This window comes from Eumetopias jubatus, unplaced genomic scaffold (genome assembly GCF_037043125.1).
Source record: "Eumetopias jubatus isolate StellerSeaLion01/CBP00866 unplaced genomic scaffold, mEumJub1_p1.0 scaffold_3, whole genome shotgun sequence".
In the NCBI taxonomy this organism is placed as follows: domain Eukaryota; kingdom Metazoa; phylum Chordata; class Mammalia; order Carnivora; family Otariidae; genus Eumetopias; species Eumetopias jubatus.
The window spans coordinates 182,807,681-183,326,871 of record NW_028274809.1 but is presented as its reverse complement, the minus strand read 5'-3'; the positions used below and the strand labels follow the sequence as shown (position 1 = coordinate 183,326,871).

Below are 519,191 nucleotides of genomic sequence, written 5' to 3'. Positions count from 1 at the left end.
ACTCTCCCAGAGAATCTGTTGTTAAACATTTACCAGCACACCACTGCCTAGAAGGTCCCCATCCTCAATATTGCCCTTTGCATTCTTACTCACTCACAAGCATATGTCCAACTGACTATGGTTTGCTTATGATATGGCTAACACACCATTAAACTGTTGAATTTAATTCACTTTCCTTTGGGGACCACCCAGCTTCACTTGGTACCAGTTCCTAGGTATCAGTTGATTCCCTAGGTAACTGGACTCAACCACTAAGCAACTTTTTAGACGGCAAACACCTCAGAGGCCAGACAACCAGAAATCTGAAATTCCTTATCACATTGTACTGAAAAGGAGATTCCTATCTCTACTTGTAAATCTTTCATGAGTACTAGTCTTTGTAAGGAAATTTTCACAGTCACAGAGATTTACAAAGTCGGAAGAGATGGTGTATACTCAGAGGTCATCTTGCCTTCGCACACCTTACAAGATGGCACACCACAAAGGCTCAACCTGGAGCTTTCTCCCTTTAGATCTAGCTCATGATTTCTCCACTTTTAAATTCAGCCACTGGACTAGTCTTGATGAGCAACAACATCACTCCAAGTGCCAGAGGACATCTCTTCCTACCAATATTGTGGGCTGGGCTGAAAAGTAGCTGCCAGTTCCTTTCGAACCTTGTGTGGCTCCTAAGCAGGATATTTCTTATTAGAGATGGAAAGACACAGAACATTTCTCAGCCTTGTCTGGGAAGGGTAGGCACCTCTGCTTGTTAGTACAAGCCTGGACACCTCAGCACAGGCCTGTGTGTTTCTTTTGTCCCACTAGAAGCCAAAACTTCCCACACATGTGAGGTGATCCAAACTGCTCCTTTTTGGCATAAGCTGTCCTCACTCTGAGCACTTATATTCATTTTCTTTCTTTCTTTTTCTTCCTTTCTTTCCTTTCTTTCTTTCTCTTTCTTTCTTTCTTTCTTTCTTTCTTTCTTTCTTTCTTTCTTTCTTTCTTTCTTTCTTTCGATTTTATTTATTTATCTGAGAGAGAGCATAAGCAGGGGGAGTTGCACGCAGAGGGAGAGGGAGAAGCAGCTCCCGCTGAGCAGGGAGCCCCATGTGGGACTCGGATCCCAGGACTCTGGGATCATGACCTAAGCCAAAGCCAAACACTTAACTGACTGAACCACCCAGGCGCCCCTGAGCATTTATATTCTTTCTCAAGGCATTTGTTTTAAAAAGAAGAGTTCATCTCAGGCTACGCTGCTTTCCAGGGTGAGGAAATTCATGTCTGGAACCGTGATGGTGTAAACTCTTGTGAAATGCTAGGCTTAATTCCACTAATTATTTGTGCAATTATTTAATTTTTTAAAATTTTTTAAATATTTTTTTTTTATTTATTTGACAGAGGGAGAGATAACAAGAGAGAGAACACAAGCAGGGGGAGTGCGAGAGGGACAAGCAGGCTTCCCGCCGAGCAGGCAGAAGGCAGACGCTTAACGACTGAGCCATCCAGGCGCCCCTGTGCAATTATTTATTTAAGGTATATGTTTCCTGTAAATTCTGTCATAGTAGAGTCTCTACCTTTATGATTCACTGTAGTATCTCCCACGCTTGGCTCATATAGTAGGCACTATATATAATGAGTTTATATTGATAATTCCAACTCAAAGTTAGCATTATAGTGTTTTTTCTTTTCTTTTCCAGATATTATTTTTAAATAATAATCTCCACACCCAACATGGGGCTTGAACTCACAATCCCAAGATCAGGAGTCACATGCTCTCCCCACTGAGCTTTATCTTCTTAACTTGGAAATCTTGGTTCCTAATAACAGTATTTCCTTATTTGTTTTATTTTATAATATACAAGAGCACAAGAACAACAATATTACTAACAATAAACTTACCAAATGCAGTTCAAAATATCTTTGTACTTTTATTTGTCCTTAGACTTTATATGGGGAAAATGTTACAGTGTTCTATGTTCCAAAGTAGCTTTAAGTAATTATTTTCTCAGGGTGCCTGTCTGGTTCAGTCAGTAGAGATGTGGCTCTTGATCTTGGGGTTGTAAGTTTGAGCCCCACAATGGGTGCAGAGATTACTTAAAAATACAATCTTAAAAAAAATAGTATTTTCTCAGTGTGATTGGGTTTTATATTCAGTTCCATTCATTTGTTTCTGTTTGTGTTCAATTTTATGGTTTTTTTCTTATTTCATTTAATTTTTTGAATATTTGAATCATTTACATCGTTCAAAAGTCAAAGCTACATAAAAAGGATACCCAGAGAATTAAATTCTTGCTCCCATCTTTATTCCTTATACCCATTCCACCCATCCTCATAAGGAATTATTTACATTTTCAAAAATATCTTGTTTATTCTTCCTTTTTTCATAAAATAAGTATATATACATATGTACAAGTATATACAAATATAAGTTTATGTGTGGATATGCCCTAGTTTATTCAGTCTTCTATTGATGGATACTTGGATTTGTTTTCAAGCTTTTTTGTTTTTAAGATTTTATTTATTTATTTGACAGAGAGAGACACAGCGAGAGAGGGAACACAAGCAGGGGGAGTGGGGGAGGGAGAAGCAGGCTTCCGGCGGAGCAGGGAGCCCGATGTGGGGCTCAATCCCAGGACCCTGGGATCGTGACCTGAGCCGAAGACAGATGCTTAACAACTGAGCCACCCAGGCGCCCCTCAAGCTTTTCTTATTACAAGTAAGCTCACAATGCAGAGAATGTGCATATCATATTTTGCATTTGTGAAGGTATATCTTCAGCTAGGTTCCTAGAAAGATCACTGAATCAAAGGGTAAAGACAGGCTCATGACCTGCTCAGTGGGGAGCCTGTTTCTCCCTCTCCCTCTTTGCTCCCTCCTGCTTGTGCTCTCTCTCTGTCAAATAAATAAAATAAAAATATTTAAATAAATAAATAAACAAACAAATGGTATCACACAGTATGTGATCTTTTGTGACTGGCTTCTCTTGTTTGACATGTTTTTGAGGTTCATCCATGTTGTAGCATCTACCAATACTCTTCTTTATTCTTTGTTATGTATTGATAGGATTTAACTATCTTGTGTAATATAAGCTGAAAATATTTTCTGTCAGTTTTTCATTTGTCTTTTGACTTTGCTTATGATGATTTTGCCCAGTAAAAGTTTATATTTGTCTGTCTGTATGTAGATATAGATAGATACATTACATATTAGATAGATAGAGATGTACTTAAATGTACCACAGCTTCTGGAATTTGAATTATAGTAGAACGGCTTTCCTCATGTCCAGGTAATGAAGAAATGGACATGTTTTATTTTTGAATGTATCGTTTCATTTTTTTTTTTACATTGAAATGACTGATCTATTTGGAGTTTATTTTAATGTAAAGTAAGGGACATAAATCTAAATATATATATTTTTTCAAATGACTCTCCAGTTGTGCTGGTTCCATTTTTTAAAAGTTAATCTTGGGGCACCTGGGTGGCTCAGTCAGTTAAGCGGCTGCCTTCGGCTGGGGCCCTGAGCCCAGGGTCCTGGGATGGAGCCCCACATCAGGCTCCCTGCCCAGCAGGGAGCCTGCTTCTCCCCTGCCTGCCGTTCCCCCTGCTTGTGCTTGCTCTCTGTCTCTCTCGTTCTGTGTCAAATAAATTAATAAAAAATATTTTTAAAAAGTTAATCTTTCCCCTCAATGATTTAAGATGCTTCCTTTGTCATATACTAAATTTCCATATACGCTTGAAATTGTTTCCATTGGTTTGTCTGTTAGCCAGGCATCGACACCACATTGTTTTAATTATAGGGTCTCTACAGTAATTTTTAATATGTGGTAAGGCCAACCCCTCTAATTGCTCTTCCTTTTGAAGATATTCATGAGTATTCTTGCTTATTTATTTTTCTATATGAAGTTTAGGATTCAGTGCCAGGAAAAAAATTTGCTGGCATCTTTTTGGGGAATTACCTTAAGTTAATATATTAACTTGGAGAGACTTGAAATATTTATGATATTAATTGGTCCTATCCAAGAACAAGGAATATGTTTCTATTTTTGTTTATCATACTATTGTGATTTTTCAGGACTCTTTCAAAATCTTCCTCATATAGGTTTGATCCATAATCTCTTAAAACAGTGCTTCCCATCATCTATGTAACTAGGTCAATGGAGTATGGCCAATCACAGTAGCAGCTCTTCTCTTTGAGGAGAGATGAAGTAGGCTGACAGAGAGGGAAACAAAAGAGCAAATATCTTCTATGTTCTGCTTTCCCTGAGTTTAGTTCTGTTAGCCCCACTGAGGGTTTTACCCACGTCTATGTTGCTATATAGTACTCACTCAAACACTATCTTTAGTAAGCTTTACTGGACAATATGGCTGAACATAATGTGGGATGGGAAACAGACTAGAGACTGAATAGAGAAATCTAGTGTATAATGGGGCTTTGGAGTTAAGTTATTCTATTTTTTACTCACATCGGAGACTTGTAATGGGACACCTCATCTGCCCAATGAGTTGATTCCAGAAGGAGTCAGAGCAGAAATAACAAGGATCAGAAAAGTGGTTTCACAAAGGTGAAAGCAGGACTTCCCTGGTACTCTGTTGGATGTCTCTGCTGTGCGAGGCAGCTGTACTCCAGGTTAACTCCAGGCTTGCTTTAAAACCTAATGGAGTTCCCTGATGCCGAGCGATGTTGAGCACTTTTTCATGGGTCTGTTGGCCATTTGGATGTCTTCTTGGCAGAAATGTCTGTTCATGTCTTCTGCTCATTTCTTGATTGAATTATTTGTTCTTTGGGTGTTGAGTTTGATAAGTTCTTTATAGATTTTGGATACTAGCCCTTTATCTGATATGTCATTTGCAAATATCTTCTCCCGGGCGCCTGGGTGGCTCAGTTGGTTAAGCGACTGCCTTCGGCTCAGGTCATGACCCTGGAGTCCCGGAATCGAGTCCCACATCGGGCTCCCTGCTCAGTGGGGAGCCTGCTTCTCCCTCTGACCCACTTCCCTCTCGTGCTCTCTATCTCTCATTCTCTCTCTCTCAAATAAATAAATAAAGTCTTAAAAAAAAAAAAAAACAAATATCTTCTCCCATTCTGTCAGTTGTCTTTTGGTTTTGTTGACTGTTTCCTTTGCTGTGCAAAAGCTTTTTATCTTGATGAAATCCTGATAGTTCATTTTTGCCCTTCCTTCCCTTGCCTTTGGTGATGTTTCTAGGAAGAAGTTGCCACAGCTGAGGTCGAAGAGGTTGCTGCCTGTGTTCTCCTCTAGGATTTTGATGGACTCCTGTCTCACATTTAGGTCTTTCAACCATTTTGAGTCTATTTTTGTGTGTTGTGTAAGGAAATGGTCCAGTTTCATTCTTCTTCATGTGGTTGTCCAATTTTCCCAACACCATTTGTTGAAGAGACTGTCTTTCTTCCATTGGACATTCTTTCCTGCTTTGTCGAAGATAAGTTGACCATAGAGTTGAGGGTCCATTTCTGGGCTCTCTATTCTGTTCCATTGATCTATGTGTCTGTTTTTGTGCCAGTGCCATACTGTCTTGATGATGACAGCTTTGTAATAGAGCTTGAAGTCCAGAATTGTGATGCCACCAGCTTTGCTTTTCTTTTTCAACATTCCTCTGGCTATTTGGGGCCTTTTCTGGTTCCATACAAATTTTAGGATTATTTGTTCCATTTCTTTGAAAAAAGTTGATGGTATTTTGATAGGAATTGCATTAAATGTGTAGATTGCTCAGGGTAGCATTGACATCTTCACAATATTTGTTCTTCCAATGCATGAGCATGGAACAAAGAACATTTCTTTGTGTCTTCCTCAATTTCTTTCCTGAGTATTTTATAGTTTTCTGAGTACAGATTCTTTGCCTCTTTGATTAGCTTTATTCCTAGGTATCTTATGGCTTTGGGTGCAATTGTAAATAGGATCGACTCCTTAATTTCTCTTTCTTCTGTCTTGTTGTTATATATAAATGCAACTGATTCCAAATCAAAACCTCAATGAGATACCATCTCACACCAGTCAGAATGGCTAAAATTAACAAGTCAGGAAATGACAGATGTTGGCGAGGATGCAGAGAAAGGGGAACCCTCCTACGCTGTTGGTGGGAATGCAAGCTGGGGCAGCCACTCCGGAAAACAGTATGGAGGTTCCTCAAAAAGTTGAAAATAGAGCTACCCTATGACCCCACAATTGCACTACTGGGTATTTACCCCCAAAATACAAATGCAGTGATCTGAAGGGGTACGTGCACCCTAATGTTTATAGCAGCAATGTCCACAATAGTCAAACTATGGAAAGAGCCAAGATGTCCATCAACAGATGAACAGATAAAGAAGATGTGGTGTATATATATATATACACAATGGAATATTATGCAGCCATCCAAAAAAAAAAAAAAAAACACGAAATCTTGCCATTTGCAACGACGTGGATGGAACTAGAGGGTATTATGCAGAGTGAAATAAGCCAATCAGAGAAAGACATGTATCATATGGTCTCATTGATATGAGGAATTTTTTTTTTTAAAGATTTTATTTATTTATTTGACAAAGAGAGACACAACGAGAGAGGGAACACAAGCAGGGGGAGCGGGAGAGGGAGAAGCAGGCTTCCGGCCAAGCAGGGAGCCCGATGCGGGGCTCGATCCCAGGACTCTGGGATCATGACCTGAGCCGAAGGCAGACACTCAACGACTGATCCACCCAGGCGCCCCTGATATGAGGAATTCTTTTTTTTTTTTAAAGATTTTATTTATTTATTTGAGAGAGAGAGAATGAGAGACAGAGAGCATGAAAGGGAGGAGAGTCAGAGGGAGAAGCAGACTCCCTGCTGAGCAGGGAGCCCGATGTGGGACTCGATCCCGGGACTCCAGGATCATGACCTGAGCCGAAGGCAGTCGCTTAACCAACTGAGCCACCCAGGTGCCCGATATGAGGAATTCTTAATCTCAGGAAACAAACTGAGGGTTGCTGGAGTGGTGGGGGGTGAGAGGAATGGGGTGGCTGGGTGGTAGACATTGGGGACGGTATGTGCTATGGTGAGCGCTGTGAACTGTGTAAGACTGTTGAATCACAGACCTGTACCTCTGAAACAAATAATACAATATATGTTAAAAAAAAAAAAAGAAGAAGAAGATAGCAGGAGGGGAAGAATGAAGGGGAGGAAATCAGAGAGGGAGATAAACCATGAGAGACTATGGACTCTGAGAAACTGAGGGTTCTAGAGGGTAGGGGGGTTGGGGGGATGGGTTAGCCTGGTGATGGGTATTAAAGAGGGCATGTATTGAATGGAGCACTCGGTGTTATACACAAACAATGAATCACAGAACACTACATCTAATAAATAAATAAATAGGGGGAAAACAACAACCTCCCCCACAAAAAATACCTAATGGAGTAACAGAGAGTATATAAACAAAGGAGGTATAGGAGGAGAGGGTAAAGCTTATTTCTTTTTTTAAACCCTTCCAGCTCCTCTTCAGCTCAGAGAACAAAGAGATTATGTCAGACCAGCAGCAATCTTGTGTTAATAATGCTCAGCCATCTCTCTGTTGACACTATCATCTAAGCTTCTTCTGGGACCCTTGAGTTACCCAGATTAGCAAAATAAAAGGCCTCCTGTTCCCAAAGATTTCCCAGGCTTTGAATCTTTCCTAGTCCCCTTATTCTTAAAGTGTACCAGAACATCCAATATAATAGGGTACTATGCACCTGTAATAAGGAATAAAGAAAATCTCTATATACAACAGTGGAGTGATTGCTAGGATATATTGTTGAGAGAAAGAAATCAAGACAGGGGTGCCTGGCTGGCTCAGTTGGTAGAGCCTGCAACTCTTGATCCTGAGGTTGTGAGTTCAAGCCCCATATTAGGTGTGGAGCCTTCTGAAAGAAAGAAAGAAAGAAAGAAAGAAAGAAAGAAAGAAAGAAAGAAAGAAAGAAAGAAAGAAAGAAAGAAAGAAAGAAAGAAAGAAAGAAAAGAGAGAAAAGAAAGGTAGGTCAAGGTAGAGAAAAGTATGTAGAGCATGCTACCATTTATCTAAGAAAGGAGGATAACAGATATATATAGATAATGCTTATATTAAAAACAAAAACAGATAATCCATAGCCCTTGATTCCATTCCTGCCGCCCGTCTGACCTGCTCACACCCAGAAAGCTGGTAGCTCCGTTGTGGCATTTATGCCCTTTTTGGCAGTGACGACTGTCTCTCTGATCAGTGTCTGAGTGCTATGAAGATCACACACAGAGGTCCAGATTCACTTCATCTTCAGGATGGCAACAGATACATGAACTGCTGCTTTGGATTTCACTGGTTGGCAGTGGTTGACCAGCTGTTTGGAATGCAGCCAATTTGAGCAAAGAAACATCCTTACTTGTGGCTCTGTTACAATGGTGAAATCTACAACCACGAGGAGATGAAACACATCTCCTTTTGAATTTAATTATCCTTTAATTCTCCTTTTGAATTTATTTATTTATTTTTTAAGTTTTGTGGGGGGTTTTATGATTTTATTTATTTGACAGAGAGAGACAAAGTGAGAGAGGGAACACAAGCAGGGGGAGTGGGAGAGGGAGAAGCAGGCTTCCCACTGAGCAGGGAGCCTGATGTGGGGCTTGATCCCAGGATCCTGGGATCATGACCTGAGCTGAAGGTAGACACCCAATGACTGAGCCACCCAGGCGCCCCTGAATTTATTTTGAACTTAATCACTAGACCAAAATTAATGGTGAGATCATCCTCCATTGTTATGACAAAGGAGGAACTGAGCAAATAATTTGTATGTTGGATGGGGAGCTTGCATTTATTTTATGGGATACCACCAATAAGAAAGTGTTCCTGAGCACAGACACCTATGGAGTCAGACCTTTGTTTAAAGCCATGCTAGAAGATGGATTTTGGGCTGTGTGTTTAGAAGCTAAAGGTCTTGTTAACCTGAAGCACATCACAACTCCTTTATCAAAATGGAGCCTTAAAAAAAAAAGTGGACCCTTTTCTTCTGGGACACTATCAAATTTTGGATTTAAAGTCAAGTGACAAAGTTGCGTTCGTGGAAATGGTTAAATATCATCACTGTAGAGACAAACGCCTGCATGCTGTCTCTAACAGTGTGGAAAAACTACTCCCAGGTACTGATGTGGAAACTGTGGAGAGAAGGTGAGGAGAACTGGAGCCAGCAAGTATAGACAACTCTTTCAAGGACTTTTGCTATAAAGAAGAGGGAGAGATGGAAGATGAGAGAGTATGGTGTGTGTGGATGTGCAAATGCTATCAATGATCCAATAGGGGGGACAAACTGATAATGCAAGAGACAGTTTCCTTAAAACGGAAACTCAAGGCAAACCTGTTGTGCTTCCATGGTGGTAAAGGAATGTTTGCCTGGGGAAGCAGATTTATTCATGTTCTTTTTTCCTCTTCATATACATGCCTACTTTTGGATCCTTTTTTTTTTTTTTCCAGATCCTTTTTGACAATGCTATTAAGAAACATTACGTGACAGACAGAAGGACTGGATGCCTTTTATCAGGGGGCTTGGATTCCAGCTTGGCTGCTTTCACCCTGTTGAAGCAGCTAAAAGAGGCTCTGGTACAGGATGCTCTCCAGACATTTGCAATTGGCATGGAAGACAGTCCCCATTTCCTGGCTGCTGGAAAGGTAGCAAATGAACATTGTGAAGTCCTTTTTGACTCTGAGGAAGGCATTCAGATACTGAATAAAGTCACATTTTCCTTGGAAACTTAGGACCTTACAATAGTTCACACTTCAGGAGATAGGTATTTAATTTCCAAGTACATCTGGAAGAACACAGATAGCATGGTGATCTTCTCTGGAGAAGGTTGAGATGTACTTCTACAGAGTTACTTATCTTTCCACGAAAACAACTTCTTCTAAAATGGCCAATGAGAGTGAGAAACTTCTGAAGGAACTCTGTTTGTTTGGTGTTGTTCTCCACACAGATCAAACTACTGCTACCCATGGACTTGAACTGAGAGTCCCATTCCTGGATCTTTGATTTTCTTCCTATTACTTGTCTCTGCTACCAACAATGAAAATTCCAAAGAATGGGATAGAAAAACATATCCCAGGAGAGAATATTCAAAGACTCTAATCTGATCCTTAAAGAGATTCTCTGGTGACCAACAGAAGCCTTCAGGGATGGGATAACCTTAGTTAATAATTGCTGGTTTAAGATTTTACAGGAAAAGGGGCACCTGGCTGGCTCAGTCGGCCGAGCGTGTAACTTTTAATCTTGGGGTTGTGAGTTCAAGCCCCATGTTGGGTTTATTTTACGTAAAAATAAAATATTTTGGGGAGCGCCTGGGTGGCTCAGATGGTTAGGCGTCTGCCTTCGGCTCAGGTCATGATCCCAGGGTCCTGGGATCGAGTCCCGCGTCGGGCTCCCTGCTCAGCGGGGAGTCTGCTTCTCCCTCTCCCTCTGCCTCTCTGCCTGCTTGTGCTCTCTCTGTCTCTCTCACAAATGAATAAAGAAAATCTTTAAAAAAATAAAATAAAATATTTTTTAAAAAAGATTTTATAGGAACATATGGACAGCAGGTTGATGATGCTATTATGGTGACTGCAAGACAAAAATTTCCCTCGGTACTCCTCAAACTTACAAAGGCGATTACTACCATTAGTCTTTGAATGCCGCGACCCAGGCCAGACTGACAGCTGACCAGTTACTGGATACCCAAGCAGATCAGTGCCCCCAACCCTCCTGCCTGCACTCTGACCCGTTACAAGCTACCAAAGCTGAGACATTCCCTAACGTATAGACGGAAAGTAAATGTTCCTTCTCGTGAAGGCCAGTGGGACTAGAGGCAGGTGGGGCCATCCACCCATGTGTACTTGGGTATGAAAAAACAAAGTTTCAAATCTAAAAAACAAAGGGAAAATAAATCATAAAATTAAAAAGAAATTGTTACCAGTGGGGTGGGATAGAGGGAGATAGAAGCCAGACATGTTTTGTATACTTGACTTTGAAACCATGTAAATATTTTACATAGATCTAAAACAAGATTAAATTTTAGCAACCTCCAAGTATCTAAAGGAAAATGAAGCAAATGAAATCACTAAGAATCCTTAGTGACCTCCTAACTACTAAATCCGATGCCTTGCTTGAGGGTACGTTCAACTTATCCTGTCTGTATAATTTTACATTGTTGATCATTGACTCATTATTAAAATTCTCTTCCTCCTTGGCTTTCCTGAGACCACCCTTTCCTGGTTTACCTCATAAATCTCTGATTTCACTTCTTAGTGTCCTTTGCTAGGTCCTCTTCTACCTGTGCTTTCAATATAAATAGTTCCCATTCTTTTTTTTTCTTTTTTAAGATTTTATTTTCAAGTAATCTCTATACCCAACATGGGGCTCAAACTCACAACCCTGAGATCAAGAGTTGCATACTCCATCAACTGAACCTGCCAGGTGCCCCCCACCCTTTAAGTAGGCTCCATGCCCAACGTGGGGCTTGAACTCACAATCCTGAGATCAAGAGGCACATGCGCTTGGGGCACTTGGGTGGCTCAATCAGTTGGGCACCTGACTCTTGGTTTCAGCTGAGGTCATATTCTTGAGGTCGTGAGATCCAACCCCGCGTTGAGCCCCCAATCAAGCTCCACACTGGTCCCTCTCCCTCTGCACCCCCCTCCCACTTGCGCTCTCTCTCAAACATATAAATGAAATCTTAAAAAAAAAAAAAAAGCCACATGCTCTAGGTAGTTCTCATTTTCTTTTGTTTTATTTTTTTTAAGTACTCTCTATACCCAACATGGGGCTCAAACTCACAACCCTGAGATCAAGAGTTGCATACTCCATCAACTGAGCCAGCCAGGCGCCCCTAGGCAGTTCCATTCTTAATTTACTTTTTTTAATCTGATCACTCCCAGCAGTAAAACCATATACTCCCCTGATTTCCATTAGACATATTTACATTAATATATGATTATAAGAAAATTAAGATCAATACGAGTTGCTGTACTATAGGGAAATATTGCCATGGGAGAGGAAAAATGAGCCAATTTCAAGGGAACTGCTCTAAAAGAGTTTTTTGAATACGTTATTTTGCATATCTACTAAATTACTGTCTGTTGTTCAAAACCTACCTCAGCTGTTATCTACTCTATAAAACCTTATCAGATTTCTCTGGCCACAATTAATTATTACTTCCTCTTCACTCTGATAAGATCTCCCTTATGACATGTATTACCTAGTGACATATATTACCAAAATGCCAAGACAGAAATGGGTAGAAAAAAATTAAACATGAGAGGCCACAAGATCTACATAATATCGGCATTTGTGAATAAGGAAGCAGATAGAAGCAAGATGAACATGAGGAAATGAAAATGGCAAAAATCATTAATAGCACAGAATAAAGGCTCACACTGACATAAAAACGTAGGGAATAGAAGCCATTTGACCAGTACAGGGACATGGGGACAAAGGCAAAAGACCCAGACAAAAAGTGAAGCCAATCTTTCAGGGATCTGCACCTTCAGGGCTGCTTTCTCTCCCACCCTGTTGGTGCTGGGAGTGGGAGCTGGGCACCCGTCAGAGACCCAGGTGGGGCTTGAGCACCTCCACAGGCCTCCTGCCTCAGGTCTTCCGCTGGGCTCTCACTCTTTCTCTCTTTTTTTTTAAATATATTTTTATTTATTTATTTGAGAGAGAGCACAAGATCAGGGTGAGGAGCAGAGGGAGAAGCAGACGCCCCGCTGAGCAGGGAGCCCGATGCGGGACTCGATCCCCGGACTCCAGGATCACGACCCGATGGGCTCTCACTCTCTCTCTTAATCTTCACCAAAGCTGCCTCTGCCATTAAGGGTTGTTCTGTGGTCCACTCTGGAATTGCAAAGCCTCTCACCTATTTGGCTTCTCTGTGAGCCTGTACACCCAGAATCACATTCCTCCCGAGGCCACATGTCTGGTGCCACCTTTCCTGTAGCTGCCTTCTGCCTTGCTTCCTTTTGAGGCTTAGAGCACACCCACTCCTTTTCTTTTGGGGACCCACCACCAACTTGCTGTTTTCTGCCCCAGACATATTTCCATCTCTCAGCTCTGCCTCAGAGTCCCTTAAACACAGACTCTGGTGTGTGCTCTTTTCTTTTCTTTCTTTCTTTCTTTTTTTTTTTTTTTAGGATTTTATTTATTTACTTGACAGAGAGAGACACAGCAAGAGAGGGTTCACACAAGCAGGGGGAGTGGGAGAGGGAGAAGCAGGCTTCCCGCCGAGCAGGCAGAAGGCAGACGCTTAACCGACTGAGCCACCCAGGCACCCTGGGTGTGTGATTTTCAAAATGCTTTTAAAAAGCCATTCTTTTATGAAGGGGGGCAAATCGGAGGGGGAGACGAACCATGAGAGACGATGGACTCTGAGAAACAAACTGAGGGTTCTAGAGGGGAGGGGGGTGGGGGGATGGGTTAGCCTGGTGATGGGTATTAAAGAGGGCACGTACTGCATGGAGCACCGGGTGTTAGACGCAAACAATGAATCATGGAACACTACATCCAAAACTAATGATGTAACATATGGTGATTAACATAACAATAATTTTTTTTTAAAAAAGCCATTCTTTTATCGGAGGGGAGGGGGTGGGGGTGGGTGGGTGAAACAGGTGACGGGAATTAAGGTGTGCACTTATCGAGAGGAGCACAGGGTGATGTATGGAAGTGTTGAATCACTATATTGTACACCTGAAATATAACACTGTATGTTAATTAACTGGAATTTAATTAAAAACTAAAACAAAAAAAAAGCCATACTTAGGTGGAAGTCACACCCTCCATCTGCCCTCTTGTTTTCCCCACCCCTTCCCCATCCCTCTGCCAGTTCTCCCCTCCTACCTCCTACCTCCTACCTCCTACCCAGGGTAGGGACTTAAAGAGGCCACACTGTGGCCTGGAAACAGCACCCCCTTTTCCCCCTACTCCCCATGCTACACCACACGCTGGTTGTGGGGAGGGGCTGAGCAAGGGGCTACAGCGCTGCTCTGGAAGACCTTGAGGACCCCATTCCCAAGGCTCTGCCCCTAAAGGGGATCCCCTCAGGCCTGTGGGCTCCACGTGTGCTGGCGGGAGAACTGGTTCCTGCCCACCGGTGCCAGTCTGAGGCAGGGCTGCTCACCCCCTGGCCAGCCCTTGCCTGCTCCTTTCAAGCTGCCTTTGCTTTCTGCCTTAGGCCCTCCTCCCTCTTCTGGTTTTGGGGGAAGTTTATGGGGTGCCACCCCCTGGCTCTTCTTTCCTGCTCCCCCAAAGACCAGCCTAGTGGGCCCTTCCCTGTTAACCTTGGAACGCAGAGTTCACAAAGCAGTAAGGAATTCAGGTCTTATTCACAGGGTCTTGTCTGATTTACCTTCTTCTATTAAGGATTCCAAAGATAAGTAGGGGCTTGGGAAGGTCATGGTGCCTGTCCTAAGTAGTTCAGGAGCACTGTCAGCTCCTGTCATCCCAGGGGGCTTGCTTGGGGGCCCTCTCCCCTTTTTGCCTTCCAACTTCCAGCTGAACGTGAAAGCCCTCTTTCCAACAGGGCAGTGTTGAAAGTGCCTTTAGAGTGAGCATTACAGGGCGACTGGGTGGCTCAGTTGGTTAAGTGTCTGCTCTCTGCTCGGGTTATGATCCCAGGGTCCTGGGATCGGGCTGCATCAGGCTCCCTGCTCGTTGGGGAGTCTGCTTCTCCCTCTGCTCCTTCCCCCTGCTTGTACTCTCTCTCTCTCTCTCTCAAATAAATAAATAGATCTTAAGGGGGAAAAAAAAAGTGGGCATCACAGGAATGGCCAGGGACATCCAGTTGGGATAAGCAGCCTAGGTCCTAGGCCTCCGCAGCACCCGGCCCCTGAGGGCAGAGGCTCCCTGACCCAGACTGGATCAGGCCCATCTTCATCTCTGCTTCTCCTCCCTTGCCAGCCGCCCCCCCCCTTCCTCTGTGCCCCTTGGTCCCAATGCACATTAAAGCCACTTAAAGCAGGCAGCACAGTGCCTGGTATAGTGCAAGTCCTCGATAAACATTTGCTGGGGGCGCCTGGGTGGCTCAGTCATTAAGCGTCTGCCTTCAGCTCCAGTCGTCATCCCGGAGTCCTGGGATCGAGCCCCGCATCGAGCCCCGCATCGGGCCCCCTGCTCCGCGGGAAGCCTGCTTCTCCCTCTCCCACTCCCCCTGCTTGTGTTCCCTCTCTGGCTGTATCTCTCTGTGTCAAATAAATAAATAAAAGCTTTAAAAAAAAAATTTGCTGAACAAATGAAAGGATGGAAAAAAAAGTGGAGCCAAGAGATCTCAGAAAGTTCAAGGCAATATTTCTTTTTTTTTTTTAAGATTTTATTTATTTGAGAGAGAGAGAATGAGAGACAGAGAGCACAAAACGGAAGAGGGTCAGAGGGAGAAGCAGACTCCCCACTGAGCAGGGAGTCCGATGTGGGACTCGATCCCGGGACTCCAGGATCATGACCTGAGCCGAAGGCAGTCGCTTAACCAACTGAGTCACCCAGGTGCCCTCAAGGCAATATCTCTGAACACTTCATAAAACAATAGAAAAGAGAGCTTTGACCAAGCAGCTAGAAAAATTACCCTTATTTTTCTCATCTAAAAGTTCAGGCAAATTGGGGCAACCTGGCTGGCTCAGTCAGCGGAACATACAACTCTTGATCTCGGGATTGTGAGTTCAAGACCCACATTGGGTGAAGAGCTTAATTTAAAAACAAAAAAGGTAAAATAAAGTTCAAGCAAACTAATTTCCCATAAATATGAGCAACAAAAAGGAAGGCAGTCAAATCTCCAAGTTATTATGAGGAAAAAGATCTTAGGATAACATCAATAACATCACTAAATCACACAATGAAAACAAAGTTTAAAACATGCCCACAAAACAGCTGAAAATCACAGCTTAATAATTCAAAATGAGCTAAAGCAAATCAATGAAATGATAGAAGTTTTGAGAAAACATAAGTAAAAACTATAAAAGTGAAAAATGAGATAGAATTTAGACTTAACCAACTGAGCCACCCAGGTGCCCCCGAAGACGTTATTTGAAGTAGCACAAAAGCAAATACCCCCAAAAAAGCCTTATAAGAAAAAAGGATTCTCTCCCTCTGCCCCTCCCCCACTCACAATCTCTGGCGCTCTGTCTCTCTGAAAAAGATGAATACATCCTTAAAAAAAAAGAAATAAAATCTATTAACATGACCTTCCTTTATCCATTATCTTGCCCAAGTCACACAACCAATGATGGGTAAAATTAGAACTCATAACCATTAAAACGGTAGGTCTCAGTGATAAACCTCAGTGATGCTGAGACACTTCCCTCCTCATACATCAGGCCCATTCCTCTATCGCAAACATTAGTCCGCTAGCATTTCAGCTAGTGCTCCCCTTTGAATAAGCAAAGTGTGGATATTGTCCTTTATAACTCAGGCTCCCTTAAGAGATTAAAAGAAGTTCCCTATCCACAATAAGTTTTGATATTATGAGAATGCAAAATCAAAGAGAAGATTGTACCTCCCTTATCTGCTTGCTGATGCCTGTGAAATACTTTTCTTTTTTCTTTTTTTTTTAAAGATTTTATTTATTTATTTGAGAGAGAGAGAATGAGAGAGAGAGAGCACATCAGAGGGGATAGGGTCAGAGGGAGAAGCAGACTCCCTGCCGAGCAGGGAGCCCGATGCGGGACTCGATCCCGGGACTCCAGGATCATGACCTGAGCCGAAGGCAGTCACTTAACCAACTGAGCCACCCAGGCGCCCTGTGAAATACTTTTCATTCTATTATTAGAAATAAAGAGAAATGGGGGCCTTCTGGCTCTGGCCATGATCAGATAGCTTGTATTGGACTAACCCTCCCACAAAATAATAATAAATTACACAAAATATTTAGAACAACTATGTGGCAAAACTGTTGGTGACCCATCCAGATTCCCTTGGATCCCTTTCCCAGTCCTGTATACTCAAATGTCAGCAACTAAACACTTTGTGGTTAACAATTCATACCTGCAATCCTTAGAGTATGCATTCTCAGTGGGGGCAATAATTGGTTCTTGGGGAGAAAAAAAATCGTACTCTTTTTATATATAAAGTACAGGTAAAAATATCGTACATAAACAGATATACAGTATAGTTACACTAATAAAACTTCATAGAAAGTGATTAGGGAAAAAATGTCTAAGAAGTCTAACTAAGGGTGTGATAATGAGCAAAAAGTTGAGAAACTGTGTTTTGGGGGATTGTGCATGGGCACTGGAGTTACTTTGCCATAAGGAGAGCCAAAAATGCTTGGAAGTGCGACATTCCCTAGGACAGACCATAGCCAATAACAGAGTACTGTGGGGATACAAAAGCTCAATTCCTTTGCCTTTGGGTGAGACAAGCTCTAAGGTGCTAATTGATGTTCCAGAGTGTTCTGGAGAGGAGCCTGATCCTGGGCTTCACCTAAATGGTACCCTCCCTTGGATTCTTCCATATCTTGCTTCTTCCATTCCCTTAATGGTTTACCTAGGAAGCACTTTCTTAATCATTTTATCAAAATCCTTGGTTCAGGGTCTACCTCTGGAAGAATCCAACCTAAGACAAACTGTACGAAGGCACTGCAAAGCAATAAACACAAGCAGAACTTCAAGATTATGAACAGTCAGAGAAGAGAAGCACATGAGGATCAAGCTGGTATGCTGCTGCTCTGTCAGGTAGCATGAGTACAACTCATCATCCGTGTCCCAGTCCAATCAAAGCATAGTAAAAGAAAGGATCAAATTATCAAAAAAGAAGAAATGAAAAAAAAAAAAACAAGGAAAGAAACCCAGACAATAGGTGACTTTGATTTTGGAATGTAATCAAACAAGGACTAAAACATCTATGATTTATATCCAAGAGAAGAAGGGCTAAAGAATTTCACCAAAGAGCAAGAATCTATATGTTTTTATTAAGTTTTGTATTTTAAGTCCAATATAGTTAACATAGTGTTATATTAGTTTGAGGTGTATAATATAGTGATTCAACAATTCCATGCATTACTCAGTGCTCATCATGATAAGTGTTCTCTTGATTTGTTAAAAAAAAAAAAGTCTGTTTTTTGGTTTGTCTTTTTTTTTTCCCTTTGTTTGCCCGTTTTGTTTCTTTTTTTTTTTTAAGATTTTATTTATTTATTCATGAGAGACAGAGGAGGAGAGAGAGAGAGAGAGAAGCAGAGGGAGAAGCAGGCTCCCAAGGAGCAGGGAGCCCGATGTGGGACTCGATCCCAGGACCCTGGGATCATGACCTGAGCCGAAGGCAGACGCTTAACCAGCTGAGCCACCCAGGCGCCCCTGCCCGTTTTGTTTCTTAAATTCCACGTATGAAATCATATGCTAGCTGTCTTTCTCTGACTAACTTATTTCACTTAGCATTATACTCTCTAGCTTCATCCGTGTTGTTGCAAATGGCAAGATTTCATTCTTTGTTATGGCTGAGTAATATTCCATCGTGTATGTGTGTATGTATATGTATATACATATATACCATATCTTCTTTGTCCATCTGTCAGTGGACACTTGGGCTGCTTCCATAATTTGGCTATTGTAAATAATGCTGCAATAAACACAGGGGTGCATATATCCTTTTGAATTTGTTTCCATGTGTTCTTTGGGTAAATATCCAGTAGTGTGATTACTGGATCAAAGGGTAATTTTATTTTTAATTTTTTGAGGAAACTCCATTCTGTTTTCCACAGTGGCTGCACACAGTTTGCATTACCAACAGTACACAAAAGTTCCTTTTTCTCCACAACCTCTCTAACACCTATTGTTTAAAAATCTATATATTTTGGGACACCTGGGTGGCTCAGTCGTTAAGTGTCTGCCTTCAGCTCAGGTCACGATCCCAGGGTCCTGGGATCGAGCCCCGCATCGGGCTCCCTGCTCAGTGGGAAGCCTGCTTCTCCCTCTCCCACTCCCCCTGCTTGTGTTCCCTCTCTTGCTATGTCTCTCTCTGTCAAATAAATAAAATCTTTTTAAAAAATAAAAATAAAAATCTATATATTTTTTAAAAGTCAACTGGAAGTTCTAAAACAGAAAGTGATTATATCTGAATTTAAAAATCCAGTTGAGGGCGCCTGGGTGGCTCAGTTGGTTAAGCGACTTGCCTTCGGCTCAGGTCATGATCCTGGAGTCCCGGGATCGAGTCCCACATCGGACTCCCTGCTCAGCGGGGAGTCTGCTTCTCCCTCTGACCGTCTTCCCTCTCGTGCTCTCTATCTCTCATTCTCTCGCTCTCAAATAAACAAATAAAATCTTTTAAAAAAAATAAATAAAATAAAAATCCAGTTGATAATGGGATGCCTGAGTGGCTCAGTCAGTTAAGCATCTGCCTTTGGCTCAGGTCATGATCCCAGGGTTCTGGGATCAAGTTCTGCATTGGGCTCCTTGCCCCGTGGGGAGCCTGCTTCTCCCTCTGCCTGCCGCTCCCCCTGCTTGTGCTCTCTCTGTCTCTCTCTGACAAACAAATAAATAAAATCTTTAAAAAGAAATCCAATTGATGGGTTTGATATCAAATCAATACAACAGAACAGATAATTAGTAAACTGGAGAACAGGTCAGTGTATTAAATTGAAGCACAGAGAGTAAACAAGACAGAAAACACAAAAAAGAGTATAAGAGACTTATAGAACATGATAGAAAGGTCTAACACCCACATAATTAGAGTTGAACAAGCAGAGGAAAGAAAGAATGAAAAGAAGTAATATGTGAAGAAATAGTAGACAAAAATTTCCCCAAACTGATGAAAGTTGTTAAAACATGCATTCAATATGCTCTATAGTCTCAAATGAGATACAGAGAAAACTACATCTAGGCATGTGATAGTCAAACTGAAGAAAAACAAATATAAAAGGGAAAATCTTGGGGCACCTGGGTAGCTCAGTCTGTTAAGATCCAACTCTTGGTTTCAGCTTGGGTTGTGATCTCAGGGTCGTGGGATTGAGCCCCACCTTGGGCTCCACGCTCTGTGCAGAGTTGGCTTGAGAAACTCTCTCTCTCTCTCCCCCATTATCCCTCCCCTCTCACTCTCTCTCTCTCAAATAAATAAATACATAAATAATATCACTTTTTAAAAAGGGGGAAATCTGGGTGCCTGGGTGGCTCAGTCGTTGGGCGTCTGCCTTCGGCTCGGGTCGTGATCCCGGGGTCCTGGGATCGAGTCCCGCATCAGGCTCCCTGCTCAGCGGGAAGCCTGCTTCTCCCTCTCCCACTCCCCCTGCTTGTGTTCCTGCTCTCGCTGTCTCTCTCTGTCCAATGAATAGGTAAAATCTTTTAAAAAAAAATAAAAGAAAAAATAAAACGGGGAAAATCTTAAAAACAGAAGGATTAAAAAGGGAGGGCACCAGTAAGTTTGAAAGTTAACTTTTCAAAAGAAATTATGGAAGTCAGAAGACAATGAAATAACATTTTTATTTTTTTAACTTTTTTAAAAGATTTTATTTATTTATTCAACAGATAGAGAGAGAGCACAAGTAGGCAGAGTGGCAGACAGAGGGAGAGGGAGAAGCAGTCTCTCTGGGAGCCAGACGTGGGGCTCGATCCCAGGACCCCAGGATCATGACCTGAGCCGAAGGCAGCCACTTAACTGACTGAGCCACCCAGGCACCCCTGAAATAACATTTTTAAAGTGCTGAAAGAAAAAACAGAATTCTGTATCAGCAAAAATGAAGACAAGATAAAGATATTTTCAATTCAAATGGACTAAAGACCTAAATGCAAGATCCAAAACATAAAGCTCCTAAGGAAAAAATATGGAAAATGATTCATAACACTGGATTTGGCAATGATTTCTTAGGTATGACACAAAGGACACAACAGCAAAATGTGTCTGTCGCTGTGTCTCTCTCTGTCAAATAAATAAATAAAACCTTTAAAAAAAAAAGAAATTGGAACCCTTGTACACTGTTGGTAGGAATGTAAAATGGTGCAGTCATTATGGCAAACAGTATGACATTTCCTCAAAAAATTAAAAATAGAATCACCATATGACCCAGCAATCCTACTTCTTGATATATACCCAAAAGAACTGAAAGCAAAATCTCAGATATTTGTACACACATGTTCATAGCAGCATTTTTCACAGTAGCTAATGGGTGGAAGTTACCCAAATGTCCATAAATGGATGAATGTATAAACAAAATTGGTAAATACACACAGACTATTATTCAGTCTTAAAATGGAAATCCTGTCTCAAGCTACAACATGGGTATATTATGCTAAATGAAATAAGCCAATCACAAAAAGGACAAATACTGTATGAAGGATGGGGATAAAGGGAAATGGGGAGTTGTTGTTTAATGGGTACAGAGTTTCAGTTCTGGAGATCTATTACACAGCAATGTGAATATACATAACACTACTGAACTGTATACTTGAACATGGTAGAGTTGGTAAAAAATTTTTTTTAAAGATTTTATTTATTTGCCTGAGAGAGACAGCGAGAGAGGGAACACAAGCAGGGGGAGTGGGAGAGGGAGAAGCAGGCTTCCCGTGGAGCAGGGAGCCCGATGCGGGGCTCGATCCCAGGACCCTGGGATCACGACCTGAGCCGAAGGCAGACGCTCAACGACTGAGCCACCCAGGCACCCCTAGAGTTGGTAAATTCCATGTTGCGTGTTCTTTATCACAACATAAAAAAATTTTTTTAATTTTATTTGTTTATTTGAGAGAGAAGGCACACACACACAAGCAGGGAGTAAGCAGAGGGGAGAGGGAGAAGCAGATGCCCTGCTGAGCAGGGAGCCCAATGTGGGACTCAATCCCAGGACCCTGAGATCATGACTTGAGCCAAAGGCAAACACTTAACCAACTGAGCCACCCAGGTGCCCCTTAAAAAAATTTTTTTTTAGTTAATTTATTTGAGAGAGAGAGAGAGAGGGAGCACACAAGTGGGAGGGGCAGAGGGAGAAGGAAGAGAATCTCAAGCCGACTCCATGCTGAGTGCAGAGACTGACGTGGGGCTTGGTTTCACAACCCTGAGATCACCACCTGAGCCAAAACCAAGAGTCTAACGCTCAACCAACTGAAACACTCAGGTGCCCTATAGATTTGATTTTTAAGAAATACTAAAGAGAGTTCTTCAGGCTGATCTCAGATGAAAGAATACAACTGCTAAAAGATAAAGAGGTAAAATATATTGCTAAATTTAAGTACGTTAAGGTTCATGATATAAGTAAGTATAAATAGGGTGCTTGGGTGGCTCAGTCGGTTAAGTGTCTGCCTTCAGCTCAGGTCATGATCCCAGGGTCCTGGGATCGAGCCCCACATCAGGCTCCCTGCTCAGCGGGGAGTATGCTTCTCCCTCTGCCCCTCCCCCTGCTCATGCACTCACTCTCTCTCTCTCTCAAACAAATAAAATCTTTTAAAAAAATACGTAAGTATAAATAAATGTTGATTGCTTAAAACAACAATAACATCTTGTGGAACTTAAAATACATGAAGAAGTAAAATAAATGACAATAGTACAAAAAGTAGGAAGAGGTAAGCTGGTGCAACCCCTCTGGAAAACAGTATGGAGGTTCCTCAAAAAGTTGAAAATAGAGCTACCATACAACCCAGCAATTGCACTACTGGGTATTTACCCCAAAGATACAAATGTAGGGATCTGAAGGGGTATGTGCACCCCAATGTTTATAGCAGCAATGTCCACAATAGCCAAACTGTGGAAAGAGCCAAGATGTCCATCGACAGATGAATGGATAAAGAAGATGTGGTATATACACACACACACACACACACACACACACACACACACACACACACACACACAATGGAATATTATGCAGCCATCAAAAGGAATGAGATCTTGCCATTTGCAAGGACATGGATGGAACTGGAGGTTGTTATGCTGAGCGAAATAAGTCAATCAGAGAAAGACATGTATCATATGACCTCACTGATATGAGGAATTCTTAATCTCAGGAAACAAACTGAGGGTTGCCGGAGTGGTGGGGGGTGGGAGGGATGGGGTGGCTGGGTGATAGACATTGGGGAGGGTACGTGCTATGGTGAGCGCTGTGAATTGTGCAAGACTGTTGAATCACAGATCTGTACCTCTGAGAGAAATAATACATTATATGTTAAAAAAAAAAGAAGAAGAAGAAGATAGCAGGAGGGGAAGAATGAAGGGGGGGAAATCGGAGGGGAAGACGAACCATGAGAGACGATGGACTCTGAAAAAACAAACTAAGGGTTCTAGAGGGGAGGGGGGTGGGGGGGTGGGTTAGCCCGGTGGTGGGTATTAGAGAGGGCACATTCTTCATGGAGCACTGGGTGTTATACGCAAATAATGAATCATGGAACACTACATCAAAAACTAATGATGTATGGTGATTAACATAACATAATAATAAAAAAATAATATTCTTATATTCTTTAAAGTACTAACTTAAGTAGACTTATAAATATATACACAATATATATTTGGGGCGCCTGGGTGGCTCAGTCTTTAAGCGTCTGCCTTCGGCACAGGTCATGGTCCCAGGGTCCTGGGATCGAGCCCTGCACCGGGCTCCCTGCTCGGCGGGAAGCCTGCTTCTCCCTCTCCCACTCCCCCTGCTTGTGTTCCTGCTCTCGCTCTCTCTCTCTCTGTCAAATAAATAAATAAAATCTTAAATATATATATATAATATATACTGTAATTTCTAGAGGGACCACTAAAAGAATAACAAAAAGTTATAAACGAAAAGAGAATAGAACAGAAAAACAGACGAATAAAATATTTCATTTATATTAAGGAAGGCAAGAAAGCAGGAATAAAGGGACAAAAAAAAAAACCAGAGAAAACCAAAGAAAACCAAAAGCAAGACAACAGACTTAAACCCAACTATAACAATAACTATGTTAAATATAAAAAACCAATTTAGAGACAGATTTCAGATTGGATAAAAATACACCATATACAATGTACAAGTTGCCAAATTTAAATATAAGAACAAAGAGGGGAGCCTGCGTGCCTCAGTTGGTTAAACATCTGACTCTTGATTTCAGCTCAGGTCATGATCTCAGAGTTGTGAGTTCAAGCCCCATGTTGGGCTCAGTGCAGAGTCCGCTTGAGATTCTCTCTCTCCGTCTCCCTCTAACCCTCCCCCTGCTCCAGTGCTCTCTCTCTCTCTCTCTCCCTCCCTCAAATAAATAAATAAATAAATAAAGTCTTAAAAAAATAAAAAGAACATAGAAAGGTTGACAGAAAAAGCATGAAAACCAGTAAGCGCGCAAACACCAGCTAAAATAAAGCTGGTATAGTCATGTTAATATCTGATAAGTAGACTTTTTTTTAAATCATAAAAGTGACTTTATTTAACTGATCTCAAATCAAATAGAAGTATATAAAAGGGGGCACCTGGTTCAGTTGGTGGAGCATGCAACTCTTGATCTCAGGGTTGTGGTTTCAAGCCCCACACTGGGTATAGTGATTATTTAAAAACAAAGTCTTAAAAATAAATATATAAAAGACACAGGTTAAAAATCAGAGTTATACGGACACCTGGGTGGCTCAGTTGGTTAAATGTCTGCCTTTGGCTCAGGTCATAGTCTCAGGGTCCTGGGATCAGGTCCCACATAGGGTTCCTTGCTCATCAGGGAGCCTGCTTCTCCCTCTGCCTGCTGCTCCCCCTGCTTGTGCTCTGACACAAATTAATTAATTAATTAATTAACAGTTAATAAATAAACAAACATAAAAATAAAAACTAGAGTTATAAAATAGTCAGTGAAAGTTTTCTAAAAAGTTAAGCCCCTCTTAAAAAATAAAAAAAGTTAAACCAATCTCTCTTTGAGGATCTCTAAACAAATATAATTGAATATACCTAACTAAGATGTTATATTGGGCAACATAAAATAAACTTTATCTATAGAACTAGATATGCCCTGTTTTCTTCACTCTTACAACCTATCTTTCTATAATCACAAAATTGATTTCTGATCATGTTATGGATCAGATGAGAAAAAAAGTATCTATTTTTTCCTCTTTTTTATTTTGAGACATAACAAGTAAACTTTAAGCCAAAAAGTATTAATGTAGATAAAGAAGAATGCTAGTGATGATAAAAGTGTCAATATGAATAAATATATAACAAACCTGGGGCACCTGAGTGACTCAGTCAGTTGGGTGTAAGACTCTTGATTTCAGTTCAGGTCTTGATTTCAGGGTGTGAGTTCCACACTGAACGTGGAGCCTACTTAAAAAAAAAAAAAAGAACAGCTTTAATGAATTTTAATTCACACACCATTCAATTTACCTATAAAAGTGCACAATTTAGGGGCACCTGGGTGGCTCAGTTGGTTAAGTGTCTGCCTTTGGCTCAGGTCACAATCCTGGGGTCCTGGGATCAAGTCCTGCATCAGGCTCCCTGCTCAGTGGGAGTCTGCTTCTTCTCTCTCTCAAATAAGTAAATAGAATCTTAAAAAAAATAAAATAAAAGTGCACAATTTAATGTTTCTTAGTATATTCACAGACTTGTGCTATCACCACCAAATTTTAGAGCATTTTCATCAGCCCCCCAAAACCCTGCACCCATTAGCAGTCACATTTCCCCCACCCCAATCCCTAGTCCTAGGCAACCCCTAATCCATATTCTGTGTATAGGCTTGCCTCTTATAGACATCTCATATAAATGGAATCACAATATGTGGTGCTTTGCGATCTGGCTAACTTTCTTTCTTTTTTTTTTTTTAAAGATTTTATTTATTTATTTGAGAGAAAGAGAATGAGAGATAGAGAGCACGAGAGGGAAGAGGGTCAGAGGGAGAAGCAGACTCCCTGCTGAGCAGGGAGCCCGATGTGGGACTCGATCCCGGGACTCCAGGATCATGACCTGAGCCGAAGGCAGTCGCTCAACCAACTGAGCCACCCAGGCGCCCCGCGATCTGGCTAACTTTCATCCAGTTGCAGCATAAGGCTCAAAGTCCACGATTTTGAGATCTGTATCACAACCAGGGCAGCTCCTTTGGTGTGGCTGCTCTCATGACTGAAATCATCTGCCTCACACATAACCAACATGCAGTGATGAGATGGGGGAAGCGTAAGCACAATAAAGAATACCATCGTAAAAGGCAAGAATGGGGTACATGTGACAGTTACTTGTTCACAGAAACTTTGGAATTCTGCCAGGCAAATGTTGCCAGGATCTCCTACTGTGGTGGCAGAGAATGTTCCTTGAATAGGACCCGGTTTCTGTCTTTGGAAGTGGACCCTCGTCCATTGCTCTCTATCGCCTATGCAATCTCAGATCCTGGTCTGCTCCCCCCACCATGGAAACAGCTATAGGTGTGTGTCCCCTGTGCTTCTTCTCCATCCCCCTTTGACCTCCCATCTTTTCAGTGCCCCCATCCACATTTAAGATCCTTTTTTTTTTTAAGATTTTATTTATTTATTTATTTGACAGAGAGAGAGAGCACAAGTAGGCAGAGCGGCAGAGGGAGAGGGAGAAGCAGGCTTCCCGCTGAACAGAGAGCCTGATGTGGGGCTCGATCCCAGGACCCTGGGATCATGACCTGAGCCGAAGGCAGACACCTAACCAACAGAGCCACCCAGGCGCCTCCCGCCCCCCATCTAAGATTCTCACTAAGCAAGCTCTCTTGGAATAGTCACCAAAAATGTATGCCAACTAACTTACTATCCTTTACAATTGTTATTATTTAAAATAGGGTACACACACACACACACACACACACACTCATTCAAAATAGCTGAAAATATGATAATAACTACAATCTAGACTATACGGTAAGCCATTTAACTCAGAAGCCTTAGAACACCCAAGTAAGAGGCTAGTTGAAGAGTCCTGAATATCCTGTGTAGTTGGAGCCCAATTAAAACCTATTGTTATTTATTTCCTAGAATAATCACAAGGGCCTTCCTTCAAAGCAACTAAAAGAAAAGGACGGGGGAACTGACAAACACCATTCAATTCAAGACCTGCAGCACCCTCACATACATTCAACAACATTCATTCTGTTAAAAAAAAAAAAAATAGAAAGTTCCTCCTACTCCACTTCTTCAATTGACCCTCCTTTCTCATCTTCTGCTTTGTCTCTACTGTGAAGCAGCAACAAATTTAAGCTCCCAGGGATAGCTTCCTCCATGAAAACTATAACCACTAGATTTGAACATGAAAGATTCAAGGGATTCAGTTAGAAAGTAATTTTAGGGGCTCCTGGGTGGCTCCGTTGGTTAAGCGACTGCCTTCGGCTCAGGTCATGATCCTGGAGTCCCTGGATCGAGTCCCACATCGGGCTCCCTGCTCAGCAGGGAGTCTGCTTCTCCCTCTGACCCTCTTCCCTCTCGTGCTCTCTCTCTCTCATTCTCTCTCTCTCAAATAAATAAATAAAATCTTAAAAAAAAAAAAGAAAGTCATTTTAGGGGCTCCAGGGTGGCTCAGATGGTTAAGCGTCTGCCTTCAGCTCAGGTCGTGATCCCAGGGTCCTGGGATCGAGCCCCTGTAACGGGTTCCCCGCTCAGCGGGGAGCCTGCTTCTCCCTCTCCCACTCCCCCTGCTTGTGTTCCCTCTCTCGCTGTGTCTCTCTCTGTCAAATAAATAAATAAAATCTTTTTTTTTAAAAAATAAATAAAATTACATTGAGATACTATTTCTCACTTATCAAATTGGAAATATTCCAAAAATTTTAAAACACATTTTTTTTAAGCTTTGGGAAAATAGTTACTCTCCGACATTGCTGGTAGGATAACGGGTATAACTTCTATGGAGGATCCTTCAGCAAAATTTACCAAAACTGCAAATGCATTCATCTTTGACCCAGCCATTCCACTTTTAGAATGAGTCCCACAGATATACCTGTGTATATAACCTGTACAAGTACAAAGTTATACACACACACAATTTTTCATTGAGTCACTGTTTGTAATAGTGAAGACTGGATAAAACCCAAGTATCTAGCAATAGAGAAAAGGTAGAATAAACCATGGTATGTCCCTACTATAGAATATTATGTAGCTATTAAAGAGAATGAAGAAAATCTCCATGTAGTGATATATAGACAGATCTCCAGAATATATTGTTGAGTTAAAAAAAAAATGGGCTCCTGGGTGGCTTAGGCAGTTAAGCGTCTGTCTGCCTTCGGCTCAGGTCATGATCCCGGGGTCCTGAGCAGGGAGCCTGTTTCTTCTCTCCCCCTGCCCCTCCCCCTGCTTGTGTTCTCTCTCTCTCTCTCAAATAAATAAATAAACCTTTAAAAAATTAAAAAAAAAAAAAACACAAGGAGACTTCATGGAAGATACCAGGAAATCATCTCTCTACCTAAACAACTACTTAAACAGCAGGAACTTGTCTAAAGCAATTTCTTTGAAATATTGGAGTTTAGTCAAATACTTGCAACATCCAGGCCAGAGCTTGACAAAATGTTGGTAAATTTTAGTGAATTTTAACCTTTTGCATAGTGGCTACCATCCCTCAGCCCTATAGCAGTTCATATTTCAGGAAAAATCTTCATGACATTAAATTTGACAATGATTTCTAGGATATAATACCAAAAGCATAGGCAACAACAACAAAACATAGATAGGACTTAATCAAAATTAAACTTTTGTACATCTAAGTACAATGTCAACAAAGTGAAAAAACAATAGAATGGGAGAAAATATTTGCAAATCATATATCTGATAAGGGATTCATATCTAGAATATATGAAGAACTCAGGGGCGCCTTGGTGGCTCAGTCAGTTAAGTGTCTGACTCTTGGTTTTGGCTCAGGTCATGATCTCAGGGTCATGAGATTGAGCCCCACATCAGGCACTGTGCTCAGCTGGGAGTCTGCTTAAGATTCTCTCTCTCTCTCTCTCTCTCTCTCCCTTCCCCCTGCTTGCTCTCTCTCTCTCCCCTTCTCACAAAATAAATAAAAACTTAAAAAAAAAAAGAATATATAAAGAACTCCTGCAACTCAACAAAAAACCAACCTAACTAATACAGGCAAATAACTTGAAACAAACATTTCTCCAGAGAAGACATACAAATGGCCAAAAGGGGGGCGCCTGGGTGGCTCTGTCAGTTGGGCATCTGCCTTGGGCTCAGGTCGTGATGCCAGGGTTCTGGGATCGAGCCCCATATCAGGCTCCCTGCTCAGCAGGGAACCTGCTTCTGCCTCTCTTCTGCTGTTCCCCCTGCTTGTGCTCTTGCTCTCTCTCTCTCAAATAAATAAATAAAATCTAAAAACAAACAAACAAACAAAAAAAACAAATGGCCAATAGCACATGAAAAGGGACATCATCAGTAATTAGGGAAATGCAAATCAAGAGTATAATGAGACACCACTTCACTCACATTAGGTTGGCTATTATCAAAAACAGGGGCACCTGGGTGGTTCAGTCAGTTAAGCCTTTGACTCTTGATCTCAGCTCAGGTTTTGATCTCAGGGTTGTGAGTTCAGGCCCCACGTTGGGTTCCACACTGGGCGTGGAGCCTACTTAAAAATAAAAAAATAAATGTGGGATGTGAAGAAAATGGAACTCTTCTAGATTGCCGGTGGGAGCATAAAATGGTGCGGCCACTGTGAAAAACAGCTTGGACGTTCCTCAAAAAGGTAAATATGAAATTACCATTTGATCCAGCATCCCCATTCCTAATTATACACCCCAAAGAAATGAAAACAGGGACTAGAACAGATATTTGTACATCATGTTCATAGCAACATTATTCACAATATTCAAAAGGTAGAAAAGACTCAAATGTCAATCGACAGATGAATGAACAAATAAAATGCAGTATAGATATGTAATTTTACTCAGCCTTAAAAACGAAGGAAACTCTAACACATACCACAAGATGAGGACATTAAGCTAAGCAAAACAAGCCAGTTACAAAAGGACAAATATTGTATGATTCCACTTATCTGTGGTACCTAGTGCAGTCAAATGTACTGAGACAGAAAGTAGAATGATGGTTGCCAGGGGCTGGGGGAAGAAAAAGGGATGAAGGGTTATTGTTGAATGGGTACAGAGTTGCAGTTTGAGATGATGAAAAAATTCTTGGGATAGATGGCGGTGATGGTTGCACACCAGTGTGAATGTAGTTAGTGCCACCGAAGTGTATACTTAAAAATGGTCAAAATGGTAAAATGTCATGTATATTTCACCACAATAAAAAAAGAAATATACAAATGGCCAATATGAACATGAAAAGATGTTTGCTATCTGTAGCCATTAGAGAAATGAGAATCAAAACCACAATGAGATACCACTTCACACCACCAGGAAGGCTTATTACCAAAAACAAACAAACAGAAAATAACAAGTGTTGGATGTGGAGAAACTGGAATCCTCCCAGTGAGAATGTAAAATAGTACAGCCATTCTAAAAGAACAGCTTGGTAGTTCCTCAAAAGGTAAACAAAGTTATCATATGATCTAGCAACTCCCCTTGTTGTTTAAAAGGGTAAATTTTGGGGTTCCTGGGCAGCTCAGTCGGTTAGGCATCCAATTCTTGGTTTCAGCTCAGGTCATGATCTCAGGGTTGTGGGATCAAGCCCTGCATCGGGCTCTGCACTCAGAGCAGAGTCGGCTAAAGATTATCTCCCTCTCCCCCTCTGCTCCTTCCCCTGCTCTGGAGCTCTCTCTTTAAAATAAATAAAGAAAATATTATTTTTAAAAAAGGAGGTAAATTTTATGTAATGCATATTTTACCGCAATTAAAAAAAAAAAACTTTTGAAAGGTATGTTACCTTTTGTGTAAGAGATAGGGGCATAACATTCATGTCTGCTTACATTTGCATAAAGAAATACTTAACAATAAACATATAAAAGTGTTTACCTGTAAGAGAATTGTTATGAGTGGATGGGGACAGATGTGAGGAGATTACCTCATGTACACTCTTCATATCATTTTTATTTAAATCATGTAATGTACTACCTATTAAAAAATGAATAGATTTGGGGTGCCTGGGTGACTCAATCGGTTAAGCGTCTGCCTTCAGCTTAGGTCGTGATTCCAGAGTCCCAGGATCAAGCCCCACATCAGGCTCCTTGCTCTGAGGGGAGTCTGCTTCTCCCTCGGACTCTCCCCCATCTCGTGCTCTCTCTCTCTCTCACCCTCTCTCTCTCAAATAAATAAATAAAATCTTTTTAAAAAAAGATTTTCAAACAACTAAATAACATTTATTCAGATATGGTTTTTCCCTGACTAAAGCAGTTCACATGCTTTTCTAAATCATTCGTGATACACCTGGGTGGCTCCAGTCAGTTAAGCATCTGCCTTCAGCGGGGGTCATGAAACTGGGGCCTGGGATGGAGCCCTACATCGGGCTCCTTGCTCAGCCGGGAGCCTGCTTCTCCCTATGCTGCTCCCTCTGCTTGTGCTCTCTCTCTCTCTGACAAATAAATAAATAAAATCTTATAAAAAAATCATTCTGGGGCGCCTGGGTGGCTCAGTTGGTTAAGCGACTGCCTTCGGTTCAGGTCATGATCCTGGAGTCCCGGGATCGAGTCCCACATCGGGCTCCCCCCTCAGCGGGAAGCCTGCTTCTCCCTCTGCCTCTACCTGCCACTCCCCCTGCTTGTGTACGCGTGTGCTCTCGCTTTCTCTCAAATAAATACCTAAAAGCTTTTAAAAAAAATCATTCTTACATAATTAAAGGTTGTATAGTTACTTTAAATCATAAACACAGTCTCAATTACATTTTAAATAAAAATGTTTGATCCCATAAAATAACAAAAGCTTCACGGAAAATTTAATGCTAGCTCTTGTCCCGTCCTGCAGATGGGCTCTGCAGTGGGTTAACTCCTGTCAATGGCAGAGGGGGGCATGGCCCTCTTTCCCCTCTCCGAACTTCTACCATTCCTTACTGGGATTTGATTGCCCTTTCTCTCTGACCCACCGCCCTCCACCAAGAGGCAGAAAGAAATGTTCTTACTTTACTGGTACGACCATAAGATGGTTGTATGCCTTCTTTGCCTGCGGATATTTAAAGCTGACTTTTCTCTTTTGGGGCTCTTCATGGGTTCTTAAGAGATGCACCCTACAAATCATTGTTGGATTCTCAGCTGCCAGTCCCTTGACCTGAAAGGATGCGCTCTATTCCAAGTACCTTATTCATTCCAAAACACTAGGAATTCAATGGGGCTCCTCCTGCTTCTCCTCATTTATGTGGCCTTTGAGTCAGATTATGCAATGACCCCAGACAGGCCCTCTTTCACATATGGTTCATGGGAAACACTCAGGCATCGATGGCCTAACAAACTCTGGAAGAACGCTGATTACAATTTACTAGAGAGTCTCCCCTGCTCCCCTTCTAAGCAGCTCTTCTCTTGATCTCTAGATTTCCCGAAAAGGAGTCAGACATCAGTGAACTGTGACCTGATAAATTCAGAGGACATACATTAGGCTTTCCAAGTGGAAGCCTCTCACTTTTGACTTGAGGTAAGGAGGAAATCACATACCTACTTCTCCACTGGGAAGGGAGCAAGATTCAAAGCCTACCAACAGCTCTCCCCAAAGAAATTCTTTTTACTTTTTTTTTTTTAAGATTTTATTCATTTACTTGACAGAGAGAGAGAGACAGCGAGAGAGGGAACACAAGCAGAGGGAGCAGGAGAGGGAGAAGCAGACTCCTTGCTGAGCAGGGAGCCCGGACACGGGGCTTGATCCCAGGACTCTGGGATCATGACCCAAAATGAAGGCAGACACTTAACGACTGAGCCACCCAGGTGCCCCTCCAAAGAAATTCTTTTAAAAATTCCTCTCCCTTATAGTGAAGAAATTGCAACCTTGGCCAAATTATCAAAATTAGTGTAATCAGGGGCGCCTGGGTGGCTGTCAGTGGAGTGTCTGACTCTTGATCTCAGCTCAGGTCTCGAGCTCATGCTCGTGAGCTCAAGCCCCGAGCTGGGCTCCATGCTGGGTGTGGAGCTTACTTAAAAAAAAAAAAAAAACAATTAGTGTAGCCAATGAGAGACAGACAGATATGAGGCACCTCAAGGTGTGATACTCTGAGAAACATACATCATTTATATAGCATTTTGAGGTCATAAGCTGAATCTTATCATGAGAAAACAGCAAACAAACTAAAAACAAGAACTGTTCCTTTAAAAACATTTTTTTCAGTATTCTTCAAAACTACTATTGTTATAAAAGACAAAGAAAGGCCCCAGAACTGCTGCACATGAAAGACTCAAGAAAACAGCTGAATGCTGTCTGCACACTGCATACAAACGTATGTACACTGCAACCTCTAGTGGAGGGAAGCAAATGCTGTGAAGGATGCCATCCGCTGTTAGCACTTCCTGAAGTCAACAACAGCGCTGTGCTCATGGAACACGATGATCTTTCTCTTAGGAAGTACACAATAAAGTCTCTAGAGACGAAGAGGCGTAATGTATGCAGCTTATTCCTAAATAATTTAGAAAAAACAGAGGAAGAGGGATGAGAAATCTCTAACAAAAAAGCAATTTACAACAAAACGTTAACAATAAGTGAATCTGAAGAAAAGCCAAAAAGGTACTTTTTGTACCACTCTTGCAACTTTTCTGTGACTTTGAAATTATTTCCAAATAAAAAGCTTTTTATTTTAAAAATCTGCCCCCTAAGGGGCACCTGGCTGGCTAGGTTGGTGGAGCATGTGACTCTTGATCTCAAGGTTGTAAGTTTGAGCCCATGTTGGGTGCAAAGATTACTTAAAAATAAATAAATAAATAGATAAATAAATAAATATCTCTTTTTAAATCTCCAAGAACATGACTCATTTATACCCTTGCTAAAGGTAAAGGGACTGAGAGTAATATATCTGATTTTTTAACAAATTACTCTTCTTTTTAATTATTTTAGTATGAAAATAGCACACAAATGGACAAGTGTATATTATGAACACAGTTTGAAAAACAATAACATGAATACCCGTGTACCTAGGATGTAGCTTCTAAAACAGAACACTATCAGTATCTTAGAAGCCCCTATTCCACATGATGCCTTTTCTCAACCACTCCCCCCATTATTCCACCTTAGATAATCACCATCATGACTTTTATAATCCTTCGATCCTTTTCTGCATGTTGTTATCACATATGTATGTAGAACTTAACAATGTAGAATTTAAATGTGCCTCTTTTACATTTTAAACAAATAGAATGTGTTATGGTCTGAATGTTTGTGTCCCCTCAAATTCGTACATTGAAACCTAACCACCAAACTGATGGTATTAGGAGGTGGGCATAGGAGCCACCCTCATGAATGGGATTGGTGCTCATATAAAAGAGGCCCCACAGGAGCGCCTGGGTGGCTCAGATGGGTAAGCGTCTGCCTTCGGCTCAGGTCATGATCCCAGGGTCCTGGGATCGAGTCCCGCATCGGGCCCCCTGCTAGGCGGGGAGCCTGCTTCTCCCTCTTCCTCTGCCTCTCTCTCTCTGACTCTCATGAATAAATAAATAAAACATTAAAATAAAATAAAATAAAATAAAAAATAAAAGAGGCTCCACAGAGCTCCCTGACCTCTTCTGCCATGTGAGGATACACGAAGTATGCAACCTGAAACAGGGCTTTTACCCAACCATAACAGCACCCTGATCTTGGACTTCCAACCTCCAGAATTGTGAGCAATACACTTCTGCTGTTTTTGAGCCACCCAGTCTATGACATTCTGTTACAGTAGCCTGAATGCCCTGAGAATGATATAATGTTTACTTTTCTCTGACTTGCTTTTTTTTTGGTCAATACCACATTTTTTTAAAGATTGTATTTATTTATTTGAGAGAGAGAGAGAGCACGAGCTGGAGGAAGAGTGAGAGAGAATCTGAAGCTGACTCTGCGCTGAGCACAGAGCCCGACTCGAGGCTGGATCCCACGACCCCGAGACCATGACCTCAGCTGAAACCAAGAGTCAGCCGCTCAACCAACTGAGCCACCCAGGTGCCCCTCAATACTACATTTTTGAGATTAATTCATACTAATGAATACAGCTAATGTTCATTAATTTTCATCGCTATAAAATAGGTCAGTGTACAACTATAGTATACTAATCTATTAATCCAGCTACTATCTGATGAACATTCGTGTTGCTCCTATGTTTTTAGGTGCTCCTATTTTCATTACTAAATAATGTTGCTCTCGGCATTTGTGCACTTGTATCTCCTTCTTTTTAAGATTTTATTTATTTATTTCGGAGAGAGAGAGAAAGTATGAGCAAGGCCCAGGTGGGGGGGGGGCGCGGTGGCAAAGGGAGAGGGACAAGCAGACTCCCTGCTGAGCTCAGAGCCTGCCCAGGGGCTCAATGCTGGGTGAGCAGAAGACAGACACTTAACCAACTGAACCACCCAGGTGCCCCTGTGTACTTATATCTTGAAAAACATATTCATAAGCTTTCTCTAGGATACATTCCTAGGAATGGAATTGCTGGTATGCACCAGTGTTCAGCTTTACAGGTGACTAGAACTGTCAGCTACCACTAGATAATGCTAAAATGTTTTCCAAAGTGATTGTAGCAATTTACATTTCCATCAGCTACGGATGAGAGAAATATTTGTTTCATAACCCTTGTCAGCATTTGGTATTATCCAACTTTAAAATTTTTCCATTCTGGTAAATATGAATGGAATCTTACTATGGTTTAATTTGCATTTCTTTTTTTTTTTTTAAAGATTTTATTTATTTATTTGAGAGAGAAAGAGAGAATGAGAGATAGAGAGCACGAGTGGGAAGAGGGTCAGAGGGAGAAGCAGACTCCCTGCCGAGCAGGGAGCCTGATGTGGGACTCGATCCCGGGACTCCAGGATCATGACCTGAGCCGAAGGCAGTTGCTTAACCAACTGAGCCACCCAGGCGCCCCTAATTTGCATTTCCCTCACTACCAATGAGCTTGATCTCTTTGCATATACTTATGGGATGTTTGTCTTTCTCTTCAATGAAATGCCTGCTCATATATTTTGCTTTTTTCTATTGTGTTTTCTTTTTCATATTGATCTGTAAAACTTTTTTATACATTCTGAATAATAATCATTTTTCAATTATATATGTTAGAATTATATTCTCCCAGTTTGTAGTTCATATTCTCACTCTTTTTGATGTCTTTTTTATTTTAATTTTAATTTTAATTTTTTTAAAGATTTTATTTATTTTTCAACAGAGAGAGAGAGAGAGACAGACAGCGAGAGAGGGAACACAAGCAGGGTGAGTGGGAGAGGGAGAAGCAGGCTTCCTGCTGAGCAGGGAGCCCGATGTGGGACTCAATCCCAGGACCCTGGGATCACGACCTGAGCTGAAGGGGGATGCTTAATGACTGAGCCATCCAGGCGCCCTGATGTCTTTTTTTAAGCAGAACTTTTTCTGATCTCATGGTTGCAAGTTCAAGCCCCACACTGAGTGTAGAGATTACTTAAAAATAAAATCTTTAAAAAACAAAACAAAACAAGGAGCACCTGGGTGGCTCAGTCAGTTAAGTGCCAGCTCTTGATTTCAGCTCAGGTCATGTTCTCAGGGTCGTGAGATTAAGCCCCACATCTGGCTCAGTGCTCTGTGGAGAGTCTGCTTGGGATTTTCTCTCTCTCTCTTTCTCTCCCTCTCCCTCAGCCCCTCCCACTCCCTGTGCTTGTTCTCTCTCGAGTGCTCTCTCTCTCTTAAACAAATAAATAAATCTAAAAAAAAAAAAAACAGAACTTTTTCATTTTGATGTAATCCAATTGATTAATCTTTCATTTTTGGTTTGAATTGTTTGTGGTTGAGTCAGTTAAGTGTCTGCCTTCGGCTCCAGTCATGATATCAGGGTCTTGGGATCAAGCCCTGCATCGGGCTCCCTGCTCAGCTTCTCCCTCTCCCTCTGCTGTTCTTCCTGCTCAAGCTCTCTCTCTCTTTATCTCAAATAAATAAATAAAATCTTTTTTAAAAAAGTTTTATAGCTTTGCCTTCATATTTAAATCTTTAATTTACTCAGAATTAGTTTTTGTTTATGGTTTGAGGTAGGGACCAGACTTTTTCTTTTTTTTTTTTTTTTTAGGTTTTATTTATTTATTTGAGAGAGAGAGAGAATGAGGAGGGGGAAGGACAGAGGGAGAAGCAGACTCCCCACTGAGCAGGGAGTCTGACACAGGGCTCAGTGCCAGGACCCTGAGATCATGACCTGAGCTGAAGGCAGCCGATTAACCGACTGAGCCACCCAGGTGCCCCTGACTTTGTTTTTCTTCTAATTGAACCGAACTTGGGCCATTTTTTCAATAACCATCTTTTCTTTCCTTTTTTTTTTTTTAAGATTTTATTTATTCATTTGACAGAGAGAGAGTACAAGCAAGGGGAGTAGCAGAGGGAGAGAGAGAAGCAAGCTCCCCACTGAGCTGGGAGCCCAACATGGGGCTCGATCCCAGGACCCTGGGATCATGGCCTGAGCTAAAGGCAGATGCTTAACTGACTGAGCCACCCAGGCACCCCAGTAACCATCTTTTCTACCCTCTGATTTCCGGTGTCCTTACTGTCCGAATATGGTCATACATGTGGGGGATCTGATTCTCTATTCTGTTATACTGGTCTGTTTCTCTATTCCTTTGTCAGTTCAATATGCTCAATTACTATACGTGTGAATTTTAAGATCTTGTAACAACCTTACTGTTTTTCATTAGAAGAGTCTTGATATTGTTAGAATTTTCTCCTTCATGTCAATTACAGATTCAGCATCTTAAATTCAAAGGAAAACTCTGTTGGGGACATTAGAATTCTAATGACTCTTTAGGCAGAATTAGCATTCTTACAATATTGAATCTTGCCTATTCACATAAAATAGCTTTACATTTATTTAGATCTCTTGAATAAACTCTTTTTGTTACATTTTTCTAAAGCCGGGCGCCTGGGTGGCTCAGTCGTTAAGCGTCTGCCTTCAGCTCAGGTCATGATCCCGGGGTCCTGGGATCGAGTCCCGCATCGGGCTCCCTGCTCCGTGGGAAGTCTGCTTCTCCCTCTCCCACTCCCCCTGCTTGTGTTCCCTCTCTCGCTGTCTCTCTCTCTGTTGAAAAATAAATAAAATCTTTAAAAAAAAAAACAAAACATTTTTCTAAAGCCACTGCAAAAGTTTTTGTAGTGTAATAAATGAAATTTTTAAAGTTTTTTTAAAGTAATCTCTGTACCCAACATGGGGCTCAGACTTACAACCCTGAGATCAAGAGTCACATGTTCCACTGACCGAGCCAGCCAGATAACCCTAATAAATGGAAATTTTAAAATTATATTTCTAACAGATTTTTCACGGTGTTTAAATGTAATTGAGTTTTTAATAGTGCTTGTGTATCCAAAGACCTTGCTAAATATTCTTATTTATCTTAATGGTTCATCTGTTGATTTAAACTTTTCTACATCAACAATCATATCAGCTGTAAAAATGTCAATTTTTTCTTTGCAAAAATTATACTTTCAATTTGAATAGAAATGATGGTTTGGGGCATCTCTGTATTGTTCCTGATGTAAATAAATGTTATTAACATTTCACAATTAAGTACAGTTGACCCTTGAACAACAAGGGTTTGAACTGTGTGGGTCCATTTATATGTGGACTTTTTTGATATAGTACCAGCACTTTATAGTTTATATTTTCTCTTCCTTATGATTTTCTTAATAACATTTTACTTTCTCTAGCTTATTCACTGTAAAGATACGGTATGTAATACATAAAACCTACAAAATATGTGTCAGTCAACTGATTATGTATCGGTAAGGCTTCAGGTCAATAGTAAGCTATCAGTAGTTAAGTTTTTGAGGAGTCAAAAGTTTTATGTAGATTTTCAACTGGGGGGTCAGCAGCCCTAATCCCCATATTGTTCAAGGGTCAATGGTATATTTGCCATGAATTTTTTGGAGGTGGACTTTATCAGGTTATGGGAGTTCATTTATGTTTCTAGCTTGGTTAGAGTGTTCTCATTTTATTTTTCCGCATTTACTAAGATGATCATATGGTTCTTAACCTTTAGTCTCATCTAGTAAATTATATATATATTAACTGCAATAAAAATCAATTTTCAAATGTTAAACTAACTTGCATTTCTGGGGTGAATCCAATTTGGTCATGATGTATTTCATCACTTTTACTCATCAATGGATTTAGTTTGCTTAGATTTACTTAGGATTTATGAAGGAGATAGGCCTATAATTTCTTGCACTATCCTTGTTAGCTTTGGTGTTGCTCTAAATTAATCTCTTTCATAAAGAATAATGAGAATTTCAAAGATAAAGAAAAGGTACTGACAATGACAACAGATAAGACCCCAGGTATTAGAATAATTACTATGACCATCTTCCTATTCCCCCTTTCTTTCTTTAAGATTTTTTTTTAAGATTTTACTTTTTAGGGATGCCTGGGTGGCTTAATCGGTTAAGTGTCTGCCTTCGGCTCAGGTCATGATCCCAGCATCCTGGGATTGAGTCCTGCACTGGGCTCGCTGCTCAGCAGGGAGTCTGCTTCTCCCTCTGCCTGACAATCCCCCTGCTTGTCCTCACTCTTGCTTTCTCTCTCTCTTTCTCTGACAAATAAATAAATAGAATCTTAAAAAAAAAGATTTTACTTTTTAGGTTTTTTTAATAAAGATTTTATTTTTTCTTTAAGTAATCTCTACACCCAACATGGGGCTCAAACCCACAACCCGAAGACCAAGAGTTGCAAGCTCCATAGACTGAGCCAGCCAGGCATCCCTTTAAGATTTTATTTTTAAGTAATCTCTACACCCAATGTGGAGCTTGAACTCACAACCCTGAGATCAGGAGTCACATGCTCTACCAACTGAGCTGACCAGACACCCCAAGATTTTTTTTTAAGTAATCTCTATACCCAATGTGGGGCTCAAACTCACAACCCCAAGATCAAGAGTCACATGCTCTCCCGACTGAGCCAACCAGGCATCCCCTATCCCCCCTCTCTTATTCCCTCTTCCCACTTAATAGAGAATGATATAAAAGAATAATGACATATACTATGTCATCATTTCTTCAATTTTGCATATTTTACAGAAATTGAGCAAATACAGGAAAAAATGTAAAGAATAATCAATGGATTTAGATTCTTATGTTTTAATTCCTATTTTCTAATCAAACTGCTCAACTAAAACACTTGCCTACTCATAAGAAGTAAAAATTAGGGGTGCCTGGGTGGCTTAATCGGTTAAGCGTCTGCCTGCAGCTCAGGTCATGATCTCAGGGTCCTGGGATCGAGCCCCATGGCGGGCTCTCTGCTCAGCGGGGAGCCTGCTTCTCCCTCTCCCTCTGCCTCTGCCGGCCATTCTGCCTGCTTGTGCTCTCTCTCTCTCTCTCTCTTTCTCTCTCTGGTAAATAAATAAATAAATAAATAAACAAACAAACAAAATCCTTAAAAGAAAAGACTCATTAAAAAAAAGAAGTAAAAATTATACTTAGGAAGTAAATCATGTTCTATAATTTTCCACTGAATTCCTTGGGATTATTTCTTAATACCATGTCAGGCTGACAGTTGCTATGTTATTCTAGTTGGAAAGTATGTTGTGAAATAGCATGAAAAATCATTTTAAGAAATACTGATAGGGAAAAAATTAAAATAAAACCACAGACCTAGAGATCTTGCTGCTTCCTCCAAAAATGTAACTATAGCTGCTGGATGCATTCACATGCTCACTCCATGGCGCGGGAGAGAAAAGTCAGACTTGGGTGACTCCCTATTTGTTAAGTGCAAACAAAACTGTTGACTCAGCCCTCAACAGGGAAAGGCAATGTCCTTGTCCCCGGACAAGTTCAAAACCTAAGACAAGCAAATGCCTTACAAGCTCGCCAACAACAACCTGAATGAAAATAAGGCACTTATGTTCTAACCTTTTAAGTACAGGAACCCAAAACAGATGTATAAAAACTTTTCCTCTTACCACCTTATCTTGAAACTGTGGGACATTATATTCTGAGATTGCTATTTTACAAGTTATGGAAGTAACGCTAAATCTCTCAAAGTTAAAAATATACAGTGTAACTGTTTAGGCATTGGTTCTCATACTCGGGATCCTTCCACATGTCACATGGCTACATGATATTCCCAAGTCATGGATTTTGCCATTTGATCTCAGATGCAGCTTGAAGATATTTCAGGGCTCCAGAGCTAGGCAGTTCTCTGAATACACTAAGTATACATATGAAGCAGCTCAAATATACAAGTGCTTCCATCAACAATCACTTCAAAGGTCATTAATAACTTACAGGTGTGAGAGTGGAAATGCCCTCTGCACTCTCCTGCCCCTTCTTGAACTCTGGTTACTCTCTCTGGACCATTTTTGTAACAGTGAATTCTTAACTTGATATTTCTCTTTCTTCATTTTCTCTTCCCTGGTTCTGGGGCTTCTAAGATGACATTATAAAGTCTTCTAGGAAACACAAAAGCAGACAAAAATGCTTCAATGCATTAATTCTGGTGTTTTGTTTTTTTTTCTTCTTCTTCTTTTCTTCCTTATGTTAGTTTAGTAAGAGTAGAGAAAAGCGGGGCACCTGGCTGGCTCAGTTGGTGGAGCATGTGACTCTTGGTCTTGGGGTTGTGGGTTCCGGCCCCATGTTGGGTGTAGAGACTACTTAAAAATAAAATCCTTAAAAAAAGTAGAGAAAAGCAATTTAAATCCTTCTTGAGAAGATACCTATAAAGGAAAAGGAAAGACAGAACAGGTGGGCAGTAAAAATCTGCCTGGTTTGAAACATGGTAAAATTGTGATGGATTCTAACATCTACTTGGTTTCTACCACTGCTGAAGATAGGCTCTAAAACTTTACTAGTGTCTCTGAAATGAACTGTGTGTGAGAAAGAAGCTTAATTCTACATCTAGAATTTCTCAACAGAACTACTGACATTCTGGTCTGAATAATTCTTTGCTAGGGGGGCTTTCCTGTGCATTGCAGGACACACAAAGCATCTTTGGCCTCTACCCACTAGATGCCAGTAGTATGCACCCCCTCTCAGTTGTGACAACCAAAAATGTCTTCAGACATTGCCAAATGTTCCCCGAGGGGCAAAATCACCCCCAGTTGAGAACCACTGTTCTAAATGGAAGTGTCTTTTGATCTTGAGCCTATGAATATGAATCAACCCTACATGATAGCAGGCCAAGTAAGACAGTTAAATATGTGTTTATTCATTGAGTGAAGGGATATTTCCACTCCATAGTGAAGTATCACTCCATAGATTACTTTTAACTACAAAGGAGAAAATGTACTTTTACCATAGGGAGAACTGACAATCACCACCTTAACCTAGTGACCGAATGTAGCAATGATAATAATGGAACAAAATGACATCATGAATTTCACCTGAGTCTAAGCAAACCTCTAGACTTGGGGTACCTGGGTGGCTATGTCAATTAAGTGTCTGACTTCAGCTGGGGCCCTGATCTCAGGGTCCTGGGATCAAGCCCCACATGGAGCAGGGAGTCTGCTTGTTCTTCTCCCTCTGCCCCTCCCCTTGCTTCTGCTCCCTCTCCCCCCACCTCAAATACATAAAATCTTAAAAAAAAAAAAAAGTCTAGGTTTATAGAAAAGAGAAGGGATAGAACAGGTTAAATGACACCATGAGGAAACAATCAAACACAGAATGTGAGACATACTATAAGAAAAAGTAGACTGGGGGTGCCTGGGTGGCTCAGCCGGTTAAGCGTCTGCCTTCGTGGCTCAGGTCTTGATCCCGAGGTCCTGGGATTGAGCCCCGCATCAGGCTCCCTGCTCAGTGGGGAGTCTGCTTCTCCCTCTCCCTATCCCCTCTGCTCATTGTTCTATCTCTGTCTCGCTCTCTCTCTCTCTGTCAAAGAAAAAAATAAAATCTTAAAAAAACAAAAAACAAAAAAAGGAAAAAAAACATTTACTACTAATGTTATAAAAAGAAAACAAAAAGTGAGGGACTTTTTTAGACCAAAAAAGATTAAAGAGATAACAATTTAGAAACTTTGTGTCATTTTTAACCTATAAAACACATTTGTTGAAACAACTGGAGAAATTGGAATATGAACTGGATATTAGATGGTATCTAAGTTGTGATATGGTAGTATATGGGAGAATGTTCTTAATCTTAGCATGCTGGGGTGAAGTTTCATGAGGTCAAATCGCTCATGCAAATATGTTTGATAAGTTTCAAAATGGGGCCTGGATGGCTCACTTGATAGACATGGGACTCTTGATCTCGAGGTCATGAGCTCGAGCCCCATGTTTGGTGTAGAGATTACTTTATCTATCTATCTATTTATTTATTTATTATTATTTTTTAATATTTTATTATTTTTTTAAGGTTTTATTTATTTAGGGGCACCTGGGTGGCTCAGTTGGTTAAGCGACTGCCTTCGGCTCGGGTCATGATCCTGGAGTCCCGGAATCGAGTCCCGCATCGGGCTCCCTGCTCAGCAGGGAGTCTGCTTCTCCCTCTGACCCTCTTCCCTCTCGTGCTCTCTATCTCTCATTCTGTCTCAAATAAATAAATAAAATCTTTAAAAAAAAGATTTTACTTATTTATTTGATGGAGAGAGATAGCGAGAGTAGGAACACAAGCAGGGGGAGTGGGAGAGGGAGAAGCAGGCTTCCCGCGGAGCAGGGAGCCCGATGTGGGGCTTGATCCCAGGGCCCTGGAACCGTGACCTGAGCGGAAGGCAGACGCTCGACGACCGAGCCACCCAGGCGCCCTAAAGATTTTATTTATTTATTTGACAGAGAGAGACACAGCGAGAGAGGGAACACAAGCAGGGGAAGCAGGAGAGGGAGAAGCAGGCTTCCCGCGGAGCAGGGAGCCTGATGCGGGGCTCCATCCCAGGACCTGGGATCATGACCCGAGCCGAAGGCAGACGCTCAACGACTGAGCCACCCAGGCGCCCCTAGAGATTACTTTATTATTTTTTTTAAAGATTTTATTTATTTGACAGAGAGAGAGAGAGAGAACAAGTAGGCAGAGAGGCAGACAGAGGGAGAGGGAGAAGCAGGCTCCCTGCTGAGCAGGGAGCCCGATGCGGGACTCGATCCCAGGACCCTGGGATCATGACCTGAGCCGAAGGCAACCGCTTAACCGGCTGAGCCACCCAGGCGCCCTAGAGATTACTTTAAAAAAAGTTTCAAAATAAAAAATTAGGGAAAAACAAAAGATAAAGGTGTTTAATTGAAAGGATCACTACTATTTATATTGTCACCGATAATAAGTATTTACTGAGTTTATACTCAATGCACTATGATGGATTCAAAGCTATATAATCTTTGGCCATGAAGGGATAAACATTAATATTCTCTTGGAGTCTCCAGAAGGAATGCAACCCTCTAGACCCATCCAGAACTATAATAAATTTGTGTTGGGCAAGCCACTAAGTTTGTGGTAATGTGTTACAGCAGCAATAGGAAACATGAGTAAATCAAATGTAAGCTTTCTATATATTGCCAAATTTCCCTCCACAAAGTTTGTACCTTTTTGTACTTGGCCAGCAATGTGCCTATTTTCCCACCATCTCTCCAACAAAGTGTGTTATCAAACTTCTGAATTTTTGCCCATATTATAGGTGAGAAATTCTTTATCTCAGTATGGTTTTAATTCATGTGTGAGACTGAACATCTTCTCACAAAGATTTCTTTTTCTGAACTATCTGTTAAAATATTTTCTACATTTTTCTACTGGGTTGTTGCTCTGGTCTTGATTTATTTCTAAATGCTCTTTATATTTTAGGGATCTTATCCCTTTGTAATATGAATTGCTAATATTTTTCCCACTTAGTCATTGGTCTTTCACATTGTTTGTGGTATTTATTGCTATACATAAGTTTTTATTATTTGTATTTATTTTTAATTGATGTTTAAAGTTGTCTTTGTATATGTTTTGGGTTTTTTTTTAAAGACTTTATTTATTTATTTGAGAGAGAGAGAGAGAGAGCATGAGCAGAGGGAGGAGCAGAGGGAGATAATCTCTAGCAGACTCTGCACTGAGCATGGAGCATGACATGCAGCTCAATCCCATGACCCTGAGATTATGACCTGAGCAGAAACCAAGAGTTGACACTTAACTGGCTGCACCATCCAGGTGCCCCTATATGTTTTTCATAGTCAAAAGATTTTATCATGTCCTGTTTTAGTATATTAATTCAGTAAAATTTCTCCCTAATCTCAAGGCCCAAGAGTAGTTGACTTGCTTTCCTTTCTTATTTCTGCACTGATATGCAAATGTAGGAAAATTCAAATGTGAGAAATACACAGAAGATGGCAAAAGAAAAAAAACTTCAAATAATCTAACAACTTTTAGCAATGCAATTACTGCTTTATTTAAACTCATTAAAATAAAAAGAACTAAAAATCCGTAAATTTGGGACGCTGGGTGGCTCAGTTGGTTAAGCATCTGCCTTTGGCTCAGGTCATGATCCCAGGGTCCTAGGACTGAGTCCTACATCAGGCTCCTTGTTCAGCAAGGAGCCTGCTTCGCCCCCTGCCTGCCACTCCCTCAGTGAGCACTCTCTCCCTCCCCCGACAAATAAATAAGTAAAATCTTAAAAAAAATAAAAATCCATAAATTTCCTAAGAGAATTATAAAGTTTTACTACGAGAGTACGTGGATCTTTTTTTTAAAGATTTATTTATTTGAGAGAGAGCACACAGGTGTGTACACACACACACACACACACACACACACACACACACACACACACACACACACGAAGGGAGGGGGAGGGGCAGGAGAGGGGTAGAGAGAATCCCAAGCATGAGCGTGGAGGCCTGCGCAAGGCTCAATTCCATGACCCATGAGATGACCTGAGCAGAAACCACCAGTCAGACGCCAATAGATTAAGCCACGCAGGCACTCCTATAAGAGAATGTTTTTTACCTAAATGCATTCTTTTTTTTTTTTTTTAAAGATTTATTTATTTGAGAGAGCGAGAATGGGAGAGAGAGTACATGAGAGGGGAGAGGGTCAGAGGGAGAAGCAGGCTCCTCGCCGAGCAGGGAGCCCGATGCGGGACTCGACCCCGGGACTCCAGGATCATGACCTGAGCCGAAGGCAGTCACCCAACCAACTGAGCCACCCAGGCGCCCCCAAATGCATTCTTTTGAATTCTATTTTTTTTTAAAGATTTTATTTATTTATTCATGAGAGACAGAGGGAGAGAGAGAGAGGGGGAGAGAGAGAGAGAGAGAAGCAGAGGGAGAAGCAGGCTCCCAAGGAGCAGGGAGCCCGATGTGGGACTCAATCCCAGGACCCTGGGATCATGACCTGAGCCGAAGGCAGACGCTTAACCATCTGAGCCACCCAGGCGCCCTTGAATTCTATTTTTGAGAAACCCATTTGTGTATCTATAGGAAGACATTCTCCTAGCAGCATTATTTACAATAATGAATGATGGGGCGCCTGGGTGGCTCCGTTGATTAAGCGACTGCCTTCGGCTCAGGTCATGATCCTGGAGTCCCAGGATCGAGTCCCGCATCGGCCTCCCTGCTCGGCAGAGAGTCTGCTTCTCCCTCTGACCTTCCCCCTTCTCATGCTCTCTCTCTCTCTCTCATTCTCTCTCTCAAATAAATAAATAAAATCTTAAAAAAAAAAGATTTAACAATAGTGAATGATGGAAGTGGCCCAGGTGTCCATCGATAGATGAATGGATAAAGAAGATGTGGTATACATATACAATGGAATATTATTCAGCCACAAAATAGAATGAAATCTTGCCATCTGCAATGACATGGTTGGAGCTAAAGAGTATAATGCTAAGTAAAATAAATCAGTCTGAGAGAGACAAATGCCGTATGATTTCACTCATATGCGAAATTTAAAAAACAAAACAAATGAGCACAGGAAAAAAGAGAGAGAGAGACAAGTCAAGAAACAGACTCTTAACTACTGAGAACACACTGATGGTTACCAGAGGGGAGGTGGGTGGGGGAATGGATGAAATAGGTGACGGGGATTAAGGAGTGCACTTGTCCTGATGAGCACTGGACAATGTATGGAATTGGTGAATCACTATACTGTACACCTGAAACTAATATAACACTGTATGTTAACTATACTAGAATTAAAAGAAAAAAAGACATTCTTTCTCTTAATTAAAATGAACTAAGACGGGGCGCCTGGGTGGCTCAGTCAGTTAAGCGTCTGCCTTCGGCTCAGGTCATGATCCCAGGGTTCTCAGCAGGGAACCTGTTTCTCCCTCTCCCTCTGCCAACTCCCCCTCCTTATGTGTGCTCTCTCTCTCAAATAAATAAATAAATAAATAAAAGCTTAAAAAAATGAACCAAGACCACTTCGGGATCACAATAAGGAAACATTTAACAGGGGCACATGGCTGGCTCAGTCGGGAGAGCATGTGACTCTTGATCTTGGGGGGTGTAAGTTCCAGCCCCAAGCAATGGGTGTAGAGATTACTCAAAAATAAAATCTTTAAGGAAAAAAAACATTTAACTTAGTTACTACTAATTAGGATAGAAATTTAAGCAACTCAAAAAATGGAAGTTGTATAACCTAGAAAACTTTCCTAAAATGGGTTATCACAAAAACTATTTTAAGTTAGTTTATAATTTAAACACTGATGGTAGTGGGAAAATATTGTGCTTATGGAATTTTTAAAAAATATTTTATTTATTTATTTGACAGAGAGAGAACAAGCGGGGCCAGAGGCAGACTTCGGCTAAGTCGGGAGCCTGACTCGGAGCTCAATCCCAGGACCCCGAGATCATTACATGAGGTGAAGTCAGACACTTAACTGACTGAACCACCCAGGTGCCCCTGTGTTTACTTTTTATAATATGTTGCTTTTGAGTTTAACTTTTCCAAAAAATATTTATATATAAGTGTTGGGATTTTTAAAGTTTTTTAAAAAATGCTATTTGGTCATAAAGTGATATACCTATGTATGGGTATACCAACAAAAAGTCTCTTTTTGTTGTTCTTGGGGGTAAGCCTACATTAGACTTTGCATTGGGGCCTATTTTTACTACTTCGAGTCTACTGAGTATTGGCCACTGGGCACTGAGACCAGAAACGGAGGCCACGATCCAGATCACAATAAGCTGCAGTGAGCATCTCATCCACTCCAGTGACACCAACAGCCATCTTCCCCTTCTTCCACAATAACAGCTAGAGCCAGACATATGTCTGCTGAGCTAAGCTACATTTCCCAGCCTCCCTTGCAACTTGGTGACTCAGTTGCCAATAATGGAATGTGCCTGGAAATAATGTGTGCTGCTTCTGGTTATAAGCCTACAGATATTAGGCACACACTGTTCAGTCACTGTCTCTTCACCTTCCTTCACGTTGTCATGCTAAATGTTAAAAACTACAGCACCTTGCAAGCTACATGTTGAGGATAACAAAGCTGTGTAACTAGTCTGGATCTCCAGGATGGCTTCACCAAGCAAAGTCCATCTACCTACCCTGAACTATTATGTGAAAGAGAGTTAAATCACTAATTGGCTGCTGTATTTGAGCATCTGTTTTTTTTTTTTTTTTTTACAGAAACTTAACCAAATATGCCAAATATGTTTAAGAATAATTTATTAGGGGCGCCTGGGTGGCTCAGTCGTTAAGCATCTGCCTCTGGCTCAGGTCATGATCCCAAGGTCCTGGGATCAAGCCCCGCATCGGGCTCCCTGCTTGGCGGGGAGTCTGCTTCTCCTCCCTCTCTGTGCTCTCTATCCCTATCTCTGTCTCTCCCTCAAGTAAATAAATAAAATCTCTAAAAAATTATTTTAAAAAAGAATAATTTATTAGATGGGGCACTTGGGTGGTGCAGATGGTTAAGCGTCTGACTCTTGGTTTCAGCTCCTGCCATGATCTCACAGTCGTGAGATCAAGCCCCAAATCGGGCTCTGCCCTCAGCGCAGAGTTGGCTTGAGATTCTCTCTTCCTTTCCCTCTGCCCCTCCCACTCATGCTCTCACTCTCTCTCTGAAATAAATAAAAATCTTAAAAAAAAAAAGAATTTCTGGGGCACCTGGGTGGCTCAGTTGGTTGGGCGACTGCCTTCGGCTCAGGTCATGATCCTGGAGTCCTGGGATCGAGTCCCGCATCGGGCTCCCTGCTCAGTAGGGAGTCTGCTTCTCCCTCTGACCCTCCCCCCGCTCATGTGCTCTCTCTCTCTCTCTCTCTCTCTCATTCTCGCTCTCTCAAATAAATAAATAAAATCTTTTAAAAAAATAAATAAATAAATAAATAAATAAAATCTTAAAAAAAAAAGAATTTCTTAGATAACACACAAATAGTTATTTTAGGATGACTGCTCTATGTGCCTAGTATAAGAAATCCCTCTTGAGATCATAAAGATATTCTGTATTTTCTTTCTAAAAATGTTTAAGTTTTGCTTTTGAAATTAAGGTTTTAATACTGGAATGTGGTTTGTATATAGTTGGGGTAAAGATTTATTTTTTTTTAAGATTTTATTTATTTGAGAGAGACAGACAGAGACAGTGAGAGAGAGCCCAAGCTAGGAGGAGAGGGAGAAGCAGGCTCCCCACTGAGCAGGGAACCTGATGCGGGGCTCCATCCCAGGACCCTGGGACCATGACCTGAGCCGAAGGCAGACACTTAACCAACTGAGCCACCCAGGTGCCCCTGGGGTAAGGATTTATAGTTTTTATATGGAGTTAGCTGATTGTTTCAGCACTCTTTATTGAATATACCATCCCACTGATTCATAATATCACCTGTGTCACATACCAAATTACTATAAGTACATGACTGTCCTCTGTTCCATTGTTTATTAGCTTGTGCCAATGTCACAACAGTATAATTACTAAAATTTCACATCAGATCTTTATATTTGGCAGAACAAATCACTCATTTTTCAAAATCATCTTGGAAATTCTTGACATTTTCCTCTTCCATTTAAATTTTAACATCCACCTATCAAATTACACACACATACACAAGTATTGGGACTTATGGTGCAACTGCAAGGAATGCATGAGTTACCACAGGGACAAATTACATCTTTATAAAATCAAGTCTTCCCACTCATGAGCATGTTATGTTTATACATTATGTATTTAAATAAATTCTTATAATTTTCTCCATAAAGATCCTCAACATCTTTTGTTAGATATATTCCAAGGTCCCTTATAGCTTTTTCACTATTTCATGTGGTATTTCTTTTTTTTTTTTTATTTTTTAAAGTAATCTCTAGGGGCGCCATGGTGGAACAGTAGCTTAAATGTCTGACTCGTGGTTTTGGTTCAGGTCGTGATCTCAGGGTTGTGAGTTCAAGTCCCATGTCAAGCTCTGTGCTGAGCAGAGTCACCTTCAGATTCTCTCTTCCTCTCCTTCTGCCCCTCCTGCTCTCTCTCTCTCTCTCTCTCATGAATGAATGAATCTTTTAAAAATAAAGAAACAAATCTCTATACCCAATGTGGGGCTCAAATTTACAATCTCAAGATCAAGAGTTGCATGCTTTACCAACTGAACCAGCCAGGTGCCCTGTCATATAGTATTTTTTAAACTGGATTTTCAACTTGTTTGTTGTTGGCACATAGGAATATTGTTGGTCTTCTGCATACTGATCCTGTAGCCTATAATTTTGCTGAATTCTCTTATTAATTTTAATGGTTTGGTTTTCTTAGATTTTCTACATAGGCAATAAGGATGACAAATAACAACTTAGGGGTGTCTGAGTGGCTCAGTCAGTTAAGCATGTGTCTTAAACTCAGGTCATAATCCCAGGGCCCTAGGAGCAAGCCCGGCATTGGGCTCCCTGCTCAGCTAGAGCCCGCTTCTCCCTCTCCCTCTGCTGCCCCCCTGCTTGTGCTCGCAAGTGCACTCTCTGTCAAATTAATTAATTTTAAAATAATAATAAAAATAAATAAAAGCATTATGGGAAATAAACAAATAAATAAATAGATAGAAGCATCATGGGCCTGGTATGTTTTACTATGGAAAATTTAATTTTCTTATAAAGATTTTATTTATTTTCTTGATAGAGAGAGAGAGGGGGAGAGAAAGCAGGAGCAGGAGCGGGGGCAGAGGGAGAAGCAGGCTCCCTGCTTAGCGGGGAGCCCAATGAGGGGCGGGATCCCAGGACCCTGGCATCCCAGACCCTGGCAACCTGAGCCAAAGGCAGCCACTTAACCGACTGTGGAAAATTTTAAAACAAATAATTCCATTTGTTTAATGGATGTATGTTCACCCAGGTTGTCAATTTCCTCTTAAAGCAATGCATCAAGTAAAGAATACGTTAGGCTGGAAATAACAGAAAAACTGACTCCGTTTAAAAAAAAAAAAAGAGCTTACTTTTTTCCCTCACATAACAAGGCTAGATTAAGACTGTCCAGAGAAGACATAGCTCCTTAATGATGCTGTCAGGAAAGTAGGCTCTAACTTTCCATTCCACTACCTTTAGCTTACAGGTCTTCATCTCATGCTTGGTACACTTTGGACTCAGAATAGCTGCTTATATTTCCAGTTCTCAGTTTTTTTAGGTAAGAAAGAAACTGAAGCAGAAAGAGGTAACACCCATATCAGGAAATCAAAAGCTTTCATTCTCATTGTCCAAAACTGTGTCACATGGCTTATCTAGCCACAAAGGAATTTAGGGAAGTATTTGTATTTGGGCACATTACTCCAAACAAAATCAGAGCTAGGTTAATAAAGGAGAAAGAGGGCTGGGTTTTGAATTGTCATTTGGCAGTATTTGCTGTCCTCACTTTGGATAAGTTATATTATCCTAAGAAATTGTCCGTACTACCTAAGTTCCTAAATTCTCTTATCATTTTCAAAAAAATCTCTGCTATATCTATAGTTTGTCTCCTTTAAAAATTCCTAGCATCGTACATTTGTGCCTTTTAAAATTAATTTTTTAATTAATTTTTTAATTAATTTATTTTAGAAAGAGAGCACGAGAGAAGGGGCAGAGAGGGAGAGAGAATCCCAACAAGACCCCAGGCCAAGCGTGGAGCCCAACACAGAGCTTGATCCCAGGACCCCAAGATCACAGCCTGAGCTGAAACCAAGAGTTGGATGTACAACTGACTGTCCACCCAGGTGCCCCAATGTTTTTAAATTAATTAAAATGTTGGGCACCTGGGTGGCTCAGTTGGTTGGGCGGCTGCCTTCAGCTCGGGTCATGATCCTGGAGTCCCGGGATCGAGTCCCACATCGGGCTCCCTGCTCGGCGGGGGGTCTGCTTCTCCCTCTGACCCTCTTCCCTCTCATGCTCTCTGTTTCTCATTCTCTCTCTCAAATAAATAAATAAAATCTTTTTAAAAAATTAATTAATTAATTTAAATGCTGTATATTTCACCGGGGCGCCTGGGCAGCGCAGTTGGCTCAGTGTCTGACTTCAGCTCAGGTAATGATCTCAGGGTCCTGGGATCAAGCCCTGCATCGGGCCCCTGCTGGGGGTGGGGGCCAGGTTTGTCTCTCTCCCTCTGCCCCTCACCCTGGCTCGAGCTCTCTCTCTCTCTCTCACAAATAAATACAATTTTAACAAAAAAAGTTTGTGTACTTCATTAATCTTTTCAGAGAACGAACTTTCATTTTCTTGAGCCTCCCAGTTGCTTCTTTGATTTCTAGTGCATTCATTTCTGTATTCATTATTATTACTTACTTCCCTCTTCATATCTGTGTTAGATTTTTTCTCTACCTTTTTTATGTTATTACAAATGGTGTTTTTAAAATTTCCTTTCCCATTTGCGTCTTTCTAGCATACAAGTGATTTTTTGTATTTTGACCTCGTATCTAGTTAATCTTGCTAAATGCACTTATTGCTTTTGATAGTTTGTAGATTCATTTAGATCTTCTATCAGCACAGCTGTGTCCTCTGCAAATAAATTTTATTCCTTCTTTACCAATCCTTATGCCTTTTCTTTCTTTTTTCTTGACTTATTGCAAGTGGCTACAAGGCTAGGCCCTCCAGTACAATGTTGAATAGAAATGGTGAGAGCTAACATCCTTATCTTATTCCCAATCTGAGGGGAAAAAGTATTCAGTTTTTTCCTTTGAGTATTATGTGAGCTGAGAGTTTTGTAGATGCTCTATCTGGCTTGAGGAAGAAGCCTTCTGTTTTTAGTTTGCTAAGAGTTTCTATCATGAACTGCTATATTGGATTCTCTCAGTTTGGGTAAGTTGTGTTGACCGTCATGTTGTAAACACCCTGAACTAGTGATCATCATATTATTTTATATATGCAATAACTGTTCGATTTCCCACATGTCAATGAACAGCTTCTTTGTGCATCATTTCCTCTTGTAGCCCACTCTGTCCTTCTGGAATCAACAAACTCTTTCCTCCTGTACCTCCTAAAACTTCCTACAGTCATTATCAAAGGCAAGTGGTAATTTCCCACTTTTTCGGTCTGAAGACATATTTATTTAGCCCTCACTTTTAAATAACAGCTAGCTGGGTATGGCATTCTGGGTTACAGTTATTTTCTCTCTGCTCCTTTCGAAATAGTAGTCCTTTGTCTTCAGACGTTTCTTGTTGATGTTGGGAAGTATACGGCAAGCCTAAATGTTGTTCCTTTTACAGTTTCTGATGTTATTTTATCCATCTTTGAACATTTTGAAGAATGTATGAACATTTCTTTTAAGGTACTCATTATGCTTTATATTATTTAGTCATTCCCCATACTCTAATATTATTTACTTTGTATTATTTAATCATTTTACATAACTGCCTTAACTCCACCATTAGAGAACAAGCTACCTGATACCGTAGTAAATAATGTACATCTTCTCCTATAAAGAGGCACAGTGTTCTCTTACGGAATGGGGAGTAGCACACAAAGAAAAAGATCAAAATGTCCTATCTGAGTTTAGCAACAGAGGCTTGGCTCAAAGAGTGCCTGGATATCAATTTGTTGACAATTGGCTAATGTTTAAGAACAAATAACAAATGAGTAAATTATCTATGCATTGACTATTCTGTTCACTATTTATTGTTTGGCTTTCAACAGATGGTTGGCATTCTTATTAGGGACTGTTTAAACATCAAAAAGGTATTTGTTAACCTCAGCAGTCTTCATCTGCCAACCTGGGAATTTACCAGCATATATACAGATCTGATTCTGAGTGAATTTATTGGGAAGGGGAGTAGCCCCAACTCTTCCCCAAGTATACAGTCTAAGCTGTTTCCATCTCTGAGGTTCACACATGTCCGAGCAATTCTGAAAGAATAGTAAGACAACCACCTGAAATCTATTTACACGAGAGACTGAGAAACCTCCGGGGAGTAAACTTATTATCTTAAGCAAAGAGAAGATTAGGTAGCTTGATCTTGAAACAAAGTCTTGGTGCTTAGAGGAGATGAGTAATTTTGAATGTTCCTGAGACTAGGCATTATTCCTTGCTCAGACCACCTTAGATTCAAAGTTAGGTTCTAAGGAGAGAGAGGACTGTAAATAACAAAAATGGCTCTTTATATTAAAACCATTGACAGAGTATTTTGGAACCCCCTGACAACAAATATCATGGACAATCAACAATGAACACTGCAGAGCTCTGGCATCTGCATTACCATTACATCCATCACCAGCTATATCCAGAAGCAGCAGCAACAATGTACGCAGAAGAGATGCCTGACATGCGTTTAGACATTTTAAAACGGCTAGAAATAGAATGCCCACAGAAATCTTCCCCAGAATGATGATCAACATGAAAAATGTCATCCAAGGAACTGAAGTATGGCGGTAACCCTAAAGTTCAATCCAATTTTAAAACAACATATGTCATTTTACCGCAAAGTAACACTCTGTACTTAGTCTTCCCAGAGGATCTCAAATTGTGTTAGGGCCACATCTTTTTTCAGCTTTTCTAGGGAAGAGAAAGAAGACAAAAACTTAAAACGATTTGCTAACCCAGATCTCAAATTAAAGCCCAGACCTCATTTCTCCTACTGTCTTCCCCCCCCCCCCAGAAGCAGCACTAACCTCCATTCTAACAAGGGGGTGCCGGGTGTGATAGCAATGTCACAGTAGCGGACACTTGGAGGGAGAGGGAGCTGAGAGGAAAAGACAGGAAGGTGACTCCCAAATACTGGTTAGGTATTACCTCTCTATTTTACAGACTCTGCAGAGCACCTGAACGTCTTTCATGGACTGGACAAAGGCACTGCTAGATAGGGAAGCCTACAGACTCAAAGCGAGCGAGCTAAGAAAAGGGATGGGCTCCATGAGGTGCCACATAATCCCCCAGTAGTTTCCTTACTACAATTCCACAGCCAAAAATAACCCCATAGTGAAAGGTAGCCATGCCAAGTACTTCAGGTATCACTTAAATTTCCTCCTCTTCTTTATGAATTTGTATTATTTATGAGACACTTGACACATGTTTAAACACTTACATAGCTCCTCAGTTTCAGGAAACATGGCTTGTTCAGCTGAGGAGAAAAAAGCATGTAATGAGGGAGTTAACAAGGGCTGATATTTTTTTACAACATTCTTTAAAAACTGAAAAACCTCTTTAAACACCGGGAACAGCTTAAATAATTCACTCTAGGCCTGCGGGGCCCATGTGGACGTTTCCCTCTCGGTTCCCTTTCTGGCCACGGCCACGTTCTTCCGGGTTTCATCCGGGAAGGTGGGCCTGACGGGCTGCCACCTGCGGCCTCGAGGCCACACTGCCACCCGTCCTTCGCCTTGGGGGAAGAGGACGCGTGGCCCGAGGCGCGCGCGAGGCCCCAACGCCGGAAGCGGCCCGGGGCCCTTTGACTCCCGGGCGCGCAGGACGCCGGGAGCGGGCGGAAGTACTGCACCCAGGCCTGTCGCGGCCTGTCGCGGCCTATACCGGCCGGCCGGAAAGAAACAGCTTTAAGGCCGCTGCCTGGATCAGGGTAGCGGCCGTGAAAAGCAAACGATGCCCGAGGCGCTCTGTCGCCGGCCTTATTCCAGGGACTTGTATGACCGCTGGACGGGATCCAGTAGGCCACTGCCCTTGGCCCACCCCGCCCCCTCCGTTAGCGGCGGACAAGGGCGTCCTACGGGGAAGAACCCGCGTTGAGGCCCTGGGGGCGGCCTGTAGGCCAGCTTTGCGGACTCCGGGCCCTCGTGCCGGTTGTTTTGCGGGAGGGAGGTCGACGGAAGCTGCGTTCTCAAATCCCTCGCACTCGGGGGGTCCGGGGATGGTGGAGACCAACCTCCGGGCCGGACTGGGAGGAAGGAGTGCGAAATGCGGCAGCCGAGCGCGGCCGGAACGGCGCCGGCTGCCGAGCTGCCGAGCTGCCGGGCGAAGGGAAGCACCTGCCTCCGCCCACCTTGACCCCAGGGCCGTCGCCCCGAGCTCCGGGCGCCCCTCCCGGGCGGTCGTCGCGGAGGTCGCAGGAGGGCGAAACCCGGAACCTCGCGGCCTTCGAGTGCTCTCCTGCCGGGGCGGGGGAGGGGGGGCACTCGGATACCCTTGACCAAGGCCCGCTCCCCAGGGCACTGAGAGTTCGACGCTCCCAAGGAGGGAGTCTCCATGGAGGAATTCCTCCTGCTTCGCTTTCAAACTTGAAAGCTCGGAGGCCGTCGGTGCTGCAAAGAGGAGCGGTCGGGCTCGGGCAAGCAAGCAGCTGATGAAAATAATTGTCCTAGCACACACAGCCCTGCGCCCAGGGGCGCGCGTGCACACACGCGCACACACACACACACGCGCGCGCGCGCTCGCACGCCCCCCCCCCCACACACACACATACACATACAACTTGCCTCATCTAGCTGCCCAACCTTAGTATTCCGGGCATGCGATTTTCAACAACTTGCTTGACACAATAACAAAGACATTTAAATGCCAGGACGCAGACTTCACTTTTTAACCTGCTGAGAGGAGCTACTTTCAAAGCTTCCCCACTGCGAATAAACTGACAAAAAATATGGGGTGCACTTATAAATTGAACACCTTACCCTCAAAGCGACGTGCGTTAATCAGGTTTCTAAGGCAATAGCCATCTCTGTCTTTTCCTATTCACCCAAATAATGCCACAAGAAGGAACCCCTTTACACAAGAGAGAGCCAGAAAAAAATGAATTATACCCATTGCTAGTAAAAATCATCTTAAATCAATAGAGCACCACTTGAACTTGAGTTTCCATTGTTTCACTGAATCATCAATGTTTTTAATTAAACAGAGCTACCCTTTCTGTTAAAACATTACATAAAAGGGTTAGGTTTCTACTTTTGTTGAGGCAGCTGGCGTTTGTTGGCTGTTGTGTTTGAGCAACAGACTGTTCAATAGAAGCGAGAAATAGCTCAACGCGCTCTTAATAGACCTGTTTCAACAATGTACCTTGAAAAGGAATACATTGTGTTATTGTGTTAGTTTGCTACAAACCTATTAAAAGAAAAATAGCATCCATCAGGTCTAACAAAACGCATTTGTATTATACGTACTTATCTGCTTCAAATACACTTCTTGGCACAATGTCTAGAATTCAACTAGATCATCAAGAGCTGGACAGAATAACACATACCAGTTAGGTAATGATACACGGGCTAAAAATAATAATAAAGGAAGATCTAAGCCGACAGTAATCGTTACTTTTTGTTTGTTTATCATGAGAAATACAGGCAACCCTTCTTCAGTTGAAAATATATTGCAAAAATGTGGACTCTTAAGGCAAAAACAAATTTTAAAATTATTCTTCAAATTTAAAAATATTCCAGTATAGGAATATTGATTCAAATCCTGTATTTTGAACGAATCTGATACACTTTCGATAGCAATTTGTTTCAGACAAAAATCCAAGGCACAAGCGATGCATTTTTAAAGCAGAATTAAATAGCGCAGAGAGCCCGGTTCTTTAGGGAAATGCGTGAAACAAACAAATCGAAAGCAAGGGTTCCAGCCAAGAGGTTGGGGAGCAGCGCTGTCTGGCAGTAGGAGAGGAAGTGCTTCTTGAAAGTGCTCCCTTAAAAATTATTTTTAAACTGACTTTATTGTATTTTAAACACACAACAAAATTTGAAGCAAAGATAGGCGACTTTGCCACTGTGAGACGGAACCTACGGTATGTTTCAGAGAGGGCTGCCACTTGGACCATAAACCTTAGAAAAATAGTAGCAAGTGATGAAGCTAATTTAATTCTGAGAACCGCTTAGAAGAAAAGACACCTAAAGTAGCATCTGTCAGAGGGAAACAACTTTTGCTTCCAGGAAAACCAATTGGTGGGGTTTCCAACCTCAGAGTGCCCAGCGTTCAACTTTCAACAGCAAAAATGTTGGGGGGCACAAGAGAATAGTAGACTACAAGTGAACTCTTGTCAAAAATAAGAGAACTTACATAAATTACAAGAGCAGTCTATGGGAGATATTTACGTTAACAGATGATGCAATACTTTGCCCGATAAAATCAATTATTTTTTACATTTCTGAACTAGTAAGTTAGTAAAGATTTAGAAAAATGTCACCCTGAAACTTTAGATGACAGTTTTGCTATATTGTAAAATACTCATGACAGACTTTTCTAGAAGGCATTTGAAGTCAGATGACTGATATGACTACTCTCTTCAGTTCAAACATTTTCTTTTCTCAGGAAGGGTGTGTGTATGTATGTACTGGGAGGTAGTTGAGGTATGTCTGGTTTATAAGTTAGGACTTTTCATTGATAATGTCTCCTCCCTAGTCCAAATCAGTTTTTGAATTAATTCTCTCGGATTTAAAAAAAGGAAATGAAATAAAAATTTCCAATTGCATATCATGAAAATAACTTCTCATAACATTGACAGAAAAGTTGATATTTTCAAGGTGAGATTTTCTTTTGATGTATCAGGTAATTTACCAAAGATGAAAGGAAGTTTACAGTAAATTGGTTTGGCCATGACAAGAAATGCTGTTACGAAGACTTTATAAAAAATCTTTGATTTTCATTTAGAACTTTTAGAAATGTTTTGTATGTCAGAAGTTAAACTATCCAGGGGGAAATAATTCATTTCATTTTAATTTGAACAGATAGTTCAGATGAACAATCACCAAAGAGATCATTTGAAAACCCATCAGAGGAAGACATATATTTTAGGGGAAGATTGCAATCTGATTCTTTGTTTTGTTCTTCATCTTGAAAATCCTTGATTCTCCACTCTTGCAAAGAATTCTCAATAATATGTGAGGGCTAGATATTTTTATTTATTTCTCTAAGGTTAAAAAAAATCCAAATAGTATGCACTATAATTTATCTCCTTAAAGAACAGGAAGAAGAGGATCACATACAGATTATTTTCTATATGTCCTCCAAATTCTTTCCCAGAAAGAGATATCTAGCCTAATTCATTATCACTAATATCTAGAAAAGTTTTAACCAATCAAATCATCAAATATTTTTTACTGCCATTGATCTTAAGCAGCATCTAACTTGAAAGAGTCTGTAGAGTCCATTCTCAAAGCATCAAGTCTCTCTGCAGTTTCTTGTCTGCCTTGTGCAGGTATATGAATATCATTTCAGATTTCCTTTTGGCTTCTTTTGCCTGCCAGTTCAGAAGTATGGGAAGTAAGAGGGGTTAATACTAGTTTCTAAACATTTCTGCCACACGCAATTATTTCAATACCCCTCTCTGGTGTTGTGTCTGAAAAAGGGGTGGCCGAGCCTGCAGCCCGCAGCGCCAGACAGTCAGCCGGATCCACCCCTGGGCACAGTCGTCAGAGGGAAAAGATTCTGCTTCCAAACTTGATTAAAAACAGCCTACCAGTTTCTGCTCCGTTAAGGCACTGTGTGGCTTGAGAAGCTGAGTAAGCTGCCTGGGATGGGAGAGGAGTGGCTGAGGTCTATATCCCTGTCAGTTGGGAATCCAGAGAAGCTTGAAAAAAGCAGCGGATAGTGGGCTGTAGGACAACTTGTCCATCAAAATCTGCAGTTAAAATCCACTTCACACGGTTTAGGTGCTGAAAAAGTGATTTTACTTTGTAATTTTTCACCTTAATTTGAAGGGAAAAAGGGAACACATGCACACGCCAAAAACCTACCCAGATGCTTGGGAAATGTTGTTTCTGAGTTACTTTTTTTTTCCTTCCTGTTGGCAAATACTTAAAAATATCCTTCTCTCCCTTAAGTTATATTCTGGATGATACAATTAAAAGAAAAATACTAAGATAGAAAAATATCCTAGAAATAATGAGTATGTAGGTCAGTGAATAAAATAGATGCCTGTCAGCATCTTCTTAAAGATACGCTGCTGTTGTTGCTTGTGATATTTTTATGGGAAAAACTAAAGACATCCAAACAGGATTCAAATATGAAGAGAAGTGGGAAGTTTCCTGATGTGTTTCAATAATAAAATGAAAATCGAGTCTGTATGTGCCTGTGTGTTCCCCTTCGATTTGAAATTTTATTCCAGAAAGTGCTACAACTTGTTACTTTTTTGTGGGCACAGGAGGAGGAAAAATATGATACATTGGGGGATTTTTCGGTAGAGCTGTGTTTAGTTTTAATTTTCCTGTATTTTAAAATAAACACTTTGACCAAAGCATGTTTGATCTTTGCAAGAAGGAAATATACATTGTGGAGGAATGTGCAGCGGTTGGGTATGAAAATGGGGTTGTGACTCACAGCTGCAGGCTGAAAAAAAAGGCGTCGTGGTGTCAGCCAGAGGTGTTCAGTCTAATAATTCAAGCTGTAAACTGTATCCCCTAAAATTACCTACATAATAAATCATTGTGTGAAGAAAAAAAGTTTGGACTGGAAAGTGTAAGTGAAACAGAATCCTCAGGAGACTTCAATGCTGGGACCTATTGACAATGATGTGAAATAGGGGTTTATTTTGTCCCAAACTTTGAAGATCAAAATAATACTGGAAATAATTCTAATACAACTCTTTTTTTGTTTTGGTTTGTTTTGGTTTTGCCTTGAGTTGCATAGTCTGTTGCAGAAACGGGGTTGCATTTCCCCCCCCTCCTGATCACACAGCTGAAACTGCTTTATGGGATTTACAGTCAATTTATATATTTTCAAGAGAAAATTCAATTAAAAATGGGTCTATTTTAAGAAAAAGAGCATAACTGAGTTATCAAATGCATATTAAGAATGGAGGCAGAAATGGTTCTGGAAATTCCCTTAGGTTCCTGTCTCAGATTTCACTGTTGCTTACAGGTAGCAAAGAAAACACTGCAATTAAGTAAACTGATGAATTAGCTTGCCTAAGAATTCACTGCTAGATTGAAACATTTAGACACTGCGGTTGGCAAAGCCAGTGTCAAATCCTGGAGACTTGAGAAACGGGAACGTTTGGGGATGGAATACGCCCGTCTGGAGTAGAAAGGAGCTCAGTGCCCGGAGAAAAGATGCAATTGTCAAGAGGAAGTTTAAAGGCCAAGGACACACGAAGTCTTTGAAACAATAAGGGTGACGAAGTCAAGAAGCAGACTCGCCAGAGCCACATTGAAACAATTTATTTTATAGGATCCCCTACATTTCCAGAATTAGTGAGCAGAAGAAGCGCCCTGCTGGGAACTCGGGCTGTGGGCTCTCCCGCTCACACGGGCACTGGGAAAGGGATAAAGTCAAGTTGACGCGGGTCTCTTTCGCCTGGGCATTTCAATGAAAATGTAAGAAGGAGGGCGGGGAGAGAGGGAGACAAAACGAAGCTCGAAAAGACCGACTCCGAAGTCTGCAATAAAGATTAACTGGAAAAAGGAAGTCCATAGCAATTAAAACTCGTACCCTGGCTCATTAGTATTCATGACCGAATGTCCAGCTTTTCTGTTTATCTTTCTCCCAAGATCAATATCGGAGCAGCGTGGGCCTGGGAGGAGCCCAAGCCCGGCCCTGCGTGCGCCTGACCTCTCGCGCCCTCCCTACAGGTCAGAGCATCTTCAGAACCGCCGGGCCAAAGCCGCGCCCAGGATCATTAAAGCCACCATTCATCTGCCGGCAGGGAGAAGGAGGGGGAGGCCTGGGTTGGAGGGATGGGGGTGGGGGCAACCGGCAAACAGACCCAAACGACTCCAAAGAGTTTCGAGAAACCACACTCCGCCACACCAACCACTGTGGGCCCAGTGGGCCAGGAGAAAGAAGAAAAAGAACGAAACGCGCGCGTTTACAGCAAGAGGCCCAGCGCGGCTCCTGGCCAGGCGGTTGCAGGCTCGGCCTGGTTCCAGACCCAAGATTTGAAGGGGGCTGGGGAGTATAGGGCAGGCAACATAAGAACCTCTCCACACCCTCCCCTATAGAGGACCCCACACCCATTCCCAGCCCCGCGCGGTCTGTAGCCGCCCCAGGCCTCCACCAGCCTCTGAGGAGCAACCCAGTTGGGGAGCGTTAACTAGGATGATTATCTTTGACATTATTAACATTATTATTATTTCTACCCCCAACCTCTCTGGCGGCGTGGCGCCCTGTTCCGCTCCCCTGGGCCACCAGATTTGGCCTCGGGGACAGGAAAATACTGGCGTGGAGAGGTTAGGAAAAGAGGCTAAGGGCAGGGGTTGGAGGAAGGGGGCAGGGTTAGAAAACTTTACCTTCCTCCTGGCTTAACGGAGAGGTAAAGGAGCGACCGCCCAACGCACACCCGGGAGTAAGTGGGTGCGAGGGGAGGCCGGACAGTCTGGCCTATCACATTCCTAGGAAAGTGGGCCTGAGGGATCCGGACGGTGTGCGGGGATCCCCGCCCCCAACTTGTCTCACACGGGTGGCTCAAAGTGCGGGTTTCGGAAATAAGGCTCAGGCAGTAGACTCTCAAAAGCCAAGTTGGATGGAGAGTCCAGGGCAGGCCAGGGCCCTTTCGGAGAGAGGCCGTAGCGGGTGGGGGAGCTGGAAAAGAGTGGAAGGGTGAGGGGGGCATCTCTTGCTGGGTCTTCCCTCTACGCGCTCCCAATCTCTGCAGCTCGGGTCCATCCCACCCACGCGAATGGGTGCCTGGGGCATGCCAAAGGAGGCGAGCATATGTGAGTGCATGTGTGTGTGTGTATGTTGAGGCGTGGAGAGAGATTGTGAGAGAGCATGTGTGTGTATGCGGGGTATCTGTGTGAGTGAACGCAAGTGAATGCCGCATCCCCCCCTCCCCCCCAAGCTCTGGCCTGGTGGCTGCGGGATGCGGGACAAGGGCAGGATGCAGGGCTGGAGACGAAGCGAGGGGTCACCTCTTCAAAAGCTCGTCGAGCCCTGGGAACAAAAGGGAAACGTACAAGGGCGACGAGGTGGCCCCAGCAGGGACAGTTCGCGGACTGGGCCCTGAGGGGCGGGGCGGGAGTGGGAGGACCCTGGCTTCGCGTGCCCTGCCCGAGGTCTGCGCGGCGGAGAAGCAGGGGCGGAGCGGGGCGTGGACCCTGCGGCCGCAGTCACTCCACAGCCTTGACCGTGAACTCGAACCCTCGGGCTGCCCTGGTTATGGTTTACAGAAGTTCTCATTAGTAACACCCAGTTCAAATTGCCAAGGCTGCCTTTTCCCTTCACAGGAGCCCAGCGGGACGACCGACCACTCGATCCAGTCTGGAAGGATCTAGATTCTTCCCGAAAATAAAACCCCTGCAACAATCTGTTGGAGGCATGGGGAGGGGTTTAGCGAGGAGGGCCACACGTCTCCAGCCCTGTTCTAAGCTGCCAGTTAAAAATAGAAACCGTTCATTGCGGTCTGCTGGGGGTAGCAGTGGGCCGAGGAGCTCCCAAGTTTCTGTGGAACCAAAGCAGTATCAGACTATATAATCAATCAATCCTCAAGTATTCACTGAACGCATATTTTGGATCCCGTGGGTCGCTTTCCGGGGCACGTGTCCGTTTAAGTAAAACGGCATCCAAGGGTTCAACCAAGTCTTGGTGAGGTATTATTTTGAGGCCTTTATTGCTTAGCTCTTGCACACAGGCCTAGCGCGCCCTTTGGGTTACTTTGGTGGCGTGACAGAGAGGAGAGTCCCAAGTGAATACTTGGGGGGCTCCCGCGTGTCCAGGTGTGCTACTGGTGCGCTCACCAGGGACCCACCAGAGCACACCTCCCCCAGTCAGTCCTGCCCACTCAGCCGGGCAACCGATGACTTGGAAAACCCAGGCCTTCCTAGCCACCCCTGGAATGAGGGAGAGCAGCGCGGTGCACAGGGAAACCCGAAACTCCGGTCCAGCCTGTAATCTGCCCTAGATATCACAGTTCTGTGCGGAAAATACACCATTTGGTACTGAAAACATCCGTCTGAAAAAGACAAAAGGGGCGGGGGGTGGGGAGGAGGAGGAAGAGAGAAGGTGCCAGCAGAAAGGAAAGGGTCTGGGACAGCGGGGACGGGGTGTGCAGGGCCTGGGACCCGTTTCCTCTACTCGCGCCCCGCGGGGCCTCGACCTTAGCAGCCTCCCCCTTGCTCGCGCCCAGATCAGAATCAACCCGGCCTCTGCTGCAAGTGTGACCTCCTCCCTGCCTGGGACTTGGGGGACTGCATTGAACCGGGAGAAGCTGATACCGATGCCAGTTATCATTGTGGTCATTAATAATGCAGTGAGGATCACGATAATTAATAATAATAATGATGGTCCTCCCGAGGGGCCTCCAGCTGCCTCCGGATAAAGCGGCTCTCGCGTGAGGGGAGTTATTTGGTGGTGGATGGAGCGGAGCGCAGAAGGAGCGAGCTTGGGCGCTCTGAAGTTCAAGTTGTAGGTTGTGACCGGCAGAAACCGTCCTCAGGCGGAGGCAATCGAGCCTCCCAGCGGGCAGCGAACCAGAGGCACAGCTCTGGTTCCCTGAAGGAAGCGAAGATGGGATTCAGTTTTCTAGTTCTGGAGTCCAGAAGAGGGCAGGTTAGAATTCAAGTCCATTTAGGCGGGGGGGGGAGGGGGGGTAGACGCACTCATCCCCCCCCCAGGCCCAGGCGCCTCTTTGCCACGCAGAATCTTGGGCCGCCAGCCCCCCTCCTCGTGCTTTCCAAGTCGAGCAATTCTGACTCCTTTGACCCCTTTTGCCACCTCCCCCTCCCCCCATCCAGTCTCCGGGATTCGAAGGGCCCGAGAGAAAGGCTTGGAGTGAGCCACACCATCGGTCGGTGACTAGTGTGGACAAAGCGGTGGGACGCAAGGAGCCATTTTGCGGGAAGGCTGCTCCCATTCGCTCCTCACATCCTAGGGTGGACTAGGAAACCGCTCCCAGGCTGCGATCTTCCTCCGCACGCCAGGCGCCTTCCCATCTTTATTTCCTGCTGAAAACTAGGATCGGCGCCCCCGGACCGAAAGGGCCCTCCGGTAGCTCTCCGACATTCAGCGCTAGAAAGCCAGCCAGCCACCTCAAGACTGAGGGCGTCTGCCTCTTCTTGCTGTTTTCCTTCTTCTTCTGCCAAATGAGAAGAAAAGCCCCAAGCCTTGAGTTGATACTAAAGTTGCCTATCTACTTCTGTTCCACTCTTCTCTTTAGACTAGGGAGGTGCCTCAAAACCAACAATTTTCACACAAAAATGAAAAGTTTAAAACATTTAGGATAGACGATCTCATTCTTGCCCAAGTTATGATAAAGATTTAATCTGATTTCTTCACCCCCTCCTCCGGAGGTGGCCCAAGGTGGGGGGTGGGGATGGGGTTGAAAAACTAAATGCTTTTTCCCACAGCTTATAATGTATTCAATGAAATCTCCCAAGGATCAGTAACATATGCCAATTATTTTAATAATTTTCCTTAATATTATTAGGGGTTATAAATTTGACTTTAATAGGGGGTTGATTGCTTCAGGAGCTGGTGCTTGGGCAGTAAGTTGGGCCACGGGAGAGGGCTAGCCGGGCCTCTGTCACCCTCTGGGACACACACACACAAACACACACACACACACACACACACACACACACACACACACACCCCAGGCTGGAGTCTTTCCCTCCCCCATTGAATAGGTGGCCTCCAGGAGGTCAGGGTTACCCTTCTCTCCAAACAGCCCTCTGGCCTAGCCTGGCCCGGCCCTGCAGCTTAGTCGACTACCGCAGGGGAAAGAGAGAGAAGCAGTGGTCTCCGCTGCAGCCACCCGTGCCCTGGGTCTCCCCCCCACAAAGTCCCGAGAGCCCACTGGGCGACCCTAGGGAGGTGTCGCCACCGACGCCCGCCGAATCTACTCAGTACTGGGGGTGGGGGTGTGACTCAGGGACTGTCAGGGACTCTCCGAGGATACTCAGGAAGAGATGGAGATGTTTTGATGTCTCAGGGATTTAAAAATAATTTCCCCCATTCCTACCCTTTGATTATTAAAACTATTTTTACCTTCTTCTCTAGAGCATCTTGTTTGAAATCCGATAAATTCTTGCAGGGGAAAGGAGTAAAGCTGCAAAACTTCTAGACAAACTGGTGGTTGGTACTCTGCCTCACTTCCACCTGACCATTTTAATCTTTTTCTTATTCTATTTTACTGAATTCTTGAAGGGATTCTCTTTTGTCTTGGGCCAACGGTTTGTTGCTTTCTTAAATTCAAATGTACTCTATCACCTTCTTCTCTTGAACATCCTAGTTATTGGTGCACAGCAGTTGTGCAGATAAGCAAAATTTCTTGAGCAAGCTCTCTAAAATTTCAAGAAAAAAGTTTTGGTAGAAAAGGGTCCTTAAACTATAATCACTGGGCCAAGTTCAAAAACAAAGTACTCAGCTCAGTTTTAAACGTGCAATTAAAAATAACTATACCTCAGCTTTTCAGAGGGAGGGAAAGGAAAGGGGGCAGGGAAGAGGGAAAACAAAGAATAAGGAAATGTTTAGTGCTCTTAAATCCAGTCCAAATAGCTTAAAGAAAGGCATTCCCTCAGATAATGGAGCCATTAGAAACTCTGAAGGTTCCTGCCGCCATTCCTCACAGGGCCTTTCCAAAAATTTAATTCACTCCCAGCTACAAACAAAGGACAGAGAAAATAATTTTGAGACTTTCTGCCAAAGGGGCAGTTTGGCCTGGTTTCTATGCATACATACACCTTCCTCCCCAGAATGCAAGGTGGTACCTCCCATTCATTTAGGCAGCTGAGGCATACCCACATCAACCCTCAGCTGCCCCCTTCCCATTTTCTTTAATAACTTTGCTAGAAAAAAAATAGTATGTTCATGCAGTTTCAACACATTTTATTATATTTCTGTATGCATTACTCTCAAAACATATCACAAGAAATGATCAAACCACTTAAAACCTTCAAATAAAAAATCTGAAACAGTTTATGCCCACAATTGTACATATTTATAGTTAAGAAACATTCTTTATAAATATTGTTTCCTCTGTAGCAAGTTAATACCATAATTTAATTACAAATGGATAAATATGGTAACGGGTATTTACAGAAGGAAGGGTGTTATTACGGAAAAGCTAACGGCACGACGTTTATTTTCCCCCACAATCTCTCATACAGGAACTAACAAATTGAACTTGCAAAAGCACTAAAACATCACATGTAAACCCAGCTAACAGAAAAATACATTCACAAGCGTTGGTGGTGGTGGTGTGTGTGTGTGTGCTGTGGATCAATGTGTTGAAGAAACAGAAGGGAGACTTTGGCACGGCTCGGTTTTTTTCCAGTCTATAGTTGCATGAAGTTTACAATCAAGTTGCCTCATAAAAAGGAACACAATATTCAATACCACAATACAAAATAAACCATTTTCTTCCACATTACTTAAAAAAGAAACCGGGTAAACTAAAAAGAGAAAAAGAAAAAGCCCATCACTTGGGAAAGGGAAGGGAAGAAAGGCAGGAAGGAACGCAATCCGGAGAGTTACAAATGGACAAACTTCTATACACCAAGAAGCCATTAAAACCACCTTGGAGAAGGAAGGAGTTCGCTATGTACAGTTTGTCAGAAGACTGGGAACTGGGAGAGAAGGAAAGAGGGCATGGGGGGGTGATTAAGGATGGGGGTTTGGTTCAATATTTTTACGGGTTTTGTATTTTTTTAATTTTTTATTTCTTATTTTATGTTTTCAGCGTCTGAGACTCCGGGAGGGATATTTTTGCTTTTCATGCCTAGATTATTTAAAAAAAAAAAAAAAAAAACTTTTAAAAATCCTTCTGGTAAAATCATTTTCATCATCATAAAAATCAGATTCATAATTTTAACAACACATCACAGGGTGCCCTCGGCGCTGGCCACCCGGGGGGCTGCGCCAGGATGGGGACTGGGAGAGGGAGAGAGGCCCCGGCCTCTCACACGTACCATTCATTGAAGTTGGAGGAGAGGCCGCTGTGGCCCCCGGCTGTCCCGCTGCCCCCGCCAGAGCTGCCGCCGCCCCCGCCGCCCGCCCCGCCGCCGCCCCCGCCGCTGCCTCCGCCGGAGCCGCCGCCCGCGCCGCCGCCGCCCGAGCCTCCGCTCCGGTGCACCGCGGACACGGCCGCCGCCGCCGCCGCCGCCGCCGCCGCCGCCGCGGCCGCTGCCGGGGAGAGGTTAGAGCTGCTCTGGGGCTCGGCGCTGGGGGACACCAGCCCCGGGGGCGTGGACGACTCGTAGCCCGAGCTGGCGGCCGGGGAGGACTCAGAGCCCTGCGGGGAGGACTCATGGACCTGCAAGAGAAAAGCCGGGAGGGGAGACCAAAGGGGACTGGGTGTGAGTGCAGCTGCTGTGGGGCCGCGCTCCCGGGGGGAGCACCCCCAGAAATGCCCTTCCCCTCGCTACTTCCGCGCCATCCGGGCCCCGGGGAACCCTGGCCTTCCCAGACTGGCAAGGGTGGTCCAGGCCGGACCCGCGCCGCGGGCCAGCCGCCTCGCACTCCTCCCGGCCTCCCCGGTGGTACCTTCATGTGTTTCCGCAGTGAGCTGGGGTGCGTGTAGGACTTGTCGCACATCTTGCACAGATAGGGCTTATCGGAGGTGTGGACGTGCATGTGCTTCTTCCTGTCGCTGCTGTTGGCGAAGCGCCGGTCGCAGCCCTCGAACTCACACTGGAAGGGCTTCTCCCCTGTGGATAGAAACATAGGCGCTTGCTGCCCACACCCAGAGCTTCCCGGAGCCCCCACCCACTCTGGAAGGAGCAAGGCCGCTGCAAGAAGGAAAGAGGAACCAGAAGGGCCTGGGTCCCTTACCAGGTTGGATCGCCTCTGCGGCAGAACTAAGATGAAATTAACTGCCTTCCCACCTGACAGTCCTGCTCATTTATTTCATATTTTAATTTTCTTCCAGACTGACACCCATTTCCTCAGATTTATAATGAATTTGGGGTAGTACCCGGGCCTGCCCACCTTTCTATAGGACTCCTTGGATTCGCAGCTTCTAACAAACTGGTCTCGCCATGGAGAAGCTGTTATTATGACAAAATATTTAGGGCATTATCAAAATCAGGCAGGCTGCTGGGCTGCTGTCGGTTTGTCTCTGGGGCCAACAGGCAATTACATTTGGAGTTGCTATGTTTGGGGACAGGGCTGTGGATCATAACTGAGCCAGTATTTTTCATCCAAAATTCTGCAAATTAAATTAACCGTTATTCTAGTCTCACTTCCAGTCATTTAAAAATAAGTCGGGGAAAAAGGTAAATATTAGAGATAAGACAGCATCTAGCGATGGCAGAGGCACAAGCTGGGCAGTGGGGGTGGCGGACGTCAGCAAAGGCTTTCAAAATCTCCCTGTTTAATTTTCTGGCGGTCCCTGCATCCTGTTGCCAGAATTCCAAATGCTTGGAGTCATTTAGAGGTGTGAGAACTCAAACATCGTTCCTCTTGGAAAGGGGACCATTTAACGTTAAATTCCATTAGCACCTAAATTGTTTTTTAAAGACATCCGCTCAGACACAGGACTCGAAAGCATTTCATGCAAATAAATTTCTCAAATTTTAAACCTTGTTAAAAGCTTGTCTCGCACCTCGGCTCCCTCCCTTCCCGGAAGAGAACAATAGGCCGCTGGCGCATCCCCACTTTGGGGTAAATATTGACGGGGGAAGTTGCTAAAACATTTGGCTTTCTTTTAGGAAATCGTCTGGCACGATTTTGGCTGGGACCTGGTCAGAGATGAATAATCTATGAGTCGAGAGGCGCGTTCTTTTGCAGCTCCCTCCTCTCACGCGATTGCCCCGCGGGGCCGTCCGGCCCCGGGGTTTTCTCTGACCCGGCTGTTGGTCCAAGTTTGGAATCGCAAACCCTCTGGTTTTTCACAAACTACTGCAACCCACCGTAAAGCCCCGCGACCTACCCCGAAATGGGCTTTAAAAACACTTCTTTTTTCTTTTTTTAAACGAGAAACACTCTACAGCTTCGGCTCACAACAGACTCATTTAATGGGAAAACAGTTCCGGGAAGGACTTTTGGACCGCGAGTAAAATAAGTGGGAAAACACACAAGCCACCCAAACACAGACACACAGCCGGAGCAGAAAAGCACATCCAGACAAGCTGGCAAAATCCTCTCTAGGCTCGATTCCCGGGCACCGAGTTGCAGAGCAGTTTTATTTTGTGCGTTCTATTTAGAACGGAAATTATTAACAGGGGCTGAGCAAACGAAGCAATTACATCACCCAAAACATACATTTGATGTTATACCGATCATTTAAAACCCAATTTCCATACATGGAAAAATCCAGCCCGATAATATTCTTTCTTTCTCCAACAAAAACAAGCCGCTGGCTGTCTCGCACACACAAAAACACCTCCCATCCCGGAGCAGGAACTGGCGGTCTGCGCGTTTCCCCCAGCCAACCAACCACAGCCTCTCTCTCTCTCCCCCGCGCCCCATCCCGTCCCGGCCCTCAGTTACCTGTGTGGGTCCTTTTGTGGATCTTGAGGTTCTCGGAGCGCGCGAAGACCTTGCCGCAGCCCGGGAAGGGGCAGGGGAAGGGTTTCTCGCCTGTGTGCACGCGGATGTGGTTGACCAGTTTGTATTTGGCCTTGAAGGGTTTGCCCTCGCGCGGACACTCCTCCCAGAAGCAGACGTGGTTGCTCTGCTCGGGGCCGCCGACGTGCTCCACGGAAACGTGGGTCACCAGCTCGTGCATGGTGCTGAAAGTTTTGTTGCAGCTCTTCTTGGGGTTGCTCAGCTGCTCAGGGTCGATCCACTTGCAGATGAGCTCCTGCTTGATGCACTGCTGCCGCATGTAGCGGAAAAAGGCACCAGGGTGGTGGTGGTGGTGGTGGTGGTGGGCCGCGGCCGCTGCCATGTTCATACCCATGTTCATATTCATGGGACCGTACTGGTTGTGGAGCTGCGCCGCCGAGTAGGGGTCGGTCCGCGGGCTGGCCACCTGGCGGTACTGCTCCGAGCGCCCGAACACCTCGCCGGGCAGCCCCAGGCGCATCTGCCCGTTGAGCACATTCTGCGAGCCGTGCGGCCCGTGCTGCTCCGGGAGGCCGGGGAAGAGGAGGTGGCCCTGCGCGTCCGAGTGCGCATGGTGCAGGCCGCCCGCTCCTGGCCCAAACAGCCCGTGCTGCCCGCTGCCCGGCGCCGAGTCCCCGAAGCCCCGGCTGCGGAACAGGAAGTCCCGGGTGGAGTTGAAAGGCGGCCCGGAGTAGGAGCCGACGTGCGCCGCATGGGGCCCAAGCGCGGCGGCTGCAGCGGCAGCCGCGGCAGAGCCAGGGTAGGCGCCGGGGCCCTGCGACGTGAACGCCGAGCTCTGGCCCGGGGACAGCTCGTGCGCGCCTGGGTTGAGCTTGAAGGCGCCCATGTGCGCGGCCGCCGAGTCCACGAAGCCGTTCTGCGCCGCGGCCAGGCTCAGTTCGCGGTCCTGCATCTCGGCAGCCGCCGCCGCCGCCGCCGCGGCCGAGTGGTGATGGTGGCGCGCGAAGCTGCCCACCCCGATGGCCGGGAACTGCGGCCCCGCGTCCAGTAGCATGGCCAGCGCGCCCACCCGCCCTGCCGGCCCCGGCGAGCCCCGCGCCTCCTCCGCTCCCACTCCCGCCCCGCGCGCGGTGCGTCCAGCGGCCGCCCGGCTCAGAGCGCAGGCGGCGGTGGTGGTGGCGGCTTCAGCCCCGGGAGCCGCGCTCCTGCGCCCACCGCCTCCGCCGCCGCCTGGATCTGCCTCGGGCGGCCGGGCGCGGAGCGAAGGCGCGGAGAGGAAGAGGAGGAGGAGGCGGCGGCGGAGGAGGCGCGGGAGGAGGAGGAGGAGGAGGTGGAGGAGGAGAAGAGTCCAAAGCCAGGCGGAGAACCAAAGTGTATTAAAGGAGCTGCGGCGGGGGCGGGCGGGCAGGGCAGGGGAGGGCGGGCGGGAGGAGGGAGCGGGAGGGAGGTGTGGAGAGCGGAGTGGAGAGGGGGGCCAACGGGGGGCGAGCGCAGCGCCGCGGCCCCCACCCCTGCGCGCACCCGCGCGCGCACGCACACACTCACTCGCTCGCACGCTTCGCGGACCCCGGACCCGGCAGCGCCAAGCGGCGCCCGCAGAATGAAATCACAGCAGCGGCGGGGCCACCGTGCCGGAGCGCGGCGGCCGTGCACGGGCCAGGCAGGCGAGCGAGGAGGGGACGGAGGCGAGCTCCGCGCTTGGCGCCCTGACCCGGCGCGCCCACGGTCCACCTGACCGCGGCGGGGGCACTGGGGCGGCAGGCGGAGGCCGAGCGCCCTCTCCCCCGCGCGCTGGGTCGGCCGCTCGGTTCCCCGCGGCCCTACTCGAGCCGCTCCGCGCGCGGCGGGTTATTGTTTAGCGCAGCAGCCGCGGTGTTTAGCCCTCCTCGTCCTCCGCGCTTGGCATTGGCTGCGCCTAGCGCAGTAAACTTGCAGCAGCCACGAATTCCCCCAGATGAAGGAAGCTGCCGCGCCGCGCCTCTCCCTCTTTCTTTAAGTTGTGCGGGAGAAGGAGGCGGGGGAGGAAGAGAGACGGGGGCTGTGGGAGGGGAGAAGGCTTCCAGAGGGAGGGGAGGAGGGGAGGCTAGGCTGAAAAACAATAACAACAATAAAAAAGTGATCTCTAGCTCGCCCGCTTCCTCTGGCCGGTCAGACGCTGGACGCGGAGCGGGCAGCTGCGCTCCCGAGGACCGACCGGAGTCCGAGATCCGAGCAAGTGCGAAGAAGCCAAAGCAGGTCCCCCCCCTTTCGGGTGCGGTGGGCTCCGCTCGCCACCTCCGCCTCTGTTTATTTCGGTGGGCTCTGCAGCCGATGCCGCAGCCTTTTATTTTTATTTTATTTATTTATTTATTATTTTTTTTTTTTGTCTCCTCCTTTCCTCTCCCCTCCCCCGCGTGCCCCCGCGTCTCCCGCCCGAGCCTCCCTCCCTCCGGCTCTCCCTCCCTCTCTCCCTCCGGCTCCAGGCCGGGACTCACGGTCACACCGCCCCTTTAACGGCGGCTCCCGCCCCGCCCGCCCTTCCGTCGCCACCATTGGCCGCCGAGGCCCCGTCAATCCAGCGCCCCCGCCCCGCGGCTGGTCCGCCCCTCCTCCCCCGCTCTCCCGAAGCTCCCCTCTGCCCCCGCAGCGGCGGACCCCGCGGATCGTCACAGGCAGCCCGGCCTGCCAGCCTACAGCTCCTCGCCCGCGCGGCCGGTGCTGCGGCTCCTGTTCGCGGCCGGCCGCGGCTCTCCCCGGAGCCGGGAGGCCCGCGTAATGCTGGCCCGGGCCGCGGGGTCACTGTGCCCTTGGCTGGGTCCGGAGGAGACAGCACCCTGCACTCGCGCCCTTCTGCAGAGGCCGCCGACTCCCCGGGGACCCGAGCCATTCCCGGCGGGCAACCGTGGTCACTCGAGAACTTGGCTAGCAACCGGGTTCGCCGGCGGGAGATTCCACGAGCCGGGACTCTACAAGGCCCCGGGCCCAGTCGGGAGCGCGCGGCGGGGACGGCCCGGGGACCCGTCCCGGGATCGGTTGGCACGCTCTCTATCTACCCCCCGCCCTTTTTAAACTTACTCTGTGGTATTGAAAACACAGGTGCTGGGTGGTGGGCCTAGGTAAAGCCAGACATGCCCCTTCCTCCTACTCTCTGGACACTCATCCAGACACCGCCCCCCTCCCTGGCGGTGGCCCCCACCCGCAGTTCAGCGAGCTCGGCTCCCCCAGCCGCTCGCGTCCTGCTCCGATTACAGCAGTAAACACTGGGCAGCGGCCCCCTTGAGGGAGGGGGTTGATTGGAAGTCGTTTAAAGGCAGTGTATATCCTCGGGATGGATGCCCAGATGCCCCGGCCGCTGCCACAGTGGGGTGGGAAGTATGGGGACGCCGGAGGCGCGCGGCGAAGCAAGGCTCAGGCTGGAGTTTGGCCGAGGGTCAGGCTCAGGGCCTCTAGAGAAGAAACCTCCAGACTGGTAGGGCTTAAACCTTCTAGAAGATATTTATCACTCCTTCTGCAGGACCTGGGAACGCCCCCCGCCCCCCCCCCACCTTCGGGCGGTGGTGGGGCCGGGCGGCTCCTAGTGCCGCGCTAGGCCTGCCTCGGGGCTCTGGGGCTGCAGCGGTCCACCGGGCTCCCGGTTGGCCGTTGGGGACATTTCCTGTCCCGCTGCCGAAAGCTTGCGCTCCCAGAGGTAACCGGAGAGGGTACGCCGGGCCCGGAGGCTGCAGAGGTGTGAATGAAAGGCCTGAAGCCAGCGCCTTTCTTCGCCTAGCTGGCTAGAGAACTCCTTTTATTTACAAATCGCTGAGAGCTGAGATAAAATTCAAGTCAGAGAAAATAATCAACATGCATTTAAAATTTTCATGTTGAAATGAAATCAACAAAAACGCGGGAAGACAACTCTAGCTCGCTATTGCTGGGAGAACCCGGCCTCTCTCCGCCGGCACTGGCAGCCACTCCCGGCTTAAGCGGGTCTCTGAAGGTCGGACCTGGCGGAAGCCCCTTGCATAAGGTGCCCTGTGTCCTCCCGCTGCCCCCACCCCATTGCCGTTGGAGGGGGGCAAGAAGGAGGGAGGCTGGGTCATCTTGTCTGAAAGCACGAGATTTTTGTCTGGAAGCTGGAGATTCTCGCCTTACCTCAAAGGAGGAAATGTTCCTCATTTCCACACACCTTGCTGTTGGGGGGGGGCAAATGCCAAACTGCCCCCCTAAGTAGAGAGGGCATTGAGAGAGAGACAGAGACAGAGAAAAGAGAAAATCTCCAAGGAGAAAGGCTGCCTTGCTGTATCGAATCAATAAAAAAATTGCCCAGTGCACAGCCTTTCACATTTGTTTACTTTATTCATCAGTTTATATGGGGGTGGGGAGGATTGAAAAGCTTACTCCAAAAGTATTTACTAAATAAAATATTTTCTTAGAGACTGGTCGTCCTTCACATCTAGAAACCTCACTTCCCTCCTTTTCTTAAGCCACCAGACTTCAAGTTTTCCTCCTTTCCCACTTTCTCGCCTCCTCCCCAGTCCTCTGTCCCTCTCCGCTTTGCCCCATTCTCTCTGTTCGCTTTCATTCGCCTTTTGCAGCGTCCGCGGTTCGGGCTGACGCGGCTGGGCGCTCGCTGGCGCTAGACTCCGGGGACCGCGCGCGGCCGGGCGGTGGGGCCGACTCCTTAATTCCCGCGGGAGAGTCCGCGGGCTGGGCCCTCCTGGCTATTCTTTCCCGGCTCCAGTTCTCCTCTCTCTGCGGGACACAGAGGAGCTGAGCCAAGTTCAAAGTCATGTCGCCTTCCCCGCTTAGAAGTGCTTTATTTCTCTACTAACCGCAAAACCCCTTTCCCCCATGACACAGTAATTCTTTTCTTTTCTTTTTTTAAAGGAAGAAAAAGGGAAGAGAGAGAACGAGAGCAAGAAAGCAAGGGGGGGGGGGGGACCTGCAAAGGCTTTCAGAGTCATTGCCTCAAAAGTAGATTTGGGCCTCTTGGCCGAAAGGAAAAAAAGCGGTAAGAGGCGTTCTGCACCTTGTGAGTGATCAGTTTTTCAACAGGTTTCTGGAAAGGCCCGCCTTGACGGTGTCAGACCCACGGGACACACAACTGTCTCCACCGGGCAAATATGTCCCCTCTTTGTAAGTTTTCCAAAATTGTTCTTTGATAGTCTCACGGAGCCTCCCCCGGGCCGGTGCCTGGGGCTGGCGCGAGTCGGGGCTTTGCTGCATGTGGATAGCCCTGCAGGGCAGGCCCCAGGGCGCGTGGGCTGGCATCCATTTCCCCCCCGCAATGCGATAGAGAATTCGGGTTGTCTTAAAAAAAAAACGGCAAATCCTTTCAAACACCCGGGCACTCATTCACTGAGCACCTCATTGCGGTTTGTGGGCCTCTGTGAACAGTTGAGTGACTTCTTTTGTAGCATGACCAGTATTTTGTGTGTACATACACATAAAAACAGTGTATACGTACACACAACATACTCTCACACACACATAGGTATATCTTGCTGGTCAGGAGAGGCCAAAAACAAACAAGCAAACAAAACTGACCTTTACATTGGAAAGCAGAAACACGCTGTGGTCATACCATTTAAATTTTTAATTTCCTCTTAAGGAAAAGGTGGGAATGGGGTAAAGATGGGAGAAACAAATATGGAATCAGCTGTCTATACACACAAGACCAAAAAAAAAAAAAAAAAGGATTTTAGCACCATCTTCTGTATCACAGACTCATAAATTCAACAAGATCATCAACAGGATATTAAGTTGCAGGGCACCTTTGATTCAGCCCTCTCAGCCACTCCTGGGCTGGGCGACCCCTGACCCATGAAGGACCACATGTGTGGTGGGAGAGCCTCCTCTGTAAAACCCACCAAGAACAAAAGTTCTTTGTCAGAGCTTCACAGAAGCATAATGTAAAAAAAAGAGGAAAATTTGTAATGTAAAAGAAGGGAAATCATGAAAATCTCAGCCAGTGTTGTAACTTTTAAATACCATTTTTAAGAAGGGGGAGATTGAATGGAGGCGGGGAGGTATCATAGGATAAGGCCCTCTCCAGTCTGTTCACAGAACTTCTCTTCTTCTACAGTTAAAATTTACTGTTCTGTAACTGGGCTTATAAAAAGTCTCTCTATAAAATATATGCTCACCAGCCGTTTAGTGATGGGGATGCAAATGTTTGTCTATTTGTCATTAGGGACTCGGGATAAAAAAATAGTCGACATTTCTATGTGACAGTGGTTGTGGTTTTGCAAAAGGAAGACAACTAACTAATTGTCCTGACTTTGTCCTCTTTCCTGATGGGAGTGTTTCTACTGCTGCAAAACAAAGCAAAACAAAAACAAACCAGAAAACAGGAGGCATTAGCTTACATGAATGTGTTTAATTATTTTGAGGACCGTTATCCTTTGGGCTCCCAAATGAACTACATCCAGGGAGGTTGAATCCTGGTGGCAGGAGAGCAGCTTTCCAATAAACTGCAGTATTATTGCAATAGACTTTGTAATACAATTTATGCTGTCATTCATAAATAACAATGCCATATGTCAACCATATTGCTTCCACAAGTAAATCCGTCAACGTGTCACTATTTGATTTGCCTCAACAGCTTCTTCAAATATTGAAGTATAGATATTGGAAGGGGTGTGGAACGGGGGAAAGTGCCCACAAAATCTGCAATAAAAAAAAAAAAAAAACCCAAACAGCAACACTCCACACAACCTCGACTCCTCCTTCATCTCCCATCTAAAAATACCCTAAAAGATAAAGAATGAAAGGGAGGAAAAGCACATCTTGGGTCCAATATAAATAAATATTGGGTGGTTATATGAACCGTGAACACATGAGGGACTTTTGTGGTTCCTGCTTTGACCTTCTAAGTGTATTTTCAAGCACAACAATTAGGCATTTCCCAAGAAATTACCAATCCTAATGGTCAAATGTGGGTCAAAGGCCATTCTCCTACAACCCCCATCTCTGAGGGTAAAAATGATTGATAACCAAGTGAGACTATTTGACGACAGGCCAATTTTACTCAACTTATTTTTTAGTAATGGGAAAGTAAAGAGAGCCATAATTTTTCAAGGGCTTTTAAGCACTGAGGTCAGGGAGACACAGGATGGGTCCCCATTCTTGACTATCCAAAATAAACAAACCCCAAATCCAACGTTTCAGTCACAGCTACCTAATCTCAGACTTGCGCCTAAAAGAAAAAAAAAAATCCTCATTAAGTCCAGGTACATGGGACAGGGATCATAAACTTTAGCAAGAAGCACATTTTTAGGTTACTCTCAGCCCCGCAGGTATCCGTGAAGCCTGAGGAATCAGGGCGAGCTCAGAAGGGCGGGAAGGCGAGGCAACCCTGGGAGAGACGCTCAGAGGGCTGAGAATTGCCCGGCTCTTAGGAACACGAAGGCCCCCGGGCAGGCTCGAAGCTCCCAGGAGGTTAGACCGCGAGTGGTGAAGGCGGGAGGACGGGGGTATTTGCCGAGAACAAACCGAGCAAGGGGCCGAGAGAAGTGGTCCAGTACCTCACTGCCTAGACGCCTAGCAAGCGGGGTTTGAGAAAAACCTTGAACCCGAAGTCCTCATCACTTCCGGCATGGCAAAGCTCAATGAAAAGGAACCTCTGTGGGCCCCTTAGCCCACCTTGCCTGGGCTTTAGAGAGGTCTGCGTGTACTCCTCCCCCACCTTCTCCAGTGTCTGCTAGTAACCCTCAAAGCACCCAATGGCGCCCTTGGTCTGGGCTCTTTTGATCCCTGGAATAATTCAGGGCACCCTGTTCGCCCTTAAACGTGCCTCTGGCTTGGCCCAAATGGCACTGGGCGCTCCAAACCCGCCGGGCACCCAGCCCTTCTGCAAGGTGGCCGCCCTCGCGGAAACCACGCGGGACTGGCGAACGGTAAAGCAATTGCAAGGGCAATAAAAAGCAGCTCAGTGGGTCCCCCAGATCCTTTCTTGTCCACCTCACTGTCCCCGGCTTACCCCCTCCCTCCGCCTGCAGAAACAATCAAACAAAGGCTCAAAAGCCAGGAAATGTCCAATTCACTTCCCTTAGAGTTTATTAATCGCCCACACCCATCACAAGGACACTTGGCTGTGCTCAGTGAGGAACGGAGGGCTCCGGGGAGCCTCAGTCACCACCATCCCTGTGCAGCGGGAAGCCACAAGCACCAGCCTGGGCATCCCCAAGACCCGGTCCTACAGCCTCAAGGCGGCTGAGCGCGGCGGGGCCTCCGGGTTCGGGCCAGCTCGGAGTTTACAGTCCCTCCCCAGCCTTCTCCTGCCTTTGTTTGGCTCTGGAAGAAGGTTGGGATTCCGGGTGTAACAGGGAAGTCTGAAAATCGATGCTCCCCAAGAGCACCTGTTGACCCCAGAAAGGGCATTTCCATAGATTGCCACGTTGCTGCCCCCACACAAGCACCTCCGCGGCAAAAGCGCAGATAAGGGCATGAGTTTTAGGGTCGGCCCTGACAACCAGCAGCACCGCAGAATCATGGAACATGGGGCTGAATCCACAGATGGGAACTGGCATAACGACTTCTATACACTCCTGCTTGCCTTCTTCTTTTTTTTTTTTTTTGGAAACCATTATTATTTTCTTCAACGCCCTGGAAATTGCTGGTGTTTATTTAGGAAGTGTGACACAGTTATTGGGTTCTTAGAAACTCGGGATGTTAAGGGGGTTTGATTTGGCTCCCAAATGGCTTGAAAAAGAAACAGCGCACCTGGGGTCAGGCGGGTCATCACAATAACAAAAAGCGCGTCTACAAAATAAAAAGCTCTTTTATAAAGAAAGGCAATCCCGGAAATCCACTGCGAGCCTTCCTGGTGACCATCTAGCTAGGCCTATTCTCAGGTTTAATTGGCAGGCGGTTTATTGGCGCCTTATTGGTGTTGATTGAAATTTTGCTCCCAGTTCTTCCTTTTAAGAATTAGCATCTCAAGTCGATTTACCTGAGTCAATTATCTTTTTAGAGTCTGGGTTTGGCCATAAATTTGCAAATATTCATTAAACGCACTTTGTAAATATCCCTTTTTCCAATCGCCACCCAAATCTCTATTATTTCCTAAGAAAGTCTTTTCTTTTTTAAGGCTTCCATAAAAAGAAATTGATCAGGGAGCTATATTTGAATTAAGACATATTAAATCGATGACAGATACATATCATGCTGTGTTTAACAAGAGTTGTACAAGGAGGCGGGTTCCAGATTCCGCACGGCTCTGCTGCACCATTATTCACATTTTTACAGCCTTTCCTTCATGCCTTCACCCATTAAACCATTAAATTTCAGCAATTCAATAAAACAAAGCAGTTATAATTTTGAGGAAAAGCTATTTTGGAAGGGGTGGAGGTACCCATTTTATTGCACAATAAAAATGCTCAGTAGTCCATATTAAAAGGTAGGTTGTGTTTATTTTCCTCTTTATTCGTTCATTTTTTTTGTTTGTTTTTACTTATAACTTGCAGGATTGAATGCAAAGCTGCTATTATGGGAGTAGTGATGATCATTGCCAAGAAATTCAAATAAGGGAAACTCCTTTGAAATGTTCTGAGAGAGGATGGAGACAGTGGTGACAATTCCAAATATGCTTTCCCAGAAACCATCCATAGAGATGGCAGTCCTCGCTACACTTTTGCCTGGTTGGCTTGAGACATTTTAAGTCTTTGAAAGGAAAATTGTGAAAGGACTCATCCTCTCCAAATACAGATGTGGATTTTGTCACTGTTGTTTATTAATTTTTTTCATTGTGTTTGCATTCATGCCTTTCTTACTTCCCCGTATTTGAACTTCATTGAGGCTTAAAGAAAAAACCTATTTGAAATTTGATTGTAGTATTTTCTTTGTTTGCTTGTCAGGTTTATAAGAGGAATGACATTCCCAAGGCTCACAGGGAAGTTCCCTGTTAAACATTGCTCACACCGATGTAAATGGGGCTATCGAATTAGTTCTTTGGAAAATATTTCTTACCACTTCCCAGGACCATCTCCTAGGACCATAAAGATGATGGCTTTATGCAGTCTATTTTTCCTTGGACTGCAAACGAATTAAACTGGTAACTTGTTTTTTTGCATCCCCAAAGGGGGGGGGGATCACATTTTAGTCATTATGACTTTTTTACGAATAATCTTATGCAGGGCAACAAAATAAAAATTAAAACCCCTGACTTAATTTTTTAGCATCTTGGAACATCACAAAATTTTAAAGTGTTTTCTTTTTAAGAGCTTAAGTGATACTTTTGGGCAGCAACAACCCTAAAGTTTGGGGATGCCACATTTCTCCCCCCCCCAAAGTGATGCAGGAACCTATTTCTCTTTTTAAAGAGGTGTGATAACAAACAAATCCTTTGAAAAGGATGGGGCTTGTTTTTTTTTTTTTAAAGCCAGTTTATATAGTTTTCAAATAAGACAACTCGCCTTCTCTATTAGTTTACTAGAAAAACGATGACAAGGTAAAGGGTTATTCTATTAGTAAGTAAATATCGAAAAATTGCTTGATTTCAAAATATTCATTTTATTGGATCAGTTTTAATTTGTGGTCCTTTCAATGAAACTGAGGCACACATATGGAGTGCTTTCTGAGCTGGAAAGAAATTCTGCGTAAAGGATATTGTTTACTTAGCCGCTTCCCTCTGGAGAGATGCTGTTTGGCCTGCCCTGCCACTGTATCTCAGGGACGCAAAAGTTAGAATCGCTGCCCGATGTTCTCCCACCCCTACCCGTAGATCTAATTGGAAGTGGCAGATCTAGAACTGAGGAGCAGTGAGATTACACTTCGAGCCAACTCCTGTGAACCACGTTGAAAAGGACTGCAGGAGCTAAAAAGTCGAGGTAAAAGGGTTCCTTTTCGGGAAAGATTTATTTTGACTCCACCCGGTGTCTTGCAGAGCCAAATCACTTAAATTGTTTTTGCAACCAATAGGACTTTAATATCCTTCCTCATTCCGTCGCCTGTCGCTGAGCCCTACGTGAGCGCTCGGCAGATTGGGTGTCCTTCCCCAGTAAGAAGTTTCTAGCATCACCTCTACAAGTACGACGACGGCTATACTCTGTTCACCGTCCTTCTCCAGAGAGCAGCCCAAGACTCTTCCAACGGAGGAGGTAGAAAGTGTTTGCATGCTGGAGGAGACGCTGCGTGCGGTGAGGCGGACGTTTTTGAAGTTGGGGGCTATATCCCCCTCCCTCCTTTTGTCCCGGGGCTGGGGGGGGGTCACCAGCCCTTACCCACCCCGCGCCCTTCGGCCGCGTGCCGGCGCACGCTCTCCGAAAGGCGCGCCATGGGAACGCGGGGCGCTGCGCGCGCAGGCCCAACGCAAACTTTCTGCAAGTGCAACTTGGGCATTCCCTGGAAGGCGGGGACGCAGGACTCCAGGGGAGGAGGGGGCGCGAAGCGAAAGCGAAGGAGGCTGCGAGCACGGGGGCGGATCCCTGCTGGGCCGAAGGCCTGAATGGGAGCCAATCCGGCAGCCGTGGCTGCTGCCAATCACGCTGTTCCCTCCAATCCCACCCGTGCCATTTCCAAAAATCTCGGTCCCACTGTGCAGCTCAAATGTGGTGTTCGCTCTGCCAATCGCTGGAGGACAGAGTGGGAACAGGAATATGCAGAGTTAGGAGGCCAGGACAAAGAAGTTAAAGAGAGCCTAATATATACATGTTTTTGAAGGTGAGCAGAGGAAAAAAAGTCCCCCCAGTGAGGGTCTATGGGTCTGATTGTATAGTTCTGATGGAGCCCCCCTTGAGCAAGAGGAACCCGCCAGCGCTGAGATTAGCGGATTTGGCAACGGCTCAGGCCAGGCCGCTTCAGAATATGACAGGCTTCCCGGCGCTGGGCAGCCCGCCCGCCCACTCCCAACTCCGCGCCACAGCCACGCACCTCCGCCCTCGGGACCTGAGCGCTGACCCCGGCGTGGCCATCACTCCGCTCGGACCGGAGCACATGGCTCAAGCGAGCGCGGTCGGCCTCAGCCCTCCCTCCCAGGCGCTCCCGGCACAGCCTGAGGCGCCGGCGGCCGCCGCCCGCGCTGCAGCCTCGGTCGCGCACCCCGGCGCCTGCACCTACCCCGGTGGCGGGGGCAGCAGCCGCGCGCAGCCCTCCGCGCCCCCGCCCCCAGCCCCTCCTCTTCCTCCCTCCCCTCCACCCCCTCCTCCTCCCCCTCCCCCTCCTCCTGCCCTCTCGGGCTACACCACCACCGACAGTGGCGGCGGCGGCAGCAGCGGCAAAGGCCACAGCAGGGACTTCGTCCTCCGGAGGGACCTTTCCGCCACGGCCCCCGCGGCGGCCATGCACGGGGTCCCGCTTGGAGGGGAGCAGCGGTCTGGCACGGGCTCCCCCCAGCACTCGGCCCCGCCTCCCCACTCGGCCGGCATGTTCATCTCGGCCAGCGGCACCTACGCGGGCCCGGACGGCGGCGGCGGCGGGGGCCCGGCGCTCTTCCCTGCGCTGCACGACGCTCCGGGAGCCCCCGGCGGCCACCCGCACCCGCTCAACGGCCAGATGCGCCTGGGGCTGGCGGCGGCGGCTGCAGCCGCCGCGGCTGAGCTGTACAGCCGCACCGAGCCGCCCTTCGCGCCGCGCTCCGGGGATGCGCACTACGGGGCGGTGGCGGCTGCTGCAGCCGCCGCCCTGCACGGCTACGGAGCCGTGAACTTAAACCTGAACCTGGCGGCCGCGGCTGCGGCCGCGGCGGCCGGGCCGGGGCCCCACCTGCAGCACCACGCGCCGCCCCCGGCGCCGCCGCCGCCGCCGCCGCCGCCGGCGCCCGCGCAGCACCCGCACCAGCACCACCCCCACCTCCCAGGGGCGGCCGGGGCCTTCCTGCGCTACATGCGGCAGCCAATCAAGCAGGAGCTCATCTGCAAGTGGATCGACCCCGACGAGCTGGCCGGGCCGCCGCCGCCGCCGCCACCGCCCCCGGCCGGCGGCGCCAAGCCCTGCTCCAAAACTTTCGGCACCATGCACGAGCTGGTGAACCACGTCACGGTGGAGCACGTGGGCGGCCCCGAGCAGAGCAACCACGTCTGCTTCTGGGAGGACTGTCCGCGCGAGGGCAAGCCCTTCAAGGCCAAATACAAGCTCATCAACCACATCCGCGTGCACACGGGCGAGAAGCCCTTTCCCTGCCCGTTCCCGGGCTGCGGCAAGGTCTTCGCGCGCTCCGAGAACCTCAAGATCCACAAGCGCACTCATACAGGTGGGTGTCTGTCCCCGGCCGCGTCGCCGCCGCCGCCTCCCGCGCCGCCGCCGCTTCCGCCGCTGCTTCTCTTTCTCCTCCTCCTCCTGCTCGCCTTAATTTTTCCCTTCTTCTGCTGCTTCTCTTCGCATACGTATAACCCGGACATGTGACTTCTTTTTTTTCTCTCCCCCCCTTTTTTTCTATGAATAAGTAATTCGATAGCACACACAGGCCCCGCGCTGGGTTCCCACACGGTGGAGTCTCCAGCGCGTCCACAGCCCCTCGGCCGTGACCGGCAACGCGCTCCAGCCGCCGCCGCCGCCGCCCCGGAACGGAAGCAGCAGCAGTCGGAGCAGGAAGGCGCCCAGGACGGTCGGCAGCCCCCATTCGCCCGGCCCCGGGAACCTGGGGAGGGCGATGGGGAAGGGAGGCCGGAGCCGGAACCACCCCGGTGGCTCTTCCCTCCTCCCCACCCGGTGGCAGACTCCTTGCGGTCGCCGTGCTCCGAAGAGCGGGCGTGCGAGGGGGCACGTGGGATTTGCTCCAGTATTGAGGTCACTAGGCCCAGCTCGTTGCGGCCCCAACAGGAGGGGAGGGGTCCCGTCCCTCCGGGGCGTGGTGCAAAATGCCAAAGGAATGCGCCCATGGGCCCCCGAAGACCTCCCCCCCACACACTCACGCACCCCACAGGTACATCTTCACGTGCACACAACCCACAAACCACTTTACACAGCCATATCTGATACTACCCATCTCTGCCTCATTGCTGGAACGCCCATATGTTCTGACACACTCCTCTTTCCACATACACCCTCACGCACACTTCATTTACACACCTTCACACCACACCGATGCTCATACATGTAGCATCACACAGCTCTATCACACACATTCCCACATGCCCGAGAAGGTGCTGGAGAAATTTGCTCTGTCCTTTCAAAAAAGGTTCTAGTTGGAGGAGGACAGGGTGAGCCAAAGTCTCCTGCGCTCGTTGGTACCTGCCCCGCGGAGGAACTTGTGGGGAAATCCCCGGCGCTGTGGCTTCCCCTCCCATCCCAGTCCCCCATCCTACCCCCCCCCCGTGAAGGCGGCTGCGGCGTGGGCCGGTGGGGTGTTTCCTGTGGGTCGTGTGCCCCCATCTAACGGGCGAGCGCTTTGGGCGGAAGCGCTGATGAGCGCGAGCAGTCGGGATTTATAGGGACAGGCAATATTACCCCTCGGAGGACACTTAAGTAACTGGAGTTTACAGTCAGTAATTACTGAGCTGATTTATCGGCGCTGGGCGGCGAGGAGGCAGCCGCCGCGCGTGGGCCCATCGCCTGGCTAGCGGCCGGGGCCGAGGGCACCAGGGACATCTGCGGGCGAAGCCGGGTCGGGGTGACCCAGGCCCGGCGCGGCGCCTTGCCAGCTGTCGGCCAACACCTGAGAGGCCTCATGTGGACCGATGATGGGCCGGGAAGAAGTCTTCCCGGGAACTCCCTGGGCCATCCCCGTTTTTCGAATCGGGATCGGTCCGCCCTAGGGAGTTTTCCGAAAGGAAAAACTTCCCTTGAGGCTTTTGGAAAAACTCCGTGGCCCGCTTAGCCAGTTGTTTGCCCCATGCCCAGCACTTGCCGCCGGGACAGGGGCCTGGGACCGTAAAGGAGGCACGCGGGGCGCAGGAGGTGAAGCAGCCCCCAGCCCCGTCCCCAGTGGGCACCCTGAAAGCAGAGCCTGCGTCTTTGGGCCCTTCCCGCCTTTGCAGGCCTCAGAGAGAGAGAGAGGACCTTTCTTTTCGCGGCGGCCGGAGCTAAGGGCAGTTTCCGCCCGGGTGGAGCAAGGAACTGAAATTGCGGACGCGGAAGCTGCCCGGGGTCCCCGCTCCCTCGGACCGCTGCCCCGGGGAGAGGGTCGTGCGCGCGCGCGCACGCCGGGGCGGAGATCCGGGACGCTGGGGGGCCCCCGGGCCGCGGTGCTTTCTGGTTGCACGGCGTGCGCAGGGTTGCCTGTCCCGCCAGGCTGCCGGGGACGGCGTGCTTCTCGCCGGGGCCCTCGGGGAGGGAACGACTCACGTTCGTGCTCAAACCCGCGCCTGGGGATTTTGGCGGTCCTTGGGCCGCCTAGCCCTGGCGCATTGTGTGCGGCGAGGGACCATCCGGGACCCCCCCCCCCCCACCACCACCACGGCGCTCTCCCTTTTGGGGTTATCCGGGATCCCGGAACAGATTGATCAAAGGAAATAATCCCCCGGCCACTCCTGAAGGCCCATTTCCTGACCCACGTGCCCCTAATTCGGTTTATAACCTTCCTTTGGGCTGGACTCGAGTTCTTTCCGGGAGTAGCTCACGTAGCGTCCCTTACTCTCAAATTCTGCAAGTAGTTAAATTCTGATTGACCCCTCTGTCAGAATCTGAAATGTAAACACTGGGGTCTCTCACCCTTTCCAGTTAGCTAGAATTTGCTCACTGCCCCCCTTAGGCCCCCTGAGTAAAACAGGCAATCCTTTCACCTTTACTTCCCCCCACCCTTCTACTTTCTTCCTCTACCTCTCCTTCATCCCTACTTTTCTACTCCCCCCCCCCCCCTCCATTCCACATCTCCCTTCACTGGGCCTAATTGCTTGTCTTTATCATGGGCAGTGGCGGGCCATCAAGCTGTGTGCATTCTTCACAATCCCGGATATGTAAACAGGAGAACTCCACAGACAGCACTGCATATTTCCAAAAGATGAATAAAGCCACTTAGGCCTACATATTGAAGAAAGGCTGATTGAAATTTTTTAAATAACGCTACATTAAATTAGTATCTCCAATTTAAAGTAGAACACAGAAGTCAGGACAGATAACTGATGTTTTGATAAAAAGTGATTAACATTTTTTGTTGGTGTTGCAGCTCATCTGCAGAGAAGGTTGTGATGATTGTGTTATGTTGTGTTTTTCCCTGTCTAGATCAACGCAGGATATATATTTGAATAATACCTGATTTCATGTTTAGACAGTAATTCCAGGTGGGATAAGTTCTATTCCAGGCATCTGAATACTTTCAGACCTGTTACTATGCTCTGGCGCCGAAGCAGTTAGCATTGGTGAAATTAAAACAACAACAACAAACACTGCACTGAAATATTTGTATAAGAAAATTCACCACAAAAACTTATAAACACTAAGCTGTTTTAATAGTTACTTATTTTTTTAAAAAAACATATTATCCCAAACCAAGGAAAAAGCCATACCTCATGAGCCACCAGAGTAGCTGCTGGAATGTAGAGATTTTTATTTTAAAAATCATGTAAATATGAGGGAAGTATTATTGAACAAAAATATGTCTGAGATGACTTGTTCAATCATGATTAAATACATCAAGTTCATAGATACTTGGGTGAGAGAGAAAATTCATACTGTTACCTGCTGTCTTCCTTTTTTGCTTTTTAATGCCAAAGGTATATGGCTGAATTTTTATTAAGCATTGTCGTATTTAAGCATTTCCACTTCCTGCAGTAGGGGTCTTGTGTTTAAAGGCATTGTGTTCCTGAGGTGGTTAGAGCAGCATCAAGGGGCGATGGGCCAAAGACTGGTAAAAATAGTCAGTCCCTTTTCTGCCTCGTAAGGTAGGAAGCTGTCAGCCTCGGTTTCCATAGAGCATCAGGTACCTGCTCGCTTCTGGTGGAGGCTTGTGGGCCTTGCTAACGTTTGCTAAGGTTCTGTTCCGTAGGCTCTTAATTGCTCTGCAAGTTGGGAGGGAAGGTGGTAGAATGAAGAGGAGGTCGGCCTAATCTCTGCCCAGCCAGGCTTGTAAAGAATCTAGTGATGGGATTGTGTGTTTCACAGGTGCCTTTGTTTCTGAAGAGAACAGGATTTGGCTTTATTTCCTTTCCTTTCCCATCAGTGGAGTCCTGGGGCCGCTCTGAAACAAAATGCCGTTATTATAATTTTATGGCACCACCCCCACTTCACTTTTAATATAGTGGACTTGCTTACTTCTCTTCTTAAATCCTTCCCCCAAGCTGTGGCTTTGGAAGAATCATTTTATCAGCATTTATCTTGACAGGGGATCTGCTTATATATTTGCAGGTACACACCCTGAGGGCAGTGAGGACCTGGGCATTTGGGTCCTCAGTGGGTTTAGGTGTTGCCTCCTGGACCATGCCCTAGCCATCCCCCTCGCCCCCCCAAAACTGTGGTACTGCAGGGACCGACATCTAGCCTCATACAAGCCCAGGTCCAGGGAGAGCCTCCAGGCTCATCCCTGAAGTATCCCTTCCCTGTGGCCTTCTGGAACATAGGGATTGGGACTAGAAACCAGGCCGGGGATTGGTCTTCAAGAGAATGGGGAAATGCTTCCAGATTTCTGCTCCAGGATTTCTCTCTCAAGTGAGGGGTCTCTGGAAAGCAAGTGTTGACCTTTGCTATGTTTTGTTGCAGGGGAAAAGCCTTTCAAATGTGAATTTGATGGCTGTGACAGGAAATTTGCCAATAGCAGCGATCGGAAGAAACATTCCCACGTCCACACCAGCGACAAGCCCTACTACTGCAAGATCCGAGGCTGTGACAAGTCCTACACTCACCCCAGCTCTCTGAGAAAGCACATGAAGATTCACTGCAAGTCTCCACCACCTTCTCCAGGAGCCCTTGGTTACTCATCAGTGGGGACTCCAGTGGGTGCCCCCTTGTCCCCTGGGCTGGACCCAACCAGGAGTCGCTCTAGCACTCTGTCCCCTCAGGTGACCAACCTCAATGAGTGGTATGTTTGCCAGGCCAGTGGAGCACCGAGCCACCTTCACACACCTTCCAGCAACGGAAGTACTTCGGAGTCTGAAGAGGAGGAGATGTATGGGAACTCGGAAGTTGCGCGGACGATACATTAGAATTTTCTTGTAATAATAATAATGTCATAAGTGGGAGTCCTTGGACCATATCCTAACCTGAGACAATGCCGAGCCTGAGACAAACCCTTGACTCAGCCTTGCCACCGGGTCTAATTAGCCCTATTTATTCAGTATGAAACCCTATGGTGTTTGTACATTTAATTAATTTAATTAAGATATTTGGGCTTTTTTTTCCTTCCTTCTTCTTAGAAAACAAACAAACAAAAAAACAACCAAGCTGGACTTGTACGTCGCAGGGGGACAGGGCTAGGAGCAAGATGTACCAAGGGTTAAATCGGGATACACACTGCCAATGCAATATATGTGTACTTTGAAAGGAGCGAGAAAAAGCATGAAGTCAGAACTCCACAGAGCAACAAGGCCCTCTGCATTTCCTGCCGTGCCTCGAGAATGCCTTTAACACCATAATGTGGGCTTCTTTGGAGCCTCTTCACCTCCTCCTTGGGCCCCAATCCTAAAAAGGCCTCTTGATTGTAAACCACATACTTGCTGCGTGGCCAACAGATCTTAGACTGTACCTGTGTCCAAAAATCTTTGTAAAAACCCTTTAAGTCCTGATAGTTGTAATTTTAAATTTCCACTCTTTTATTACTGATCTCATCGTAACACGCTATTTTTATACAGGATTGTTTCCTCAGTACCCCGCTTGTATGATTTAAAGAAAAAAAGATGCAGCAAACTTAATACGTCTCCATTTATTGTGCTACTGTGATTGTTCCAGCAAAAAAGTGGAGAGAGGAGAAAGCTGCTGCAGTAGGGCAACTGTGAAACTGTGATATTTTGTGAAATAGAAGAAATTCAAGTGCTTTCTTTTCTCTCTCACTCTCTCTCTTTTTTTTTAATCTGAAATCTCAGATGCCGCCTCTTGACTGGGTCCAAACTTCTCGTGTGATAAAAAGATCAGTCTTAGATAAGTTTTTTTGGGATGCCAAAATTAACAGGCAAGTCTAAGGAGGTGTGATGTTGGCAACATGCCTATTTTTGGGGAAAACTGTTGTTTTTAAAACAGGCCAAGCCCTCTTTTATACTGTTGTATCAGCCTTTAAAAAAGTCTTTATTTTTCAATGCCCAAAACTGCATTTTCATGCATTTTTTTTTCCCACCTGAGCACCGAGCACACGGAACTGGATCCCATTGGGAAATGACAAGTGTGTGAAGTGTATGATTTACATTAAAAGAGGGGAGGGAGTTGCTATATATATTAAAATTTTTAAAAGGTTTATAGTTACCACCAAACACTGATGAATGTGTGACCTTTGCCAGAGCTGTCAGGCAAGAATAAAAAAGGTCAAGGACCTAGGACAATAACTCTTAGTCAGTTTATTTTCAGTTCATGCAACACATCTCGTGCAAAATACAGTCCATCATAAACATCATACAAATATCCTAAAGAGCACTAATTTATCCTCAGAGACCCTGAAGCCACCCCCTCCCCAGGGTTTGTAGAAATTTGTTTTGTGTGCTGTGAGTGGTTGATGCAGTCTTGTCATTGTTAATAACTTGTATGTGAACACTATTATTTTGTACAGTTGAATTAATTTATTTTCAGACATCATCCTTTGTTTTTCCTGGAAGAGTTCAGAGCACACCAAAGAATTATATTATACATTTTGGTGAAAGATTGTTGTTTATGACCCACGGTTTATTTAAGGAAAAAAAGAAAGAAAAAATGGGGGAATATATTTTTAAGCTTACTTGAATGAACAACGTAATGTGAAAACCAGGACTCTTCCTGCATGTCTTTTTTGCATTGTGTTGACAAGATTATATATAGTTTATAGATATATTATATTACTAGTACAGTGCATGGTGCTGTCACTTGAAAGCCTTTCAATGTTGTCTTCAGATTGTTACAGTGGATATGAAACATGCAGACCCTCCTTTATAAAGAAAAAGACCATAAAACTTGAATATAATTCTACATTTTTTAAAGTTTATTTGATTTTCATATTATTCACTTTCAAAGCTCTTTCAAATAGACAAAGTATCTGTGAACTTTGGGGGGATAATTTATCGTAAACTTATTAGAACAAAATATTCCTGATTTATAATGAGTTGTTTTATTTATACAACTTTTTCAATGGTAGTTTGCACTATTCTTTATTATGCTACAGGTTTATTTATTATGAAACAAAGGAATATGTATTTTATGTATTTTGCCATGCATAGGTTTACTCTGCCACAGATTTATTGGTTCCTGATACACCTAAAATGAAAACTTTAAATGTGTACCTCCAATAGAAAGAAAGCAAGAATGATTATGAAGTAAAAAATTTAATAAAGGTATTCTTCCTATGTATTGTTTATGTTTTACCTAATGGTATATTGCTGCCATTCTCTTACAAACAGAACAGGTTGCTGACCAGTGAACATTGGGTTCTCTTGAGCTCTTTATTCTTAGCCTCTCCCCAAGCAATAAAATATTTTTACAGCTTGGTTTAATTTACAATCTAATCTAGGAAATACCATGTATATATGAAGACTAAGCCCTGTAAGTTGCGTGTAACACTAGCATAAATCTTAGGGGTTACTGCAGTCATTTGTTAATAATATCCTCAGTGATCCTAATCACTGAAAATCTGAGAAGTGAATTTGAGCATTTCTTCGGTGCCTAGCCTCTGAGGTAAAAGGGTAAAAATGAAGAAAAGATGCAGGGACAGTGAGAGGCTTCCAGACGCAAAGAAGGTAAAATCAGGAGCTGGGATGGGTACGGAGTTAAAAAGCTTGCTGAATGAAGAGTGGGCATCAAATACCTCTCACCATCAGGTAATGGGGGGGGCCTGCTTCCAGTTTGATTGTGGTTTATTTGCAAGTTGAGCTGATCTAGGAATCCTAACTCAGCATTTTTAGGCATGTGGTAGCTAGAAATTAGACTCATGGCAACAAAATATCCAAGTGGCTCAAACTAATGTAATTGGCTATCCACATGAACAGGGCTGATCTTGTTTTTCAGTTAGCTGATAAAAAACTGATAAAAGGCAAATAGTTAAAAAAAAAAAAAAAAGAAAATTGGTAGTAACGGCAATAAGCAGTTCTCCGAAAGTTTATGGTGGTTTTTAAAAGTCAGGTTTGTTAATGTAGTGAAGGTGAAACCCATGGCAAAGAGTTGTTTTAAGCCAGATGACAATAACCAGCACACGAAGTAAAAAACACCCATAGCTAAGGGCCCCAATCAATGGGAAAACTTATAGCTCTCTAATGAAGTTTCTCGTGAAAGGGGTGACACAAAGCCACCAAGACATGAATCATTCATGGGAAATATAAAAGATAAAAGATATCTGACAATGAGCAGAACCTTGTATAGAGTGTATAAAACAAGTTTCCCCTTCTTATTTTCTGCTTTAAAACGCACAATCTCCCACTCCCAGAGTTCTCTGTCCAGTCTATAGAGTTAAAATTGACCACTGCTCGTCCTCCGCCACTTCAAAGTAATTTAGTCCAGAACGGAAGGCTTGGCGCTTGGACAATCTTCATGGTGTGTTAAGATTTCTATGGCAATTGGCAAGCAAGACGTCCCCATCTGAATATGTCTCAAAGAAAGCCACTTATTGACACTAAGTTGGCTATCATCAAAGACTTCATCTCTCCTAGGCAAAACGTCGCCCCTGTGGCCCTCACAAACATTTTAAACCATCTACCTTTGTTTTCCGGGCTAGGAGAATCTTCCAACACATGGTTATTTGTAGTGGGTGTCTATCTTTTCCCCATTCAGGACTTTGTTTGGTAAAACTTATGCTCCAAAAATCTAAAGCACTGAGAAATAGCTTGAGGGTAGGAATTCTATTCTTTTAAGGGGTTGGAGATGGCCACACAAGAGGGATAGCACGGGGGACAGGAACAGAGGAGGCCCAAAGTCCTTGAAAGTGAGGCCCAACTATCTATGGATGTGTTTGTACCCCAGTCTTGCAATTTACTAAATTTTGCATTTTGTGGAAGTTGTTTGAGACCATAGTGGTTCATTCTATCTACCTACCCACCGAGCATCTAATCTATTATCTATCTATCTATCATCTATCTATCTATCTATCTATCTATCTATCTATCTATCTATCATCTCTTTCTCTATGAAATGGGATGAGAGATGTTCCCCCTGAAGGAATTTTTAGCCTAGTTTGATTAGGAAATAGGACTGGGGGGAGGGGGGGATAATCTGGTTTTTCCAGTGATCATCTAAATCAGAGGAAAGGAAAGCTGAATAGGAGAGAAACAATCCAGACACTTATTAATACTTTCAGCCCGTCACATCACACTACCCATCATCTACCAAAATAGACACATGTCCCTGAAAACCCACCCTCCGGAGCTGGAGGGATGGCTAAGGAGACCCACAGCGACACTGCCCTGGGGTTGCCAGACCAGCACTTTCCCTACGTGAACAAAAACTCACAGACCATCCCCCCTCCCACGCCCACGGCCAAACACTGCCGGGCACACACATTCACACAGGGCACAAGTGCCTAATCAGGCAGGGAGAAGTTCAAAGGCATGTTCTTTGAAATTCAAACTACTGCTTTTATGGCACACCCACGCCGAGCGTGAGGATTGCTATGGCAATGGGCTGGGCCAGGGCAGTCGCGGGCAGAGGCTCCGCAGCGATTGGAGACACTCTATTAAGATACAGTTGCAGTGACCTGCACTTTCATGCCACCTTAGCGCCCTCGATTTTCACCTCGTCGGAAATACACGTATTACATAAAATGTTGCCCATATACTATGACACGCACGACCTATATAATAACATACGTCTTTCCACCCACTTGTTGTTACGATCTCGCATTGAACCTGCTAGCTCGCGAGAAAGGGGAGAGGGAGACAGGGGAGAGGAAGAGAGAAAGCCGGGTGGGGGTGGGGTGGGCGCACTTAGAGGAGGAGACCGAGCGGGGGGCAACCGGGTTCCAGTTCCTCTTCCTTCTCTCCCCACCTAAGTACTTTTATTTGCAGAGCGATTGTTCTTTGTTTATTTAATACAAGTACTGTGTGAATGGTGAAAAATAAACACGATGAAAAATAACCAAACAGATGATTCCTCCGAGTGAAAAAGCCCGGACTTAATAAAAGTGCGAAGCAGTCACCGCTGAATGAGAAACCCTTTGAAGTGGAACTTATTATAGGAGGAATACTTTGGGGTTGCCTTAACGACGCCGCTGAATCGAAAGCGCTCGCCTTTGTCAGCGATTTGTTCTCCTTTGCTGGGGTGCCCGGAGAAATTACTTACATGGGCTGCCTTAACATGCAGCCTGCAAATCAGTAACTTTGCAGCTCAGACTTGCAGACGCCACTCGGCAACGGACAAAAAGAAGTCAGGGGGAAATGCACCGAGCTTTCACGCCGAGCCTCTGGGGATGGGGGCGCACGGGCGTGTTGGGGGCGGTAGATAAGAAGTTGTATTACAACTGGCCCCCCTCACCCGGTGTCCCCCACCTCCCCCGCCCCCCGGAGCCGGATCCGGGCCCGGCCGGCCGCCGGGGCCTCGCCGGTTGCAGGGGAGGCCCGGCCTCTCCGGGGCCCTCCAGCGAGGGGCGCTCTTCCACGTGCTGGCCCGGGCGCGGGACTTTCCCAGCGGTCCCGGCTATATTTAATAAGGGTCGTTTATCACCCAGGCGCTTTGAAGGGTCGCCTCCAGCCCTGTGCCCATTAGAAAGGCGGAGGTGACATTTAAACTCCGTTTTCAAGGATCGCGGGGGGATTTCAATGAAAAGGCAACTCGTTTGTCTTATAAGCCTGGAAACAACCCCCTTCTCGCTCCTTTTGACCACATGGCATAACTCAAAAACAATAGTTCAAAAGTGAAATGGCATCGTGGTGTTCACTCGGAGACAGGCCCCCATCTAGCACCAGAGAAAAGGGGTAGTCCGCAAGACAATGTGCTTTTTGTGTCCGACTCTGTCACAAGGATTGTGTTGTTTGCTTTGGAGGCTGCGCCTGTTATACTTTGCTGAAAGTGCTTGTGTTAAACAAGAGTTATAAGTCATCCAAAACAACAAACATTTTGATTTTCTTTGCCTAAAGGGCTTTCCCTGGCTATGGGCACCGTGAAAAAATAATGTCCTTGCTGAGAAAGGACCACCAGTAGTAGCATTAGAAGCGGGCGCATTAAATATTGAATGACACGGGGAAAAAGAGCTTGTCGAGGGGCACTCAGCCTTAAAGTCTTTCTTCAACTTTGTCTTCGGTGGCTGCTGGACTATTTAAGATGGTATTAATTAAGGCCGCTTCGGATGCCGCTGAGCCCGCCAGCCCCTCGGCCGCGCTCGGTCAATGGGCCTGTGTCCCCGCGCTGTGCTCACGCGTTGGCTGAGCCGAGTGCAAATGTCACTTCTCATTTGGAGGCTGAAGAGAAGGGCCCATCCTACATTAAGGGCAGCAGGGAGGCAGTCCTCAGCAGGCGTTAAAGGAATACGAGGGCCTGGGGTGAGGGCAGGGGAGGCGGGAACAAAATGGGAACATCTGCCCTGAGCCCGGGGAGGTGCACCACTTTGGGCACATTTGGGAGAGCGTAGTTTAGCCAACAAGGGCCACGCGGGGACTCGCTGGGTTGGAACGCTCACTTTCATCTGCTCCTACATGGAGAAAATTAACTCCCCCCCCTCCCCAGCCCTGCAAAAATCCATTAGGCAGTCTGGCGGGGCGTTATTGTACAAAGGGGCCAGCTTGCACAAAGAAAGACAAAAGCTTGGTGCAAGCAGGCGTCTTCACTGACTTCCCCATCGCCCTTAAGGTCCCTTTCCCAGATCACAAAGCCCAAAGGAGCTTCGCCAAGGACCTCTGCTCCAATTTACAGATGGTGAAACTGAGACCTCAAGCAAGCCTCCCTCAAGGGAAGATTTTTGTAAATATTCCCTCCAGTCGGTGGGAAGACCAAAGACCCAGACCCAGTGCAGTGCTCTTTGAAGGGAGCACAGAACGGGGCCAAAACATCCCCTCTTCCCCAAGGCCAAGCGTTTGACTCAAAATCAAATGGAAGTTGATTTCAGCAGCTGGAAATTACTAATATTAAAAAAAAAAAGTGAAGATGCTTACTAACCGTGACATAAATGAAATGAGTACTTTAAGAAACTTTGTGAACTCTCCGTTCTTGACAAGGAGAGACAAGACTTGGCTGGGTAGAGGGGTGCAGGGGACCCTGGACGATTGACTTCTGCAGCCAGAAGCCCCACAGCGGCCCTGTCCCCTGGTGTGGAGTCCTAGATGGACATGGGCTTTCTCTTTCATTACAAGGTACCCGGAAGGGGAGGGGAGGTGCAGCCAAACGCTCTGTCGTGCCCTTGCTGCGGAGTGCAGGGGGTTAGCATCCTTAATTTTAGATGCGTTTTTGCAATGTCTGCTTCTCCATCTAGGGGCTGTGTCCCCTCAGGAGTCCCCCCAGGCTAAGGGATAAGGGGAAGTTACATTTCTCACCAGAGCCAACCCGCAAAAGAAGCAGTTCCCACCTTCCTGCAGGGGCTGGGCTCCTTGTACGAGGGGGAGGGAGATAGCCTCGGGCCTGGGGCCTACACAGTCAGCCCCAGTGGGAGCTGGGGGCGTCGCTCTAGGGTGGAACCGCCAGGCCAGGTTAGGGCGCTGGCAGAAGTGGGAGGTAGGGATGAGGAGAGAGGGCAGCGCCAGACCAGCCCCCTCCTCCCGCAGCTGGTCTGCAAACCCCAAGACTAGGGCTCCCATGTCCAACTGCCCCCTTGGGGTGATCTTTTTTGCACCTTTTTCTTCGGCCCCCTTCTCCCTGCCTCTACTACTTTTTTGCACGTACAGGCCGCAGGCCAGAGTAAGGGACGTAAAAACATGGCCTTTTGGCCCGAAAGGGCGCGCGCACACACACACACACACACACGCACTCTCTCTCTCTCTTTCTCTCTCTCTCTCACACACACACACACACACACACTCATGTACAACTCAACCCCCTCCGCCCCCGCCCTAGCCAGTGCACTGGGCACACGCTCGGGGTCCAGGCACCTTGCCAAGAGCGCGCGAGCACCCTGCGTGGCACACTGGCTGCAGTTCCTGCACGAAGTGGCGGGGGTGGGGTGAGGAGGGAGGGGTGGGCGGCGGTGGACGCCGCCGACTGCTGGCGGTGCGCACAAGTTCAGCGCTCAACTTCCCGCTCTTAACGAGACCCGGGATCCCTTTGGAGAGGCCCTCGGGAGCTGGCGGCGGGGCTGGGAGTGGCGTGGGTAAGCTGGCCGGCGCGGGGCGCGGGCGGCGGGGCACGAGGGCGCGACAGGAGGAGGGCGCGAGGGTGCCCGCGGCCGGCCGGGCGCTCCGAGAAGTCAGCGCGAGCAGCTGTGACTTCACCTATTAGCCCCGATGTCTTTCCGAGGAGCCTGGTGGAGTTAAACAGCCCACAATGGGCGCTCTGGGGCGCCTCCAGCCTGACCTCCACCCGGGTTTAATAGTTTCATAGGAACTTCATTAAATCAATTACTTAGTGAGCACATCATCATTTATTTGTAATTAGCAGCGAGGAGCGCGTTCTCTCCCCCAGCCCGCGGCCCGGGTCCCAGCGGGGTTGGCGGAGTTGTGCAAGCACTTTTGTTTGCTCGAGTGTTGACTCCCGGCATTATTCGGCGCGGGTAATCTTTACGTCTTAATCTAGCATTCAGTGGGCGAAGGGAAAACAAACAGGGCGCAGGCCCGAGGCCAGCCCTGCGGCCCCAGCTGCCCGCCGACCCCGGCCGACGCTGGGCGCGCGGGGCGACTCCACTGCCGCCCTTCGCCGAGCGCGCGAGGGGCCCCGCGGGGGCGGAGGGGCTGCGGGGTCGGTGTCAGGCCCGGGGGACTCGCAGGGGCGCAGCAGAGGAAAGGAAGGAGCGAAAAGCGGAAGCCAGGGGCAGGGAATCGCGTCTTGCAAAGAGAGCACAAAAGGAAAGCGTCCAGGCTCGTGCGTGTGTGCGGGCGGCGCTGAGGGCGACTGCGTGTGTGCGCACGTGTGTGTGTGTGCGCAGGATGTGCGTGAAATCACATCCATCTCAGCTGCCGGGGCGGGGAGGCGAGCGCCGGCAGGAGGTGCCGGCCTGGCGCGCGGAGGCAGCTCGCTGGGTGTCCAGCCTGCAAAAGCGCTTTAATTTGGGGACTGTAGCCCCGGGCGCGGCTCGGCGGCTGCCCATAGATTACGAGCCGCGTGGTTAGAGAGGAGGGGGAGTTGCCTAAAGCCGGGCCGGAACCCGAGCGTGCGCAGCGACGCGAGCAACGGCTCCACGAGGAGTCCAGATTCCTTTCGAGTGTAACCACCTTCCCCGACAGGCCCCGGCGCCCGCCAAATACCGTGCGGACCTGACGGGTGTCGCCTCCCGGGCCAGAAACTGGGGGCGACGCGCCCCTGCGCCCCTGCCCCAGACCCAGTTTCCGCTCCAAGTGGGAGAAGTCCCTCCAGCACAGGAAGCGCTCGAATTCTGCGGGAGATCCCAGCTCAGGAAATGGCGAGGCCAGGGAGGGCCGGGGGAGAGGAGGGGTCACTGATGAGGATCCGATTCTCCTGGGAGCGGGCGAGTGGGGACAACTGCGAGGTTAGGAGAAGGCCCACGGGAATATACCCCACGACTGAGCTTCCAGAAGCCCTTGGTCCATGGGGGTCCTTGAGGTTACCCTCCCTAGGTGGGCCCCCGTGTATCTGTGTTTTTGAGAAGAAGGTCTTAAATTTCTCCACTGGTTTCTGTGGCCAGGCGTGTTTGATTCAGTGAAATATTTGGAGGTAGTGACTGTGTGGAGGTGGTTGTTGCCTTGTTGGTGATCTTCCGACCTGTGGTTTCCTACAGACTCAATCAGTTGTTTGGAGTGTTTGTGCTCTATGGGCCCAGAGAGTGCATCAGTGGGTGGCTGCTTGGTGACAGGGTTTGTCCTGTGGGGACTGGATTCAGCTGGCTGTGGTTGTGCTCCTGGGGCTGGCAGCTTAGCTTGTCAGGGACCCAGACATGGGCTCTCCTGAGGCCTCCAGTCTGTTGAGCCAAAACCCATGACAACTCCTTGTTTGGGCTCCTGGGAGAGTGTCTTAAGCCTCCAGCTTCCTCAGTCTCGCCTTTTTCTCCTTCTTCCCTAGGGTCTCACCATCCTAAACTCATTCTGTTCCTTTTTCCAGCCTCCTTTTTGTAAAGTTGACTCACTGGTCACTTGGCCCTCAACCCCCTGGGTCTTAGGCAGCCTAGTGCCTGCTGGACACAAGGATGAGAAAGAGGCAGGCGGTAGGGTAGCTCAGATCCTGTCTCGGAGTAGGCCCCCTTGAATTGCAGAGGTCCTGCTGAGACCCCCAGCTGCTGCTGACCCACCCCGGATAGAATGAGACCTTGGGTCAGCCTGAAAAACAGGAAATGGATCCAGAGGAAAACTATCAACCCACAGGTCAGCAATCCTGGAGAAGCCCCTTTTAAATATGAAAGCACTTTGCAGCTTTGCATACTCTCCCTGCCCCTCAAGTGAGTCCATGCTGAAGTAGTTAAAACAGTCAAGCTTCCAGAAGAATTACAAGCAAAAGCAAATGTGTATGCACAAAGCAAAATACGATTTTTTAAAATTTATCTCCAAATACTGTAAACACAAATACTTTTTGGAGTTGACATGTTTCTGCTCTGGTATAATGAATACCTGTGCAGATTAAGTGTATATTTGATCAAATAAGTCTACACACACACACACACACACACACACACACACACACACATTATTATAGCACATTTAAATCCAACCTGGCAAATGATCAGGGCCGCCTACACATCTACCCATCCTGGACCCAACCAAATTTAGGGACAGCCTTGAAGGAAACAAAACTGAGAAAGACTGCATTTAAAATAAAATTAAAATGTAATTCACCCCTGAGTTCTTTCTCTACTTCTCCCCTTCCTACCCCCCACCTCCAACACTGTTTAATAAAATCATTTGGAGAAAGGAAGGCAAGTCAGGCAAGGATTTTATGAGCTGGCAGGGAATTTGGTGAAGTGGTTGATTTAGAAAATCTGGATGCTGGCTGCAAAATTTTCTCAGTGGTACTCAGATTATGCATCTCTCTCCCTGCTCCAAGTCCTAACGGCTTTTAACCCAGTAACTGGCTCACATCTCAGGCTCTGTACTGGCTGCAATTGGGCTGCACCCTGGGGCCATCCCACCCAAGGCGATCCCTCCATATTGGGAGCCCTGTGCTGTGTGCTCTTTTCCCCACCTCCTTCCAGTGGGGCTCCCCCTATAGGCTGTGTAGGACCCTTCTGGCAGGCTCCCCTATTTTGTATGTTTGGGGGTCCTTGCCGTTGGGCCCATCAGCCTGAAAATTTATAGGCACCATGCTCTGTTCTGCCCTCATCTCTATGGAGTACTCTTAACACGCTTCTCATACCAGCTGTGGGTTTCATCTTTCTGACCTGCAGGGAGAACCGGCACTGACGTGTTATAGATGCAAACTGGGCCAAAGTCTGTGTGAGGGGACCCAGGAGCTCTTGGCCGCCTGGTTCGGGTAATGGAGTATAAGGGAAATTCAAAGGAGGACCCAGGGAGACTTTTAATGAGAAGGATTATGCCAATGTTTTTCTCCTTTCAGGGGGAGAGGGTGAGGGTTTGACTGCTCTGGCCATTTTTTTTCTAAAGATTTTTTTTTTTTTTTTAAGATTTTACTTATTTATTTGAGAGAGAGAGAGTGAGAGAGAGCACAAATGGTGGGGAGGGGCAGAGGGAGAGGGAGAAGCAGACTCCCCACCAAGGGAGAAGCCTGATGCGGGGCTCGATCCCAGGACCCTGAGATCATGACCTGAGCTGAAGGCAGATGCTTAACCGACTGAGCCACCTAAGGCGCCCCCTAAAGATTTTATTTTTAAGTAATCTCTACGCCCAACACGAGGCTCGGACTCACAGCCGCAAGATCAAGAGTCACGTGCTCTACTGACCGAGCCAGACTGGCACCCCATGCTCTGGTCATTTCTTAAATAAATTGACCCCAAAGAACAAGTTAGCAAAACCTGTGGTCTGTGTCCAGTGTCTGTAGTGTTACTGAGAGAAACTTCTGGATAGGCGCCGGCCTCAGATTGGGCCACCCCTCTCTGCCTTCCACAGAAATGTACCTCGAAAAATCTCCAGCGTCTGCGGCCACAGGCAGGGAGACTGGAGCGTTGATTTTCTGAGATTTCTCCCACCTGAATGATGCCAGTTAGAGAGGAGCAGAGAAATTGCATCATGAAAAATGTCCTTCTTGTTTCCTTAAGTTCCTTTTTGAAAAAGGTTGGAATGGGGTTTTCATGGGAAGACTTCCCTGAGCTGCTTGGGTATCTGGGGAAGTGCAGATACAAAACCTCCCCTTTTCTCTCTCTCTTTTTAAAGATTTTATTTTTAAGGGGCGCCTGGGTGGCTCAGTTAAGTGTCTGCCTTCAGCTCAGGTCATGATCCTGGGGTCCTGGGATCGAGCCCCACATCAGGCCCCCTGCTCAGCGGGGAGTTTGCTTCTCCCTCTCCCTCTGCCTGCCGCTTCCCTCCCCCCGCCCCCGCTTGTGCTCAAATGCCCTCTCTCCCTCTCTCTCTCTCTCTGTCAAGTAAATAAATAATCTTTACACCCAACATGGGGCTCAAACTCACAACCTCGAGATGGGGAGTCGAATGTTGCATCCACTGAGCCAGCCAGGTGCCCCAACACTTGTCATTTTCTTAAGGATAAAGGAACCCTAGCATGGCTGGTTCAGCCTTGGGTGTCGCTGGCAGCTCCAGGGCCTGGGGACAGAGTTGCAGGCCCTGTGCAGAGTGATACAAGGCGGGGGGCGGGGGGGACGGGGGACGTGGAAGGCTGGAGAGAAGCCTCAAGTCCATCATTCACATGCTTTTCTCCTCCCATTTGAAAAATTCCGGTAAAATAAATATAACATGAAATTTACCATGTGAACTGTTTTTAAGTATATAGTTCTGTGACACTGAGTGCATTCCCTGTGTTGGGTACCCATCAGCAGCTCCCATCTCCAGAACTGTGTCATCTTCCCAAACAGACTGTGTACCCCCTTCCTCTAGGCACTGATAACCTCTGTTCTACTTTGTGTCTCCGTGAAATCTCACCGCTCTAGGCACCTCATGTAAGTGAAGCCATACAGTATGCGTCCTTCTGTGACTGGCTTTTCCCACTGAGCATAATGTCCTCAAGGTTCATCCATGTTGTAGCAGGTGTCAGATCTCCATTCCTTTTTATGGCTGAGTGATATTCCAGCACACAGATCTATGACATTTTGTTTATCTGTTCATCCGTCAATGGACATTTGGGTTGTTTCCACCTTTTTGGCTGTTACAAGTAATGCTGCTGGGAACAGAGGTGTGCTTGCATGCTTTTATATGTTCATATATACCTATATAATACAGCTTTTTATGAACCGATGTAAAACACTTTAAACGAAAGGGGAACTTAGCCAATAATTTAAATATCACATTTCTCACTGGGATCTGGCTTTCCAAGGTCAACCAAGTGCAGCTGGAATTCAAGGGTGAGCCAGAGCATTGTGTATTCCCGTGTGCATGCGTGTGTGCGTGTGTGTCCAGCCCTACCCAGTACTGCTGCTTCAGAGGAACTATTAACACATTAATATTATCAATAGCAGGCAGTGCCTGAGCCATTAGGGATTTATGAAAACATCTGAAGCAAGTCGTTTCAAAGCGCTGATTTGTTTTATAGTCAGTATTACATTTTATGACAGGCTCTTTTACCAGCAAAATGAGCGTATAAGCGTCATACACAGCTCAGTCAGCGGAAACTGGTACCCTGTCCTGCCCTGCCAGTTTGTGTTCCAGATCCTTTGGGAAGCTTGGGCAGTTTGCAGCCGGCTACTGACCCTTGGCCGAAGGGTCGGCCTCCCCTTACTTTCCTAGCTGTGTGCAAACGGTAGCCCCATCCCTTGTATGTGGTCTTCCTCAGACTTGGGGCAGAGTAAGAAAGGCAGCGTCCGGTAGACCAAGGCCAAACAGAGACGTTTTTCTGGCCACTTCTGCTTTCCTGTTTTTTTGTTTTTTTTCTTTCCTGATTTTCCCGAGCCTCACAGGGCAGATCCGTCTGGATCTGCATAGATAGTGTACGCATTGCACAGAAGGTGGTGCCTAAGGAAAGGGACAAACCGGTCACCCGGTGGAGGTGGGTGTGTGTCTCTCAGCTCCCCTCACACTCCCTCTGCATTCAGACCTCGGCTGAAGCCCACTCTGCAGTGAGGGCGGCCAGGTGGGGTGGAGTGAAAGGGCGCACCTCCCCTCCTTCCACCTTTACCCCGAAGCTGGGACCTGTGGGTCCACTCCCACGGGACTCCTCTCTGGGAGGGAGATGGCTCTAGAAAGTTCCTTCCCAACATTCCTAGGAAGCAGGGTTTGTAATATTTTACAGCAGCTGTTTAACATTTCCCTACCTAGTTATTAAACACGAAAGGGAGTAAATTAAAATGGCAAAGTAAAATGAAATAAAAGGCGTCTTTTCTTTCTGTAAAGAGACAACACCTAATTAAGGAATATTTGAATCCCACAAAAATGCAGACTCTCATGGGTGACATAAAACTTCTTTTAAACCAGGAACAAAACCCAGAAAATTGGGGACAGGCCCAAGAGGTAGTCCTTTACAACACAAAGCTCCTTCCTCCTGGGACTTTTGACTTGTTTCTCCCTTCCTTTTTTTCCCCCTTCCACAGTCCTGGGGGAGGATTAAACTCAAAAGAGTCCTTTGAGCTAAGGTTTCTGGGCTGCGGCCAGCCACCCCCTCCTCGCTCCAGCAGAGCTGCCCTTACCCTCCCCTGGGCTTCTCAGCCCCCCACTCACCGGCCCTCCCCGCTTCTCTCTTTGTCCCTTCCCTGCTCTGGGTTTTTTGATTTTCGTTTTTTTTTTTTTTTTTTTTTTTTTTTTTTTTGGTTTTTGCCACGCTTTCTCTAACTCCCCCATCTTTTCCAGGGGCTTTCTGAAAGGACGCCCCCCTCCAATCTCCCGTTTCCCTCAACATCCCCCAGCTGGGAGAAGGGGATCTTCTTCCTTCCTCTTATCTTGTTCTTGATTAGAAACCAGGAGCCTTGACCTCTGTGTGTCATTCCACCCTCGGGCCCCAATGCAGTCCTTCCCCGCCTGAGCCCCACCTTCTTCCACGGGCCGTGGTCTCATCATGACACCGGAAGCCCAGCTTTGGCCTCTGCTCTTGGCCACTGTTGAGTTGCCCTTAACTTAGGACCTCTGTCCGGTGCACCTGCCAGGAACGGAAGTCGGGGAGTGCGCGGGGTGCTCAACCCCACCCAGGTGGGCGAAGCCGGCTACCCTCAGGCTGGGAAGCTGCCTCCTGTCTCCATTTTGCTCAGGCGGCCTTTCCAGGAGGAGCACTCTGGGGCTAGGACGGGGTTCTTCCTCTGGTTGCTGGTCTCCTTCGCTCTCCGAGGAGCTATTCTTTTAAGAAAGTATCATTCTTGCTGTTCAGTCCCCGTCCATGGGGCGAAAGAAAAGTAAGGACAGGGAGGCTAGAAATCGACGGACTGACATGTCTTGAAATGTCTGCAACTTAAAGAAATTCTCGGTCATACCGCCTCTCAAGTTTGACTTGGAGGGCTTGCAAGTCCTGCAGGATTTTCCCCAACCTCACAATGCATAGGACGGAGCCAGAGGTTCCCAGATTCTTGCTCATTAGACTAAACAGTCAAAGGAAATCAGTTTTTCCTTTCAAGAAATAAGGAGAGGCTATTTTGTTGGTATTTCCTTTTGGGGATGGATCCTGTGTCTGGCTCCGCCTTTGAAAAGAGTGGATGCAGATGCTCCGGACGGACGAGGGCCCGGACATGGCGTGTGACAGAAGCAGGGTGCACTTGTCCCTGACGCTGGTGTGGCCGTCTCTGCCTCCAGCTCTGGAGCCGGCCCCTGAGCTGCAGGCCTGCCTTCTCTCTTCCTCTCTGAACCATGCAGCTAGACAAAGTTCAAGTTCTTTAATTCTTCTACATTAAAATGCTTCGCATATATTTCTTTTTTAAAAAAGATTTTATTTATTTATTTTAGAGGGAGAGAGAGGGGTGAGTGAGCAGGACTGGCAGAAGGAGAAGGAGAACAGTCTCCCCGCTGAGCAGGGAGCCCGGCATGGGACTCGATCCCAGGACCCTGGGATCATGACCTGAGACGAAGGCAGACGCTTAACCCACCGAAGCCACCCAGGCGCCCCTGCATATGATATTTCTGACCAAAACCCTGGGTGGGGTTTTTAGGAAAAGACCACAGCGATAAAGCTGTCTGACATCTCTGTGGTATCTCCCTAACCCTCCCTAACCTTGCACAGGTCCTAACTCAGGTACCGCTCCTTGACAGGACGGAGGGCAGGCTCTGTCATTCTCATTTCAGGGGTGAGGGAATGGACTCACATGGCAGTAAGGGTAGAACCCAATGAGTTCAAGTCCCCCCCCCCTTTTTTTAACCAAAGCATAATAGGAAAAAAAAAAACTAGGAAGAAAGTGATATTGTGATTTAGTGACCAGCTCTCTCATGTTTTCTGATGTAATAGGATCAGCGGATGACCATGGTCCTATCAGCGGCTCTCCTTCAAAAAAAAAAAAAAAAAAAACAACAACAAAAAACCATCCTTCTTTACACAGATGGTGGTGAACGGGGTAAAATGGACGTTTGCCCGACCCTATTCCTAGGCGACGCTCGGGCTGTGGGGCGTCTTCTCTGACGTACAACATAACCTTTCCACGGAGAAGGCCCTCACCGTCCTTCTCGTTGAACTTCACCTTCTCGCAAAAGTCAGCCCTTCCACCATCCTGTGTAGTCCTGCGTGACCTCGCCTTCCTTGGAATACAGAAGTCCAGGCGGATAGTGTCCTCCGGAGCCATGCCCTTTACCTCATGTAACTCGCTTGAATCCACAGCAAGGCCCGGACACAGGTGCTTTCATTATGTCCGTGTTGTAGATGAGGAAACTGAAGCACAGAGAGAGAAAAAGTCCAGTTCAAGGACACACAGCTCGAAGTGGCTGAGCTAGGATTCGAGCCTCGCTAGTCTGGGCTCCAGAGTCCGTGCTCCTGACTCTTACACGAGGCTGCCTTTTGGCTCTTACCCGGCTAGGCATCTCTCTCTCTCTCTCTCTCTCTCTCTCTCTTTTTTCAAAAGATCTATTTATTTATTTTCAGAGCGCCTGAGTGGGGGGAGGGGCAGAGGGAGAGGAAGAGAGAATCTCAAGCAGACTCCAAGCTGGGCGCAGAGCCTGACGTGGGGCTCGATCTCATGACACTAAGATCATGACCTGAGCCAAAACCAAGAATCAGTCGCTCAGCTCACTGAGCCACCCAGGCGCCCCTCCTGCTAGGCATCTCGCATGGATTATCTCACAACTCAGTGAGTGCCCCTCCCCACATGAAGCCACACCATCTCCGTATAGCACGTGTACTGTTCTGCCTAAGGTGTGTAAAAACACGTTTTTATCCTTGTTAAGCAATTGTAAGCTGCTTGAGAGTGGTGACTATGGTAATAGGCTTTAAATGTCCTGAGCTCCCTATTGCTTATACAATACCTATTGCTTATACAATAGATACTCACACATATTTTTGCAATCAAGCCAAATCAACTGGAAAAATCATTTGTTCCCCAGGGGTTCATTGAGTACCAACTATGCAACAAGCACTTATTAGACCCTGGTAAGCAAGTCAGATAAAGATTTCTGCTATTAAGAAACTTAATTTTAGGGGCTCCTGGGTGGCTCAGTCGGTTAAGCGTCTGCCTTCGGCTCAGGTCATGGGATCGAGTCCCGCATTGGGCTCCCTGCTCTTTGGGGAGTCTGCTTCTCCTTCTGCCTCTCCCCCTCCCCCTGCTTGTGTTCCCTCTCTTGCTGTCTCTCTCTCTGTCAAATAAATAAATAAAATCTTAAAAAAATTAAAAATTAAAAAAAAGAAACTTAATCTTAGTGAGAGAAACATGTTAAACAGATAAAACAAGAAAACTACCAGGTAGCACATTTGGAAAATTAAAATAGGATACGATAGAGAATGACAGGGGCAGGTACTACTTGAGGATGGGGGATCAGAAAGGACTTCTCTGGGAAAACAAGATCTAAGGCAGGCTCTGAATGACTAGAAGGAGTGAGACATGCGGAGAGTAGAGAAAGTTCTAGGCCAAGGGATTAGTTCATGCAAAGGCTCGGGGGCAGGAAGGAGATTGCTGTCCAATTTCTTTAACAATTTGTAGGATTTCCCAACTTCAGTACTTAGCTTGAGCTACCATGACAAATGACTATGGACTAGGTGGCTTAAACAACAGACATTTATTTATTTTTTTAAAGATTTTATTTATTTATTTGAGAGAGAGAGAGAGCAAAAGCACAAGCAGGGTGAATGGCAGAGGGAGAAGCAGGCTCCCCGCTGAGCAGGGAGCTAGACACGGGACTCAATCCCTGGACTCTGGGATCATGACCAGAGCTGAAGGTAGACGCTAAACCAACTGAGCCACCCAAGTACCCCTGACATTTTTTTTTAAAGATTTATTTATGTATGTATGTATTTATTTATTTATTTTAGAGAGAAAGAGAGCAGCGGTGGGGGGGGCGCAGAGGGAGAGGGAGAGGATCCTCAAGCAGACTCCTCACTGAGCACAGAGCCCGATGCGGGGGTCGGTCCTGGGATCGTGACCTGAGCCGAAGGCAGCTGCTTAACCGACTGAGCCATCCGGGCGTCCCAAATTGAAGTATTTGTATTTATCTACAAAGAGCACTAAGGTACGTGGCCTGGGTATCCGCAGTTAAGGCAGGTATCCTGGATGACCTATTCAAGGAAGTTCACCTAGTCCCATTACTGCAGCCTGTATCCTTTGCACACTGCTGGAGACCCCCCCCCCCCCAGAGTTCCCATATTGAGGCCGTATTCCCAGATCACACATCGTTCGGTTTGAGCGGAGGCAGCAAGAACGAGAACCCTGGCCACTTTTCCTCAGATGGCCCCCGAAGAGCTGCCGGTGAGCCACCTTGCTCTCTCAGAGGCAGCGAGCCAAAAAGTGAGAGAGTTTTTGATAAAAGCAGCACATCTCATCCCTCATTAACAGGAGGGAAGGCGCAGAATCTGGCTGGAGGTAGGGGGAGGCTGGTGGTGGTGTCAATGGGAAGATAAGGGAGTCTCTTGATTGCTCACAGTTGCTCACTGGGGCTGGAGAGAGAGCCGAGTGGTAAGAGTGCAGGAGGAGATGGGAGAGAGGGTGCAGAGTCATCTGAAGAGTGGGAAAGTGCAAAGCTAGGGAGTACGTTGGGGTTGATGGCCGGTGCCAAATGTCCACTTGCCGTTTGTCCCCTTGAATTAAAGTGACACCAGCCAGCAACAGTGAGTAGTTTTTTTAAACTGTATTGTGGTAAAATACACATGGCATGAAATTTACCAGGTTAACCATTTTCAAGCGCATAGTTCGGTGGCGTTAAGTACTTTCACACGGGTGTGCAACTGGCACCACCATCCTTCTCCAGATCCTTTCCACTGTCCCAAGCGGAGACTGTGCATCTATTAAACAGTAACGCCCCACCCTCGAAGCTCCTGGGACCTGCATGCTGGGGTGCAGACATGGTTGGGTGCACAGCTGAGTTACATCGGCTTGCTGAGGAGGAAGGAGGGTGCAGTTACAGGTGTCTGCGAGGTGCGGGTTACAGGGTCGGGCCACGTAACTCAGGCTGGGAGGGCGTGAGGAGGTGACCAATGGTGTCTTTGGAGTCCAAAAGATGGTGCTGTCGCCTTTCCTTGCTCGTGATGCCGTAGATGGCAGGAGTCAAAACTCATTTCAAATTTATTTATTAACATGGTTCCCTGTTGCTCTTGACATCCCTGAAGAATGCTCTACACAAAAGTCCAAAGTAGCCACTTGAGGCCACCCCGCGTCACCTCCTCCCCATGCATGCCACAGGTGCCGAGGAAACATGCAGCCAATTAGGTAAGAGAAGACGCATATGGTGTTTATTTGGGGGAAGAGGTACATTTTCTATGAATAGCATAGCTATGTGAACAGACAGGCTGACAGATGATTCCACTTTATCTGATCACACAATATGGGCATCCACACTGTGTGAAAACCCCCAAAGCTTCAGGAACTTGCAAACGTCCTTCTTCCTTTCTGCATCTCAGTCCTGGCTTTTCCCTTCAAGACTGAAGTGGAGGTAGAAAGGCCCTTTCTCCAACGCTGTGGGCTTTCTGCTCTGACATTTCCTCAGACCTCACTTCTTTGGTGCTTTTTCATATCCCGGGCTGTTTTCTGCATTATTGATGAAATCATCTCTTCTTTGCAATACACCGATTAATCCTTTCTGGTGATGGAGTTTTCTGATTTTGCCTATGTATTTATACTTTTGGCCTACAAATTTGGTTCCTGGGAGATGCAGTTGTGCTGTGTATACGGCTACACCTTAGAAGGGAACGTTGGTCTGGGCCATCCCCGCAGCACAGAGGCCCTTGATGAGGCAGAAAGACACAGGGGGTGGGTTTTTCCACAATGGGGGAAGCTGAAGGAGGTCACACTTTATATCACGGCATTGGATTAAGCGATTGATAGATAAACCTAATCTCACACGAATGACGTTTCCAGTGATACTTTAGAAGATATAGGCGGGCATCAGAATGGCACTGGAGTGACCGACCCCACAGCGCTACCTCGAATTTTGGATCAGCGATGTAGAACTTTCTGCAATAACGGCGATGTTCAATTGTCCAGTAGGGTCCTGTGCCTATTGAGCTCTTGAAACGTGGCTAGTGCAATCGAGGCGCTGACATTTTAATTTTATTTAATTTGAATTTAAATGGCCACGTGGGACTAGTAGGTACCATATTGGACAGTGGAGCTTGTAGTAAGTACCAACTTACTAATCAGTTACAAGCTTTTCAAATAATGTAACATCATTTTAATTAGATTTACTCGGTATCTAAGTGATCATGACTGTCTTTGGCTGTAGTAGGGCCACACAGGTGAGGGTTTATATTTCCCCCACAGGAGGAAGGACAGTGATGGGCAGTGAAGGACTGGACTGGTGGGTTGGACAGGCCTTGGGGAACTCTTTTCCTTCTGGCTTTGCTATCTTTGGGGTGTGACTTTCATCCTCAGGGTTGTGAGAAGGCTCTCTAGAACCAGCTCTGGGTCCTAGGCAGGAAGAAAGAAGATGGAAAAAGAGCAGAGGGCAAACAAAAAGCTTTGCAAATCAAAATGGTACCACTCCTGTGGCCCAGAAGTTGGCAAGCTAGAGCACAATTACTCATGCTAGTGCCCTTCAGCCAGCAGTCCCGCTTCTAGAAATCTGTCCCGAGTGGTATCAGGCATAATACAAAATGACCCATGCAGAAGATTACTTACTGTGGCATAATTGGTGATTAAAAAAAAAAAAACAAAACAGGGCGCCTGGGTGGCTCAGTTGGTTAAGCGACTGCCTTCGGCTCAGGTCATGATCCTGGAGTCCCGGGATCGAGTCCCACATCGGGCTCCCTGCTCAGCGGGGAGTCTGCTTCTCCCTCTGACCCTCTTCCCTCTCGTGCTCTCTATCTCTCATTCTCTCTCTCTCAAATAAATAAATAAAATCTTTAAAAAAAAAACACAACCCTGGAAATAACGCAGGTGTCCATCAATAAGGGACTGTTTGGATAACTCATAGTATAGCCACACAATCAAATACTGTGCAGTAAAAAAGAAAGAGGAAGCACTACCCATACAGCTATGGGGTGATCTCCAAGATTCAAGAATATGAAATAAAGAACAAGAACGGCATAGGCATCCATGTAGGTAGTGTTGACATACATCCTTTGATGCGCACGCACCTGCTCATACTTTCAAGGGAGACACAGGGAAGAGAAACACTAATGACTAGAGAGGGACAAGGGAACAGGGCGGGGAGGCAAAGATGGAGGTGAGACAGCTCTGAATTTCATACTTTGTGACTTTCAAATCATGTAAATGCTTGCATTTCCAAAGCCTAACATAAAGAAGTGGTTGAAAGAAGAAGCGTCACCCAGACGTGTTCTCTTTCCGTTCCTTGGCTAGACTTGGGTCAAGCAGCCACAGCCAGCTGCCAGGGCGTGTGGGAGGTGAGTATTTTCCTGGGCAGGTGGTTCCTCCAAGCCTAATCTGGATTCGGTGAAAGAGAAGGAGGGGAGGGGACGAGACCTTGGGCAGCAGCATGCCAGGTCTGCCGTAGCTGCCCCAGGCCCAGGGCCTCTCGCCTGGGCCGCGACTGTCTGTGGCCGTGACTGCTTCGGGCCACCATTGCAGCTGTGCGGGCAGTCCACCCAACTCTGTGGCCAGGTAGCGGGCCCGTTTTCATCATCCTCTTTCTATACAGCGGGAAACCGAGTGTAAGGCGACTGAGCCACTCACACAAGGCAGCGAGTAGCAGAGCACAGAAGGGAGCCCCTTGGTCGGCTTCTGTGGCCCGAAGTCGAGCCCCTCCCGGCAGGCAGTGCCTCTGGTCACCACCAGCCGAATAATCCACCGTGACCTCACATGTTCTCTTGGAAAAAGTGATCTGAAAAGTAGCACGTTTAAAAGTATCTAACAAGGGGCGCCTGGGTGGCTCAGTCGGTGGCTAAGCGTCTGCCTTCAGCTCAGGTCATGATCCCGGGGTCTCGGATCGAGCCCCGGGTCAGGCTCTGCACTCAGTGGGAAGTCTGCTTCTCCCCTCTGCCCCTTCCTCCACTCGTGCTCTCGCTCTTTCTCTCAAATAAATAGATAAAATCTTTAAAAAATAAAATAAAATAAAGCTCTGGTCCTGTAGCTACCGAGTTTGGTGGGGTGGACAGGTAAGGAGAGGGCATTTTGACAGGGAGAAGGCCGTTTTCTTTGATCACCACGCATGGAGATTACATGTACCATGTGTGATAGAGTTTGTGCAGATACCGTTAGTCCGTCAGCATTAGGTATGAATTATGTGACTTGCGGAACATCTGGGTCTGTACTGTTTTCTCTTTAACAGAGGAGACCTCCTCTAAGTATTTAAAATAGCACAGAAGCACCTTTTGGTACATTCTCCTTTGTTTTATGAAGCATCCCAGAGATTCAGAAACGAAGACAGATTGCGGGGGGGGCGGTGGCAGGCTCCTAAGCAGGACTTGGAAAGTGCATTTTTTTTGTCCTCGGAGAGTTTTAAATACAGTATATTGAAGAACTGTCAGGGAGATAACAGAAACGAGAGACTTTTGATATTTAGTTTGAAACAAAGCATAGAGACATGAGATTCCAATATAATGAAGGGAGGGATTGCAAAAGAGCAAGTGGGCCACATTTCCCGGTTTTTACTGTCACATATCAAACAAAGCCCAACTTACAAAACTGCCGCCAGTCTTGCTGTCTCGCTCCGCCAGGGGACCTCGCCCGCGAGCGCCAGGAGGCCTTCGCAGGCCCCTTTACCTTTTGGTGTCTTCGGCCCCTCACTCAGGGGAACCTAGCCTCACTCAGACATGGTCAAGGGTAATTCCTGTATCCTGAAGCTGGTTTGTGTGCCTGGTATGCCAAACTGTCTTTGACAATATTGAGTCCTACTCACACTCGTCTTCTACGTGAGCGAGGCGATGGAGACGCTGGCACGCGAGCAGGGCGAAGAGTTCAAGTCCATGCGAAGAGTAAGATTCTGTCAGATCACAGGGAACTAACTCATGGTTCAGCGAGGGAGGGCTGTATGCAGATGAACGGTGTGAGCCACACGGAAACAAGCTCATTTTTCTTTTTTTTTTTAATTTTTAAAAACTCATTTATTTGACAGAGAGAGAGAGAGAGAGAGAGTCAGCAAGAGCGGGAACACAGGCAGGGGGAGTGGGAGAGGGAGAAGCAGGCTTCCCGCGGAGCAGGGAGCCCGATGCGGGGCTTGATCCCAGGACCCTGAGATCGTGACCTGACGCTTAATGACTGAGCCACCCAGGCGCCCCACAAGCTGATCTTTCTAACACAGTATTTGCAAAGTGCTCTGGGAACACTGAAGGTGGGACAATTCTCTGACATCACGAAAGCTTGAGGAGGTGACTCTCGGCTGGGTCTTAAAGGATGAATAGGAACGGAAGCAGGCAAGAGTAAGGCGAATGTCTCAGGCAGCAGGAACATTCATGAAAACCCACAGGGTTGTAAGTGGACTGTTGGGTTTGATGTTCAAGGGGGAGGAGGGTTGGGAGCTAGTAGGGGTAATGAGGCTGGGAAATAAATTAGAGTTTGACGATGAAGGACACTTACAGGTTAAAATGTAAAACTAAGGTCAGGGATGTGTAGTTGCACAACTCTGGGGGGCGCTATTGGTAGCCTAGCCTGTGTGAATGGTGCCGTAGTGTTAGGGCATGCATAGACTGTGTGACTGTACCCATTGGCTCAGTTAATGTCTCATTGAGAGATTACTTCCGGAAGGTACACTGACAACTCTTTTTTTTTTTTTTTTTTTTAAGTAGGCGCCACGCTCAGCGTGGAGCCCAGTGTGGGGCTGGAGCTCACGACTGTGAGATCAAGACCTGAGCTTAGATCAGGAGTCTGACTTAGCTGACTGGGCCACCCAGGTGCCCCTTATCTAACTTAATTCTTTAACTACCCCGCGAGGTAAATTTATTTCCATTGCCACTGAGAGATGAGGACACTGAAGCACACACAGAGGTTAGCTTGGGTTAGGACAAAGTGGTGGAAGTGGGATTTCATCCAGGCCACTTGCTTCGGAGTGCAAGGCAGGGTGCCTCCCAACTTTGTCCCAGATGGCACTCATCGGCAGTGACCTTTTATGACACAATAGGGTAAATGCCACAGCTGCTCGGAACCTGAAGGGCCTTGGTCCAGGGACTCCTGTGTCCCAGGCTGTGCCCTGGCCACCCTGATGGCTGAGGGGGTGCTCAGGGTCTTGGCACACCTGTGACTCGTTTCCACAGCACACCTGGGGGCCAGGTGGACGTCAGCCCTAGGGGATACACTTGAGGTCACTTTTCAGCTAAATTCTGGTTACATTACAATTAAGCTCTCAAATGGGGTGCAGGAAGAAAAATCCTTACTTTAGGGCTCTGGATATTTGATTCTCTGTTTTGTAGTTTTTTTGTAGGTCAAGGGACAGAAGGATTGTGAAAAAAACTCACGGGCTCTGGGGGCACACGCGGCGGGGCTTGTCACGTGACCGCGGCCGGCGTAGTTGCGGCCCTGCGGCTCCGTTTCTTTATAGTTAAAAAGGCTAGAATGAAAAGACACTTCATAGACTTGTTGTATTAAATGCGGTAGCTTACGAGGCGCCTGGGTGGTGCAGTCAGGCGTCTTACTCTTGGTTTCAGCTAGGGTCGTGATCTCAGGGTGGTGGGATTGAGCCCCGAGACAGGCTCTGCGCGCAGCACGGGGTCGGCTTGAGATTCCCTCTCCCTCTCCCTCTAGCCCTTCCCCACCCCACTCTCTCTCTAAAATAAATAAATAAATCTTTTTTTTCCTCCCTCCATCATTTATTTATATGGTGCTACTAAGAGTCAAAGCTCTAAATTACACAGCAGGGGCGCCTGGGTGGCTCAGTCGTTAGGCGTCTGCCTTCAGCTCAGGTCACGGTCCCGGGGTGCTGGGATCGAGCCCCGCATCGGGCTCCCTGCTCCGCGGGAAGCCTGCCTCTCCCTCTCCCGCTCCCCCTGCTTGTGTTCCCTCTCTCGCCGTGCCTCTCTCTGTCAAGTAAATAAATAAAATCTTTAAAAATAAATAAATTACACAGCAATTGCTGAGTCCAGTGCACATGGATAAAGTTATTGCAGATTGGCCCTGCTATAGTTGTTGAAATCACATAAATTTTTTTTAATTTAATTTTATTATGTTATGTTAATCACCATACATTACATCATGAGTTTTTGATGCAGCGTTCCCTGATTCATTGTCTGCGTATAACACCCGGTGCTCCATGCAGTACGTGCCCTCCTTAATACCCATCACCAGGCTAACCCATCCCCCCACCCCCCTCCCCTCTAGAACCCTCAGTTTGTTTCTCAGAGTCCATAGTCTCTCATGGTTCGTCGCCCCCTCCAATTTCCCCCCCTTCATCTTTCCCTTCCTACTATTATCTTTTTTTTTTTTTTAACATATAATGTCTTATTTGTTTCAGAGGTACAGGTCTGTGATTCATCAGTCTTCCACAATTCACAGCGCTCACCATAGCACATACCTTCCCCAGTGTCTATCACCCAACCACCCCATCCCTTATAAATCTTTAAAAATAAATAAATGAGTAAATGCATAAATGCAGTAGTTGATATAAAGCAGCTGGGATGGTCCCCCAGTAAGTGCCACCCTCTGTGTCTCCTTGCTCCCCTTCTCCCGTGGATACTCCTGCCAGGGCATCCCAGTGATGCAATGCTGGAAGGCCCTGGTTTGGGGACAGCCAGACAATAGCCATCTGTCAGGAAAGCCACTTATCTTTATTTATGGGGACACTGCCAGTGACACGACCCTTTATTTTTTTTTAAAGATTTTATTTATTTATTTGAGAGAAAGAGTGAGAGAGAGAGAAAGAGAGAGAGAGAGCACAAGCAGGGGTTGTGGGAGCAGGAGAGGGAGAAGCAGGCTTTCCGCGGAGCAGGGAGCCTGATGCGGGGCTCAATCCCAGGACCCTGGGATCATGACCTGAGCCGAAGGCAGACGCTTAACCAACTGAGCCACCCAGGCGCCCCTCAGCTTCACCATTTTTAAGGGTACATTTCACTAGTGTTAAGTACATTCACATTGTTGTGAAACAGATCTCCCGATCTTTCTACCTTGTAATCTGAAACTCCCCCCCTCCCCCCGCCCCATTGAACAGCAACCCCCTGGCCTCTGGGCCCTGAGCCCCTGGCTACCACCTTAATCATTTAATGTTTCAGAGGGCAGTTCAGTTTCCTAACAAGATGAACATTCTGTCCTGCTAGTCTAGCCGGTTGCTTTTGAAATTAGGACTACGTTAAACACTCCCATGTTACAGGCTGGTCAGAGTTACTGTGTCTTTTAACAAAGATTAGCATTCAGAAGAGATGAAGATCAGCGATACCACTCGAAGACACATATACCTCACATACCATCCAGATCTTTTTTTTTTTTTAAGTAGGCTCTATGCCCAACATGGAGCTCAAACTCATGACCCTGACATCAAGAGTCATATGCTCTCCCGACTGAGCCAGGCAGGTGCCCATACCACCCAGATCTTTTTTATCCTAATAGTTGATTTATGCCACATTCACCCAGTGATCTGAAAGGACCCTCGGTTTTGCAGGGTCCCTAAAAGGTGTGTTACTGACGTCGGCACGCTGATTAGGTCAAGTCTGAATGGACGACTCGCTGCTGGAAGGGTAAGTCAGTGAATAGCACCAACATCTTCCTTAATGTTGGAAGACAGTCATACCCCCCGCCCACCACACCATGGGGGACCAGACCTGTGAAATTCTCGGGGAATGAAAATAACATGGTATCTCTGCTAGAGTCAGTCCCTTGCCCTAAGAAGGGGCTCATGCATGCTAATCAATAAAAAATAAAACAACTTGGGGGGAGCAGGAAGGAGAATCCTAAGGAGTGACAGCCAAGGGGTGTTTTTCAGACTCTGCAAAATCAGGTTTGTATTGTTCACTATGGTCTGTATGGTTCTGGCCCATTCATAACATATCAACAATAAAAGGCCCCTTTTCCCAACTAAATTGCTCTGGGAAATAGAAGTCAGCCCACAACAACTGAGTCACTGGGAAGAGGCCTCTCAGGTCTGGTTGCGTGTCACCGTCTCTGCCTTGTTTGGGCGTTATCAGGGAGTGAGGTGCCATGTTATTTTTCCACGGTGTGTGTGCTTGTGTGAATGTGTGTGCATGGTGAGGTGTGTGTTTGCTTTTCTTCTACAGGTGGGAGCTTCCGACATGCTTTGCTGGCAGTAACAACATTGCGGCTGCCCCAGTGTCCCTTTCTTGTTAATGTGTTTTCTGAGCTGGTGTGTTGCCGGGCCCTTGTCCAGAAGATAAAGAATCTGCTTTCCTTGGCCGTCCCTGCCTCTTTCGGGAGCCAGAAGCAGCATTTGTCTTTCTGCTGGTGCGCTCTTACTCATGTTGTCCGGTGAGCGTTTTCTGGACCCCCACACCCTGATGGTAGACTTTGGCTTCGCTTCCAAGAAAGCCTCCCTCTTCCCCGTTCAGTGAGCTTCCCTGTTTTGTTGCCACTCCTCGTCAAGCTCCTGCCTCCTTTCCCTCTCTACTTCCCATCCGATCTCTGTGACTTTCGTTTCTTCCTTTTGGCTCCCCTGTTCGTGGTATAAATTCGCGACCTGGGCAGACACCTAGATGTTTTTCAGTGACCCCAAGTCCGTGCATCCCTGCCTCTGCTTGGTCCTTTCTGTGCCCACCTAAGGACAATTAATAATAAATCAGTGAAATGTGTTTCAATGAATCTCTTGCTTTAAATTCTTGGAGACAGCTCTGAGGGAGGTGGAGGAAGGGGCAGCCCTTCAAACAGCTTTGTGTTGATTGGTGTCTATAAATAGTCAGCGAGGTTGGAACTAAGGCAAGGGGGAAGGCTTTAAGGAAATATGGAGACATGAGGCTCAGCATATTCTTAGTTACCCTGGGTCAGTACAGGACTTGAATGTTCCCTGGGTATACAGCTGCCAGAGCAAATAAGGGATGTCAGTGGAGGAGACTGAGAAAGAGGAGACAAGACCCAGTCCCAGACAGCAAGTGTTGAGTGTTTGCTGGGAGACTGTGGGGTAGACAGGACCGGGAGGCACGTCAGTTTTCCTAGTTTTTGTCAATCAGAAAAAAATATGGGCTGCAACTAAAACATGGCATGGGGAGGGAGAAGCCTCTTTAGTGATGAACTTCTCAGGAAGACCCAAAGCAACACTTAGGCTCCAACCACAGGCCCAAGGGAGGGCCAGGAGAGGATGAGAAGAGTGAGCTGGCGTTGGCCCGGGGGAGGGGGACGGACGGATGGACGGACCTGCGGACAGCTTGGCACAGCCCTGCCCTGGTGTGGTCAGCGGGAGATCACAACAGAAAGTCCTTCATGAAGCCCGTTGAATTCTTCCAAAGTTTCCCACTTCCACCCTTCTGCAAAATCCGATTCATATCTCTCCGTGTCACATTCTCTCCAGCTTATCACTAGTTATTAGTCTGGTAATTCATGCTTTCATTTGACCAGCGTTGCTATAAAGGGCCACATCCATGACCTCCGGCTGACTTTGTGGGATAGAAACAGGTGTGAACAAGCCATTCATTCTTCTCATTCTACTGGCTTGGGGAGGAGGCTCTGGTGGGTTCTGACAGATGGACTTAAGATGTGGGGGTGCCCGGCTGGCTCAGTTGGTGGAGTGTGCGACTCGATCTCGGAATTGTGGGTTTGAGCCCCACAATGGGTGTAGAGATTACTTAAAAATAAAATCTTAAAAAAAAAAAAAAAGATGTCCACGAGGAATGGAATGTCATGCGTAGGTGCATTTCGGAAGTGAAGATTATGGTAATCACTGTTCCAGGGGAATGGAATTGTGTGCACTTGATGTAGCATATAATACTTTATTTGTATAATACTTGTTAATCATATCCAGTCCAGTAGCTTCTGCGGGATGAAACATCCCAAACACTATGGCTGATGATCCCTGCATACTGCTGCCCTGTAATTTATGGAATACGTGGGAACATGTTCTTAATGGTGTTCCACGTGAGGTGGGAGTGTTTTCGGAGGTCTGACTGGGGACTCAAAGTCTGGTGGTGCCCTCACACCTTCAAGCCTCGGACGGTTCTCTATTTCTCCTCCTGGCGGAGGTTCTGATGCAGCTGGGGGTGGGGATCTTGGTGAGAAAGTGTGTTCTGAAGCAGCAAGTGTTGAGCTTCCTTTTGATTCCACACTCTTTTAGGAGCTGGGTTAGTTTAGTTAGCCAAGGTGAATTCGCGGTTACCCGTCTGCACGTGTGGACAAACACCAAGTTCATTATTTTCTGTTGAAAATATACTATTATGATTAATACCTACGTTAGTTAGGTGCTTATTATATACCAGGCTTTATACACACATATGCTAAGTGCTTTATACAGTAGTCTCATTCATTCCTGAAAACAGACCCACTAGGGAGGAATCCTATTATTATTCCCATTTTACAAAGGAGGAAACAGAGGCTTAAGGTTACATGGCTTGGTTGTAGAAGAAGTGGCAGAGGCAGTTCTGTCTGATTCCAAAGCTCACACTCCAACCTGCAAACGAGACTGCCCCTCACTTCAAGCCTTGGGGTCTGAGCGATTTATTTTCACGTCTAGTAGGGTCTCAGGACCACGATCTCCTTATCCGTCTTACGTCTGCTCCCCAGACACCGGCCCTGCTCCTCTTTTGCTCGGAATTAATGATGCTGGGTGACTGCAAGGACATCCGGCAGCCTCCCCCTGGTCAGCTCCCCAGTCCAAACCAAACGGTGAGATCAAGCCCGTTGGGGTGTCTTTTCCTCACCCCTCCACGAGTAACTCAGTTGTTGCTGCTTGTCAGACGCTTCTGTTTCCTCGCTAAGCCCGTGTTAGTCATCGGGATATGTCAGGATGTGAATGCATTTACCGTGTTCCAACAGCTGCCGGGCTGCAAACACTAGGCCCACACATGGCAGAAACGAGCGGGGCGGGCGGTGGGGGGAGCCGACAGCCAGGATCCCTGAGATTCTGTCCCTGAGACCAGAGAGCAGATGCTGCGGGAGAAACCAGTGCTCTGATACTCAGGAGCCATCTGCCCCCATTCGGCTCCCACCCTGGCCAAGGGATGAGACATTCTGTGTGCGGCGAGGCGACGGCCCTGTAAAAACTGTCCTCTGCGAGGTGTGGTTCTTCCCCACTTGGAACGGAGCCCATCTGTCCAGCAGTGACTGAAATAACACTGGGCAGCCAGCAAAGGAGTGTCCATTGTCACATGCACATTTGGACCGCAGGTAGTCTGCATGGGCCCCTGTGATTCAAGTCGAAACAGCCTCTTCGGTGACGGGGAGGTAGGGAGCGAAAGTGGCGGTTGTGATTCCAACAACCAGAAGCATTGTTTTTCTAAGAATTTCCGCCAGGGGCCATTGAGGACTCTGTGTGTGGCACCTACGGGAGATGTCGAAATTTAGGCAGCTATCAGATTCCAAATTAAACAGCCAGGTGCTGCAGGCGTGCTGGAGAGGCAGCCTGGTCATACGGATCTGTATTTGGGAAAGACCAGAATTTGATTGTATTTGATGCTCTTTAATGGAAACCCTCCTCACAGGCTTTCCCAAGATCATGAATTAGACGCTGGGGTTTAAAGCTCACAGGCCACTGGAGCTCAGAAAAGAGTCTGCTTTGAACCTCTGGTCTCAGAATTTCCTAGATTGGGCTATTACGATGTGGTCACATGGGGATTTTTTTTTTTTTTTTTTTTTTTACTGTTTTTACACACAGTGGGACCTTTAGCTTACATCTGGCTTGCTGCGAGCACCCGTCAGACTGTAGCAAACATTTTCTCCTTTCCCTAAATAATGACTTTAATATCACCGAGGGAGAGAATCAAGATGGCGTTATCCAGGACTGAGACTTATAAAAGACTTCTCAGAGGGCTGCCTGGGTGGCTTAGTTGGTTAATCGTCTGACTCTTGATTTGGCTCAGGTCATGATCAAATGGGTCCTGGGATTAAGCCCCATGTTGGGTTCTGTGCTCAGCAGGGAGTCTGCTTGAGATTCTCTGAGGGAGGGGCAGATGGAGAGGGAGAAGGTTTACTTCTGGGGCTTGGGACGCTGGCCTTTGAGCACAAGCCCGGGCCACAGACAGCCAAAGGCCAAGCCATTGCGAGGTCACCGAGTCAAAGCTGAGGGTGGACAGTGGGGAGATGAGCACCATCCAGGGCTCGGGCACCAGGGATGCAGAGCTGAGGCCTGTGCTTTGCTGTCAGGGTCCGGGTGAAGCAAGCCAGAGCAAGTTAAGGTCCCGGATGAGTAAGAGTGCTCTATAGTGTGCATGGATACAGCAGGTGGGGTTCTAGGGATGGCAGGAAGGAGGTTGATTTTTTTAATTTTGTTTTGGTAAAATATACGTGACATACAATTTTCTACATGAAAGATTTTAAAGAATATGGTTCAGTGACATTAAGAACATTTACATTGAAAAAAAAAAAAAAAGAACATTCACATTGTTGTGTGGTCATCACCGCCATCCGTCTCCAGAACTTTTTCATCTTCCCCGCTCAACTGAAACTCTATATACATAAAACAGTAGTACCTCATTTCCCCCAGCCCCTGGCAACCACCATTCCACGTTCTGTCTCTATGAACTTGACTCCTCTAGGTGTACCGCACAGAAGAGGGATCATAGAGTTTGTGTCCTTTTGTGACTGGCTTATTTCACGGAACATAATGTCCTTAAGGTTCATCCCTGCTGTAGCACGCGTCAGAATGTCCTTCCTCTTTAGGGCTGAGTAATATCCCATGTGTGCAAACACCGCATTTGATTTATCTATTCATCTGTCAGTGGACATTTGGGTTGTTTCCACCTTTCAGTGATTGTGAATAATGCCATGAGGGACATGGGTGTACCATCATCTATTAGAGTCTCTGCTTTCAATTTGTTCAGTTATATCCCCAGAAGTGGAAGTGCTGGGTCATATGGTAATTTTTTTTTTAAAGATTTTATTTGTTTTTTGACAGAGCCAGCGAGAGAGGGAGAGCACAAGCAGGGGGAGTAGGGGAGGGAGAAGCAGGCTTCCCACTGAGCAGGGAGCCCGATGCGGGGCTCGATCCCAGGACCCTGGGATCACGACCTGAGCCGAAGGCAGACGCTCAACAACTGAGCCACCCAGGTGCCCCTCATATGGTAATTCTTTCTTTCTTTCTTTCTTTCTTTCTTTCTTTCTTTCTTTCTTTCTTTCTTTCTTTCTTTCTTTCTTTCTTTTTCTTTCTTTCTTTTTCTTTCTTTCTTTTTCTTTCTCTCTTTTCTTTCTTTCTTCCTTCCTTCCTTTCTTTCTTTCCTCTCTCTTTCTTTCTTCTTCTTTTTTTTTTTTTTAGAGAGGGAGGTAGGGGCAGAGGGAAAGGGAGAGAGAGAATCTTTAGCAGGCTCCACGCCCAGTGCGGAGCCTGACTCGGGGCTTGATCTCACGACTGGAGCTGAAACCAAGGGTTGGAGGCTTAACCGACTGAGCCACCCAGGCACCCAGAGGAGGCACCGATTTTAAAGGCATCTTTAGATTCAGTCTCTAAACAAAAGGCATGATTAGCACAATGCATGGCACATGCTGAATGTTCAATAGCCTATGATAATAGCAATGTCCCTCCTTTAAGGAACTAGCAATTTAAGTGTGTAGGACCAGGTGGTTTGAGTTTCCTAGGTTCTGTGCTCCCTCTAGGGCCGTATTTGGAGACAGGTGGTAACTGTGACATGGATTTCATGGGCCCCAACATGTCCACCTGGCCCCAGAGGTGGTCTGTACCAGGTTGGCATGGTGCCTAACAACCCCAGTGGGAAACCTACCTGTTAACATGATGCGCACAGCGGCTGGCTGTCGCCTCGCACAGAGTCCTGGGAAGGGGGCCGGGGTACGCGTGTTTGGGAAAGGCTGGGAGAAGAGCTGAAGCTGGAGACAGGCAGCCTGGGATGGAAGGAAGCCCAGGGGAGGCACATTGTTAGGGGCCAGCACTTCTGTTCTTGGGTCAGTGGCTGCAATACGGAGAAATGTCGCCACTCGTGTCAGAATTCTTGTGTGGGTTTATACTGTTTTGCACAATTCCCATTCACTCCGTGATCCCTCAGAGGCTCTGTCTCCCATTCACCTTCTTTCTGTCCCATCCTGAATGCACCCAGGCACACGTCTCTACTTCCTAGCTTCCTCCCACTTCTTTAGGAATTAGTACCTGTAATTTTACCACCAGGAGCTTTACTAGAAAATTGAAAAGGCTTGATTCATCCTTGTTCTAGATGGCAAGTAGCTCCAGGCTAAATGTGCTAAGGGGGATTTGAGAATAAAACCAGGATTCTAGAAAGCCCACGTATTCATTCTCTCCACTTTTTTTTTTAAAGATTTTATTTATTTATTTGACAGAGAGAGACACAGCGAGAGAGGGAACACAAGCAGCGGGAGTGGGAGAGGGAGAAGCAGGCTTCCTGCCGAGCAGGGAGCCCGATGCGGGGCTCGATCCCAGGACTCTGGGATCATGACCGGAGCCGAAGGCAGATGCTTAACGACTGAGCCACCCAGGCGCCCCCCACTTATTTTTCTTATTGTGCATTTGTGTTTTAAGAGAGAAAAGAAATATGAGAAAATGAAAGGCCCCCAGCCAGGGTTCTAGGCAGACCCTTCATGATTGCTGATTTCATGCTCTAGCCATTGCGTTGCACGTTTCCCTATCACTTCTTCCCTATGAGACTGTTGGGGATTTGCAGACTGATCCTCCTGAGGCTTTGAAAGTCCTGTGTCGAGAAACGTATTAGGTTAGTATCAAGTAGAAAGCACATATTTACTTAGAGATGGTCAAACCACAGAAGTATAGATGAGGGACACCTGGCTGGCTCAATTGGTGGAGCACGTGACTCTTGATCTCCAGGTTGTGAGTTCGAGCCCCATGCTGGGTGTAGAGATTACCTAAAAAATAAAATCCGTAGTGGTGCCTGGGTGGCTCAGTTGGTTAAGTGTCTGGCTCTTGATTTCTGCTCAGGTCGTGATCTCAGGGTTGTGAGACTGAGCCCTGCTTTAGGCTCCGTGCTGGGTGTGGAGCCTGCTGAAGATTCTCTCTCTCCCTCTGCCTCCGCCCCTCCCCTCCGCGTTCTCTCTCTCTCTCTAAAAATAAATAAATCCTTCTAATAAAAAATAATTAAAATCTTTTTAAAAAGAAGTAAAATGAAAGCAGCTTTAGCTATTAGATTGAGAGACTGAGCAAAAGGAAAATGAAAAGATGTTAAAACATACTTTGAACTCTTGAGTAAGTGAAAAAATACAAAAGGAAAAGGAAAGTTTCATTACCATTATATCTTTAGCAACCAAAAGTAAGAGAAAATTGGGGCACCTGGGTGGCTCAGTCAGTTAAGTTTTGGCTCAGGTGGTGATCTCATGGGTAAGATCGTGGGATCAGCCCAGCATGGGGCTCTGTGCTCAGCGGGGAGTCTGCTTTATGATTCTCTCTGCTCCTCCCCCCATTCGCTACCATGTGCATGTTCTCTCCAAAATAAATAAATAAATCTTAAAAAAAAAAAAGTAAGCAGGGCACCTGGGTGGCTCAGTCAGTTAACCATCTGCCTTCAGCTCAGGTCATGATCCCAGGATCCTGGGATCGAGCCCCGTGTCGGGCTCCCTGCTCGGCGGGAGCCTGCTTCTCCCTCTCCTTCCTGCTCGTGCTCTCTCTCGCTATCTCTGTCGCTCTTTCTCAAATAAATAAATAAAATCTTAGAAAAATAAAATAAAATAAAGTAAGAAAATGGAAACAGACATCACCATGAATGAAGTTCAAGTGGCTCCTGTTGACAAAATAAGAAATATTGTTAATCATCAGTATCACACAAATTTGAGGTCCTTGGGATATCTGGATATCTCAATCAAGTTAAATTGGCATGATCTACATTGTAGATGATTTGAGTAAGAGTCAGATTTTGGGGTGTGCTTAATGTTTCATTTATTTATAATCACCCTGCAGATGTCTACAGTATGCCCCCACTCCCAACTGTGTTCATCTCTCCCTTCAAAAGCTGGAGCGCACTTAAGGTTGGTGAATAATAACCAGTAAATCCTCTGTTGTAATGGATGCAGACGGGAGTGCAGCATTTTTTTTTCTGTCAACTCAGCAAACATTTTTTAAAAACAATATTTAATTTTTTTTGCAACTTGCAAATCTACATTATTTTATTCTAAAAAAGGAAGTGTAATATTGTCTATATTTATTTTATTTTGGGGACCCCATCACATAGTTTTTTCTAACTCCAGATATTGGCTAAAAAAGTCCCTTTTAAAATGACGGCTAGTGATTTTTCAGGCATTTTTTCAAACACATCTCATTTCTAAAATACATAGAAAAGTGATAGGATGGCTTTCTTAAAGGATTTGCCACAGATTATATCCTTCAAGTAAAGTGATCCTGAATTCAGTCTGGTTGTCAGTTTCATTAAGAAGGAAGTGGCTCATCTCGTATGAATATTCTTCAGCAACATTCTGTAATGCTGACAGTAATGCTTTCTAGGAGCACCCAGATGGGGGACCTTTCTAACTGCAGCTGGAAAGAGTATAAGAAGAATTAATTTGTTATTTCAGAGTGTGGTGGTAGGTTTCAAGAAAAGACTTCTTTGTGGGTCTGTGGTTTTTCTTGGACAGCAAAAGTGAAATCTGCGGACCTAGGGGCTTGGTGACAGTGACAGGTTTAGCAGACTCTCCCAGTGCCACCCCGAAAGGAGAGCAACACCCATATTCTTGACCTTCCATTCCTTATTTTATGCCACATAACCTCCTGGTTAGTAACACTGTAGTTATATATTTAAGAAACATGTGCTTAGGGTGCCCTGGTGGCTCAGTTAAGCGTCTGCCTTCGGCTCAGGTCATGATCCCAGGGTCCTGGGATCGAGCCCCGCTTCGGGCTCCCTGCTCAGCAGGGGGTCTGCTTCTCCCTTTCCCTTTGCCTCTCCCCTTGCTTGTGCTCTCTCTCTTAAATGAATAAATAAAATCTTAAAAAAAAATAAGGCCCTGGAGATGAGGAAAGAGATGCAGAAAGCAAAGATGGTAGATGGGATAAAAGTGAAGAAAGAGTTTAGGGGCACCTGGTCGGCTCAGTCAGTGGAGCATGTGATTTTTGATCTCAGGGTCATAAGTTCAAGCTTCATGTTGGGCGTGGAGCTTACTTAAAAAAAAAAAGGCAAAAAAAGCGAAGAGTTTATGCAGTGCTTCCCAACTTGTTATACACTGTGGCATACAGAGAAAATAATATTTTTATAGCAACTGGGCAGCTCTTGGCAGGCGATGATCAGCTTAGAAGTTGCAGCCATTCCTGGCCCTGTCCAGCTATAGAGACCCAGGTATACACCTTGTAATCTGTTCTTGCATGTTGGTTGGGGAATCCCTGGTCTAGTGAACATCATGAATGTACAGCGACAAGATGGAGGTCTTGGAGCCCTTTGAGAATCTGGTTAAAGTAATGTGTCCACCCCCTAGAAACACCGTAAATGTGCATACACATAGAATTTTTTTGCCCACAATTTCCAGGGATTCATAGAATTGCTCAAGTCCACTTCTGGACCTCAGGATGAGAACTCTTGTTTTAGATCATTAACCGAAGAAAGAGTGTTGATGAAGAAATGAAGGCAAAGGATAAATTCAGCCACTTGGATCAAAAATCCACCTAAAGAATGACAGAATCACAGACTCTTAGGGTTTTCAAAGACCCTTTTTATAAAGCTCTGGCTTTGGAAATGGTTCAAAGGCTGGAGACACCAAGCAGAAAATATCCAGGCCAAGTAATTAGATTCACACAATTGAGCACGTTGCGATGGTTGAGCAGATCACTTAGCTCCACGTTGTCTACCTTTTTAAAGGTATTGATGTTAACCTGGTCAGGATGATGACTTGGTAAATGGTCAGTTCAGTGGCAAATTTAGTTTCTGAATCCCTTCCTTCCCAACATTTTTCAAGGGGAACCTTCCCTAATTTCCTCAACATGCGTGGCGGGATGGGGAGGGTGTGGTGGAGTAGGGTTTTGCATGGACTTCCAAGTGGGACAGAGGCTGCTGGGGGCACTTACTGCTCCCAGGGCTCTGCTGCGTGCTTCCTAATCAGTCATTCCGACTGACTCAGCCCAACTTGCCCAAATAAGCCATATGCACCCTTAAAGCCCCTGGAGGGGAAGATGACGGGTACTCAAAACAAGACACTGAGGGCTAAATTCCTTCCTAATTATTTCTGAAACAAAAAAGCCAGCTCTTAACCAACTGAGCCACCCAGGCACCCCAAAAAAGCCAGCTCTTAAAGGACTAAACGGTGAGTAAGGGATGGAGTGGCAGTGTTACCTTGACTACTGTGCGACTTCTATTAGTTTACGCTCAGGTCTCACATCACTTGAAAGTTGTCTCTTTGCAAAACACAGCCTGGAGGGAAATCTTGCCAGGGTCGTGCTCTGGTGAGTTAATATGCATTTAAACAGTTTTATAACAGATTATTTACCAACGGGAACAGAATGCCTTGGCACGGGATGCCTTTGAGAGAGCCGTCCTAGTGCGCTCGCTAATTCCATATTTCAAAATAATTTCCACGTTACCTTCTACTTCTTGAAGGTTCTCTCAAACTCTTCCCTCTACCAGTGAAATGAAAGAAGTGACAAGTCGGTGAGATAACGTTGCCCTCTGGTGTCAGCCAACACAAAAGAAAGAGCTAGAACTCAGGAAGGGGATAAGAAGTAGAAGGAAGATAGAAAGAAGACACTCATACCAGGAGAAAGGTGGAGACAGAGAGAGGGAAGGGAATGAAGAGGGAAAAAGGGAGATGGGTATGGTGTGCCGTACCCACTGCATCCTCTTGTCACTGGTGAATGAGGGTATTTCAACTCCCCCTTGGCTGAGAAGGAGTGATACTGCCCTGGCTATTTGTCTACTAAATCTGGTGCCTCTGTGACCTGTGATGGGGTAGAGTAGGTTCATGGAGGGATGGCGCTTGGCCTTTCTCTTTGGGGGACTAATGGGGAAGAGAATTGGGTGATGGTCAACCATCAGAATTGCAGCTACATATCTGAAAACCCACCTCTTCCTTAAGATGGAGACCAGCCGGAGATTTCCGTTCCTTTTAGGGATTCTACCAGTAATCCCCAAGGTGGGCAGGGCCTCACTGTCTGGCCTTTTAGTATACGCCTGGGCTTGAGGGCCTTGTGGGGGGAGGGGAAGTGACAGCACCACCGGCCCCTGGAGTTCCTCCTCACCCCAGCTCTTCTCCTCGTGCCACATTACCAAACTTTGCCTACCCTTTGGCTGTGCTTGCCAGAGCACTTGAGCAAGGAATGGTTGGCTTGTCCAGCCTATTAAATCTTGACTCATTCTTTAATGTGTCTATCCTGTCATTGACTTTTGGTGCCCTATAGAGGGACAAGCATTATGTCTTCTTGCTGCAAGCTGTGGAAAGGCAGTGGAATATTGTTAATGACCTTTTTACAGAAACAATTGATGACTTTAAAGAATCAATGGAAGCCGAAGGCAAAAATGTGGGTAAAGTTGGGGCAGAGGCATGGGGAGATCAAGTATTCCGTCTCTGGTCAAGACTAGAGGAGATAACAGAGCCATGGAAAGGAGTCCTTTGGGCAGGAGAGCTCTGTGGGGAACAAGGAGAGGGCTGGGGATGTTTGGTTTAACTGGAGAAAGGCAGGAGTTAAGGCAAAGAAGAGACGTGAAGTTGGGAGAAGGAGGTGCCATCCGGTGCAAGTCCCCATTGTAGATTCTCTTGGTTTCTTCAACTCTTAGTTCAAAAGATAGTAAACCTGGGACTTCTTATGGATTCCTCAATCTGGCAGAACTCTTGAGTGAAAGAGGATTAGTAGTCTAGCTCCTAGCACCTGGTGAATTCAGGACATGTTATCGTACGGATGAATGTAATATCGCAACTGATTTTATTATCGGCTTTTAAATAGAAGGCATGTGTATGGATGGTAAATAATAAGAGAAAAAGGGAAAACAGAGGGCTACCCCCCCACCATGTCCCCACTATGTCCACGCAAGACACTCAGGTTAGGGCTAGTCAGAGTTGTGGAAAACATGAAAGACTGTAACTACAAGAGAAGTCTAGAGGGAGAAAAGAAAACCAGTGGAATAATTTTCAAAAAGAGCTAATTCATGATTTGTAAATTATTTTATTTAGTTATTATGCACTTGAAACAAAAGCGGCATAATAGTAGTTTACCCACATTCTGTTCTATAGGCAAGGCAATGCACAGGGGTTGGGTCAGGTACCCCGCTGGCACTTCCTCTTTCTACCCCCACCAATTTCTCCCACAGGTGAGACAGCTTAGTTGATGCATATGAATACCCAGGATTGGCTTTTAGGTCAAAGAAAGTGCAGAAGGACATTCTGAGCCCTATGTGATGTGATGTGATGTGATGTGACGTGATGTGTGTGTGATCCTACCCATTTTAAGCAGGTGCCTTCCAGGAAGTCAATGCTTTTGAACTTCAGGTTTCGAGTACCCCTCCACCTGGAGCCACTTACCTTGCATTTGCTCCCTCAGAGCACGTGGCTTAGTTTATTCGACTCTAGCACTGGCTTTGCCTGTAACCTTAGTGCTCTTTTCTAGAAAAAGATTTGGTGAGACTTATTAAACTCAGACTAGGTTGTTTCTTAAGAAGTTGGTTCGTTTTCGCTCATTTTATTTGTCAGAGTGTGAGATCTACTGCTATGGATCAATGATTTTGTGAAACCTTTCTCCACCCCACCCCCACCCTGCCCCATCTTTCTTTGTAAGCCAAAGCGATTTTGTATCACCCAAGCAACAAAGTGATTTACGAAATGAAAGAGAGGGACAATCTATTCCAATGGTTAAGAGGCAATAAAAAATATTTATGCGTGCCTGGCTGATGTTGACTTTTGGAGAGCATTCACTTGTAAACTCAAAGCTGAGGAAAATGAAAGATGAAAAAGCCAGCCCTTGGGGTTCTAATGCTGAACACAGATCTTCTTAGGGGAAAAAAAAAATCGTCCTTGTTTTGGTTTCAGATTCTGCATTTGTCAAGCGAAGTTATTAGCTTGGCCTCCTCTATCAGCACTGCTGATTTTCATAAGGCTGATTCTCAGACCCGGGGCTCAGAGGTTGGCAGTCTGGGGAGAGGCGGTGGGGTCATGCTGGGGGTTTCCTGGGGCACGCACAGGTGGGGGTGGGGTGGGTTGTTGAATTTGAATTCTTCCTAGGCCTCATCTTTTCTTTTTATCTTCCTCGTCTCTCGAATAATAATGCCCTCGTGAAGAAAACATTTTTTAAATTAAACAGCAGATGGTTATATAGGCTCGGTTCCTTCTCCCGCTGACATCTTGCACCTTGCTGAACGCTACCTGAAGCCCAGTGTTGGGTGTGCGGAGATTTAGGGCCGATGGGTCGGATTGTAATCTGCATGCACCCCAGCTGATGAATCGGTGGTAAGGCTTTGCTCTGTAATATTTGTACGGAAAATGCAATGTTTGCACAATAAAGCTCTCCAGATTTTTTAAGCCGTAGGAGCGAGGCCAGTTTACAATCAATGATAACAGGTTTCATGCGCTGCCATTACCACAAATAGTATCTTATTTCAGCAAAATGGTGGCAGTCAGCAGGAGGTCCAACAATGCAGATTTTAATCAGAAAATTTAATTTTATATACAATTCACAGTTTGTGCACGGTGAGAAATGTTTCTCACTGCATGAACTTTCAGGACTCGGCTCCGAGCAAAAGGAGTTTCAATTTATGTAACGCCTTTCTCAGCAAACAATACCCCAAAGCACTTCCTGGTAATATATGCTCCTGCTGCTCGGGAAGCTACTGCAGCAGTCCTTCTTAAAATTACCCAGGATATTTATTTGGAGCAATTAAAAGAAGCACCGTGTTCCACACAAATCCGTTTTTAATGCAGACGTTATGTGGGCCGCCGTTTCAACGCCGGCTCCCTCTGACAGCACCACCACCCTGTGCTCCCTCGGCCCAGATTCGCTCCCTTGTGCGGCAGCTTTCCGCCTGGGCTCATCTCATTCTCCCGGTAACTTGTAAACACTCAGAAAAGTCCATAATGGAAGTGTTGACAGGGCCTTTCCAGGAAGGGCCCCAGGTTTGGAGGCACTGAGTCGCAGGCTGGGCCCAGGAAGTGGTGGGTGCCGGGAGGGCCCGGAGGGCCCCTCGGCTGTCCCGCAGATGACCCAGAGATGCCAGCCCTTGACTGATTTGCTGCTCTTGAGCAGGGGCTGGGGCTGCAGGGTGCCAGGCTGCTTTTTCTGAAAGGGCAGCAGGACCCACTCCTCTCTGTGAGGTGCGGGGATATCACACACATATTTGGTAAGAGCAGGTAAAGGCTGTCAGAGGGAGGAGGCAGAGTCAGAGGGAGGAGGCAGGGTCAGAGGGAGGAGGCAGAGGCAGAGGGAGGAGGCAGAGGGAGGAGGCATGGTCAGAGGGAGGAGGCGGAGGCAGAGGGAGGAGGCAGTGGCAGAGGGAGGAGGCAGGGTCAGAGGGAGGAGGCAGAGGCAGAGGCAGAGGGAGGAGTCAGAGGCAGAGGGAGGAGGCAGAGGGAGGAGGCAGTGGCAGAGGGAGGAGGCAGGGTCAGAGGGAGGAGGCAGAGTCAGAGGGAGGAGGCATGGTCAGAGGGAGGAAGCATGGTCAGAGGGAGGAGGCAGAGGCAGAGGGAAGAGGCAGTGGCAGAGGGAGGAGGCAGGGTCAGAGGGAGGAGGCGATGGCTAAGCTCAGGGCACCACCTTCCCATCTGTGGAAGGGACAGGAACTCATAATTAGTTGTCCATCCCCCCGGGATGGAGGTGATGAGCGTGAGCTCCAGAAATGGAAAGTCTTAGGTAAGTCAGCCCCACCTTCAGAGGAGCTGGCAAAGGCAGCCAGGTGGGACGCCATCGGCCTGGTCTTGCCCCTGGTCCCTGCCAGGAGACACCCTCTCTGCTTATGAGAGCAAAGCGCCCCCTCCGTTGTTCCCTAGTAGGGCCTGTGATGGAGTCTCACTCCCCATCCCTCAAGCCGGCCTACACCTCTTCCCTGTTGGTGGAGCCTACATGACCTTGAGTTCATGGACAGTTAATCCTGTGTTGGGGGCAAGGGGGTAACAGTGGCTTAACCAGGAGCACCCCAGCCCTGTTTTGTGTTATTCTGGGACCCTGGGGGTGAAGCCATGAAGGCACCGTGCCTGGCTGGTATGCTGCCTCTCTGCAGGGTACATATTTCTGTTTTGCTTTCCATGTGGTCTTGTGCTTTCTACGCTTCATGCTTGTCTTCTGGACCAGACTGTGAACGTTTGAAGGAAGGGATAATGTTTTACTGTGTATAAGCACCTGAAACAGGAGGAGCTTCAGGAAGAACTAAAACAGGAATCCTGACGACCAGCGGTATGGTTTTAGGAATCAGTCACATTGTATTTGACTCATTCTCTATCTGTGGGTCTGGTTCCACCACCAGAGTGAGCTGCTAAGGGCGGGACCCTGAGTTACACATTTTTATATCCCTAGCAACTCACACAAGAGAGAGGAGAACATCTTCCATTTGGTTTGGGAATTCATTAACTGATTCACTGATTCCTTCAACAAAAATTTATTAAGGGCCAGCACCATGCTGGATGCCAGGAACCAACAAGTAGCTATGCCTTCTGTCTCTGTAGTTTTAATTCCTATCTCACTAGAGTATGTGTGGAAAAATGATGTTGCCATTTTTTAAATGGGACACATTTGTCTATTTTACAAAAAAACAAAAAACAAAAAACAACCAAAAACCAACCACACGCGGTTCCTTGTCACCGAAACTTATCAATTCCTTCCTTATCCTCCCGTGAGATGAAATAAAGTTGCAAACCGTTATTTTACTCCAATCTTACTTACCAAAGGCATTGGTTGCCCATATTAGTCAGATCTAATACTTACAGTTAAGAGAAAGCCCTTCTGGTGTGGAGCTGATGGAAGAATGATCAGGCTCCCACAATGCAAGGTGGGGTCGTTTCTTCCCCTTTTGTTATATGAAAAGCTTCAAGCATTACTAAGTGATGACAGATAGTACACTTGGCTTCTGGTATTTCTTTGAAGGCCTGCCTGTAGCGTGCTGTTTGGAAGCAGGGATGATTCCACAAATGGCCAGGGAGCCACCTCTAAACCGCCCTTCACACCAGGTCCAGGTGTGTAAACAGAGCAGATAGGCCCTCCGCCCTGGAAGAAGGAGAGCTGGAGTGGAGCATTACAGTTTTCAGAATCCATTCTTCTCCCTCCGAGGCAGTATCTCAAAAATTCCCTCAAACTGTTTTTCTCCTCTGAAGCTGCTAATTGCATCAGAGATCCTTCCTTATAGAGAAGGAAAAGGGTCTTCCCAAGCCCCCACAGCAAGTGGGTGCCAGAGTGGGCACTGGGACTCAGGTACTTTCTTGCAAATCTTGGGTGGCCGTCCACCACCCAGCACACCTGAGCCCGTCCTCCCTGTGATGAGAAGTGGCCGTGGTGGCCAAGTCAGAAGGAGTCCCTTGGAAGCCCATGCCCAGAGTCCTGGCAGCAGGATGTTTCGGGTCATGTGAAGACTACCTGCTGGGGCCTCTCTTTTCAGGGTCTTCTCGGTGTGTCCATATATAATGTTTATATATTATCATATATCTATAATCAAATATATATAATTATCAAATATATATATAATCAAAGTGTTTCAGTAGATCTGTATTTGTAATTAGCTCCAACTTAGTTTTTATTTATTTTTTATTTTTTTAAAGATTTTATTTATTTATTTCACAGAGAGACACAGCGAGAGAGGGAACACAAGCAGGGGGAGTGGCAGAGGGAGAAGCAGGCTTCCCGCGGAGCAGGGAGCCCGACGTGGGGCTCGATCCCAGGACCCTGGGACCATGACCTGAGCCGAAGGCAGACGCTTAACGACTGAGCCACCCAGGTGCCCCCCAACTTAGTTTTTAAAAATTTGACATATATATATATGTTTAAGATTTTATTTATTTGACAGAGCAAGAGAGCACAAGTAGGGGGAACAGTAGAGGGAGAGGGAGAAGCAGGCTTCCTGTGGAGCAGGCCCGATGAGGGGCTCGATCCCAGGACCCTGGGATCATGACCTGAGCCGAAGGCAGATGCTTAACCATTGGAGCCACCCAGGCGCCCCTGACATGTATATTTTCTTAAGATTGTATTTTTAAGTAACTTCTTCACCCCATGTGGGGCTCGAACTCATGACCCAGGAATCAAGAGTTGCACACTCCACCGACTAAGCCAGTCAGGTGCCCCCCAAATTTGCTATGTATTTAATGAAAAATTTGGAAATACAAAAATGTAAAAAGAAGAATCTCATCGCCCAAACACAGTAATTGCTAACATTTTGGTGTATTTTCTTCTGATGTGGTTTCTTTTTAACATGGTTGTAATCGCATTGTAGTAATAATAGCAGCTAACATTTGTTGAGGGCCTACTGTATGTCAGGTCCTGTTCTTTATATGTCTTATCTCATTTAAGTTTCCTATCAACCTATGAGGTAGTTACTATTATTACCCCCATTTCACAGATAATAAAACTGAGGCACAGTGAGGTAAGTACCAGCAGTAGATAGTGAGTGGGAGAGCCAAGCAGTCCATCTCCAGACTTGGCATCTGGAGCTTGGTATCTGTTTTTGAACCTGACTTTATATTAAAAGCACTTTCTTATTTTCTTTGGAAACACCAGCTTTCATGGCTGCCTAATAGTCCATCAAACAAATGTCCCATGGTTTACTTAACCACGCCTCAATAATTTATTTATTTATTTTTAAATTTTTATTTATTTATTTGACACAGAGAGAGAGAGAGAGAGAGCACAAACAGGGGGAGCGGCAGGCAGAGGGAGAAGCAGGCTCCCTGCTGAGCAAGGAGCCCGATACAGGGCTCGATCCCAGGACCCCGGGATCATGAGCTGAGCTGAAGGCAGACACTCAACTGACTGAGCCACCCAGGCATCCCCACACCTCAGTAATTTAAATGATACAACTGTGAATCAAGTAGTCTTTGTGAAAGAGGCTTTTTCTACATTTGGGATCACAGGATTTTCTTAGGATAAATCCCCAGATCTAGATTTAAGAGGTACAAGAAAATGATGACAAGTCCACTGATACATACTGCCCAATATTTTCCAGGCGGGCTGCACCTGGTCTCACTGCCCCCAGCCATGTGAGTGTTGGCCCCAGAGCTTACCACTTATAAAATGATTGATTCATTTGATAGGCAAAAACATTGCTTTTAGCAGTTCTTGCCATGAAAAAAATTTGATCTTTTTATAAACATTCGTTTTTATGGCTGCGTGCAGCATTTACCTGTAAGATACCTGTACATTTCCGTCTTTTTATTCCCTCTTTCGATTTCAGACCTGGAGCTAGGGTCTTGGTTCATCTGCATGTTTGTTATAAGGGGTAATCAAGAGTAGTTAGAACAGAATGGGGGTGGGGGGCACCAGAATAAGGAAGGTCTCAACTCCCCACCCTGCTTTCGCTCCTGACAGAAACTTCCGGACCATAGAGGACTTAGGGCCATCTCTAGGACTGCCCTCCTAGCCATCACCAACACAGGGACATCACGTAACCACAGGCACGTCAGAGAAGCACAATAAATACCTTTGGAGGGGTGAATCGGTGGACTGTTCTATCACCGTCTGCCAAACCTTAACCTACCCTCCCCTAGCGACTCTATAGCTTGAATCACTGCAGCTCAGTGTTCCCTTTGGTTAAAAAAAAAAAAAAAAAAAAGGTTTGCCTCTGTGATCCCAGGTCCTGGCCTTATTAGGATCCTAGAGGAGTGGCCAACCAGAGGTCTTTTAGCCCAAGGCAAATAACTGAGATCAAAGCCTCCTGGATCTCTCCGGGGAGGTCCTTGCCTGAGAGGACCAGGACCTCAAGTCAAAAAAGACTGGGCTCACCCCTTCCCTTTGTGACCCGGGAGCTTGCCATCCTTGATGGGAAAAGGGGAGAAGGAGGCAGATTAGGGGGAGCGGGAAAGGTGAGGGAGGTGATGTTCTTGGGGGAGGCCGGTGAGGGCAAGTGTTTAGAAAGATGGCTCAGGGGCGCCTGGGTGGCTCAGTCAGTTAAGTGACTGCCTTCAGCTCAGGTCATGATCCTGGAGTCCCGGGATCGAGTCCCGCATCGGGCTCCCTGCTCAGCGAGGAGCCTGCTTCTCCCTCTGCCCCTCCACCCTCTCATGTGCTCTCTCTCTCTCTCTCATTCTCGTTCTCTCAAATAAATAAATAAATCTTTAAAAAAAATAGAAAGATGGCTCAGAGGCTTGCTGAGCCCCGGCTTCTTCCTGTAAGGAGCCCTCGCTGGGCACGACCTCTCTTGCTCTCTTGGGGCCTTCAGAGATGCTGGCTAAGCTCTCTCCTGCCTTCGGGGACTGTGGGACTCACTCAGATGAGTTGTTACTTGACATCTCTGACTCCATTTCTATATACACTGTACAATGTAAAATTCAAGTGTTTTGAGAACTTCAGATGTCAACTGGGACAAATACTGCTTTTTGCCTGTACGTTTTAAATGTATGTTAAAAATTTGCCAAATATTAGTCATGGCGTATGATGCTGGCATTGAAGTGGTCGAACTTTTAAGTGAAATGTACAGGAGGGTAGCCATCCACATAGGAGTACCTTAGTTTAAAAATTAAGTGTAAGACATTTTAAGACTATGATTATACCAACCTCTTCTGTGAATCAGTCAGGGATGTGAATGTGTATAACATTAGAAAGTATGTCACATGGGAGAAATCAGTCAACTATTTTAGAATTAATGTGGCCCTAAACAGAATTATGGAAACTTACTTGTTACTTACTTATAAGTAAGTTTGCTTCTAAAGTTTAGCCTGGCTAGGAGTTCCCAAACTATGTTACAGCATAATTAGACTTAGACCCCTAATGTAAAAGCCACATTTAATCTTCCAGAGTTTTGCTTGGTGGTTTTTCTTTTTAATCTGCAAAATGATAGGTCAGACCAGAGTCTGATTTAATGAGTCTCGGTGGGGCCCAGACACTGGTATTTATTAAATGCCCACCACGTAATTCTAATGTGCAGCCAGGGTCAAGAACCATTGGCCTAGATGATCCCTAAAGTCCTTCTCTGGCACCTAAATGCTGTGATTTTTGTAATTTTAAAATTTAAAAGTCAGTAAGAAAATCAGGTTCACTTCACAGAGCATTCTGCTTAAAAATGTCTTCCCAAATTCAGAGGTCTCAGAAATCCTAAAATGAAACTTACTTCATAACTGACCCAACCCCAACCCCATGAGGTATTTTGGGCAGATGTTATGAATTTTGAAAATTTATGTTTGCCCGACATTTCAACATTCCTAAATGAGTTTTAAGGCAATTACAAAAAAAAATTTTTTTTTTCACCTTTGAGAGTCAAGATGTGGTCAAAGTTTTTGATTTGGAAATCAGAAGGATCCAATGAAATGTTTATGGATAAAGATAGAGGGGAAATGAAGATATTGACTCTTAGCTGGTAGCTTGGGATGACAACTCCCTATGTGTGAGTGTGTGTTCGCACATGAGCCTCTGCTGGGATCAGTGAGGAGCAGTTGATGTTGGGGGAGGGGGGAGTAGCTCATAGACACTAAAAGGACAGATGGTGGCAGACCGTAGCCATGGGGCCAGGATGCTACTAATTTCAAGGCAGTGTCCACCTAGGAACCGTTCTTATTGAAGACTACGTTCCCAGAACCATCAAGTTTTTAAAATGTCGTTCAGCTGGAGATGGTTTTTATTTTGTTGTTATAAAGCCCAGGCATCCACACTAAAGGCTCAAATAACCACATCTTTACTTGTGGCTCACAAGTGTATCTGCGGCAAAGAGGCTGAAACCTCTCCACGAGTAAGTCAGCAAACAGATAGATGCAAGTTTGGTATTTATATTAGAAATACAAGTGAAAGAAGGAACATTACCATCAGAAGTGTGCATTTCTAAAGATTCATTTGAAAGTTTTGAAAAAAAGTAAAGCTCATGCCCTGGGGCTTCGGGGAGTATGTACAAAATACAATAATTAAATTAAGTCCAGCAGTTAAAATTCCTCATAAAAAGAAAAAGCTGGAGCGCTTCCCAATGGGGAATGCTTGACTTAAAAGAAAGGTTTTACTCTGTGGCCTGAAGGTCAACAAACTGGGACTCTGTGGGAATGTATAAAATTTCTTAAAGGGTTCTTCCGTCTTTGTTTGGTTGAAAGAAAATAAAAGAGTAAAAAGGGGCAAGTTTTGAAAATTCAAAAAATGAAGGTGCAGACCTAAAATCATCATGATTTTTATAAATGCAGCACCAGAGGCTATGAAAACACGCTCTTTTCTGAGTACTAATCTAACACATATGCTCTTTGAGGAGGAAGGAAAAAGACCAATGGTTCCATTCGAACAAACCATTTTAAAATGTGCTTGTTTTCAGAAGCAGTGCATGCAAATTCATGTCCCATTCATTTGCTACTTATTTTGGAGATATTTACCTTAAATATTCTCATAAATATATTTCACAATTTAAAATTCCTTAGATGACACAAAGGCTAATTGATTTTTAAAAGATTTTTACAAAGCAAAGGTGTAAAAAATGATTTGGAGGGTCACATCCTTATTTACCTAAAATGGAATATTTATCATAATTTGAAAATAACTGTTTTTATAAATAATCACTATTGCTACCTCTCTGGTAATGTTCCCCTCCCCACCCCCAAAAGGAATACAGTTAAGAACACAATAGAAATCAGGGGCGCCTGGGTGGCTCAGTTGTTAAGCGTCTGCCTTCAGCTCAGGTCATGATCCCGGGGTCCTGGGATCGAGCCCCGCATCGGGCTCCCTGCTCTGCGGGAAGCCTGCTTCTCCCTCTCCGGCTCCCCCTGCTTGTGTTCCCTCTCTCGCTTTGTCTCTCTCTGTCAAATAAATAAAAAAATCTAAAAAAAAGAAGACAATAGAAATCAAATTTTATATCCTTGAACTTTGTTACTTATAAGTATCATGAATTTCAGGTTGCATACTCAAATAATTTCCACTAAAACATAAGGAGCCAGTAATACGGGATCCTCATCTTTATTGCTTAAATAGAATCTGAATGTTGCCTTTGCATTAGGACAGCAAGATCAAATGCAGGACATTAGGAATAGCAGTTTTGGCAGCAATATTTAATTTACTGAATAATGAGCAGCCTCATTGGCATTTCTACTTTGATTCCCAAAGTACAATATTAGCTGCCCCCTGCACTCGGGCTCTCTGCAGTAAAATGGGCCAATAAACTTCCTGTGCCAAGTTCACAGTAAATGAAAGACTATGGAGCATCCTGCAAGCAGCTCCCGATTTAGGATGCTAGATTTACTTCCAAAACATGGACACAGAATTAGAAAAAAAAAATGTTACCCCGTTTTGTTTTCTTTGCTACATTTGTTGATTTTGCATTTGGAACGGCAAGGGGAGGTAGGAAAGAAAGACTATAAGGAAAAGCGAAATAGAAGCAGACCAAGAGCAGACACAGAGACCAGAGAGGAGCGATGAGACAGAGAATAAAGGCGACGGAGGAGGGGCCGAAGCAGTGAGGCTGGAGCCAAGAGGAGGCCCAGAGAGCTAACAGAGCTTGGTGAGTGCACCCTCTGTCCTCGAGGGCTACATCCGGCTCCCCCCTCCCTCCACTGGATTCCTATCTTTAGAACACCCAAGACATTCTCCAGCCACTTAGACCAGTCCTCAGTGGGCAGTCACGCAAAATGTTACATCTAGGGGGTGATCCAGGGCCTACAGGAGCCAGGGGGCCACGGAGGCCCACTTCAAGGTGGCATTTGCCTGGTGGTGGAGTTTCCTGACTGCGTCTGATGACTAGTTGTTTCAGTTGTGATGAGCTCAAATACCTTTGCTGGGTCCGGGACTGTGTCTGAGGGAGGCAGTTATTGAAAACGAGGTTTCAGGGCCCCCTGGCTGGCTCCGTCCGTGGAGCGTGTGACTCTTGATCTCGGGGTTGTAAGTTCAAGCCCCACGTTGGGCGTGGAGCCTACTTAAAAAAAAAAAAAAGAAAAAGAGGTTTCAGCTTCTTTCTCATTGTTTCAAAAAACTTATTTGGAGCTTCCTTAGTGGGGAACTTAATGTGAAACCAGAAATCTGAGGAGTTCTTGGGTGTGGAGCTGTGTGGTTCAGTGGTTTAATTTCAAGACATTCAGACATTCGTTGTAGGCTTGGTTTTGCCAGCTGTGTGACCTTGAGCAAGTCCACTGAAAGGGCCAGTATTTGCACAGCTCCAGGAGGCCACTCATAGTCTATGTTTTCTGTGTGGATGGAGCCCCCTCCCTCCAGGAATCGGTACTGCATAATCTTCCCGGGCTTCAGTAACCTCTACAAGATCAGGGTGGTTGGACAGGATGCTGACGTGAATTTGTAGTCAGAACAGCTAAATAGTGAGAGAAATTTCCATGGTCCAGGAATGGGACTAGGAGGTTCTGAACAACAACAACAACAACAAAAGAGCCGCAAAGCTCCCCTGGAACGTGCACGGCTGTTGGGAGTGTGCCGCCACACCCAGCGTGTCCAGGGATTGGTCCCACCAGTATGTTCTTCTGTGAGGCCAGAGCCTTCACCGGCCAGTAAAAGTGAACGAGAAAATGGGGTTCACCTGATAGAAGTTCACTTTCCAGCCAGCTCTGCTGTGGGTGGCGGGGGGGGGGGGGGGGGAGGGGGATGGGAGTTCCCGCCCTGGACTGCAGCGCAGGCTGGGCACCGAGATGGAAATTATCTGACCTTTCCTGAATGCCTGAAAGCATGATGCTAGTACTTTCTAAAAAATACCATATTTATTTATTTGTTTGTTTTTATTTGACATTCATTCCTTTCTAAAGATGATTTTTTTTTTTTTTTTTAAATCATGGTAAAATCTACACATCACCGGATGCAAGCTGCCCCGAGGAGGCTGAGAGTCTGGGCAGCTGTGTGCAGCTGAGGCAGATGCTGACGGGGTAGCTGACAGCTGGGGGTTGTCTGCTGACCTCCCCGACCCCTGCCCGGCCGGCCGAGCGAGCGAGCGAGTGGGGACGGGGCGAGGGGCACCCGGGTGGGGCATTCCGTGCCCACTGCCTCCTCCTGGCAACTCTTTGAGTTAGGTATTATTGTTCTCGTTGAAGAAACTGATACTCAGAGAGAATAAACGACTTGTTTGAATGTGACACAACCTGGTCATCGGAAAGCCAGGATTAGAACTTAAGTGTCTGACGGAGGAAAGACTCTGTTCCTGATTCGAATGATCGCACTTGGAGCGAACTCCTGCTGGGGGTGAGAGGTGAGCGGGAGAGGGATGCGGAGATGCATGGCAATGTCCAGGATTCAGGGCATCCACACTCTTTGGGGGACACACACACGTAACAGCCACCATCTGATCCAGGGCAATGGAGGGACTGGGGGAGGGTCAGTGAGTCGTCTGTGGGCAGCTGGGGAGACCTCACAGACGTGACCTTCAAGGTATGCCTTGAAAAGTGGTTAGGAGTTTGTTGGGTGAGAGGAAGGGGTTGCAGCTTATGCACAGGCTTTGCAGAAGAGGGTCAGGAACTACCGCCAGCCAGCCCGGCTGCTCGTGGCCAGAGCCCCTTGACAGAGGTGACGCGGCACTGGTGTGGAAATGCTGCTGGTGGTGGGAGCTCCCTCAGGCCAGACTGGGAGATGCGTCGCAGAGTCTCCCCCCCCACGCCGCCGCCGGAAGTTGCTGCACGAATTCCAGCCCCTGGAAACCCACTGGGAGGAAACGGGTGTGGTCCTTTCCTCATTTGGGAGTTCGGGTTATTAACACAGTTTCCCCGGAGAATCTAAGCCAGCATTTCATGTTAGCTTTTATGTTCTTCCTTCCCTGGAACTCAAAAGAGCCCATTAAAAAAAAAAAAAATTAAGGGGCGCCTGGGTGGCTCAGTCGTTAAGCGTCTGCCTTCTGCTCAGGTCATAATCCCAGGGTCCTGGGATCGAGCCCCGCACCGGGCTCCCTGCTCCGCGGGAAGCCTGCTTCTCCCTCTCCCACTCCCCCTGCTTGTGTTCCCTCTCTCGCTGTGTCTCTCTCTGCGTCAAATAAAGAAATAAAATCTTAAAAAAAAAATTAAGCCACATGCCTAGAGTGTGAAGTCTTCTGAAGAAACTCTCCACCACAAGGCTATCTGAAATGGAATGTTCCTTTTTCTCTTGATTCTGTGTCTGAATAACTAAGGCAATTTCTTCATTGTTTCAAAACAAAACAGAACCCAGCCAAACCAGCTATGTGGCATTATGTAGACCAAAAAATCCAGTTTGTTTTCACTGAATTTCTCCCCTTTAGCTAGATATTTTAACATCTGTTGGTGTTTGGTCTTCCTTGTTTTTCACAAGATGGAGTTTTCAGTATATCAACTCTCTCACAACATGTAATGAAAGAAATCTTGAAAATTCCTTCCAGGGCTTAGACTAATCTCTGGGACCAGTTTTCTATATGTTTACATGTTGCACACACAGTGTGAGAAATTGATTTTGACCAATGGAGAAGCCTAACATAGTTACAGGATTCCCTCTAGGTCAATAGGCACAGGTGATCCAAGGGTGAGTTTTCTATCCTTTCTGATAAATAGAAAGCTCTGTCTTTGACTTAGGGTTCAGCATTTAAACCAAGGGAACTTCCTTGGTTCCTGAACAAGAGCTCATACTGGAGAAAGGCACCCCCCGGTTGGCCAGATTCTGTCCTAAGATGGAGCACAGCTTTCCAATTCCCCGTGTACGGCCAACGGGAGAATGGGACAAGACTGAAGTGTTTGTTCCCTTAGTAAGTCTGACAGGCTGTTTACAAACTGACTTTCCTTTTCAGACTTCAGGCAGGACTCCCGGCTTCAGGATTGCAGCCTGGCCGAGCTCCTAGAGACCAAAAGAGGAGGGGAGAAGGAGGTAAAATGGGTGCAAGAAGTGGCTGGTTTTCCAAGCATATGGTGTGTAGTTTTTCAAATGTTTTAAATTCTTAATCCGCACCTCTCTCGTTACTATCACTACTGTCGTCAATGGCACTTTTTGTTGTGGCATTTGACATTATTTTACGCCTTTGCTCTTCCTTTGACTTCACACAAGAGCGTTTTAATTTTGAAAGAAAAGTGCATCCGGAACCAGTCCTACGACTTTCATGCTAGCTGGCTGCTTGGCACTGGGTCGGGCTCAACAGATGTTTGTTGAATGAATAAACGAATGAATGAATGGATCCTCCGAAAAAAGTTCAGAGAAATCTTTACTTTCAGGAAAGGTTTCTTATTTTTGTTTTGTTTTGTTTTTAAACTCGGGATTATCACTTATAGCATCCTCTATGGATTTGACAGGGAAATTGGAAAAGTTGGTTTTTGAATCTTTTGAAGATTCAAAAAGCAAAAGCAAAAAAAGCCGTCTAAAATGGAATGCTCATTTTTCTCTAGATTCTAATACCGTGTTTGAATATGGTGGGGAATTCAACTCAACGACTGAAAGCAGGGGGACCCGAATCCTCCGCAGGTCCCTCTGGCCACGAGTCCGGATTTGAGCCCGACAGACTAAGGGCGCGCGGGGGTCTGGTCAAAGAGATCTGGGCCCAAGAGATGCGCCAGTCTCCTGCAGGGTCCCTAGGGCTCGTCCTTGCTCCCGGCCCTGGCGCTGACTTCGGGGCTGGAGTCGGTCGGTCCCCAGGGCAGGCGCGAGGGCCCCGCGCAGGTGTCGGGCCTGTGCGCGGGGTGCGCCAGGGGTGCTGGGGGCCTGGGAGACCCGAGAGAGACGTTATTGTTACACTGTAACGAGTCTGATTAACATGCTCCTGACACTTTCCCTTAGTTTCTCGGGCTCCTAGCAACAGCTCACAAAGGCGCGGGATTGTCCCGGGCTCCGCGGGGACACGGGGCAGCCTTTGATCTGCCACCATTACAGCGGGGCTGCGCGACAGGCTCGCGGGCTCCGGGCGGCCCGCGGCGGGCGGGCGGGCGGGCGGACGAGCGGGGCCCGCAGTCCCGGCCCACTGGGCTCCCCCGGCCCAGGCCGCGCCCCGCCGGGAAGGGACGGCGCGCCTCCGGAGGGCGCGCGCGGTGCCTCCGGGGCCTCCACTCTCCGCGTCCAGGTGCCCTCGCGCGCCGCCGGCCGCCCTGGGTCGTCGGGAAGTGCCGGCGGCGGGGGACGCGGGACTCCGCGTGTCCGGGCCCCGCGGGCGCACGTCCTCCCGACGGGGCGCGCTGCCCGGGCTCGCCGAGCCCTTCCCGTCGGAAGGAGCAAACACCGAGCCGTTCACTTACAAACAAAAATTTCAAAAAGGAAGGGCGCGAGCGACAAATCCCTTGTCTTTTACAAGACTTGTAAACAGTTTTTTTGTTTTTTGTTTTTTTAAATAAAAATTCTGCAGGCTTCAGTCCGCTTAGCTGGAACGGGGTCGGATCGACAGCAAACGACCACAAAAGGCGCTAACGACGATTTCAGTTTCTTCCCACACATCACTTTCTTTATGTCGTTGGCAGTTCTTACCGATTCGGAAGGAAATATGCTGCCAAATAATTGCTGGAATGTAAACAAACTACCATCACCAAACATCCACAATCACCCATCATCACAGGACAGCAAAAAGCTGCCCGGTACCACGGCGCAAGCTTTCAGGTACTAAGTTAGGTATTTTAATTGCCATTTTGTTCGCTCTGTTCGCCCCCCACCCCCGTGCCGAGTTAAAATAAAGCGCGGAAAGGAAGATTAAAGTTTTAACATTTAAATGTTGAGCTCTGCTAATTACTTTCCTCCACTTTCCCCTGAAACTGCGATGTGAAAACCTCGCGGGGGAGGGTCTCTGGGCTGGGAGGACAGTGTCCCCGAGCCTGGGGCATAAACTCCGCGGTGACAGACCGGCTCGGTGCCCCTCGCCGGCATTAATATGCACAAGATCCTGCTGGTAATCTTATAACCTGTTTTGCACGATCAATTGCCTTCCAAGTACTAGAGGTAAAACTGAAAACTAAAAACGGACGACACTTAGCTTTCCAAGATGAACGGAAACCATAAAACCAGAATGTCCTTCGAATTAAAAAGCATGTGTTCTTTTTTATCCTCTTAAGACATAGTTAGAAAATATAACGTCTCCAGTGAAGGTCAGTTTCCCGAATGAGGAGGGAGGGCAGAACTATTAGGGGTTAATGTGTTAAAGATGATAACAGGTATATTTTAGAAAAGGAAACAAACCCTACATGGTCTGTTCCATTTACCCAGCAAAATATGGCAAGCAACGGGCTACTTTCAAATTCAAATAGGAGGCGGTGAAGTCTTCTTGAGGAAGCTTTTCCCAGCCTGTCCCTGGAGGAGAGGACCTGAGGGCAGCGGGCGGTTCAGTACTTCAGAATCTGAAGGGACCTGCACCCAGATGCCGGGGAAATTCCCAACTTGTGCTCACAGACAGTGCCTGACTCCACTGGAGCCTCCCCTCACCATTTCAATAAAACATGATTGTATTGACATAATCCTCTATACATTAAAATGAGGTTGTCACAGATTGTCATTAAGACCTCAGTAAAACAATGAAGACATTATTGGGCACCCCCCCTCAGGCAAGGTATTAGGGGAATAAAACAATCCACACCACACGGGTCCTATTGAGATTAATGAAAAAATTATGCAAAAAAAAATCTCAATTTCATTTTCCCGTGACAGGGCTTTGCATACACAGTCCTGCCCTGCACCTGATGATTTATTAAACTAATCTACAGTGATCACCGCTGATGTTCTCAACTCAATCTTGTCCTGGCTCATTTTCTAAGTAATTGTTTCTCATTAGTTCTGATAATGTTTTAATAGTGTTACCCATAATTTAGCCCCCAAGAATTAATAACAAGGGGGTGATATGGTGAAGCGGCTTGTGATGAGCTACACAAAATATAAACAGGTATGGTTTTTAATTAATCAGATGGCTGCGAGGTCCTCTTGTAGTCCACTGCCAACTGGAGGAGTGCCCCAGGACCTCTGACCCTAACTACACCCTCTTCTGGGGGCCCTCGCTCAGGGTTTCTGCTCAGAGTGGGACCAGAGCAGACTGGTCCAGATTTTTGGCTCTAGTGGGTCCTAATCTCATGATATTACCATAATTGGGAACACAGGGTTACGAGGACGATGATAAATGTGACATTTGGGGGTCAGGTAAAGGTGTGGTGACCAGTCGGTCCCACACTGTAGGGGATCTAGGAACCCACGGGCCTGTTGGTGATGGGGGTGGGGAGTCCTAGCCACCTCCCGGCTCTCAGCACCACCCGGAGAGAGACCTTACTGGGGGGCGCTGCTTGTCCTATGACCGCTGCCCGCCGCCCGCCGCCCCGACCGCCTAAAGCCCAGTGCGACTGGAGGCCAGGCTTCCTCCCACACTGGCTGAGATACCGCCCTCCTCCTTCCGGCTGCTCCGTGTGAGGATGCGGCTAGCTCCCACCTTCCTTTCTGCTAACTCGGGGGGCAGCACAGGATGGCCAAGGTGAAGAGGGACAGTGCTCTCAGGAGGGGCTGGAGAGAGGGGTGCACAGAGGAGAGGAGACACCCCCCCCCCCGCCCAAGGCAGGCCGGGACCCCAGCTTAACACATCCCATCCCCGTTCAAGGGCTGTGGCCTCAGATCCCAGGTTTGGGATTATTAGCTGGTGTTTCCAGAATGTGTTTCCCCAGAACTGTCCTGCGTGGATCTGGTTCCTTCCGCCCTCCGGGCAGAACTGAATCATCCCCTTCCTTCGGTGCACTGGGTGGGTGGGGGGTTGTGGGACGGTGTGCGGGCCTCTCCCACTCGGCTTGGGTTCCATGGCGCCCCTCCTTGTATATAACCTTCAACTCTACTTCCCTCTGGCTTCCTGTAGGAACTGCAAGAAGCAGGGGCAGAGCAGACCCCTGGTTGGGCCATACAGTCGGGGCCACGGAGGAAATAAACAACAAGGGTGTAGGAGGAGGTGAAAAATGAAAATAAAAAAAACAACTGTTTTCTATTTACAAATTTAAAGAAACAGAACAGCCTTCCCCGCCGTGTCTGTCTAAGAGTAGCAGCTTTGCGGCTGTGTAGGTCATGAAAAGGTTGGTGTAGAGTTTAAAACTTCCCATTCTGTTAATTTCTTAAAGAACAGTCGTCCAGAGTCTCAACACAAAAGCTCATGATTTAATGAGGAGCAGAAACAAAATCTCTGATTGTTGGTGTTTCAAATTTCATTGGCGTCCTCTGGCAAACACAAGTTGATCCTTCCCAGCTTCAATACCCTTTAGCCTTCAGTATAAGAGCACATGCTGAATAGGGAAGAATGGCTGGTTGTTATGTTTATTTACCCTTACTACAAGCTGGGTTAACCTCTTCAAAACAGCTTTACTAAGCCCGTTAACCACACCGCCCATATGACCTGCAGCAGCATCTCTAATGTGATGCAAATCTCGCAGGGGACCATATGCACCAGCTCTGCCGCATTGTGTCTTCTTAGAGGCTACAAGTTTATTGCTGAGGGGGCCCTGTCCCGGCCATACGGCCATACATTTACGGGGGGAAGCGGCCTCAATGGCAAACAGTTAAATGGGGAAATTAAGGGAGAGAATGGATGTTCTTGTGTTTCTGCACATTTTTTTTTTTTTTTAAATTGCTGGTCACTGTTGACCCAAAGCATTCACCCAGGATGAAGGCTTTCATAGTTCTCATCTACCGGTTCAAATGTATGGATGTTTCATTTTGGGAGGTGGAGGTTAAGAGTGATCAGCTTTGAAGATTTATTTTTAGAAGCTATCTGATACTTAAGTTTTCTATGCCATCTCTCGTTTTATCAGATTTCTAGTGAAATAAACATAACCCCTTCATTTAACTACTATTTTTTTTAAAGATTTTATTTATTTTTTTGACAGAGAGAGACACAGCGAGAGAAGGAACACAAGCAGGGGCAGAGGGAGAGGGAGAAGCAGGCTCTCCGCTGAGCAGAGAGCCTGATGGGGGGCTCGATCCCAGGGCCCTGGGATCATGACCGGAGCCCAGGGCAGACGCTTAACGACTGAGGCACAAGACTGGCCTTAAAATTATTTACAGTGTCGGCTAATGAACAATGTGGGAAACACCTAACATGAGAAACGTGAACGGAGCGGACATATTCGAGAAAGATCTGTTTCATTAAAGACCTAACATCCCCCCAGCCCATCTCTCTCCACTATTTTATCGCCCTGTGAAATCATAAGTGCATATTTCTAACACATTAATGAGCAATAAAGTCCTAAGCTTGGAATCAAAAAGGAGAAAGTTCATTTTTAGAGGAATAACTGGCCAGTGAGATAATACACCCACAAAAATTGTGATTAACATGAACTGTAAATGGGAGAAAGGTTCCAATCTGGCATACTAACAAGTTGCCTTGAGTATTATGGTTTGTCTTTAAGAAACCCACTGTATATGTTCAGCCCACCTGATGAGAGCTTCATTTAACAGATCATTTTTCCTTGATGGATGTGGCAAGCGTAACAATGTTCTGGGCTTGCTTCAGTAATGGCATGTCGATCATACTCCCTTGGAAAGTAAAGGCTCCCTGGAAAACAGAATACAAACTTCCTGAAAGAATGTTCAGAAATTATAGGCTTCCTTTCTGTGCACACTTGTACAACAAGAACATTTTAGATTCTACCTGAATTATATTGACTTTCCTACCCAACTTTTGAGAAAGCCAAAGTAAATTACAGGGGAAAGATTTCTTTTTTCCTCCTAAAGAGGGGGGGAAAAAACCCTTCAGCATTTTAATGGAGGGGAAAAGCGTCACACAGAAGGTATTTGAAACTGTTCATTTAACTCTTGAAATCAAGCAGAAAACAAGTATGGAAGGAAATGCAAATACTTCCTTATATAGTTTTTAAAATATTGCATAGAACTTTAAAAATAGTAACATGCTCTGGTCACCAGTTGTTGTTTGAAAAAATAACTGTATGATCAGTTTAATGGCAAAATGCTTCCTTCTTGTAACATAACTGAGGGGTAACACTACCATGTGATGAGAAAATGTAAGGTAGAACTGTACTTAATAAAAAGAGATTCCCCTGGGGGAGACGAACCATGAGAGACTGTGGACTCTGAGAAACAAACTGAAGGTTCTAGAGGGGAGGGGGGTGGGGGGATGGGTTAGCCTGGTGATGGGTATTAAAGAGGGCACGTTCTGCATGGAGCACTGGGTGTTATACGCAAACAATGAATCATGGAACACTGCATCAAAAACTAACGATGTAATGTATGGTGATTAACATAACATAATAATAATAAAAAAAGAGATTCCTCTGTTGGTGTAGACATGCAGAAGAGGACTAGAATGACAAGGGACATGAGCCTGTAACTAAGAAGTCACAGGTCTGTTGAATGTTGAGTCTGGAAAGAATTTCTGAGCTCTCCAAGTTTATCCCTGTTTTACGGATACATTTTCTTTTAAGCTTCTGCAAATACTTATTGAACGTGCATGTGATCTACGTCCTGTTCTAGATGAGGAAACTGAGGCCCAGGGTAGTTAAGTGATTTTCCAAGGTATGTGACTAGGAGAAGTTAGAGCTGGAGTTAATACTTGGGTATTGGAACCTCAAGCCTTTATTAGAAACCCCCATATTAAGGTAACGAGGTAGTGTCTTTACTGCATCAGAAAAAGAAAAATTAACTGGACGGAAGGCAGTATACCCCGAATCTGAAGTTCATGTCTGGTTATTTACATTCTTTTAATCACTTCTTCTTGCTGTTTACAATCACAGCTCTTCTTTTCCTTCCTTCCACCTGTTGGCAAGGATGCTGGTGGATGGGAGCAATCATAGTTCTTGCTGATGGTCCATCTGCATATACTGCCGCCCATTTCTGATTTCACAAGTACCACCTCTCGACAATGTTGTCGTTACTCAGAAGTTCTGGGATGGGGCTTCTGGTCTCTCTGAAAACCCTTATCTTCCACAATTATAAGAATTACACATAGGGTGGAGATTTTAAAAAGTGGCAGGGAATCCTTAGTAATGACTTTGGAATTTATTTTTTAAATTATTTTTTAAATGTTTTATTTATTTATTCATGAGAGTCAGAGAGAGAGAGAGAGAGAGAGAGGCAGAGGCAGAGGGCAAAGCAGGCTCCCCGCCGAGCAGGGAGCCCAATGTGGGACTCAATCCCAGGACCCTAGGATCATGACCTGAGCCGAAGGCAGATGCCCAACCACCTGAGCCACCCAGGCGCCCCTAGAATTTATTTTTCGATCAAGAGAGATTTAAAAGCCACTGGGATTAGAGTTTTCACCAGTGGGTAACTAACCTTCTCGGCCTTAGGATGATAAATCTGATTCATATGAGCACCTGTGCTGGCCTAAAATTCTGTACCTGAAGTCATTTTCCAACCCTCTGATTTTTACCAATTATATTTCTAGATTGACTTTTGCCTAATTTCATTCAGCCTAGAGTGAATTTTGGTCATCTCTGTGACCATGATGAATTTTATTAATTCAGTTGGAAGTTCCAAGGATGTTCCGTGGGTTAGCATAGCATGTGAAATCAGGGCGGGGGACTCACGCTGTTTTACGAGGCGATAGTCTAGTTTTCTTATTGGAGTAAATGATGAAGACCAAAGGCCTCCTGGTTATCCGCGTACCAAGTGGATTATGGCCCTGTAAAACAGCACATCTGTCCTGCTAAGGTTTAAATAATAGGCTGGAGAGACGAAATTAGAATAGATGCACATGAAATCAAAACGGTGCACAGAGAATCAAAATGACGGCCTTGGGTTTATGCCATGTTTCCCAAATCTGCTTTGGGTTCCACGTGCACATCAAAGATGCAAAATATTTCATGGAGATCATTTCTTTCTTTTACAGTGGCAGATTTTACTTGACTTCCTTCATTAAGCCTAAGCTGAAAAACAAAGTTCAACATTTTTGTTGTCTCCTTCATCTCTGCAAATTGAGGATCTTAGTGTTATGAATTAGACCGCCTAATATGAATATCCTCCTGCTTTCACATATAGACCTATAATGTGGCTGGGGTTTTAACATAAGGATCTACATGTGAAATGTGAATGGTCTGTTGGTCAGGATCTGGTAAAAATGCAGTCTGTTAAATGTTACTTGGATTTGTGGGGAGGGTTTGAAACAGTCCTTAATGAATGATTAGAGATAAGTTTCCATTTTACAGCCCAGTGCTTTCCTGAGAAATTGGCACACCATTTCAAAAAATAAAGAGAACCTCCATCAGCTTGAAGATTCAGACTATAATTTGGTTTAAAATGCCTTTAAATAGTAACTTATTCATAGTTAACTACCTTAACAACCAGGACTACCACAATAATAATAGCTATAATTTTTTGAGCAGTTGCTAGATCGGTGACTGAGCCAGAGACTTGACAAGCTTTATTTCATGTAACGCTCATAAGAACACTGCGAGGGAGATACTATTATGCAACCCTATTAAAAATTTCTTTTAAAAAATTCTTTTTCTTTTAATTGTGGCAAAAACACGTAACATAAAATTTATCACCTTAACCACTTTGAAATGTACACTTTACTAATGCTAAGTATATTTGCATTGTTATGCAACAGATACCCAGAAATTTTTCATCCTGCAGAACTGAAACTCTGGACTATTAAACAACTTGCTCCCCATTCCCCTCTCAGGAAGCCCCTGGCAGCCACCATTCTATTTTGTTTCTGTTAAGTTTTGTATCTACCCCCATTTTATAACTGAGGGAACTGGGGCACAAGGAACTAAGAAACAGACACATGCCTTCCCTGGAGCTACTAAGGTGTAGAACTGGGACAAAAGCTAGGTCTAGCTGACCCGAAGGGTGTGCTCCAGGCTTATACCCTAGGCTTATAGATTGAAAAGTGTTTTTTTCTTCTTCTTTTAAAGATTTTATTTATTTATTTGAGAGAGAGAGAGAGAGGGAGAGAGCATGAGCTGGGGGAGAGGGAGAGGGAGAAGCAGACTCCCTGCTGAGCAGGGAGCCCGATGGGGGGGCTCCATCCCAAGAACCTGGGATCATGACCTGATCCAAAGGCAGATGCTTGACCGAGCCACCCAGGCGCTCCTAGATTGAAAAGTGTTTTCTGAGTGGGTTTCCTGACCAACTGGATCAGAATCCATCTGAGGGGGATGGTAGGGGATGTGGCTTGTTAAAATGCATATAGGGCCCCATCCTATATGGTGTGACACAGAAGGCTGGGGGTGGAGGCTTGGCCAGGAATCATCTCAGGATTCTAAAGCACATTCAAGTTGCAGAAGTGCTGTGTTTTAGCTCCCCTGCTTAGAAATAATTAGGCTGACTTTGATATGGATCCGACCTGATCCCTGCCCTCAAGGAGCCTGTGCTGGAGGAGACAGGAACATAAAATGCAGCAAGAATCAGGAAAACGGCCAGCATGATGGGCACAGAGAGATCTGAGGGTCTGAAATGAGTGCCCTTCTTGTGCACTCAGGTTCACTCTTGCCAATTCACACACTTCACGTGGAGGTGATACTGTGTCCCTAGCACATATCATGCATTCCCGGCTAGACTTGCCATGGAGTTCTGTATGCAATGGGCTCTTATTCAACAGTTGCCTATCGAGTTACCTGTAGTAAATCCCTGGTCAATCACTTTGGCACATTTTACTATACACATGGTTGGGGTTTCAGACTCCTGGAAGTGAAGGGCAACACCACCTTAGCATATGTGTTATCTGTACAGCAAAGGAAACAAGTACTCTCAGGCTAGGGTTTTTCTAACAACTCGCTCATTGCCCGTTGCTAAGACAAGCATCGAGATAAAAATGAATTCTGCCAGACCCGGAAGTTCTTCATAGGGGTGAGTCTAACTTACAGTTTAATAGCAAAAGGAGTGATGATGGGGGTGGCCGTGATGATAACAGTAATCATCCACAGGAAACATTTCGAGGAATGTTATGTATCATATATATCACATGTATATTGCATCTCTGGCACTTAATACTTGAGAACTTTTTCTCTAGAGTACTAAAAGGGTAATTTACTAGAAACACGAATGGATCTAATTCTTTCCCTACTCACTTTCATTTTCAAATCACGTCTCTGAGCACTCAGGGGGGTTCTCTCGGGCATTCCAGTGACGGCGGTGCGCTGTCGGCCCAAATGATAATGCTTGAGTACAGCTGTCATAGTCCTGCCCAGTGAAACATTTGCCTCACAGCAGTTCCCAGTGAATTCCTAAAACTTTTGTCAGCATTGGCCGTTATGAAATTTCTCTTCAGGATCTTCTTGGCTGTGCCCTTTATTTGCTCAAATCTTGCAGGCCCAGCATGGCCTGTGATGAGCTCTTCCTACTCACAAAATCAGCTGCTCCTCCCTACTCCTCAAAAAGGGGGAGAGGGGGATGATCCTTCACTGAGGTATTCTGATGGACACTTTCGTTCTTCTGTCTTTTCCATTTCTCACCCTATCACCCTGGAGAGTCCTTGGACAGGCCCTAGGATAGCCCTTGGTCACCCCATGATTTGGTTATGACATTCCTTTTAAGGATGTTAGTTTGGGTGCCAGGTACCCACAGCTCAGTGGGAAGGTCTCACTGAGAAATTGCTGGGACGCTGACTGGGGAGTTGCACCTTCCTAATTGGGATCTTGTTGTGATCTTTCTAAAACACTGGATAGGATCATCCATTTGCTTAAACCTGGCTTTGGCTCCCTCTGGACTTACAAAATCAAGTGCAATCTCCTAAGCAGGGATCCCAGGACTCCCCATGAGAAGACCGACCCTACCTCTAGTCTCAGCTTTGTCCCCTGCCAGTTCACCCACATCCACACCCACTCACACTCTTCTGTACCTCTCCCTGATGCTCTGTTCTCTGCTTTCAAGGACCTTTCCCTGTCTGTCCTGTAAAATCCTCATCCTTCAAAATGTCAGATGTCAGGTCTATGAAGTGTTTCTAGAATTCCCTGGTAGGGCTGAATTCTCCTTCCTTTTTTCCTTTTTTTTTTTTAAAGTAAACTCCATGCCTAATATGGGGCTTGAACTCACGACCCTGAGATCAAGAGTCACATGCTCCGGGCGCCTGGCTGGCTCAGTTGGTAGAGTGTGCAACTCTTAATCTCGGGGTCGTGAGCTCAAACCCCATATTGGGCATAGAGCTTAAAAAAAAAAAAAAAGAGTCACATGCTCTGCTGAGCCAGCCAGGCGCCCCTCTTCTTCCTTTCCCTGAACAGCCTCCCATTACAGCCCTTGTCACCCTCCATTGTAATGATTTGTTTACACTGCTCTCTTTCTCCCTAAGCTGTGAGACTCTTGAGGAAGGGTCTCATAGATCTTTGCCCAGAACCCAGTACTCAAAACACGGTTTGGAGTGGAGCCTGGCTCTGTTGTGGGGCTCGAGTTGGGTGCCTGAGGGGAGAGTGGTTTGGGAAGATGCTGTCTTACCTAGCTCCTCCCCATTCTGCAAGCATCCTGCTGTGCCACTTGATCTTTCCCTGGTCTGGTAATACTCACTGGTCAGTTGGCTAACACTTGCTGAGCCTCCAGTAGGACACGGTGACTGTCCCTAACAAATGTGATGCTGGGTTGGGGTCAGGTTAACTCCTGCAAGTGATGTAACAGTTAAAGTGCAAGCAAGTCTGTCATATTTGTGGTGCTTAAGGACTGAGGAGCTACAGAGAAACAGGGCCATCAAAATGGAGGTGGTTTGGCTAGGGAAGGGCTTTGAGGAACAGTTACATTTAAAGTCAGGTTTAGAAGGTCAGGGATGCCAAAGGAACAGGAGAGTGGTGGGGGATATGGGAACAGCACATAGAGACACACCAGTGAGGGTGACCTTCTCTGTTCTGCAGGAGCCCTCCATGCCTCTGGTCACCAGTGATTCAATAGATCAAGCAAACGAAAGGATCACAGTATGAGATACTGCATCGGTCTATGGCTGAATGGGATTCTCTAGGATCTAAGGAAAGGGAGCCTGATCCAGCCTATATTACGATGGATGATTGCTGGTTGTGTTACTCATTAGCTGCTTGACTTTCCTTATGCAGGAAGGACTTAGCTTCTGCTTGATGAAGCTGGACTGGAACCCACCGGAGTCCCTCTGTTCTTGTTGCATGCCCCGGTGGACCCACTACTTGCTCCTTCCTGGACCTTGAGGGGAAGAGGTTGAACCACCCGTTTCCTTTCCTTTATTCTGGGCATTCTCCCTCTGTCTAAGGGTGCTCTGGGGATCCAACAATGGAGAAGCTAAGAGCTGGCCCCGTCCAGCTTTGCTTCTGAGTGGGACCATCAAAGATGGGTTGACCTGGGCACCAGGGGGAGGGATGGATGTTCATTCTCCCTTGAGGAGGAAATATGGATTCTCTCAGCAACTATAGCCTAGGCTCTAGTTAGCTATAGACCTTGGTAAGGCCTGGAATATTTATTTCCAAACTGAAAATTGGAGAGGTGCAATCTTATTAGTAAGACCCATTGCCAAAAAAAGAGATTCAGCTGATACTACTTTATGATTTTACAAAACATTTCAAAGACATCTTCTTACTTGCAGGAGGCAGGGCATGGTAATTTCTGTTTTACGGATGCAAAAACTGCAGTTCAGATTTAGTTAACCTTTTTAAAGGAACTTACGGGAAGGATAGGACTAGAATCTAAGGTTCATCACCCCAAATCCCAAACTCTTTCCCCTGTTTGGTGTACTCCAAAGTATGACTGGTAGCAGTGCTGAGATGATTACAGAAAAATATTTAAATATAACACTATTTTTATTTTTGAAAGATTTTATTGACTTATTTGACAGAGAAAGACAGCGAGAGAGGGAACACAAGCAGGGGGAGTGGGGGAGGGAGAGGCAGGCTTCCCGCGGAGCAGGGAGCCCGACGTGGGGCTCGATCCCAGGACCCCGGGACCATGACCTGAGCCGAAGGCAGACGCTTAACGACGGAGCCACCCAGGCGCCCCTAAATATAACACTTTTAAAAAATATATATTTATTTTACATGATATTGTATACTTAAAAATTTTATTTTGATGTGATTTACAAAAAATAACTACCATACTAAACTGTTACTTCAGAGGTATTATTACTTAGGATGAGGCTGAAAAAAATGATATGTAGGTAAGGTGCAGATAAGCAAATATGTGAAAATGTAATTTTATTTCACTTTATTGTTTAAGATTTTATTTATTTGAGAGAGAGAGAGTGAGTGAGCACAGGGGGCAGGGAAGGAGCAGAGGGAGAGGGAGAAGCAGACTGTGCTGAGCGTGGAGCCCAACGCAGGGCTCCATCTCATAACCCTGAGGTCACCACCTGAGCTGAAATCAAGAGTTGGACACTCAACCAACTGAGCCACCCAGGTGCCCTGAAAATGTAATTTTAATAAATGAATTCGGGAACAACTGAAATATAACATGCTTCCATCCTGAGTTTCCACTTGACAACTTTTACTATAATTATGATATCAGAAATACTGAAGGATATTTTCAGTGAGAAGAAAATCAATAATAAATATGTGAATGACATTTTAAGTCCTCAAAATGCCCAAAGCATATGTAAGGACCGGGGGCGGTGACATTTGATCCTTGTATATGCTTCTGAGTATCAGGAACCCTCTGCTTTATAGATCAACATTTTTTAAAATTGCCATTAAGAGAGTAAATGAGTATTTCTGAAGACTTGGGAAATAGGGAACACATTTTTCTTATTTTAACACTTAAGTTGTAGTGATCAGTTGATAGGTATTTTAATAATACTTTGAATTAAAATTCAATAGCCAATTACTGCTATGGCCAGAGAATTTCAAGTGCTAATGTAGCTCTATATGAATTTCTACAAGTTCGACTGAAGCCATTCCGCACGGTCAACAATTCACATTGGGCTGATGTATTGTTACTACTAGCACTGAAATTCTGACAGATGATGTTACATGGCCTTTGATGGGGAAGCCCTTTAAATGATTCCTGAGAATGTAATACTTGGAATATCCGAATGGGGGTTACTTTTGCACCAAACTGGGGAATGCAGTGACCACTCAGGCCTGTTGAACTGTTTGGGAAGGCCCCTCAGACATGGCCTCAGAAGGGGTGTGGGGTGTGGGGAATCCTGCATCCTGGACAGCCTATCAGATTTATTTTCCAATTTCTGAAGGGTGAAAAAACCTGAAGAAGCTCCCTTCTTATCCTTCCCATCTTTTCCCCTGTAGTTCTCTGACTATAAGAACTCAGAGCACAGAACCATCAACGGGGTATGAAAGGCAGGGCCCTGGTGCGGGCAGTTCTCCTGGCGAAGTCAGTGTGGCCCAAGAGGACAGCAAAGATCACCTGTCCGGGCAGCCCCTCTGTGACTTTCCACCCAACAGAAACGGACAACTCTCTAGGGTGCGCATTCTGAGTGGTATTCTGTAGCTTGCAGCTGAAACAAAAAGTGCACACAGATACATACAGAGAAAGGCTCTTGCTTCTCTGGGTTCTCCCATTTAAGGCACCTTGATGCAGAGGTTAGGAATATGGCCTTTGAGGTCGGCTATACCTTGAATCCAAGCTCTGCTTTTTCTTAGCTGTGTGTGATCCATAGCAAACAACGCTATACTTTCCTGAACCTCGGTTTCTTCACCTGTAAAATGGGGATGAAAATCCCTCCCTTTCAGAATTGCTGTGAGCATTAAATTAGTGTATGCAACGGCCTGTCACTGAACAGGCTGTCAGTCCATGGGACCTGCAACTGGTATCCCCACTACCCTTGCTGTCGCCACCGCCGTGACTGTGTCCCCTGACACGGACTGCTGTCACCACCAGCACCATCACTGTTGTTACCACCAGTGCTGGTGTCAGCCAGACAGAATTTAATTCCATTTATCACAGAAAGGTGCAGTGAGAAGCACAGTATTTGAATTGTAACAGGATTTTATGATTTCAGAGTAGCTTGAAGGGTTCTGAGGGACATCAACATTCTTTTTTTTTTTTTTTTTTTAAGATTTTACTTATTTATTTGCCAGAGAGAGAGAGATTGAGAGAGGGAACACAAGCAGGGGGAGTGGGAGAGGGACAAGCAGGCTTCCTGCCGAGCAGGGAGCCCGATGTGGGACTCGATCCCAGGCTCCTGGGATCATGACCTGAGCCGGAGGCGGATGCTTAACGACTGAGCTACCCAGGCGCCCCGGGACATCAACATTCTTGAAGATGCAATGAGTAGAGGCCAACTCATGCCTAAAGCTTCCTGCCCCCTCTAAACTATAAATCATAGATTGAACTGTCCCCTTAAGAAACTAGAATCAGATGCTATATATAATTTGACACAGCATCAGTATTTGAAGACAAATACATTTAAAAGAATTTAAAAACTTAAAATATCAGCTGAGGAGATACCAGTCAAAGGCAGGTGATCTGAAATTGGGAACATTGCTTACACTGGAGGAGGTGGTAAAACAGAAAGACAGTGTTTCCAGCAAGAGAGAGCAGGAGAATGAAGAGTACTAGCGAAGACACATGGCCTGATGCATTTATAAAAAGGAGGAAATTCCTTGGGATATGGAAATAAGAGTGAATGTAAAATGACATTCATTAACATTTTGCTTTTTAAAAAGGAAGCATGAAATCATTTAGCTTTAGTTCTGCACAGAAAATAGAAACACTTGTGTTATCTACTGGTAAGATTATTTGGGGACTTTATGAACAGTTTTAGGAAGTGGAAAGAGAAAAGAAGGAACAGTGGAAGGCTTGAAGGATGAATTTGGCAGGGAAGACGGAGGTGGCTGGACAGTAGGGAGGAGAGCAGAGGTGAATGTTTGGGTCAATTATGTTAACATGTGACCAGTCCTGAGTTGTCTACTTGCCCAGATGGAGGGTCTCAGTGGATCAGAGCCATCCTTACTTTACAAACGGACAGGGGAAACCAAAGGTGCCTTTGTTTTGAAAGTTCTTCTCAGAGCCCATGAAATGTAGGCTGCAAGATTTATCTTTAAAAATATTCAGGCAGAACGATCAGGTAGGGACAGACAAGTCTTTATTTTAAATATCTTTTGGTAAGGGGATTTGGAAAACGTATGCCATGTGGAAAGCTACCTGCTGAGGTGAAACAATTGGATTTATAAGCATATTGCAATTTAAAGGAGTTTCCACATTTGCTAGCACATTAGATGTTGTACTTAATTTTCTGGGTTTTTTTTTTTTATAGCTTTACTGAGGTATAATTTGCATACCATAAAATTTGCCCATTGTTAAGTGTATAATTGGTTGATTGTTTAGAGTTCTGCAGCTATCACCTTCCACTCAGATTTTTTTAAACCAGAAATCTTATTTGAAAATATTTTTGGGGTGCCTGGGTGGCTCAGTTGTTAAGTGTCTGCCTTTGGCTCACATCATGATCCCAGGGTCCTGGGATCGAGCCCCGCATCGGGCTCCCTGCTCCTCGGGAAGCCTGCTTCTCCCTCTCCCACTCCCCCTGCTTGTGTTCTCTCTTCTCACTGTGTCTCTCTCTGTCAAATAAATTAATTAAAAAAAAAAGAAAATATTTTTAACATCGAGTTAAATGTGTAAACATTTTTATTTAATTTAGAATATTTCATGTCTAATTTAAGCCGGTATTGCCTATGAGAAAAGCAGAGAATGTAAGTCATTTTAAAGCAGCTTGCAGCTAAGAGCAATAATGTTAAACGTCTTCTATTTTATACACCATAGGCTTATTCTTTCTTTGGAAAACACATCTAAATGAACTAACATTAGCTCAAAGTCACTTTAAATTGTAAACATTTATTAAAATGTAACTGACGAACAATGATAAAATAATTGGTGAAAATATTTTTTCAATTATTCTAGAAGGAAACAAAAGTGTTTTAACTGTTAAACGTAGAGCGAGTAATTTCTTTCTGACACTGTCAGAAATTTAGAAACCAGTTAGCCAAATGGTATTTACTAAATGCATATTGTATACCTATTTCTGTCCAAGATGCTGTGGGGACGTATGTGATTCAGTAGACCGAATTCCTTACTCTCTAGGGGAGTGGTGAGAAATTTCCCTACTTTCTTTTCATTCAGGCCCACTAACCTAAAATGGAAAAAGAAAAGAATTATAGAAACTCTTGATTTATATTTTTTAATAAAATAAGAATCCCATTTGCCTCCTTTTAATATAAAAAGAATTACAAAATTCTTTGATAAGTACAACAAAAAATTCAAAGAATGCTCTGAACTTCCTATAATCGGCTAAAGGAGAGAAGGCAACGGCTGGGGTGGGGTGTAGAGATGACATGAGAGGAAAGGAAGATACAGAGGAAACAAGTAAGGACTCATGGAAAGGAAAACGAGGAAGGAACAGTAAAAGCCATACAGAGAAACACACATCCAGACCCACACACACAAAAAGGGAGAAATACTCTTATGAGGAAAAAAGAGAGAAGATGTCCAAAGAGTAAAACCATCCTTTCATGGCCCGTGTTTCGATCTTGCTGTGAAAGACCCTGAAAGCCATGGTGTGTTTGTGCAACCACAGGTGTTAAGTGAGACACAGGACATTAGGAAACCTGTCCTTCAAGGGAGATGAAACGGAGCTCGGGGCTAGATACGGCGTTTTTGCCAAAGGCTCCCAGTCTAGTTCGGAGAGTTTCCAATCTACGCGGGGAGATAGAACGGATGATGACTCATAAAACAGAGCAGGGTGTGCAGTAATCAGAGCCAAGGAGTCTTTCTGGGGCAGGACAGAATTGAGAAGGAGGGTGCGACGTGCGGAGTAATAGCTGGGAGGGTTGGGAAGGTACACAGATACTCTGCTCTTTCCCTCATCAGTTTCTGCTCATGCAAGGAAAAAAAGTGTATGACTAAGGGAAAGATACTAATCTGAACTAACCAAATTCACATTTTGTTTGTGACTGAACAGTTTTAAGGCTCTATCTGGTGTTGGTCATTAGTGTGGGGTTTACTGTGACCCAAGTGAAACCACATTTATGCTAACTGTTCATACCTTTATTTACAAAGTTAGCCCTGAATGCTGGTAAGCATATCACCACCTTGGCTGTGAGTGACCGCAGGTAACTTCTAAACCCTTCTTGAGTCTCAGTGTCTTAAGCTGTAAACTGAAAGGATTTAACTGGAAGATTTCTGAGATTTTATCCAACTAAAAGAATTATATTTTTAATTGGAATTGAGCAAACTAATATCCTGAGAATATAAATCAGAATAGAAATACTTTGATTAAAATATCCCTAAGAGCGTGTTATAAATTAAGGACGAAGCAAACAACTTTAGAAAACATCAGATTTAACCTACGTATACAATTTCTTATCTTCTAATACTGAACCATTTGCCACTAAAACTATGTGAAATAGGATGTATCAGCACTAGAATTGTATTGCCTTAGTTTAAATGTTTAGAAATCTGAGATTTGTTGCTAATCAGATCAACCTTGAAGTCCTCATTGGCAGACTCTCAGCTTTTTAACGAATTTGACTTTTTAAAGTCAAAATTATGGCCTATTGTTCTAAAAATATTGTGAACAAGGAAATAAAGGGGGAAATGTAATAACTGAGCATCTCAAAAGTAGAGTTGTGTCCCTTCAGTTTTCATTTTCACTAGAAATCGCTCGGTTCTGATTTTAGTATTCCTACTTACAAATAAAGGGGGGAAAGGCTGTGGGTGGTGGGATGCTTGGGTGTGGGAGGGTACATTGTTGTCTATTAGTGGAATCAACCCTTTCAGCAGACAAAGACAACAACCAAATCTTTAGATGGTTTATTTGATCTGCGTGAAAGAGTGGCAGTGGGATTGCTGGCACTTGAATAAGCGGAAACAATATTTTTGGCTAGAGAGACTTCTGAGTTCTCTCAGGGAGCCTTCTAGAAGGCCATCTGGCCCAAACAGTATTTCTTTTGTAAAGCCCTGCATTTGGAAACACAAATGAAAGGTGTATGAGCAGCAATCAGATACCTATGAAAATAATTTGCTTTCAATACTTGGGGGGATGGTTATTATTCTTTGTAATTCCCTAGATGAAAAGACTTACATGAGGGAAAAAAGCTCCTCTTTCTTTATTAAGATATAAATTCCCAGTTTATATTCCAGTAGAGGATTTGCTTATTAATGTCAACTTATTAATTTGCTCTATGGTTTTCTCACGAGTGAAATTAGAATGTTTCAGGGATATTTACAGTTGTTATGTCAAGGTGTGACCTTGTTTTTGACCTTTATAATTGTTAATTGAACCTAGATTTTAAAGATGAACATTTCCCGTTCCTTGGTTTTTAGCTAGCTTGTGAAGCTCTAACAAATGAAAAATATTGAAAAAGTTAAACGAAATCATTCCAAAACCAAATTAGAATGATATGACTAAAACTGAAAATGAAGCAAAGCTGTATTTATAGTCAGATACTGCAGAAAACAGGAATATACTTTGCTATTCTTTCACATTTTTCGTTAGAGTCTCCACACAGAAAGAAATGCTAAATTCTTATATTAAGATATCTTAGGATTACCGATCAATCATTTCCTTTAGCTGTCATTTTTGCCCAAGAAGAAATGAATACAAAAAGAGCAAAAATGAGCACTGAGTTTGTAATAGAGACTTGAAAAAATATACTGTATCATAATACATGAATGTATATATATTGCATAAATATTTATATGTACTTATATGTAAGTTATAGTTTCCATTGATATATACATAGTAATATTAACTAAATATTTGCTTGAGATGTTTTTATTTCAGTTACCCAATTTTCGTACTCTACACAATTTTAAGTTGATAAAAAGAACTGTAAAAAATCCCATTTTTAAGAAGCAATAATAAATTCAGTTCTGAATGGAGAATTTTCAAATAGTGGCATTACCACTGTTATGGAAAAGATGATAAATAAAATTAACCTTGAAGAAAATCTTCTATAGGTTTAAAATAAATCACATGGGAAGTGATTTATCCTGGCTAAAGTTTCTACCAAATAATTTGAAGCTACAATTACTAATGACATACAGGTTGTATCTCAAAATATATTTTTCTGGAAGGACTGGAGAAAAACTCAAGTTTGATGAATATTGCGGGTATATATCTCACAACGGATGTCGGCTAAGTTTGACATATTTTAGCTTATGGGAATTAAAATAGGAGCATAGAGTATGGGAAATGTTTAAGCTTTTTCCAACAGATTTTAATAAGAGAAGATGACTTTGAGTCCCTAGTGTCAATCTATAGCCTAATTCTTACTAGAGGGGACTATTGTGCCAGGAAAAATGCTTTTGCCTGTAAATATCTATAGTTTCCTGAAACAAAGCAGTCACAAGCATCACTATCCGCCAAACAGTGACAGATTATATGAGCAGATTATTATTTCTTAACGTAAAGTATTTCTCACCTGACATTAGACTAAGGGGCATCAGACTTTATTTCCTAAGAATCTCTAATTAAAATGAAACAACAAAAAATTCTGTGACACCAAAGACAGTTCTCCAATAATTTATCTACTTTGTAATCTAAGTATTCCCACAAATTTAATTATTTGGAAGGAACAGAAAAAAGGGTACAACTTTTATTTTTGATAATTATTTTTATTACAATATTGTTATTATTATTACTATACAACAGTACTAATTATTATCACTATAGAAAACACAAAGCACCCAGCATTACCTGCGAACTTCAGCTATACCTCTGGTCTTAGGGCAGAATATAATTTAGGATGGGAGCAGAAGTAGGGAAAAGCAAAATATATAATTTTGCCTTCTTGGGTCATTTCTACTTAAAAACATTACTTGAATGAAATTTTCATCAGAGGGGAAAAAAGGTCTTTTGGAAATCTGTAACTGTCTCACTAGGACACAGACTATCAGTTTACCATCCTTGACAGAGTCACCTGTGCTTTGGACAAAGTATCCGAGGGTGTATGTTTTCATCAGCGATTCACATTCGAAATAAAACAGATTAGATGTTTGTTGGAAGCAATACTTTATACAATTGAGCAACCTATTTATACTAAATCTTTACAAACAGAACACACATTATTTAAACCCCAAGACCCTTCAAGACCCAGAGTCACCTACCTGCAGACCCAATTTTTGTGACCAGCCAATTTATAGGGAGAGTGAAAGAAACATGCGAACTGGATAAAATAACCATATGTCCCCACTGGAAGCCCCATTACTTGAATCATTTAAACCTTGCTGGACAAAGCACCAGGAGAATTTGCTGTAGGAAACAAACCTACGCCAATGGGGCAGGGAGGAAATGACCTAATGGTGAGTCTCCCTTCTGCTCTAATTTCTGTGGTTCTGTGTTAAGAAAAGCTGTCCTACCACACTGTTGTGAAAGCTTACGCCCCACCAAAACAGCATTTCTTATTAAAAAAAAAAAAAAAAAAAGCCAGTTCAGAATTTAACATTTAAGTTGCCATCATCAAAAGGCAAGGACACTTTGGGACAGTTTTGTTCGGGAACACTTTTAAGATACAATGGAAAAGTATTTTTTCCTTTGTTCAAGAACTGAAAATGCCAGCAAAAGAGTGTGTTTCTAGTTTGAGTTTTGTTTGCTGGCTCCCCGAAATTTAGTATGGAGCTGGCTTCCATGCACCTGGCCGCTTACAGTGCTAAGTGGCATCCTTTGATGTTATTCAGTGTGAAACCCAGTGTAGGCGGTTAACAGAGGCAGTGTTGGCCCAGACTGGAACTCTGCTTGGGCTGCCATTTTGATGGCCCATATTCTGCCTCAGTTTATTATTTCAGTAGGAAGTATTTATCAGTGGACGTAGGGCACACACAGAGAGGTAGAGAACATTTAGTGTGTGTAGGGGCACAGGGGCGACAGGGGCCTGGATGGAGTTCTTTGCACGTATGAATGAAAAAGTACATGGCCCTCTGTCTCTGTAAATATTTATGTGCATTCATGGAGGCGCTGGGTTTTGGAGTCAAGATATAGAAATGGACATTAAAACTGTGATTTTCAAAACATATTTCTATAAACTGCAGTGTTTTTCTGATAGCCACTCCTGATTTGAAATGAAAGAATGCTATTTATCCTGAAATTGGTGTAAGTCCAAATGGGAGGTTTCCAACGTCACATATTTTGCCTTTTGAAGTGCCAGTTTGTGTAAAGATGAGCCTGTGAGTGTGTGAGGGTGAGCAAGAATACAAGGTCGGAGCTGAAGGCAGGTGTCCGTAATGACAGGGAGGGAGTGACCCACTTAATACTGCTACCCACATTCCCAAGTCCTGGGATTTTCAGGTGTTTTTACTGCCGGTGAAAAGTGCAAGTGATACTTCTCACATTGATGTCACCAGTTCACCACTGACGCCAGTTTTGTCTCCCCCACCCCACCCCCCCACCCCCACCCCCGCCGTAAGGGGCTGTTTTTAGAACCTTGGTAATGTTTCAGCATTCTTTCTTCCCCAAGTACTTTTGCATCGCAGGTACTAAAACTTCACTCCTTATGTAGGTAACAAGGCTGAGTTTAGATAGTACCTCTAGGATGGATTTATAAATGCAACTTTCCCCCCATTCTCTTACAAAGAGGCAAACGGTATTACTGCAAATAACCTTTAAGATAATTAACTGACAATGCTGCAACTAGCATAAAATCTTCCTTCAGGCGACACCTAATTTAAGTGTTACTGGCACAAAGTGGAGACAGATTGCGCATCACCACTGCAATATTTACATAGCAGAAACCCACAGAGCAGGAAACGCGAGGCTCAATGATGCACTAAATTAGGAACAACCGTACTCCACTGTTAATTTGCTCTCCATTCTATCTAGATCTCAGGTCCAGAAATTGGTACAAACACATACAAAACCTCCCACTCTTAAATGACTAAACCGGAGGAGCTTTTTGTACATTTTTGCCCCAAAATTAAAATAACTTGAAAATTTATTTCCTCTCTCCACAAGAACCATTTGATCAAACTGTGTTTATTTCATCACAACTTGCTCTCACTTTGATCTAAAATTATTTTCATATGAATGCTGCATCGGAGTCTATAGAGAAAAACTAAACAGATTTCTATTTTCTCAAAGGCTTGCCAATATAGTTTATGAAAAGAATAACCTCTAGAGAGACTTGAGGGCCAGGTAGTGAAATATTCAGAAACATGGAAAGGCAAATTTACCTTAAGCGAATTTCTCCCTGATGAATGCTGTCCCCTCCCACCTCCCCCCTTACAACGCAATGAGTTTTTGAAATGACTCAAATGATATCTAATTTATATTTTTACCCCACAGTATTTTAAACACCAGTTTCACCCAAGGCATTAACAAAACATTTACCTTTCCTAATTGTTGATGTTCTTTAAAGGCAGCGATTAGTTCTTCAGCCCACTTAATTTTTTCAGGGGAAGGAGAAAACTCTTCCTGCACCACGGCAATTTGGTTAGGGTGTATCACCTGCTTACCTACAAGAAGATTAATAACACCGGAAACACGAAACAACAAACAGATGTTCAAACAAAATGTCTCAACCACGAAAGGCTCCTAATGCTTCACAGTCTGTATGTAAAATAACTAATTATTTTAGAACTTTTTAAAAAGAAAGTAACTGCAATCTGGCAGGCTTTTCCAGAATACCACGTAAGAAACACAGAAGAATGGGAGTAATTGTGTTTCTGATCCTATAGAAATGCCACCTTAGTGCAGATAATCTCTCATTTTTAGTTACAGGTGGGTTGACTAGGTTCCTTTGGCTGGAACTTTAAAGGATAATATCTGCAAATTAGAGTGATTATTTTGAGTTAAAGTACAAAAAAATTATATGTTAACTCTTTCAAATTTTTTAAGTTGTCTTTTGCTTATTTTGTACCATTATCCCACCTGCCATGATTTCTTTTAGAAGTGGTCTGTTGTTTTTCATAAAGCTTACAGATGCAGACGTTATAACCATATTAATATCAAATAGTGGCTTACAATAATATAATACATTTAATTTTCTTTCTTTTAGACAAATATAGCGTGTCATTTCTAACCACTATCAGAAAACTGGATTTCGATGAAAAAATTTTATTCAGTACAGTGGAATAGAAGGCAGATTTGAACACAGTGGTCTCTAGGTTACTCCATTTCAAAATGTTTAAATAAAAAAGTTACTGAAAGTTTCTCTATCTATAAACATAACCAGGCTTTCCCTTTTTTCTTGTAGAATGAAGACTGAATATTTCCCTCTTATGTAGACATTTAGATACCCAGAAGAAAGTTAATCTCTTTAGTAATAGCTTTAAAAAAGCTTTCTGCTTCTTTTCAGAGTTTAAGGATCCTAAGGAAAAACATTACACAAACATAACACTCACAGGCTTCTACGAAATCATGCAGTCATTAAAAGGAACAATTTAACAATCGGGGAAGTGCAAAATTGAATCAGGTCATTAATAAAATGCAACATAATTTAATGTTATAATAATGAGATTGTATTTTATTACATGATAAAATTATGGACATATTTGGTTCTTTAAAAATGAATGTGCACTTAATGATAATTTGCTCTCCTAAATATATTCATCCATCTTTTGAAATAGTTGTTTTAACATTTAGCCAATACAATTTATACCCTTGATGTTTTAAAAAAGATAATTCCTGTTACTGTCATTATTGAATAGAAAAAAAAAACCCCAATATTTGTAAAAAATTTTTTTTAGTATTCCATGGAAAAGAGTTCAAGTGAATAAATATAGCAATATCTTTTCTTCTAGTAGCATAATTAGAACACCTTTACCTTGCTATTATTTCATTCTAATCTGTCAGCATACTAATAAAACATTAAAACCCTGTACAACTAAAGATGCTTTAAATTATTTGAGGAATCGTGCTCACTTCGGCAGCACATACACTAAAATTGAGGAATAATTTCAGCGAATAAATAATACCCGTGATGACAAATGAGAGCTTTTTTCAGCAGTAGGTATTGCAATTATATTTAAGTCATCTAATAGTTGTTACAATATTATTAATAAAGGGTGTCAGTTCTGGTAGTCATTTTGTACTAATTGTTAGACCTGAATTTTATAATTTATGTACATAATTTACACAGATGTGTAAAAAGCCAGATTTCACGGCAACTTCTTGGTACAGACACTATGACTTGAGGAGCAAAACATAAACTATCTAGAAATACTGGGAAACCACTGATGGCCTGCAAGTACCAGTATTTTGGTAGTGAGGCTAATTTTAGGATATGTGTTAAGTTTTAGAAATTTATGAACATCCACACATGAAGTTATCTGTGGCTGATTCTTGTATACCCCAACAATGGAACATGAGACTTCAATGCCATGTGGGAGTGAAGCAAATATTTTATACAGAAGAGCTGTTATTGGCAAGTTACTGAGGGTGCAAAATTGGAAGACATTAAAATTTATGACCATGAAATCCTTTTTACAGTACCACTTGATATATCGTGCTTTAAATCAATACCTGTCAAGTCTTTTAGGTGACTGTATGATGGTGTCATTTTTGTCTTCTACAAAAGACTGCAAAAAAGAAGAAAACCTACGGTGCTTCATATTTATCATCTTTCTTCTCAGCATGCAGGACTGCAGTAACTGTGATGACCAAGTCAGCTGTTGAAGCTTTATTCCAAGATTTAATTTTGGTTTCTTTTTATAAGAATAATTCCTAATGTTAATAGCCACTGATATGGCCAATGCATTGATTTAAAATCAATCCACATGGACTGTGGCCCCATGAAATAATGACTGCAGAAGAGATGTATGGCTAACTTTTAAAAAACTACAACTCATTAAAAAAATGTATAATTTTTAAAAGTAGAGAAAATCCTTATAGCATAGACTGAGTGTTGCTCCTCAGTGTTAGGGGTAACACGATACCTTCATTAGGTATTTAAAACTTTTCAACCACCTGCTTCAGAAAGGGTGTGTATTTCTTCTTCCTTCCTTGCTTTCCTCCCTGCTTGTGCAAAGCCCAAGTTATGGCAATTAAATGACAAATAATTAGGACAAACAGATGACAACTGGGTCTAAAATAATCAAAGCCCTTATTGTTTCAAAATACTACAAATAATCTCGTATCTTATTATCAGACTAATTACCTTTTACTGGTATGTAGCAATATAATTGGGACTACAAAGACCTTCTTTCTAAAAATTGTAAAATGGTTATGAAGTGTAGCTCCCTACTTTACTGACTTGTTCACTTGAATATATAATGGGCACTGTACCCTCTGTGCCTCCCCATTCTCCCCCTGCTTCCATTTTTTTGTGTGTGTGATTTAATACTCCCTGTTGTTGAGAAACAATAGTGCCAAGCCCATAAGCTCCTCATGCTGAGTTGGGCACAGTCTAGAAATTTAAATCTGATTTGAAGTAACTTGTCTTCTGCGATTGAATTAGGGACCAATTTAATTCAGCCCTATTTCTTGGAGAAATTCTCAAACTCCTTTATAAGTTCTGGAGCAAACATTTACCCCAGAGGTAGCTGAGGACACCCAGGTTATACTGAGTGATGGTGACACAGGCCCGCATCAATTCAGTGTTTTCAATTTTTTTTTTATTGAATTAATGCCCATTTCACAGCAACATCTGGCTGCTTGGCAGCCAATGCCACACATTTTAGACCAACAACATCGAGGTCTATTAGATAGATTTCATGGAGTGTCTCTCCAACTTTTCCATTTGGGCTATGTCCTAACTGGTCATTGGAAAGAGGCAGGTGTAACAGGCCACAGGAACAAGGGCAACCTCAGGGCCAGGAGAGAGGGACTCTTTCGTTCTTAGTCACTACTAAATGTAGGGAGGATTCATTTATTAATAGTTCAGGTGATTGGAAAATATTTCTCTATAAGAGATCACATTTATTTATTAAACAAATTTGGGGAAGCACATTTTGTTTTAACTCTTCATGTTAAAAACACAAAAACAAATGTTAGAACTTTATTTAAGTCTAATATAACACTAAAATTGTTTCTTAACTTGTTTAATTTTATTTGGGGTTAAACCACCGTCCATTAAGATATGTTTTACATTTAAGGTTCACTTTATGAAATATTTCTTTCAGTAATCCCTAACTGGACACATTTCAAAAATGTTTACAAAAGGGATAGCAAGGATGTTTGTCCCTTTTCCTTATTATTTGAGTTCATTTATGATCATGATATTCTTAGAACTTGCAGCAGAAGAATAAATAAGAATAAAAGAGCTTATGGTGTTTCTTATCCATGGTTGTGTACATGAGTGTATGAGTACACACAACTGCTGACGTGTGTTTGTGTGTAGAATCCTATTGTGGTTTTGAAAAAAATGGATTTCTGTTGCAAAAACACAATTTTTGGTTGCTACCTGGACTCCTGGGGATCTGAGTGATCAGACACACCAATCAACAGATATCTGCCTGCGCTCCAGGACTGGATTGCGGGGGGACCTGCAGCTCTTAGTGCCAGCCAAAGCCCGTAGGTGTCGCCAGGTGCATAGACACTTACTGGGAGGTGGGAGAGAAATAAGGAGCTTGAAGTGGGAGAAGAATAAAAAACTAGTTATGAGTAAAAAAAAAAAAAAAAAAAAAAGAAGATATCACCGAAGTTCTTTTCAGAAATGAATGAATATTTTGAATGTATGAGGACATTTTTCTTCTCCCCATCAACCCAAATTCTTATGGCAATTCACTCAAAAACACTTCTATAATAGCCTCATCCCTCCTCTAGGGTTAGCAAAAACAAAATACTTAGGAGGACAGGAAAAAAAAATGGCAACTAATGTAAAGAGGAAATAAAATGAGGGCTTCATTGTTTAAGTTGCCCAGCCAAAGGAAAACACAACAGTTTGTTCCGTAGGTTCTTGCCCTCGATGGCTTTTTCACATTTCAAATAGTGGAATAAGTATAGCAGATATGTGGCTACATTAGAAACACTAATTTCTGGTTATAGTTCTACTTTTCTGGAATGTTTGCTAATTTAGCTACTGCTTTCTAAGATACCATCAAGAATCATACCGGTAAATCCCATTGCAGCTCCTTCCCTTGACTGCTTGAGGAGCCCCTCTCTATCTCGAAAGTCGATGTACACCAGATCTATGGCCTGCAGACCAAAGGCCTTCGCTGTAACGATAATCTTCTGTCGGGCATACAGAATATCTTGGGTTTCTTTACTACTTGTTGCACCTGCAATGGGATGTGGATAGAAAAGGGAGACATGAACTCTGGAAACCAAACCCAGCCACCTATTGTAAAAACTTGGTTTGTAAAGACCTGGGAATTGCTCCCCAGCAAAATGATGATTCTAATATAAACGAAGAGAGGGATATGTGGAGGCAGAGTAAATCTCATATGTGTCTCTTTATCTTGGAAGGCATCTTGCAGTGTCATTGCTTGTGTGTGGATTAAGAAAAGACCCCTCCTGCATCTCAGGAGATACAACCACAAACGATTTGCTAGGTCACAAATTAACTTCTGGTATATTTTTTCCTTCTTGCCATTGCTTGGAAAGTATCAGTTCAAAGCACCACCAAAGGTGGCCGAGCAGCTGTGCAAGGAAATGGTTAACTTCTCTCACTGAGCACAGACATTCGCGTGCTGTGGATGCAATGCCCTTCCATAACTAAGGTTCTGAGCCAAACAGTGCAGCTTCAGGGTTTGGATGAAGAACTTGGGGAAACGGAAGGGCACTCATTTTGAAAGAGGCAGAAAGTGTCCACTGAACTGTCGGAAACACAAAAGTCTCTTGGAAAGACTGGTATTAAAATAAGTTCCTTTTCTTTCCCCGTAGAGGCGGGTGTGTGGGGGGTATTGCTGTTTGTATTTGGACCGTGACACTGCTCAGGGAGAGCTCCAGGCTTCAGGCCTCTGGGACTGTGGTTCTGCAAATGTTCTGTGGCCTTGGCCTCTTTTCTAGGTGTGCCCAGAGTTACGAGTTAAGACCGGAGGCAGAGTGCCCAAGGGATGGGGAAAATCAGTGGAAACAAGCATACTATCTCAATAAATATTTAATAAGAAGAGTTCTAAAATGTATTTTAGGGGGAATTTAAGATCTGTTTAAAATAATATTTGGATACAACATTTAATGTAGAAAATGGTTCATTAAAACAAATGTGAAATTGCCTTAAATTTGTGTTAGAAGCCTAGATAGCCCTCAGACTGATGTGAAAACATAAGCAACGGAGAGGTTGTTCACATATTATAGTCACTACGAACAAAGTAGGTATCATATATTCCCAAACACATCTGAGGTTGCAACAGGCTTTTTATTATTTTATAAATGAAGAGAAGTAATAATATAGTGTTCTGGAAGCAGGACAGCTCTGAGGTGCCCTAAATTATCAGAAAGTATTGTCCATTCAGCTGAAAAACCATTGTCATGGTTGGCAAATATATATTGTCATGTAAATGTCCATTCAGGAAGGGGCAAAGATAAAATACACACACACACACACACACACACACACACACATACAGATAGATACATGCACACACAGAGATTGAAAAAGAGAGAAATTTGTTTGATACCTATGCTGGCTCGAAAGTCTTCTCCTCCAAAAATGACTGCATCTAGAAAAAGACCCACTTGAGGTCCGGTCTTTAGTGCTTCTTCACACACGGCCTGTAAAAGAGCAGAACAGAACCAGATCTCATAGAAACGCACAATTTAGAGAGGAGCAGCATGGTGGATTTCAGTAACAGAAAGATCCAACTCTTAACAGTTTGCTGAAAGCAAACTGGCAGTCCTAAAAATGCAGCCTAAATTTACCCCTTTTGAAAGGCTTTTAATATTGTCCAAGATAAATATGTTGTATAGATTTGCTTTGCTTAATGGATTACATTAATATAGTTACAAATATATATTAATATAGTTATAATGTTCGAATCATAGTTCATCTAATTTCTAGAGAAACTTTGAATTAACTCATTTTGATCGTACTGTAAATTACTTCTCTTTTTCCAAAATTTGTTTTTGTTTTAAGAGACTCTCAAACAATAAACATAAAACCACAGGAGAGAAGGAAAGAATTTTTAAATCAAATTAATTGGATTATTTGCATTAGGATCAGGATTTCTTAGTAAATGGTCTCAGGATTAAAGACATACAATACAAAAATCTACAACTCCAGAGGGGCAAATAAAAATGCAACAAGTCATCCAAGATGTATTCATTAGCAACTTCCATATTTCTATGTGAAAATAAAGATTAATAACATTTGTCCTAGATGTAACTGAATCTACCAAGGTGGAGATTCAGCATGCTAATGTATGTGGATGGGGAAGACCTGAGAATCGGGAGAGGACATTGATTAATTTCAGGGGTTGTAAATGCTTCTACTTACAATATGGAATAAAATGGTGCAGTGGAGTTTAGAATTCAATCATCGTATGAATCTAGTCACATCTAAGGGATATGCTTTGATTGTATCTCAGAATTGTGGGGCAGGCTGGAAGAATTTGTGGTTAGTGGGGTAAACGCGCTGATCATGAGGCTTGAAGCAGCTCCCCAAACATATGCACTCTGCCCCTCCTGCATGGTCCAGTAGGTCTCAAAGTTTCCTCTCGGAGCGCTTACTCACGTATTATCTCTCTGGGCAGTTTCCAACTATCTCTTTTCTTTGTTTTTAGGGATTTCTTCCCTCCTGCCTTCTGAGACAGGGTGCTACAATGATGTTCATGAGTCAGGTGAAATGTGAGGCATATTTTGGAAAACAGTTTAAATGATCAGTGATAAAGGGGAAAAAACAAGCTAGCCATGAAATCGTTAAGGCAAATTGTTGCATGTAACCATACAATGCTGGCAAACACTTGGTTCAGCTAATCTTCCTGAATGCATATCAGGAAATACTTTATGTTCTAATGTGGCAAATTGAAATAATATACTACAAATTATTGATGTATCCTAACCTACAAGTAGCAGTCTTACATACTAGACATGATGGATAATGTTGCTAAAAAGAGGCCAGCAAATTTTTCAATAAAAGGCAATTGTTACAAAAGAATAATTGAAAGTTAATTCATAAGGGCAACAAAATAAATTTTCATGTAGATTTCATCTACAAATATAATAATTCAAAACATGTTTACATGTGATTACTTAATTGAAATAGGAATATATAAATATTTCGCTTAAATATTTAGGATTGGGAAGTTCTTTGCTATTTAGCCAATTTCTTTTGTTTTCTAAGATGCTCACAGCCTGGTTTTGGATTATTATAGAGAACAAATGGTGCTCAAGGTTTACTTTGCCTATAAATCTTTCTAGAAAAATATTTTTAAGTAGATGTCAAAATTGAGAACAAAAGTTCCCTTAGGTAATAAATAAAATACTAACTTATTAGTCACATTATGTTCTCTTACCTTAAAATTGAGCAAACCCATTGCAGTTTCCACAAAAGGGATTAAATTCATAGGTTGTTCAAGTTTTCGGCCTTTTAAGTAGAAGGAAAATTTGTCTGAAAACTAAAATCAAAAGTGTCATAGGTGATTAGTAGGGGAAAAAATGTACAATCACCGAAATGTAGACGTAGAAGTAGTATTTAAGTCTTTGGCCTGAGGAAGTAATATCCCAGCCTATTTCGTACACAAAAAAGAATGAAAACAAAACAAAAATAGGAGGAAAGACCAAAGAAAATAGGTAACAAAGTTCCCACCAAACTACATAGTAAAACCCCAAGCATTATAATTTTTTTTTTTCCCCTAAAGGAGCAATTTGAGGCCTAGGAGTTAGAAGTGGAAAGAGAGATTCTGGAGTTTAAATGCTTTCCTTGAAAACATATTTACGTAAGACCTCTAGCCTTCACTTCGTTAAATGCAAATGGTAGGCCCCCAAAACAGTGAAGTCTTGCTCTACCTGCCATTCTGTTTTTGTTTTGGACCAGGCACTGACATCAGTGGCACTGTTCAGCAGCCTTCTACGTGGAACCCATATTATTCATTATAGCACCATTATCCTTTGTTCAGAAGGTTTTTCTTCATAATTTTTTAGCTTACCTAGGAAGACCTTAAAAAGGAAGTTTAATTCTTTGAAGACCAAAGCTCGCCAATTTTTTCCATGAGACCAGTTCACAGCTAGCTCTGCACTGCCAGTGGGGTAGCCCAAATTCCAAAATCTATCATCTGGAAACATACAAAAGCTCTTGCACAGATCTCCACCACCCCCCCTTTCAAAAGGAAAAAAAAAAAACCCACCACACTCTAAATTGTAAATCTATTATGTCTATCTAGATCTAATAAGATGTGGGGAGATAAAAAAAAAACCACAGGTATGATAAAGCTATTTTTGTAAATAAAGATGAAAACATATATATCCATTTTAAATTTAAGGAATATTCAGCCATTAATGGATATCAAAGGAAAAGGGAATTTTAATCATCTCTCCATTCAGTCTCAGTTGGGTAAATCATATCTAAGAGATTTGCATAAATATAAACCATCAAAGACTTTTCATCTTCAAAGGGGGTTTCAAGACCCTATAAGCTTTGTACTGTAATCATGGCAGGTCACCACCCTGCAGGAATAGGGCTGCTATGGCAACATAAAAAAACTAATGCTTAAGGCTTAGCATAATATTCTGACTAATAGAAAGGAAACTCATTTTAAAAGCTGGCAGCCTATTTACCAGAAGCAGGATTAGAGGTGTTATTTCCCCTTTTAGCTGCCCCCTCCTTGCTTGTGCAGCACCCCCCCCCCTAAAAAATCTAATCACTGGGATCTTTAAAAAGCTTTTGAGCAATTTGCAGTAACTTTACAATTAGGCTAAAATAAATCACAGCTTTCAGTAATGAAGAATTATTCCCAGTTGCTCCCATTGCCCCTCCCTTCCTCAGACACCATCATCATCACCTCCTTAGTAACTTTTCAAGGGAAGGAATAACTCAACCAAAATAGCAAGAAAGAAGAGAAGGCTACAATGTAAGGAGACAAAATGTATAATATTACGGGAAAGTGAAAGTAAAACCTAATTTATGTCCCATTTAAGCTAGAAAATGGGTAGTGAAAGATTAGCGGTTTTGGTGTTGTATCTGCACTGGAGGAACTTTTTTTTCCTCACTAAAAAAAAAAAAAACCAACACCAAAAAAAAGTGCAACATTACTTGCTCCATTCTTTGCGATAACAGTTGTAACTACAAGAATCATAAAGTTTAAAACTAGTTAAGTACTTTATAATATATTTCCTGTTCTTAGAAAAATCTCTAATGCCTTCTGTTTTTAAGCCAACAGGGACATTTAAAAATTAAATATTCTGGCCCATTCTCCTTCTCCTCCTCCCCTTCTTTCTTAAAAAATTGCATTAAGTACTGCCACAAAAGGTAACTAGTGGAGAAGTTTCAATTAATTTTTTCAAAAGGAGACGATTAAATGTTTCCGGCCTGGTAAAGTGTTCATTTCAGTGAGGTGGAGGGGATGGGGAGGGGGTGGAGGAAAAGAAGGGGAAAAAATCACAAAGAGATTGGGGAGGAGATGAAGTAGCAGGGCTCAGCAATTCTTTCAATTCCAGTGCACACCCAATAGTGTGTTGGAAGAATGCACACTGTTCGGGATTTGTGGGAGAATTGTCCCACGACAAAGAAGGCAGAGTCGCGCTTGTTATAGTCCAATAAGCCGTGCCAGTCAAACAAGAACCCACACTAGCGACAAAAGGCCGGCAAGAGATTCTCACACAAAAGGAAACAAGGAAGCCCATCTTTCAGTTGTGCATCAGGCTCTGGGTTTTATGCTTCACATAAATACAAACGGAGAGGAAAAAAATAAACAGCCCAAAAGACTTCTGTTAACTAGAAATCCTATTTCTATCCAAGGATTTAAAAGAGCGAACAGAAGCTGTAGCTCAAGGCTGGGGTGGGTCCTCCCCTCTTAAATGAAGGGTAGTAACGGTGATAAACAGGCATTAACATGAAACCAAAAGGGAACAGTGGCTTCAGATTCCATTTCAATCAATTTAAGACACATTCGAATGGGGTAGGAGGCCTCGGGGATTGTAGCCTACTGTAACCAGTATCTCCTAGCTTCTGAGGGGTGACCTTGGAGAGAAGAACTCCAGTTTAGAAAGTAAATATGGGTCCTTGAACATGGGGTCTTCAAGAAGACTCCAACACGGAGCTGTCCAGCAGAAAAAATAATGGCAGCCACAGATGTAATTCTGAATTTTCTAGGAGCTACATTAAAAAAGGAAAATGAAATAGGTCAGTTTCATTTGAATAATGCTTGTTCAACCCAATAGACCTGAAATATTAATCATTTCAACATGTGATCAATATAAAAACTGAGATAATTTACATTCTTTTTGGGGGAGTGGGCTGCTAAGTCTTCAAAACCCCATGTGTATTTTACACTTACAGCACATCTCAATTTGGACTTGCCACATTTCAAGCGCTCAGTAGCCACATGGGGCGGGCGGCCAGAGCACTGGAAAGTACAGATTCGACGCATCTACATGCCTGCAAAAGGTGAGCAGTTTCCTCTGGTAGTACAACTATTCGGTGTATTGCTGCATTTGCAGCCACAGCCTTAGAGATAATCCCAGATGTGGCATCAAAAACCTGCGCCCACAGCCGTGTCCCAGGCCCTCTGCCCCTGAGCGGCACAATGGGCAGGTATTTTATTCGGCAGAGATCTGCAAAATCATAGCAACCCCTAAATAAAATCTAGCCTCCCCCTCCTTGAACAATGAAAACAATCATAGTATAATTAGGCCCATTTCAAAGTTTTCTTAAGTAATTTGACATGCCAGGTTTTTATTGGCTGAAAAGTCTGTCATGAAACACACACACACCTGTCACCAATTTAAAAAAGGACGGACTAGAGAGCTGTTCAGGAAATAATATCTGTGCTAATTAAAACCACTAGTTAAAAGCTTCCTGTTTCTTCCTCTAGTTGCCCTCAGGAGTGACCTTGCCCTCTCCTCCTCTAGGTTCGTTTTTTCATTCATGGCTAATGCGCCTTCCCTGTCTATGAAGACTGCAAATGAACCTGGGTGGGAGCCATTTACTTCACTGCTCTTCCGGTGGCGGTTAGGGCCTGGCGGGCCGTGAGGAGTGATCCAATTCCCGGGCAAGCCAGTTACCAAGGATTGCTCTGTGAGGCTTCCGAGGAGGCTGTTCTGGCCAAACCGCAAGTCTGAGTGGGGAGCGGACTCATCATCCCGAGGGCAGAGTTGTCCCTCTGAACACTCTGGGTAAAGCCAGGGCTCTCCTTGTGTGAAGGGAACAGTTTCTTGGGCTCCCTCCTTTCCTTTACCTCCCTTTCTCTCTGCTCCATGCATGTGTTTTCAAAATATGCAGCACCCGAATCCTTCCCTTCTGCTACTCCTTCAGAACTGCTCCTGAGCCTTCAATTAAAGCAGAGCATTAGCTACTCACCCACTGGATTTCTTCAGGACTTTCCACCTTGGGCAGCATCAGGCTAGAGGGAAGGACCCGGGACTGCAGGAGGGTCTCCAGGTCCTCTTCGGCCAGACCGCTGGACACCGAGTTGACTCTCACACACTTTTCGGTTGGGCCCAGATCAAAGTCTTCAAGCGTTTTTACTATTGTCAGTCGAGCTTCATTCTATCAGTGTCAATAAAATGTATCTCCTAAGTTTATTTGTCATCGAGAGCAAAGAATCCAACTGACCGTGGACCTGCTATGTGGATTCAGAGTCTGAGCACCATGACTGTATCTACACATTTCCCGTCCAGCAAATAAATGGTATTTGAAATAAGTTGTCCAATCTGACAGACAAGAGATTGATTTCCAAACTTCACTCAAGATGACTGTAACAGAGATGACAACCACCGTCATGCGTACTGCTGCACTTCTTAAATAGTACTGTGCTCTCGCTCATTAGCATTGCTTTCCAACTACGAGGGTAAAATAACTAATAGGTAACGTTTATTGAGCATTTACTAAGCTCTAGGCAAGGTTCTAGGTCTTCTACCTGCATTTTCTCATTTAATAAATATAAGGAACTACATAACACATGGATAATGGTTGTCTCGTCTGTCAGCATATTCACATTAGGGAAAAAATAAGGATTTGTTTTTCTCTTTCCACATGCGTCATGTTTTTTTAGTCACTTAAAATTTTTTTTGCAAGTGAGTTGAATTTTGACATTCAATTAAGAAGGTGCTTACAGGAAAATGACACTCCACAGTACAAAAAAAGCTCCAACTTATTCAGATGGAAGGCAATAATGCCACGAAGAAATCCCTTCATGAAGTGGAAAACAAATACTTTTTTTCCCCTTTGATTTGACAGTCTGTGCTCCACAGTTAAGAAAAGCTGAAAGGTTGAAAGCCTGCTTCAGTATGTGAATTGTCCTTAGAAAAACTGTATGAAACCAAACATGTTATTTACTGGCTCTGAGTTGGGGTGTTGAAGGTGGGGAAGGGGGTGGGGAGAGAAAGGAGCGTATTGAGGGGGTGGGGGTTGGCGTCAAGAGAAAGAAAGCACTTGGGGTCATTACTTCCTGCCAATTTCAGTTTCAAAAACAAATTCCTTCAACTTGCCAACAGCCCTCAACAAATTCTCATTGTCAGAATGAACACTTATCAAAAGTAGTTTCATTTGGGAAGGGTTTTTATGATACTAATAAAACTTTAAAGCTTCTCACTGCTGACGAATGTGGTTTAAAAAAAAAAGTCTTAACAATATACAGCCATTTGAACAGCAGTACTTACCTGGGAAAATAGCAAACCAAAGCGGAGACAAAAAGAGAATTATGAGAGCCGATATTGGGTCTAAGTCTAATCAACAAGACAAGCCAGGACAGTAGATTTAAAGCAGACGGATGTAGGTCTACGACCGAGTGGGAGCAGGGAAGCCTTCCAAATGTGGTCTGAGTTAAATAGTGTGAGGAAACAGTGGCTTAGAGTTGTCAGGTCAGATGGAAACAGAATACGTAGACCAGTTTAAGACAGCCCTGTGGAGCCCTGATTTACAGAGCTCTGACTGCAGATAATTAGGCCAAGCTTAGACAAAAGCAAGAGAGTGCGCACGCTAGCTAAAGTGAAGGACGATGCGGCCAACAGTGGCTTGGTTCCACATCATGCCGTTGGCTATTCCACAGCTATAAAACTCATCCGCTTGCTCTGCCATGCCTTCTTGTTACATTCACTAACTAGGAAAACCCTGAAGGTGAAGAGCGGAAGTGAGCTCAGTGTCATGGTTCCAAGGACATCTAGAGCTGTCGAGAGAAATGCCTTCAGCTCTTTGGCAGTGTGGGCATTTAGATCCATGGCCTCCGAGAACCTAAAATGTGTTATGCTCCATGTAGCCTGCACAGCTACAAACTCAGGATTGCTCTCCAGCTTGTAAATATTTCAACTTCCAGGATTTCTTTCAATAGCAGGTTGGGCTTGTCAAGGGTCTACTGGGACAGAGTGAATGGAAAATGGAAAGGAACGAACCAGATCATTTAGCCTGAAAGGCACTTTAAAACTTGGATTACTTGAATCATCATCTACACTCTATTTTAATCTGTGTGTGTGCCCAAGGTGCAGAATCCCTGGCAACGTCAACTTCCTAAATTGTTCATGTTGGTGTCGAACAAAATCTGACCTCTAAGCTGTTTTGTTGTTTCCATTTAGAAAGGGACTGTTTGTTCAAAGCTCGTGTTCTAAACCCATTTGGGATTTTAACTAAAGTCAGATTACCATGGTTTCAGCACATTCCGGTTTACTTAGTAAAATTCAACCCTTGTGAAATTGGCTGCAAATGAAGTACCTAATTCCAATTTTAGGCATAATCTGATTAGTACTTTTCATGTTATAATAATGAACAGTGACTCCTCAGCATTTTGTTAGACTTTTTTTTTTTTTGGCTCAGAATGAAAACAAGCTCTTTCCATTTCCTCATTCTGTACCTTTCCAAAAAAAAGATGATGGCTTTGGAGGTATATTGCCACACAATATCCTTATTAACAGGCTGTTGCTTGCTGCAATTTACGTAAACTAAGCATGCATCCCTCTGCTATGTAGCCCAAAATATCCGACATCTTCACTGAAATTTACACCAACCAACAAGTATGTTGATTTTTTCTTTTTTTTCTTTTTGGTGCTTTAATGGTGAAATATGTTACTGTGCTAGCAAACACACCCATACCATCTGTTGGGTGAGAGGAAGACAGTTTCTAAGAAACAATTAAGTTTAGTTCTGGGTGCTCAGCTAGAGAGAGCCACCATCCGCCCAGTTGTGAAAAGAAAGAAATTCTGTTCATTCTGTTCTCTCCCTCCCTCTCTCCTTGATACCAATCTCTCTTTCTCACAGCTCTCTCCTTTGCATCACCTTGCTCCCTTCACATTTTCACTCTCTCTTTTTCCTTGGCTTCTGTTTGGCCCTAACTATCCTTCCAATTTCTTTTTTTTTTTTTAAAGATTTTATTTATTTATTTGACAGAGAGAGAGACACACAGCGAGAGAGGGAACACAAGCAGGGGGAGTGGGAGAGGGAGAAGCAGGCTTCCCGCCGAGCAGGGAGCCCGATACGGGGCTCGATCCCAGGACCCTGGGATCATGACCTGAGCCGAAGGCAGACGCTTAATGACTGAGCAACCCAGGCGCCCCGTATCCTTCCAGTTTCTGTCTCATTCAGAGGATCAGTAAGACACGGCCTGGCAGACACCCCCTTCTCCGAAGGGCTATATAAGTGATCTGCTGAGATTATTGGGAGGTAATGTTCCCTGGCAAAAGAGGGAAGAGGAAATCAAAGCAAAAAGAGGTCCCTCAAAAAAGACCTTTTTTTGGCGGGGGGGAAGGGGTGTCTTACAGAACGGCCTTGGTAAGCATTTCTTAATGTAGGGTGAACTTGTCCCACTAAAATCCGACAACCTGGAAAAAACAGAATAATGGAATTCAGGCCTTTCTCAACAGTTACATTAGATCTTTGCAGAGACTAATTATCACAGTGTGTTCTACAGCATGTCTGATTCCAGAGGTGAACTCTGCAGAGGTCACAACGAAAGTTGGCACCGATCAGAATCATCACTGGTCCCTGTTCTAAATAAAAAGTGGTGTCACCAAACTTCCTGCAGCCAATCGATATTTCGTGCCGCAGGCTGCTCAGTGCAGTGGACCAGTGGCTAATAAACTTGTCCTTATACATAAGCCACCGTATTATGTGCCTCTGTCTGGGCCAGGAACCAAGGCGTGCTCTGATTTCAGAGACCCGGTTCTTATCACCTGGGGAAGAGACACGCTCGGGTGACGTAAGAAAGCGGCTAAATCAACCATCGCCAAGACCTGCAGACTCCAAAATTAAAGGAGAAAATATGCGTGCAGTTGGTTCAATTGGCACCCATTAAAGCTAATAACTAATCATCCTCGCAAGTTTCTAGCTCCGAATGATCAAATCTGCAAAGAAAACAACATCCGTCCACTTTTACACTCCAGTGGAAGAGGTGGTCCCTCGCGGCAGGGCGGCACAGTCTCGCCATCTGGAGAATAAATCGAGTGTGAAGTACAGTATAGTTTGGGACCAAGCTCCGTGGCGGCAGCTCAGCAGTGAGTTCATTAGTTCCCAACTTCCAGGGATTAGAGCGGCATCAATTCTACTGTCGGATAGGAAGAGACAGACAGGATACGAGATTCAAGGAGGATTGTGACAACCAGGAGGAGCCCCTTGGGTTTATTTATAAAACTACAAAGTATAAACATACCCAAATAAGTGCCTTAAATAATAGCATTATCACAGTTTCATAACATCTGAATTAACACCTTTCCCTTCTTCCACACCCCCCCCCCAACCTCGTATGTTAATGTATAGTCCTTTTCAGAGGAAACCGCAAGGGCACCCTTGATGCAACAGGAACAGGGAGAAAGCCGAGCGGCAGAACCCAGATTTGGTAATTAAGAAATATGAAAGACCTTCTAGACTCCAGGGAGATGCATAACCTTGGTGATTTTTAAAAATGTGCAATTAATATTTCATCGTTCAAAAGGCAAACTGCGAGGCCACAGCCTCAAAAACACTAGTGAATTCTGTCTTCTCTGAATGTGTCCATCTTATTTCCACGTTATCTGATTTGTAAAACGATGTCGTGGGCCCGGAGTGCAACGAACTTTGGGCAGACGGCCTTGCTATCAGTATTTATGCGAAAAATTTTTTAAAATGTTGAGGTCATTTGGTTTGGACTGAACTTTTCCATGGAAGGATCTCCTTTATCACACAACTTCTTTTATACATTTATATTAAAAAAAAAAAGAAGTGCTTGTGACATAAAACAGGTCATCGCTTGTAAACTATATTATTGTATTTTTCTCATAAATGTATAAAAATTTATTATAGGATCCCAGAGACTGTGGTAGTGACTGCATTGGACAAAAGGCAAATAAATTCTCATTAATTATTACAACGTGGTAGTGTTTCTTTAGGAAGGTGAGAGTGTTGAGTTTTCTATCCCATTGTTTTTTTCCACACGATAAAGAAATCTTGATTTGTTTTTGAAAGAAGAAAACTGACAACAATACTGCATATACCGTGAGTCAACTCGTTTAAAATTTCATTCACGGTTAACACCAAAGGCACAGGTAACAAAAGAAAAAAACTGGACTTCATGAAAATTAAGAAGTATTTGTACATCAAGAGACACTATGAACAGAGGAAAAAAGGCAACCCACAGATTGGGAGAAAATATTTGCAAATCATATAACTGATAAAGGATTCATATCTAGAATATATACAGATCTCCTAACACTCAACAACGAAAAAACAACACAATTCAAAAAAACCCCAAAAAACCAACACAATTCAATGGGCAAAGGACTTGAATAGATATTTCTCCAAAGAAGATACACGGATGGCCAATAAGCACATGAAAAGATGCTCAACATCATTGATCATTAGGGAAACGCAAATCACAACTACACTGAGATACCAGTTCACAACCATTAGGATGGCTACTATGAAAAAAAAAGAAACCAGAAAAAAACAAGTGTTGGTGAGGATGTGGATAAATTGGAACCCTAGTGAGCTGTTGGTGGGAATGTAAATTATAGCCGCTATAGAAAATAGTATGGCAGTTCCTCAAAAAATTAAAAATAGAATTACCGTATGATCAGCAATTCCACTGCTGGGTATACATCCCAAAGCACTGAAGGCAGGGTCTTAAAGAGATTATTGGTGACACCTGTGTTTATAGCAGCATTATTCATCGTTGCTGAAATGTGGAAGGAACCTAAGTGTCCACTGACAGAAGTATGGCTAAGCAAAATGTGTTATACATGTACAATGAAATTTTATTCAACTTTAAAAAGAGAGGAAATTCTGACAGATGCTACAACATGGATGAACCCTGAGGACATTAGGGTAAGTGAAATAAGCCAGTCACAGAAAGACAAATACTGTTGTGATTCCACATCAGTGAGGTACTTAGAGTAGTCAGAACGTAGAATAGTGGTTGCCAGGTGCTGGGGGGAGGAGGGAATGGGGAGTTAGTGTTTAATGAGTACAACATTTCAGTTTTACAAGATGAAGAGTTACAGGGATGGATGGTGGCATGGCTGCACAACAGTGTGAATGTACCAGTAACAACTGAATAGTACACTTAAACATGGGTAAGATGGGAAATTTTGTTATATATGCAATACCACAATAAAAAAAGTGAAAAATTTTTCACTCACTGATTTATCCCACAAATTATTACATTCTAGGCACTCTGTGTATTCTGAAAGTGTAGACTTGGGTAGAGCAAAGTTTGTGATGTCTTAATTATAAAAGGTACATTAAAACACACGTTTATAGTGAAATGCCAAATCAACTTTCATTCAAAGGACTAAGAAGGCTCAGGGTGTATGGATAGATAGTTCATAATATGCAACTGGCATTTCTGCCCCTCAGAGATTTAATGGAAAAAGAGAAAACTCCACAAGAAACAACACTAGAATACAATAAATCTATGAAAAGAATTTATTTGGAAGGTCTCTGAGCAATTAAAAACATTTTTTAAATGGCTTTAAGTCATACAGGCCTATACTTTCATCAAAATTCACAGAAAGTATGCTTAAAATTTGTGTTTCATTTTATATAATTTTTACCACAAAAGAGCAAAGAGAATAGTAACCAGTTTTGAAGGCTGGTCAATGGTATACACACATAAGTATTTGAGGGTAAGTCTACTGCGGCTGTCTGCAACTTACTTTGAAATTAATTAAAAAGTAAATGAACTGATGGATGGACAGAAGGATAGCCAGGTGGACAAGTTTTTACTCTGTAAAATATTAATGGGAGAATATAGGAGGTGGGTATAAGGGTATTCATTGTACAGTCTTTCAACTTTTGTGATGTTTAAAGTTTTTGTAATACAACTTGGGGAAAAAAATTTCTTAAAGTGCCTCTAAAATGTTGGGGCGCCTGGGTGGCTCAGTCGTTAAGCGTCTGCCTTCGGCTCAGGTCATGATCCCAGGGTCCTGGAATCGAGCCCCGCATCGGGCTCCCTGCTTGGCGGGAAGCCTGCTTCTCCCTCTCCCACTCCCCCTGCTTGTGTTCCCTCTCTCGCTGTGTCTCTCTCTGTCAAATAAATAAATAAAATCTTTAAAAAAATTTATAAAAAAAAAAATAAAATGTTGATAATTTTTGGAGCTGATTTGTGAATACATGGGGACTCTTGACACAATTCTCTTTACATTTGCATATACAGATCTTCCTCAACTTATCATGGGGTTATGTCCCAATAAACTCATTGTAAGTTGAAAATACCATAAGTCAATAAATATTGTCAGTGGAAAATGTGTTTAATTCACCTAACCTACTGAACGTCATATGTGAGCCTAGCCTACTTTAAACGTGCTCAGAACACTTATGCTAGTCTACAATTGGGCAAAATCATCTAACACAAAGGCTGTTTAATAATAAAGTGTTGAATATCTCAAGTAATTTATTGAATACTGTACTGAAAATGAAAAAACAGAGTGGCTGTATGGTACAGATGCATTGGTTGTTTACCTTGGTGCTCATGGGGCTGACTGGGAGCTGAGGCTCCCTGCTGCTGCCCAGCATCATCACAGAGGATCTTACTGCCTATTGCTAGCCCAAAAAAGATCCAAATTCAACATTTAAAGTGCAGTTGCAACTGAATGTATATCACTTTTGCACCACTGTAAAGTTGAAAAATCCTAAAGTGAACCATCATAAGTTGGGGACCATCTGTATTAGAATATTTCCACAGTAAAATGTTAAAAACTAGTTAATGATGTATATCATATGATTTCACTAATACGCGGAATTTTAAAAAATATTTATTTATTTATTTATTTGAGAGAGAGAGTGGGGGTAGGAGCAGAGGGAGAGGGACAAGCAGACTCCGTGCTCAGCATGGAGCCCGATGTGGGCCTTGATCCCGTAACCCTGAGATCTTGACCTGAGCTGCAATCAAGAGTTGGACGCTTAACCAACTCAGCCACCGAGGCACCCCTCATATGCGGAATTTCAGAAACAAAACAAATTAACAAAAAAAGAGACAAAAACAGACTCTTAAATACAGAGAACAAATTGGTCCTTGCCGGAAGGGAGGTAAGCGGGAGGACGGGTGAAATACATAAGGGGGATCAAGAGTACCCTTTGATGAGCACTGAATAATGCACAGAACTGTTCAATCATTGTATTGCACACCTGAAATTAATATGACACTGTATGTTAATTATGCTTCATTTAAAAAAAAACAAGTTAATGGCAAGTTAACTTCATTTTACTTGTTATTTGTGGGAAATAATTTGCGGGAGATTATTTTTAGGCTTGTGATTTTTTTTTTTTTTGGTTAACTAATCAGTGGCTGTTAGTGTATTCGTAGTTGTGCAACCACTGCCATAATCAGTTTTAGAATATTTCATCATCCCCAAAAGAAACGCCATATTCTTTAGCAGTTACTTCCATATCCCCGCAACCCTCCCAGGTCTAGGCAACCACTAATCCATCTTGTTTCTCTGTAGATCTGCTTATTCTGAACATTTCATATAAATGGAATCACGCAGTATGTGATCTTTTGACTGGTTAGTACAATGTTTCAAGGTCTGTCACGCTGTAGCATGTATCCGAACTTCTTTATTGCCAAATAATATTCCATTGTATGAATATACCACTTCTAGTTCATCTATTATCAGTTAATGAACATTTGCTTTGTTTTGGCCTTTGGCTACTAGGAAAAATGCTGCTATGAACATTCACGTACATGTTTTTGTATGGTTATCTGTTTCTTTTTTTAAAGATTTTATTTATTTATTTATTTATCTATCAATCAGAGAGAGAGAGAGATGGAGCACAAGCAGCGGGAATGGCAGGCAGAGGGAGAAGCAGGCTCCCCACTGAGCAGGGAGCCTGATGCGGGACTCGATCCCAGGGCCCCGGGATCATGACCTGAGCCGAAGGCAGACGCTTAACTGAATGAGCCACTCAGGCATTCCTGGTTATCTGTTTTCATTTCTCTTGGGTACGTACCTAGGAGAAAGTAGAATTGCTGGGTCATAAGGTAACTCTATGTTTAATCTTCTGAGGCACTATTAACTGTTTCCAAAGTGGCTGTGTCAATTTATATTCTGACCAGCAGTGTATGAAGGTTCCAATTGCTCTCTACATCCTCACCAACACTTGTTAGGATCTTTTTGATTAGAGCCATCCTAGTGGGTGTGAAGTGGTCTCTCACCATGCTCATTGTGGTTTTGATTTGCATTTCCCTGATGACTAACGATGTCGAGTATCTTTTCATGTGCTCATTAGCCAATTTTATATCTTCTTTGGAGAAAGGTCTATTTCAAATCCTTTGCTCATTTAAAAAAACTATGGCAAAATACATACAATATAAAATTTTCCATTTTAACCATTTTTAGGTGGGGAGGGTCAGAGGGATAGGGAGAGAGAGAATCCCAAGCAGATCCTGTGCTAAGCGCGGAGGCCTGTGCAGGGCTCGATCTCACAACCCTGAGGTCATGACCTGAACTGAAATCAAGAGTCGGATGCTTAACTGACTGAGCCACCCAGGTACCCCTATTTTAACCATTTTTAAATATTTTATTTATTCATTTGAGACACTGAGATACAGAGAGAGAGACAGAGAGAGCATGACCAGGGGGAGAGGCAGAGGGAGAGGGAGAAGCAGGCTCCTCGCTGAGCCGGGAGCCCGATGTAGGGCTCGAGCCCAGGACCCTGGAACCACGACCTGAGCCGAAGGCAGACGCTTCACTATCTGAGCCACCCAGGCGCCCCTTAACCATTTTTAAGTGTACCATTCGATGGTCTTAATACTGTCACAATGTTGTGCAACCATCATGATTACCTATATCCAACACTTTAATCACTCCAAACAGAAACTCTGTAAGCATTAAGCAATACTTCCTAATTCCCACCTACCCCCCAGCCAGTAACCTCTAACCTACTTTCTGTACCCATTCATTTGGGTATCTATCTAGGAATAGAACTGCTGGGTCCTATCCATCGCCTTTACCCCCTCTACTCTTTTACTTTGCCTTCTCCCCACCTGCTTCTGATGGATCCTCCTCAACTGTATGTGACAGGTCTTATGGGGTTTTTCGAGGACCTTGCCAGGCATCCCCATGCCTCTGAGGTGCCTAAAACCCAAACTCATAGGGAAATGTGGAGCCAGTGTCGAGAAGATGGCTCTCATGGGCACAACTGCCTATGCTTTTTCCATTTCTTATTAACTTTGATTTAATAGTGTGGCTTTGAGGTATACTTTGCACACAATCTTTTCTTTTTTTAAAGATTTTATTTATTTGAAAGAGAGAGAATAAGAGAGAGACAGCGTACGCACAAGAGTGGGGAAAGTCAGGGAGAAGCAGACTCCCCGCTGAGCAGAGAGCCCAACGTGGGACTCGATCTTGGGACTCCAGGATCACGACCTGAGCCGAAGCAGACGCTTAACTGACTGAGCCACCCAGGTGCCCTGCACACCACCTTTTCAAAAGACAAAGTATTTACCTACTAAAGGCATGTATTGCCTTTCTCCATGCGAATAACAACCGCCATGCCCAGGTCTGTCTGTGGAGCTCTGGAGCCTTCCTACTCTTACTATTTTCTTTGTTCTCACTCATCACTTGTTCTCACAGCCTCACAGGGGCAATGGTATAAGTTCTGGTCTCTAGCAGGGCGGCAGAGGCATAAGGGGCCATGAGACCTGTTCTAGGCGGAACACTCTGTGAGTGGAGGAACGGGGTGCTTTGGCATGCTTTCCCCTGAGGGGGCCACTAGCCACGTCTACATGATGTGAAGGATTCAGAGGAAAGAAAACTAGACAACATCATCACTCGTTAGGTGTTTTATTGCTCAAGGCCAAACATCCAGATACTTGAAAACATTTAGATAACTGATAGGATTTGTCCTTTCCTTTAAGATTGTTTGTGATTCTGACAAGAAAATTTCCTGAATACTATCCCTAGATTCTGTCTGATGTCTCTGGTCTGGTACATTTAAAAATTTTTAACCAGTAGGAGAGGGATCAGTCAAATGCTATCCACTGTGCTGGTTGCTGGGAACAGGTGTGGAGGGATAGGGAAAGATGTATAAATAAGTTTATATTGATATATAAATCAACAGAGGAATGTGTCATCTAGTTGTGGCAATGAAAGACCCGTAGAATGAGAAGTGAAATAGTTCAAGTCGGTGCAACAGACAATAGGACCACGGGACTTAGAAACAGGAGGGGGCACTTTAGGCTCACGTAGGAGGCAGGGGAGTTGGGAATCTCGGTAGGTGCAGAGGAAGGGCTAGCCCCCAGCAGAGAGCCAGAAAATGGCAGAGAGCAGAGGCAGGAGCAGTAAGTGAGTCAAGAGGCAGGTGGTCAGTATGTACAAGGTTAGGTAGGGAAGGTGCCAGCACTGGGAGATGGACAGAAAGACAAGAGATTCCCAGATGGGCAGGGGTGAGCCCCCATTTAGGGATATAAGGGCTGAAGCCTTATATTTCCTCCCCCACTGAGGGAGGAAAGGGCGCTAGGAATGGTGGCACAAGAAGCGCAGTTCAGTTGCGAAAGTCCTCTCCACAGTGGAGGCTGCTGGTGCCCAGGCCTGGACTAGGAGAAGGTCCGTCACCCACCGTCCCTTGAGTGCTAAGTGAAGAAGCTCCCTGCCTGAGCCTGCTCTGCCCACGGGCAACTTCTCCATCTTGGCAGCGTGAAGCACTTTTATCGCCAGAGAGCCTCTAGTCCTGAAGCTACTCGATTTTGTCTTTGGAATGGGTGTTTTTACATGGGTCCCTGATCTGGGATTCAGAGTACAGTACAGGGATAGTACAGTGCATCTTCTTTTCTGAAAAAGAAATGTAAAGTATATACGGAGTGGGAACGAGGCCCACCTCCCTCCCTTTTGCCTTCTAATTGGTCTTGCTCTGCCCGGAGGACAGCGAAGAGGCTCCCTTCCCACGTGGTGCAAAGCACAGCCCCAAACAAAGCTGCCCTCTCCCCCTCAACTTGCTAGATTTAGGTTTCTCCAGACTCTGCATTAGAGAAGTAATTAACTATTTGGGTTTAAAGGCCTCCTGCTGGGTTGCAGTCTGCGTGGGAGAATAAAAGTAAACAAGCGAAAGGGAACGGTGTCACCAAAGGACAGTGCACCTGCCTTTCTTCGTTGTAAGTATGAAAAGGTTGCCATTTGCCACAGGTGCCATGGACTACCCACCCGCACAGGGCAGGGTCTGCGGGCCTTTCATTCTCTTTGAATGGTAAGTCAAGAGTGACTGGATCATCATGTAATGACGCAGCCCTGCCATGGTTTCAGATGCGCATCAGCTAACAGCCATGTCACCTGGCCTGAGCAGTTCCAGTACGATACTTATAACTGTTTTGGCTGATGACATCCTTTAGTTTACAAGCCACTTGAGATACATTGCTAGTAACTAATCCGAACTGTCCCCTAATCTAAGTATTAAGAACCAATTTTCTTAAAAAGCCAAAGCTTCCCTTCTATGTGGGGAAACATCTGTTTTCCTGCCCATCCCAATTTTGGAAGCGAATCGGGCACACTTGTCCCCACGGCCAAGCTAAGGTGGGTCACACAGGAGCTCCGCTGCGTCCACGGTGCAGCCGGGAAATTCCTGTCTCTGAGCCAACTGCTTCCACAACACTTCTCTAAGGTGCTGACACAAAGAATCTTGTCTCCATAAGTAGGAGGTTATAAAAGCTCACAGATAGAAGTATACATGTCTAATGATAAGGCACAAACAGCCCTGCAATTCAACAAACCAAAATAATGGGCATTTCAGCTAGCTGTAGGCACAAAGTCTTTACTTCACATTTTGGGGAAGAAGCTTTACTCTGTGGAAGAACAGCATCCTAAACAGGATTCTTTTTTTGTTGTTGTTGTTAAATATTTTATTTATTTATTTGAGAGAGAGAATGAGAGAGAGAGAAAGCACATGAGAGGGGGGGAGGGTCAGAGGGAGAAGCAGACTCCCCCGCTGAGCAGGGAGCCCGATGCGGGACTCGATCCAGGGACTCCAGGATCATGACCTGAGCCGAAGGCAGTCGCTTAACCAACTGAGCCACCCAGGAGCCCCCTAAACAGGATTCTTAATTAGTTTTCCTGGCAGCCACGAAAGAAGAAATTAGGTAACTGAATAAGCTCTGTGATGGCAGCGATCGAACACGAAGAAGTATTTCTTGCAATACACCAAACTGGATCCTTATTCCCACAAACTACTTTTAATGTAGTTGAGGCTTTAAAATGAAAAGGAATTTTAAAATCCCCTGCATGATTTTACCAGTTGGTTCTATCTTTGTAGATTTTGATTTCTGTTGCTCAAATATATACCCACACTCCATTTTATAGTAGCTAATCATTCATGGTTTGTTGTTGTTGCTGTTTGTCTCGCTTCCTAATTATTTCCCAAAGAAAGTGGCCATTAAAAAGGCTTTGTTTCTTTTAGGTAGCAAGCTCATAGGTATTTTATTTTATTATTATTATTACTGTTGTTTTTTAAAGATTCACTTATTTGAGAGAGAGAGAGTGGGGGGAGAGGCAGAGGAGAGAATCTTCAGGCAGACTCCCCACTGAGCACGAAGCCCAATATGGGGCTTGATCCCACAACCCATGAAATCATGACCTGGGCCGAAACCAAGAGTCTGACACTCAACCGACTGAGCCACCCAGGCACCTCTATTTTTTTTTAAGATTTTAGTTTTAACTAATCTCTGCACCCAACATGAAGCTTGAACTCACAACCCTGAGATCAAGAGTCACATGCTCCACCAATTGAGCCAGCCAGTTGCCCCCAAATTTATAGATATTTTAAAGTGTAGAACTTCATCTTACTCTTTGACACTTTGTTTTATTTTAAAATCAACAAGGAAAAGAGAAGAAAAATATAATGTGGAAAACTGAAGAATGGAGGATGATGATGGACATTAGAACATTTTATTTTTTCAAAAGGCAGATTGTGCCCTTTGAGAACTGTGGTTTGGTTATAGCAAAGGGCCCTTTGCAAGGACCACGCCACACGGGAGGAGGTTTCTCTTTGCAGTCTATTGGAGCATGCTATATTCCTCTGCAAATGGGTAGCATGGAGAAAGTGGCAGAGCCCAGTGTCATCTTACCTAGCTCAGGAACGCCAGCTCTTCTGTAATTCCACGTCTTCCTTAAGAAAAATGCTAATAAAACAATACAGTGGCCTGCACCACACTTGATTTTCATTGTGTTGTACACCTTGTCTTCTAGCCAGCTCTTCATGTTCACTTTCTCAGCAGTTTCATTCCTTCACTGGTGCCAGGCAGGCTCAGTGCGGAACCACTTGGGTTTTCTTCCCTCTTTTATCGCCCAGTAAATTTTCATAAAGCATTTAACGTGAGAACAAGCAGGTTAATTTACCATGCCGGTGAGCCAGGCTCTCGGAAGGCTCCCTGCAACACTGCCATGTTTTGGCGTCAGAGTCAGAGGCCTCGGTCCCAGTGGCGAGGAAGCTTGCCAGAGCCTTCTCTGTGCAGACACCAGGTGTGATTTAGCATAACAGATTGTGTGGATGCTCAGCAGCTTCTATAATCCATGCGTCAGGACCAAATCGTATCCTTCGTGCAAGATGAAGATGAAAGTCTCAGGGGCTAAAAAGCTCTGCCAGGAAAGGCTTCTGGACATACAGGGAGTAGGAACATCGTCCCACCTTGCAACACATGCCTGGTTTCAGGAACATCAGAGTCCTTTTTAACAATGTTAGTACCTTGTTGAAATGCCCTGTTAAATCACAATCCTGTTCTCCCCTAACTATAGGTGGACAACGAGAACCACACATTAAAAAAATATCCAAAAAATAGGGGTGCCTAGGTGGCTCAGTCGGTTAAGCATCTAACTTTGGCTTAAGTCATGATCTCGGGGTCCTGGGATCGAGCCCTGTGTTGGGCTCCCTGCTCAGCAGGGAGTCCGCTTCTCCCTTTCCCTCTGCCCCTCCCCCTGCTCATGTTCTCTCTCTCTAATAAATAAAATATTTAAAAAATATATCCAAAAAATAGGATTATAAAGAAATTTAAAAACGTATTAAATCCAGCCTTTAGAATATACCTGGTCAGTTGCCCAAATCACACATGAAGTCTTAGTTGACAGTGACTTTGAATACTGATGCTCCAGAGGTCAGCCGTTGGGATGTTGCTTAGGGAAGACTTTCAGGGAGAAACCAAGCTTTTATGTTAGACACTGCAGATCTCAGAGGTGAGAATAGCATGTCCTCTGCAAATGGCAAGTTTAGTGAGCCTTTAGAAAAGGACAGGCCTGAAGCAGAGGTAACCCCACAGGGAGAGTGACTGAAGGCACGTGGAAGGTGATTTTAGGACAAGCTTAGCAAACACAAGCCAAAATTACTAGCCTTTTTGTTTAGACCACTGCCATGTGTAATTTAATGCTTAGTGATGTGCAGTTAGTAAATGCAGAAGACCAATGGCATCCCAGTGGCAATGCTGAGTAATACGGCTTTAGAAGAAAGTATATATATATGTTCACACATTCAGAATCACTGGATAACAAGGATGTAAATGTGCTTTTTTTCTTTAGATTTTTTGGGCATAGTTTACACACTATGTTACGTTAGTTTCGGGTGTACAACATAGTGATTCTGCTTCTCTATATGTTATGCTCTGCTCACTACAAGTGTGGCTGCCATCAGTCACCATACAACGCTATTACGGTGTCACTGACTGTATTCCCTACTGTGCCTTTTAATCCCGTGACGTCTTCATTTCATAATTGGAAGCCTGTATCTCCCACTCCCCTTCACCCATTTTGCCCATGCCCAATCTCCCTTCCTGCTGGTAACCATCAGTTTATTCTCTGTATTTACAGGTCTGATTCTGTTTTTTTGTTTGTTTGTTTATTCATTTGTTTTGTTTGTTCAGATTCCACATATGAGTGAAATCATATGGGATTTACCTTTCTTAGCATGACTTATTTGACTTAGCAAAATACTTTCCAGATCCATCCTTGTTGTCACAAATGGCAAGATTTTATCTTTTTTATGGCTGTGTAATATTCCTGTGTGTGTGTGTGTGTTTTTGTGTGTGTGTGTGTGTAATAGATCTTCCTTATCCATTCATCTACCAATGGACACTTAGGTTGCTTCCATATTTTGGCTATTGTAAAAAATGCTCTAAAAAACATAGGGGTGCATATTATCTCTTCAAATTAGTGTTTTTTGGGGCGCCTGGGTGGCTCGGTCGGTTAAGCCTCTGCCTTCGGCTCAGGTCATGATCCCAGGGTCCTGGGATCAAGCCCCATATCGGGCTCCCTGCTCAGCAGGGAGCCTGCTTCTCCTTCTCCCACTGTCTACTGCTCTGCCTACTTGTGCGCGTGCGCTCTCTCTCTCTGTTAAATAAATGAACAAAATCTTTTTTTAAAAATTAGTGTTTTTGTTTTCTTTGGATAAATACCCAGTAGTGGAATAATTGGATCCTACGGTATTTCTATTTTTAATTTTTTGAGGAACCTCCATGCTGTTTTCCACGGTGGCTGTTACATTCATTCCCACCAACAGTGCAGGAGAGTTTCTTTCTCCACATCCTCGCCAACGCTTGTTATTTCTTGTCTTTTTGAACAGTGATGTAAATGTTACACAGTACTTTTTTAACTTGATTTTATACCCTTTTGTTTTTTCATTCATTCATTTATTTTTTAAAGTAACCTCCACACCCAACGTGGCGCTCAGACTCATAGCCCCGAAAGCAAGAGTTGCATGCTCTACCTACTGAGCCAGCCAGGTGCCTGACGGAGCACGTTTCTTAACTTCTCAAAGGGCTTGCATCTCATTTGCCCTAACAGCAGTCCTGAGGTATAGACAGGGCAGGTTTTATCACCTGTGTTTGCCTGAAGAACACGAAGGTTACAAGAGTTAACTTTTTCAGAGATTGCACAGCTAATCAGCAGTTGAGGTGACGTAGAACTCAAATGTTGTGCTCCCAATCTTGTGCCCTGTCTGTGGAGTCCCTCCTTGTATCTTATAGGATCTGTGAGCTACCCAGTAGCCTATAATAAACTATTTTGTTTTCTGCTTTAACTTGGTAAAGCAGATTCTGGGGCTTGCTACCAGGAGCCCTGACCAACACAGGGATCATCTTAAACATTCATCACCTGCTTTTTTCACCCAACAACAGGCAGAATATATCTTTATGAAGAAGAAAATCTCCACCATCATTTGTAATGACTGCACAGTATTCTATTGCATAGATATGCCACAATTTAGTGAATCGATCCTCTAATGACTAAGATTTTAAATTTCCCCAATTTTTTGCTATTCATTCATTCATTCATTTTACTCAACAGATGTTTACTGAATACTCTTTAATGTGGCAGGTTCTATTTTAGGTAATGGAGATAACAGACCACAGGTCCCTGCCTACATGGAACCTACATTCCAGTTAGGAAAGCAACTAATAAACAGGTGAACCAATAAATAACTGAAGCCTATGAAAAGATCTATTAAGAGGACAGACTTTAGTAATGGGATAGCAAGCTGGGGGGCAGTTGTACTTGACTAGGGCAGCGAAACAGCTTCTTTATGGATGTGACATTTGTCCTGATCCCTAAAAGATTATACATAAAGCTATAATGAATATCCCAGAACATTCATTTCAGAGCACTTATCTGAATATTCCCTTAGGATAAATCCTAGAAGTACAAATGGTAGGTCAAATTACACGCTCATTTAGGCTCCGAAGGACTGGCCATGAAATTCCAACTCTAAGAGCCTCCCTCTAAAATTCAGCAAGTCTTACTTCCAATTGTGCACAGGCCTGGCTCGGTAAGAGACTGGGCAGTTTCTTAACCTCACTGTGACTCAGTTTCCTCATCTGAAAAGTGGGAACATTAATAGTGCCCAACTCAGGGATTGGTGAGGATTAAAAATAGTGTAATATAAGCGGTTAATAAATGTTAGATTTAAAACAAAATACATGCTCGTTTTAATCTGCATATGAAAACTGCTTTTTAAAAAAGGACCGTCAAAATTTAAAATCCGCTTTCTTGGCGCCCACTCACTTGGCGCTCTGAGCTCATACTAGCTTGCCCTGTTTTTGATAACCCACTGTCCTCAGACCAGGACTATAACCACTTGGTGACAGGGAGTGTATCTCATGGCTCTTGTGTCCCCAATGCCTAACTGAAAGGAAAACACATGGGGTTGGTCTCCTGGCACTAAGGAGAGTCCCAAAAGGGGCCAAATTTACTCACAGATAATGGAAGCTAGCCTATCCACTAAAACATAGAACTTTCATTTTGAATAAAATCAGATGGTAAGTATCTAGAGTCTACCTTCCTATGGGTGCCGTGGTCTTTAGGTTACTGGGTTCTTCAGGAGGACAGGTAGGTCTATCGTGCTCACACATTGCTTGATTTAAAAAATAAATACATAAATGGCAACCTGCTAAATGTTTTTGTTCCGACTTAGCAACCCCAAACTTGGAATCTTGAATCAGTGCCTCAGCAGGAATTAAAGACCACAGGTTGCAGATGGCAAATGACTTACTGCAATCTGAAAAGGTCTATATTGCTGGTATAAAATGTGACTACGTTCCATTTCTTCCTTTGTCCATCTGCTGCTGTTTTGGTCTAGGAACAAGGATGATTTTAAAGATTTAAATTTGGACTCTGTGTAAGCTGATTTCTCAAGCCATATTTAATATATTTTGGCAACAAACACTACTTTGGTCATGTTTGACTAAGAAGGCAGGAGGGAGTGAGAGGTTTTTGATCTTTTTTCAAGTTGTATGCCTTTTTGAATGGAGGTGATTGTGATTAAGGTGGTGATATATAGATAGTGAGTTAAAAAAAGTTTTTTATTTATTAAAGAGTGGAGAGCAAGAGATAGGGAGGAAAATGAAGGAATGAAGACTGCAAGGAACAAGAGCCCCAGAATGTCTCCTGGTTTTTCTTTCATCTTAGGCATATTAGTCTTGCCTCCACAACCAGGTAGAGGAGATGAACTCATTGAGGCGTGACCATGATTTGAAGGCCTCAGAGTTCCCAGGGTAGGGCAGGACAAAGAATAGGTGCCCTATCTGGAAAGATTACCTAGAGAGTCAGATGTGGAATCTGCTTGCTCTTGTGTGTGCTTTCTCTTGCTCGCATGTTTTCTCTCTCTTTCTCATACACACACATTGTTTTTTCCATGTCTGTTAGGTTCTTGCAGTAAGAAGCAGGTACCCCATTCTTAGGTATGATGGATTCTTTCTTACGTTTTGTAAACATGATCAGTAACTGAGGTCCTGGAGTAAGAATCACAGAGAATCAGGGTCTTAGAGTGGGGAGGGGTCTTCAAAATTACCCCCCAAGAAGCTCTGGCCAGGGCAGGACGCCCATCTATCCTCTCGGCAAGTGATTTTTCTGCTTCAGTGTAAGCATGGCCATGGACAGTCCTACAAAGTCCTCGGGATGGTTACTCTATTTCCTAAGTTTTCAGTCTTCCAACACTCCTCGTTCTTATAGCTGTTTCTCTGAAAGCCTATGACACAATTCAACCTCCTCGCACCACTGAGTTGCCCTCCTCTGGACATATCCAGATTCGGTCATATTCTTTCTAAACTCAGAACCGGTAATCCCATTGCTCTTCATCTGGATGTTAGGTGAGGGCATGACATCCTGCTGGCTGGCCAGTTAACTCCTAAGAAGGCTGGTAAAACTGTTGTTTGACTGGGATGTTAGACTTTTTACCCACTCAATGTGCTTAACAACATGGCTTTCATTACAGTGTTCTTAAATTCAGCCATTGCAAATAACAATTTTTCAGTTTTTCAAAAAGGGTTTTAAGAATGTTATACGTGTAAAAACTTATAATAAATATGGGGAAATTACCGTAACTTGTCAAAGTCAGTCTTTCTCCTAAAGATAAACAACAATATGTATATTCAGAATTATTCTTTAGGCAACTCATTTTTATCTGCCATGGAAAATATGCCACAGATGGAGGCATTCCCAAGACAAAAATTTGAGGTGTTTGGGGCCTCAGTTTCTAAACTGACAAGATGAGTTCTGAGTTGCTTTCTGGCTTTAACATTCAACATTCTCTGTATAACCCTACTCTGGTCAATTGTTTCAAGAAAACCCTTTCTTTCAAATCATAGAAATACACACCTTTATTACCTCCTTTTGGGTAGAAGTAATAACATACTGCTGGATTAACATTTCAACTTGGTATGTAATTTATAGTAGAAAAATGCAAAATAGCCAATATTTTGAGTATTCTGTAGTTTTAAATATAAAAACTTTCAATCTTTGTCATTTTGGATAGAATAGTTTTTAAAAAATTAGCTGAAATTTGTTATTAGCCTTTATACATACATGTAAGAACAGATAATGCCTACCCATCTTTAAACTGGATTAAAGAAGCATTAATGGATATTAAAGCTACTGGGATTTTGAGGACTTAAAACCTAGTTCTGCAAGATGAAAACATTCTGGAAATTGGTTGTACAACAATGTGAATAAACTTAATACTACTGAGCTGTACACTTAGAAATGGCTATATTGGTATATTCCACGTGATTTTTTTTTAAACCACAACTAAAAATATTTAAAAATGCATCCTTCTTCGGGTGCCTGGCTGGCTCAGTTGGAAGAGCATGTGACTCTTGATCTCATGGTTGCAAGTTCAAACCCCACGTTGGGTGTAGAGATTACTTAAATAAATTTTAAAAATGCACCCTTCCTGCAGTAAACAGGAATGAAAAATTGCAACACAAGGTGATGTACATGCAACAGGCGACATCACACAGTGGTTGTACAGGGTGTAGCAGAGACGGCTCATGGCCCCAGCACCCATTCTTGCTTCTTTGAGTTTTACCAGGGTATGTATAAATGGTTTACTTCTCAAAACCTGCATGGCCCAGCCCCACATGTGGCTAGGATATAAATGTAACAGAAACGGTGTGTGCAATGTTTAATCCCTTAAGGAAGCCACTTGCCCTCCACTCTCTTCTCCCATCTAACAGGCTGGAACTCAAACACAGTACGGAGCCAGTTGCAGCCACATAGATTAAGGTGTCATAGCAACAAGGTAGAAGTAACTTGGTCTTTCAATGACCTCAAGGAAGAGTGCTGCCTACCCACCTGGACCATCCTCCTGCCTCTGCACTGTTAGATGAAAGAGAAATAAACCTCATTTGGTTTGAGCCACTGCAGCATTGGGTCTTTTTATTACAGCAGTCAAGCCTGTACATTAACACAAAAGAAGAAAATAATCAGCTGTGCATGAAGGGTGGGGGTGAAGGTGAGAGCAGAGTATGCCGCTGGGGGAAGAAGACTGTCTGGGAGAACATAACAACATGAAGACAGGCTCCGCTACAAAGTCCAGCTTCCCAGCCTCTGAGTCCTGGGCACTGACTGGCGATCCTTGTACTGGTCCTAGATAATTCCCTTTCTCATTGCTGTGTGTGTGTGTTGGGAGCTGGGAGGCATGTTCCAAAAATGGAGGAAGGAGACACAGCAGAACAGAACTTTGGAGTCTGTATGTGTGAGGACTGATTTGATTTTTAGATGTGTTTGTGTAGGATTTCAATAAAAAATGCCTCTTGACCATCAAAATTCTGAACCAACTGAACAATTAGACAAAAGAGTCAGTATGAGGAGAATTAAAACACCTCCTTTATTTTTGATAAATGCTGACTCGAGGACACAGTTTAGTGAAAGATCATACTGATTTTCTAATACTGAACTGTAGAGTTGGACTGACCATTATTACATCGCTAGGGCAGCGGCTCAAAGATTCTAATGCAGTATAACAATGGGGGCTTATTTAATCCTTTCCCTTGAGGGGCACCTGTGTGGCTCAGTCGGTTAAGCTCTGCCTTTGGCTCAGGTCATGATCCCGGGGTCCTCGGATCGAGCCCCTCGTCAGGCTCCCTGCTCAGTGGGGAGTCTGCTTCTCCCTCTGCCCCTCCCCTTGTTTGTGCTCCCTTGTGCTCTCTCACAAATAAATAAATAAATAAATAAATAAATAATCTTTAAAAAAATCTTTCTTTCCCTTTAAACTACAAGAGCTGGTGGAGTAAAGAAATATAAACTATTTAATGAAAAATAATGCATTCTTTCATTTTCTCTTTAACAGATTTGGTGACATATCTCACATTTAGTTGACCTCCACTGATGGTCAAATAGAACTATTTTTGATGTTCTGCTCTCTTTCTAGAACTATACTCCTGATTCTGATTGTGATAGGAGTAAACAGCCAACTTGCCCTGTCCACATAAGGGATTAGTTCTTCAGTTCCCTCAGAAGGTAACTTCAGGACTAGAGAAGCCTGTCTGACAATGAACTTCCTTTCCAGAGTATGTCTCAGTTTTTATATAAATCTGAACACACTGGCTCACACCCAGCTAAGGCAGTCCATACTACCGTCTACTGAAATGACTCATCTACACGTTCATTTCTTCTGCTGGATAGCATGTTGTAGATATTTAATAAATGTCTGTTGAATTGAATTGAATAAGAAAAAGAAGTACAAGTAGGGTAACAGTGGAGTCTAAAGTGGGTTCTTTCAAGAGATCATCTTAAGATGTGAAAAGAGAAACAAGTGGTACAACCCAGTCCAAGGTAAATGCCTTCATAGTTTCTCTGATAGAAGCGAATCATCAAAGCAGAGTTACTCAGATACTGAATTGGATTTGGAAAAACAAGCAAGTATACAATGTGCTGTTATTAAAAAAATCACTCATTTGGAAACAAATAAATCCAATACTGTCACAAACATAAAGCTGTTCACCCTCAACTGTGAACTAGTAAACTGATTAACATCATATTTTAAATTTGAAATGAAGACTATGTTGGGAAACAGTTGCTAAAAGATGTATTGAGACAGAGCTATTGAGAAAAGACAGGCCAACAAATTCTGGTCTAAAGACCAGATAGTTGACTGTTTGATAAATATATAATAAAACAGCAGAATTTTATTGGTACTACTCTATGAAGCTGAAATAATAAAACAGCAGAATTTTATTGGTATTACTCTATGAAGCTGAAATGCCCTACAATGGAGAGGTTATTGGAAAATATGGATCTGATACAGAAATGAAGTTGCCAAACAAAGCCGAGGATGAAGGAATATCACAATGAAGCCCTTTTCTCTGATAATGGGGTTATTTCTACAAAAAAATCTTAAGGAAACAGTGTTTCATTTAGAAGGTGGAATTTATGGACAGCTTTTTTTTTTTTTTAAGACTTTATTTATTTATTTGACAGAGAAAGAGAGCACAAGGAGGGGGAGCGGCAGGCAGAGGGAAAGGGAGAAGCAGACTCCCCACCGAGTGAGGAGCCTGATGCGGGCCTCGATCCCAGACGCTGGGATCACGACCTGAGCCTAAGGCAGACTCCCAACCGTCTGAGCCACCCAGGCGCCCCTTATGGATAGCTCTTATGTGAGCAAAAATATTTATCTCAAAAGAGATCTGATATTCTTATTTAATAATATTATTAATATGTTCTAAGTCAGCGTTCTTTGATTTTTATTATCAGTAAGACCAACTATGAGGTTAATAGGAAAAGAGATATTAGAGTTCTTGATTAATGATGTCCATCCTTTGAGATGTACTCATTTGAAGTGTATTAGTTTCCTAAGGTTGCCATAACCAATTACCACAAACTCTGGCCGCTTTAAACAACAGGAATCTATTCTCTCACAACTCTGAAGAGCAGAAATTTGAAACGGAGGTGTCGACAGGGCTGTCTCCCTCCCTAGAGAATCCTTCCTGGCCACTCCCAGCTTGTGCGAGCTGCACTGCTTGTGGCTGTGTCACTCTCATCTCTGCCTTTCTCGCCACGTGGCCTTCTCCTCTGTGTCACTTAAAAGGACACCTGACAGGGACACCTGGGTGGCCCAGTCGGTTAAGCGTCTGCCTTCAGCTCAGGTCATGATCCCAGGGTTCTGGGATCGAGCCCCGCATCAGGCTCCTTGCTTAGGAGGGAACCTGCTTCTCCCTCTGCCTGCCACTTCCCCTGCTTGTGTGTTCTCTCTCTCTCTCTGGTAAATAAATAAAAATCTTCAAAAATAAATAAATAAAAGGACACCTGACATTGGATGATCAAGGATGATCTTATCTCAACGGCCTAACTGCATCTGTAGAGACCCTTCTCTACAAGGTTGCATTTACAGGTTCTGGGGATTAGGATATGGATGTAGCTTTTGAGAGCCACAGTTAGTATATATATATATATATATATATATTTACATATATATATGTAAATATATATTTTATTTATTTAGTCATTTGTTTGTTTGTTTACTTACTTATTTGTTTATTTGAGAGAGAGAGAGAGTGCACACATGAGCGGGATGAGGGGCAGAGGTGGAGGGAGAGGAAGAGGCAAAGAATCCCAAGCAGACTCCTTCCTGAGCACAGAGCCCAACTCCGGGCTCGATCACGAATCTGAGATCATGACCTGAGCTAAAATCAAGAGTTGGATGCTCAACCAACTGAGCCACCCAGGCGCCCCAGTAATTGAGGTATATTATTTTAATCATTCCATGCCTTCATATACTTGCAAGAATATCTTCAGATGGGTAAATAACAAAAGGTTGCCAATTCTTTTTTTTTTCAAGTTTGTTTGTCTATTTATTTTAAGTAATCTCCACACCCAATGTGGAGCTTGAAACCACAACCCCGAGATCAAGAGTTGCGTGCTCTACTGACCGAGCAAGCCAGGTGCCCCAAAGTTTCCAGTTCTTAGAGTCAGAAATCAACAAGCATTGGGCTGTGGTAGCCAAGAATCATAGGTTAGCTAAAAGATGACGATAAAATTATTTTATTAAATCATGGTTAATAACAAATGAAACTGGACTTGTCTAACAGACTTGCCATCAACAAATATTATGTGCAAAACTATTGCCTGTGTTGTTTTTCACACCACAGAACTAGAACTGCTGAGAGAACTGAATATATGATTTTAAACCTAGGTTGATTTTTTTTCTCACTCTTGAAAGCAGTACTTTGTGAAAGCAGCTCTTACAGCCTTGTTTTCAATCAGCTAGAGATGTTTTATATATGACTCCAGTCTAGTGTCCTAATGGTACTGTTTTCTGATTTGTATTTATGTCTTGAGACAGTAACTTTTTATTTTTTATTATTTTTTATTTTTTTCAAGATTTTATTTATTTGACAGAGAGAGACACAGCGAGAGAGGGAACACAAGCAGGGGGAGTGGGAGAGGAAGAAGCAGGCTTCCCGCTGAGCAGGGAGCCCGATGCGGGGCTCCATCCCAGGACCCTGGGATCATGACCTGAGCCGAAGGCAGACGCTTAACGACTGAGCCACCCAGGCGCCCTGAGACAGTAACTTTTTAAATAAAAATAAACCTACCCCCCCAAAATGAACATGAACAGTGGAATGAATGGTTCCTTAAAAGAGCTACTAGAAAATATGTTAATAAAGGTGACTTCTCCCTTTTCCATCCTCTCTCTCCTCCCCACCTCTGTTTAGGTGAACAGAGCCTGGACTACCTTAGGTCTTTGGCAAGGTCTCTAGGGGTGTCACTGTATGACAGGAAACAGGGCTCAGTGCTGTCGGAGTCACAGGGTAGTTGAGTTGGACAGATCTTAGAGGTGACCTGGGACAACCCTAACCTCACACAAGACTCCCCTCTGCAATATTTCTGGCCCGAGGGGCACCCACAACCACATGAATGCCTCTAAGTCCATCTCTTTGTTCTTGGCTAGCTCTAACTACTATACTGTAGACCACAGTGCTGTCTGGAGCCATATTCAGCCTCCCCATTTATTCTGTCCATCAGTGCCTGTTCTCTCCCCTCTTGCTGCTTACCTCCACTGAAAGAGCACTGGTTAAGGGGAAGAGGAAAATAGTACTTCTGATCCACAGTCTTTAGGCTGTTTGCTTGGAGAAATTCTTTCTACCAAGAATGCTGGTTTTTCCACGTAAGCCTCATAGATATCTTTTATCATCCAAAGAATGTATTTTTAGATAGTTGGCTAAGGTCTGAATCATAAAATCATACAATTTTTTTTAAAGATTTTATTTATTTATTTAACTGACAGAAAGAGACAGCGAGAGAGGGAACACAAGCAGGGGGGAGTGGGAGAGGGAGAAGCAGGCTCCCCGCTGAGCAGGGAGCCCGATGCGAGGCTCGATCCCAGGACCCTGGGATCATGACCTGAGCCGAAGGCAGTCGCTTAACCAATTGAGCCACCCAGGCGCCCCTAAAATCACATAATTTTAGGGCTGAAGAAAGCTCAGCAATTATCTGGTCGCTTTAGAAACAAGGAGATTAAAGTCCCAGAGAGATCAACAAATTACTGAAGGCCACTCAACATGCGCCTGGGGGCAGAGCCAGGACTAGAACTCAAGTCTGCTGATGCCTATATAAGCGCTTTTCCACTGCATCACACATGATACAGAATGTGATGCAAAGCTTGCTCGTACATGAATTAGTCTTGAGATGTTGGCCTCATTGGTGCCATCTAATGAGATAATCAACCTTCTATGGTCTGAATGTTTGTGTCTCCCCAAAATCTGTATGTTGAAGCCCTAACATCCAATGTGATGGTATCTGGAGGTAAAGACTTTGGGAGGTAATTAGGTCATGAGGGCAAATACCTTGAGTGGGATTAGGCGCCCTTAAAAGAAGAGACACAGGAGAGATGACCTTTCTCTATGCATTGTGAGGAAAAGTCAAGAAAACAGTCATCTGGGGTACCTGGGTGGCTCAGTCGTTAAGCGTCTGCCTTTGGCTCAGGTCATGATTCCAGGGTCCTGGGATCGAGCCCCGCATCGGGCTCCCTGCCCAGCGGGAAGCCTGCCTCTCCCTCTCCCACTCCCTCGTGCTTGTGTTCCTGCTCTCACTATCTCTCTGTCAAATAAATAAATAAAATCTTAAAAAAAAAAAAGAAAACAGTCATCTATGAATTAGGAAGTAGACTCTTGGCAGGAACCAAATTGTCCTACACCTTGATCTTGGACTTCCCAGTCCCGACAACTATGAGAAATAAATGTTTGTTGTTTAAGCTACTCAGTCTATGGTATTTGTTATAACAGCTGGAACTGACAAAGACATAACCCAATGAATATATTCAGTGATATTTACTGAGTGTGTGCTATGAGCAAACAAGGTCTTTGCTCTCACAGAGCTTGCACTCAGGTGAGTGAATGACTGACAGAACCCAAAAGACTGTAAGGCTCTGATCCAGCTTTCACATTAGAACACTGATAGCGACTAGGGTCACCTAGTTCAGCTCTTAATTCTTCACTATACCCGTAGAGGAAAGGTAAAGTACCTGGAGTTAATGTCCCCACTTATAACAGTTCTGTAACTTATCAAATGTCATCATTTGAGTCCAAAGCACTTGTTGGCTTAGAAAATAAGTCTCCTCTCTTCCTCTGCAGTACTCAACTCTAAGATTCAGCAGGAACCCAAGGTCAACTACAAGAACAATAAAAAAGCTGTTTTTTATTAAAACTCATTACTGTCCATAAAATAAAGTCTATCTCTTGGGAACAGTAAAACCATCAACTAGCTACTCGTAAATGAGAGAGGCATTTTCTGGTCGACACAGTGAGTGAGAAAGACCCAGATGGTGGATCCTTTTGGCATAGACTTATCTGCTCCGGCTGTCTAATACATTTCTCTGCTGCGTTAACTCTTCCTCCATCAGAACCATCACAGCAGTTTGCTTATTTCCAAGGAAGACAAACACAAAGGTTTTTGTCTGTAGAATTCCTACCTTCCTCCTTCAACACTGGGGAGGGCTATTCACTGCTAGAGGCGACTGAAATGACCTGGATCCTTTGGTGACAAATCTCAAAGCTCTGGCCCACGCAAGATTCAGTACAGTCTCTTCCTCATGAAACAGGAAAGGGGACTAGACTCTTGGAGGCTACGTTACTTGGGCTGGACCTGATTCCTGATGGAAGATTCAGAATTTATTTTAAAAAGGGTTTTGGCTTATTGGATGGAGCATGTTGCATGACTGCTGGCTAGAGAATGAGTCCCTTGGGTTTGCGGCCCTGTCTTCTTTCATGAGGAATCCCTGCCAATCCAGGATCTGTGAACTGCTTCTGCCAGCCAGTCTCTAATTTAGCATATGTACAAAGCCAATTTTTGGACACCATGATGGAGCCTGGCATCTCTGCAGCCCTCCATGTTTATAATGCTCACAGTGAAATAACAAGTAGCTAGCAAGACAGAAAAAAATACGACAAGAAAAGGCTTTCTAAATTCACAGATAAATCGTCTATGTACTATACATGTATATGAGTCCCCCTTCTGCTTTTCCAATATAAACTTCCCCCATGTAAATCCCCGTAGTTATTTCATTTAGATTTTCAATCTGGGATGCGCTTAGCAATAGCCAACAGTGACAAAGATAAAACCCTGCTCCCCACTGAGAACATCTGATTTTTTAAATGTAGAAATGCTGCTCTTTACAAAATAGGACATTTCCCTTTTAATTAGTTTCAAAATATACCCAAATAATTTGCAACTAGGAAATGATACCATTTTAGAGTACTTAAAAATAATTCCCATGCATGCAAAGCCAATTTGATGAAAGGTACAAACCAGTGAATACTTCAGTTTTTAAAGAAACAGAACTGTTTCTGTGGGGACAGCGATCACTACCAAGGGAAAATTCACCTAAGAGCCCTCAGGCTTTGATCATTGTCTTCTCTCAGAAAACCCCAGTCTAAGGTATTTTCTGAATATCTGGGAACAACCGCTAATTGAGGCTCAAGTGTACCCATCCATCTTTGTTGAAAATATGTATCTTCCAGCCTCCTTGTCTTCTATAGATTTTCTTGCCAACCATCTAGTTTTCTAACAGTCCTTCAAAAAAGAATGGGTAGCCACAAAAGCTCTCTGGTGTCATGCCATGCTATCTCTGAAAAGAAATACATATATTGTGTTCACCCACCCTTCATTGTGCTGGCAACGAGTTCCGGGAAGTGTAGCTATCAGGAGAGGCATTTTGACTTTTGCCTGTGCATGAATAAAATCAAACCTCTGAATAAAGGGGAGGGGAAAACTATATGATTTTCTGATGTATATTTCTTCCAATGTATGGATTATGACAATGGCCAACTTTTTAGCTCTTTTGGTAAGGGAGATCCCTGCTCTCCTGGCCAGGTGAGCCACTGCTGATAGGTTTGCTACCATGGGATGAACAAACCATACTCAGTCCTTACCTGCTATGGTAGAAAGAAAGTCTGAGCCCTGCATGGATAAACATAAATATTTTAGGAGCTTGCCTGATGGTGAGCTTTGCACGGCCATGCAGAAGCCAAGCTTGATTGCCCTGGCCTGGTGTGGGGCTCCCCAGGTGGCAGGGGCTGAGAGCGGGTAGTGCAGTTGGTGGGGGGTAGAAGTGAGTGCCTCCAGTCATTCTGAGTAGCCCCTGGGCTGATTAGTGACGAGGACTGACAGGCTCTTAAGGGGAGGTCCTGTCCAGTTTCTTTCTGCAGCAGGGATGATGGGCCATGCATGGGGTTCTGAGGCAGAGACTGGGGATTTTTTTGTGTGACCATGACTACATTCCTCATCAACAGGCCACACTCATGGTTTCTTTGGAGGCCAGTGACTCGCTGGAGGATTACCATTAAGGGTCGTCTGCTCAGTGGCGCCAGGTTCTGTCCCCACCCCTCAGGGGCCAGCATGGTGCCTCCATGCTGCTTGTCCCAAGCCAGACAGAAGGGCAGGACACCAGGTCTGGGAATTAGAGACGGCGATCAATATGTGTATACGGAACACAGTCACGGACAATTGAAAAGGCTCACACGTAACCCCACTGGGAACTGCTTAAAACTGAAGTCTCTGATAAATGACTCACGGAACCCAGACCCTGACTTAGCCTGCCCGGGAATGGCCAGAGGTGAGGTTCATCACGTTTGTGATTCACGGAGTTCAAGTGACTAGAATCTATGTAAAGGATTCCAGGACTGGCCCTGCAAATAAAAATAACTACTTAAACGAGGAAGAATTTTTCACTCCTGACTGATCTTAAAACCTTGAATTATGAGATCACTACTACCTTTTCAAGTTTGGTGTCAAAGGAAAGACTTACTTCTTTGAAACATAAAGCTTACAACTTGAGTTCTACTGCCTCGGTACCCTGTGACAACTGTCACCTGGCCAGTACATTGAGATTCTTTACTGATGAGCATGTGTGTAGTGGGGAGACCATTTGGGGAATAATTAGAGACTATATAGTTATGAGAACTAAGGCAGATATGGAATTAGAACACAGATGTTTTGAACTTTTGGCTTTTGATGAGGAAAAATCAGTAAGGATTAAAAAAGTATGTACTTCAGTTATATCAAAGTTTAGTACATTCTAAGATCAGAGTTGGTTTATAATTTGGGATTAATTTACATAGTTTGTTGTTCCAGTAATGCAGTGATTTTCCTAGTGAAAAGAAAACATTTTGTATCCTGGATTGCTGAGAGTTGGGTTATAACAGAGTTAAAGAAAAAGTAATCTCTGGATAGAGAAAAGCTGTATCAGTCAGGGCTCTCCAGAGAACCAACAGGAGATAGATAGATAGATAGATAGATAGATAGATAGATAGATAGACGGATTTATTTTAAGGAATTGGCTTACAGCGTTGTGGACTGACAAGTTCAAAATCCACAAGGTAATCTGGCATGCTGGAAACTTGGGCAAGAATTGATGTTATAATCCTGAGGCAGAATTTCTTCTCCCGAGACCTTCAACTGATTGGATGAGACCGACCTACATTATCTAGGGTAATCTACTTTACATAAAGTATACTGATTATATATGTTAACCATATCCACAAAATATCTTCTTAGCAACATCAGATTTGTGTTTGATTAAATAACTGGGTACTATAGCTTTACCAAGTTGACACATAAAACATATCATCACAATAGATTTCTTTCAAACTGTGAAAAAATAATAAATAGTCTTTGGTCCATAAAGATTTAGCCTTCTTCCTTTTGGAAGGGTACTGAAAGCCACATCTCATCAAATGAGGCATGATACACTAACGAACTGCAGCCCTACAGGTTTCCTCACCAGATACCCGTTGGAAGAGGATGCGGATTCTGAGTCTTGTATCAATGTTGTACAGAGAAGGGACTGGCAAACCAGCTGAAATGGAGAGGAGGAAGATTATCTATTCTATAGTTTCTATTATGGTTCTACGAGTGTCTCCAAAGTAGCTACTCCAACTACAGCCAACATAACAATGGTTGTCTGTGTTGCCCACCTGACCAGTTCCTGGCACATATTTTCCCTGAACATTGTTCTCAAATATTCACTAAGTGTGTCCTTTGAGCATGATGCACTCTTAACTCATGGGTAAACCTCAGGAAAGGAGATTATGAATATACTGTATTGGGCCAACAAGTCATGGGTGTTCTCATCCCAAAGAAACATAAGCTTCCTTTCCTGCTAATTATACTCTAAATCTTTCCTTTCATAATTTTTATATTTATAAAATAGTTTAAACAACAAAGCATCCTTCATCTAAAGAGGACTAAAGCAGATCATAAGTAACATTCGCATGACACTTTATCATTTATAAAGTGCTTTCACACACACTTATGTTTTATCCTTGAGCATAAAAGTTTGATGGTATCACTCCCATTTTATAGATGATGCCACAAAAAGCTCAAAAAGATTATCAGCCTCTCCTGATATCACACAGTCATCAGACTGCTGAGCAGGGATTGAAGCTGCAGCCTTCTGCTCCCAGCTACACCTTGGGCTGCCCAGCCCATTCCAGGCCTTGCTCCTGGTGAGCAGCTCAACTCTCCAACCTTAGTTTATGGAGTTACATAAAGGTGGCCAGAATGTAACCGTCCACCAAATCAAGAAGCAACTCTCTGCTTCTGGAAGATCTTCATTGAAGGTACTGCTCCTACATACGGCCAGGCACCCTTTTCCCTTCCATGTGTCTTTCCTGGGTGCAAAGAGCTCTCTCTATTGGAAATCAGTGGGAGGTCTCTGCACAATAAAGAGCAGGGAATGAGAAGCAGGATGTGAATCTATTCCATAAAGTGAAAACTTAACGTCCTAACAAGTAATTAAGAAAAAATTTGAGGTTGTTTCCTCAGCTGATCATCACTGGCAGAGCCAACTTTGGATTAAACACTTCTGCTCAGTGGTTTTGACATTCTCAGTCAGGCATATCTTGATGAAATTAGAGATGCAGAAAATATTTTTTGATGGAGCACAGGGACAAAACAGCTAGAAGGGAAGCCAATTTTGTGTGCAAACTTGTACAGACTGAGATAAAGAGGAAAACAGAAAGCAAGAGAATAAGGAGTGTGTGAGTATGTATAAATGAAAGAAGATGAAAGCAAGTGATAGAAGGGGAAAGGCTGATGCTCATTAATTAGACTTTAAGATCCTGGCAGCAAGAGGTGTGTTTATAAACAATCTTCACTAAAACATACCTTTCCAACTACTGACTGTTTTATTTGCCAAAAAAATCTCTAATTATTCTCTACTTGTTTCAATCCAAAAGTAGAGAGAGAAATATTAGTAAGTGAACATAACCATTCTTATGACATAACATATTATTTCTGCATTGAGGTTAATACTTCTAATGTTCATCCATTTTTTTAAATAAGTAAAACCAAGGCAACTACTAATTTCAAGAAGAACAAGAAAGCAAATATAACCACAGTAAACCACATGTCTCAGTTGTGAAATAAGTATAACAGGTAAACATTGAATATTGCTCTAATCCTAAAATATATTTATATTGGGAGGATGGGGATAAGGAAGAGAGGTGAGAGAGCTCAATCCTCATCTTACATAAAAAGAAGTCAATAGGGGCGCCTGGGTGGCTCAGTCGTTAAGCGTCTGCCTTTGGCTCAGGTCATGATCCTGGGCTCCCTGCTCAGCAGGAAGCCTGCTTCTCCCTCTCCCACTCCCCCTGCTTGTGTTCCTGCTCTCGCTGTCTCTCTCTCTGTCAAATAAATAAATAAAATCTTTAAAAAAAGAAGCCAATAAATATATAAAATTGAAAAATAAGTAACAGTATAAAATGCTATTTAGAAACAACAAGAAAACTTAGAAAATTTAAAAATGGTTTCTAGAAAGCACCACGGGGGAAGGGCAGGAAATGGTGAATTTTTTTTTGAGCTTTATTATAATAGAAAGGAAACCCCTATATCAGCTATGTTTCCCTGACTCCTCAATACTTTAGGTCACAGTTGTAGTACGTAGGGCATAATATTAATAAGGACAGAACTATGATCTTGCTCTTTGAGCACATGATTCCTTATCTCATTGCAGTCATGTGCCATTTGTCTGAATGGAAACTGGGCTACAGCAAATGGAGTCGATCAGCACAAATCCACAATTATCACTTACTAAGGTCCACGGGGCTAATCTGTGGGTGTGTTGCACTTGATCTTGTTGATCATGACTCTTTTTTTTTTTAAAAGACTTTACTTATTCATTTGAGAGAGAGAGAGTGAGAGAGAGAGCACGAGCGGGGGGGGCGGGGGCAGAGGGAGAAGCAGACTCCCGGATGAGCTGGGAGCCCGGCATGGGGCTTGATCCCAGGACCTAGAGATCATGACCTGAGATGAAGGCAGATGCTTAACCATCTGAGCCACCCAGGCGCCCCCAGCAGGACTCTTTTAAGTCACCATGCCTGCTCCTGACAATGCACCAACACAGACTAGAGAGACCTTCAAGTTTTCATGAGTCTCAGCCTTACTCGTGAACCACTTCCTTGACAACCCTGATCCTGTCCAGTTTTAAGCCTCCCAGACACTAGTTCTGCTGTTTTGCTCTCCCGTTTACATTTTTACATACTCATTTGGACTCAACAGTGTGGACCCTATATTTGTGAAACAGATTACCCCAAAACTTAGTGGCTTAAAACCACAACCATTTTATTTGCTCATGATTCTGTGGGTCAGAATTTGCACTGGCTCATCTGGGTGGTTCTATTGGTCCCACTGGGGGTTGCTTATGTGCATCCTAGTTATCTGGTGGCTTGATTGGGGCTAAATGATCTAAAATGGCCCACCCTACCTGATTTTTGGTGCAGGCTATCATTAGGGCCATCTGTCTCCAGCAGGAGAGCCAGGGATCCTTTATGAGATGGCATAGTTTGAGAAGGGCAAGCCCCAATGTATTCCTTGGCCAAGACAAGTCACATGGCCTAAACCAGAATCAATGCAGGAGGGGAGTCCACAAGGGTGTGGATATAGGAGGTGTGAATCATTGGAGTCTACCACAGATACCTTCCCTGGTTATGGTCTGGGGCCCTGCTTGATTTCTAGGCACCAACCCTCAATGGAGACAGAGCTCTCCCCAGGAAATGGAGGTACCATTTTTTTCTCTCCAAGAAGAATGTAAACTCACTGAGGATTTACTTTTCTCTCTTTTATTACCCATCCATAAATGAAAACAAAGGCAGTTGTGCTTTCTATGAAGGAAACTAGGTTCTCCTGAGTCTGATCTCAACACCACTGAGCTAGGCCACACCTAAGAGAGCTGAGGAAGAGGCAGCAGCCCTTTTGACTCCATCATGCAGTGCCTTAGTGCTGCCCTGCAACACACACCAGAATTCCTTGGCTATGCCCTTCATGCAGAGGAATAAGCCCAATTTTCCACAGAAAATGAAAATTAGAGATATACTTATCCAACAACAGGAGCAATTTCAGATAAATTATGCTTATCTGTTCATTCATTTATTTACAGAATAATGTGAATTAAACCAACTAAGTGTCAGGCACTGTGTTAGATGCTTGGCATACAAAGATGAGTATGCTATAGCTCCTGCCTTTAAGTTGCTCAGAACCTATTAAGGGATACAGATAAATACAGACATCCTTCAATACCCAAATCTAGTCCATTCATGAAAATGGCTGGATGAAAACAGACTGAAAAAGTTTTTGGATAGTGAGCCTATATTCCTTCACTGTAAATGGAACCAATAGTATTGTGTTCCCAGCCAACCCCAAAACTCCAATCAATTCTTTCAAGAATTTTTCTTAAAGTTTAATTGCCTACATAACAACTCACTGAGTATTTTCTGCATTATGTAAAGGATTTAAAACACTAATTACCTAATTTAGCAATGAATGAGCACTCATGGGTATGTTTTTACAGTAAATGATACTGTACAGTAACAGATACAACTTATGTTCTCCTTCTATGCCATATTAACATGAGCACAAACAAGGTACATAAACACAAACAACGAAATGACATGCTAAGGAACCTTTCTTAGAAGACTTAATAACATGAGAAATCTAAATGTTTTTGCCAGCATACACATGCAGCCCTGTGTTGGTATTCTGATCCAGATGGTAAATTCTGGGCTAAAAGTTTCTTCAAGTTATTATAGTAATTATTCCAATGGTGAGAGTTTAAACAGTGCAGAGTTTTTTACTAATATTGAGACAATGAAGCAACGTGGCAATGATCCCTGTAGAGAGTTATATGACCAAAGGAGGAAACAAAGGTGTAATAAAATATAACCAGGTATACATTCTATGTGCATATGGTCAAGGTGAACAAAGAATATTGAAGCAGCATGTCTACCGTTACTATGGTAAGTGTCTCAGTGACTTTTTCCACTTTTATTATTCTATTATTATTATTCTATTGTTCTGCAGTTAAGACAAGATATTTAAAACATGAGCATATGCAAAAACAATGGATGCAAATATAAGTGTGAGTGTATGTGAATGCAAACCGCCCCCCCCTTTCCGTTGTCCCCTGCATGATCTTCAGTGCCTGGTTAGATCATCGCAAGTGGAAAAGGGTGGACACTGGAAAGATCACCTGGATCAGATCTGCTTTAGGAAAGTGGGATTGTCTGCAACCAGCAGCCATTCAACCCACATGTCAAAATTTACATATATAAAATATAAGTGCCTTGCATTGTATAGTAGGTAGCTGAGGGTGTATTACATTTTTGTAATTTAAATTATACCAAAGAAACACAAGAAGGGCTTGGTATTTGAATGTTCCTGGGGGGCACCTGGGGGACTCAGTCGGTTGAGCGTCTAACTCTTGGTTTCGGCTCAGGTTGTGATCTCAGGGTCCTGGGATCGATCCCCGCACTGGGCTCTGTGCACAGTGCAGAATCTGCTTGAGAATTCTCTCTCCCTCTCTCTCTGCACCCCAACCCCCGCTCTCTTTCAAATAAATAAATAAATCTTCAAGAAAATAAAAAAATAAAAGTCCCTGGTAGAGAATTCTTTTGATAAGCAAAAATTACTTTAACTATACCAGTCACCCTCCTGATTTAAGTGTTTTGATAAGTTGCATTGTCTCAAAGCAGGGTATAACAGCAGCATCTCATACTTGTTTTAGACAATTGTGCATCAGCTCGACAGAATATTAAGCAGACATTAACATTTATAATTATGAAGACTGTGGTGATGTGGAAAAACTCTTGTGGTGTGTTAAGTAAAAAATAGCTAACTACAAAATTATATTCAAACTATTACTGCAACGAAGTAAAAATGCATGGGGAAGGGCTGGAAAAGAACACAGGGTAAGGAAAGCATTTTTACACACATCACATTTGAAGTGGATTAAGTGGAGCTTTGCACAAAGCAAATCCTACCTTACAGCTATAGAAACTGAAGGGGGTAAACGACTTCACATTTTAGCTACAATGATATGAACTGCTATAACAGAAAACCTGCAATCATAGAGGCTTAACACAGTAGCAGCTCCTGTCTTGTTCGTGTTGAATCTAAACTGTGGAGGGATGGAGGGCCGAGTGGTTGTGCCTTCTACTCCACCCAGTCTTCCGGGATCCAGGCTGCCAGGATCATCTTTAACCACAAATTCCAAGGTCTCTCTCTGGCTATTAACAATTGACAAGGAGAAAGAACATGGAAGATAGTGAAGTTTTTATGGGTGAGGGCCGGAAGTGATAAACATCAATCCAACCCACATTCTGTGGGTCAAAACTTAATCACATGGCAATATACAACTGCAAAGGAGGCTGGGAAAGATCATCTGGGTGCCTGGAAGAAATGGAAGTGGGTTTTGGTCAACAGCTGGCTGATCTCTGCCACAGGAATACTCCCCCTCTCTAACCAGACAGGGCAAGAACTGGAAGGCAGCCTTCCTTTCTTGGCTTTGTGCTTACATTTTCACTTCTCATTCATTCATTTATTCTCTCTCTCTTACACACAAACACATTAAAGATGAAGACTTTATATGTTGAAATCTAAACAAAAGACTGTTGTTCTGGGGCACCTGGCTGGCTCAGTCGGAAGAGCATGCGACTCTTGATCTGAGGGTTGTGAGTTCAAGCCCCACATTACTTAGAAATAAAATCTTAAAAAAAAAAAAAGACTGTTGTTCCATATCTAAGGACTCCCAACATACAATCTGATTCTTTTTTAGGAAACCCATTACATTCTCAAGGAAATACTTACCAGGGATAAATCCAGGTTCTGGAACAAGAGTATTCAGCTAAGAACTGAGAAAGAATAAGCAAATGCCTACCGAATCCCATGGCCTTTACATTCTGGGTACCACCCATATCTTTGCTTGGGCACTATCCCATTATCAATGGGCAGGACAAAAATCAAATCCTCCTCGTAGCATCCGCGAAGACCCCCTACCACTTCCCCTGAAATCCCAGCCAGAAGGCACTACAAAAGAGTTGGCATGTTTATCTTCTCTGGTGCCTGCGTTACCAGGCCCTTGCCCAACTTTTCAGGTCCAAACCCACTGTGGTCATGACCAACAAAAGTAAGGATGTGGTCATTAAGAGCCATTTTCAAGAAAAAAAAACATTAAAAGCACATTAAAAGATTATTTGGGGGTTGCATCCTGGAAAACAGCCATCTGTCCCAAATTTGGCATTTTTGATGTCAAATGTTCTTATTTGGTGAACAAATCAGTTCAAGTCAGAACAAATAACTAGATCTTATTGGTCCTTGGTGGGGCTTGGTAAATACTGCTTATGCCAAATATAAAAGTTAAAGCCAGAGCTTAGATTGGACAATGAGAAAAATAAATTGCTATTTTATATTTCTCTGTCCCCTGCCAAGACGAACCAGTGCAATGCTTTGAACATTTAGGTACTTGGTAAATACTGAGCTAATCATTGTTATTTTGTTTGACTATAATTCAGAAACTACTGAAGTAAGTATGGAAAAACATACCTGTAGTAAATGCTGCCGGGCTGCTTTGCTTACAGGTGTGTTCTGAACTTTTATAGGTCCGCCTATTTCCTCCTACACACAACATACACACACACCCCTATACACCCCTCCACACACATTTATCATACGTGCACATACACCATCTACACACACCTATACACACCAATCCACACATACACACACTATCCAAACCACACACACACACATTTACACACATGAGTTATATCTTTATTCTTGGGAATGCTGCTCCTCACAGGTGTTCCATGGGGTGATCCTAAGCGTCCCGGTGAGCAATCAGGTCAGAAGTCCTCCCCAAGAGGCAGAGTGGACCAATCCAGGTAGGGTGTGCTGCCCCTGAGGCCACTAGAGAAACCTATGCTTCAGGAGGCCCGCACTGGCTCACTCTCTCCCTACCTTTTAACACTTGAAAGGGGGAAACCTTGCTTTTGGGATAAAGAAACATCTAGAAGGCTCGATTCCTATTCTCTGAGTTCAGTCTCTCTTTCTGACTATATGACCTGGGTAAGTTCCTTACTTTTGCCATGTGTTTGGAAGACCGTGAACCAGGGACTGCAGTAAAACCATAATATCTATGCGATGAAGACGGAGGAGATGGCAACTTGAAGGCAGGCGTCAGAATTATCAGGAAGAAAACTATCTTTTTAAAAAGTATTATTTTAAAAATCAACTTCAATATAGTTAGCATAGAAAGGCTAAGGGTAGAAAGAACTACTTCTGTTCGGTTAAAAAGAAATAAACTATTTGTGCTAGGTGCTAGTAGAAAGATAGCCCTGAGGGTGAGGCTGGGATGGATTAGGAGTGAGACAAAGAAAACCAAATTTCTCTGCAAAATAAAGTAAGAAGAATGATGAGGTTCTAGTAGTTTGAGAAGGAAGGGGAGAGGGAGATAGAAAGGTGGTGAGACTTTGGTCCATGACAGTGGCCTATGTTCTGTTTCAAGTAGTTTATTGTGCTATGGTGTGCTTTGCAGAAGCTGGAAGACTTGGGGACAGCAGAATGGCTGTCATCTAATTTATAGGTAAGATATATTGAGCACTCATATGCCAGGCACTAAGTTATGCAGTTAATATGCACATTCTGATTTAATCCTCATACCCACTGTGTGACAAGCCTGTGACTATCCTGATTTTATAGATGAGGGCTCAGAGGCTTGTCAAGGGTCAGACACCCAGTAAGTGAGAGCCCAAATCTGAGTATGACTGATTCCAAAGTCCATCCTATTTATTAGTCACTAGAGCACATTATCCTCATGAACATTGAAAGACCGTAGTTCTAAGCTATGGAGCAGAAATTATTGTGGTTTACTAATTAAGGGCAATAAAAGCATCCCAGAAATGCAGAGTACTAAATAAGTACTAGTATTACTGTTCTTGCACTTGACCACTGACATCTGAAGGAAGCACTGTCATCTAAAATGGAAACGTGACAAGCCAGCAAGGGCTTATTTATGTCACATGAAAATGATATAGTTAAATACTCATGTTTGCATTCCACTGGTTATTTATATTCTGAAGACCATGTTCTCAGGCACTGAACTCCCATTAAGGTCAGAATCATTTGCAAATCTAGAGAAAATACAGCTATATCACTTCTTTTTTTTTTTTTTTTTCCCTGAGACAAAAAGAAGAAAAGTGGTTCAGCATTTTGACTCAGAATTGTACAGCAGAAATCATGGTGCCTTTACCACTTCTGCTTCAAAAAGAAGAAATTATAGCCTTTCATTCTCTTAGCAGCATGTAACTAAGGTTTAGATGAGTGAACAGATGCATGCAAAAATCAGCCACGCGCATAGAAAACATTCATTTTCACAATCTGGTAAATCTGCTAGGTACGCATGAAACGGAGCCAAATTGATTTCAGCAGAATGCAATGTCACAGCCTCAGCACAACAGGGATCCTTCTCGGCCTCACTCAGTGCCAGGCCTGTTACCATCCAGGGTCCTGGGTGTATTGATCACCCAGTCACCGAGGGTATGTGAATAGTCCCATAAATGGTGGCATGAACCCCAGTTGACTGGCTTGTGTTATTTTCATTCCTATTAACACACTGGAACATGCAACTACGTTCTTGCTTTTCCCACTTGGAGGCCTATTTTGAGCTTCTTGCTACCCAGTACCTTATTCCTTCTACAGGTAGTTCACTGAACTATGGAATCTGAAAACAGAAAGTATCCTTAGGGATCATGTTGTCCAATTCCTTTATTTATTGATGAGATACAGGGAGGAGAAAATTCTTGCCCAGGCCACATGGGTCATTAACAATGACTCAGGCACCTTCTGACTTCCAAATCCTTGCTTTTTTTCACTTCATGATGTCTCCATTGAAATTTGGACTCTGCCTACATAGGAGGGAATGTCTGTAATTCCATCAACCTACACATCTATATGTCTATGAAATATTTATAATGCGAAGGGCTCTATTTAGCCTGCTCTTGGATTTCCTATTTAGCTACTGGACCACAGGTCCTCAAACCTATAACGATACAAGCTTATAATCCTTTATTAGAAAATCTCAGAGACAGAGGCACCTGGGTGGCTCAGTCGTTAAGCGTCTGCCTTTGGCTCAGGTCATGGTCCCAAGGTCCTGGGATCGAGCCCCGCATTGGGCTCCCTGCTCCGCGGGAAGCCTGCTTCTCCCTCCCCCTGCTTGTGTTCCCTCTCTCGCTGTGTTTCTGTCAAATAAATAAATAAAATCTTTAAAAAGAAAAAAATAATAAAATAAAGAAAATCTCGAAGACAAAGATATTTTGGAATGAAGCATTTTTTGAACCGTAGAAATGTAAAACAGTACCTAGATAGTCTGTTTAATTTTGCTTCTCCTCAAAACCTGGATCAAAGTGTACAACTAGTCAGGCTAAGGCAATGGAGTCTACAAACTGTCTTATGTCAGTATAGGTCAGGTTTTGCTGCTAAGTCAGTTGCAAACTTATGATAAAACTTGGTTTTATCTCTTTGGATTTGGAATTGTGGAGAAAGGACTGTGGATTCATACTACTCTCTTCACACAGGTGGTCTTGAACAAATATCATGGACCAGTTGGATAGTATCAATCACTTTTATTGGTAAAAGGTGGTTTTTCACTAGCTTCTTCTTGTCAGGACTTTGGTTTCTCTGTAGACTTCGGTTATTCCCACTGCCTCTCAGTTATATCCCAGACAACAAAATGGAATGATCTCAGGCTGGACACACCTTAGGGAGCTTGGGTTTAGATGCTGGCTGCCCTGTTTGTTTCTTGGGTTTTTTATGAAACAGATCCTGCTGGGATCACCGGAGGGGCAGGTGCTTTATGAGGCAGCTGGGGAGGTCATGGTGGGGACTGGAAGCAGCACCTGTCCTCTTGGGCTTCAGTAAAAGCCGAGCAGGGAGGCCTTGCCACCAGGTCCCCAATGGGCAACTGATTGTGCCTGGGTCTCTGGGCTTTCTCCGGCTCCAACTGCTTCTCAGCTTCCTCCTTCTCATCAGATGGGCAGGTTTCCAGGGCTGTCAGATTTTCTTCTGCCCAAGTTAACAGGGACATTGATTTTGGAGGAAGGGAGGCCCTTCCCCCAGCCCATCCTTCCCTCACTCCTGGCTTAGCCACGCCAGCTCTGTGGCATTGTCCGGTTTTATTAGTACTGCCTGGCTGAGGCCTCCTTTCCCAGGCGGCCCCTGTGATTTCCAGCCCCTCTCCACTTGGCATGTTGACGTGCACTTCTGGTCTCCCAGGGAGAGCCTGCTTACCTGGATAATGGGCACTTGACCCCCTGGTTTCCAAAGTGGGCTTCTGTACCACAGCAGGGCTTGCATCTGTTTTTATTGTTTTCTGGACTGTCGCCGGGAGGGAGTCCTATAAACGTGACCTTGCTTGGCTGGCTTTGGGATTGATGGAAATCAGATCACTTTGGGGGTTCTAATGGGCCTGGACCGAGGAGTTTTGGAGTGATACAGGGAGGTATATGGTGATTGTGAGGAGGCCCTTTGCTCCTTCAGAGCTGGAACATGGCTTTCCTAAAATTTTTCACCTGGCAAAGATTGTAGGTACCTGTTTCTTTGAGGAATTTCACCACAGGGACAGGAGAATGGAATTTTACTTAGACAACCATAAAGGTCTTCTAAGAAAAAGAACCCATGTATGTCTTTTGGAGCAATCGGGTGGGTAGGTTTGGAGAGGAAGGAAGGAAGGAAGCAAGCAAGCAAGCAAGAGAACATCGTCTCCCACATCTTCTGTGTTCATCACCCTTATTTATTCTCACTAACTATGGTGACAGAATGATGGCCACCCCATCCACTCTTGCCCAGCTCCAATCCACTGCACTACACCCAGAATGATATTTTGTAAGACACCCACCTCTGTATTTAAAACTCCTAGAGGCCTTCTGTTACTCTTAGAATGCATGTAGAGTCTTTACCGTGGCCTTTGGTCCTGCATCAACTGGCCCCTGCCCCGCCTCTAGCCTCATCCTGCACAATCCCCATGCTCACTGGCCTTCTCAGAGCTTTCCTGCCGCTCCTGGGTCTTTACACACATCTCCCTTCCTGCCCAAAAGGCTCTTTCTCTGTTCCATTCCCCCCCTGGATTCCCCCCTTAATCCAGTTATCTCCCGTTCATCCCTTCAGATCCCAGTTCAAATGCCATTTCTCTCCAGCCTGGAATCCTGTTTTCTACTCTTGCAGCACGCTGGACTTTGCCTTCTCATCACCTATCACAATTGACAATTTGTTATTTCAGCAACTGTTGAGCTGACGTCTGTTTCTCTCACCAGCCCATCACCTCTGTGAGGGGAGGGGCTGGATTTTTGTTTGCTCACCATTTTCACCTCCAGGGCTAGCCTTGCATTCCCAGATCGCAGTTCCTCAATAATTATTTGATGAGTTACCCAGTGAATGATTTATCTAGCTAGTGTGACAAACTCACCAACAATGCTACTCTGATATAAGAAAAAAAAAACCTCCTATTGTGTTCCTCCAATGTAGAATGGAAATTCCACTTGCTGGGAAAACTCGGGCATGGGTTATTCCTGAGAGTCTGGATGAGTGAGCCACTGTCTCCACTCCCTGGAGTCAGCTGTGGAGGCTTACATCCAGCTTGACATTTCTCTCCTGAAGCTCCAAAGGCCCTCTCTGATGGCAGACTGGCATGTCTTCCCTGAGTCTTCGTGTTGGCCAAGAGGAGCATGTCACATTGGTAATAATGTCAGTAAACTCTGAAGCTGCCAAGGAGAGCAGCAAGCGAAGGCCAAGAGGAAGCCGGCAGAGCCTTAAACATGCAAGCCCTGGAAATGATCTCATTACCAGAGGTGCCAGCCGTCACACCCTGGATGGAAGGGCATAATTGCTGAAAACAGCTAATCACTAACAGCATGACAGCCAAGGGCCTACAGCCGTCCTTTTCTTCACTTCAGGATCTGTCCCACGAGGGGAAAGGCGCCAAAAGAGGAAGCCATGCATGAAGACATAGCTCCTGTCTCAGAGAAAGGGCATTTCTTCCCCAACTTGTACAAGATGCTTTGGGAACCCTCTCTTTATTTGTTACCAAGCTTGAAATCTTGATGCTTTTATCCAAATGTAGTGCCTCTGGACTTCAGAGATGTGATCTTAATTAAGCCCAGGATGGCAGAGGATGGTCTTCTGTGTGACACTGGCCATGTGCACAAGGTTGTCTCACAAAAAGTAACATTTTGCTTTTAGGAAAGTAAGTGGGCAAATGTGGACTAGACACCCATTGTGTAGACACTACTGCATAAGGTTCCTAGGGGAAAAATAAAATAACTCCAGTCCTCTTTAATTTCTTTGTTTAATTATATTACTATGGTAATCTATGAAAATAAGTGGATGGCTTCATCTAGCAAATATGTACAGAGATATCAAAACAGAAGTTGTTGCGGGTATCTGGGAGGTGTGTGTGTACAAAATTAACAAGCATAGCACCTGGATAAATTCAAGCATCTCTCTTCTCCCTAACTTACCTCCCGCAACCATTAGTAGAATACCGTCTGTGTGTCTGGAGCTATACTAGATGGTTAGGACAGAAATGTGGTTGTGGCCTCAAGGAGCTTACGTACTAATGGAAGAGAGCCACAGATAATTCAGCAACTATGCTGTGGAGTAGAAAGTACAGGACTGGAGGTGTCAACAGGAGTTTCTTTGAAGGTCTGAGGGCAGCTTTTTTTTTTTTGACAGAGAGACAGCAAGAGAGGGAATATAAGCAGGGGGAGTGGGAGAGGGAGAAGCAGGCTTCCCGCTGAGCAGGGAGCCCGATGCGGGGCTCGATCCCAGGATCCTGGGATCGTGACCCAAGCTGAAGGCAGACGCCTAACGACTGAGCCACCCAGGCGCCCCTGAGGGCAGCTTTTGTACACAGAAAAGACAAAGCAGGTTCCTTGGTTTTAAAGATTATCAATTGAGAAACCTATTTTCCTTAGGTCTTTGAGTTCAGCCTATAATCTTATTATTGTATTTATAAATAAAATGTATTAGTTCAAATTGAATAGATTTAAATAAGTTCAAATCACAATGGTGTCATTTACAACTTTATTAAATTCCCTTAAACTTTTAAAACTGTATTTATGATTTAATACCTTCTTTTTCTTAAGTGCTTCAAATACTTGACTGAACAAGCAAAACCTCCCCAAACACTTCAACAGTGCTTGTAAATCTGTAAGTTACTGATACTCTGGGAACTGAGGTTGCTTATAGGCCAAAGATCTTCTGTAAGCACACAGGCCTAGGTGATTCTTCCTATGCCAAGAGGATCCTGAGCCCTCTTATGGTTACCATGACAACAGGGAACTTCAAGTTCATACCCTTCAGACAGAATTGGTTTTCTTGAATCTAAATTACAATTGAACCTAATTCTTTCCTCAGCTTTGAGTTGCAACCTCCTCACCCATGTTGCTGCTAACTTTTTTTCAACTAATCTCTTTTCATGTTCTTCATATTCTTGATTGGGTCCCAATTTTTAAAAAATATTTTATTTTGGTAAAATATACCTGACATAAAATTTACCACTTAACTATTTTTAGGTATACATTTTATTTTTTAAAGATTTTATTTATTTATTTGAGAGAGAGCAAGAGCATGACTGGGGATTGCGGAAAGGGAGAAGCAGGCTCCCTGCTGAACAGGGAGCCTGACGCGGGGCTGGACCCCAGGACCCTGGGATCATGACCTGAGCTGAAGGCAGATGCTTAATGGGCTGAGCCACCCAGGCGCCCCCAGGTATACATTTTAGTGGTACATTAAGTACGTTCACATGGTTGTGCAACCATCACCACCACCCATCGCCAGAAGTTTTTTCATCTTCTCAAACTGAAACTCTATACCCATTAACAATAACTCCCCTTTTGTGTTCCCTGCAGGTTGTGGTGACCACCATTCTACTTTCCACACCATTCTATACTCTCTCCAGGTGCCTCATATAAGTGGTACCATACAGTATTTGTCCTTTTGTGACTGGGTCATTTTCACTGAGCATAATGTCTTTTAAGATTCACACATGTTGTAACATGTGATAGAATTTCCTTTCTTTTTAAGGCTGAATACTATTTCATTGTATGGATACACCACATTTTAAAAAAATGTATTTATTTTAGAGAGAGAGAGCAGGGGGAGAGGCAGAGGAAGAGGGAGAGAGAGAATCCCAAGCAGACTCCCCGCTGAGGGTGGAACCTGACGTGGGGATCGATCTCACAACCCTGAGATCATGATCTGAGACGAAACCAAGGATTGGATGCTTAACTGACTGAGTCACCTAGGCACACCTACACCACATTTTTTTTTAAAGATTTTATTTATTTATTTGAGAGAGAGAGAATGAGAGAGAGAGAGCACATCAGAGGGGATAGGGTCAGAGGGAGAAGAAGACTCCCTGCTGAGCAGGGAGCCTGATGCGGGACTCGATCCTGGGACTCCAGGATCATGACCTGAGCCGAAGGCAGTCGCTTAACCAACTGAGCCACCCAGGCACCCTACACCACATTTTTTGATCCATTTATTCCCTCATGGATATTTGGGTTACTCCTACTTTTTGGCTCTTGTGAATAATACTGCTCTGAACGTGGGTGTGTTGAGTTCTAATTCTTACAGACACTTTAATGCTACCCAAGTGTAAGTTTACATGGATTAAACAGTAAAACAAAGTTAAAATAAATACTTAATGTAGACACACTGGTATATTCCAAAACTGCTACTGAAAATGTATTATCGGGGCGCCTGGGTGGCTCAGTCATTAAGTGTCTGCCTTCGGCTCAGGTCATGGTCCCAGGGTCCTGGGATCAAGCCCCGCATCAGGCTCCCTGCTCAGCGGAGAGCCTGCTTCTCTCTCTCCCTCTGCCTGCCGCTCCCCCTGCTTGTGCTCTTTCTCTCCCTCTGTCAAATAAATAAATAAAAAATCTTAAAAAAAAGAAAAAAGAAAATGTATTATCAATCTTTCAAAAAATATTCTTTTATATATCCCTTCTGTAAAACATTTTGACAATACATAACAAAAGCCATAAAAATGTTTCTACCCATTGAACTGGTAATCCCCGTCCTGAAATGTATTCTATTTTTTAAAAAAGATTTTATTTATTTATTTGAGAGAGAGAGAGAGAGCACGTGTGTGCATGAGTGGGGGAAGGGAGAGGGAGAGGGAGAGGGAATTTGGAGCCTGACGTGGGGCTCGATCTCACCACCCTGAGGACATGACCTGAACTGAAATCAAGAGTCGGAGGCTTAACTGACTGAGCCACCCAGGTGTCCCATGGTCCTGAAATGTATTCTAAAGAAATATAGTCTAGGGGTGCCTGGCTGGCTCAGTCGGTAAAGCATGCGACTCTTGATCTCAAGGTTGTAAGTTCAAGCCCCACGTTGTGTGTAGAGGTTACTTAAAAAAATAAAATCTTAAAAAAAAGAATTATAGCCTAAGGAGGAAAAAGTTATATACATGAAGATCTTTACTGTTAGAGTTATAAAATTTTAAGTTATATACTAATTATATAATAAAATTATATAATAGCTACATCATAAAATTGTAGTGAAAAATTGGAGACAATCTAAATATTCAGCAAGAGGGAAATGGTTACCCGAATTGAAATGAAATCACAGATGCATATTATACATCTATTAAAGTAATAAATACATAAATTTTGTAGCAATAAAAAAGAATATAAAATTATAACTATGCAATCATGTAAAAATTATGGCTGCAAATGGACAAAGCCTGGAAAAGAACAGGGAAGTACTAAAGTGAATTTTGTATGAGATTGGTGGATTCAAAATGATTTATTCCCTTTTAAAAATATTCTTTGTTGTTGGTAAAAGCAATAAAAATTAAAATTTGAAGTAGCTGACAAAACTTGTCCATTAAAAACAAGGGTACCTGCTGGGTTGCTTTGATGATTAAATAAGTTAATGGATGCAAAATTAGCTAGATCCAGTCTGCAGGCACTCAACAGGGTCTCACCCCAGCCCTCTCTGCCTCACCCCTCCTTCCTTTCAGCTTTAGTAGCCAATGGCTACAGGATCAACACTGTTCACACAGTACCACCATACCTCTCTCTTTCTCAGGAAGAGGGCTTCTTTCACTTTTTATTCTTTTTATCTATAACTTCCAGAGTTCAATAGAATCGGGACACTTAATTTTCGGATTCTCTCATCAAAATGAACTTGTTCTTTTCTCCTTACTTAATATATGGTTTTTTAAAAGCATATAATATTAACAGTCTGGCCAATTCCTCCCACTCCCCAAATTAAACATAGTTACTACCATAGACCCAGCAATTCCACCTCTGAATATATATCCAAAAGAAGCAAAAATAGGGATTTGAACAGGTATTTGTACATCCATGTGCCTAGCAGCATTATTCACAACAGCAAAAAGGTGGAAACAACCCAAGTGTCCATCAACAATAAACAAAATGTGGTCTTTCCATAAAATGGGATATTATTCAGTTTTTATTTTATTTTTTATTAAAGATTTTATTTATTTGACAGACAGAGAGAGAGAGAGAAAGAGAGAGAGGGCCAGAGAGACAAGCGGGGGGAACAGCAGAGGAAGGAGGAGAAGCAGGCTCCCCGCCGAGCAGGGAGCCCGATGCGGGGCTCAATCCCAAGACCCTGGGATCATGACGTGAGCCGAAGGCAGATGCTTAAATGAATGAGTCACCCAGGCGCCCCTATTATTCAGTTTTTAAAAGAAAGGAAATTCTGATCTACCACAACATGGATGAGCCTTGAGAACATTATGCTAAGCGAAATAAGAAAGTCGTAAAAGGACAAATACTGTATGAATCCACTTTAATGTGGTACCTAGAATAGACAAATTCACTGAGCTGGAAAATAGAATAGTGGACAGCAAGGGCTGGGGGGGACGGGAGAATAGGGGAGTTACTGTTTAATGGGGACAGGGTTTCAGTTTGGGATGATGGCTGATGACAAAGTTCTGGAGATGGATGGTGGTGAAGGTTGCGCAACCCTATGAGTGTACTTAATGCCACTGAAGGTACACTAAAAATGGCTAAACTAGTAAATTTTATGTTAGGCATATTTTACAATTTAAAACGGCATATTAGTATCCCTCCTGGGTCATGCCTTAATAATTTACCAAGCACTTTCTAGAGGCAATGCCTTAGGTGAAGATGAGGAGAATAGGAAACTTACAGGTATTGTGGCAGGCAACACAGAAAGCCTGTAAGGCCGATAAGGCCTTTAAATCCCCTAAAAACTGCACTGCAGCTACACAAATCCCATTACTCTGCTTGCATATACAGGATCACTCTGGTCATCAAGGGAGAGTGGAAAAAACAAAGGTGAGAGGTCAGTTTGGACAACAAGTGGGGGCTGTGGTCATGGTGACAGCAGAGGAGGGAATCTGGAGGGAAATCAGCAGAACAGTATCAATAGGAAAACCAACAGAAAAGCTCTCTCCACCTGCCAGAGTCCAAATAAGAGTTTAACTAACAGTTCAATGTCAAATCCAGATCTTTGCAAGAGCACTTGGGGACCAGGTGGTCCAAGCTCCTGCCAGGGGCATTTTGTGATGAGGGCTCAGGAAGGCCTCTGCTTTGTTGATGGGTACTTGCTCTCTCACATTTATGCACTGCTAACTCTTCCTCAGTTCTTTCTCCTGTTGAGTGAAAATCTATATCCAAGTCATTTGCTGACGGAGTCGGCCCTCATTCTGCCCTCTGAAATAGCACTCAACAATTCCACTTGCTCCTCTCTTTGAAGTCTTTTTTGGTTTTGAATCTTCTTTCTTCAGAATTAACAACATCCTCAGCGTCTTCAGCTGCTCCTTGTACTCTAGTCTATGGCTCGAAGACCTGAATTCCAGCCATCAGATGTGGTCTGACCAGCACTCTCACCTTCCTTTAGCAGGACATGTTTTCCAATTAGGACTGCTATTGAATCCCACTGTAATTATGACTATGAATGTCTGACTGCTGTGCTAGATTATAAACTACTTGATGTTTCATGGGCAAAGGACCTGGGAGTTATTCATTTCATTATTCATTAATTCAACCTATTGGACGCCCAAGATCAACATGTGAAACACCTCCCAAACGGAAGAAATAACATTTGTTGAGTATGGCGACAGATGGTAACTACACTTATCATGGGAAGCATTGCATAATCTATAAATTGTCAAATCACTATTATGTATACCTAAAACTAATGTAACACTGTATGTCAACTACACTTCAATTAAAAAAAAAAAAACATTTGTCAAGTACGTCATCTGTTTTAGGCACTCTGGTAGGTGTTTTACATAGATAATTTCATTTAAGCCACACACCCACCCCATCAGGGCTGGGGCACCTGGGTGGCTCGGCTGAGCGTCCAAAGCGCCCAACTCTTGATCTTGGCTCAGGTCTTGATCTCACGGTTGTGAGTTCAAGCCCTGTGTTGGGCTCCACGCTACTTTAAAAAAGCCTACTTTAAAAAAGGGGGGGGCGCCTGGGTGGCTCAGTCGTTAAGCGTCTGCCTTTGGCTCAGGTCATGATCCCAGGGTCCTGGGATCGAGCGCTGCATCTGGCTCCCTGCTCGGCGGGAAGCCTGCTTCTCCCTCTCCCACTCCCCCTGCTTGTGTTCCCTCTCTCGCTGTCTCTCTCTCTCTGTCAAATAAACTCTATAAATAAAAAAATAAAAAAATAAAAAGATAAATAAATAAATAAAAAGAAAGGAAAGAAAGAAAGAACATCATGGCTAAATTCACACCTATAAGAAGAATTAAAGCCAATGCATCTGGCACCAAAGCATGTATGCTTTTCATACAGTTTCATTTCAGGTAGGATACATTAGACTGCAGAGAGTGGAAAACTGAATTCACACTGGCTCAACTCAACACCTGTGTGACAATGTCCACCGGTAGAGGAGCTTCTCAGCTGGCAAAGCCATCAGCTCAGCAATGTCAAGGATGCCTGTTTCTTCTGTACCCCTTTGTAACCACAGTGTTGTCTTTGTAGTGACTGTAAAACACACCCCTTTGTCACTGTTAGCAGGAAAGAAAGACTGATTTGCCATGGTTTTAAGAGCAAGGAAAACTTTCCTAGAAACTTTTACAAGCCATTCTACGTCTCACTGTCTACGAAAAGTGATTGCTGGCAACGAAGATGGAATTGCCCTGTTTGGGCCTAGGTGACAGTCCTTGAGTCAGAATAGGTTCCCAGAACTCATTATCTGAAGTTCAATGTCAGAAAAGGGTGTGTCCACCATAGTTTTGCCACCTCTACTTCCACTGAGAGTGGCATGTGCAGGCCTAGTGCTGGGTGCTGGGGATCCAGACGCAATCCCTGTCTGTAGGGGATTTCCAAACTAGGAAGAAAGACAAGAAGTACTGTATATGTGCTGCCGAAGTGAGCACAAGGAGTACTGTATAAGAGGTGTGATGTGTGTTACAGAAGGGGAAGGACATGGAGCACATGTAGAACACAGTCTGGAAAATCACTGAGTCTCAGTGATTCTAGAAGGCCTCCTGAGGAGTGATGGTCCTGGAGAGACTCAGACACTGCTGAGCAGAGGGAAGTGTACATGGGAATTATGGAGTGGAGAATGAGTTGAACAACTTTCACACTGAACCTTACATCCTTGGGACACCTGTCAGCCAGAGACCAACCATTTGTTTAGTCAGTCATTCATGATGCATTCGTTGCCACAAATATCTACCTGTAGCAGGTGAGAAGCTGTGCATGTCATTGGTGAAAGAGACATAAGAGATGATTAGGTCTGTGAATAAGCCATGCCTCACACTTCACCTCTCTCACTAGCCATCCTTTTGTTTATTTGAACTTCCACTGTAGTCTGGACCATCCCAAAAAGGTGAATTTCAAACCACAGGTGGTATCTTTAATGTCTGAGTTAAGTTTGATTAAAAAAAGAATTTGGGGGTGCCTGGGTGGCTCAGTCGTTAAGCATCTGCCTTCAGCTCAGGTAATGATCCCAGGGTCCTGGGATGGAGCCCTGCATCGGGCTCCCTGCTCCGCGGGAAGCCTGCTTCTCCCCCTCCCACTCCCCCTGCTTGTGTTCCCTCTCTCGCTGTGTCTCTGTCAAATAAATAAATAAAATCTTTAAAAAATAAAAAAGTAAAAAAAGAATTTGGGAAAATGTTTGTTCATGTCTTCTGCCCATTTCTTTTTTTAAGATTTTATTTATTTGAGAGGGAGAGAGAATGAGAGATAGAGAGCACGAGAGGGGGGAGGGTCAGAGGGAGAAGCAGACTTCCCGCTGAGCGGGGAGCCCGATGTGGGACTCGATCCTGGGACTCCAGGATCATGACCTGAGCCGAAGGCAGTTGCTTAACCAACTGAGCCACCCAGGCGCCCTCTGCCCATTTCTTGATTGGATCATTTGTTCTTTGGGTGTTGAGTTTGATAAGTTCTTTATAGATTTTGGATACTAGCCCTTTATCTGATATGTCATTTGCAAGTATCTTCTCCCATTCTGTCAGTTGTCTTTTGGTTTTGTTGACTGTTTCTTTTGCTGTGCAAAAGCTTTTTATCTTGATGAAGTCCCAATGGTTCATTTTTGCCCTTGCAACGACGTGGATGGAACTGGAGGGTATTATGCTGAGCGAAATAAGTCAATCAGAGAAAGACATGTATCATATGACCTCACTGATATGAGGAATTCTTAATCTCAGGAAATAAACTGAGGCTTGCTGGAGTGGTGGTGGGGGGAAGGGATGGGGTGGCTGGGTGATAGACATTGGGGAGGTTATGTGCTATGGTGAGCGCTGTGAATTGTGGAAGACTGATGAATCACAGACCTGTACCTCTGAAACAAATAATACGTTATATGTTAAAAAAAAAGAAGATAGTAGGAAGGGAAAAATGAAGTGGGGGAATCGGACGGGGAGACGAACCATGAGAGACTATGGACTCTGAGAAACTGAGGGTTCTAGAGGGGAGGTGGGTGGGGGGGTGGGTTAGCCTGCTGATGGGTATTAAAGAGGGCGTGTTCTGCATGGAGCACTGGGTGTTATACGCAAACAATGAATCACGGAACACTACATCAAAAACTAATGATGTATGGTAATTAACATAATAAAATAAAAAGAAAGAAAGAATTTGGAATTCTTAAGATGAGGTTTTAAGATTATATTTCAGTTGTGTTCTCTTATTGGGTGTGTCTATGGATCGGCCCAGTCACTTCCGATTTCAAATCTCAGCATATGCACAAAGTGATAATATCAGTAAGAATACATGGGGCACCTGGGTGGCTCAGTCAGTTAAGCATCTGACTCTTGGTTTCAGCTCATGATAGTGGGGTCGTGAGATCTAGCCCAGGGTAGGGCTCAGTGCTCATTGTGGAGTCTGCTCGAGTCTTTCCCCTCCCCCTCCCTTCCCCTCTGTTCCTCCCTTGCTCACACCTGCTTGCTCTCTCCCTAAAATAAATAAATAAAAATCTTTTTAAAAAAGTACAAACTGAGGAGAAAAGAGACAAACTGCTTGACACACAGAATTTGGTAAACAAAGCATATAAATTCCACCTAGCTCTTCTAAGAAATGTTCTATTCTGGATAGCAGTAGATTGTACTTTAAAGACAATTATTTCTATTACTCCTTTCCCAAAACTTTTGGCTTTTTCCAAATCAATCAATAATCAACCGATGTAGCATTTAGTCTGGAAAAAAGAAAAATCCAACTGTCTATTGCAACGTTAATAAAAGAATACCTTAGAACAGTATGCGTCTTGCCATGAGGGGATATGTATATATATATTTTTTTCATTTATTTTGGTAGTAGAAACCACTTAGACAAATGATGTGTAACTTGCACATTGGGAATATTCGAGAAACATCAAAGTAAGAATAGGCAAGGGGAAAAAGTGAAAACAGGCTGCATTTAAAGGTTTTTAACAAACGCTCTTCACTGCTAGAGCTCAGACGCGCAGGGACCGGCGGACTGGGGCACTCCCAACACGGCCAAGCGCAGCCCCCGGCGCAGGCAGAGGGCCACAGCGTTGGTCTTTAACCAAACCCGTCCCCTGCCCTCACCTCTTCCCTCACAGCTGCTCCGCTCCAGTGAAACCTTGTTCTCTGGAACAAAATCACCTTGTCCTATCAGTTAGGACTCTCTGAAGAAAGGGGAAGAAAACCACCTCCCACAGGTTTAGGCCCAAAGGGACTTTAATGGTTTAAAAGAGTGTTTTCAGGCTAGGGATCTCACTTCAGGGCTTGCTGGAATCAGGTGCGGACAACGCCCTCAGGGCTGGGCTCTCCACCTCCCAGTCCTAATTTCTCTACAGAGTCTTCATTTCTGGCTCCACGTCGTGGATCCTGGACAGGCTGGGCTACCCAGGTCTGATGGTGGCCGCAGTGCCAGGTCCGCCTCCTCTCACACAAGACCCAGCGAGAAAGAACTCCTGCCCCTTCCTCCCACAGAAGTTCCCAGACTGACTCTAATCGGCTAATGTCACGTGTCCAAGCCTGGGCCAATCACCGCGGCAAGAAGAATGCAACTCAGTGATTGGTTATCCCTGAATATCTCTGACTGGAGGGGGGGGAGGGGGGAGGGGGGAGGGGGGAGGGGGGAGGGGGGGAGGGGGGAGGGGGGGAGGGGGGAGGGGGGAGGGGGGAGGGGGGAGGGGGGGAGGCGGGGCGGGGCTGGGAATGGAAATCGGGAGCCGTCCTCTGAAAAAGGAAAAATGGATGCTCATTAGCAAATCACAAATGTCTTCTACACCCATTCACATTCTTCCCAGTATTTCCACTCTTGCAGGAGACAAAGCCTTAAAATAAAAGAGTCTCCACTGGCTCTGTAATCATGGAGTTGCTAGCACTTGGCTGTGGATGGCATTGCCTCCTCCAATCCACCAAGCCACCCGGTGGCCACCAGACCGGGTGTGTGCACAGGGAAATCAGGCCTCTTTTCCAACATAAGCAAACACATGACATGGCTGCTTCATATGTAATCCTCTAGGAGAAAACCAGGGTGTCGATGTAATTGATATGCATGTAATTATCACCATTAGTACATGTGGTAGATCTGTACAGGATTATCTACCTCAATACCTAATGTGATTGATACCCATGCGATTAGATGCCATGAAGACACACCCTTTCCTGCTTCTAATGAAATTACCTTCCACTATATAGATGGAATTGATGCCCACGTGATGACTTGTTCCAGATCCGTATGTGATTATGCCTGTGCAATTATCTAACACAATGATATGCCAGTGATTGAAACCCATGTGATTATCTGCTAAGATGACACCCATGCAAATGAAAATTGGCAAGTCCTGCAAGATCTAATAATAACCCTCACCACAAGCCAAAACCAATGGCTAAGACTTAAAGAAAGGTTCTTTAAAAATAAAAAGACACTTAACTGTGTATATGTGTATGTATGTGGTGTGTATGAGTGTCTACAAGGGAGAGAGATTGAGATTCATCTTTTTGTAGTGTTTAAAACTTAGAATAGGACTATAAAAATGAAAGAAAATAAGTGTCTAGGTCATTTTCAGCTCTAGAATTCTTAGATTCTAGGGTCTAATAATAACTGAGGAACTGTTACTGATTTCACAGGAAGTAGCAAAGTATTTACTCCACCACCATTTTGTGTTTTCATTCACAGACTTTGGTTCCCAGTGACTTTTTTGCCTTCGGGTGACCACATAAGGAAACCTGGAGTAGAAAATTACTGATGTAAATAACCACATACAACTGAAGGTACAGCACTGACATATAAATCAGCAAGGCCCCATTTCCAACTCCAGAGCACGTGCCATTATTACAGACAAGGCTGTACTGAGTTGTTCTTCCCAGGCTCTACTGCTCTTCTTAAAAAGAAACAGTCTAAGTAATAGCATGTTTGGTCATTTATCTTGCTCTTTTTTCCCAATTCGCTCTTCAGACTTTGAGAAAAGCATGTAATATCCCCATAGAATTTGATGATTTTCTTTGTTATTGTCAAAAAATGCTAATCCATGAAGAGAACCATTCTGGGTAATGTTAATTCAGCTGCCTGTTTTATAATAGGATTATGCTTTCCAGGATTTAAAAATCCCACTTGTTAGCTACCAAACAGATTTCTACAACAGCTATAAAATCGAATTTAATCCCTATTGGCATTAACAAAATAGCTGAGGTACAATTTATGCCTAACTACACTTAACATCCTACAACCTCCAATAAATATATAACATTTCTTTTGAAGTTATAAAAGGAAACTGTTCAATGGATAACCAGTCTCGTGGGTCCAATCATGCAATATCTCTAAGGCAGAACAAATGTTGTTTACATACAGTAAGGACTATGGGAAAAATTTACTTAAACGGATTAATCCATGTTTACATGTATTAATGCTCCCTTTTCCTTCAGGCAAATTCAAGTTAAAATGGTCTTCATTTCTCTCATTTAAAAATAGTTATGGGGAAGTCAACTATTTGGTGTGTTAACATTTAAAGAATCTAATTAGGTTCAAGTAAATTTCAGAATAGAACACTATAACAAACGAGGTAGAGGCTAATATTATATTTCACTTTACAGAGGGGAAGACATTTTTTGGAGGGTGGGCGAAGGTAAGGGAAGGCAAAGGGCCCCCAAAATAATCCTGTGGGACAGTGAGAGTGGTAAGCAGATTCCCTTTTGTCTTTGGCTCTTCATTCCTATATCATCCTGTCTTCAAAAATGGAGTTGAGTTGGCATGAAAGGGCCTTCTGGGAATGCAAAATTCAAGTATGGTGAGACAGAGACATATTTCTCCTCCCACCCTCCCTCCCCTCCTCCTTCAGACAGGTGACTCTGGAAGCTTACGGTAGGTCAGATGGGAACAAAGATATGCTGGCAAATATTGTTTCAAGATGAAGGAGAAGAAAACAAGGAAGCTGACATGTAACATATCAAAGAATATTCAGGCACACGGAAGTTGAACGTGAATCTCAGGGCAGTCCAACCTCTTTAAAGATGTAAATTGCAGTCAAACACAGAAAACAGTAGGGTTCTGTTTATCCTTTCACAAAGGGTGCAAACTGCTAATCAGCCTCCATTGCTGGGCTGGCCACTTTGTTTATCAATAAACAGGAAGACAGTTAGACTATAATTTTCCTGCCTAGTACCGGTAGCCAAAAGGAAATGATGGCAGCTTGGTAGTACTGAGTTCCAGTTGCATCAAAACCCAATTATTATTGTAATAATGTATGGGTGTTTGCAAGATGCACAGGCGCGCTACACATGTCCACAGAATCATGTGAAACATATTGGCAGAGAACGAGCTTGGTGATACACGGACTAAGGGGAGCTGTCAAAATAGGCTGGTCCTCCAAGAGCTCAGCTGTGGAGTGTTATTTAAAAACACACACACGCTGGAAGGGAGTTAACACGGCAGATATGGAAATCTCCTACATGTTCATACGACACAATAAAAATATGATTTGATGAAAATCAAACAACAAATAGGCTTCAAAATGGGAAATTTGGTTGGAATGTGCTGTAATTGCCACTACAAACTGCTACCACAGAGTACTCATAGACCTTCTAAAAAAGGCATTCAGAGTTATTTTCATGTCAATAGGAACTACCTTCCTGAGATACTATAAAACCCCAAATCTCAAATATAGCACAAGCTCCCAAATCGAATATATAACAAAGTTCAATAGTACATGTGTTTAGGCATTCAAATTGTCCAAATCATGACCTTAGGGCTTTGTTTGATTTGTCTGTATAGATGCATCTATAAGAGATTAAGATGCATTCCAAACTTCATATAACTCCCAAGATGGGACATGACAAATATAAAATACAAAGAGACTATATTTTCCACAACATCGTGTTTCTATTTTTTTTCAGACTTTAACAAATTTACAGTGCTTCTATTAATGTTGAAATAGTACGTGTTAATAACAGTTTTTATATTGATCACATGTAACCCATTTATTCATCAAACGTTTGCTGAGTACCTACTATGTACCAAGCACTATGGTAAGCTGTGTGGGGGATTCACTGGCACCCTCTTCACCTAGCTGAGTCTACCAGGAAAGCAGATGTGGAACAAGTCATTACGTTAAGGTGTAATGACTATTATGATGAAGTAAGTCAGCCACTCTTTTGCTGTGCACCCAACCAGTCTTTACTGCTGTGTCTGGCTCTCCAAAATGCCAAACCACAGCACCTTCCTGGCAACTTGAGATAGGGAACCATAGCTCACTTCTGCTTGGACAAAACTTGAACAAGTGAAAATTCAGTAAGTTCTGTAGGCTCTGAAAGTAACTCTCATTAGCAAGTGTAGTGACCACAAGTGAAGCTCTAGGGTGTAGAGCTTCACCCATTATTGGTTGTGTGACCTTGGGCAAGTTTGTTAACCTCTCTGTATTCCACTCTCCTTATCTGTCAATGGGAATAACAGCACCTCTTTCATAGAGTTGCTGTGCATATGAAATGAGTGAGTCTGTGCAAAGCACTTAGAAGTAGTGCTGGCACACAGGAATATTCTAAATGTTCTCTAGTATTGTTCCCACACCACCTTCAGCACCATGGTCAGCTCCAAAGGCTCACTCCAATTAGGGCAGAAGCCAGAAAAAATTATTGCAGGTAACTGCCTTTGGCCCATCCAAATTCAAACTCCAGGGAGAATCCAGGAAGGAGTTGTGATAATGCCCATACCTGCTCTGACCCTCAGAACTGAAAGCTGATATATGCAGTATGTCTCCAGGGGAAATGTGGAAAACCCAGTCACACAGCTCCCAGCCCAGGGAGCGGGAGCTCCTGACCAATGGGAGGTCTTGATCTAGTTCTCCCTAACCTTTTCATGTCTTGACTCCAAACTTGGGTGCTTCGTACCCACTTCAGGCTCCTTTGCTTTGACAGCCTATTTGGCAGTTCTTCTTGTTTATTGGCTCTACTTTTCTACTTTCCTTCCCCTATGCATCTAGCTATCCATAGCTCCAAGAAAGAGAGGCTCTTGACACTTGTGCCGTGCACCAATTGGGCCAGACCATCAGCCTTCTTCTGCTACTATGGAAAGGTGATTAGATAATGTTTATGAAAGACTTAGTAGAATAGCCTATTAGGGCTCAATCTGGCTTCATTCTTCTACCCTGAGAGGCTCCAAGAATTCATGCTTTACTGGAAAAACTTGAGGCATCTTTGGGAAGCCTATTTCCATCTCAGGCCAGCTCCCTGGCTCATCTTTCTCTCTAGGCTTTTCCTCTTCTGACACATGTCAAGGAAGGTTTTTTTGGTCTAGTTATCTGGAGTTAATCAATACTTTTACCAAAAATACGTGCTTCTTAGACTAGATTTGGGTGGAAATTTAGGGCACAACTGCTAACTTTTGCAGGTTAATTTATGACCACTGAATGACTCACACAACTGCATCAAATGGGAAAAAGTTGCAAAAACATATCTGGAACAAATGGAATATCTTTATTAGAAAGGCAGGCTATGCCTTGGGTTAGTTCTTGACTTGATATTTGCCTCTGACAAGCCACACTTTTCTTTTCCCATTAAAACACTACCTTCCCGGGGCGCCTGGGTGGCTCAGTCCTTAAGTGTCTGCCTTTGGCTCAGGTCATGATCCCAGGGTCCTGGGATCGAGCCCCGCATCGGGCTCCCTGCTTGGCGGGAAGCCTGCTTCTCCCTCTCCCACTCCCCCTGCTTGTGTTCCCTCTCTTGCTGTGTCTCTCTGTCAAATAAATAAATAAATAAATAAAAATCTTAAAACAAAAAAAACCCACCATCTTCCCCAACCTACACAGCGGGTATAGAATAAGAATTAAACTATTATCATTCTGAGAAGCTCTGATGTATTTAAAAATACATGGCAAAAGTGTATTATTTCTTAATCACCTCTCTAGATCAATATGTTAGATTATGCCTTAAAATATACCCACTAATTTATTATTGAAAACATGGGGGGTATTTAATACTTATACATTGTGGCCACTAAAATAGGAAAACTTGAAAAATATACTATGCTTTCATACCAAGTATGTTGCGCTGCAAAATTTCATGCTGTATCCCCTTCACTTTGGTGGTGGCTATGTGTACTTGGTTCTTTAGTGACAGAGATTTAGCAAACTAAAGCCTCCTGGGCTTATTTTGTAAAAATCACCTGAAGTCCCTTGATAAAAAAGAAGAGATTTTAATTGGTAGCTAAATTTGGAATAGGGCAGTTTAATGATTTTCACTAGAGATTCCAAGTTATTTCTTACTTCATTTTGGAGGAAATGACTATGGTTTCTACTTTTATAAAGTTTCAGCTCATTTAAGCTGGGGTCCTTTCTTTCAATTTGAATTTTGAGCTGGAGCTCAAAGATCTGTTCTAGGCTTGGGCTTTCCATAGTCAGGTATACCATATTATAGACCATACTGTCTTACTTAATTGGATTCCTGGAAATTGCAGGAAAAGAAATAACTGGTGATTTAAAGCCTGCATTTCTTTGTAAAAGAGATTTTGTTGAGCTCATTAAATGGAAATTGCTGACTATTATGACCCTAATAGAGATATTTGAATCCTTGCATTAAAAAGAACCCTGTTTTGAAGAATAAAACAATGAAGGGAGAAAAGGTCAGGGTTTTTGGGGGGGGAGGTTAAAGCGATTACTCCACAAAAGGGGAAAGGTTATTTAAGGGTATGAATGGATTGATAAAAGACTGAAAACACTTTACTACTTTTATGAAAACCTGGATAGGTTTTTATATCAGAACCTTTAAGGATCAAAAAGACCTTGCAGAGTTCCTAAGCACAGTTCAGCTTTCCATACTGTTCCAAAAAGACTCACAGATACCCCAATTCCTATTGAAGAAATCTCCCAAGCTCTCAAGTCTTTTAATAAAGGCAAGGCCCCTGGGAGAGGAGCCTTCCATCCCAATTTCACACCCCTATTGAAGAGGAGTTAGCTCCCCACGCCCCTGTATACATTTAATCATTCATTGCATGTCAGTTAGCTTTTTCCCTGTAGGGAGAATACACCTCACTACTCTACTAATTTATTTCAACCAAAGTAACAGCACAGAGGTATTTAAAATTTAGCTAAATGGATTTGTGTACGCATATGGTAAGTAGAAATAGGGGCTTAGTGTCTATATATTGTGTGTGTGTGTGTGTGTGTATGCACACACCTGTATGTGCAAAAAAAGAAGCCAAATGAGAGAGCACAAATTAGAATACATGTATTCAGGGTAGAAAAGGATCTTCTATCTGTATGACAATTAAAGGCACTACAGAGGAACTCAAGAGTTAACTGCTTAAAATGATGAGTGTCAGGAAATCATATTCATATTTATCAATTGATAATAAGCCAATGGCCTTGATTGACATTTGGTGTTTCTTTTTTCTTTTCTTTTCTTTTTTAAGAGCGAGAAGAGAGTGCGTGTGCACGACTGGGGAGGAGGGGCAGAGGGAGAGAGAGAATCCCAAGCAGGCTCCATGTCCAGCGCCAAGCCCAAATTGGGGCTCAATCCCACGACCCTGAGATCATGATATTTGGTGTTTCTTAATGAGCAACTGACACTCACAAATGCAATGACTCCAGGATTCTGCAGTCTGACAGGTAACAAGGAGTGCTTTCTAAATTATTGTTTGTGAAGAGTACTTAGAAAGTGGCTTGCTGTCGGGGATGCAACTGCACTTCCCTTGCCTTTGCAGTGCTGCCTCCGATTGTTTTCTCCTTCACAACCCCTAACCTTCCTTTAGGCCTCACATACGTACTATATCCAAAGTGGATAGAGGGAGCAGAAGCAGTCAAAGAACATGGCTTCATGGAATGATCCTATGGGGGCTTCTGAAGCACTGGCGGTTGCTTAGAAGGCAAATGGCTCCCTCTTGCTTTTTGTGATGGTGGGCAGCTTTGACAAGATGGTCCTCCTGGCAGCCCTAGATCCTCTGCCAAGCAGAGCAAGTGGTGGGGAAGAGCTGCTGTTCCAATCCCCACCAACCAGGGGCTTCCCTCAACACTCTGCTGAGGGAAGCTCTGTGACAGTCCTCTTCCTTCTGTGTCTCAGAATGAAGAATGTCACTGTAAATGGGTCTTTCTCAGGACCCAGACCACAGCCTAACTCTCCCTTGCTCTAACCATTCTTATGGGGCCCAGGTCCTCACAGGCAGATTTGTCTACCTTCCTCTACGATTTTCCTACTCCCTTTTTGCCAAGAAAGTAAATGCAAAGTAAAAATTTATTGCTTAGCTCCTCAAGAAAGATAATCTCTTCTCTGGGTTCCTAAGAAAAAAATAAGTAAGATATTCCTAAGATAGTTGTCTCAAGCCTCCCACTGTTAAGAAATCTGTGAGGGAAGTAGAGAGAGAAAGTGTTTTTTGTTTGTTTGTTCGTTTGTCTCTAGAGTCTTTCCTTTATTTGTCTACCATTGTAAGAGAAAGGTTAAAAAAATAGCAAAATTGGCAAACTCCATCACATTTAGAACTAAAACCTACCTATGCCAATATATTACCCTATGAGAGTCAAGAATCTAAGGTATGAATCAACACCAGTGAACCTTGGCATTGCAAGGAGACTTGAATTAATGCATCAGACCTTTGGCCAGGAGTATAGTTAAGACAACTGCTCTTTAAGTATTTATCAAACACTCATACAGAGCTTACAGAAGGGGATACTGAGGCACAGAGAAGGAGAGTAATTTGCCCAAGGGCACACTATTAGGACAAGGTGTTATCAGAGTCCACACACAGGCAGCTTGGCTCCAATATCTGCGTTCTTGACCATCAAATTACTTTCCTCTATGTGAAAGAGACATCTTAAAGAACATACTATCTATTCTCCTAAATTTTCTTTTTTTTTTTTTTAAAGATGTATTTCTTTATTTGACAGAGAGAGAGACAGCAAGAGAGGGAACACAAGCAGAGGGAGTGTGAGAGGGAGAAGCAGGCGTCCCGCTGAGCAGGAAGCCCGATTCGGGGCTCAATCCCAGGGCTCTGGGATTGTGAGCCCAGCTGAAGGCAGACACTTAACGACTGAGCCACTCAGGTGCCCCTCTCCTAAATTTTCTAAGCTTTAGTCCTTGAAGAATGATACCACTACTTAAAAAAAATATTTCTATAGCACTTGAGAGTTTACAAAGTACTTTCCTGTTTGAGCCTCACAGCTTGTCCTGTGGTGGGCAGTGCGGGTTTCATTATCACCTATCTCATGGGACACAGAAGGAAACAGAGGCTCTTGAGATTATAGACTCAAATTTCCTGGCTAGATAGTATTAAAATTGGGAAATTTAAATAGGCTTTCTGTTGTCAAGTCCTCTACCTCGTCCACTGAACTGGGCTCCTGGTATCAAATCAAGGTGCCCACAAGTGACACCCCAGGTTTTATTATCTTAGGTTCCCACTGAAAAGCCTTCCTTGAATTATAATTCAGAGTTCTTCCTTTGGCTTCCCAAAGGGTAAGTGTAAGACCCTTCATGACTATAAACTCCTAACACATCCCCACTACTTATAAATCAAATTGGAAAAAAAAATGATATTATGTTCATGTAAGTTGCTTTTGTCCTTCAGAAGGAAAATTTCTCTCAGGAACTATTACAGGGGATCAGAAGACACAAGGAGACATTTCTCCAAGATGAAACATAAAATACTGGATGCTTCTGAACATATTTAGAAGAGATTTAGATAATCAGTGAAGAGGTGAGTTTTGACCTAGTGATAACTGAATATAAAACAAAGTCAGGAAAAAAAATAATTATGAACTCCAGGGGAAACAACAGGTTGGCAGGAAAAAAAAAGTAATCAGCTTATTACTACATAGTTAAACTCTAAATAGTTTTTCCACTGAATACTAATTTTATCAAAGTTATATAAAATCTTATTGGATGATTGAGGGATAAGGAAATTCACAAATAGTAGTGAGGGTGGTGGTGGGGTAAATCCCATAGCAAGGAATCAATATCATACCTGAAACTGAAAAAATAATTCAAGAAGTATACCACTTAGAGATAGGGAAGTTATTTTCACAAGAGTAAGCTAGAAGAGATAAAAGAGACTGTGTCTGGAGGGGAGAAATGGAATGATGCTTAGGGGCTGTTTTATCTCATAAATATTTGACTCTATGTATAAAAATGAATTTTAGACTATTCTTTTTAAGTTTATGATTAAAAAAATTTTTTTTAAAGGATAGGTACTTTACTTTGGCAATATGGCAAACCACATTCTCTAAAGGGCCATCCAACCATAAAATGGATACATTTCAACACAAGTACTTTTTATTGCATTGCTGGGCTCATAAGAACGTAAGGGAATTTTCCAGAGGCCAACATAAAACAACAACAAGATAAAATGGGAGTTAGCTTCTGATTTATGAAGGGTCAGAAAAATAAGAAAGCTTGGAACTAAATACCTGTATCAGACTTGGAATCTGGATCCTAAGTCTGAGATTACTACAAAGTTGGGGGAGAACAACTGAGACTCCAAATTAGTAATAGCCCTGACTCCCAGCAGAAGCAAACACAAATTCTTAGAGGAAAATCTTCCCATTCTAGGCCCTTGGGAATCCCAAGAATTAATTCCAATCAATATGGGTTCATACCATGAGTATGAGTCAGTGAACAACAAAAAGTGATTTAAAAGCAAAGATAATTGAAATTGGCCATGCCTGGCTGGCTCAGTTGGTAGAGTATCTGACTCTTGATTTCAGGATCATGAGTTCAAGCCCCACATTGGGCATGGAGCCTACCTAAAAAAAAAAAAAAAAGGAAGAAAAAAGAAAAAGAAATAATTGAAATTGTCAGATTCAGAACTGACCAAGTAGATATGAAAAAAGTCAAACAGAACTTCTAGATATGGAAAATATAACACTTTAAAATAAAAATCTCAGAGGATGTGTAAAACAGATTAAACACAACTGAAGAGGATGAAAAAAGTGTTGACCAGATATGAAAAACTAACCAGCAGTGTAGCACAGACAGACAAGAAGACAGAAAATATGAAAAGATACTAAGAGGGGTGCCTGGGTGGCTCGGTTGTTTAAGCGACTGCCTTCGGCTTGGGTCATGATCCTGGGGTCCTGGGATCGAGCCCTGCATTGGGCTCCTTGCTCAGCAGGGAACCTGTTTCTCCCTCTCCCTGCTACTCCACCTGCTTGTGCTCTCTCTCCCTGTCAAATAAATAAATAAAAAATCCTAAAAAAAAAAAAGTACTAAGAGACAGGAAGGATAGAATGAAAAGCTCCTAAATAGGTCTACTTGGCATCTCTGAAGGAAAGAATAGAAAGAATGGAATAGAAGCAATACATGAATTGCTAATGGTAGAAATTTTATAGAACGGATAAAAGACATGAATCCACAAATATAGGAAAAGCACCTTGTACTAAGTGAAGGAAGGAAAAGAAGAGAGAAGGGGAGGGGGAATAAGCCAACATCAAGTCAATGTTTTCTTAAGATTTTATGTATTTATTTATCTATTTGAGAGACAGCTTGTGTGAGTGGGGTGGGGTGGGGAGAGGCAGAGGGAGAGGGAGAAAGAGAATCACAAGCAGACTCCCCTCTGAGCGTGGAGCCTGACACAGGGCTCAATCTCATGACCTGAGCCAAAACCAAGAGTCAGATGCTTAACCAACTGAGCCACCAAGGTGCCCCAACACTCAGTCGATATTTTAGTGAAAGTTCAGTACACCACAGACAGGAAGATCTTAAAAGCAGCCAAAGAAGAAAAGGCAAGTAACCTTGTTTGTAGACTGACAACAGAGTTCCCAATAGCAGTAACAGAAACCAGAAGACAATGAAATAATATCTTCAAAATTCTGAGAGGAAAAAACTGTCAGTCCAGATTTCTCTACAAGCCAAACAACAAAGACATTTTCAAACAAATAAAAACTGTGAGTTTACCATCAACAAAACTTTGCTATAGGGGAAACTCTGAAGGAGGCACATCAGGAGAAAGAAAGATGACCCCAGAGAGAAGGTTTGAGATGTAAAAGAGGAAATAATGAGCAAGTTAAAGAAGTGATAAAATACGTAGCTTAATCTAAATAAATATTGTATATATAAAATAATGATAGCGATAATACAAAATTTGTGAGATTAAAAAGAGATAATTGAAATACTAGGCAAAAATAACATCAATTACAAAGGAGAGGATTGGATTTAAAGTTTTCTAAAATTCTTGTGTTGTCCAGGAAGAAGGTGCAGGTTAATTTTGGGCTTTGTTAAATATACTGGTAAAATTTCCAGAGTTACCAATAGAAGTTAGAAATACGGTCATAACTTCTAAACTAAGAGGGGAAAACATGGAATAAGAAAACAAAACAAAGAAGTCAAATAATCTTTAAAAGGCAGGAAAGATGAAGAAAAAAAAAACCCATAGAGAGATGAGAAAAATAGGGCAAAAGATAATAATACATTTAAATCTAAATTTATCAGTAATTACATTAAAAGTAAGTGGAGGGGTGCCTGGCTGTCTCAGTTGGTGGAGCGTGCGACTCTTGATTCTGGGGTAATGACTTCAAGCCCCACACTGGGTGTAGAGATTACTTAAACATAAAAATAAAAATAAAAAGCAAGTGGATTAATGTTCCAGTTAGAAGACAGAGATTGTCTACATAGGTATAAAAATTTTAAAAACAATAGGATACATATTTGAAACATAAAGATATGGAAAAGTTGAAAGCAAAGGCTAAAAACAATATACTGGGCAGGTGCTAACAAAAAGGAAGCTGGTGTATTCATATCAGACCACAGAAACTTTAAAGCAAGAACATTTTAGTGCCTAATAATAAATGATTCAATATACAAGGAGGATATGATAATTCTGAATTTGTAGATACCCAATAACATAGGCTCAAACCACCAGCAGCAAAAATTGATAGAACTATAGGGGGAAATTGGCAAATTATCCACTGGAGGCTAAATTTCAACTAGCCTCTCAATTACTGATATATCAAGCATATAAAAATCAGTGAAGATTTGGGTATTTGAATAATATAATTAACAAGTTTGGTCTAATGGAAAAATATACAGAACTCTGGTCTAGTAAACAGAAACTACACATTCTTCTTAAGCACACATGAAACATTTACAAAGATGGCTCAGGTAAAGCAGAACTCAACACATTTCTAAAAATCAGCATTATTCAGATCACATTCTCTAACCATCATTCCAAGCAAGCTAGAGGTCAGCAATAAAAGAATAAAAAAGAAATCTCTCATATGCTTGAAAATTTAAAAATTCTAAGTCCCTACTACTCAAACTGTGGTCTGTGGACCATTCTTGGTCCACAAACTCTGACCATGACAATGACAATAGGAGGTACATAGGAAAGGGGGGTATAAATTTAGAAACTTCTATAGTACTTGACATTGTTTTGACACCCAAGCAGCATTTAATTTTTCTAGCAATTCTTTTTTTTTTGTATTTTATAAAAAACAAAAGAAAGTAACAACAAATAAAAATAACCAAATTGGTTCTTTACCACAGAGAGTTTGGGACACACTCTTTAGTAGCTCCTGGATCAAGCAAGAGATCAAAATGGGAATTAAAAAATACTCAGAAGCAGGGCACCTGGGTGGCTCAGTCAGTTAAGCAAACGACTTGTGATTCTGACTCAGGTCATGATCTCATGGGTTGTGAGATGGAGCCGCCCCCTACCCTCCTCATCAGGCTCCTTACTCAGCAGAGAGTCTGGCTGGGATTCTCCCTTTCCCTCTCCCCATGCCCTTCCCCCAATTCATGCATGCACGCACTTGCTCCCTCTCTCAAATAAATAAATTGATCTTTAAAAAAAAAATACTTAGAACCAAATGAGAATAAAAAATACATGTTCTTATAGACCTATCTGTTTAGATTATAATTTTTTACTTTTTCCCTGTCTCATCACCAGCCTTTGAGTCCTCCACAGTGGGGACCATGCAAGCATCTGTTTTTCCCTCCTTCTTGCCACAGTGCCTGGTTGAGTAGCTACTCAATATTTATTTGGATATTGAGTGCCTAAATTTACATATTTAAGCTTAAATATTAAATACATTTAAATATTTACTTAAATTTTACTCAACTAAAATAGCAGCCCTGGAATCCATTCCTACCGTCTTGGCCTCACCCAAGTATCATGGAGATTCACCAGAAATCTGTGCATTACTTGGCTTATTTTCACTGTATCCCAGCAAGCAGTGGCTTATGCAGTCCTGTATCTCCTCATGCATTTAACAACGAAAAGAAAAAGATAAGAGGGGAGTGGAGACAGTCTTTTCATCATCCATACTTGGGAAGGTGAGCTGGTAGTGCCGTCCTTGACATGAAGGAGCTACTTAAACACAAATTAGATTAGCAGGACAGCATTGGAGCCTGCTGGAAGGTATTATACACTTACAAGCTGCTCTGTGGAAACTACTATTGTCTTCATTACAAGCCCATACTCCACAGTGTCAAGCAAATGAAATACTGAATTAGTCTACTAACAAAAAAGAAATAAAATGAGATACAAAATGAAGCAACTTTAGTTTTAGGACCAAGGAAGTGGTAGTAGTACCAATTTAGTACCAATAGTACCAAGGAAGTTGATTAGACAATAATAGTTCAGTTTAGCAAAACTATAATTAGAACATCTGAAATGAGTTTTAATATGGATTTCTTCTTAAGAAATAAACTCCTTAAAAATGGTCTCTACTCCATTTTGTTTATCAAGGAGGCTAATAATCCAATAAGAAATATGATGAAAAGGTGACTTCAACAAAGAAAAAGAGAATATATGTGCAACATGTGAGAAGTTTCAGATGTATCTGGACATTTCAAATGAATTGAAGTCCCTAGGTCTAAATAGATTACAATCCCAGGACACTAAAAGAATCTGCAGAGGTGAACACAGAGCTCCCATCAGTTATCTTTGAGAAACCATGAGTACACAAAGGTGACAAAAGATAAAGAGAAGCCAAGGTACAAACTTGCCAAGAAAGGGGGAAATGTTTAATTATGGGATTATGCAGACAGGTGAACTTGACTGAGGCTGATTCCTGGCAAAAATTCTAGGAGATTCAAATCTTGGTTCTATATTTAATGCCACTGTGACCTTGGACACATCTCAAAACTGCTGTATTAAATGAGATAATATATAAAAAGCATTTAATACAGCACCTCCTACATAGAAAACTCTTGGTAAATGGTAGCTGTTACTATTTTTCTTTCTTTTTAAATTTATTTTTTAAAAGATTTTATTTATTTACTTGACAGAGAGAGGCACAGAGAGAGACGGAACACAAGCAGGGGGAGTGGGAGAGGGAGAAGCAGGCTTCCCGCCGAGCAGGGAGCCCGATGCGGGGCTTGATCCCAGAACCCTGGGATCATGACCTGAGCCAAAGGCAGACGCTTAACGACTGAGCCACCCAGGCGCCCCCTGTTACTATTTTTCTGTCTCCAGCACTTCAAAATGAAGATGTGAATAACTAGGTACTGATATGGGTTCTTCAAGATCAAGTCTCATCTGCTTAACCTCGTTTTTCTAGCAAGGTGTAAGTGCAGGGGAGAAGGTATTTCTAGGCAGGTAAATTGGGATGGTATCTTTATTTTGAAATGGCATTAGATAAAAATCTGTTGTAATATCCTTATGAAAACATTGGATTTTAGGAGTGTTCGGTGACTGAATAACCATACTCACAGTATTGATTCACGAAATTGACCTCTCCACGCCTCAGCTTCTATCTGTAGAAACAGTGTAATAGTAGTACCTCACTGGGTTGTTATGCAAATTAAAGCCCGTAGAACAGTGCCTGGCATTTAGTCACCACTATACAAATATAACATGAACAGAAGCTTCTAGTTGCATGCTTGTGCATTACTTGGCTCCAACCTCTTCCAACATTTCCATCAGAAACTTGTTAAATTTTCATATGATATGCTGGCCAAATTCTCAAATGCTATAAATGATGAATGATGAAATCAAAATCCAAAAAGACCTTGATAGGTAAGGGCTATGAAATAAAATATATGAGATAAAATTAAGTACTGGATAGAGATTTTAAGAAAAAATTTTTTACAGGCCCAGCAATTAATGGAAAGTTTAACTGCATTAAGAGAACTGGAGTGTCCTGATGAAGACACTGTCTGGATATAAATGCAAAGGTGGTGGGCACAGCTGGCCCATCATGAATTCTTCCTTCCCCTTCCCTTCCTTAGCTTCCTCGTAAGTAGAGGCTCTGGGTAGAAGGATGAGCTTAAGAACACAGATGAGCAGTAAGGAAATGTGAGGTGAGAATGGACCGTATTTCCAACTTATCTGGGTGGCAGGAAACATCGTCTGGTGGATATGGGAAGGTAGCCTCAAGATTTGTGAAGAAATATAATTAGAAGTTTATCAGAAGTTTACCTAATGGCTCACTGTGCTACATGCTAAAATAAATTCCCCTCTAATCATGATTACTACAGGATTTATCTAATCTATTTCCTATAGGAAATCAAGCTACTCCTAGGCATTTTACCAAACTTTTTCCTCATAATAATCCCTGTCCCTGACAAAAGAAGATTTTGTCATCCCACAGTACAGATAAGAAATTGAGGCAAAGAAGTAAAGTGAATTGCCCTGGGTCACAAAGAACTGAAATTACAATTTAGAATCTAATCTTAGAGTACACTACATGAGTTTTGGAAGGGAGCATACTGGAAGCACATTATATCCTTCAAGAAAAGGTCTATTTACCTTAATCTCTGGGAAAAAGAAGATTAATTGTATTTTCCTTGGGGCATGCCAAAGATGTCGAGGAGACGCTTTAGATTCCACATGCTTATTCTAATCCTTTTCCAAATACTTGGAAAGTCTTGATTTGACCATTAGGAAGACGCTGGAAGTTAACTTTTTCTTTTTTAATTAAGGCAAATATTTGTTTGCTAGACTCTCCAAGGAAAGCAATTAATCAAGAAAGCTGTACAGTACAGCCATGCTATTTCAGATCACTTAAGAGAAGGAAGTGTCCAGATAGGCATAAATCCACATGGTCAGCTCCCTCTGTCCCCCAGCCCTACAATCTATTCCCAGACAACCTCACTGTCTAGGTAGTAGATAGAGAAAGGTCAAGTAAAAACATGTTTCTAACTTACAAAGTTCCATGCAAACATAAATTATTGTTATAATGATTTACACCTAATTACTGAACAAATACATCTTCATTATAAAAACCTGGAAAATGAAGTTAACCAAACCAAATGAAACAAAAAGCAACCATTATGCCACCACCCAGTAAGAACCTCTTGTACCTGTTTGCAATGAGATATTTTTTAAGGCTCAGTTCTCTGGTCAGGCCATGAGGAAATCAGCCAAAAGCTGCAACCCTAAGGTTCTGCAGGTAGTTTCCCTTAAACTAAGTAGGAACAATGGTGACTTATTTGTAGAAATCTATCTTTTATTTTCTTGGCACTTGTTCCAGAAGAGATAAGACCATTTCTCTATATTAAAAAGAAATAAATTCCTGGGGCGCCTGGGTAGCTCAGTCAGTTGAGCGTCTGACTCTTGGTTTCAGCTCAGGTCTTGATCTCAGGGTCATGAGTTGAAGTCCTGCATTGGGCTCCAGCATGGAGCCTACTTAAAAAAAGAAATAAATTCCTAGTTGCATCTTACTGGTCTAAAAAATTTACACCACAATTCTCGGATTAACTCATTTAACCAAACTGGTAAATTGCATAGCCAAAATGGATTGAGTGTCTATCTCTTTATTAATATATACACATAGTCACATATACTGAAGGTCATGATTTTAAGTATATTTTTGTTGGGTTTTTCCTTTCTCTTGGAGAAAAGAGACACATACATTCGGAACCCATAGGAAGGCTGGGTCAAGAATATATTAGTAATCAGTAAAAGGTGACTATGGTGGAGTCTTTTCAACTAGTGAACAATGTTACCAAGACAGCACCAAATATCAATCCATTTCTTTTTCCCATCCTAAGGAAAAATCATGCTATTACCTTTTTGTTCATAGCCACACCATCCTCACAGTCGAGCACTGCACAATCTACATTCAGGGAGGGAATCTTCTTTATTTTCTTTTCATCATTTCCAGGTACATAGAGCACTGCCCTCCGGGGAATGTACCTGTGATTGGATGACGAACTATATCCAAGCCTGGGCACATCAGCTGCCAGAAATGGTTTCCTGCAGGAGACATAATTGGGGTTAGTCTAGAATAGAATCTATTTATAAATTTTTGAAAAACCTTATTTTAATGCAAAATTAAAATAGAAAACATGATAATCTATTTTAATTTCAGCAGATCACAATCACATATAACAACTAGAAAAACGACAATAACAGAAATAACCAAGAAACAAAACGTCATTTTGGCTGAAGTTTAAAAAAATATATAGCACTGTTTATTGAGACGACCTTCAGACAAAAGAAGGAGTGTGTACCTATTTCATCTTGGAAAAACACTTCCAGTATTAATATATTATCCAGATAGTATCTATGGACAAAAAGAAATTTATATCCAGAAGGTCCTAAATAACTATCTACAATTATATGACAATAGAAGCAGAAAATAAACAACTTATATAAGCATTAGTCTATGGCCCTCTCCCTGCCAATGAGTCTCAAGTAGGCAAATAAGTGATTCGAATTCAATTTTATCAACAGACAAGGATGGTTGGCTACTTTGTAAGTGAGCAGAAAGAATACGAATGGGAAAAGATCACTACTAGCTCTGGAATCGTGAACAACCTCATTACCGAAAACTTCAGATCCCTCATCGATAAAAATAATACTAATTTTGCAGGTTGTTGAGAGGGTTCAGTAAAAGAAAAGAAGGCACATGAAGTGCTCAGTGAGAGCCTGGCAGATGTGGTGGTTGGTGTACCAGGAGTACAGACTGCTGTTATTCTTCGTGGAGAAACTAGCTTTTAATAGCCCCTGCCTTTTTCTGACCCCTGCTCTCTCTTTCCATTCCCTCCTGGACTCAGTTTAGCCTCCTGTGGAAGTAAGAGGAGTTGGTCAGAAGCTTGTTTGGCTCATTACAGCCCTCGCTCCTAACCTGGTCCATAATTTGGTGCTGGGAAAACTATGGTTTAGCCCATAATATATGGTAAAGGAGGGTGAGATCAGGACCAGCTACATAATTTGTGGGCCCAGAGTAAGATATATAGATCCTTGTTCAAAATTTATTAGGAATTTAAAAATGGTGACTGAAGAACATCAAACCAAGCACCAGACCCTTCTAGGCACAGAGCCATGTGTGACAGTCCAGGTCACGTATCTGTGAAGCCAGCCCTCGCATAACAGACAAACTATATGTCATGAAGAGACCAGTTAAGGAAAGGTTAAAGCCATGGCAAGTCAGAAACACCCTAATGTTTTACTCTGCCCTGAGTAAACAACATCATCCTTTACAAAAATATATCAGCTGCACTTTTCATGAAAGCCCTTTTTGGAAGTTATCCCACATTAATGCCATCAAATATTTTGCACGGTTGTAACATTTTGCCATGAACAGTATGCCTTGTGACAATGAATCTCAAGGAAAATGATTCACTCTTTGGTGGCCTACCAGTGTTGTGTGTGGCCCCTCATTCCTTCCTGTAGCCAACGTTAATACACTATAAACCTTGAGTCTGAGTCTTATTTTTCCACACTATAAGCACTGTGCTATATGAGGTATGGTGAGCTACAGATAGATTTTAAGAGTGGGGCACCTGGGTGGCTCAGCTGGTTGGGCATCTAACTCTTGGTTTTGGCTCAGGCCATGATCTCAGGGTTGTGAGACTGAGCTCCAAGTTGCGCTCCATGCTCAGTGGGAAGTCGGCTTGGGATTCTCTCTCTCCCAATCCCTCTGCCCCTCCTGCATGCCCTCTCTCTCTCTCTCTCTCCCTGAAATAAGTAAAATCTTAAAAAAAGTATACATGTTATATAAGACATTTTAATATAAAATATATTATGAAAAAATATATATTATGACCAGCTAATTGAAGAATAACTGAAATATCTGTCATTGTTTTGCATTGACTGAAAATATCTGGTTTATCTTTAAAAAGGAAGAAAATACAATGATTAACAGCAACAATCACTTTTTACTTACACTGGAAACCAAAATTTGTAACATATTCATTTCCTTAAAATTGGTAAAAATGCAATTAAAAGAGATGAAATCTTATTTACCAGGAAATGCTTGGGGTAATTACTTTTCATCAGAATTTGTTGTAACTGCACGTGTAAAACCCAAAGAGAGGATTGAGAACAGCTCTAGTGGAAAGACCTTACTATACCTCTCACTTCACCTGAGAGAGTAAATATCTGGACATCTCTGTTCACTGGCATCTGACCTTCACTTCATGAAAACTGAGATTTCCTCCATGTGAAATAGCTTCTGACCACCATTTTGGATCCAGCCACTGTGGTCTCCAAGCTACACTATTTGAATCTCAAGCTTGAGCTCCCAGACATAGTTCATGTTGTAAATTATACCACCATCATATGCTAAGCACTAGAGCAAATCATTCCTAGCACATTTATATGAAGTATAACTTTAAGACAGATGATCACTTTAAAAAAATCTGCCACTGTTAATAATGTTTCTGGTTTCCCAGTCTTCTACAATCATTAAAACATTATTTTGCTCATATCTTCCCCTGCTCAAAATCTGTCAACGGCTCACTACCTATAGGATTAAGTTCACTCTCAGCTGATATTCCTTTTCTCAATTTATATCCCATTATTCCCATTCAGTAAGTATCTACCTTAGGAAACTTAGATTTTGACCATCTCTACTACATGCCATAGTCATTGTTTCCAGAGCACCTTTGCTTCTGCTGTGCTTCTGATGGAAAAGTCTTCCCTCTCAGTTTACTTGAACATTATGGATCCTTCAAGTTCAGTTCAAGTTCCACCTGAATCTCGAGACTTTCTTGACTATTCTTCAAATTTACTCTTTAAACTCTTATAGCATTTATTACTCACAACCAAATCAGAACCAGCCAAGAACTGCTATCGAGGATAAAGTTCTGCTATCAAGGCTAGAGTTAATCAAGGTGGCAGAAGCGCTCTGGAAAGGCAACTGATGATACAAATCAAAAGACTTAAAAAGTTTCCTACTTTTTGACCCAGTAATTTCAAGTTATTTGACAAAATTCTTTTTGAAAATTATTATAGACTGAATGTTTGTGTCTTCCTAAAATTTATATGTTGAAACATAGTCCCCAGTGTATTTGGAGGTGGGGCCTTTGCGAGGTGATTAAGTCTTGAGGAGTTTGCCCTTAGAAAAAAGGCCTCAGAGAGCTCCCTGCCCCCTTATGCCATGTGAGGACATGGTGAAAAGACTGACATCTACAACCAGAAAGTGAGTCCTCATCAGACACCAAATCTGTTGGAGCCTTGATCTTGGACTTCCCAGCCTCCAGAACTGTGAGAAATAAATTTCTGTTGTTTACAGGTCACCCAGTCTATGGTATTCTGCTATAGCAGCTGAAACAAACTAATAGACAGGAATCTATCTTAAGAAAATAATTGGAAATAAGAATAGGTATGTATAATATTAAGAAACTGAAAACAACTTTCAGGGGTCCAACGGTAGGATGAATTATAGTATATTCAAGGAATATGATGATATTGTTAAGAATTATGTTTATAAAAATATTTAATGTTAAGATAATTACTGTTATTTTGAAACAGAGGATATAACATTATATATGCAATACACCTCAACTTTGTAAAAAATGCAAGGGAAAATATATGAAAGGAAATACACCAAAATGTTACTAAGGATGCCCCTGAACTGTAGAATTTGGGATTAACATTTTTCTGCTTCTGCACACTTTTTCCTATTTTGCATATTTACTAGAAAAAGCATCACTCTTTAAAAAAAAAATCCTTTTTTTTTATATTTAAGTAATCTTTACACCCAATGTGGGGCTCAAACTCACAACCCCGAGATCAAGAGTCACATGCTCTTCTGGCTGAGCCAGCCAGGAGCTCCTTAAAAAGAATTTCTTTTATAACTGGCTTAAAACAAGTCAATAAAACCATTCAAAAGGTCTCAAATGGCAGCATAACAGAGTAGAAAGTATTAAGATGGACTATATGCAATTTGGGATATCTGACCATTTTTGACCTACGAAAATGGTAATTTTATATGGTTCAACCCAATACCATGATTGGCATTCAGAAGATGAGATGAGAAGCAAGCTGCCATGTCATTCTAAGTGTTGATTTCCTCTTTGGTGAGAAGCAACCTATAGCCACCTCATACAGGAAGTTACCAAAAGCAGTAAAGCACATGCACTTAGTTACTATGATTATCTGAAACTTGTCCCCCATCTGTGATGCTAGTCAGCACAGCCTTGCATCAGGAATCTTGTCTCCAGCCCCTCAACTAGATCTTGAGCCCTCTGAGGAAGGGGAAGGCCTATGTCTCCACACTGTTCAGCACAGGGCCTCCCACATAAGAGGTACAGAATTCCTGCTACCTTATCACCTAAAAAAGCCAGCGATGGAGAGGTGGGTAAAAAGGACGGATCTGCAACCACACTGTCCCTATTCTTCTTGTGGAGAGTCAAGTTTAGTGGTGATTATAGGCAGGAGGTCATTTTTATTCCCTCTCTCCTTTGCCATCCTGGCAACTTTAATCTGACCCACAGTCTGTTGTTTCTTCTTCATGTTTATCCCCTCCTTTCCGTAAACATAGTGATTACATCCTAGTTTATTTAGGGCCTCATTAACCTAGACCTAGATGACTATGGAAGTTTCTTATTGATCCTGCCTTCCACTATGTTTTTTCATTGGTTCGTTTGTTCATTCGTTCACTCATTCAGCAACACTAAGTAAGCACCTACTAAGAGACCTACATCGGGTCTCCACTAGCACATGTCAGGTCCTTTTGTGCAAACAAGAAAAAAGGGCCCCCTCACACCTTCCAGCAGGTAGGAGGGCAAAAAGACACACCCTACTCCTGAGGCAGCATGCTTTGGTGAGTGGAGATGAGCTAAAGTTCAGCCCCGACACGTGCCTCTCTGCAGGCGCCCCTGATCAGGGCATACCCCATGCAACTGTATGCAGTGGCCCTGACCCACATTGTGCTGAGCGCTGTGGGGAGGTGGCACAAAAGAAACAGGACATGCCCAGAAGGTCCAGGGAAGCACACTCAAAGGATGGCCTGCAAGCAGCTCAGGAAGGCTAAAGGGCGAACATAATGAAGCTCCAGGGAAAAAGTTCAAAGGCAGCAAAACTGTTTGGAATAATGAGAAGAAAGGTGTAGAGGGGGTTTGGGCTTCAGGTTCTATTGCGGACTCTGAGGTCCAGGAGGGGGCTGTCTCTGGGCGGGCGGCAGAAGCCCATCTCGGCGGCCCCAAGCTTCCCCCCTCCCTGTACTGCTGCTGTATCCTCTCCTTCCTCCATCTCCGGCTGTTTCAAAACCTGTGCCATACTTGAGTTGTGCTCAGCACTGACTACTGCGTATGAATACAATTGCAGTAGGTGACAAGAACTAACTTACTGTATCTGACATATTTGGAGTTGGGGCCTCTTGGTAGTCAACATGTAAATGTATTCAAACAATATGCAAAACAGGGGCTTAAGATGAGTTGAAAAGCATCGGGCAGCCTTATGGTGAGTTCTTGCTACAGGGGGATCTTCTTTTGGATATAAGATATCCCCCAGCGGGTCCAGGGGTTCCTCTGGCTGGAAGGGGGCCCTCCTGGCCTTGTTTTGGTTTTCTCCTTTTCCTCCCCAACCTGATAAATTTTTATTAACCACTTATATAACTAAAGGTACCCCTAATGCTACAGGGGTTTTCCACCTGGGATTCAATATAACCATCACTCGGGGACCTTTTAAAAATGGTCTGGAGCACTGGGGTGGCTCAGTCAGTTGAGCATCTGACTCTTGATTTTGGCTCAGGTCATGGTCTCAGGATCCAGTCCTGCATTAGGCTCCATGCTCAGTGGGGAGTCTGCTCCAATTCTCTCTCTTCCTCTCCCTTTGCCCCTCCCCCCACTCACACTCTCTCTCTAAATTAAATAAATAAAATCTTTAAAAGAAAAAGTCAAAATCAAAACCACAATGAGCTATCACCTCACACCAGTCAGAACGGCTAAAATTAACAAGTCGGGAAACAACAAATGTTGGCAAGGATACGGAGAAAGGGGAACCCTCTCACACTGCTGGCAGGAATGCAAGCTGGTGCAGCCTCTCTGGAAAACAGTATGGAGGTTCCTCAAAAAGTTAAGAACAGAGCTACCCTATGACCCAGCAATTGCATGACTAAGTATTTACCCCAAAGATACAAATGTAGTGATCCGCAAGAGCACCTGCACCCCAATGTTTATAGCAGCAATGTCCACAACAGCGAAACTATGGAAAGAGCCCAGATGTCCATTGACAGATGAATGCATAAAGATGTGGTGTGTGTACACACACACACACACACACACACACACACACACACACACACACACTGGAATATTACTCAGCCATCAAAAAAGATGAAATCTTGCCATTTGCAACAGCGTGGATGGAACTAGAGGGTATTATGCTAAGCAAAATAAGTCAATCAGAGAAAAACAATTATCACATGATTTCACTCATATGTGGAATTTAAGAAACAAAACGGAGGATCATAGGGGAAGGGAGGGAAAAATAAGTAAGATGAAATCAGAGAGGGAGACAAACCATAAGAGACTCTTAACTATAGGAAACAAACTGAGGGTTGCTGGAGGGAAAGGGGGTGGGGGGATGGGGTAATTGGGTGATGGCATTAAGGAGGGCACGTGATGTAATGAGCACTGGGTGTTATTTACAACTGATGAATCACTGAACTCTACCTCTGAAACTAATAATACACTATATGTTAGTTAACTGAATTTAAATTAAACAACGACAACAAAACAAAAGGTCAAATTCTGGAACCCATCCAGTGTAATCAAATTCAATTCATTGGTAATAGGGCTGCGCTCTCTCAAATACATATATTTGTGCTAAGTGCTTACCACTCACGTGTTGCTGCAGACCAGCACTACTGGTCTCTTATCTGCTCTCATGTGAGAATTTTCCATCTCTCATGATAGCATCTACCATCACCACATGGGAGCTTGTTAGAAATGCAGAATCTGGGGCCCCACCGCAGTCCGCCTGAATCAGAAGCTGCATATTAACAAATCTCCAGGGGATGCTTATCACATGAAAGTTTGAGAACCACTGCGCTAGGTTGACTCAAACCTGGGGGCATACTGAAATCATCTGGGGAACTTTCAAATATGCTAACATTAAAGCTCCAGCCCAGAAAATTTAGTGTCATTGGTCTGGGGGAAGGACTAGGCTCTGGGACTTCTAAAAGCTCCCTACATGATTCTGATGTGTAGCCAAGTTGGAGGACCACTGTCACTAGATGATTCCAATGTGTAACCACTGCCCTAATACAGGAAATTTTGCTCCAACAAAATTTCTCAAGTCATGTTCTACCGCTATCTACAAGTAGATGCTATGAAAAGAGTAAGATTGTAACTGAAAATGTAGCAAACTTGAAAAAAATCCACATTTAAAGGAAAGTAGTTCTAATAAAACAGTAACATGCAAACTGCTAACAATATTTGAAATAACAGTAATAATCAACTAAGCGAATGTCCATTTTAAGATCTGCAATTTGGTAAGAGACTTCTAAACCCAACCTAGTGGTTTCTTTATTTAGCTGATATCTAGTACAGAGCTCTCTACTTTGGCTGCCCATTATGATCACCTGGGCAACAGAAAAAGAAAAAACCCAGGCCACACTCTGCAACCCAATGAAATCAGAGCCTTGCCGTGAATCCCAGGCATGAGTGTTTCTTTAAAGCTTTGGGAGAGTCCAAAATGCAGCCAAGGAAGAGAACCTCTGCACGAGCATTTGCAAGTACAACCAAAGTGTCTTACTGGTCCTAGAAAGGACTAAAGGTTGTTGGACTTCAACAGTTGCCAGAACTGAATCCTACCATATTCAGGTAGGGGAGCTGGGTACCAACTATCTAACTTCCCACTAATCAAGTGACTGGGGAATGGTAATTTTGAGAGGAGTGATTGTTTTCTTAGCTTGGAAATCAGGATGTTCTACATCCCCTACTCACTGAATCAGTAGCCATCACCTGCTGCGGCTTGAAGATGGTGGGGGGTGAACAGCAAGAAGTCCTGCTATACTTGGAGCTTCAAACTAGAGTCTTAGATCAAGTCCACAGTGAAATAATAAGCTTGCCTTTGTTAACAGAGAGGAAGTCTCATTTCCAATAGCTTGAGGGGCTGAAACTGCAGCTCCTAGGAAGAAGTGTGAGAAAGGATGGGGGATTTAAAGTAAACAAAATCCCTGCCACCAAGAGGACCCCAAACTCCTCTGGATGCCGAGGGCAGCTGGTGGGGGTGGAGGGAAGGCTGGGATGGGGGAGTACAAGTGATGAAACTGGGAAGATTCTGCCTGGCCCCCAACTCTTTAGGAACTTCTATTTGTCCTCAGTGCAATGCAGCGAGGGACAACGCCCCAAGATGAGCAACACTGTACTCTTACTTAGTAGTTTCTCATGACCCATGACCCCTGAGGTAACAAAATCAGTTGAGTTTTGTTGCAGCTAATACTATTCTGGATTCAGGCATAGGGCTGAATCTTATCTGCTCGCATTTTCCAAGGAGTCACATTTACCCCTACTTGTATCCAATTTAACTCAAATTTATACTTTTCACAAAAATCACATGCCACCTGAACAGATTCAGAAAAAAAAGCAATTGACAATTTTTTTTTATAATAAAAACACTCAACAAACTAGATCTGAAGGGAAACTCCCAAATCCTGAAAATGAAAGACTAAAGACTAAATTGAAGGCAGTAGAGACAGAATCCAAAGTTTAACAAATATCAGTCACCCAGGCTCTAGCTTCCTGAGACCCACCAGTGCTCCAGCAAAGTGTCCAAACTCATGTTGTTTTGCTTTTGAAGATATAATGAACTCATATTCCAAGAAGAGCCCTGTTTATCAGACACTTTTACAAATGCTGGGCTAACTCACTGCTGGCCTATTTAACAAATGTATTTTTATTTAGGTGAAATGTGTTCATATAGCAATTGGAGTTCTTAAAATAGCAATTAGATTTTATTATATCATATTTAATTTTTGTTAGAAAATTTGACAGGCTTTTCAAAGTTGGTTACCTGGGGAAGGGAGGATTTTTTAAAAAGATTTATTTATTTGAGAGAGAGAGAGAGAGAGTGGGAGGAGGGGCAGAGGGACAGGGAGAAGAGAGAATCTCAAACAGATTCCCCACTGAGTGCAGAGCCTGACATGCGGCTTGATCCCACGACCCCATCATGACCTGAACTGAATCAAGAGCTGGACACTCAACTGATTGAGCCACTCAGGGGCCCCTGGAAAGGAGGATTTTAGGTCAGTACACACAGGTCATGGACTGGGGCCTGTTGGCTGGATGCTGCTTTCAACCCCAGATCTGATTCTAGTTATCTCTAGATAACTAGTGATCACTAGGGGGTTAGAACCCTGGAAAAAGCACAAAGATAAAGAGAGTTTCTGGGATTCTCAGGAACTGACCACGCAGACTGTGTCAGGAGGCTAAGGCACTGAGCGGTCAGAGTCCCTGAGGAGCTGGGGAGAAGAGGACCACATGGAATAGGGAGCATGGAGCGCTTGGGAGTGTGGAGAAGCCAGTGCAGACCCTTGGATGCCCTCTGTGTCCTGGGAAACAACCCATGGAAGCAAGCCACCTCCCTAGGAAGCAAGAGCCACCGGAACTTGGCATTAGAAGAACCTTCTGCTATATTCTGTGAGTAGGAGGCTGAGGCGGGCTCTCCTCCAGGAACCCCTCTTCCCCTATCTTAAGTCAGAGGCACCTTTCCCTGGGCCCTCACAACACCAGGCACTGAGGACCAAGGCCTCAGTACCGACTCTGATGAGACAGCCAGAAGTAGGTCAACAGAAGCTGGAGTTAGAACTGCTCTCCTCTGCCCGGGGTCAGGTTTGCAGGAGTGAAGGCTGGGAACCTGCAGGACCAGTGAGAGGCAGCTCCAGCTCCCTCCCAGGACCCCATGGCTTCTGCCTTGGGAGCATACCTGGGCTTACTCATCAGGACCCTGTTGCTTGGCCCAGTTCTCATGGGAGTCAGTAGAGTACCAGCTGCTACAGCACTTTCCACTGCTTAGAAACTTCTGCTTCTCAGCCTTACCCCCCAACCAGTTGTTCCATGGCACAGATGCCAGCTAACATACAAGTCCAAGTTCACCACACTCTGGGTGATTTGGAGGGGGCCGTGCCCTGTGGGAGGCAGATGATCAGCTCGGCTGGTTCCCCCTGCCCTCAAACTGCTTGCCCAGATTCTACTTCTCTCCTCTGGCCTGGGCAGCTAAGGTGGTGGAATGCCCTGATGCTGGGTCCCACCCAAGTTATAACCAATGCAGATAGAGAAGAAGCTTGCCTGAGCTCAGGCAAGGGTCCAAATCCAGAGTGTGCGGTGGGCAGAGCAGGACTGAGGGATTAGGCTTGGGCTGGTCTCTTCACAAGCAGCAGAAGCTCTCTGAAAGCCAATGCAGGGCAAAACATGGTGATCAAGGTCCAGGGACCCTCCCCCAGCACTCCATGTCTTCTCCTTGACCCTGATACCTGGCTCTAAGATGCCCTTGCCTCACCTACGGATGACCTTCATCAAGCACCACCAACTGGCGGGCTCAAGGACTTCCAAGTGTTCCCCTTGCCAAATCCCTACTATCATTTCATAAACACAAATGTTTTGATCCCATAAGTTTGGAATCTAATACTTTCTTTGAATCATCTAAAGATTTTTATATATTTATTTGAGAGAGAGAGAGCACGAGCAGAGGCAGAGGGACTCCCCACTGAGCAGGGAGCCTGATGCGGGGCTCGACCCCAGGACCGTGCAACATGACCCAAGCCAAAGGCAGACGCTTAACCAACTGAGCCACCTAGGCACCCCTCTTTGAATCATCTAAATGGCAGGCAGTCCAGAGGTGCCTGGGTGGCTCAGTTGGTTAAGCATCTGACTCTTGATTTTAGCTCATGAGCTCAGAGTTGTGCGATTGAGCCCCACACTGGGCTCTGTGCTGGGCATGGAGCCTGCAGAGCCTGTTTGAGATTCTCTCTCCCCCTTTCTCTCTGCCTGTCCCCTCTTCCTCTCTAAAAAAATTAAAAATAAATAAATAAATAAATAAATAAATAAATAAATAAATAAATAAATAAGGGCCCCTGGGTAGCTCAGTTGGTTAAGCATCCAACTCTTGATTTAGCTCAGGTCACGATCTCGGGGTCATGAGATTAAGCCCCACATCAGGCTCCACACTTAGCGTGGAATCTGCTTGTTCCTCTCTCTCGACTCCCCAATGCAACCCTCCCCCCCCCCCCCCCCCCGCTCACACATACTCTCTCGTAAGTAAGTAAATAACTAACTAACTAACTAACTAACTAACTAACTAACTAAATAAAGAAGTGGCAGTCCAGACTTAACCAAGTGCAGATAAGAACTTGATTCAGGGCTTTTTTGTTTTGTTTTGTAAATGGCTCCACACCAAGCATAGAGCCCAATGTGGAGCCTGAACTCACGACTCTGAGATCAAGACCTAAGCCGAGATCAAGAGTTGGTCGATTGACTGAGCCACCTAGGCATCCCAATTCAGGTCTTTTTTTTTTTTTTTAAGATTTTTAAATTTTTATTTATTTGACAGAGAGAGAGACAGTGCAAGAGGGAATACAAGCAGGGGGAGTGGGAGAGGGAGAAGCAGGCCTCCTGCCAAGCAGGGGGCCCCATGTGGGGCTTGATCCCAGGACTCTGGGATCATGACTTTAGCTGAAGGCAGATGCTTAATGACTGAGCCACCCAGGCACCCCTCTCAGTTCAGGTCTTTTAAAAGTCATTACATCACTTCTTAAATTCAAAATGGAGTTAAAAAGCAATTATCATGAAGATAATAATGACTTAGGTCACATAATTCATTCCAAATCATTTTATTAAATTCAAGTAAATCAAAAGAAAAATTTTAGGGGCACCTGGGTGGCTCCATAGTTAAGCATCTGCCTTCGGCTCAGGTCATGATTCCAGGGGCCTGGGATCGAGCCCCGCATCAGGCTCCCAGCTCGGCAGGAGGCCTGCTTCTCCCTCTCCCTCTGCCATTCCCTCTGCTTGTGCTCTCTGGCTCTATCTCTCTGTCAAATAAATAAATAAAATCTTTAAAAAAAATTTTAGTGTACTAATCAAACTCAGTATTAATCATATATTCAATGTATTCAAGTTGTTTACTAGTGCGTTTATAATAGGACTTCAATAATACTAAGATGGTTAATTTTATGTGTCAACTGAACTGGCCCATGGGGTGCCCATATAGTTGGTCTAACTTATTCTGGGTGTGTCTGTGAAGATGTTTCTGCACAAGATTAACATCTGAATTGGTAGACTGAGCAAAACAGATTGCCTTCCTTAATGAGCCCCATTCAATCAGCTGAAGGTCTGAATAGAACAAAAAGGCTGAAGGGTGCCTGGGTGGCTCAGTCGGTTAAGCATCTGACTCTTGACTTCAGCTCAGGTCATGATCTCAGGGTTGTGAGCTCGAGCCCCATGTCAGGCTCTGTGCTGGGTGTGGAGCCTGCTTAAGATTCTCTCTCTCCCTCTGCCCCTCTCTGCACTGTCCCCCTCTCTCTCTGAAAAAAAAAATTTTTTTTAAGTGTTAAAACACACCACAGAATAAAAAAGCTGACACTCCCTCAAATAGAAGGGAATTCCTCCTGCCTGACTGTCTTCCAGCTGGGACATTGGTTTCTTTTCTTGCCTTTGGACTCAGACCGAGACATCAGTTCCTCCTGGGTCTCAAGCCTGTTGGCTTCAGACGGGAACTAGAACATTGGCTCACCTGGGTCTCCCACATGCTGACTGCAGATCTTGGGACTTATCAGCCTCCACAATTGCGTGGGCCAATTCCTTATAATATGTATAAAATATATTATAAATATATAAAAATATATTGTTAGTTATATAGTAATATATATTTTATATTAATATAATAAAATATAAATATAAATTATATATAAAATATAAAGATATATAAATTATATATATGCACACACATATACATAGTTTATATGCACACATATATACATAGATATATCCCACTGGTTCTGTTTCCCTGGAGAACCTGAAAATAGCTCCTATACATTACCAACTAGATAGTTAACATACATGAGGTCTCAACCAGGAGTCAACCAGTTGTGCCTTCCACCCACCTTCACACTGCATCTCCTCCTCCTGACTGAAGATGCCATCACTATCACACGTCCTCTCTGCTCCTGTCCAGTCTCCTCCCCACACCACAGCCAGGACGGGCCTTTACAAATGTCAATGAGATCATGATACTCCTCTGCTCCAAACACCAGTGGCTTTCAGGTGTTCTCACATTAAAACCCAAATACCTTACCCTGGCCAACAAGGCCTTGGCTGCCGTGGCCCATCCATCCCCCTCTGCTACTACCCTCAGGCACAGGGATCTTCCCCCGGTTCCCTGAATGAGCCACATTTTTCCTGCCTGCCTCAGAATGTTCCTGCATGCTATCCCCTCTCTCGAAGTTTCTTCTCCTGGATCCTAGCATGTCTAGTTCCCTTTCATCCTTCAAGTCTAAATGTCACCGCCTCAGCAAAGGCTTCCCCAACCCCTTTATACTAAATCAAACTTCTCCTGTGACTCTCTACTCCAGATTCCTGTCTGTTCCTTTCATAGCCTTTCCCCTTTTGAAATGAATTAATTATTAGCCTGTTGACTTGTTTATTGTCTTTCTTCCACAAAACTGACAGAATTTTTCCATTTCTGGTATCCCAGACAGGAACATCCTTTCTACTTGGTAGGGGAAGAGAAGGCAACCCAATGGTCCTGAAAAGGGTGAGGACACATGCAGTGTGGCCCCTGCGATGCTACAGACCGACCTTGGGGCCTTGAGGAGTGAGGCAAAGATGGAGGACAGTGAAGACCTTTCCCAACCTGGTAGTGGTGAAGGAGGGAGGTAGCCAGAGCAAGTGCCCAAGGATGGTGGTGCCAGGGGTGTCAGAGCTGGGGGCAGCAGGAGAGGGTGTCTTGGCCTGACTTTGGCTGTGTTCTCAGGTGTTTGTCACTGCCCATTTTCCAAGACCAGCTCTCCAGCCTGCCCACACCCCTCTCAGAAATTCCTTTCCTGCCCAAGTTGGCCCCAGCTAATATTGGTCATATACAACTTACACACCCAGTGCGCTGGATTCTGGTGAGCAGGCACCTGGTCTGCGTCACTCCCGTCATGTACTCCCAGCACTGTGCCTGGCATGTATAGGGACTCAAGAAATGTAAGCTGAATGCAGGGAAGAATAGACTCGGGGCTAGCAGGATGGTGGGCTGAGAGTGTTCAAGGAGAAAGGGCCACATATTTCCATTAGCCTCTGTCCTCAGAAGGCTAAAAAGGATAGCAGACATGGGGTGCTTGGCTGGCTTAGTTGGTGGAGCATGCAACTCTTGATCTCAGGGTTGTGGGTTTGAGCCCCATACTGGATGTAGAGATTACTTAAAAATAAAATCTTAGAGGAAAGAAAAAAGGATAGAAGGCATGATCATTGTAATGCTCTGCAAATTTCACCAAACTTTCTTCCCAAAAGGTACTAATTCTACTCCCACCAGCAGTGCCGGAGACCACCTACCCTCCTGCATACCCTTTTCACTTGTTACACCACAGTGTTGAGACATTCAAGGAGAAGAGGTGTGATGTAGTGAGTGAAGGCTGCATGGAAAGGGGCTGGAAGCATGTCTGGCGGGCTCAGACGGTGGAGCATGTGACTCTCGATCTCAGGACTGTGAGTTTGAGCCCCACGTTGAGTGTAGAGATTACTTTAAAAAATACAATCTTTAAAGAAAAAAAAGAAAGGGGTTGGAGATGTGAAGCCTTGGGGAAAGGTTCATAACGGCCTTATTTGAGCAATGATGAAACAATTTATGGATTTTGACTCTTAGGGCTGATCAAGGTTAAAAATTAAAATTTCTTAGGGCATCTTGCTGGCTCAGCAGGGCATGTGACTCTTGATCTCGGGGTCATGACTTCAAGCCCCAACTGGGTGTGGAGTTTACTTAAATAATAATAAAATAAAATAAAAATTTCTTATGGAAAAATCTGCAAAAATCCATAGCTATATGGATTAATATATCCATATTATTTAATGACTTCCTCTTTAGTATACAGATTCCTGATGGATTCCTCTATTTGGGGCTAGATCTTTAATCCTTTGAGAGAACTGGAGGTGTATAACTGAGCTGTATCATTGCCTCTTCTAAGTCCATACACTAGGAAAAACTGAGCTCTGTGTTGCATGGCCCATGGGTCTGACCTTGCATGACAATTCTGATGCTTACAGAAGAATATATGCAATTAGAATGAGGATAAGAGTCCATTAACCAATCCTTTCCTACCCCCACAAAGACAGTAAAATTCACCTATGAATTTCAACCATGCTTATGATTTAATAATAGGTATTTATTCCAGCATCTATAATAACTGAGGGCTACTTATGTTCACACTTTGCTAAGTTCCCAAGTGCCCAGAGAGATCCCCTATTCTGAGGAACTGTTTCAGTCACTATGGCAACAGTGCACAGAGAAGGGGGAAGCTTTCCCTGGGCACGAGAGTAAAAGAACAGCTATTTGTCCTCCCATTGGCAGAACAGGGCCATTCGTGAGATTAGCATGTGGTGGAAATACAAATAAGCATGCAGCCTGCTTCAGAAAAGCCGAGAAAACATTTTCAGGGCAAACTCTCTCATGAAGCAATTATATCACACCTTAATCAAGTGCTCCATTTTGTACTGAAATGAAGAAATAGTTTTTTTGTGTGTGTCCAAAGCATACACATAAGATAGCAGTTTGTGGTCAACTGTGGGTTTGCTTCTAAGCCCTGGGCACAGGATGAAGCAACCCAGGGGCTGTTGACCAGCCTTTCAGCCATTGAGGGGTGCCATGTACAAAGAGGCAGGTTGGTGAGGGAATTCCCTCTTAACCTATCCTTGCCATGGAACCCCAGAAAAAGGGGTGGGCATTGGATAAAGGGCAGACTTAGCAGGAGTGGGGGGGGAGGGGAAGAATCCATATTTATGCACAGTTTGGTAAAGTTTGTGTCACGCTGTTTCAGAGCAGATCTCTGCCTCCTCAGACCATCAGAATACCAAAAGGCAAAGCAAGTGACCCCTGCAATGGAGGTCTTTTTTCACATAGAACAAGAAAGCAAACAACCAAGCATGTCAAAAATTTAAGATACTCATTATGCTAAGTGAAATAAGCCAGACATAAAAGGACAAATACTGTATGGTTCTACCTATACGAGGTACTTAAGAGTACCTCAAGTTCAGACAGGAAGTAGAATGGTGGTGGAATGGGGATGGGGAGTTCTTATTTAATGGGAAGAGAGTTTCAGTTTGGGAAGATTAAAAGTTCTGGAGATGATGGCAGTGGTTGCACAACACTGAGAATGTACTTAATGCCACTGAATGGTCCACTTTAAAATAGTAAAAATGGGGTGCCTGGGTGGCTCAGTCGTTAAGCGTCTGCCTTCGGCTCAAGTCATGATCCCAGGGTCCTGGGATCGAGCCCCGCATCGGGCTCCCCGCTCCGCGGGAAGCCTGCTTCTCCCTCTCCCTCTCCCCCTGCTTGTGTTCCCTCTCTTGCTGTGTCTCTCTGTGTCAAATAAATAAATAAAATCTTTAAAAAATAAAATAGTTAAAATGGCGAATTGTATATTATGTATATTTTACCACAATGAAAAAAAAAGTTACCAAATCTGTTTCCCTTGTCATATCCATGTTATCATTTCATAAACAGGAATGTATTATCAAATTCAGTATTGATCATGCATCCAATAAATACTGAGTCCACTGCAAGCTGGCCCTTGCCCAGTATGGGCTATGTGTGGGCTGAGCAAACATGGTCATGAAGCTATGCGTCCAGCACACCCTCCCTGTCGCGCATGCGTCTGCCTGGTGTGGTTGCAGGGCTCTAGTTCTCCAGATGCATGCAAGTCTGTGTGGGGATGAGTTCCAGAATCAGGGAATAACCCCTACAACGGTGTGACCACGAATGGGTCACAAGAAAGGGGGCAAGTTTTCCATGAGAACAGAGACCCACGTTTATACCCCATATGGATTAGTCTTTATTAATAACTGGGCATGGGCACCTTTCAGAGTTGCCCTTCGTGTGGTGCTCGGGCGTCTGGTAGAACCTCTGAGGGTTAACACGGCCATTTTTCTGACAGGAAGATGAGGGGAGGGAAGAGTTTGATACTGGCTAAGCCCAGCCAGCCCAGCAGCCGACAAGAGGAAGAGGAGAGCAGGGAGGCTATTTGAGAGGAGGCGAGGGAGAGGAAGAGAATGAGGAAAGGGAAAGGAAGGAGGAGAAAGATGGGGGAAAGTTGGGGTGGATAAGAAAAGTGGCAGTGAAGGAAGGCAGGCGGAAGTGAGGGTGCATAAAGGGACAGTGGGGGAGGGGAGGCAAGAAGAGAGGAGCTTTGTTTTTCCTCAAAGCTCCTTGTTTTGTGTTGAGGAGGGGATGACAATAGAGCATGTGCCTGTTACTGGGTACTCACAGTAATCCCACTTTCTGGCTCTACTTTTGGTGAGAGAAGGAGGAGCAGAAGTTTTATCTGAACGGAAAACTGGAGGGATTTTTTCTTCTTGGAGTGACACTGAGGTCAAGAGGGAAACCTGCACTCCTTCACTGAACACGTTTAAGAACACAATGCGATTAGCATCTCTTCTGTTTCTGGGCTGATTCCACCCGGGACTCCTAGAAACACAAAGAAGTCCAAGGATGTTGTTCATTAATAGTTAACTGTTGATGTTGCTGAGGACTTGGTCCAGGAATGACACTCTCCCTCTGTCCACGGAGATTTGATAGATGAATTAACAAGTGTAATCCCACCATCACAAACTATGAGAGATAGTACCTGTCAAGCACAGAACATGGGAGCTTTTTGGTAAATTGTAATAAAAACCTAAAGGATATGCCATCCGATTTCTCTGTGCCCCTGTAGAGATATTTGGAATTCTGGATCATGAATCTCTGAGTATGAGGAATAAAGAGCATACTTGTTCCATTCCTGACCAAAGGTGAACATTCAGAGCACAGCTGTCTGTTTAGATGGTTCATTGTTCGCATCCCTGCCTAAGAAGATCTGATTCTAAAACAAGTTGCAGGAAAGACAGTATTTCATAGTTAATGTTTTAAAACAGCCAGTGGAGAGTAAAGGAAATATTACCATGGGTCCACCAGAAAATTTCATAAAAAAGACCATTCACTAAATTTCTCCATTTAGAGATTCCATTAGTAAATGGGTTATTCTATCTGAAAAACTTATAAATTTAAAGCTGAGATGATTATTTCCTGGCAGAGCTTTAGAGGTAACTGACAAATGTGAACTAGAAAGATCAATTTCTCCTTAACTTTTTTTTAAAGGTCACGAAAGAAGACTGTCAACCTGACAGATGTAGCCATGGATTCTTTCACAGAGTTCTTCAAAAGCTCAAAGGCTGCTAAATGTGTCAAATTAATGCATCTCCCCCATGACCGGGTTCTTTGATATGAAAGTAATCATGGGGGACTTTTTTCCCCCTCCAGAAAATGGCTCTGCAATTTTGAGAAAATAGTTCTCTCCCCATCTTAAATTTTTTTTGTAACTGTCATGAAAATGATGTGGGTTAATGGAATCTCTGTTTTCTCCCTAGATTCTCTCAAAAATTCCTTTCAAGTGTCAATCTCAATGAAATAAGGCCAGAATGCTACATAGCTTAGAATTTTGATATTTTGTTAGCTATAGTCCTTTGATTATCCTGATTTGTAGATTTTGGGAGGATTTAATATTGATCTCTCTCTAGCACTGAATAATTTTTAGAAAAAAACACTGTCTGAGTCTAATTGCCAGACCCATACCACACACACGAAAGCTGTGAATACAAGCTGTGATCACGAATCACGTGTACGTGGCTTTGATTGTGTGGGACCCACAATAAGATTAAGATTGTTTTTTTTCTTCTTAATTATTCAGAGCGAAGTGTGATAAAAATTAAAACTAAACATATGGATGTGATCATGAAGGCTTTTTCTAACATAGTTGGTTGTTTTTTTTTTCTTTTTAAGTATGTGTAATGTGCTACAGGCACTAATTCCTTTAAATATCTATTTAAGGCCAGACTTCCTAGAACTTGCTCTAATTTTAGGGGAGCTTAGGGTTTTTTTTTTTCTTCTTAATCCAGTGCCACACTTAGCATGCACCAGCTCCAAGTACAAAAGAGCTTCTTTTCCTTTTATTTTTAGACCCCCCCAAAACCACTCTTTTTATTAAGTTTTTAATTTTAATTCCAGTATAGTTAACCAAAAAACCACTCTTAATGAATATGTATTGTTACTTAGTTTTTGGTGGAATGAACTGGTCAATCTCAGACAGAAACACTTTCATTGTAAATACAAGAGAATAAAATGAAAAATTAAGAGGGGAATCCTTTCTACAAGCTGTATGTCCATGATAATCTATGTTTTGGTTTACTTGTGACTTGATTCACAGTTTTCTAGGATAATGACGAGATGAAATAGGTTATTTAGAGACCAACATAACCAATTTTTTTTATGTTTGTCTTTGGAATGCATTAACTAATTTTAAAAGCTAATTTAATTTTACATCCTATCAGACTAACACTGATATTTGTCTTCCTTTGTAATGTGCTAATGATATGCTATGAGGTAGGTGGCTCAGAAGACCGTTGGGTGACAAGGACAGATCACGTGAGATTGAAAAGTTGTTGAAGGTTTTCATGGCACCAAATGGACAATCTCCAAGTGACTCTTCCTCTGGCTCTAGTTTCCAGAAATGCAAGCAAGGTACAGGGGAACACTAAGCTACAAGGCAGGAGACCTAAAACATCCATTATTCTTAGACAGACCGGCCTCAGATTTCTGCTTCTGACTACCTGGCTCATTTCCCAATGACTCCTGGGTACCCTGGTCCCATTCTTCCATCTCATATCTTCTTTCCATTCCCACTTGGGCCTCCCAAAGTTCTTGCTGACTCTACTTCTAGCTGAACTCACATTTCTTTGCTAACCCCAAGCTGCTAGATTCATTTCCATGGGGAATTCAATGGCCATCCATGTCTTGGAATTGGTCCTAACTGCTGGTCATTTCTGCCTTCCCCCTGGTTCGGCTCACTTAGCTTGGGTTAGGCTGGAGGACCCAGCAGAAGGCTGACCGCCCATATGGGCCGACCAGCTCCCAGTCAGTTGACGTTTGATTAGATTATCCTTGCCAGATCTCTGTGCCTGTAATACAAGTTCTAAATACAAGAGGATCTATTTTGGTTCAAAAACCAAATAAGAGAGCAAACTTTGCAGTAGTTTTCCATGGCGCCCAGCATTTTAAAGAAAGCATTTTAAAGAGGCACAACCTTAAAGCTCAGTTTATCCCATTCCCAGCAAGACCAGTAGACTGCAATAACAATCCAAAGGCAGGGAAAACGATAGGATATTAAATTACAGAATACCAACATTTGCATAGTAATTCCCACTAATTAAGAAAGAAAGATATAAGTTGTTTGTTATAAACACCACCAGGTCTTGAGCAAACACCAAGAGCTTACCACAGAGCCAAACCAAGCATTTGTCTAATCAAAGCCACTTTCTAAAGCGTTTTATTAGTCCAGCTGCAGAGCACACATTTTATCACACATGCTAATAATCCCAGTTATGGCGCCTACATTTTAATCATTTGTTCTAGGCTTGTTTCTCAAACAATTAACACTAATGAATGGTCAGAATACCTCGGATCATATATGTCTAATTGCAGTCAAGAGCAGTTCTTGTCTGCATGTACATTTCAATTTACCTCTGGGGATAATGTTTGTTAATTGTATTTCTTTATACGAAAGCGAAGAAAAAGGCAGTTCAGGCAAAAAGGGACTAAGTGTTCTCCTCTCTCCCTTTGTTCCCACAAGAAGCTAAAGTCACTTCAAGAGGCACTTAATCCCATCATCCGCGGTTACAATTGCCTTGCAGCATCAATCAAAAAAGAATCTGAAGTAAAATGATGCAGCTATATTGTGTAATTAAAAGCAATTCAGGTAGTTATTGCTTGGGGCCCTCTACAGGTCCAAATACTTAAAATGGCCCGGCAGGGATCCTAAATACTGTAGTGTTTTAAATTTGGTCAGCAACAATATCTGGAGGAAAGGGAAGAATATGCAAAAAGCAAAACAAAAAAAAACAAAACAAAAAAAGCCTCCCCACAAAATCCCACAAAAACAAAAACCCAAAACAAGAACAAAAAAGCCTACCACCCTGTCCTCGTGTGAATTGTAAAGGGAAAGAAAAGAAGAGGGAGAGCAAAAGTCTGAGGTAAAAAAGCCCCACAATCCCCAGCTACAAAATGAAATAAACATAGAAGGGCAGGAAGGAGAAAAAAGAAAACAACTGATATTTTCCGAATTCAATAGTCCCTGTCCCAACCCAACTTTCACACTTAAGGAAAAAAATGTGTACCAATGTTGGCTGGGTCTCTTCAACATGAAATGGAACAGCTTTGTAGGATCTATAATATGACAAGTAAAGGCTATCTGAAAACCCAAACTTACTAAGAAAATATGAAGTAAATTTATGGTGTGTCTAATTCCATAGTTACTTATAAAGGCAAGAAGTGAAAAGTACTTTTGAAAAGTTTGGCACAGATTTCTACCGCAATTTTCTTAAATCATTAAGAAAAAATAAGTGCTGAAGCTTTCAGGCTTGTTATTTGGCTTCTTAAGCCAACAAGAGTTTAACATAGTGTTTTCTGCTATGTGCCTTTAACAAAGAGCCATCCTTGACAGAAAGTTGGGAACAGGCATAATTCTCTGGTTTTGATTCTTGGCTAAAATATTTTTAAGTAAAAACACAACTCCTCAAAGGATGTAAGACTAGATGTTAAAATAACAACGTGTGTTTAAGTGTTACCATCATTTCCCCCTTTATAATAAAACCGGGAAAGAATGCTTCCTGTTGATTTACGAAAGAATTTCTGGAAAAAATGCTAAGTGCATGCCTGAATGAGCTATTGGATATTAAGGAACTTTTCAGAAAAGACACCAGGTTACTCTCAGGATAAGGTACATTGTGGAAGCAGATGCAATCACTAGAACAGGGCATTTCACGGCAGCATCTATAAATACTTTCTAAGGTACGAGTTAGTGGCAAATGTAATTGTGGCCTAAAAACTATGTGTGTGCATGTGAGGGTTATATGATTTAACTTTCAAATCACAAAATGATTATCGAGTGAGATATCCAACAACAGTTCATTTTAACACAGAATTGCCCTCATTTTCCACACAAATATTCTAGCAACTTGAATGCAAAAGCTTACAACTGAAAAATGCAAAAGTATTTCCTCAAAGCTTAAAAACATATATGAAGTACTGATTTGCAAAATGGCAGAATGGAACCAATTGTGTTTCCATCTCTAAAAGAACCAAACTTTTGATAATCTGTCATTTAAAAAAACCTGCCTGCCTACTTTCCCAACTATAATGATCACAGTGTTAGACATACTATATACACTCAAATCATTTTGTGTTGTGAGTTAAGTATTTTCTCTAAGTGGGCACCTGGCTGGCTCAGTCGGAGGAACATGTTACTCTTGATCTTGGGGTTATGAGTTCGAGCCCCACACTGGGTGTAGAGATTACTTAAAAATAAAATCTTAAAAAATAATATTTTCTGTAAGTTTCAAACTATTGCTTATTATTCAGTGCTCAGTCTTCGAGTGTCATTCAAAATCATTAACCCTTAATGGGTGGGAATCAAGGATCTGAAATCCCCTCCAACTGCCATATTCTTATCAACCTTGCCTTCTAGGTAGCACACTCTCCATGGGACCAAGATGAGCAAGTGGATGACTGAAGTGCCCTGCAGGTTACTTCAACCTATACCTCCACCACCAAACTTCTCAGATAATCTATTTCAAAATCAGGCATGGGTGCATCTTTGCCACAACTGTGCCGCTCAAGATAAGCTACCTGAAGGCAGAGTGCTAAATAAAGACTTTATTTCTGATCCACCAAAGTATCTATTTCGTGTCCTACAGTTTTTTCACTAACTTTTGGATTAAGATAGGCAGGTACTTTCTCTTAGGAAAAGGAAGTGTAATCTTTGTTAACAGGGGACCCAAAACTGAACTAAGCAAAAGGGAGAAAAACGAATTCACCGATAATGAATTTCAGGCAAAAGTCTGTACTGCGATCTGTCTCTTATAACAATCTTTAACACAATTCCCACTGACAGGTGTTTTATCAATATCATATTTTTTTTTCTTCTTGAGCCCCCGGTCTCAGCACTGCTCCCCTTGTTCCTGATGCTCCCCTGGAGCTCCCCAGGGATGATGCCCACCACAACGGGGTCCTTCGGTTCCTGCCATTGATCCAGCTGTGTGCATGCTGACTAAATGCTGCCAGGTCAAGCTGGAGAGCGGGACTTGAAAATTCAGTGCTAATTACTGTGATTACAATCTGTGTGTCAAGCAGCCAAAGCCTCTGGGAAGTGTCCACAGGCAACCTGTCTCTGAATCAAAAATCTCAGTTTGAGAGATGAAGAATCTATACACACTGACTTTCCAGCTCGTTAAGTCATAATATGGGCATCAAGTTGTTCATGATACCTTCTCTGGAAGCATATGAAGTAAGGCAAGCCCAGCATTTAGAATGTACAAGACAGAGAGGGGAAATAATCAAACAGAACCCACGAAGCCCCCAAAATAGCAAGCACCAGAGTCCCGCAATATCATGCTCAGATGGCAATTTTCTTGAGATGACTTGAGACCCTCTGATCCCAACCAGGAAGTGAGTGGGCAATTAATGAAAATACACTCATAGGCATCGCTCCACAAAGAGGAGGGGCAATTATGTCATGAGAAACCTCAAACCCCTTAGTATCCACGTGAGTTGTGTATTAATGACTGAGCTCCCAAAGGCAGATAGACTGGAATCAGAAAAAGTGATTTCACAAATATATCTTATATGATATTAAAGAATTAAAAAATGTTGATGGGAGGGAATGCTAAGCTATCATTTTGTTTTCCTGGGCTCACAAACATTTCTTAAAATAAATTTGAGTCATTTGGGAATAGGTTGAAGAACAAGTGTATTTATAGCTATTTGAGAAGGCAGCTAGTTTTGCTCTGGAGTGCATGGTTCATTTCCCTTTCTTCATAGACTATGTGCAGATATGCTTGTTCCTGTCCAAGTTATACAAATACAGTTCTTTCCAGGGCACGATCTTTAAATCAGAATTAATCTTTTGAGTCATCATGTAAAATCTTAAAGGAATTTCTACACTTGCAGTAACATTACAATGTTAAGTTTCCAGACGCTGCCCAAAAGTTTTGATTTCACATCTGAACCATCACAGGAAACTTTTGTAGCTGGTAAACACCACACAGGCTTTCTATGTGCCCACAACAAGGAAGAGAGGCTTTTCAAGGGACACACTGGCCAGTGTGGTCCTGCGGCAGCAAGCAAAATCTAACCTGTCATTTTGAGCCTGGTCTGAATTGGCCAACACGTGTCGAACATCAGAGAGCCTTTATGAAAATACGACTTTAAATATTTTTCTTTCCTCTCATTTCCTTTTTTCAAGTACTCAGTTCACAAAGTATGTCTGTAAGTGTGTTTACTGGAAAATGAAACCATTTTAAAAAGGCTTAGTTGTTTTACATCAAGAACCCTAAAAAAGGTAATAATTTCAGTATGAACCCATTCTATAAAATACCATTATTTGATTACTTATTTAGGTTATTTGCTGATTACGCAACATAAATAAAATTTTTTAAAAAAATAGAAGTGATCAGGAGTGCCTGGGTGGCTCAGTTGATTGAGTGTCTGACTCTTGATTTTGGCTCAGGTCATGATCTGAGGGTTGTGAGATCAAGCACCGCGTTGGGCTCCGTGCTCAGAGTAGAGTCTGCTTGAGATTCTCTCTCTCCTTCTCCCTCTGCCCCTCCCCAAGCTCGTGCTAAATAAATAAATGTGATCATATGTTTGAAGATTTTTTAACTTCAGATGGTAATTTTTCTCTTTTTAAGAATTAAATGAAATCAGTGTTAGCTTGGTAAAACAAATCACTACTAAATTTTAAAAATGCCACTGATGTACGCTCTTGGGTACTTTCTGAATTCTCACAAAGACTTCTGTTAATGACACATTCACATAATGAGAACTGCAGCTGAGTGTCCAACTAGAAGAGAATGCAGAATGGGACAATGATAGATGTGCTGGTGGCTCATTCCCCACCCCCATCCCAGGTGCTGGCCCCCACTCCCTTCTTTCCACAAGACTTTACCAAGCTCCGTTCAAGCGCTTCTGCCACTCAAAGTGAGCAATCTAGTAAGTCAAAACTTTTGAATACCTAATTTTCATTTTTTTGTTTTTCCCATGTACAATGAGAGAGCCTGCAAATCTCCTTAGTCTGTTTCTGAATCTGAGTCTGTTCAGTTGGCAATAAGAACGCAGCCCTTTGGCTCGTGGACACTGATACAAGTTTATCAGCATCTAGCACGAGGTCTTGTATGTAGCCACAGTCATGTTTGTTGACCAACTTACTTACCAACTACCTTACTGGTTAATTGATGGTCATTATCATTGCGTTTCTCCATGGCCAAGAAACCCTTACATTTGTTCCACTTCTCAGATGAATTCTAAGAACTGTCTGTGCTGTACTATGCAATAGCCATAATCTGTCCCTTGCAGGCTGAAAAACCACTTACTCTACAAGACCACTAAATAGCAAACACACCAAAAATATGCTCTGGTCAATACAAATAAGTACAATGAAGACTGTCTCAGAAATAATTTCAATCAATTTTATACAATTGATCTGTTCTTTCAAGGAGCCCTTAATTTTCTCAGTCCCTGATTGAGCTGTTACATGAATCATGAAGGCTTAACTATAAAGATAAAGACAGATTATTTCAATCAGGGAATACCCATGATGGTTTAATTAAAGAATTTTTGCATCTCGCTTACAGAATATCGCTCCTTAAGTATGGCATGGCATTTATTTAAAATGTCCCAGAGGCAATTAAGCCCTTGATTAACAATAAAATTTTCTTCCTTAACTTCATTCTCAATTACTACGCAGCTCATTTCTCCTTGCCTGGAACTTCAGCACGTGGTACTCAGTGGATTTAACTCACATGTAATTCCGCACAATCCATCAAAAACAGAAGAATTCAAGTCCACGGGAGCTAGCTGTTCCTAAAAGTTGGAGGCTGTTTTTGTGGTGCAGTTTGCCTCACTTTTCACCTGCCAACTTGCAGCCTACCCACGTCCAGGGGTGTGTGAGGACTCTCTCTGAGTTATGAGAGAGCAAGGGACAATAACCAGGACATAACTCTTAATGCTCAGAGTTCAGTTTTTCTTGAGCTCAAGGAGGAAGGATAGTGATTAATAATACACTTGCCCATTTGATTCCTCCAGTCTGTGCATTGAGGAGAAAGAAAGGGTCATGAGTCCCCAGACCTGCCATCTCTGAATTGTTCTTCCACTTCCCTGGAAAGGAGGTGAGTGGTAGGAAATCAGAGCAGTTAAGTGCATGGCCTTTGGAATCCAGGACACCTGGGTCTGGTGACAGCTTCAGCATGTTACTTGGCCTCCCTAAATCCCGGGTTCGTATTATGAGTTGGATATAACAACTGGATTGCTGTGAGAAATCAGTGAATGCAGATAACACCTGATAAAACACCCTCCACACAGAAAGTCAATCAATAATAGCTACTTTTATTAAAGAGAAGGCACTTTCCCTTCCTCTTCTCTGACCTATGTGATTTAGACATGTGGGTCTGGAGCAGAGTGTTGCCTAGGATTCTTTTTTTTTTTTAAGATTGAGTGATTGATTGATTGATTGATTTGACAGAGAGAGACACAGTGAGAGAGGGAACACAAGCAGGGAGAGTGGGAGAGGAGAAGCAGGCTTCCCGCGGAGCAGGGGGCCCGATGCGGGGCTCGATTCCAGGACCCTGGGATCATGACCTGAGCCGAAGGCAGACGCTTAATGACTGAGTCACCCAGGTGCCCCTTGCCTAGGATTCTTTACAGGTGTGCTGTACACAAACACACACATACACACACGGTGAGAGGTACTCTGCCACATCTGGGAAACACACCCACCAAGGGGAGTGGGACCCCACATCCATGCTAAGAGTGAGCAGTGCAGAAAATAAAAACGTCAGGTTATATCTCCTCTATGATGCCCTCCAGGTCTTCAGAACTTGGTAGGTGGACAAGCTAGATACCAATTCTGGCTTATCTGTGAATTTTTTAATCAGCTCTAAAATAATGTTTCATGATTATCTATGCACATTAATCTCATCTAAAAAGAGAGGAAAATCAAAAGAGTTTTACCATTCATTTCATCTTAGTGTTAGGTAAATTTTTCTTTCATTGATTCCACAAAAAGACATCGGACACCTAAGCCAAGCCCTGGGGATATCCATGAGGAGAGAATCGGCTATCAGGGAAGCTGAAGTCTAGCTAGGGAGACAGACCCAAGACAGGGGTCTCTAAGGCAAACAGAGGCTGGAAGCCCAGGAATGAGAGGGGGCATTCAAAGAAGCTTCTCAGAGGTAGTGACAACCTTGGAAGGGGGTAGACAAACTCCAGAAGCAAAAAGTGCACAGTGGGTCCAAGAGAATGAGGAAGAGCAGAGGTAAAATCACTGATTTCATCTCAATTATCACCAGTGATTTTTTTTAAAGATTTTTTATTTATTTACTTGAGAGAGAGAGAGAATGAGAGATAGAGAGCACGAGAGGGAAGAGAGTCAGAGGGAGAAGCAGACTCCCTGCTGAGCAGGGAGCCCGATGTGGGACTCGATCCCGGGACTCCAGGATCATGACCTGAGCCAAAGGCAGTCGCTTAACCAACTGAGCCACCCAGGCGCCCTCACCAGTGATTTTTTTTTTAAATATAATCTCGTTCATATTTTTTAAAAAGATTATTTATTTATTTGAGAGAGAGAGAGAGACAGCACACATGCAAGGGGGGGAGGGGTAGAGGGGAAGGGAGAGGGACAAGGAGGCTCTGCACTCAGCGCAGGCCCCAAACTGGGGCTCGATCCTATGACCCTGAGATCATACCTGAGCCAAGTTGGATGCTCAGCCGACTGAGTGGAGCCACCCAGGTATCCCTCACCAGTGATTTTCTTTCTTTGCAAATGCCATGCCCACCTCTAACTCATATGTTGCTTTCATGCATGTGGGGGGATTCCCAGATGTAAACACTAGCTATATGAAACACCGAAACAGTGTTCTTTTTCTGATCCTGTAGTCTGTCATAGGCAGTGAGCAAAAGAGTGCCAACCCAATATCCTACAATTTTCTGAAGCAAAAAAAGCTCCCCTTTTTGTTCTCTGATAAGATTTATTTATGCTTTAAAATCCTCTTAGAGATATACAGGACTTGGGGCGCCTGGGTGGCTCAGTCAGTTAAGCCTCTGCCTTCGGCTCTGGTCATGATCCCAGGGTCCTGGGATGGAGCCCCACATTGGGCTCCCTGCTCAGTGGGGAGCCTGCTTGTTCCTCTCTCTGCAGCTCCCTCTGCTTGTCCTCTCTCTCTCTCTGTCAAATAAAAAAAATCTTTTAAAAAAAGACTTAAGTAATAATTCTATTTTAAACAAGTATTTCCAACAGAATCGTGTCGAAAAGAGACAACGAGATTATGTTTTGTATTACCTGAAGCTTAGGAGCAGCATTATTTAGGTACTTCTAAGTGGACAAGGGACAGTGTATCTGTACTGATTCAAAATCTTAAAATACAAGGTAGCAGTACTCATTCTAAGGCAAGCAAACCTAAGTTCCCAACGGTTGACTTTGTTCTTTTTAACATCTATTGAGTTCTTTATTTACATTTCTCTCTTAATCTTTTCAACAATTGTATGAAATAGATAATATTATCGCCACCTATTTTATATAGGGAAACATATAAAATTCAGTAACTTTATTTAGTGACTTCAAATTTATTTTATTTAGTAACTTTAAATTTTCAAATGGGCAGCTGCTGACAATATTGTGCCACATTCACAAGTGATACCAGTTTTCTCAGGGCATTGCACAAACCAAAGCATATTAACTTACATCCATATTGATCAGAAGAGCTTCACTATTAAAAAAGAAAATCAAAACAGATTCAAACAAGAAATGATAGCAAGGATGCCTCCCCACTCCTTCAAAGTTGCCTCTATGTAGGACAGTCTAGAACAGGGCTCAGTAAACGTTGTCTGAAAGGGCCAGATAGTAACTTTCAGATAGTGAGCTGAGAGACAAATGCTGTGATATTATACAGGGACTTGTACAACAAGAGAGAACGCAAATTTCCACACAATTTTTTACTGATGAAACTCAAAATAAAATTGAATACAACTTTTGGTAATACAGTTCTAGCCGAGAAAAGAATGGCATTCTTTTTGTGTGTGGGGGGGGGAGGGGTAGCATTTTGCTTAATTGGAGTTAAAGGCACTTGTTCCCTATCATCAAAGCATGAATCTGGAAAAACCATTCTTAGTTCAAGGGCTGTCTAAAAGTAAGTGGTGAGCAGAAGTTGGCCTGTGGACCCTTGGTTTAGAATATTTATTTAAGAGTTTAGCTTAGACAAACTTATACACCCTGGAGACCCAGAGTTCACAGACATAGGACCCAAGTCACAGAATCACTACAATCATGGCAAAAGAGCAAAATGGTTAAGACTCAGGTCTTCAGCTTTGAACCACAGGCCATGTACCAGCCCTGGTTATTATTCAGAGACAGCAACAAATAGAAAGTTTCCAGGGCTCCCCACTACCCTCCCATGGGACTCTCATTTTTTTATATTACTTGTTAACTTGGGAGGTTTGAAGTTGCTGCCACACCAACTACTTTGTGCTACACTAAAGAAAAGTCAATTTAGTGGAATCACAAAAAAAGTACATTATATTCGCTTCTATTTGTGGCGTTTAAAAAAAAAACTCAATTTCTCTCACTTTGCGTACCACCCTCCCCCGGCCATCCTGAGGCCAATAAATTTCTTTTTTGGTAAAGTTTTAACAGATCAGTTTTGTGTTCCTAAGTCTATCCAGCATTTCATCCTCCTTTTAAATACAAAACCCAGAAACTCAAGTCTTTTGTGGGCTCTCTGCTCTTTGTGTGATCATAGGGTAGAGGTGGGGGAGGAGAGGGGAGTGGGGTGAGGAGGGCGGTTATTGGCTCACAAAAGTCCAGACAGCATTTGACTACAAAAATGCAGAGCAGGGGAGCAGGGTGGAAGAAATGAATCAGAAATCCCACAAACAGAGGAGGGTTATTTTTCTTTTAAAAGATTAAGGATTGTAGGTTTTCATGCTTACTCAGATGGAACAAGAAAAGATTTTAACTTCTTTGCCTCATTCAGTTTGGCTCTGAACAAAACAAAAGTTGAGCACATTCAAAACATCCATTATAATTTTCTTCTTCCCAACATCTGGTGAAAGATTTGGGGTTACATTCCACTCAATAATAATCCCAGGGAAGAAAAGTCGAAAGCTTGCCAAACACGGAAAGGCAGAGGGAACTCATAAGGCCTTTCCCTCCCTTTCATGCGGACAGACATTCTAGGTAAAGCTTCCTTGCCATTGTGAGTTAAATTCCAGTTCTAGCATCAAGCTGGGACACACGGATTCTAGGTGTTCATAACAAATGGGGAAATGCATATAGCTATTTTATAGAAATGTCCAAAGGCGCAGAAGCAGTTTCTTTTGAGGGAAGGAACCATATTTTCCAAATTAGTACAACTCGTAGTTGATGGGCTGACACCCGTTCATCTACGTCTATAATGAACTAATGCTCCTGATGACTAATAATGCTCTCAGGAAGTAGTTAAACACCCCTAGGTTGTACACTGGTAATACAGAAGATAAAAAGCAAGGGGAATAGGCAAACGAGGAGAGGGAGGAAGTGAAGGCAGTAATTTGGACAATAAAGTGGAAAGAGTTTCAATCACGACAGGGGTTCAGTGCAGCCTGAACAGCCCTCCATCTATGGACAAGTCTGATCGTTTCTCTCCTACAGTCAACTCCCCAGTAATTAAAATTTCTTAAAGATTTCTCTTCTCTGACCATTCCTACTGCACATACATTATTGGGGTTACAAAATCTTAAAAATTAATCCAAAGCTCTGATCACAACGATAAGGCAGAACAGAAGGTAATATTCGAGTGGGGAAAATAGAGATAAAGAACTGATTTTAAGAGCCATGATTTCAGGGAGTTGTGATTTTCGGAAGCATCCTTTTTGCTGACCCTGGCACCATACCAGGCGTACAATAGATGCTAATTAAATATATAAATGAGTTCAAAAAACAAGTATCTTAAATTAGCTTTTATATGAATTTTCCTTCCTTAATTGTATGATAGTGATGATAATTCTCTTTAGAGAATTGAAAGAACAAGTAGAATTATACTATTTACCTACTAACTAATGTGCATATGTTAATCATTCAAATAGAAAACACTGATATATAGTCAGGAAATTTCTTTTCTTTTTTGCCTTTTTTTAAAGAAGATTTTATTTTTAAGTAATCTCTATACCCAGCATGGGGCTCGAACCCACAACTCCGAGATCATGAGTCCCACAACTCCACTGACTGAGCCAACCAGGTGCCCCATAGTCAAGAGATTTCTAAGGAAGCTGATGTATTTTTAAATATCTTTGGGTGAAATAAAAAGTTGTCCTGTTGACAGCTAGGGTGAAGGTAATGAAAACCTCTTTTATTACAGCACTATATTTTTATATTTAACTCTACTTAGCTCTCAGGATATTTGTAGCACCTTAAGTTTATGGATATGTTCCCAGTGATCATGAACCAGACACAGGTTTTATAAAACTCACTTAAAATAGCAAAATTACAAAACAGTGACTCATTATCATAATCTTCCTGTGGATATAGCTTAAGATACACAGGAAACCGATTTCTCTCTGAAAAGAGAAAAAAGAAGGTAACACCTTTAAAATGCTGACACATAATGCTGAAATCCTTAAAACAATGTAATCTGGAAGATGTAGGAGTCTTTACATGTTATATACAGAAATAAGAAAAAAGAAAGAAAGAAAAGAAACAACTGTATGCCCTCAACAAAAATGAAGCCCCAGCAGACTATGCTGCTGAAATCCCAAGTCTTTGGTACTATTTGTGCAAGTGCAAGTGCAAGTGCAAAATATGTCATCCCAGCAGCCTCCAACAGAGGAGCATGCAAGTGACAGTTCTCACTAAAAAACGGAAGTACTCGTTCCTGAAAAGCTAAAGCAATGTGAAACCCCGTGGCTGGGGAGTTTGTTATTCAGTGTACTTCCTAGCTAGAAAACAAAGAAATTAGAAGTGCCAGCCCAGGCCTTTTTTTTTTTTTTTAAAGATTTTATTTATTTATTTGAGAGAGGGAGAGCACAAGCTGGGCAGAGAGGCAGAGGGAGAAACAGACTCCCCGCTAAGCAGGGAGCCTGATGCACAACTCGATCCCAGGACTCCAGGATCATGACCCAAGCTGAAGGCAGACGCTTAACTGACTGAGCCACCCGGGTGCCCCCAGACCTTTTTTTCCCCTCAGGAGATTTCTCAGTTCCCTTCTCCCTGTGGCCCCTCCGTCACCTGCCACTGTCCATGTTGCCCCACACTCTGTGCATTAGGTGTGTGCATCAGCACTCTCCTGCTAGCACTACCCGCCCCCGCCGACCTCTATCTTCTCACTTCTGAAACCTCATAGGGCCTTCTCCATCACCTATCACAGCCTAATCAACAGCAATGTTTCTGGTCTTTTGGTGCAATCAGCAGTTAAGTTTTATTTCAATACTTTGAGGCATTCTCCCATTTTTTTTAAAGCAAGCTAGACAGTCATGTATTCTGCTGCCAGGCTTTTTACTCAAGAAATTATAAATCAAAGTCAACTTTAATTTTCTTTAAATAAAAGTCAACTTTTATTTTTATTTTTCATTTTTTTAAGATTTAATTTATTTATTTGACAGAGAGAGACACAACGAGAGCAGGAACACAAGCAGGGGAAGCAGGGGAGGGAGAAGCAGGCTTCCCACCGAGCAAGGAGCCTGATGCAGGGCTCGATCCCAGGACCCTGGGACCATGACCTGAGCTGAAGGCAGACTCGTAACGACTGAACCACCCAGGCGCCCCAAAAGTCAACTTTTAAAGCAGGCTTTGCTAACCCTATTTTGACTCTACTCATCCATTTAACTCTTTCATCCTCATTTATTTTTCTTTATACGGTGCAAGCTGCCAATATCTGGCCTATATAACAAAGTACAACAAAGCCATGACCCTCCTCCTTGAACCCCTCCCAGAGAAGCTCACTCTGGGGCTCCTGGGGGCTCACCTCTCAGGCTGGTGGTGTGCTGCCTCCCTCCTAGTTCTGGTTTCCATTGTCTTCCTCACTGAGATTCTAGGCTGTGGTCTCTGTACCTTCACTTCCCTAAAGAATCATCTCATCAGCAGCTCTGCTGCTCGCTGGGCTCTGGGACCCATGTGTGGGCAGCCCCCCTATAAGGCATTACTCAGAGGGCGCCCCATCCCCAAGTCCCACCCTATCTCCACATGGGTAGAGAACTGCCTTGCCCGTCCTCTTCAACCTAGTATGGCCTGTCCTGAAGAAAGACCGAAGGGCAAGTGCTTCAAGTGACAATCCTCAATCCTCACTAACAAAGAGACCAGTGATGGAGCCAACTGCTCTCTGCCCAGACTTGGCTGCTGGGGCTGCCCCCATAGGACCCATTTGCCTGCAGGCTGCCACACTGTCCATGCACTTGAGGCGGGGTGCACACCAGTTCTACCACATACGTTAGTCAAATTTTAAGAGGTGAACCCAGATACTGGCTGGGATACATTAAAGCAGGAATGTGATGCCCTCACTGCCCAGTGAAGAGGTCAGTTTCCTGAGTGCCCACTGGTGCACCTTAAGATCCACAGCTATGATGACAAGCCCCTGGAAAGATGGGGCCCAACAGCACTCCAGGCCCTGTAGGGATGGTCTGGCAACAACACGAACAACAGTAACAAAGCACTGATTGGGGTTGGGGGGGGTGCAGTGGCATTTAGTGGTCAGGACAGTCATATATGCAAAACACTCAAGTACAAGCAAAGTGGTCCAGGATGCAGTGCTCTTCTTTCTCCTTCTTCGTAAACTTTTGTAAACAGAAGAAATCACACTTTGCTAACTGACAGAGAAAGAAAAAGAATTGTTCAATGACTCTGGAGTGTCTCGCCAATGGGCCAATGGCCATTTGCACTTTTCCTCTGGAGGGGAAGAAAGGGGTGGTGATGTATCGTCTGGTTTCTCTTTCCCATCCTCCCATTTATGTACATTTCCAAAGCTTATCAAACTCTGAGGATATTCAGCCCCCAAAAGACCCATGTATCTAAAGGCACACATCTTACTGACCAGATGAAACTGTGCCTCAGAGACATTTACAGCAAGCACCATCAACTACCACACCTTGTGTCTTTTCCTTAAAGCATAATTAGTATTCAAGCAGATGGCTAAAAAAGGAGTCCAATCTAAAAGACCTATCTAAAGATAGGTTCAGTAACTGACCTATAAGTGGAGGGTCTTTTGGCTAAGATCACATATACATTATCTTCATATAAATGGCTGAGTACATTTGCTGGTCATCAACAACGTATAAGGCATACTGCAGCACACAAAAACACACTCTCCCATTTAGAGTTCACAGTTTGAAAAGACAAGATCAGTACAGATCATTCAGTGCTACTTGTTTTCCAACTTATTATGAGCGAGAACATGTAATATAGTCCTTCAACCTGATCTACAAGAAGAAGACAATGAGCTGGTCCTTGCCATTATGCTTTTTCTAGCTCTAATAGCAAGGCCCTGTAGAACTTCCAGAACATAATTGTGCAGAAAGTTTTCAGCCTTCCAAAGCAGAAGCAACAACTGTCTTGAATATCTCAAAAAATCTGCTATGTTTAAGTACTGAGAATGACCCGATTTATACTGAGTGGATTTTGAGAAATTCTCATCATAAAACACATGAAAAACAGCATAATGAGATCCATAATATTAGTCCTAATATCCTCTGTAAATAAAGGCAAAATGTATCATTTCCTATGATATCAATTCTAAGGTAAAAAGGACAATTTTCTTCAGCTAGCATTTATTATACGTTGCCTATGGGAGAGAGAACTAGGTTTCTGTTTTAGCCCAGATCTCTTACTTGCCTGTTTCAAAGGAAACAGCTAATTTTCTAGGCGGCCTACTTTTGCTACTTACTGGATCCTAGATCTGACCATAAGGAGGTTTGGGGGAGGCTGAAATGTGCTTGTGTTCATTCCTTTTTGCCACTTGGTATCAGAAGATGAGGTGTCCAGAGGATCACAGTCCTCTGATTTTATGAGAAGACCCTGTCTGCCCTCTGGGACCTTTATCCAAAAAAGAACCTACAACCCCGGAAGAAATGTGGTGGAAGGCTTGATTTTGTTGAGAAAGTAAAGGCTGTGACCTCTTTCTTCTCAGCAATCATCATGCTGATTTTGTGTAAAAAGGCAACATTTGGAGTATTTCCACTGTCGGGAATACTAAAAATGTCTGTAATTATGTTTCATATGAGCAAATGAAGCAGGTATTCCCCAAGCCTAAAAAGTCTTTGAGGATTTTTCCACAGCATGAGTTTCCAAATAGACACCTTCACAGTCTTTTTGATGGCACAGAGAAAGTATGACCAGGTAACTTCTCTGGCCCTCAGTATGCATGATGGGAATCAGAATGTAAACACTGGATGCCCTGTAGATACCTATTTCTTGGGAATAAGGGAGTGGGGGGTGGGTCAATCACAGAGGTGTTGCCGTGAGCAAAGCCCCGTGGTGGCTCATTCACCATAATCAGAGAACTTAATTCTCATACCAAGCCCTGAGTTGGTGGCTCTTCCTAAGGAAAAGTAAGTGACAGCCTTTATCCTTTCCATGACACTACTCTGCCTCCATGGCTCACTCCAGTTTCAAATATGAAAAAAATCTATCAGGGCACCCGGCTGGTTCAGTCGGGAGAGCATGCGACTCTTGATCTCAGGGTTGTGAGTTCGAGCCCCACATTGGGTGTAGAGATTCCATAAAGAAATAAACTTTAAAATGTTCTTTTTTTAAAAAGAAAGAAAAAGAAAAAAAATCTATCAACCATGCAACTTCAGTTAGCATTCTAAGAACTATGGTCAGGCCTGAGTAATCTATTCACAGACATGCTTCACAGAGAACATATTCACTCCCACAGTTAAAGCTGATTATCAAAAACTAACATACTTAGAGGTTTCCACAGTTTATAATAATCATTGTAAATATAAGTTAAAAACCAATTACATTGACAATGATAACAATGCTATTATAATTCTATGAGACTGGCATAAAGTAGGAGTTTAATAATTAGTATTTAATGAATGAGTAAGTTCAGCTTTGGGTCTCTAATCTAGAAACCCTACCAAAACAGAATCTATGAGAAATCTAATATCTTATTCATTTTAAACTAGTAATTTAAAAAGCCCTTATGATTGGCTATTAAATCTTCAGCAGGACAGTAGTAATTATCATGAAATGTACTTTAAAATTAATTCTAAAATCTTGCCTTAACTTGTCTTAACATAAACATATCTGTTGTATAAGTTCATGAAAATAAACCCAACTACCTCACTTTCCACTGAAAAACAAATGTTTCAGCTGGAAGAGAAGGGATTCTACCTATCCATACCTAAAGCTATCTTCCGAAGTCAGGACTATTAACCTGTTGCCTTCATGCGCATGTGCAGTGGCTGAATTAACGGGACAGAAGGCAGCAGCCCTAAGAGCCGACCCAGCGCATCCAGTGAGTAAACCACAAACAAAAAGGGATTTACACACCATCACAATGGCCCCTGGGAGCCGTTCCGGTCCTTCAGAACCCAAATCCAACTTTTCAATGACACCTAAATATACAGACACCTTGCATTTGCAATAAAGTAAACATGATACACCCTTTCAAAATCAGCTTATAAAATACAATAGGTATGTGATTGAGTTTTTTTAAACTAAGTGCTTGAAATATACCCTAACTTGCTTCTAGGTCAAAACAACCAAAAGAGCCAACATTCGACCCTGGGTTTCTGCAGCATAGTGCTAAAATGACCCTTCATATCTCTGATGGCCTCTCAACGAAGTTGGTAAATAAAAGACAACAAATGACAATAGAATCCAATTTCCTACCTGATCCCGACCATCGGGGGCCAATCTGCAACTCCCCCACAGCAGCCTCTGTGAAAGCACACAGTGGTAGCACTCACTTGTCCCCTTCTTGCTTTTGTTTCCTTTGAGAGCCATCCCTGAAACTTACCCAAGCTGTGCGTTTCTGAGTTAAGAGGCAGATCCCGTACCTTTAAAAAAAGTTAACCACTATAAATCACCATCTTCCTTACTGTTGAGTCTTTTTCCTTCTTTTACACCAAGATTTCTTTCCACCAACCTGAGAGCAGAAACTTCCCTACGCTAAGATCTCAGATAATGGTCATGTTTAAAGACCAGCCCTGCTTGTCAAAGATTAGAGAGCTATCTGGAGCACACGCTCCTCTTCACCATAGCCAAGTAGGCCCGATAAATGCTAATACTCAGCATGACGCATCAAGAACTTTAAGCCTCAGCAATGCCTAAGCAGAGAGTATCACAAATTTACTGAAATTATCTGTGGCACAAAAGAAAAGAGAAGGAATTAATCAAAGTCTCTCTCTTAATGCAATGCTTGATTGAACTACCCCAATCCCTTTTTAAATAGGATACTGGTGGCAAGTGACCCTGATGGCGTGCCCTAGTGAGATACACAAGGAGCACTTGTTCCATTTTTTTCTTTTATGACCTCATTAAGGAGGATTTTGAAGATTGTTCCTGAATATGAGAACAAAGTGTCTTAAGACATCTCTAGCTTTTTATGTCTTTAGCCTTTTACTGCTGGGATGGCCTTTGGGTGTGTGTTTATAACTAGGTACACTCATGCTCACACTTACCTCCCCCCACCAAACAACAATCAAGCAAGGTGATCTGGAGGAAAACAGTCAAAGCTGCACACCTTTAAATGCAGAGATGTGGTACTTTCTCACACTGGTAAGTTTTGCCAAGACCAACTTGGGATCCACTCTCTTTTTTTTTTTCCTCTCTGAGTTGTAGCTGTCATTAATTAGCTCTGGCGGCTGTTTCAAGGCTCTTATCGAGGGAGGGTACAGACTGCCAAATCTGCTAGTGTGAAAATACTCCACCGCCAGGAACATTTTCCTCTGTTTGTTGATTCCACGCTTCGATTTAATATGGAAGATTATATTTTACAATCAGAAACAAACAAACAGATTTATAACTGAAGACATGAAAGGCAAACAAGGAAAAAGCAAGCCAAGGGCTGAGCCTAAATGTAGTATTTTTATTGACTTCTTAGAAACCAAATAACCTGGCATATTAGTGTGTGCATTCTGCAACAGACATTCAGCCCCATTGTACTACTTAGAAGAGAATAAAAAGAAACCCTACTGTTTGAAACTCAGCGGAACATCCCCACAACAGGGCACAACTGTTCCCTCATGCATGAATGGGAAGGAGATGAAAGAAAAGATGGACTTCTGAGGTACAGCAAAAAACAAAGACAACAAAAGTGCTGATCATGAGGGAATGACACAACTCATTGCAGCAAAAAGGATGAGAGAAAGAAGCTTAGACAATGGTGAGGACAGCTAAGTGACACGTAGGAGAATTGAAAAATCTACAGAAGTGTCTTTTCTCTCCACCCTTGATGAAAAACAATTAAATGTTGGTACATCTGTCATAAAAAAAGATCATTGAAACCTGTTACCATCATTATGTGCGGTAAACTTAACTACCCAAACTGTAACTCTCCAATTAAACGCTGCCACCTCTGTTTCTTACCCTTGCTAAAAGGAAAAGTTTTAATTTCTATGACACTTAATAGCATCTGAATATGAGGTAACAAATTAGAAAGCCTGAGGGGTGCTTAAATGTGTGTACACGTGTATACAAAGGTTTAAAACACTCTATGTAAAAGATAGGCTTCAGGAAATTTGTATATAAACTCAGCTTTTGTTTACAAAATATTTTCCTCTTGACTCATATTACAATTATAGAGATATTTGCTCTAAATTTTGGATGAGCTTTCATCTAGTAGCAGCTCCAAACATTCTGGCTTTAAGTTTCTTTGCTCTCAAACCCCACTGCCAAGAAGATATTGTTACACTTAATACGAATGAAGTTAGTTCATGATTTAATGCTACTTTTAGGTGAATGCAGTCATTTATACATGATGGGAATAATTACCTTTTGATGTTTCTGTTTTTCTTAAACAGAGGTACACCTGTCCACACTTCACTAATGTTGAGCCCTGCTAATGAAGTGTTCAGTGAGAAAATCCCATCAACCAAATATATTAAAAACCACCATATGAAATCCCCACTAGATGTTTATTGCTCCGGAAGTCCACCAGCCTGGGAAAGTCACACTGTTTTAAAGTGAGCTCCTGAATGTTATTCCTTGCTGGATAACGTGCAGCCCCCTCACAAAATCCAAAAAAAGCAGTTATTGACTCTGTCAGAATGCCTGATTAATGGATAAACGCTGTAATTGATTAGCAGAGAAGTGTGAATTAAAACAGGGCACGGCATCAATAACCAGCTTCTAACAAAGGTGGCTGACATAAGAAGGAAAACAAGCGCCCACAGCTATATCTCATCAAAGGCACGCTTTTCTTAAAACAGTGGTGAGAAGGGGAACTAAACAGGCCCAGTGTCGGGTTCTCTGCAATTCTTCAGTCTCTCCTCCTGGTAAGCGAGCTGTATGGAGCCACCGGCAAACGGTATGAGCACTCACTCCTCAGTCCACCTTCCCTCCACCTTTGGATATCAAGTCATGGAAGGCAGTTAAAGGTTCCCATTGTTCCCAGACTTACAGAAAAAGCACATAAGAAGTCCTGTTCTTTCTTCATTTTGTTTACTGGGAACTCTCTTTATTTACATCCTCATAGAAAAGTAAACTCTAAAAAAAAGAAAAAAAGAAAAGTAAATTCTGCTTGTTCCAGTGCCCCTGGAGAGATAGTGGGGGTTACTCACTGGAACATTGTTTCCAACTGCTTCTGGAGGTGAAAAACTCATTCGTTCATTCATTTATTCAGTCAGTCAGTCAGTCAGTCATCCAGCATCTGGTATGGACTAGTTACTCTTCTGGGCTGAGGAGTACAAAGATGAATAGCTTTATGGCAGGCTGAGTTGATGCAGTCCCCACTCCCGCTTAAATTACACAGAAATATTGGACAATATAAGGCAAAAAAAACCAAAAACAAACAAAAAAGCCCATCATTTTTTAAGGTTAAATGTATAGCTGAGATTGAAAGAAAAAGGAAAGGGAATCTTCAAGTGCTAAAACAGCCGGGAATTGTAGGGCTGGAACTCCTGGAGCTGATGCTGTAGCCACAGAGGGATATCAGTCCTGGAACAAGGAGTAGGGGCTAGAATATCAACAACGCACCTGGGACAGAAGACACGAATTTGGGCGTGTGCTAGGTGAGGGACCTTAGAAAGCTATCTAATCCATTAAAGGGAACTAGAAGAACTCTCCCCACAAAAGAAATGGCAAAGTAGGCTTGGGCACTGTGAAAATAAACAAAGCCTTCTGGATGAGTCGTCAAAACGGTGAGCCTATGCAAAGAGCAAGGCCAGGCATTAAGTTTATAGCCCCTGGACGGGTTGGAAGTTACAAATAGAGAAATTAAAATTAATTTGAGTTCAAGACCTTGAAACAACTGAGTCTTGGTTTGTAGAAGAAAAATGCAAAGCAGTGCTGCAAGAATGTATTCACAGTCTAGGGCGCTTGCACGCCCCGAGACAAAAACAACCCCTGCTGAAGATGAGCTTAAAATAGAGAGTCCCGATCACGTGGAGAAGTAAACCACCCGGTGGGACAGTGAGCAAGGACAACACAAGGGTGAATAGGTACCTGGGAACTAGAAATAAGTGAAAACCTAAGAAGGAATCTGAAATATAAGTTTGAAGTTATTAAAGTGATCCAACAAGGAACAGTAACCATTAAAAAAAAGGGGGCAGTATTGAAAATAAAAATTAATTTGAATGAGAATCAAATGGCATTTTTAAAAGGAAAAAATATAGTCATGAAATTAATAAGTGAAACAGTAGATTAGACATGGCTGATAAGAGAATTAGTAAACTATAGGGTGGATGAGAGGAAACCATACAAAACATGGCACAGACAGGTAAGCGACAGTCATGAAGATAGATAAGAATTGAACAGTAGCAAAAAACAGGAGCGGCTTAAAAATGCAAAAAAAAAAAAGAAGTCATGAAGATAGGAACAAAAAGGGTAAAATGAGATATTATAATAAATGTCTAAGAGAGAATAGAAAGAATGAGGATTCATGACAGACATTTTCAGAACTGAAAGAAATATTTAAGTTCTGAGACTGATGAAGCACGGTCATGAGCGAGATAAACACAAATCAACACCTACGCATATGGCAGTGAACCTATAGAACACCTAATTAAGAAAAAACAACAACACAAACAAAACAAAAACAAAAGCCAGAAAAGACTAAAAAACAACTTTGCTGCATAATATACTGTTCCCAAGTAGCAAAATAAACCCCAAAATAATGGAAAAATATTTTCCAAGTACCGAAGGAAAATAACCTTTTGTGTTGAATTCAACTGAGTTATCATTCAAGATAGGGGCAAAATAAACACATTTTTCAGACAAAGGGTGAAAGAAGTTACTACTCTCATACTTTTACTGAGAGAAGTGACCAGAGGTCTATTTCATAATACCAGAGGCTGAGTCCAGAAGAAGGGAGTGGGATCCAAGAAACAATGATGAGCCTGAGGTTGCAAGCAGGTGACTAAATCTACAAAAGCCTTTACTATAAGAAGAAGAACAGCAGCAGCAATAATAATGTCATCTCATGTAAAACAAAGGACCAAAAAAAAACCCAAAACAAAATAAGAAAATAAGTAGTAGGCTCTGATAGCATACCAGACAAAGGACATGGAAGACTAGGGGTATATGTCAGGGCTAAAATACTTTAGAACACTTTGTTCAGAAGGAGAATAGAGATTTAGCAGTTAACTTTAGATTTTGTTAAATTAAATATACATGTTAAAATTATAAAAGTAATCACCAAAAGAAAAAAAACTAGAATATGTAACTTTAAAATCAATATAAACAAAATTGTAGGAATAAATAAAGCTAAGTAAATTCAATTAAAAGCAGGAAATGAAGGAAAATATAGCAAACAGAATGGTAAATTTAAAAAGGGAAAAAATGAAAATAAAAAATAAAAAAGAGGGAAAAAGGGGCTCCTGGCTGGCTCAGTTGGTGGAGCATGCGACTCTTGATCTCAGGGTTGTGAGTCTGAGCCTCGCATTGGGTGTAGAGATTACTTAAAAATAAAATCTTTAAGAAAAAAAAGTAAAAAAAAAGGTAGTAATAAAAGAAATTTAATTCCATAAGAAAGCACAACAAATGTAAACACATTAAATATCCCTGTTAAAAGACAGAAAATAAATGCAAAGAAAAAAATGGATCAATTAAATACTGTTTTGAAAAGATACATCTAAAACATAAGATTGAAAGTAAAAAAAAAAAAATATATATATATATATATATACGGTGATAAAGATAGTCAGGGGGCACTCCCTGTTTTGGTCATGATATGTTTGGCACAGACTAGGTTCTTGATAGACACTGCTGAATGAATGACTAAATCAATGAATGTTAATATCAAACAAGATAGAAATCAAGGCAAAAAATATCCTTAGGGATAAAAAAAAGGATCAATAGATAATGATAAAAAGATCACTTTATCACAAAGAAATAATATTCCTTAAACTATAGACACCTGTAATAAATGCAAAAATTATCAGAATTACAGAAGTAATTGACAAATTCAGAGGTAGAAACTGATAGGTCTAAAAAACAAAAATTTGGGGGTACCTGGGTTGCTCAGTCGGTTAAGCATCCGACTTTTGATTTCGGCTCGGGTCACGATCTCAGGGTCGTGAGACTGAGCCCCGTGTCGGGCTCCATGCTGGGTGTGGAGCCTGCTTAAGATTCTCTCCTTCTCCCTCTGCCCCTCCCCACCCATGTGCTCTCTCTCTCTCTGGGGTAGGGGGGAGAAAGAAAAGAAAAAAGAAAAAGAAATTATAAATAATTTTAGAAATGAAAAAAACAGGGATGCCTGGGTAGCTTGGTCAGTTAAGCATCTACCTTCAGTTCAGGTCATGGTCCCCAGGGTCCTGGAATCAAGCCCTACATTGGGCTTCCTGCTTGGCTCATTGGGGAGTCTGCTTCTCCCTCTGCCCCTCCCTCTGTTCACGCTCACGTTCTCTCTCACTCTCAAATAAATAAAATCTTCTATAAGAAAATGAGAAAAAGCACAGCATAAATCTACAGGTGCAGAAGAGACCAAGAGAATGCTAGAAACAACTTTGTGGCAATAGGTCTGAAAACAATGTGAACAATTTCCTAGATAAATATAAATAACCAAAAGGGACTCAGTAAGAACCAGGAAACCTAAAGAAATCATGCTATTAAACATACTGAATTAATAATCAAGATATAAACATACACAAGTTGTACAGATAATTTTAGCAAGTTTTAAGAAGCCTTTAAGAAACAATATTCATATCTTATACAAACTGTTTCACAGAAAAGAATGAGAGGGAAAGGTCCTCAAAAATTCTTCACAATATATTTGAAGAGAGTATAAAAACCAGGAATACAGGAAATTTACAGGCCAGTCTCACTTAAAGCATAAATGCAAAACTCCCGAGTTTTAGCAAACCAAATCAAGAAAATTGAAAAAAAAATTGTTTCATACCAGTAATTTAACATTAGAAGGTATATTAGTATAGTTCACTTCATTAACAAATTAGAGAAGTCTTAAACATCTCAAAATATGTAGGAAAATCATTTATCAAATTCAAGAATGTAAAGAAAATTTTGTGCATCAAAAGATACTATAAACAGCAAAAAGGCAACCCACAGAATGGGAGAAAGTTTTTGCAAATCATATATCTGATAAGGGATTAATTTCCAGAATATATACAGAAATCCTAAAATCCAACAACAAAAAACAACATAATTTAAAAAAAAAACTAGTAAATGTTCATACAGTTGGCTGGATACTAAATTAAAAGCAGAAACATGCCAGATCAACATGGGTTTATCTCCATTTCCTTTCAAAAACCCACACTGAAGGGGAGGAGTATGAATCCACAGGACCAGATGCAATGGAAGAAACCCCTTTTAAGAAATGTTAACAAATTGGGGCGCGCTGGTGGCTCAGTAGGTAAAGCGGTTAAGCGACTGCCTTCGGCTCAGGTCATGATCCCGGGGTCCTGGGATCTAGTTCTGCATGGGGCTCCCTGCTTAGCAGGAAGCCTACTTCTCCCTTTTCTTCTCCTGCTGCGCGTGCACGCGCACCCTCTCTCACTCTCTGTCAAATAAAATCCCCCCCCCAAAAAAAGTCAACAAATTTGGGAAATGGACAGTAAGTTGACAGGTGAAAAGCTAGCTACTAACTGCCTAAAGTACTGGGGCCAAACAGGTGTGGCAGGCCAAAGAAATGCAGTGGCTTTCTATAACACAGCTCTGGAAATGTTTTAGGAACTGAGGTTCCTGGAACCCGTGAAGGCAGTGTTGTGGGCGTGAATAAAAGGATTGTTTGCAAATCTGTATAAAGAGCACTAAGACCCTGCTCCTACTAACTTTCCCATGCTAACAAAGGAAAGGAAGTAACTCTCTGGAGAAACTGAACCAAAACAGTTTAGACTTGCGGATGCAAAACACAACAATGAGGAGTTAGTCATGGGAATAAAAACTGGGACCAAGTGAAAGTCAGCATATGGAATGGTAAGGATTCCTCAGGTCCCTTCCCTCCTTGGCTTCCAGAATGCTGGCAGCCAGGTTATTCCTGTAGGTCAGAGACTGGAGGATTCCTCTCTGAGAAACAGAGGCCCTACAGACACTGATATTTGGCAATCGCCTGGTGAAGGTGGCAGGTCCCCATCTAATAACCCTACATGAAGCCCATTAGTTAGCACCCACAAAGAACTTCCTATCAATTTTTAAGTTCCTCATTTTTTTTTTTTAAAGATTTTATTTATTTACTTGAGAGAGAGAGAGCACGAGCGGGGGAGGGGGTGCAGGGGACAGAGGAACAGAGGGAGAAGCAGACTCCCTGCAGAGCAGGGAGCTGAACACAGAGCTGGATCCCACGACCCCAGGATCATGACCTGAGCCAAAAGCAGACACTTAACCGACTGAGCCACCCAGGTGCCCCTAAGTTCCTTATTCTTAAAGATGGACTGGTAGCCACAGTTCATCAGACATTTGATGATAAGTCGCTAACACGAAAGATAAAAAGACTGAAAACAAACTACCAGGCAGAGCACTCAAGAGAAACAGAGAAACTCTGAGTCTTGTATTATTTCATAAAAATTTAAATTTACATTAAAAAAAATCAAGCAGCATTCCCATACACCAGCAGCAATCAAGCACAGATTCTATAAAAAAGAAACAAGTCTCGCCTTTGTAGCATTCAAATTTTAGTTGGATTGACAGACATGCAATCACAACACAACATGGTAAGTGCTAAAATGGAACCATTTTTTAGACTCAAATTTAGGAAGATACTTTCAAGAAACCTCCTGAAGTCAGATTGATATAGACAGGATTGGAAGAGCTGTACAAACACCCAGGTTGAAATAAAATTCTGAGACCATCATAAAGGAAAAGAATGTCATCATCAAGGGAAATGACTCAGAAGAGCAGTATCAGGATTTTAGGGTCTAACAGAGGATGAAAAATCCTTTTAGGAAAACAAGAAGGAATGTTCAGACATAAAGATGAAGATCTAGGGAGATTAGCATCCTCACTACAGGGGACAGGGAGGAGAGAATTTAGAGAAGCAAGGCATGATCTACAGCACCAAGAACTGGAGAGTCAACTAGTATGAGGATTAAAAATGGGGCCTTGGATCTCGAAATTCTGAAGGCATGGGACTTTCGGGGGACAGGTGCAGAGTTAGAGGGGACAAATGTGTTCTAATGGACTGAGAACTCAATGCCACTTAGTGGAACGTAGGGAAGGTGGATACAGACCACTCCTCAAAGAAGTTAGGAATCAAGAGAAGTTGGGACACATGTCAAAGGCTTAAAGATGTGGACATAAAGGAAAGTTTTTTTACTTCAGTTTTGACAGAGATATATGTAGAATCTTTTTGCAGACTGTGGGGAAGAAAAATTCCACAGAGGGGCAAGAAGTAAAAAAAACCAGGAGAGAAGGGGGGCTCAATTGGTGTGCTAAGATTCCCCAAGGAGAAGGAAGAAATGAGAAGGCAGCAAACTTGGAGAGGAAGAATGGCCCCTCACTTGAGGAAGTTAGGGAGGCAGGAAGAAGATTCCAAGTACAGCAGTCGGAGACTGAGAGAGGTATGATGTTTGAGTCACGGCCTGCACTTCTGGACACCAACAATTACTCTTTTTGCCTTAAAGAACAGGATACTTAGAGGTGCCTGGTGGCTCAGTTGGTTAAGCATCTGCTTTGGCTCAGGTCACGGTCTCGGGGTCCTGGGCTCGAGGCCCGTGTTGGGCTCCCTGCTGAGTGGGGAGTCTGCTTGTCTCTCTCCCTCTCCCCCCGTTCATGCTCTCTCTCTCTCTTGCCTCTCACCCAAATAAATAAAATCTTAAAAAAAAAAAAAAAGAACAGGATATTTAAGTGAGAGGGAAATTAGAGACCAACCATAAAGAAACTTGACAATTAAGCAGGTGGATTTTATATATTCCCTGGTGGCGGGGAAACTAGTTGGGAGCTATGGTGACAGTACTGACGAGAAGAGGCAGATCAAAAGGGTGGTGGCAGTAGCAGGGAGACAAGGGTGGGAGGTGATGAGTTCAGAGGTCACTATAACGCTTGTGAAAGGACAGTGCAGGAAAGGGCCAAGAAAAGGAGTGGGAAAACTGAAAGCGTTTGGAAAAGCAACATTCCTGGAAAAATAACCCCCTTTTACCTCTTTCCTCTACCTGGATTAAAGACTCACAAATTCCCTCATGTCCTACCTTGACTTCATAACTCTCAATGACAAAGACCACTGACAAAAATGCTGTGCAGTATAAATAATAACAGCTTTATTATTCCCCCAGCTCCACTGGGGCAGAGAAAAGTAGCAGACGGTCCCTGGGAAGAACAAATGTTAGTGCTGCCCAGTCCAGAATGCACCCGGCCACATTGCTCTGGGCCTCTGGAGGGGAAGGAGAAACACTGTCCAATCTCCAGTTTCTTTAAAAACAAACAAAGAAAAACCCAAGCCACCAATTTAAAGGTAGCTAAGAGTGAAGTCAGCTACAGAAGTGCAGTAAGAGGGCTCTCTACCAGATCTTTCATATGGCTTCATTTCAGACAGCTGCTCATCTACATTTCCTTTTTTCCCCTCTTTTTGAAGGTATTTTTATTTACTTATTTAGATTTTTTGAGATATAACTTTAAAAGGTACACAAACCTTAACCATCCACTTGATGTACACATTATAGATGTATAGTCACTCTCAAGATCAAGATACAGAACGTTTCCAGCACCCGGAAGACACCTTCATGCACTCCCCAGTCAGAGTACCCTAACAAGGACAGCCACTATCCTGACTCATACCACCATAGATTGATATAGTGTGGTTTTGAATGTCAAAGAAACAGAATTACATAGTCTGTATTCTTTGGTGTCTGATTTCTTTTACTCAGTATTATTGAATGATTAACTTTTTAATATAAAGTCTTTTAAATGTCTGTAAGTTCAATGACATTTTGTTATAGTTAATAATTATTATGGTGACCATATACTATGCACATCACAGGGGTATGGTGGGAAATTACCGACTGGAAAAGACAGAGGTGGAAGAGGGTCTCCAGGAGTATTAAGAAACAAGGAGCTCGGGGCACCTGGGTGGCTCAGTTGGTTAAGCATCTGCCTTCAGCTCCAGTTGTGATCCCAGGTCCTGGGATTGAGCCCCACGTCAGGATCTCTGCTCAGCAGGGAGCCTGCTTCTCCCTCTCTCTCTCCCTCTGCCTGCCACTCTACCTATTTGTGCTCTCTGTCAAATAAATATATAAAATCTGAAGAAAGAAAAAGAAAGAAAAAGAAAGAGAAAGAAAGAAAGAAAGAAAGAAAGAAAGAAAAAGACAGGCAGAAAGAAAGAAACAAGCAACTCTAGACCAGCCATGACCCCACGGGCCTAAATCCATGTCTGCCAGTGGGGGTAGTCTCTACCCTATGACAATGAGACTAAGGTCTGGCAAAGGCAGGTAGAAAGCTAATTTTATTTGTTAATTCAACAAATATTTATCTAGCACTTGCAATGTGTGAAACACTCAGCTGGGTATTAGGGAGTCATCAGAGAACAAGACAGACAACTTCTGTCCTTTTGGGGTTTATAGCATAGTGGTGGTAGGAGTGGGGTAAGGTCACAAATAAACAAGATAATATCACAGTGTTAAATGCTAAGCAGGAAGTGAACAGTGTGAGAAAGATGGCAGGCTGTATGAAGGGTACATTGGAAAGGGGCAGGGCAACATCTTTGAGGAGGGATGGCTGAGCTGAGACCCGAAGGATACAAAAACACTGGCCACCTAAAAGGCTGCAGGAGAGCAGACCAGGCATTGGGCAGCAAGTACAAAGGCCCTAAGGCTGGAGTGAGCCCGGTATTGATGATATACACTACAGAGGAGACCTGTGGGTAGCTGGCAGGTAGTGAGAGGGAACACCAGAAGTTGAGGCCAGAAAGGTTGGCAGGGAGGGCCCTGGAGAGTAGCACAAAGGTTTGGATTTAATTTCAAGGGCAGTGGGCACTATTAGACGGTTTTAAGTCAAGGGAATATGATCTGACTTATATTTTTTAAAGATCACTCTGGTCACTGTGTAGATAATGGATCACAGTGGCTTGAGCCCCTGGTTGGACGGATGGTGAAGACCACCACAGAGAAGGTGGACAAGGTAGTTGGGGGAATCCAGAGTCAGGTACCTGACATCCAGGTGGAGTGACTGAGTAGCCAGTGATCTGGAGACTTCAGCAAACAACAGATTCACCTGTTGGGGCTTGTTAAAACACAGACTTTTGGGCCTTGCTCCCAGCGTTTCTGATTCAGGAGTACAGGCATGAGCTCAAGAATTCACATTTTTAACAAGTGACCAGACAACACTGATGCTGCTGTCTGGGGACTACACATTGAGAATGACTGAAAAAGGCAAATGGACCCAGGAACCTGGAGCTCTGGCACTCAGGACAGGCTCCAGGCTGGCCAGGTATTTACCGCCTGTTTAAGTACATCCCATATTTAAACCTGTGGCAATGGTTGGGCTCTCTCAGGGATTAAGAACAGAGAAGGGTAGGGGTCTAAGGGCAGGGCCCTACTGTTTAGAGGTCAGGAAGAAGACGATGACTGAGGAGAGACAGCCAGTGAGATAGAAGGAAAATCAGATGGGTGCCCAGAAAGCTGTAGTAGGCAGACTGGTTCTCCCAAGATTTCCATGCTCTAATTCCTAGACTCTGTGAATGTTACTTTGCATGGCATAAGTGACTTCGAAGGTATAATTATGGTCATGGACCTGAATTACCTGGGTGGGTCAAAACTAATCACATGACCCCGAAACAACAGAGAACTTTCCCTGGTTAGAGCCAGAAAGAGAGGCAGCAGAAAAGGAGGCAAGAGGATTCCCTGCCTGAGACAGATTCAGCATACTGCTGCTGACTCTGGAATGTGGGGTCCCCATGTGCAAGGACTAGAGAAAGACCTCCAAGAGCTTAGGTGGTAAGGACATGGGGACTTCAGGCCTAGGGTTGCAAGGATGTGGATTTACCTGCAAACCTAATGAGCTCTGAAGTGGATTCTTCCCCAAAGCCTCCAGTAAGTCTGATGCCTTGATTTGAGCCCAGTGAACCTGGTGCCAGACTTGTAACCTACAGAACTAAGAGATGATCAATAGGTGTTGCTCTAAATGGCTAGTTTTGTGGTAATCTGTTACCACAACGATAGGAAACCAATACAGAAGCCAAGAGAAAAAAAGGGGTTTAAAGGTCAGGAGGTCAATTTTGTCAAATGCTGACAAGAACCAGTAATCTGAGGACAAAGGCGACTGACGGGTTTGGCAAGAAGCGCAGTCTTGGTGGCATGGAGCAGGGGAAAGTGGTATTGAAGTGGGCTGAAGAGAAAATGGAGGGAGAGGGGCTAGAAACAGGACAATTGAGAGTTTACAGTTTGCAGCAACTCTTGTGAAAAGTTTTTCTGCGAAGAGGAGTAATGGGGCCACCTGCTGCAGGAGTGAGATGCGGGACAAAAGGAGGCTTGTTTTAAGATGGGAAATTTTAGGACACAGATAAGCTGAGGAAATAATCTGATAGCCAAGGCCACACTGGAGCCAACAGACACAATGCTCAAGGAGTCCAGTCCTTGAGTAGGCAAGAGTGGAAGGACACAGGGAACAAGCCGAAGGGGTAGACCCAGGGCCATTCTTCTTCTGCCCCGCAGGGCAGCAGGTGCAGCAGATTTTGTGGATTTGGTGATGGGAAAGTGAAGGACACAACCTCATTTTCTCAGGAACTGGGCAGTTTGACCTCAAAGTCCTGTCTGTGTCTAAATTTCTCAGGAACAGGGGCACTGGCTGGCTCAGTTGGTGGAGCATGCGACTCTTGATCTCAGCATCCTGAGTTCAAGCTCCCCCTTGGGCACAGAACTTACTTAAAAATAATAGTAATAATAAATCCCTCAGGAAGGAAAAAGAGAAGGTGGAAGGTGGAAGTAACCCATTGCTGCCAGGCCTGACCCTTCCAGCAGCAGACAGTTTCTGGGGACTTGACCCCAAGAGCTTGCTCTAGCCACATGTCTCACTGCTCCCTCCCTTCCCACCACAAGCCCCTCTGCGGATCCTCCCTACCTGCATGCCCCACCGCACCCCCCACAACCATGAACTCCCACGTTCCACACGCTACACCAGGTGCCCATCACGCTCTGCCTGTCCTTGCCACATGCCTCACCACACTCTGGCCGCCCCACCATGTGCCCTGTCACGTTCCACACATCCCCACCCCTTGCTGCATCTCACACGGCCAGACCCTTCCACGTGCCCCATCACACTGGACACATCCCATCACATGCCCCGTGCTAGTCCTCACCGCCTACATATGCTGTTGGGAGCGCCTTCCCCACGAGTCCCATCATGCCGCCACCGCGTGCCCAGTCATCCCCCACCTGTCCCCCTCACGTGCCCTGTAACGCTCTGTCTCCTTCACATGCATCATCACACTCCGAGCACTCCCACCACGAGCTTCATCATCTCCCGCAGCACCTTCCCTCCAGGAGCAGCCCCCCCCCATTTCCTTTTTATTGAAAGAAGTCACACATAAAAACCCACCAAATAAACTCCCACCTTTTGTCAGGACTTTGGGAGAAAGGTAGGCAATTTCTAGGAGTTAACAATTTATAAAGCGTTATGATCTTATAAAGAAAGAAACAGAACTTTTAGGGGCACCTGGGTGGCTCAGTCGCTAAGCATCTGCCTTCGGCTCAGGTCACGGTCCCGGGGTCCTGGGATCAAGCCCCGCATTGGGCTCCCTGCTCCGCGGGAGGCCTGCTTCTCCCTCTCCCACTCCCCCTGCTTGTGTTCTTGCTCTCACTGTGTCTCTCTCTGTCAAATAAATAAAGTCTTTTAAAAAAGAGAGAAAGAAAGAAACATCAAGCTGTGAAGGTGAGAAGAAATGTGGTAAGAGAGAAGACAAGCTTTTCAACTACAGCTTTTTAGGAAGAGACACAGGAATGAAAGGGCATAGAAATTTTCTTGAACACCTGTTCTTGCTAGGAATTTTTTTTCATGCTATTTCTTGCTAGGAATTTATTTTCATGCTATGTAAGAAAGAAAAGGGAAAAAATACAAGCTGAAAAAGAGCACATGTATTTCCCTTTGGCCTGGAAATAGAGGCAGATTCTCAGGTCAATGAGAAACACAGTAGGCTGAGGATGATTATGTCCGCTGTATTCATCTGCTAGGGCTGCCCTAACAAAGTACCACAAACTGAGTGGTGTACTTTGAAACAACAAAATGTATTATCTTGCAGTTCTGGAAGCCAAAAGTCTGAAATTGAGGCAGAGATCTCCAAGATGCTAACTTCTATCCATTACTTACTATATAAAAAGACAGGGTTCTAGGGGTGCTAGGCTGGTTCAGTTGGTAGAGCATGTGACTCTTGACCGCAAGGTCCATGAGTTCAAACCCCACAGTGGACACAGAGCTTAAAAAAAGAAAAAAAGAAAAGAAAAGACAGTTCTACCCACCCATTCAGATATCAATAAATAAATGTCCAAGTGAATGAATGAATGAATGAAGTACATGAATGGGAAAAAACAAACTTGGTGGTCGTTCAGAATGTCTACACAGTAGAGCTATTGTCCAAAGCACCAGGCAGAGTTCCAGTAGCATCCTTAAATCCAGGGTGAATGTTGAGTGGCACCTAGTACAGAGCCTGGTTGGCTCAGTCTGTTAAGTGTCTGCCTTTGGCTCAGGTCATGATCCCAGGGTCCTGGAATCGAGCCCCGCATCGGGCTCCCTGCTCTGCAGGAAGCCTTCTTCCCCTCTCCCACTCCCCCTACTTGTGTTCCCTCTCTAGCTGTCTCTCTCTCTCCCTCTCTCTGTCAAAAAAATAAATAAAATCTTAAAAAAAAAAAAGGTCAGAGCAGCTGGGTGGTTCACTCAGTTCAGCGTCAGACTCTTGATCTCAGCTCAGGTTCTGATCTCAGGGTTGGGGTATCAAGCCCCAAGTTGCGTTCCATGCCCAGCAAAGAGTCTGCTTGTCCCTCTCCCTCTGCTCCTGACCCTGCTCTCTTTCTATGTCTCATAAATAAATAAAATCTTTAAAACCAAATTCAAAATATGCATTTTTCCCAGAGTCTCTGACTCTAAATGTAGCCACCTTCTCTTTCTGACACTTAGCTGAAGGAACAGAGATCTATCTGCTCCAGTACTGAAGGGAAAATAAACCTGTGATCAATTTAGTGACGTGCTGGTCTAACACAACATCATAAGAGATTTGAACTTGACTATATGTGACTTTCACTTCATCAACTGTCTTTATGCTGAATGTCTAAGAAAGATGCAATTACTCCCTATCACCTTCTATACAATGGTATTCCATTGATAGGTAAGTTTTGGCTCAGAAAAACATGGTACAGATAACCCAAAATTACTAAGAATCTGAAAGTTATCATAACTCAACCCCCATAACCTCATATTCACTGGAGCCATTCAACAAGGGGCCTCTCAGGATGCAGACCAGGTAAGAGACCTGGAGGATGGTACACTGAATTTACACAAAGTTTTGAAATGGTTTTTGTATTTTTGCACTTCTGCATATAATTTGGCTCAGAGGCACATTGTATCTTTTCCAGAGAAGGAGAGGAAAGATCTGAATGTCATTAACAGCATAAGGAAGGCTTACTTACTCACTGATGCCTCGAGTTTTGACATAAGTAACATCCACAGGTGTTTTCTCCTTTACAGTAACCACTGTCATTGGAAGTTACTGACAATTATGAACACAGTAGTATTTCTACATATATAAGCTTTGGTTTTATTTCACTAAAATACAGAACTTATGGAATATGAAGGCATTCTATATATCTTTATATATGCTACACATTATCACAAATGCACACGTGTTTTTATGCCTGTTGACATAGAAGTAGGAAAGTTCCCAACCAATGGATGGGAAAAGAGTTAAGGCCAAATTCTCATTCTACTCTAAACCCAGAAGATGAGGGGCGCCTGGGTGGCTCAGTCAGTTAAGCGTCTGCCTTCCGCTTGGGTCATGATCCCAGGGTCCTGGGATCCAGCCCTGCATCGGGCTCCCTGCTCAGTGGGGAGCCTGCTTCTCCCTCTCCCACTGCGGCTCCCCCTGCTTGTGAGCTCTCTCTCTCTGTGTCAAATAAATAAATAAAATCTTAAAAAAAACAAACAAACAAACCCAGAAGATGAGTTTTCAAGGAAAAAACAAATGTTCCATATAAAAGAAAAAAGAAAAAATATATAAATATTAGAGAAAGGTATCTTTGTGAGTATATCTATGTGGAGAAACAAACATGAAACAAATGCCATCCAAAAAGATCCACACATTAAAAAACAAGAGTTGAGGAATAAGAAGAAAAAAAAAAATCACCTGACTATATACCACGAGGCTCTAGGCAATTAAATAGAGAATGCCCCGTAGAGATGATGGCCTGGGAAGTAAAGGATGAAGGTACAAATGGAAACACAAACTGGGTGTTACAGCAACCCACAAGATAAAAGAATAAATTTAGAACACCTGATGTTTTTATGATAGTGTGGGTTCAGTGAAATTTTCAACTAAATTAACCTGAGGTGGCTTTTTACCAGAAAGTGTCCTTTTCTTTGGAAAAGATACTATATTCACAAGGTTCCAGAAAGGTACCAGAGAGTTCAATAGTGAAAGGTATTCCTCCCAGCCACCCTCTCCCTCTGTCCCCAGTTCACCTCCAAGAAGCCAACCAACGTTATCAGCAACTTGTGTAACCTAGCAAAGTGTTTGCATACAAATTCAGAAGCTCTTGAGGCATCTCCAGGTGCCCAAAGTAAATGAGATGGAGCCTCAGGGGGCTATTTTCCAGGGAGCATCTTAAAATCTTTTCCCCTCACCCATTCTTTAAGGCAGGAAACCTCAAGACTCTCAGAATAGTTTTATCCCGAACTTGCAGGGAATTTTGCATGAGGCTTTGTTTTTTAATGGTGGACCAATTTTTTAAAAGACCCAAATAAGTAAATTAAGGTTAAAAAAAAAAAGATTAGGGTGACAGATGTGATGAAAAAGTGTCTAATACATAGATTACTAATAAACAATTGTTGGGGGAGCACCTGGGCGGCTCAGTTAGTTGAGTGATTTTGGCTGGGGTCATGATCCTCCAGTCATGGTTTCGAGCACCCCCCCCCCAAATTGGGCTCCCCGCTCAGTGGGGAGTCTGCTTGAAATTCTCTCTCCTCCTCTACCCCCCCATGTGCTCTCTCTCTTTCTCTAAAAATAAATAAATCTTAAAAAAAAACAAACAATCGGATGAATGTGAAGATGGCTCTAAGATCTGACATACCTAGGTTCTAATGTTGGCTGCCACTTACCAGGAGTATGACTGAATCTTGCTTTACTCCTTTGTTAAAATGGGGATAAACATACATCCTTGCATAGCTGCTGCTATGTTGTTGGAATTAAATGACACAATATAGGTGATGTGGTTAGGGCTCCTGATATGTATTAACTGCTCTGTAAATGGCAGTTACCGTGACTGCAGCCAGGAGCTGTTCGCTATTTGCAACCTCCTATATATTTTTGGTCGTGGAGATCGTTGGAGATTTGGTCCCCCTCAGGGCACCCAAGGCTGTCACTGAAACATGCTGGAGTGAGGTGACAAACGACATGGGCTTTACATCCTCCATCATCCTCTGCAATATCACTGAAGCAATGTCGACTTCGTCTCTACTGAGAGGGAAAAATTCACACTGCAAAACTGACATAGACAGAGGAATCTTTACAATCAGGGAGGAGGAAAAATTCAACCTCTCCATAATGAGTAAATCATTTGTTTCAAAGTTTCTTCGTGCTCTGCTGAGAGAGACAAGAGCATCTACTGACAGTGCCCCACAAATACCTTAACACCGAAAAGAAAAGCATTAAAATGCTGATTCGTGAGGCATTATGTTTATCACTGTAACAAATACACATTTGGATTCACTGAAGCCTCTGGTCTAAAGGGCAGCCCATTCAACCCACAAAACGCAAAACGCCATGACCAGCAATGTTTTCAAGCATTATACTGTGAAAAGGAACACAGAGGCTTCTGCCCCACTCAGCGGCTGTGTAGAAGTTGCTGTTACACTTTGTAGCACAAGGGCTCTCCCAGCATTGAACCACGAAGGAGTCACAACACCACCAACCTTAACAACTCCAACACAACCTCAGAACTATCCTCACTCTCCTCCATCAGGAGTCCCGTGCCCAACAAGGGGTGTTTACAAGTAGCCATTCAGTACCTTCCTGGAGATAGTTTTATACCCCGTTGTTGCTTTTCCTCCTGTGAAGGAGAAGAGGAGAAAGGAGAATGCTGAAAAACACTTTCTCTTCTGCATCACAATTTAAAATAAGAAAATGTAACCACTAGTTGTTGCTTTTTTTTTATAATGGCAACGTTTAAAATCTCTTCCATATCAATGACTAAGAGAAAAAAAAATCTTACTCCCCAAAATGACTCTTTCATAGAACATCAGGGTTAGTTTCTGAGTGGCACGTTTTAAAAACATTTAATCAGTGATCTGAATATATGTCAACACCTTCTGGCGGTGTGCTATAAAATGTGAACCTTGTCAACAGCAACAGAGAAAGGTGACACACTTGGGACACAGAGCTTTTATGCTGACACACAGTAATAATATAATTTTAAAATTTATCATCTGTTTAGCTGCAAGCAACAACAATTAATCTTTTTGACAATTCATACAATGCTTTAAATAACACCTGGGAAGAAAAACAAGACAGATCTCATTTTTTACTTTCATTGTCTTCCAGGGCTTCATATCTACGAATGCATAGAAAGACACACACAATAAATTTGTGATTAGGATTAAAATGTTAACAAAAAATATTTCCCTTGTCACCTCATGCCCCTCCTTGCCTCAGTTAATAAAATTACTTAACACGAGAACTGTAAGTGAGAGCAAGTCCCAGAGGAAGTGTGGGCCTCTGAGGGTTCATTTCTGTCACGTCAAATGACATTTTATTCCCAAATCATTTAACCTACGACTTTGCATGACTACTTATAGCTTCAACGGAATTCTGGTGGGGGCCCAGAAATGACATTAATCCCTCTACTAGAAACTCCATCAAGTCATGATGATCCTGAGCCCATCTGATAACAACAATTTAAAAAATACAGCCAGGCAAATTGCCTTCAAAACGCTCAGAAGCATGTGACTGTGTTGTATGGACTGGTGCTTTGGGTGCACTGAGAGGCTTCAGGAGATTGTGTTAGCATTAACATCCTTAATTAATCTATTTCCTACCAGACATTAAATCAAATGCATGATACCAAATACACTTGCTGACCCACTGCCCTGCTGACCTCAAGACTGAAAAGCCTGTGGGGTAAAGGAGGGGCAACCTCAGCACAAAAGAGGACCCAAGTGAGAGTAAATCACAAACTTACGAGGAAACAGAACGTGAAAGTTGGGGCAAACAACCCCACTGTCCATACACCTCTTCACAGCCTTCCAAGACTTCCAAGACCCTGATTGTACCCACTGTACAGAGAAGGAAACCAGAGTGCTGGCAATTACAACTCCAGGGTTCTCCAAACCTACATCCAAATCCCATGTGCTTTCTGTTGTCACACATGCTAAACATCAATTAAGACTCCAAAAGAAGAAAATAGCTCAAAGAGCTTGGCCAAATGGGATAAGGTGTTACAGTGCAATGGCCCATGGTTTGGGAAAGTACTGGCAGCAGGAAAATGTAGAAAAATATGAACTCTGCTACAAAATATAGAGAAGACAGGGTCAGAAGAAGACATAGATCATGGAATACAGAAATGGACATTTTTGAGAAAAAAAAACAGCAGAAGTTTGAGTACGTGTGGCTCTTTGTCTATATGGCCCTTTTTATTTCCTTCTTTTCTCATCTTTCTTTTCACCCTTGTCTTTTTCCTTCTTTGCCAGGTCTAGGCCTCGCAGGAAGTGATTAAATTGAGTTTTACCATGTGCCCTGCGCCTTGTATATTAGGACCTAAATAGTGGATTTTAATTCCAATAATTTTTCCTAACAAATAATCTCTTTTAAATGGTTTTGGTCTCAGACTTCTATGTGCCCCATAACTTTGTGCAGATGTTTATTAGAAACAACTACAAAATCTTTTCAGAAAAGACTGCAGGGAAGAGCACACCATTCTACATAGTACGTCAGACTTTCTCTAATGGATACACTGACTTAGGGACCATTACTCTAAATTTTTATTTTGGGCCTCTAAGCAAAACTTCATAAAGTCTTCCTTTATCTTTTGTTAATTATTAGTGAACTGATCCCTCACCAGGAAGGGACCCCAATGACATCCCTTCATGTCCAGGCTCTAAATGAGCTGCCTGTGTAGCATTTGAACTGCAACAGGAACTTTTAAATATGGGTACTTTATTTTAAAATTATAATTCTAGAACAAATTCAGGATCTGTGAGGGTACTTGTGGAATACCCACTATGGGGACCAGGACCTGAGACTGAGGACTTAGAAAATTTGCTGACATCTGTGCTCCTGATCTTCTGACTTCCTGTCCAGTTTCCTCTTGGTGCCTACATAATGTTTGGCCAACTTCCTGGCCCTAAAAAGTGTAAAAATTATTTTCCCACCGAGGAGTTCTTTCCCCCCAACTACCAAAGGGAGGAAAAAAATCCCCTATACTTAATTGATTGATACATAAATTTCCTTTTTAATTATACCAAGCATTAATATTCACGTCTCAGGCCTGAAACAGAACTCTCCAGCCAGTGGGAAAGGCACTGACGGCCATAGCACATACGCAGGAGAACAACTCTTAAAACGTGTTTAATTACAGGGAGCCCCTCACAGCATGGAACCAGAGCACAGGGATCTCAGAAAGCAATTTTCCATTTAGACTGTGCTCCTCAGCTAATTAAAAAACCAAACGGGCCGGCAGTCTGGGCAGGGAGACAATGAACACCCCACACGTTACAACACAGGTAAAGGTATGTGTGAGCCTAAATGGAAATGAAAGCTGCGGGAACCCAAATGTGAAAAGCAGCCATTTATAGCAGTGGCCCTGACGGATGGGTAAGTGCCTGGCTGGCGAATGACACGCTGCCCTCTCACTTCGTGGCTGAAACATGGAAACACTCTGGCCATCTGTTGTCTGCAGAGATCTCCAACTCAGAGCACAAGAAAAATGCCTGCTTTGGTTGCAGCTGTAATGCACATGCTTACAGCTGATGGGTGTTCTTCATGCTGCCAACATTTCAGGCTTGAGCCCTCAATGACTGATCTTTTCTCCCCGACTGTTCCATCAGATTTCCCAGGTTTTTACAGGTATCTGTTTGTTTTGGGGGTGCAAGACATAGAAGGGATGGAGAATGCAGAGTGGTCACTGACCTTCAAATGAGTTCAGCTCTACTGTGACTACCGAAATGCCTCATGGATGGAGGAAGGAGGTTCCACCGATTTGGTGCAGGTTTTCGCCAACTAGAAATCCTGCTTAGCTTCCTTCCATTTCCAGTTTATTGCATTAACATTTCTTTTGTACTGGCTGCTGCTGGGAAGCTATTGTAAATTTGGGCAATTACGACTTTTGTTCCATCTGCCCCTCCCCTCCTTGGTACTGTAACATCAAAGGTGGCCAATTCTGTAGAGGCCACTCTGTCTCTTAAATCCAACCTGAAATAGATGTTATTAGAAATCAGAGGCTCTGAGTGAAAGGCAGCAGAATAAATCATAAAGATGCTGCTCCAGCCTTCTGAGAAAATCTTAAAATAAGCTCTCTTAAAACTCCTGCACAATGCTCCCAAGTCAAAGCCTAGATAGGCGTTTTAGGGCCTCCTTGTCCAAATCCCCTGAAAGTAGGTATATGAACCATGTCAAACAGGGGGCGTGCCCCCAAATGCTGGGGTGTCCACCAGCCCTGCCTCTGTCTGGGGTTTAGTGGTGCTTAAAATAATCTCTCTTAAAGTATCTGCATAAACCACAGTGGGTCCTAACTGCTGCTGTGGGGATGAGGCAGCCTGGAGAAATCCCAAGATCCGGGGAAAGGCCCTGCTGCAGATAAGGAAGGTCAGCAACCAGCTGGCAAGCTCAGTGGACAATACGGAGCAGCTTCTATTCCTGACAAGCTGTCACTTGTTACAGGGAAGAGAGAAACAGAGAGGGAGAGTGTCTCAGGGGTGCTGGGGATTTCACAGGCAATAGGACATTGCATTGGTCAGCTCCATTCTCAACAACTTTCTGAGAACATATTACACACCATGGCGGGAGCCGGGCTAGAGAAGGGAAAGGGTTCAAAGATGAAAAAGGACAACCCCTGTCTCAAGAAACTTAAACCTTAGTGCAAGAGACAGGCCAAATGATAATGGACTATAAATTGCTTCATAATTAGTTTGACAATATAGGCACAAAATGCTATGTGTCCCAGTTATTTGAAATGTTAAACACGGAAGTACCCTGTAACCCGGCAATTCCACTCTTACGTATGCCCAAAAGAAATGAAAACATAAAAAAAAAAAAAGCAAAAAAAGAAATGAAAACATATATCTACAATGTACACTAATGTTCATAGCATTATTCATAATAGCCAAAATATAGAGACAACCCAAATGTCCACGATGGATGAATGAATGGATAAAATGTGGTATATTTCTACAATGCGACATAATTTGGTCATAAAAAGGAATGAAGTAGTGATCCATGTACAGCAATGATGAACTTTGAAAGCATTACACTAAGTGAAAGAAGCCAGACACAAAAGGGCACAATTATACAATTACATTTATATGAAATGTCCAGAACAGACAAATCTATAGATTCAGAAAGTAGATCAGCGTTGCCAGGGGAAGGGAAGAGGGGAATATGGGGAATAACTGCTAATGGGCATGGAGTTTCTTTCTGGGGTGAGGAAAATGTTCTGGAATTAGTAGTGATCATTGTACAACTTTATGAATAGACTAAAAAATTTTGAATTGTACACTTTAAGAAGGTGAATGTTGGGGCACCTGGGTGGCTCAGTCAATTAAGCATCTGCCTTTGGCTCAAGTCATGATCTCGGGGTCCTGGGATTGAGCCCCCCAAGGAGCTCCCCACTCAGCAGGGAGTCTTCTCCCTCTCCCTGTGCCCCTCCCCCCTGCTCATGCACATGTGCTCTCTCTCTCAAATAAATAAATCAAATCTTAAAAAAAAAAGAAGGTGAATGTTATGGTATTTTAATTGAATGATATCTCAATTAAAACTACTATTTAAAACTGCTATTGGAAGAGCACCTGGGTGGCTCAGTTGGTTAAGTATCAAACTCTTGATTTCGACTCAGGTCACGATCTCACGGTCATGAGGTCAAGCCTAGTGACAGGCTCCCTACTTAGCAGGGAGTCTGTTTGAGGGCTCTCTCTCTCTCCTTCTGCCCCCCCCGCTCTCTCTCGCTTGCTCTCACTCACTCACTCTCTCTCAAATAAATAAATAAAATCTTGAAAAAAAAGTTAAAAAAAATTGTGACTCAGGGAATAAGCGTGTTATATATATGGCATCCCTCCTTGTATTAAGAATATGATGAGGGTCAGGGTGCCTGGGTGGTTCAGTCGGTTGGGCATTTGCCTTTGGCTCAGGTCATGACCTCAGGGTCCTGGGATGGAGCCCTGCACTGGGCTCCCTGCTCGGCGGGAAGTCTGCCTCTCCCTCTAACCCTCTCCCCTGCTTGTGCTCTCTCTCTCTCACTCTCTCTTTCAAATAAACAAATAAAATCTTAAAAAAAAAAGAACATGGTGAGGATTCTAAGCACTTTCTTAAAATGAAAGAATGAATGAATAAAGAAAATAAACAAATCACTGGATTCATTGCTCACCTCAATACCGCCTGGACATGAAGGACAGACACGGAGTTCCCACATTCTGAAACAGTTATTACTCCCTACAGTCCATACAAATAGCGTTCTAAAAACTTACGGGCTTAAAGCTCTGTGCAGCCGTGTGGGTTTCAGGTTTTGAAGATTTGAGAAACACCTGTTGTGTTCCCACCACCCCCAGGGATGTGTGTGACCATCACCTGGGTGTTTGTACTTATTTGTCCTTCAAGCGATTTGGAAGCAGTGACTAAAAACGTTTTATCTCTATATCCCTAGAACCAGCAGCACACAGACGGGACTCAACAGGTGACGAAGGAAGGAAGGAAGGAAGGAAGGAAGGAAGTCAGTCACTATTTGCTTACAATGAGCTTCTAGCCTCATTCTTCAAGCTTTTGTTTTTTTTATTTTTTTTAAGATTTTATTTTTTTTAAGTAATCTCTACACCCAATGTGGGGCTTGAATTCACAACTCAAAGATGAAGAGTCGCATGCTCTACTGACTGAGCCAGCCAGGTGCCCCTCTTCAAGCCTCCTCATTTATCCATTTTCTAATCAGGAGGTGTTAATATACGAAGAAAAAATTCTGGGAGTGCTTGGGTGGCTCAGTCAGTTGAGCGTCTGCTTTGGCTCAGGTCATGATCCCGGGGTCCTGGGATTGAGCCCCAAGGCGTGCTCCCTGCTCAGCGGGGAGCCTGCTTCTCCCTCTGCCCCTCCCCCTGCTTGTGTTTGCTCTTTCTCTCTCCGTCAAATAAATAAATAAAATCTTAAAAAAAAGAAAAAAGAAAAGTTTTTGGTATTCTAGTGTCATTTTTACAAGTCAAATTGGTCAAACACTGGCAATTTCCTATGGTTCAATCTAATACACAGTCACAAAAAAGAATATCATTTTGACCCTGTTTCATTACACAAGATACATTTTAAACTTGGGGCTTTGAAAGCTCCTTCAGGGACCACCAACTGAGAGGTAAGGGGGAGGGTTTCTGATCCCCAATGAACTCCTCCAAAAAACATAAGTCAGAGTTTCTATAGAAGAGTTGGTTTGAGGGGCGTCTGGGTGGCTCAGTCATTAAGCGTCTGTCTTCGGCTCAGGTCGTGATCCCAGGGTCCTGAAATGGAGCCCCGCATCAGGCTCCCTGCTCTGCTGGAAGTCTGCTTCTCCCTCTCCCTCTCCCCCTGCTTGTGTTCCTTCTCTCGCTGTGTCTCTCTCTGTCAAGTAAATAAATAAAATCTTAAAAAAAAAAAATGGTCAAGGAATTTTCTTTTGGTCAAGGAATCAATGCTTAAGGTTTTTACTTACAGTTCATTCGAAAACCAAAGTGTTTTACAAATTTTCATGCCATCTACCATCAGGACATCTAGAACCAGCTACAGAAGAGGCTACCATGTTGGAAATTTTGCATGGGGCAGTGGGTTAGAAACTCAAAGCAACAATCCAAGAGTTAGTCAGGAAAAACACTAAATCCAGAGAGTACTTATTAACCCAAGCCTTTCTGCATAGTGTCTATACCACCCTGCTGCCTCTAACCAAACAGGACACTAGGTCTCCATAGGACAGCAAGCTTTTGTTGAAGTAGGAGGCTGACAGCTATTTGTGTTGAGGGGTTTTTGTTTATTTGTTTGTCATTCAAATAACTTTCCCCCTGAGGAAATTCAAAGGGAAAATGTCAGAAGTCTGTGATTAATGATTTTTAAAATAGCTGGGATCCTCCCTGTTGGAAAGTATGTATTGAAAGGGAATCTACCCTACTAAATATTAGATTCTCATAAGTTTGATATTAATTATTTCAAAAGAGTTGTGCTTTTGAGTCCGATAAGTGACAGGAGGGTCTAAGTATCAACATCCTGTTCGGTAACATTCTCAAATCATAATGATAAACAGAACTGGAACACTGATGATGTGACCAACTGGTGACGGGGAGTCGTCCAGTTCTCTTATCCCCCAAGCTGTGCAGTATTAATGTGCTTCCTAAAATAGTGTTAAAATTAAAAAAGAAAAAGAAAAGTACATGCTGTTGGGGACGGGGATAAGGTAGTGATGGGGGGAAGGGCGGGGGGGGAGGTTAAGGGAAGATTCCAGAAAGAAAAACCTACACCAAAAACTACCTCCTTTTTCTTTTTTTAAGGTTCCTTTTAATCGGCTCTTAAAGCAAAGGCAGAAGCTGAAAACATTCCATGTAAATAAACAGCAAAGACCTCCAAATGCTTAGCGGACCAGAACACCGGAAAGCGCTTGCTTGGTACCGCCAGGCATGACCGGCTTTAGTGGATTTAACAATAAAAAAGAAGATGGCGCCAAATAACCAAACTACACGCAACTTTCCCTTCTAGCAAGAAAAGTGGATAAAACTTTCCACTGGGTGTGGGGGGAGGGTCTAGAGAGATAAAATGCTACTTAACACAACAATGTGAATAGCATTTAGGCCACATGCAAATTTCATCCACAGAGCTTGCAAATGGAATGCAATTTACTGCTTAGAGGATGTAACCTATTTGAATCTAGAGAGCTAATTAATAAAACAGTCTAAAACAGAATACAGAGTTAATTGCCATCCCCCTCCTGGTCTATTTCAACTTGGTTCTTTATACTTGCTGTTAAACAAAATTCCAAATATTGTTATAGCAATCATGTTTCAGTTATCTTAAGAAAAGGCAAGTTAGGTTTCGGTCAAATTTAAGTCTCTTTTAAAAACACTTGAAAAATTGAATCTGCTTTTCTCCTCAGAGCTTGTTCTGTGATGGATAAAAATTTCAACTATAAAGATTTCAAGTCAGGTCGCACCTAGGAAGTAAGAGTAAATAAATGTGACTGTTCAGTAAATAGTGCTAGATTTTTTTTTTTTGCAATTACTAAGGTTGAAATAATTGAGTACAATCTTCAAAAACCACTCTCATTTATAGATATAGTTGGGCACATGAGATGTGAAACCTACTCCTTCCTTGCTGTGAGTCACGGAATTAAAGATAGCAGTGATTTTTATCTCCAATTTTCCTCTTGACTTTTTCTTCCCTTAAGCATACCTGCACTAAATAATTTTTGTTTTTCACTGATAACAAGAGAAGTTTGAGCCAGATTATTTCCTTTGGGCCAACCTGTCAATGATTACAAGGATACTTTTTCCAAAAGATCCTGCAAATAGTGTACCCAATAGGCTCATTCTCGATCCTATTTCCCCCTGAAGCTTGCTGAAGGAAAGCGTGATGCTTCTCCCTTCTGTCTTGGTATACGTGCTTCGTGCTTCTGGAATCCCGAAATTGATTATGAACTGTGGCCATTTTCCAATAACTAGGCTTAAAATGTCAAAGACTCTCTAAGAGGTTTTTGAGTGTAAGAAGACATTTTATGGGGGTGCCTGGGTGGCTCAGTTGGTCGGCTCAGGTCATGATCCCAGGGTCCTGGGCAGCGGGAGCCTGCTTCTCCCTCTCCTCCCCCGTTCATGCTCTCTCTTTGCTATCTCTGTCGCTATCTCTGCCTCTCTCTCTCTCTCTCAAATAAATAAAATCTTAGAAGAAGAAGAAGAAGAAGAAGAAGAAGAAGAAGAAGAAAAGAAGAAGAAGGAGAAGAAGAAGAAGAAGAAGACGACATTTTAAGAATTGTATTAAGCCCCAAGGACTAGATCCTGGGAACCCTACATTTCAGTCACAGAATAATTTCTAAGAATGGGAGGGGCAATGTCTGGGGTGTGAGGCTTATTTTATGGTGAGTCCTTCAAAACTTGAGTGGGCAAACCTGGAGAATGCAGGTCTTCCCCTGGCCACAGTCCCAAAGGTGCATCTATATACCACTGGCTTTTGTCAAGATGAATCATGGTGTTGAATAATTTCAGGAAAGCAACTCATATGCCAAAATATGATTGCCAAGATATTTGGAATAATGCGATTTAGCACTTCATGTAATTGTACTTTCTGACTTTACAAATAAGGAAAACAGTTGCCTCCTGACCATTGGAGCTTCTGTTTTATGCTGTAATTCCTGGAACAGCTATATTCCCTACCCTTTAAGGCCCTGTAAAAGCTGGAAGAGATACAATGCGCACACTTCTCTCTAAGTCACCACCTTCTCACTCTCCATTCACATGTTATTCTTCTAGCAATGACAAATTGGTACACTAAAAAATACGTGACTAAAGAAAAACCAAAGGAATGATATCATTAGCAAATGCTAATTCAGATAAAGATATAATGCTTAAAAAGTCCAACTTGTCATATGTAAAATTATTTTAATGACATATTCAAGAACCTGAAGATTATGCCTCCAAGAAGGCAATACATTTAAGGCAATCCTACAAAGTATATGAAATCACAGACTGTTATATCTTGTAACTATTTTAATTTTAAAAGCTCAGTTTACAAATATATACCAATATTTTTCTCACTTTTAATCACTCCCCCACTGTTTCAGCATAAGAGCTAAAATAACCTAAAACAGCCCCCTAAAACACACACAGCAAGTCTGTTACACAGATCTAGAAAACAAAAAATGTATCAAGGAAAGGATTTTTAAAATAATCTGAAACCGAGTAGCAAAAAAAAATGTGTATGGATTCTAGGTTTTAGCTACTAATAAAAAATTTTCCTGAGAAAATTGTACTTTAAAGCAACTCTAAATGAAAATGCATATAATTAAGGGAAAGACCATTGCTTCAAACAGATTGACTGTCTTTAACAAGTTTCTCTCTTCCGAGCTACTCAGATATGCTATATTTCCTAATTATCACCTTTTAAGGGCCATCTGGGCCCATTCCTCCCCATCAGGGGGCAATTCCATTTGCATTGTTCCTGGGTTGAGTCATGATCAAGTAGTCTGGTGGTAAAGTTCATTAGAAATTAGAACAGAAGCATTCAACCCAACACAGTAAACCAAGTATCTGATACTCAGGCACCCACAGGAGAGATGCTAAGCACTTCTACACATTCTCACATAACCAACAAGTCTTCCATGTGCATTTTATCAACTGCTTAAAGAAACATTCAGCCTAGTCCCTGACCAGGTATGAAATGAAAATTTGATTAAGTCTCCTCATACTGCAAAATATTTCTCAATTAAGGCAACATAACTATAGTCCCTTATGCCTTTTCGTTCAAAAGTCTATTAAAAACCCTTTAATGATTCCCTCATTTAGCCTACCATTCACTAGCAGTATACTACTTCCTTCCTGTAGAGAACACACAAGAATTATCCTAATTGTATTTTCTGTGAAATGAATGCACATTACAGAGAAAGCGTATCCAACCCACAGACCGACGCTGATGGGTATAGGTTCCAAAGAGCATTCCCTTTTGTCCTCATCAATAGATCATCCTATACATTCACACGCTCTTTACAAACATGTTTGTGAGTCAAAGGCAGACTTGGCCCCTAAATATGCTAGATGGTTTAGGCAGCTTGCCCTTCAGCAGGGCTGATTGGAAAAGACATGGCTAATTCAAGGCAGCCTATATAAGAGTTCCTGCTTCATACCTCGTAAGGTCTGATACATAAAACTCAGGAAATAGTTACCTGCTTCATCTTGCAATTTCTGAGCCTAACTTGCAATGGCCATCTTAATCTGAAATGCCAGCCTATTGAGATCAGGAAGGAGCGCTCCCCGCTGAGACCCACAGCCTCATCGAGCTACACCTTAGTCTTGCAAATGAAGACAGCTGCAGCAGGCCCTAATCTATGCAAGGCAGGTGTAGCCCTGGGGCTCTCTGCAAGTGACCCTAGGAGTTCTTAGGGCTGTGAAGTTAAGAAGCTACTGTCATAAAAAGAACGATTTCATAGCCTCTCATTATTGAGGTTACTATGCTTTTTAAAGGAACAATGGCTTATTTCCTCCCATTTGTACCTTGATATTCTCCCCTGCCTTTCTGAAATTCCCTTATTTAGACAGTCCCTAATTCTGACCCCAGCTGGGACACTTCCAATCAGTGGCATAGCTCACACCTAACTGATGATATTTGCTCAATGCTATGTTGAAAAATTGGTTCTACATCAAATTCTCCATTTTTTTTAAAGATTTTATTTACTTATTTGAGAGACAGATCGCGAGCGAGAGAGAGAGCACAAGCAGGGAGAGAGGGAGAAACAGGCTCCCTGCGAGCAGGAAGCCCGAAACAGGGCTCGATCCCAGAACCCTGAGATCATGACCTGAACCAAAGGCAGACGCTTAACCGCCTGAGCCACCCAGGCACCCCTCAAGTTCTCCAGTTTTAGAAAACCTATACTACTATTCAGACATTAGCAGAGATTTCAGGAGAAAACCATGCCTATAGGATCTTCCCGAGATAATGAATAAAAATAATTCAATACTCCTTAGTAAAAGATCTATAGCAAAACAGTACCACTGAAACTGAGCCAACAATAATTAACTCAAGAAGTAGTCACCGAGTCCCCCACTTCCTCTCTCATCCTCCTCCCCTCTGAATGTGTTGAAACAAATATATCTATGTCGGAGCCAGTTCCTAGTCTCCAGTGTCTCCCAAAGGGCCAAGGAAACAGAACTCCAGAGATGTTTCTGCCCTAAGAGGAATTAGAGTGCACCCTGAGTCCTTGGCTGGGTCACCAGCAAAGGCCACCAACTGATTCCATGCCAACCTGTGAGCTGAGCATATGTGTAAGGTTCCAGGCAGAGAGGGAACTCAGCAAACCTTAAGGCTTACCCCTGGGAAGATCCCTCTATCTGACGGAGGGAAGTTTTGCTCGGATGATACTTAAATTATGTAGACTTCAGCAGAAGAGGGAGTTGCAAACCCAAAGCCTTGTATGTGGTTATACTGGAAGTTTATCAGTAAATGTCATTTTGTTTTTAATGGCATTACTTTAAGGCATACTTTAAAAACCTGGGAGCTGATATATTAATTTTGAAATAAAGGTAATAAATATTTTTAAACATTTGGATTTTCTTAAAGAATTATTTTAGGGGCACCTGGGTGGCCCAGCTGGTTGGGTATCTGGCTCTTGGTTTGGACTTAGGTTGTGATCTCAGGTTGTGATCTCAGGGTTTTGAGCCCTGCATCAGGCTCCATGCTAAGTGCAGAGTCTGCTTAGGATTCCCTCTCCCTCTGCACGAACCTCCCACCCCGCCCCCGGGCGCTAGTTCTCTCTCTCTCAGATAAATAAATAAAGATTTTATTTATTTATCTGAGAGAGAGAATGAAAGAGAGAGAGCACAAGATGGGGGAGGGTCAGAGGGAGAAGCAGACTCCCTGCTGAACAGGGAGCCAGCCCGATGCGGGGCTCGATCCCGGGACTCCAGGATCATGACCTGAGCCGAAGGCAGTTGCTTAACCAACTGAGCCACTCAGGTTCCCCAATAAATAAATCTTTTAAAAAATTTTTAAGAATCATTTTAGAACTTATTTTTTAGTGGTCCTATATATTTTCTTCCCTTTTACTTTTGAAATACACATAATAGGCATTTTTTCAATTCCTATAGAACTGTTGAGTTTTTATAAAAGTATAAAATTTGAAACAAGTGCAGAAAGCCTGTAAATGTACCAGAAATACCAGGCTACACTTCCATACCCATTACTTCTAACAATTTCACAAGAAGGAGCACATTTTCATGAGTTGTGTGATGTTTTAGCAACAAGACTCCTATGGGCTTTAATGGAAGTCACACAGCTAAAACTCCATGCACCACTTTGAAAATTTAAGAGTAATTGCTAAGTCCCCCTTAGAGGGTCATAGAAATATTAAAAACCGAAGTATTTTGCTAAGAACTCCAATTATGCCTGAAGGCTTACATCAGATTTTATAAAATGATTGGTCACATATATAATGTACTCTAATACTGTTTTATTGGCTGGTTGTTTTCTTTATAAAAGAGTGTCTTTGTGAAATCCTGTCTGAAAGGGAACATACAATACAGTGAACTTTAGTTCTAATGTTCACTTAAGGCCACGGCTCAATCTTACAGGGGAGGTGTATGTAAGAAATAGATGGATTTGAGAACATTTTATCTTGTTATTTGTAGACTCGGAGGGGATCATTTAGTTCTCTGTTCCATCAGGCTGGTGGATTTTTTTTTAAGATTTTTATTTATTTATTTGAGAGAGAGAGAATGAGAGAGAGCACGAGAGGGAAGAGGGTCAGAGGGAGAAGCAGACTCCCTGCTGAGCAGGGAGCCCGATGTGGGACTCGATCCCAGGACTCCAGGATCATGACCTGAGCTGAAGGCAGTCGCTTAACCAACTGAGCCACCCAGGCGCCCCAGGCTAGTGGATTTTGAGGAAATACATTAAACTGTTGAACATAACCAATCCACCCTGGTGAACATTCTTCCAAGAATCCGTTTTGACTAGCTGAGCCAGTACAACTGACCCTCTGCGTGTGATGCAGTGGCAGGCTTTGTCTGAGAATCCCCATCACAGTGAACCTCTGATTTCTTTTCAGAATCATGCACAAAAAGGTTTATTAATTTGGGGGAAAAACCCAGCATTTCCACTTTAATTTTTTAAAGAAATTTTGTTTTATTTATTTATTTTTAAAAATATTTTATTTATTTATTTGACAGAGAGAGACACAGCGAGAGAGGGAACATAAGCAGGGGGAGTGGGAGAGGAAGAAGCAGGCTTCCCGCTGATCAGGGAGCCTGATGCGGGGCTCAATCCCAGGACCCTGGGATCATGACCTGAGCTGAAGGCAGATGCTTAATGACTGAGCCACCCAGGCACCCCAGAAATTTTAAATAATTTCAAACTAACAGAAAAGCTGCAAGGATAGCACAAAAAAATTCCTGAATACCCCTTACCCAGATTTGCCAATTGTTAACATTTTTTCACATTTGCTTTATCGTTACTGCCCTCTATTGATTGATTGATGTTCATATATTATGTATATACTTTTTCTTCTGAACCATTTGTAAATTGTATTCATTGTGCTCCTTTACCCCTAAATACTTCCCTAAACCAAGGATACTCTCCTACACAACTGCACTAAAATGATCAAAATCAGGAAATAGAACAGAGATACAATGCTGTTGTCTATTCTGTAGTCCTTATTGAAATTTCATCAATTGTCCCAATAATGTGATTTATGTCCATTTTTTTCTGACCCAATCCCAAATCACTAACTGCGTTTGGTTTTCATGCCTCTTCAGATTCAGTAAATTGCAATACTACATATTTTTTTTTAAGATTTTATTTATTTATTTGACAGAGAGAGACAGCGAGAGAGGGAACACAAGCAGGGGGAGTGGGAGAGGGAGAAGCAGGCTTCCCATAGAGTAGGGAGCCTGATGTGAGGCTCAATCCCAGGACCCTGGGATCATGACCTGAGCCGAAGGCAGACGCCTAATGACTGAGCCACCCAGGCGCCCTGCAATACTACATATTTCTTAAAGAGATTGTTCGCAAATGACTCCTCTCATAATCTGATATTATGGCTCTGGTCAAAAATAATCACAAGGGGAAAAATAAAATTTATTTTTAAAAAGTAATTATTTTTTTCTTTCTTTAATGGGATAAGAAAGAGCATTTAGGAGAGGCACAGTAAAACATCATGAAAAATGTGATGCATTTTCACAACTGAGCTATTTATTTGGTTCAAGCCTGATGCAAATATAACTAAGGTTTCAGGCTAGGGAGAGAAACACAAGAGGTCTGTTGTGAGGCCACAGACTAGACCCTTGGTCTCAGGCTGTATCATGTCTGTGCTAGTCAGAGGAAAGACTAGGTACGGGGCAAAGGCATTCCTGTAGGCGCAGTGAGTAGCACTAGAAAACACACCCTAAATTCCTACTCTACCCTGGTGAAATCATCATCATTCAATGAAGGAAACACATTGGATCCCTCAGGATCTTACTTAGGTATAAAACAAACAAGCTTTTCTACTAATCCTAACAAACTCTAGGTTTTGGATTAGAGGGTGAGAGATTTGGTCTGTGAGCCGACCAGTTCTTGGTAATTATTTTTGGGAGCCTTTTTATAAGACTTGGTCAACTTAGGCACCATTCTTTTATTCTAATACAACAGGAATATCAGTCAAGCAATTGCTATGCTAACCCCACTAATGCCATTTCATCAGACTATGTTATTTACCTTCTAAATTGATTCACAAAACATTTTACATGGGATCTATGATATGGGAATACATTTTTACAGAAAGGTGCACTGCATCCTTCGAGACTTGCAGGCATGAGCACCGAGAAGTACAATGGGTGCTCTAGAAATCAAAGATGGTATCACATATTCTCTTGTGAATGTGTGCAGGAAGACATTGTTTTTAAAGAATACCCCTCCGTTTGCTGTCATAGGCGTTGCCATTGTGAAATTCTCCCATTAGTAGGCCAACTTCAAGCCACCATTACCCATGAAAATAAAGCTACTTTATAGCAGTTTGCTTTCAGCCAAAGTCATGAATGCAAAAGTTTCTAGCACAAATACTGAAAAATGCAAATTGAGCATCCTAAATTTTTTTTTAAAAAGATTTTATTTATTTATTTGACAGAGACAGACAAAGCAAGAGAAGGAACACAAGCAGGGGGCGTGGGAGAGGGAGAAGCAGGCTTCCCGCTGAGCAGGAAGCCTGATGCGGGGTTTGATCCCAGGAGCCTGGGATCATGACCCGAGCCGAAGGCAGATGCTTAACGACTGAGCCACCCAGGCGCCCTGAGAATCCTAAATTTTTATATTAACTCTTGCCCCACTAATAAAACATGGCCATTTAGGTATTGTTATTTAGGTTCTAAGTATACACACTGGACAGTAGTAACACTGCTCTTTAAAAAATGCTGTTTCTGGGGTGCCTGCGTGGCTCAGTCATTAAGCGTCTACCTTCAGCTCAGGTCATGATCCCAGGGTCCTGGGATCGAGCCCCGCATGGGGCCCCCTGCTCCGCGGCTCCGCGGGAAGCCTGCTTCTCCCTCTCCCACTCCCCCTGCTTGTGTTCCCTCTCTTGCTGTGTCTCTCTCTGTCAAATAAATAAATAAAATCTTAAAAAAAAAAATACTGTTTCTCACACCAGGACCTGGTTGGCCAAATATTTTCTTTGGATGAAGTTTAACAATGGGCACCTGGAAATCTAAGGGCAGCTGCTGGATTCTGCATCTAGTTAATGGCCAGAGGAATCCATAGATACGCCTTTCTTCCCATTTCTAGCAGCTATTTCCCTCACTCTACCCGCTCCGTTTTGGAAAGAGAAAAAAATATGGTTTATATAAAGTGGGTTGTGGTTACTCATTATGTGACACTTGGACAGATGTGTCATTTGAAGACATAATAGGTCTGTGTTTCACCACCCCCTACACAATTATTCAGATCACCATCTAAGGACCTATAAGAGTGATTCAAAAGGTAAAATCAAAGTCCCAGCACAGTGCACATCTGAGTAATACTCTGCTAAACAGAAGCACAAATCTGCCAAGTGACGAAGATGTAAGCAGAATACCCCAAAAGGCCACAGCATTAAAGATGAGGTTGGGGACATGAAAGACCATTTCTTGAGGCCTAAAGAAAGTTCAAGTGTCCTTTTCTAACATGTATCCAGAGCAGAGTTTAGTTAACTGTACAGTTTAGGTCACAAGGCTTTCTCTAAGGAACAGTCTATCAGCAATATAAGCAGCTGAAATATTCTGAATGACAAAACCCAATTTGCTGCACACATGCTCAGTTTTTCACTGCATGGAGCAAGGATCCAGTACATACTAGATCCTCATCAGATGTCTGTGAGAAACATGCTAAGAAAATTCTCCTGTACTTTCTGTTTTGAAAGAGTTAATCTATGTGAAAATATCAGGAGAGTAAAATATTTCACACTAACTCCTGCCACCTACCTTTTCTCTAATTATACAAAAGATGATTGTAACAAACCCGCTCTGGTAGTGTCCTAAAACAAAAAAGATAATACTATCCTAATTTTAGTTTTGTCGTAGAAAAGGCAAATTGGTGCATAATTAACAATTTGTTGGTGCAAATACATCTGCATCTTTTAATTGGTGTTAATTAGATTAGGACTAAAATTTCTTTAATCCTCTATCTTGCCTTTTTTGATGCAAACTAATTTTCTCAGCTGGATGTCAAAGTTTCCCATTAATTACACTTTTCTAACAGGAGCGTCTTCAACCAGGGAGAATCAAACATATAGAGAACAGCAGTTTTCAGAAGGACTAGGGACCAACCTTTTGGGGAAAATAATGTGAGAACTGACACCTGGGAGATAACGAGTGAATTCACCCAAATTCACTGGTGAAGCAGGACTACCACAATTAGCAAATCAGGGACTGTCCGGTACTTGAGAGCCTCCAGCATTTGCTAGCTGTAAATAACACTCTGAAATGTAACTCTGCCACACAGTACAGATGTTAGAGCAGACTTTCTGAAACAACAATGACAAAATGTTTAGCCTTACAGTTAAGAAGATAACCTGCTTTTAAATCCCAAGAATAACAATATGCTGCCTTTTAATTCTATCACCTAGGAGCCATTCAAAATACTCAATATACCCACTTCCCCTGGAAAGCAAATGCAAATGTAAACGATCGTAGGTGAACTAAGTTCCACGTTTCATATGGTTTTCTCCAAATATTGTAACTTTTCTACAATTGTTGACATGTTACGGGGAAAAGACACAAAATATATTCAATATCTTTTATGGCAAGGTGACCCAAAATAAAATTTTATATAGTCAAAAGGATTTTTGATAGTTCTTTATCCATCTCTTTCCTCTCAGTATGCAGCATTGATGATTGAAACCTGATGTGTACTGCAAAAAAAGGCTATAAAACATTTTATGTACAAATAAAACAGTAGCCATTAAGTTTTGCTATGATGTCTGAGTAGATATTCAGCATGAAAACATGATAAAACAACTGTAAACTGATTGTGATCAAATGTAATTACAATGACTTGTCTCCAATGAATGACATGAACTAAACATAGTCACAGACTTCTCCAAAATTACTTTGGGCAAAGAACCAAGAGAACACTATATCCTTTCTTCACTAAAGGCATTTTGCCAAATAAATTGCAAACATACAAGCTTTAATAACCACAGCCAAAAAAGCACTTGGGAACTCATTATGGAAATGTTTAAAACCACACACACACACACACACACACACACACACACACACACACACACGTGATCATATTTGATAAAACTCTTTCATATTAATATAATTCCACTGAAAAAGCTATGTTTGAGATTTCTAATTGGTCCTCCCCAGAAGTAAATCCAAAGACTGATAGGCAATTACAAGTAGTTGTTTTTTTCTCAAAGTTAATGTATTTGGCTGCCTTTCCTGGCTTCTTTATTTTGGAGATGCTGTAAGAAAATCTACTTGAAAATTTTATGTAGCTAGAAGTAAACAATGACCTAGATTCTGAAATAACCTTATATTTTCAGTAAGCCAATGGCAGGTGGATTCTCTCCTTCATTCTCTGCCCTCTTTGATGCAGCCTACTATATAGCATTATGCTCAAAAACAGAACAAAGAGAAATATCCATTCATTTAGCACTGCAGTACCTCAACAGTAACTATGGCTAAAATAGCTCTAGAAATGTAGGGATCTGGGAAAGAAAAAAGGACTACAGGTGCTCTAGGTCCCACTTTTCAACTTTGTCTCATTTTTTTTTTTACCTCTAGCCCTGAAATTGTGATAACATTGATAGAGGCTATTTGGTAATATTAACAGGAAAGTAGAAATCTAATTCCACTCCTAAGTATATACCCTAGAAAACATATGTCCACACAAAAACTTGTATACAAATGTTCATAACAGTGTTACAATGACTAAAATGCAGAAACAACTCAAATGTCCATCAACTGATCATCCATACAAGGAAACAAAAAGAAATAAAGTACTGGGATGCCTGGGTGGCTCAGTCGCTAAGTGTCTGCCTTCAGCTGAGCTCATGATCCCAGGGTCCTGGGATCAAGCCCCACGTCCGGCTCCCTGCTCAGCAGGAAGCCTGCTTCTCCCTCTCCCACTCCCCCTGCTTGTGTTCCCTCTCTCGCTCTCTCTCTCTAATAAGTAAATAAATAAATCTTTTGAAAGAAAAAAAAGAAAGTACTGAGGCATGCTAGAACATGGATGAACCTTGAAAACATTATGCTAAGGGAAAGACATCAGTCACAAAAGACCACATTTTATGATTCCATTTCTATGAAATATCCAGAATAGGCAAATACATAGAAACAGAAAATAGATTAGTGGATGCCTAGGCGTGGAGAGTTTGCAGAGCAATGACTGCTAATAGGAATGATGTTTCTTTTAGGGATGATGAAAATGTTGTAAAATCAACTGTGGTAATGGTCACACAACTCTGTAAATAGACTAAAAACCATTGAATTGCACACTGTAAGTGGGTAAACTATATGATATATAAATTGCATTTCAATAAAGTTGTTACACATGTATTTTTAAAAGTACAGATCCCATACATTTTTGGTCCTTTTAATGTATGTTTCAGTAGAAGCATATACAGTATTTACAGAAGTAAATACAGTATTATTTAAAATTTCTCCTCCTCTGAAGAGGAAGTAAAAACCCATACCTCCTCCAAATCTGCTCTTGTTGAGGCCACCAATGACCTCCATGTTGCTAAGTGTATTAGCTAATTCTCAGTTCCCAAATTACTTGACCTACCAACACCATGTGGCATAAACACCACCCCCACCCATCTTGATATATTGTGTTCACCTGATTTCCAAGACACACACTCCTTAGTTATAATCCTCTCTTTATTGCTTGCTATTTCTCCATCTCCTTTGCTGGATCTTCCCTCCCACTTTCCCCCCACCCTGTCCCTTAATGTTGGGAGTGTCCCACAGTCAGCGCTGGGTCCACAGCCTCACACTCTTCCCACTGGGAGCCCACCTGTTCTTACTGGTTTAAATGCCACCACTATGCTAGCAACTTCCACATGTAGCTCTCCAGTCCAGGCCACTCTTCCAAATTCTGGACTCCTACATTCAACTGCCAACTTGGCATTTCTACCTGATTTCTAGTAGAGAATCTAAAAGTCAACATGTCCAAAGTTAAACTCCTGATCCTCCTCCTCTGGCCCCAACACCCAACGAAACCATGTTCCATCTGTAGCCTCTCCTATCTCATTTGAAGGCAACTAGAGCCAAAAACCTTGATAGTCACCCTTGCCTTCTCTTTTATTTACAACCAAGAAACATTCAATTTGCCAGAAGTTCTGTTGGTTCTGCTTCAGAATATATCCAAACTACATCTCACCACTTCCCACTCTGGTCTGAAACACCATCAGCCCTCAGCTGGCTCAAGGCAACCACCTCCTGACTGGTCTCCCTGCTTCTTCCCTCGTCCCTTACAGTCTATTCTCAACACTGGTTACAGAGGGATAGGCTTAAAATATGGGTTTTATCATGTCTCTCCTTTGCTCAAAACTCTGTGATAGTTCTCCCTTCACTTGTACTGGAAAAAATCCTTACAGCAATTTGGCATCCAATACTTCCTTCATCTCATCTCTTACTGCTTTGCCACCCCTCTCATTCCACTCCAGGCCCATAAGCCTCCTTGCTATCCTTAGACACAGGGTGTTCCCTGTGTGTGCGTAGAGCACTCTTCCCCCAGGTATATGCATATATAAGACATATGCATATATAAGATACACGCATATATAAGACATACTATAGAAGTCCATCCCTCCTTCAAGCCTTTGCTCATATTTCACCTTCTTAATGGAGCTTATCCTTAGCGCGCTGTTTAAGATTGCAGCCTGCCTTCCCTTCCTCATCCCAGAGGAAGTTTCCTGGGCCCAGCTGACTTTTCTTTCACCATCTTCTAAAATTCTGCATCTATTTATTTATTATCTCTGCTACTTGTTGTCAGGCTGCTAAAACATAAGCTCTAGAAGGGCAGATATTTGTTCTTATTCACTGATGGATCTCAAATGCCTAGAACAAGGTAGTTCCTCAATATATATTGGTTGTATGAATGAATGACTACTGAAATCCCACTGGGCCTATCACCTGCCAACATTTGTTTAATGGTGATTTTATGAGGTAAGGGTATAAAATTTTGCTACACAGATTTTTACACAAAATGAACAGTGGAGAAAATTGATGTATAGGGTTATTGCTGCTGTTTAGTATTATGGCCCTGAAACATGCTCGGTGACACAGAGGAGATTCTCTCAACTCCACAAGTCTTACAATAAAACTGTGGATGTTGAGATATTTACATCTGTCTGGCATATGAAAATTCACAGATAAAGGAGGAGAACGTGTTCTAGATTTCCCAAGAGCTAAGTACTAACATTTGAAGCAGAGAGAAAAGAGCAGATTATAGAGATGTCCATCAAACTAAAGTGATCTTCGAGATGCGTAAAGTTCTACAGTGGAGCTCCTCTCTGCAATGACATATGGAGATAGTCTCTAAACAGGGAGAGGTCCAAAATATCCCGTGTTACAAAAGGAGAAAAGTTAAAGTGACCTGTCTATCTTGTATAGAACACTGGTCTTCTTGTATGCAAAATGCATTGCTGAGTTTAGAAACGAGAACATACTGATTTTATTCACAATCTGCAACTTTAGAAATGTTGCATGAAACTTTCCAATGAAGACTGTGGAAGCACTGCCATACCCTAAGTAAAAATTTTATATATTCAAAACTTATTGTCACGGTGTTTCTTTTAAGATTTTGTTTATTCATTTGAGAGAGAGAGAGAGAGAGAGAAAGACAGCTAACGGCTAATAATATAGGTCTGTATTAAAGAGTGATGTCGTCTTCTAAAAGACATGAGACAGATCCGACACTCAAGCACCACCCAGGAGGCCTGCAGCGCCTGCTTCAGAGGTGACAACTCCCAACAAGAAGCAATCTCACCATCCTTGTATTCATAACTATCGCCAGCACAGGTGGTGCTTGGAGTCAAAATTAAAAATAAAACCATCAATGATCAATTACAATGTATACCTCTGGTCTTCAGCATGGCTAGAATCTAGCATCTTTTTTTTTTTCTTTTTTCAATCTTTTTTTCTTCTTTAATTACAAAAAGTCCATGTCATTTCTCAATACTAAGTCAAGAGGAGAGCTAGAATTTGCTCAGTTTCCTCGGGAATCACTGTAGTTTATGCTGGGTAAACACACATGAACATTTTTGAGTTCTATACTAGCTCATTAAGCAGCTCTTAATATAGTTAATATGATTCTTTATAACACACTTTCACATAAACTTTTATGGTTGTCCTGAAGTTTCATTTATATATAAATACCATTTAAAAAGATGAGTAGCCCCACAGAATGTGAAGGACTGAATAAAACAATCATGCTTATCATCTCAATATATCCCTTACTATCAGTAAACTTTCAATCACAAACCGAAATGTAGTAAATGGCTTCCATAACGATTGCTATCAATACTAATTATAATAAATTATAATTAATAATTATACGAGTTCTAACATTGTGCCAGGCAATGATCTGAGAAGCGTGGATATTTGGTCTCATTTGTTCATATAACAATATCCTCATTTTTCAAAGGAGAGAACTGAAACAGAAAAACCAAATAACTTGCTTGGGGTCATGGGACAACAAATATGGTAACCATATTCTAACTTCTTGGGCCTATGTTCTTAACCATAACTGTCTCTTGCCACCAAATTAAAACCAGGAAGCAAAGGAATGTGCATTAACTGCTCCAAAGTCACAATATCACTTACTAAAAGTTTGCATAGTAAGTTGCTTTCAGAATTGATTCATTTATTCAGAAGTATTCATTGAGCACCTACTACATCTATTCTACTAGACACTGAAAAGAAGAATAGAGTAAGACACAGTTCTTGGCCTCAAAGCTGTAGGCTTGTGAGGGAGCTTCCCAAAGGGCATTCACTGAGGGCCTGAGTTGAGAACTGAAGGTGAACTGAGAGAAGATGAGATCAGGAGTGTGTGCTTGGCAATGGGGTGCACAAGTCACAGTGACACGAGTCCAGGTAGAGGGGAGGCTCTCACACATCTCTTCAATGTACAAATTTGGGTCCCTGTCACCTCCTAATAGAACTTTTGCAATCATTTCCTAACTTTAGCTTTTTGGCTTCCAGTCTTTCCCTGGCCCCCACTGAGCCCTTGAGTTTATCTTATCCACTGCTATGCATTAATCTTCCTAAAATGCAATCATGTCCCTCCCCAGTTTGAAAACTTTCAGAAGCTCCTTCCAGCTCAGTTTCAATTCCTTGGCCTGGTAGTCCAGTCTTTCATTAAGTATCCCATCCTTCATTAAGGGTGGGTCTGATGGATGCTGCTTTTAGGGCATGTGTGTAGAAATTACAAACAGTTGGGGCACCTGGGTGGCTCAGTTGGTTAAGGCTCTGCCTTCAGCTCAGGTCAGATCTCAGGGTCCTGGGATCAAGCCCCATGTCTGGCTCCCTGCTCAGCAGATAGTCTGCTTTTCCCTTTCCCTCTCCCTTTGCCCCTCCCCCCATTCATACTCTCTCTCTCAAATAAATAAATAAAATCTTTTAGTTATGTTTCAGGAAATTATAAACTGCGATGGGAAATTCTACATAATTTGGATAGTGAGAACTTTTTAAGCATCATTTATACACATGGAAATTTCTAACAGGCCTTCCACTAAAATTAAATAATATGAGAAAATATGCCTATAAGGAAACCTAACAGATTGACTAAGACTAAACTTGTCTTGCAGTTTTAGGAATTCTGTCTCTAATTCTGAGATGGTACTGTGTGGGGTGCAGAATACCATTTATATCTCAGTTGTAACAATTCTTAAAAAGCTAAAAATAGGGATCTTTATAGGGAATGAAAAAGAAACTTTGTAATATCCATGCAGTTGAAGGCAGGCTCTCAGTGAACTAGGAAATCTTTCAAAGCTGAAGAAAATGAAACAATAACTTGAAACCCCCATCCAACTTTACATGTCCTATTTGGAAAACTAGGGTTCCTAGGGATACCCAACTTTTTTAAGCCTTATGACTTTTTTCTTTGATTCTTAAAAGATACTCTGAAAAGAGCCTGTGGAATTCTTGCCAATGGCTAGAGAGGGTTCTAGAAAGAATGGGCAACCCACACGTTCGTCACAGAACTCTGGGTCCTTACTGCCTCACCACCTGTTCAAAGCTAAGGCCCTATAAGAACACCAGTGGTTCTGTTCGACAGCTGAGGACACCTCTAGGGGCTCCATCTCCTGCCTTCCACTCTGAATCCAGCTTTCAGATTGCTCTGAATCTGACTCTTGTCCCTGTAACTCTTCATCTACATGAATACCTTGATTTGACTGTACCCTGGCCTTTGAGTTTGGCTTTATCCCTTAATCCTATTTCTGGCTCCTGGACCTGGCCACGAAATGCTCAGTTCAACTTCCAGAAGCCAGGTTGGGGTTGCTGTGCCAGTCTCATGCCAAGGAGGGAATGTAGACACAGGCAATGAAGAGAGCAGTTTTCCTCTTTCTTCTATCTACCAAAACACAGTCATCTAGTCCAAATGGCCAACAGTTCATTAACAGTGAAGTATTATCTGTGCTCATTTTATTTTTTTTAAGATTTTATTTATTTATTTGACAGAGAAAGAGACAGCAAGAGAGGGAACACAGCAGGAGGAGTGGGAGAGAGAGAAGCAGGCTTCCTGCCAAGCAGGGAGCCTGATGCGGGGCTCGATCCCAGGACCCTGGGATCATGACTTGAGCCGAAGGCAGATGCTTAAACAACTGAGCCACCCAGGCACCCCAATAAAATCTTCTTTAAAAAGTGAGGAGCAGGGGCGCCTGGGTGGTTCAGTCGGTTAAGCGTCTGTCTTCGGTTCAGGTCATGGTCCCAGGGTCCTGGGATCGAGCCCCGCATTGGGCTCCCTGCTCGGCAAGAAGCCTGCTTCTCCCTCTCCCACTCCCCCTGCTTGTGTTCCCTCTCTTGCTGTGTCTCTTTCTGTCAAATAAATAAATAAAAATAAAGAAGTTTTATTTATTTATTTGAGAAAGAGCACAAGCAGGGGGAGGGGCAGAGGGAGAGGGAGAAGGAGACTCCCCACTGAGCGGGGAGTCCAACATGGGGCTCACGACCCTGAGATCATGACCTGAGCTGAACTCAGATGCTTAACTGACTGAGCCACCCAGGTGCCCCTCTGCTCCTCATTTTTAATAATTATTTGGCATTAGTGAAAAATGATGGGTGAAAGCCTCATTTCTCAGGTGACCATAGAATTCTTCAAATATACATATCTCCTTTTATTCCTAAACAGAACATTTGCCAACTGAAATAGCAGAGAGATTTTATTTTATTTTTTTTAAGATTCTATTTTTAAGTAGTCTCTACACCCAATGTGGGGCTCAAACTTACAACCCTGAGATCAAGAGTCTCATACTCTACTGACTGAGACAGCCAGGTGCCCTGAGAGATTTTAGTCTTTAGAGGAAATGAGGTGAGTATGGAATGAGTTGACAGGTAAAATTTAAGAGAGAATATTTATTTGGACTATTAGGTGTATATACTCCCAGTCAAAAAGGTAAAAAATTGGTTGTTCAGATAATACCAAACACATTATATGACTTCATAATTTTTAATGTGGTCATTAGTTGCTTCCATTAAAATTTTCAATTTTATTCCATAAATACCCAAAGACTACCTAAGAAATTGAAGCCGATACACAATGCACATACACATAAAACTGAGTCTTACTGATTACTATCCAATCCTAAACATGTTACAAAATTAGATGCAGGGTGGCCTCTCCACTCTTCCAATGACAATTTACTGTCTGTAAAAAGCAGTATCCTTTAAGCATGACTATAAGCAATCCTTTCCATAATCGGCCTCTCTCTCTCTCTCTCTGTGTGTGTGTGTGAGAGAGAGAGAGAGAGAGAGAAAACGAGGACCGTGATAATTGAATGGTTACAGTAGACTTAAAATGAAAACAACATATTCTGTGCGTGACGTTCTTCTACTCTATTCAAAACTTAACTAGTTTCATCCCCATGGGATGGTTACAAAGGGTGGTTAGTTAACAAGTGTCAGCTCCCACTGTATTCTGGTATAGCAGTAATTTCTAACAGACCCTGAGTCCCTGAGACCCCCAGAGCTCTAAAACTTTCCAAAGAAACCTCCCCGCATAACTTGCTTCTCTGCTGACTTTTGGGTGTACGTGAAGGTCATTTAATTTGCCTTGGAAACCCTCTGAAGCAGAATTCTAACATGTTTTCAGTGTGCAGATACTCAGGTGGGGCACAGGACATTGGGACCCCATCCCCATGTGCTCTGCCACGCACAAGGGTAAGACATATTCAACATGCCTTCTGTGAGACTCCCAAGTATAGGTTTCTCCCATTATCCGAAAGTAGAGCATTCCTATGAAACCTTTTGTAAGCTGAAATGGCACAAAATGAAGAAACAATTATCATTAATGCATATGGAAAATTTTTTTTAGCATTCCCAGGTCCAAAAAATACCCCGTCTTAGGCTTTTCTGATACCTTACAACACATCTTGCTAACAGATGCACAAAATAAATGGAGATAAAGCACAAATGCTCACAGACACAGTTCAAAGCTCCGGTGGCTTGATGCTGAGATGCTGAGTGCAGTTCTCGGGGAAGGAGCTTGGCGGGGCCGCTCTGGCTGCTATGGGTTCGCAATGCCTCTCTAACAGTTTGCTATAAAACCAATGCTGAGGGTGCCTGGGTGGCTCAGTTGGTTAAGAGACTGCCTTTGGCTCAGGTCATGATCCTGGAGTCCCGGGATCGAGTCCCACATCGGGCTCCCTCCTTGGCAGGGAGTCTGTTTCTCCCTCTGACCCTCTTCCCTCTCGTGCTATCTCTCATTCTCTCTCTCTCAAATAAAAATAAATAAAATCTAAAAAAAATAAAACCAATGCTGAATGCCATTTTTGTTTTCGTAAAAGCAAAAATCCTCTTAGGATTTCTTTGAGTTAGTGAAAACGGGGACTAATGTAGGTAGGTCTTTCGTAAAAGGAACGTGGCATAACGCAAACTTTCAAAAAGCAGGGATACCTATATAGGGAGCATCAGGTGACAAACAGGAAAACCACCGCTAAGCAGCCCAAATACCACCAAGAACATCGTTAAAAGAGAGCAGGGAATTTTAAATTTTGTTAATGTAGGTGGGTTTGCCCATTTCTGTTGGCTTTTGGGGCAGTGCAAATTTTCACACGAATGGTGTAAATTCTGCACCGTATTTTGACACCTACTACATCTGATTCAAATGCAAATAAAAAAATTGGGTTTGCATAATGAAAAACCATTCATTTTTCCTTTTCCCATCTCAGCAGGAATAGAAAGCAATTCCAAGCCACTCTGCAAATGTATCCAAGGTTAGAGATTTTGGAGGGAGGAGCCAGTCAGCATCTCATGCCCCAAATCACTGAAGCATTTCAGCAAACTGAACTGACTTAAAATAGTAATTTAAGAAAGAGAGGGGGAAAAAAACCCTTCAGGGAAAAACCCTGTGAGATTTGTGAATGTTCTGTTGCAGAGCAGGTTTTTTCTAAAAGAACCATCTCAGAGAGGCTTAGTGTTGGATCTGATCTGATCTCTGGGTTCCACCCCAGGTGGCACACCCACCAGTCATCCCAGCGTGATTAGCGTCAGATCACATAAAGCCACCCTGGTGTGGTCAGTTGGCACTTGGTCCTTTGCTGGGGTCTAAGCTCAGCAATGCAATAGTTTCTCTGGGCATCCCCACTCATCCACTCCGCTCATCCACTCCACATCCACCCTTCCCAAATGTCCCTCTTCTTCCCTTAACTCCCAATGCCACTACTCTTTATGTGGCCTTCTCAATCTTGCTGCCCAGAAAGTGCTCCAAAGCCCAAGTCTACCAGGCCTCCCTCCTCACGGTCCTTCTAGGAGGTAGACCTGTTTCTGGGAGGCCTCTTCCTCCTTGTCCTCAGCTCCTCCAAATGAAACCCACAGTAAATCCCTCCTCAGACATATCTTGGAAATGATTAATCTCTCAGATTAACCGAATGGGCTCAAATATAAAAATATTTTTAAAAAACAGTAGGGTCGTTAAAGAGTGACAGATTTAAGCGCCATCTGGGCTCGCTGGTCAGGGTGGCGCGAATTCCATCAAACGGCTGAACGGTGCACGATCTGGGAATCCCATCTGTTTTATCTAACATGAATCAGTCCAACGGTTTGGCCATTTTGATGTTAGAGCTGTTTAAAAAAAAACACCCTGGACATATAATACCAATAGTTTTTCCTTCTCTAAACTTCTAGAATGCAAAATGTGCGCTTGATTATCAGAATTAAAGATAGAAATGAAGCTTGATTTGCTTCTAAGAGCAGCCCTAAAGAAATTCTACATCAACCTTTTTTCCATAAAATAATTATTTCCCCAGTTTTATTTTTTTAAAACCTTTGGGACCATATGTGGAGACCTGTTAGGGTTATATGAAAGTTTACATTAATAATTTTTTTCACTAAAAACTACATTGATAAGATTTTGGATCTTGTAAAATAGGAAACTGTTTTTGTGTTCTTTCTCATTGTAATTCTTCCTCTTCTCCTCTCAACAAAATATTTTTTATGAAAATAATATAAAAATATTATAATGGAAAGTAGTCAAATATATCACTTAGACAAATTTAATGGCTCTTAAGAAACAGTTTTTTAAAACAAGTAAAGCCTTCTCCTAGTTATTAGAAATTGCGTTTAACCTTTAGTGCTTTTGGACTGCTTCCCTGTCTTGCTGTGCTGTAATAATTCTTAGAAACACTAATCAGATTTTCCTGTCCCCAGTAACATAGCTCTGTTTCTGAACAGTAGCATTAAATTGCCCCAAAACAAATATCCTGGATACCTAGTCTTTAACAAGCAGGAGAAAAAATTATATGATTTTTAGGAGTAAATATATTTTGACCATTTTAAGATTTCATTTAAAAAATTCATATTTTAAACTACAAATCAGACTATCTTTTAACTGGAAAATATTCTTCTGCTATGATATTGTGATTATAATTTCTATCTTTAAAAACATGGGGGATAATTCTCCTATTTAATTATTATGTGACACATTACAGCATTTTACACATGAAACACATGAAAACCAAACAATCATAAAACTAATATTCATGTAATTATGTATTTAAAGGGGGATTGCACATTGTCATATAATTTTATTCCAGTTTTTTGTCATCTTTTATAGCTACGATGTGGCACCAAAGTAACTTCTTCAGGACTAGATTTGTGTCTTCTAGCCATTTTACATACCAAAGACATTTCCTAAAACATAGAATTCTCTGGAAATACAAAGCTGGCACTATGTGGCACATTATGAGTATGTGCATTTATTGTTTCCTCATCTATAAAACCAGGACAATAATATCTTCCTGTAGGACTCTTTCAGGGATTATATTTGATAATGTTTTTAAAAGTATATTAAAAATTATAAAGTATTAGGCAAAGGTAAGTATTACTAACCCTAATAACAATAATTTCATATTCTTATGGAACAAAAACTAATGAAAAATAAAACATCCTTTCTCCCAGTCTCCCTTATGATTAAATAAAGAAGCACATTTATATGAATTCTTTCTCAAACAGCATTTCACACACAATTGGCTTTAAAGTATCCACTTCAGGGAGTTACAAAATTTTTTCAGAGAAAAATTATTTCTACATTTGATAAATTTTAAAATGCAGAAGCAAACAGTAAAATTGTCAGAAATTTTATTTGTACCTTTACTTTCCCGAAAGTTGCTGTGGCCAATTCAGGACTCTAAGAGCACATGAGAACTTCTGTTCAAGGGGACTGGTCCCAGACCTGAACTGGGATATAGCTCCATGTCCATGACCCTGATCATCTCAGTAAATGTCAGTGGTCAAGAGTTACAACCCATTTAGGCCACAACTAAGACAAATGCTGGGGCCACCAACTTCTCTTTTTCCTTCAAGCTTATAAAATAAATGATTTTTTAAAAAAGGAGAGAACGTTTGGAAGATAAATGCTATTTACAATGTCTTTAAGGAGAGAAACTGCACTATTAAAGTTTCGTTAAATTTGCAGTCTTATCCCTCTCAGCATCACCTGAAACAAGACATGGGTCCCAGCATCGGGCTCCCAGTTGCTTCTTTCCCCTTTCCCTGTGGTGACCAAGCCTGTGGCATGCTCCTAGAACAGCAGTAGCAAATGAGATCCATCCGAGCCCAGCTTTAGTGACAATGGAGCAGCTGAAGTTGTCCCTGTGAGATGCCAGCTGGCTTCTGCACAAAGGTAACAAGGTTTCTTTGTCTGTTGTTAATCCCTTTGGCTTCTTATCACCCCCAATTCATGCAGACATGCACTGGACACTTGCATCAGGTGGCTATAGTACTGATGTTTGGTCTCCACAAAAGCGTGGTGCCCACATCCCTAGGCAAACCCCCTACTCTAGAGCCTGGAATACTTGTTCAGCAGGCATACCAAAAAAGAGGTCAGTTACATTTGGTTGCAAGATGGTTCTGCTGCCCAGCAGTGGAACGTGAGGACACGCCAGGCCATGGGATAGGGGTAGGCAGCGAGTGCTTTGGGTAAAAGTGACAAGCAGTTACAGTCACGGGAGAACTACCACAAAGACATTCTTCCTTGGCCAGGTAAAATGACCCCAGTGAAGCAGTGTGCATTCAAAGATGCCAACCAGAAAATGTTATTATTTATACCCATGCATGTGGCTAGTATCAAAAGAGGCCCTGTTTGCTCCAGTTTGATACACTGTTCAATCAATGGATACATATCTCTAGGGTTTATAAAGTTAGGAGGAAATATTCCCCTTGAGCTTCACCTAAGTAGCACAATGTAAACTAAGAGAAGTGATAAGCTTGTACTGCCTAATTTTCATTCTAGCATATTCCTTGACAAAATAGTCATATTTTGAAATCATAGTTCATTTAACTACATCTCATTCCCTGTGTCTATATGCATTTGAGTAATTTTATTAAACCTTAAACCTTGATATATTTATTTATTTATTAAGATTTTATTTATTTATTTGACAGAGAGAGACACAGCGAGAACAGGAACACAAGCAGGGGGAGTGGGAGAGAGAGAAGCAGGCTTCCCGCCAAGCAGGGAGCCCGATGCGGGGCTCGATCCCAGGACCCTGGGATCGTGACCTGAGCCGAAGGCAGATGCTTAACGACTGAGCCACCCAGGTGCCCCTAAACCTTGATTTAAAGAAAATGTTCAGTCCTGCAGGACTCTAGCATGAGATGTTCTTTCTTTGTACCAAGATGTACCAATATCTCAGATTTCAGCACTGGATTCTGAGCCACTGAACAGTGGCCCATGTAAAGGTAAATAAGAACCACACATGCACAAACAATAATAGTCTCAATAATGTCTCATTATCCCTTACCAAAACTGGTGTAATGTGCAGTGAGAATTGGGAAATATTTTATAAATGTGCTGTACTCTCTAAGTTATTAAATTTGATGGTGGCAAAGGAAAAGATGGCATCACTCATTTGTCAGGTTAACCCATAAATCTGTACTGTTAAATGTGACAATTCGTCAGATTAGCAATACTAATGAAAAAATAAACCTTCTCCTAAAGATCTTAGTTTTCAACTCATTTTAACCATTACCTGACAAATAAAAATCTTTTAAAGACTTAGAAGATAGGGGCACCCCGGCTGGCTCAGTTGCAAGAGCATGCAGCTCTTGATCCCAGGGTCATGAGTTCGAGCCCCACACTAGATAATTGAGATTACTAAACAAACAAACAAACAAACAAACCTAAAAAAGGATAGAAATCTATTTTTTCAGAGCATACATTCGACAAAATAGAACCAACGGTCTAACATCAGTAGCTAATGTGATTCTCTCTCCACAAAAGTAGCTATGGAGAAGAGACACTAGAAAAGATTTAGATTCTATTTGGCTCAAGATAATTGATGAAAATCTATTCCTCCCTTAAAACAAAAACAAAAACAAAAACAAAAAAACCACATTATTATTGCTGTGTCAGCTTTTTAAATAATTTTAAGTGCTAACATCTCATCAAATTACTAAAGATCACACAGCACTATCAAATGTGTGCTGAGATTTATCTTAAATAATCTCAAACTTCTAAAACTTATGCAGCTTTAGTAGAAGCATCATAAAGTACTCGACAACTAGAGTAAACCTCTTTAAAGTGACAAAATAGCAAGGAAAGGTCAGGGAGCCAAGCAGGTCAACAAAGTCCTTCTTCCCAATCTGGGGTCATTCTTCCCTCCAGCACTGATTGGTCTCCCAGTAAATTCCACATTAGCTCCTCCCTTCAGCTGCAGCAGAAACACTTGAACTGCCTTCTCTCTCCACAAAAGTTTAGTTTGCTGATTGGGCATGAAACAAAGGGAAGACAGCAGGGGTACAATTTATAAGGGGGCAGGCGAGGTTGACAGGCTATTGTGCTCTGGAGGCATCCACAAGCTGTTAATTCTATTTTAACATCGTTAATAAGACTGTTAACACATCAGACTTTGTTTAGAGACCTTGAAAACATCAACAAACTATTAAACGACCCACCTGAAATAAAATAGTGTCCACTTTGGAAGCATCAAAATCATACTTTTTTTATCCTTAAAATTGAAAGACTGAAGAAAGGAAAAAGGAAATCCATTACTGTAGAGTGTGTGCAGATACCCCAAATTCTTATGTTTAATATTCTTGAAACACTCTTTCTTATTTTGATGTTATCTTTGATCTATGAATTTTCAAAATAAGGAAGTCATATCAAAATAGAATCACTGCCATGTACATATGCAAAAAGGGATTAAAAACACAAATGCACAAATTTAAATATTTAAAATGAATAATAAGTCTGACAGATTAACAGCAGTTAATTTTGCAATAGAATAACGTTTTGAGCTCAGTCTTTAAAGAAATAGGAAAACACCCCACTATACATGGAAAGTTTTGGTATTATACCCTCACGTCCAACTAAAAAACTGCTAAGTAATTTCAGCAAGAGGTAAAAAGTTCCAATTCATGACTTAAGAAAAATAAGCTTCCTAAATACTATTTTGCTTTTTCCACCTCCTTTGCTTCACTTAGCTTAATTTTAGGAATTAAGACTATTCAAAGTAAAAAGTACTATGCTTAAAATCAAGGAGACCAAATAACCAGTAATCAATATTCAACAATCAGTGTTTATATAGAAAAAATTTTCAATTTTTTGGTGTAAATGTATTTTTTGATGTCAAACTCTTTTCAATTAAAATAGTGTATTACTTATGGGAAATCTACTAAAATTACTATAATTGACATTTAACTATCTTTTCATGTAAAGCCAAAAATATATATTACAAAGAATTTGTAATTATATCTTAAAAAACAATTTTCTGGACACTAGGTATCTGAAATCTAGTGACCGAAAAACTTGAAGCATTCTGGATGTGGCTTAAAGTACTGCTTTTCTAAAACACTGTAATACAGATTTGTAGGTGTTAATTTTAAACATCCTTGCCTGTTATTTAAAACAACAGTTACTTAATACTCTTGCCAGCACCGGAGAGAAAAATTAAAAAGCATGAGAAATTAAGGTGGAATCAAGTTATGGAGACGGGATATAAAGCTTTTCGAAGAGAGCAGGGAATTCTAGGGAATATTTAAATCTTTTGACTCCTCTGAGTGCGGCTGTTTACTGGTGACCAGTGGTGGGCTAGGGTTGGGGGACATGGTGAATGAACACACTGTAGAGGCTACTCACAAACAAGGACGTTAATGTGAGAACGCAGACGGGTAAACTTATGGGCAAATGCTGAGGCAACTCTAAATGCAATCTCCGCATTGAACACAACACCAGAGTGAGTTCTCAACAGGTCAAATGACCAATGAGCAAACGCTGGTTCAAGGCATGGCGACTTCAGGCGACACAGTCTGGGAAAGCATCAATCACCACACATTTTTACAAGTGGAAATCAAGGCAGTAACCCTGAATGATGACCGACGAAGAAATAACATTTGGCTACCACTGTTCAATTGCCTTTCCCAAATACAATGCCGTGCTTATTTCTCCGGCTTCCTACAATCTTTCATGTTTCAGATACACACATTTCAATCCAAGTGTTTCAGTTGCCATAACAACTTCATAAATTTGTTCTCAGATGTCCTTTTTAATCACATCATTTTAAAAAAGCTGGATGGGTCCGGACAGTGCCTCAATTTATTCCGTTCACACCTGGTTCTTGAGGAGTTGGGGTATTTGTTCCTTTACGCTAAGAGGCTCAAACACCTGAAAATAATGTCACTGTTCCTCTCTATCTATAGGTAAAGAATATGTTTTTTAAAAATCTGTTTGCATGTGGCCTTACCATCAAATTTTTTAAAACCCAGGCGACAATGCCCAGGAATCGTCCCCTGGTTTGTGAAGTACAGAGATTGCTAATGCTGCCCAGTCGTGTACAGAAGGGCCCTGCGCACAGAGCAGCCGCTTTATTTCCAGATATCAATTATTTATACTGTCAAACAGGTTTTTGATAGAATCCTAGTGGTTTTAATTGGCTTCTAGTGACTATTACTACCTAGTATCTTTAAAATATTATCCACCTTATGATGGGAAAATAAAACCATGCAAGTATGTAACAGTTTCAACAGCATGCCTCAATTTTTTAAATACTTAGCAATATTTTCAGATTTCATTCCAATAAAAAATAAGGCACAGTAACCCTGGCATCGTTAAACAAATGACTTTTGCCAACATCAACAGCCAGACAATAGAAAACAGGACTCCACCAACAAACGGAGAGCGGGTGTCAAAAAATTCAAGCTGGGATTTTTGCATATGTAGTGAAACCGAAGGCCCTTCCCAGAAGGTATTGAAATGCACAGATAAGAACACAAAAGGCCCTGAAGTGGTTTTGAGGGTGACAATTTGCTATTAAACACAGCAGATGGAAACATGTGAAAGTCCACTTGAGTGAACTTTAGAATGCTCAAGTATAAAATAAAATCAAGAGTAATGGACAAGTTAGGGCAATCGACAATTCTAGCGTTTTGTTTTTAATTGCACTATCAGTTTGTTAGAATAGAAACACATACACATATAAATATACACATAATTATATACATATTTAAAATTAGAGGAATGAGGTCGAGGGGAACGCGCTGTTTATAACCCCATCTGTCGAAAATTAAAACGCAGGGCGAATGGTATGCAACTAAGTCCCAGCAAAAAGTAAATATTGGCTATATTTAAGGAAAGAGATAAGAACAGACGTTATATAAAAAATTGGACCTTTAACTTCAAAAAATACTACACATCACTAGTTCTCTGCCACTGGAAAAAAATCTTTAATTATGTGAAGAGTGAAGAGAAGGTGAGACTCTTTACCTTTGAATACTAAATTAGGAAGCAGCCGCATCAAAGGCAGGCTTGATCCGTTCTGCCTGAAAAATTAATAGGCTTGACAAGTCCTTTACGGTAGCTTCTAGAATTGCAAAAAAAGAGGTTCTAGTGACACCCACAGTCCCAGGAACAAAATGCAGCTGTGAAGGAGGACTTGGGGTTGGGGGTGGGCTTTTTTGTTTGTTTGGGGGGAGCGGTTGTTTGTTTTTCTTTCATCACAGTGGATAAAGCCTTCGGCCCTGACTCTACAGAGGATCTACGTGACGACCTCCTCCGGCTTCTTCTCCCTCTTCCTCCTCTCTCCAGCCCCGAGGCCCCACTGCCCGTCGCCCGTCGCCTATCGGAGAAGGCCTGTAGCTACAACAGGGCCTGGCTGGAGGGCCTGGCCACCCCAACCCTGCAGTTTCAAAGGGCAGGGAGTTGAAAAGGAGGGGAGAACTGTGAGAGGGGAAGGGATACTGAGGAGAGACATCAATTCGGCATTCCTCAGTGGCTTCAGATCTTCACACTTGTTTTCTTTCCCTCTCTTCACTCCTGGAAGGGTGAGGCGGGAACCAGCACTTCAAAGGGGAAACTTCTTGGAAGGACTTGTTATCTAGCTCTGCTCTTCCCATCAGCGTGATTAACACCAAAGGTTGTTATTAAATGATAAAAGCAAAATTATCTCTATTAAAGAAAACTACTTTTCGGTTCCTGAGTTGCTTGCTGATGAAGATGTTGGTGTTAAGGAGGGTCGGGAGGGTGACAGCACAAAGGCCTTGACTTAGCTCGGCTCCTTTCAGAAAAATGTAAGCACACCTCTGCAGAGTGGGGGCACACAGGCGGCCTTCTGCTCATACATCAAACTCTCATCCTCATCTTTTGTCCACCAGCTCTCTGAACCCGACTCCTGTCACAGGGAGTGGGGAGGGCCCCGAGGGGCCAGAGCTCCAACAGGAAGGGGAGGGACGGAAAAAGGTCGCCAATTCAATAGTAGGAAGCCACCATATGGGGCAGGATAAGGCAGGCACACAGACGGGCTCTGTATCTGGGATGGAGAGGAAACATGGAGGTTCAAGGCAAATGCCTCCCAATGAAACAAACTTGGCTTGCATTACTGGGCAATGCTGATAAAGAAACTAACCGAAGATGGCTATTTAAAGATGAAGGAAAGCAGAACTGCTAATTCACTTAACAAATGTTAATTGCTCAAAACCAAGCAACTAAATTTCAAGAGGGCTTAAGAGGCCTAAGAATATACATTTCAAGAGTGCCTAAGAATGTAACTTACAGCACAAAGCGCATGCAATATTATCTTCGAAAAATAAAAGATTTTCAGGATCAAGAATCAACTTAGAACTTTACCTTCATCTTTCTTTTTTTAAGGGTTTAATTTTTTTCCCATCACTCTCAATTAGGTCAGAATGTAAATAATGCTATTACAATTTAACTGTAAGCCATTTATTTCACTGCCTTTTTAAAAGAAAAGATGAAAGCGACCCATGTACCTTATTCCTAATCTGAATTTTTAAAAAAATAAAACATTACTAAACAATTACATAGAAAGTCAAGAAGGGTTTCTGAAAGAGCTATCAAAAGACAATATTTGCATAGAATTTGAGTGTTAGCAGCTAGCCTGACACAGCAAAACCATTGTATTTTCCACTAGTTTTGTTTTGCTATATACAGCTGTGTTTTCACAGATGCAAAGCCATGTGTCTCCACCAAAAGGTCTAGCCTTCCCTTCAGATGTGAATGCAGATCAAAGGTTCAAACGCAGAAATACAAGATCCTTTTCCCTTTGGAACATGTTTTTATTTTTCTGCAGTGGCTGCAAACCAGAATTTCCATCTGTTGTCCTTCTGCAGTATACAGGTTAACCTTAGCAGTGGGGCTCAGGGCACTGTTATCTCAGCTAAGAAGTACACAAATGAAGCACGTCTGCATGTACGCCCCAAACAGCTCCCCAACATGTCCACCCAGCTGAGAGAGAACTGAACAAGGCAGGAGCAGAACCCATTTCAGTTGCTATATAGAAATTCGTTTTTAAATTCCTCTGAAACGTCAGATTATAAATTTCAAATGGGGTTTCGCTTTTACACAACATGCACCCTGATAAAGATAACAGTATCAACTGATTTCCTGCCTATCTCTTCTTCCTCCTTTCCCCAGTAGTATGCAACAAGACATTCTGCATTTGAATCTCCATTTATGGAAAATCCTCTAACAGAAAATTATTTGATAAAAAATTTCATTAACCCAAAGGGATTTTTCATTTTTCATTACAAGTTAGGAACCCATAATTCTGAATGGAAATTCTCTTTCGCCATTTTTTTTTAAGTAGGCTTCACACCCAACAGGGGCTTGAACTCACAACCCCGAGATCAAGAGTCGAATACTCTACCGACTCAGCCAGACAGGCACCCCCTGAACAGAAATATTTTTAAATGCTTCTATTACCTACTTTTTAAAAATAACTCTTTTCCCCTCAATTTCCATTCCTTGTATTGCATATATCCTCAGAATGACTGAAGAGAAAAGTAAGTTTCTCTGTTTCCCTACTTTGAAAATGGATTTATTGCCATGTAAACATCTGCTTAGGAGAACAGTAAAAATAAAGCACTGAAAAGGTGGGTGGCTTTGAAGTTAATTTTGGCAGGTTTTTAAGGTCACTAAATTGAAAGAAAAGAGAGAGAGAGAGAGAGAGAGAGAGAGAGACATATCTACTTATCTGTAGAAGAGCAAGAGAGTTTACAGGGATGAATGGATGGATGGAGATGACAGATACAAAGCTTTGGCTAGTCCTTAGAGAGATTCTACAAAAACCCAAAGGGGAAAGTGTCACGGACTGGTCCTAACGCTAATGTGTGAGTGCCATCTAGTGGTCTGCCTAGAACTGCACCCTGGTCTAGCTACACTTGGGAAACTTCATCCAATGGTCTGTGGCTCCTTACCCCCATTTCTCCACTCCATTTTGGCTCATTCCACTACTCACAAACCTCCTGCCCAATAATTGTAGCTTTTCTGCCCTAATTACCAAATAAACCAAAAATACAAAAAGCCTTAGAAAACAATGTGAGGGATGATCCCAAAGGTCGGTTTGGGTCTCCCAGAAACAAAATGTATCACAGGTGTCCCCACACTGAGGGCTGCCTCCAAACCATGTGGAGAAACTTAAAGAGGCAGTTTCTACTTAAAGAGTTCTTGTGACACCTGAAGGACCAGACTAAATAAATAGAAAGCCCCACTATCTATACCTGCCCACTCACTGGTGTTAATCTTTCGTGGCGGGGGATGGGGCGCCTGGGTGGCTCAATTGGTTAAGCGTCTGCCTTCCGCTCAGGTCATGATCCCAGGATCCAGGGATCGATCCCCGCATCGGTCTCTCTGCTCGTCAGAGAGTCTGCTTCTCCCTCTCCCTCTGATCCTTCTCCCTCTCGTGCTCACTCTCTCTCTCAAATAAATAAATAAAATCTTAAAAAAAAAGATTAATCTTTGGGGGTTGGATAATTAGCTCTATGGCTGGGCATCAGCATTCCTCTGTAGGTACTGAGAGGTAGAGAACAAGAGGCAGGTAGTCTGTTATGGCTGAAAAGTACCTATTCCAACTCTCACTTTCTAGCTCAAGTGACTCAGGAAGGTGAAGGACCCTCCCCAGGTCACCTGGGGAGACAAGGACTCATTTCATCATTTCCTCCTGTTCTGAGAAGGGGTCAGTCACTGAGAGGAGGGTGAAGAGCCCACATGAGAATGAGCTGGGGGGGAGGGGCACCGATGTTCTTCACAGACTGCTGCAGAGTCCCACGCCAGGGTACATGGCAACTCAGAGCGCTTAGTCAAAGGCAGCCCTGGCACACTAGGGTCTTGTGCAGTGGTAACTAAGGCTGATTTTCCTCAGATCACCTGTCTCACTCCTTCTCCCCTCCCTTTCCACTTTAATAATAATAAATGGTTACATCACACTATGCCCACATCTATTCTAAGTTCTTTCATTTTTATCTCACCAAATCTTCACAAAAACTCTCTGAGGTAGGTACTATTACTATCATCCCCATTTCACAGAAAAGACAACCGGATTAGAGAGGTGTCGCCGGCTCACAACAGTGGCAGTGCTGGGATTAAGTGCAGGAGTCTGGCTCCAGACCGTGCCATCTCCACAAAAGCACCTTTCCCCTCTATACAAAGACATGGACACTTGAAAGCATTTAACAGTTAAAGAAGGTGTTAAGGGACTAATAGGGTTAGCCCTTGAATATGCAGGGCAAGGGCTGCCATGGTAGTAAGTGCTCCCCGGCAATGTGACTTTGGGCAAGGATGTAACGTCAGAGCATCAGTTTGTCTGACTATAAAATGGGGCTATGATATCTATTTGGCTGCCTCAAAGTGGGTTGCTGAAAATGCAATGAGATCATCTGTGTGGATATGGGCTGTAGAGTCCAATGGAACAGAAGTGGTGTTCATTTTCATCATGTGAGACCATCCCTGCTGCCTGACATCCAGAGAGGGCCACTCACAAACCGACAACAGGCACCAGAAGTAAAGCTGACAGTTTCCATGCTTCAAATGCTTACTTTAAGTTCCATGGAACACACAATGTGTCATTTACTGGGATGAGAGGTCACCCTCCTCCCCACATTATGCCAGGGCCCAAGAGGCAAACTGGATTTACGAAGCTTGAATTACGAATAATAATGAGAAATAACGGTGCTGATATTAATCCTCCTAAAACAAACGTAGTGGTTAATATACCCAGCCAGCCATCTGAGGCAGCATCCTGCAGTCCCTACATGCGTGTGGTGGCCATGTGGGAGGGGAGATGCCCAGAGCTGGCTGACCCACATGCTTGTCCCACCCATTAGAGGTCACTGTCCTGGCTTCTTTCTATGAGTCATATTTTGTGCGCAGAACCTGAAAGGCACAGCTGTACTGACAGTAACAAAATCCAACACTGCGGCACCCGCCGTACTCTTCTAAGTTCTCCCCCTGACCCTGCTTTACTGAGATATAATCGACATAATAATATTGTGTGAATTTAAGATCTACAACATAATGATTTGATATACAGATACATTGCAAAATAATTACAATAAGGTTAACACATCCATCACTTGGCATAATTACTGTGTGTGTGTGTGTGTGTGTGTGTGTGTGTGTGTGTGTGTGTGTGTGTGTGTGTGTGTGTGTGTGTCGTGAGAACATTTAAGATCTATTTACTTCAGCCTGGCAAGGAGAGGGATTCTCAAGACAGATGGGTCATTGCATGGATAGAATGGGTCTGGGCCAGAATCCTGGTTCTGCCAAGCATCACCATGTGATCCCAGTTAAGATCCTTAACTCCCTGGGTCTTGGGCTCATCCAGTATGAAACAGGGGTCACAACACCTGTCCTATTCAGCGTTCAATGAGATGAGGTACTCACAGAGTTCTGCACCAACCTTGGAGGAGGACTCAGTGTATATTCACGGAATGACAGAAAGGAGGGGATCACCAAAGGATGATGGCAGTGTGCATTGCCATGGGAACTCCATTGTAAGGAGTGTATAGCATTGTCCACATTTCCCCCTGTGCATGCTAAATGCACAGTTTAATGCTTAAGAACACAGATTCTGGAGTTGGGCAGACCCAGGTACACAGGTGCAGCTTTTTTTTTTCCTGTTCTCTCAGTAACCTTGGCCAAGTTTAACTTCAGTAAACATGGTTCTTAATCTATAAAATGGGGCTGACAACAGGACTAAGCTTATTGGACTGTTCTGAAGCATACAAGTAGGTAACACACTGAGTAGTTTGAAATATAATATATGTGGCAGAGCGAGGTTTGAGAGATTAACCACTGGGTTTGACCCCACAGAAGTTAACATCAGCACTGTTACTTCTCATTATAGACATTTAAGTTTTGTTAAAATACTCCTTAATTTTAAAATTGTGAGTTGTCTCAATGTGTCTCACTCCCAGCTTTGAGGCCAGAGGCTCTGTGCTCTGCCCACTTTCACTTTCACTCATTGTTCTGATGTGATTGCTTTGGAGACCTTGATAGTAAGCAAGACTATGGTGACATGGAAGCAGGCTAATACACTGGGCAAGAAAAGACTTGAGACCCGATGACTTGGGCTGAACAGGATCACCCCTCCACATACAGGCCTCAGGGCTTGAGTGGAGGTCCCAAGTCCCAGCCCACCCTTCCTCTTAGTGCCCCTGGTTCAGTCCTGTATGTGTGCGGACATGCCAACCTGCACATCTAAGCTCGGTGTTTCACTTCCAGCCCACCACACCTGTTAGCTACCCCTCAGGTCTGGGGTGTAAACACTACAACGGCACTGTCTGCCCACCAGGACAGACCCAGGGAGAAGCTCATGGATGCCCAGCTAACAGTGACATTTCCTGGCCTCTCCTGTGTCTGGGTATATTCATGAGAGTTATGGTGGATGGGGTATGTCAGGGTGAGCAGAAGTATGGGATGCCTGTATAAGGAAGAGCATATCTTCCAGTTCCCCGTGTCATGGGCCAGGTCAGAGCAGCCCTCTTAGGTAAGATGCTGAGGGTAGAAGAGCCACAAGATAAAAGAAACCTGGGTCCTCACAGAGCCATCACATACATACTCTACTACCTACCTACACTTAAAGTGAGAGAGAAATTATTTTCGATAATGGCACTGAACTTGGGGGCCTTTTGGTTACAACATCCAAACCTGTACCCTTACTTATATACTAGTTACTCTACATGTTTGACAAAATGAAATGTGTACCTAGCCCACCGTGCCTAGCATATTATCACTTGAATCAGTCTAATTTTGAGCAGGAGAAAGAACAAGTAAACCAAAACTATACTGTTGGTCCACTAGGACATCTGGAGCACTATGGGATTCCAAGTATGAGGGAAGGTTAATAAAAACTAGCAAGGAGGAAAAAAGAAAAAAAACAGAGAACAAATGGAAAGCCAAGGAGAAAACAATCAGCAACTGCTCATGTGATAGTTTTATTTTTTATTTTTTTAAAGATTGTATTTCTGGGGCGCCTGGGTGGCTCAGTCATTAAGCGTCTGCCTTTGGCTCAGGTCATCATCCCAGGGTCCTGGGATCGAGCCCCGCATCGGGCTCCCTGCTCCGCGGAAAGCCTGCTTCTCCCTCTCCCACTCCCCCTGCTTGTGTTCCCTCTCTCGCTGGGTCTCTCTGTCAATAAATAAAATCTTAAAAAAAAATAAAGATTGTATTTATTTATTTGAGAAAGGGAGACAGAGAGAGAACACAAGCAGGGGAAGTGGCAGAGGGGGAGGGACAAGCAGACTCCCCGCTGAGCAGGGAGCCTGATGCAGGACACAGGTCTCAATCCCAGGACACCAAGATCATGACCTGAGTCGAAGTCAGATACTTAACCAACTAAGCCACCCAGGCACCCCTCATGTGGTAGTTAAAATTTTCAAATAGATGTACATGATTAAGGAGACATCTTAAAATGAAATATCATTATTTCATTTGCTCATAATGGTGCCATTACCACCAGATGAGTAAACTGAGGCACAGATACTTGCCCTGCAGTTACAACCGAGTAAATTTTATTTGTTTGTTTACTTACTTACTTACTTATTTATTTTAGAGAGAGAGCACACACGTATGCATGAAGGGGGGGGCGGCACAAAGGGAGAGGGAGAAAGCGTGGAGCCTGACACCGGGCTCCATCTCACAACCCTGAGATCACGACCTGAAATTAAGAGTTGGACACTTAACTGACTGAGCCATCCAGGCATCCCACAACCGAGTAACTTTAAGTCTAGAATCCTAGGTGCTCCCTCCTAAAGATTTTATTTTATTTTATTTTTTTGGACAGCCATCTTTGTCCCTAGGTTATCTGCCTAATGACAGAGAGTCCTCTGTAGCCAATCAAACACGTCATCCCCACAGTTAACATCTTGAGCAGAGTTAAAGATTAAAAGTGCTGGCAGCACATCCATTCTGGTGACTGAGCTGGGAGAAGATGAAGGAGTCGTGCTGATGCCAAGATGCCTAGGATTGCCTTCCCACTGATTTTGTGAGTGTGCCCATATCCTTCCAATAGATCCATTTTTTGCCTGAAAAAGCCAGATTCGGCATCTCTTAAGAATTTTTGTTGTCTTGGGGCACCTCGGTGGCTCAGTTGGTTAAGCACCTGCCTTTGACTCAGGTCATGATTCCAGGGTCCTGGGATCGAGCCCCACACAGGGCTCCCTGCTCAGTAGGGAGCCTGCTTCTCCCTCTCCTCCCAGCTTGTGCTCTCTCTCTCTTGCTATCTCTCTCTCAAATAAATAAAATCTTAAAAAAATACTTTATTAAAAAAGAATTTGTGTTGCCTTCATTTGGCTGACTCTGTCAGCAAAACCTGTGACTCTTAATCTCCAGGTGTTGAGTTCAAGCTCCACACTGGGCATAGAGCTTACTTAAAAAAAAAAAAAAGAATTTTTGTTGCCTTAAAAGAGCCAGCTTTAGTATCTGTTGCTTAACCAAGAATCTTAACTGATAGCCATAACCTAGAATTCCATTAAATTCAAAAAATATTTATTATTCTTGATGCACACTCAGCACCAAGACAGCGCTGGCTTTCAAACAGGTACAAGGACTAGCCCTATCCTCCAGGAGACTTAATCTGATATGGGAGACAGAACAGGGCACGAAGAACAATAAACATGAGCAAAGCTATAGGGATGCAGAAGAAGGGTGTCTGTTAGTAGGGTGAATGTGAGTGATTGAGATGTCATAAGAGGAACGTGATTTTTTTTTCAAAGATTTTATTTATTTGAGAGAGAGAGAGGGCACAAGTCGGGGGGGGAGGGGCGAGGGAGAAGCAGACTCCCTGCTGAGCAGGGAGCTGGATGTGGGACTTGATCCCAGGATTCCAGGATCACGACCTGAGCCGAAGGCAGATGCTTAACCGAATGAGTCACCCAGGCACCCGAGGAAGGTGGTATTTGATCAGGATTTCACCAAATAGAATATGGGAAGAGGGGCACTACAGGGAGAAGGAACAGCATGAGCAATGGCAAGGAGATGGGCAAGAGCCGGGGTTGGGAGAGCAGGGGATCATAACAGTAAGAATTTTAATGTGACTGGTGGGTCAAGTACATGGTGTTGGAAGATGATTCTGGAAATTTGGAGTCAGGGTATAAAGGCCACTGTATGGCCATGTAAGGTCTTCATTCTTTAGTGTTGGGAGCTACTGAAACTTTTATTTATTTACTGAAACTTTTAAAAGAGTAGAGCATTGAGATTTGTGTTCAGAGACTTCCTTCTGGAAGACAGACAGGAGGGAGGAGAGACCAGGCAAGAGGAGATAGCAATGAGCGGGGATAACAGTGAGGATGGGATGTCCAGGAGCCATAGGAGAGATAATGTAGAATCTAAGGAGTTGGATGGAATCAAGGATAACTCCAAAGATTGCAGCCACAAAAACATGGAAATGTGGCCTCAGAGCCACGGCCTTGAGTGGTACAATGGCCAGAACAACACCAAACACAGAGGTTTCCCTGCTTACCTTACTCCTCAGAAGAACACAACTACCTTTGGCCAAATCAAGACTCAATCTCATCTCTGAATGAGAATTAGCAATACAGTTCCTGATTCCTGAGCAGTGAGGCTAGAAGAGGGTAAAGCCTGAGGTTCCCAACGCTGTTCTTTATTACTGCCTCTCTAGAAAAGTATTTTTCTCATGAAGAATCACAGAACATTTAACATATAAGTTCTTCATCAACGTTTCAAATTTTCCCCACCCTTCAAACAGCAAATAAGATTTGCCAAAGAAACCATGACATTGCAAAGGTACAGCTCACTGAAGTCTACTTAACTGTTACCCTTGTTTAGCTTTTTACCTTCATGACATCATTTTTAAGGGCCTTTGTCTTCTTCACAGAACTGCACCTGGACTATCATATCAAAAATGGGTGCCAATTATGGTATTTTAGTTAAAATGGGTTCCTGTGCATCACTGTCTTATGCTATAAGAGACCTGGCACCGGCAACAAAGGGTTGCTATTAATAGTACAACACAGAACACAAGCGGAAAACTTGAGTGAAATTATGTTTTTTAAAACCCAGTGTTTAGTGCCCAGAAAAGGGACAGACTGTGCAGCATCTGTGCTGGGGGGATATGGAACTAATAAATCATTGCCGTTTTTACTACACATAGGCAGAATATCATAGTACAGCCAAAGCCAAACATTTGCTGTCCGAGAAAAATGATTTACATTCCAGGGCTTTTTTTTTTTCCCACTCAGTTTGAGAGTTTACCCATTTATGCATCCAAAATGATTTTACCAATTTAACTGTCCTATAATCATTAAAGTTTTTTATTTGGGAAGGGTTAAATTTATGAATGAAATATTAATATAAACATATATATACATCCTTATGTTCAAACATAAAACATTCATTTCAAAGTCTGATTTGCAGATGTAAAGCCATGTAACATGTAAATTGGGCTGAAAAAAAGATATTTTGATGCATATAAAAAGAACTAGTTTTTTAAAAAACTACTAGTGAAGCTGGATGCTAACTCTTATCAGTCCAAGAAAGCAGTAAGAAAAGCGTATATATCTTTTTGCCGAATTAATTTTATCAGATAATCAAAGCAAGTTTATAAAAGACCTTAAACACTGATGAAGGTAAGATGTCCTTCTTCGGTAAATAACAATCTTGGGAAGATTTCTTAAGCTTCAGGCACATTTGGCCACCCTATCTGCTCTGGAATACATTAGTGTAATAAAAAGGGGCTTCTAAATAGTAATGCAGGCAGTTCCACTAATCACATTATCATCATAATGTATTGACAGTGAGAGAAGTCACAGAAAACAAGGACTGACAGGAAAACTGTTTCAGAATTCAAAGAACAATAGGCCAGTTATTTTGGCATGCCATAATCATTTTACCTATACATTCTTTTAGAAAACTGGTAAAATTTAGGAAGCAGAGCCCTAAAAGGGCTAATACATATTAGGAGTCTTCTGAACAGTCAGTGGCATTCAAATTTTTGTCCTAGGACTTGAAAAGTTAAAGGCATGGTCCTGCCAATTGTGAGATGCCCTCTCCAACACAGACCACCCACAAGTACGGATTTTCCATCTGGTGAACAAAACAGACAGCTCCCTAATTATTTTTAAAAAGGATTTTTCTCTCTAACATACTTTCTTTATTTGTCTGTGACCTGGAACTTAATGGAAAACCTGGTACATGCCAACTTCATTTCTTATAATGAAACATCCTATTTTATTGTTTTAACTGGGGTTTTTCAAAGGCTCTAAGATAGAAATTACTACCCCCAGAACTAATGCTCCAAACCAAGACAATTCCAATGAACAACTGTTTTCTCAGAACAGAGACTATCTTGTTTAAATATTAACCACTGAAGTTTTCTCTCAAAACCAACATGATGAAAATAGGAGGGAAATTATTTTCAATCATTTTTAACTGGGCATCCATACCGCTAGTGTCAAAATCTATGGCTTCTCCAACAAGATGGCCACCTCTGCCAAAAGCATGCTCAGAAATGCCAACTGTAATTAAAATCTGGCACCTGTCTTGGGCACCAAATTTGCTTCTAATATCTCCATGTTGAAATGTGTCTCAGCTTTGAGAGGACGTAAGATGCTTTTTGCCCTCTGCCCTTCGGAAAAACACTCAACTGGAAAAATTGACGGCTGTTATCCCGAAAATTACATTTTTTTACATCTTAACTATACTACATCTTCTCTGCTTTCTTTCCCTGAATCTGTTTGTTTAATTAGTCCCAAGAGAATCAGCATACATTCCCTTCACACATTTTGTTTTTATAAACCTCAGGAAAAATAGGCAGTGAATTTAAGTTCTTCCTAGTATGAAGTTGTGTTGGGGGTGGGGGGTGGCAACATGGATAGATTTCAATAAGAGGTTAGATACTATGGAAATGGGAAGCTATAGATGGGGGTGGGATGCTTCCCTAAGAAGGCTTTTTAGACACTAGAGCCCTAAATCCTGATTTGATGTATGTTGTCCTCTCTGCTGTCTATAAGCTTGTGCCCCAACTACTGTTTTGTTGAGCTGGGGCTCTCAAAATCTTAGTACAGGTTTTGTTCTTCAAACAATCTGTAGCATTTCCCAAGAAGAAACTCCCTTCTCTTAAAGCCTTTCAGATGCTTGACACCTGGCCCCACTTAAAGTGAGGACAGAGTAGTCTTTGGGCCCAGCTATCACATTGGAAGGGTAAATCTGTTGCACAGCTTGACCCCGACAAGCCCCATGGACAAAAGGCCAGAGTGTGAGACCAACCAGAGCAGATTCACTGGAGGGGAAGCTCCTGGGCAGGGCCCCTGTCCACCTTTCCTACTGTCTTATCCCAGGACCTAGAAGAGTGCCTTGCACAGAAAGGGTGCTCAATCAACACCTGCTGAAAGAACAGCAGCAGATCTGGTATTAATGTCCCTTGGTAAAGAGCACCTTATATTAATAGAGGGCCACACTGGCTTCAATAGTAAAAGGAACCTGATGATTATAAATTGTTGCAAGTGCAGGAAGATGCACTTCTGAGACTCGTTAAGGGGTGCAGACATGCAGATGTTCTGACCTTTGGACTTTCCAGCCTCCCGCTTCAGAAGCGCTGTCAGCTACACCACTTACCCAGGCCACCCAGAGCTCCTAGAACACATCACTCTTCATGAGAAATGAAAAAGGGGTAAAGTAGTGTGACAGAATGTTTAAGGTACAAATATATTTTACTATTAAATAATATAGAAAGTGTATAAAAGTACTGCCCAATTTATGACAGAGTTCTGCTAAATTAAATTCACTAAGAATTTGCTTCTTGGAACTGAAAATGAATTTTTCTCCATGGAAAAGATGTTACAAATGATGGTTAGGGCCTCAGGAGAGCCCACAAAAACCCATTTAACCCCACAATGTCCCAAAGTGCTGGTTTAACTACACCCAAACACTTATGTAACAGCGTGTTCATGGGAAGAGAATCTGAGTTTAAACTAGGGAACTCCACAGCTATAGGAAACGGATACCCAGGACACTGCTAGTAGCTTGTGGGGGCCCCCCACCCTCCCACCCCGAAAGAAAGTCATCTTCCTGGATCAGAAATTCCTCGAATGCAGCATTTCTCTTAAGTTTTTTACTGCAACCCACAGGAAGAAACATATTTTATACTTTGTGGAAAACATATTTTATAAAGTTTTTTACTGCAACCCACAGGAAGAAATACATTTTAAACACGTTTTATATATTTTATAGCCCAGAAACACGCCCAACACCCCCCACACACATATTAAAAGAAACAAGTTTTATAAAACGAAATTTAACATGTGATATACTCTGACTAGAAAAATTTCTCTTATAATTCATTTTTAAAATGCTTGTCATGACCTAATAAATTAATTTCCAGCTCACTTGTTGGGATCCCCAGTCTGAAACACCATTGCCCTGAACGATCCAAAATGAGGAGCTAAGGGGTAGTGAGTGATGGCTGCCCACATGTGATTCTTCAACTTCCTATACCACATGACTAAATTTTATTTTATTTTTTAAATATTTTATTTATTTATTTGACAGAGAAACACAGCAAGAGAGGGAACACAAGCAGGGGCAGAGGGAGAGGGAGAAGCCAGCTTCCCGCCGAGCAGGGAGCCCAATGTGGGACTCAATCCCAGGACCCTGGGATCGTGACCTGAGCCAAAGGCAGACACTTAATGACTGAGCCACCCAGGTGCCCCACCACATGACTAAATTTTAACGTGATTATGAATAAAAAGATAAAAGACAATTTCCTGCAAATGTGTCAGAGATGCACGTGTCCCTTTGTTCAGGCTCCCACCTGTTTAATCAATTCCTTTCTCTTCCCTTCTCTACCTTGTCAAAGATACAGATGTTGGCAGAAAACTTGAGGATACAGATAATTATAGATACTAGATAACAGAAACTACAAATCATGCTGACGAAAAGCTGATGATCTGTAAACTTAAAAAAAAAGTTTCTGGTTATTCAGAACACATGGGTATAATTTAATCAATGCTTGGGCTTTCACCAGCAGAGCAATGTGTAAACATTGCTGGTAGTGGGAGTGTCATTACTACACCCTAGGTGCTGCCTCAGGAAGCAGACAGAAGCACAGTACACCAAGCCTTGTAGCCCCTTCATACAGACCTGTAGTTTCTCTCCAGAGAAAAGTCAAAGATTCTGGGTAAAGGGATGACTCTGGGGATTCCAGAGACAAGTGAGTAGCTGAGAGGAACCTCATGAGCCCAGGGGCAAAGTCCTCGTGAAGGCCATGCCCAATGAACACTTGAGTTCAGTAGATTAGGAAAGGGCCAATATTCTGGTTTTCGTGCTGGTGGTAGATTCAAGGAACCTGCTATGACCACTGCCAAGCCCTCCCATGTCTGCTTTGGCTAATGGTGACTGCATATTCCCATCCTCACAAGAGGTACGCAGTAGCCAAAGATGCAGTACTGGAGGGTCAGAGTGCCCATGGGATGAGACCCCTACCCCTCCTCAGTGAGTGTGGGCTTCTCAACCAAACCTACCTACACTCAGAGGTCATAAAATGAGGATTCTTCCCAAAAATCTCTCAGAATCTTGCACTGTGTCTGAGAACTTGGGACCCGTCTAGGAGTTCCTCCTCGGGGAGTCATCTCTGATATGTGTCCTAAGGGTTTTCATTAACACAGGTATGCATTTTTTGCATTCTGTCACATTTTATTTAAAAATTCCATTCAGGGGCACCTGGCTGGCCCAGCCTACAGTAGAGCATGCAACTCTTGATCTCGGGGTCGTAAGTTTGAACTTATGCTGGACATAAGTTGGACACAAAGTTTACGTAAAATAAATAAAATCTTTAAAAAGTAATAAAATAAAAATTCCATTCAAAAAATGGGGGAGCATTATGTTCAAATTCAATCTTAAAAGTTTTAGTTTGAACTGACATTTCAAAAAAGGAAAATGCACCAATCTCATAAACACCTAGTTCCATTGAGTTCACCTTGGGCTTTTTATTTCTGTACTTTCATCCCTCCTATTGTAGGACTATTTTTATTTTTATTTTTATTTTTTAAGATTTTATTTATTTATTTGACAGAGAGAGACACAGTGAGAGAGGGAACACAAGCAGGGGGAGCAGGAAAGGTAGAAGCAGGCTTCCCGCGGAGCGGGGAGCCTGACATGGGGCTCGATCCCAGGACCCTGGGATCACGACCTGAGCCGAAGGCAGACGCCTAACGACTGAACCACTCAGGCCCCCCTGTAGGACTATTTTTAATAAATAAAGTGATTTTTTATTGATATACTAAATAATGGAAAGATGCATATAGTGCCAATACCACAATATAAATAGCTTTGTTTCATTTGGATTCCTATCTTATCCATTTACAATTCATTTTAACCTACTTTATCAATGATGAATTACTCATATATCTTTTAAAGATTTTATTAATTTCTACACCCAACATGGGGCTCAAACTTACAACCTCAAAATCAAGACTTGTACTCTTTATTTACTGTGCCAGCCAGGCACCCCTCATATTTTAAAATCAGCAAAAAGCATACTATATCAATTGGGGTTCTATCAACAGCAGATAATGTATGATTATATGTTTGTACTGGTGATCAGAAAAAAGACTCCCAGCAGGATTGAAGGCAAGAATTTTCAGAGGAAACTCCACAGACAAAAATTATATATTTTTCACATTTCGCATCTGTCAATATGGTTCATAAAACCAAACAATGAAAGTTCTGTTAGAAAAACAATAAATGTGGGGCGCCTGGGTGGCTCAGTCGGTTAAGCGGCTGCCTTTGGCTCAGGTCATGATCCCAGGATCCTGGGATCGAGCCCCACATCAGGCTGCTCAGCAGAGAGCCTGCTTCTCCCTCTCCCTCTGCCTGCTGCTCCCCTTGCTTGTGCTCTCTCTCTCTCTCTCTCTGTGTGTCAAATAAATAAATAAATAAATCTTTAAAAAAAAAAAGAATAAATGTGAAACAAGGTTAACACTGGGCACTGATTTTTTTTCTTTTTTAAAAAAAGATTTTATTTATTTATTCGACAGAGAGATAGAGAGAGCCAGAGAGCACAAGTGGGGGGAATGGCAGAGGGAGAGGGAGAGGGAGAGAAGCAGGCTTCCTACTGAGCAGGGAGCCCGATATGGGGCTCGATCCCAGGCCCCTGGAATCAGGAGCTGGGCCCAAGGTAGACGCTTAATTAAGACTGAACCACCCAGGCACCCCCCTGCACTGATTTTTTTTTTGGCAAGTCCTCCCATAAAGGAAATGTATTTTTAGGAAATGCATCAGTGAGTATTTGGATTTGTACCTCCCACCATATATTCATAGACATACATGTGTGTATTTATGTATGTATGTCTATAACTGGGTACACGCATACATATTTCCAGAACAGTAAAAGTCCTACAGTCCTTAAGATAAAATAGCAGGGGGCACTGCCCATTAAGTTATCAGTTCCAGGCCTTTACTTTCTAATTGACAACTTCAGGGCTACTTTCATCACTTGTCAACTTCAAACCGACACTCAATTTTTCCTTTTAGATGATGTTGCATCTGTAATACAGCAGTGTTTCTGACATACTGCAGCATGTTCTGTTAGGAATATTTCTTCAGAAGCACAGCTTAATAGAAGGTGGAAAGGCAGAAAACCTGCTAAATGTTTTTCACGTCTATCAACTACTCAAAAGAATACTGTGGAAAAAAACCCCTCATTTTTACACTTAAAATATTTTCCACTAGCCTTAGCAATAATTCCAACTATTTAAAGTAGATATGGATTTAAATAAAATAAAAAAAGGTATCTGTTACAACAAAAAATATCTTTAGCCTAACATGGTGGAGATAATGAACCATTAAAGATGACATGTTATGTCAATTAACATACAAAAACCACAGCAAAATATCTGGCTCCAAACTAAATGATTTTTAAAAACCATGAGACAAGCAAAAATACTAAATAGTTAAAGTTGCAACTGTCCAGTCTATTAAATTGCCTCATATGAAAAAAATAAAATTGTTTTCATAGGTGCTTTGAGCATGTTTTCATGATTTAAAAAAAGCAACCCAAAATAAAAGAATCGAACTTAATTAAAAAAAAATTTGTTTTAAGTAATCCCTACACCCAACATGGGGTTTGAACTCATGACCCTGAGATCAAGAGTTACATGCTCCACCAACTAAGCCAGCCAGGTGCCCTGAAACTTAGTTTTATAAGTATAAAATGTTAGATTAAAATCAGATCATTCTGTTTAATTAAACTCTACTTAGGGAATATGCATTTTCAACTACACATAGAGAATCACATGCCTGGAATTTTCCCAGATAATTTCAATTTCAAATATTTTGTCCCATTATTCACTTCCACAAATGTACTTAAATCATGTGCTCAGTGAGTACACCAATTTCCAAAAATTAGAAATTTTTAATAAAATTTCTATTTTTTTATAAAAATATAGTCACCTTGTGTAGGCAAAGAGGATAGATAGGTTTTACATTTTGATTTTTGTTTCTGGCTTTCATGTGTTATATACAAATGCATTTAAATCATTGCTAAACCACTGGAGAACTCCTTTAAGAATGACTACAAATGCTTATGTTCTAGAATTGGATTTAGCCAAATAGTTGCTATTATGGTTTTCCGTGTTTATGACACAATGTATGATTAAAACTTAGTAGAACTATTTCCGCACTTTAGAGGCTTGTACTCCAAAGAGTAATGGAATTTACAAATAATAATACATATGTGTGGGCACTAAATAACATGCTGTGTATATAGAGTGACTACAAGCCCTGGTTAGCCTGAAAGTCCCTGGCTGACTCCTAATGCCCCAGTATCAATATTAATAGCACTCCTTTCACTCTCAAAAGTGTCCATATTTGGATGATAAATTCTAAGGCCACACTATTCATCAATGTTAAGACTGGTAGATTGCTGGTTTTCTTTCTTTCTTTCTTTCTTTTTTTTTTTAAGTAGGGTCCTCACCCAGCGTGGAGCCCAGGGTGGAGCCCAATGTGGGGCCTGAACTCATGAACCTGAGATCAAGACCTGAGCTGAGACCAAGAGTCCAAAGCTTAACCGACTGAGCCACCCAGGCGCTCCTAGATTGTTGGCTTTCTAACAGCATTTTTTATCACTATCATCTTCAAGATCTTCAAGTGGGTGATTTTTCAAAATTTAATTGGTTGTGACCTAAAATTTAGCCTTGCATCAAAGGGTGAACACAAGATACTAGGTCAGCATAGCCTTGTCAAAAGAATTCTACCTTTGGAACAGGACTGGTGGTTGGGATCCCAACTCTGTCTCTCGGTTTCATATTGGGGGAGGTACATACCCCTCTGCTCCTTGGTTCCCTGATCTAGCAATGGACACAGTGAACTGATGTAATGCCAACCAGCACAGGACTTCACAGTCATAAGGGGGCGCCTATGAGTCATACCACCCCATTCAAATCCTGGCTCCACCTCTTCGGAGCTAGTAACCTTGGGCAGAACCAGCCAGGGGGCCCTAATATCAGCCGCTCTGAATAAGAATTAAGCCAGATTGTATGTTGGTGATGTAGGAAAGACGTTATTAGGGTTCGAAGCCGATGGCAAGAGAGAATTCTTGAGATGCCTTTGGTGCAAAAAAGGTGATTTTATTAAAGCACAGGGACAAGACCCATGGGCAGAAAGAGCTGCAATGGGGTCATGAGGAGTGGTCCATTATACACTTTCAAGTTGGGAGGGGGTTAGGGATAGCGTAACTCTCTAAGCAATTCTGGAATTCCAGGACCTTGAGGGGGCTAGCTATTGTTGGGAAAAGTTCATGTATTACCGTCTAATAAAACCTTAGTCATGAGACCCTTCAGATGTATATCAGTGGGCCATACGCTTGGGGGATGATTGCCAACACGTATCTTGGAGGCTTTAGAGATAAAGGAAGTTTCCAAAGGAATTCTTATACGTGAAAGTAGACTTACAGGCTTGGCGGGGGTGGGGGTGGGGTTAGACTAGAATTGCCTTTTGCCCTTAGCAAAGTATTTTTTTTTTTTAAAGATTTTATTTATTTATTTGAGAGAGAGATAGAGAGCACGAGAGGGAAGAGGGTCAGAGGGAGAAGCAGACTCCCTGCCTGTTGAGCAGGGAGCCCGATGCGGGACTCAATCCCGGGACTCCAGGATCATGACCTGAGCCGAAGGCAGTCGCTTAACCAACTGAGCCACCCAGGCGCCCTTGCCCTTAGCAAAGTATTAACATCAAGTGAGTCCCTAGAGGAATGTCACTCTGCCTGTTTCAAGGACTTGTCAGTCGAACCTAGAGTAGGCTCTAGGTAGTAAGGAAATTTAATCATTTTTCTTCTGCCTTTGTTTCCCACATCATTGGGATGGCAGTGTTGAGGAGAGAACTTCAGAGCTTTCAATTTAGTTAATGTACTTTTCATAAAATTAATTTTAACCATTTTAAAGTATACAGTTCACTGGCATTTAATAAATTCATAATGTTATACATGCATCACCATTATCTAGTTCAAGAACATTTTCATCACCCCAAAAGGAAACCCCATACACATTAAACAGTCATTCCCCATTCCCTCCTCTTCTCTAGCCACTGGCAACCACCAATCTTTCAGCTTTTTAATAGTGTTTATTTCTAAGGTGATGTTCTCTATCTGCTCATTCATTGTGTGTATATTTACACACACACTTATTTACTATTAAGTCCTTGAACATACTTATGGCTGATGCTTAATGTCCTTGTCTGTTAATTATAACATATGGATCATCTTGAGTTTGGCTTCAATTACCTGCTTTCCCCCTCTTGTTTCCTCATCTATATAGTGATTTTTTCTTAATTTTATTGATATAACTGACATATAATATTGTATTCATTTAAAGTATATGACATAATGATTTGATATAGTGATTTTTGGTAAGACTTTGGACATTATGATTAATATGTTCTAGAGATTCTAGATTCTGTATATTTCTCTGAAGAGTGATTTTTATTCCAGCCGACAGTTAATTTGGCTGAACACAAACACCACACTCGGCCTCCTCTGTGGTGAGCTGCAGCTAGGATTTCTACTCGTTCTTTCAGCTTCCAGGGGCTGCTTTTTCCCCTGTTCCACTGGAAGTTCCTCTACACAGACACAGCTCAGTGGCTAGCCAAGGATTTGTGCCATTTCATACGTAAATTTTGGAATTTATTCCTTCTTGGCTCCTTCCCCTCCTAACTTTCTGGCTGCTCTGCCAGCCTCTACCTCTGCCTTCTAGCACCTCAATACAGTACAGCTGCGCTTTTTGCCGCATACATAAGGTAGATTTCGAAGTGCCTTCAGGTAAAAAACCATCAAGTTGCAAACTTTATCCAATACAGTCTGTGTTTCAAGGGTAGATTCTACTCTAGTTTCTGCCTGACTGTGCTTGCTCTCCACTGCCTTAAAATAGTTGGTTTTTATTTTTTTTTTAGATTTTATTTGAAGAGAGAGAGAATGAGTGGGGGAAGGGGCAGAGGGAGAAGCAGGCCCCAAATAGTTGGGGTTTTTTTTTTTTTGCATGGGGCACCTGGGTGGCTCAGCTGGTTAAGCATCTGCCTTCTGCTCAGGTCATGATCTAGGACTCCTGGGATCGAGCCCTGCATCGGGCTCCCTGCTCAACGGGAGTCTGTTTCTCCCTCTGCCTCTCCCCCACTTATGTGCACTCTCTCTCTCAAATAAAGTCTTTAAAAAAATAAAAATATTTTTGGCAAATTATATAAATGTTATGTACAGTGGGATTAGTGCAATCAAGCTACTTAACCATTCATGAAAACTACCTCATTTTTAATAGCTACATCATTATTATGGTATGACTATACCATAATTTACTTAGCTAACTTCCAATTTATGGACATTTTATATTATCATCTCTTTGGGTAACAATAAAAGAATCCTCCTTTCCAAAGGTGTCCAGACTAGATGACTGAAATATAGATTCAGTGAACAGGTTTCAGAAATGGGTTTGGCTTCTGCTCCATCCCTTAGTAGGTATGTAAATTTGGATAAGTCAATTAACTTCCCTGAATCTCATTTTCCTCATATGTAAAATGGACCAAAGAGTTTCCTCATGATAATATTAATACATAAAAGCACAGTGCTTGGCACATAGAGCTCAATAGAGTGTAATCCTCCTCAAAAATAAGAACAGGGTACAGGAGAGGGCAGATCTGGTATTAAGATGAATAGTATAGGGTAAGTGGGGCAAGAGAGATCAGCTGGAATGGGAGGTCACAGGGGAAAGGTGAAAGAAGAGAAGAAAAAAGAGAGGCCAAAAATAATATATCTTTGTATAAGATAAGAATCCATCAAATGCTTTTCTGGTTCAGAACTACTTTAATCAACACTTGTAAAATAGGCAAAGTCCCTGCCCACAACTCTTGCACTTTTAGCACTTCTCTGAACCTTCTAGGGTCCTGGTGCCTGAGTTACAACTACAAAAATTGTTTTCAGGAACTGTCCTAGCCAGCAGCCTTCCTAAAGCTTCCCTCAACCTCAGGAAGACCTCACAAAAACATTAATGCTTGTACTATGCACACAACCTGATTTTTATATTGTAGTAAAACAGGTACTACGGAGAGGGGACATGTGGAAGGAGTTGATTTCTTCTGATGAACACACCCATTGTTTATACTTGTTCCAAGGCTTCTAACATGATACTATTTCCTCGTATTGTTCTGTGGCCCACTAGTTGCCATCTCCACACATTCATCTATCACAAGATTCATAAATGGGTGGAACCCCCACAATATTCCTTGGACATGTCTGCCACCATTTAATTTCAATGATAATTTCTTCTCCATAAATTTTTTCAACTTGGGAGGGTGAGCTTTGCTCATGGTGTCTACTCGGCGAGCTCAAAGATGCCTCCAAATGGAATTCAAGGCGTTCCTCATGCTCCCGTGGTAGGCCCGGCATTCGAACAGAGCCTTTCTGACCGCATCACTGGAGAACATTACCCTGGTGATTCTGAACACATATGTTAGCAGAGATTGCCTTCACATGAATAAACACCGTCTCTGAGCTGACAGACATGTACCGAAGTAGTATGAGATCCTCAAGAGAGGATCAACATAACATCTCCTTGGGGGAAAAAAAAAGTCTTATAAAGGAACCAGGCTTAAAATGGGAATCCTGAGCAAGAGGAACCTAAGGTCTAAAGGGGACAATGGTTTCTCCCAGATAATACTGATCTCTTGGTATAGGGCCACATCTCTCCTGCCCAGTCCCATCGATGTCCTTTGGAAAGAACTAGACCTTAATATGAAGCACAGAAATATTACTGAATGTGTACAGTTTTCTCTGGGTCACCCATGGGAATTGGAAAAGCTGTTTCCCACTGGCCAGATTAAGAGACAAGCAACAGGGCTGCAGATGAACCTGGGACTCTCACTGCCACAGGATCCTGGAGCAGGAGGGCCATCACTAAGCCACAGGGACCACTCTGATCTGATAGGGGGAGAACCAGGGACATTTCAGGTAACTTATCTAACTCCTAGAGGAGGGCAGGCAGTGGGGACGTGGAGCACTGAGATTTTTTTAAGATTTGCTTGTTTATTTATTTTTTAGAGAGTGAGCAGGCACAAGCAAGGGGAGGAGCAGAGGGGGAGGGAATCTCAAGCAGACTGCGCTGAGCACGGAACCCAACATGGGGCTGGATCTCATGACCCTGAGATCACAACCTGAGCCTAAATCAAGAGTCAGACGCTTTACCAACTGAGCTACCCAGGCACCCCAGGGCGCTAAGATTTAAAGTTACATTTGGGGGCGCCCGGGTGGCTCAGATGGTTAAGCGTCCAACTCTTGATTCAGCTCAGGTCATGACGATATCAGGGCCATGAGATTGAGTCCTGCCTTGGGCTCCACGCTCAGTGCAGAGTGTGCTTGAGATTCTTTCCCCCTCCTTCTCCCTCCCCCCTGCTCCTCCCCCTGCTCACACGTGCATGTGCATTCTCTCTCTCTCTCTCTCTCTCTCTCTCAAATCATAAATAAATCTTTAAATACTCACTTTTGTACTGGTCAGTAGGCAAAGTCTGGAGCACCCTGATATACACATCGTTATGCCCAGGTAGATTCTGTAGACTAATTCTTACCTTATCTTGAATTCTTACCTAATCTGGTTTTCTTCATGGCTTCAGTTAAAGAATCGTTCTTGGCATCATCAGCAGAGATCCTGAAGCTGGGCTGGCCCACAGTCAGGGTCATTTGCCATTTCCACATGTGACCAAGAACCTGAATTCTGCCCTCATGTTGGGGAACTCTCCATCTTATGAGCCAATGGAAGCTGGAAATGCTTCCCTATTCCCTCAACCCCAAGAGCTCTGCCTGTCACACACACTTGCCCCAGCCTGGGAACTCAGAGTCAGCCACACAAAGAAGCAGGAACCATGCACGAGCAGCTGTTTCAAAGTAAAACCTCCATATTAGCTGTGATACTTAAACCATCTATCATAGCAAACCTAAAGAGAAAAAAGCAAACTAACAAAAAATATTCAGTTTTACTTGTTCCACTTGCAGCATGGCCCCCTTCCCTTCCACCCTCATCCATGAAGGCACAAAAAGAAAATAACATATCACAGTAACAAGAGGAAATAAGTAGCCATTGTCTCTACCTTTTATAGGCAGATGTTTCATGGGATTTGCCTGCAATACTTAAAGGCACATTTGTGATTCTGATAGCCTAAGACTAAACTGTATTACAGACTGACTACTGTCCAGAGCCTAAAGCTACAGTTTACAAGCTTGTTCTGCCTTCTTTCAGGCCCTCCATGCTTATAAATGACACCTTCCAGTGTCTTAAAGTATGAGAGGCAGCTAGCCCCAAATTCTCAGGCTGCTAATGGTTTCACATAAAATGAGCTCCTACAATTTTATTACCACCCTGGTGCGAATTCACAGGTGAGGGGCCACCAGGGAAAGGATGTGGATATGTCTCTCACTCCTGGCCTCCTAACTTTTCCAAGTGCAAGGAACTTTTCCACTCAATATTTCAAATGATTACTCCAACTCCCAAGGCTGCTGATTAAGCCAAATAGGCTCTACTACTGTGTTACTGAGAGAAAGAGGAGTAAGTCATCAAGTCGCCTCTCTGGAGAGTGAGGGGATTTGATTTTGCATTCTAACTTTACCCCTGTAAAGCTGATTAAGCAACCCACTGATCCTTTACATTTTGACTTAAATATACATTTAGTGGGTATTAGTCAATTAGAATGTTGACAAATAACTACTGGAAAATGTTAAATTTCACTTTCCAATCAGATAAGCCAGACATAGGTTTTGTATACATGTATCTCACAACACAAAGATTATTGATACTTAGAAAAGTGATCATATTAGCATTAGAGATTCTATAAAGTGCACAATCTGGTACCTCTACATTTACGTGAACGTGAAGTTTAAACAATATACAAATGCCAAATACAGCACCAATGACTGCTTTTTAAAGAACTCTAGAAACCTTTAAAACAGGGCTGATTATTGACGAACCATGAGAGATGATGGACTCTGAAAAACAAACTGAGGGTTCTAGAGGGGAGGGGGGTAGGGGGATGGGTTAGCCTGGTGATGGGTATTGAGGAGGGCACGTTCTGCATGGAGCACTGCGTGTTGTGAACAAACAATGAATCATGGAACACTGCACCAAAAACTAATGATGTAATATATGGTGATTAACATAACAATAAAAAATTAAAAAAAAAACAAAAAACCCAGGGCTGATTATCAGGAAATACATGAAATTCACATGTTCAGCTATATCTAACTTTGTATGACTATTTCTTTACCTTTGAAAGTGACTTATGGCAGCGGTGCCTGGGTGGCTCAGTTGGTTGAGCATCCGAAGCCCCGAGTCGGGCTCTGTGCTCAGCGCAAAGTCGGCTTGAGAGATTCTTTCTCTCCCTCCTCCTCTGCCCTCCCCGCCGCTTGTGCACGCTCAAATAAATAAATAAACAAATATTTTTTAAAGAGACTTAAAGCAGGCTAAATAGATAAGTGGATAGGCAGTAGGTCTAAGAATATACTTCTCCTGCAGGGGAAAACAACCTAAAGCCATACACACTAAACATAATTTCCCAATTTTCAAAAGCAGTTGATAAACAGTGGCTGTTTAATGAGGGAACTTCATTTTCTCAGTATCTTCTAAAACTAGAAAAGGCAAATTAAATTTTAAATGTAAAACATGTGAAAAACAGTTCAATACAGCAGACTCTACTTTTAAAACTTTTTTAAAATTTCAAATTTAAATAAAACAAAAGTTCACATAAATGGTTTACATAAAAAAGCCTTCAAAAAACAACAAAACTGAACTTAAAACTTACACATAAAAAGTTTTCCTTTTTAAAACCAAAGATCGGGGCGCCTGGGTGGCTCAGTCGTTGGGCGTCTGCCTTCGCCTCGGGTCATGATCCCAGGCTCCTGGGATCGAGCCCTGCATCAGGCTCCCTGCTTGGCAGGAAGCCTGCTTCTCCCTCTCCCACTCCCCTGCTTGTGTTCCTGCTCTCGCTATCTCTCTCTGTCAAATAAATAAATGAAATCTTAAAAAAAAAAAAGACCAAAGATCATCGAAGATCATTTGTCAGAGGCTTAGAAGTAGTGAAAACTAAACTAGCTGCCAAAAATTGTTTACTCCGTAGCACATAACACCCACTAAGTGACCTGCAGAGAAAATGCAAGCTTAATTTATTATGCATGCTTCTGGTTTTACTTCCTGTTAAAATACTCATTGCCATATTCTACTCTTTTTTCATGCATTTTATCTTAATCAAAAATAAAGGCAAAGGAAGGAACACAGGGGAAAAAAGTGGGAGTGGCAAGAAACAAACAAATCAGGATTTCTCAGTCAGAAATTTAAGATAACCTATGCATTAAGAATAAATCTATGGGGTGCCTGGGTGGCTCAGTCAGTTAAGTGTCTGCCATCAGCTCAGGTCATGATCTCAGGATCCTGGGATCAAGTCCCACAATGGGCTCCCTGCTCAGCGGAGAGTCTACTTCTCCCTCTCTCTCTGCCCCTCCCCTGGCTTGCCTTCTCTCTCTCTTGCTCACTTTCTCTGTTAAATAAATAAACAAACAAATAAATAAATCTAAAGAATAAATCTATGAAGGGGTGCCTGGCTGGCTCAGTCAGTACAGCAATCTTTGGGTTGTGAGTGTGAGAGCCCCACTCTAGGTATAGAGATTACTTAAAAATAAAATCTTAAAAAAAAATAAACCTATAAAAAAAGAATAAATCTATGATAAAGTACATCATGAATACTTTTTTCCTCTCAAAAGTGTAGGATTAAAAATTGGAATTATTACATTTACTATATTCTCAACATATTTTTATATACATAGTAGCTTTTGGGTCTTCCCAGATTCAAAAGCACCAGCCAAAACACAGAGCCAGAGGGAATGCAGAGAACGGAAAGTGTTGAGCAAAGAGCCTGCGCCAGATAAGCCGGAACTGTAGACAGTCCTGCAAGCGTAGCAACACCAGGGCCTGCCTGTTAGTCCCAAAGATATATAAGCTCTTTGTCAGGGAAGCTCTGGAATGTCATCTGTCTTAAATTACATCCACCTGGGATTATGTTCCACTGACCAATATGGACAGATTACTGGAATTTGAAAACCTCACTTTTTGGGTAATTGACATTTAAGCTGTTTGAAGTTTCTCATTAAGGTTGCTTAAGAAATTAACAGCAGATGTAGGAAACTAAGTGTATAGTATTCAGAGAAATGAAGTCACCTGAAGGCTCCAAATAACTAGAAGCATTTAAATGTAGTAAGTGCATTAGGAGGAAAGGATGAACTAGCCTGCCCCACAGGCTACAATTTCATCACTTTTTCTCTATTCCTACTAGGTTTCCCAGCACATTTTAAGTGTAATTAAAGGAAAGGAGAAAGACAAGAGGTTGACATGATGAGGGACTACAACCTAGACCACAGTTCTAAGAGCGAAGCACTAACTTGATGGAGGCTGAGAGAGAGTAAACATCTCCACCGCCTACCTGATGCCAACAGGATGTAAATCTGAAATCCTGGGCTGGCTTTGGAGGCCCTTTGCTGCCTGGCCCCAAACCCCCTGCTCAGCTTCATGCCCAGCCCTTTTGCCACTAGGCAACCCTGACTCTACAACAACCCCCTCCTCACCCTCCTGCTGTGCCTTTGCATATGCAGTTCCCTCAGCCAGGAATGCCCTTCCCTCTCCTATCATCCTTTCAAATCTGCTCAGAGGTCAACTTCCCTGGGAATAGTCCCCATGCCCTCTAAAGTCACTCCTGCCTCTGCTTTACCACTTCCCATGCCACATTCAGTTTGCTCAACATTTACTAAGTACCCACCATGGGCCACAGCACTAGGCTGGCTATTCAAAGAATAAAATATAATAGTGGTAGAATTGTCCTTTCAGGGTCTCATTCCCTGACCCAGGCACCTTAGACTACACACATATCTTACAAAAGATGTGCCAAATAAAGCACCTCCAGGTACCTGGCATGGGGACCTGTGGAAACTTCCTTCCCTTCCTCATTTTTAGGAGCCGCCTAGGACTTAGGAAGAGGCATAGTTCTTATCCTTTCCAGGAGAATGTATAAATGAGTGCCTGAATAATAAAAAGAAATGTGTCAGGGCGCCTGCGTGGCTCAGTCGTTAAGCGTCTGCCTTTGGCTCGGGTCATGATCCCAGGGTCCTGGGATCGAGTCCCACGTCGGGCTCCCTGCTCAGCGGAGAGTCTGCTTCTCCCTCTCCCACTCCCCCTGCTTGTGTTCCCTCTCTCGCTGTGTCTCTCTCTGTCAAAGAAATAAATAAAATCTTAAAAAAACAAAAAAAGAAATGTTTTATAAGTACCTCTTACTTAAAAAGAACACCATCAATATGTTTTAGAATTTCTTGTTGTAAAGAAATGTTCTACGAAGTAAATACTTCTCCCATTTACCTGCAGGATAAAATGAATAATGAATCCTGTAAGAAAATGGTTTTGCCCTTACTAAAATAAAAGCCAAAGTAAAAAAAAAAAAAAACCCACAGAAAGAACACCACATCAAGCAGTAAGCCATATGGTTGTGAAGATAAAGGTAAGTTTTTTATCCTTCATTAACAATAATCCTGGAAATACTAACATTTTTACTATGCCTCAAAAACAGTACACTAATTAGTAAAATACACCTGTGTCAACAGTCCTGTTTCTATCTTTAAAAGTCATTTCTTCAGCTGATGCCTGGGGTCCTCATTTAGCACATTAAATGTGTGTGGAGCCTAAAAACTGCTCATCGCTGCTGGTCACTGGCTAGTTGCTAACGCTTAGCGGTTCCCACATACAACAAAATGTGTGGAGCCAGCCAGCTGGTTTCAGAAACTTGTTGATGAGCAGTTCCACCCAGGCACTACGTGGAGACAGAAATAAGGAAGCATGGAGCCTTGTCCTCAAGGAGCGTACAGCCCACCAGGCATTGGAACAACAACAGAACTCTGCCCCTATCAGCCTGTGGGTTCATTTAATTCCCAACAAAGAAGTCCGAGAGTAGGAGGCTCTTCTCCAACAGTGGTCAGTAATCCAGTGTTGGCCATACATGTTTTTAGCCAAATCCAGAAGGTCAAGCCTTTGAGGACACCTCACCCTAGTTATCAACCAGGGTATCTGGGGTGGGGGTGAGGAATGGTGTGGGGCAGGGAAAATACAAAAACAGAAAAAATTTCGGAATAAAAGCAAATATTGTTTTGGATCCTGCTAAGATTCCTACACTGAACTGAAAGACAGTGACTTTTTTTCTTTTTAACACACCTTCCAGTTGCTGAGTTGATCCTGAGTTGAAAGAAAGTAGTATGTTCCCCAGGTGAGAAATTCTGCAATAAACAGAATGTACTTGGGACAGAAATACTGGCTGGAGGGAGATTTATACCACATGGACTCAGACAGGCTGGGTTCTTCCAGTGATACCTCAATGCCAAGGTAAAGCCATGTTTTGCCATTAAAATATCCCCTCCACCCACAACTCATATTCGTAAACAAATAATGTAGACAAGCATGTGCAGACACCCCTTTATGCTTTCAAAAACTCTTTCAAAAAAAAGGAGAATATAAGGAATCTGAAAACAGCCCTGGACTGTGTTCAAAAACTCAAGCCAAGAAAGAACCTTCAGATTTGACATCTTAAATTAGCAGGAATGTTTAGACAAATCTATAATCTAGGAAAACATACATACACCCACACTCACACATAAAAAGTTTGCCTTTCCACCCTCTCATGTCAAGTGAATAATGAGTAATGAATTCTGTTTACTGTGACCCTATGGTGATTTTTTCATTCAAGAATATTTCATAACTACCTACTATGTGTCAGGCACTACATTGGGCACAGACATAAAGAATACACATGGAGTTTCCAGTCTAGTGGATGAGACCAAACATAAGAGGGAAACGCACCCATTCACATCACATTAAACAGGATGCTCTGAGGGAGGAACATGGGGTTGTGAGGGAAGACATGCTTTAGATGGTCATCCCCCTCCCCAAGGAGGTGGCTTTTATGTATTTATCTTACTTCCTTTTCACATTCATTGTTTACCGATGTTCTTATGAGCCAGGCACCATGCATTCAGTGCATCTCATTTAATTCTAACCACTCGCTGTGGTAAGTAAAAATCTGCTTTACAGATGACAAAACTAAAGGGAGTTGGCTAGTAAGTGGCAGGGCTAGGGCTATCACTCAGGTTTGTGTGACCTTGGGGAAGTGTCTGAACCCCTCTGACCCTCAAACCCCATGGTCTGCCTTCCTTGCTGGAAAAAGCAAGAGAAAGCCAACGATGCCAGCACGAGCACAGTATGTGAGAAGGGTGGAAGCAGATGAGCTACAAGGGGTAGAAGGAACAAGACCAGACATGCCCTAGGGGGCTAAGGGAAGGAGCTCTAAGGATGCTAAGCAGAGGGCTGAAATGAACTGATCTGTGTACTTAAAAATGGTTTGGAGGAAACCACAATGAAATACCACTTTACACCCACTAGGATGGCTACGATAAAAACAATGGAAAGTAACACATGTTGGCAAGAATGCAGAGAAACTGAAACCCTTATGCACTGCCAGTGAAATGTAAACTGGTGCAGCCACTGTGGAAAAGTTTGATGGTTGCTCAGAAAGTTAAACATAGAATTACCATATGACCCAACAATTCCATAGCTAGGTATATACCTAAAAGAACTGAAAACAGGTACTCAAATGAACAGGTACTTAGGCATGAATATTCATAACAGCACCATTCACAAGCACCAAAAGGTGGAACAACCCAAATGTCCATCAACTGATGAACGGGCAAACAATATAATATATACCTACAGCAGAATACTATTCAGCCACAAAAGAGAATGAAATACTGACTGATACGTGCTACAACATGGATGAGCCTTGAAAACATGCTAGGTGAAAGAAGCAGTCACAAAAAGCCATATATTATATGATTCTATTTACGTGAAACATCCAGAGCAGGTAGATACAGTGACAGAAAGCAGACTAATAGTTCTGCCAGGGGCTGGTGGAAGAGGGAACAGGGAGTGACTGCTAAGAGGTAAAAGGTTTTCCTTTGGTGTGATGAAAATATTTTGGAACTAGATAGACTTAGAGTTGCACGACATTGTAAATGTACTAAATTGTACATTTTCAAATGGTTAATTTTATAATATGAATTTTACCTCAATTTTTAAAAATGGCTTGGAGGGGTACAAGTGGATATAAAAGACCTTTTTCAAAATGGTCCTGATAAGAGATGACCACCACCAGGCTGGTGGCAGTGAAGACAAAGAAAAAGGGACAGATCCAAAAGATATTTTTGGAGTGGTCCAATAGGTCTTGATAACAGAATACACATGGTAATATCTATGCAGGTCATGTGTAACATCAAAGGCAATGAGGGAGGTAAAGCCAGGCAGCCAATTAGACAGATGCCATAAGCTCAAACCTGAATCTAGGAGAGTGGGTAGGGTAAGCCTTATAATGGCTCCTTAAAGACATCCAAGTCCTAACTCTCAGAACCCGTGAAGTCATTAGGTTACATGACAAAGTGGAATTAAAGGTGCAGATGAAATTAAGGTTGCTAATCAACTGCCCTTGAGATGCAAAGGATAGCCTGGATTATCCAGGTGGGCTCCATTTTAATCAACAGGTGACCTTATAAGAGGAAGAATGAAGCAAGAAAAAGAAAAAGAATAAGAAAAAAAGATGGTGGCGGGAGAAGACTTTGACCCACTTTGCTGGCTTTCAAGACAAAGGAAGGGGCCATGAGCCAAAGAATATGGGCAGTCTCTAGAAGCTAAAAAAAGACAAGGAAATGGATTCTCCCCTAGTCCCTCCAGAAAAGAATGCAGCCTTGCCAACACCTTGGTTTCAGCCCATTGAGACTCATTTCAGACTCCTGATCTCCAGAAGTGTCAGATAATAAATCTGTCCTATTTTAAGCCTCTAAGTTTGTGTCAATCTGTTACAGGAGCAGTAGAAAACTAATACAGTGGGGAAGAGTTGACAAGAGGGAAAACTCAACAGACCTGGCAACAGATGGGGTGTGGGCAGGAAAGGGAGATGAAGGCATCAACCGTGACTCAGGGTTTTGGTCCCAGATGATCTTAACAGAGGAAATGGTGGGAAAAGCCATTAGAGGGGGTGAGGGCTTCAGAGAGAAGGGACAGATGGCTGCTGTGTGAGAGGGCCAGGGAAGGATGGCTTCTAGGAGGAAGCAGCATTTGGGACAGGTTCTGAAGGATGGACAGAACCTAAGGATGAGAAGTGGGAGGAAGAAGGTCAGCAAACTGGAGAGGAGAGAGGGTTCAGTGGGTGTGAGGCATGGTGAGAGTTCTGGTTGAATGATGCAAGGTAAGCCGTACTGGAAGAGATGTTAAAAAGGTGGATGATAAATGAGGAGGCATGTGCACACCATACTCGGGGGTCCCGACTTCATGCAGCTGGCAGTTAGAGGGTTTCAGGGAATTTATGCTGTGAAAGGGGGTGATCAGAGCCCACTTTAGGAAACTTAACGTCAGTAAGAAGTGAGTCTAAGTGTGGAGGGTCCGGGGGGGGGGCAGGGAGCTTTCTAAGTAAGTCCTCTCCCCAGTCTCAGGCATGTTACCAGGTCACCTGGTAAATCCCTGACTTTTCTGCAGCACAGGGAGACACTGATGACCCAAATTCACAGCCTGGACCCTTGTCCAGAGACTGGAGGACAGGAAAGGCACCACAAGCCTCTCCTATGTTCACTTTTGCTTCCCTGGTAGAAGAGAAATTCTCTTTAGTGGCCTGCCTCCTTTGCAGATAAGGCATTTGGGAGGAGTTACAAACATGACATTAGCACATGCTGGTTTTCTCATCTTCACTAGGCATCACTAGGTGAGCTGTGGAATATGAGAGCTAGAACAGGCCCGCCCTGAGAGCACTGAGTTCCATGCACTGGGGTGTTTATGGGTCAGCATGAAAGCACTAGAAGGGCAGGAGACAACTGGAAGGGGATAGAATGCAGGCAAAAATCACACCTCTACTTTTCTGAGTCAATTTGCAGATTAGACCAAAATTTAGGATATCGACCTCTGCCACTGAGCTTATTCTAAGTTCTGTATTTCCAGTATATCCAAATTATTTCAAAATCATAACCCTCTGTACTGTGGCAGTCAGCAGCCACATGAACTAAGGGCTTGAACAGAGCAATTGGCAGCAGTTCCTGCTGCAGAGAGGGAGAAAAACGAAGACACCTCCTGTCTGGAAGATCTAAAGGGTACGGATGAACAACACATGAACAAAAAACCTCCCAACACGGAAGGAAGAGTTCAAATCAATTAAGTGCAGACTGAACCCATAAATTTGGGGAAGGCAGAGCTTTTATTATCTTCAATCTCTGTTCAAATTGAGCTGAAATAGACCAAAATAACTAAAAGCTCAAAAAACCATATATTATATTTCTGAGTTCTCCAAAGTTCTCTTACTTTAGGTCAAAAATTCCTTTCTAGATTATGAAATGTCAACTGGCAGGAGGCACTTAGTCCACCCTCCTTGTTTTAACTGTGAGAAAAATAAGGTTCAATTTAGACAAGGTCCTTGAACAAGGTCAAGGACTAACTACAGGGTCAGCACTGGACTAGAACCCCAGAGTATCTATCCAGGATCTTCTTGCTTATACCACAGAGTTAGTAATTTAATTCAATTTTGTGAATTTTTTTTTTTTGGCATTTGTAAGAAAAACTTGAACAGCACCAATAGGAATATTAAACTAATTCTGATCTTTCGGAGCTTAAATAAGTTTCTACTTTAATCTGAACTAAAAGTATTTTACTGACGGCAGAAATCACCCCTGGCTGAACTGTGACTCACTGGTATAATTTAAAGATGCTATCACTGTTCCAAAGAAATCCACTTTAGACTCAAAACCTAAACATCACATTTCTGTGCTCTACATAAAACATGCACTAGCAATAGCCAAAAGGTGAAAACAATCCAAATGCCAAAAGGTGAAAACAATCCAAATGTCCATTTGTGGAGGAGTGGATTAAAAAAAAATGTGGTATATACATGAAATAAAATATTATTCAGCCTTAAAAAGAAAGGAATCTCTAACATATGCTACAATATGGATGAGCCTTGAGGACATTATGCTAAGTGAAATAAGCCAGACACAAAAGACAAATATTGCATGACTCCACTTATATGAGAATACAGAATAGTCAAATTCATAGAGACAGAAAAGAATACTGGGAGTGCCTGGGTGGCTCAGTCAGTTAAGCATCTGCCTTCGGTTCAGGTCATGATCTCAGGGTCCTGCGATCCAGCCCCGCATTAGGCTCCCTGCTCAACGGGAGTCTGCTTCTCCCTCTCCCCTCCCCCCATTCTCTCTCTCTCTCTCTCTCTCTCAAATAAATAAATAAAATCTTTTTTAAAAATTTAAAAAAGGGACACCTGGGTGCTCAGGTTGTGATCCCAGGATCCTGGGATCAAGCCCTGCTGAGCAGGGAGCCTGCTTCTCCCTCTCCCTCTGCCCCTCCCCCGGCTTGTGCGCTCTCTCTCTCTCTCTCTCTCAAATAAATAAATAAAATCTTTTGAAAAAATTAAAAAAAAAAGGAGAACACTGGTTATAGGGGTTGAGGACAGAAGACAATGGAGAGTTATCACATAGTGGGTACAGAGTTTCAGTTTGAGATTATGACTAAGTTCTAGAGATAGATGGTAGTGCTGGTTGTACAACAATGTGAATGTATTCAATGCCACTAAACCATACACCTAAAAATAGTTAAAATGACAAATTTATGGGGGTACCTGGGTGGCTCAGTCAGTTAAGACTCCAACTCTTGATTTCAGCTCAGGTCATGATGTCAGGGTTGTGAGATTGAGCCCCGAGTCTGGTGGGCTCCGCACTGGGTGTGGAGCCTGCTTAAGATTCTCTCTCCTCCCTCTGCCCCTCCCCATCTCCCTCTCTCTCTCCCTCCATCCCTAAAAAAATAAAAATAAAAAAATAAGATACATTTAAGATAAATTTGTTATGTATATTTTACTACAATAAAAAAGGCACTAATCTCCAGAAGCACTATCTTAAATACTTCATTTCTGAAACCTTTTTTTTTTTTTAAGTAGGGTCCACGTGGGGCTTGAATCATGACCCTGAGGTCAAGATCTGAGCTGAGATCAAGAGTTGGATACCTAACTGACTGAGCCACCCAGGCACCCCCAAATCTGTTTTTCTCTTATTTGGCAAATTTATATATTTACTACGTGCCAGGCACTGTTTTAGGGCTGCGATATATAGCAATGGGATAAACAGAACAAGTGCCTATTCTCATGACCATCTGGGGGGTGGGGGATGATGGGGTGAAGACAGACAATAAACAGATAAACACACACTATGTCAGGTGGAAATGAACACGATGGAAAAAACATCAGGTAGGGTGAGAGGGAAGAGAGTGTGGGGTCTAGCTGGTGGGGGGGCAGTTGCTATGTTGTATAGGGCTATAGGGAAAGACTTCTCCCATGGGTGACATCTGAGGAAAGACTTGAAGGAACAGAGTGCCCCAGAATGGAGACAGTGCTGCCAAGGAGACAGTATGGTTGGATGGAGCCAATAGAGGGAGGAGTAATAAGGAGCCTTGGGGCACAGACCTACTTCTTAAGTTTCTTATAAACTTTTCAAGGGAAAAGATCAGTATAGAAATATTTCCTCTGCCATATATGTGTCTTTCATTTCTCTTAAAGAGGGACAGAAAAGGCCTGGCTGGCTCAGTCAGTAGAGCATGTGACTCTTGATCTTGGAGCTGTGAGTTCGAGCCCCATGTTAGGTATAGAGATTACTGAACTAAAAAACATTTTTTTAAAGTGACTGAAAAACCAACTCCGCTATTTTTTCTGCAAGAGGCAGGTTTGTAAGGAGACAATTTACATCTCCCATTGCTAGAGCGCCCTCCAGTGCCTCTGTGTGAAAATAGCATTTGGCACAGATTGTTCTTTTTAATTTCTTAAACTTCTGTATTTGGCCAAAAGTAAATACCATCCTTGACACGTATAGCAAGAAGGACACATCATCTTTCTCGCAAATGATACTGTGAGATTAAATAAGAAAACAAGGCAAGTGTGCTTTAAAATAAGCGTGCACTACTTGTAAAGCAGTGCAACGTACACATGTGCAATGATATTTTTAAATGACCATATAAACTTTTAAAAGGTTCAATCACAGACCTGTACTCCTAAAACAAATAATACATTATGTGTTAATTAACTGAATTTATTTTATTTTTTTTAAAGATTTTATTTATTTATTTGACAGAGACAGACACAGCGAGAGAGGGAACACAAGCAGGGGGAGTGGGAGAGGGAGAAGCAGGCTTCCCGCAGAGCAGGGAGCCCCATGCGGGGCTCGATCCCAGGACCCTGGGATCATGACCTGAGCTGAAGGCAGACGCTTAATGACTGAGCCACCCAGGCGGCCCTAATTAATTGAATTTAAATTAAAAAAAAAACCTATAAAAAAACTTTTAAAAGGTTCATAGAGTCTCTTATTTTTTTTAATTCAATTTTTTAGCAATATAGAAGAACTTTCAGTCAAACAGTGAACACAATCTACCACTAAACTGTGACCCTAATTTTATTGAAGGGGCAAGTAGGGCAATAAAGTAAAAAGTGTCTTCTAAAATTTCCAATATTTGGGGGCGCCTGGGTGGCTCAGTCAGTTAAGCATCTGCCTTCAGCTCAGGTCATGATCCTGGGGTCCTGGGATCCAGCCCTGCATCGGGCTCCCTGCTCAGTGGGAAGCCGCCTTCTCCCTCTTCCTGTACCCCTCCTCTCTGCTCATGTTTTCTCTCTCACTCTCTTTCTCAAATAAATAAATAAAATCTTTAAAACAAATTTTTTTAAAATAAAATTTCCAATATTTGCATGTTCTGAATATTCGTATTTGAAAAGTGTCCAGCAAATACTTACAGAATACTATAGTCACTCAACCTTCTCAGCCAGAACACAGTAAAGGGAAACAGATAAGTAAGACTTGCCCACACTAGCATCCTATTAAAACAGAATTTTTACTTTCTCACAGAGACTGACTCTGAATCCTTTATTATGAAATCAGCACCTCTGTCAATCTCAAAAGCCTAAGAGGAAGACATTACATATGGTGTAATTCAAAAGAGAACTTGCAGGAGAGGTAAAATTTCATAGCTGTTTACAGAAACACCTACAAGTGAGGTCAGCGTGACAGCCACCACCACAGAGAGAAAAGCCGCCCTGACTGAGAGCCAGGGGATGGGGTTTTCTAGGCCTGGCCTGCAAGACAGTCTGTGCTTACTTTACCGTGCTTTACTTTACTGGGCCTGCTGATGCCAAGGAAAATGGGCAGATGAGCCTCCAAAGGGCATATTGCAATCCAGGTATCTTTCGTCTTTCTGGAGGGTGATTTGAAAACAAGCATCAAAAGACTTAAAATGTCCATACTCTGACCCAGCAAGTTCACATACAAAAATTTACCTCCAAGTACATGAGTAAGAGTAACCACAGAGATTTGGGTGTAGAGACATTTATCTCTGCATTTCCCAAGAGAGAAAATTTGGAAATAGTTTAAATGGATAACTGGAATTACATACACACAAATATATATACGATAGAGTCATAGAACAATAGTGAAAATCAATGCTCCAAGATTAGGTTAACATCCTAAAATTTAACCAAAATATAAAATCAAAGCAACTAAATAAAAAGCCACCTTAAAACTGGCTTATAGTGGGAAAAGGAAAGAAGGGAAGAAAGGAGGGAGGGAAGGTGGGGAAAAAGAAGAGAAAGGAAAGAAGGAGGGAGAGAAGGAGATAAGGAAGGAATGAGTCTCAATTCTGGAGCCCATTTATTATCTACAGCATTCAAGTGTATTATTTAATTGATAAGCCATAAAACACTCAAGTAACATGAAATAAATTAAACCTGTTTTAATTACAATGGATTTAAATTCATCCCCAAGTGGCCTATATGAAAACATAAACATTATTTCCTTGATTTTTTTTTATTAACTAATAAAATTCTAAACTTAACTGGGCTGAGCAATGTGTAGAGGAATAATGAAGCAAAATATAACAATAGAACACAACTCCAGTTGCACTCAGGGGCAAGAAAGCATATTGTTTTTACAATTAACAACTCTTCCAATCTTAAGAATATTTATCAAACCTACCAATAACCACTCCCCAAGGGGCCCAGCTTTCTTCTCCCTGACTTCCTAAAATTTTAGCCACACGCATCTGCGGACCTCCTCACAGGGAGTCACACATAAAATAGCAGCTCCTAGGGAGCAGCCACCACAACATTCAGTTAAGGGAAACTGTGACCAAAGACTGTTCTTAGAAATTACATCAATCAGACCCCGGCTGTTGTAAAGCCGTAACTGCAGAAAGTAAGAACTTCAGTGAAGTGCAGATGCTGAGCGGTGCCAGCCACCATGTGGATGCAATCTCACTGACCATATATGATATCCTCCACCAGACTCATCCACAACCAAACACATATGTTCACTTTCTAAGTCTCAAATGTAACTTCAGAGAATATTCCATCTTCAACACACCACCATGGAGTATTTCTAGAATCATAAAGTGCATATGCCACTCAAACATTCTGCAAAACTGGGGCACTCAGGAGAGTTCCTTGAGACGCAGAGACTTTGGTCGCCACGGTTATTCAGAGGGGAGTAAAGAAAAGCATGTGTGGTGAAACTGTCCTCAATTCCCCTATGGATCCACGGGGCGAAGAGCATAGAGAGTAATGGTTTTTCAGTCAAGAATTCATCTTCAGGTCCCAGCTTTCCCTCTATTCATTGGCCTCTCCCAACCATACAGGTTACCCAATGTCCTTTCTCCTGGCCTGCACCCACACAGATGGTTCCGGTTCACAGCAAAACTCTATGACAGAAAAAGAGTACAATGGGAGCAGAAGCCCTGTGCAGCTGGGATAGATCCACAAGTAAAGGCTATGCTATTGAGTAGACTTGGCACAGTCTTCTTTAACAAACAGCACCTTGCTGGGAATCTCCCCTTGCAGGGACAGCTTCTCCAGGAGGTACCACCCATGCTCATGTGCATCTTCCAATTCAGGCCCAGCTCCCACTTGTAGTTCTTGCTCAGCAGCTTGGCTGTTGCCCACTAGTTTTTGCTCTGGGATACTTCATTTCCCACCAACTCCTCTCTCCAGCCTGAGGACATGTCCCCTGCTCCCATGCTACTCCTCATCTGTGTACCCCCTCATGGTATTTCCTGTATCCCCAGAATTCTCCTCCCTCTTTCTCTCCTCTCAGCCTCCAACAGAGGCCCTTCTTTATCCATTAAAGCATTCTGAATACTCTGTCCCATTCCATTTTTTTTTTTTAGGAGGCCATTCTGGAAGTCTTTAGCTCCAAATCTTGAACTTCTGGTCTACCATCTTTGATCATCTTCACTTCATCCTTCAGTACTCACTTCTCTACCTCTAGAGTGAATAACCATCCTGCTTTGCCTGAAACAGAGAGGCCTCCTGGAATGTGGGACTTTTACTGCTAAAACCAGGACAGTCCTGGGCAAGACGAAATGGTTGGTCCCTTGCCTCCCTCGATCACTTAAAGTTACTTTCTGTGTTATAACCCAAAACATAATTTTTGTTTACAGCATCCTCTTTCAGCTTCTCACCATGCACTTGGGCAAGTGACTTTCTAATGATGCCAATAAATACTTTAAAATAACTAACATTCCACATTGACCTATTAATAACAGTTCAGGTGGCAAAGTACACATATTCTTATTCTGAGTTCTTATCAAAATGATCACTTTAGGGGCGCCTGGGTGGCTCAGTCGTTAAGCATCTGCCTTCAGCTCAGGATATGATTCCGGGGTCCTGGGATCGAGCCACACATCGGGCTCCTGCTCTGCGGGAAGCCTGCTTCTCCCTCTCCCACTCCCCCTGCTTGTGTTCCCTCTCTCGCTGTGTCTGTCTCTGTCAAATAAATAAAAAATCTTTAAAAAAATGATCACTTTAAAATTTCTCAGTTCTTTTTAATCCCTGCCTGCTTTTTAGCATTCTTTCTATAAAGGTTTCTCCCCTTTCTCTCTCATGCTTCTGTTCTTCTTTGCCCTATCGTCTCTCCCCCCCATACCTCTTTTCTCCCCTTTCCATACTCCCTTTTAATTCCTTCCCTCCCTTCTTCCTTTAATGGCCTCACAGTAGTATAGAGGGACAACAGTGGTTGTCATCACAATCTTAAAAATCTTCAAAACTAGGGGCGCCTGGGTGGCTCAGTCATTAAGCATCTGCCTTCGGCTCGGGTCATGATCCTAGGGTTCTGGGATGGAGCCCCGCATCGGTCTCTCTGCTCAGCGGGAAGCCTGCTTCTCCCTCTCCCACTCCCCCTGCTTGTGCAGCCTGCTTCTCCCTCTCCTACACCTTCTGTTTGTGTTCCCTCTCACTGTGTCTCTGTCAAATAAATAAAATCTTTAAAAAAGAAAAATCTTCAAAACTGAAGCCAACTCTGCAAAAGGGACTACTGGGACCTTTGACAGGTAACCCCATCTTACACAACCCTGCTGCCTCCTCACATACTGTCTGTTCTTGCCGACCCAGTCACAGATGCTTACTTTGTATCTGGCCCTCTCTAAACTGTCTTCACCTATTTTCCATACCAGGTTCCTCTCTAACCGGATACCGCAAAGCAAGAGGTAGTTCCTATAAGAGTTTTATTACTAACTGCTTCAGAAAAGAGAGCATCAAGATAAGAAGTAAAAAGAGATTATAGGGATCAGAAAACTCAGAGTTTGCTAGAGGTAGTTAAAACAAGCCTTAGAGGGCAATTTATTATTAAACGCTTATATTAAAGCAGAAAGGTCTAAATTCCCATCTTAAGAAACAAGAAGAAAAGGGCAAATTAAACCCAAAGTAAGCTTAAGATAGGAAATAATAAAGATAGGAATATAAATCAATGAAACAGAAAACAGAAAAAAAGGAAAAAAAAATCAATAAAACTAAAAGATGGTTCTTTAAGAGCAGTAAAACTGACAAACCTCTAGCCAGACCAGTCAAATGAAAATGAGAGAGAAAAAATTACAAATATCAGGGAGAGAGGGCACATGACTACTGACAGTATGACCATTAGAAGGATGCTAGGGCCAGCGGTGGGAGTTAAGGGCTAACTGCAAATGGGCTTGAGGGAATTTTGGGGATGATGGAGATTTGGGGCGTGATCTAACACTGGACTGGAGTGATGGATGCACGTCTATGAATTTACTAAAGATTATTTCACACTTACAAAAGATGAATTTTATGATATACAAATTATACCTCATAAAGCTGTAAGAAAAAGGATAAGGGATTATCATGAACAACTCTACGCCCATGAATCTGATAACTTAAGATGAAATGGACAACTTCCTTGAAAGACACAAAGGACCAAGGCTCACTCAAAAAGAACTGGATACCTGAGTAGCCTTCTATCTATTAAAGAAACTGAATTTGTAGTTAAAATTTTTCTACAAAGACTCCAGGCACAAACATTTAAGTAAAAATATGGCCAATTCACACTAACCACTCAAGAAAATAGAAGAGAACACTCTCCAATGAATTCTATGTGGCCATTATTATCCCCATACCAAACCCAGAACAAGACAGTACAAAAAAAACTATAGGCTAATGTTCTTTATGAGCACAGATGCAAATAACTTTAATAAAATGTTAGCAGATTCAATTCAACAATATATAAAAATACATCATGAGGCACTTGGGCGGCTCAGTCAGTTAAGCATTTGACTTTGGCTGGGGTCATGATCTCAGTGTCCTGGGATGGAGCTCAGCTTCAGGATCCTCACTCAGCAGGAAATCTGTTTCTCCCTCCCCCTCTGCCCCTGCCATTGTTCCCACGCTCTCTCAAATAAATAAATAAAATCTTTAAAAAAAAGTCATATATCATGATCAAGTAGAGTTTATTCCAGGAACACAAGGTTAGCTTAACTTTAAAAATCAATCTAGGGGCACCTGGGTGGCTCATTCGGTTGAGCGCCTGCCTTTGGCTTGGCTCATGGTCTCAGGGTCCTGGAATGGAGCCCCGTGCCAGGCTCCCAGCTCAGCGGGGAGCCTGCTTCTCCCTCTCCCTCTGCTGCTCTTCCTGCTTCTGCTCTCGCTCTTGCTCTTTCTCTCTCTCATAAATAAGTAAAATATTAAAAAAAATCAATCCAATTCATCATATTAACACATTAAAGAAGAAAAGCCACATGATCACCTCAATGGATACTGAAAAAATATTTTATACACTCAAACCCATTCTTTTTTTTAAGATTTTATTTTTCTATTTTTTTAAAGATTTTATTTATTTATTTGACACTGAGAAAGACAGCAAGAGAGGGAACACAAGCAGGGGGAGTTGGGGAGGGAGAAGCAGACTCCCCGTGGGAGCAGGGAGCCCGATGCGGGGCTCAATCCCAGGACTCTGGGATCATGACCCAAGCCCAAGGCAGACGCCTAATGACTGAACCATCCACGTGCCCCATATTTTATTTATTTATTTGACAAAGAGAGAGAGAGAACACAAGCAGGTGGAGTGGCAGGCAGAGGGAGAGGGAGAAGCAGGCTCTCCGCTGAGCAGAGAGCCCAATGTGGGGCTCAATCCCAGGATTCCAGGATCATGACCTGAGCAGAAGGCAGACGCTTAACTGACTGAGCCACCCAGGCGCCCCTCAAATCCATTCTTGGCCAAAATTCTAAGCTGGAGTGACTTCAGCAAAATTGCAGAGAAAGGACCTTCAAAAACCCAATCCTCCATAAAAGCAATGAGAATACTAGCAAAAATTGTCAAAATCAACTTTTTTAGAACTCTAGAAATTAACCAGAGGCTTGCAGCAATCTGGGAGCATTACTTCAAAAAACATGGACGAATCTCAGTAAGAACATAAACTATGTGGGTTTTTTTAACTTACCCGCTCCCTCTTCCCAGTTCCGAGGTAGCCTTGAAAACCAATAGCCACTATCATGGTCTAAAACCAGCTGCCTGGCAGCCACTGGAGGAGGCAAGGCAGGGTTGGAGCTCTTTCAAAGCACCATTTACAGAGAACTGATACTATTTGACCTATCTGGTAGTTCCCTGGAAAACCCCACATGCAAGGCTCATCCAGCTCAGAGCCTGAACAGTGGGCATAGCATTTTCCCTGAGGGTGTTTGTCAAATCAGAAGCAATTATTTAATATCACTGCTACCTGAAATGGCAGTTAACAGGGCAAACAACAGGCTAACCAAAAGCTTAAAAGGAAAAGGTGGAGCCAAGAATATACAATGGAGAAGGAATAGTCTCTTCAACAAATAGTGTTGGAGAAACTGTATAGCCACATGCAGAAGAATAAAACTAGACCGCTATATTACTCCATACATAAAAATTAACTCGAATGGATTAAAAATTTGAATATAAGACCTGAAACCATAAAATTCTTAGGAGAAAACATAGGTGGTAAAGTCCTTGACATCAGTCTTAGCAACGTCTTTGTGGATCGGACTTCAAAGGCAAGAAAAACAAAAGCAAAAATAAATAAATGGGACTTACATCAAAGTAAAAAGTTTCAGGACAGCAAAAGAAACCATCAGGAAAATGAAAAGGCAACCTACTGAATGGGGAAAAAAATCTCTGCAAACCATATATCCAATAAGGGGTTAATATAAAATATACAAAAGGAATTAATTCAACTCAACAACAACAAAAAACAACCTGATTAAGAAATGGGGAGAGGGCGCCTGGGTGGCTCAGTTGGTTAAGTGACTGCCTTCGGCTCAGGTCATGATCCTGGAGTCCTGGGATCGAGTCCCACATTAGGCTCTCGGCTCAGCGGGAAGCCTGCTTCTCCCTCTGACCCTCTCCCCTCTCATGCTCTCTCTCTCTCTCAAATAAATAAATAAAATCTTTAAAAAAAGGAAATGAGGAGAGAATCTGAATAGCCATTTTCCAAAGAATATATCCAGATGGCCAATAGGCACATGAAAAGATGCTCAACATCACTAATTACTTGGGAAGTGCAACTCGAAACCAAAATGAGATCTCACCTAATACCTGTAAAAATGGCTATTATCAAAAAGACAAAAAATAACAAGTGCTGGAGAGGATGTAGAGAAAAGGGAACCTCACACACTGCTGGTGGGATTGTAAACATGTACAGCCACTGGAAAACAGTATGGAGGTTCCTCAAAAAACCAAGAACAGAACTACCATATGACCCAGCTATTCTACTTCTGGGTATTTATCCAAATAGGAAAACTTTAGTTAAAAAGATATATACGCCCCTGTTTATTGTTATGTTCACTGCAGCATAGTTTACAATAGCCAAGATACAGAAATAAAATGTCCATCAATAGATGGATAAAAGATGTGTTATATTTATACAATGAGGCCATACTCAGCCATAAAAGAGAATGAAATCTTGCCATCTACAACAACATGGATGGATCTTAAGGGTATTATGTCAAGCAAAATAAGTCAGATGGATAAAGACAAATACCATAAGATCTTACTCATATGTGGAACCTAAAAAGCAAAAGAAATGAACAAACAAAACAAAAATAATCTCATACAGAGAACAGACTAGTGGTTAAGGGGGTGGGGGGATTGGCAAAATGGGTGAAGAGGGCAACTGTATGGTGATGGATGGTCACTAGACTTGTGGTGGTGATCGCTTTGTAGTGTATGCAGATGTCGAGTTATAAAGCTATACACCTGAAACTTACACAATTTTTTTTTAAAAAGGAAAAGATGGAAAATGAAATGTCCAAAGGCAGTTTTGAAAGACTCTGACATATTCCTGGGATTCTAAAAGGCCACATACATGTGTAGTGCTACTGCTAGCAGACCCACCTTTCAAGAAATCCTAAAGGAAGTTCTTCAGGCTGAAAGTAAGTGATCCCAGACAGTAATTCAAATTCACACACATACAAACACACACACACAGTTAAGTAAGTATAAATGCATATTCTTGCTCCTTTCTTCTCTTATCTAATTTAAAAAGAAACTATATAAAAGAACATTATATGATTGTGTTGTTAGGTCTATAACATAGAAATGTAATATATTTACCAATAACAACACAAAGCAGATGAGTGAGAACAAAGATGTACTAAGCTAAAAAAGGGCACCACATGGTGACTCAACTCAACAAGAACAAATGAAGAGAACCAGAAATAGTAAATAAGAAGGTAACTATATCAAATACTATAAAGTGTGTATGTACTTGCATCTCCTTCTCTAAGTTTCTTTAAAAGACATAAAATTGGGGCACCTGGCTGGTTCAGTCGGTAGAACATACCACTCAGTCTCAGGGTCGTGAGTTCAAGCCCCACACTAGGTGTGGGGCCTACTTCAAAAATAAATAAATAAATAAAAATAAAAGACATAAAATTATATAAGTAAAACTACAACAACGTATATACTGGGTTTGTAACACATAAATATAATATGTTTAACTATAATACCATTCAGCCAGGAGTCAGCTTGAGATTCTCTCCCTCTCTGCATGCGCTTGCTCGCTCTCTCTCAAATAAATAAATAAATCTTAAAAAAGAAGAAGAAAAGGTAAGGAAATAGAACTATATAAAAGGAACATTTCTCAATCTTCTGGAATAAGTTAGTATAAATCAAAAGTAGATTCTGATAAGTTAAGATGTATATGGTAATAATACAATGGAAAGTTATCAAACCATAAAAAGGAATGAAATTCTGATACATGCTACATTATGAATGATTCTTGAAAACATTATGCAAAGTGAAATAAGCCAGAAACAAAAGAACAAGAATTATATGATTCCACTTACATGAAATATCTAGAATAAGCAAATTCAGAGAGACAGAAAAGTAGATTAGAGATTACCAGGTGCTGGGGAGGAGTTCTTGCTCAATGGGTATGGAGTTTCTGTTTGGAGTGATGAACAAAATTTGGAAACAGATAGTGGTAATGGTTGCACGACAGTGAGAATGTGATAATGCCACTAAATTGTACACTTAGAATGGTTAAAATAACAAAGTTTATGTTACATATATTTTATTTTACCACAATTCTTTTAAAAAAATGTATATGATGGGCGCCTGGGTGGCTCAGTTGGTTAAGCGACTGCCTTCGGCTCAGGTCATGATCTTGGAGTCCCAGGATCGAGTCCCGCATCGGGCTCCCTGCTCAGCAGGGAGTCTGCTTCTCCCTCGGACCCTCCCCCCTCTCATGCGCTCTCTCCCTTTCTCTCTCTCAAATAAATAATAAATAAATAAATAAATAAATAAAATCTTTAATTAAAAAAATGTATATGATAAGCCCTAGAGTAACCACTAAAAAAAACCCTTTAAAAATACAATAAAAAAGTAAAAAAAATAGTTAGAAATCATTAAAGAAATTTATTCACTTAATGCATAAGAAAGCAGTAAGGAAGGAAGAGAGGAACAAAAAAGACATGAGACATACAGAAACCAATACTCAGTAAACACACCACGTAAAAGGAAAACTACAGACCAATATCTCTCATGAACATAGATGGAAAACCCTCAAGAAAACATGAGCAAATCAAATCCAACAATGTATAAAAAGAATTAAATACCACGACCAAGTAGGATTTATTCCAGGTATACGAGGCTGGTTTGACATTCAAAAATCAATGAATGTAATCTGTCACATCAACAGGCTAAACAAGGAAAATCATATGATCATATCAATTGATGCAGAAAAAGAACTTGACAAAATCCAATATCCATTCACGACAAAAAACAAAAACAACTTACAATGGATCACAGACCTAAGTAAGAAAATATAACACTGCAGAACTTTTAGAAGGAAATACAGGAGAAAATCTACGTGACTTTGGATTTGTCAATGAGTTCTTAAATATATCAGCAAAAGCAGGGACACCTGGGTGGCTCAGCCGGTTAAGTGTCCGACTCTTGGTTTCAGCTCAGGTATTGATCTCAGGGTCCTGGGATCTAGCCTGGCTTCAGGCTCTGTGCTCAGCGGGGAGCCTGCTTGAGGATTCTCTCCCTCTCCCCCTACCCTCTCTCAAAGTAAAATCTTAAAAAACAAACAAAAAATGGTAAAAGCATGGTCCATGAAAGAAAAAAATCAATAAGCGTGACTTCATTAACATAAAAAACTGCTGCTCTGTAAAAGATACTGTTAAGAGAATGAAAAGACTAGTCACAGACTGGGAGAAAATATTTGCAAAACATGTATCTTATAAAAGACTTATATCTAAAATATGCAAAAAATACTTAAAACTCAACAATAAGAAAACAATCCAAGGGGTGCCTGAGTGGCTCAGTCGTTAAGCATCTGCCTTCAGCTCATGTTATGATCCCAGGGTCCTGGGATCGAGCGAGCCCCGCATCGGGCTCCCTGTTCGGCGGAAAGCCTGCTTCTCCCTCTCCCACCCCCTTTGCTTGTGTTCCCTCTCTCGCTGTGTCTGTCTCTGTCAAATAAATAAATAAAATCTTTAAAAAAAAGAAAACAATCCAAGAAATAGGCAGAAGATCTAAATAGCTCACCAAAGATACACAAATGGCAAATAAACTTATGACAAGATGCTCAACATCAGCTGACACCAGGGAATTTCAAGTTAAAACAAATTAACTTTAAAACAACAACAGATCCCACTACACACCTATTAGAATGACTAAACAAAATTTTTTTAACTGATACTACTAAATGCTGGCAAGGATGCGACAGCAACAGGAACTTTCACTGACGATGGGAATGCAAAATGGCATAGCACTTTGGAACGTAGTTTGGTAGTTTTTTTTACAAAACCCAATATATATTTTACCACACAATCATACTCCTAGGTATCTACTCAATTAATCTGAAAACTTATGCACATAGAAAACCTGCACAAGATGTTTAGAGCAGCTTTATTAAACCTTAATAGAAGCAACTAAAATGTCCTTCAGTAGGCGAACAGACAAACAGATTAACCAGGAAACATCTCTAAAATGTAATATTCAGCAACAAAAGAAAATGAGTTAAAAAGCCATGAAAAAGACACGGAGGAACCTTAATGCACATTGCTAAGTGAAGGAACACTGTCTGAAGGACTATATGACTATATATGACTCCAATTATATGGCATTCTAAAGGCAAAACTTTAAAGACAGGAACATGATCAGTGCTTGCCAGGAGTTTGGGAGGAAGCAGGATGGATGAATAGGTGAAGCACAGGGAATTTTTAGGGAAATAAAATAATTCTGTATAATATTGTTATGGTAGATACATGGTATTATGCATTTATCAAAATCCATAGAATTTTATAGCAAAAAGAGTGAACCTTAATATATGCAATTTAAAAAATTCACCTGGGAGGTAGGGGAATCCCAGGAAAGAATGCAGACTGTGACAAGGGAATCTACTTGTATCACGATGTATGAAACAACCTCACTGAAGTGGATGGGAGGAAAAAGCACCGACCTAAGTAACTAAGGAAATGACTAGAGCCTATTAAAGGAAAAGGAACTGCACATAAGTACTGTACTTCGATAGTTTTTTCCCATGGAGTATGGTCTAACAATTCAAATACTGCTATATGTGTATGCTGAAATTGGATGGTGGACGGTGGGAGTCAGGCTTTTCTTTTTTTGGTGCTGGTGCGGGGAAAGGCCAAGTTTCTAACTGTAGTAGTAAAGATTTATTAGTAAGCAAAGGGGAGGAGGCTAGAATGATCCATGTGGTAATGGATTAGAATTGGAGGTAATATGAACTCATGTTTAGCCTAATATAGACACAGTGGTTACATATAGAAATATTTAGAGGCACCTGGCTAGCTCAGGCTACAGAGCATGTGACTCTTGATCTTAGGGCCATGAGTTCAAGCCCCACCTTGGGCCCAGAGCTTACCTAAATAATGTATGTATTTATAATATATGCATGGGTCACAATTCACACATATTTTTCTTTGCTCTGTCAGTGGAGAGGGCTTAAAAGACACTCCTACCAGTAGCACTCCTAGGAGTGGGGAGTTATGCTCCCCCAACTTGAGAGCCAGCTATTTACATAAATTGAGCAGTGGCTACAGAAAGCAGAAGGGCCAGAGACAGGATGGAAGGGGAAGCATCAGGAAGAGCACTGCAACAGGGGAAAATATTGGAGACTCGGTAGACAAGTCAGGAATGGTCCCTGCCTACCAGCAATGGTGCTAATACTCTAAAAAACAGAAGGATAAAGCCACCAGAAGCAGGCCCACCGGCCTGAAGCTTAAGTGCAACCCAACTCGGGTAGAAATTAAGCCATCTGTAAGCAGTTGCCATTTTTGGCAAGTTGATAATTTGGCACCTTTACTGCTCCCATCTCCGTGTGTTCTGAAGGGGCAGAAACCCAGAGGATTTAACCCAGGGTCTAGGCTCCCCGAAGCACCCAGCATGAAGGCCCGCTGTCACGGCCTTAGTAGGACCTGTTAAGCGTGTGGAGAAATAACCAGTGCGCTAATAAGGATGGCAAAGAGCACTGTGAGACGAGTCCCAAGCGCTTTAGAAGTAGGTGACTGTATGTGGTCCCTGGACCCATTATTAAACAGGCCGCAGACGCTGGCCTGCAAGAAAAGGGACCTTCTGGAAGGGTCTGCGTATACGGCCTCAGCAGCATCTCTGGTTCCGGGGGTGATCCCCTGAGCCCAGGGCCACGTACCAGGCTCAGGTCTAGAAAAGGGGAAGGTATGATGTACAAGACCGGGTAGGCCCAGTGCAGGACACACCGGTGAGTCAGGAAGCCCGGAGCAAGCAAATAGAAGAAGTTCTGGACCAGGAGCCATAGACTTGGTTTCGGAACCAAACTCTGCCGTTCTCTGCTTTGCGTCACTTAGCCTCCCTAAGCCTGTTTCCTCATCTTTATAAAGAAGTCTTCCGGCTTCTTCACACGGTGGTCAGGGGATCAAAGGAGATAACGGAACGTGTGCATGTAGTTGGCCAACAGGCAACTGCTAGCCCAGCGGTTCTCAGAGTGTGGTCCGAGGGCATCTGCGAGTTCCTGAGACCTTTCGAGATGGTCTGAGAGGTCTTCCCTTTTCCAACTAGCGTCTGCCGGAGCCCAGAATCGCTCTGTAAACTTCCTCCAGAACAGCTGATGAGACTCCAACTGTCCTTTATTAAACCAAAGAAATTTTCAAAAATATATACCACGCCCCTCTTTCACTACATGTGTTAAGATGTTACGGGTTTGTCATTTGTAAATGAGTATTTTTAAAAATTCCGTTTTAAGGGCGCCTGGGTGGCTCAGTCGGTTAGGCGACTGCCTTCGGCTCCGGTCATGATCCCGGGGTCCTGGGATCGAGTCCCGGCGTGGGGCTCCCTGCTCGGCTTCTCCCCCTGACCCTCTCCCCTTTCCTGCTGTTTCTCATTCTCTCTCAAATAAAAAATCTTAAAAAAAAAAAATTCTGTTTTAATTCCTCACACCGTAAAGATTAAAAGATACAAGAAAACTCTAAGGGGTCCTCAATAATTTTCCGGCAGGTAAAGGGGTCCTGAGGCCAGTCTGGGAGCCGCTGTGCAGAACCAACGGGTGGAGGGTGTTCTCACTCAGCAGGCGAGCCGTCGCTCACAGGCGGACTCCAGGACCCTTTTACAAAACAGCCGTAAGTTCGCGGCTTCCACTTGTGGGAGAGACTCGTTGTGTGCTCTGGGGCTGCGAATCCGAATGTTTGTACCCATTTCCCGGGCCCAAGCAAGGACCCTCCCACAGGGAGGCAAGCGCAGGAGAGGCGACCGTCGCGGAGCGTCGGCGACCTTGGCAGAGGTCGAGCCGGCGCACGGGAGGCGCGCGGTGCTCCCGGCCGGCGTGGGGATGGTTCCCGGCAGGGACTGGGGAGGCCGGGCCGGGTGGCGGGGGACTTAGGGACCTGAACTCACAGCCTCGGCAGCGCCGCCGCCGCCGTTCCAGGGAGAGCTCTCCACAGCAGACGCAACGCCATCTTCCTGACGCGCGCGCCCCGCCTCAGGCCTGTCCTTCCTCATTTCGCCACGCCCCTATGGCCCCGCCCCCAGGTGGGCCCGCCCCCCGCAATCCCAGCCGCGCCACGCCTCGTCCCCCGAAAGCCGTGCCCTTTGCCTGACGCACCTGTTCCCACCCCGAGCCCGAGGTGTCCCTGCTGCCAGAAACTTCTGCGCTGTCATGGCAGGCAGAGTAAGGGCTCCGAGTGGTTGGCCACTTCTTGAGCGGTTTTTCTGGTGACTGAATCCAGTTTTCCCCGTGCTTCTGGGTTTTTTAAGGCGACGTTGAGAGACTTTGCGTTTTCCCAACCAGAACAGGCCAATTTTTCTAGGGATTAGTTGCTTGTGTTGTTAAAAGTACTGCCTAACAAATTCGTGAGCCTCACCTTGTGCACGCCTTAACAGGGAATCCATTATGGGACGTACATTCCTGTAATAGAATCAGAAGAGCTGTGGGCAACTTTCTGGGCCAGAGAAATGCTTGCTGAAGACTCAGTCAGCAAACACAACACGTCACTCTAACTCCTTCCTGTCAGTTTTTCAGCAAATACAACTCCTGCCGCTTCACAGTCGGGGGACTGCTAAGGTATTAAAACAGACTTTACTAGCTGTGTGACTTTGGTTAAGCTACTTAAGCTCTCCGTGCCTCAGTTTCCTCCTCTATAAGATGGGAATATTAATAGTACTCACCTCATAGGTCTGTTATAAGGATATCTTGAGTTAATTTATATAAAGAGCTTAAAACCTTGCTGGCCCAGAGCAAGTGCCCTGTAGCGTTAATTCTCATTATTATCATCATCATGTCAATTCCCTTCTTGAAACCCTTTGGTGGCTTCCAATGGGAAGCATTTAGAATAAAACCCAAGTTCTTCACCACAAACCTGAAGGCTTTAGAGGATCTGGTCCCTGCCTATCTCTCCACCTTATTTCAACCCCACATTCTTCTTTCCACTTTTTTTTTAAAGATTGTATTTATTCATTTGAGACACACAGAGAGAGAGAGAGAGAGAAAGCACAAGCAGGGGGAGTGGCAGAGGGAGAAGCAGGCTCCCCGCTGAGTCAGGAGCCCAACGTGGGGCTCCATCCCAGGGCCCTGGGATCACGACCTGAGCCAAAGGCAGACACTCAACCATCTGAGCCACCCAGGTGCCCCTCTTTCCACTTTTTTTAAGTTCACTAAGCCATCTCTCACTTCAGGGCCTCCCCCCCCCCCCATGCTGCTCCCATCCCCAGAACCACAGCTACACCTTCTTATCCTCCAGGATATTTAGACTATCTGCCACCTGCTCCGAGAGGGTTGCACTGACGACCCAGAGGGTCCTCCCAATCTATTTCACTGTCACAGCAACCTGATGGTTTCCATCACAGCCCTCATCACAGTATTGGGGGATTTGTGAACTCACTTTCTTATTGTTGCCTTTTCCTCAGTGGTTCTCAAGGTGGGAGGGAACTGCTGCCCACTGATCAAAGGGGTGGGCTTAAGGGGGCATAGGGTTGTGTGGGCAATCCCACCCCTAGAAAGGGGGATAGTGCTCTGGTTTAAAAAACACCATCTATAGGAATAGACTGTGAGCTCTTTGAGAACAGGGACCTGGTGTATCTTGTCAGTGCTGTGTGCCCCCAGCACCTGGGTGAGTGACTTGTAACCAGTAAGTATTTAATAAATATAAAATGAAAATGTTCCACAAGCCTCATTATAACTCCAAGAACTGCCATATGAATAGTTGTCTTTATTAAAAATGCCCTGGACCTTATGGCTTTTTAGGTAAAGTAGAACCTCCAGTGACTCATTTGCTGATTCAATTTCTTTCAGATTCTGCTTGAAGAAACTGTAGCTATGCCCATTCTCACCAGGACATCTGTGGTTTTGTTGAGCCTCTTCATGAGATTACTAACTCATAGGTTTTAAGAATTGTTTTCTAATTTTTGTGTATTTTAAAATAAAGCTTTATTAACTTCCCATATTTCCGGATATAATAGAGAAAGGAATCCAGAGTTCCTCCTTTGAGGCTAGTCAAATGTGGTTTTATTCACAGCCTCCAAAACTAAAAGTACATGTTTGCCCCCAAGGACATTTTAAAAATATGAAATTTAGCAGAGACTCATTATCCTGTTGAATTGGGCAATCTGGTAGGGTAAAAACCTTGCAAAGATCTGAGAAAGGATAGGAGCCAGAAACATTACCTCTGGAGCATAATAAGCTCAGGAGTGGCAATGCTGGGCACTAGAATAATGAACCAACACTGATAATTACTGAAGCTGGGTGGCTGGTACACAGGGTGGGAGTGGGGTTGATTACATGTTTCTCACCTCTGTGTATGTTGGATAATATTCTCAACAAAAAATTAAAATAAAAATCAATTCAACTAATGCTTAGCATAAAAAGAGCCAAAGGGCAGATTTACCAAAAGCCAAAGGAGGTTAAGCCTTAGGGCCCCTGACTGGAATAGGCCCCTTATAGGTACCCCCACCCAGTGTGTTCACAGGTCATTTTTCTTTGTAAAATATATAAAAGTGAGATATTTTCACTACCATTGGTCTAGGTGCTTTCCCTGTGTATTCCAACTTATACTCCCTTAAGCTTCTTTTGTGTTGGGTGGTGTTGGAGTAGCTGCAGCAGTTCTAAAAATTTTTATTCATTTATTTAAGTAATCTCTGCACCCACAATGGGGCTTGACCTCATGACCCCGAGGTCAAGAGTCACATGCTCTACTGACTGAGCCAGTCAGGCACCCCTTTGGGGTGCAGCATTTTGAGGGTCCAATTACGCGGAAGTTGAGCTGGGTTATATTTGGCTTAGATTTAGTAGAATGTGTTTATGTGATTTTTAAATGCATTTTATTTATTTTTTAAAAAGATTGATTTATTTATTTTAGAGAGAGAGAGCTCATGAGAGCGGGGAGGGGCAGAGAGAGAGAGGGAGAGAGAGGGCGGGAAGCTAACTCCCCGCTGAGTGCAGAGCCTGACACAGGGCTCTATCCCATGACTCTGAGATCAAGACCTGAGCCAAAATCGAGGGGCAGCTGCTTAGCCTACTGAGCCACCCAGGTGCCCCTATGTGATTTTTCAAAAGATTTTATTTTTAAGTAATCTCTATGGCCAACATGGGGCTCGAACTTACAATCCTGAGATCAGGAGTCACATGCTCTACCAACTGAGCCAGCTGGGCACCCCTGTATTTGTGTGATTTGCAAGCACTTCCATGTTTAGTTATGATTAGCTGTCCAGGTTTAGAAACGCTTCCCAGGACTACTACTGCCCAGTGTGCTGCCTCACCTGTGTAGAAATGCAAGGCCAGAGGTCATGTCCCAATAAGAATATGCTCGTTAAGGCACCTGGCCCAGAAGTATGTGGGTAATAGAAGAGAAAGTTTGAAATACATGAAGCCAGAGACCATCTGTGGTCATCAGATATGTAAAAGCACGAAGAGAATGTTTAGTTCTTATCCGTATCTGGTCAACATGGAAACTCCTGTCTGGAATGAACTCTAATGGCATTGTAGTAGCTTTCACACTCTTGACCCCGCTCAGCTGGAAGCACTTCTCCCAGAAATTGCTTTGCCGGTGTATTTCCAGGTTGAGATTGTTCGGAAGAGACATCTGCATGAGCTCTGGCAGGTGGAAGTGAAGCAGCAGGCCGGCGTGGGGTGCCAGGCCCTGTGACCATAGATGCACATGCCTGTAGATCTGTGCTTCATCCTGTTCACATGGGGCTCTCAGCGTTAACGTCCTCCCTTTGGAGGTTGTTCACAGATCCCATTACTTTACATTCATATCCACCTAATTTTTTCAACTCAAACAAATTTAAACATTTATTGAACGATTCCTGACCTCAAGAAGCTATCTGAATAAAATTCAGAAACATGCTAAGCATGGATGAACCTTGAGGACATCACGCTAAATGAAATAAGCCACACACACATGCACACACATACACACACAAATACTGCATGAGTCCAATTCTAGGAGTTTCCTAGAGTAATCAGATTCATAGAGACAGAGAATGAGGGTTGCCAGGGGCTAAGAGGAAGTGGTGGTGGGGAATTACTGTTTAATGGGCACAGAATTTCCGTTCTACAAGATGAAAAAAATTCTGGAGAGGGATAGTGGTGATGTTTGCACGACAATGTGACTATACTTACCACTACTGAACTGTACATTTAAAATGGTTAAAAATGATAAATTTTGTTATGTATATTTTACCACAATAAAAAAAAGATTTTTTTTTTTTTTTTTTAGAGAGAGAGCTCACTCATGGGGGGGGTGGCGGCAGGTGGGGAGGGGAGGGTCAGAGAGAGAATCGTAAGCAGTTTCCACACCTATTGCAGGGCTCGAAGCAGGACTCAACCTCACAACCCTATAACCTGAGCCAAAATCAAGAGTTGTGCACTTAACCAATGGAGCCACCCAGACACCCCAAGAAAAAAAGACTTTAAAAAGAATCTATTTAGGGGCTCCTGGGTGGCTCAGTCGGTGGAGCGTCTGCCTTCGGCTTGGGTCATGGTCTCAGGGTCCTGGGATCAAGCCCCGCATCAGGCTCCCCGCTCAGCGGGGGAGTCTGCTTCTCCCTCTCCCTCTGCTCGTGTGCTCTCTCTCACTCTCTCAAATAAATAAATAAAATCTTAAACAAACAAACAAGCAAACAAAAAAGAAGCTATTTAGTCTAGTGAAAGAGGCAGACAGGTGAATGGGAAAAATAGGTGGGTCCTGAGGTCTGCTGGTGAGACGGGGAAAGGTATACAGAAACAGAAAGAATCCTGGAATTCCCTCTGCTTGAGAGGGGCGGGACAAGCAGGGGACTTTGCAGAGAAGGGAATAACCAGCTGGGACTTGCTAGTGATTCTAAACAGACTGTTAGGGGAAGGTACTGCCTGGGGCCGACTAAACCGTGTGAATGCCCCAGTCTCAACCAACGTTGCCCTAAAAAATACAGGTCTCCTCAATAGAAGTGCATTACATTGTTACCACTTGGTCTTATAATTATCGTGAAACTCAAATAACTCTTCCTGTTAAGCTAAGGAATTTTGGGCTTTTGTATTGGCTCAACTACGCCTTTGGCAAATAGTCACACCCCAGGAGATACTGGATGAAAATATCTAATCAACCCATGATTTACTGTAACCATTTAAAGCTTAAATAACCATTTGAAGCAGTAACGATTAGGAAAATGAAGCTACATTATTCTTTTGTTATAAACACCAAAGGCTCTTTATTATAATCCACTTTTCCTTTCCTTTGGTGTCTGGCCGATGTAGGTTATTTTCACCAATGTTGAGTCTCAAAGGCTGAAGGGCAGTGTCACTGTTTTAAGACTTCAGAATGCCGCACTTAGAAAGAGACGTATTAGAAGTTCTGTGGAATGATTTTTCAACAGTGGCACAGATAGAACTACACTCTGAGATCATCCATCCCTCCTGCTGCTTGGATACAAAACCCTCCCAGCCTCACCTCCTGGCAGGCACTGCCTTTGATAAGGTGATGACTATGTCTGGCTTTCCTGGGGAGAGAGGAGGAGACTCTCAAATTTAGGCCAAATGCAGAATAACTAACGACCACATTGTGGACCTTCTGAGCCGTAGCTTTCTCTTTAGGAACTGAGGAAATTAAACTAGCTGACCTCTAAGATTCCTTCTGGCTCCCAATCTCTGATTATATAACTGAGATCCTATACCAGTCTCAGCCTCCAAAAGTGTGCTGCAGCTCCCCCTAGTGTCCGCAGGCAGAGGGTTTCCCCCCGCCCACTGGCCGCTCTCCAGTCCCTTCCCCGATCCACTCTTCCTTTCTTCCATAGAACTTCTCCGTTTCTAAATTACTAAATCTGATGGTGTCGTTGTTGAATGTAAGCCCCATAAGGGCAGGGATTTTTTTTCCTGTTTTGTTTACTGATGTATCCTGGCACACACCAGATATTTAAAACTCATTTGCTAAACTCAAGGTGTTGAATCTTGAGGCATCCTCTGCCAAAATTATTCTTTACGTAATTCCCTGTTACTTTAATTCACTTTGTATGTTATTATCTTGCTCCTCAGTTGCTGTTTTTTTAATATAATTTTTAAAAATGTTTTAAGGAAGATTTTATTTATTTATTTGACAGAGAGAGAGAGAGAGAGAGAGAGCAAGCAGCAGAGGGAAAGGGAGAAGCAGACTCCCCGCTGAGCAGGGAGCCCAATGCGGAACTTGATCCCAGGACCCCGGGATCATGACCTGAGCCAAAAGCAGGTGCTTAACGGTCTGAGCCACCCAGGTGCCCTGTTTCTTTTTTCTTTGTTTGTTTAAGATTTTACTAAAGTAATCTCTACTCCCAATGTGGGGCTCAAACTCACAACCCAGAGGTCAAGAGTAGCATGCTCCGCCAACTGAGCCAGCCAGGTTGTTTGTTTTTTTTTCTTTTTTAAAGATTTATTTATTTATTTATTTATGTATGTATGTATGTATGTATGTATGTATGTATGTATGTATGTATGTATTTTAGAAAGAGAGAGGGTGAGCATGACTGGGAGGGGCAGAGGGAGAGGGAGAGAAAATCTCAAGCAGACTGTGCACTGAGCTTGGAACCCCACACGACCCTGAGATCATGACCTGAGCTGAAACCAAGAGTCGGACACTTAACAATTTTGCCACCCAGGTTGTTTCCTAATTGCCTATACGGTGGGCAGAAAAATGGCCCCTGAAACCTGTCCACAAGCTAATCCCCAGAACCTATGAATATGTTAGTTTGCCGGTGTGATGACATTAAGGATCCTGAGGTGGGGAGATTATCCTGGATTATCTGGGTGAGCCCAGTGGAATCACTAGTCCTTTGGAGAAGGAGGCAAGGGGGTCAGAGTCAGAACAACAAGATATGACATGAAATCAAGGCTAGAGTGAGGAGTGCCCCAGCCAAAGCATGCAGACGTTTCCAGAAGTTGGAAAAATCGAGGAAATGGCTCCCCCCTGCAGCCTCCAGAGGAAATGCAGTCTTGCATGCCCCTTGCTTTTATCCCCACAACAGCTCGTTCAGACTTCTGACCTCCAGAACTGCAAGATAATAAAGCTGTGTTGTTTTAAGCCACCGAAGTTATGGTAACTTCTCACAGCAGCAATAAGAAACTACTATCACTCGTAAAAGAAACCTTCCCAAGAGCACCTTTACATACAAACTGATTCTCAGAGAGTGCCTTTAAAGTCATTTGTAAGTCCAAAGTGACACTGTATTGTTCAAAAGACCAGAAACATTTCATTCAGTTTCAAACAGGGTCAGCAAGTTTATGCTCTGGCCAGAGCCTCCTTCAGCGTGAAAGTTTCTAAAGTCAGCAGCTTCGGTAATTTTTCAAGACAGAATTGGAGCCCTTCCTCTATATGTCATTAAAAAAAAAAAGACTCTTCACCCCGAACCCATTAGATAGAGACACAGAGCACTTATCACTACCTCATATTATGTCATACATTGATTTGCTTATTGCTTGCCATTACTGTCATTTTATTTGTTCACAGTATGTTACTTACCATTAGGATGTAAGCTGTGTCTCTCTTTGTCAAATAAATAAAATCTTTAAAAATAAAAAATAAAATAAAATGATACCTAAGACAGAGTAGATGCTAAATAAATATTTGTGGAATCTGCTTGAGGTTCCATCTCTCTCCCTCTACCCCTCCCTCCCCCACTCTTTTTCTCTCCCTCATTCTCTTTCTTAAATAAATAAATAGAATCTTAAAAAAAAAATTTTTTTTTGAAGGTCACCTGGCTGGTTCAGTCGGTAGAGCATGCGATTCTAGATCTCAGGGTCCTGATTTTAGAGTTTCTTTCTTTCTTTCTTCTTTCTTTCTTTCTTCTTTCTTTCTTTCTTCCTTTCTTTTTTAAGATTTTTTTAAAATTTATTTAAGAGAGAGAGCGAGTAGGAGGGAGAGGGAGAGAAAATCTGAGGCAGACTTCGCATTGAGTGCAGAGCCTGACTCAGGGCTCAATCCCATGACCCTGAGATCATGACCTGAGCTGAAAGCAAGAGTCCCAGGCTTAACTGACTTCGACGCTCAGGCGCCCCAGCAGGCGTAGAGCCTTCTTAAAAAAAAATAAAATGGTTAAAAAAATTTTTTGTAATCATGTGTATGTATTACTTATTCAAAACACAAAATTTGAATCATATGAACAATAAGGTGAAAAGAAGAAACAAGAAACCACAGTCTAGGGGCACCTAGGCGGTGCAGTGACTGGGCCTTGGACTCTTGGTTTCAGCTCAGGTCCTAATCTCAGGGTCATGAGATCGAGATCGGCTGATCGAGAAGCTCAGTTAGGACTTTCCCTCTCTCTCTGCCCCTCACTCCCTCCCACACACACACACACACACACACACTCTCTCTCTCTCTCTCTCTCTAATGAATCAGTCTTTAAAAAAAAGAAACAAAGAAACCACAGTCTGACCTTCATGAAGCTGTGGATCCCTAACTGGGCCTGGCGCCCTGCACCATCTTGGTATGTGAAGAGTGGGTTACTATACACGGTTGGGCATGCCCATGGCAACTGAATTCTCTGTTTCATATCCCATATTGCATTAAAAACTCCCCAAGTCCCAGCTGCTGTGCAGAGTGAGGGCCTAGCAACTTGCACAGGTGACAATCTTTGCAGGCTCTGTGGACTTGTGATGTTGAACCATATAATGAAGGCTGGTTGGCTAAGACCCTCTGAGTTTTGTGGAATAATCTTTAATGCACCAGACAAGAAGATTGCTAACCAGCCTTATTACTGACAATTTCCTATTACCATGGTAGGCCAGGCAGATGATTTGAAGGATTATCCGGGTGCTGACAAATCCCCTGGGCCCTGACAATCTCGTTTACAAAAGAATCAAATCTGTTTATTGCTGATAATAGATGGCATGCCCTCAGGTTTGCTTGTAAGTAACATGTGCATCACTTTTTATTTTTTCTTTTAGCAATAGGAGCCAAACTTGGATTCATCCTGATAAACTAGGCATTTGGGACTTTATATGATCTGATTGCTCTGAGCTGTTCCTTAATCCCCATTTGCTAAACCTTTGCACCCTGCCCACAATGGCATAACTGGCCTTGATCCAGGATGGCAAAATGGTCCATCTAACAGATTGAACAATTTGTTCATAATTGTTCATGTGGCTGAGGTTCCCTAGTCACTCTTCTTGTTTTTATTTGTTGTTCTAAGACTTAGAACAAAAGGACAAAGCAAATCTTGAACTTGTTGCGATGATAAGCACAAATCCCTGAATGCAAGGTCCATTGCTTCATTCCCGGCTCCAGCTCCGGTAGCTAACTCAGCAGGTTCTGAAAACCAGTTGTGGGATTGCCTTGTTCATAAACTATCATAATGTCAGTCCTCAGATATCTAAATTTCAACAGGCTACATTTGGAAACACAAAGAGAGATTAATTTTAATCACATCTATAATTCCTTTTGATTTATAAGAAGTAAAATGCCATCTGCCAAGTTCTAAACCTATGCATATAGTTAGTATTTAATCTTATCCATAATATCACAATGAATGTGATTATTTTTTAAAATATTGCTGCATGAGCAACATCTCTAAGCATAAGTTAATGTCTCGCTTAGCAAGATCTGCCTGACCCTTGATCTAGCAACAGCTCCCCTATGCTTCATACGTGGCAGGTGAACTTCTGGTACGCAAGCCCAGACTCAGAGGTGACTCTGGGTGTATCGCTCCCGCGCACAGCATGCTTCTCTAGGGGCGTGTTAGGACCAGCCTGGTGAGGCAGGCAGTCGGTGGGATGCAAACTCATCCTGTTCCACTCTGATTTTCTGCCTAATGACACAATAAAGCTTGCCACAGGACTGCCAGCCTTCCAACAAGCTCCCTATAGAAGGGTTTGTCATCAGTTTCCTTAAAGTCAGAGGACTTTCAGAATTCCTCAGGCGAAAGGTCAAATTATTAAATATTTATTCTCTTTTTTAAAAAAATCCCATTTAGTACTATATAGGTAATGATATATGTTCGTTAGAAACAAATTTAAACATATGAAAACAAATAAATAGGGGCATGGAGAGAAAGTTAACACACAAAGGTAGTCGTTAATATTCTGGTATCTTCTTTATAGACATGTTCTTACACATTTTTCTGTGCAATGTGTGTATGTATATCTCTTTTTCACTCTAGATTGACAGATATAGATACACGCACTCCTATATATATATCTTAAAAATCATATATATATGTGTGTGTATATATATATATATATATACTATTTTGAAACTTACTCTTTTCCTCTCAAAAATTACTGAAGCATATATTTTAGGTAATATTGTGAAACTCCAACTCATTTGGCATTATTCAGACTTTGGTGGAAAAGAAAAGAAACAAAACACATATGTAAAGGTACTAAAGACAAATCCAGAGAAAATCCCTATGTAAGCTGTGAAAATGAGTCAGAGGGTTTGGAAATTAGTTTCTTCTAGTGCAAACTTTTTAACTCTGGCAAGCTTTGAAAAAGATTTTCACACCATAATTCTTTTATGAGAACACGGCTGGGAAGTTCTCCTATTGTCATGAAGTCCTAAACTTAAAGTTTGCCAGATCTAGTTTTCTTCTTCTTCTTTTCCTTCTTCTTCTTCTTCTTCTTCTTCTTCTTCTTCTTCTTCTTCTTCTTCTTCTTCTTCTTCTTCTTCTTCTTTTTTTTTTTAGTTTAAGCCTTTTAATTTAACTTATTGACCCCAGTATTTTTGCTATATCCATTGCTAGGATCAAATCATTATACTTTTCAAAAGCATTCCTTTAACCTGAGGTCAAACTAATGTGAAATATGAGGAAGTTATAAATAGACTGAAATCTAGAACAACCATAAACCTGATGTACTTTATCTAAATTTTTATAACTTTGAAGTGCACTGAATACAGAAAGAATGCAGAGCTTTTATTTTCCAGCCAGAGAAACCACATACAAAAAAAGAATAAAAAAACCATCTCTTTCTCATTTCTGTAGTCAACCTCTTAATCCAAAAAAAGAAAGTGGGGGAGGATTCAAGTCAATCCCACAAAAATAAACTGTTGCCATTGTTTATTGAGAAAATAATTCCTGGAGATTTTTTCCCCCAAAGAACTAAAATAAAAGATCATAAAGAAGATCTCTGGCTTGGTTTATTTCCTAGAGGAGAAATTGTTTAACATTTGTTTGTTTTATAAACACTCCCGATAACAAGCAGACCCATAAAACTCCCCCCTCTTTTTTGTGCGGTGGGAAAGCGGCAGTAAGCTAAGTTTGGCCTGCGGTTGGAAGACGGTTTGCTATCTGGGATTGCCCAATCTTTTCCGGCTTCTAGAAGATTCCCAAGGTCCATGAACTGTGTCTTAGATGAATAGCCCAAAGTCAGGGGTAGGACTGGATGAATGGAGTGAGACCAGACAATAGGAGACTTTGAAATCTAGGGAATGGAGTTTAGATTTCCCCTTCTTCTTGGTAGATGGAGTCGACTCCAAATCTCCCACCCTTTCTGCTTCAATACCCTTCCATCGGCTCGGTGTGCATAGAGTATACCCCCTTGCTCCTTGACTTCGAGCCTGGCTATATGCCCATTGAAGCCCTAGGCCTTGGGTGGCCGCGCCTCTTTCCGTTGCCCTTTGCACTGTTGCCATCACTGTTAGACGAACAGGCCCCTGGCAAAGCAGACCGCAGTGTGGAGAAGGAGAGACCCGTGGAGCCAAGCCTCCACCTGCAGTGAGAAACAAATCTGCCCCAGCCCAGATCAGCCAAACCTCAACAGACACATGCACACTTGCCAATAGTAAATACCCATTGTTTTAAGCCCCTGCATTTTGGCCTGCTCTGCTCTGTTGCATTATTGTGGTGAAACAAATTGAAACTCACTTTAAGCAAAAAAGAATAATAAATTTTCTTTAAAAATACACCCTGTATGAGGAACCTGGGTGGCTCGGTGGTTAAGCGTCCAATTCATTTCAATGACACAGATTTCTTCATACATTTTCTGCTGTATACATTTCCAGCCAATATGTATGTAGTTTCTAAATTAATGTTGTTTGAGTTGGGTTTTTGGCGCTCAAAACCAAGAGTCTTGAGTTAGCAGGTATTCAAGAAATAGTAGGTAATGGGGTTCAGTCAGAAGCACATGTGACTCTTGATCTCAGGGTCATGAGTTTGAGCCCCACACTGGGTGCAGAGATTACTTAAAAATAAAATCTTAAGAAGAAGAAACAGTAGCTAAACAACGTTCAATAGAGAATTACCACTTAGAGCTTGCCTGATTTCAAATTCTGTGCTCTGTCCTGTAATGGCTTGAAGGCAAATGGCAGCAGGTCTGGCCCTGCCACCTTTTTGTGTAAGTTTTATCGGAACACAGTCCTGCTCGTTCACTTACGCATCGTCATAGGTGCTACATGCTTTAACAGCAGAGTTGAGCTGGTGCCGCGGAGAACATATGGCCTGCAAATCCGAAAATGCTAACTATCTGGGCCCTTTACAGTAGAGTTTATTGATACCTCATCTAGAATATACAAGGAAATTAACAAAAAAAAAAATGTCAGGAAACCAGTTAGCAGAATGGGCCAAGGATATAAAAGGGATAATATGAAGAAATGCTCAACTTCACTATTAGTCAAAGAGATGCAAATTATATGGGATTCCACTTTACACCCACAACATAGGAAGAATTAGAAAGTCAGGTGATAGCAATCGTTGAGAAGGATGTAGGGAAATGGAAACTCTTGTGCAGTCCAGATTGGATTGTAGAATGTGCAGTGTTCTGGGAGAAGCTGAGCAGGACTTAGTAAAATCCCTGGGTGGTACGCCCAGCAATCCCACTCCTGGGTGCAGCTCTGAGAATCTTTGATCTGGTGTGTGGAGAACACGCCCAGGGATGCTCATCCTGGCCATTTGCGGAAGTGGGCTGTTGGAGTCTGCCTGGTAGTATTCAAAAGAAGGGGCAATCAGATGTCCTGGGTGTGGCCTACAGAGGGCTATGCATCGGCTAGTAGTGAACAAGATGTCCGTGGAGCTGCGTGGGTAGATCATTCTGTAGAGGAGAGAAAAACAGAACAGAATGAGACCTGTAACTCAACACTGTATGTATGTACAATTGTGTATATATATATTGATGTATATGTATTATATACATATATAATACATATACAAAACAATTCTATGTGTTTAAAAAATTATGTGCCTATGTACCTATCCAAGGACACACACCAAAGAGATTACATTGGATAGGGTAGAGTGGGCATGTGAGTAAGGTTTGGAAACTAAGAGAAAAATAAGAGAAGGGCCTTACATATACAGATGACAATGATGGAATTAGCTGAATTCTGTGTATCTGAATTCCAAACACGTGGATGTGCATTCACAGTTAAATCAGAGAAAGTGGTGGTAGCTACTAGACTGGAGTCAAACTGGGTGGGTTGATAGGATGACAGATGGCTTGAGAATTCTCCAGGGAGTGTTATCACTGGAGTTTGAACATGAAGGCACCTTCACAGGTGAAAATATTTACCTCTATTGGCTCTTCCATTGCAGTATATCCCGTTTGTGCCAGTTATCAATGTATTTCCTTGGAGCTCCAAATCCATCCTTCTTTGTCCTGCTATGTGATGCTGGGGCTGGGCCCTGGAAACATTTCTCCTACCACCTGTCACAAATGGGAAATTTTACCTGCAGCAGGCCCTGGGGCATTGGTGGAGGTGGGGAGAGAGATACTGCAGGTGGAAAAGGCTTTTTGCCCTGGTTCCAGTGTCTTTGATCTTGTTCCTGCAGCACAGAGTGCAAGCTGCTGCAGCCCCTCTGGAAAACAGTATGGAGTTTCCTCAAAAAGTTGGAAATAGAGCTACCCTAAGACCCAGCAATTGCACTACTGGGTATTTACCCCAAAGATACAAATGTAGTGATTCAAAAGGGCACCTGTACCCCAATGTTTATAGAGCAATGTCCACAATAGCCAAACTATGGAAAGAGCCCAGATGTCCATCAACAGATGAATGGATAAAGAAGATGTGGTATATATACATATATATATACACAATGGAATACAACTCAACCATCAAAAAAATGAAATCTTGCCATTTGTGATGACGTTGATGGAACTACAGGGTATTAGGCTAAGTGAGATAAGTCAATCAGAGAAAGACAATTATCATATGGTTTCACTCATGTGGAATTTAAGAAACAAAACAGGATCATAGGGGAAGAGAGGAAAAAATAAAGCAAGACAAAATCAGAGAGGGAGACAAACCATAAGAGACTCCTTTTTTTTTTTTAAAGATTTTATTTATGTAAGAGAGAGAGAATGAGAGATAGCGAGCACGAGAGGGAAGAGGGTCAGAGGGAGAAGCAGACTCCCTGCTGAGCAGGGAGCCTGATGTGGGACTCGATCCCGGGCCTCCAGGATCATGACCTGAGCCGAAGGCAGTCACTTAACTAATTGAGCCACCCAGGCGCCCGAGACTCCTTTTTTTTTATTTAAAGATTTTATTTATTTTACATGAGAGAGACACAGCAAGAGAGGGAACACAAACAGGGGGAGTGGGAGAGGGAGAAGCAGGCTTCCCGCAGAGCAGGGAGCCCGATGCGGGGCTCAATCCCAGGTCCCTCGGATTATGACCTGAGCCAAAGGCAGAGGCTCAACGCCTGAGCCACCCAAGCGCTGCACCATAAGAGACTCTTAATCATAGGAAACAAACTGAGGGTCGCTGGAAGGGAGAGAGGTGGGGAATGGGGTCACTGGGTGATGGACATTAAGGAGGGCACTTGATGTAATGAGCACTGGCTGTTATATAAGACTGATGAATCACTGAACTCTACCTCTGAAACCAATAATACATTATATGTTAATTAATTGGATTTAAATTTTAAAACGTACAAAAAATAAAATTTTAAAAATACATACATAAATTTTCTCTGTTCAAATCACTGGCATGGATTCTGTCTCCTGATTGGACCATCCTCACAGTAAAACAACAAACAGTAACACAACACAAGGCTTTCCCCACTTCTTACTCTTCACAGCTAACCCTCACTGTCTCCTTTGCCAGTCTTCTTAATTCATCGCAGACTCTCCCGAATGAAATAGAAATTTCATTGACAAATTTCTAATTGCCCAAAGAGGCACCTTTCAGAGGTTTTCTCCCTTAATCACTTCCTCCAGAAAACATTCTTTTCCCTGGTATCACTACCATGTTTCAGACCATATCCTTGAGGCCAATATAGTTCATATACCGTAGTAAGAGCAACAATATTGGAATTGGACAAAACTGCCCTGAAACCTCAGCTCTGTCATTTATAAAGCTGGTTGATCCTGATTTTTGTGAGCCTCGGTCAGCCTTCTCATCTGTAAATTGGGGACAATAATGATAAAATCTGGTTTGCAAGCGCTTTAAAGAATAAATAAGGTAATTTATGTAAAGCATCAAAACATAGAGCCTGGTAAACAGGAGGTGCTCGACAATGCTAGTTCCTCTATCTCAATGGCCCTCCATCTACCCTTAGTAGCTGTGAGTGACCCTCGGCTTCCGTTTCTCTTTCTTTCTATCATCGTTCTTGGACAATGTTACCACGCATGAGGCTTTAACTACCATCTGCTTACACAGTCGTGACTTTAAGATCTATATTTTCTTCATAGACCTCTCTCCTAACCCAGATAGGGGTCTGATGTCACCTGAGCGCCTATGACACCCAGAATCTCCCTGTGTGCCCTGCAACATTAAGCAGGTTCTCGCCTGTACCTGCATGTGTCCTGGCCACCACTGACCGACCAGGGACTGGTGCCCACGTGAGAGCTGCCACCTCTGGACTGGCCGTAGCAATTCTCCACCCAAGTGGGAAAGTTCTGTGCTGACACAGTGACACTGGAGACCCAATCGGATGTCTCTGGGGGCTCTTTGAGACAGAGGAACTCCACACTGGCAGCCAGCCTGAAAGAAAGCAGCAAAAAAAGGCAATGTGCAGATCCCTCATGGCTATAACACCTAAGGGTAGGCGGTGGCATCGAGGAGAAGCAGAAATAGTCACAGAAGAGGCGGAGATGTAGGAAGCTCTGTCATATGCAAGTGGAGTTCCTAGAGCCAGTAGCAAGGGACACCTGATGTTGGACCCGCTGGAGTGGCTGGGAATCACTGCTTGTCATGAAGAACATTCCAAGATTCCATGGAGCCTAGACATTGAGATAATTTCCTGTCTTGCTTCTTTTCATTTCTGTCCCTCCCTCTCTCTCAGAAATACCCTCGTACAGTTTTTTCCTGCTTGTTGTAGTAAGAGATGCTCCTTCTCTTTGTTTCTTCACAATCAATGCTGCCACCTGAAAAAATCTGAAAAGGATCTTTGCTTACAACCTGAAGGAGCTTAACTAACATCCCATCAGACCTTCTGACACTCATGTGGTTCAACCTACCAAACTGACCACAGCACACGCTTTCCTGGACGTCCGCTGATGACCGCGTGAATGCGGGTGTGCATGCATCCATCCATACTCACATACGAGCAGGGGCATAAGGGAGGAATGCGCAAGGCTAGGACGTGGTAGAGCAGCAGCTGAGAAGCCCAGCCAGTGCCTTAAGACGATGCATTGCCACAGATGGCAAGAGATTCAAGTTTTGGTTCTCAAACATTAGCGGGCATCAGAATCACCTCGATGGCTTGTTGAAACTCAGATTGCTGGACCCCACTGGCAGAGTTTCTGATCCAGGAGGTCTGGATTGGGGCCTTAAGAACCTGCATTTCTAACAAGTTCTCAGGTGGTGCTGATGTTGCTGGTCTGGGAACCACACTGAGAGCCAAGAGTTTCAAGGAGTGAGTAGCTAGGACAATTCAAACCTCCGAGGCTTGGCATGAAGTAATGGACAGATTGAAAAATTTCTATGTTGTCAGTCTCGGTTTCCAGAGAATAGCAGATTTTGTGGTTTCCTGTCTTGTGAAAAACATACAAAAAAAAAAAAAAAAACCAAAACCCCCAAACAAAACAAAACAAAACAAAAAAAATCCCACAAAAAAAACCCCAAAACCAAAACCCAAAAAACAAAAAAAACCCAACCCCATTCCTGTCCCCTGGAGTACCCCATTGTCAACAGTGGCAGGTGGCGTGGGTGACTCTTCTTCATTAAAGCTGTCATCACACTGCCCCAGCACCCAGCCCTGACTGGGACGGTCAGAGCAGGTCAGAGACGGTTAATGGGTTAGTTGGCATCTCTCTCCCTTGGAATCGCGCACTTTCAGCCAAAGCCCTCAGGTCAACGGCATTCAGATGCAATAAAGGCATCTGTGGTCTGAATCCACATTTCAATAGAACAGAAACAAAAAATCAGAATCACTTTCAAGGGTGGTTAAGAGGGTCACCTGAAAACAGCTATTATGTGTCCATCACCTAGATGAAAGTCAAATTGGGCCCGAGGAAGTGACGGCTCCAGAGCTCCCTCAGATGGATATTTTAATTTCCATTCTGTCCCCACTTGAGAGCACATTTCCTTACTGAATATGGGACATTACTGGTTGCCTACCGGAGGAGTTTCCTAGGGCCGCTGGAAAAGATGCCCACAAACCAGGAGGCATAAAGCAGCAGAAATGTTTGTTCTCTCGTAGTTCTGGAGGCTACAAGTCTGAGAGCAAGGTGTCAGCAGGGCCCCCACGCCCACCCCCCCTTGAGACCTGTAGGGGAGGACCCTTTCTTCCTCTCCCTGCTTCTGGTGCCCGGCCGGCCATCCTCGGGGCTCCTTGGCTTGCAGCCACCTCACTCCAGCTTCTGCCCCTTACTGCCCGCTTCCCCCGTGTGTGTCTCTCTCTTCTCTTCTGGTAAGGACGCTAATCATATCGGATCAGGGCCCGCCCTACTCAGTAGGACCTCAGCTTAGCTAATTGTATCTGCAACAACCCTAGTTCCAAATAAAGTCACATTCTGAGGTATGGGGCTTAGGGTTTTGACTTAACTTTTTTTGAAAGACACAATTAACCCATAACATCTACCCAAGTCCTTCTACTCTTTTCTCCTTCCTAATCAAACCCAGATTTTCCCAAAAGCATATTAACTGACATACGTATGAGTAAAAACATCCAAGCTGGGACTGGGAAGACCTAGCCTATATGGCATGACTTGTCCCAACAAGTCATTTCTTGTGCACAACAAGATATGCTTGGGGTAACTCATAAATACGCTCTGATAGAGCTTATAGCAATGGGGAATCGGGGCAAAGCAACAAGCTTTTAAAAGATGGGACAGGGGCGCCTGGGTGGCTCAGTTGTTAAGCTTCTGCCTTTGGCTCAGGTCATGATCCCAGGGTCCTGGGACCGAGCCCCGCATCGGGCTCCCTGCTCAGCAGGAAGCCTGCTTCTCCCTCTCCCACTCCCCCTGCTTGTGTTCCCTCTCTCGCTGTGTTTCTCTCTGTCAAATAAATAAATAATAAAATCTTAAAAAAAAAAAAAAAAGATGGGGACTTTAGAATGCCATGCACAGGGGCGCCTGGGTGGCTCAGATGGTTAAGCGTCTGCCTTCGGCTCAGGCCACGATCCCAGGGTCCTGGGATCGAGCCCCACATCAGGCTCCTGGCTCAGCGTGGAGCCCGCTTCTCCCTCTCCCTCCGCCTCTCCCCCTGCTCATGCTCTCTCTCTCTCTCTGTATCTCTGTGTCTGAAATGAATAACTAAAATCTTAAAAAAAAAAAAAAGAATGCCATGCACAGTCTTGGCTAATTATCTGCTTTTCTGGCTGTTATCCCCATTAGATCGAGAAGGCTGGCTATTTATTTATTTATTGAATTATCTTATATCTTACCATAAAGCCTAACATATAATAAGCACTCAATTTAATAAATATGTTTTAAATATTATAAAAATATTAATTTTCCTATTCATTTTCTTCTCCATTGTGAGCTGTCATCTGCCTGTACCACGGAACGAGCAAGGAAGGCTCATACTACAGGAGTTGATGATACTGGTTTTCTCAGCTGGGCACCAAGGAAGTGGACACACAGTTTAAGGGTGATCAGGCTGGAACCCTGTTCAGGGTTTGGCCACAAGTAGGTTAAATAAGACAAAATGGCAAATGCTGAGGCAGAACATGCTGGATTGTTGGCAGGGTCTGTGTTCTCCCTGGACACCAAATCATAATGGGCCCCTGGGGATGTAAACATGGATGAAGTGGGGCTCAAGTGGCCTTGCACGGGGTCAGCTAATGGGGTGATTTCAGCTCCGCTCAGGAAGGACAAGCCGGAGCAGACCCACAGAGGGTTGAGTTCAGGTTCAGTCAGGGATTTAGTGACAGGTTCCTTCCCACCCACGCCTGGCCCACAAAGCTGGATTAAAACTCAGGAGAGCCCCGTGGACCCGCTCATACACTGCAAAATAGGCAGGCCAGAAAAACTGTCAAAGATTTGGAAATGGGCAAAAAAGACCGTTAGTATTCTCCCAGTGAAATGCTGGGGTGTTGTCCCCCAGACTGGCCAGGAGTACCGGATCCTATAAGGGTGTGTGCACATTTGATAGTCTTTGATTGGCCTATTTTACAACTCTGTAGAGGTATTAGTAAACTTGTAGAAAACTGAGTCACGCAAATGTTTCCCGTCTCTAGTGATGCCAAGGAGTCCTGTTCATAGTGATGCAAATTACATTAGTCCGGGAGGGAATCTAAATCTCTCTAAGTCTAAATCTTATTTGATCTGGTTTTAACATCTTAGTGGGTCTGTCTTAAATTAATGAGTTAAATAAAATCTTTCACATGCAAGCATGTTACAGTCTATAGAAGAGTCAGGATTTTTTTTTTTTTACCTTTCAGAATATGATTCTTTGACAAAGAGGAGTGAAGTGAGATAGGCATGGGCACCCGAAGGCTCCGAGACACGGGCAACTATGGAGATCAAGCCAGGGTTGGGGAGGGATGAGAAAGCAGCCTCTGGACGTGTGTGTGGGGAGAATTTGGAAGAGGTGAACTCGGTCATTGGATCTTTCCAATTCTCTTCTCCTCACCTCCTAACACTCTTAACTTCCCTCCCCTTGCTGACTTGAGGCTATATAAATCTCCCCTAGAGACCCCCAGGGTCTGGACTCGGCCCCACCACTGCAAGATCCAAAATGCCTTCTTCCGTTCCCAGCAAGACCTTTCCCCAGCTAAGAGGATGAAACTGAGTGAAACTCCGTAAGGGCATTTTTTTCTCTTCCTTTTGAAAAAAAAAATTCTTTAAAAACATTAACTTTTAGATTTATGCTAAATTTATAAAATTGTGGTGGAAATACAACATCATAATTGTCACCTTAAGTGTGCAGTTGAGTGGCATTAAATACATTCATAATATTGTATAACCGTTACCATTATCTGTATCTGAAATTTTTCATCATCCCAAACATGAACTCTGTGCCCATTGAAGAGTATCTCCCACCTACTCTATTTTCTGTCTCTATGAATTTTTTTTGAATTTATAATCTTTTTATTGTTATGTTAATCACCATACATTACATCATTAGTTCTTGATGTAGTGTTCCATGATTCATTGTTTGTGCAACACCCAGTGCTCCACGCAGAACGTGCCCTCTTTAATACCCATCACCAGGCTAACCCATCCCCCCACCCTCCTCCCCTCCAGAACCCTCAGTCTATGAATTTTTTTTAAAGATTTTACTTATTTATTTGAGAGAGAGAGAGTGAGCACGAGTGGGGTAAGAGTAGAGGGAGAGGGAGAAGCAGACTCCCCACTGAGCAGGGAGCCCGATGTGGGACTTGATCCCAGGACCCCGGGTTCATGACCTGAGCCAAAGGCAGACGCTTAACCGACTGAGCCACCCAGGCACCCCCGTCTCTATGAAACATGAGGTACTCTGGGTACCTCATATTAGTGGAATGGCACAATATGTGTACTTCTGTGATGGGCTTATTTCACTGAGCATGATGTTTTCAAGGTCCATCCGTGTTGTAACACATGTCAGAATTCCATTCCTTTTCAAGGCTGAATAATATCCCATTGTCTCTACATTCACATTGGTTTATCCATTCATCTGCTGATGGTCATTTGGCTTGTTCCCACCTTTTGGCTGTTGTGAACAATGCTATGAATTTTTTTCTCTTCTTTTTGACTGAGCCTGATTAGAATAAGCACAACACGATCTCTCGTTGGGGCAGGGTGTGCAGTTTGGAGAATGGATATTCTACTTTGCCCTGCCTGCCTCTTCCCAGAAACTAGGATCAGCAACCCGGCCCTGCTGCTGAAAGACCGCCACCCTCTAGCACACTTCTCTGCAGAATATGCCAAGGACTTTTTGTCATGTCCCATCTGTCTCTATCCTAATACTGGCGTCTGAGTTTGCCGCTGCTGCCGTGACAAGGCACCACGGGCTGGGGGCTTCAACGACACAAAGTTCTTTCTTACAGTTCCGGAGGCTGGAATTCCAAGATCAAGGTGTTGGCAGGTTTAGTTTCTCCCGACTCCTCTCTCTTCTTCCTGTGTGTTTACATCACCTTCCCCCAGGTGTGTCTGTGTCCCCATCTCTTCTTATAAGGACACCGGTCATATTGCATCAAGTGCACCCATACGACCTCATTTTAACTTAATTACCCCTTGAAAGGCCCTATGTCCAAATATAGTCACATTCTGAGGCACTGGGGGTCAGGACTTCAACATAGGAATTTTAGGGAGACAATTCAGCCCCTAAGAGCTGGTAACAAGATTGACAGCATACCACCCTCACAGACCCTGAAAGCTATTAGTCTGTTTGCTATTGCTATTTATGAAATAGGTGCTCATTTATACTGATAGAGCCTGGAATCTGTTTAGTGGACACAAACCATTTAAGAACTAGACTAAAACTGCAGAAATCCCCCAGAGGAAATTGCATTAGCTCATTAAATACATACTAGAGCAGGACTTTCTGGCTGCTTCCTGAGAAGAATGTCATTTTCCCTAAGTGGGTGGTGGGGCTTAGGGGGCGCTGTCAGTGTTGGGGGCAGGGAGCGGCTGGTTGTGGGCACCGTGGGTGACTTTGGCTAAATTGCTTAACTGACCTGGGTCTCAGCTTCCTCTTCTGTGAGGGGGCGGGGGCTCAAAGGTTCCAGTGGTCTTTGGGCCCTTGCTACTTGAACACGGCCCAGGAACCAAGAATATCATATTACGTGGAGCTGGTGAGACATGGAGAATCTCTGGACCCTTCCCAGGCCCAGTGGATCGGAATCTGCATCTTAAGATCTTCAGTTGATTCACAAGCTTGTGGAAGTCTGAGAAGCACTGATTTAAGACCCGCTGGGTCTGGTGGTCATGGAGGGAGACCAAGGAGCCAGTGAGTATGAAACTTAAAATTTCCTCCTTGCCATGTTTCCTCCTCTCAGAGAGCAGGTTGGAGGGAAAATGTTTGTCCCACTTCTTAGCAATCGTAAATACACACAGGAAAGACTCCCTTCTTGCAGACAACCCCCTCCCCACACCATTCAGAGCAGAAAACAAGGATTCAAATGCACATGCCCCCCTCTTCCCCTACTTGCTAATCCTTGGCTAAGAGATCTAGGGAATGAGCAAAGACCAACAGGATTAATGGGTTAATTTTGGGAATTCCAGAACTCCACACTGCAATCTGCCATACATCCATGTTATAAAAATGGAGAGCTGAACTCAACAGTAAAAAAAACAAACCAAACAGTCTGGGGCGCCTGGCTGGTTCAGTTGGAAGAGCATGTGACCCTTGATCTTAGGGTCCTGAGTTTGAGCCCCATGTTGGGTGTAGAAATTACTAAAAAAAAATACACTTTCTTTCTCTGTCTCTGCCTCTTTTTCTTTTTCAACTGGGCTTCACACCCAGCGTGTGTGTGTACCCCCCAAAAATAAACTTTAAAACAAAAGCAAAAAACCCCCAAACAATCCAATTAGAAAATGGGCAACAGACATGTTGCCAAAGAGGATATGTAGATAGCAAATAGGCACATGAAAATATGTCCAGTGTCCTATCATAAGGGAAATAGAACTGTGATTTCACTCCCGGGCATTTATCCCAGAGAAATGAAAACTTATTTTTTTTAAAAGATTTTTATTTATTTATTCATGAAAGACGCGAGAGATAGAGAGAGAGAGAGAGAGAGAGAGGCAGAGGGAGAAGCAGGCTCCCAAGGAGCAGGGAGCCCGATGCGGGACTCGATCCCAGGACCCTGGGATCATGACCTGAGCCGAAGGCAGATGCTTAACCATCTGAGCCACCCAGGCGCCCCGAGAAATGAAAACTTATATTTACACAAAAGCCTGTGTAAGAATGTTCATAGAGGCTTTATTCACGATAGCACTAAACTGAAAACGACCCAGATGTCCTCCAATGAGGGGAACAAATTCTGGCACATCCATACCACGGAATACTACTCAGCAATAAAACAGAGTGAACCACAGATGCGCAGACAACCGGGATGAATCTACAGAGAATTATGCTGGGTGAAGAAAGTTGTCTCAAAGGTCACCTACGGCTCGAGTCCATTTGTATAACATTCTCGAAGGAACAAAATTATAAAAATGGAGAACAGATGGTGGAGGGGGTAAGGGAGGAGGGAGGTGGGGTAACTGTAACAGGACCACCTGAAGGATCCTTGTGGTGATGGAAGTGTTCTGTATCCTGATGTATCCTATCAATGTCCTGATTTTGATATTATCTTGCAAGACATTACTACTGGGGGAAACTGGGCAATGTGAACACAGGATCTCTCTGTCATTTCTTACAACTGCACATAAATTTATAATTCTCTCAAAAAAGAAAGCGAGAGAAAGAAAAAGAAAGAAATGATCTCTGTCAGGGGGAAAAAAAAAGAGAGAGAGAGCTGTGTCCTGGTCCCCGTTAGAGAATTGTGCTTCGATTCTTCAACAGTTGAGGAGTTCTGGGTGCTTCTGCTGGGTGTGGCGTGGGAAGGGAGAAAGGAAGGCCGTCTTAATTATTCCCTAGAAGCCCTATATTTCTATGGAATTAGAGACCGTCACTTAGACCATTCTTCCTAGGGAAGTAACTGGTCACCATAGCCCAGCCAGCACATCCCTCAGAACCTGCCAGAAAACCTAGGAAATTACAAGATAGATTCCCTGTCCCCTCGTGGGGGACCACATGTCAGCACCCCGTCCTTTACATGAGCCATGCAGGACACTGATCTGTGGCTTCCATACGCGGGGGAAGTCTCTCTGGGATGCGCTTCAGCCACACTCCACCAGGTGGCTTGGCCTGGCTCAGGCCTTCCTTGCACTCAGGCCCTGAGCAGCTTCTAAAACTTGCTTTTTTGACTGAGGAACTCATCAAATTCCATTTGAAGACAGGAGAGAGTTAATGCAACAGGCAACAGTTCATTTTCCTGAGGACTGCTGTGTGCCTACAGACTGAGAGTTCTGGGACTTCCCTCCATGTCATCTCTTGGCGTCCCACCCACTGGATCTTGTTCCTTCAGTGCTTACGGGGTGTTCACAGGTTACTGCAGCTTTGTCTCCGGCCCTGCCCAGCGCAGACATGGAAACAAAAAGCACAAACCAAGGGCAACATCCTGAACTCCAATTCAGCCAAGAGGCCACTTGCCTTATTCAGAGAGCAACTGGCATGGTAGCAGGGACTCAGGGTCACTGTCCTCCCTTAACCTCTGCACCTTCTATCTCAATGACAGTTACCATCCAACTGCTATATCCTCTATTTGATTTGCATTTTCTGTTCACTAGAAAACCAGTAAATCTGGGCTCTTCAACTAGCAGGTCCCAGTCAATGAACATTGCTTGGTCAACCTCCAACTGATTTTTACTACTGTCCCTTGCCTTGACTGGCGGGGACTTGGGCTTGCCTCCTACCACCCAAGCAATGACTCTAAACCTCAGAATGAACCACACCAGTTCCTTCTTGTTATCCTCTAACAACTCTTTTTCCCACAGTGGTCATGTTAAGACTTTACGAATATAAGGAGTAAACTAGAACAAATAATCCTAAAATTTGTATGGAACCACAAAAGACCCCAAATAACCAAAGCAATCTTGAAAAAGAACAGAACTGGAGGTATCACAATCCCAGATTTCAAGATATACTACAAAGACATAGTAATCAAAATAGTATGGTACTGTCACAAAAACAGACACATAGATCGATGGATGTGCCAGAAATAAACTCACATTTCTATGGTCAATTAATCTAAAACAAAGGAGGCAAGAATATGCAGTGAAGAAAAGACAGTCTCTTTAAAAAGTTGGTGCTGGGAAAACTGGACGGCTACATGCAAAAGAATGAAACTGGACCACTTTCTTACACCATACACAAATATAAATTCAAAATGGATTAAAGACCTAAGCGTGAGACCTGAAACCATAAAAATCCTCGAAAAGAGCACACACAGTAATTTCTCTGACATCAGCTATAGCAACGTTTTCCCAGCTACGTCTCCTGAGGCAAGGGAAACAAAAGCAAGAATGAGCCACGGGGACTACATCAAAAGGAAAAGCTCCTGCACAGCAAAGGAAACAATCAACAAAACAAAAACACAACCTACTTGAATGGGGAAGATATTTGCAAATGACATGCCTGAGAAGAGGTTAATACCATAATATATAAAGAACTTATGCAACTCAACACCAAAAAAACCCCCAAATAATCCGATTAAAAACGGGCAGAAGACATGAACAGACATTTCTCCAAAGCAGATATACAGATGGCCAACAGACACATGAAAAGATGCTCAACATCACTCATCATCAGGGAAAAGCACATCAAAACCATAATGAGATATCACCTCACACCTATCAGAATGGCTAAAATAAAGAACACAAGAGGGGCCCCTGGGTGGCTCAGTCAGTTAAGCATCTGCCTTCAGCTCAGGTCATAATCTCAGGATCCTGGGATTGAGGCCCGTGTCGGGCTCCCTACTCAGCGGGGAGTCTGGTCTTCCCCCGTTCATGCGCGCGCTCTCTCTCTCAAATAAACAAATAAATCTTAAAAAAAAAAAAACAACAAAAACCCACAAGAATTTCCAAGTATGTGGAAAAAAAGGAACCCTTGTGTACTGTTGGTGGGAATGCACACTGGTGTAGCCACTGTGGAAAACAGTATGGAGGCTCCTCAAAAAGTTAAAAATAGAGGGTGCCTGGGTGGCTCAGTTGGTTAAGCGACTGCCTTCGGCTCAGGTCGTGATCCTGGAGTCCCGGGATCGAGTCCCGCATCGGGCTCCCTGCTCGGTGGGGAGTCTGCTTCTCCCTCTGACCCTCTCCCCTCTCATGCTTTCTATCTCATTTCTCTCTCAAATAAATAAATAAAATCTTTAAAAAAAAAAGAAACAGAATATCCTGAAATTAAAAAAAAAAAAAGTTAAAAATAGAGCTACCATATGACCCAGCAATTCCACTATTGGGTATTTACCCAAAGAATATGAAAACACTAATTCGAAATGATATATCCACCCCTAGGTTTATTGCAGCATTATTTACAATAGCCAAAATATGGAAGCAATCCAGTGTCCATCAACTGATGAATAAAGAAGATGTGGTATACATAAACAATGGGATATTACTCAGCCACAAAAAAGAATGAAATCTTGCCATTTGCAACAACATGGGTGGATCTAGAAGGTATAATGCTAAGGGAAATAAGTCAGTCAGAGACATATGATTTCACTGAGATGTGGAATTTAAGAAACGAACAAAGAAAAAAGATAAACCAAAAACCACTCTTTTTAAAAAGATTTTATTTTTAAGTAATCTCTACACCCAATGTGGGGCTCAAACTCACAACCCTGAGATCAGGAGTCACATATTCTTCCAACTGAGCCAGCCAGGTGCCCCCCCAAAACCAGACTCTTAACTACTGAGAACACACTGGTGGTTACCAGAGGGGAGGTGGGTAGGGGAATGGGTGAAACAGGTGCTGGGGATTAAGAGCACACTTATCGTGATGAGCACTGAGTAATGTATGGAATTGGTGAATCACTATGTTGTACATCTGAAACAAATATAACATGGTATGTTAACTATACTGGAATTAAAACTTTAAAAAAATTTCTTGAAAAAGAAAGTAATATGTTACTCCTTATAATGTGTGTACAGAACACTTTCACGTTATAGAGAATCTGGCAAAATCAGGATAAATATTGCAAATGCCAAACCACTGCTTATGGGACAAGACATTGGGAGAATCAGAGGTAATTGTCACTTAATATAAAATGACCTAACTCCTTTCTAGCCCTCTGCCACTTGCTGACAGAATTTCACATATATTTACTCATACACAACTATCGCAACCTAGAGATTCAATATTTGAGTGTAAAGGTAAGTCAGGAAGGATAAAAGTAGATTTTACAGGGGCGCCTGGGTGGCTCAGTTGTCAAGTGTCTGCCTTCTGCTCAGGTCATGGTATCAGGGTCCTGGGATCGAGCCCCTGCTCGGTGGGAAGCCTGCTTCTCCCTGCCCCACTCCCCCTGCTTGTGTTCCCTCTCTCGTGTTCTCTCTCTTGTCAAATAAATAAAATAAAATCTTTAAAAAAAGTAGATTTTACGGATTTTTCACAGCTTTGAAAATAGGCTTCCTCTTCTGGTGGAAAAGAGCAACTCATAGGTGCTCGGGGAGGCTCTGCCCAACACCCCTTGGGGTTAGTTTGGTGCGGAGTGCTTCACCCTCCTGGGACTAATAGCCAGGGTGTGGTAGGATGTGTTGGGGGAGTTGCTGGAACCTGGGGCCCGAGTTGGGAGGTGGCACCCCCATCCCGAAGTTAGCCACAGCCACAGCATGAGGCATGAGTGAGTGAAGGAAGCCGCTGCCTCAGTGGAGCAATGTCAGAGGGAGCCGAAGGAACCGCACTCCACACCTGTTCATGCTGACCTTTGGGTTTTCTTTTCCAGAAAACAAAGTTCATTCCACTGGTATTCATATGGTTAAAAATGCAGCCATTCTGACAGAGATTTAAAAAAAAAACACAAAAATCACACCTGAAGTAGAAATAAATCACTTCTGTGACTTCTCCTGAAACTGCACTTTGGTGGGAGGGGCGAGGGGGGGAGGTGGAGAGAAAGCAGAGGGAGCCCACTCGGCTCCTGAGGCAAATAGGGAGGCACAAACATCAAGACAGACAAGTGCTGCCATCAGGTTGTTTTTAAGTGTTTTTCAAAGATCGATAATAAGGGGCCACATTTCTGTGTAGCAACCCACGGAATTAGATGGTGCATCCATTAGTTGGCATCTGGCGATGTTCTCACTGCCATCATGTACTGACGGTGGGTAGCTGAGTTAGGGAGCAAAAGAAGTTTCTTTCTTCAAATTTGTTTCACCAAACAGTTCTTAAGAGGTAGCTGACATCACTTTACATATTTATTAAATATCACTGAGGTGTCATTTAATAACAGCGATGCTTTGTATTACATGCCGAACACACTGCACAATAAAACACAATCTCCACAGCTGCTTTCTTAAAATCCTCACAACGTTGAAACCAAATACTATTAAAATTGTCGTCTAAATGAGGATCCAAGTAAGAGGTTTCAAGTAGGTAAATTAAAAATGAAGTCTCAATTTCTGGAAAGATACATAGGGAAGTGTTAACAGTGATTGTCTTCTGGGTAGAGAACTCGGTGAGTAGAGGATGAAGACAGATTTTCTCCATATTCTTTAGTACAGTTTGAATTGTGTACCATGTACATGACGTACCTATTCCCAAGGAAAAACTGAATTAAAATGGTGACAATTAAAATAAATATTCAGAATCTAAGTTGAAACTGTGAATAGTAGCTATCCTGATAGTGCTTTTTCTTGAACCTCCAACGTAAAGGGAAACAAGCTCTACTATTAAAAAAAAAAAGCTCTCTCTCCTCCACCCTCTGCATAGCTGTGTGTTCATTCCTTTGAGGAGCCTAGTAAGCATGTGTGGGAGTTAAAAATGCATTTAATCATTTCCCCCAAAGTTTGACAGAAGTGTGGCAAGGAGCGCCATCTGTTTTGTTTGAATGAGAAATGACCCAGCATTCTGATTTCAATTAGCCTCTTTGTAGCTTTATGTTTGAGTTGGTTCCATGGGTAACAGTTCAAACTAAGTGTAGAGAGGAGCTGGCCAAGTTCTGCCAGTGCTGATTTGTTTTAACAACTGTCAATGATCATGGAACAAGTGTACAAGACAATGTTGCTGGATACACATTAAAATGCATGATTTTATGGAATCAAAACAGCACATTCTAGAACCTGAGAGCTAAACAAAATATGGAGATGGTGCCTTTACGTCATTATATCAATTTAAATATTTAAAATCAATATCATTAACCTAAATTCTTAGTTTCACTCAATAAATACACACCTACTATGTGCCAAGTATTGTTATGCACTGGGCATGAACCAAAGATGATAGAAGCAGTGGTTCCTGCCCTTCAGAAAGAAGCCTGTGATCGATTTGGGAGGATAAGCCTGCCAAGTTAAACAATAAGCTGAGTAATATTTAAGACAATAATAGAGCTGTCAAATATCATTATGTAACTTAACAGATTACTAGGAGTTCAGGGGATGGGAAGGATCACTTGGGCCAAAACCTTTACCCTGGAGGGGTCTGATCAGTAGTGGTAGAGCAGGATTCTAATGCCTGTGGCCCTTTACATCACTTCCACTCAAATCTCTCACACATACACACCCATGCGCGCGCGTTTACAAAGGTGGGTGCACAGCGTCTGGAATGGTTAAAGGTAACCCAAAGATGCATCACTGTGTTGGTGAAGGTCCAAACACCCTGGTGGCTTTGGGGAAGCCAGCCTGAATCTTGGTCCTTGTCCTCACTGCCTCCCAGGGTGTATTCGTCAAAGACACGAGATTCCCGGGCCCCGATCCTGCACAGGTAGATTGCCCAGTTCTCTGATACGGGTCATGCAATGGGTCTCAAGGAAGTCATATGAATGAGGGGACGAGGGGTCATTTTTGATGGCAGCTAGTTCATGCAATTCCAGTCATGACTGTTTCCCGTGGGTAAAGCCAACGCCACTGTGCTCAGGTGCTCCCAGGTCTTACCATCTAGTTTCCTGATGTCCTAAAGGAAGATTCTCCCACCTCAGTTCTGCAGCTTCATGCTTCTTATCATGACTCCTTCTCCTCAGGGGGTTGGTGAAGTTCTTCAAAGTCACATAATCCAGAGCAGAGGAGTAAGAGTCTGGAGGGTGTCCTTTGACTGCTAGTGGTGGTGGCCACTGAGGACTTGGTGGTAGGGTGTGGTTCGGCAGCAGTACCGTGGGATGGGTTCTTCTGAGTCCACAGCTCCTTCCACCCTAGCGCTGCCAAAGCAGGACACAGGAAGCAACTCTCCTGTGGTCAACCCTCGCCCTACCACCTTAGTTTGTTTGCTACTGTACCTGAAAACAGTCCCAGTCAACACATTGCAACACACCTTGTCTGGCTGCAGCCTTAGCCAGAAAAAGACAGCCTGGTTCACTCTGACTCACTGGCCTATCATTTTCTTCAATAGTAATGTTAACAAAAACATTTAGCTTATATTGAGGAAGAAAATCAGATTTGAGTTCTACATAGAGATCACTGATTATAAAGTACCAGTAAAAACTAGCTTTTAAAAGTAAACACTAATCCTTCAATCTATCATTTTTGAGTTAAATCTGTCCTATTTTTAATTCTTTTCAGAGAAATTAATGACCTATGACCTATTATAGTACTATTTATATAGCACAGTCAAGGCCATTCATGTGGCCTAGACTGCTTTCTGCTAAAAATATCCAAAGGAAATAATAAATAGGACTTTTAGGAGCCAATGCTTTCTTCTTTATAAAATAATTCATTATTAATAAAAATGTAAACTATATCAGCGGGCCAAAGAATAAGAGAGAACAAAAGATAATCAAATGTGAGAACGAAGATAGAAAGTTTAAACGGGCAGGAGAATTTCAAAAGCTAGAGAAATGTGCAGAAACAATGACTCTTAGTGTTTGGACTTCAAATTATAGTTAAGGAGAGAGCAAATCAGCAGAAGGAAACAGGTTTGACTCTGTCAAAGTAAAAATTTCTGAGAAAGCAAAAAGCATTATGTTCTACATACAGATTTCATTGCAGGCAGAGATGTTATGGCCACTGTCCAGGCTATAGGAGAAAAATACAGATACGGAAAAATACTTTAATGACACAAATTTACATATTAATGAAATACTAGAATGTCCTGCTATCAATAGGCAAAAAGTGAGGAATGCATTCTGTTAGAGGTCATTTATCCTGTTCATTAAAAACCAAAAGCAGGCCTTTATAAACCCTTCTAAAGTTAATCATTTAAAAACATCCTTAAGGCCTGTAATGCTTTATAATTTTAAATGTGTTGTGTGACTTGTGGCATTACGTATCTTAGCTAGTATTTGTAAAAGTATGGGGGACTGATAGCACAGATTTAAGATATTATTTTTCAAGTCAAACATCAACTAGAACAAAGGCACCGGATGCCCATTTATGACCATACAGCAACTTCTGGGCTGTGCACGAGCTTTGCACCTTCTACGGTGTGATGAACACAGAAAGGTCTATCCTCAGCTACTTCCCCCAAGTGCTCCATTACCTACACGGCACCCTTTAGACGCACTCCTTTCACTTAAAGCACTGATCCTATGCCATAAAACCCAAACTGCAAATGTTAACTAGCGTTACTAATTAAGACTTTAAATACTGGCATTGCTTAAGATGATCAAACCTGCCAAGAGTTGGGACATAGAGAAGAAGGCGTAACTAGGTAAATTCTGCAGTGACGAGAAAAGGAAAAACGACTCGGACATCTTGTGACCGCCCCGTGTTCACGGCACAGGGGCAAGCGAGGCGAGCGGACTGGAGCTGCGGCAGCGGACTCCTCAGGCAGGCAGGCAAAGCCACAGAGGAGAGGCCGCATCCCCCACAGCCCTTCCCACCGGTCTGGCCTTCCTCTTCGCTGTCTCCTTCCTTGTCTTTACTCCCTAACTCTTTTCCTTTCATATTTTTATTTTTCCAATTGCCTCATTTAAGTGTAAAATGTGCTTACTGCAAAGTATAAAGAAAAATAAAGGTTTTAGATTAAAAAATTCTATCAAAACAGTAAGTTGTCTGTTTTCGTCACTAAGCTAATTGTTCAGGGAAGGAAAAATAAAATTTAAGCTTAATCAACAAAACTAGCCTAGTTCTGAATAGTTGTTTTAATAAAACCTTTTATTTAGTCAACTAGCTTATCTCAACTGTAATTTAACAGCATTATATATAAAAAACTAAATATACTTCAAGAGATGTAGAAAATAAATTTGGAAAGAACTTCTCTATCTTAGGTCTCTATGTGAGAAATTAAAAATAACTAGAGCTCCTTCACGCTTCAAAACCAACAGGTTAGGGGCGCCTGGGTGGCCCAGTCATTAAGCGTCTGCCTTCGGCTCAGGTCATGGTCCCAGGGTCCTGGGATCGAGCCCCGCATCGGGCTCCCTGCTCGGCGGGAAGCCTGCTTCTCCCTCTCCCACTCCCCCTGCTTGTGTTCTCTCTCTCGCTGTGTCTCTGTCAAATAAATAAAATCTTAAAAAAAACAAAAAAACAAGTTAGTTTTCTTAAAAATGAAAACAAAATTATTGAGTAGGAGCCCAGCAACCTATCTGATTTGTTCTCTCATAAGCAGCAAGAACCATCCCCCTAAAATACAAGACGAATATTCTTATAGGTGTAAGCAGATTGTTTCTGAAATCATACCAAACTTCTTTTTCCACATAAATGGATTTCAATTAGATGAATGTGAAAGAGAAATAGTTATTTCTTTTTTAAGATTGTATTTATTTGAGAGAGAGCACGAGTGGGAGGGAGGGGTAGAGGCAGAGGGAGAAGCAGGCTCCCCACCGAGCAGGGAGCCCGATGTGGGGCTCGATCCCAGGACTGTGGCATCATGACCTGAGCTGAAGGCAGATGCTTGACCGACTGAGCCACCCAGGCGCCCCAGAAAGTTATTTCTTAACTTTTAAGAAATAAAACTGTGAAATCCAAGTGAAGACAATGTAATCATAAAGAGGGAGATTTGCTAGTCATTGCTAATATATAAACAAATACTGACTTAAAAAAATTAAAAATGGGGCACCTGGATGACTCAGTCGGTTGGGCGTCTCTTGATTTCAGCTCAGGTCATGATCTCAGGGTGTGCATCATGCTCCCCACTGGGCCTGAAGCCTTCTTAAAATTCTCTCTCTCCCTCTCCTTCTGCCTCTCTCCCCCTCAGTCCTCCCTCCCTGCTCACGCTCTCTAAAAAAAAAAATAATAAAAATGGTTGAGATTTTTATTAAAAAATAAAAAATACTGTGTTTTTGAAAAACAGGTCAAAAATATAAAATCCTTAATGGCAATGTAGTGAGGCCCATAGTAACTGTTAGACTTACATCATTTATCTGGCTAGATGTGCACAACTAAAATTTCTATTACTGCCTAATAGTGAAAATCTCAGATTTGTCACAAAGCCCAAGAGACTGGAATTTCATTTAGGTCAACCAAGAAAGTGTTACACGAACAAAAATCAGTAAAATCTGATAAAACAGTATACACCATTTTAAAATACCATTAGTAAACAGATTTCTGTTTATAGACTCTCCTTAATGATGCAATGAAGACGTTTTTACAATATTTATTAAGATAACAAATTTATAAATTGAAAGACTCAGAGGCACATAGTTTAAAAGGCCAATACCATGGGAATAATGAAGTCAACACAGAAAAGAAGATATGAACAGTTACAACCAATACAAGATTTTTTTAAAAGCCACACCCCCCCAAAAAACACATCATATGAATCATCCTTCAAAATTACCATGATAAAAAGTTATTTCCTTCAAAGAAAAATAATTCTTTCCACCTACCGAGCCTAGAAAATCCTATTTACAATGAACTGTCCTGCATTTCATCAGTACTGTTTCATATGGCCTCCTCTATTCTGCCATTAAAAGTATTGAAAATTTTATAGCTATTGTATTTACAAATGCACATAATATTTAAATTTGCTCTTCATTGAGAACAACTGAATATATACTTAATCAAATCACGATACAAATGTTTTAGTGTTGAAAACACATTTTGTGGAGACAGGTGTACGGGAAGAGGTGTATTTAGAATTACGCTGTTTCTGAAGGATTACTAGGCCAATAAGTCTGATAAAACTCAAGGTAGTCACAAAAACAGGTCTTTGTTGATGAAGAATTTAATTTATTTCTGTTTTAACTGGACACACTGGCTTCTTCAGTCAACCTTCACCACACTGTATATTTTGGTAACAAACCAAAAGCATGCAAAGAAGCCAATTGTTCCTATAAAAGAAAAAACAAAAATAAACACTTTCCAGAGGAAATTTCATAATTTACCAAAAACACAGGCTTAAAATGATTGGTTCCTTTAAAAAAAAGCCACAAAACTATAAACTTACTTACCAGGAATATACCATAGATCCATAAGCTTTTTTGAAAAATATACAACTACCTCAAACCAAATTTTTTACAGAAATAGGACTTTTTATACTTTAAGATTACTTAAGCTTTCCATAATACATTCTTTTCCTTATTACATGCAAGAAACCTGAAATTAGAAGATGAATAGGATACCAATTTTCCTTTCCTATTTAAGAATGTTTTATCACAAAATGGAAAACTGCTATTAAAATTAATTCAAGGTATGATATGAATAGCTTAAACAGAATATCAAATTCATAAAAAAATCAAATGGGGATATTTTCTAAGTATAGTTATTGGGAATTATCAGTTTCCAAAGAACTACAATAAAACTAAACTCAGAAAGTTTTTCACAAAGTATTAAAAGTGATAAATTAGGAAAATAACAAAGATGCACCCCCACTGAATATGAGAGGTGGTGTGCTGTCCAAGGACAGAGCAGCTCTGTCAAGACTGTGTGTATTATCCTCGGACTAGTCAGTGGAAATCTCCAAGCCCATTTCTGATTAAAACAGAGATAATTTGGGGGCGCCTAGGTGGCTCAGTTAAGCATCTGTCTTTGGCTCAGGTCATGATCTCAGGGTCCTGGGATCCAGCCCCGCATCGGGCTCCCTGCTCAGCGGGGAGCCTGCTTCTCCCTCTCCCTCTGTCCCTCCCCCTGCTTGTGCTCTCTCTCAAATAAATAAAATCTTTAAAATAAAATAAAATAAAATAAAATAGGGGCGCCTAGGTGACTCAGTTGGTTAAGCAGCTGCCTTCGGCTCAGGTCATGGTCCCAGGGTCCTGGGATCGAGCCCCGCATCGGGCTCCCTGCTCGGCGGGGAGCCTGCTTCTCCCTCTCCTCCCGGCTTGTGCTCTCTCCCGCTATCTCTGTCACTATCTGTCTCTCTCTCAAATAAATAAAATCTTTTAAAAAAATGAATAAAATATAATAAAACAGATAATTTTATCTGCCCTATATAGAGTAAATGAGATGATTCATGAAAAAAGATATGCTTTGGTTTTCAAGCACCTTCATCAGTCTAGATTCCAAAAAATCTGAATCCTAGACAAGTGACAAAAATGATGATCAGTTAAGTAAATGTCTAATGGCCACATGGCTGGCTGGTAAGCAGGATCAGAATGCAAATTCACTTTTTCTGACTTCAAGTATAGTGCTATTTTAAACCTTACCATGCTTAGATTTACTAAACATAAATTCAGAGACTCTGTTTTGCAAAAGAATATTTACTAAATTGTGAACTGTTTACCATATTTTTAAAAACTGGAATTTTTCCAGAATTACCCCGAGAATGTAAGTCTAAGTGCTGAAGAACACAGAGGGGATATACATATCCTCGTGTAAGCTTTATATTTAAAGTTCCAATGTTTTCACCATTATTTTAAATATAATACAAAGAAAAAGTTTTAAAGGAGATTTTCTAAGTCAAGAGACTATGGGCTGTTATTATGGGATGTTATCATACATGCCCCTAAAATGTGCCAGTCACTGTGTGTGTTTTAGAGGACATAAAAATACACCTTTTGGATATTCAAAAGTAAGGTTTGTGAAGAGGCTGGGGCTATTTTAGAAAAGTAATGGTGAAAACATAAATGTATTTAAACAACCTTATGCTTAGCAAGAACTTCAAGATAATAAGATATTTTAAGACGAGAAAATACATTTATCACCACATTTGGCAACCCTAGGTTTCGTTCTTAACAAAATACTTTTAGTATTTTATTTCATTCTTAATATGGGGTAAATATAATGTACATAATGAAAGTGGCATCTTTCCTTATGTAACAGAAGCACTGTTTCGTTTTGTAAAGCAGACTGACTTCAATAACATGGTGGAGTACTGAAGTAAATACGGATACCTTCCACTTTAGAAACACGCCAGATACTCAAAGGGCTCACCACTCCCCTCTAGAGAATCTTTCCCATAAAGTAAAATACACCACAAGTTATTGGTTAAACTGGTTGATTAATTTGAGGTGGATCCCAAATTTGGATTATGAAGTTTTACTCCGAATAAATAAAATATAACACTAAAAATCAAGAACAATAAAGTTTTAGGTGATGGTTAAACTATCATTCTATCACATGCCTGGAAAAAACAAGAGACATTCACTAAGATCACTACTTTTTGTGCATAGGCAAGGAATAAATTATTCTATATATGCACTTATGGACACACAGATACAGATGCACCAAAAAAGAGTAATTCCTTGTTTCATAGGCTACCTCTGTTTTACAGACTACTAATTAAGATTTATGGCTGTGGACCTATTTTATCCAACACGTGGTGCCAAGATAACCGCGCCCCCCACCCCCATACACCTATCCCACTCTGTCTGACCAATGACCTGGAATATAGAATCAGAGTAAGAGCCTGAAGTTCATTCTACGCTGATATAGCAGCAGGGAATTTCAAACCCTACCTAATACTCTCAAATGTTAACAGATGACTAAAAAATAGAACAGTTCTAATTTATTTTTAATTCACTTTTCCTTTTCAGATCCTATACTTCCTCACAGAGCATGAAACACAATCTAAGATAAAATTTTAGATGCCCTTTTTTTGTGAAAAAGAAAGGTCCACAATTTTCTTTTTTTTTAGTCTGGTTATTCTATAAATGTTTACCAAGCAACTACTCTAAGGGCTCTAAGATGCAGAAAACTTTTATCTAGTGAAGAGATAAGACACACATATGTAACAAATACCAATACAATTTCCCACCTAGGTACCTGGATTTTAAAGTGGAGATATAAACTTAAAACTTCTGGAATAAGGAGTGTTCTATGAGTGTGTTTTCTTGATGACATTTTTCTCAAGCTCATCTTGACTTCACCCCGTCAATTTCTACTTATCCCTAAAATGAGGTAGCTAAAGCTTTTTACCCTACCTCTGAAATGAGCTTGAGAAAGACTGTACCATTAAGAGGTTACCAGGGGAAAACTTTGGCAGGTGTGGGTCCAGGTACCCCTGGGCTGGTAGCACAACAATGGAGCCTGTCTAGCCTTCTTCCTTTAGGTTCAGTCCCCTCACTTTTGGTTTACTGACATCCACCTCACAGCGCAGCAGACCAAACAATCTTAGCTGCAAGGAGGGCTAAATACAGGAGTGCTGAGTAGTAGAAACCTTCATGGATTTTATAAAAGGAAAATATTTATAAATAATTTGCCTTTTGCCTATAAACTTATTAACTAAAACCAATCATTTTAATTCTTACCTGTAAAAAGAAAGAAGATCAAAACCATTATCATGGTATAGCCAAAGTACAGAATTGTACTTGCTGTTCCTGTGATCTGCAGTTTTGAAAAGAAGTAGTGTATTGCATATATTAAGAAATAAACTGCAGTAAAGCCACTGGTAAGGAATGAACGCCACTGCCAATGATAATCCTAGGTATACAAGAAGAAAAGAACAAGAATTACTTTCCAGTTAACAGAGAGCGTGTAGCTGAACAGAGTTACAAAGCAAACACAGCTAAGTGAAATAGCCCCCAAACCTAATTACTGTTATCATTCCCAGTCTCTTTCCCCTACTGAACTTTGCCCATTTCCCTCCTCACCAAAGATGCTAAGAACCATCCCCTATTTTGGGGGGAGCTACTTAAAGACTGGCTAAAAACGTGTCGGAAAAATTTTTTTTTTTTTAAGATTTTATTTACTTATTTGACAGAGAGAGAGAAAGCACGTGAGCACAAGCAGGGGGAGCGGCAGGCAGAGGGAGAGGGAGAAGCAGGCTCCCCGCCAAGCAGGGAGCCCAACGCACGGCTCGATCCCAGGGCCCTGGGATCATGACTGGAGCTGAAGGCAGAGGCTTAACTGACTGAGCCACCCAGGCGCCCCTGAAAAATCTTAAATGGTTTATGTACTTTAAAATGTACTCTTCCCAAAGAAAAGCAATGTACAAGAGCTTACTTACATAGTTCAAAATTAATATTACTTATCTTATAGTCTGGTCAACTCTATTATTAGGAAGACAATTATCCTATCAAGGCCTGGTTGAGTCTATTTTCAGTTACTACTAACAAAATTTAAACAAGGTCGATTTATTTTAAAACAGCTCTGCTTACTTTTACATAAAGTAGCTTATAGCTTAGCAGGAGATCTTAAAAAAAAAATACTTCACTCTTTCCTACCTCTTGGAATATGTGAAAAATAAATATACTTAAAAAGCATACCAGCACAAATGAGAAAATCTTAGGGAATCCACACACAGAAACTACTATAGCAAATGAATTCAGCAAGTTGCAGGGTACAAGACTGAAATGAAAATCAGCTATGTTTTTATATACTAACAAGGAACAATCTGAAAAGGAAATTTAAAAAATAATTCTATTTACAACAGCATCCAAAAAAATAGAATACCTAAGAACAAATTCAACCAAGGACGCGAAAGACTTACATATTGAAAACTACAAAACATCGGTAAAAAAAAATTGAAGTCGACTGAAATAAATGGAAAGACTTCCCATGTTCATGGCCTGGAGGACTTAATACTGTTAAGACAGCAATACTCTCCTAAAAATCTCACAGATTCAGTGCATTTCCTATCAGAATTTAACAACCTTTTTTTGTAAGAAAGGAAAAGCTGACCCCAAATTCATATGAAATTTCAAAGGGTCCTGAGTAGCCAAAATAATCTTCACAAAAGAACAAAATTGGAGGGCCTACCCTTCCCAATTCCAGAATTTACTACAAAGCTATGGTAATCAAAACAGTGTGGTACTGTTTTGGCATAAGGCATAAGGACAGCATATACAGCACTGGAATAGAATTGATTGAGAATCCAGATATAAATCCATACATCTATGGCCAATGCATTTTCCACAAGGTTACAAGACCATTCAATGAAGAAAGAATAGTCTCTTTAACAAATGGTACTGGAAAAACTAAATATCCAACATGCAAAGGAATGAGGTGGATTCCTAATTACCATAACCAAAAATTAACTCAAAATGAATCAATGACCCAAATATATAAGCTAAACACTCAGAAAAAAATACAGAGGTAAATTTTCATTGCCTTGGACTTAGCAATGAATTCTTGGATATGGCAACCAAAAAAAATAGATAAATCAGACTTTATCAAAATAAAAACTTTTGCATAAAGGCCATTATCAAGTAAAAAATACAACCTACAATATAAAAATATTTGCAAATATATTCTCTAATATATCTGATAAAGGTCTCGTATTCAGTATTCGGAAAATATACAGGACTCTTACAACTCAACAAAAAGATAAACTACCCAGTTCATAAATGGGCAAAAGATCTGAACAGACATTTCTCCAAACAAGATACACAGATGGTCAACAAGCACAAAAAAAGATGCTCAACATCATTAGTCACTGGGAAATGAAAATCAAAACCACAATATGTAGATACCACTTCACACCTACTAGGATGGCTAGAGTTAAAAAAAAAAAAAAAAAAAAAGGAAAACAGCAAGTGTAGGAAAGGATGTGGAGAATTAGAACCCTTGTGCATTGCTGGTAGGAATACATAATGTATAGCCACTGTGAAAAACAGTTTAGTGGTGGGCGCCTGGGTGGCTCAGTTGGTTAAGTGACTGCCTTCGGCTCAGGTCATGATCCTGGAGTCCCGGGACCGAGTCCCACATTGGGCTCCCTGCTCAGCAGGGAGTCTGCTTCTCCCTCTGACCCTCTTCCCTCTCATGCTCTCTCCCTCTCATTCTCTCTCTCTCAAATAAATAAATAAAATCTTAAAAAAAAAAAAAAAGTTTAGTGGTTCTGCAAAAAGTTAAAAGAATTATCATATGACTCAGCGATTCCACTCCTATGTATATACCCAAAAGAACTGAAAACTGGTACTCAAACAAGTATTTGTACATGAATGCTCATAGCACCACTATTCTCAATAGCCAAAAGGTAGAAACAAACCTAATTTCCATCAACAGATGAATGGATAAAGAAATTGGGATATATCTGTACAACAGAATATTATTCAGCTATAAAAAGGAACAAAGTACTGAATCTTGAAAACATTCTGCTAAAGTAAAAGAAGCCAGACACAAAAGGCCACATATCGTAGGATTCCAGTTTTATGAAATGTCCAGAATAGGTAAATCTGTAGACAGAAAGCAGACTGGTGATTGCCACAGGGTCTTGTAGGGAGAGGAGAATGGGAAGTAAGTGCTTAATAGGTATGAGATTTTATTTAAGGGTGATGAAAATATTTCAGAACTAGAAAGAGGTAGTAATTACACAACACTGTAAATGAATGTAGTAAGTGCCCTGAACTGTTCACTTTGAAATGGTTAATTTTAAGTTATGTGAATTTAACCTTAATTTGAAAAAAAAAAGCACCTCAAGTTTAATAGTTAGACTTAACCTCCTGTATAGAAAATAACTATAAAAGAATGATTTAATACAACCTAGACCTCTAAAAATTAATTCTACATAAGAATGCCATCATTTTGCCATGAATATAATTCATTATAATGTAATTGCTGAAATGTTTCAATGTATTTTTCCACTTGAAAATGTTTACTAAATTTTCAGTCTAGAAATATCTGTATTTCATAAAGAATGTTAATTTTTAATTTAGACATTTAAAAACTCAAAAATGAAAATTCAGCATAATGTGCTATTCTCAGAAAATTAACATTTATAAATTTAAGCTCTAAATAAATATAAATATACTGAACTGAGATACTATCTTAATCCATTTCTAAAGAGGGCTACATTTGATTTAGGAATACAGGTCAATTTCTATCTTAATAAACACATATTTACAGAAATTATTTCAATTAATAGTATTCAAAGTTGCTTTATGCCAAAATTATAAACACTTTCTACAAATTAAGTGAACACTGCTAATACGTACCTCTGCACATAGGTGGAAATAGCAAAGAAGTATAGTTGCTTCTGAACATGTAATCACCAAAATGATAAACACCAGAAATAAGAAGCCAAACATGTAATACATCTGGTGTGACCTATAACAAATACGTCAAGATTAAACTATAAACATTTTCTCTTTGACACTATAAATGACACAATCTTTTCACAGTCCCTGAACTGGGAAGTGTTTGCTTTTTGTCCCAATTAATCAAAGACAACAAACGCTCACAGGTGTAGACAGCGATGGAGTAGGGGTGGGACAGGGAGAGGAAAGGATACGGCAGTGTCATTGGATTCTGCCTTCTCACTCAAGTAGAACCTGAAACTCTTATTCAAATATGCTTAGTCTAATTGTCTACCGGTGAGTCAGATAAATTCAATAAAAAATTAATGGACAGGCAGAGCCAAAGTAAAAAAGGGTTCCTTTTGGTACATATTGTTTCTTATTGAGACAGAAACAGATGAATTGTGAAAATGCTCTAACAATCGGGAAGGAAAGATACGTTCTAATTGCTAAAAAGTTCAAATTCAGTTCTGACTTTATGCTACTGCAAACCTTGGTACCTGCTGTAACATGTCAATGTGATCAAATAATGATGCCATACTGCAGTGTATACACCCTAATAATAGACTGTCTCAAAATTAGCACTATGAGTTTCTCCATGCAAATAAGAAATCAGAGAATGAAGGAATCCTGGGATTAGTAAGAACTCTGAAGGTCACCACCCTTCTCCCAGCGCTTGCTCGAATCCCCTTTATACACGGGCTCAGAGTATCCTCTCTCTGAAGCAGTAGGGATCACTTACTGAAGAACACAGGTTTGGAGAGACAGGTTAATTTCCTGTTACACAGTAGCTGTGTGCTACAAATCAAGGACTGAACATCCAAGGCTTCACACCTCTGTCTCTCTAAAACGGGGGTAATACACACCTCATAGAGGTCTGGGAATTAAGAGAATTAATAAGCACTCAATTAATAATAGCTGTTACCACTATTATTCCTTTCCTCACATGGAAAAGATAAAATAACCTTTTGGCTCTTAAGATTTTTGATTACTAGAGAACAGTTTACCTTTATAAGATACAAAGAGTCATCAAGAGAAACAAAAAGAGAAAGCTAATACTACATAATAAGGGTAAAGGGAATAAGACTTCACACTTAGCTTACCAGATACTATTCAGAATGAAGAAAAGCTGTATAAAGATGCAGCCAAAGGGTAAAATCCCTCCCATGATAATACCAGGCAATGGCTTTGTGTAGAAGGACTGCTCAGGAATCTGACGTGGAATCTGATTGGTTCGAACTGGGTGTTCAATGGCCTTCAGTAAAATAAAGAAAGCATTCATAATTATAATCTATTTTAAAAATTCTTTTCTATTATTAGACTATTTGCCTGCTTTTTCCTCAGCTTCCGTGCCGACACTATCGGTAATACAAGTCTACTTAAATCATCAAACCGAAATCTGTATTTAGAAGCAATGACCCAAACACTATGAGTACAATATTCAGTCTGTCTACTGGAGCAAGCCACCACTGTTTCCAGCAGCTATCCGCTAATGGCTTTAGATAAAGTAAGAAATACACAGAAGGAGATAACATCGTACTTAAAAATAATAGTTAAGACAAAAGAAAGGTTTTCCCTTTTAATTATATACTTGTAAGAAATCAGCTGGTTCTGAAATTACTGTCAATGTATTTTTATTTGGAGACGGGCAATGTCATCTTTTTAAAAATAGCTCAATTCTACTAAGACTTAAGAACACAAAGGCAAAAATGAATGGCTATATGAAGCTTTATGATCATAAGCTATTGATAATGTCTTCCCTTTTATTAACACATGACATGGTAGTATAAAAATAAGTGAAACCTAAAGTACCTAAAACATAGCTGAGGGGAAAAACGGGTACATATGTAGAAATTCATTTTCTTGCAAAAACTGCAAAAACATATTTCTACAGTTTCTGTGATAATACATCAAAAACTTAAAACCTGGTATTCTCATTGAGATGATACTTCTGTGGACTAAATTATTTTACAGATATACATATATATGTGTACAGGTAGAGAACCATCATGTCCTTCTTCAGTGTCTGTATTTTTAATAGGCGTATTTTCAGAATTTCAAGTACTTACTTATCTATGTAATCAAAAAAATTTTAGGGGCACCTGGGTGGCTCAGTCATTAAGCGTCTGCCTTCAGCTCAGGTCACGATCCCAGGGTCCTGGGATCGAGCCCCACATCAGGCTCCTTGCTCTGCAGGGAGCCCGCTTCTCCGTCTCCTCCCCGCTTGTGCGCTCTCACCATCTCTCCTTCTCTCTCTCTCAAATAAATAAATAAAATCTTAAAAAAGATATATATCCTTTTTTTAAAGACACCTTTCTATCTTGTAAGGTAGCATATGCTAATTTCCTTAGCTGAAATTTATTTGAATAAACACCCATAAACTTACATTCTTCTTAAAACCGAAGTATGCACCAATAAATGTTAGAGGCACAGAGATGCAGAACCAAAGAGCCAATATGGCAACCAACGTTCCAAAAGGAATAGCTGCTGAAGATCCTTCTCCCCAGAGAATCAGATTCATTATGAAGAAGTCAGCAAATACAATCCTGAAAGACACAACAGGCTTTTGGGTAAAACTTGAGTCAGAAGCAAATGATAGAGTACCAATCATATGTAATTAATATTATAATTTCTGTGTTATGTATAAAGAAAATGAAATTGCTGAGTAATGGGGTACATGGATTTAAAACTTCACTAGAAACTGCCAAATTGCTTTCCAGATTTTTCTGCCTGACTTAAACTCCCACCAGCAGTTTATGAAAGTTACCTCTTTACATATTTCATCATGCTTCGGATTGTCAAGTTTGTTGTTTTAATCTGCATTTCCTGTTGACAACTGCCGCTGAGCATCTTGTGCTTGTTGGCTTTATAGGTATTATTTCTGTGACCTGCTGGTTACATCTACCACTCATTTTTCATTTCGGTTGTACATCTTTTCCAAATCATAGATGTGAGTTATTTATGTATTCCAGCTACTAATAATTCCTTGTTAAATATCTCGTTCTCCCAGTTTATAGCTTTCTGTGAACCCAAACAAGTGAACGTGTATACTAAATTTCCCTTCAGTCCTTCTTCAATGAGTACCTTTTTAAAAACATGGCTGTAATCATACTGTAATTGTTTCTACATTCCCCACACAGTTTTTAATGTGATCAGCCATTAATTTTTCCCTTTGTCCTTTGTGTATTTTAAGAAAAGAAAGTCTTTCCTAACCTGGGATCATTAGGATACTCTTCTATATTTTCTTCTTCTTCTTTTTCTCTATTTTCTTCTAATCGTGACGCCCGTTACATTTAGAGTGCACCTGGAACTGATTGTGTGTGTGACTGGTAAGAAGAGAGTCTCTCCTTTCATTTAGACAATTTCACCAGCATCACCTAACACTTCCTCTCCCTCTGGTCTGGGATGCCACATCTAGCACGCTTCCATGAGTATCTGGTCTCCTCCTAGGTTTTCTGTGCCAGCAGCCGTGGCACACTGCCCAACTCCTCGGACGCCTGGTACTCTCACATCAAGTAACACGGTGAGTTTGGGTCTTACACTAGCTGATTAGCTTTGTAAACTTGTCACCTTGGGTGGTGCGCGTTTTGACAAGTTATTTCAGATATTATGAAGGTTTTCTGTGGCTAATACTCCTGTGAATAGAGTCCTCTTCCCATACAACCACAACTACCACTAACACATTTCATTTGCTATCGGTAGTATTCAGGATCTTAGAATATTAGCGGATACCTAGCCATACTGCCAAACTCTTTTAATTCTCTGTTTTATAGTTGAAATTTGTTGATGTTCTCTGTATACAAATTATATCACAGAGATTTTTATTAATATAAGCAAGAATTTCTCCATTAAATTATTTTTAATATGGAAACGTTTAATAATATCAAATGCCATTTTGTTGTGTCTACTGTAATAATTATATGCAGGTGTTCACATAAATTACATGAATTAATTTCATGTCATTAAGTGGTACTTTTTTTATTAAAGATTTTATTTTTATTTATTTTTATTTTATTTATTTGGGGGGGAAGGAGGGAGGGAGAGGGAGAGCAGGAGCGGAAGGGGAGGGGCAGAGGGAGAAGCAGACTCCTGAGCAGGGAGGATACGGGACTCGATCCCAGGACCCTGAGATCATGACCTGAGCCAAAGGCAGACGCTTAACTGACCGAGCCACCCAGGCGCCCCATTAAATGGTACTTTTTTTCTTAGGTGAACACCAATTCTCCCTGCCCCCTTGGGTTCTTGGTGCACTCTTGTGCGCTTTTCTTCTTTCTCCCTCTCTCATTACCTTACCATCCTTCTGGTGAACACTTACTTCTAAGGGGGATGAAGAAGATAAACCAAAGAAGGGCTGATCAGAGATATAAAAGAACTGGCTTAGGATAATTTCTATAAAGCCAAAAAAGAAAGGCGTTTCAAGGAGAAAGTATCCCGATCTTAGATGATAATGTAGAGAGAGAGAGTGAAGACAGAGAAAATGATTTCTAGATTTAGAAATGGGCATATTGTTGGTAAGCTTTGAGAAAAGTTTTCACTAAAGTGATGGGGAAGACAGATGACGTGGATTTACACTGTAAATGTATGCTGAGAAAAAAGGAATGTAGAATGTTTTTTCAAGGCAGTTTGCTGGGAACGTAAAAGAAATAAGATAGAGGGAAAAATGCTTATGAGAAGAAGCGCTTTTTAGGATTTGGGAGGCCTAAGTATATTTGAAGGAAAGGAGATGAAACACATGAACAGAACGTAGAGAAAGGGAGAAAGAGAAGATGCCAGAGATTGGGAGGAATGTCTGAAAGGCAAGATTCTGAAGGAAATCACAGCTGACTTGTCCTGGGAAGAAGAGACACTTCTTTAGTTGACAAAGGATACAGTTTGAGAGAAGCATCTAAAAATCTGAATACAACACGAATGGCTGAGAAGCATGCCGTTCTTCCCTGGAGGTAATTATCTGAGAGAATCTTTATCCCAAACATGTATAAACAATGCAACTATTGTCACTCTTTCATTTCTGGCCTGCAAATGGAATTCCTGGTTTCTAAATTTAACCTTTGGCTTTCATTACTGCTGCTGATTACTCAGAGGCTTGTCCACTCGAAATTGGGAGTTGGGAAGAAAGTGGGTTCTATTTCTAGGACCAGATATCAATCAGATACTTGATATCAAAAGCTATCCTCCAAAGGGTCACAGTTATTTGTTTTTATGTGACTGTTGTTTTTTTTTTTAAACACTTGCTACATATTACTCTACTTAATGGAATGAACTCTAAATAAAGGGGTAACACTTTAAAATAATTTTTTACCTTTGAATTATAGTTGACATACAATGTTATATTAGTTTCAGGTGTGCAACAGTGATTTGACAATGCTTATCGGTTGCTCAGTGCTCACCAGGATAAACAAAGTCACCATCTGTTACCATTTAATGTTAGTACAATATTATCAACCATGTTCCTTATGCTGTACTTTTCACCTGTTGCTTATTTTACACCTGGACATTTGTACCTCTTAACCCTCATCTATTTTGCCCATCCCCCTCCCCTCCAGCAACCACCAATTTGTCCTCGGTGTTTATGAGTCTACTTCTGTTTTGTTCATTTATTTCTAGATTTCACATGTAAGTGAAATCTTATGGTATCTGTCTTTCTCTGTCTCACTTCCTTCACTTAGCATAATACCCTCTAGGTTTATCCATGTTGTCACAAATGGCGAGATCTCGTTCTTTTTTTTTTTTTATAGCTGAGTAATATTCCATTGCATGTGTATATATATTCACACACACATCTTCTTTACCCCATTCATCTATCCACGGACACTTAGGTGGCTTAAAAGCGGCAATACTTTTGATAGAAATCTAAAAATGTTCGCTTGCCTAAACTATGTTCAGGTGAAAACCCCTTCTTGTGATTAGGTCAAAAGCTTTCAATACGGGGCGCCTGGGTGGCTCAGTCGTTAAGCGTCTGCCTTCAGCTCAGGTCACGATCCCGGGGTCCTGGGATCGAGCCCCGCATTGGGCTCCCTGCTCAGCGGGAAGCCTGCTTCTCCCTCTCTCACTCCCCCTGCTTGTGTTCCCTCTCTCGCTATCTGTCTGTCAAATAAATAAAAATCTTTAAAGAAAAAAAAAAGCTTTCAATGCAGGCTTACACAACAACATGCCAGACCAACTTACATGGGCTAAGAAACAGACTTTTAAGAAAAGGAATTTAACAATTTCTCATGTGCAAAGATAGTTTTTCCAGGGACGCCTGGGTGGCTCAGCCGGTTAAGTGTCTGCCTTCAGCTCAGGGCATGATCCCAGGGTCCTGGGACTGAGTGCCGCATCAGGCTCCCTGCTCAGCGGGGAGCCTGCTTCTTCCTCTGCTTGCTGTCCCCCCTTCTTGTGCTCTCTCGCTCTCTGACAAATAAATAAAATCTTAAAAAAAAAAAAGAGAGAGATACTTTTTCCAGATATGGCATGTGGTAGTCACTGTGCAAATGTTTATTAAATATTCACTTTTTATCCCTTTTTTAAAAATTAAATTCATTTTCTAGGGTACATGGTTTAGAGACAGAGAAGATTCAAGACTTAAGAGAATGAACATTTGGGCACTAGATTTTATGACTATGTAAGAAAGTTACTACTGAAAAGTTACTATTACTTACCCAGGACAAAGAAATGATGTCAATAAAACGTTTGTTTTCCACTTCTCACCTCCAAAGGCTGTAGAAGAAAACAAAAGTGGGATAACACACAGACTTTTCTTCAAAGCAAACCAAATGGCCATATATGTCTAGCATTAAACAAATTTTCAGACAGCACTGGGTGCCCACTCCTAGAAAATCACACTAGCAAATAATGACAGTCCCCTCCACAAGTGATCCAGATCAGGGATGCACATCACAGCACTGCCCTGGATAAGCCCTGCTCTCAAGAGGTTTGCTGCAGCATAATTAATCTAGTATCAAAGGAAGGTCACCAAGACCACTTCTTTTCTAATTTTTTTTTTTTAATTTCAAAATAAAACAAACCCTTAAGCTCTAGGCCAGTTTGAATCCATGGGCCTGGGTAGAGAAAGGGCATACTGGGGATTCTCCTTTACCTTGTAGCCAGTTTCAGAATTTGTTATAAAACTAGGAACCCTCAAGCCTAAAGTGCAGCACATTTAAATTTCCACAGCAGGGCTAATCTTTAGGACTCCTCTGGCACTGCAGTTTCTGGTAGGGGGTGTCAGTGGGGGTGGGGAGGTCAGTGTGTCAGATCAGGTGGCTAAGAAGAGTGAAAGGCTTTTGGACACTTCACAGAATTTGCTTAGGAGCCTGTTAATCTCCTTTCACCCTAATTTCTTTTCCCCGCTTAAAAAAAATGTAAAAAGTATATAGAGTAAAAAATGAAAGTACTACCTGCTTCCAGTTTAAAAGTTGGAGATAAAACTGGCTGAGATGTGAGAACAGCTTTGATTTTTTAAAAAAGTTTTAATCATTTATAAGCAAGTTTAAGTACCACTTGCCCGACAACAAAATGACAAATTATATGTATATGATTTGAATTCACAGCATTACTGATAAAGAGACTATTGTGAATGTATTAATTCTGGGTTTAATACAATTCCAATCAAAAGTCAAATAATATGTATTGAAACATAAATATTCCATAAAATGAAGTATTTTGTGACTGGGGCCACATGACAGCACCTCTTGGAATGTTCTGCCTGATTCATGTGCAGCTGAGATCTGAAGGACGGAGAGGAGTTAAAGAGGGTCTGGGATGGGAGGGAGAATGAGCTGGAACTTTCTAGCACAGGGAAGAGCATGGGGTGAAGTCCTCAGGCAGACGTGAAGGTACACAGCCTGACAGAGGAACTGAAAGAAAGCTAGCAGAGCTGAGAAAGCTAGAGTGCTGCATGGGAGGCAGGGGTCCAATCGTATCTCATATGCATTAAAACACACGACACCAATCCTCTGTCCTTTAGTAGAGGATGAAAGGAAAGAAAGAAAGAAAGAAAAAAAACCCTGACAAAATCCACCAACAGTAAAACACAGACACACAGACAAATAGGACTTCATGTTTTCAGGAGCATTGTATATGGCAAAGTCTAATACTTCTATTTGGGGCGGGTCTAGCCAACCTCACTGTAAGGATGTGTTTGTACCCCGACTGTGTCCTACCTCAAACCTTATTCACATCAACCTTAGCTCTGTCTCATCTTCCGCCTTTTTTTTTTTTCTTTGGTGGGCACTTTTTCCCCCCCTAATTTATTACTGAAGTATAACTAACACAATGTGACATTAGTTTCAGGCGTACAACATACTGGTCCCACAATTCTATACATTACTCAATGTTCACCACACAACAGTATTATTGGCTACACTTCCTATGCGGTACTTTTCACCTCCATGACTTACTTAATAACTGCCAAGTCTGTACATCTTATTTCCCTTCATCTATTTCGCCCAAATCCCACCCACCTCCTCTCTAGCAATCACCAGTTTGTTCTCTGTATTTAAGAGTCTATTTTTTTGTTTTCTGTTTTTTAGATTCCACATATAAATGAAATCATAGAAAATATTTGTCTTTTACTGTGCAAAAGGACAATGATATTTATTTTGGTGTAGTTCCTATTGTTTACTTTTGCTTTTGTTTCCCTTGCCTGAGGAAACCTATCCACAGACGTGTCACTAAGGCTGATGTAAAAGATCACGTACCTGTTTGCTCTCTCCTAGGGGCTTATGGTTTCAGGTCTCACATTTAGGTCTTTAATCCATTTTACATTTGTATTTGTATATGGTTTAAGAAAGTGGTCCTGTTTTCCCAGCACCATTTTTTAAAGACACTGTCTTTTCCCCACTCTATCTTCTTGCCTCCTTTGTCACAGATTCATTGACCATGTAAGTGTGAGTTTATTTCTGGGCTTTTTATTCTGTTCCATTGATCTATGTGTCTATTTTTGTGACAGTATCACACTGTTTTAATCACTACAGTTTTGTAGTGTTATCTTGAAATCTTGGATTGTGATACCTCCAGTTTTGTTCTTTCTCCAGACTGCTTTGGCTACTCAGGGTCTTTTTTGATTCCATACAAATTTTAGGTTTATTTGTTCTAGTTCTGTGAAAAATACTATTAGTATTTTGATAAGGATTGCACTGAATCAGCAGATTGCTTTGGGTAGCATGGACATTTTAATGCTATTAATTCTTCTAATCCATGAGCATGGTATATCTTTCCATTTGTTTGTGTCTTCAATTTCTTTCATCAATGTCTTACAGTTTTCAGAGCATGAGTTTTTTACCTCCTCCCTGTCCCTGTCACTTTAAATTACAGATTACCTATGAGGTCATCTCAATAGACTTCAGAATTCCACAGCAACCCGGGCATTCACTGACCCTGGCAAAACTGCTTTCCAAGTCATCTAGTCATAGCCCATCCTTACCCTGGGGCCCGGACGCTGTTTTTCACTGAACTTTATTTTACTTTTAGAAAGCAAGAATACAAGAGATTGCAACTAATTAAATTATAAAAGCAAATTAAATTATATCAGGGCTCTTTAGCATGACCTCTTATTTAAGAAAAGGTATTACTATATATATTACTTATTTTAGTTAATAAATCAATGATACTCGTAATTATATTATCTTCCTTGATTAGTCTATACACATTTCTATGAATGTAGCAATCTAAGTTGTTCAGCCAAACCTCTTATGTCAAAACTTAAAAGAACAGAGGGAATGATGGATAAGCAGCACCTAAATTTGCTTACCTCACTGTACAAACCTTTTTTAACAAATAAAATCTAGGGAAGGTCATCCCCATCACAAGCTTCTTTTATATAAAGATATGTACCTATGATACATATTGGTTCGAGAAAAATCACCTACTGGCTCAGGTGCAGTGATGGAACAGATGAGATTCCCGACGTGACAGTCAGGGTGGCTCTTACTTACACTTATAAAATCTGGCAGCGACATAGCCTGCGGGTGTGCCCAGCAGCACCCACAGGACCACAGCACAAGTCATCAGTGCTCCTCTGTTGGCAGGTGACAAAAATCCCAGGCAAGCAAAAACTAAAAAATAAGTGATTTTAAGTTACAAATTTTATTACTGTTTCCTCTCTAAAGTGACAGAAGACAGCTTTCATTTTTTAAACAAGAAACCAAATACAATTTCATGAATATACTGTCTTACCATCCGGCCACACTAAATGTTAGTAATATTTTAAGGTACTATTATCAACAGGATAATAAAGCGAACTCTACTTTGAATATTTCTTGCCGGGGTCCGTAAGACCCCCACCTTTCCTATTATCAGGGAAGGCTGAATGGGTGCTCACGAGTGTTTTCAGCTCTTCTGATTCAAGTACAGCTTCTTCTTTTTTTTTTAAGATTTATTTTTTTGAGAGAGAGAGGAGGAGGGAGGGGGAGTGGGAGGGAGAGAGGGAGAGCATGAGTTGGGGGAGAGGCAGAAGGAGCCAGGGAAAAAGACGGGTGTGTGTGTGTGTGTGTCTCTCTCTCTCTCTCTCTCTCTCTCTCTCTGGGGGAGAGGCAGAAGGAGCCAGGGAAAGAGACGGGGGGTGTGTGTGTGTGTGTGTGTGTGTGTGTGTGTGTGTGTGTGTGTGTGTGTGTCAGAAGGAGCCAGGGAAAGAGACGGGTGTGTGTGTATGTGTGTGTGTCTCACTCTCTCTCTCTCTCTGGGGGAGAGGCAGAAGGAGCCAGGGAAAGAGACGGGGTGTGTGTGTATGTGTGTGTGTCTCTCTCTCTCTCTCTCTCTGGGGGAGAGGCAGAAGGAGCCAGGGAAAGAGACGGGGTGTGTGTGTGTGTGTGTGTGTGTGTGTGTGTGTGTGTGTGGCAGAAGGAGCCAGGGAAAGAGACGGGTGTGTGTGTATGTGTGTGTGTCTCTCTCTCTCTCTCTCTCTCTCTGGGGGAGAGGCAGAAGGAGCCAGGGAAAGAGACGGGGTGTGTGTGTGTGTGTGTGTGTGTGTGTGTGTGTGTGGCAGAAGGAGCCAGGGAAGGAGACGGGTGTGTGTGTATGTGTGTGTGTCTCTCTCTCTCTCTCTCTCTGGGGGAGAGGCAGAAGGAGCCAGGGAAAGAGACGGTGTGTGTGTGTGTGTGTGTGTGTGTGTGTGTGGCAGAAGGAGCCAGGGAAAGAGACAGGTGTGTGTGTGTGTGTGTGTGTGTGTGTGTGGCAGAAGGAGCCAGGGAAAGAGACGGGGTGTGTGTGTGTGTGTGTGTGTGTGTGTGTGTGGCAGAAGGAGCCAGGGAAAGAGACGGGTGTGTGTGTATGTGTGTGTGTCTCTCTCTCTCTCTCTCTCTCTGGGGGAGAGGCAGAAGGAGCCAGGGAAAGAGACGGGGTATGTGTGTGTGTGTGTGTGTGTGTGGCAGAAGGAGCCAGGGAAGGAGACGGGTGTGTGTGTATGTGTGTGTCTCTCTCTCTCTCTCTCTCTGGGGGAGAGGCAGAAGGAGCCAGGGAAAGAGACGGTGTGTGTGTGTGTGTGTGTGTGTGTGTGTGTGGCAGAAGGAGCCAGGGAAAGAGACAGGTGTGTGTGTGTGTGTGTGTGTGTGTGTGGCAGAAGGAGCCAGGGAAAGAGACGGGGTGTGTGTGTGTGTGTGGCAGAAGGAGCCAGGGAAAGAGACGGGGTGTCTGTGTGTCTCTCTCTCTCTCCCTCCCCGTGCTGAGCACAGAGCTGATGCAGGGCTCTATCCCATGACCCTGAGATCATGATCTGAGTTGAAACCAAGCACTGGATGCTTAACCCGACTGAGCTACCCAAGTGCTCTGTCAAGTACAGCTTTTTAAAATTAATATGAATAAAGATATTCCCACCAAGAAATAGTCCCACTTTTGTTCCCTTTTAAAATAATAATGGGGGGATGGGGGTGGTGCCTGGGTGGCTCAGTTGGTTAAGTGTCTGCCTCTGGCTCAGGTCATGATCCCAGAGTTCCAGGATCAAGCCCCGCATGGGGCTCCCTACTCAGCAGGGAGTCTGCTTCTCCCTCTCCCTCTGCTTGTGCTCGCTCGCTCTCTCTCAAATAAATAAAATCTAAAAATAATAATAATAATAATAATACTGGGTCCTCTGGGGTAAAAAATACCTTACAACATTCAAACACAAAAGATAAGACAGAATCTAATCAATGAATAAAACAAGAGAATAAAGATTTCATAGTACCATTAGCTTTCTGAAGTTACTGAAGTACTTGGTCAGTAACTTGGGGAAATTCTGGCTTCTACCTTTATTTATTTGGTTGGTTTTATTTGTTCTTCCTTATATAACCCACCTGACTAATAAGAAAAATGCTATCTTATATTTGTAGAGATTCCTGGCTTTAAGCTGGGATTCAGAAGTTATGAATTTGCTCAGTAAGAAATCCAAGTGGCTAATCCCAGGAACAAGAAAGTTCCCAGCATTTCTGTGGCGTACAAAATCAAGCACATGCTCACCCAGACCTGATCAGCACCGACTAAGGGGCAGGAAACCAACCAGGGTAACTTTAGAAGACCTACCAGAATTTCAACCAAAATGCATCCCCCCCATTCTCCCCAGAACTGAGAAATGGACTGTTCTGAAAGAGAAAGTTCATATTTGAACATTTAAGGAAAATGATCCCTAGGCTCTCTGAAACTTTCCTTCCTCACGAATTCACTTTCTAGCAGACCCCCAACAAGAATGAGATAATGACAGAAGGCAACTCCTAATAAAATTTTCAAGCAGGGGACGCCAGGGTGGCTCAATTGGTTGAGCGCCTGCCTTTGGCTTGGGTCATGATCCCAGGGTCCTGGGATCAAGTCCTGCTTCGGGCTCCTTGCTCGGTGGGGAGCCTGCTTCTCCCTCTGACTGCTGCTCACCCTGCTTGTGCTCTCTCCCTCTGACCGATAAACAAAATCTTAAAAAAAAAAAAATTTTCTTTTTTTCCAAGCAGAATTCTGTCCTGAAGCATCCACTCTGCTCTAGCTCTATCCTGGCTCAGTGGGGATCTAATGCCTTCATGCTATCCTCTGGCTGTGTCCAAACCTCTGTCATGATGCCTTCTCCCAACCTACCCTCTTCAGTATAATATACTTAAGAATTCTAGGCCTACTCATCACAGCTGCATCTCCTTACCCAAGTAGATAAAGATACATATTTCTAGTTAATCTTCAGATTAGTCTTCAAAGTAAGCCTAGAGGTGTAAATGAGTGGTTCTCAAGCTTATTCAGGTGCCAGACATTTGGAAGTGAGAATCCTCTTTGTAAAGCATTTATATAGTTCCATCATAAAAACATGGAATAACCTTACTAACATAAAATGACTTTAGTATTACATATTTAATATGCAATCAAACATAAGAACAAATGTTCATTAAAAATTATTAAAAGGTCAGGGATTTCTGAGTTCTTCCAGTAATAATTCATTACTGTTCATCAGTAGAAGGCACCAATAAAGGAAACATAAGGAAAATAAAAGCAAAATTTAGAGGGCACCTGGGTGGTTCAGTTGGTTAAGCGACTGCCTTCGGCTCAGGTCATGATCCTGGAGTCCCTGGATCGAGTCCCGCATTGGGCTCCCTGCTCAGCAGGGAGTCTGCTTCTCCCTCTGACCCTCTCCCCTCTCATGCTCTCTATCTCATTCTCTCTCTCAAATAAATAAAATCTTTAAAAAAAGCAAAATTTAGAAAACTCTATTCATAAACCTTTTTATCTCTTACAATTAGGAAAACTGCAGAAATACCGTATTCCCATACAGCAGCCTCAGAACCACCCCTGTGGCTAATCAATAACTCTACGGGAGGAGGAGGGGCTATTTAAAAAAAAAAAAAAAGATTGTCTTAATTGACAAAAATTTAATAACATTTTTCCCTTGCTTCCTAAATCCTCCAAGATGAGGAAGGTCTACAAAAAGCGTCCAGGGACACCTGGGGGGCTCAGACGATTAAGCGTCTGCCTTCAGCTCAGGTCATGATCCCAGAGTCCTGGGATCGAGTCCCGCATCGGGCTCCCTGCTCAGTGGGGAGCCTGCTTCTCCCTCTGCCTGCTGCTCCCTGTGCTTGTGCTCACTCTTTCTCTCTCTCAAATAAATAAAATCTTAAAATAAAAAGAAAAAAAGCTTCCTGCCCCATTCCCTCTACTCCTTTTTTTTTCTCAGTGGAAGCCAAAAATGTCTTGGAATCCTAATCATACTGCTCCTGGTAGGGTGGCAGGGGCAATCTGCATGACCCGCATTCCGAGCCACTGAGACTCAGACCCAGATGGTGTTCAGGTACCTAGTCATCTTCAGCTCCAACTCCATGACAAAGGCTTGGTCTCTATGCAGCTGTAAGGGAGATAGGAAGTCAGTTTTCCGGCACAGCTAACCCGGCCTCCAAGTAATGTATAGCCGAAGCACACAGATTTAAAAGCCAAAAGGACTCTTAGAAACAATCCAGCCTAGCTACACTTAGGAAAACTGGTTTCCGTGTTGTCTTTAAGATTTTATCTATTTATTTTAGAGAGAGAACGTGTGAGTGTGCAAGCAGGGGGAGGGACAGAGGGAAATCATGACCTGCGCTGAAATCAAGAGTTGGATGCTTAACCAAGTGAGTCACCCAGGCACCCCGGAAAACTGATTCTCAAATAATTATTTAGAAAAAGTATTTTCTACTTTTTAATTTTCACTGAATACTTACATAGAGTCACAAAAGTCATAATTAAAATCTGTGTCCCCGATCCAAGAAAGACTGATAGCAGCATCCCTTTTCTTGGAGGACGGAATATATCACCATGAACGAGTTTCCAGCCAAATTCTTCCTGGGCATCCTCCTAAAAAGGGAATGAAGTTGTTTAACTGACAATGTGGTATCACCAGGACAGCTAGACAGTTTGTTCACTGGTGAATATGCTGATACAGAAAAATTTTTTTAAACTTACGAATGTTAGTATTTATTCCAATTCCAAAGTTTTATGAAGTTTGACTCCCAGAGCTTTACAGTTTTCTTGAATTGCTTTTAAAGGAATGTTGTATGTTAAGTATATTGAGAAACTTCAAAAAGATATATAAAATAATGTGATAGTCAAGCTTTATGATCCAACTTGATGACTTAATTTTACTCACATTCTATCCTTTTCAATCTACTTTTACCAATCTCCAAAATGAGTGAATGGTATTAGGTTTCACAGCTACTTTGCTGGGTATGGTAGACTTAGCTATGAGCATATGAACAAGTTTGCCACCAGCCCTACCTGCTCCCCTGATCTCTAGACACACATGCACAATTTGCCTAATTACAACTCTACTTGGTTGTTTAACAAGCATCCTGAACAGAATTATCCACAACTGAATGGATTCTCTCTCCCCACCTGTACTGTTTCTGCAGCAACAACACTGCCCCAACCCAGTCACCCAGCAGTAACAGCTCCATCTGGCCAACAGTTCAGTCCCCCAAACCTTGGGATCCTCCTTGATTCCTTCCTTTTTTTCACATCTTGAATACAGTCCTTTAACAAATCTTCAGCTCTGCCTCCAAAATATTTCAGCAGAACCCAACACTAGCCCCCGGTTCAAGTCATCACCTCTTACCTGGCTACCGCAACATACACCACACTGACCTCTGTGTTCCTGCCCTTGCCTCTATTCAGTTACTTCTCAATACAGCATCCAGCAGGGTTCTTTAACCAACTGGGTGTTTTGGACCAGAAACATCGGGTCATTTACTGTCTTTCCCTCTTCCACCTTCTCCATAGTTAACCAAACAGTATTCCGTCCCGCCTTCTAAACCCCTTCTGTATCTGTCTGTCCAGCTCCTTTTCCCTTTCCTGCTACCACCCTATCTCTGGGAGTTCCATAAACACCCCTGGACCAGTTTCTGTACCTTCAATCTTGCCCTGCTCTGAATGATGCTCCACACAATATTCAAAGTGATTTTCCTACATCACAAACCTGGCTATGCAGTGCTGTTTAAAATTCTTTAAGAGCTTCCCTGTGACCTTCAAACTGTATTTAATTACAAGTCCTTCAGACTCTGGCCCCCGCTACTTTTTCAGCCTCATTTCTCGACATTTCCTTCAGGATGCATCTCATCTCTACCCCAAATTCCCAAACTTCCACCTTTGTGAGCAGCAGACAATGCTACTGATAATATGTTACATTTACACATATTTTTTAGTAAATATAAATCAACTGGAATTTGAAACATGGAAACTTTTATACAGGTACTAATCCTGCTCTTACAATGGCTAATATAAGGCAATAGTAAAAACCAAAATACTTCCATATACACCATGGAATTATACTCGGTCATTTTTGAAGAATGTACAAATTGAAGTTTTATTAAAAGTATCTGGGTTCTAAATGGATTAAATAAAATTACATTTGGGACTGACTTCAAAACAACTGAAAGGGAGGAACTGGTGGGATTCTATAAAAGACTAAACACGAGCTGAGAACTGCTGGACCAGGGTGACGGGTGTACTCATCTCTGTGCTTCTGTGAATGTTGACATTAAAAGTATGAGGGAAAAAAGTCCATTAACCTCTTCCTTTAGGTGGGGTAGTATTACAGACGAGGGACCATTTCTGATTACTTTTTTACTGAATAAGCACCAAAAAATTCAGAGGTCAGTGAAAACTAAGTTTTCCATAAAGGGCCAGGTCCCCTTTCTTTGGAGAAGACAAATACGATGAGTTCCTTACTACCCTTGCAGAGATCCTCTGCTTATACATAAGGAAATGTGTGAATACCTTTTCTCATTTTGCATAAATCATAGCATATTATACACATTATTTCACATCTTGCTGTTTTAGTCTAATAATACGGAGATGCCTCCACAGTCGTATATACAGAATTGCCTCATTGTTTTTAATGACTGCATAGTATTCTACTGCACGGACATTCTGTAATTTATAAAATCAGTCCCCTATTAATGAGTTTTTGAGTTTCTGAAAATCTTTAGTTATTATAAGCAATAATACATTGTTTTTAAAAAATAGCAGTAATAATAAAAACCTTCTGCATCCAAGTTAGTTTCTAAGAACTGAACTGTTGGGTCAAACTATCTACATTATAAACTAATATTGCCAAAGTGCCTTTCATAAGTTACACCAATTTACATTCTCATAAACCACGTATCAAAGTGCTCATGTCCTCAATCCACCAACACATTGTCAAACATTTTAATTTCTGCCAGTGTGCCAGAGGAGCAAACAATCCTGCACTGCAGTTTTATTTTGCATTTCTCTTATTATGAATGTTATATCTTTTTATATGTTTAAGAACCATTTGTGTTTTGTTTTTTAAAGATTTTATTTATTTGTCAGAGAGAGCATGAGAGAGAGTGTACGCACGCACAAGTAGGCAGAGCTGCAGGCAGAGGGAGAAGCCGGCTCTCCGCTGAGCAAGGAGCCCGATGCAGGACTCGATCCTTGATCCCAGGACCCTGGGATCATGACCTAAGCTGAAGGCAGACGCTTAACAGACTGAGCCACCCAGGCATCCCTTGTGTTTCTTTTTAATGGACTCTCTTTTCATGTACCATGCCTGGTTTCTAACTGGGCTGATGATTGTTTTTGTAATGATTTTAGGATTTCTTTATTTATGAGGAATTAACTTTTTGTTTGTGACGTGTTAAATATTTTCCCATTTGACTTTGATCCTTTTACTTAATGGTATTTCTTCCTATTCAAATTTTTTTTAACATAGTAATCATAGAGCAATCATTTCTTTTATAACTTCTGGCTCTCTGTGATACTTGAAAAATTCTACCCTTCTCTAAGATTTAAAAATCAGTTTCTCATGTGTCGTAGTATTTTATAGTTTCACATTTTCATTTTAACATAAGGAATAAGGTTGGAATCTACCTTATTTTTTAACCAGATGGCCACCCACTTTATCCAATACTATACATCAAATTTGTTTTCCCTGCTGATACACTTTTGTTAATCTCCAAATTTTTAGAATCATTATTATTATAAACAGAAAATGTTTACTTGGAATCTTTTTGTTCACCTATTTTCCTAAATTATCTCTTTGGGATTGGTTTTTATTTATTTTCTGCTAAAGTACTTCTATAGAAATTTCTTCAGGTCTGATCAATCGATGGATTGATTGATTTACTGCTAAAGTTTACTTCTATAGATATTCCTTCAGTGACGGTCTGTGGTCCACTATTTCTGTTCATCTGAAAAAGATATTTCACCTTTATTCTTGAAAGATACCTTCTCTGGGTACATGATTCCATGTAAACAATTTTTCTCACTGATTTAGGATGTTTTGTCTCTGAGCTTCCATTTCCAATTTAATTGTTTTTCTTTTGCAGATGCTCGAATTTTTTTTCCCCCTCTGGCTGATTCTAAGATCTTTTTTCTCCGGTGTTCTATGGTTTTGTCACAGTTGATCTAGATGTGGATTTCTTTTTATTTCTTCCGCTTGGGACATACTGTGTTTCCTTTATCTAAATGTTCCTCTTATTTTTTCATACACTTTATACTCTGTAATTAAGAGCTGTAGTATCTGAAATCTTCAGGGGGGTTCTAAACATGTTGCTTATTGTAAATTTTTGTGAATTTCTAACAGATCATTTTTTTAGATTTATTTATTTATTTTAGAGAAGGGGAGGGGAGAGGAGCAGAGGGAGAGGAAGAGAGAAAATCCCAAGCAGACTTCCCGCCAAGCACGGAGCCCAGCATGAGGCTCAGTCTCATGACCCTGAGATCATGACCTGAGCTGAAATCAAGAGTCAGATGCTCAACTGATTGGGCCACCCAGGCACCCCTAGATCATATTTTACTGATCTTAAATTGGGGGAATTCTACAAACCTAAATTTGGGAGACTTTACCCCAAAGGATTTCTACTTGATTCTGCTAAGAATCAGAAGGCACTTGCTAACTTAGAATCATTTTGCTCCCCTTCAAGAATCCATGCTTAATACAGGAGGAGACTGAGGTTCAGCTCCCTTGTTAGTGACCCAAAGTTTAGTCTCCCAGTTGGTCAGAGACTTTATATAAGGACTGACTCAAAGGAGTCAGTTCTCAAAGGAGAACTCCATCCTCTTGTGCTTGCACTGTTTCCTGCTCTGGTCTCAGCTCACTTTTGTGGGGGGTAGGGTGGAGTTGGAAGATAGTCCTTGGATACCTTTTTACCTATCATGAGCCCAGCAATGCATCAACAAGGCTAGTACATCAAAGAATGACTCATTCATGCTGTGAATTGTGTAATACTGATGAATCACAGACCTGTACCTCTGGAACAAATAATACATTATATGTTTTAAAAAAAAAAAAAAAGAAGAAGATAGTAGGAAGGGAAAAATGAAGGGGGGGAAATCTGAGGGGGAGATGAACCATGAGAGACTATGGACGCTGAGAAACAAACTGAGGGTTCTAGAGGAGAGCGGGGTGGGGGGATGGATTAGCCTGGAGACGGGTATTAAAGAGGGCACGTTCTGCATGGAGCACTGGGTGTTACACACAAACAATGAATCATGGAACACTACATCAAAAACTAATGATGTAATGTATGCTGATTAACATAATAAAATAAAATTTAAAAAAAGGAAAGAAAAAAAGAGAATGACTCATTCACTCAACAAACATTTACTGAGCACCAACTATAAAAGCACAGCACTGTTTAAAACACCAGAGATACTATAGTGAGTATAACAGAAAAATCCCTCTTGAATACGTGTTCTCATTGGGAAGGCAGACAATTAACAAAACGAGTACATTAGATGGTGATAAGTGCTCCAGAGAAAACTTAGAAAGTATGGATGTGTATGGGGCCAGAAAGGTGTAATTTTAATTTGATGGTCAGGAAGGTCTCACTGGGAAGATCCTATTTCAGTAATGACTAAGTAGGTAAGGAAGCTAGCCGTGTAAATACCTGAGGGAGTAAATAACATTTGAGGTAGAGAGAAAAGCAAGTGTAAAGGCCGGAGGTGTGAGAACACGCCTGACATGTCTGAGGAATAGTAAGGAAGCCAGTATGGCTGGAGAAGAGCTCCAAGGGGGCACTGTAAGGCCTACAAACCACTGTAAAGACTCTGGCTTTCACTCTGAGTGAAATGGGAAGCCATTGGACAGTTGTGAGCAGGAGTGAACGATCTGAGTTATGTTTGAACAGCCTTGCTCAGACCACTACAGTAAGGGAGGCAAAAGGAATGAGAGCAAGAGGGGAAGCAGGGGTGCCATGGCCTCCATCCCATGGCACCTTGGTACAACTGAAGAAGAAAATACCATTTGAAATTGCCAATTATGAAGAGTATTTTGAAATTATTTTAATAAAATATTTAATAAAATAATCAGTAAAAATAATGGAAAAGAGACTGTAGCGTAGAAATGTTAAAAAGCTTGTAAACATTAATATGTTCTTTTTCTAATTAGGACAGAAAAGTTATGGGGAAAAGGCTAAGAATTCGGAGAAAAGAAAGCAATAAAATCTGAGTTTTTTGTATTCATTACAAGTCACTATGATTCTTGTGGAAACTTTTTTTTTTTAAAGATTTTATTTATTTATTCACGAGAGACAGACAGAGAGAGAGAGAGAGAGAGAGAGAGAGAGGCAGAGGGAGAAGCAGGCTTCCCGCTGAGCAGGGAGCCTGATGCGGGACCCGATCCCAGGACCCTGGGATCATGACCTGAGCTGAAGCAGACGCTTAACCATCTGAGCCACCCAGGCGCCCTGATTCTTGTGGAAATTTTATCAAAGAGCTGCTATACAATGAAAAAGTATAAAATGTATAACATTATGTAACTTTAAGTGTTTTGAGAATAAATGAGATTGGGACATTAAATTACTTTGAATATGCCAAAAGGTTGAAATGATAAAACTCAGTGAAAATTAATTTTAAAAAAGCTAAACACACACACAAATAAAAACTGCTTGGGAGTTATTCCACTCAACTTTGCTGTTTCACAAGGTGGGTGCAGGCTGGGAATGGAAAATCTGAGTTGACAGCACGTATGTGAGAACGGGGGACAGACCTGGAGCTGTGCACCTACGCTCACTCTGCACCAAACCACTAACACAGATGGGGCTGTGAACAGTGCTGCTCTGAATGCTGGAGCGACTACAGTTCTAGAAAATACCAATTCTTAAGGATCACTTTATTTGAAAAGGTGAATTCAGGATAACTTTTAAGAAGAAAGATTCTGTCTGAAGCCATTATTTCAACTTTTTCCAAAGAACTAAATACAGACTATTCTTAGCAGGTCAAATGTTTCACTCACCGTAGAATCCATCTGATTATATCTGGCAATATCTTTATGCAGTGTCCGTAGCATAATCATAGCCACCATTCCAGACAAGAAGAGGACAATGACCAGGGAATTCATGATGCTGTAGAAATAAACATGTCAGGATTAATCTGCAGCTTAATTACCTTTTTAAAAAATTTATTCAATAATGTTAAAACAGTATTCATCAAAATCAAACTTTGACCTAAAATCCAACAGATTCAATGAGCTTTGTTCTATTACGTGTCCTTCTAGTGGATACATAACTTTATATACTTATCATAATAATCTCATCATAATCTGTTGAGAACTAGAATTTTTTTATGTGTGGTCAACATTATTAAATAAGTACTATGCCCAAATAAATTCAATAAAAGCTGCAGGGATTAACAAAGGTCTGTATCCTCAAGAAATTTATGACAAACAAATTTACTCAGTAAGTTAATGAGTGTCAAAAGGTAGTCTGTTAACAAAGCATAAAAAGTAAAGTGACAACACCACGAACAACTCTCCAGATAAAAATTTTGAGTCATGCTCTGAAGAAAATAATAATAATAATAAATAGTCATAACATGAGCAGTAGCTTCTTCCACTTCAGGTAAGGTGCTCAAATGTTCTGTTTCATTCATTCTCCGTTAATCCTCAGGGACAGTCTCATGAGGCAGGTATTTCCAGATAAAGAAATGGGACTCTGAATAACTGGGTGACCTCGCCTGACTCACGAACAGTGACCTGGCCAAGGCTGAACACAAGTCTATCCAATTCAAAAGCCCAGACTTCTGGAGAACTAGAGAGGATTAGAGAATGAAGGAGATGTTCAAAGGGACAAAACAAAGAGTAAGCCCAGAGCATAAAGTGGATTAACTCTGTACTCTTACCTAAACCACTGAATGTGGGTATGAGGCATAGATTCCAGAATATAGTCCCATCTGGATGCCCATCTGATGTTTTTATCTTCCTAGGGAGATAAAACAAAAGAAAACAAAACTCTTTAAATAAGCATTTGCTGACAAAATATATTAAGAATCCAAACATTTCCACACATAGCCTGACCTCCCATTCAATTAATGAATGTAATTTCTCATTATCATAACTTGGATTAGTCATAAGTTTCAGCAGTAAATAACAAATAATAAAAGAGTTCCTAAAAGTACTTAGTTACCTGTATTTTTTTAAAGTCTTGCTTTAAATTTTAACAAAAGTTTTAGATATCAAAATTTAGAGCTGACTTAATAATTTTTTTAGAAAATTGAGTGGTATAACTTATTTTTTATTCTCTTTGATGCCATCTATGCTCATGAGACACTACAGTCATAACTGAGCATCTGGCAGGTGTCACCCACAATGAGCTCTTAATACCTAGAAAGAAATACATAGTGTTCTTTGCCCTAGGTTTGCAAAATTACACACTACATGGGGGAGAGTAAACGTCACAACTATACTTGATCGCCAAGACAGTTTATTAAAAATAGAGGTGGAGGGGTGCCTACGTGGTGCAGTAGGTTAAGTGTTCAATTCCTGGTTTGGGCTCAGGTTGTGATCTCAGGGTGGTGAGACTGAGCACTGCATCGGGCTCCGCACTCAGTGTGAAGTCTGCTTCTCTCCCTCTACCCACCTCCCTCTGACACGCACATGCTCTCTCTCTCTCTCTAAAATGAATAATCTTTAAAAAAAAAAAAAAAGTAGAGGTGGAATAGTGCCTCAGATTCTCATAAAGTGAACTTTTACTTTCTTCCTAAAAAACTTCTCCATTAATGAAAACACTCCCTTGAATTCCCTAAGAACCTATATAAATCATCTACTATCAGGGAACACTCCATTAAAGTTTATACTAATTCAGACTTTAAAAGAATGTTGCTTTCCCAAATGCTTGTTACATAAATCTTTGACATTTTCATATCATTATCTAGGCCTATTTTCTACATTTTGTCTTTTATGTATCTCTTATGACTTAACATTTAATCAGGTTCAATTCTCCAATTTACTACCTTCTCATTTAAATGGAGACTTAGTTTTGAGTGTGATTATGTTGCCTGGTGCACTGACAAACTATTCCAAATCAGCTCATTAAAAGCTTATCTATGTGACAAGGTTAATCATTAATATTTTTAATTAGTTTAAGTAGTATGAATTTAAAATCAATTTCTGAGTTATACTAGAGATAAAAACAAACTCACGTGGAAGCTAACAGAGTAAGTATAGGCAATTTTGATCTCCCCGGAAGCCTTGTTACTTATATCCATGGGGGGTCCAGAGCAGTCCGGTTTATCTGTATGGGTATGCTTGAAGCTGTGGAGGAAACATTTTGGCAAGATGCTGATAAAGTACAGTTTTTAAAAATGGGGTAAAGACTAGAGACTCTACATATTTTACAATGCTACTATAGTCAAAGGCAAAATTATTCCTGTCACATTTAATAGTACAAATATTTACTTCATATAAATAACGGCCTCAGTTATAAGTATGTGTAAGAAATTATTATTCAAAATTAGAAACAAACTTTTGAAAGCACTATACTTGAAGAGCATTAAATATCTTTTAAAAAAGGGGGCACCTGGGTGGCTCAGTTGGTTAAGCGTCCAAGTCTTGATTTCGGCTCAAGTCATGATGTTAAGGTCCTGGGATCAAGCCCTACATCTGGCTCCCTGCTCAGCATGGAGTCTATTTGTCTCCCTCTCCCTCTGCCCCTCCCCCATCTCATGAGAGTGGGCTCTCTCTGAAACAAATCTTCCAAAGTAAGTATCTTAAAAAAAACAAAAATAAACACTGAGGGAGTTTAAATTAACTGCCATCTTATAATGGCATGCATTTTTTTTTTTGAGAGTGCACACGTGAGATGGGGGAGGGGCAGAGAGAGACGGATTTTTTTTTTAAGATTTTATTTATTTTATTTTGAGAGAGAGTGTGCACGTGAGAGCAGGATGAGGAGGAGGGGGAGAGAAAGAATCTCAAGCAGACTTAGCGCTGATCATGGAGCCCCACACAAAGCTGGATCCTACGACCCCGAGACCACGACTTGAGCTGAAATCAAGAGTCCCAGGCTCAACCAACTGAACCACGCGGGCACCCTGGCATGCATTTCTTTACCAGTAGTGGCATGGGAAAAAGGCTAATTCAATGGTGAGGTGGGGGGGGTGTGGGAAAACATGAAAAAAAAATGGAATACTCAATCAAAAAAAGATCTCACAAATAACTGACAGGTACTTTCATACTAAAAATACTGACAACTTGAAAAGATGCTCTTTCAGTGACTTCTCACACAATGGCATCTAACAGTGCATGGAGATTTTAGAAATGATAGCACTCATCAGCGCATTTGAGGGGGCACCTGGCTGGCTCAGTCAGAAGAGTGTGGGACTCTTGATCTCAGGGTTCTAAGTTCAAGCCCCACGCTGGGTATAGAGATTACTTAAAAAAAAAAAAAAATCAGCTCATTTGGGCCGCTAATGAGAGGTCAAGTTGCAAAATATTAGAGGCAATGCTTTTCTACTGTAACAGAAAACCCTGTCCCAGCCACTCACATTCTCCACTCCAAGCTGACACAGCAAAAGTGTCAAAACTTTCTGGGACACCTGGGTGGCTCAGTTGGTTAAGTGACTGCCTTCGGCTCAGGTCATGATCCTGGAGTCCCAGGATCGAGTCCCGCATCAGGCTCCCTGCTCAGCAGGGAGTCTGCTTCTCCCTCTGCCCCTCCCCCCTCTCATGTGCTCTCTCTCATTCTCTCTCTCAAATAAATAAATAAAATCTTAAAAAAAAAAGTGTCAAAACTTCCTGATTAAAAAACAAAACAAAAAGGCACTTTGGCTTCACCACTTACCATAACAGAAAAAAAATATCTGTATGATTTCTCTGGACAACCCACAACTCAATAACCAATCACACTAAAGAGAGTTTTAGTAAAATCAATCCTGAAATGCCAGATTATATGTCAGAATACTGATTAAAGAAAAAGTTAACTAGGCCCCAAATATTTATTCTTTGGGAATAATTTCACTTACATTTACTTACTTTTTTATTTCTTTTTCTTTTATTTTTTCAAGTAAGCTGTATGCCCAAAATGGGTCTTGAACTCACGACCCTGAGATCAACGAGTTGCGTGCTCCACTGACAAAGCCAGCCATGCGCCCTCCTTTAAGTAACTTCTACACCCAACGTGGGGCTCCAACTCCCAACCTCAAGATCAAGAGCCACATGCTCTTCCGGCTGAACCAGACAGGCACCCCCACATTTATTTACCTGTTTTGTATAGTTACCTTTTTGGTTCAAGTTTGGCAGCCACTAATCTTGCTCCCATGGACCCAGTTTCAACAACATGATAGTGTATTTTGATGTCAACGTGGTTGAAGATGTAAAATGTATCTCTTTCATGGAATTCTGACTATGGAACAGAACTTAAAGGTAGAAAACTGGCTATACAAGAGTCAAAACAAAACTTTTAAAATGAGGCACAACAAGCAGGAAAATTTGAGCTTAGACAGAGTTTTAATCCTTCCCCATAAAAAAAACCTTTACGTTTTAAGCTTAAACTCTCTATAAGCCACAACTAATTGGCAGAGTACAAATTAGGTTTCTTTAATGCCGTAATTCTTACATAAAAGTAGGTGCCTGTTAAAAAGAACACATCTAATATTTTCTATTTTTCCACTTAAGATAAAACTAACCAAATAAATTTTAAAATATTACATGTTATGAGCATGCTAAATCGTACACATTTCAACACTTTCCCTCCTTGGAAGTTTTATAACCAGACTAAACCAATAACTTAAATTATTTAAGTGTTTCTGGTCAACTCTCCCAAAAGCATTAGCCAATGTAACCAGTTTCAAGATCAAGCTTATGCTAACTTCTACCATCAAGTCATATTAATTAAGAGATTAAACTTGATTGACCTGATTACACAACATTTAATATATATTCCCAATAATTTTAATACTTTCTATTATTAACATCTTCACTTTACTATCATTTTTAAATATAAAAGAATGGCCATAAAGGCATTTACCTTTTTTTTTTTTTTAAAGATTTTTTATTTATTTGACAGGGAAAGACACAGCGAGAGAGGGAACACAAGCAGGGGGAGTGGGAGAGGGAGAAGCAGGCTTCTGCTGAGCAGGGAGCCCGATGCGGGGCTTGATCCCAGGACCCTGGGATCATGACCTGAGCTGAAGGCAGACACTTAACGACTGAGCCACCCAGGCACCCCAAGGCATTTACCTTTTAAAAAAATAAGTAATACCAAACTTCTGCAATATAATATTTTATGGACTTAAAATTTGTAATACAAACTTCATGAACTTATAATGAGGTCTTTCTGGTACTCCACTAATCTACTTTTAAAAATATATATATAAGATTTATGAGTCTAACTTTTAATAGAGTCAGAACATACAAAGTCCCAGCCCTTAGCATAGTGCTTAGCATATAACAGACACTTTCAGTGAATACTGAACTAAATCTGAATTATTTTAGTTCTAGAATTAAATTTATACGTTTTTAATCTGGCCTATGTTTAAGGTCTAAGTAGTTGTGCTTCAGAACATCTGAATTGTACTCATCCAATGACTATCTATAACAAATTTTGTCCAGGTAAAGACTGAATCCTTCCATACCAAAAACATTTTTAAAAAAAGTAGCACAGAGTTTTTCATGAACTTACATTAATAACACAGGCATCTTTTGCATGGCCTTTATCTGTAATATAACAGCCAATGGGAAATCCAGGATTACAGAACCTCTGACCATCTTCAACATCATAACACCATGTTACAGGCATATTATCCACAATCCTATGCACAGAAATAAGTCAAGTTAGAAATCGTCGAACATGACTAAGAAATAATGCCCAAAGCTGTTACCACTTCATAAAATTTAAATGTCTATAAATGCCTTAAGATGTCAAAACTACAATAAAAGAATTTTGGTAAGATGTGGTATATTTCATAGGCAACAGCATTATGTCAATATTTGATACACTATAGTGAAGAAAAAAACTTTATAGCTTCTTTGAAACTATAAATGTATATAGGAAAGGGAATTTTATAAATTAATTTACTGCAGCTGCTAACTTAACAACATCATTATCTAGATACGTAACTATAGTTTACCTTTAGCAAAATACTCAAAGCTCTAAGTTAGGTGCAAAGCAATGTATCTAGTTCCTTGGAAAAAATTTGATGGAACAGTATAGAGGCAAATGTCCTTATTACTTGGTAATTCAATAAAAAGGAGAAGAACATAACTGCAAGATGGGAAAATATTTAACTTAAGGGCCAGGTGAAAAAAGTGAAAATATAGTATTATCTATTAAAGCTGTGTAAATCCAACTTATGTCTAAAAGAAATGCTGCTATAAAACTAGAGAACCAAATTTAAAAGTTCTATAGTGAAAACGAACTTAAGGGATAAAAATAAAGAATAAGGTTCTGTGGCATTGTCTAACTACATTAAAGTCCGAGCATGTGGTCCCCTATGCCAAGAGCACACTACAGGATACAAATTTAAAAAATTACTAAAAATACACTAGCTATATTACAGTCATAAGACAACACTCCAGGGCATGTTTTATTTGTTAATTAATGTATGCCTTAGGAAGTAAGATTATGATTCTATATGCACCCAAGGTATACATTAATGACCTAATAAAACATGTCTCATCACATTTAAATGCTATTTAATAGTCCCCAATATACCAAATTTTAGAATCACCTACACTATTAAGTTGCTTATTATTATAACCAGCAGGCCAGTAGTTCCCATGAAAAAGGCTATAAAATATTAGAAGCATAAAGCAATGCTATATAAAATAAATTAATTTGGATTTTTTGGAGGCTTAAACAATCAGTTAATAGCTTTAATTTTTTAAGAGAATGAAGTTCAATCAAGGAATATATTAATTATAGTATCTTTAAACTATCATAGTAGAGAAAGTACTACATAAAAATTATAGTGCTAGTTACAAAATGAGAAATTAAGAAGCAATTTAGACTTTTTAAAAGCAAGCATCCTAAGGTTATCATTTATATGATGCCTTGACACAATAACCTTTTCCTGGCAATAGGAAGCATTAAAAAACAAAACAAAACAAACAAACAAAAAAACCCCAAACACTTGGAAATAAATGTAAGAAAATTTAAAGAATATAATTTTCAATTACTGCCTTGCTAATAAGTTGAGTAAATAAAAATTACATTCTTTAAATTTTGCTAATAAGTTAGCGAGTTAGTTATCTGAATATACAACACCAAAAATACTAAAAATCTTATTTTCTGATACAGTGGGGAAAAAAAGGACTCAAAAGGATAAAGGTTGAATGACTGGCCCCCCCCCTTTTTTTTTACCATCAAGGACTCCTTTCCATTATTTTCCTCTATCTTCCATGGACTCCATCTGAAACACTTCTATTAATGAAACCTCATCTATTTATAACTCATTTCCCCAATAAATTAAATTCCCAGAGTTTCTGATCACAATGGAATAACCTATGTTACCACAATGCATTCAGAAAATTGTAGCCAAAAGCAAAGAAACTTGGCATTTAAGTTACTCTCTGTAGTTTTAATAAGTGTACATTTACACTGCTAGGATTTTGAATTTTTGAAAACAGCATATCATTCCCCTCCCCTGCTAGCTTGCTGGGATCCAGGATTGGAACTCACTAGACTAAAATATCTTCAAAGACCCCTCTCTGTCCAATAAGCTATGACCTAAAAAATTTAAATACTGTGATAACTAGCTCTATAATACTACTTTTAAAAATGAAATGTCGCGAACATCTAGAAACTTGGCAAGATGTATAATTACAAACCATGCAGAGTAGAGTTGAAGGGAATTCAAGTGTCTGGCGCTAAGATCAAAACATTAGTCATTCTCAAAAATCAAGAAGTAGCTTAGGTTATTGACAGGGTAAGCCAAGAAGATCCTCAAATTGTATTCTAACATCCCAAATAAGAATTTCAAGTATTCATTAATTTAGATGAGAAAATTAACTATTCTTAATTAACTGTCATTCTAATCATTTGAAAAGTAATACGGTTAAAAATGTCATGGGGAAAACCCCAGCAAGTTTCAAGTTTTTTAGGCAGAATAGTTTCACACCCATCACAAATTACTGAGTCAATTTCATTATCAAATGCTTTCTAACTTCATAAACTATTTTAAATGATTTATTCTTGTTATTATATGCATTTTGGCATCAAAACAGTACCTACATTAATTGTGTCATGAATAGGCTAAAAATATTTCTAAGTACTTTACCGTGAGGAAACTATTGAAGGGGAGGTGTTTCTAGTACCTTTAGGAGCAAGCCTCTAAACAGTATTCTAAGAACAGAGGGTAGAAGCAATAGCTAAGAATAACCTGTAGGCCTGAAGAGCCATTCTTTCATTCCACCAACAAATGAGTAGCTGTTAAGAGTAAATGGGGGTGGATGGGGCTAACATGAAACTATAAGAACTGAGCCTTAGGTCATTTTGAAGACCGTTAAAGAACAATTTGAAGCAAAGAGAAAGCACCAATTATTTATGAATAAGCAAATGTACCCCAAGTTATACTGATTCAGCAATTACATAGTATTCTCATAGTAGCCTAGAAGAAAAAAGCTCTTGGTTTACTAGAAACCAAAGAAATGAGGAGATTTCAAGTTCCTATTTACACTGAGGGTCACAAGAGGAAGAAGATGACACAAGTGTAATCAGGCAAGTTTCCTTCCTTATTCTAACAGTGCCCTGCTATGAGAAACTTGTTCCTATATGGTTCAGCCGACTGAATCAGATTCTACCCATCTGGCCAATCAGAGTGAATCCCTCTAATCACAGACTAGTTCATGGATGGGTAAGTGACCCAAGGCTGCCCCTCCCTAGGACTTTTTTGTTCTGTGTATATGGAAGGGAGAAGGGACAGAATGATAGGCTCCAAGCACAGTTTCGAACCATAGGATCTGGGCATGTCAAACTGAGATCAATAGTTCCTAACCTCCCTCAGTGTGGGCAAATGAGTCAATCTGAGATACTGATAGGACAAACATTCAAAAGGAAGTACATGAAGACAGTCTTTCTGTTCACTACCTCCAACACGTTACACTTTTTAGAAGAGGCAAAACATTTGTAAGTTAGGACTCCACATAGAATAAAGGCATTTGTCAGCAAAATTATCTGGAAGAATAATAATGATTACACTTGAAAAGTTGGCCCTTTAGACCCTTTTCTAAATATTCCACATCTGAATTCTGTATAGTGACTCAATACTACTTTTATTTTTTTGAGTCACTACTACTTTAGAATCAAAAATAAAATAGGTTTACATGCTTTTTTGATTACAACACAAACTGGCAGAGACCTAGTTAGTGTAACACCATGTGTATAAAATAAAGAACAGGTTACTCAAAATCCAAGTGTTTTATTTGCAATAGATGCTATTTATCAAACATCAAATATAGTTTAAGTTTGTTTTCCCATGGTCTTTTTCATGGCCTACAAGTATAAAATAACAGTATTTTTCTAGATGACCTATCCAGGTCCTTCTCTCAAAGCATAAATATGCTCTTGTTAACTACATATGAAAAAGAAGGGTGCCCTAGGTACCAGTCTATGTACCAAAAGAAGTACCAAATATTACAGTAATCTAAGCAGTTAAGAGATGATATTGTAAGCCATCAACCTTAGTAATCCTTGTCAAGTGGAAGTCATACTTCATGCTATTACTAGCAACAAAAAAGGGAAATCAATTGATTTGCTATATTTTATAGAGTTAATGAAGTAATTTATATATTCAATGAAACAGGTGGCATCTAAGAATGGAAAATAACAAAAGTCTAAAATCTCCATGTCTTACCAGTGATGTTGATAATTCAGTAACATGCTTTTTTTCAAGAATTCTAACTTTTGTTTGTCTTCAGCTTTCTCTGTATGGTATGTTTTCGTACAGACAAGCTTGCAGGTCTCCTCCTTATTAAATGTAAACTGTATTAAAATAAAGTGAAAAGCAAATTAAAAAATATCTAGGTCCTTCACACCTATGCCATGAGTAAAAATACTAGTCTCGTGAAATTACTTCAATGCACTAATATTGATAATATTTTTTAAATTTCTCATTGCTCAATCACATTTAAATTTTAATCTTACTGTTTCTCTAAAAATTTAAATCAATTTTTCTTTTGATAAGTAATAGTTTTTATTTTTATTTTTGGTAATTTCAATCCACCCACCTTTTAAATGTAACTGAATCCTAGAAGGGGAAAAAAACTACATGCAGAACAAAATGGAACATCAGTCTTTCTAGTAATAAGCAGACAAGTTTCTATGTCCATATAGTCATTTGATGGATATTTGTTAAGTGCCCCCTTGTGCCAGGTAAGAGAGATTCAGCAGTAACAGACCATGATGATACAAGAAAAAGTCAGACTTGGATGTCTAAAAATCAGGGTAAACATGATTTTACTCACATTTGAAAAGGCTGTGAATTTTCAGGATCTTATTTAATAATAAAATTGAAACAAATAGTAACTGATAATTTAAAAGTTAAAAAACTAAGGAGTCCTCCAATTTTGGAGTCTAGGACTTATTTCATGTGTGTAAAAATAATGGTATTCATAATATAAGTTTACTTTATCAGGATCCATTTATGGCTTCATTTTAAAAATGTATTTCCTAGTTTTCTAAAGGCTATAATTTACTTTATAAACTAATTATAGTCCATAATTGTATACCATTCAATACACTCAAACTTTATTACAGGTGGTTAAAAAAAACTTGCATATGTTTCACTTTTAAGTAGTCCATTGTTTTGTACATTATTAAAACACCTAAGCAGGTTTCTGTGCATCAGCTGAGAAGCAAATGCTTCAAGTGTAGCCCACTGCTGCCACCTGTCAGCCAAGAGTTTAGTTTTGGTGCATTGCTACTTCTGTAAATGTAGCAATGTCTGTACAATTATTTAATATTCTTAACCTTATATGCATCTTGTAGGTACCTTTTTAAAGAGAGGAAAATGAAAAAAAAAGTACACATACTAAGGAATCAGAGGGATAGGTGTCAAATTTAAATTAAGCAGAGATAGACATTACTAGTTATACGGAAAGTGGCAAATCAATCCAATGCTTACTGGGTTTAGGCAAGTCAACTGTGTGTTCAATTGTGAAGGAAAATAGCAAAACTAGAGAGGATGTTTAATCATAATAATAAACATTTATTAACTCATGTAATCCTCCCAACTTTGAGGTAGTCTCCTTCGCTGAATCTTCATCTTGTGACCTAGTAACACCAAGTGCCCCAAGGCTCAATCCTTGGAATCCTTCTCTTCATTATCTATACCCACTCCCCCTTGAGGATTTCATCAATTCCTGGCTTTAAATACCATTTACACACTAATGATGATTCTCAAAGGTATAGATCTAGCCTGAACCCCTCCTCCAAATTCCAGACACATATATTCAAGTGTTTATTTCACATCCTTAATTAGATGCCTAATTTCCCATTCCCCCCAAACCTGCTCTTCCCAGAGACTGTCCCATTCTAGAAAACAGAAAGTTCACACCCCACATCCCACATCCTATCCCTCAGCAAATCCTGTTGCGCTTACCCCACCTTCAAAATGTAACCAGTTTCTGAGATTTTGACCACTTCACAACACCTACCTGTCTACCCCATGGTCTGAGCTACTCTCAGGTCATACATATCTCAATGATTTTGAGATCCTCCTAACCGGTCTCCCCTCTTCTCTCCTTGCTCTCTCTCCCATGGTCCAGCCCTAGTTAGTGATCCTATCAAAATCTAAGCCTACTCAAAACCCTTCAGTTCTAACCATCTTGCTCAGATATACAGGCCAAAGTCTTTACAGTGGCCTATGAGTTACTATGTGATTTGGTCTCACTGCTTCTTTGCCCCCATTTCCTGCTATTCTCTATCTTGCTCATTTGCTCAAGTCACACCAACTTTTTTCTGTACCTTGAGCACACCAGGCAAGCTGACACCTTAAGACCATTGCATTTGCTGCTTTCTTCACAGAGAACATTTTCCCAGATATTCACATGGCTCACTCCCTTACTTGCTTCAGGTCTTTTGCTCAAATATCACCTCACAAGACTTTCACTGGCCCATTTAAAATTGCCAATTCTCCACCCACCTTCCCTGATTTATTTTTTGATAGTTTTTCCATCAGCAACTGATACACTATATATTTTAGTAATTCATTTTGTTTCCTTCTCCTCATCAGAATATAAGACCCATGAAGGCAGAGATTTTTGTCTCTGGTCTCTGCTGTATGCCACACCTACCACAATGCCTGGCACAAACATGTTAACTGGGTAAATGAATGAATATGATTGGTTAGATTTGGGACTGAATGTGGCTCCAGCTTCACATAACACACACAACCTGGCACTGCTGTTTTTCTGACCTCAACAGAATTCATAAATAAAAGATAGCAAAGCAGCTTTGGGGTTTTGTTTTGTTTCTGGTTGTTACTGCAGATCCTAAAATAAGGAAAAATTCAGTGAAAATAAAGGACAAAGAATCAATACTGAAAAATATGGGTCTGGGCACCTGGGTGGCTCAGTTGGTTAAGCGACTGCCTTTGGCTCAGGTCATGATCCTGGAGTCCTGGGATCGAGTCCCACCTTGAGCAGGGAGCCTGCTTCTCCCTCTGACCCTCTCCCCTCTCATGCTGTTTCTCACTGTCTCTAATAAATAAAATCTTTTTTTTTAAAAAAATGGGTCAATACATTTATGGTTGGCTTGGACAAATCTAATCTCTCAGCCCCATATTTTTCTTTTTTTTTTTTAATTTTTTAAAAGATTTTATTTATTTATTTGACAGAGAGAGAGACACAGCGAGAGAGGGAACACAAGCAAGGGGAGTGTGAGAGGGAGAAGCAGGCTTCCCGTGGAGCAGGGAGCCTGATGTGGGGCTCAATCCCAGGACCTGGGATCATGACCTGAGCCGAAGGCAGACGCTTAACGACTGAGCCACCCAGGTGCCCCTCAGCCCCATATTTCTGTTTACCTATGCCTTGGTCTTAAGAAATGCCTGCTCTGTCACTTTAAGATTGGGACTTAAAGATTTAATCTTGATCCTAAAAAATTCTAGGAAACTCATAGAAAATGTTAGATGCACATCTTTCTTCATTTTGAAGCATTCCTGTTCTCCTATTTTACCCCAACTCCTGATTCACAATTAAATCTGCAAAGCAGTAGGCCTAAAAGAAGGGTCCTTTGTATAAGCAAGGCTGTCTTTCCCTGTAAATAAATATACCCTGGATGGAAGCCTACCATGGAATAATTTGCCTTTAAATTCTACCCCAAAGGGACAAAACTTCTCCAGGGTTTTGAATATTTTATTGGCCTTCCCTCTGTTTATCTGCTATGGGCTGTCTACTGCAAGAAACTCCTGCTATCCCTTCAAGTTCACTGAAGATGTTATTGATACTCTTCTCTTCCATCATTTCTCAAGGCGAAGGCATCACTGAACAGAATGATGGGGCTGAGACACCACAGGAATATCTTAAGTTGATGGTATAATTTAATAAATCTGCTTGAAAATCACCCTCTCCAATAAAAGCAATGTAATAACTTCCAAAGTAATCTTTCAAAATATCACATCAGGGAGTGATACACAATTAAGATGAGAGGTAATTAATATGTTTGCCCTGTTTAGTAACACCCATGTCTATACACTTTGAGTGCATTTTCTCCCCAATAACTTCATCCCATATGCCTTCAAATCGGTCTTTGAAAATTAAAAAAAAAATTAAAGTTTTTATTTATTTGAGTGAGAGCGCGAGAGAGAAAGCGAACGAGAGAGAGCGAGAGAGCACAAGCAGGGTGAGGGGCAGAAAGAGAAGCAGACTCCCTGCAGGGAGCCCAATGTGGGATCATGACCTAAGCCCAAGGCAAATGCTTAACCGAATGAGCCACCCAGGCACCCCTGTCTTTGAAAAAAATTTTAAATTACTGGTATCATTAGGGTAGAAAATTTTAAATTGCAGTATTTTAAGAGGACTTATGGTTGAAAACTGTAAACTTGTATAATTATGTGGATTAAACTAGCAAACTCTGTGTCTTTTCCCCAGTGCTTCACAGTGCAGTACAGTGCTAGAGGGACTAAGATGGGTAGTGGGACCACTTTAGGTGTGCGGATTTGCTGGACAGATGCTCAGTGCAATGAAGTGCCAAGAAAAATAGATGGCAGTGTTTAGTGAGAAAGCAGAGAAGGCAGCTAACCATAGGGTCTAAGTCATAGAAGACAAGGATGAGACTCTGCGGGAAGAATTAGGCTGGGTAATAAAATTTGGGAGTCAAGTTACAGCGATTGAAACAAATGTGTTCGTGCAGACAAATGCCCAAAGTAGAGAGTTAAAGGAAAAATGCACAGTGCAGAATAATATGTTAAACCATAAACAAGTAAATCTAATTTTATTTACATGTGCTTGTAAGTGCATGGAAAATTTCAGGAAAGATTAACAAAAAACTGTGATGTGAAACTGGGGGAAAGATAGTCCTGCTTTTCACTTTATATTATTCTTTACCATTTAAGTTTTTATATGGCAGTACACTATTATTATAAACAAGTTTAATTTTTGTAAAAGAGAGTGAGTATTATTCTTTGTGTAGCAGGAGAGCAGATATAAAATGAACAGGGGTAGACCTGTAACCCTGAAACAAATAATACATTATATGTTAACTAAAAAAAAAAATGAACAGGAGACCGTGCAACGTGGAAGGAAAACAGGCTTAAGTGTTAAGAGATTTAAAAGGTAGAATAATTCTGGGTGATGATGAAGCACATATATTGAAGAGAATCATATTGTGCTGAATTTGGTTTAACTGATGTCCTAAAAATGTACTGAGAACATTCCAAACATACTTTCAATGGTCAAAAGAGAAAGGTTAGCTTTCCCAAAACCCAATGGGGGAGCCCAAGTAGTGCTGTATTTGCTAAGAGGCAATATGTATAATATGTATGAATACTGTTCCCAAAGCGGGGGGGAAGGAAATGCGGAGCTGCTGGGGCCACTTTTCATGACTGAAGGCTGGGTTTCTGGTCCCTCTGAAGGTGAGGTAGGGGGTTGGAGTATTATCCTTATCATTTATAATACTGGTATATGAATGTGTGTTAAGACAAACTTATCCATGACATAACGTGAGGAGAGGGATCCTTCCAAACTATGAGTTTAACAAATTATTTCCAGAGGTAAAAGAAAAATGAAAACCTCCTTAGCTATGAGAGCTAAGTTATCTCAGGCTTTTCTGTAGGAAAAAAAGAAAAAAAAAAAAAGAAAGAAAAAAAAGGAATGAAAGAAGCAACTGAATAACTTCTATATAACACTGAATACAAACCTTATATGGTGAAGGTTCAATTCTTTCCCCGAATAATACCTGACCAAGATTTTCAGATGGGCGTTTTCCTTCTGATGCTTGGCAAAAATCAAACCTGGGGGGGGGGGAGGGGGAAGAGTATTTAAGCTTTTACACATAAAAGGAAACAATGAAATATCAAACTCCTAGCCAATCTAGAGGGCAGATTAAGTACTGATCATTCCAGTAGCTCTAGTCAAAGAATAAGAAAGTTACACTCCAAGTCCCATGTACATTTCCCCCGCCAAAAAACCAAAACATCAGAAAATTAGGCCTGAGAATACTTTGATGTCTTACTATCTTTTTGAAGATGTAAATTATAGAATTTAAAAAACTGACATTATTTTTGTTCATTCCAATGATAAAATTATTTACATCCTTATTTTTCAAGTGAATTTTGCTAACTTATCTCCTTTTGTTGTAACTTCCTAATCCAAAGTTTTACAAAATAATGACATTTCAGGAAGATGTGTCAAAGTTCCCTGGGTTTCTGCCTCATCTTGATACACTGGCCAACACATCCCAACATCAGAAGCATGGCAAGACAGACCCTAGAGAACATGAACTTGTGGAGAAGCCATAATCAGTCAGTTGCAAGCCTCTCTGTAATTCCCTTGTATTATTAACCAGATTTTAATAAAGTTTTCTTTAAACATCACAGCTAAATTTCAGCTTTGCTACAGGAGATTAAAGAACAGTTCTACGTTCATTCTGGGATGATATGAGAGTACGACGGCTACAGATGAGATGACTAAGAGAAAGATGAATCTCAGGTAATAAAAAACTGGGGCTGCGAAATGATCAAATGAAGACTTTCCATGTACTGGATGTAAGAGATCACTGAGTTTTCCCAGGAATAACCACAAAGAATAAGGAGATACATTTATTTCACAAAACAAAAGAAACAAAAACTAGAGCATTTAAGTCTCTAATAGTTACAGAAATGATGGTCCATGAATTCATGAATGTTATACTCTCTTCTTATACATATTTAGGCATATGGATTCTTATAGGATAGTCTTACTTTTTGGTGTGTGCTTTTCTCTACAGAAAACACATTTTCTTTTAAAACTTATAGATACCACAGAAACTTACAAGCCAACTAAAATTTAAGAACTATGCTTTATACTTAATATGGTATATAGTGGTCAAATGAATAAAGCAAATTTATGCAGCATATTTCATATCAAAAAATGAAAACAAACGTTCATAGACAAAGAATTAGTCATATACGACTCTATACAATCTCTACAAAGAAATAATACACAGGGGCACCTGGCTGGCTCAGTTGATAGAGCATGAGACTCTTGATCTCTCCTCAGGGTCATGAGTTCAAGCCCCACACTGGGTGACAGCTTACTTTAAAAAAAAAAAAGAGGGGCACCTGGGTGGCACAGTTGGTTAAGCGTCTGACTCTTGGTTTTGGCTTAGGTCATGGTCTCAGGGTTGTGGGATCAAGCCCCCTGTCAGGCTCCACACTCAGCACAAAGTCTGCTTGGGATTCTCTCTCCCTTTCCCTCTGCCCCTCCCGCTCATGCTCATGCTCTCTCTAAAAGAAATAAATAAATCTTAAAAAAAAGGAGAAAGAAAAAAGAATAAACTGCTACAAAAAAGACTAAGGTAACTGTAGCTGTGTATTAACATGGAAAGATGCCCACAATAGACCTAGTGAGAAAAAGGTGCAAAACCACTTTTTGTTTAAAACAAAAATGTATAGATGTGGTTAGGTACATTAAAATATGTGGAGGAGCAGAAAACAATTGTTTCTGGGGATTATGTGGGATATAAGAATTTTGTTTAAAACTCCGTGTGGGGTTTTTTATAATTAAAAAATTTAAAGAAAACACAATGCCTTTTTGTCCACTCAGATAAAAAAGGAAATCCATTGTTTCAGTTGGTGCTTCCACTGTATTGAAAAAAGATCATGTTTCATTTTAACTACCTTGGAAATAAAGGATACCCCTTAAAAAATGTTTCCAGGCCTTGTACATGTTTAAAATACATATGAGGGGCGCCTGGGTGGCTCAGTCGTTAAGCGTCTGCTTTTGGCTCAGGTCATGATCTCAGGGTCCTGGGATCGAGCCCCACATCGGGATCCCTGCTCAGCAGGGAGCCTGCTTCTCCATCTCCCACTCCCCTTGCTTGTGTTCCCTCTCTTGCTGTATCTCTCTCTGTCAAATAAATAAATAAAATCTTTAAAAAATAAATAAATAAATAAAATAAAATACATATGAATTCGTCCAAAACTGTGAAGAAAGTATTTAAAAGTACAAAATTCTGATGAGTCAATACAATTTTATAAAAACCAAGTTGAAAAACTTACGCCGTATATTCATAAGGAAGAACAGATTCCACTGAATCAAGCCTGTTCACGAATAGTTCTATTTCAGCCTGAAAATGAAGAAACACAGAATTAGAATATAAACAAATAGAGATCAAAACTTAAGTCATGCTTAGAACTGAAAAAGAATTTGACATGTTTGAAATGTAGAATTTTATGATATTTAAACATTTCTCCTATACATCCATTCACTGAGTAGACTTATATGCAATTAAATTACAACAAAATATTTTTAAGAGTTGCAAATACCCCCAATAATTTTTTTTAAGATTTACTTATTTGAGAGAGAAAGAGAGAGAGAGGAGGTGAGTGTGTGTGAGTGGGGGAGGGGCAGAAGGAGAGAATCTTCAAGCAGACTCTTCACTGAGTGCGGAGCCCCATGCAGGGATCAATCTCACAACCCATGAGATCATTACCTGAGCTGAAACCAAGATTCAGAAGCTTAACTGACTGAGCCACCCAGGGGCCACTCCTTTCCCCTCCCAATATTTATTTATTCATTTATTTACTTATTTATTGAGAGAGCAAAAGAGAAAGAAGTGTATGAGGATTAAATGAGTTAACATTTATAAAGAACTTCAGTGACTAAAACAAAAAGTGCTATATATTTGTTAAATGAATAAAAACAAATGAATTTAATGATATTCAGAATAGGGAATGCCTAAACTACACTGCTCATCTGCTAAAATAAATGCTCACCCAATATTCCTGATATACAGTGTAAGATAAGACACCAGCCTCTATATACAGTAATGAGAACAGTATCATGTGCAATCCCTAAAAATTGTAAGCAAATGAAATTGCTCAACGGCACACTGCCTCAAACACATACAAAAAATTAAACTGTCTCCGTGCATAAAATATTCTTTGTCATTAGTCATTTTAGCTAAAAAGATAACGAGACATGACATTTACGGATTACAGAATGCCTGAATAATTAACACAAATATAAGTAACTGCTGTGAAGGCAAAATTCCCAGTTGATGGCTTACTCTGCCAAAATAATTTTCACTAATTATAAGGGGTCAGCACTGCTATGAGGACACTTCAGAATCTAAACACCCTATTTAATATATCTTCATGAAGACTGAAAGGTTTCTAAAAAGCTAATCCAGTTCACATCTCTAGATTTCTTTCTAGGAAGGAATACAGCTATTATATTCTATGGAACTTTCTAGGTTTTAAGTTTCAAAAATCTGTAAGAGCGACATTTCCACCACAGAAGTTAAATCCCCTGTGCCACAATTAAGCCTATTCCTTACTCTCTCAGTATAAAGTGATCAAGAACAAAGACTTTGAAGGTAGGTTGCCTGAGTTTAAATCCTGACTATGACATTTACTAGCTGTGTGATCTTGGGTAAGTTTCTTCACTCAACTTTTTTCCTTTGTAGGATGGAATAATAACCCTTGCTTTGAATGGTTTTGAGAAGATTCAAGAGCAGTGCTTGGTACAAAGTACTAAGTATTTACCATTATGCGACAATGTCCAATAGAACTTTAAGCAATGATGGACATATTCTTTTTTTTTTTTTTTAAGATTTTATTTATTTATGTGACAGAGAGAGACAGCTAGAGTGGGAACACAAGCAGGGGGAGTGGGAGAGGGAGAAGCAGGTTTCCCTCTGAGCAGGGAGCCCGATGCGGGGCTCGATCCTGACCTGAGCCGAAGGCATACGCTTAATGACTGAGCCACCCAGGCGCCCCAATGATGGACATATTCTCATGTGCACTGTCAAATACACATGTGGCCATCTGTCACTTAAAATGTGGTTAGAGCTAGGGGCGCCTGGGTGACTTAGTTGAGCGACGGCCTCTTGATTTCGGCTCAAGTCATGATCTCAGGGTCCTGGGGATGGAGCCCTGAGCTGGGCTCTGCACTCAGCGGGGAGTCTGCTTCTCCCTCTCTCTCTGCCTATTCCCCCACACACTTTGCCTCTCTCTCCCCTTTAAAATCTAATTCCCATTAAATTTACCGTATCTGTCAATTTTTCCTAATCTGGTGAAGTAGCTTCACATTCTACTCATAATAAAGGTGTGAGTAAACATATGTTTTAGCCTTGCTTTGTGATTTATAAGGATGTCTATATTAGGGGCTGCCCACAAATTTTTCCAAAATAACAAACTCCAAAGAACAATTCTTCTTATAAATCTTTCACCTAAAAACAAAATTAATTTTTACACACAACACATAAACAAGTAGGGAACACAAATTCAGTCTAGAGGCAGCATAGTACCAGATTGCTCAGTTCATTTCAAATCCTAAATTTACTCTTAATAAATATGTGCTTTTGGTCAAGTAGTAATTTTGAATGTGACAAATGTATGAGGTGATAATAAAACAGATAAGAATATAGAAGCTGGTCCATAGTTGGTACACAATAACTATAAGGTAAATGATTAAATAAACATTGCTACTATTACTATTTCAGAGAAAACAGACATTCCTGAATCTGAATATTTATCAGTATAAGGATAACCTTGAGGCCCCCCCCCCCCCCCCCGTCCCATAAAAGGACACTAAGGCAACAGCCTTCTGATCTACTGTTTATGCCAATTCATTACTCTTTTCTTAGCTATTAGTCTAGGGAAGGGGGAAGATGATAATTATCAAGCACAATTCTCATAATAACCTTATGAGCTAGGGATTACTTGCTCTACTTTAAGACAAGGAAATAAGTTCAAAAGCTGGACTGCTAACTCAAAAAAAAGTGAGGAAACTCAAGTGCCACGACCATCACTTTTAATTTCTGCTGCTCTCAGTCCTCTACTTCTCTTCCTTCTTGTCTCTTCTGACGCTTTTCCACACTTACTTTTACAAGAAAGTTAGTCTATCACAAATATGATCACTAAGTTATGGATTTTTTTCTATTATTCAGTGGACTAATCAAAACACACCTTGGAGGGACACCTGGGTGGCTCAGTCGGTTAAGCGTCTGCCTTCGGCTCAGGTCATGCTCCCAGTGCCCTGGGATAGAGTCCCGCATCAGGCTCCTTGCTCAGCAGGGAGCCTGCTTCTCCCTCTGCCTGCAGCTCCCCCTGCTTGTACCCTTGCTCACTCTCTCTCTCTCTCTCTCTCTCTCTCTCACCCATGCTCTAACAAATAAATAAAATCTTAAAAAAAAAAAAAAAAACCACACCTTGGATATTCAATTCATCCTGGCTATTTCTGTAGCACTTTCATTCTTCCTTTAAATTGTGAGAATCTGAAAATTTAAGAATTATTGTCTCACAAAATGCTAAGAAATGCAAATTACATTTAATGAAATCTTTAACAAAGAATAGAGCAATTTACAACATATTTGTAAAGATGCTACATTTATGGGGCGCCTGGGTGGCTCAGTCGGTTAAGCGTCTGCCTTCGGCTCAGGTCATGATCCCAGGGTCCTGGGATCGAGCCCCACATGGGGCTTCCTGCTTGGAGGGAAGCCTGCTTCTCCCTCTCCCGCTCCCCCTGCTTGTGTTCCCTCTCTTACTGTCTCTCTCTCTCTGTCAAATAAATAAATAAAAAAAAAAATCTTAAAAAAAAAAAAGATGCTACATTTATAATACTCTATATTTTAAATATCAAATCTTATACTGAAACAAAGAAATTTCAATAATATTTTAAGAATGAGATCCTTGTAGGGACACCTGAGTGGCTCAATCGGTTAAGCTTCTGACTCTTGGTTTCAGCTCACTCAGGTCATGATCTCAGGGTTGTGAGATCGAGCCCAGCATCGGGCTCCATGCTGGGCACAGAGCCTGCTTGAGATTTTCTCTCCCTCTCCCTCTGCACCCCCCACCTGCTTGCGCACATGCTCTTTCTCAAAAATAATAAATAAATAAATAAAACTGCTTTAATGAACAAAATCCTTGTAATATGGCAGTAGAGAAAAATGTTAAAAATTGGAAGGAGATGAGACTGCTAGTGAGTTCATGTGGTTTCACGAATGGCAAAAGTATGCTACACACATCATGACATTCACCCCTAAAAATATAAACACACACACGCGTAAAACAAATAGGAAAAATATAATCAACTGTTGGCTCTAGAGGTCTAGATGGATATACAGGTGATCATTATACTATTCTGTCAACTTTTTTGAATTTTGAAGACTGTCACAATTAAAAGTTGGAAAAAGAAAAGGCTTTAAAGTTGAGAGTAGACTTTATTCTTCCTATAAAGCAACAAAAGCCAAATCAGAGCAGTAAGAAATAAAGACAAAAGAGTAAAATTTAGCATGGAAAGCTGTTCTAGACTAGGAAAGATGACTTCAAAATAAGTATTAAATAAGAGGAAACAGAATAGGCAATGTACATGAAAACTGAAGAATATTCCCAAGAACAAAAAATCCTGAACAACCATGAGAAAGTCATTCACTTGACACATTTATTTAGTGGCCACAATACTAGACATCATGAGTGATATAATAATACAAAAGACATGAACACTTGCCTTTGAAGAATTTCTAATCCAGGTGAAGAGACAAAACAGACATTCAAGAAAGTAAAAGAAAAAAATGACAAAGCTATTTATAAGTTCTTGGGGTAGTTACTGAAACCCAAGGGATTGATTGACTGATATCCTTAAAATAGCAATATGCTACGAAAGGACAGTATTTGGTTAATTTTAGGGTCACTTTCCACTCTAAATATCTTTATTTCCCATCCAAAAGTTAATTAAGTGCATCTCCTTCTGGAAATTTGCCTTAAATAGAGTCAGCCAACTCTAAAATATCTCTGACATAACCAGAAAGAGCTTTAAAGGTTACTTACCTCACATTCCTGCTTTCAAAGTATCCCAAACTGAGTTATTACAAGCATGGAAAGTTGTGACAACATTAAACTTTTTAAGGAAGTTACAGATAAATCCTAAAGCAAGACTTAGACAAAGGAAGACTAATTAAATCCCACCCTAAGAAATTTTTTATGGAAATGGTTTATTTAATTTAGAGTGCTATGGCCTCCCTTCTGAATCCTTCTCCTCCCAAATGTACAATTTTTTTCTGGTCCTAACGAACCCGTTCTACATCTGATCCCAGCTTCGGTCACAACTACACTTTGTTTTATTGCTTTAAGCCATGTGTGCCATGCCACAGGGCTGCATTTTTTTTTTTCCTATTTCCTTGTTCCTTTGGTTTTGCTTTTATTCCACTTTACCTTCCATCACATCGGTCCCAACCCCATCTACAACTGGTTTTCAAGGTAGAAAGAAATATTCTGGGAAGAAATGTGATTCTGAACAAGAATCAAAGCAAGTGACTAGTCACAAAAAGCTCTGAGATACCAAGGCACAGCCACAGAAAAGGAAAACTATGGACAAATGCTTAATATTGGAGGAGTCCACTGCAGGAAAAATTTTGAAGAGAGGAAATCTTAACTCAGACCCAATAAAACAATCCCAATGGAAATGCTGGAACACATAAATGGATGCTCATGAACTTTGAGTTATCTGACCAGCAATGCCCAGAAGCTGATCTCCTAGATACTAAGGTTCTTCCTTCTATCCCCATCTCACTGAAAAATAGAATTTCAACTTTAGATTGTATCAAATAAAAGAATAAATACAAAATCTGACTACTTAAAAATTGGTCACACAGGTTAAAACTGCATCAATTAAGGAAGTCAAGGATAATTAGCAGCCAGGGATCTCCAGGGCGAGGCAGAAGAGGTAGAGAGTAGAGTATTCAGCATGGAAGAAACAGCAGTACCCCAACGTGGTGTGAAGAGCTCAACCTTCAGAATCAGAAACTCTAGGAGCTGCATCTTTGCTTCACCACTTACTAGGTATATACATTTGAGAGAGTTAATCTTATTCAGCTTCAGTTTCCCCATTTACAAATCACAGGATTGTTCTGAGGATTAACTAAGGCATCCACAAAGTACACAAACTGCAGTCTTTATCGTTGTTATTATTAGTATAGGTGAGAAATAGGTTTGAAAGTTGAGAATAAGAGCAAAGAAAATATATTTCACAAGTTTCCTCCAAAGCCTTTCATCAATACTTAGTTAATTTTAATGGCAACAGAGAAAGACCTTGTAACTTTGTAGAGCACATTTAAAGTAGCTACAATTAACTACAACACTTACTGATAGGACACTGATGAAAAAAGTGCAAGGAAGAATAAGTAAGAGCTTCAGGAACCGGGCTCTAAGGTCCACAGAGCACAGACCAGCTTCTAGAATTTATGTGTGTGGGGTGGGGGGTACAAAGCACATGTCTGTGGCTTTGTTTCAGATGTTCAAAAATACACCTTTCGAAGGGCTTCCCTTTGTGGAGAGCCAAAAGCAGCAGGACAGTATTTTATTCATATCGACCTTGCTTGCTTTCCCAATCATAGCTCTCAGATCCACTATAATGAACAATCTCAGTTTTACAATAATTTTATTCAAAAAATTTAATTTCTGAAGGCAAACTTTCTAAGCTCCACATACTTTTTCCACAGAAAAGAAAAACAGCTGTTGGAATGCGAATTTATCATAATCAAAATCATTCCACGCCAAATTTCATATTTGAAACATTATCAGTAACCCACATACACTGATTAGTTTCCAGAAGCTAAGAATCAATCTCTTATTCCAGAGAAAACTCTGATAATGTGAAACTAAATACCAATAAATAAATATTTATCAATTTTATCAATAAGTTCAAATGTAATTGTATTTTTTAAGATATTTTAAAATCTTCAAACTATATCTACGGTCAAATTAAAACAAGTAAAATACACAGTATGTCTGTTCAAAGCAACATTTAGAACGGCTTTTTTCAATTTTACTTCTTCCATATTTAGAGGCAATTGCTCCCAAAATAACAGACACACAATTTATTAAACATTTCTAAACATAACTACCAAGAAAGAACATTTAAAAGTCTAATTCTGGTAAAACTGTCACTATAACAGATGACGTGATACTATACCTAAAACCTTAAGGACTCCACCAAAAAACTATCATAAGTAATAAATGAATTCAGTAAAGTTGCAGGACACAATATACAGAAATCTGTCACGGTTCTATTCACTAATGAAGTAGCAGAAAGGGAAATTAAGAAAACAATGCCATTTACAATTACCCCCAACAGAATAAAATACCTAGAAATAACCTTAACAAAGCACGTGAAAGACCTGTACTCTGAAAACTATAGAGCACTGATAAAAGAAACTGAAGATGACACAAATGGAAAGATATATCATGCTCATGGACTAGAAAAATATTGTTAACATGTTGTATGTAAGTGTCGAGTCACTAATTTGTACACCTGAAACTAATAGTACACTGTATGTTACCTAGCTGGAATTTGAATAAAAATTTAAAAGAAAATTAAAAAAAAGAAAAATATTGTTAAAATGTCCATACTACCTAAAGCAATCTATAGATTCAATGTAATCCCTATCAAAATACCAGTAGTATTTTTCACAGAACTAGAACAAATAAACCTAAAATTCATATGGAACCACAAAAGACCCTGAATAGCCAAAGTAATCTGGAGAAGAACAAAGCTACAGGATTCAGCAATCTCAGATTTCAAGACATACTACAAAGCTACAGTAATCAAAACAGTATGATCCTGGCACAAAAACACACAGATCAATGCAACAGGATAAAGACCCCAGAAATAAACCCACACTTATATGGTCAATTAATCTATGACAAAGGAGGCAGGAATTTACAACAGGGAAAAGACAGTCTCTTCAATAAATGGTGCTTGGAAGACTGGACCACTTTCTTATACCATACACAAAAAGAAACTCAAAATAGATTAAAGATCTAAATGTGAGACCTGAAATCACAAAACTAGAAGAAAACATAGGCAGTAATCTCTTTGACATCAGCCTTAGCAACATATTTACAGATATGTTTCCCTAGGCAAGGGAAACAAAAGCAAAAATAAACTGTTGGGACTACACTGAACTACAAAACTTTTGCACAGCAAAGGAAACCACCAACAAAATGAAAAGAAAACCTACTGAGTGGAGAAGATATATCCGATAAAAGATATATCCGTTAATATCCAAAATATTATATAAAGACCTTGTAGGGCACCTGTGTGGCTCAGTCAGTTAAGCATCGCCTTCGACTCGGGTCATGATCCCAGGGTCCTGGGATTGAGTCTCGCATCAAGCTCCCTGCTCAGCAGGGAGTGTACTTCTCCCTCTGTCCTCCCCTCTCCTCCTGGCTCGTGCTCACTCTCTCTTTCTCTCTCTCAAAAATAAATAAATAAAATCTTTTAAAAAGAAAAAAGGACCTTGTACAATGTAATACTAAAAAACAAAATAACCTAATTAAAAAATGGGCAAATGACCTGAATAGACATTTTTCCAAAGACATCCATATGGCCAACAGACATGAAAAGATGCTCAACATCACTCACCATCAGGGAAATGCAATCAAAACCACAATGAGATATCACCTCACACCTGTCAGAATGGCTAAAATCAAGAAGACAAGAAACAAGGTTGGCAAGGATGTGGAGAAAAAGGAACCCTTGTGCACTGTTGGTGGGAATATAAACTGCTGCAGCCACCGTGGAACACAGGATGGAGGTTCCTCAAAATATTAAAAATAGAAACACCATACAATCCAGTAATTCCACTACTGGGCATTTACCCAAAGAAAACGAAAATGCTACTGTGAAAATATATATGCACCCTATGTTTATTGCAGCATTTTTTATAACAGCCAAGATATGGAAGCAACCTAAGCGTCCACTGATAAAGAAAATGTGGTATACACACAGAGAAATATTACTCAGCCATAAAAAAGAGTAAGATCTTGCCATTTGCAACATTATAGACAACTTAGAGGGTCTGATACTAAGTGAAATAAGTCAGACAAAGACAAATACTGTATGATTTCATTCATATGTGTAATCTAAAAAGCAAAACAAAGGAATAAACAACAAAAAAAGCAGAAACAGATTCATAAATACAAAGAACATACTGGTGGTTGCCAGAGGGGAAAGGGAGGTGGTGTTGGGCAAAATGGATGAAGGGGAGTGGAAGAGACAGGCTTCCAGTTATGGAATGAATAAGTTGCAGGGATGAAAGCAGGGAATATAATCAATGGTACTGTAATAGTGTTGTATGAGAGTGTAGAGTTGTCCAATTACTACGGTGCACACCCAAAACTAATGTAACTGTGTCAACAACAATTTTTTAAAAAGTATGATTCTGATTGTTTCCTTTTTATTAAAAAATTGTTAAACCTTCATTTAAACATTTTTTTTTTAAACACCGAGGGGTATATTTGGTCATTTTTCCTTACTGGACAGGAAAGAAATTCTTAATCTTTCATCTAAGAACACAATCTATACATCAAACAGTAAAAAAGTGGCAGATGTTCCGGAGAGTTTAATTGATGGTCTGAATTCATGTTGACAAGCCAACAATTAATTGAAAGTTAAATGCAGCAACAGTATGCGGCTCACTAATCAGCTATTCGCCATCAGAATGCCACTCAGCACACTGAAGACCAATCTAAAGCTAAACAGCATGCAGCAGCTAACTGAAATGATCAAAACTTTTACAAGGAAGACTAGAACTGCACATTTTACTCTGTGAAGCTCTATTAACTTCTGATCAGGGTTTTGTTCTATTTATTGCAGTCAACACGTTGTCCCTTGGTTTTAAGGAAGTAAAATGAATTCTAGAGGAAAAGAACACCACAGTTCAATCCTTTTATTACTATGGTTTCAAAAACTAACACAAGACCAATAAAAGAAAAAAATTAAAAGAGAAACCTTAATAGCAATGAAAGTAATACACCGTTAATGTTTTCCATACCATCACACTGCTACTAAGATAAATAAAAATTATAAAATATTCTGGAGACATAGGGAATCATTTAGCTAAAGGCATTATAAATCAAATCTATCTTTTTTGAAAGAAACCTGGCAGTATTAAATAGAACTACAAAATTGCTTCTTGCCTTTGACCTAGTAATTTTATATTTGGGAATATGTAATTCCTGCTAAATATATTCTAGCAAAGTTATTTATAACAGAAAAAAACTGGGACCCATCGCAATGCCCTATTGGCAAGAAATGGTTAAACAAACCACAGTACAGTAACAGGATAAAATACTATATGGCCAATAAAAACCAGTAAGAATGTACACTATGTTGATATTCAAATGTATGTACATGTAGTGACAGTAAGTTAAAAAAAAAAAAGGAATCCACAGAACACAGTCACAGTATTTATGAAGGCTAATAAAGATCATAAATCAGAAGTTATAGCAATATAAACAGAATTTTGTGTTCATTGGACTCCTATTTCTCTGCCAGTAATTTGAACATAAAATAATTTTGGGAGGAGAAAATGACCAAATCCTCAGGGTTCTTTTGATTGTCTCAATAATATACATAGTGAGCCAAATGCAGGACACTGTACATGCAATGACTACACTACAAAAATTACACATGCTGAAGATATTCTTGTTTCATCTCTATACTTATGTTTTATAATATCACAACTAATAATATTGTGCTTTTTCGCTAACAAATGCAAAACACTTTTCAAGGGGAAGAGATAATAAGCAAATATGATCATCCTTACCTTACAGATGGAAAAACTGATGTAAACAGTATCAGTGTCCTACTCAATTCATCCAACTCCTGATTTCCCATGCTAACAGCATCTTCTGGAAATAATTTTTCCCACTCACAATATTTTACTTTTCATTATTTATTTTAAAAATAATTCCCTTCAGCTTTTCTGAAGAGTATATACATGACTGTCCTCCTTAAGTATGAAATATGAGGAAAAAATCAATACCCTGATGGAAGTAACGAAAATTTGAACTATTTACTGTTTTTCTCCTCTGAGAGGCAACAAGAAGATATATTAAAGTTTACTTCAAATTTTCGATCCTAGTTAGTCAAATGTAGGAAAAAACTGCTAAAGGTCCATCTTTCTGCTCTTCTAACAATTGTTTCCACTGACTGTGAGAGCAGCTGGTAACAAAGATGAAATCCAAACATTTCAGAAAAAAAAAGTTTTGCCTTGCCTGTTTTATCCCTATAGCTTTGAAAATTAAAAATCCCAAAGTCGTCCCCCAAATTAACAAAAGTTAACTTAAAAGTAGCTACTTAAAGGCCCTGTTGAGAAACCAAATATCATCTTAGAGGCAGACCACCTGTAAATTTCACTCTTAATTCATTTTCTAAAGTCCATCTCAAATGTCACTTTCTTTCTGCAGCTTTCCGCTAAAGACACCAATCCACAGATGTTTCCTCATTTGTGTTTTAAAGCACTTTGGACATACATCTTTTATAACATATCAGATTTCAATAATCGGTTCATAAGCTTATGTCCTTTACTTTGAAGTCCCTAGAAGACAGGGATACATTTTTTGTCTCTAAGGCGCGAGGATCACAATAGAGGACTGCCGTTAAATTTAAAGACCAAACACTGGGTTTTAAAGGTTGGTTACTAAAATATTTAACAGTAAAACCAGTGTGCTTTCAAGACTAGCTCTCTCTTCCACTTGCAAGCACATACATTCTTTCAATCATAACTCTCAAAGAGTGAAAGCTTCTTGCACTGCAGGGTATGAAAGTTAAACTATTCAAGTGGTAACTGTTGACTTGAGTAAACCTTAAAGATCTTTAGACATTTTTAGAGATCCAAGATTTTAAAAACGAACTGTAAAATGCTATGGAAAATTTAATATCTTATTTAATGCCCTAAAATAAGCTTGAAATTCATGGCTACAGTAAAGCTAGCAGTAATAAAATAAACACCAGCTTTTAAAAATAAAATCAAACTTAGTAAATAAACCTATTTATAGACCGTAAAAGTTTGCCGAACGATTACTTGAATTGTTAAAATTATTAATGGTTTCAAAGTGATGCTCATGCCCCAATGGTAGGTGTTAGCAACTTAAAAATAATTGTTATGTGCACCGTGATGCTCTACACCGAATAACCTAAAATCAAGTTACCTATGCCTCTTCACTAGCAGTTAGTTTACCTTGAATGTAAAGATCGTAAGAGATCAAAGTTTTCAAAATTTGCCCTAGGAAGAAAACGCGTTTCTCCTGTCATCTGCTCCTTTTAAGCGTTTAAAACACTCTCAGAGAAAACTAACTGGTGGGATCTTATAAATTTTTTGCATGTTAAAAAAATTTTTTTAACTTAAAAGGTAGAAATTAACGGTCTCAACCATTACAGCAACTTTTTATTAATGCAGTTTATTTGGTTCTGGGTGTTCTAATTCACAAATAAGCAACAAACTGCTAAGCGTGAAGTTAATATATCAATGTCCTAGAAAGAAACAAGCTCTCAAAACCAACAACGAGTTCCAAGAAAGGAGAGTAAGACGGGAAGCAATGAAATAAAAAGGATTTGGAAGACCTGGCGTCCACCTCTTGGCGTGCGTGACACAGGGCTGTGAGCGAACACTCACCCGTGGAATGCTTGCTGACCTGCATGCACCCAACTCCAACAGAGCGCCATACAGAGTCCCTCCCTGTTTCCTGGCAAAATGAATACAGCTGCTCGTGCTACCTGGACCTCTAGACGGGAGGCGAGCCTGAGGCCCACAGAGTCCCGCAGAATTTACCCCCAGAGGCCGTTCCAGAACATCCGCTCTACGGCCGGGCCGAACCCAAACACTTCTTGGGACACTGGATCCATCCCGGCTACGCCCCCTTCCCCTTCCCCTCGGACCTCAGCTCCCTGAGTAAGGGGAGGCTCCCCGTCGGTCAGAGCACTCAAGGTCCGCCAGGCCTCACCCACCTTACACTCGTCACTCTTTTTTTCTTCTTCGCAGAAGTTGACGGGCGCCAGGCCGGGCAGGTAGAAGGCGGCGCCCGGGCGCGGGCCTGGGGCCGCCTCCAGCAGGAGCAGCACCAGCAGCAGCGGCCCCGGCCACCGAGGTTGAGACAACGCCGGCAGCCTCGCGCTCATGACGGCTGTTTGGGGAAAGGACAGCCGAGCCGAGGGGGTGAAGAGGGAAGGAGGGACGGGAAGCCCCGAACACGACCACAAGACCGCGGGAGCTGAGCAAGGACCGCTCCACGACGGACAGTTCCGGTTGCGCTAGTAGACACCGCGGGTCCCGCAACAGAAACCGAACCGAAGCTCCACAGAGCATGCGCAACGCCGCCTGCACATGCTCAGTGAGAGGGGCCGCAAGCCCCGGGAGGAGTTTCCGGGAGGGAGCGTGGAGGAAATCCACTTTCCAGGTTTTCAGCAGGCCGACTAGGTGGTTGCCTGCTTCCGCGTTCACGGTCCCATTCCAAATTCTGATTTAGAGTTCCCGTGGGGCGTCGGGGAGCGCCTCACTGTCGGGCTCGTGCCCCCAGCTTGCGGCTTTGGTTCAGTTTCCCATAACAATCACGAGGTTTCCTCCCCCACACTTCCCGCAGCACATCAACCCCTGTTACAGGGTTGGTGCTCCAGAAAGTACCTGCGGATGGAGGCGGTGTTGGCGGCGGGAAGAAGTACGGAAGAAACCTGGTTGGGAGCAGGATGTGGAAACAAATGGGGAACAACTAGCCAGAAAGTCTCAAATACTCACTCAGGTGTTTGCACGGACAGGTTCCAAGTATTGGATGCCTTGGGGCATCCTTGCGTGAGACAGTGATTGCACAGAATAAACAAGATCTCCAAGGATGAGTGGAAATGAGGTGGGGAGAAAAACGAGTAGGCGAACAGAAGATAGTGTTGACATTTCTTCGCCAAGAAAGACAGGCAAGAGTTAAGTGACGAAAGTAGTTCTAGTGAAATAGCAATCTATCACCTTTGAGCAAGTTTCTGTCACTTTCCTTATTGAAATGACGCGATGACCATGTTTGTATAGGCACTTAGCATTTGTGTTTGTGTGTGAATTTTCTTGAGTATTTTTCAAGGAGTAACTTGCTTTTGGTGACATAAAATCAATTCAGTTGAGCTTTAGCCTTGTAAGAATGCATCCACTTAGACTATATAGCAAAGAATCAAAACCCGGAGTACCTCCAGCTCAAGAATGGGCAAATTTGCTAAATGGGTAATTCAGGAAAGTGGATCCCCATGCGATTCTATCTAAATTCTTGTGGGTGTTTCCACGTTTCCTCCCCCTGGAAAGTTTACAACGTTCATTAAATTTTCAGAGGGATCTATGACTCTACAAAAAAGGTTAAGAACCACTGCTCTATACTGTGGAGTAATCAGAACAATGAAAGATAAAATGCTTGCAACTACTATCTAGTGAATGTGACCTCCAGCAACTTAATTAATCCAGTCCCGGGTAGTAGAACTGGAAAAAAGAGAGAAAAGAATGTCCATCTTCTTAAGGTTGTTGTGAAGATTAAATGAAAAAAAAAAAAAAAAGTGTATGCTAAACGCTGAGCACACTGCTTAGCACAGAGAAATCGCAGCCATTTTTATAACAAAAGCCAAGCTAGCAGGAGCCCGAGCGTGGCCATTCTTCCTCTCTGCACCCTCTTCCTCCAGCAATTTAATGAACATATCTGTTGAACATCCACTTTGACCTAGGGGAAAGGGTTTATTCTGTACTTGAAGTTAGAGAGATTTCCAACGTAAGAGGAAGCAGATGTTTTCCATTTAGAAAGGAGAGGGAAGGAAGAGTAACATTTTTGTTCACTCTTATTTTTCCTTGACCTTCACTGTCTCACTGCCCACCCCCAACCCTTCTTCGCCCAGTTTTCCCCATCTCCGGAAATGGCACCGCTGCCCCTTGCTCAAGAACCCAAACCTGGGAGATAACCTAAATGTCTCATTCCCTCACTCTCAACATACAGTCCAACAAGTTATGCTCGCTGGGCGCTGAACAAGACTTAAATCCTTTCCATGTCGGCAGCCACACCCTAGTCCAGGCCAAAATCTTAGATCCCCTGAACTACTTCCCGCCTTTCAATTTCCACTCTTGCCAAGAGCGATCTTATAAAATCTTTAAGTCCCTCAAAACCATTCGGCTTCTGCTTAAACCCGACACTTCACGCTGCTTGTCACTATCTGGAATTGACGTGGTTATGTTTACAGTCTCACTCCCCGTTTATATGTAAATCTGTGGGAATAAGGACTTTGTCTCTACTTCCCACATCTCTACATCCCCAGAGCCTAGAGCAGCGTGTGTCACATGAAGGAGACGAGGAGCAAGTAAACTGGAAAGCACTACAGGACTACAACTGGCCGGACCACAGAAATTCTAAATCTGAATTTACGATCGCAGACTTTCAGAGCTGAAATAAACCTCAGGTTTTCCAGATACATTTAACCTTTTATAGAACAAAGGGGAGTGACAGGCCGCAGCCAATCAGCTACTACTCATTGAGGCTGAGACCGCAGTAGTCTGGGGGTTCAAGGCGGTCCCCAACCTTCTTTCCTCCAAACCCCGCTGCCTCTTTAACCCCCGTAACTCAGCATCACCAAAAACCCGGAGAAGTGGAGTCCTCCTCAATAAACGGCCTCCGGACTCCAGTCTCAAACCTGGCTGACCAGAGCGCGGACAGCGCATGCGCAGGGCCAGCATGTGGGCCCTCCCCTCCTACCCCAGCGACCTTCTCCCGGCTTCCGCCTCCAGAGTTCAGACACGTCATCCCTCGAGGCCCGGCCCGGTGGGAGGACAGGGGGCGGGGTCCGGCCGCGGGGCGGAGCGGACCCTCATTTCCGGCTCCGGCCTCTCCCGGAAACGCCTTCCCCGAGGTTCCCTTGGTTACCTGGCTCCAGTGTCTGCGCGGTGCCCAGGGCGTGGCTTAGGGAGATCGCCCCACCCCCTCGTCCGGGCTACAAAATGGAGTCCCTAGTTTGAGTGGGCTCCTTGCTTGAGCTCTGTCATGCGGAAAGCCTGAGTGGCCCTTCCAATTACAAACTAGAAAGAAATTAAGTTTTCCTACCATCCTCCCTTTGTGATGCTCCCTTTCTCGAAGTACTAGTACTTCAGATTCGGCTGTAAAACTCGGAGAATATGATTTTCTCCTTTCCTCTGAGACGGCATTTGATGACTCCCGTTTTAGGCTCTTAATAATCTGGCATTTGGTTCTTCCACTCCTCCCTGCCAAAGTAATTTAGACAGCCTGTTTTTCTGCGTTCCCCACGGCTTCTATGTATACTCGCAAATAAAAGTACAGGATGCCTAGTTAAATTTTAACTTCAGATTAAGCAATGAACAGTTTTTTTAGTGCTTGTACATCCCAAATATTCCATGGAACTTGCATGCATTTTATCTGGCAATCCCACGTCTGTGTCAAGTTCCAGGAAGGGCAGTTGTAGTCTGCTAATTATATGCCTGTAAAAGAATGAGCTTTCAGGATTTTCTAGAAGATAAAAATCACCTCATTGTTCTTTAATTTCTGGTGTAAAACTATGATAGTCCAAGGGACAAAAAGTGAATCATCCCTGGTCCCCTTCCCCAGTCGAAATACTGCAACTAGGAAATAAAACTGGCCCTGAACAATAGGCTCTAAATGCAACCCACAGTAGTTCAGAGCCAAGGTATAAGAAATCTTAAAATTTAAGATGAAAGAATGGTTCCCAGAACAAGACTTGATTTATAAGCTAAAATGGGAGTTGCAATCAGAAGAGGGATTATTCAGCCAGAAGAACCTGGGAAAATGAAAGCCCCAGAGGCAAACACCACCAAAAGGTAACTCTGGGAAGACAGTAATGGCCTGGCCCAAAGCCTCCACATCTGCAACATGGGTGGTAGTGTGTCTGTGATACACAGGAACATATTCTAATCATGTAGCTAATTCTACTTTGTATGCCCAGCAACCAACTTTCCGCTTACAGTGTAGTTTGCCATGTAGTTTGCTTACGGAGAGAGAATGTTTGCTGGATTCAAGTAGCTGTTCTGTGGGATTACTGTTGTTTTAACAACTTTATTTAGGCATAATTTATATATCATGCAATTCACTCAGTTTAAGTGTACAATTCAATGATTTTTAGCAAATTTATTGAGTCATGCCATCATCACCATAATACAGATTTAGACCAGCCCTCAACAAGATGACCTTTAACATTTAATCTCCCTTTCCACACACAGCTTTAGGCAACCACAAGTCTACTTTGTATCTCCATAAATTTTTCTGTCTCCTCTGGGTTTTTTAAAAAATAAATTAATAATTTTATTTATCCATCCATTTCTGTGTCTGTGGCTAATGTAAATTTGCTCCACAGATAGGTGTATTTTTAGTGTCCTGACAAGTTACCTGTCTCAGGCTGCTAGGTTGTCCTGAAATCCCCAGTGTCAATGCCCTCCATCCAAAGGCCATCAGGAACACACCAGTGGTTGGGTTCATTACTAGTCAGATTTATTATTCAATACAGGGAGGGAGGATGCACATCATGGAGAACCATGGGACATCTCAGTAGGAGAGTATTAGAAAGGGACTCATTATAGGATCAGAGCTTTTGTTGGATGATTTGGGGGAGAGTTTACAGAAGTGAAGCTTTGCTCTGGATTGGATGTTGCCAAGAAGCAGGGGTAATTCTTAAGAATGGATATCTTTTTTTTTTTAAAGATTTTATTTATTTATTCATGAGAGACAGAGAGAGAGAGAGAGAGAGAGAGAGAGAGAAGCAGAGGGAGAAGCAGGCTCCCAAGGAGCAGGGAGCCTGATGTGGGACTCGATCCCAGGACCCTGGAATCATGACCTGAGCTGAAGGCAGACGCTTAACCATCTGAGCCACCCAGGCGCCTAAGAATGGATATCTTAATGAGCTTATCTAGAAGGTTAGCAGGCTAGACTGAGGCTAACGCTGAAATTGGTAAAGAAACAGAAGTCACTATTCTTAGCCAGAGTAGGGGGAATGTTTGGTCGTTTTGTGGTTTGGCCAATGTTCAGGTTTTGTCTGTTCTTTAGACATAATTACAGAGGGGTTGTGTTTTGTCTTGATCATAGTCAAGAGTGGCCTTGTCTGATGTTCATGTTCTGTGAAACTGTTTATACTCAAGGCCTAGCTGTAAGTACCAGGCCAGATCCTCATGACAGGGACTGTTCTTCTCACCAAAATAATGCCATCCACTTGTCTGGGTAACTAGCCAGCTATTCACTCCTCTGTATCACTAGATACACTTGCCTTTTTCTTGAAATTTCTGCAAAAATATTAGACACTGGATAAGCTCCAACCCTCAAATTCGGATTGTGATCATTTTTTTGGATTTTAAAATGGTTCACCCTTCATCTTATAAGTGAGGCAGTGAACAACAATATTAGTACTTTATATTTATTCACTTTCTTTCAGGACCCTGCATCTTTCAAATGCAGTTTAGCCACATTTGCTGTGCATAAAACCAACAAAGGGTTCCTATCCACAATACAAGAATTCTTATAAGTCAATTTTTTCAAAGACAAATAAGTAGAAAAGTGGGCAAGAGATAGAACATCACAAGAGTAGATAGTGGTCAACAAAAATGAAAACATGTTTGACCTCATTACTTATGAGGAAATTGCAAATTAAAACTTCAATGAGTTACAGCTACACAGCAGAAGAGCTAAAATTTAAAAGACTGACAACATCAAGTGTTGACAAGGATGTGGGACAACTGGAAGGCACATACACTGTCAGTGGGAGTATAAACTGGTGGGAAATTATTTGACACACATATTCTATAGCCCAGAAATTTCACTTCTAGACCTAATTGCCTACTTACATTCCACCAAAAGATATGTTCATCAAAACAGAGCTCTAATGTTTATCTACAGTAGTATGGATAAATATAATATAGTTCTACCATAGAGTACTATACAGCAATGAAAACAAATTACTATTAAAAACAATAATATGTATTAATCTCTCAAACATATTAAGGAAAACAAAGAGAATGAGAACACTTGCAGGATTCCCTTTATATAAAGTTCAAAATCAGGCAAAAGTAATCTATAATGTTAGAGATCAGGATAGTGGTTACCTTTTAAAAGCTATAAAGAGGTGGTGATTAGGGCATCTGGGTGGCTCAGTCGTTAAGCGTCTGACTTTGGCTCAGGTCATGGTCCCAGGGTCCTGGGATCGAGTCCCACATCGGGCTCCCTGCTCAGCAGGAAGCCTGCTTCTCCCTCTCCCACTCCCCCTGCTTGTGTTCCTGCTCTCACTGTCTCTCTCTGTCAAAAAGATAAATAAAATCTTTAAAAAAAAAAGCTATAAAGAGGTGGTGATTAGGGCACCTGGGCGGCTCAGTCATTAAGCGTCTGCCTTTGGCTCAGGTCATGGTCCCAGGGTCCTGGGATGGAGTCCTGCATCGGGCTCCCTGCTCAGTGGAGAGCCCGCTTCTCCCTCTCTCTCTGCCTGCCGCTCTGCCTACATGTGCTATCTCTCTGCCAAATAAAAAAAAAAAAAAGAGGTGGTGATTAGGAGGCAATCTGGTGGGGGCTGTTGTAGTGCTGGTAATGTTCTGTATCTTAATCTGGGTGGTAGTTACCTGGGTGCAGGAACTTTGTAATAATTCATAGAGCTGTACACCTATGATCTGTGCACTTTTTTGTATGTATGTTGCACTTCCAAAAAAGCTAATTAAAATATATATCATTATTGTGAAAAAGTTGGTAATCATTGAAGTTGGGTATTGGTACAGGAGGGTGATTATACCATTTTCTCCACTTTTATGCATTTGAAATTTTCCACAATAAAAAGTTCAAATATATATATACACACATATGTTTGCATGTATATATATTTATATGTGTACATATATATTTATGTATGTGTATTTTTGTATGTATATTTATTTATAAATGTTTGAGTTGCACCTGGACTGGCCAATCTATTCAGAAGTAAACATGATTTCCCAGCAACCACAGCAAATGACTAGAGCTATGTGATTCCTTTATAATATGTTGGATTGGAAATTAGCATATAAGGAGAAAATTCGTGGGCTTAGATGGTATTAGCCAACAAAAGCAATGTACCTAATATGTAAAACAACAATCTGAGTGAGCCTTTGTATATATTTGAATATATAGAAATATATTGAATATGTATTATATGTATATTATAGAAATAGATATAAATATATGGAAGAGAATGCAGATAATATGACAGAACCTTTTATTACAGGCCAAATCCTATTAAAAATGAACTTAGGCTAGGATTGCACATTTTTTATTTCGTGAGAATGTTTCAGATATGCTAGAAATACATGAGATTTGAATGTCATTCATGAATTATTTGGGAAAAATGAATATATCTTTCTATACATTTTGCTTTGGACTCCTGGCTAATGATTGATTTGAAAATTTTGAGTATCAGTAGGTATATTTCATTAAGATAATATGTTGCGCAAAGTTTTTAGAAAAACATCCATAAAAAGAAATAAAGACAAAGGGTGCCTAAAACAGCACACGATTGCATAACAGATGGTATAAGGCCCATCACTGTGATTACCCTTAAGTAGCTGCTGAATGGGCCAAAATATACATGTTTCCCCAGAAGAAAAATATTTGAGTAATTTGGGATCAGAAAGTTTATTGAAAATACAGTTTGGACTGAGGGAGTTGGGGAGCATGGACTGAAGGGTAACTGTATAAAAATAATTTGATGGAGTCACAGCCTGGTCATGTTTTCCTTGAGAGCTAACTTTAGAACATAATTCTCATGTGAGATGAACTTCGCTACTATATCTGAAGTACAACTACCAATAAATACTTGTTTAAACATTTTAGAAACTGATATAAACCAGAAAAAGCTTGTAGGCAAACAGAAACACTTTAACTTCTTCACCTTTTTCCTCCCATACCTATTTACACGGAACGAAGTGGTATGAATGACCAGACATCTGCCCCGGAACTTTCCTTCTGTTCTGAGAGGATCTCAACTTCACTGAGCATAAGAATTACCAGCAGGGAGTGGGGGGGGGGGGGGCGGGCGCCTGGGTGCCTTTAGTAAGTTAAGTCCGACTCTTGATTTAGGCTCAGGTCATGATCTCGGGGTCGTGGGATGGAGCCCAGTGTTGGGCTCCTGTGCTCAGCACTGAGATTCTCTCTCCCTCTCCCTCTGCCCCTCCCCCCACTCACACTCTAAATAAATAAATAAATGAATGAATTACCATATAAGGTAGCAGAACTCCAAACATACTGATCTTCAAAAGCTTCTTAAAAGACTTTTATTTTTTGTTTTATTTTTAGGATTTTATTTATTTATTCGAGAAAGAGCATGAGCAGGGGGAGGGGCGCAGGGAGAAGCGGACTCCCCTGCTGAGCAGGAAGTGGATGCAGGGCTCCATCCCAGGACCCTGGGATCATGACCTGAGCCAAAGGCAGATGCTTAACCTACTGAGCTACTCAGGTGTCCCTTTAAAGGACTTTTAAAGGCACTTTTGGCCTTACACAATTTTCACCAAATGTGCTGAGTTTAGAACCGAACTCCCAATTCAGCCATACCTCACTGCAGCTGTGACTCTTGACTGGGTTGCTAGATAAGATACAGGATTCCAGTTACATTTACATTTCAGATAAATAATAATTTGGGGGGCATAATTATTAAGAATTATTTGTTGTTTGTTTATTCATTTATTTACTTATTTATTCATTTATTAAGTAAGGTCCACACACAGCATAAAGCCCAATGTGGGACTTAAACTCACAACCCTGAAATCAAGACCGAAGGTCAAGAGTCAGATGTTTAGGGGATGCCTGGGTGGCTCAGTTGGTTTAGCGTCGGCCTTCAGCTCAGGTCATGATCTCTGGGTCCTGGGATAGAGCCCCACATCAGGCTCTTCCTGCTCAGGGGGGAGTCTGCTTCTCCCTCTCCCTCTGTCCCTCCCCCCTGCGTGTGCAAGTTCTCTTAAATAAATAAAATCTTAAAAAAAAAGAGAGTCAGATGCTTAACCGACTGGGCCACACAGGCACCCTTATTTGTTGTTTATTTTTATTTGCTAAATCTGGCAACCCTCACACTAATGGATCCTTCACTTACAAGGATTTGAACGAGGCCTCAAGAAGGGCCTGCACAATTAAGGAACATTGAAATGAAATGCTGGAGGAAAACATTTGCAATAAAAGAGTTATCATAGTATAATAAAAAGATGAACCTTCCCTATATAAAAATGCACAAAGATCCTTGAAACAGAAACAAGGAAGGTGCTCAAAAATGCACAAGGGACACAAAGAGATAATTCACACACACACACAAATATACAAATGGCAAAAAGCACTTAAATAAATATTCAGCCTTACTTGTAATGAAAGAATGACTTTTTTTAAAAGATTTATTTATTTTTAGAGAGAGAGAGAGCAGGAGCAGGAAAGGCAGAGGGAGAGGGGGAGAGAATCTCAAGCCGACCCCACGCTGAGCACAGAGTCTGTTGTGGGGTTTGATCTCACCACCCCAAGATCAGGACCCAAGCACCTAACTGACTGCACCACCCAGGCACCCCAAGAATGGTTTATTTTTAAAAAATCAATGAGATACTTTTTTTAAGCTAACAAGGAAGCAAAGTTAAAAAGCAACAATAGTACCCAGTGTTATTTCATACCCTGACGATTTGACTTACATAGACTTTCTAGAGGACAGTTTGGCATTACGTATTTTTTTTTTTAAAGCCTTGAAAATGTGTATAATCTGAAAGAACAATTCCACTTCTCAGTATCTGTCCTAGGAAAATATTTAGAATGTGTGAAAAGATTTAGCTCTAAGGATGTTTTTAACAGTAAAAAATAGAAAACTGGGGTGCCTGGGTGGCTCAGTCAGTTGGGTGTCTGCCTTCGGCTTGGGTCATGACCTCAGGGTCCTGGGATTGAGCCTGAAATCGGGCTCCCTGATCAGCAGAGAGTCTGCTTCTCCCTCTCTCTCTGGGCCTCCTCACCACTTGTTCTCTCTCTCTCTTTCTCTCTGAAAATAAAAAAAGAGAGAGAGAGAAGAAGAAAGAATGGAAGGAAAGAAGGAAGGAAGGAAGGAAGGAAGGAAGGAAGGAAGGAAGGAAGGAGAAAGCTTTGACCTAAACAGCCACACCTCACCCTTCATACAAATGTGAACTCAAAATGGATCACGCTTCCATGGGAAACATAAACAAAACAAAACAAAACAAAACAAAAACAACAACAACAAAAAACAACCTCAGTGTTCAATAGATGAGTTTGTTAAATACATTAAAATTCTACATCTCCATGATGGAGTACTCGGCAGCCATTGGAATTATGCTAAGAACTAATCACATGAAAAGATGTCTAAGATACATTGCTAAATGAAAGAGATACATTATAAAATAGTATGCTCATTCTGATTTCAGTTTTGTTTTTAAAACATGTATACCCGGGAGCTTGGGTGGCTCAGTTGGTTGGGTGACTGCCTTCGGCTCAGGTCATGATCCTGAGTCCCAGGATCCAGTCCCGCATCAGGCTCCCTGCTCAGTGGGGAGCCTGCTTCTCCCTCTGACCCTCCCCACCTCGTGCTCTCTCTCTCAAATAAATAAATAAAATCTTTAAAAAAAAAGTATACCCATTGTTACAAGAATACGAAGATAAACTACAAACCTGAAGAAAGTATTTGTAAATTGTCTAGCCAACAAAGGATTTGATTTCAATATATAAAGAACTTTCAAAACTCACCAGTAAGAAAAAAAACCCCAATTTAAAAATGATGAAAGACTTGAACAGATGCCTTATCTAAGAGGATATGTGGATAGCAAATAAAGTACAGTATGTTTAACATTATCAGCCAATAGGACAATGCAAATTGAAACCATGCTGAGATACCACAGCATACTATTAGGGTGACTAAAATTAAATGCAGTGACAATAACAAGTGCTGGCAAGGATATAGGGCACCTGGAAGGTTCACACCTTGCTGTTGAGAATGTAACAAGGTACAATATAACAAACTGGAGAAACAGTTTGGCAGTTTCTTACAAAGTAAACATACAGTTACCATAAAACCTAATAATTTCACTCCTATGTATTTAAACTCTAGAAAAATGAAAACTTGGGTTCACACAAACATTTGTGTACAAATATTTATAGCAGTTCTACTCACAATTACCAGAATGGGAGACAGCCCAAATGTCTTTTGACCTGTAAATGTATAGATGAACCACGATACATTCATACAGTGGAATACTCCACAATAAAAAGTAAGGAACTATTGATACACGCAGCACCTTGGATGAATTTCGTACACACTGATGGAAAAAAGTCAGTCGCAAAAGATTACACACTCTCTGATTCCACTTGTATGAGATTTCAAAAAACCAAATCTATGGAGACAGGGAAGTGCTTACTAGTGCCAGGGATTAGGGGTAAAGGAAGATATGACCAAAAGGGGGTAACAAGAGGAATTTGAGGAGTGATAGAACCGTTGTATATCCTGATTTTGGTGTGTGTAACACAAATCTATATGTGTTAAAACTCATAGAAAGAAGTGTTTAAAAATGGAAAATATATATAAACATAAAAAAAGAATGAAAGGACACACATACAATTTTTTGGAGTAACTATATTTTTTATTGGCTTTTAACTTTTATTTATCTTTTAAAATTTAATTTAATTTACATTCAGTTAATTAACATAGAGTGTGTTTTTAGTATCAGAGGTAGAGTTCGGTGATTCATCATTTGTAAATAACATCCGGTGCTCATTATATCATGTACCCTCCCCTTAATGTCCATCACCCAGTTACCCCAACACCCCACCCACCTCCCCTCCAGCAACCCTCAGTTTCCTATGGTTAAGCGTCTCTTTTGGTTTGTCTCCCTCTCTGATTTCATCTTGTTTTATTTTTCCCTCCTTTCCTCTATGCTCCTGTTTTGTTTCTTAAATTCCACATATGAGTGAAATCATATAATTGTCTTTCTCTGATTGAGTTGTTTCATTTAGCATAATACCCTCTAGTTCCATCCACATTGTTGCAAATGGCAAGATTTCATTTTTTGATGGCTGAGTAATATTCCGTGTGTGTGTGTGTGTGTGTGTGTGTGTGTGTGTGTGTGTGTGTAGTGTGTGTACCCCATCTTCTTTATCCATTCATCAGTCAATGGACATCTGGGCTCTTTCCATAGTTTGGCTATTGTGGACGTGGCTGCTATAAACATTGGGGTGTAGGTGCCCCTTTAGATCACCACATTTGTTATCTTTGGGGTGTATACCTTGTAGTGTAATTGCTGGGTCATAGGGTAGCTCTAGTTTTAACTTTGAGGAACCTCCATACTGTTTTCCAGAGTGGCTGTACCAGCTTGCATTCCCACAAGCAGTGTAAGAGGGTTGTCCTTTCTCCACATTCTTGCCAACATTTGTTATTTCCTGATTCGTTAATTTTAGCCATTCTGACTGGTGTGGGGTGGTATCTCACTGTGGGTTTGATTTGTATTTCCCTGATGCTGAGTGATGTTGAGCATTTTTTCATGTGTCTGTTGGCCATTTGTATGTCTTCTTTGGAGAAATGTCTGTTCGTGTCTTCTGCCCATTTCTTGATTGGATTATTGTTCTTTGGGTGTTGAGTTTGATAAGTTCTTTATAGATTTTTGACACTAACCCTTTATCTGAAACGTTTGCAAATGTCTTCTCCCATTCTGTAGGTTGTCTTTGGTTTTTTTGACTGTTTCCTTTGCTGTGCAAAAGCTTTTTATCTTGATGAAGTCCCAGTAGCTCATTTTGCCCTTTGTTCCCCTTGCCTTTGGAGAAAAGGGGACATTGTCAATTAGATAATGTCTAGCAAGAAGTTGCTGCAGCCGAGGTCATAGAGGTTGCTGCTTGTGTTCTCCTCTAGGATTTTGATGGAGTCCTGTCTCACATTTAGGTCTTTCATCCATTTTGAGTTTATTTTTGTGAATGGTGTAAGAAAATGGTCCAGTTTCATTCTTCTGCATGTGGCTGTCCAATTTTCCCAACACCATTTGTTGAAGTGAGACTGTCTTTTTTCCATTGTATATTCTTTCCTGCTTTGTTGAAGATTAGTTGACCATAGAGTTGAGAGTCCATTTCTGGGCTCTCTATTCTGTTCCTTTGATCTACACACATACAATTTTTACCATGGGTTATTTCCATGCAGGCAAACACAGGTGATTTCCTTCTTCTTGATTATGGTGTAAGTCCAGTTTCAAAAATAATGAACAGATGTTTCATTTATGAAGAAATTTTCTTTAGTAAGTAGTATATATATGTAAATAAATCTTATTATAGGAAAACTTGAGTGATGCTTGCCGTTATTTCATATCGGTTCAGGCTTTGGGGAGCAAAGAAGTTTCAGTGAGTTATTGGAAAAAATATCTTTTGGATATGATGTTTCTTTTACTTATGAGAGAAACGACAGTGCTGTCTTTGCTCCATAAATCTTGTGCTTTGCCACCGGCCATAGCACAAGGTGTCCTGGCCTTCTGCTGTACCATTAGGTCTCCCATTAGCATCCATTAACCAACAGATTCCACTTCATGGTATGTAGCCAGAATTCCTTGTGAAATGGAAAATGTAGGGGTAATGATGCAATATCATAGATCAAGTATTTGCTTCTTGTTCTCATCATTTCAGTTTGTCTTATAAACAGATCAGATTTTTCACCAACTATTAAGCATTAGGAAACCAGGCATTCCAATAGCACTTGGTTTATATGATTTTGCTTTATGACACTAACCAAACTTGTGCTAGGTAAAATTTTTCAATTGTTTTATCCAAAAAGCTAGAGAGAAAAATTTAAGCCAGTTCCAGGTAGGCATTTGGCCTACTTATTCATTATTTGCCCCCTCCACGACAGAAGCCTGAGATTCTGACAGGAGAACCAGCTCTAAGAGCAGACCCCTATTGGACCGTGGCAACCAACACTTCCAACCACTCCCTGGGGGACTCCAGCCTCCCTCATCTCTGCGTGCCACGGCAACCAGCAGGAAGTGAGGCTACAGGCATCCTCTAGGCCAACTTGTTTCTCAAAAATCCAGTTATTATCAGGTATTATGCTTTAGATTGGCAGTTGGACAGTGAGCAATTGGCTGCCTTGAGCACTATACCACAAGGGGCAAGGATATTACAAAAGGCCAGAACAGACATGTTGTAATTTCTTAGGGGTTTGGCCTTGGCTCCCATGAATAGTTCTGCAACTCAAACAAAACCAAAAATGTTATCTATTTCCACAGCCGCCCAAACATATATGTACATGCATAGGAAATGTCTTGAAGGCTTCATGCCAGCCCAATGACAATAGTGAAGACTGGAAATAGGGCACTTTAAATTTGTCTGGAACTATTGAAGTTTTTATATATTATATTATCTGTATACCTTAAAATTAAATCTTAGGATCCTTTTTGGGGGAAGAAAGATGGATAAGATCACTATTTTGTCATTTTATAAGAGCAGATGTTCTTGAGTTAAAGACAGATGAATTTGAGAGGAATGAGGGTCTTCCATTCTTTCCTTAACTATAGAAGTCCAGAGGAGTATATGCAAACACCTAAAGAAGGAATTAGGATTTGAACAGCGCTAAACAGGGAAGGTGGTTTCATAGTTGGGAAGAAAAGCTTAGAGAAATCATACAATAGGATTTGGTAGTCTAGTAATACTCAAACAGTTCACAGATTGGATTATTTCTGTTTTTACTGCTGAGTGAATGTGAAGTGTTAGAATACCCAGAAACAGGGGCATCTGGGTGGCTTGGTGGGTTAAGCATCTGCCCTCAGCTCGGGTCATGATCTCAGGGTCCTGGGATCGAGCCCCGTATAGGGAATCCCTGCTCAGCATGGAGTCTGCTTCTCTTTCTCCCTCTACCCCTCCCCCCACTCATGCTCTCTCACTCTCTCTCTCTCTCTCTCTCTCAAATAAATAAATAAATAAATAAATAAATAAAAAAAATCATTAAAAAAAAAAAAAGAATATCCAGAAACAAAGTAACCACATAACAGAAGAAAAGAGATGAGATCTGGAGGGAAACAGATGGACAGCTTATGGAGACAGGAGAGCAAGCTGGGGATGAGGGTAGGAGGAATAGGTTCAGAACCATCCACAACCATATGAGTGTCTAGAGCTCATGTAACGGGCCATGAGAAGCCAGGTGAGGTCTTTTGAGAAAGAGCCTAACTGAATCTGTGTGTCAGTTCAAGAGGAAGGTGGCAACATTTTCTTGGGTAGAAAGTGAAAAGAAATGTAGGCTTTCACCAACTCCCCACTGAGGGAGGGATTTCAAAGGTTCCTGTTGCTGAGGAGCTTCCTGTTCAATGAAGGAAGCCAAACAAAAGAATGGTGATAATTTAGGGTGACAAATTACTCATTTTTTAAAAAAAGATTTTATTTATTTATTTGACAGAGAGAGACAGCAAGAGAGGGAACACAAGCAGGGGGAGTGGGAGAGAGAGAAGCCGGCTTCCCGCCGAGCAGGGAGCCCGATGTGGGGCTTGATCCCAGGACCCTGGGACCATGACCTGAGCCAAAGGCAGACGCTTAACGACTGAGCCACCCAGGCGCCCTGACAAATTACTCATTATTGGGGAGCTGAGAGGAGGTTGTAACTAAAGTAGCTGGGGAAGGTGTTTGGCGGACTCGGTAACCGGGCGGGACCAGCAGGGTGTGTGTGGCTCCAGCACAAAGGACACAACCTGAGGAGGAGAACAGGGACTACTCGACCAGAAATTTACATCTGGGGGCAGAGAAAGTTTTAGAGAGTTAGAGAAAGTTTTAGAGGATTAGCATAATAAAGAAAGAATGGCCCGAGGTCTGCCTAGAGGAACACCTTAGAGAAACAAGAGGTGTTGTATATGATACTAATAACTCCCACAGAAAAGAGAAGACTGAACTAAAGAGTCAATCTTAAGAAAAAGCTGAAACAGGTATAGCACAGGGAATATAGTCAATGGTATTGTAATAGCATTATATGGTGACAGATGGCAGCTACATTTGTGATGAGCTTGTGGGATGACAACCCATACCGTTGTTGAGTCACTGTGTTGTACAACTGAAACTGATGTAACACTGTGTGTCAACTATACTTCAATAATTTTAAAAACCCAGATACTGCAACAGATTGAATGCAGAAACAGAGAATTGAGTTTTCCGTTAAACCAGACATTAAAGAGACCTGCAAAGGTATTTTAAAAAAGAAAAAGAAAAAAGTGAAGAGTGGAGTCACTGTTTAGTTTTTTGAGACGCTTGCTTCTGAATCTGGTTCAGTGATCACTAACAGCAGAAAGAGGCAGGAGGCTCTTTTCTTCTTCCCTCCCTTCACCATTCCCTCCTTTCTTTCTTCCCCTCCTTCCTTCCTACCATCATTAAGGAATTCTTCTGCAGGAGAATCAAGAATGAGAATGTTTCAAAGGGACCATAACAGATAATATAATGACCTTTTATTAGGAAATTACAGTATGTGATTCAGTACAGGAAACTGAGTCACCGTGTTAGGTTAAAAGCAGTAGAAGGGATAAATGTTCTACCAGGGAGGGAACAAGCCACTAAAATAAAATACCATAGTTATTAAATAAATCCCACTTTTAAGTATTCAGAATTTCTAAGTAAGAAAATTAGACTCCTTGATGATTGCCCTTAAATTCTATTATTTTTTGTATTCTGCATGCAGTCTGACATGTTTTAATAAGAAAATAAGTAGTAGAATAATTAATGTGACCCTCTTTTTTATATACATAACTGTACATTTCCTTTTATCAAAACTTAAGATATTATTGTCCAAGATATTACTAAAATCACATGTATATTCAGTGCCTCTCAGAAAACAGAGTTCCAAGAATGGTGATAGGTCATTCAATATTTGAAGAAAAACATCTGTTTTTAGAGAAAATGTTCTTCCCTAATGCATTTATTCATTTAATTCACACATTCTTTCAGGTTCTTTGTATGGTACTCTTCAGTAATAAAATAAAGGAAATTTACATGGAGATGAAGATTTTCGTGCTGGTTGTGCTGGCGTCATAAAGCTGAATAGGGACTCAGTGCCTCCAATGGAGCTGTGGGCACAGAGCTTAAGAGAGAGACTTGTATGGTGGGCATCAGGAGAGGACAAAGCCAGCTCAGAAGAATCACTTCCCTACGATTCCCCAAAGTGAGTCTCTTCAGCTCTCTGAACTACTTTCTGTCTGATTTTAAAGGTTTCCATTCTGTTGAGTGGAAAACATGAATCGACTGAGAAGCTCTGCAGGGAACCTATGGGGTACACCAAGTAAATAGGATAGTCAATGTCTTTTAGGGGTTCATGATAAAATGGAGGAAAGAGATGTCTGAATAAGACTATAATTACAGGGCGCCTGAGTGGCTCAGTTGGTTAAGCGACTGCCTTCGGCTCAGGTCATGATCCTGGAGTCCCAGGATCGAGTCCCGCATCGGGCTCCCTGCTCGGCAAGGAGTCTGCTTCTCCCTCTGACCCTATCCCCTCTGATGTGCTCTCTCTCTCTCATTCTCTCTCTCTCAAATAAATAAATAAAATCTTAAAAAAAAAAAAAAGACTATAATTACAGAGGTACCTAGGTGGCTCAGTTGGTTAAGCATCTGACTCTTTGTTTTGGCTCAGGTCATGATTTCAGGGTCATGAAATCAAGCCCTGTGTAGGGGTCAGCACTGGGTGTGGAGCCTGCTTGAGATTCTCTCTCTCTCTCTGCTCTTCCCCCCTGCTCACACACACACATTCACTCTCTCTCTCTCTCTCTCAAAAAAAAAAAAAAAAGACTATAATTACAGATAAGGCATGGGAAGTACAGTAATCAGGGACACAAACAAAGTATAATGGTCATTGAAAATGAGGTGATACATTCTAACCAGAAGACCTAGGAAGTCAATGACAGTAGAATGTCAGCAGGGCATTCACTGGTGGTTAGGATGTTGACCACTGAGATATTGGGAGGAAAAGGAAAGAGATTCCCACACTGGACCAGGCATGGGGGCTGAAGAACACAGGATGTATTGAAATATGGCTTGTCCAGTATGCCCAGCCTTGGGTGCAAGATGCTGTGAAAGGGAAGAGCATGTAGTAGATGGTAGTGCTAAGAAAACCAACGGGAACCATATTATGAAATGTGTTGAAGTCTGTTTGGCTTTTATTATTTATTGTATTGGAGAGCCATTGAAGGTTTTCAAGGAATGAAGCAGAATATCGTTACCTGTTCTTCAGAAAGCTAACTCTAGCAGCGGGATAGAGAACAAATTAGCATGATAGGGTCATTTCTTGCACCATGTCAAGGGCACCACTCACAGCTCAATAGACTGTAATATAAATGGTGCCTTCTGGAGTCGTGCAGTGGAGAGGCCTTGAGAGTGGAGATGGGAGAGCCAGAGTGGTAGCAAGTAGGATGCTTTGATGGCAAGCAGCAGAAGCTGATTCCAACTTAAGGAGGAAAGAGTGGATTTATTGGAAGATTGGAGGCAGCTCAAAGAAAATACTTATAGGAATCAGAACTATTTCATGGGGGTGCCTGCGTGGCTCAGTCGGTTAAGCGACTGCCTTCGGCTCAGGTCATGATCCTGGAGTCCCGGGATCGAGTCCCACATCGGGCTTCCTGCTCAGCAGGGAGTCTGCTTCTCCCTCTGACCCTCTTCCCTCTCGTGCTCTCTATCTCTCATTCTCTCTCTCTGAAATAAATAAATAAAATCTTTAAAAAAAAGAACTATTTCATGGATCTAATGGAGAATCTCTTCAGGACATTGCTTGAGTCACTTTCCATCATTTCTGGTCTTTCTGGCAGGACTGAGAGTCCTGCCAAGACTTCGGGCAATGGGGGAGGAGAAATTGAGGTGCTGTCACCAAAGGAAGGGGTAGATGCTGGACCAGACAGTCAAAATCAAGGGTGTGAGCTATACTAGTCATGGCAGAGACTGCTACTTGCCCAGCAAATAACTGATCTATTTTTCTTCCTTAGTAAAAATACACTAATTGTATCCAGGTGACACTACGCCTAGCTAGAAGGATTTATTTCCTAAGCTTCTTTATAGCTAGGCGTGGCCATGTGACTAAATTTGCCCTGAGTCCCAAAGTTGGATGGGAACTTAACAACCAAAACCTCCTTAAAAGGAGGAAGCTATGGCAGGTACCTTTTTTCCTTCCCTCAATCCTTCCTCTTATCTTCTTCCTGAAAAGCAGACATGATGCCCAGAGCACTATCAGCAGTTCTGGTATTGCAGAGCAGAAAGACAAAAGCTTGCATCCTTGATGACATTTGTTCTGGGGATAGTTTTGAGTACGTGATTTGGCCGAGTTTCCATGGGAAACACCCAAAAGGCACCTACTCAACGCCTGACACAGAGGAGGCCCTGAAGAAAAAATATTTTCCCACTGTTCTCTGTAAGGAATATTTGGAGGGCGCCTAGGTGGCTCAGTTGGTTAAGCGACTGCCTTCGGCTCAGGTCATGATCCTGGAGTCTTGGGATCGAGTCCCGCATCAGGCTCCCTGCTCAGCGGGGAGTCTGCTTCTCCCTCTGACTCTCCGCCTTCTCATGTGCTTTCTCTCTCAAAAAAATAAATAAAATCTTCAAAAAAAAAAAGGAATATTTGGAAACGGACATCTTTATTTGAGGTAAAGCATTTTTAAATGTGCTCAAACAAAAAGATGTTAAAAAAAGTGTTCTTTAAGGAAAAAAAAGTGTTTTTCCAGAAACTGAGAGTAGCTGCTGAGGAGAGAGCTGACTTGCTTCCTTCTTTCCAGGGACTAACTTTATTAAGGCATTAGCAAACCCAGTCCCAGGAAAACAGCCTTTGAATGAAAATCCCCAGGATTTGGTGAACATTAAGTAGGGCGCCCTATTTGGGTAATGACTCAGATTCGATATCTAGCTGTCAGCAATACTAGTGTTGGCTTGGTTTCATGAAATCTTTTATTGACTTCGGCATTCTGGTTCAAGTTTTGTTTGTTTCTGTTTTTATTTTATTTTTTCCGTTCTCCACCTGTTTGTGGGTAGGTTTTTATGGCTGGTGTGGAATTCCTTATTTTACACATTTATTGATAGTTCATGCTTGAAAACTGATGAAGGAAATTGAGCTGTTCTATCTATTGCCTTACAAGCAGGAGATCCTAGGTAAATGTGTGTGCGACAAACCAGGATCAGCAGAAGTACAAGGGAAACAAGCTTGGAAAAGAGAGGTAATTATCTAAAATTAGATCAAGTAAAAACTGCTCTGTTAGATAAATCCTGTTGCTAAATTACCTACAGCAAGCTAAGCACAGGATAATACTGTGTTCCATAAAAAAAAGAATTTTAAAGCCTTAGCAACAAGAAAGTGTTTTGAATACCTAGTGTTATCAAGCCCTCTCTTATTTTTCTTTATTACTTTGCCAGCTTGAAAAAAGACATGGGAAAGTATAGAGACCATTGATTTAGGGCACGGAAAAGAGCCCAATTTTTTTAAAAAAAATATTCTCATAAGCACACAAATGAATCACTCTGAGATCAAGGGATGTTTCTGAGAAATTAGTGATCTTTCTCTAGAACTTAATGGACAGACTATGTTTTCAAAATAAACCATTTGTTCTAGTTGTCCTCCTTTAATTGTAAGTGTTAGTGCTTTTACAAAAAGCTTTGGGGTGTCATGGGGTTTGAGCTCCCCAAGAAAAGGTCCATAAAACAAGTAATGCAGAACCAAATAACTGGTATCTTGGCGAAGTTGTAATTACAGCTGTTTGTGAAGTTCTACAGGAATTTCTCCTCCAGGGCTATAAATTCAGCCCGGTAGGAGAAATTTGAACAATATACTTTGTCTAGCTATCTGGCACCTGTTGTGGAAACCTGCAGGCCATGGAAGGTCCCAGTAAATGGGGACAGAGGACACGGTATTGTCTTTCTTCTCTCTCTCTCTCTTCTCCCCACACCTACCACACATAATTTTCAAAGACAGGTATCTGGCTTAAATCAGAGGAAGATCTAATAAATCATTAAAACAGGAATTTTGAAGACCGATGTAATAATTTGGGAAAATGCTTATGATATGATGTTACTCAAAAGAAGCAAGACACAAAAATGAACTTTGCTGGGATTACAACTATGTAATAATTGTGGGTATATACAAACAAGGTCTCCCAGAGAGCAGGTAAAAATGAGAAACATCTACTCTCCAGGGAGATTTAAACAAATCTTTCAGGTGGATTTGCTTTAATCTTACGGTGGTTGGTGCAAAATGAAAAAGAAAAGGCAGGCGTGACTTTCAAAATATCAAATAACCTGTATTATATCCCATGGAGGCCGGTCCACCAAGCAGCGGCCATAACTATGGAGGGTGACAGATGGCGGCAGGTAAACAGCTTCACAAAGCCAGTTGGGCAATGGCCATTTTCCCATGGATCTGGAGCTTATAAATGGGGTGGGAGCCGTTGCTGCCCCAGCGGGATGCTGGTGGTAGTTGCCAGGGCAGCCCCACTGGACGCCTTGCCTTGGGTCAGAGTGGTGGTGGGGGGGGGGGCACTTGGTGCCTGAGCATCACCCAGTTACCAACCAGTACTGTAGGATTTCCATGTTTTAGCAACCGGTGCAGCTGTGACAGTGTCCACAAACTGACGGGAGTCCTGATTAAGAACTATCCTGGGGGCGCCTGGGTGGCTCAGTTGGTTAAACATCAGCCTTTGGCTCAGGTCATGATCCCAGGGGCCTGGGATCGAGCCCCGCGTGGGTTCCCTGTTTAGCGGGGAGCCTGCTTCTCCCTCTCCCTCTGCAGCTCCCCCTGCTTGTGCTTATCGCCCCCTCCTGTCAAATAAATAAATAAAATCAAAGAGAAAGAGAAAGAGAACTATCCTGAAAGAGGGACGCCTGGGTGGCTCAGTTGGTGAAGCGTTGGACTCTTGGTTTCGCCTCAGGTCATGATGTCGAGGCTGTGGGATGGAGCCCTCCATCGGGCTCCCTGCTCAATGCGGAGTCTTCTTCAGATTCCTTCCCCCTCTGTCCCTCCCTGCTAGTACACACGCTCACTCTCTTTCTCTTTCTCAAATAAATAAATAAAATCTTAAAAAAAAAAAAGAACTATCCCGGGGCGCCTGGGTGGCTCAGATGGTTGAGCGTCTGCCTTCCGCTCGAGTCATGGTCCCGGGGTCCTGGGATCGAGCCTTGTATCCGGCTCCCTGCTCAACGGGCAGCCTGCTTCTCCCTCTCCCTCTGCTCCCCTGCTCCTGCTCTCTCGCTCTCTCTCCATCTCAAATAAATAAATAAAATCTTAAAAAATATTTTTAAAAAAGAACTATCCTGAAAGAGCAGAAATGGATAATGTTTGTAAAGTCTTTTATTATAATGCCTAGCACATGGTACATACTCCATAAATGTTGGCTGTTGTAATCGTGTAGCATTCCTGCTTACACTTTTATTCTTATTAATAAGCAAAAAGCACACATGCATATGGAAAGAGAGAGAAAGCTCCATTATCTCTTCCTCTTCTTCCTGAGTTAATCTAAACCCAATTGCCTCCCAAAGGTGCCACTTCCAAACACCATCACATTGGAGGTTAGGGCTTCAACATACGAATTTTGAGATACACAAACATTCAGCCCATAATACAGATCCTATGTAGAAATCTTAGAGGGATGGGCGCCTGGGTGGCTCAGATGGTTGAGTGTCTGCCTTCGGCTCAGGTCATGATCCCGGGGTCCTGGGATCGAGTCCCACATCAGGCTCCCTGCTCCTTGGGAGCCTGCTTCTCCCTCTGCTTCTCTCTCTCTCCCTCTCTCTCTCCCCGTCTCTCATGAATAAATAAATAAAATCTTAAAAAAAAAAAAGAAATCTTAGAGGGATAGCTACATAGATTAAAGTGGGCTCTAACCATCCATTGGCCCATACAGTCATTTATTTATACACCTATACAGTCATTTATTTATACACATATTCACATATCCATCCATATAATAAACATTTTGCTGATCATCTATATCTCAGAAGAACTCACTAATAGGGATAATAAATGATATGCTATGTATTCTAAATGCTACATATTCTAAATGCTAGGCAAGATCTATGGGAACTCAATGAGAAAGAAAACTCATATTGATTGAGAATGGCACCAAGTTCTTTACCAATTTATCTGCCTTCGTCTGAATTATGAAATACATTTCTAGTTCCAAAGTGAAATTAGAATCAGGGTCTTTTTCTTCCAAAGTGCCTTTCATCTTTCTAAGATGCAGTGGGAAAGAAGGGGTAAATTCCTCTTGAGCCAAAGAAGGAAATAAAGGTTACAGCTTCTTAACCGTCAACGCATGCTGATGATGGAGAGAGATGGAGCTGTCCTCAGGAGACCTACTTCTGTCCTTCTCTGGTTCGTGGAGGAATGCTGCACTCAACAGTGAACTTCATCAGGTTCAAGTAGATGCTCTTGGGGTGTCCTGCCGAGATGCATTTTGGGTCTTCCCTCTTCAGGGTCAGCTGGGAGGAGGAGCCCTGGGTCTTCTAAGGAGTGGTCCACGAGGCAGCCTGGCTGGCATTATGAATCCATGGAGAACAGGCAGGCAATTAGAGGCTGCCCAGACAAAAATATCCAACGAGCCCATTAAAATATTTAGCTTAAAGCTATTCACATATTTATATTTTAAAAAGTATTGCTGCCAAATCTAAAAGCTTTATTATAATCAAGTGGTTAACAGCAAACTTCCTACCTAGAGATTTCAAATACTTTAAGGATACTTTAGTAACCAGAGGAAAAACAGCTCATTACAAACAGGTATCTGTTTTGTGGACATAGTGTGCTATGCTTGGAAACCCTTACTAAGACATAGTTCTATGAGAAAGGTATTGGTAATCCCATATCATAAAGAAACTAAGGCTCAGAAAGTCAATTTGCTCTGTTGATAACCTTCTCTGGAATAAGCCTATTTTGATCCTTTCTATATCTCTCTAAACCTTTTATTTATGAAACAAAACTCAAATTACACATAGATTGGGAGAAAGTACAAGAAATTTCCATGAACCCATCACCTAGCTACATCAGTCACCAACTGGTGGTATCTCTTGTTTCATAAAGTAGGACCACCCAAATGAGAAGTATATTATGTCTCTTATTTTCTCTCTCAAACAATTTGCTTAACAAAATCTAGGCATATCTATATGATTGTTCAGCCCCTTCCTCTGAGATGAACTGTCCAAATGTCTGAGCATTTCTGGAACTCTATTTGATCTCAGGGGCAGATACAGAAGTGTTGTTTGTGACCCACAGCCAAGCTCTGTGGGGAGGGCAAAAGGCCAGCTTCAGGAAGGTGAGGACCTCAACTCCCTTTGATGACCTCTCCTGGGGCAATAATGATGGGCCATGTGACCCGCAGTCATAATTCTAAATGGGGATTCAAGCACATTTAATGGATACTTCCTTCTTTATTCTTTAATAGGAACATTAAAACAGTAAGGAAGAATAATTTTTAGACAGAGGGGTTTCTCACAGGAATTTAGCAAATATTATCCAATCTCTTTTCTTATTGCAATATGTATAATTTATCTTCTGAAAAAGATGTGTAACTGTGACTTAATACCAGTATACAAGAATCACAATTTCTTCATTGTATTTTTTATAGGAAAGACAAAATCATTAACTATATTCAATTTATGAGACTTCAAAGGAGCATTTGACCAAGAGTCTTTCAGAATGTAAGCTTTGGGACGCCTGGGTGGCTCAGTCGGTTAACATCTGCCTTCGGCTCAGGTCATGATCCCGGAGTCCTGAATCGGGCTCCTTGCTCAAGCGGGGAAACTGCTTCTCCCTCTGCCTGATGTTCCCCCTGCTTGTGCCCTCTCTCTCTGACAAATAAATAAACAAAATCCTTAAAAAAAAAAAAAAAAAAGAACGTAAGCTTCATCCAGCAAGCAAATGGTTACAGACACAATCAGAAGCTAAGGCCTGCCTGTCTCTACATTAATCAGCTTTGCTGCAGCAAAGAAATGGCTCCTCTAGAGGAAGAAAACCTTTTCCTCTATGTTCTGTACCCCAAGCCTGTGAATTAAACTGACAAAGGCCAGGTTAACAGGGGGAAAGCCCCAGTTTATTTACACGTGAGTACACAGTGATGAGTAACACAAAGGGACGGTCCAAATTCAGGCTCATGAACCACCACCATAAACCACAGGTCAAAGAGTGGAAGAGAAATGCACTTACCGAAAAACATACGACTTTGGGAAAGGTAAGTGGATTTTCAGGAGAACAAAGAGGAGATAAGAAAATCGGTGATAGTTATTTGTCTACAGAGGGATGAGCGGTCTGTTTCCTTCAGAGCCATTGATCTCCCCTGGAGAAGGAATTTGGGATAGATTTTATTTCTCTTCTCCCTTCCTGGAAGAGATCTGCCCTAAAAGGGAGTCGATGGCAGCCCTATTTCCCAGAAGTTGCTGCTTTTAGCTAGCTTCTTATAACAATCTTATAATAATCTTGTTAGCTTCTTATAATAAATATACCCACTTTGAGCTTCTGAGTTGGTTCCCACACCCCCAAATCTCAGTAGCTTCTGGGAGCAAAGGTTTGTTTCTCCATCATGTCACACCTCAGCTGTATATTGCTAACAGCTCTCTTCCGTATGTCTTCTTCATTCCAGAATCCAGTCTGAAGGAGCAGCCCCTACGGGGAGCGTGACATTTTCCGCTGGCAGAAGGAAAACACAAGTCACTGAACCTTGCAGTGTCTCTGAGAGCTTCTATTTGGATGTGGTGTTTGTCACTTCTGCTCAAGTCCATTTGCCAAGGCAAGCCATACGGCCATGCTGGCCATGGGCGAGGCAGGTAAATCATACCCCTGCCACGGGATGGTCACTGCAAGTCACAGAGCACCAAAGAGGTGACTATTACTGGTAAGGGGAGTGATTAACGGAACGATACTGTTAACGCAGTTGATCAGAGTCTGCAAACATATTCTCTAAGGTTTTGAGAATCATCTGTAAAGGTTTGAGTATCACTCAAAAAGTAATGAGATGTTGGCATTCTGCTTCAGAACGAGTCAAGGCGGCTCAATTATGAAAATAATGTTTTATTCCCCTGAGAATCTCCAAAGAAAATTGACCCCCCAGAAGCGGCACCATGTTTGGCCACGCCTGTGCTCTGACGTATGCTGCCTGACACCAGACCAAGCATCCCAGTGGGGAACGACTGCTTCTCTCACTTCCCTCCAAGTTTTTTATTTTTATTTTTATTTTTTAATTTTTAAAAAAGATTTTATTTATTTATTTGACAGAGAGAGGGAACACAGGTGGGGGAGTGGGAGAAGCAGGCTTCCCGCCGAGCAGGGAGCCCGATGCGGGGCTCCATCCCAGGACCCTGGGATCATGACCTGAGCCGAAGGCAGACGCTTAACAACTGAGCCACCCAGGAGCCTTCCCTCCAAGTTTAAACCTCTCTGAACAAAATTTCGGGGAAAGGAAATATAACTTCTTGTGGCCTACAGTTCCTGTATGATTGATTAATTTATCTTATTGACTATGTTGTTTAGACCCTTTGTTTCTTCAGTGATTTATTTCTATTTGATCTGTTGCCCATTAAAAATGAAGGATTAGGGGTGCCTGGCTGCCTCAGTCAGGGGAGCATGTGACTCTTGATCTCGGGGTCATGAGTTCAGGCCCCACACTGGGTACAGAGATTACTTAAATAAATAAAACTTTAAAAAAAAATGAAGGATTAAACTTTACAATTACAACTTTATTTCTACAGATCTGTATCTCCCTATCTTCGCATATGTTGTTACTTCTGTCTGGAATGCACTTGCATGGCCCCCATGCTCTACCCCTTTCCTCTCAAACCAATTCCTGCTTATCTTTAAAGCCAAGTTACCACCTCTGTGGACACTTCCCTGATCTCAGTGGTTAATGCTCTCATCCTGGGAATGACCTCTGTGCTTTGCATACACCTTTCTTTGGAGAAAAGAGAATTTAGGGCCACAGAAATGTGAGTGTTATCCAAAGGAAAGCAAAAGTGGAGAGATGGCAGTGGATGAGAGTGGGGAGAGAAAGAGAGAGAGACAGGGAGAGAGGTTAAAGAATGAGCTGAAGGTCAAGGATAGAACCTCGGGGAATTCTCCAGCCGCAAAAGGCAAAGAGAAATACTAGAGTTCACAAAAGTAGGATCCTGCAGAGTCGTGGAAACAGTCCTCTCCCTAGTCCCATGAGCAGCTTGACAGTTCATTTCTCAAACCAACTTCCCGAGGACTCTGGCACTGTAACAGATCCACACCACAGCTCCGCCTAGTTCAGGAAACCCAAACTGACTGGCAAGCGTCATGTTTTTATCTCTACCAATCGCTCAGTGCCTTGGCCAGCCCTGGGTTCCATGCCCACCACTGGGACTGAGGATGAGGGTGAGGGAAAGGGGCCAAGCCCACCCAGACTCCATCATTCATAAGGCCCTTGATTTCTCTGGGAATATAACTCTGATAAACCCATGGTGTCCTCTCATCCAGTTTGCACCTCATCAAATGTTCAGACTAGCAATGCTGAGTCATTCATTCAACAAACACTAAGGGCTTAAAAGGTGCCCGCCACTGTTCTGGGGTTGACAATACAGCAATGAAGAAGACAAAGTCCTCGTCCCAAGGACCCCACATTCTAGAGACCCTTGCTCCGTTCCTTAAGTTCTCTAGTGGTCGATCACAGGGATGGTCCCAAAATCCTGACGTAGAACTGATGGATTTGGTCTTTGAGAAATAGGCATAGACACCCTCTTCTCCTTGCCCTTGAGGGCTCTCTTGTATGTCAAGGCTCGCTTCTTTGGGGTTAAATTCTACTAAAGGCCTCAAGGAGTAGCCAAGACACAGCATCCTTCCTCAAGTCCTCTACATCTCCAGCCACAGAAGATACATGGACAGAATTCCAGCACACAGTGGCATCTGCATAGCCAGGGAATTTCTTACCACTTTATGGGAATCTCTAACTTCCCAGTGAAGAATGGGAGCTTCTCTTGCCTTATCTTGACACAGTCAATTCTACATGGTGGAGTTTGTCCCTTGCATCATCCCGCTCAGAGGTATTTGTTCAGGCTTCTCTGATTATAAACCATAGAATCCGACCTTGGTTAACTAAAGCAAAAATGGATTTATTCAAAGTACATGGCATAGCTTGCAGAGTCAAAGGAGAAGCCAGTATGATGCTTGGTGTACAGATAAAGAAATAAATATACACAAATACATATAAATATAAATTTATAAATATATATAAAATATAAATAAATATGTATATATATTTATAGAACATCTAGACTTTTGTAAGCACAAAGGGCAAGTCACAACATATAATATAACCAAAACATATAATATCATGAAAACAACATATGTGTATAAATAAATTACCGGCAGGGTGCACATTAAACTGTCATAGTTGCCGAAGCTATAGGAAAAAGACAATTGGAGTTGGTGGTGACACCAGTGGGGTAGGACCTCACTTTTTACTTCACATACTTCTGAGTTGTTTGAATCTTTTATGAACAGAATATATTCATGTATTATTTGGCATAATTAAGTCAAAATTCCTACGATTAAAGTAAAACAATACCAATTTGTTTTAGAATATTTGTAAAATTCAGAAGAAAAAAATAATATCCTCTGAGAAGATAATAAAACTCACCAGTAGAGTCATTACTTTCTAGGAGCAAAATCATTTGAAAGATTGGTTATCCACAGGATTCTCTCATTTTGAGAAACATTCTGAAAATAGACACCCATAAGGTAACATTTTGTGAACCAACCTCCAAATAGCTTTAAGCAGTTGACTTAATTTTGTTAACAACTAATAAAGTTCAACTTCAAAATACTTAGAATAACCACAACTGATTGCAAAAGGGTTGAGGGGAAATTGTGACAGGCAGAATACTGAACTACTGAAAGGTGTCTCATGCAAGAGAAGTTTCTGGATTGGTGTTTAAAAGAGAGTTTTACCAAATTCCATGACTATGTGCCCTAATTCAACCAATCCCATGTGGTACTGCCACCAAGTTTATGACCTGCTCAAATCAAATCAATATTCTTGGGTATATAAGGCACGCTTCAGTGGTTTCAATTTTCTTTTGTCATCAGAAGGACTGGATAAGAGCTGAAGTAACTAATGGAAATTCCTTTCATTCTTCATCAAGCTGAGTTAGAGGTTTCCTGAAGCCAGATTTTCTACCAACCATATAAATCATTAAAAGCCTCACACCCAGAAAGCCACGCACTGCCATTTTCTTCCCCGATGCACTTTTCCTTTTGCCCTGTGCTCTACTTGTCTTTATTAGCACTGTTATATTATTCATTCTAAAAGTCCCATCCATTTTATAAAGTGTCCTGGGGCTAGGATGCTTTTCCAATCCACTTTTGTTTCAATGACTATCCCATTACCGTATTTATGCATCATAGTGCCAAGAAATCATCCCTAATGGCACCATGTAACAAATGTAATAATATTAGCTTTTGAGGTGTTAGGTACTCCTGTGATCTTAGAGTAACACCCAACACTGCCCACATGAGGACAGTGCAGCCTGGGGAGATTAGGTGACTTGTCCAGCTTATAGCCATCAATGTCTGATGGATTTCCACCAGCAAAGTTGTTTGCCCAGCACCACTTGGATTCTGATTCAAGAGTAGCAAGGGGCCTGGTATGCAGATAGACAAAGGATGAAGGCAGGCCCCGAATCCCTGTGCCTGCAGGCAGTGTTAAGTCTCTTGTGGCATTTTTTAAAAACAGCTTTATTGAGGTATAATTTACATAACATAAAATTCACTTGTTTTGAGTGTAGGATTCAATGATTTTTACTACATTTACAGAGTTGTGCAGACATCACCACAATCCAATTTGAGAATGCTTCCATCACTGAAAAAGAACCTTGGAGCCCCTTTGCTGTCACTCCCTTGTCCCACCCTTTAGCCCCAGGTGACCATAAATCTGCCTTCACTTTCTAGAGATTTGCCTTTTCTGGGCATCTCCTGTAAATGGACTCATTCAATACGTGGCCATCTCTCTGCACCATTTTTGTCTTTCTGACCACAAGTTCCAATTGTCACTCGGCATAGAACGGTATTCCATTGATTGCTCTCTATTTCTGCCAGGTATTCCCACCTTGCCTTGATGAGCCTGAAGACACTGTTTCATACCCCCTGTAGGGTACTTGTTCAGTGACCTGCCTGTATCTCCTTGTTCAAACCACTTCAGGCACACCAGCCCGACTTCAAACTGCCAGAACCTCCTTTTTTTTTTTTTTCTATTTTAGGGGTGGGCTGTCTCTGGCTATCTTTATGGCAGGGGAAGGGAATTAATGCCCCCCAAGAGCAGCCTCAACCAATGGCTGAAGGGTGAAGAGGTATAAATACCCCAGCTCTCTGATCTCTCAGGAGACCTGAAAGGTATGTGCTCTGTACTGACTCAGAGTTTCTGTGGGGAGACCAAGCTCCCCTTGTCCATGGTAGTACCTGGCTTGATTGCTGACCACACACTCATTGCCCTGCCTTCTGGTCTCGCTTCCCTACTCCCCTACCAGTGTTTTCTTTTCCTCCAAAATAACCTACTTGCACTGGAATCCTTGTCTTAGTGTCTAATTCCAAGGAAATGCAAATTAATTCACTCTCCACCGTGGGCTCAGTACACAATGAGCCTAATGTAGATGTCCATTCCACCCCTGGCCTTCTTAATTTGTCATGTTTGGCTGCTAAAGGATGGTTATCATAAAAAAGACAAGTAATAACCAGTGGTGGCAAGGGTTTGGAGAATTGGAACACCCATACCCTGGTGGGAATGTACAATTCCACTGTAGAAAATGGTCTGGCAGTGCCTGAAAAGGTTCAACGTAGAACTGACATATGACCCAATGATCCCAATCCTACATATGTACCCAAGAGGAATGAAAACACATATCTACATGTTCTAAAACTTCCAAATGCATGTTCACAGCAGCATATACATAATAGTCAAAAGGTGGAAACAATCCAAATATCTATCAGTTGTTAAATGGATAAATGAAGTGTATTATATAAGGATATACTAACACATGCTACAATATGGATAAACCTTGAAAAGCATATGCCAAGTGAAAGAAGCCAGTCACAAAAGGCCACATATGGTAGACTTCCATTTATATGAAATATCCGGAACAGGCAAATCTATAGAGATGGAGAGTAAATGAATGGTTGCCTCTGTTGAAGGAGTGCAGATACAGGGTCTGGAAGGTGCTGGTATAGGCTATGGTCTGTCTTTGTGAGATGATGACAATGTTCTAAAATTGATGTGGTGATGATTGCACAACATGTGAATACACTGAACTTACATTGAATTGTATACTTTAAACGGACAAATCTTATAGTATGTGAATCATATCTCAATAATACTTTTACTAGGAAAACAAACAAAACAGCTCCTAAATAGTGTGGTTATTTAGAAAATTGCCCAGGCCATCCTCTGCTTCTATTAACAAATATGCCTTTGTATCTTGACCTTCAGATTTCTGGCCTCAAACCCCAAACTTCAAGACATATGGGTGGCAAATACGTGCAAGAGAAAAACAGACCGAAGTGTATTAACCTGTAAACCTCATGTATACATGAGAGAGATGCTGGGAAAAATGAGTAACTCTGAGAGGTGGCTTAGAACTCAGGCTTAAATACTGTCTTCAGCTAAAGATAAAAGAAAGGTGTAGGAAGGCCAGTTATGGGGAGGTGCCCAGGAAAAGCAAAATAAACCTGAGTGAGGTTTTTTTATGTAGATTTCAGTTGGTACCTTCTCCATTGATAAGGGTTTAAAGTTGTCTCAGAGATTAACCTTTGTTCTTCCTGGTAAGAAGGCAGGAGTGACACCTTTATAAAGTTATGTCCTGTCATTAGGCAAATAAGAAAAGGTAGAGAGCTTTTTTAGTATCTGTTTCTTCTCTGTTGCCTTCAGCTCAAAATAATCCTTACGCCAAAGTGGCATATTTTGGTGTGGCATATTCTGCCACTCTTTAGTAGCTAACAATCATTAAATATTGACAAAGTGCTGTGCAAAGCTGAGGGCATGACATACAGTAAATGGTCTTGAAAGCAGAAATTCACTTTCTGCTGAATTGTCACACAGTAGGTCTATCAGGGCTTCAGAAAAAAATAAAAGTAGTTAGTTGTTCTTATAAAGATATTGGGGACTTCTGCCAGACAGCAGTGGGTGTGATCTAACACACGTCATTGAGGACAGCAAATTTGGCTCACTTAGAGTCAAAACTTTAACATTTCCTACTCATTAAAGGACAGGGAAAGCAACAAGTCCAAGATCCCTAACTTGGGAGCTGGTGATCCTACATTTATTGCAGCAGACTGGATTACTTTTTCCCCCCTAATATTTAAAATTTCTAAAACTATTTTGAAAATTTTCAAACATACAGCAAAGTTTAAAGAATTTTACAGTGAACACCTATATACTTACCCCCTAGATTCTACAATTAACATTTTACTCTACTTTATCAATATCTATCCCTCTGTCCTTCTCTCTACTAATCCATAACCCATCCAATTTTTTTATAAATTGCAAACATCAGTACATCTACCCTTAAATATTTAATTAATCAGAATTCAATATCTGCTGAGTTTTTTTTCCCTTTAGTGTAAAATTTACTTTCAGTGAAATGCAAATCTTAAATGTACATTTGCTATATGAAATGCAGTCTGGGCGTGGGAAGTCAGCTCTGGGGCAAAGGGGGGCTGTGTACACGCTGCTGGCACTTTATAGGGATGCATGGATTCTGAGCAAACAGCTAAGAGCATGTAGCTTTGTCCTAGGACCCAGGTCCTTGGTTTTTAGTGATTTCACAACAGACTTGGGGCAAAGCAGGATGGTATCTGTATGATCTAACTCTAGGAAGTAGGAAATAATAAAGGAGCCCATTATTGCCACACATACATGCAGTGGTAGAAAAAAAGTTTCCCAGTGGAAAACTATGTACACTCTTCTGCTTTATCTGATTCTGGTTTTTCCCCCTTTTGATTCTGAGCTATTTACAACTCTGTGAGCTGTAGATAACTGGTTTCCACGTGAATCCTTGTCTGTCTAAGAGAATTCTAGCTGACTCTCTTCCCCAAATTATGGCAAAACCAGTTTGGCCTCCTTTCAATTCATTTCAACATTTCCTTTACTCCATATAAATTTTTGCTTCTTTTTTAAAAAAAAGATTTAATTTATTTATTTGAGAGAGAGAGAGAGAGAGCATGAGCAGGGGGGAGGGGCAGAGGGAGAAACAGATGCCCCACTGAGCAGGGGGCCCAATGTGGGGCTGAATCCCAAGACCCTGAGATCATGACCTGAGCTGAAGGCATGTGCTTAACCGACTGAGCCACACAAGTGCCCCAAATTTTTGCTTCTTGACTTCTTTATTGAACTAGTGTTATAAAATCTGTCTGATTCCTGAATTGAATGGAGGTGCTAAATAAAACCTTTAACACATGTCCATTCTTCTATTTGCACGAGAGTCATGATTTTATCTTTTCCTGAAATTTGTCTTTTAACAGCCCCCACCCTGCCTCTTTCTAAGTCTCTTAGGATCATTAGGTAATATGTAAACTTGGTCTGTGTAGCTTTTCCAAGGAGAAGGAAGCATGTGTTTGGGGGGAGCAGGAGGGGATGGGGTCTCACCCTGATGCAACAGGTACACTGCTACTTTACAAACAAAATTGAATCCAATTTGCACAACAACCCCATGAAACAGCGATTGCTACCCCATTTTAGAGAAGAGACAAATCATATTCTGAGATAATTTCAGAGATGAGCATTGTTCAGAGATAAGTATTAATGGAAAGGAGTATTCAGGGTATTCAGAGATAACTATTCATTATTCAGAGATAATATTCAAAGGCAAGTCATTTGACCAACATCACTTACTCTGTGCAGTTAGGATTTGAAGCCGTATTTGTCTAAACCCAAAATTATGCGATATCAATTGCCCTATGATGTAAGGAGGTGGCCCTGCCCTGTGTAGAGTTGTTAGGTTTGGGGACTATTTCTCCCTGGGCTACAGAGATACACAGAGTACCCTCCAGGAATGCTTAGGAGACAGTTGTTAATCACAGGGCTTAGGCAAAGGAAGAAAGAGGTGGTGCTTACCTGCTACAGCATTTCCCACCTTCTCTGGACCCGGTCCGTCAGGAAAACTAGGCAGACAACCGTCTGTGAGGTTTGCTGTCATGAAGAGCAATGAGATGTGTGAACACGAGAAGGACAAAACTGCCCTGCCTTCACACTGGTCTCCCAGTCAAAACTATAAAATTCTGAGAAAAAGCATTCTGAAAGAGTTTTTTAGGTGTTTTGCGTATATCTATAACATGGTCAGGCTATTCTTCTTTCTTTCTCTTTCTTTCTCTCTCTCTCTCTCTTTCTTTCTTTCACCCAACGTGGGGCTCAAACTCACAACCCTGAGATCAAGAGTTGCACGCTCTACTGAATGAGCCAGCCAGGCCCCTAGTCAGGCTTTTTTTTTTTTTTTTTTGGTGGGGATGGGTGGGGAGAGGCAGAGGGAGAGGAGAGAGAGAATCTTTTTTTTTAAGATTTTATTTATTTATTTGAGAGAGAGAGAGAGCGCGCGCAAACAGGGGGAGGAGCATAGGTAGAGGGACACGCGGACTCTGTGCTGAACACGGAGCCTGAAATGGGGATCGATCTCACGACCCTGAAATCATGACCTATGACCTGAGCAGAAATCAGGAGTCAGAGGCCTCACTGACTGAGCCACCCAGGCGCTCCAGGCTATTCTTTATCTTAATTTCCATTTTATGTTCATTGCATACTTTCACGTAGGACATAGAAATTAGAAAGTAGTTCCAGCTATAGGATACAGCTTAAAAGTAACTTCAGTACCTTCATTTAAGCATTTAAAAAATGGTATGGAAATTTTAAGAATCAACAATGGTATGGAAATAGGATAGCAAGCCTGCAAATATTTCCATATTCTGATCACAGTGCATACATTATTAATAGTCTAAAAATAATATGAATTTAAAGGAGATTTCTGTTTCTGCAGTGGAGGAAAAAACAGTAAAACAAGCAGCATTAAGGTATATGAAGCTTTGCGTAGGTGCTCTAGTGCCCTCTGCTGGAAATGTTTGAGTGCTGCAGCTCAGGCCGACCCCAGAGCCATGGAGCCTTTGGCATTCTGATGAAGCCTTCTCGGAATAATGGTCTTAAATGCATAAAATAGAGCAAAGAGAATAATAAAGAAAATAATTACGTTTAAATACAGTTATAGGAATATCGACATACCTTAAAACAAATCTATAAGGTATTTCTTACCTCATTAACTAAAAAAGATGAAGCTTTGGGTCTAATTACTGTAATGTAGTGATGCATTTAACATTTTGAGATATTCTGACAATGATAATCTCGTATAAAAATATCTGCGATATCAAGATACAAATGTAGGGATCCGAAGGGGTACGTGCACCCCAATGTTTATAGCAGCAATGTCCACCATAGCCAAACTGTGGAAAGAGCCAAGATGTCCATCGACAGATGAATGGATAAAGAAGAGGTAGTATGTATACACAATGGAATATTATGCAGCCATCAAAAGGAATGAGATCTTGCCATTTGCAACGAGATGGATGGAACTGGAGGGTGTTATGCTGAGTGAAATAAGTCAATCAGAGAAAGACATGTATCATATGATCTCACTGATATGAGGAATTCTTA

The 519,191-nt window shown here is 42.3% G+C and overlaps 4 protein-coding genes and 1 pseudogene across 9 annotated transcripts; 2 read left to right on the top strand and 3 right to left on the bottom strand.

Annotated features, from left to right (window-relative positions):
* The first annotated feature begins 8,146 nt into the window (after nt 1-8,146).
* LOC114215849 (asparagine synthetase [glutamine-hydrolyzing]-like) lies at nt 8,147-55,600 on the top strand (annotated as a pseudogene).
* Nucleotides 55,601-67,814: 12,214 nt separating this feature from the next.
* Nucleotides 67,815-71,417, bottom strand: ZIC2 (Zic family zinc finger 2). Its single transcript, XM_028112101.1, has 3 exons — nt 70,346-71,417; nt 68,399-68,562; nt 67,815-68,168 (listed from the first exon to the last, which is right to left on the bottom strand). Exons 1-3 carry the CDS (start codon nt 71,415-71,417, stop codon nt 67,815-67,817), a joined length of 1,590 nt encoding a protein of 529 aa, XP_027967902.1.
* Nucleotides 71,418-81,973: 10,556 nt separating this feature from the next.
* ZIC5 (Zic family zinc finger 5) lies at nt 81,974-88,338 on the top strand. The gene is made up of 2 exons (XM_028111995.2): nt 81,974-83,513; nt 87,896-88,338. Exons 1-2 carry the CDS (start codon nt 81,974-81,976, stop codon nt 88,336-88,338), a joined length of 1,983 nt encoding a protein of 660 aa, XP_027967796.2.
* Nucleotides 88,339-137,773: 49,435 nt separating this feature from the next.
* On the bottom strand, nt 137,774-390,782 carry CLYBL (citramalyl-CoA lyase). Of its 6 annotated transcripts, none has more exons than XM_028112045.2 (9): nt 390,700-390,775; nt 248,409-248,595; nt 176,955-177,143; nt 172,954-173,055; nt 171,121-171,214; nt 169,612-169,779; nt 164,951-165,075; nt 147,209-147,328; nt 137,774-138,832 (listed from the first exon to the last, which is right to left on the bottom strand). In XM_028112045.2, the coding sequence occupies exons 1-8, from the start codon at nt 390,759-390,761 to the stop codon at nt 147,233-147,235; spliced, it is 1,023 nt and encodes a 340-aa protein (XP_027967846.2). In that variant the 5' UTR covers nt 390,762-390,775; the 3' UTR covers nt 137,774-138,832; nt 147,209-147,232. The 6 variants fall into 6 exon arrangements, with proteins under 6 accessions (XP_027967846.2, XP_087878012.1, XP_027967844.2 ...); XM_088021886.1 differs by having other exon boundaries at nt 137,774-138,829; XM_028112043.2 differs by lacking the exon at nt 137,774-138,832 and adding an exon at nt 142,976-143,328.
* Nucleotides 390,783-424,243: 33,461 nt separating this feature from the next.
* On the bottom strand, nt 424,244-483,898 carry TM9SF2 (transmembrane 9 superfamily member 2). Its single transcript, XM_028112029.2, has 17 exons — nt 483,548-483,898; nt 470,812-470,879; nt 468,471-468,564; nt 462,970-463,097; nt 458,799-458,928; nt 457,396-457,520; nt 455,320-455,431; nt 454,021-454,100; nt 453,137-453,245; nt 446,604-446,736; nt 441,909-442,028; nt 438,633-438,690; nt 434,381-434,540; nt 433,098-433,249; nt 431,914-432,025; nt 428,290-428,461; nt 424,244-424,935 (listed from the first exon to the last, which is right to left on the bottom strand). The coding sequence occupies exons 1-17, from the start codon at nt 483,716-483,718 to the stop codon at nt 424,868-424,870; spliced, it is 1,992 nt and encodes a 663-aa protein (XP_027967830.1). The 5' UTR covers nt 483,719-483,898; the 3' UTR covers nt 424,244-424,867.
* Nucleotides 483,899-519,191: the final 35,293 nt, after the last annotated feature.

Coding starts and splice junctions, on each gene's coding strand:
- ZIC2 (XM_028112101.1), bottom strand. CDS start 71,417: ATGCTACTGGACGCGGGGCCGCAGTTCCCGGCCATCGGGGTGGGCAGC. Junction 68,563..70,345: donor CCACAAAAGGACCCACACAG/GTAACTGAGGGC, acceptor TTCTATCCACAG/GGGAGAAGCCCTTCCAGTGT. Junction 68,169..68,398: donor CACTGCGGAAACACATGAAG/GTACCACCGGGG, acceptor TTTCTCTTGCAG/GTCCATGAGTCCTCCCCGCA.
- CLYBL (XM_088021888.1), bottom strand. CDS start 390,761: ATGGCGTTGCGTCTGCTGTGGAGAGCTCTCCCTGGAACGGCGGCGGCG. Junction 171,215..172,953: donor TGGGTTTGCTCAATTTTAAG/GTAAGAGAACAT, acceptor GCTCTTTTACAG/GCCGTGTGTGAAGAAGCACT. Junction 165,076..169,611: donor AGCTGCAATGGGATTTACCG/GTATGATTCTTG, acceptor ATCTTCTTGTAG/GTAAGCAGGTGATACACCCT.
- TM9SF2 (XM_028112029.2), bottom strand. CDS start 483,718: ATGAGCGCGAGGCTGCCGGCGTTGTCTCAACCTCGGTGGCCGGGGCCG. Junction 454,101..455,319: donor CTTACTCTGTTAGCTTCCAC/GTGAGTTTGTTT, acceptor TTATCTCCCTAG/GAAGATAAAAACATCAGATG. Junction 446,737..453,136: donor ATAATCAGATGGATTCTACG/GTGAGTGAAACA, acceptor TTCCCTTTTTAG/GAGGATGCCCAGGAAGAATT.
- ZIC5 (XM_028111995.2), top strand. CDS start 81,974: ATGTTTTTGAAGGTGAGCAGAGGAAAAAAAGTCCCCCCAGTGAGGGTC. Junction 83,514..87,895: donor CCACAAGCGCACTCATACAG/GTGGGTGTCTGT, acceptor GTTTTGTTGCAG/GGGAAAAGCCTTTCAAATGT.